At 42.8% G+C, this 576716-nt stretch overlaps 8 protein-coding genes and 1 long non-coding RNA gene across 29 annotated transcripts; 4 read left to right on the top strand and 5 right to left on the bottom strand.

The window, feature by feature from the left end:
* Positions 1-10292: 10292 nt before the first annotated feature.
* On the bottom strand, positions 10293-31632 carry LOC149972574 (uncharacterized). The gene is made up of 2 exons (XR_016491096.1): positions 31289-31632; positions 10293-11953 (listed from the first exon to the last, which is right to left on the bottom strand). It is a non-coding gene; the product is annotated as an uncharacterized LOC149972574 (long non-coding RNA).
* A 49218-nt stretch (positions 31633-80850) lies between these two features.
* LOC110502816 (zinc finger protein 503) lies at positions 80851-83669 on the top strand. The gene is made up of 2 exons (XM_021581120.3): positions 80851-81421; positions 82065-83669. The coding sequence occupies exons 1-2, from the start codon at positions 81167-81169 to the stop codon at positions 83505-83507; spliced, it is 1698 nt and encodes a 565-aa protein (XP_021436795.1). The 5' UTR covers positions 80851-81166; the 3' UTR covers positions 83508-83669.
* Positions 83670-140402: 56733 nt separating this feature from the next.
* LOC110502815 (non-selective voltage-gated ion channel VDAC2) lies at positions 140403-165575 on the bottom strand. 3 transcript variants are annotated; one of them, XM_021581119.3, is made up of 10 exons: positions 163537-163642; positions 163301-163416; positions 160868-160939; positions 144706-144755; positions 144445-144597; positions 144314-144366; positions 143858-144085; positions 143443-143593; positions 141464-141521; positions 140403-141372 (listed from the first exon to the last, which is right to left on the bottom strand). In XM_021581119.3, the coding sequence occupies exons 3-10, from the start codon at positions 160932-160934 to the stop codon at positions 141281-141283; spliced, it is 852 nt and encodes a 283-aa protein (XP_021436794.1). In that variant the 5' UTR covers positions 160935-160939; positions 163301-163416; positions 163537-163642; the 3' UTR covers positions 140403-141280. The 3 variants fall into 3 exon arrangements, with proteins under 3 accessions (XP_021436794.1, XP_036816418.1, XP_021436792.1); XM_036960523.2 differs by lacking the exons at positions 163301-163416; positions 163537-163642 and adding an exon at positions 165377-165575; XM_021581117.3 differs by lacking the exon at positions 163301-163416.
* A 1359-nt stretch (positions 165576-166934) lies between these two features.
* Positions 166935-177143, bottom strand: LOC110502814 (sphingomyelin synthase-related protein 1). Of its 3 annotated transcripts, none has more exons than XR_016491095.1 (6): positions 176940-177140; positions 173734-174321; positions 172201-172296; positions 171714-171826; positions 171308-171458; positions 166935-170078 (listed from the first exon to the last, which is right to left on the bottom strand). XR_016491095.1 is itself a non-coding variant. In XM_021581115.3 (6 exons), exons 2-6 carry the CDS (start codon positions 174300-174302, stop codon positions 169771-169773), a joined length of 1242 nt encoding a protein of 413 aa, XP_021436790.1. In that variant the 5' UTR covers positions 174303-174321; positions 176940-177143; the 3' UTR covers positions 166935-169770. The 3 variants fall into 3 exon arrangements, 2 of the variants coding, with proteins under 2 accessions (XP_021436790.1, XP_090073476.1); XM_021581115.3 differs by having other exon boundaries at positions 171714-171831; positions 176940-177143; XM_090217350.1 differs by lacking the exon at positions 176940-177140 and adding an exon at positions 174880-175104 and having other exon boundaries at positions 171714-171831.
* Positions 177144-200063: 22920 nt separating this feature from the next.
* Positions 200064-205088, top strand: LOC149972573 (dual specificity protein phosphatase 13A). The gene is made up of 3 exons (XM_090217360.1): positions 200064-200720; positions 201047-201264; positions 201686-205088. Exons 1-3 carry the CDS (start codon positions 200572-200574, stop codon positions 201889-201891), a joined length of 573 nt encoding a protein of 190 aa, XP_090073486.1. The 5' UTR covers positions 200064-200571; the 3' UTR covers positions 201892-205088.
* A 4876-nt stretch (positions 205089-209964) lies between these two features.
* LOC110502811 (dual specificity phosphatase 29) lies at positions 209965-225033 on the top strand. Of its 7 annotated transcripts, none has more exons than XM_090217356.1 (5): positions 209965-210092; positions 211949-212013; positions 215027-215263; positions 222034-222254; positions 223440-225033. In XM_090217356.1, exons 3-5 carry the CDS (start codon positions 215097-215099, stop codon positions 223640-223642), a joined length of 591 nt encoding a protein of 196 aa, XP_090073482.1. In that variant the 5' UTR covers positions 209965-210092; positions 211949-212013; positions 215027-215096; the 3' UTR covers positions 223643-225033. The 7 variants fall into 7 exon arrangements, with proteins under 7 accessions (XP_090073482.1, XP_090073484.1, XP_090073480.1 ...); XM_090217358.1 differs by having other exon boundaries at positions 209984-210092; positions 215030-215263; XM_090217354.1 differs by having other exon boundaries at positions 209987-210092; positions 211949-212023; positions 215030-215263.
* Positions 225034-226735: 1702 nt separating this feature from the next.
* On the top strand, positions 226736-228648 carry dusp29 (dual specificity phosphatase 29). Its single transcript, XM_021581106.3, has 4 exons — positions 226736-226915; positions 227094-227323; positions 227754-227977; positions 228182-228648. Exons 2-4 carry the CDS (start codon positions 227136-227138, stop codon positions 228436-228438), a joined length of 669 nt encoding a protein of 222 aa, XP_021436781.1. The 5' UTR covers positions 226736-226915; positions 227094-227135; the 3' UTR covers positions 228439-228648.
* A 1042-nt stretch (positions 228649-229690) lies between these two features.
* Positions 229691-273137, bottom strand: kat6b (lysine acetyltransferase 6B). Of its 8 annotated transcripts, none has more exons than XM_036960511.2 (17): positions 272799-273137; positions 269497-270432; positions 252083-252191; positions 249498-249613; positions 248929-249055; positions 248215-248344; positions 246881-247992; positions 245039-245154; positions 244640-244752; positions 244330-244471; positions 243825-243986; positions 243532-243625; positions 239685-239916; positions 238698-238953; positions 236022-236285; positions 234166-234445; positions 229691-234029 (listed from the first exon to the last, which is right to left on the bottom strand). In XM_036960511.2, exons 2-17 carry the CDS (start codon positions 270142-270144, stop codon positions 230749-230751), a joined length of 7182 nt encoding a protein of 2393 aa, XP_036816406.2. In that variant the 5' UTR covers positions 270145-270432; positions 272799-273137; the 3' UTR covers positions 229691-230748. The 8 variants fall into 8 exon arrangements, with proteins under 8 accessions (XP_036816406.2, XP_090073473.1, XP_036816408.2 ...); XM_090217347.1 differs by having other exon boundaries at positions 248929-249010; XM_036960513.2 differs by lacking the exon at positions 272799-273137 and adding an exon at positions 271389-271574 and having other exon boundaries at positions 248929-249010.
* Positions 273138-278484: 5347 nt separating this feature from the next.
* On the bottom strand, positions 278485-571208 carry adkb (adenosine kinase b). Of its 4 annotated transcripts, none has more exons than XM_090217351.1 (12): positions 570948-571201; positions 569302-569421; positions 568963-569037; positions 568802-568855; positions 508503-508581; positions 451875-452047; positions 449585-449693; positions 380652-380822; positions 317109-317147; positions 306005-306119; positions 279472-279558; positions 278485-279172 (listed from the first exon to the last, which is right to left on the bottom strand). In XM_090217351.1, exons 1-12 carry the CDS (start codon positions 570980-570982, stop codon positions 279048-279050), a joined length of 1182 nt encoding a protein of 393 aa, XP_090073477.1. In that variant the 5' UTR covers positions 570983-571201; the 3' UTR covers positions 278485-279047. The 4 variants fall into 4 exon arrangements, with proteins under 4 accessions (XP_090073477.1, XP_021436777.1, XP_021436778.3 ...); XM_021581102.3 differs by lacking the exon at positions 570948-571201 and adding an exon at positions 570220-570643; XM_021581103.3 differs by lacking the exon at positions 569302-569421 and having other exon boundaries at positions 570948-571208.
* Between the last annotated feature and the right edge of the window lie 5508 nt (positions 571209-576716).

The following is a 576716-nucleotide window of genomic DNA, read 5'->3' as shown; positions in this document are numbered from 1 at the left end:
AGAGAGAGAGAGAGAGAGAGAGAGAGAGAGAAGAAAGAAGGGAGCGAGAAAGAGAGAGGGAGAAGGGTGATGGAGACGGGTGATGGAGACGGATGGACAGAGCTGACAGTGTGGTATTCATCCAGCACGCTAGAGTGCGCATCCTGCTAGTGGCAGTCGACAGAGCAATAAATCACCGGGCCCTCCATCCTGTATCTACAGCTTATTACATCCAGCATGACAAATAAATAATAATCCCTGTCACAGCAGGCCTTAGCTCAAGAATTGAGTCTGAAACCTTTTTCTCATCACTCCTAATCCTGAGAACACTAGAACAGGGGAATTGAAGGCTGTAGGTGCTTAACCGGCCCTCAGTTAGAGGGAGGTAGAGAAGAGAAGAAAAAATACACCTATAGTTGTAAATGTTTTCTGAGAGGTATGATGAGAATATAAAACTGGTACTCATATTGAAAGACTATAACCTACTGTATATCATGGATGGTCAACTACATTGATTACCTATCAAGAAGTTGTATTTCAATAGTTTTTTACATCCAGCATTTGGTGTAGCGCAATACATGTCCTATTGGCAGGCTGTTTGAATATACTGCATCAGATGCATTCCGAAAGGGTTTGCACTGCAATGGCTTGTTTACATAATTGAACATATATGAAACATATTAATTAACTGGTCATACTGTACCTTTTACCAGTTCGCGGCGTGAACTCCTTAAATGATCTAGTGACATCAGTCAATTAATTATCCACTTTTCCCAGATTGAAAATGAGGCCCAGGTGTGTGGAGGAGGCTTTCAAGATGGAGCCGCTCAATGTTATGAGACATCAATAATGAGTTTCCTTCTGCCTCTCCAACAGATCGCCATGATATACAACTTACAATTAAGCACGGCCCGGTGATCCATGAATAATGTTTATACAATTCCTAAAGGAGCAGCAGCGGATACACAATCACATCCCTCACCATGTTTACAGCCTCTAGTCTACACATATTATTAGCTAGGAGAGGAGATGGATAGGACCATTTACAATTCAGTAACCTTCATGACAGTCGGACTGCCTTCATCAGCATTTTATTTCCTGTGTAACACTCTAGGGTTGCGTCCCAAATGGCACCCGATTCCTTGTGTAGTGCACTACTCCCAATGAGCCCTGGTCAAAATTAGTGCACTTTATATGGAATAGGGTGCCATTTGGGACACAAGTCTCTAAGTCATCTACAAATGTCAGAATAAAATAGGCCCCATGAAATATTCACGATCAGCTTGGAGAAGAAAGAGAGAAAGATGGATGTGATTTAGGGTGACAGCATTTCTCTCTCCCCCCTCTTGCGTCTTGTTTTTATGGCAGCTTTTAATTTTTATTGAAGAACAGTGCAAAGGAAATGGTTCCTCATCTAGGATATAAGACAGGGCATGTGAGTACAAAAGTCTATAGGATTATGTGCACTCTTCATGATGCAATGGGACAAGGGATGGAGAGGAGGGAGGGAAAGGAGGGACGCGTTGGGAATGAAAGAGGAGAAAAGGAGGATGTGGATGTGTCTCTCTGCAGACACATGTAAATCAATTTGTATTGATTTAAACAATACAGCCAACAGCGCTAAACATTTATCAATTTAGCAATTAGATGACTACAGCGGGAGCTATTCACACAGAAAATTATATTTTATATTAGTCCCGTCTGTCATGTAGCCCTGGACAATGTGTTTTATGTTATAGCATTTTGGTAGTTTTTTACATTATATTGCGAGTCAATTATTCTGGGAAGCTGTTGAAATGTATTACACACAAGCTTTTTATGATTCATTATTTGAGTTATAGATAGGCCTATTGCTTTCTGAGTTGTCAATTTTGCCAATGTGTGAAAATTAATGGTTTTCCCGAAATCCCGGTTGGAAGACCCCCCACATCCTCCTTATTCCCTCCTGATTCTGGGAACCCTCCAACTGGGATTTCGGGAAAACTAGGGAATTCATTGAAAGTTGGGAATTCATGGAATTCATTGAAAGTGCAAAGAATTTTGCAACCCTACACAGTCGTCAGAGACAGCTCATGACTGCATCCCTAATGGCACCCTATTCCTTATGTAGCATTACTTTTGACCAGGGCCCTACTTTTGACCAGGGGCTCTGGTCAACAGTAGTGGACTATATAGGGAATAGGGTGCCATTTGGGACGCACACATGTGAAACTAAAGTCACTTTTGAGCGTTATTAGAAACGATACATCAACAAGAAGAGGCCGTCTGGCAATTAACATGTTCTTGGCAAACTAGTAAATCTGTCCTTGGTCAAACAGAGCACCTGAACTCTGCCCAGGTCGCAAGAAAGGACCAAATTCCATACAACCTGAAGGAGCATATTTTACCTACTGCAGAATGCGTCAGTCAGATTGTTGGACCTTCCATCAATTCCATGACAGAACAGTGTGACTGACACTCAGATTTACAACCAAGAAGAGCTGACATTTTGACGTCCACATGACACAGCTTTCATTGGAATCTTTTGAAATCATTCCAGAGATCTAGAAGAGTTCAAATATCTGAGGGCCTAATATCCCTGTGTATCTAAAGAAAAATATATCTAAACAAGGTCACAATGTTACTGCAAAACAAACACAGGAATTCTCAAACTCAAAATCGTCAACACACAACCTCACCTAAGTAACATTTTAAACACAGGGTGGTTCAGATACAGGGGCTAACTAACTCTACCCCCTGGGTGAGAGGCATTTAGTCCTACCGATAAGGAATTCATTTTCCAGCCTCTTGTCCCTTTAAATTAGGGGAGGTCGTAAGTTCACACCCCACACTTCAACTCTTCAGGCTGGAGTTTGGGGGTTTGAACTTCTGACCCACTGATGGAAAGGGGTCAGAACCATATATGCACAGTAGCTGAATTTACAAATGCATGCTGACTGCATGACAACATAGCATAATGATCCAGCTACCACACCACAGCCTTCCTGATAACATCTCCCTTTAGGAAGAGGTTTGTTCCAAATGGCACACTATTCCTTATATATGCACTACTTTTGACCAGAGCCCTTCATAGAGAATAGGGTGCCATTTGGGACAGAGCCCAGTTCTGTTCAGGCTCTTTGTATTTATGGGCATGTCCCCCTAACCATAGTCCCCCTGAACCATAAATCATGTTAATTGGTTTACTGATAAAACCTCTGTCACAGCTCTACTCAGATTGTGCTATGGTAGGCCTATGGCACCCACAGTTACTGTTTAAACTAAACAGTAACTGTGAAATAGTTTATTTGTTTAACTTGACTAGGAGTAAGGATGGTTCTATGAGAGGGACTTCTCCTCCTCCTCAGTCAATCAACCAGTCAGCACTTTGTAATGTGCAAATGAAAGTATTTGAGTTACTTCAAATGTAAATTATTTGAGTTGCTTGTGAAAGCAAACACAAAGACAATACATGATGACCCATAAGGTAGATTATATATTAGTTTGTCATTATTTTGTGGTGCAGCAATAACTAACACATTACTAAGTCTATTCTTGCAAAGAAAATACACTTTTGTGAGGTTGTAAAAAGGTAATTCTCACAGACAACAAAACAACAACTCCCTCGCCTAAATACTATTCTTAAAACACATTTTCCCAATACATCTGAAGGTTGTACACTGACAATATCTCATTCATTCAAATGATAAACTATAACTTTTTTCCAGAAGATTGAGACAACTGGAAATGGCCTGAAAAGATGACTGTTTACCGAGATGATAAGCCAGCCATATGCTGCATCCCAAATGGCACCACATTTTGAATCCCAAATGGCACCCTATTCCCTACATAGCACACTACTTTTGACCAGAGCATTATGGGCCCTGATCAAAAGTAGAGCACTATAGTCCTAGTCGGTATTATAGAACGTTGTGGCCCCGCCCACCGTTGGGAAAACAACCTGTGGTTACCTAGGTTACCCCATAAACGAGTTAGCTGACAATGTCATGAAAACGACACCTCAATGGGGCAGAAGTCTGTGTGTTGTTGTAATTCTGGATGGCCAGATAGTCAGTAACTTTGACAAGAAACTGCCATTTGGGGAATAGTAAATTTTATTTATTTATTTATTTCAACTTTATTTAACCAGGTAGGCTAGTTGAGAACAAGTTGTCATTTATAACTGCGACCTGGCCAAGATAAAGCAAAGCAGTGTGACACAAACAACAACACAGAGTTACACATGGAATAAACAAGCGTACAGTCAATAACACAATAGAAAAAAGAAAGTCTATATACAGTGTGTGCAAATGGCGTGAGGAGGTAGGCAATAAATAGGCCATAGAAGCGAAGTAATTACAATTTAGCAGATTAACACTGGAGTGATAAATCAGCAGGTGATGATGTGCAAGTAGAGATACTGGTGTGCAAAAGATCATAAAAGTAAATAAAAACAATATGGGGATGAGGTAGGTAGATTGGGTGGGCTATTTACAGATAGCTATGTACAGCTGCAGCAATTGGTTAGCTGCTTAGATAGCTGATGTTTAAAGTTAGTGAGGGAAATATAAGTCTCCAGCTTCCGCGATTTTTGCAATTTGTTCCGGTCACTGGCAGCGGAGAACTGGAAGGAAAGGCAGCCAAAGGAGGTGTTGGCTTTGGGGATGACCAGTGAGATATACCTGCTGGAGAACGTGCTACAGGTGGATGTTGTTATCGTGACCAGTGAGCTGAGATAAGGTACAGCTTTACCCCGCATAGACTTACAGATGACATGGAGCCAGTGGGTCTGGCGACGAATATGTAGCGAGAGCCAGCCGACTAGAGCATACAGGTCGCAGTGGTGGGTGCCATGCTTTTCTATTCATACATTTCTGTGATCTGTTTGTGCTTTTCTTTTAACCAATTTCTGTTTTCATGCAAGTGACTTCATGCAACAGGATGATTGATTCTGCTTGCGGTGCTTTCTTTTGGGAGTCTGCGGGGAAAACTGGTGGCGCATTTTATGAAGCGTGAGGGAAATTTCCATCTGACCAAAAGACGACGAGACCCGACAGACCAGACCCTTACTGTGAGCTGCTCAGGAGGATACACATCATCCGCAAACAATTGAGGGATGGCAACTGATTTCAGTAAGTCCATTTAAATGAATCTGTATAAAAATATGTATGATTTTGTTTTTAAATCAAGGCATTTAACGCATAAAAAGGTACCCATAGTCTGAAAGAGAGAAGGCTATTCACTAGTCCTATGAGAAGACGAGAGCAAGGGTGTAACGGTACCATGAAAAGCCCCACTTACGGGGGCATTTTTAAGAAATGTCTACGTGGTCTGCAGCCACTACAAATAACACAAGGTGTTTTTGAATACGTGGTGTTATTAAATATGTACAGGAGATACATATGGTGCATAGCAAGTAACGACAAGAGAATCGTTGAAGATGCACATGGGTAATAAGGGAGATTACCGAGTGTGTTTGGGAATAGTACTAAGTGAATGTGGATGTGAAAGTTTTGTGATTGTGAAATATGACATATTAAGCTGATTGAAATTTGTCTGATTGAAATTTTGAAAATAAAGGGATTGAAATTATTACTATTAAGATTGAAAATTCCAATCTTAATAGTATAAATTTAAATCAATTTACTTTCCACATTTCATTCAGCCAAATTTCAATTAGCTTAATATGTCATATTAATGGATACAAGGATAATAAACTGATTGAAAATTACATAATAAGAGATGGAAATTTAACTAAATTATTGAGTGAGGGGACTAGCTCACCTGTGAAAGAGGTGAATGAATACCCCAAACAGTTCCGTCTGAGCTGAGTTTTTCGATTTGTAACATTATCTAGGGTTCTGTCCACCACAGCCCATTGCATCTACAGGTAGAGGATAACACTTCTCAGAAATCTCATACGTAACATGTCTCAGAGGATATCATATCTCATTAGTAACGAGATTACACAACGTTAGTAACAAGGATAACATGTCTCTGAGGGTAACATGACTTTAAATTACATAAGGATAACAATACTCATCAGTGGTTTGATGTATAACGTTATTATGTACACATTCAAAAGTTTGTGGTCACCTGGAAATGTCCTTGTTTTTGAAAGAAAATCATATTTTTTTTGTCCATTAAAATAACAAAATTTATCAGAAATACAGTGTAGACATTGTTGATGTTGTAAATGACTATTGTAGCTGGAAACGGCAGATTTTTAATGGAGTATCTACATAGGCGTACAGAGGCCCATTATCAGCAACCATCACTCCTGTGTTCCAATGGCACGTCGTGTTAGCTAATCCAAGTTTATCATTTAAAAAGGCTAATTGATCATTAGAAAACCCTTTTGCAATTATGTTAGCACAGCTGAAAACTGAGGTTCTGATTAAAAATTGGGCCTTCTTTAGACTAGTTGAGTATCTGGAGCATCAGCATTTATGAGTTCAATTACAGGTTCAAAATGGCCAGAAACTATTCTTGTTCTGAGAAATGAAGGCTATTCCATGCGAGAAATTGTCAAGAAACTGAAGATCTCGTACAACACTGTGTACTTCTCCCTTCACAGAACAGCGCAAACTGTCTCTAACCAGAATAGAAAGAGGAGTGGGAGGCCCCGGTGCACAACTGAGCAACAGGACAAGTACATTAGCATGTCTATTTTGAGAAACAGACACTTTACTAGTCCTTAATTGGCAACTTCTTTAAATAGCACCTGCAAAACACCAGTCTCAAAGTCAACAGTGAAGAGGCGACTCCGGGATGCTGGCCTTCTAGGCAGAGTTCCTCTGTGTTCCTTAACCCATCTTAATCTTTTCTTTTTATTGGCCAGTCTGCAATATGGCTTTTTCTTTGCAACTCTGTCTAAGAAGGCCAGCAACCCATGAGTCACCTCTTCACTGTTGACATTGAGATTGGTGTTTTGCGGGTACCATTCTTTGGAGCTGAAGGGTAGTGTATGTGGAAATGTAATATTCCCGAAGAACTAGTGTAAATACTTAAACCTCTGTATGAATAGAACACTAGTCTAAAGGTAGAATTTGTGATGTAACACAAATGTATAATTGTCACGTTAGTTCCTTTATTATGTCTTTGGGTTAGTTTGGTCAGGGCGTGAGTTGGGGTGGGTAGTCTATGTTCTTTTGTCTATGTTGTATTTCTGTGTTTGGCCTGGAGCTGCCGGAGCCGCCCGTCAGTCAGGAGCTGCTGGAGCCGCCCGTCAGTCAGGAGCTGCCGGAGCCGCCCGTTACTCCGCCGCTGCCGGAGTCGCCCTTCACTTCGGCGCTGCCGGAGTCGCCCTTCACTCCGGTGCTGCCGGAGTCTCCCGTCTATTCGGGGCCCGCTGTTAGGGTCCCCAGTACGAGGTCGGTGGCGAGGGTCGCCGCTCCCAAGGCGCCACTTAAGTGGGCCAAGACTATGGTGGAGTGGGGTCCACGTCCCGTGCCAGAACCGCCACCGCGGACAGACGCCCACCTAGACCCTCCCCAATAGGTTCAGGTATTGCGGCCGGAGTGGGTGGGGGGGGGGGGGGGGGGTACTGTCACGTTCTGACCTTAGTTCCTTTATTATGTCTTTGTGTTAGTTTGGTCAGGGCGTGAGTTGGGGTGGGTAGTCTATGTTCTTTTGTCTATGTTGTATTTCTGTGTTTGGCCTGGTATGGTTCTCAATCAGAGGCAGCTGTTGATCGTTGTCTCTGATTGAGAATCATACTTAGGTAGCCTGTTTTTCCCAATTTGGTTGTGGGTTATTGTTTTCTGTTTTGTTCATATTCCTTAGAGAACTGTTCAGTTTTCGCTCTTTATTTTTTTTGTCATTTCAGTGTTCAGTTTATTTTGTTTATTAAAATTAACACTTACCATGCTGCCCCTTGGTCCTCTTCTTCTTCACCAGAGGAAAACTGTTACAATAATGGGTTACTAGAGATAAAGTTACATAATTCTGAGTATAATGGGTTACTACTGTCGTGTCTTGACATTCATTAATGTGTTTGACTGTTATTTTATTTAAAAATTACATACCACGTTCATTTATTACGTAATTAAATGAATAATATAACACTTAATTAAGTAGTAATCTGGGGCTCTATGGGAAAAGTTATTTAACGAGTTACTATCTCCCAACTAAACTCAAAAGATTTAAATATCTCTTACATCAGTCAGTCAATTCATTTATTCTTATTTACCTTATATCAGTCTCATTCTGATCAACCCAAAATTATTGGATATCTGCACAAACCCTAGCATAAATTATGAATTAGCGATGTACAAATTGGCTTATTTATTTATTTATTAACTAAATAATCACACAGAATTACTTAAACACACAAACAGGATAGCTTACACATTGATTACTACACAATGCAATGAAAAGACCCTAGTGGACTAAACTGATATGACGGGTTGTTACACAAAATGTTGGATTCAAAAGAGAGGGAAAGGGAGAGAAAGAGTTCCACTATCGTACATACAGCTGATAACTATGCTCATGGAAATATGAATACTTTGCACATGAACGGCTGCTCACTCAAAATAATTGCAATGTACATATTTACGTGTGTATGTCTTTGCTGTCTCTCTGTTGAAAACACTTGATCCATCTATAGGGAGTAATTCTACAAAGCCTTTAGTGTAAGTTTCTGGTTGTCCACCAGAGGTCACCATGCCCTTCGTAGTTGTAGTAGGTTGCTCTCTGAGTGTCTGTTAGATTGGATCTTCCAGACGTACCAATGGTCGTTCGATAGGGAAATGTTATTCTTTTCTCGTCTTCGGTTGAGTTTCCTAGACTATTTGACATATACAGCTGCAGACTGTGATTGTGCAGTCTTTATCTTCTTCACTTGTTGAGAGTTCTTGACGATTTGTGACATATTCAGATCGCTCTGCCTGTAACCTCCGGTCTAATGTAGAGCTAGAACCATTTTATACGTCCGTAGCAACCCGGCAATGTGCTGGTCTCTAGAGATTTAAATTCCTACTATTTCAACGTGCAGCCACGCTCCACATTTTTCTGGATATGGTCTGATATGTTAATTCTTCACTAGGGGTTTTACGAACTCTGGCAAAAGGGGCATTCCATGACATCGACATAATATCTGTGCTCAAGTGGGTGTTGTCATTGACTGGTTAAGACTTTATATGAAAAACAATTCTCTCATTTAGAAGGCTAACATCACATTACATCTTCTCACAAATAGTTTCATATTTAATCATATAAGTTCCACAACATTTAGATGGGAATCTGATAACTGGGACGTATACATTTGTAGAGGTACAGTTATTTAGTTATACCATCCTTCATGATATCACAAAACAACAACTGTTGGACATGGTTATTCTTTAAATACCCACGGACCATTCCCAATATTTGGATTACAGAAATATTGTTTCATTATTCAGCCTTTTGATGTTGTAGTTTTGGCATGAGGAATCTCCTTGTAACAAAAGGTTTCTTTACCCTCAATCCTGCAGAGCCCAAAGGTAGAGTTTCTACAAGGTATTTATGACCGTCATAAAATGGCCAACTTCACCCCTCTCCCCCTCTGCGGGAGGGAGAGGGAGCAGTAGAGCGGACTCACTGTAACCTGATTCTTCATATCTTCACAGGAAAGTCATGACACTAGAGATCTAATGAAGTAACAATAGAAAAATAATATTAATATACAACTTGCACACCCACACGTAGACATACGTAAGTGGTGTAAAAAGTATTCTGAGGAATGTTCAGTGGTCCCTTTATGGATCATTTAGGAAAGATTAGGTTAAAGCATTGTACAGAACTTCACTTACCCCTAACCAATAAAACTATAATTAGAACCAATGAATGTAGAACATGAATGTCTGATAAACTTAGTCAAAATATGAAACCTACTGTTTAACAAATCTGTCTGCAGGACCTTCAAAAAGTTGGTGCTGACTTTTCAGCTCAATATTTGGTACTAAAACATTTACTTATATCTACTTCATCTGGACACAGTTCCAAGTATTGGAAACAGATTATTGTTTTAGATTACATTACGTTCTTACTTATGTCGTGTCTTTGGCAATGATTAAGTGATATGACATGCTGTTCTATAAAATAATTTATCCGTAATTGATATTACCTGATTGAGCTAATCATGTAAATGTAATTAACTAGAGAGTTAGGGCACCACAAAATAATATTTATAGAGCTGTTATCTTCCGAATAAACTCTTTAAAGACCTAGTAATATTTTACATCAATAGCAGTCAATATTAATCGTCACCTTAATTCAGTCTCATCTGAAAATGGTAAATTATTGGTTATCTGCACGAACCCTGGCTAACAAGTTGAATCAGCAATACAAAATTGGGTTTAATTATTTATTTACTAAATACCTAACTAATCACACAGAATTACACATACACATAATTAATCATAACTTGATTACACATTACGTCATAAAGGAAAATGTCCCTTGCGGATGGAACAGATATGACAGCTTGTTACACAAAAGAAAAGGGGCTTGGGTTTCAGTGAAAGAGCGGGAAGACTGAGGGACACAGGGAGAAGCTGTGCAATCGTAAATACAGTATCTTATGCATTCTAAATTACAGCCCATTTGGAAAAGGAAAACGCAATAAATATTTACTCTGAGCTGCGCTTCGGTAGGTTGGTGGTAGATGGAAGGCTGTGTTACCCAACCGAGTCCTTTGTCCTTTGAAGAATGTCTCTGCTGGTAAATTGGATACGTTGTAGTAACGTTTCTGGTTCAGATGGTTATATTGTCGTCAAGGCTTTATATAGGAAGGGAGAGGAGGGCGTTTGAAAAGTTGTATAGCCCATGTCCCTTCATATGCTCCCTTCGATGCTCAATCTTCTTCAACTTTCTTCAACTTGGAAGCCATTGTTTTCATTTTAGCCTACCCTAAGAATGTTATTCTATATAATAATTTCACATTTGTTGGATATTCACTTCCTGCTTCACACTTATGAAATGTATATTATTTTAAGATTCATATGTAATGGGCCGAATTTATAAAATACATTGGTCAATTCAGAAGGGGGAGATAAACAGTCCACTGTCATTGGAATGTAATATCCATAAGATTTCTGGCACCTGAGACAAAATAGATTGGGAGGCAGTGTCAGACCACGACTCCTCCTGGGGGAGTGGTTCAATGTGCCTGCTAACTCATTGGTTTAATATCTCATCATTTGAGGTATCAAGGAAAACTTCCCCATGAGTACAATACATTGTAGCATTAAGTTTTTTTTAACCTTTTTGGGATAGGGTGTAACGATCTGGGTGTAGTGGGTGCGAAGCCAGGTGCAGGAAGCAGAGAGTTCAGGGTAGTGCTATTTAATGCACAAATGGCGAACATAAGTCACCCCACGAAAACACAGGGCGCACACAAAAACAAATGCCCCAAACACAGGGACTAAAACAGTCCAGCAAAAAACCCACGAACAGGAAAACACGTTAACCTCTAACGTGCACACTAGTCACACAAACAATCCTGCACAAAGAGCAGGTGGGCCGGTGGGCTAATGAAGTACAACTAATCACCAAATAAACAACAGGTGTAACCAATAAACAGACAAGGAGGGCGAGGAAAGAATCAGTGGCAGCTAGTAGGCCGGTGACGACGACCGCCGAGCACCACCCGAACGGGAAGGGGAGCCACCTTCGGTAGGAGTCGTGACAGTACCCCACCCCCCGACGCGCGGCTCCCGCAGCACGCCGACACCGGCCTCGAGGTCGACTCGGAGGGCGAGGCGCAGGGCGATCCGGATGGAGGCGATGGAAATCCCTCAACATCAACGGATCCAAAATGTCCCCCACCGGTACCCAGCGCCTCTCCTCCGGACCATACCCCTCCCAGTCCACGAGGTACTGCAGGGCCCTCACCCGGTGTCTCGAGTCCAGAATGGCCCGTATCGTGTACGCCGGGGACCCCTCGATGTCCAGAGGGGGAGGAGGGACCTCCGGCACCTCACCGTCCTGCAGGGGACCAGGTACCACCGGCCTGAGAAGAGACACATGAAACGAGGGGTTAATACGATAATAGGGAGGGAGTTGTAATTGATAATACACCTCGTTTATTCTCCTCGGTGCTTTGAAGGGCCCTACACTGCGGCCCCAGTTTACGGCAGGGCAAGCGGAGGGGTAGGTTTCGGGTCGAGAGCCAGACCCTGTCCCCCGGTACAACACGGGGGCCTCACTGCGGTGGCAGTCAGCACTCCTCTTCTGCCGTCCACTGGCTTGTTTTAGGGATTCCTGGACGGCCCTCCAGGTCTCCTTGGAGCGCTGCAACCACTCCTCCACCGCAGGAGCCTCGGTCTGGCTCGGATGACATGGTGCCAGGACCGGCTGGTACCCCAACACGCACTGAAATGGGGACACGTTAGTAGAGGAGTGGCATAGTGAGCTCTGGGCCATCTCAGCCCAGGGGATGTATCTCGCCCACTCCCCTGGCCGGTCCTGGCAATACGACCGCAGAAACCTACCCACCTCCTGGTTCACTCTCTCCACCTGCCCATTACTCTCGGGTGATAACCGGAGGTCAGGCTGAAAGAGACCCCCAGACACTCCATGAACGTCCTCCATACCCGGGATGTGAACTGGGGTCCCCGATCAGAGACGATGTCCTCCGGCACCCCGTAGTGCCGGAAGACGTGGATGAATAATGCCTCCGCAGTCATGTGGGCTGTAGGGAGACTGGGCAACGGGAGGAGACGGCAGGACTTAGAGAACCGATCCACAATCCCCAAAACCGTAGTGTTCCCCTGAGAACGGGGAGATCGGTCAGGAAATCTACGGATAGATGAAACCATGGCCGTTGTGGAACGGGGAGGGGTTGTAACTTCCCTCTAGGAAGGTGCCTAGGAGCCTTACTCTGGGCGCATACCGAACAGGAAGAGACATAAAGCCTAACGTCCCTAGCCAAGGTGGGCCACCAATACTTCTCCCGGAGGCCCCCCACTGTCCTTGCCACCCCAGGGTGACCCGAGGAGGGTAGGATGTGAGCCCACACTGACCACCCCCGAATCGGTTGGTCCCGGACACCAAGCGGCACGTACTTCTGCCCAGCCGGACACTGAGGAGGCGCGGGCTCCGCCCGTAACGCCCGCTCGATGTCCAAGTCCACCTCCCATACCATTGGTGCCATCAGCCCCGAGGCGGCAAGGATGGGAGAAGGCTCAGTGGACCGATCCTCCGTGTCGTAAAGGCGGGAAAGTGCGTCAGCCTTTACGTTCTGGGAGCCCGGTCTATATGACAACGTAAAACGGAATCGGGTGAAGAACATGGCCCACCTTGCCTGTTGTGGGTTCAGTCTCCTAGCTGCCCGAATATACTCCAGATTCTGGTGGTCGGTCCAGATGAGAAAGGGGTGCTTAGCCCCCTCAAGCCAGTGTCTCCACACCTTCAGAGCCCTGACCACTGCTAACAACTCCCGGTCTCCCACATCATAGTTACGCTCCGCTGGACTGAGCTTCCTCGAAAAGAAAGAGCAGGGGTGGAGTTTTGGTGGTGTACCTGAGCGCTGTGATAGCACGGCACCCACCCCAGCCTCGGACGCGTCCACCTCCACTATGAATACTAGAGAGTGGTCCGGGTGCGCCAACACGGGTGCATCCGTGAACAGCGCCTTCAACCTGTTGAAAGCTCTGTCCGCCTCTGCTGACCACCGCAAACACACCGGGCCCCCCTTCAGCAGTGAGGTAATGGGAGCAGCTACCTGGCCAAAACCCTGGATAAACCTCCGGTAGTAGTTGGCAAAACCCAAAAACCGCTGTACCTCCTTTACCGTGGTCGGAGTTGGCCAATTACGCACGGCCTTAATGCGGTCACATTCCATCACCACCCCCGAGGTGGAAATGCGATAACCCAGGAAGGAGACAGCTCGTTTGGAGAACACACACTTCTCAGCCTTGACGTATAGGTCATGCTCCAGCAGTCTACCAATCACCTTGCGTACCAGAGACACATGCGCGGCGCAGGTGGCTGAGTAGATCAGAATGTCATCGATATAAACAACCACACCCTGCCCGTGCAGGTCCCTGAGAATCTCGTCTACAAAGGATTGAAAGACGGCTGGAGCATTCTTTAACCCATAAGGCATGACGAGGTACTCAAAGTGGCCCAATGTGGTACTAAAGGTGGTTTTCCACTCGTCTCCATCCCGAATACGCACCAGACTATACGCGCTCCTGAGATCCAGTTTTGTGAAGAACTGTGCTCCGTGAAATGATTCCACCGCTGTAGCGATGAGAGGTAGTGGGTAACTAAACCCCACTGTGATGGCATTTAGACCTCTATAATCAATAAATGGACGCAAACCTCCCTCCTTTTTCTTCACAAAAAAGAAACTCGAGGAGACGGGTGAGATGGAGGGCCGAATGTACCCCTGTCCCAGAGACTCCGTGACCAACATCTCCTCCTGGGACAATGGATACACGTGACTCTTGGGAAGCGCAGCGTTTACCTGGAGATCTATCGCACAATCCCCTCCCGGACGATGAGGTGGTAATTTAGTCGCTTTCTTTTTACTGAAAGCGATTGCCATATTGGCGTATACGGGGGGGATGCGCCCCGTGGAACCCTGCTCTGGACCGATGGAAACTCCCAGACACCTTCCAGAACACTGACCACCCCTGGAGAACCCCCTGTCTCCACGAAATCTTAGGATTGTGCAGAGCCAGCCAGGGAATCCCCAGCACCACTGGAAACGCAGGCGAATCAATAATAAAGAGACTTATATGCTCCCTATGATTCCCCTGCATCACCATGTCCAGTGGAACCGTGGCCTCTCTGACCAACCCTGACCCTAATGGCCAGCTATCTATTGAGTGCACGGGGAAGGGAGAATCTATTGGCACAAGCGGTACACCCAACTTGATGGCGAGTCCGCGATCCATAAAGTTCCCAGCTGCACCTGAGTCGACTAGCGCCTTATGCTGGGAAGAGGGGAAAAAAATCAAGGAAAAAAATCAAGACAAACATGTGACCAACAGGGGGTTCTGGGGAGTTTGGTGCTGACTCACCTGGGGTGAACGAGAAGCGTTCCGCCTGCCATCTCGACTCCCAGACGGACGCCCCCAGCACCAATCGGCCGTGTGTCCTCTCCGACCACAGCTGGTGCAGGGGGAGCCTCCTCCTCCGGTACCCCTCGGCACAGCCCCTCCCAACTCCATCGGAATGGGAGCGGGGGTGCTGGGTGGTGGAACGCAGAGGACCCTCTCCGAACGCCCGCGGGCAGCCAGCAGATTGTCCAGCCGGATGGACATGTCAATTAGTTCATCTAGGGAGAGTGCGGTGTCCCGACACGCTAGCTCTCTACGGACGTCCTCCCGGAGACTACACCGGTAGTGATCGTTCCACCCAGATCCAGCGGCCAAGGTCCGGAACTCGAGTGCGTAATCCTGGGCGCTCCTACTCTCCTGCCTAAGATGAAACAGTCGCTCTCCCGCTGCTCGGCCCTCTGGAGGGTGATCAAACAAGGCACGAAAGTGGCGGGGGAACTCTGGGTAGTGCTCCTTCGCTGAGTCTGGGCCATTCCAGACCGCATTTGCCCACTCCAGTGCACGACCTGTCAGGCAGGACACTCAAGAGGACACTCACCCTCTCCGGACAGCTAGTAGGCCGGTAACGACGACCGCCGAGCGCCAACCGAACGGGAAGGGGAGCCACCTTCGGTAGGAGTCGTGACATAGGGGGCAGCATTTTCACTTTTGGATGAATAGCATGCCCAGAGTGAACTGCCTCAAACTCTGTCCCAAATGCTAATATATGCGAATATATGTATTATTAGTATTGGATAGAAAACACTCTGAAGTTTCTAAAACTGTTTGAATGATGTCTGTGAGTATAACAGAACTCATATCGCAGGCAAAAACCTGAGAAAAAAATCCAACCAGGAAGTTGGAAATCTGAGGTTTGTAGTTTTTCAACTCAGCCCCAAGGCTTCCACTAGATGTCAACAGTATTTAGAACCTGTTTTGAGGATTCTACTCTAAAGGAGGGGCTCATAAGACCTCTTTGAGTGAGTGGTCTGGCAGTGTGCCACAGCCTCGGTCTGGCGCTCTCACTTGAAAGGTAGCTAAGTTCCATTTCATTTGTACAGACAAAGGAATTCCCGGTTGGAACATTAAATGAAGTTTTATGTTAAAAACATCCTAAAGATTGATTACATACTTAGTTTGGCATGTTTCTACAGGCTGTAATGGAACTTTTTGAACTTTTCGTCCGACGTTCGGCGCGACCTGAACACGCTTTTGGATTTGTTTACCAAACGCCCTAACAAAAGAAGATATTTGGACATAACTGATGGACATTATCGAACAAATCAAACATGTATGGTGGAACTGGGATTCCTGGGAGTGCATTCTGATGAAGATCATCAAAGGTAAGTGAATATTTAAAATGCTATTTCTGAGTAATGTTGACTACCCAATATGCCGGGTATCTTTTTGGCTGCTTTGTTGTCTAAAGGCTGTACTCAGATTATTGCATGGTTTGCTTTCTCTGTAAAGTTTTTTAGAAATTTGACACAGCGGTTGCATTAAGTCCCAGAGACAGTTTGCACAGAATTGTATGTCAATGCAACAGGTCAAAATGACAATGATTACAAGTGAGGGGCTCTGGCATTGACAGGACACTGTATCATCTGATGTGCCTGAAGTATAATTCTGTATATGACTGATGGATTGTCCGCTACCAAGTTTAAAAAAGTGTTTTTCAATGATTCTGTATTTCTCCCTTTGAAAGGCTTCCTAAGGCAAGTGTCCTGGTTAAAGGTACCCAGATCCAAATTAAGTAAGGCTTGGCCATTTTGTTTGTTTTTACCATACTATTTTTACTATATACACACCAGCACCCACACATAACTCACCTGTTAATTCATATTTGTTAGTGGTTAATAATCTGTTTGATTTGTTTTGTGCGGTCTTTTTATTTTTTTATTTTAGTGGGTTTTTCACAGGTTAGAAAGGATGCTCTAAGTTGTATATTGTCAGAGTTGTGGGTGCATACATGTAAATTATCTTGATTAGTAGAAATGTACTGAAAACCCCAATGTAAACCTGATCCACAAAATGTTTGAATTGTTTGAAATATCTTTAAATAATGTCTGAGGTACAGGAAAACAAACACTCATTTAATAGGGCTGACTGACCTCTGTTCTGACGGCCTGGTGAGGCCTGATCACCCTCACTAGAAAGACTGGAGACATTGAGTAAGATTTAAATGAACTATGCAAACACAAATAATAAGAAGTTTATAATTAATCAATAGTCCCATGTGTGATTCAGACCATGAGAAGTACAGAGAGAGAGTGCTGCCCCTGAATGAGGGACACCTGTCCTTACCTTATGGGATATAATTATTTCCTTATGGAGTTATCAAGAGTTGTAATTCTAATTTGATTTGTTATTCTAATTGGTTTATTTTGGATTTGACAGGCAGTGTTATTTTTTTGGACGCATGAATCACGCATGAATCACAATGTGAGTCGAAAGTAGGAATTACCAGTCCCCTGGGACCCTTTGGTAAATATGCAAATGCCCTTTAAATAAGCAAATTGATTTTGTTCACCTGCCTGCTATAAAAAAAAATATATATGTTGGAAATGGTTGACAGTTACTAGAAATGGATTGAAGTTTTCTCCACCTCGAGTGGTGTATGTGTATTGCTGTTGTTCTTTTATTTTATTTTCTTTGTTTTTGTAATCCATCAACAACAAATCTCACCAGATTGCGTCTGCTGGATGGACGGGATTCCTACCTAAGGATTAGCCCTCTGACTCCCTGACCTGTAACTATGCAGTGAGATCGGCAAAATGATAGGGGAGTATAAGCCAATTTGGGAGAAGAACATGGTTTCAACTATGTGTTGTTATTCTCTTTGACATTTGTTTTAAAAATCTGTATTTAGAATATTGGTAGTAGTAATAATTTGTCATACAGTAAATAATTTGTCTGGATTTCCTGAATCAGAAATGCCCCAAACTAAAGTTCTGGTCTGTCCTCTGTCAACACTGATCACAGATGGTCAAATTATCCCTTCCATGCATCTAAACACCAAGTATAGTGTGAACCATTCCTCCTGACAGAGTTGCTGTAACTGAGTCAAGTTTGTAGGCCTCCTTGCTCGCACACGCTTTTTCAGTTCTGCCCACAGATTTTCTATAGGACTGAGGTTAGGGCTTTGTGATGGCCACTCCAATACCTTGACTTTGTTGTCCTTTAGCCATTTTGCCACAACTTTGGAAGTATGCTTGGGGTCAGTGTCCATTTGGAAGACCATTTGCAACCAAGCTTTAACTTCCTGACTGATGTCTTGAGATGCTGCTTCAATATATCCACATCCATTTCCTACCTCATGATGCCATCTATTTTGGGGAGTGCACCAGTCCCTCCTGCAGCAAAGCACCCCCACAACATGATGCTGCCACCCCCGTGCTTCATGGTTGGGATGGTGTTCTTCGGCTTGCAAGCCTCCCCTTTTTCCCTCCAAACATAATGATGGACATTATGGCCAAACAGTTCTATTTTTGTTTCATCAGACCAGAGGACATTTCTCCAAAAAGTATGATCTCTGTCCCCATGTGCAGTTGCAAACCATAGTCTGGCTTTTTTATGGTGGTTTTGGAGCAGTGGCTTCTTCCCTGCTGAGCGGCCTTTCAGGTTATATCGATATAGGACTTGTTTTACTGTGGATATAGATACTTTGTACCTGTTTCCTCCAGCATCTTCACAAGGTCCTTTGCTGTTGTTCTGGGATTGATTTGCGCTTTTCGCACCAAAGTAAGTTCATCTCTAGGAGACAGAACGTGTCTCCTTCATGAGCGGTATGACAGCTGCGTGGTCCCATGGTGTTTATACTTGCATACTATTGTTTGTACAGATGAACGTGGTACCATCAGGCATTTGGAAATTGCTCCCAGGGATGAACCAGGCTTGTGGAAGTCATCAATTCTCTTTCTGATTTCTTTTGATTTTCGCATGATGTCAAGCAATGATGCACTGAGTTTTAAGGTAGGCCTTGAAATACATCCACGGGTACACCTCCAATTGACTCAAATGAGGTCAATTAGCCTATCAGAAGCTTCTAAAGCCATGAGATAATTTTCTGGAAATTACCAAGCTGTTTAAAGGCACAGTCAATTTAGTGTATGAAAACTTCTGACCCACTGGAATTGTGATACAGTGAATTATAAATGAAAAATTCTGTCTGTAAACCATTTTTGGAGAAATGACTTGTAGATGTCCTAACCGACTTGCCAAAACTATAGTTTGTTAACAAGAAATTTGTGGAGTGGTTGAAAAATGAGTTTTAATGAATGAGTATTTCAACTTCCGACTTCAACTGTAGGTGTTCCTTTTGTCCAGGTGGGAAAGGGCAGTGTGGAGTGCAATAGAGATTGCGTCATCTGTGAATCTGTTGGGGCGGTATGCGAATTGGGATGATGTGAGCCATGACCAGCCTTTCAAAGCACTTCATGGCTACAGATGTGAGTGCTACGGGCCGGTAGTCATTTACGCAGGTTACCTTGGCGTTCTTGGGCACAGGGACTATGGTGGTCTGCTTGAAACATGTAGGTGTTACAGACTCGGTTGAAAATGTCACTTGCCGGTTGGTCAGCGCATGTTCTGAGGAAATGTCCTGATAATCCATCTGTGCTGCGGCCTTGTGAATGTTGACCTGTGTAAAGGTCTTGCTCCTATCGGCTACAGAGAGTGTGATCACACAGCTGTCCAGAACAACTGGTGCTCTCATACATGCTTCTGTGTTGCTTGCCTCGAAGCGCTCATAGAAGTAATTTAGCACGTCTGGTAGGCTTGTGTTACTGGGCAGTTTGCAGCTAGGCTTCCCTGTGCAGTTCGTAATTTTTGCAAGCCCTGCCACATCAGACGAGCGTCAGAGACGGTGTAGTAGGATTCAATCTTAGTCCAGTATTGACGCTTTGCCAGTTTGATGGTTCGACGGTGGTTATAGCAGGATATCTTATAAGCGTCCGGGTCATTGCAGATGTTGCCGCCTGTAATCCATGGCTTCAGATTAGGGTATGTACGTACGGTCACTGTGGGGACGACATCATCGATGCACTTATTGATGAAGCCGGTGACTGATGTGGTATACTCCTCATTGCCATCGGATGAATCCCGGATCATCCCAGAACATATTCCATATATCCATGCATAGTCACTTTACCTCTACCTACAGTACATGCACATATTTCCTCAATTACCTCGACTAACCGGTTGCCCTGCACATTGACTCTGTGCCGGTACCCCCTGTATATAGCCTCGCTACTGTTATTTTATTGTTGTTCCTTAATTATTTGTTATTTTTCATTTGTTCTTCTTATTATAATTTTTTTTTACTTCAGTTTATTTTGGTAAATACTTTAACACTTTTTTTTTTTTTAAATGCATTGTTTTAAGGGCTTGTAAGTAAGCATTTCACTGTAATGTCTACACCTGTTGTATTCGACCCATGTGACAAATACGATTTGATATGCCCACTTAAAACATATATTTTTTTGTTTTAACAGGGAGTAGGGTGCCAGATGGGACTCAAGCTATAGCCTGGGTTGGTTGAAAAGACTTCTCATCAGTAAATTGTATTGACTTTCTGGCAAGGACATTCAAGCCCACAGGCCTAACCTGTCCTGTCCATAGCCAGCAGATAGACCACACACACTCTCTCTTCCTCTCATTTACATGTCAGATTAACTTTAGCTCTCTCTCTCTCTCTCTCTCTCTCTCTCTCTCTCTCTCTCTCTCTCTCTCTCTCTCTCTCTCTCTCTCTCTCTCTCTCTCTCTCTCTCTCTCTCTCTCTCTCTCTCTCTCTCTCTCTCTCTCTCTCTCTCTCTCTCTCTCTCTCTCTCTCTCTCTCTCTCTCTCTCTCTCTCTCTCTCTCTCTCTCTCTCTCTCTCTCTCTCTCTCTCTCTCTCTCTCTCTCTCTCTCTCTCTCTCAGGTATATGTATTATGTCTAGGACCCATGGATTGTACTTAAAGATAACTATTTGCCTGCTGGAGTCAAAGCACATTAATTCAAGTAGATCAGACACATTGTTGGGTACATCTTAGGTATATCTTGAAATCGGTCTGTGGTATGTGGTAAGTGGTATGAAAAGCAGGTAGTGCTTTTGTTTGTGAAACCAGCTGTGCTTATCAATTAAACACAGCTGCTTTCAGACAGCAGATGCCCTCATGAAGTCAGTGCTTGTGACATACAGTAAGCTTTAAGCTTTCCATGGATATATTTGTGCCAGTGAAAGTAGTCAGTTGGTCGCCCTAGGTACAGGAACTAACTGTAAGTCGCTCTGGATAAGAACCAAAGGCAGTTTTCATAGGGCAGGTGTCTAACTAAAAGAGGAATCTGGGCCTGTGACCCAAATGGCACCCCATATAGTGCACTACTTTTGATCAGGGCCCATATAGTAGTGCACTATATAGGGAATAGGGTGCCATTAGGGTCGTACACTAGGTATTGCCTTACTGGGTTGGCATTTGTTTATTCTGGTATGATGAATGGTTAGAGATGCAGAGAAGCTCAGGTTGAGACAGAGCAGCTAGACTGGGAGTAATTAAGACAAGTGTGTAAAGCATGATTAATAGCCACGTAGTGTACAGGCTCGCTACATCAGAGATCTGTAAACAACACACAGCCAGATGGGAGCCAAATTGCAGGAATATATGTATATATTGTTTGAGTTCCAAATATAATCCTATTCCATATGTTTAGTGGACTACTTATGGGCCCTGTTAAAAAATTGTGCACTGTAAAGTGCCATTTGGGACGCATGTGTTCTCTTTCCAGAACACTGTGTACTCAACGATTTAGTCATCAAACCCTCCCCTAACCTGGAGGACGCTGGGCTAATTGTGCACCTCCTCTTGGGTCTCTCGGTCGCAGCCGGCTGCGACACAGACTGGGATCAAACCTAGGTCTGTGGTGACGCCTCTAGCAATGCGATTCAGTGCCTTAGACCACTGGGCCACAATATGGATTATTTAATGTGATTGCTTCCTATGTATTTTCAACAGCTTCCCAATGTATCATTCTCTGTGGTAAAATTGCCTCCCCCTGTACTCTGCATTACATGACTCATGTAGAACTGTGTGGGCTGTGGATGGTCTTGCCTAGGGGAAAACAAGTTACGTATTCTTGTCCTACTACCTACCCATTAACTATCTCTATCCTTCTCCTTCGTCTCTCTTCAGCCATGTGAGACACTGACAGAATAGAGGGATCAAGCAGAACTTTTAGGGAAAGCAGGGAGACAGGTGTCAAAACGGTCCAGCAAGCAAATCTACCCGACGCTAATCAGCCCTGTTGTTCCTCTGCAATCCATGTCTAGTTCACGACTCTCATTCCGTATGAAAAACAATTACGCTCGTTTGAAGTTGAGCAGGCACTAACTCAAATGTCTCTTCCTATAAATGTAGAAGCCGAACAAAGAGAGAAAAGAGCCAGTCGGCAGGCAGGGTGGGGATGTACTGTTCATGTACTGTACAACCCATCCAGAGTGTCTACAATTAACTATTGTAAGTTATTTGGATACATTGGATGGATATAACCCATACACCTGTAGCAATGAGAAATATCTGACAGAATTACAAAAGAAAGATGATGGTTATGCATCATCAATGAATATGTCATGAAGTTAATAATTCAAATAATCCTTCATTTGTAAAGACCCTGTATCCGAACCTGTATCAGTGGCTCTATGTGAAGACCACTGCAAATGAGCAAACAGTAATACAGTAATACACTAACAGTAATACACTAACAGTAATGCACTAATACAGTAATACGGTAATACAGTATTACACTAACAGTAATACTGTTACAGTAATACACTAACACCAATACAGTAATACAATAACAGTAATACAATATGAACATCTGAGGGCATACAGTACTAGAATTGCTTCAAAGGGAGAGCCCTGGTGTGTCTGAGGCATGGGAGGGGAGGGAGGAGAGCAGAAGGAGGATATGTGATCTTCAAAGGAATGGGACGGACAAGGCACCACACAGTCATGTATTGAAATAATAGCTGGCAGAGACTCTCAGCATTTGTGTCAGTATAATGCTTGGTGGCACCAAAAGCAGCCCACACGACTACAACCAACCCTCTCGTTTAATTCATGGTGATGGGGCTGAGGCTTTCAGTGGGTCAGAGCTCGGAGGAGGCTGGCTGGCTGATGAGAGCTGCAGTCGTGCCTAATGCAGTGGGTTGACGGGAGATGAGCGAGGGGGAACGAGGGAAGCAGCCTAGGCCAATGGGAGGCTTGCTGAAGTAAGACCACAGTGTCAGCTAGCAGATGGGTGAACTCTCCTTCTCACTCAGTAAGAGTCAGTGGTAGTAAGTACATGACGGGCCACTTAGAGAGGTTTGACAGAGGAGTGTTGCAATGTCATGATGAAGTGGCATGTACATGTATATGACCTCTCATCTCTGCACTGTGGCTCAAATGGTGTGACCCCTCAATTATTGACTATTCAGCACAGTGTCCCAATTTGAAACACTAACAATACCTGCATGAAGAAAGATTGTCTTAATAAAACCAAACATCTTAATACTTGCCCAATACAGCCATATTTGTTTTAAATCAATATCAAATCATTTCTGGGTAACAATTAAGTACCTAACTGTGATAGATTTTCATAAAATTGTCCAAAATAGCAAAACAGCAAAACAATTCTCAAGCAAGAATTTTGCCAGGACTTTCTGTGAATGGTATGAGTGAGGAGGGGAAAATGGAAAACTAGCTGTTATTGGCAGAGAGGTTTGGAACTTTTTGTTATTGGTCTATTAACCAATTTACCACATGGTGATGTCACCATGGAAAGCCAAAATTCCCACCCATGAAAACCTTCTGATTAGAAGATCCTGTGCAGATAGTTTTGGGTTGAAGATACTATCAGGAAGTAGCACTGATCAAATGTTTTCACACTTTTGCAGTGTTAGTTTCATCATATAGTCTGGTGGGACTGAATTTGGACTGCACTGGGCCTTTAATATTTTAATAATCCAGTTTATAAAACTCAGACCCGCCAGACCGTTGTTTCTAACAATGTTATCTATCATATTTCCCACAACTCATAAAGTATGCATCTTGACTGGCAGCGTCACCAATTCACATGAAAGGTAAATTACTTTGGACATCAGAGGATGGTACTCTGTTTGTACCTAAACGGAATAAGTGACAGGTTGTCTAGCAGTTCTGACAAGCTCTCAAAAGACAGACTATCAACAGAGTCCAGACATAGTACACCATCCAGACATTGGACCATAGAGGAAGACATGGTGACAAGTAATCATAGTGTTCTTATTTGATGTCTAATGGAAATAATTGAACTAGTTTCCCAATTACATTATATCTTTGATATAATTTGTAAATCTGATACAGGGTAGCCTGCCATATAGATTTGGTTAATCCGAGACCAAAGAACATGAGGAAACTAACATGACAGAAGGAAACTAACCAACTGAAAGGATGGCACTTTAACAAAAACAAAACATACAATGTACCCGAGGTGTGACAGGCTGAGATGACCCAACAATAAAGGAGAACAGTGCCAGCTCACTGTACTGAACATCAAATGGGAGGACAAGCGTATTCTTACTTCCCTTCTCTTTCAGGGTCAGCAGAGTCCTCTAAGTTTCCCTTGCACAGTTCTCCAGAAAGACCCAATTATTTAATCAATCATTACCTCCTCTGTCACCGTCAACTCCATTTGAGCATTTAAGCCCTTTGCCAATGTCAGTAGAACTCCATCCATTACTATTCACTCCTCCCTCCCTGTTTTAGGGGCTGCGTCCCAAATAGCAGCCTATTCCCTATATAGTGCACCACTTTAGAACATGGGCCATGTAAGGAAGAGGATGCCATTTGGGAAGCAACACAGGAAAGCCCATCCAGTAATTAATTACACATCACCTTGACAATGTACATGATTGCCATATTTTTTTAAATGTAACTTTTTTTTTGCTTGACTCTGACTCCTATTCTCATCCTATCCAGGTCCTATAACGCGTCTGAAATATCATAACAATCGTTAATAACTGTCAGTCCACTAGCGTCAGCCCAACACATCCCCAGACCCGGGATAGCTTGCCTAGCATAGGTCTAGCTTTTGTTCTGTTGAAAAAGGCTGATTATTTTATACAACAGGGCAAAGCCAAATATTTAGTAAAATGGTACACTGTAATGGAAAACTGTCATTTATACGGCTATTTTTTTGTATTACCAACAGTAAAAAACTCAACGTTTTACTGCAACACACTGTAAATGATGTTCTAATGTGGGAAAATTGCTATATTTTGAATGGTACTCTAATGGTATTCTACAGAATACAGTAATGTACCAGAATACCAAAGACCTTCATTAACATATTTTGAGGCGTGCCTTGTAAGAGGCTATATTTATTGCACCTGTGAGTGGGAATGCTGCACAAATTTATCTCCTCTGTGGTTATAGTTCCCCCTGAAATGTAAAACTTATATGGGACAGTTTAGAGTCAAGTTTTAAACTTTAAATTGTGACTCTGGAATATCTTCATTATGCACAACCCTACGTAGTGGAGGTGTTCTGGAGTTGTGTCCTTCTCTCTACCCTCTCTCTCACAATCCTTTTTTTTGGACGGACCAGGAGGCAGCAATGGTAACAGTGGTTTGACCGCAGCTTCCGCTGTCTCTCTGTTCCAGTAGGCAAGGCCGGAATTGCCAGAAGGACTGGGGAAGATGGAAAAGTAACAGTGGCTTGATCGAAGCCCAACATAAAACCCTAATCCAAGGACCACCCCAAACCCCCCCAGAATTTAGAACTAGCACCGGACCAGCTGCCTGAGGAGGAGACGATGGACAGCAGGCCAACTTGAGGTGATTAGTGCTTCCGAGGCGAGTCTTACACCCGCTACCCTTGGCCTGCAGCTCTCCTCCTTTGCCTTTATTTTTTTCCATCTGCCCTCAGGCCACCACCGACCAGACCACGACCAGCTGACCACCAACCACCCGAAGTACACCAATAGAAGGAGAGATCAGACACCATCACCACCATAACCAGAAGCTCGGAGGAAAAACCAAAGATGACAACCTACACCTGGAGTGAGAAGACCACAGGGGGGTGCCTCCATTGACCTCCGGATAATGGGCTTCTAGGTGTGTCTGTTTGCTCTGAGGTTTTGTCCTTTCTCCCACTGCAGGACCGGAGCAGACCAACGACTAGACCAGCCATCATAAAGACCCATGGAAAACCCATGAGCATGGAAGCCTAGGGCGTGGGCCCGGGTGGAGCCGGTGCAGATCTTGGTGGTAGTAGCAAATATTCAAACGAGAACTTTGAAGGGCTCCACTTCCCTGAATCCGGAGTGGCAGAGACGGGCGCGGCGAGGCATCCAGTGCGGTAACGCGACCGATCCCGGAGAAGCTGGCAGGAGCCCCAGGGAGAGTTCTCTTTTCTTTGTGAAGGGCAGGGCACCCTGGAATGGGTTCGCCCCGAGAGAGGGGACCAAGCCCTGGAAAGTGTTGCGGTTCCGGGGGCGTCCGGTGAGCTCTCGCTGGCCCTTGAAAATCCGGGGGAGAGGGTGTAAATCTCGCACCGGGCCGGACCCATTTCCGCAGCAGATCTCAATCTATAAGCCCAGAATGATAGTGAAGTGGGCAATCAAGTACAATACAAGAAAGGGGAACAATAAATAACCGTAAATAAAAATGGTTGCCGGTCGGGGGGCCACTAAACAAAAACAGATCGGAAGGCCGTCGAGTGAAATAGACCAATGAAGAGTGGGTAAACGGTGCGAGACTCTACGACTCTCCGAAGATGGGATAGGCTCCTCCTTTCCCTCGGTATGGGGTTCGGAGCCGAGAGGGTGGCTTCGGCCCTTGCCCGAGCTCAGTTTCCCGCATCGCCACATCGCCTGGGTTGCGCCCGACCGGCTCAATTCCGCCTCTCCCTGTTAGGCACGGCCGCATGTCGTCAGGTGCGTCGGCCACGTTCGAAGGGAATCGGCGTTCGCTGGTGAACCGGGTCTTCCCACCTCGGGCTCCAATATCAAGCGCCTGCCCACAGGATAGTATGAGGTGGTAAGGGAGGTGCCCTCCAGTAGGGCCGCTCCAATCCCTCTTTGTATGACACCTGGTGGGGGCGAGTAGATCTATCTCTGACAGGCTAGTGCGAGGAAGTAGGGAGGGGGCCCTCTAATAGGACACTCGAATGACACCTGGCGGGGGCAGGTCGAACTGTCTCTGGCATGTTAATACAGGGAGGTAAGGGAGGTAGCCCTCTAGTAGGACGCTTCCAACCCCTCCCTGTAGGTCACCTGTTCTCAGGTGTCGATAATGTTGCAAACAAGAGTAACCAACCAGAGAATGGTGGCTCGAATGCGTTCCCAGCTCCAGCTGGGAGGGGGGAACTGAGTTCCGGGAGACGGCTGATGGAGCTTCGGCAACAGCAGTCTGATGACAGAGCCTCTGTGGCGAAACGTTTAAATATGCGCGTCTCCCACATACTTAGGGAACTCTAAACCGCGAAGATTTGATTCGAATGTAAACCTTGACGGGGCTTGTCAAGAGGGAGCATTAAAGGGAGACGGCCGGTGCTTAGTGGTTAGTGCACTGCCAGGTCCCAGGTTCGCCTGAGTACGGCACTCTACACATTAAAGTGTGAGCTCCCTTCCACGCTTCTTGGAGCATGAAGCGGGATGGCATGTGACTAACCGTTAGCAAAAACATACTGTCTACGGTTGGGTCCTAGGTTCCGAGGACCCGGGGGTAATAACTACCCCCATGGTGAATAGAGTGGATAAAAATGCAGGCCGAAAGGGAGGTACCCTACATGCATACGCGCACATGGTAAGGTGCGAAGGGACGGAACGGTAACACATATCACTCACTTCGGCGAAACTCACACAGAGTGTTACAGTTCCATACAATGCAGAGGGCACTACCATCCAACGCACAAGTCAAATAAGTCAAATAATCCCACTCTTTTGTCGCCCTCAGGTCTCTTGCGGTGACAGACGAAGTTAAGCAGCAGGAACTAGATGCCCTTCCCAGCTGGAGGACCCTAGATAGTCAGCGTCAGCCCTTGGGGCTCATTTCCAGGTAAGTAGTGCATAGCACCTAGGTGATTCGGGCGACTGACGGCCAGTCGGTAAGCCGGAAACGAGTCCACCTCGCCATGCAGATCAACCCGAGGGTCAAATGGCTGACCGTTCAAAAGAGACGTAGCCCCGCTTCGCCGGTGCTCCTCATGTAAAGGTGAAGAAATTCAATGAAGCACGGGTAAAGGGCGGGAGTGAGTATGACTCGATTAAGGTAGCCAAATGCCTCGTTGTTTAATTAGTGACGCGCATGAATGGATGAACGAAATTCCCACTGACCCGGGTTGAAAGTTCCCTCAGCACCTGGTTACCCATATGTGTGGATTTAATCACCAGGTGCACGTGGAAGGGCCAGAGTATGAGAGGCAAGAGGCCCAGAGAGAGAGAGAGAGGGCAATCAGGCGAGGGAAGTTGGAGACCCGGGTTGAAAGTTCCCTCAGCACCTAGTTACCCATATGTGTGGACTTAATCACCAGGTGCACGTGGAAGGGCCAGAGTATGAGAGGCAAGAGGCCCAGAGAGAGAGAGAGGGCAATCAGGCGAGGGAAGTTGGAGACCCGGGTTGAAAGTTCCCTCAGCACCTAGTTACCCATATGTGTGGACTTAATCACCAGGTGCACATGGAAGGGCCAGAGTATGAGAGGCCAGAGGCCCGGAGAGAGAGGGCAAGCAGGCTAGTGAAGGTGGAGACCCGGGTGGAAAGTTCCACCAGTACCATGTAATACATATGTGTGGTCTCTGAGCGGAAAGAAGGTGGGTGACCAGGTCCCGAGAGGCTGTTTTGGTTGACCAGGTGCACGAAGCCTGTTTTGGCTGACCAGGTGCACAGAGGACGTTTCGGGTGACCAGGTGCACAAAGCCTGTTTTGGGTGACCAGGTGCACAGAGGCCATTTTGGGTGACCAGGTGCACAAAGCTTGTTTTGGGTGACCAGGTGCACAGAGGCCGTTTTGGGTGACCAGGTGCACAAAGCTTGTTTTGGGTGACCAGGTGCACAGAGGACGTTTCGGGTGACCAGGTGCACAAAGCCTGTTTTGGGTGACCAGGTGCACAGAGGCCGTTTTGGGTGACCAGGTGCACGAAACCTGTTTTGGGTGACCAGGTGCACAGAGGCCATTTTGGGTCACCAGGTGCATGCGGGGCTATATACAGCGGGGCTATACAGCGGGGCTCGTAACAGCGGGGCTATATACTTTTGTGCCTGAGGAGGGGTGCTTTAGTGTAGGAGTCCTGGTGTCGGCCTAGAGGCTTGTAGGTCCGTAGTTCCACTGTCCCCATTTTTTTGGGGCCTACTGGGTGAGGGTTGGCCCATGGAGCCATTTCCCCCCATCAACACTTCAATCACCAGGTGCACGGCTGGACATAGTCTCGCCCTCTCAGACCCCTCACCCTTCCCCCACAGTCCATTACTTCCTCTGATCGCTTTATGGTTGCCTCCCAACTAGACGGAACAGAGAACTACCCTCACGGATGCACTCACACTGAACAGTGTGCAGTGTGCCGATGCAACATGCCGATGACTGTATCACTTCATCAGAAGCACGTGATCACTGATGTCCGAAGCTTGGTTTTCATCGAACAACCATGTGATTGGTTTGGTAGGAGACAAAAACACTACGCTGCTCACGTACTACCGCACGGCAAGCATTACCGGAGCGTCAAGTCTAGGTCCAAAAGGCTTCTTAACAGCTTCTACCCCCAAGCCATAAAACTGCTGAACAGCTAATCAAATGGCTATCTGGACTATTTGCATTGACGTCCCCCTTTTTTCGCTGCTGCTACTCGCTGTTTATTATATATGCATAGTCAATTTACCCCTACCTATATATTACCAATTACCTCGACCTCAATTACCTCGACTAACCTGTACCCCTGCACATTGACTCGGTACTGGTAGCCCCTGTATATAGCCTCGTTATTGTTATTTTATCGTTACTATGTAAATATTTTCTTAACTCTTATCTTTCTTAACTGCATTGTTGGTTAAGGGCTTGTAAGTAAGCATTTCACAGTCAGGTCTACACCTGTTGTATTCTGCGCATGTGACAAATACAATTCGATTTGATTTGGGGTGTGGGACGTCCTATATAATGATGTGTCCGCTTTAAATTATTTTAACCAGCTGGTGCCACTAGTGTACACTGTGTGGATCAAAGCCTTGAGTAGTGAACTTATTCTTAACATAATTGGCTGGAAAACCTCCATGCTTCAGGAAGATGTGTTGCCCCATCACTACCTACCAACGGATTGTGAGTGTTCCGTGGCCAGGTGGGTCTGGGCACTGTTTGTTCCCTCTCTCCTCCAGCCTTGCCGCCGCATCACTTCTCCTCCAGCACCTGAGCAGGCCGATGGGCATACCCTCCCCCACCCCCTTTCTCCCTCTCCATCTGTCTCCTACTTCTACCCTCTTCAACTATCTCTCTCACAGACCCAGAGCCAGTGGAGGAGAGTTGTGGAGGAAGGAAGATTGAGACCTACCTCAGGAGCGAGCAGGTGACAAGGGAGTACCATCACTGAACTCCGGTTCATGGCTTCCAAGTGTGTCTGCTTGACCCTCAGGTTGTCCTTGCTCCCCTCTGCAGATCCAACACCAGGATACCAGAAGCGGTGCGGGGGAGGGACCAGGCTATAGGGAAGTAGCAGGCTATAGGGAAGTACCACCATTGACCATTGGGTCTCTGGCTCCCTTGTGTGTTTGCTTGCTCCTCAGGTTGACCTTTCTCCACTCTACAGACCCAGATTTTCTCCCGACTTGGAACACTTTTTACCTTCTACTTTTTATCTTCTGAGAGAATTCGCAGGGATTATCACTGTGTACATCCCACACCAAGCCGACACCAGAAATGCTCTCAAAGATCTTTATTGGATCCTGAACAAACTGGAGACTGCATTCCAGGAGGCAGCGCTCATTATCGCTGGGGACTTTAACCTGTTGATCCTACTTGAGACGCAGACGTCTCAACTAGGCACCTGGAAATGCAAATGCGCTACGCTAAATGCTAAATGTACTCGTTAAAACTCAAACGTTCATTAAAACACACATACAGGGTATTGAATTAAAGCTACACTCGTTGTGAATCTAGCCAACAAGTCAGATTTTTAAAATGCTTTTCGGCAAAAGTATGTGAAGCTATTATCTGATAGCATGCAACACCCCAATATATCTGAAGGGGACGTAAACAAAAGAATTAGCGTAGCCGGCGCTACACAAAAACGCAGAAATAAAATATAAAACATTCATTACCTTTGATGATATTCTTTGTTTGCACTCCTATATGTTCCATAAACATCACAATTGGGTCTTTTTCCCGGTTAAATCCGTCCATGTATGCCCAAAATATCCATTTGTATAGCCTGTCTGGTTCAGGAAAAAAGCTCTCTTCCAACACGCAACGTCATTTTTTAAAATTATATAAGTTGCCTATATTCTTTGACAAAACACTTCAACCTACTTTTGTAACCCAACTTTAGGTATTTGTAAACGTTAATAAGCGATCAAATTGATCACTGGGCGATCTGTATTCAATAGCAGCTACTCAAGAAAACAATGTCCCTTTTTCTCTCCTCCAAAATCGATTGCTGTATGCTGGACGGAATGAAGGATCTATTTGTCATGACACAAAGGATTTTTGTCAATGAAAATTACGTTTTTGGCTACATCGTGTGGAAGTTGTAGGAACTGCAAGCTCCCTGCTATATATTTTTTCTGGGGATTTCGCTTGCTGTTCACGTTCTGTTATAGTCACAGACATTATTTAACCAGTTTTAGAAACTTCAGAGTGTTTTCTATCTACACATACTAATCGCGCAACATTTCGCGCAACATTTCAGCGTCCTGCATATACTATATTCCTGGCATGAGTAGCAGGACGCTGAAATGTTGCGCGAAGAGGTTTTAACAAAAGTATTTTGAGGACGTTGCTCTCAAATTATCAACACATTGACTGTCTAACTTGCAACATTAGTTTTTTAAATTTTACTAGACAAGTCAGTTAAGAACAATTTCTTATTTCGAATGGAGTAAGAAATTGAGTGACTGTTTAGGGGCAGAACAACAGAATTGTACCTTGTCAGCTCGGGGATGTGAACTTGCAACCTTTCGGTTGCTAGTCCAACACTCTAACCACTAGGCTACCCTGCCGCCCCAAAGGTCCTCTCCTGTATAAGGTCCTCTCCTGTAAATCTGACCACGACTCCATTTTGCCTACAAAAAAAAGACTTCAGAATCCAGTGGTCCAGTGGAATCCAGTGGTCAGGTCTGTACAACGTGGGTCCGACCAATCAGAATCTATGCTCCAAAATGGTTTTGATCATGTGGACTCAAATAGGTTCCGGGTCGCCTCTGGGAATAACATCAATGAATACGCAGACTCAGTCACCGGATTCCTGAATGCATAGACAAGACGTGATACTGTCTTTCCAAACTTACCCAAATCAAAAAATGTTGATTGACGGCAGCCTTATAGGAAAGCTGAAGGAGAGAGATGCTGCTTATAAACAGGAAAAGGTGACCGGGGTCAATAGTATGGTTAAACAGTACAAATACAACCTACGCAGATCGATCAAGATGGCGAAACAAGTTTAGAGACAAAGTGGAGGAGAAATTCAGTGAGTCGGAGATTCTAACGATCACGGATTACAAAAAGAAAGCCAGCCACACCAACGCCACCCTAACAGATGAGCTAAACAACTTTTTCTCACGTTTCGAGCACAATGACAAATGAGAGCCCCTGAGGACAACGAGGGCTACATACTTACGGTCAAGGTTGGGTAGGTTACTTTCTAAATATAATCCATTGCAGTTACTTGTTACCTGTCAAATATTGTAATCACTAACATAATCTGATTACATTAAGTTACTTTTAGATTACTTTCCCCTTAAGAGGCATTAGGAGAAGACAAAAATATATGTTACCAATTTAACGACATCTATTGCAGGATAAATCAATGTTAAAATGTACATAGCTGGCCATATATGGATGTTATATTTTACTTTATGGGTTGGTTATGTAGGCTTCTTCTAACCCATCACTTTATACTAATATAATAATATGATTAAATAATACTTTACATTAAAAACCAAAGTCTACAATTCCAGTCATTCGAATAAACGTTATACCCCTTGATCTGCAAGAATAGGAAGTGTAGATTAGCCAAATTGTTTAACTGAGCATAACCCTGTTGTGGAAAAATTCATACACAGGGACACTCAAAATCTTAAATGAATCATTGTTTATTGTCAGCGCCCTGGAGAGGTTCCAACCAATCAGGAGCTCATACTGGGCAGACCCTGCAGTTGTCTTATATATGGCTATACACAGACAAGTTATATTTGCACGAGTTAGCATAATTAATGAATCATTACCGGTTTGTTTCATTCATGTGACCGACCAATACTGTTTCATAACATGTGACAGACCAACAACTCACAAGGCTTCTTTCTCTAAACTGAGACCTTGAAACGGAGATTTATTTCGTTCGTACTCAAAACAACGTCTGGGAGTACTGCCAAATTGCAGCTACTGATAAGTGAGGATTTGTAAAGTCAGCCACTTGCATGAACACAGAAATTGGTTTATAGAACAGCACATGAATGGAACACAGAAATTAGTTATAAGAAAAGCACAAACATTAAAATTCCCATTACAACCCCAAAACTGACTTAATAGCCAGCCCTACTCTGTTGATTATGATTTAGTTGTCATGGAGGACTGATTGGGCTCATTGATTTGATTTGAAAATAAATGCTACGCTCATGGAATGGCATGATTTGAGCACTACTGAAAAGTGCTATTTACATGTGAAAATGAATGCCATATGCTGCATTTGTTATAGGCCTATTGTTTACCTTTTTGTTGGTGCCACTTTGATATCTTGATAATATGCAGCTGTTTAAATGGCAAATCCACAGATGAAACAATAACAAAATGGTTGCCCAGACTCTGTTTTGGTAAAAAGCTGAGAGATGGGCCTGGAGAAATGTAACCACTCTCAGAAGAATAGACAGTGCCATGGATGCTAAGGACCAACCATCCATGATATCAACATTATTGTTTTAACCATGTTATGAGGCTATACAGCGTTTGTTTAAATTAACAATGTTTACACAAACATCGGAGAAAAACAAGCTTAGATTTTGTGTTCTCATGGAGCTCATGAGGCATAAGTTATATTCTTCAAGAATCAATGGAGATATATACACACACACACACACACACACACATACATACATACATACATACATACATACATACATACATACATCAAAACTATGAAATAACACATTTGGAATCATGTAGTATACAAAAAAATTTAAACAAATCTAAATATATTTTATATTTGAGATTCTTCAAAGTAGCCACCCTTTGCCTTGATGACAGCTTTGCACACTCTTGCCATTCACTCAACCAGCTTCATGAGGTAGTCACCTGGAATGCATTTCAATTAACAGCTGTGCCTTGTTAAAAGTTCATTTGTGGAATTTATTTCCTTCTTCATGCATTTGAGCCATTCAGTTGTGTTGTGACAAGGTATACAGAAGATAGAGCTATTTGGTAAAAGACCAAGTCCATATTATTGCAAGAACAGCTCAAATAAGCAAAGAGAAACGACAGTTCATCAATACTTTAAGAGAAGAAGGTCAGTCAATCTGGAAAATTTCAGTTGCAAAAACCATCAAGCACTGTGATGAAACTGGCTCTCATGAAGGCTGCAAAGGAAAGGAAGACTCAGAGTTTCCTCTGCTGCAGACGATAAGTTCATCAGAGTTAAGGCACCTCAAATTGCAGGGCATGCTGCAAGGAGGCATGAGGACTGCAGATGTGGCCAGGGCAATAAATTGCAATGTCCGTACTGTGAGAAGCCTAAGACAGCGCTACAGGGGGACAGGTACAGGATGGCAACAACAACTGTCCGAGTTACACCAGGAACGCACAATCCCTCCATCAGTGCTCAGACTGTCTGCAATAGGCTGAGAGCGGCTGGACTGAGGGCTTGTAGACGTGTGGTAAGGCAGAACTTCACCAGACATCAAAGGCAACAACTTTGCCTATGGGCACAAATCCACCGTCGCTGGACCAGACAGGACTGGCAAAAAGTGCTCTTCACTGACGAGTTGCGGTTTTGTCTCAACAGTGGTGATGGTCGGATTCGTGTTTATCGTCGAAGGAATGAGCGTTAAACCGAGGCCTGTAAATCTGGAGCGGGATCAATTTGGAGGTGGAGGGTCTGTCATGGTCTGGGGCGATGTGTCACAACATCATCGGACTGAGCTTGTTGCCATTGCCAGCAATCTCAACGTTGTGCGTTACAGGGAAGACATTCTCCTCACTCATGTGGTACCCTCCCTGCAGGCTCATCCTGACATGACCCTGCAGCATGACAATGCCACCAGCCATACTGCTTGTTCTGTGCATGATTTCCTGCAAGACAGGAATGTCAGTGATCTGCCATGGCCAGTGAAGAGCCAGGATCTCAATCCCATTGAGCACGTCTGGGACCTGTTGGATCGGCGGGTTAGAAATGTCCGGGAACTTCCATGTGCCTTGGTGGAAGAGGGGGGTAACGTCTCACAGCAAGAACTGGCAAATCTGGTGCAGTCCATGAGGAGGAGATGCACTGCAGTACTTAATGCAGCTGGTGGCAGCACCAGATACTGACTGTTACTTTTGATTTTGACCCCCCCTCCCCCTCCCCCCTTTGTTCAGGGACACATTATTCAATTTCTGTTAGTTACATGTCTGTGGAAATTGTTAAGTTTATGTCTCAGTTGTTGAATCTTGTTATGTTCATACAAATATTTACACATGTCACATTTGCTGGAAATAAACGCAGTTGACAGTGAGAGGACATTTATTTTTGCTGAGTTTATAAGACTGTTGGAAAAGCATTCCTCATGAAGCTGGTTGAGAGAATGCCAAGAGTGTGCAAAGCTGTCATCAAGGCAAAGGGTGGCTACTTTGAAGAATCTCAAATCTCAAATATATTTTGATTTGTTTAACACTTTTTTGTTTACTACATGATTCCATATGTGTTGTTTCATAGTTTTGATGTCTTCACTGTTTTTCTACAATGTAGAAAATAGTAAAAATAAAGGAAAACCCTTGAATGAGTAGGCGTGTCCAAACTTTTGACTGGTACTGTATATATTTTTATTATATATTTTTATTATATTGTTACTGTTTTATTTAACTTTGTCCTGCAGTGTTGGAGCTCGGAGCTCAATCATTTCAATGTACCCTGTAATTACACATGCAACCCTGTACATGTGACTATTAAACTCTCTAATTTAATCTTTGATACCATATTACAGTAGGTATAATAATACGAAATACAGAATTTTACTCGCCACTGAGCTGCCTGTAAGAATCACTATAAAGGGGTTGCCACGAATTTGACAGTATCACATAAATCAAAACATAACAAGCTGGCAAATTGTAAGTCATCAGATTCTGAGAGACACCGTAACTAATATGTCACAGTCAGAGATGCTATACCAGGTAGCCATACAAAATATATCATCCTCACATTAGAATCTAGTGTCTTTCTCCCATAAATCATTATAATCTGGAAAGTGTACATTACTGTAAGCCTAGGCTACAGTAGTTGTGAAAGTGATATGTGAAGCTTAAAGGCACTGCTTGAAAGGAGCTTCTTTTGGATGAAAAGAGGCCAGTGTTAATGTGCGTTTGGGCTAGGACTGAGGGAGTGGCTATACAGCATCTCTGCTGCTCTCTCTCTCTCTCTGAGCACAGATAGGCCCATTCCTTTCACAATTTGCATGATGGTGCTCATCCATCACTTTTAGACAGCTACATCAGACCAACTACAAACATGCAAAGCCCAGCAATCTAAAATATGCTGATGCCATGTATATTGTACACACATAAATGCAGACTACTTTAGCTATGCCATTGGTGCTAGTGTAGATTTTCCATCTAATGTTATGGGAATTCCCAGGCCAGAACATAGAATATCTGCATCCCAAATGGCACCCTATTCCCTATATAGTTCACTACCTTTGTAGTGATCAAATTAGTGCACTATGTAGGGAATAGGGTGCAGTTTAGGATACAAGCAGAATGTGCCGACAGTGTGATGAAGTATACATCTGTCTGTCAGTTAGCCTTGCAGTCAGTCACATGAGAGAAATAACATGGGTCCATTTAATGCCTGTTTGTTTGTCTCTTTTAGGACAGGCGATGAATGATGAACAATACAGTATGAATATAGTTGCACTGGGTTCACCTCTGACCCCTGACTAACATTCATCCCATCTGGATTTGATTTATTGAGCAGATTCATTATCCCATTTCTCCTCTTCCCCTTATTTTATTCGATCATTTTTTACTTAATTTTTCTCTATATTTCTGTCTACACATCTCTAGCTCATTGCTAATTTTTAAGTAAGGACTGGCGGCACCAGATGGATGATTCACAATGCAATGGAACTCAAAGTTTCCTGATCTTTAGGAGAAGTTATGGAGGGTTATCTTTGGCTGTATATCTGTGCTCTCTCTGGCAGGAAGCGCTCCCCCGGTGATGAAGGATTAACCAGCGCAGCTGTCTCCTGGCCCGGGATGATGCAGTGCACTGCTCCCCGACACGACAGCATCACTTAATCTTCATGTCTGCTCCTCCGCCGCGCCCGCACAGGACAAAGCCAATCAGCGTCACATGCAGCGGGGATGGACCCTGCAGCTTGGCCCTGGAGTTTCTCACCCTCGCAGGACCATTAATCAACTTCAGACACACCGCTTCAGCCACCACCAATCTACCCCAGAGTTCACTACTGCTCCCTTCTCGCCAACCCAAAACCAAACCCACAGCTGATTCGGGTGGCCAGTGATGTATAGGACAAGGAGGAGGAGATTGGGGAGGGAGGCTGGCACACGCGAGAGAAAACACTTATCAGATTGCACATTATGCACGGTTTTGTGTTACCTTGAAGAGGGTGAGAGGAAAGAGAAGATCAAGAGGGGGTAATGAATGCACTCAAGCTCTGTTTCCTTTCAAGCCCACCCAGACCACCCATTTGTTTAAAGAGATATCCTCCTGCTCAATAATGCTGTTGAATTAAAGGATGGGGCAGATCTGGAATAATGATCTCTGCTCATTTAGATAAATTGCACTCTGGGAATCCATTTGTAAAGATCTGAATTCAGCTGGAGGCAGAAGAGGATACTTAATTTGTCCTGGGTAGCATCCCATTCCTATTCTCAGAATGAACTACTTGGGTTCATTATATTATACTGTGACTGATGCAACGTTTTACTGCAAAAATAAATGTTCCTATAGAAATATTTAGCAAATATGTTGAAGTGATACATATATGTTGTGTTTCAGAGCTGTGGGAAATACATACAAACACCATGCTCCCTAGATTCAGATTGCATTCTTCATTACATAAAAATACACACAAAGAACTTTATAAGACACGTGATTCTGGTTTGACTTACTTTTACCAAAATACAATACCTATTTAAGTATCCTAATGTAAGACTTGTAATTCCCTGAAAGGTTGTGAGGTAAATCAAAGAACAGACCCACACGAGACCCCCTATACAATGTAATGGAGAAACTAAACGATATCCCTTCTCATCAAGGGCCATTTAAGAGAAATATACATCCAATATCAGCCTACTGACTGAGCTGGCTTTGGGCAAAACTATAAAGTAGGCTATAAGCCCATTTCATCTGTCAGGTTAAAGTACTGTACTTGCATCAAAGTACATATTATATTATATTATATTGCCAGACCATGTTATAGTATACAGTAGCTTCAACACTCAATATTCCATTAAATTAAATCATTGAAAGTCTTCAAAATCATCCGACTTACTCTGTTATACCCTTCCCATTGAAATAGAAGGCGAGTCCCTCGCTAATGCAACCATCAACCCCATTCAGAAATAGATCATAAAGCGATGACACATTTATCATACCGTAATTAACAATGCTCTAGGATGAAATTAAATCAATATGCCCATCTAATATAATTTTCTGTAGTTATCCAAATCAAACATTTAAAAGCTCCCTCTGAAAAAAAATACGACATGAATTGCTGTCACATTTCAGTTCACATATTATCATATCAGACATCTCAGTTTTGTTGACACAGGTAGAGAGAGAGAGAGAGAGAGAGAGAGAGAGAGAGAGAGAGAGCGAGAGTGAGAGAGATAATGATGGAGTGACTAGAGTGAAGAGTAGTGTGGGGTAGTGACTGCTAATTAGCTAGTGATTACATCCCAAATGGCACACTATTTCCTATGAAGTGCACTACTTTTGACAAGGGCCCAAAGGTCTCTGGACAAAAGTAGTGCACTATATAGGAAATAGTGTATTATTTGGGGAGCAGCTAGTATGATGGAGCAAGGCTAAGACAATGGGATAATAATGTGAAAATTGAATCTTTAAGACGAGAAGAGAACAATGTGAATTTGTCATCGCTAAATGAAGGCACACACACTAAACAGTGAAATGATACTGCAGCCAATGTAGCAAAATGTGTGGAATTTTGAATTCCCATTATGGCTAAGAGGCAAAGAAACCCCCCAAAAATAAGGGGCATAAAGGGGAAAACGTATTACTTGTAATTCCCTAACCAAAACCTGCTGTAGTATTCCTGCTGTGGGAGATGAAGTGAGAGTATTACGCCTTTCATGTCATGAATAAGAATAATAGAATAAAAAACACATTATAAACTGGATGGTTCGAGCCCTGAATGCTGGTGGTATATCAGACCGTATTCCACAGGTATGACAAAACATGTATTTTTACTGCTCTAATTACATTGGTAACCAGTTTATAATAGCAATAAGGCACCTCAGGGGTTTGTGATATATGGCCAATATACCACAGCTAAGTGCTGTGTCCAGGCACTCCGCGTTGCATCATGGTTAAGAACAGCCCTAGCAATGGTATATTGGACATATACCACGCACCCTCGGGCCTTATTGCTTAAGTATAACTTATGACTTGTTTGACCCTTACCAAAACACATCCTACTCTCTTAGAAAAAAGGTGCTATCTAGAATCTAAAAAGATTATTCGGCTGTCCCCCATAGGAGAAACCTTTGAAGAACGGTTTCCACAGAGGGTTCTAAATGGAACCCAAAATGTTTATACCTGGACCCAAAAAAAGGTGCTCCTATGTGGACAGCCAAAGAACCCTTTTTTTCTAAGATTGTAGGGATCGTCTAGTCTTTAGCATGGGATATGAGACAAAAGGGAGGAGGAGGAGAGCGTTGATGGCTAGGCTGCAGACATGGCGAGCTGGGAGGAAAAAAGCCTAATGGCCATGATTAATGACAAAGGGCCAAAGGAGAGCTGGGACACAGGCTCTACATATATCATCCCTTCTCATGAGCCCCTGCTCCTCCGTGGCCCCTTCTACTATCTCTCTGCAAACCAGCATGAAAAAAGCACCTCCTCTTTCTCTACTAGTCAACAGCGAGAGAGAGAGAGAGAGAGAGAGAGAGAGAGAGAGAGAGAGAGAGAGAGAGAGAGAGAGAGAGAGAGAGAGAGAGAGAGAGAAGCAGCAGCAGCTTCTGTTTAACATACTTTATGGGCCATGGCAACCGGGCAGGTGATGGGAGAGCAAGAAAATTACATGTAAAATAAGACATTATGATATAAACGTGAGAGAAGATGCTGGGTGTGATCGCTCATGCTTTTCATGAACTGAATAGATACTGCTCCCCCGACCGTACTGAAGAAGTCCCATCTTCAAGGTCTAATCTGCCATATGGTCTTTATAGGATTCATGAAGAGATAGTAATGATAAATGGTCGTGCATGTATCTGCATAAGTAACTCACAGGGGGGCAACGTGGATGTTCTAGCAGCTGTAATGAACATTGTTTGCACCGAGGGGAAACTCCTTATTTACGAGCCTTGTAAATATTATGTGGCTATCATAATTCCTTCTCATCCCCTTTAAGACGGGCCATGTGAGAGGTACTCATATCTACACTGTTTTCTGTAAGTTTTCAGACCCCTTGACTTTTTCCACATTCTGCATTACAGCCTAATTCTTTCCTAATTAATCTACACACAATATCCAATAATGACAAAGCAAAATCAGGTTTATAGAAATGTTTGCTCATTTTTTTAAATAAAAAAAGCTGAAATATTACATTTACATAATTATTCAGACCCTTTACTCAGTACTTTGTTGAAGTACCTTTGGCAGCCATTACAGCCTTGAGTGTTCTTGGGTATGACGCTACAAGCCTGGTACACCTGTATTTGGGGAGTTTCTCCTATTCTTCTCTGCAGATCCTCTCAAGCTCTGTCAAGTTGGATGGGAAGCGTTGCTGCACAGCTATTTTCAGGGCTCTCCAAAGATGTTAGATCGGCCTCTGGCTGGGCCACTCAAGGACATTCAGAGACATGTCTCGAAGCCACTCCTACGTTTTATTGGCTGTGTACTTAGGGTCGTTGTCCTGTTGCTCAGTTTGGCCAGGCGGCCAGCTCTAGGAAGAGTCTTGGTGGTTCCAAACTTCTTCCACTTAAGAATGATGAAGGCCACTGTGTTCTTTGGGACATTTTTACTACCCTTCCCCAGATCTGTGCCTCGACACAATCCTGTCTCGGCGCTCTACGGACAATTCCGTTGACCTCATGGCTTGGTTTTTACTCTGACATGCACTGTCAACTGTGGGACCTTATATAGACAGGTGTGTGCCTTTCCAAATCATGTCCAATCAATTGAATTTACAACAGGTGGACTCCAATTAAGTTGTAGAAACATCTCAAGGATGATCAATGGAAACAGGATGCACTTGAGTTCAATTTCGAGTCTCATAGCAAAGGGTCTGAATACTTGTGTAAATAAGGTATTTCTGTTTGACATTTTTTATAAATTTGCAAAATGTTTAAAAAAAATCTGTTTTCACTTTGTGATTTTGGGATATTGTGTGTAGATTGCTGAGGATTGTTATTTATTTATTCAATTTTCGAATGAGGCTGTAAAGTAACAAAATGTGGAAATAGTCAAGGGATCTGAATACTTTCCCGAAGGCACTGTATATGTACAAGTCTAAACATACTGCCATCTATTCTCACCAGGTTCACTTTGACAGTAAACAAGTTCTAAACACAGTTTCGTATACGACCAATTAATAGAGTATAGTCACAGGGGGCCTTATGACACACTACAGAACCTGTGATTTTAATTAGGATTCTAGTGAACAACAAGTCTGACTTAATTCAAATGAATTCCCCAATTAAAAGAATGAGCAGATTTAATTCATTACCAAACAAGACAGTAGCTACTAAAGGGGGAAAAAACAATGACTGTAAACTGAGTACTGTTCAAGCTCTGACGGGGGGAAAAAAACACATTTGCCTGGGTCTGTCTCCATCTTTCTCCCCACAGGGCTACTGTAAGGCTAGCCCAGGCATGACCCCTACTACCATACCCCTTATAGCTCCCCACAGAACTCTAGCAACAGCTTGGTGCAAATGTATAACAAAATGGCTCGTCTTTCACAGCGAAGCACTAAGTCAATTTTACGACCTGCACAACTGAACAGTTTTCAGCAATTAAATGTGACAAGCACCTTTTTATTTTGGCCTCACAGCTTTATGTACGTACCCTGTAACAGCAAATAAAGTGAGGAGAATTAACAGCTATACGACTGGATCAATAGCTACCAGACTGACGACACATTGGAAAGTAAATAGTATATCTCAGCGGTAGGTCAGGCTGCCACTTTTGTTAATGAGGTTTATGTTACCACTCCTTTATGTTAGTTTACAACTTGAGAGGCTTATTCATATAATAAGAAGGGCAGATATTTTTTTAAATGTATGTTATTTATAAATATAAAGATAATGTTGGGAAACAACATGCAGGTTCCCACCATAGAATTATACACTCAGTGGTCAGATTATTAGGTCCACCACCCCGTTCACAAAAATGGTTCGCTCCGACAGACAGTGAGTCACGTGGCCGTGGCTTGCTATATAAAGCAGGCAGGCATTCAGTTACTGTTCGATTGAATGTTAGGATGGGCAAAACAAGTAGCTACGCAACTTTGAGCATGGTATGATCGTCGGTGTCAGGTGTGCCGGTTCCAGTATCTCAGAAAGGTCCGGCCTCCTGGGCTTTTCACGCATTACAGTGTCTAGGGTTTACCAAGAATGGTGTGACAAACCGGTACTAGATGGGTGTACCTAACAAACTGGCCACTGAGTGTATATATATATTTTTACTAAAACCTTAGTGACATGCCTTACAAAACCGTAGAGAGAGAGAGAGAGAGAGAGAGAAGGAAAACAAGTCAAATCTTTGTCCTCCCAACCGTTTTAGAAAGTGTTATTTGCCATGGGGTGCCGAGTATAATTAATATCTCACCGTAGACAGGGGTTGTCATTTTTCAAATAATTTCCCTGGAAATGTTCTACACCTCTTAATGGCCCTGCTAATGCTGTAGCTGTCATGTTTTGGACAGCTGCACTTTTACAAGACAAACTCAGCTGTGCCATGAGGGCCTCTCTGTGGACTCCCTAACTCGGAGAGCTCAGAATCTGTCCCTGCCAGCTGGTGATGGCCATGGCACTATGAACATTTGATTAATTCTTACCTTGTGTTCACAACCAGCGGGGAGTCACCTAGCTTCAAATGCCATGCCGTCCGCTCCCCAAACACCTCATATTTTTCCTTCCTATTTGCTGATGGATGGTAGAGCAGCCAAATGGGCTTAGGAAGGAAACAAATGAAAGTATAGGACTAATTAAAGATGGCTTTGGAGGGACCAGAGGGGCCAGAGGCAGTGAGGTGAGGACATTTGGTGGCCAAGCCAGGAGGCTGTATTTAGCTGACATCTAGAGGGGAATATGAAGCTGTCCATATTCAATACTACTTACATGAATGTGGTGAGAGCACTGCTGAGATGATTTCAAACAATAGAAAAACTTTACCTAGATGCAATTTTAGCTATTCACAGACAATGCAATCAAAGTAGGTTAAATAAAAGACTGAAATGCTAACTAGCTAGCACCTAATGTCATTTTCTAACACCTGCCGAATACCTGCCCTCGCCGTTGTTAACAAACCTGCAGGGAAAAAGGGCACTGTCTACCGGTGTCCTAGCTATCGCTAGCTAGCTAGCTACCTATCCCGACTCCCATGTACCGGAGTCCTAGGTGAAGGACACTGTCTTCTTCTTTACAGTTTTATAGCAGACTACACCTATTGGGCATTATGGGCATTAAAACAAAAAATATTTCATTGCGGGAACATCCCACTCCTTCAGTCACAATTCAAATCCAATCCCTAAACAGGCTTGGGTGCCTGTGACGACGGAGCGTTCATAGACAGGATTCAAAAATCAAATTATATTTTATTTGTCACATGCGCCATATACTACAGGTGTAGTAGACCTTATAGTGAAATGCTTACAATCACTTAACCAATAATTTATTTCACCTTTATCACCTAACAATGCAGATTCCTTGTAAAAAACTTAAAAAAAAATAAACGCTCAGCCGCACTCACAATGATGCCTATTTTCTCAGGATTTCCTCTTCAGTTGCGTTGTGCAGTTGATAACAAATGCAATAAACGCTAAAAAGTCCACCTTCTTAACATGCAACATATCAGGATCCCTTTGGTGACAAGGGAAATTATCTGGTGTCTCTACTCCTACTATTTCTTCAAGTTCACTCCTTTCTTCCACTCCTCTCACCGCCTCCTGTTAGGAGACATTCAGGACAGCCCTTAATCTGGCCACCTCCGTCTCCTTCACCCTAACAGGACACGTCAGAAATGCAGGTGCATGTTCACCACCACAATTGCAGCATTTAGGCTCAGCTGGCATATGATACCTCTCCCGTCTACATACACTTGATGCATGATTAAATATTTTGGGCACGAAGGCTCTCACAGGGTATCTCATAAAACCCAAATAGGGTTTTGGATGGGGTGGGCTTCCTCACTCCATCCACCATGCGGGTCAGTCGGTGTGCCCCAACCACTTGATCCAATTCTTCACATACTGTATATCCTTTGCTTTTACTTCTAACGCCACCCCAGAGATAACACCCTTGATAGGCCCCAAAGATCCCCACAAGACAGATTCCAATCCGATATCTTCTTGAGGCTCAGAGCTTGTCTTTCTTTTCCAAAGATACACAAAAAAACATAATACACCCACTTCTCATTGCTCTCATCTAACGCATCTACAATTTTAATAGGGACTTCAAACAAATCTCCCAGGTAACAACATAGATCCAAAACCCTTACTCCCTCCAAATAAGACTCAGAACTAGGCTTGGATTTAATAGATTCCACTACCACTTTACTTCTCTTATTCCCTTTTGTGTTCTCGACTGGGATGCAATTCTTCTCACACTCATCTTCACTCGACACGCCATCTGATTCAAACATCCACTCCGCCATTTTGTCCAACCTCGCCTGAAGGACACCGTTGTCGCCCCTGCTTCTTCTTCTGTGGGGTTAATCGGTGGTTGGCATCCAACGTTATGGTGCATTACCGCCCCCCTGCAGTTCTGGAGCACTCGTCTCCCACTTGTGTACCAATATGGTGTAATTGCAGACCGCAATTTGGAGCGTTTCTTGATGTGTGCATTCCTTGATATCAGGAAAGAGCCATTATTGGTACCTGTCATTGGTCAGCCCATTGATACCTGCCATTGGTCAGTTCCGGTGTTATGAGACTGATGGTTTCTAAACACAGATGATTTGTTTACATAGCAGGTTAGGATAACTATCATGGCAGGTTAGTATAATTAACGTGGCATGTTAAGTGAATTAGTGTGACAGGTTAGGAGAATGAGGTTAAGGTTGGGAAAGGGTTAGGGTTGGTCTTAGCTACAATGCTACAGTTGTCAACAACTGTTGTAGACAACTGTTGTCCCCGACGCCAAAGAAACGACCACGGACCAATGGTGAGCGTCAATGGGTGTAGCTTGACATCAAGAAACGGCCATATCAGAAAACAAATTGTGGTCTGCAAATACACCCTTCTCCTGTGTACTGGAGTCCTAGATAAAAAATGGACTAAAATAAGTATAAAGAGGCATTCCTGCAGATACAAGCATTCCCACTTGCAGGACCACCCCAAATAGAGAGAAATAGTAATGGCATATTTTGTAGGCATTAACTCTGCCATGGTTCATTGGACAAAGCCTATGGGGAAATTCATTTTTGTAGGGGTTTTGGATAAATGCCGAAAATAAGGTCTGTGGGAAACACAGGCTTAAGAGATCTAATTTGTTTTGTTCTATGAGATAATCTTCATCAGCTAACATCACTCGGTGAATTTTTAACCATTATGTAATAAAAAAATGCACATAAAGCACATGAAGGCTTCATAATTCAGAAAGGTCATGTTAACTGACTGATGTTACCTCGTAGAACAACAAAATGTATAAAATCTCCTAAGCCTGTGGTATCCCTAAACCCTATTCTTTCCCCATTTATTTCCCCCATAGGTTTTACACATTTCTGATTTAAGACTACAAGCAGGCGAACTATAGAGTGACGTTAGCTGATGAAGATTACTGTATCTCATAGAACAAAACTTATAAGATCTCCTAAGCCTGTGTTTACCACATACCTTATTTTCAGCATTTATCCAAAATTGTGGAAGGCATTATGGGTAAAATGTATTTAAAACCCTCATTTCCTGGGGTATACTGTAATCATTAGTTCTATCAGTTTTGCAATGAAACCTAAAGTGTCTTTTGGACATATTCAGGTAGGTCCCTCCCCATTTCATTACCTTTTCTTCCATTTAAGAAATGTTTTGCAACAGCTCTATCAGCGTAATGAATACATCCCTGTTGTAGCCAGACATGGAAGGTTGGGCTATACTTTAATACTGCTCATGTTGCTATATGTTATTTTTTCAGCAGGATTGAATGTTTTGGAACGTTCAAATAGAAATAGGCTAAGTAGATCAAACATGCCTCTCTGACATGTAGAATAAGGAATCACATCGCCTATATTCATGGAATTTCTATCTGCAACCTTCAAAAACGTTTGTCACCTGAACATGGCCTTGCTTTATGTCAGTGCTCTGACTTGTTGCTATTAGTCCTGTTAAATATTTTGTAAATATTTTAAGTATGTTTAGTGCCTATTTATTCTCTTCTTACAGTAAATAAGTCACATATCTAAAATATCTATTCTAAATCATGTGACAATAATAACAACAGCATTTAATAGTCCAAGAAGGTGAGAAGTCAGGCATTTTCACCCTTTAAACAAGTCATTTAGCTAAAGAGAACAAAGACATTCAACTGTGTGTTTCTCTGTGTAACATGTGAGTGTCCCAGCTATCTAGTTGTTTGTTTCTCAGTTTAACAGGTGAGTGCCCCGGCTATTTAGCTATTAATTTGTGTAGGGCCACCTGCTTTAATTGGTCTTAATCTGTAGTGAACAGCTTTGATCTCGGTGACAGGTTGACTGCATTAGCATGAGTGTGCTAGCTAATCCTTTGCTTAAACAGCGGTCTGTCCAATGATAACATGTCAGCAGAGGGATAAGCCTTGATCACACCAACCAGGTCTCTAAGCTTCTTTCTGAGAGAAGAAGGAAGGAAGGAAGGAAGGAAGGAAGGAAGGAAGGAAGGAAGGAAGGAAGGAAGGAAGGAAGGAAGGAAGGAAGGAAGGAAGGAAGGAAGGAAGGAAGGAAGGAAGGAAGGAAGGGATTGATGTGCCTTGATGTTTTGGGGTGTGTACGGATTCAAACACAGATGGAGGTGTAGGAGAGGGTAAGCGCTATTCCTGAGGTTCTGGGCCCATATTCACTAAATGTTGATCTAGGATCAGTTTAGCCTTTTAAATCATAATGGATAATGAAGATGATGGACCTGGTCCTAGATCAGCACTCCTACTCGGAGACACTGTGTGCATATGAGCCCTGATATGCCGTACTAACAACGTAGACCTACAGCAGTTGGGATTGATGGACGTTGGGTGCCATTTGGGATGCAGCCTCAACATGATGGAAATAAAATCTTCATTATCTGGCCATTTGGGATGTGGACACACTTCACCACATGTCTAAACAATGACTTTATCTCTGTAGCGTCATCTGATTAGGAAATGGAGAAGGTTGCCTCCTAAATGGCACCCTGTATACTTTTGACCAGGGCCCACAGTGCACTGTAAGGGGAATAGTGTGCCATTTGGAACATAACCTAAGTGTTTGTTGAAGTTCTGTTATGAACTTTGGTTGAACTGTCATGAATTATGATAACAATCTCTGTGGAGAACAATGTCTGCTTTCAGTGAAAAGAGAGAGAAAATAGCGTCTTGTGTGCATCTCAAATGATCATATCTCAACGCTTGTCGATTTACTTTCACAAGGTTGTCATGTTGTCTTATTTTCAAAATGTCTGTGGCTCAGAACTTTTGTTCATAGTGTTTTTGATTAATTTAATTGAATTTAGAATAATTGTACACAAGTTAAAAAATAAAAATTTATTTTGCTACATTTCTAGGAGTCATTTACCATAAATGTCACTTTGCTTAGAGACTTTCTAACCTTTATCAGGTTTTGACTTAGCTTTACAATGCTGCACATTGTGTTATGGATGAATTTGGATGAATAAATTCAACCTCTTGATTTTTAGATATAACTCTAGTGGCAGTATTGGCTTGGGGAAAAACTACTGAAGAGTGAAGAAAACCCACAAAAAGGTTAAAGGGCCCAAACAGTCATTTTGATTCCCATGTAAAATAGCCTTTTGAGTGACTAAAACATCACCCTCAATATTTTTCTGGATACAAATGCTCAAAATCTTAGATATTTTTTTCTTCTCTCATATCTAACTACCAGGAAGTCTGAAAAGAGACTGAGTGGTCTGGGAGCTAGTAGGTTGAGATGGCGGGGAGCTCAACTTGACTGACATTCTTTGAAAATGCTTATGCCAAGCAACATGGACACAGTGTTGTAGTGAGATTATCTCAAGTAAATTTCTGATACACACAGCGACTCAAACAACATTAAAATTGCATGCAATGTCCAATCCTGTCATACATCACATCATGGTTTCACAAATTATTTGCTTATCGAACTGTTTGGTTATTGTAACAGCATCAATATATAAATGTTGCCTATACAATTTAGCTAGCTAGCCCAAATGGAATTGTCTGCACTGTTTATCAAGTTAGTTCATCTTAGACAATTTTAGTTGAAACTTTGCAGGGTGAGGTCTAAGTACGTTACATATATGCAGTATATTGACTTTCAGAAAATGTTCACATATCATGACTATCAATAATGTCAAGAAGTTTGTACAAATATCCTGTTTGGCATGTCTCTTGATGTAATAACATGACAACTGCATCAGTGTTTTGGGCAACCCTTCCCCTGCTTTTGTTCCATTCTGACTGAAGACTTAGCTAGCCAGTAACTAGCTAATACCAGATACAGATGAAAGCAGAAACCTATAATTATATTTACCTCAGATGAATGGGGAAACCCATAGAGAATGATAGAGGCCTATAGCGGCCAAAAGGCTGTATTATCATAGGTAGTGTCATTGAGGGCTTCCACCATTTTAATGTTGTCACCTGGGTGGAACATGCAACTTCATTGGCTCATCACTCCTGGTGACCATGTTGGAGTCATTTCTGAACAGGTCATCAGGAGGATCAGCCAATCTTGTAGAAGAAAATGTACTACTTCAAAATGTAGAAGTAGTCCATGCTGTCACAGATGCTATAATGGCACAAATACAAAGACGAGTCCTCTAGTCCTCTAATCTCTTTGGGGAAAACTCTAATTATGTTTGCAGACACGCAGTCAAATTTTGGTAGTAGAACAGCTACCTATCTATGTAAACCACACCCCTCTACGAACACACCTTCTGCGATGTTGGTTACAAGGCGGTACTTTTTAAAATTAGGCAAGAGAATAAGACGTTACCATTGGTGTATTAAAATGAGGCTTTTTGTGATGTCACAAAAATCCCTTAATAATCCTGTCTCCATCCCGCCTCCTGAATCCAAGTGTTGGGGGAGGGGACCAGTAATTTTATGATCAAACTTGATTTAGAAGCAAAAGTCAATTTTCATACTTTTGTAGTCCTACTTTGATCTGGTTTCATCCAAATTTCATCACATTTCATGAAAATTGTACATGTATAATCTACAATCAGTTCTGATACTTTAGCATAGGCCTCTGTTGTATATGCCTGTACACTGAGTATACAAAACATTAGGAAACTCTTCCTAATAGTGAGTTTCACCCCCCCTTCTGCCCTCAGAACAGCCTCAATTTGTTAGGGCATAGACACTACAAGGTGTCAAAAGCATTCCACAGGGATGCTGGCCCATGTTGACTCCAATGCTTCCCACAGTTGTGTCAAGTTAGCCTTTGGGTGGTGGACCATTCTTGATACACACGAGAAACTGTTGAGCAAGAAAAACCCAGCAGCATTGCAGTTCTTGACACACTCAAACCAGTGTGCCTGGCTCTTACTACCATACCCTGTTCAAAGGCACTTAAGTCTTTTGTCTTGCCCGTTCACCCTCTGAATGGCACACATACACAATCCATGTCTCAATTGTCTCAAGGATTAAAAATGCTTCTTTAACCTGTCTCCTCCCCTTTATCTATACTGATTGAAGTGTATTTAACATCAATAAGGGACGATAGCTTTCACCTGGATTCACCTGGTTAGTCTATGTCATGGAAAGTGCAGGTGTTCTTAATGTTTCTATGTCAGTTCATATAATAGTATTATTTGAGTGTGTCGTGGTGACATGAGGGTTAACAGTCCCAGTTATTACAGTAATGTCTATGTTTGGTTGTTACAGGATTCTTTGAGAAATCTAAGCCATTACTTTAGAAGTAACTTTCCACCACTAATAACATAATTGCATTAAACTGAAACACTGCCCTCAAATCTTCCCTTCACGATAAATTCTCATATCACATGAAGTAATTGAGAAAGAGCTGCATACTGAGTGATACAAATTACCCTAATGATGGTATATTACACCACAGTTGTAAGGTTTGGCCAGTAGAGACATAATCTTCTGCGTGTTAGAAGATAATATATGTCCCAAATGGAACCCTATTCCCTACACAGTGCACTACTTTCAACCAGGGCCCATAGGGTGCTGGTCAAAAGTAGTGCACTATTTAGGGTGCCATTTGGGATGCACACCATATCTAACGTGTCAAAGTGTCTGAGGCCAAGGATGCAGAGAGAGAATTAATAGCCGTCTGCCTCCATCCAAGGTCCTTTAGCAGTAAATTCAAGCAGAATCTACCTCTGATCTCAGCAGCGGTATGCGCCATGCCAAAACAGCCAGGCTTTGACAGATAGTCTTGCTGCTGTAATAACTTAAGCATGTTCCCTTTCTCAAACGAGGCCATGCTTCCCTACCATGCCACACCACAAAATGGGAGCAAGGATTTGTTGAATTCTTTTCATTTCCCTCCATGAATATATCACAGTGTACAGTTTCCTCTTATTTTTGGCAGGTCTCTGTTGAAATAATATGTATAATTTCATAACACCGACTTTCTGGCTGTGGCTGTAGTGCTTGGGTTTAGCCACTACTGTCATACACACGTTGAAGGAAATAAGAAGTGTATGTTTTGGGGATTTTGAATAAGTGGTGCAGTATATTGTTAAGCGTAAATGTATAACACATGGGTTTGACTATGTGCATTAGAAGAGCTAACTTGGGCCTCCCGGGTGGTGCAGTGGTTAAGGGCGCTGTACTGCAGCGCCAGCTGTGCCATCAGAGACTCTGGGTTCGCGCCCAGGCTCTGTCGTAACCGGCCGCGACCGGGAGGTCCGTGGGGTGACGCACAATTGGCTTAGGGAGGGCTTGGCCGGTAGGGATGTCCCATCGTGCACCAGCGACTCCTGTGGCGGGCCGGGCGCAGTGCGCGCTAACCAAGGTTGCCAGGTGCACGGTGTTTTTCCTCCGACACATTGGTGCGGCTGGCTTCCGGGTTGGATGCACGCTGTGTTAAGAAGCAGTGCGGCTTCTACCCAGTGTTTCTGGATCAAGTTGATTCTGCAGGCGGCTTCAGATGAATAACAAGGATAGACAAGTTAATGAAAGATCCTTACAGCGTACTCTTCAGTTCAGGTAGCTAGCACACAGCACACAACGTATGGATGGGCATGTCAGAGAGGCGGGGGAAAGAACTTTCCCTGCTATGTGTGTACTGTGAACTGTGTGTCTCAGAAAGCATGCTACTGCAGCGGCTTCAACACAGTTACTAATTCATTCATCCTGCCTTGAAATAGTGAAACATAGACATTCAAGAGTGGATGCTATGTGAAAATGTTAATAACCTTTTAGAGGAGCTTTGGGTCAGTATAGCATTTTTGGCATTTACTCTCCGGGCCATCATTCATCCCCCTGTCTGTCTGTCATATACAGAGAGCAGAGCGGGGCCTTGATCAGCAGAGAGAGAGAGCCCCTGTTGGCCCCTAGATGACCTGGACTCACTCAGTCAGACCAGCTGTGGTTCAGATGCCTTTCTCAGCGACTGACCTGGGTTCAAATACAATTTCAAATCATTCAAATACTTTGAACCTGCCTAGATTGCCAAAAATGATGGGGTTACAGTTTTGGAACATTTATATTGGTTCATTTTATGCTAGGCAAGCTCAATCAAGCACAGATAAAAGTGTTTGAAATTATTTCTAATAATATTTGAAACCAGGTCTGCTCCGTGACGGGTGGGTACAGTCACATTACTGTAATAACTGGGACTGTTAACTCTTACAAACTTGATTAATCACTTTTATTTTCTGTTTATTGTCTATTTAAAAGCCTTCTGTTTTTGTCTTGGTGTACTCAATGTACCTTTCAGGTTCATATCTAAAAAACAATTGTTGAGTCTTGTAAGGTTCTCTTTAGTTCTTATCACACAATAGGCCTACATTTGAGCAATTCATCACCAGTTTCCAACCACACAGACACACACACATATACACACAGAAAGAGAGAGAGAAACCGACACACACACTCGGTTTTGTCGCTGCCACCTACACAAACACCTACCCTACAGACAACTTTGATCAAGTGATATAACTGTTTGATGTGGAGATACATTTTATTCACTCCTAAAGGGTCTCATGGCAGTTGATCCTCCTTTACCTCTACAATACACTGTAACGCATGTTTAACTCAAATACTTCAAGTAAGTTGAACTCAAAGTCAATGTAAAGTCATTATTAATTAAAATGTTTGTGGTACTGACTCAAAACTACACTGAACAAAAATATAAACACAACATGTAAAGTGCTGGTCCCATGTTTCATGAGCTGAAATAAAAGATCCCAGAAATGTTCCATAAGGCACAAAAATCTTATTTCTCTCAAATGTTGTGCACAAATGTGTTTACATCCCTGTTAGTCAGAATTGTATCCTTTGTCAAGATAATCCACCTGACAGGTGTGGCATATTGGGAAGCTGATTAAACCGCATGATCATTACACAGGTGCACCTTGTGCTGGAGACAAAAGGCCACTGAAATGTGCAGTTTTGTCCCACAACAGAATATCACATATGTCTCAAGTTTTAAGGGAGCGTGCAATTGGCATCCTGACTGCAGGAATGTACACCAGAGCTGTTGCCAGGCAATCTAATGTTAATTTCTGTACCAAAAGCCACCTCCAATGGCGTTTTAGAGAATTTGGCAGTACATCCAACCAGCCTCACAACTACAGACCACATGTAACCACACCAGCCCAGGACCTCTACATCCGGTTTCAACACCTGTGGGGGAGTCAGAGGGGTAGTGCTGAGGAGTATTTCTGTCTGTAATAAAGGGAAAAACTCATTCTGATTGGCTGGGCCTGGTTCCCCAATGGGGCGGCCTGGTTCCCCAGTGGTGGGCCTATGCCTTCCCAGGCCCACCCATGGCTATGCCCCTGCCCAGTCATGTGAAATCCATAGATTAAGGCCTAATTTATTTATTTCAATTGACTGATTTCCTTATATGGACTGTAACTCAGCAAAATCTTTGAAATTGTTGCATGTTGCGTCAACTATTTCATAAAAAAAATTAAAATCCCAGCATGCTCTACTGCAGATAGATTTTTTTAAATAGTTTTTAATATCTGTGTTTTTGCATATACATTGATTGATTGATCTTATTCATTTTATGCTACACAACAGTGGAGGCTGCTGAGGGGAGGATGGCTCATAATAATGGCTGGAATGGCGCAAATGGAATGGCATCAAACACATGAAAACATGTTTGATGTATTTGATACCATTCCACCTATTCCGCTGCAGCCATTACCACGAGCCCGTATTCCCCAATTACGGTCCCACTACTTTTGACCAAGGCCCATATTCCCACTATACAGAGAATACGGTGCCATTTGAGACGTAGCCTATGTGTGTAGATAGCAACTCTGGTGAGTAGAAGATCTCATCTTCTTCTGTAGCATCTGTATCCTATCTGAATAATTAGCATGACTCCCATGCAGATGGTCACAGGATGCGACCACCAACCGACCACCTTTTATCGACCTGTTCCCATCAATCTACCAGTAAATAGCTCCTTTGACACCCTCCCTGCATTCTCAATTTCCAAGGGGCCTCACATGACTGATGCCGCCATCTTGGAAATAACAGGAGGGGAATGGGGGTTTGAGAGGCGAGTACAATACACGGCCAAATGTTTTTCTTTTAACCGTCCCAAACCACTCAATGCCGCACACAGGCTTCATCACAAATGGCACTATATTTCCTATTTAGTGCACTACTTTTGAACAGGATTCATAGGTCAAAGGTAGTGCACTATGTTATATTTTAGGAATAAGGTTCCATTTTGGGCTCAACCATAGACATACATCCTTAGATCCTGCTAGAACTTTTTACAAATTTCTGGCAGTACCATCCGTGAGTCATGAGTTACTCCTCTTGATATCATTCCTTTGAAATCTTAATGTCCAAATGCCTGCCCTTCTCCGTGGCCTCCCGTGCTACAGTTAAATCAGATTTATAACTACTGTCAAAGGCAGGCATGACATGTCAATTAATCATCCCTTCATGAGTTTACATAGCCGGCATCTGGACTGCTGATCTGGCCCTAACAAGCATAGAGGTCTGCGAGCTGTCTTTTAAAGTCGATGTGTTTCGTGGCTGCAGATGAATTACCTCTGTCATAGATATACACTATATCAAATCAAATCAAATTGTATTTGTCACATTCACATGGTTAGCAGATGTTAATGCGAGTGTAGCGAAATGCCTGTGCTTCTAGTTCCGACAATGCAATAATAACCAACGAGTAATCTAACCTAACAATTCCACAACTACTACCTTACACACACAAGTGTAAAGGGATAAAGAATAGGTACATAAAGATATATGAATGAGTGATGGTACAGAACGGCATAGGCAAGATGCAGTAGATGGTATTGAGCACAGTATATACATATGAGATGAGTAATGTAGGGTATGTAAACATATAGTGGCATAGTTTAAAGTGGCTAGTGATACATTTTTTTTTACATCAATGTACATCAATTTCCATTATTAAAGTGGCTGGAGTTGAGTCAGTATGTTGGCAGCAGCCACTATGTTGGTGGTGGCTGTTTAACAGTCTGATGGCCTTGAGATATAAGCTGTTTTACAGTCTCTCGGTCCCTTCTTTGATGCACCTGTACTGACCTCGCCTTCTGGATGATAGCGGGGTGAACAGGCAGTGGCTCGGGTGATTGTTACGGTGATACAGCCTGACAGGATGCTACCGATTGTGCATCTGTAGAAGTTTGTGAGTGCTTTTGGTGACAAGCCGAATTTCTTCAGCCTCCTGAGGTTAAAGAGGCGCTGCTGTGCCTTCTTCACAACGCTGTCTGTGTGGGTGGACCATTTCGGTTTGTCAGTGATGTGTACGTAGGAACCCAGGGTCTCGAGCTTGATGACGAGTTTGGAGGGTACTATGGTGTTAAATGCTGAGCTGTAGTAGATGAACAGCATTCTCACATAGGTATTCCTCTTGTCCAGATGGGTTAGGGCAGTGTGCAGTGTGGTTGCGATTGCGTCATCTGTGGACCTATTGGGGCGGTAAGCAAATTGGAGTGGGTCTAGGGTGTCAGGTAGGGTGGAGGTGATATGGTCCTTGACTAGTCTCTCAAAGCACTTCATGATGACGGAAGTGAGTGCTACGGGGCGGTAGTCGTTTAGCTCAGTTACCTTAGCTTTCTTCAGAACAGGAACAATGGTGACCCTCTTGAAGCATGTGGGAACAGCAGACTGGGATTAGGATTGATTGAATAAACACACCAGCCAGCTGGTCTGTGCATGCTCTGAGGACGGGGTTGGGGATGGGGTTAACCCCCCTGCGAGGGTTAACACGTTTAAATGTTTTACTCACGTCGGCTGCAGTGAAGAAGAGTCCGGTTTTGGTAGCGTTGTGTCAGTGGCACTGTATTGTCCTCAAAGCGAGCAAAAAAGTTATTTAGTCTGTCTGGGAGTAAGACAAAAGTATGTGGACACCCCTTCAAAGTAATGGATTCGGCGGATTCGGATTCTGCTATTTCAGCCACAGGTGTTTAAAATCGAGCACAAACCCGTGCAATCTCCACAGTCCAACATTGGCAGTAGAATGGCCTTACTGAAGAGCCCAGTGACTTTCAACGTGGCACCGTCATAGAATGCCACATTTCCAACAAGTCAGTTCATCAAATATCTGCCCTGCTAGAGCTGCCCCGGTCAACTGTAAGTGCTGTTATTGTGAAGTGGAAATGTCTAGGAGCAACAAGACTCATCCATGAAGTGGTATGCCACACAAGCTCACAGAACTGGACCGCCGAGTGCTGAATCAAATCAAATCAAAATCAAATCAAATGTTATTAGTCACATGTGCCAAATACAACAGGTATACCTTACAGTGAAATGCTTACTTACAAGCCCCTAAAGGATGGCAGGAAGCTTGGCCCCAGGAAGATACTGAGTCGTACGCACTGTAGTGCCTTGCAATCGGAGGTCGAGCAGTTGCCATATCCGGCATTGATGAAACATGCTCTCGATTGTGCAGCTGTAGAACCTTTTGAGGATCTGAGGACCCATGCCAAATCTTTTCAGTCTCCTGAGGGGGAATATATTTTGTTGTGCCCTCTTCACAACTGTCTTGGTGTGCTTGGACCATGTTAGTTTGTTTGGGATGTGGACACTAAAGAACTTGAAGCTCTCAACCTGCTCCACTACAGCCCCGTCGATGAGAATGGGGCCCTGCTCGGTCCTCCTTTTCCTGTCGTCCACAATTGGCTCCTTTGTCTTGATCACGTTGAGGGAGAGGTTGTTGTCCTAGCACCACAAAGCCAGGTACAGGACCTCCTCCCTATAGACTCTCTTGTCGTTGTTGGTGATAAGGCATACCACTGTTGTGTCATCCGCAAACTTATTGATGGTATTGGAGTCGTGTCTGTCCATGCAGTCATGAGTGAACAGGGAGTACAGGAGGAGACTGAGCACGTACCCCTGAGGGGCCCCCGTGTTGAGGATCAGCGTGGCGGATGTGTTGTTACCAACCCTTACCACCTGGGGGCGGCCCATCAGGAAGTCCAGGATCCAGTTGCAGAGGGAGGTGTTTCGTCCCAGGATCCTTAGCTTATTGATGAGCTTTGAGGGCACTATGGTGTTGAACGCTGAGCTGTAGTCAATGAATAACATTCTCACATAGGTGTTCCTTTTGTCCAGGTGGGAAAGGTGTGGAGTGCAATAGAGATTGCATCATCTGTGCATCTGTTAGGGCGGTATTGGAGTGGGTCTAGGGTTTCTGGGTTAATTGTGTTGATGTGAGCCATGACCAGCCTTTCAAAGCTCTTCATGGCTACAGATGTGAGTGCTACAGGTTGGTAGTCATTTAGGCAGGTTACCTTAATGTTCTTGGGCATAGGGACTATGGTGGTCTGCTAGAAACATGTTGGTATTACAGACTCGGACAGGGAGAGGTTGAAAATGTCAGTGAAGACACTTGGTCAGCGCATGCTCGCAGTACATGTCCTGGTAATCCGACGGGCCGCGCGACCTTGTGAATGTTGACCTGTTTAAAGGTCTTACTCGCATCGGCTGAGGTGAGCGTGATCACACAGTCGTCCGGAACAGCTGGTGCTCTCATGCATGTTTCAGTGTTATTTGCCTCGAAACGAACATAGAAGTAGTTTAGCTCGTCTGGTAGGCTCGTGTCACTGGGCAGCTCTCGGCTGTGTTTCCATTGGTAGTCTGTAATGGTTTGCAAGCCCTGCCACATTCGACGAGCATCGGAGCCGGTGTAGTACAATTTGATCTTAGTCCTGTATTAACGCTTTGCCTTTTTGATGGTTCGTCGGAGGGCAGGGCTATAAGCTTCTGTTTTAGAGTCCCGCTCCTTGAAAGCGGCACCTTTAACTCAATGCGAATGTTGCCTGTAATCTATGACTTCTGGTTGGGGTATGTACGTAAGGTCACTGTAGGGACAATGTCATCGATGCATGAATTTTATGAAGCCAATGACTGATGTGGTGTACTCCTCAATGCCATCCATCGGAAGAATCCTGGAACATATTCCAGTCTGTGCTAGCAAAACAATCCTGCAGCTTAGCATCTTTTTCATCTGTGTCAGGACCCGGTTACAAACTCGGGTCTCCGGTGTTAGAAACAGTCACTTAGTAAACTGAGCCACTAATAGTCGGCAGAACCCAGAAGATGAGGCAGACACAGCAGTACTAGAGATGGTGATTTAATAAAGAAAAAAGGAAAAGATCTTCAGGCAAAAATATAAATCCACAACGTCAAAAGTAATTCCAAGAGAAAAAATGTATATCCTCCAAGACCAGGAAAATCCACAAAGTGGTAAGAACAGCAGGGAAAAAACAAACCTCAAAAGAATACCACAAGTTCACAGCATGGCTGGGTGCTAACATACAAACGCAGAGCAAAGAACTGAGGAAAACTAAGGGTTTAAATACAATCAAGGGAAAGAGGCACAGGTGCAAATAATAACTGGGAACAAGGGAAAACAAAAGGGTCAAAAAGCACAATGGGGGCATCTAGTGACCAAAACCGGAACAACCCTGGCCAAATCCTGAGAATCTGATCACTTTTTTATTGACCAACTCACTGGTGCTTCCTGCTTTAATTTTTGCTTGTAATCAGGAATCAGGAGGATAGAATTGTGGTCAGATTTGCCAAATGGATGGCGAGGGAGCGCTTTGTACATGTCTCTGTGTGTGGAGTAAAGGTGGTCTTGAGTTTTTCCCCTCTGGTTGCACATTTAACATGCTAATAGAAATTTGGTTAAATGGATTTAAGTTTCCCTGCATTAAAGTCCCTGGTCACTATGAGTGCGGCCTCTGGATGAGCGTTTTCCTGTTTGCTTATGGCGGAATACAGCTCATTGAGTGCGGTCTTAGTGCCAGCATCGGCCCGTGGTGGTATGTAGACAGCTACGAAAAATACAGATAAACTCTTGGGTAGATAGTGTGATCTACAGCTTATCATGAAATACCTCAAGCGAGCAAAACCTTAAGACTTCCTTAGATATCGTTCACCAGCTGTTGTTTACAAATATACATAGATCGTCACCCCTTGTCTTACCAGATGCCGCTATTCTATCCTGCCGATACAGCGTATAACCAACCAGCTGTATGTTTATAATGTCATTGTTCATCCACAACTCCGCGAAGCATAAGATATTACAGTTTTGAATGTCCCGTTGGTAGTTTAATCTTCCTCGTAGGTCGTCGATTTTATTTTCCAAGATTGCATGTTAGCTAGTAGAATGGAAGGTAGTGGGGGTTTATACGATCGCCTACGAATTATCAGAAGGCAGCCCGACCGCCGTCCTCTTTTTCTCTGTCTTCTCTTCACGCAAATGACGGGGATTTGGGGCTCATTAAAGGGAAAAAATGCTTCTGCCAGTTCGTGGTGAGTAATCGCTGTTCTAATGTCCAGAAGTTATTTTTGGTCATAAGAGATGGTAGCAACAACATTATGTACAGAATAAAATAAAATAAATGTTACAAACAATGCAACAAAAAAAGTTGGTTAGAAGCATGTAAAACGTCAGCCATCTTCTCCGGCACCAGTATGCGCGTAGTGTGTTAGAATTGCCTGTCCTCGGTTGCTACACTCACTACTGAGTTTCAAACTGTCTCTGAAAGCAACTTCAACACAAGAACTGTTTATCGGGAGCTTCATGAAATGGGTTTCTATGGCCAAGCAGCCACACACAAGCCTAAGATCACCATGCGCAATGCCAAGCGTTGGCTGGAGTGGTGTAAAACTCGCCTCCATTGGACTCTGGAGCAGTGGAAACGTGTTCTCTGGAGTGATGAATTACGCTTCAACATCTGGTAGTCCGACGGACAAATTTGGTTTTGGAGAACGCTACCTGTCCCAGTGCCAACTGTAAAGTTTGGTGGAGGAATAATGGTCTGGGGTTGTTTTTCATGGTTTGGGCTAGGCCCCTTAGTTCCAGTGAAGGGAAATAACGCTACAGAATACAATGACATTACAGATGATTCTGTGCTTCCAACTTTGTGGCAAATGTTTGGGGAAGGCCCTTTCCTTTTGTATCACGGCATTGCCCCCGTGCACAAAACAAGCTTCATACAGAAATGGTTTGTCAAGATCAGTGTGGAAGAACTTGACTGGCCTGCACAGAACCCTGACATCAACCCCATTGATCACTTTTGATATGTATTGGAACACCGACGTCGTAAAAATCAAAATAACTTCACAGATCTTCATTGTAAAGGGTTTTAACACTGTTTCCCATGCTTGTTCAATGAACCATAAACAATGAATGAACATGCACCTGTAGAACGGTCGTTAAGACACTAACAGCTTACAGTAGGCAATTAAGGTCACAGTTATGAAAACGTAGGACACTAAAAAGGCCTTTCTACTGACTCTGAAAAACACCAAAAGAAAGATGCCCAGGGTCCCTGCTCATCTGCGTGAACGTACCTTAGGAGGCATGAGGACTGCAGATGTGACCAGGAAAATAAATTGCAATGGCCGTACTGTGAGACAGCGCTACAGGGAGACAGGATGGACAGCTGATCGTCCTCACAGTGGCTCACGTGTAACAACACCTGCACAAGATTGGTACATCCGAACATCACGATCTAGAAGAAAAAGAAACGCACACCTATTTAGACGAGGTGCTGGCTAGCGGAGTAGAAAACTTGAAAATAAAAGAGAGCCGCACACTCTAGGAGCTCAGATGCAAAAATCCAACTACCAACGTCTCGACAGCCAAGCTGTCCTCATCAGGGTATAAATCCGAACATCACACCTGCGGGACAGGTACAGGAAGGCAACAACTGCCCGAGTTACACCAGGAATGCACAATCCCTCCATCAGTGCTCAGATTGTCCGCAATAGGCTGAGTGAAGCTGGAATGAGGGCTTGTAGGCCTGTTGTAAGGCAGGCAATAATGTTGCCTATGGGCACAAACCCACCGTCGCTGGACCAGACAGGACTGGCAAAAAGTGCTCTTCTCTGACGAGTCGCGGTTTTGTCTCACCAGGGGTGATGGTCGGATTCGCGTTTGGAGGTGGAGGGTCTGTTGTGGTCTGGGGCGGTGTGTGGGGCGGTGTGACCTGGCCAAGATAAAGCGTAGCAATTCGACAATTACAACAACACAGAGTTAATAAACAACACATGGAATAAACAAAACATACAGTCAATAATACAGTAGAACAAATGAAAACAAGTCTATATACAGTGATGGCAAATGAGGTAAGTTAAGGAAATAAATAGGCCATGGTGGCGAAGTAATTACAATATAGCAATTAAACACTGGAATGGTAGATCGGCAGAAGATGAATGTGCAGGTAGAGATACTGGGGTGCAAAGGAGCAAAATAAATAAATAAATACCAGTATGGGGATGAGGTCGGTAGATAGATGGGCTGTTTACAGATGGGCTAAGTACAGGTGCAGTGATTTGTAAAATGCCTTGACAGCTTAAAGCTAGTAAGGGAGATGTGAGTCTCCAGCTTCAGAGATTTTTGCAATTCGTTCCAGTCATGGGCAGCAGAGAACTGGAAGGAAAAAAGACCAAAGGAGGAATTGGCTTTGGGGGTGACCAGTGAGATATACCTGCTGGAGCGCGTGCTACGAGTGGGTGCTGCTATGGTGACCAGTGAGCTGAGATAAGGCGGGGCTTTACCTAGCAGAAACTTGTAGATAACCTGTAGCCAGTGGGTTTGGCGACGAGTATGAAGCGAGGGCCAACCAACGAGAGCGTACAGGTCGCAATGGTGGGTAGTGTATGGAGCTTTGGTGACAAAACAGATGGCACTGTGATAGACTGCATCCAGTTTGTTGAGTAGAGTGTTGGAGGCTATTTTATAGTTGACATCACCGAAGTCGAGGATCGGTAGGATGGTCAGTTTTACGAGGGTATGTTTGGCAGTATGAGTGAAGGATGCTTTGTTGCGATATAGGAAGCCGATTCTAGATTTAATTTTGGATTGGAGATGCTTAATGTGAGTCTGGAAGGAGAGTTTACAGTCTAACCAGACACCCAGGTATTTGTAGTTGTCCACGTATTCTAAGTCAGAGCAGTCCAGAGTAGCGATGCTGGACGGGCGAGCAGGTGCGGGCAGCGATCGATTGAAAAGCATGCATTTAGTTTTACTTGCGTTTAAGTGCAGCTGGAGGCCACGGAAGGAGAGTTCTATGGTATTGAAGCTCGTCTGGAGGTTAGTTAACACAGTGTCCAAGGAGGGGCCAGAAGTATACAGAATGGTGTCGTCTGCGTAGAGGTGGATCAGAGAATCACCAGCAGCAAGAGCAACATCATTGATGTATACAGGAAAGAGAGTCGGCCCGAGAATTGAACCCTGTGGCACACCCATAGAGACTGTCAGAGGTCTATGGTGTCTCAAAATGGACAAACAGTACTATTGCAGCTTCTTTCTCATTTTTCAAGCGAAGGTATTTTATGGAAATATGCAAAGAGCACAATCGTTCGGTTCTTGGCTAGGCACCAGTCAAACTGAAGCATGCTGAGGGATTAAGAGGTTTTTATAGGGCTCTGGTCAAAAGTACTGCACTGCATCGGGAATAGGGTGCCATTTGGGATGTAGAGGAAGTCTTGTACTGTACTAACTGTCAATTATTTGTTGTAATGTTAATAGTTGCTCATTAAAGAGGCAATCTGCAGTTGCTACATCCATTTTTGGACTCATAAATATATTATGTGTACCCATTGATTCTTGATGACTATTACTTATTAATGTCTCATGAGCTTAATTCAACTGTCCACCCCATCAGTACCCCAAATGCGAGATTGTTTTACTCCAATGTTGGTGAACAAAGAAAATGCAAACAAACACTAGCCGTGTCCATTCTAAATAGTAGGCATTTTGGGTATGCAAAAAACATTTATGTATGGTATGTAAAATGTCAAACATTGAATATGCTATGCCAGGATGTCATACTCATTTGGCTTTTCATTTAGTAAAATTCACTGCACACTACTGAGGAAGAGAATCATCTTTCGGGACCCACGTGTGTTTGACAACAGCTGATAATCAGACATGGTGACACACTATACCAAATGAACGGATTGTGGGAATTAACACAATTCAGTATTGTACAGAACAAAAATATAAACGCAACATGTAAAGTGTTGGTACCTGACAGGTGTGGCATATAAAGAAGCTGATTAAACGGCATGGTCATTACACAGGTGCACCTTGTGCTGAGGACAATAAAAGGTCACTCTAAAATGAGGAGTTTTGTCATACAACACAAGGCCACAGATGTCTCAAGTTTTGAGGGAGCATGCAATTGGCATGCTGACTGCAGGAATGTCAACGAGAGCTGTTACCAGATAATTTAATATGAATTTCTCTACCGTAAGCTGCCTCCAACGTCATTTTTGAGAATTTGGCAGTATCTCCAACCAGCCTCACAACCGCAGACCCCGTGTCACCACGCCAGCCCAAGACCTCCACATCTGGCTTCTTCACCTGCAGGATCATATGAGACCCAGCCATCCGGACAACTGATGAAACTGTGGGTTTGAACAACCAAAGAATTTCTGCACAAACTGTCAGAAACTGTTTCAGGGAAGCTCATCTGGGTGCTCGTATCCCTCAACAGGATCTTGACCTGACTGCAGTTCGGCGTTGCAACCGACTTCAGTGGGCAAATGCTCACCTTCGATGGCCACTGGCATGCTGGAGAAGTGCACTCTTCACAGATAAATCCCGGTTTCAACTTTACTGAGCAGATGGCAGACAGCGTCGTGTGGGCGAGCGGTTTGCTGAATGTGAACAGAGTGCCCCATGGTGGCGGTGTGGTTATGGTATAGGCAGGCATAAACTACGGACAACGAGCACAATTGCATTTTATCTTTGGCAAATTGAATACAAAGAGATACCATGACGAGATCCTGAGGCCCATAGTCGTGTCATTCATCCACTGCCATCACCTCATGTTTCATCATGATAATGCACTGAAAATGTCCCAGTTCTTCCATGGCCTGCATACTCATCAGACATGTCACTCATTGAGCATGTTTGGGATGCTCTGTATAAATGTGTACGACAGCGTGTTCCAGTTCCCGCCAATATCCAGCAACTTCGCACAGCCATTGAAGAGGAGTGGGATAACATTCCACAGGCTACAATCAACAGCCTGATCAATTATGTGCGAAGGAGATGTGTCGCGCCGCATGGGGCAAATCATGATCCACCCCCCTACAATTTTTTTAAGGTATCTGTGACCAACAGATTCATATCTGTATTCCCAGTCATGTGAAATCCATAGATTAGGACCTAATACATTTATTTCAATTAATTGATTTCCTTAAATAAACTGTAAAACCTTTGAAATTGTTGCATGTTGTGTTTATATTTTTGTTTAGGGTAGATGACGCATTCTCATTATGGGTGAGACTACTTTGTTAATATTTGTGGCTCACTGCATACACTTCTACTAAATAATATATTCTAAATAGTATGTAGTATACACATCGTGCAGTTTTGGTAAATAGTAGGCAAGACAGACTTCAGACACGGCCACTGTATAACCTCAAAACATGGTTAAATGTTGAAAGACAAGACCACCAGGACTTCCAGTGCCACAGCCCCACCCCCTCACTAACCTCCTCCCTCATCCCCATCCCATCACATGAATCCCAGCTGTCCAGCCAACCAGGCTGTACTCTCCTCTGCCTTCTGGTTGGAAGTCATGCTCCTGGTTGGATGTCATGCTCCTTCTCTGCCTCCTGGTTGGAAGTCAGGCTCCTCTGTCTCCTAGTTGGAGGTCACGCTCCTCCTCTGCCGCTAGGTTGGAGGTCATACTCCTCATCTGCCTCCTGATTGGAGGTCATGCTCCTGGTTGGAGGTCATACTCCTCCTCTGTCTCCTGGTTGGAGGTCATACTCCTCCTCTGTCTCCTGGTTGGAAGTCATGCTCCTCTTCTGCCTCCTGGTTGGAGGTCAGGCTCCTCCTCTGTCTCCTGGTTGGAGGTCATGCTCCTCCTCTGTCTCCTGGTTGGAGGTCATGCTCCTCTTCTGCCTCCTGGTTGGAGGTCATGCTCCTCCTCTGCCTCCATATTGGAGGTCATGCTCATGATGTGGCAAGTTACAGTTTGCTTTTTGAAAGTTCTAAATCTTGAAAACTTGATTCATCATTGTGGGACTGTATGAATAGTGGAATAATGAAAAAAAAGATCAAAAGATTGTTTTTGATTGGATTATTCCTTTAAGGGACTTGCAGATGGGGAACAGTTCCCCCACACTAGATTTATTTTAATCTACTGTCTTGTGTAGTTGACTGTGCTAAATTAGCTAACTAGCTCTCCTGACTAACACAGAGGTCCAATACCAGGCAATGGCATTTTGTTGTCTTTCCTTATATTTTTTATTTGAATAATAAAACCACCAACAGTCTTCCTCATTGATGATGTGGGGGCTCAACTTTAAAGGGGCAATCTGTAATTGAAACAATAATAAACACATTTTCCCTGCCCCTGTTTCAGTAAATAGCTGAGGGATTATTAGGGCTGGAGAAATTGAACCATTCTCAGATTCATAGACAGAGCAATGGATGAAAGGACTGACCATCCTTGATATTAAAATAATATGTTTTGAGGATATGCAGTATAGTGTTTGTTTACTTGTTCTTTGTTTACAAAAAATGGAGTAAACGTATATTTTGTTTCTGATGTGGTACGACAGTTGAACTAAACTCATGAGGCATTTGTAAGTAATATTAATTAAGAATCAATGGGTATATATAATTAATTTATTAGTCTAAAAATGTATATAGCAACTTGCCAACACCAAATGCCAGAATTGAACTTGTGTGAAGCACCACCAGCTCCTCCTCCTAGGGATCACCTACCTAACCTCTGCCAATGGCTCTCTCTCTTCACTCTCTCTTTGTGTGTGTGTTTGTGTATGAGAGAGGGAGGCCCCAGAGAAAGGCTAGCTAGGCCCCCAGATAAAGCAACTACTACATTGTACATTTTTGTCATTTAGCAGACACTCTTATCCACTTATAATCCACTTACAGTGATGACGGCACCTTAAAACACTTACTCAATCATTATTTTAGACATAAATGTATGTACAGTAACTTAGAGAATACACCTCCATAGTTTGTGTTCCATTTCCAGAGGCAACCCCAAATGGCCGTGGTAAGCTGTAATTCCATGAGGATCTTCCTTTTGTATAAGCTATTAAAGAGAGGTTGAAGGAACACTCAAAGTGAAGATTACCAATGGAAATATAAAGCATTGTACTTTCCTTGCAGACTACCTGGTAATGACACAGAAGTATGACTGAAGAAAATGTAAAGGTAGTATAGGTGTACATTAGACAAATTATCAGAGTCGTGTGTATAGGTGGCAGGGAAGTCAGGCGCAGGAGAATCAAACTTAATGAAATGGAGTCGTTTAATGACTGTAAACAAAACTCCAAAACTAGGACCCGTCGTGCACCAATACAACAACATGAAATCTGAAAAATAAACTATCTCTGACAAAGACATGAGGGGAAACAGAGGGTTAAATACACAACAGGTAATGAATGGGATTGAAACCAGGTGTGTAGTAAGACAAGACAAAACCAATGGAAAATGAAAAATGGATCAATGATGGCTAGAAGACCGGTGACGTCGAGCGCCGAGCACCGCCCGAACAAGGAGAGGCTTCGACTTCGGCAGAAGTCGTGACACAAATGCAGTAGGGTCACTGAGAAGCCATCGGAGATAAAAGTCCAGAGGTATCTTGCCTTGTATCATGATCCTTTTTACGATCCCCTTTAAATTAAACATTCTTTCCCATTTCCGTACACATACTGACACGCAATATGAACATTTGTGTTATTGAAATGTTATTGTTTCAATAAGTTCATCTCACTGTCTCCTGCTGCCATGCGGGGTTGTCTGTCTCTTATCTTCCATTTTGTTTCCATATTGTCCACTTGTTTCAATATTTATAGGGCTTGCTCGTATGAATCTGCTGATTTAATAGATTCTCTGCATTTGTTGTCAATAATGTCCACATAAACCACATTCCACACTCCAGATTGTTGGAAGCATAGTCTACTATTAAATCATGCTAAATATCAATGACCCAAATTTCCCCATCATTCTGTTCTCACTCTCTCAACACACTTCCAATGACAGAACAGGAGACTGAGGAGGTGGAGAAGGGATTCAATTTTTATCCATCATGTTAAGTATTAAGTAATCTAGAAACCCAGAAACAAATATGGTATGTGTGTGCTGCTCAGCTAACATTTATGTTAAGACAGAAGAGTCATCCAGGTATGACCATGGTTTCTAACCAAATGGCACCCTATTCCCTACATAGTGCATTACTTTTAACCAGAGCCCTAATGGACCTGGTCAAAAGTAGTGCATTATATAGGGAAGTGGGTGCCATTTTGGATGTAGACATGTCTCTCACCAGGAACCAGGAGATAGTGCCAGCATCTGAAAGCTGGTCTTAGCGCCATCCTACACTTCACTTCACAGGTCACTAACTGACAACACCCATGTAACCATAAACACATCACCAAATAAATACTGAAAATAAATTCCCATAATGAAAAGTGTTGTGTCTTTGGCTATGCCGGATTAAGTGATATGACATGCTATTCTATAAAATAATTTCTCTGTAATTAATATTACCTGATTAAGCTAATCAGGTAGATAATTAACTAGAAAGTTGGGGCACCATGAAATAATGCTGTTATCTTCCGAATAAACTCTTAAAGACCTAGTAATCTTTTACATCAATAGCAGTCAATATTTAATCGTCACCTTATTTAGTCTCATCTGAAAGTTGTAAATTCTTGGTTATCTTCCCAAACCCTGGCTAACAAGTTGAATCAGCAATACAAATTTTGGTTGAATTATTTATTTACCAAATATCTAACTAATCACCCAGAATTACATAGACACAGAATGGATCATACATTGATTACAAATTATGTCATAAAGAAAACGTCCCTGGTGGACGGAGCCGACATGACAGCTGGCTACACAAAGAGATTGGGCTTGGGTTTGAGTGAAAGAGCAGGAAGACTGAGGAACAAAGGGAGAAGCTATGCTATCGTAAATACAGTATCTTATGCATTCTAAATTACCATCCATTTGAAAAAGGAGAACGCAATAAATATTTACTCTGAGCTGCGCTTCGGTAGATGGGAGGCCGGGTGGTCCAGCATGGATCTCTGGTCCTCTGAAGAATATCTGGTGGTAGAATGGATACTTGGTAGTACCGTCATCGTGTGGTAGGACAGATACTCTGTCCATCCTCTCTTAGCCCACGTCTACAGTTGCTGCGCTGACGTGGCGGCTAGGAGGTATCACTTCTTTGGTGAATAAGAGTTCAAAGTTCATACCAAGTTGCCATACTTTAAGCTCATGCTATATTCTGGCTGGTATAGTCGAAATGCATCATTCCGGGGTGTAGGTAGTCACCTTCACATTGAAATTCGATGCTAATTTCGTTAGGTTCTCTAAGGTTGGCTTAGTTCTGTAGGTGGTCTTTGTCCTTTCAACATGGGGACCTCAAGTCCACACGTCCTTGGAACAGCTTATTATCTGAGCCCTTTTAACGTAGGACTGTCGCCCTAACGTCCTCAGAACAGAAAGTTACATTTTCATCAAGGGCTTTATATAGTGGTAGGAGAGAGGGCATGTTTCATAGTTTGCAACCAATGTCTCTTCACATGGGCGGGGCCACTGAGTCAGCAGAGCTTTAACCTTATGAAAACCCAATTCTCTCATTTGGAAGCTAAAATAAAATGTAAGATTTTCACACATTGTTTCATATTTGAATATTTAAATTGCACAACCATTTTTGTGAATCTGATAACTAGAATGTGTAGACTTTCCAAGATACAGTTTATGTCGTCCTATCATCAGTAATAATGTCTCAGATGCCAACTGATCTGGCATCATATTCATTAAGAACCAACACATATTTTCAACTGGTTGGATTACTGAAATATGGTTCCTTTCCCCCCACCTTTTGATGTTCCCAGACTCTCTATTGTTAACAAAGGCTTTTCAAGAGTCCTTCTGTAGTCAAGAGAGAGGAACGGGAGAAAGGTATTTATGGGGGGTCATAAACCTCAGCCACAGGCCAACATCATGACAAATGCAACAATTTAACTGGGTGTTTAAGTATTCAATCATGTACGAGCACCACATTCTAGAGAGAATTATAAAGCATTAAGTGTTAAAACATTGCTTTATGAAAGCAAACATGAAGTCTTGAGTTTATGGTAAATAAATGGGTTCTCTGTAAAAAGCCCTTCGAGAAAACTAACAATGCTTTCTTTCCACTCTTCTGCGTAGGAAATTAGGAACACTAATTGGAAAAGTGTCCATTTTGTCTAGCAAATCTCCATGGGAAAGATGTGATCTTTTCCCAAACGTACTTATAAACTACACACGAAGCAGAATGGATGTCAAAGAACCATGATAATTAACCAAGATAATTAAGCTATTGGTCTGTTCAAACCATGAAACCGTGAAAACGGCATGGCATGGCATTATAACATTTTGGGCCCGATGAGCCATGGTCAAAAGTTAGTGCTTTATATAGGGAATAGGATGCCATTTGGTATGATACCTGTGTGTGGTGGTGAGGGGTTTGGGACAGTTAAAAGAAAAGCATTTGGCCATGTGTTAAGTGAAAGCTATGAAGCAGCCTTTATTGTGATTATTAAAGTGGTCCCATTGAACTGTGCATTAAACTGACAGACACCCCATTGGATTACAGTGAGGTATTCATCAACTACAGATTTTCTCAGAGAGATGGTTGTCATGTTAAGTCCTGCACTGCTTTAAAATTGCCTAAAATACTGTAGTGCACAACCCAGTCCTAAGCCTACAGTATCTGTCAATGTAGATGTAAAAGTTCTAATATATCACTGGTTACCTTGTTTTTCTACATGGTAAAATGACAGTTGGACAAACACTGTGCAATAATAATTCAGGGTTCAAATATACATGAAAGTTTATACGTTTGGCAATGGCCTGTATCTGAAATGGCACCATATTCCCTATATAGTGCACTACTTTTGACAGAGCCCTAAGCTAGCCCCTGACTGTCTCCAGTCCTCTGTCTGCTGTCACTTCTCATTTCCAGATAGACTGCTCTCTCCTACTGCTTCCTACGCCAATAATAGCTCATCAAAAACAACATTTGGTCAAAAGTGGCACCCTATTCCTTTTATAGTGCAAAAGTAGTACACTAAATAGTGAAGAAGGTGCCACTTCAGACGCATGCTACATCTCTACTTGGTACTGGAATAGAGGCAGCAGCATCCCCGATGGCCCATGTCTGTGCCACTCATTTGCCAATTAATTAAAGGGGTCCTCCTCATTCTGACACTTGCGACTTAAAAGAAACGGTCAAAAATGGTGATGAATCTGAGATGATAGATGAGTAAACTAGGCACTGCATTGCAATAAACCATAATGTGCTTTAGATATTAATATCAACTGACACCACTGACAGGTCACACGAGGTTCAATTTCATTTGTCACTCTATCCCAGATGATCTTACTTTGTGTGTGAGTCCCAAATAGCTCCCTATTTAGTGCACTATTTTTGACCAGGCCCGATAGGACTGTGGGAAAAGTAGTGCACTATATAGGGAATATGGTTCCATTTGGGACTAAGCCTTATTTCATTTGTCACTCTATCCCAGACGATCTTACTTTGTCTTTTTGTTCTCTTTCCATCAGGGAAGTAACATCTCACATCCCAGAGGGACATTTAAAGCACTTTCATTTAAAATGCAAGATGTCATACGTGATATTTTCATTAAAATGCTAAATGCTTGCCATTACAGATGGATACAGGTAGTAGACTATTATCTACTCAATACAGAATGAAATGAGCAGTATGTTGTCAAGTGCATCACTCTCTCACGATGGTAAAATTACTTTAAGAATGTACTGATGAAAGGAATGACGATCCGCTTTATAAACACAGAAATAACCACCAATCAAGGTATCTGACAAGTCAGGTCCCAGTCTGTTTGATCTGTCATTGTCACGCCAAACAATAACCATCGGAGTTAGAAAGACAGCTGTAACAGTGCTGGGTCCAGGCTAGTATTTGTTCCCAAAGGAAAAATCCCAAACAGCTGCACCTTGCTGCAAGGCAGCGTCCAACCCTGCCTTCCAGTTTTTGCCATCATAAATGCCTTTTATGCCTGGATGCCTGCCTGCCTGCCTGCTATCCTGTCCCCCACCGCGTGACACTAAGTCCTGATTGAAGCGCCCCTCCTGGTTATCCTTAATCCGGTCTGTGAAATGTGACAAGATCATTCTTCAGGACTACTTTAGGCTGAATAATCTGCCTATCACCGACAGTCATCCCAACCTGCACCACTCCTTCCACTGTCATAACATGCTACCTGCTACCTTTCCAGCCCGGCTCAACTCTCATAAATTAAATCTTAAATGAGTAAATAAATATGGGATCAGCAAACTAACAAACCATGCTTTACTCAATGAATTCAGCATGTGAACTGTACTTGTGAACTGTACGGTAATATTGAATTACATTTGAAAATACATGGAATTACACATTTCAAAAGCAAGATGTTATTATTGGTGTCTTTGTGATCATTCCATGTAGTGTTGTTATTAAACTTATTATCAAATAATTGGAAATGCACCTAAAACTTGCCAATAAGGTTCCTTCAGTCCTTCAGAGTGAAGTATCACACGCCATGGTGCCATGCCATCCATGCTTTGATGTCTAGAACTGAAGTCTTGATTCCATTTAATTTATCTTCTGTAAGACTATTAGGAGATCGGTCTTAAATGCGTCTTCCTGAAGTTTCCACAAAGTTCTAAGGGCAGTAATATGGCAGCTGTCAAATTGTGATGCACCAGCCGTACCACACATTAGTTCCAGTCCTAACAAGGAGGGGAGGTGAAGTCAGATCCAGTCAGATCCGTTCTATACCATGACTGCAGCTTGCCAAGTTCTTCCTCGTATACCTGGTGGCAAGAAGTGGACGACCGACAGACCGACACCATAATCTCCCCTCGAGGCTGTACTTCCGTCCAACCCACCCCAAGGCTCTTCCGACCACAGCTTTAGTTAATTGATGAGACACCATGAAAAATACCCTTCACTGAAATGTTCTAGGTTTTCACCTCAACTTTTCTAACTCTGTTTCAGTCATGTCATACTGACTACACCTCATCTCATGTTGTTTCACTTCTGAAAGGCATCATGAGAGACATCATGATATTTCACGTATGTCGGCTCTCTCCGAGTTAAGTTTTTACAAATTATGTCGGTGCTATTTAGAGGGTAAAAATCTTCCATGCACCGTGCAGACAGTTGAAAGGAATGTAATGAAGAGTATTCCTTCTAGGGATCTGAAATGTCCTGTCCTGAATGCATAAGATCTGTAATACTTTCTGACACATCCACCCAACCTTTTCCCTGACAGCTTCTGTGAGGGTTTCTATTTTGTATCTGTGGGTGCAGAACAGAAGAAAGCAGTCTAGTTCCTTGCCATTTAATAACGTTGAAAGGCATCTCTTAACTCGCAGCCTAATTCCCACACTTAAAGACAGGGATGTCTACCACAGGATGCAATAACATGCTATCAAGACCATCAGAGACTGCAATTTAGATCTGTCAGACAGCTAGCCAGGCAGGCAGCCACAGAGAGATTGCAAAGAGTTTCACATCTAGCTCATCAGTCAGAGGCACTTTTACAAGACCAATAGTACTTAGCTCTATGATACAGCATGTAGCCCTCCTAAATGTTATTGCAGTCAGCATATACCCTCTTATAATGGTTATTGTAGTCAATACATATTATGTTGTTATTGTAGTTAGGCTTTACTGAGTTTATCCTCAGCCTATTGCCGGTTCATTCAAGACTGTAGTTCCATAAGCAAATCATTGGCCTTAGACCCTTAAAACATACTGACAAACATCAACCTTTGTTCTTGATGATCAAACAATGCATAATCTGGGAACATTCTACACCAACACATATATTTTTTTTTTAAACTTTGACAGTGAATGCGTCGCAAATGGCACCCTATTTTCTATATACAGTACAGTAGTGTACTACTTTGACCGGGCTCTGGTCAAGTAGCGCACTAATAGGGAATAGGGTGAAATTTGGGATGCACACCCTTACAAAAAAAAACTGGTTTCTGGCAAACAGTTGTAGCAAATCTTTGGCCAATTTTCAGCAAATATCCTCTACAGGATTGGTGGGTCCCCCTCGGGACGGTTAAACTAAAGTAGTCCAATGCGATTAGCATGAGGTTGGAAGTAACTAGAAAACTTCCCAGGACATAGACATACTGTATGTGATATTGGCAGAAAGCTTAAATTCTTGTTAATCTAACTGCGCTGTCCAATTTACAGTAGCTATTATAGTGAAATAATACCATTGCCATTGTTTAAGGAGAGTGCACAGTTGTGAACTTGACAAGTTATTAATAAACCAATTAGGCACATTTGAGCAGTCTTGATATAACATTTTAAACAGAAATGCAATGGTTCATTGGATCAGTCTAAAACTGTGCACATACACTGCTGCCATCTAGTTGCCAAAATCTAAATTGCGCCAGGTTTGACCTTGTTCTGAACACCTCCAAAACAAAGATCATGTGGTTTGGTAAGAAGAATGCCCCTCTCCCCACAAGTCTGATTACTACCTCTGAGGGTTTAGAGCTTTAGTTAGTCACCTCATACAAGTACTTGGAAGTATGGCTAGACAGTACACTGTCCTTCTCTCAGCACATATCAAAGCTGTAGGCTAAAGTTAAATCTAGACTTGGTTTCCTCTATCGCAATCACTCCTCTTTCACAACAGCTGCCAAACTAACCCTGATTCAGATGACCATCCTATCCATGCTATATTACGGCGATATAATTTATAGATCGGCAGGTAAGGGTGCTTTCGAGCAACTAGATGTTCTTTACCATTCGGCCATCAGATTTGCCACCAATGCTCCTTATAGGACACATCACTGCACTCTATACTCCTCTGTAAACTGGTCATCTCTGTATATCTGTCGCAAGACCCACTGGTTCATTCTTATTTATAAAACCCTCTTAGGCCTCAGTCCCCCGTATGAGATATCTACTGCAGCCCTCATTCTCCACATACAACACCTGTTCTGCCAGTCACATTCTGTTAAAGGTCCCCAAAGCACACACACATCCCTGGGTCACTCCTAGTTTGCAGTTCGCTGCGGCAAGTGACTGGAAAGAGCTGCAACAAACACTCACACTGGACAGTTTTATCTCAATCTCTTCATTCAAAGACTTTATCATGGACACTCTTACTGACAGTTGTGGCTGCTTTGTGGGATGTATTGTTGTCTCTATCTTCTTGCCCCTTGTGCTGTTGTCTGTGCCCAATACTGTTTGTACCATGTTTTGTGCTGCTATCATGTTGTGTTGCAACCATTTTGTTGTTATGTTGTGTTGCTACCATGCTGTGTTGTCATGTGCTGCTGCCTTGCTATGTTGTTGTCTTAGGTCTCCCTTTATGTAGTGTTGTGTTGTCTCTCTTGTTGTGATGTGTGTTTTGTCCTATATTTATATTTGATTTATTTACATTTTTAATCTCAGCCCCCTGTCCACCGCAGGAAGCCTTTTGCCTTTTGGTAGGCCGTCATTGTAAAAAATAATTTGTTCTTAACTGACTTGCCTAATTAAATAAAGGTTAAATAAAATATATATATATTTATTTATTAATTTTACTCATGTATGCAAGAAGCTTTGACCTAGTGCACACATATTTCTCTGTCCTCTGTTTTCTAGAAAAAAAACATGGTCAAATTGAGCTAGCTACTAGTTGAAATATCTAATTTTTTACAAGGAATGAATGTATGGGACATATTCATGAGAATAATACTTGCATTTGCTTACCTTATCAACTGTGAAGACGATAACGTCAAAAAAGTGTTATGAGTGAGTGCACCAAAAACATCTTCCCAGGGTGTCCTCTTCCCAATGCAGCCTCTTCCATCCGTCCTAAATCACACCCAATGCACTAAATAGTACACTACTTTTGAACAGAGCCCTGCACTAAATAGGGAGTATAGTTTCAATGCTGCCATGGCTCCAAAGACACTGCAGTTCAGTTCATTAGCTAGGGCTGTTAATTTCCTGATAAGCACGCCGCTCTGTGTGACACAGTAGGGTCACATACTTAACCATTATTAATGTGACAGGCCTCAGTGCAAAGCCAATTAATTAAACAGGAGCAATCTCTATCCATACTCAGTCCCAGGCCCTGGAATGGATAACACTTAAGACCGCTTCCATGTGGCCAAGAGTCAGACCTGGATTCAAATACATTGAGCATTTGCTTTAGCCTGCCTACTGTGCCAGATTGGTAGGGCTTCCAGTTTTGGGAATATTCAATTGACTCCCTTAATCCAGGCAAGCACAATCAAGCACAGCTAAAACATTTTAAAGGGTGGCAGATAGCTTAGTTAAGAGCGTTGGGCAAGCAACTGAAAGGTTGCTGGTTCAAATCCCAGGGTTGACTTGGTGAAAAATCTGCCAATCTGCCCTTGAGCAAGGCACTTAACCCTAGTTGCTTTGGGTAACAGCGTCTGTAAAAATATAACTGTATTTGAAGTGTCTCTTAGGACTGCTTCTATGTGACAAAGAGTTAAGGCCTCTGTGTGCTCTACACTCACTGACAAGTCAGGAAAAGAGGTATGAAACAATAGCACCTTCCAGCCATTATGATTCATCTCCCCTTTTAACCTGTCAGACCCAATAGTCCACCTTTCTCTCCATCTGCTGAGATGGTAACCAGCAAGCCTCTCTACTTTGGTTTTTGCATGATGGTTACAAGCTGATACATTAGGCCTTGCTGCCACTTCCTAGATATTTCGAAGTGCCAGACAAAGACATGTTATTAGATAACATTACAGTTGAAAGATGGTAGAGGCAAAAGCTACTTACATTAATAAAAACAGCAATTCAGAAGTAGATTAGTTTTTATTCATTGTGTAATTATTATGTACATAACGAACAACTGTGTCATTGGGATCGGTTGCATGCGTGTGTTTCGTTGCATGTTTTACGTTAACTGGAGAACAGAGACATGATGAGTTGAGAACAAATGAACCACTACTGTACTCATGAATAGTAATAACTGCGGTAAATTATATTTGCACTTATATGTCTGTAGGGTCATGTACAATACACGTCTACAGTCATAATAACCGCACCTGTCATATAAATTCTTATCTCCAGTAAGTTCCCCTGTTAATTAAGAAAATGGTTAAAAATGTATCTTGTCTCTAGCATAGTGGAGGAGACAGTCCAACTCATAATGGAGGTTAAAAGGCTATATAATATAATGTAAGTTTATAATTTATGGCGTCACGTCTTCAAATTGCTCCTATACTGAAGGTCTCTGCGGTTTAGGGAATGTTTCCAAAACTAAATCGGAAAAAATAACTGAGAACCCAAATATTCACTATAGCTTATTCTGAGGTCAGTTTTAGCTGTTGAAATAGTGGAACATAAGCTACATCATATCAAAACAACACTATAAAGGCTTAGCAGCAATATACGAGTTTTAGTTTATGAGAATTTAGAAATTAATTGAAATAATCAACATTGGACTTCAAAGCAACGTCAAATATAGCGGTCATGTCAAATGAAATAAAACATTTACTCTAAAACAAATGCACAAAAAAGCTTTCGGTAGACCTATATTGTAGGAGATAATCAGTTACCAATCATGTGTTGGTCTCCAACCACCGTGGCTGTCCTCAGAAAAGGGGTGAAAGATCTCTGATGGACCGTCTGTGCTGTAAATAATTATATTTGCATGTAGGGAGTTATTCATAAACATGTCACTAGTGTGAAATATGGGTAGGATTTCAAACGTTCTATTTTAAATGTCATGAATTATGGCAACAAAAAATGTGTTCCCGTTTAATGCCGAGTACTTGGTGTCTGGTGCAATGGGCTATCCATCACGCGGACAATAAAAGGAGTTTTGCCTGACGGTGGAAATTTATGGTCGCCCTTCTACGCCCTAATAACTCACGCGCTGTGTCGGGGGCCTGACAGCCATTGCTGAAAACAGCACCCCTGGTATCAATTTAAAAAAAATCCACTTGCATAATTTAAACTTTTATTCTGATCAGCAGGACGCTTAAATTAGGTGATATAGGCTATGACGTTTTGGAAATATAGGAATAATCCGATCTGAAAAAGGGGAATGAAATTAATGACTAAGTGTTTTTGAGCCGTTTAGCTTGTGGAATTGGTAAAATGTCACAAGCATCTTATCATGTGAGTGACTTATTATGCAAGTTGTCGGGGAAACTATGCTAATAGGGGCGGGTTGCATTCATAATATCTTGTTTAGATGTGACAATTTATGTTCATCATAACTTTTATTGAGCAAATTGCGCACCTCAATCTAAATCGAATGTCAAACTACTGCTGTTAGGGATTCCTTGTATCAAATCTTATCAAATGTATTTATATAGCCCTTCTTACATCAGCTGATATCTCAAAGTGCTGTACAGAAACCCAGCCTAAAACCCCAAACAGCAAGCAATGCAGGTGTTGAAGCACTTAGGCCTCAGATAAACTGAAAATAAGGAATTTTATATTTTTGGGACTTTTACATCAGTTCTTATTTTTTTAACCTTTTTGCACATAATGAAAAAGACCAGCAAGAGTAGACTACATTTTACACTATTATAAAAAAAATCAACCCTAAATTACTGGCCCTTGGACCTGCGCTGCCTAATCGAATGTGTCAGCCTTGAGTGTTGGTGAAATATGATGACATGAGAGTTGTCTACTTTAGGCTCAGGGATTGGTGTGAGTCCCAAGCAGCGCCCTGTTCTCTACATTTGCCTAGTACGCTACTTTTGACCACGACCCATAAGGCTTTGGTCAAAAATAGTGTACTATAAGCAAAAAATAAAAAAGGTTCTTGAGCGGTTCTTTGTCAGAGGTGAGGGTGATATGTGTAAAAAAAATTTTTGCATATCAGGAAGGGTTCTTTACTGCTGTGATGGTTGTGAAGGACCATCCTGTTTTTTCCCTCTCCGCCATGTTTTCCTTTTCTGCCATGAAATGCTACACTGTTAAAAGGTTCCTGTAATTTTACAGTATACTACAGGCTACTGGTTGCAGTGCCAACTGTCAATGGAAGTGGTGTACCAAGTGGTTATGTTGTCAAAGGTTAACTGCTATTAATAACTTACTTGCAACTAGCTGCCCGTAAATCACTGTACTTTCAAATAACTTTTTTGATTACAAGATATAGCCTAACATTAGTTGACAACTACTAAGCATTATTTGTGATGAACACACTTGGGACTAAGCCGCACCTGGCCTCAACCTCTTAGTTTGCAGGAAACTGACCTTCCTGCCACACAATCAGACCAGTGAGCCTGACAGGTATCAGCCACAATAAGTTACTGTAAATTTTACAATAATCACAAGTTGACAGTAAATGACTGGAAAATAAACATGAACTTCCTGGAAAACACACAGTAACCTTTAAAAGTGCAGTTCTTGATTATCACAAGCTCTTACAAAGACTGTAGAACTGGGAGTAGACAAATGCGGTGGTCAGTCTTCATCAATATAACAATAAAACAACTTAAACTGGTACAACACTTCCATTAACGGTTGGCACAAATACAATATATTTTAGACCATGCCCCCAAATATGCTATTGAGCCCCCACCAGCACATTGCCCCACCTACATTTCAAAGTGCAGTAATGATTGTACCTTAATATTTAATATATTGGGTAGAAAAAATACCTTTATACTAACTTTTGCACACATTTATCCTTAAAGTTACTGACCAGTACCATGTGATTACCTAACAGTGTTTGCTATAAACACATCTGAAGTATCCTATAAGTATAGCTGTAGAACTTATCATTGGTTCTACCTGGAACCAAAGTGTTCTTCATGAGAGGGTTCTATATGGAACTCAAAAGGGTTCCTCTATAGGGACAGATGACAAAACCCTGGAACCAGAGGGTTCTTCATGAGAGGGTTTTGTGTAGAACCCAATTGGGTTGCCCTACAGGAACAAAACAAAGAACCCCACGAGGATTCCTTGTGAGAGGGTTCTAAAAAAATCAAAGGGTTCTCTCAAAAGGGTTCCCTCATAGGGACAAATGTCTATTGGTTCTAATCTATTAACAATCTCTATCATATTAACAGACTGGGTGATGTAGTAGGAAAGTCAGGTCTCTGGTTGTGACTTCCAATCCCACGAGAGGTTGACTCCCAAGTAGTGAGAATGCAGCAGCATACTATCCCTTACAGCAATAATACCTTAATCCAGCTCTAAACATATCGTAACTTCTTTATTGTATTTCCCCTGCAACCAGTAGCTGGGAAATGTTTAACAGTGTAATGAAGAACCATCTGGTTCTAACATTCTAATAAAGAGCCATACAGATGGTTATACAAAGGGATATTCAAAGAACCAATATAAAACAGTACTCCACAGATCGAGAAAGGGTTACCTAAAGGTGTATAGGGAATAGGGTTCCAGTTGGAACGTAACCTCAAGAATTGGAAAGAGGATGAGGTGCACATTCTATCTCCTCTCATCCCTCCCTCTATCTCCTCTCTTTCTCGTTCACTGTGACTGCTACTGCTGCAGATTACCTGAATTTAGACAACTGACAAATAACTAGTATAGGGCAAAATGGACAGAAGACAGAGAGTGTGATTGAAAGAGGTGTTGGGAGGGGGTGGGGGGTAGTAAATTATATTGACAATGTGGGACATGCACATTCCACTGTAGTGCCACAACACACTGATGTCAGCAAGTGTTTGAAAGGAGAATAACTAACCATACTGAAAAGCCCCAAGCATTTATCTTCAACGTTTTATAAGCATAACTATGTGTTGGCAAATCCCATAACCTAGATGGACTATATGTTTTAGGACAATCAAATTACATTAGTGCAAATTCTGCTAGAGTTTTGCCTAAATAATATGACATATATTAACATTACATCTATTCTACATGCATAACATGTTTACAACACAACTTGCCATAAAACGTACAGACTCATATGTCCATGGTTTAAGTCATTCCTAGGATATCCTTGGAAAACAGTCTATCCCACCCATAATAGTCCTCCCATACACTCCCTACATGTAAATGTGCGAACGCGCAAATAAACACAACAATAAAATAAGCCCCATCGAGATGGCAAAATAATACAGTAAACCCATTTGAGGTGACGTCACATTCCATTGACCCTCCAATCACTTCAGGGGCTCATTTGATTGGAAGGCGGCAAAGTCTTTAATCTCGAGACTAATTCAGATGCTGATGAAGGGAGGAGAGCATAGGCTACTTCCGACGTAGAGAGAGCAAGCGCACAGACGTGCTACTGCCACTGCCACACTCACACACAGCGACACTGAGGAAGGAAGCATCCGAGCCACACATTCACTCCTGCTGCGATATGAACGGGATATGTTCTGATCTTCTCCGCCTCTAATAAGGATTATAAAAGTGTATCTATTTATTGGTTTTATAACGAACTGTGGTGCTATAGAATGACATTTTACTTTGATTAGATTTGTATTCCTAAAGAACAAATGTAGGCTGTTTTTCTTCCATCTCAATGAGAATTGGGTCATGATCACATCGCCCGCATTTTCTGTCCTGAGAAATAGTATCGCGATTCCGGTGTGGGAGAACAGTTATTCAGGGGAGAAGGGCGCACCGAGAATAAACAATCCATTTCTTCATCTCGTCTCTCCCTCAAACCCTTTACGGCAGGCTAATCGTATACCCATAAAGATTTTGAAAATGCTTACAGCACGGGGAGGACACATTTTGCACCCGGAGTACCTTCAACCTTTGCCATCAACTCCTATCAGTCCCATCGAGGTAAGCACTATGCTGGCCACAGGCTACAAGGGACGGGATAAAATAGGGATTGCAAAAGTGTGATTTTGGTCAGTTATTACTTTTGAGTGAATGATTTTCTGTCTATGTTTTCAGATTTAAAAATATCGGTACTATTAGGCAATTTGAGTTGTCCGTTTATTATCATATAGTTATTGTAAATTGAAATTCATTCCTAGAAAAAAAGGTTCTGGATAGAATCCAAGAGCGTTATTTTGATTGCTTCATATATGGCACCCCTAAAGATTCTAACCCTTTGATCAGAACCCAAGGGGTTCTTCTTCGCTGAACCAAAATTGGTTCCATATAGAACCCTTGGGTTCCATATAGGGTTCTATATGGAACAAATGTCGGTTCTATATATAACCTTATGGGGTGCCATATATGAAGCAATCATATAACCCTTGCTGGTTCTATCCAGAATCTATTTTTCTAAGACTGTGCAGATATATGGCTATAATAACCTTATACGCAATGCGTTAAACTCGTGCGTAATTAACAGAGTTATCCAAGGGCACATAATACACTGTATAAACAGGAACATATTGCTTGGTTTTGAAACACCCCATGAAAAAAACATTACAGTGAACTTGAATATTAAATATTATTTTATCTTATTTTGCAGCTGGATGCCAAGAAAAGTCCGTTGGCTCTCTTGGCACAGACCTGCTCACAAATCGGCAAACCAGACCCTCCGTCCTCTTCCAAACTCTCATCTGTAACCTCAAATGGATCTAGTGACAAAGAGACCAAATCCGGACCACTAAAAATGAGTGACATTGGAAATGAAGACAAATCTAGCTTCAAACCCTACTCCAAATCATCGGAGAAGAACAAGGACTCCTCGTCCAGCAGTGGTAGTCTGAGTGGAGATAAAGCTAGTTTCCGAGTGCCTAGCGCCACCTGCCAGCCGTTTACCCCCAGGACAGGCAGCCCCAGCTCCTGCCACTCTGTGTCTCCGCTGCCATCTGAGGGTAAGCAGGGAGACAAGGAGGAAAAGAATAAGGAATCTGATAGCAATAAAAACAGTACAATGGAGGGAAGCGGCAGTGGTAGTCACAGCCGGATATCTGGGATTAACGGTGAGGCTAACCAACACCAGGAGACCACCTCTGGATCAAAGGTTATCACATCAGACTCACTCACATCTGTCTCCTCTGCATCATCTGTTCAACTTCTGGGTTCAGGAGGACTCGTAGCGCCAGTCTCCCCCTATAAACCTGGGCACACCGTTTTCCCTCTACCGCCTGCTGGCATGTCCTACCCTGGAAGTTTAGCAGGTGCATACGCAGGCTATCCCCAACACTTTCTCCCTCACGGAATGACTTTAGACCCGACGAAATCTAGCAGTCAACTACTTAGTGCTCAGTTTGCCGCTGCCAGCCAACTTCAGTGTAATAAGGCTGGGAGCCCCTTGTCCAGGGCTTCTCCTCCGTCCCTAATGTCTGCTAGCCTGTGTAGAGACCCGTACTGCCTGAGTTACCACTGCGCAAGCCACTTATCCGGTGCTTCCAGTGCCTCGCAGTGCCATGAGTCCTCGGCTCTGAAGTCAGGATACCCTCTCATGTACCCAACTCACCCTTTGCACAGCGTGCATTCCTCGCCGCCATCCTTTGCTGGACACCCGTTATACCCCTATGGCTTTATGCTCCCAAATGACCCTCTGCCACACGTCTGTAATTGGGTATCGGCTAACGGACCTTGCGACAAACGGTTTTCTTGCTCAGAAGAGCTCCTCAATCACCTAAGGACTCACACTGCTTTTGCGGGGACGGAGAAGTTGATATCAGGATACCCGGGTTCATCATCGCTAGCCAACGCCGCCGCGGCCGCCATGGCTTGCCATATGCACATGCCTCCAAATGCGGCCCCGGGCAGCCCTGGAACGCTCACCCTCAGGAGCCCACATCACCCTCTGGGATTGAGCACGCGCTATCACCCCTATTCAAAGAGCCCCCTGCCCCCCGGCGCGTCGGTTCAGATGCCCGCTGCCACAGGTCCATATTATTCTCCCTATGCCTTGTATGGACAGAGACTCACCACCGCATCGGCGTTAGGATACCAGTAGAAGATACAGACAGACACATAATAACTATACATTTATAAGGAGATTTTAGGCCTAAATGACTTTTATATTGGTTGTATTTCATGCAGGACGGGATCCGTGGGCTCAGTGTATTTATTTGCGATAGCTCCAAGCGTGACAAAAATAAAAATAATTATAATATAATTTGTAAGAGGCTCAAGGTGCATTCTTTTTTACAATTAATATATAGGCTATATTGGATCGTGCCATTTTAGATGTTACATTGAAATTACAAGGCAGTGTGTATGTCGTTTTTAAAATGCTCATTGTGAGAGTTTTATGTTTCCTACATACAAAAGGCCTATTCGTTCTATTTTTCATTGGAAAGCCGTAGCCTATTTTGGAGTCTGGAGGCCTATGTAGGTCTACCGGCTACCGCACATCGCAAATAACTTTTCAACTTTGGCCTAAACCTTAGAATTACATGTCTAGTTAATTCTGATGGCAAATTGGGCTTTCTCATATTTCTTCATACATTTAATTATTAATTCGACAAGCTACATTAAGGTTTATGTATCTGGTAGGTTGTTTATGGAATAAATAATTCGACATACAGTATTACTTTACTTATAATGATAAACACTTGAATATGTGAGACATGAGCATAATTGGTCTGTTAATTAAAGAATCGACGCCATTTAATTTGTGGAATGGCATTTAAGATCTGTGTAGGCTATCTCCATTTGAAGTATGTGCCGTATACACTTGAGTAACATTTTAATCGCATTTTATTCACATTTCGATACCTTTAAGACTGCAAAATATATTTGTTAAACTTTTTAAATAGCTAAATCAAATTGCAGCCTACTGTCATCTGACACAGATGTATTTCGCCACCCGATTAGCATTAGAGTAATTTATCGTTGGAGTAATTTAGGCAGTAATAATCCAACTCTGATATTCATTTGAACACGCCACTATCAAATTCAGCACTGTTTTTCACAGATCATATTTTGCCTACCTTCGAACGAATGATGGTGTCAGTCTGATTACATTAGAATAAGGAAGTTATCCGCTTGTGCAGTTATAAAACATGCAATATCAGCAGCACATTGGGAAATAACATTACATCTAAAAAGTGACAACCCAAACAACGTTAATTATTGTTTTGCGTCTTGTTCTCAGATACAATTAGCCCTATTTGTCTGAGCAGAGAGTTTATCATAAAGGAGAAGAGGTTATGGGATACAGCTATACATTTACTATAGGGCTTAATAGCCTACGTCTTGCTCTGCATATAGACTATTTCACTGACAAGATCAACTAATTTCTCGTGGAGTCATAACTATTTTTTATTTACTTTAAATTAAATTACTTTAAATTACTTTATTTACTTTAAAAAAAAATAAAATAAAAAAAAATGCTATAGGTTGGCTATATTGTATTGCGTTTAAACGTTAGGTCTATATCTCATCAGCTTGTTCTAAAGAAATCCAAACGCGTTGTAGAAGATATGTTGCTGCATTGCTCCATACCGTATGTCAAGATAGCGCACGTTTATATTTTTAAAATACCTGAGGCACACAAGATTACATAATAATCCAAAATGAGCGGGATTAAATATTGTATAGCTGCCTGATAATTCTCATATCATACACATCAATAAATCACATCAAGAGTAGGCCTACACTGGGTTGAGAGGATTTTTTGTCTATTACATAACACACTGGGAGGGAAGAGGTTCCACTTGTTTGATGATTCTATAATCTGGAAAACAAAAACCACTCCATCCTGCTCCTGAAGAAACCGACGGCTCGGCTGCTGAAGCCTCTTTATGCACAGTAGGCCTATACACACGCACACATCAGGCAACAAGGCAGTACACCTACTTCCACTTGTATGATGCATCAGGGAACATTACAACTGTTATATATAATTGTGTGAGTGTGTCAATATAAACACACACATTAAATATCTTGCAACACTGCATTCCTTCATTTAAACATTGCCAAATTATGAGATAATGGATTACACCATATTGTATTATGAAAGAACAAAATGGCAAAGTAAAATAAATGGCAGCTGTGCTAGACAATGATTTATGATGTCACCCAATATGGGACATTTCTACAGTTTTTATGATTGCAGTAATGACGGTGTGTAAAGCAGATAGCATGAAATGAAGCAAGGCCTAACACATTTAATCATCTCCTTAACCACATCTACAGAATCAAGCAAACGATGTCATTACCCATCCCAAAGTAAATCACAACTATTCCCAAGAGATTAAATCAACATCATGGTCACATGTCATATTCATAAAATCGACGGCATCTTCATTCATTCTTTACCATCGCTCTCTCCCATGATGTATGTTACTGACGCTTCTAGCCCACAACTCACCATCCCAACCAGACCGTTCTGACGATATGCGGGGCCTCATACAACTGGCACATCAATGTGATATGGGAAGAAAAAAATGTTTTCATTATGTCACTCGTGTTGATCATGTATCTTTTCACGTTTTGGGGAATTCCTGGCTTTCGGGACTTCCTGGTTTTGGTGACGTTTTGAGGTTGAACTGTATGATTGGAGAAGCAGTTCCAAGAGCAAAAACATATACAAATACATAAATTAACATATATGCATAAACTGTGCAAAAGGAAAACAGATTTATAAATATAAAATGTCTGTCCTGAGCAAAGTAAAAGGTCTGGTCCAGAGACTCAGGGATAACCCTGAACATCTCTGCTCAATACATTGGGGGAATCTCAATTGCATACCCCTCTTGTTGTCTCTCCTTGCCTCATCAAAATCAATTGGATGAGAATGCCAGAGGTCTCTCTCCTCTGACCTTCTCCTCCAATGGATTTTGAGAAGGAGGCAAGGAGAGAGGACACGAGGAGTTTGCAGTTGAGATTCTCCCATAGTCTTCCCCATAGTGTACTGAATGACCTTTCCTCACCTCCACTCTTTTCTCTCACATCCCATCCTACCTACCATTGGGTCATGGTCTTCTCAATCACACTGAAATGACAGAATCTGGTTTTCCACATGTTCTCAAGTGAAATATAGTCTGTACATGAGAGACTAGATGGTTTCCTGCCTTGCTTAATCACTCTCCAACCTACCACCTGTTTTGCTTTGAACTTCAATGCTAGGAAGATTTCTGGTCCGTTTTGCCTTTTGGCCCAGAGAACATAGCAGTGTAACATGACGGGTCACAGACAAATGCTGACATTAAGAATGGTGTATGTAAGGGCCAGGCCAGGCCGGGCTGTATGCTATGGGCATGCCCATAATTTGTGCTGCACAGCTGCACACCATGTGGTTGTGGGTGTGTAGTGTAGTCAATGTCTGTTAGATGTTATTGTTGAAGGCATTGGGATGTCATAAACACCACTAAGGTAATGCCGTTTGAAAGGCTCTGGTGACACCTTAAACAGTTTGATGAAAATATCTCATTCTCTATGCGTCCCAAATGGCACCCTATTCCTTTTATAGTGCACTATAAAGGGACTAGGGTGCCATTTAGGATGCAGGCCTGATTTTTTATGTTGTTGAGTTTTTTAAACGGGGGGATAGGGTACTTGCTGTGAGATTCATGGGATCATTCATGGGATCATTCATGGGATCATTCATGATATCATTCATGGGTCATTCATGATATCATTCATGATATCATTCATGGTATCATTCATGGTATCATTAATCGGATCATTCATGTATAAAGCTACATTCTGCTGTTATCCACAAATGCTTTAAGTAACCTGTCTAATAAAAATAATAATTGAAACTTCCAATACAACATTATTGGACTCCGGACACATTTTCTTGGCACATATACTTTAATGCGGTTGGGATTTTGTATTGTGTGCGTCTCAAATGGCACCCTGCTATTTTTTATATAAAGCACTACTTTGACCAGGGCCCATAGGGCTCTGGTCAAAAGTAGTGCACTATATAGTGAATAGGGTGCCATTTGGGACAAATTCTTACAGTCCAATAGTCCTCTGTATAAATGACCTAATCAAGAGAAACCCTGTTTTTACCTAAACTTCAGAGGCGGGTTGGCTGGCCTGCTTTGATAAACCTTACACAATGGTTATGTACACTGATGGTCCTGGAAAGATGGCTGTTCACTGCCTACTACTTCACTGCTTGCTGGGTCACTGTTTACAAAGGCATAGGAAATAGATTACCTTTTGCATGTTCAATCAACTCACTAAGAAGTGTGTATTCAATCATCTTGAGAGAAGTGCTGGTTTATTTTAGCTGGAGAATGACTTTAGCTCTCCAAACAAGAGCCATATTAATCACTCCTTTTTCACTTCCTGATTCTGACAGGGCATAGTAAATTAGTTGTATGCCAAATGGTGCCCTATTCCCTATATAGTGCACTTTTGACCAGGGCCCATAGGACTCTGGTTAAAAGTAGTGCACTACGTAGGGAATAGGTTGGCATTTGGGACTCTAGCCAACCTGAAACCAGCAAAGTTATACCTGTGTTTTACATCAAACAGATCACTCTGAATCAATGGCATGCTGCTGTCCCCTTCATATTCAATTCTATAGAATAAAATGGTTCTATTCTATTCTTTTATTCTATTCTTAGTGAGACATGTACTGTATATTCAGCCAAAATCCAATGCAGTTGATTGATCTGACATGCATAGCATATCATATATTAAAGGTCAGCGATATGACATAGATGCACATAGTAAATAGCATAGTGGTTGGGTCAATTTCCTCAACAACTAAGAGCGTTGGCACACAAGGCTAAACTTTGTTGCTGTTTTTGGTCCTGTTGTAAAGGTGTAAAGTGAACAAGTGCACATGTGCAGATACCATGTGAGAGCGAAGTCCTGTATCTTGCTCATCGCAAAATCTGCTGTGCTACTCATGCAACGTAATTTCGCTGACTACCTTCAAGATAATACTGTACACATCATTCGGTACTGAATAAGGCAGTGTGTGTGTGTGTGTGTGTGTGTGTGTGTGTGTGTGTGTGTGTGTGTGTGTGTGTGTGTGTGTGTGTATTTTGGCTTAAGTAAAGCACAAAGTAGAATATTTCCCTTGCAGAAACAAATCTGTCAACACAGAAACCCTAAAAGGAAAGCACAACAGTGAGTGGAACAGTGGACCCTTGTCTGTCAACACTCAACATGGCCCACTAATTTATACTCTAGTCTACTGGCAGCCCAGTCATGCAACCAGGACCCATATCAATTGAAGACCGACAATCATAGCGTATAGAGCAGGGGTATTCAACACTTAGCCTACAAGGTCCGGAGCCTACTGGTTTTCTGTTCTACCTGATAATTAATGCCACCCACCTGGTGTCCTACATTTAAATTAGTCCGTGATTAGTAGGGAACAATTTAAAAAAGCAGTGGAACTTGCTTCCAGCTCAAGATTTCAGTTTTTGGGGTCTAGAGACAGCTAACTTTTGTCTCCCTCCCCATGTCTTGGGGTTGCGTTCCAAATGGCACCCTATTTCGTACATAGTCCACTGCTTTTGACCAGAGCCCTATGAGCCCAAATGTAGTGCACTATATAGGAAATAATGGGGCCATTTGGGACATCTCCCAGGTCTCAGCGAGCTGACTGGTGCTAGGGCCATGATTAATGACTTATGGCCTTATTGTGTAGAGGCCCACTAATTAACTGCAGACTGAGTGAAGACACGCTATGAAAATCTTTCCTGATAACCTGGACTCTTTCCTCCCTCCCGCCTGCAGAAACTTTGGCATGTGGAAGCTCTTACTGACAAATGTGTAAGAAGCAGACCAACGTTGAGTAAGATGAATGGTCTTTTCAGGAACTGTAAACAGGCTGTAATTTAACAGTATTTAAATATATGACATACTGGCATTGTGCTCCTGCACTGTTCGTGATCTCGGGTTTGGAAACTGCAGCCAAAGTTCCTACCTCGCTGTTGATTTAAAATTAGGCTTGGCATATTCATGTAGGGTGTTTCTGAGATACTGGCCTGGCAGGCATGTGTTCTTCTGCTTTTTTAAAAGAGTTTCCAGTACTTTTAAACATAGTTACAGTGCCTTCGGAAAGTATTCAGACCCCCCTGACTTTTTCCACATTTTGTTTTATTACAGCCTTATTCTAAAATGGATAACAAAAAAAACATCCTCAGCAATCTACACACAATACCCCATAATAACAGCGAAACGTGTTTTTAGAAATCTTTGCAAATGTATAAAATATAAAAAACTAAAATACCTTATTTACATAAGTATTCAGCCCCTTTGCTATGAGGTGCAACGTATTGTCATGAGGTCAAAGGAATTGTCCGTAGATCTCCGAGACAGGATTGTGTCAAGGCACAGATCTGGGGAAGGGTACCAAAACATTTCTGCAGCATTGAAGGTCCACAAGAACACAGTGGCCTCCATCATTCTTAAATGGAAGAAGTGTGGAACCACCAAGACTCTTCCTAGAGCTGTCCGCCCAGCCAAACTGAGAAATTGGGGGAGAAGGGCCTTGGTCAGGGAGGTGACCAAGCACCCGATGGTCACTGACAGAGCTCTAGAGTTCCTCTGTGGATATGGGAGAACCTTCTAGAAGGACAACCATTGCTGAAGCACTTCACCAATCAGGCCTTTATGGTAAAGTTGTCCAGACGGAAGCCACTCCTCAGTAAAAGGCACATGACAGCCCAAATGGAGTTTTACAAAAGGCACCAAAAGACTCTCAGACCCTGAGAAACAAGATTAGCCATGGTAAAAACCAAGATTGAACACTTTGGTCTGAATGTCAAGCGTCACGTCTGGAGGGAACCTGGCACCATCCCTAGTGTGAAGCATGCTGGTGGAAGCATCATGCTGTGGGGATGTTTTTCAGTGGCAGGGACTGGGAGACTAGTCAGGATCGAGGCAAAGATGAACGAAGCTAAGTACAGAGAGATCCTTGATGAAAACCTGCTCCAGAGCGCTCAGGGCCTCAGACTGGGGTGAAGGTTCAATCTTCCAACGGGACAACAACCCTAAACACACAGCCAAGACAACGCAGGAGTGGCTTCAGGACAAGTCTCTGAATGTCCTTGAGTGGCCAAGCCAGAGCCCGGACTTGAACCCAATCTAACATCTCTGAAGAGACCTGAAAATAGCTGTGCAGCAACGCTTCACATCCAACCTGACAGAGCTTGAGAGGATCTGCAGAGAAGAATGGGAGAAATTCCCCAAATACAGGTGTGAAAAGCTTGTAGAATCATACCCCAAAATAATTGTCTGTAATTGCTGCTTCAACAAAGTACTGAGTAAAGGATTTGAATACTTATGTAAATGTCATATATCTGTTTTTGTTTTTTTATAAATTAGCAAGAATTTATAAAAACCTGTTTCTGCTTTGTCATTATGGGCTATTGTGTGTAGATTGATGAGGAATATATATATATTTTAATACATTTTAGAAGAAGGCTGTAACCTGACAAAATGTGGAAAAAGTCAAGGGGTCTGAATACTTACCGAAGGCACTGTATATAGGACAAGGCAATTAGTTGAATTCTTTAGCATTTATGTGTACTGTACAAAACGGTCTCAGGGGGTTTTTCACCTACAAAAGTGCTGACGAGGCTGATACATAAAACTTAATTAAGATCAGCGATACTAGCAAGAGCAGTGTGCCGGTTTCTTATTCTATTGTTACCATGGACCAGCAACAAAGATAGCTCAGATGTTTGAGTGCCTTTGGAATTTTGAATCACCTAGTTTAATTTCAATCATAACAGACAAATGCCATTCTTCCACACTGTATCACCTACCTCCATCCTATAATTAATTATAACTAACATACATATTTGCAGTCATGTTGAAGTCGTGTCGCTATCGAACTTGTTGTGCCTAGCCCAAAGTGATGGCTTTAGTGCCTGAAATACAGCCTTGACCTATGGGAAGAAATTAGCTGTGGACGTTTGTGCAAGTTTGTACTTTTTACTTTCCTGCCAGGTGAAAATATTGTTTTGCCATGCATTGTCAATGCAATCAATGCAATGATGGAAACAGTAGGAAACTAAAATGTTCCACATTAATGTAGAGGATGAAAAATGTTGCTAGGTCATTGGAGTGGTAGAACATGCATTATGCCAGCTGGAAGACCTATATGGGTGATGGACATCTCACTTACCTAAGTAAAATATGACAGACTGGTATACATTGTTATCTGGGGCAGCAGCAGTTAGCGGTTAGAGCATTGGGCCAGTAACGGAAAGGGCGCTAGTTCGAATCCCTGAGCCGACAAGGTGAAACAGCATCTGTCAATGTGCCCTTGAGCAATGTACTTAATACTAATGACCACACTCTCTGAGGGTGTCTCAGGTAGAGTTGGGATATGAAAAAATTGATATAAACTTGTTCATGTGCGAAACAGCAAAAATATAAGCACCCACATGATTATATACAGGAGGAGCTGCAGAATCAAGCCTTACCATCTGGGTCAATGGACAGAATAATCTACAGCTTGTGATTAGGTCTAAGGACCAGTGTTTCACTTCAATCTTTTTCAGCTTTCAGAAATGTCCATCTGCACCATACAGCACATCATTTATCTTCAAGAGGAATTGACTATTTACCCATGTTCCAAAAACAGATCAACAGAAAACAATCAATCTTGTTCTCTCTCTCTCTCTCTCTCTCTCTCTCTCTCTCTCTCTCTCTCTCTCTCTCTCTCTTCTCTCTCTCTCTCTCTCTCTCTCTCTCTCTCTCTCTCTCTCTCTCTCTCTCTCTCTCTCTCTCTCTCTCTCTCTCTCTCTCTCTCTCTCTCTCTCTCTCTCTCTCTCTCTCTCTCTCTCTCTCTCTCTCTCTCTCTCTCTCTCTCTCTCTCTCTCTCTCTCTCTCTCTCTCTCTCTCTCTCTCTCTCTCTCTCTCTCTCTCTCTCTCTCTCTCTCTCTCTCTCTCTCTCTCTTCTCTACTTAGGTCTTTGTCGATGAATATGTCATGTACATTTGTCTGAGCATAGTGATCCTTCTTCACCGACAAACATTCCCCTGGCACTTAAGAACAGTTGGTGACCTGTATATGGTTTTGTCACCCTATTCCCTGTAGAGTGCACTACTTTTGACCAAGGCATATAGGGAATAGGGCTATGGGCCCTCATCAAAACGAATGCACTACAGAGTATAGGGTGCCATTTCGGACACACGTGACACCATAACCAAAGTCTACACTGAGTGTCACAAGGGAGTGAGTAAAAAAAAAAAGAACATCTCAAGTCATCCAGTCAGTCTCCAGAAAATTAGTAAGACAACACAACTGTCAGGTGTCAGCCTATTGTGTCAGTTGTCACCCATTACGCCGGGGATGTATCCACAGTGATGTTTTCACCCACCGCACTGCACGACAAAAGGGAAATGACTCCAGTGCTTTTTTTATATAGGAGAACTGTCCTGTCTGTCAGCTGCGGCTCTGGAGTCATAACAAATCACTGGCACTCAGCTGAGACTGAACATTGCAGGCGTCAGGAAGAAGACGGATGACCTGCAGGCCTTTGAAGTGCCTTGGCAGTTCAGATGGGTCCACACGGCGCTGACAGAGAAATATACACAACAGAGCAACCAATAATGAGAACATTAAACATTCCAGCCACCTGACAGGCTGACAAAAACAGCCTGGCCCGATATCAATCATCTTCCCAGACATAACCTTGACAATTAGTCCCCTTGGATACTCCCATTAACGTCTCTCTCTCTATGTATTGTGGAAACTCTGCTGATATATATATGTGTTAAAATAGAAGGCTCGAACACATGCTAATAGAAGTTACAAAGCATTATACATGTCCCTGCAGGCTCCATGTAGTTATAAAGCATTATACATGTCCCTGTAGGCTCTAAGTAGATTTATAAAGCATTATACATGTCCCTGCAGGCTCTAAGTAGATTTATAAAGCATTATACATGTCCCTGTAGGCTCTAAGTAGATTTATAAAGCATTATACATGTCCCTGCAGGCTCTAAGTAGATTTATAAAGCATTATACATGTCCCTGTAGGCTCTAAGTAGATTTATAAAGCATTATACATGTCCCTGCAGGCTCTAAGTAGATTTATGAAGCATTATACATGTCCCTGCAGGCTCTAAGTAGATTTATAAAGCATTATACATGTCCCTGCAGGCTCTAAAAGTGGTGGTAGTGGTGTAGTAATGGTCATCTTCAGTCGGCTAACAAACAGAACTTTGTCAACCACAAAATAATGCATTTTCCATCCAGCGTGTGTTTAAAATGCAGCAGCCTGCACACATATGTGCAGTAATGATGCCCTTCAGGCATTTGGAAGCTATATATTCCAGTGGCGCCAACTTACTGACTCACAGAAGGGCATAGTTCAACATAAAATATGCCATCGGCTTTAATACTATTCTACCAAGGTCTCACAGGGTGTCACAGGGTCTTATGAGTTCTCATAGGGTGCCAAAAGCTCTTACAAGGTCACACAGGGTGTCACAAGGTCTTACGAGGTCTCACAGGATGTCACAAGGTCTTACGAGGATTTACAGGGTGTCACAAGGTCTTACGAGGTCACACAGGATGTCACAAGGTCTTACGAGGTTTTACAGGGTGTCACAAGGTCTTACGAGGTCTCACAGGGTGTCACAAGGTCTTACGAGGTCTCACAAGGTCTGAGATCTCCAAGTCTTCAGCCTTCTTACTGTGCCATGGTTACCATGTCTGGGGTACTGCAGAGGGTCCGCAAATTATAATATTCCTTTTTTTAAATGTGAACAATTATTATTTGTATTAATATTGCTAGCTACAACAGAATACCACCATGGATACAATTTACATGTCTCTGCGTCCATTGTGAAGGAAGTTAGAGATAGTTTCACGATTCACTGCAAATAGTTTCACGATTCAACGCTAACTAGTGTGAGTGCAATGCCTGGCAGTCTACAGGAACCAATGACTGTATATACTATACTGTATGAATGGACAAAGCCATCTATCACGTGACACCATTCATTCCCATGGGAAGACTTAATAGCGCATTGAAGCCAAATTAAGTTTGTATAGCATCTCATGGAGACATAACATGCACAGTTTGGAGTAATGGGTAACTGCATACACAGAGTGTGTCTGAAAGTGGGTGTTGGCAAATAAGTGGGAGGATCGACATAAGTGGGTGTATGGAAACCTAACAGCTAATTGGGAAGATTGGTTGCCACTCAAGATTGTTTTGCATGGCTGTTTGCTGCTTTCTTGTAGCATTTTAGCTAAGCCTAACCATTTTCCTAACATTAACCTCATTCTCCTAACCTTCTAGGTTAGTTCTCCTAATCTGCCCGGTTAATTATCCTAACCTGCCACGTTAATTATCCTATCCTCCCACGTTAATTATCCTAACTTGTGTCACGTTCTGACCTCTATTTCTGTTGTTTTGTATTTATTTAGTATGGTCAGGGCGTGAGTTGGGTGGGCAGTCTATGTTTGTTTTTCTATGTTTTGGGGCATTTCTATGTTTTCGGCCTAGTATGGTTCTCAATCAGAGGCAGGTGTCATTAGTTGTCTCTGATTGAGAATCATACTTAGGTAGCCTGGGTTTCACTGTGTGTTTGTGGGTGATTGTTCCTGTCACTGTGTTTGTTGTCACAGGATAGGCTGTATAGGTTTTCACGTTCCGTTTGTTGTTTTGTAGATTTGAGTTATTTCATGTATCGTTCAGTTTTCCATTAAAGAACATGAGTAACCACCACGCTGCTTTTTGGTCCGCTTCTCCTCCTACAGACGAACGTCGTTACAACTTGACTAAACAGCTTAGCTAAAATGCTACAAGCAAGCAGCCACGCAAAACGGTCTTGAGTGGCAACCAATCTGCCCAATTAACTGTTATGTTCCCATACACCCACTTATGTTGGTCTTCCCACTTATGTTGCAACGCCCACTTTCAGACACATTAAACGTACGCAGTTATCCATACTTGTCAGTTTGAGCTACTCCAGGAAGTGACAATGCAGGCTAGTTCAGTGCTGCCCCCTCTCATTGAGTAAGTCAAGTTCAAGGCCGACCGGGGTACTTCAGGCTGCCATTAGCAACTAAATTATCCTTATAACTTCTGTGTGTAATTTTTAAATAATAGTTTCAAGGACATACATCTGGTGTATTAAAAGCCATTATTGGTACCATGATTGTCTCTAAAAAATATATGGATTCTTTACACATACAGTAGATTGCAATTTTTCCATTCACTATAATGGGGGATCCTGTTCTCTGCAAACAATGCTTGCAGTACCGAGGTCGGCTTTGAACCTCCATGGCTTCAATAAGAAGGGGCGGTCCTTCTCCCCTGACAGAAACCGTTAGCATGCTCGCTGTTCCTGTTCATCCGACTCTGAGGAAGTAAAAAAGGGCTTAATTGACAAAATCTCAAACTATCCCTTTAATATGGAGGGAATTGCAGCTATTGGAGCCAATTACATGTTTTTTTCTGTATAGAAAATTAATAGGCGGGATGGAAAAACTGTTTCATTGTCAACTTAAATGACCAAAACCAGATAGAAAGGATGCAGAAAAAATATTGGACTATATATATATATTTTTTTATAATACCATCTTTGAGAACTAAAAATAAAATAAAATCTGAACCGGGCATTCAGGGCAAATGCTGATTGATTTTGTTCTAATGTTTGAGCAGAGGAACACAGCATTAGTCATGGCAAAATGCAAAGAATTGCAGGAAATTCCAATTCCATCTCTCAGTTCCATATGAAACTAGCTTCAAATTAACACCAAGATACCTTTCTAGCTAATAGGCTGTGTTAGAGTTTACACTTCCTCTTCCAATGAACTCTGGGGAGCTCAAAATAATGAAACTGTGTGCCAAATATATGAATTTTAAAATGTTGATTACTTCATCATTAGCCATCATCATTCACCTGATGTAATTTTGTTTTTCTAAAATAGGATGTAAAATACTCTGGTTCTTGAATGAATTTCTGCTCGTGACCTCAACACTAATAGCTTGTTAATACACAACTTAGCTTGTTTTGTTGTGGCCCGAAATCTGATACAATATGCCTTCCTTAAATACAACAACTGTTTAACTAGATTATCTTGCTTTATTTTGTTTCTCTGCTTTTGTTTTTAGAATCAAGTGCTCTTAATTTCCAGGGCCAGTTGAACCAAACGTACCTGACCTCCCAAACGGCAAGCTGCAATCTGACCTTTTCAACACTACATTCACTCCCAACTCTTTAGTTACACTAATGAGTAATGTGAAATGACATTTCCCTACTTAGCCTAAACACTTGTAAAAAGGTATGTGAAATATGACAAGTGCCGGGGACAAATAGCAGACTCCCAAGCCAAGAACGTATCTCCACTTCAACTCATTGGAAAAGGAAAATACACCAAGTGGCCAGCCATGCAAGTCGACCGAGCCAGTGACTGACTAGACTATTACAACATCTCTACCTGAAACTGAAGCTGAATAATTAGAGGTAGAGAGGATGATGAATGACTTTCCTAACCCTCTGGGACTGCAGACTAAATTAGGACGGAGCTAATTACCGTGCGAAATACTTTGCCATGAAAGTATGCAGCAGACCTGGGTTCACATACTATTTGAAATTTTGTATATACATTGAGCAATTGTGGGAGCTTGCCCAAAGTGCCAGATGGGCAGGGTTTATCCTCTTGCAATTATTCTTATTGGTTCCATTATGCCAGGTAAGCTCAATCAAATCCAGTTAAAGTATTGGACATTATTTCTAATCGTATTTGAACCCACCAGGTCTGGTCTGCAGCCAGCCAAAACAAAAGGCTCCTGCTGTTGTCCCTGTGACAGTTCTGAACTCTGGGTTTGGCTTTTGCCTGCTAGAGTTCACTGGACGTCCATAAATCATTGGCTGCTTACAGACTGCCTTCCCTGAGTCATTAACATGCAATAATGTGAGTGACAGAGTCCCTACTCACTACATTCACCCTCAAGTTCAAACTATGCTCGTTTTAAAAAACCTCTCTCTCCCTCTTTCTCTCTCTCTCTCACTCCCACCATCTTGTACTTTGCAGGAAATTAAAACCAGATGGCTTTTAAAGACAGATTGCTGGATATTATAAAGACAGATTGCTGTATATTATAACGTAAAGCTGTCTGGGCTCACATGGGAAAGAACGAGACACAAAAGAGAGAAGAAAAATGTAAAGTAAGTCCAGTGGTGGAGCTGAAGGGAGTGGTTGGCTGGCTATGGCTCAGTGTGGAGTATCCCTGAATGTGGCCTGAGTGGGAATACTACTGCCCTGGTTAAACACCCCGAGGCTGATATATATATATACAGTGCCTTGCGAAAGTATTCGGCCCCCTTGAACTTTGCGACCTTTTGCCACATTTCAGGCTTCAAACATAAAGATATAAAACTGTATTTTTTTGTGAAGAATCAACAACAAGTGGGACACAATCATGAAGTGGAACGACATTTATTGGATATTTCAAACTTTTTTAACAAATCAAAAACTGAAAAATTGGGCGTGCAAAATTATTCAGCCCCCTTAAGTTAATACTTTGTAGCGCCACCTTTTGCTGCGATTACAGCTGTAAGTCGCTTGGGGTATGTCTCTATCAGTTTTGCACATCGAGAGACTGACATTTTTTCCCATTCCTCCTTGCAAAACAGCTCGAGCTCAGTGAGGTTGGATGGAGAGCATTTGGAGAGCAACATATCCAGGTGTTAGAATGGCCAAGTCAAAGTCCAGACCTGAATCCAATCGAGAATCTGTGGAAAGAACTGAAAACTGCTGTTCACAAATGCTCTCCATCCAACCTCACTGAGCTCGAGCTGTTTTGCAAGGAGGAATGGGAAAAAATGTCAGTCTCTCGATGTGCAAAACTGATAGAGACATACCCCAAGCGACTTACAGCTGTAATCGCAGCAAAAGGTGGCGCTACAAAGTATTAACTTAAGGGGGCTGAATAATTTTGCACGCCCAATTTTTCAGTTTTTGATTTGTTAAAAAAGTTTGAAATATCCAATAAATGTCGTTCCACTTCATGATTGTGTCCCACTTGTTGTTGATTCTTCACAAAAAAATACAGTTTTATATCTTTATGTTTGAAGCCTGAAATGTGGCAAAAGGTCGCAAAGTTCAAGGGGGCCGAATACTTTCGCAAGGCACTGTGTGTATGTGTGTATGTGTGTGTATGTGTGTATGTGTGTATGTGTGTATGTATGTATGTATGTGTGTATGTGTGTGTGTATGTATGTGTGTATGTGTGTGTATGTGTGTATGTATGCATGTATGTGTGTATGTATGTGTGTGTGTGTGTGTGTGTGTGTATGTGTGTATGTGTGTGTGTGTGTGTGACTTTGTTTTTACCAGCCACATAAGTAAGTTTGAGCTTTTGACTGCTTTTTTGTAGCAGTTTTATAACTCTTCCAATATCCCAATATTCACAAATCCCCCTTGTCCAATATGATTTTTCCCCTCAGGAGACAGAATATATCCTCAAAACATTCAACAGCGACACCATCGAAAGCATCCTGACTTGTTGCATCACTGCCTGGTGTGGCAACTGCTCGGCCTCCAACCGCAAGGAACTACAGAGGGTAGTACGTACGGCCCAGTACATCAACGGTGCCAAGCTTCCTGCCATACAGGACCTCTATATCAGGCGGTATCAGAGGAAGGCCCTAAACATTGTCAAAGACTCCAGAGCCACCCTAGTCATAGACTGTTCTCTCTGCTACCGCACGGCAAGCGGTACCGGAGCGCCAAGTCTAGGTCCAAGAGGCTCCTAAATAACTTCTACCTCAAGCCAATAGACTCCTGAACAGCCAATCAAATGGCTACCCAGTCCACTCTTTACGCTGCTGCTACTCTCTGTTTTTAATCCATGCATAGTCACTTTAACTCTACCTACATGTGAATATTACCTCAATTACCTCAACTAACCCAACACATTGACTCTGTACCAGTACCACCTGTATATAGCCTTGCTTGTTATTTTACTGCTGCTCTTTAATTATTTGTTACTTTTCTTTTCCATTTTCTATTTTTTACTTCACCTTTTTTTTCTACATGTGACAAGTACAATTTGATTTGATTTGATTTACAAGTGTGTATTCTATCTTCTATACTGCAGGTTTTTCATCAAGATATTATATGACAAGCTATTTCATTTATTATCTCCCCCATCTGCAATCAATTACATTTCCAGCATGTTTCCAACTACACCACTAAGCAAATGGCACCCTATTCCCTTCAAGCCGATAGGTCTCTGGTCAAAAGAAGTGCACTATGTAGGTAATAGGGTGCCATTTGGGGCACATCATATGATATATCCCTCCCCACCTGCACCTCATGCAGCCAGACCGACAACAGACATTATGTGTGTTTTATTATCAGCGAAAGCTGCTGGTGACTCATACATTTTAATTCAATTGCATGAACTGGAAGGTTTAGAGCCCAATCTGCCTTTGATGTTTCCTGGCTTCAGCTGAAAACACCTGCCCGGCTCTCACAGTGCAAGTCACAGCTAATATATTAACAGAGTATGTTCCTGAACAGATGTTGCGAAACCAGAAGAGATCACAACCCCAACCCAAGGCTGACTGGATGACTTGCTGGTTTTTAGAGCCACCGTATTTGTGAGACTAGATCAGAGGCCATGTTTTGTTTATCTTCTCAGTAAATCTTCACATATTTTATAAAGACATGGTTTTGAGACTTAAGAATTCACTTATACCACCGAATTCACTTATATCACTTAATATACCACACTGTAAAAATAGAAAGACACAAAACACCATGACTGTGGAATGAAACCATGAAAAGTAGTGTACCTAAGATGAGATTTGGTGTTTGGAGGGTGTTTGAATGTAAACCCAATGTAAGTAATTGGGAGTCCCATAGGGCTGGGCACAATTGGCCCAGTGTCATCCAGGTTTGGCCAGGGTAGGCCGTCAATGTAAATAAGAATTTGTTCTTAACTGGCTTGCCTAGTTAAATAAAGGTTACATTTTTAAAAAGACCTGTAGGGTCACACCCTGACCATAAAGAGCCCTCGGTTCTCTATGGTGTTTAGGTCAAAGTGTGACTAGGGGGGGTGTTCTAGTCATTTATTTTCTATGTGGCTGGTTTGTATGGTTCCCAATTAGAGGCCTCTAATTGGGGATCATATTTAGGAAGCCCTTTCTCCCACCTGCTTTGTGGGATATTGTTTTGAGTATGTGCATGTTGCACCACTGATGTCACGTTTCGTTGTTGGTTTATAGTTTTTTGGGAATTTTCACTGCAAATAAAGATGTGGAACTCAACACACGCTGCGCCTTGGTCCTTCTTTCCACACGACCATGACAGAATATCCCAAGCAAGGACCAAGCAGCGTGCCATGGAGGAGAAGGTGAGTTGGACCTGGGAGGAGATCAGGAGAGGATGCAAGACCCTTCCTTGGCAGGAGTCATGGAAAGATCAGGAAGGACAGCAACGACGCCGGGGGCCGCGGCCACAGAAACCCCAATATTTTTTTTGGGGGGGGGGCACATGGGGTGGTCGACTGAGCAGCGGGGACTGCCAGAGCCCGAATGGCAAACTCTGGAGGAGTTCAACGAGGGGTACCGGAGAGAGGTTTTGGTGAGGAGTATGTTGCAGCGCAGGCGCGCTGAAGAGTGCCTTCTCAGCCCGGTACCATCTGTGCCAGCTCCACGCACCAGGCCACCAGTGCGCCTCCCCAGCCCGGTATTGCAGGAGGGGCACATGGAGCTGGTGGCTGAGCAGAGGGAAGAGCCAGAGACCATCAGGGAGGCGATGGAGAAGTTGGGGAGAGAGAGAGGAGAGAGATGTTGGTCAAGTGTGTTCTGCTCAACATTCGACCTGAAGAGCCTGTCAGCTGTTTGGTGAAGTCTGTGCCGGCTTCACGCATCTGGCCTCCAGTGCGCCTTCCCAGTCCAGTACGTCCTGTGCCGGCTCCCCGCACTCGCCCTGAAGTGCGTGTCACCAGTCCAGTGCCACCTGTGCCGGCTCCACGCACCAGGCCTCCAGTGCGCCTCCCCAGTCCCGCTCCATGGCAAGAGTCTTCCTCTGCACCGGTGCCCAGTCCAGGCACGGTGTCCAGTCCCGCTCCATAGCAAGAGCCTTCATCTGCGCCGATGCCCGGTCCGGGCGCAGTTTCCAGTCCCCCTCCATGGCAGGAGTCATCCTCTGCTCCGGTGCCCAGTCCAGGCATGGTGTCCAGTCCCGCTCCCTGGCAGGAGCCTTCCTCTGCGCCGGTGCCCAGTCCAGGCATGGTGTCCAGTCCCGCTCCCTGGCAGGAGCCTTCCTCTGCGCCGGTGCCCAGTCCAGGCATGGTGTCCAGTCCCGCTCCCTGGCAGGAGCCTTCCTCTGCGCCGGTGCCCAGTCCAGGCATGGTGTCCAGTCCCGCTCCCTGGCAGGAGCCTTCCTCTGCGCCGGTGCCCAGTCCAGGCGCGGCGTCCAGTCCCGCTCCATGTCACGCGCCTTCCTCTGCGCCGGGCATCGGGATAATATTTTTTGTGGAATTCCACCTTCATTTATTAAATGCTTTATTTAGACATATTAGAAACAGGAGGAGACAGACAAGGACTGAAAGTAGGAAACAGGAATTGTACCCTGACTTCTGGGGGAGTAAGAGCATTTAATTGGAATTTTACACACTCAGCCACACTGTAAAAAATAATTATGTGGTGATTTGAAATTGACTTAAAAAGCAACAACCAATAAATACTTAATACAAATGAATGCAAGTTGTTTCAATGATTTGTTCATTTCATTTTAGCAAAAAAATATATAATAAATCCGACTTAATATGTTGCTCAACATGTTGCTCATCTTCTATGAGGACAACCAAAGAGAGAAAATGTAGTGATTGAACTCATTGGAAGTCTGGTTTTAATCTCCTTGCACTTCCTATCTGTTTTCAGAGCATTGCGGGTAACATTTTTAGACTTAATGAGTATTTTACACACATGCATATGTGAAAGAAAAATATAATCTATATTAGCATTAAGCTACTTGTTGTGCCATGAGGTGTAATGGATCATGATGAACGGATATCAAAACGTCAGGAAAATGACATTCAATAATGATTCCCACATTTCCAACTTTTAATCGTAGAGGCAAATAGAATATTCTGCAATGCTTATTGTAAAACCTCTAGTCACTGCTGGTGGTTTGAGTACTATACTCAATGCCTGCCAGAATGGGTTAAACTGGCAAATGATCAGATATATAAACCAATCTTAAACATTAAAATACCCCAGAAGAAGTGATCTTGAAATTGATTACATTTAGAGTTTGTCACTGTCCAACACACAATACTCCATAATGTCAAAGTGGAATTATATATTTTTTAATTTTTACAAATACATTTTACTAAAGTAATTCTGTAAAAAAAAGGTGGCAAAGCAATTCACTTTTTGTCCCAAATACAAAGTGTTATGTTTTGGGAAAATCTAGTACACACATGACTGAGTACCACTCTCCATATTTTCAAGCATAGTCGTTTCTGCATCATGTTATGGGTATGCTTGTAATCATTATGGACTGGGGAGCTTTTCAGGATAAAAAAATTAACGGAATGGACCTAAGAGCGGGCAATATTGCAGAGGAAAACCTGACTCAGTGTGCTTTCCAACAGACAATGGGAGATGAATTCACCTTTCAATAGGACAATAACCTAAAACACAAGGCCAAATCTACACTGGAGTTGCTTACCAAGAAGACAGTGACTGTTCCTTTTGAAAAGAATAATGGGCAAATGTTGCATAATCTAGGCATGGAAAGCTCTTAGGGACTTACCCAAAAAGACTCAGTTGTAATCGCTGCCAAAGGTGATTCTAATAAGTATTGACTCAGGGGGTTGAATCAAGATACATTAGTGTTTTATTATTCATTATTTCTTTAACAAATATTCTTGCAATTTGATAGAGTATTTTGTGTAGATAATTGACAAAAAAAATGACAATTAAATATATTTTAATCTCACTTTGTAACAACAAAATGGAGAAAAAGTCAAGGGGAGTGAATACTTTCTAAGGCACTGTAATTCCGCACTAGACAGGATTTGAAACACCATAAAAGTGTTTAGAAACATTAGAGATAGAAAACGCCACCAAAAGAGAAGATACAGTTGAAGTCGGAAGTTTACATACACCTTAGCCAAATACATTTAAACTCAGTTTTTCACTATTCCTGACATTTAATCCTAGTAAAAATTCCCTGTTTTAGGTCAGTTAGGATCACCACTTTATATAAGAACGTGAAATGTCAGAATAATAGTAGAGAGAATGATTTATTTCAGCTTTTATTTATTTTATCACATTCCCAGTAGGTCAGAAGTTTACATACACTCAATTAGTATTTGGTAGCATTGCCTTTAAATTGTTTAACATGGATCAAACATTTCGTTCCACAAGCTTCCCACAATAAGTTGGGTGAATTTTGGCCCATTCCTCCTGACAGAGCTGCTGTAACTGAGTCAGGTTTGTAGGCCTCCTTGCTTGCACACGCTTTTTCAGTTCTGCCCACAAATTTTCTATAGGATTGAGGTCAGGGCTTTCTGATGGCCACTCCAATACCTTGAATTTGTTGTCCTTAAGCCATTTTGCCACAACTGTGGAAGTATGCTTTGGGTCATTGTCCATTTGAAAGACCCATTTGCGACCAAGCTTTAACTTCCTGACTGATGTCTTGAGATGTTGCTTCAATATATCCACATACATTTCCTTCCTCATGCAGCCATCTATTTTGTGAAGTGCACCAGTCCCTCCTGCAGCAAAGCACCCCCACAACATGATGCTGCCAACCACGTGCTTCACGGTTGGGATGGTGTTCTTCGGCTTGCAAGCCTCACCCTTTTTCCTCCAAACATAATGATGGTCATTATGGTCGAACAGTTCTATTTTTGTTTCATCAGACGAGAGGACATTTCTCCAAAAAGTATGATCTTTGTCCCCATGTGCAGTTGCAAACCATAGTCTGGCTTTTTATGGCGATTTTGGAGCAGTGGCTTCTTCCTTGCTGAGCGACCTTTCAGGTATGTCGAAATAGGACTCGTTTTACTGTGGATATAGATACTTTGTACCTGTTTCCTCCAGCATCTTCACAAGGTCCTTTGCTGTTGTTCTGGGATTGATTTGCACTTTTCGCACCAAAGTACGTTCATCTCTAGGAGACAGAACGAGTCTCCTTCCTGAGTGGTATGACGGCTGCGTGGTCCCATGGTGTTTATACTTGCGTACTATTGTTTGTACAGATGAACACGGTACCTTCAGGTGTTTGGAAATTGCTCACAAGGATGAAACAGAGGTTTTCTGAGGTCTTGGCTAATTTCTTTTGATTTTCCCATGATGTCAAGCAAAGAGCTATTGAGTTTGAAGGTAGGCCTTGAAATACATCCACAGGTACACCTCCAATTGACTCAAATGATGTCAATTAGCCTATCAGAAGCTTCTAAAGCCATGACGTCATTTTCTGGAATTTTCCAAGCTGTTTAAAGGCACAGTCAACTTAGTGTATGTAAACTTCTGACCCACTGGAATTGTGATACAGTGAAATAATCTGTCTGGTAACAATTGTTGGAAAAATTACTTGTGTCATGCACAAAGTAGATGTCCTAACCGACTTGCCAAAACTATAGTTTGTTAACAAGACATTTGTGGAGTGTTTGAAAAACAAGTTTTAATGACTCCAACCTAAGTGTATGTAAATGTCCGACTTCAACTGCATCTAATCCTTCACTAAACAGAACTCGAAACACCCAAATAGTGTTTTCAACCTTTTCCAGTAGGGCTCTTGATTAAGTGGTGTTACAACACATCATGTCATGTTTCACAACATCTTAAGGTTTTGTTTCCTTCATGTTGGTGGCAGCTCAGTTGCCACTAGTTTTGTGTTACAAAGTGTAACTATTCAGTTTTGTTGGCCTATAAGTTAAAAGTGTAGGCCTACCGCACTGTAAAAAAAAAAGTTTTAAAAAAGTTTAAAAATGTAAGGCAACCAAGCTGCAATAGGATAGTGAATAGTGAGTTTGCTCAAGTTTTGGGCATATAGCTGAACCAACATACAGTGTTGCCTTCCAAAGCCAGACATTCATTTGTAATCTTACTTAATAAGCTTTATCAAATTCAGCTCTCTTCGAGCAGTTTGTTGAGTAAACGAACTTCAACACACTAGCTCCCATTATCCAAAATCGAAAGAGATATGACATCAACCAACCTCAAGAAACTAGTCAACAGATGTTTTCTTTTATTTAACTAGGCAAGTCAGTTAAAAATAAATTATTCACAATGATGGCCTACTGGGGAACAGTGGGTTAACTACCTTGTTCAGGGGCAGAACGACAGATTTTTACCTTGCAGCTCGGGATTCAATCCTGCAACCTTTCGGTTACTGGCTCAACGCTCTAACCACTAGGCTACCTACTGCCCCAGGTACATGTGACCACATGAACATTTTATTCTACTTGGTAAATATTTTCTTCTTCTTGAACTGTACTGTTGGTTAAGGGCTTGTAAGTAAGCATTTCACGGTAAAGTCTACACTTGTTGTATTTGGCGCATGTGGCAATAACGTTTGATTCACTTGTATATGGAAACACCTGTATATGGTAGGCTATAAGTGGTCAATGTAATATGAAAGTATACATGTTTACTTTGCTATTATTTCAGACTGATCAAAGCCTAACAGTAAGGGCTGCCTGGGTGTCATACACCAGATAGCTTTGACACACACACACACACACACACACACACACACATACACCTCCCATTCACGCTGTGTCTTCTCCTCACATCTCACATGCACTCCCTCATCACAAGTCCACAACAGAGAAAGATGCCGAAGTTATCATCCATCAAACCAAGCCTTTTAAGGCTCATCAAAGGACAATGCACTGTCAAAGACAGAGCAGTGTATCAGACATGATATGACAGAAAGTACTCCAGATGAGGAGAATAAACTGTCTGCTGAAATGAAAGGGCTGCATGGTGTTTGGGTAATTTGAAAAAATGAGTCAATATTATCTGTCTTTATGATGAACGGGGGTCTGGGATATGAACACAGCAGGAGTTCCCTCCCTTGTTCCTGATCACAGTTTGATCCTTTGGCTTGAAGAATATGCTAAGCTTCTGATCCACCATTTTGATGGATTTAAGAGTTGAATATTTAATTGTTGACAAATGCCAGCAGTGTCCTTCAGTTCTGTGGTGCATGTTGGGAAAAAAGCAGCATTCCGAAATACTATATCATTAAATGACATCCAACTTTACTGTGTTCTAACTGAACATAGTGTAAGACAGGAAACGAGATCAAGAGAACCGTTGTTGGCTACTGGCACTGAAGAATGCTGATCACTGTATAGTGCAGAATGCATGGGCGGAAGACTAGCACACTTAAACAAGCAAGCATGGTTTTGTGTATTTTTCTCCCATGACTTGTCTTTCTCAAATTAACCATCAAACACGACAGCTATTACGGTGCATTGCATGCACAGCTGGGTTGAGGAGTGTGTCCCATCGCGCAATGGGTTTTACAGACCATTATGTGGTGAAGAGAGCGAGAAACAGGATCCCTGTATGATTACACTGTATTCGGCGTGTCACTGATTTATTGTGACAGCAAAAACTCCCTGCAGAACCAAGTCATCAGGCGATGCTTTGACTAGCGCCAGACCTGGCTTCAAACAGTATTTGTTTTCTTTCAAACACTTTATCTGCATTTGATTGAGCTTGCCTGGTGCAATGGAAACAATGCAGTTGTCCCAAAACTACAAACCCCACCGATCTGGCACTCCAGGCAGGCAGACTCAATCAAATGCTTGAAGTAGTTGAAAGAAAATGAAAACTATTTGAACCCAGGTCTGACTAGTATTATAGTAGGTGATATGATGCATAGGTTCAGTCCTGACCTTCAGAGCTATCCCTTTAAGACATTAATTCCAGTGAGAAAACATGAGGGCTAGCACGAGTGGAAAGCAGGCCATCCCATCTGTAATCATTATTGTAATAGTGGTCTCGTATTGCCATACCTCCAAAATCACATCGTTGTCATGCCTCCCTTTGAAGTGAAGTGTTTAAACTTGTTTAAATTGTTAAACTATTACTCAAAATGAACTAGTGTCAATGTTGATTAATCATTTATCACAATCCTGCAATAAAGAGGGGAAGGGTTTCTGTCTTTAATGTATCTGTGTTTCTGTCTCTAATGTATCTGTGTTACTGTGTTGTATTCTCAAATTAACATTTCATTTTTGTGTACAGTAGTTGTAATATCCCCAATCTGTTTTATTTGATTGTCACTCTCTCTCAGTATATTTTGCAGCTTATCATATAGCATGCATCTCCCAAGGGAATTCTCGACAGTTATTGTCACAGCTGTGTATATCCCCACTCAAGCAGATACCACGATGGCCCTCAAGGAACTTCCCTGGACTCTATGTAAATAGGAAACCATATGTCCTGAGGCTGCATTTATTGTAGCTGGGGATTTTAATAAGGCAAATTTGAGAACAAGGCTACCTAAATTCTATCAGCGTATTGATTGCAGCACTCACGCGGGCAATACACTGGACCACTGCTACTCTAACTTCCGCGATGCATACAAGGCCCTCCCCCACCCCCCCGTCGGGAAATCCGACGTCGACTCCATTTTGCTCCTACCGTCCTATAGGCAGAAACTCAAACAGGATGTAGCCGTGATTAGAACCATTTGACACTGGTCTGACCAATCAGAATCCACGCTTCAAGATTGTTTTGATTACGTGGACTGGGAAATGTTCCGGGCAGCCTCAGGGAATAATATGGATTTATACAGTGACTCGGTGAGTGAGTTTATAAGGAAGTGCATTGGAGATGTTGTACCCACTGTGACAATTAAAACCTATCCTAACCAGAAACCGTGGATAGATGGAGGCATTCACTCTAAAATGAAAGTGCGATCCACCGCATTTAACCATGGAAAGATAACTGGGAATATGGCCGAATATAAACAGTGTAGTTATTCTCTCCACAAGGCAATCCAACAAGCGAAATGTCAGGATAGGGACAAAGTGGAGTCGCAATTCAAAGGCTCAGACACGAGACGTACAGTATGTGGCAGGGTCTACAGGCAATTACGGACTACAAAAAGAAAACCAGCCACGTCACAGACAGCGACGTCTTGCTTCCAGACAAACTTTGCCCGCTTGAGGATAATACAGTGCCACCGACGTGGCCCGCTACCAAGACTGCGGGCCCTCCCTAACCTTGTCCGTGGCGGACGTGAATACGACATTTAAACGTGTTAACTCTCGCAAGGCTGTTGGCCCAGACAGCATCTCTAGCCATATCCTCAGAGCATACGCAGACCAGCTGGCTGGTGTGTTTACGGATATATTCAATCGCTCCCTATACCAGTCTGCTGTGCCCACATGCTTCAAGAGGGCCACCATTGTTCCTGTACCCAAGAAGGTAAAGATAACTGAACTAAATGACTATCACCCCGTAACACTCACTTCTGTCATCATTAAGTGCTTTGAGAGACTAGACAAGGATCATATCACCTCCACCTTACCTGCCACCCTAGACCCACTTCAGTTTACATACCGTCCGTACCGTACAACAGGTCCACAGATAACGCAATCGCCATCACACTGCACATACCCTATCCCATCTGGACAAGAGGAATACCTATGTAAGAATGCTGTTCATTGACAGCTCAGCATTAAACACCACAGTACCCTCCAAGCTCATCATTAAGCTTGAGGTCCTGGGTCTCAACCCCGCACTGTGCAATTTGGTCCTGGAATTTCTGACGGGCCGGCCCCAGGTGGTGAAGGTAGGAAACAACATCTCCACTTTGCTGCCCCACAAGGGTGCGTGCTCAGCCCCCTCCTGTACTCCCTGCTCACCCATGACTGCGTGGCCATGCACGCCTCCGACTCAATCATCAAGTTTGCAGACAACACAACAGTAGTGGGCTTGATTACAAACAATAACAAGACAGCCTACATGGAGGAAGTGAGGTGTCAGGAAAACAACCTCTCACTCAATGTCAACAAAATAAAGGAGATGATAGTGAACTTCTGGGAACAGCAGAGGGAACACCCCCCTATCCACATCGACGGGACAGTAGTGGAGAAGGGGGAAAGTTTTAAGTTCCTCAGCGTACAGATCACAGATAAACTGAAATGGTCCACCCACACAGACAGCGTGGTGAAGAAGGCGCAACAGAGCCTCTTCGACCTTAGGAGGCTGAAGAAATTTGGCTTGTCATCTAAAACCCTAACAAATTTTACAGATGCACAATTGAGAGCATCACCTGGTATCACCACCTGGTATGGCAACTGCACCGCCCTCAACCGCAAGGCTCTCCAGAGGGTGGTGAGGTCTGCATAATGGATCACCAGGAGAAAATGATCTGCCCTCCAGGACACCTACAGCACCCGATGTCACAGGAAGGCCAAAAAGATCATCAAGGACAACAACCACCCGAGCCACTGCCTGTTCACTCCACTACCATCCAGAAGGTGAGGTCAGTACAGGTGCATCAAAGCTGGGATCGAGAGGCTGAAAAACAGCTTCTATCTCAAGGCCATCAGACTGTTAAATAGCAATCACTAACTGAGAGAGGCTGCTGCCTACATACAGACTCAAATCAGTGGCCACTTTAATTAATGGATCACTAGTCACTTTAAATGTATATACTGTATCTTATACCATCTACTGCATCTTGCCTATGCCGCTCGGCCATCGCTCATCCATATATTTATATGTACATATTCTTAGTCCATCCCTTTATATTTGTCTGTATTAGGTAGTTGTTGTGGAATTGTTAGATTACTTGTTAGATATTACTGCACTGTCGGAACAAGCATTTCACAACACTCGCATTATCATTGTCATGTACTGTCATGTTGTGTCTTGTTTCTGTCCTTTCCCTTCACCCTGTCTCCCTCTGCTGGTCGTTGTTAGGTTGCCTTTTCTCCCCCTCTTTCCCCCAGCTGTGCCTTGTCTCCTCCTAACTACCTCGTCACCCCTTTTCCCACCTGTTCCCTTTTTCCCTCTGATTAGTCCTCTATATCTCTCTCTGTTTCTGCTCCTGTCTTTGTCGGATTCTTGTTTGTGTTGTTCATGCCTGAACCAGACTATCGTCATGTTTGCTGCAACCTTGTCCTGTCCTGTCGGAACCTGCCGGTCCATCTGAGCCTACGTTTTGTTTTGTTATTAAAGAAGCTCTGTTTACGTTAATTCGCTTTTGGGTCCTCATTCACGCACCGTAACAGAAGAATCCGACCAAGAATGGACCCAGCGACTTCGGATCCTCTCCACTCAGCCGTCGAGATCCAGGGAGCGATGCTAGGCAGACACAAGCAGGAATTGTCTGCTGCTCGACATGCCGTTGAGACCCTGGCCACCCAAGTCTCCAACCTCACAGAACAGGTTCACCATCTCCGCCTCGATCCACCGGCCACTTCCAGGGCTTTCGAATCTCCGGAGCCCAGAATCAATAACCCGCCGTGTTACTCTGGGGAGCCCACTGAATGCCGCTCGTTCCTCACCCAGTGTGATATTGTGTTTTCTCTCCAGCCCAACACTTACTCCAGGAGCACTGCTCGTGTCGCCTACGTCATATCTCTCCTTACTGGACGGGCTCGTGAGTGGGGCACGGCAATCTGGGAGGCAAGGGCTGAGTGTACTAACCAGTATCAGGACTTTAAGGAGGAGATGATACGGGTTTTTGATCGATCTGTTTTTGGGGAGGAGGCTTCCAGGGCCCTGTCTTCCCTATGTCAGGGTAATCGATCCATAACAGACTACTCTATTGAGTTTCGCACTCTTGCTGCCTCCAGTGGCTGGAACGAGCCGGCTTTGCTCGCTCGTTTTCTGGAGGGTCTCCGCACAGAGGTAAAGGATGAGATTCTCTCCCGGGAGGTTCCTTCCAGCGTGGATTCCTTGATTGAACTCGCTATTCGCATTGAGCGACGGGTTGATCTTCGTCACCGAGCTCGTGGAAAGGAGCTCGCGTTCTCCGTTGCCCCCTCTCCGCATCACTACCATCTTCCTCTGCCGGCTCGGGTGCTGAGCCTATGCAGCTGGGAGGTATCCGCATCTCGACTAAGGAGACTGTCTCTATTGCGGTTCTGCTGGTCATTTTGTCACTTCATGTCCAGTAAAAGCCAGAGCTCATCAGTAAGCGGAGGGCTACTGGTGAGCGCTACTACTCCTGTCTCTCCTTCAAGATCCTGCACTACCTTGTCGGTCCATCTACGCTGGACCGGTTCGTCAGCTTCCTGCAGTGCCTTAATAGACTCTGGGGCGGAGGGCTGTTTTATGGACGAGACCTGGGCTCGGGAACATGACATTCCTCTCAGACAGTTAAGGGAGTCCACGGCCTTGTTCGCCCTGGATGGTAGTCCTCTCCCCAGGATTCAGCGTGAGACGCTACCTTTAACCCTCACTGTTTCTGGTAATCATAGTGAAACCATTTCTTTTTTAATTTTTCGTTCACCTTTTACACCTGTTGTTTTGGGCCATCCCTGGCTAGTTTGTCATAATCCTTCCATTAATTGGTCTAGTAATTCTATCCTCTCCTGGAACGTCTCTTGTCATGTGAAATGTTTAATGTCTGCTATCCCTCCTGTTTCCTCTGTCTCTTCTTCACAGGAGGAGCCTGGTGATTTGACAGGGGTGCCGGAGGAATATCACGATCTGCGCACGGTGTTCAGTCGGTCCAGGGCCACCTCTCTTCCTCCACACCGGTCGTATGATTGTAGTATTGATCTCCTTCCGGGAACCACTCCCCCCCGGGGTAGACTATACTCTCTGTCGGCTCCCGAACGTAAGGCTCTCGAAGATTATTTGTCTGTAGCTCTTGCCGCCGGTACCATAGTCCCCTCCTCCTCTCCCGCCGGAGCGGGGGTTTTTTTTGTTAAGAAGAAGGACGGGTCCCTGTGCCCCTGCATAGATTATCGAGGGCTGAATGACATAACAGTGAAGAATCGTTATCCGCTTCCTCTTATGTCTTCAGCCTTCGAGATCCTGCAGGGAGCCAGGTTTTTCACTAAGTTGGACCTTCGTAACGCTTACCATCTCGTGCGCATCAGGGAGGGGGACGAGTGGAAGACGGCGTTTAACACTCCGTTAGGGCACTTTGAATACCGGGTTCTTCCTTTCGGCCTCGCTAACGCTCCAGCTGTCTTTCAGGCATTAGTCAATGATGTCCTGAGAGACATGCTGAACATCTTTGTTTTCGTTTACCTTGACGATATCCTGATTTTTTGACCGTCACTCCAGATTCATGTTCAGCACGTTCGACGTGTCCTCCAGCGCCTTTTAGAGAATTGTCTTTTTGTGAAGGCTGAGAAGTGCTCTTTTCATGCCTCCTCCGTCACATTTCTCGGTTCTGTTATTTCCGCTGAAGGCATTAAGATGGATCCCGCTAAGGTCCAAGCTGTCATTGATTGGCCCGTCCCTAAGTCACGCGTCGAGTTGCAGCGCTTTCTCGGCTTCGCGAACTTCTATCGTCGTTTCATCCGTAATTTCGGTCAGGTGGCAGCCCCTCTCACAGCCCTTACTTCTGTCAAGACGTGCTTTAAGTGGTCCGTTTCCGCCCAGGGAGCTTTTGATCTCCTCAAGAATTGTTTTACATCCGCACCTATCCTTGTTACACCTGACGTCTCTAGACAGTTCATTGTCGAGGTTGACGCGTCAGAGGTGGGCGTGGGAGCCATTCTTTCTCAGCGCTCCTTCTCTGACGACAAGGTCCACCCTTGCGCGTATTTTTCTCATCGCCTGTCGCCGTCGGAACGTAACTATGATGTGGGAAACCGCGAACTGCTCGCCATCCGCTTAGCCCTAGGCGAATGGCGACAGTGGTTGGAGGGGGCGACCGTTCCTTTTGTCGTTTGGACTGACCATAGGAACCTTGAGTACATCCGTTCTGCCAAACGACTTAATGCGCGTCAGGCGCGCTGGGCGCTGTTTTTCGCTCGTTTCGAGTTCGTGATTTCTTATCGTCCGGGCTCTAAGAACACCAAGCCTGATGCTTTATCTCGTCTCTTCAGTTCTTCAGTAGCCTCCACTGACCCCGAGGAGATTCTCCCTGAGGGGCGTGTTGTCGGGTTGACTGTCTGGGGAATTGAGAGGCAGGTAAAGCAAGCACTCACTCAAACTCCGTCGCCGCGCGCTTGTCCCAGGAACCTTCTTTTCGTTCCCGTTCCTACTCGTCTGGCCGTTCTTCAGTGGGCTCACTCTGCCAAGTTAGCCGGCCACCCTGGCGTTCGGGGTACGCTTGCTTCCATTCGCCAGCGCTTTTGGTGGCCCACCCGGGAGCATGACACGCGTCGCTTCGTGGCTGCTTGTTCGGTCTGCGCGCAGACTAAGTCCGGTAACTCTCCTCCTGCCGGCCGTCTCAGGCCGCTTCCCATTCCCTCTCGACCGTGGTCTCACATCGCCTTAGATTTTGTCACCGGACTGCCTTCGTCAGCGGGGAAGACTGTTATTCTTACGGTTGTCGACAGGTTCTCTAAGGCGGCTCATTTTATTCCCCTTGCTAAGCTTCCTTCTGCTAAAGAGACGGCACAAATCATCATCGAGAATGTTTTCAGAATTCATGGCCTTCCGTCAGACGTCGTTTCGGACAGAGGTCCGCAATTCACGTCTCAATTTTGGAGGGAGTTTTGCCGTTTGATTGGGGCTTCCGTCAGTCTCTCTTCCGGCTTTCACCCCCAGTCTAACGGTCAAGCAGAACGGGCCAATCAGACTATTGGTCGCATCTTACGCAGTCTTTCTTTTCGCAACCCTGCGTCTTGGTCAGAACAGCTCCCCTGGGCAGAATACGCCCACAACTCGCTTCCTTCGTCTGCGACCGGGCTATCTCCTTTTCAGAGTAGCCTCGGGTACCAGCCTCCGCTGTTCTCATCTCAGTTCGCCGAGTCCAGCGTCCCCTCCGCTCAGGCTTTTGTCCAACGTTGCGAGCGCACCTGGAAGAGGGTCAGGTCTGCACTTTGCCGTTATAGGGCGCAGACTGTGAGGGCTGCTAATAAGCGTAGAACTAAGAGTCCTAGATATTGTCGCGGTCAGAGAGTTTGGCTCTCCACTCAGAACCTTCCCCTTAAGACCACTTCTCGCAAGTTGACCCCGCGGTTCATTGGTCCGTTCCGTATTTCTCGGATCATTAATCCTGTCGCAGTTCGACTTCTTCTTCCGCGATATCTTCGTCGCGTCCACCCGGTCTTCCATGTCTCCTGTGTCAAGCCCGTTCTTCGCGCCCCCGCTCGTCTTCCCCCCCCCCCCCCCCCATCCTTGTCGAGGGCGCACCCATCTACAGGGTCCGTAGGATTTTGGACATGCGTCCTCGGGGCCGTGGTCATCAGTACCTAGTAGATTGGGAGGGGTACGGTCCTGAGGAGAGGAGTTGGGTTCCCTCTCGGGACGTGCTGGACCGTGCGCTGATCGATGATTTCCTCCGTTGCCGCCAGGTTTCCTCCTCGAGTGCGCCAGGAGGCGCTCGGTGAGTGGGGGGGTACTGTCATGTACTGTCATGTTGTGTCTTGTTTCTGTCCTTTCCCTTCACCCTGTCTCCCTCTGCTGGTCGTTGTTAGGTTACCTTTTCTCCCCCTCTTTCCCCCAGCTGTGCCTTGTCTCCTCCTAACTACCTCGTCACCCCTTTTCCCACCTGTTCCCTTTTTCCCTCTGATTAGTCCTCTATATCTCTCTCTGTTTCTGCTCCTGTCTTTGTCGGATTCTTGTTTGTGTTGTTCATGCCTGAACCAGACTATCGTCATGTTTGCTGCAACCTTGTCCTGTCCTGTCGGAACCTGCCGGTCCATCTGAGCCTACGTTTTGTTTTGTTATTAAAGAAGCTCTGTTTACGTTAATTCGCTTTTGGGTCCTCATTCACGCACCGTAACAATCATTTGCTAGCCATGTGTATGTGACCAATAAAATGTTATTTGATTTGAGGCCTAGCATGATTTGAGGCCTTAGTATGATGGCATTACATAAGGTCTGTCCACCTGACAACCTGCCAGCTCGACCCCATCCCCTCCTCCCTTCTCCAGACCATCTCTGTAGACCTTCTCCCATTCCTCACTTCTCTCATTAACTCATCCCTGACCACTGGCTGATTCCCCTCTGACTTCAAAATGGCCTGAGTTGCTCTCCTCCTCAAGAAACCATCACCTGACATCAAAAACTATAGACCAGTATCCCTTCTTTCTTTACTTTCGAAAACACTGATCAACTCTCTCGTTATCTCCCTCAGAACAATCTTCGTGCCCTAACCAGTCAGGTTTCAAGACAGGTCACTCAACCGAGACTGCTCTTCTCTGTGTCACAGAAGCTCTCCGCACTGCCAAAGCTGACTCGCTCTCCTCTGTTCTCATCCTCCTAGATCTATCCACTGCCTTTGACACCGTGACACATCAGATAATCCTCTCCACCCTCTCAGGGCTGGGTGTCTCAGCCTCTGTACATTCCTGAATTGCATCCTACCTGGTAGGCTGCTCCTACCAGGTGATGTGGAGAGGATCTGTGTCTGCACCACGAACTCTCACTACTGGTGTCCCCCAGGGCTCAGTTTTAGGCCCTCTCCTCTTCTCTCTATACACCAAGTCACTCGGCTCCGTTATACTAGCACTGACTTTGCTGATAGCTACTTTATTGAGGAAAAATGTACTTACTATGCCTGTGATATGTGGTTGTCCCATCTAGCTATCTTAAGATGAATGCACTAACTGTAAGTCACTCTGGATAAGAGTGTCTGCTAAAGGACTAAAATGTAACTGCTCGGCCTCTGACCGCAAGGCACTACAGAGGGTAGTAAGTTCGGCCCGGGGCCAAGCTTCCTGCCATCCAGGACCTCTATACCAGGCGGTGTCAGAGGAAGTCCCTAAAAATTGTCAGAGACTCCAGCCACCCTAGTCATAGACTGTTCTCTCTGCTACCGCACGACAAGCAGTACCGGAGCACCAAGTCTAGGTCCAAGAGGCTCCTAAATAGCTTCTACTCCCAAGCCATAAGACACCTGAACAGCTAATCAAATGGTTACCCCCCTCCCGGAACACTGCTGCTACTCTCCTTTATTATCTATGCATGGTCACTTTAATAACTCTACCTACATGTACATATTACCTCAATTACCTCAACACAGGTACCCCCTGTATATAGCCCCGCTATTGATATTTACTGCTTTTCTTCAATCATTTGTTATTCTTATCTCTTACTTTTTTTGTGGTATTTTCTTAAAACTGCATTGTTGGTTAAGGGCTTGTAAGTAAGCATTTCACTGCCTGTTGTATTGGGCGCATGTTACAAATAAAAATCTGATCGGATTTATTTGAAATAAGGAGACGACATAACAGAGAATTGCAATGAAAACCAGCATGCTGCTAATGTTCTAAACACACACATCACAACTGCTGCAACCAGACTCTTATTATGATCGCTAAACACTGCATAATTTAAACACTTGCCCATCAATCCCCCCTTCTCAAAACAAGTGTAAATATTGGACTATAAATTGTGCCTTCCTGTATTATATTTATGCTAAAATGTTTATTTGATTCTACTGAGCCATTTACTTTGTGTTCGTATTCTTATCTTGTATTATTTATTTTTGCTGTTGCATTATCGAGAAGGAACCTGCAAGTAAGCATTTCGTTGGACGGTGTATACAATACGTATCCCATACATACGACTTACAAAACTTGAACTTGAACAGTGCTTGTTGGTTGCTCCTATGGCACTAATCTTTTGAGCATCTTTGGTGCTCTGCCTAAGCATTTGATTGGTTTGACGTGTTGCGAGTCATCACTGATTTACACCGGGTTCCGACCCCTCTAACTGATTTCTGCCATGGAACTACCTGGTTAGCAACGAGGCTATTGTAATATATACTAATCTAAAGCGGGAAGCCTGGCTAGTAACAAGCTTATTGTAATAGCTACTAATCTTATGTGTTATGTTTTGTGTATTATAACACAGTTGTTAGTATTTTTTCAGAAAACTGGAAGATAAACAACACAGTCCGATGTCAGTAAAGACTTTATGTGTCAATTCGAATGGGGATATCCCTATTCCTTTGTGTGTTTTCTAGTAGAGTACTATGTCAGTAAAGACTTTATGTGTCAATTCGAATGGGGATATCCCTATTCCTTTGTGTGTTTTCTAGTAGAGTACTGTGTCAGTAAAGACTTTATGTGTCAATTCGAATGGGGGTATCCCTATTCCTTTGTGTGTTTTCTAGTAGAGTACTGTGTCAAACAGGGATATTCCTCTCTGTATGTTTTGGCTTCAGTTCAAGTCCTCCAGTATCACATACTTAATCAGTGAGCTGAGCTCTGAGTGTCAACATCATTTGTCATCAAAGAGTCTCAGCAGTCACTCTTAAAGTGATGCTTGGGAACATTAGTATAATTTCAGCCTGTATAAAAATAAAAGAAACTTGTTCATATGATATGTTACGAATCCAATTTGTACAATATGTAACAAATTTGCTTTGCTTAAGATCCCGCCATTTTCTGGTAGATCTCCTAATTTCAGTAGATATGACAAAATAAGCAAATCATTGTACCATCTAAACCGCTCTGAAATATATTTTCCATAAATAAAAAAAAATGTATTTTCAGCTGTTTGAAGCTGGTGTACAAAACCCAAAGTAAAAGATGCAAAAACAAAACTTAAGAACGGGAAGCATAGAAATAGTGCACATAGAACAAATCTAGTGCTTCTTAGACTTGCTTTCAATGAGAATGGCAGATCTATAACACACATTTCTATGTGAATTTGGTCTGGTCGTCCAAAACGTTACATATTGCAGCTATAAGTCAGGAGTGCAAGGATGCTGCTGACAGAACTGCCTTAAAAACCTGCCAGAACTTTCATGGCTGCAAATAAATACATTTTGACCTTCCCTATCACTATCAGTGAGCTCAGGACTCAGTCGGGAGCCCTTTCAGATTGACTAGACAGGGGAAGCTAATCCACAAGGCCCTGCCGCTCTGACATTCCTTCCTGGTTCTCAGGACCCTTGTCAACATCCCAGAGGTGCAGATGCTCGGCTATCAGAGCCACTTTAGGAGGACTGGAGAGAAGGCATATGTCCCAGGGCACCCTTGTCCCTATTTAGTGCACTACTTTTGATCAGCGCCCCATAGGCCCCAAAACCCCACTCTGGTCAAAAGTAGTGCACTATACAGGGAATAGGGTGCCATTTGGGACTAGGACGCAGACAAAGCAGATAGTAGGATAGAGGGCTGAGGCTCTACAGCCTCTGCATATGATTTGTGATGTCAACTGTGTGTATTACAATGGAAAACATAGTCACCACTTATCGTTTCATGTCCCACATGCTCATGATCTTATGCACCACTACCACAGAATCTTGGCTATTTTAGGGCGATGACGTCACGTGTAGAGGTTGTGGTGTCAAATTAACCACAAATTCTTGTAGGAAACTACTGTTTTAATACAATATAAACTGTACCAATGCACATTGATTTAAATAATAATAATACAATATACAGTTCAAAATGTACACAATTAATTGTCCTACAAAGTTGTTCTTATATATATTTAATGCATGGTTGGATGTGATCCACAGTAGGAGAGGCAACTGAGATGTTGTGTAGAACTTACCATTTGCAGTGTTGACTGTATTATCTCTTGGACTTTTGGCAGCAGGGCATTATTCAGAATAAATGCATTATCAGGGAGTGGACACAAATGACTAAATAAAACCGTTAAGCAGGCAACCCAATGGTCGCCCAACAAGATTAATAGCAGGCATTCCTGCTTCAGGATTGGATTTATTTTAACTTTTATTTCTCCTTTAATGACTAGCCATGAACACCACTGTTAATATATCGCCCATGCCTCCAGATTGCCAATGAAACCCAATGACTAATGAGAATTCAAAATGGCCATTATCTACATTAATGTCTTTTCATTTGGAAAGTCAATACTGTGTCTGAGTTGGTGTGTGAGAGAAATGTATTCTAAGCTCGAGCAATCTGGAGTAAAGCAGTAATCCGTTATCTACCATCCAATTAAAAGTGTTTTTTTAAAGTGCCCCTGCCGAACACATAATGAAAAGGTATTTTTGCTTCTATGTAAAAGTACAGTAGGGTATAACCATTACATTTGTATTAATGAATTTCCAGCACTGTTCGTGTTACTCTTTTAGATAAGTGCAAGGTTTTCCAATCGCATTTAACAGCTACTACGCCCACTTAACTTTCATCAGTATATTTATTATCACACCAACTAGATTTAAATTATTAAAAGCTTAATGATGTAGACTCTGAGAATGTGTTGTCCCCTATTTTCACCACAGAGTTATAAATGTTATACATTAGTGGGATAAATGAAGTAATACTTCACCCGGGTGCATTGCTGCCTTTAATGTGTTTCTCTCTGTAGGATGTATATTCTTCCTATACGGCTCCCAGAGGCAGAAGATACAGCTCATTTTAATGAAAGAGTCCAGCTTAGTAATGACTTCTACTGTGATTCATAATGAAATAGTCCAGCTTAGTAATGACTTCTCTTGTGATTTATATATTAGTAATGGAAATCGACTTCACATAAGCTAACAGGGGAGAAGGCATCTTTTGTAGGCCTTTAAATCCAAGCATTAGGAAAGACACATTGCCACATGCAGTTACATTAAAACCTGCTATTTTTCATTGATGTACAGAACAAAGTCTGATGGATTTCATTCTGGAAGCAAAAACACTGTACACAGATAAAATATGGCCCACAATAACTTGTTTTTAGCATGTTGTGCAACTCATGCCTCATGCAATGCTTAGGCCATGGCTTAGGCATTGTTTTACCATCTCATTCAATCTTGAGTATTGTTATTTTCATCTGTGATTTAGCATAGGGAACCATGAGATAGATGACACCCTTGAGAGGCCTTGATTTTCATGTCTGCCAGTCCTCTTTTATACGTATCCACAATGGTCATAAATACACTTTAATATATCCCAGAGAAATTATTAAAGAAACTGTTTACCCACATCCTGCATGCAACACCACGGCACAATTGTTGATTAATGGCAAATGCAAAGCTTTGAAAAGACGCTCCTGAGAATTTCGCAATAATATAATCTGCTTTGTTATTCTACATCTGAAAAGAATCTCTTCTTTCCTGTCTCTATTTGAACCTGGACATTGGGTTCTTCTGTTGAGACCACACATTGATAAGAGCTGGTTCAGAGAGCTGACCTAACGATACACTGTAATCTAGCCAGGATCACTATGAAATTCACATTGCTACCACCACTTGAGATGAAGAAGCTAATAACTACATGGAATGAAGTATGCACACTGTCCACATTTGTAAAATAGAGTAACAGAGTCATTCAGGAGATAAAGTAAGAGCAAGGAGAGTTGTAGGGGAGAGTGGGGTAAATTAAAATGAATGTATTGGGTTAGAGGTTTCGTAATGCTTGTATTTAAAATAAAGTAGATCATTTTACGATTGTTCTATACATCAGTTGGGGTCTCTATAAGCTTCCATATGAGGTCCTAAACCTAGTATTAAAGTACATCCTTGTGGGCTAATATAGTCAAAAGGTTTGCCTTGGGATAAGTTGAGCCAATGGCAAGTTGAGCAAATTTAAGTGTTTTCTTCCCAGGCATAATGCAAGCCATTATCGCTTGGATATGAGGTAACAACAGGGCTGGCCTACGTTAAATGTGTTTTAAAAAGTACAAAGTGTTTGTTAGGTGTTAAGGCCGTGTTAAACTATGCTTAAAATGATAAAAATACAAAAAGTGATTATGATTATGTTGAATTGTGTTTGGGAGATAATGATAGACGTGGTTTAAAAATGTTATTGGTAATATATATTTCAGTACCGACATTCGTAGACGATAAATGGTGTCAAGAGACCACTTGTTTTTGGACAACCTATGTTTTCAAAACTGTTGTTTACATTAATTGTGATTATGTCCAGGGATACACCACATCCTGAAATATATGTAGATATCTTTGTTAGAAAGGATACTATATTTCCCTTGACGGAGTGATGCTGAATGTTAAAAAAAATCGCAATTTACCCCACTTTCCCCTATACAGTGATAGGTATTAATAACAACAACATACCACCTGCTTAAGCCACTCTAGGTACATTATACCATATCTGTCTGCAAGATGGATACCCAAAATAAATCCCAAGTATAGGTCCCAAATGGAACTCTATTGCCTATATATTGCAGTACTATATAGGGAATAGGGTGCCATTTGGGACATAGCCCATCAGAGTTAAACATAGAGCAAGAAGTGAGTGGTATGCGGCCTCTTCCTGTTTGGTTGTTGTGTGACAGGAGAGGGGGCACCAGTTAAGCTCCTAAACTGGAAAATCCCCTAAACTACCAGCCCGGCCCGCCATAACCTCTTCTCATAAGAGATGCAGTGTTGTGCTATGAAGGAGGACCATGTCGATACAGTAGTAGGCTACGCATAATTATTTTTTACCATAGACTGGTATTTCATAAACGGCATTTGATAATAATAATTTCAATTCACACCTTTATCAAAGCCATTTTTCAAAGTAGTGTGCAGTCAGTGCACCGACCACACACATTTTTCTTAGCGCCCGTTGTCAACGTGATCTGTGTCGCTAGTTTACTCATTGTAATCATGTGAGTATTAATGATGAGTTGATATGGTTTCTGACAGAAGTTCCTGGATGTATATTTTTGTACACAGCATCAAATTTACAAGAGCTGTCATCACAACAATCTAGCTAGTATATACTGACTATAGTATTTTCTTCTCAAAAGGGACAAAATGAACGTCTTCCAGGCAGCAATATTTCAATCAATATGAGTTATTACTTTGGGGGGCCATATGCTTTGTCAGTCAGCAACGAGACGACGGGTAGGTTGGCAGTGGCATGTCTTATTAACAGGACAATGTTGTGGTTGACATTTATCATATAGCTGCGGGGTCGTGATCTTCAAGCAAAATGCCACTGTGTCATACATACACATACGCATGCGCACACACATACACATACACATACACATGCGCAAGCACACACACCCACACTGATCTTCAAGCAGACCCCTTGTCTTTTTCCACATTTTGTTACGTTACAGCCTCATTTTAAAATGGATAAAATATATTGTTTTACTCATCAAGCTACACACAATACCCCATAAGGACAAAGCGAAAACAGGTTTTTAGACTTGAGAAATTATACTTTTTTTAAATCCATTTTAGAATAAGTCTGTAACGTAACAAAATGTGGAAAAAGTTGAGGGGTCTGAATACTTTCTGAATGCGCTGTACTATCCAGCTATCTAAAGTAAGCCTACTGTAATGTTATTAGCATCCAGCATTTGTGGTAATGATGAGTGGTGACTTGGAAACAATAGCTGATACTAACGCCTTGACTTGAAATGTGCATATTCAGAATGTTTTAGCAAACATTTTTTTATTGGGTTTATTTGTTTAAGGCACTGCGTATTTGTGCACATCCCATTTTTGTGTCTACTCTGAATCAAAGAGCAAGCAGTGTACCAATTTAACTTCAGGTAAACTGAAAGCAAATGGGGTGCTCAATAAAAACATTGCTGCCTGTGGGCCTCTGTTAAAAAAATCAATAGCCAGAGGACAAAGAACCTATAGTCATCACTTAATTCTCTTATCGCTGTGATTTAGGGGACAAGGGGGATGTTAAATAACTGTAAATCCGTATCTTTGACTTTGTGGGTGGTTTATGGCAGTTTCAACAGCAGCTCAGAGACAAAAAGTCTATATCTGCAGCAGGATATACGATTTATAGCTTTATTACTCTTTGTCTAAAAGAGCAGAGAAACATATAATTGAAAGGAAGAGATAGTGGCTAGCTGGCGGCTCAGGGAGCTAGTGGGGGCTGGAGGGGGAGAGGGGGATTAAGTATAATCATTGCGAAAGGCATATCTCAGTGACAGGTTTATGGGCATACGGAGCTAGCCCTCTATTTTTGGAACTGACCCTATTTATAAAAATCGAATTTTTTGATTCATCTGCAAACTGTCCAGATTGAGTTTTAGCATTTCTTTGCTAGACACACACACACACACACACACACACACACACACACACACACACACGAGCCTAGAGGTCACCAGGAGGACTAGGCAGGGGGAACCACATCCTCCCCACCAACCCTCCACTAGACTCTCCTCGCACACCGTCTTCTCCCTCCTCATATTTTCACCCTCAGTGACACAAGGCTTATTGTTCCCACTGATGAGACCACAATGTAATGGGAATTAGGGGAGGTGTAATTCACAGAGAAATTGGGTGACACCGGATCAATAGATAGTCACAGCTTTCTCATGAACCCTGAGGGGCCATTAGTGGAGAGGGCTCCTTTGTTTGTCTAATGGTGAAAGGCTTGGGTCTGCATCCCAAATGGCTCCCTATTCCCTATATAGTGCACTACTTTTGACCAGGACTTTGGTCAAAAGTAGTATACACTATATATGAAATAGGAACCAGAGAGGGATAAAATGAGCAAAGACAAATAAAGGTGATTGAGATTGTTAAAGCAGTAATTCCTGTTTTCCTAAAGATGCACCCTATTTCCTGTATAGTACACTACTTTTGGCTAGAAATGTGCACTATAAAGGGAATAGGGTACAAAGGTATAAACCTTTGGGCAATGACATTTCTACATTAGAAGTCGAGCAGTTTCAGAAATCCAAGCCAATGCAAAATTCTGAATAATCATAAGATCTAATGTTGTGAATTACTCTGAAAATTACATTATAGAAACCATTTTTTGCTGCCACTGTGTATCCTTGTTAATCAAAGACCATACATGTTTCGTACAGGAAGTAGATTCCTCATGTGTTCAGTGGACTATGGGAAAGGTCTTCGTCCCCATCATCAGAGCAGCCCTCTGGCTCTAGCTCTGCGCTGTAGCCTAGCCAGAGAATGGAAATGCATTAGCCCTAATCTTATACAGTGTTCAAGCTGATGACCCCTAGCATGTGACAAGTTCAATTCACAATTAAGTTCTTAAGGCAAATGCAAATTGCGGCCATCACTGTGATGCAAGCTTCTCTGCCCCACCTCCCACCAAAATGCACAGATCATTATAGCATTTCTCCTACTCATGGAACAGCTCCAACTACAGCCCATGAAAACCATGTGCCAATGAAAACCAAAGATATTCATTTGTGTATTATGATGGCGGCACATGCATTTTCAGAATTAATCAATTCCACCCCATCGAGTTGTGATTTAATTATGAATTATGTAAATGGTATGCCATGCATCATTTATGGATTTTATTTGCTAAATGGGGGAATGGGGATGTAGGCGTATCACAATGATTTAAATGAACACTCTCCAAGTGTAGACAGCAGAAGTAAGAGAATACTTAGCGACCGATCAAAACTGCACACAGGGCGCGTTGCTAATGGCAAAACACATTTCAGATTACAGATGAATAATTGACAAATAAGGCTTGAATGGCTTTTAAAGGGCTGGATTTACTTCATATTTATCTGGTCTTCAACCCGGTTAAACAGTACTATTACATTTACACATTATTTTGTAGAATAGATAATATGTATGGATTTGCCCCTGTAGAAAGAATGGACCAGTTAGAGTGATATACTATCAACCTCCTCAACACAAGGTTTTTTTTCTCTCTCACTTCACTCTCTTGTCAAGATGATGCATTGCCTAGAACAAGGACTATATTTAGTTTCAAGAGGGCTGTCAAATCGAACTGTCAGACTGCACATTTTGATGAAGCCTTATCACTCGTTCATCCGTCAATCAAGGAGAAAGTGCTCCCAAAGTCAAATTCAAGAGTTGAGAGAAACAGAGTTGTCTGACAAGCTAACATTTCACAGTCAGGGCCAGGTGATAGAGAGGTATTTGAAGGGTATTGTTATTTTCTTAATGGGCCCTCAGGAACAGAACTGCATCTCAAATAGTACCCTATTCCATTGCAATGCTTTTTACCAGGTCCCACTATGTAGGGAACAGGGTGCCATTTGGGACACATCCAGGATGTTCAGGTAGCAGATGATAGGGTATAGCCTCTCTGGTATGAATTAGGAGTATTATCACACCACACACATAGATGCAGAGAATTTCAACAAATAACACTTGATTTGCCACTGGAAAAAAAGGAAAAATAAATGTTCAACGTACAGTTGTAAGACAACCAGCTGCAATAGGATTGCGAGTTTGCTCAACATTTCGGCATAAAGCTGAACCAACATACATTCAAGTTGAATTGTATGTTCACTCAACTTTGAATTTTAGGTTGAGGGAACATACAATTCAACTTGAGATTTACATATTTCCCGGTGTGCCTTGCCTTTCGAGTGAATTGTAGTTACCACCTATGACTGTATTTTTTAGCGACAGACATGCTTGTTGTATTCAATGGATTTCAGTCCTGTAGCCTTCACCAAGTGAGTGACTAATTGAATATGTTATCTTTATAATTAGGATCTTTATACATTACATACAGTGGGGAGAACAAGTATTTGATACACTGCCAATTTTGCAGGTTTTCCAACTTACAAAGCATGTAGAGGTCTGTCATTTTTATCATAGGTACCCTTCAAATGTGAGAGACGGAATCTAAAACAAAAATCCAGAAATACATTGTATGATTTTTAAGTAATTAATTTGCATTTTATTGCATGACATAAGTATTTGATACATCAGAAAAGCAGAACTTAATATTTGGTACAGAAACCTGTTTGCAATTACAGAGATCATACACTTCCTGTAGTTCTTGACCAGGTTTGCACACACTGCAGCAGGGATTTTGGCTCACTCCTCCATACAGACCTTCTCCAGATCCTTCAGGTTTCGGGTCTGTCGCTGGGCAATACAGACTTTCAGCTCCCTCCAAAGATGTTCTATTGGGTTCAGGTCTGGAGACTGGCTAGGCCACTCCAGGACCTTGAGATGCTTCTTATGGAGCCACTCCTTAGTTGCCCTGGCTGTGTGTTTCGGGTCGTTGTCATGCTGGAAGACCCAGCCACGACCCATCTTCAATGCTCTTACTGAGGGAAGGGGGTTGTTGGCCAAGATCTCGCGATACATGGCCCCATCCATCCTCCCCTCAATACGGTGCAGTCGTCCTGTCCCCTTTACAGAAAAGCTTCCCCAAAGAATGATGTTTTCACCTCCATGCTTCACTGTTGGGATGGTGTTCTTGGGGTTGTACTCATCCTTCTTCTTCCTCCAAACACGGCGAGTGGAGTTTAGACCAAAAAGCTCTATTTTTGTCTCATCAGACCACATGACCTTCTCCCATTCCTCCTCTGGATCATCCAGATGGTCATTGGCAAACTTCAGATGGGCCTGGACATGCGCTGGCTTGAGCAGGGGGACCTTGCGTGCGCTGCAGGATTTTAATCCATGACGGCGTAGTGTGTTATTGATCCCAGCCTTGTGCAGGTCTACAATTTTATCCCTGATGTCCTTACACAGCTCCCTGGTCTTGGCCATTGTGTAGAGGTTGGAGTATGTTTGATTGAGTGGGTGGACAGGTGTCTTTTATACAGGTAACGAGTTCAAACAGGTGTAGTTAATACAGGTAATGAGTGGAGAACAGGAGGGCTTCTTAAAGAAAAACTAACAGGTCTGTGAGAGCCGGAATTCTTACTGGTTGGTAGGTGATCAAATACTTAAATTAATTACTTAAAATTCATACAATGTGATTTTCTGGATTTTTGTTTTAGATTCCGTCTCTCACAGTTGAAGTGTACCAATGATAAAAATGACAGACCTCTACATGCTTTATAAGTAGGAAAACCTGCAAAATCATCAGTGTATCAAATACTTGTTCTCCCCACTGTACATCATAAGGCCTTTCTTTGAGGGCTTAGTTACACCCTAACACAGTCGTCGGAAACTCCTGATTTACAGGCCACATGAAGCCTGCAAGTCACATTACGCTGGCTTGCAAAGTGATGTGTAATTCCTATTGGAATCCAGTCAGAGTGAGGATATCCAACAATTATACATTTTTATCACCCACAACATGCATTGAGAATGACTGCCGGAGTACAGAAGATTGTTTATTGAGACTACCTAAATCATCTAAACTGAAACAACCCTCTCACCAACAGATTGCTATAGTTTTAAAAAAGTATGTTATTTATATTTGTGTAGCATAAGATTCATCAACCAATCAATGCACATGCAAAAACACAGGTATTAAAACAAGCAATTCGTAAAATCAACCTGCAGTAGAGCATTCTGAGAAATATGATAATGATGAACGTGGTTTTGAGCAAACATGAATTAGTAATTTTACTAAACAAGCTTGTTCAAATTCAGCTCACTTTTTGCAGAATTTGTTGAGTAAATAGATTAACACATTAGCTCAAATTCTTGTCCTGTTGAAGTCCTCAACTCGCAGAATAATGCTGATTAAGCCATTGGTGAAGTTGGCTTTTTCTACAGGTAATGACTTAGGCATGTCGCAGAATACAACATAGCTGCAGTAAATAGCCAGTCAGTATGGCCTTCCTGAATTTACTTGTCATAACATATCACAGTAAGTTCGCTGGAGATGCACCATTGAGGCCCTTTGTTCTGCTAGGAGCTGAAATGACTAAATCCAAGTCAAGTAAGTCATAACAGCAGCAAGCAGAAGCTTAAGAGCTCACAGAAATAGAATGACATTCATAAAGATATCCTTCACATCACAGAAAGTCCCCAGACATGTGAAGGAGTAATGCATCCCTTGTGGATGTTGTGTTATGGTGGGATATTGTCTTTAGCCACTTAAGAGAGTTCCCCCATGCCAGACTCCCTCAGATTCCTCCTCACCTCAGTGGGCTAGCTCTGGCTGTGAACTCCCCTGTCTGCCCCCCTGGAGAAACTCTCTCTCTATCCTTCCCTGCTGTTCGGAGTCTTTCTGTGTTCCAAATAGCACCCTATTCCCTAATAATGCACTACAACACCATATGGGCCCTGGTCAAAATGGACCAGGTTTGGGCCAAGGTTAGTCTCTGCCTGTGGGGACTGCTCAACTCAACAGAATGGAACCAACAGACATTCACATTGTGTGACTTGTATTTTATATTGGTCTTTGGGAAAATACCCTGCTATTCACAATGCACGCCACTGAGGTCCCAAAATCGTATACTCTAGTATATTTACACTCTCTCTAAATTAACTGATGCTCTTTTGCCACCTTTTGTGGTAACACCTGGTGGCTGCTTGCCCTATCCTTTCTCCTGAGGACGAGAAATAATAACATTGGTTAGTCACTGTGTTATCCTGAGTTTATTCTGACCTGTGCTTGTCAAAACTGAGGCATATCATTAACTAAAGCCCCTAAAACAGATACATATCATCAACAATAGCAGTGAATAATGATTTTACACTTTGACTTCCTGATGGGCTGACCCCAAGTGATGATGATGGGCAACAACACCTCCGCCACGCTGATTCTCAACACTGGGGCCCCACAGGGGTGCGTGCTCAGCCTCCTCCTGTACTCCCTGTTTACCTATGACTGCATGGCCACGTGTCTCCAACTCAATCATCAAGTTCTCTGACAACACAACAGTGGTAAGCCTGATTATTAACAACAATGAGACAGCCTACAGGGAGAAGGTAAGAGTCCTGGCGGAGTGGTGCCAGGAAAATAACCTCTCCCTCAACGCTAACAAAATGAAGGAGCTGATCGTGGACTACAGGAGACAGCAGAGAGAGCACATCCCCATGCACATCGATGGGGCGCAGTGGAGAGTGTCAAAAGCTTCAAATTCCTTGGCATGCTGTGACATCTTTCCCACTCTCTATGTCTGCTGACATCTCCTGTTTGGTAGTCTGCTTGTTGCAGGAGGCCAATTGGCAGCTGATGTGGCGCACCTGGGCAGGCTTGGCCTGCAGGCTATAAAGGGTGGCCACATCAGCCAACACTCGCTCGCTTCCCTGACTGGCAGGCTGGCTTCTACGACTTTTAGTTTTGTTGGTCTGTTTTCACCAGACAACACCCTCTCCACTCAGCCACGCACTGCATACACTACTGATTCTACAGACGTCCACAGCTTATGTTACATTTTTGTATTTATTATTATTATTTAGTTTAATACATTTATTTATTTTTAAATTGAAGTAATGCGTGGTCTACCTTTGTTGTTACGAACTATGAGCCAGGTCATAACACAGTGGGGGCTCATCCAATTGGATTGTTTTGGTAATATGGTAGAATGTTATTTGTACATTTGGCTAATTTGTTTGGTTGGATTTTGGTTTGGACTCCATTGTTTGTGCATGGTCAGGCTGGAGCACTGTGTAGGGGTAGTAATTCCGCTGTGTTGCCATTTTGTTTAGGTTGTCCTTCACATTATCAATGTACACTAGGTACCAACACTATTTGTGTAAGCATTTGTTTTTTGTTTGTCTAAATTGGTAAATTAGTTGAGTTTATCATGGGTAGTAATGTAGAGAAGTTGGAGTGCCCGAATGAAGAACTTCTGGAGTAGTGCACTAAAGAACAGATCCCACAGATTGGTGAGCACTAAAATATAAAATTGGATCCTAAGCAATTTAAAGATCTTATGAAGGTTAGTGTAAAAGCGGAACTAGTTGAGGAATAATTCCTAACTGTTTGAGAGCCACAGTTTGTTACTACAGTTCAGTCACCAGGTGTCGCTAGGTTCAAGTTTTGAGCAAGAAAGAAAATTGCACATCACTGATATACTGAAATGGTCTCTTCACACAGACAGTGTGGTGAAGAAGGCGCAAAACAGCACCTCTTCAACCTCAGGAGGCTGAACAAATTTGTCTTGGCCCCTGAGACCCACTCAAACTTCTACAGATGTACCATTGAGAGCACCCTGTCGGGCTGTATCGTCTGCAACCGCAGAGATCTCAGAGCCATTCTCCCCTCATAAGCCTCCACTGATGGACGCGACCCAGTCGTTCGTTCTAAATGTTCCTTTGACATACTGGCTGGCAATGTTCTTAACCCTTGCTTGCTAGCTAGCCATCTACGGCTAACTTACAGTCATGTCAAAAAGTGCAGCCATAATAATAGCAAAGTAACTGCACTTGTTTAAACTGTTTTATAGTGACATTTATTTGGATACATCCTTATTAATGAGGCATGATTTCACCCGGTATGAAAATGTGCTCAATCGTCAGGACACTTGTTCAGAGGAGCTAGCCAACAACACAGCTAACACAATCACTTCAAACTGAAGCCGGAAAGACCGCAAACTACAGTAGCTGCACTTCGTTTCATTTGACCTTTTTTCAATTGACATTTCTTTGTATATATATCCATAAAAATGATGCCAGCTGATTCATGATTTCGACTGGCTGAGAAACGCTGCCTGTCTGTCTCCTCCCGACTCGTTCATTGCTATGGGACAGCTGGAGATCGAATTTGAATATTGAAACAATGTTGGAAATGTCGGAGAGACAGACAGCAATGTTAATACAAATCTCCTCTGTTGAAAACTAAATGTTAATCTAAAAGAAATGTGAGATAATGTCTAGATGCTTTTTATAGTGGAGATCAAGTTTAGAAATTACCTGTCTGGACTGATGAGACAGTGGATTGCTCAGTCAAATGGAACAGAGTAAATAGGCGTTTTAACGTCATAGATTTAGCCGGTGGTAACTTGTGGAATAGACACCGGCTGGAAAGCGATTTTAGCACATCAGCATTCAGGATTAGACCCACCCGTTGAATAATAATGTTTACTGTTTCACCAACTTTATATGTCGTATGCTAGTCATGGCTCCTCCTATGTCATTTATTATTGCATTTTTCTGGATTATGTGTATTGCTAGGTATTGCTGCACTGTTGGAGCTAGAAACATAAGCATTTCACTGCACCTGTGATAACATCTGCAAACCTATTTACGCGACTAATAAACTTTGATTTGATTTGACATAGTCATAGACGTTTTAGACCTTTTCAGAGTGATAGGCATACTACTCATTTAGAAAAAACATTTGACAATGATCATCTGGTTGCCTGGCTGGCTATATACCTCCCTATCTGCTCTCTTCCTTCCTCTCTTATTCCCCCTCTCATCCTTTCATCCCCTCTCCCTTGAAGTCAATTACACCACTTGTCTCTGACATTACGGCTAATAACGTGAGCTGCTCTTGACCTTATGCTCATGTGTCTCAGAGCAGCAGATGAAAGGGAGACGTCCCCTCGTGAATGGATTAACCTCTGATATGGGATGAGTCCCACATAGTACCCTATTCCCTACATACTGATCTACTTTTGGGCTCTGGTCAAAAGTAGTACATTAAATAGGGAATAGGATGTCATTTAGGACCCAGAAATGGTGTGTGTCTTGGAGTATTAGGCTCCTGCACCGAGCACTGTGATGGAGCCCCCATTCCCACCCATCTCCGCACCTTCTTGCTACCACACGGCATGGTTGTGGTACTAAACAGGCCTTTGGAGAAGACTGCTTTTTCACTTTAGTTACAAATCAGAGATCAGCTCCCATGGGCCTTCTGACCAAGACACTAACACATATAGAACAGGGTCAAAATGCCATGGGGCAGAGCGTTGGTCTAAGTTACATTCTTGTCAGAGCTTGAATTGTTTAGGCTAGTGCAAATCATACTGCTTTTTAATATGATAAAATGAAATCAGTCGACATGTAAGAATATATTGTAGATACCATTATGAGGTGAAAGTTAGGGACCAATAGTAGGTCTATCCATCTCCAATATTACTGTATATTGAGCATTGCCATGACAATACTGCCCCTCTCTGCACAAAAGTATACATCACATGTTGGTCATCCCCACCTATGAATGATAATATTACACGCATTTTGAATGTTCCTAAAAGGTATTTCAAACATTCACAAACTGCCCAGATCCATGACAGTAGAATCAACTGGATGATTAGCGTACTATATCATTACCATCACAAAGTATCTAAAAGGACATCAAAAATGTAAATAACATCAGTCCATGATTTCTGACAAGGTACATACTTAATATCAAAGCATGATTTCTCCATCAAATACACTGTAGCCTACTTACAGAAATGGCAATATAAAAGTAATCTAGAATTTCATGATTTTTAGGTATATCATTGCAAATATGCTATAGGCTAATGTTCTGGATCTGGCCTAGTAAAATATTCCCACAAACTATTTTCAGACAAATTTTCACATTAAGTTAAAAATAACACTGTTCAAACCGACTGTCCTGTTGGCCTCTGTGTGTGATGACTGACAACCAATGATCCACATTATGTAACTGTTCACCTGGGATCTTGTGCGAAAACTAACCACCAGTCCTGGGATTCATCATTACACACACCTGGCATCAATCATTCCGCACACCTGTAAGTCAACATGATACTCACCTGGACTCCATCACCTTCCTGATTACCTCCCCTATATCTGCCACTCCCTTTGGTTCTTTCCTCAGTATTGTTCCTGTGTAGACACTACTGTTATGTTGTCTCGGTTCATGGTTGTTTGTTTTAGTAAATGTTTCACCTGCTTCTCTACTCTCAGAGTCTCTGTTACAGACTACTGACTCCAACAATGGAATTAGCAAGAAAACAGAATATCTCCCAGAAGGTTGACCTTCTAAGTCAACACCATGACTAGCTGGCACAACTGGGGACGGCTATGGAAGAGGTTTTTCGCCATGTGCAAAGTCACGAACACACGCGGGAGGCGTTGTCTTCAACTAGCAGAGGATACTCTACAACCAGTTGACCCAGTGAGTCAGCCCATTCAACAACCTGCTCAGGTCAGCGATGCCCGTTTGTCCCTCCCGGATAAATATGATGGCACTCCATCTAAATGCCCTGGCTTCCTACTTCAGTGCTCCTTCGACTTTACACACCAGATGGGAACTCCCACGGTCCAAGGTTGCCACAGTTATTTCTCTGCTGACTGGGAGGTGTTGGAATGGGCCACAGCCAACTGGGAGAGGAGCTAGAATCTTATGAGTGGTTCATGGCTCTGTTTAAATGTGTCTTCGATCCTCCCCCGGAGGGCAGAGAGGGGGGTGAGCAACTACTCCAATTATGGCAGGGGGACTAGACGGCTGCCGAGTACGCGCTCACCTTCCGGACGGTACCAACATCCAGCAGATGGAACTAGCCGGCACTTCGTACGCTATTTAGGTCTGCGCGAAATGGTCCAGATGGAACTGGCCTGTCGAGACAAGCTTTCCTTGGACACACTCATTGCGATGGCCATCTGTCTGGATAACCTACTTCAGGAGTACAGGTACTCTCATTGCGTCTCTCCCTCCCTCAGTGAACACCCGATTAGAGCCTGAACCCATGGAGGTAGGGGTCACACAACCTCCCTACGGTGGAGTGATGGAGACAGTTGGGTCTCTGTCTGTATTGTGGTCAAGGAGTGCTCCAGCGGTGTCCAGCACTTTCTAATCTGGGATACACAAGAGTAGATGAACAACCACGTGATCTTCCACCTCCTGGGGCAGGAGTGAGTATTCCATCTTTATCACTCTTTGGTGTCCATCACACTAGTTGACTGACCCTCATGTACTGTGTCCATGCCTCTCAATATCTCATACCCGCTGTCTTTTCTCGATTCAAGCCCTTGATAGTCGGCCACTAGGATCTAAAACCATTACACACCACCCATCCTCACAGTGGAGTCCATTCATCAGGAGAACAACCCCTTCATTACCAGTTCACAAGATCTTCCTCGACCTCAACGCCATAACCCCACCATCTCATGGTCGAGAATAAGCATCAGACTGGTCACCCGAATGCCGGACGACCTGCTTCCCCATCCCCTGTGGTTCCGCGTCAGTTGAGTCCTGTGGTTGCCCTTCAGTCCAACATCCCGGAAGTATACCAGGACCTGCGGGAGGTATTCTCCAAGACCTGCACCACCGGTCTTTCTTCTCATCACCCTTTGGACTGTGCCATCGACCTGCTTGCCGGTTCCACACAGACGCATCTACCCTCTGTTGGTGGCTGAGACCCAGGCCGTGGAGGATTACATCCAAGAGGCGTTCCATCAAGGTTTCATCCGCACGTCCACTTCTCCTGCATCGGCTGGTTTGTTCTTCATGGCCAAGAAGGATGGCGGGTTACGTCCATGTATTGATTATTGACTGGAGTCCGGCCTATGCCGTCAGATCCCTACTGGACTCCTGCCGTTGTGGGGGTCGCCTCCAGTATCTGGTGGACTGGGAGGTGTATGGCCCAGAGGAGCGGTGTTGGGTTCCGGTGGACATTCTGGTGTGGGGGGGGGTGGTACTGTCACATCTTCTCTTGCTCCTTCCCTCCGGCATTTGACATCTAACAGCCGGTCCTGGGATTCAACATTACGCACCTGCATATCAACATGATACCCACCTGGACTCCATCACCTTCCTGATTACCTCACCTATATCGGTCACTCCCTTTGGTTCTTTCCTCAGTCAGTATTGTTCCTGTGTTTATGCGTCGACGTTACTGTTATGTTGTCTCGCTTCATGTTTGTTTTAAACGTTTCACCTGCTTCTCGACTCTCAGCGTCTCTGTTACGTTAGGATTTGTGTTGCTTCTGTAAGTGTAGGGGGCCATGTACAGTATGCTGTATAAACCAGAATAGTAGAGGATGGGAGAAATGTATAAATAGACTCAAAGTTTCAGAGACAAAAAAATGCAGATAGAAACTACTATGGTCTGATTTCACAAAATTGAACCAAGTGTAGGAATTGGATGTGAATGAGCACAAGCCACACTCTGCATTGCAGGTCTTCATGTAAAACTACAATGGATCATAATTACATGATAGGAAATGCCATTATCTAGATTTGGTGAACCAAGTGTTAAATTGATTAGTCACAAAACAGACCTCTATCCCTCCTCCTGTCCTCAGAGATAATTTTATGCAGTGCACCACAGACAGCACTGTGCAGATTCATCTTATGCGGTAAGTAGGCTATTCTGCATGACCTTTGGTGCTGTAAGTGCCAAATATATTTTTGCAAATCTTCATTCCACTTATTTAATGCAGGGTTCCCCAATTATTATTTTGAACAGCTTGTCAGGGGACCCAGAACATAACTATAAATAGTACACTGCAAATTGACCACAAGAATCCCAAACAGTATGACCAAACCTTAATTACAATCACATACAGTAGGCCTATGCCTCTTAACCAATTACAGTCTGGAGTGGATGAATGCAACAACCATGTCTCTAACAAATAGTTATTAGTGGTACCTCTACAATTCACTTGAAAGGCACTCTGGTAAATATGCAAATAAGGCTTTACAATAAGCAGTGTTAATTTAACACTGAAAAGTGTGGACCTCCACACACAGGACCCACGGTCAGTGTTGATTTGACACATTTGCTATGCATTGTAACAAAAAATGAGAAGCCTTTGACGCATGCCCTCAAATAATGAGGAAGCATCCGGCCCCAAAGAAGGTCCTGATTTATAGAGGTCTTCAAAACATTTGCTCAGATTTGCATTCCTGCACTACAAATTGTCCAGTCTGTCATAGCTGTCATATATAGTTGTAGTGCCACAAGAGGGCACCATTTACAATGTTTCACAAGTATGACTAGATATTTACACATACTCATAGCCCACATATAATCATATCAACTCTTCTCGTCTGGGAAAAAAAATAAGAAATTAACATTTTGGCTTTGATCAAATCAAAGTTTGTCACATGCAGAATAAATGTAAATTATCAATATACAAAGTAGATGATTTAGCCCACAAATCAAGGACATTCAAATGCATATTCCCATTAAACTGATTGAGATCAAATTATTGGTATGCAGATGCAGTTTGGACGTTTCACTGGTAAAATGTTAAGAATTATCATTCACAATTGACAGTGATGATGGCCTATTATGAAATTAGGTATGCCTAAGGCTGTGTTTACACAGGCAAACCATTTTTTTTTTTTTTTTTTTACAAATCGGTGTTTTGACCATCAGATCAGCTCAAAAATATCAGAGACCAATTAGTGTAAGAAAATAATCAGAAACGCAGCCTGTGGGCAGATGTAGGATTTGGAGGATGCATGTTATGCATATTCTAAAATTATATTCAATAGGTTACATCTGTCAGCAAAACTTTGAAAATTAAATTATTAAATTTTTATTTTATTTTAAATGTAAAAAATAATAATAAAAGACTCCAGCCCCCCCCCCCCAAAAAAATAAACCACCAAACCACTGCTACAATCAGACTGCACCTTGATTCAATGTGCAGTCTTATCATGGGTACAGCATTGTTGATAAAGATACCAAACACACAGCATCATCTATGGAATGAAAACATAGCTCAAATCACATTTCATTGGTCACTTGAGCCGAATATAACAGGTGTAGACTTCACAGTGAAATGCTTTCGTATGAGCCCAAACCTAACAGTGCAGAGTAAAATAATTATAACAATAACACTAATATTTGCTAAAGGAAATTGTTACTATATACAAGGAGTACCAAGTGTGTCTGTGGCGTCATGTTGCATGTGTTTTGTGAGCATATGTAGTGGACATGTTTAAATATTCTTGTGGGGACCAGAAGTCTCAAGGGCAAATGCTATTTCTAGGGGGTTTAGGATTAAGGTTAGAATTGGATTTTGAATGGGACGGAATTGTGTCCCCCCCCCCCCCCACAAGGTTAGCTGTATAAGACTCTCTCTCTGTGTGTGTGTATATAGAGCCAGTGCAAAACCATTAAGATAGATAAATACATAATAAAGGGGGTCAATGTAAATGATCCAGGTAGCCATTTGATGAACTGTTCAGCAGTCTTATGGGTTGGGGGTAGAAGCTGGTTATCATTTTGTGAACCTTTAGATTTACAAGACGCTGCCTATGTACTGCACTTTATAAGTCCCTCAAAATCAATACAAGCTTTGAGAGACTGGCTGTGTGATAGATTGATGATGTGATGTAAAAAAGTAACCTGATCTATCACAGAGAGCCTGGGCGTATTCCACATTGCAGCAGACATTAAAAAGACAAGTCGAGACCGACTGTTCTGCAAATCACCTTGCATCGTGAACAACTACTCAATATTACTTGTAGATCAGTCAGTCACAATTTACCCATGATACATCACGGTTTTTATGCTCTTAAGCACAGCCCTTGTCAAAGCATCCATTATCAACGGTCTCCCCTGATGACATAAGTTCTTCCCAAAAATATTTTAACACCTTCAAAAACCCTTGTCAGCTGTTTACAGAATTGGTATCAGAAAAAGCAATGTGTAACCATGGACTTTATTATACAACTCCCTGACCAAGCAATGGTACTATTTAATTATGTATATATACACTGCTCAAAAAAATAAAGGGAACACTTAAACAACACAATGTAACTCCAAGTCAATCACACTTCTGTGAAATCAAACTGTCCACTTAGGAAGCAACACTGATTGACAATAAATGTAACATGCTGTTGTGCAAATGGAATAGACAACAGGTGGAAATTATAGGCAATTAGCAAGACACCCCCAATAAAGGAGTGGTTCTGCAGGTGATGACCACAGACCACTTCTCAGTTCCTATGCTTCCTGGCTGATGTTTTGATCACTTTTGAATGCTGGCGGTGCTTTCACTCTAGTGGTAGCATGAGACAGAGTTTACTACCCACACAAGTGGCTCAGGTAGTGCAGCTCATCCAGGATGGCACATCAATGCGAGCTGTGGCAAGAAGGTTTGCTGTGTCTGTCAGCGTAGTGTCCAGAGCATGGAGGCGCTACCAGGAGACAGGCCAGTACATCAGGAGACGTGGAGGAGGCCGTAGGAGGGCAAAAACTCAGCAGCAGGACCGCTACCTCCACCTTTGTGCAAGGAGGAGCACTGCCAGAGCCCTGCAAAATGACCTCCAGCAGGCCACAAATGTGCATGCGTCTGCTCAAACGGTCAGAAACAGACTCAATGAGGGTGGTATGAGGGCCTGACGTCCACAGGTGGGGGTTGTGCTTACAGCCCAACACCGTGCATGACGTTTGGCATTTACCAGAGAACACCAAGATTGCCAAATTTGCCACTGGCGCGCTGTGCTCTTCACAGATGAAAGCAAGTTCACACTGAGCATGTGACAGACGTGACAGAGTCTGGAGACGCTGTGGAGAACGTTCTGCTGCCTGCAACATCCTCCAGCATGACCGGTTTGGCGGTGGGTCAGTCATGGTGTGGGGTGGCATTTCTTTGGGGGGCCGTACAGCCCTCCATGTGCTCGCCAGAGGTAGCCTGACTGCCATTAGGTACTGAGATGAGATCCTCAGACCCCTTGTGAGACCATATGCTGGTGCAGTTGGCCCTGGGTTCCTCCTAATGCAAGACAATGCTAGAACTCACGTGGCTGGAGTGTGTCAGCAGTTACTGCAAGAGGAAGGCATTGATGCTATGGACTGGCCCGCCCGTTCCTCAGACCTGAATCCAATTGAGCACATCTGGGACATCATGTCTCACTTCATGCACCACAGACTGTCCAGGAGTTGGCGGATGCTTTAGTCCAGGTCTGGGAGGAGATCCCTCAGGAGATCCCTCCGCCACCTCATCAGGAGCATGCCCAGGCATTGTAGGGAGGTCATACAGGCACGTGGAGGCCATACAGGCACGTGGAGGCCACACACACTACTGAACCTCATTTTGACTTGTTTTAAGGGCATTACATCAACGTTGGATCAGCCTGTAGTGTGGTTTTCCACTTTAATTTTGAGTGTGACTCCAAATCCAGACCTCCATGGGTTGATACATTTGATTTCCATTGATAATTTGTGTGATTTTGTTGTCAGCACATTCAACTATGTAAAGAAAAAAGTATTTAATAAGAATATTTAATTCAGATCTAAGATGTGTTCCCTTTATTTTTTTTGAGCAGTGTGTATATATATATATATTTTTTTTTTTTACAGAGTAGACCATTAAATAGATATATGCATTCAGCAGGCATTGAAATTTCAATGTACACTAATAAGTTATAACAGAGATCCATTAAATCAGCATGGATACAGAAAAGACAATGAACAAATGTATTCACTCACATTTCCCTCTCCTCCTCCGATGACCTCACTACTGTGAAAAATCCTTCCAGCTATTGAGGAAAGGAGGCATTTTTGCCATTGATAATGTGAGTATTTCAATATAGCTCAGCAGTCACGTAGGATGTTGGCCATAATTCAACAAAGTATCTATTAAATTTTGTAATTCAGAACCAAATTAACGTTCGTCAAAGACTACCACAACTAAGAATCTAAGTAAGCAACTAAGAAAAAAATAATTACAGTGCTCAGTGCTTTAGTTCTGTGGAAGGTAGTGAACCCTGCAGCTGATGTGGACACCCAGGCCATGTGGCAGATGGGCTAACACTGGCCTTCAAACTGTAACTATGTAGGAGACCGGTGCTTAAACTGTAAAGTGTGACACACTGGCCTATGCTGTAATAAACTGCAGTACCTTGGCTTGGATTCAATCCGTAGTGCTGAAGACCCGCGCTATTGGGCGATTGAAATTTAAAGGCAATGTTCCTGTGTTCAAGGAGACTGCATTCAAGGTAAACGCTGCATATGAGCGCTCAACCTTCACATTTCAAATCGCGCTATAACGCATCGTCTCGTGTCAGATGGCGTCACTTCTTTGTGACGTGCTAATGTAAGACAATGGATATAACGCAGATCTTCCTCGCTATGGCTTGAATCTAGCCTTTAGGGAACTTTTTGTTATGATAATCAGCTGGTACTTGCCATCTTTTTAGTACAAGCACTGACTTTTCAATTGTCATTATCATGTCATTAATTCAATTAGTGTTATGCTGACTTGAATAACTGTCATGAAATGGTTTAAATGAAAGGACCAAAGTAACAAAGGTAATGTTTACAGTTCTATACATTTTGTACACAGGTGAGTCATACTTTCACTATATACTTGTTTGTTTCAAATGTTCATTATGGTTGAGCTGTACATTCAATTGTAAAACTAGTGACTTGTTGGCTTGTATATTTTCATTTTGTCCAACTGTATGAAGAGGTGCCATGATATATGAAGGAAGAAAGGATTGATTTGTTTAAAGACTTTATTGTAAAGGTAGACACACGAGTGGACTTGGTTTCTGATCAATGTCCCAGTCATATCATTTATACACAGATATGGGAAGGGGAGGTGGAGGATACACTCAATGGTTTCGCTTTTACTTTTCAAATCCCATTTGGCATTGTCGTGCAAATTTACCATGTTCAACTAGGAAGCAGGTTAGTTAATCAAGATAGTACAAGTCTGCTAATGACCGCAGAGTGAGTCGTTAAGTAAGCATCGTTAACAAATCCTCAAGAATATTAGCTAAATAGATCAACGTTTAAGGTCTCTGGAAATTGATAAGCATAGTAGGAGCCGTCCCAACAACAGGCAAAGCTTTGCTAACCGAATATGTGCAACTGAAACAGGGAAAGATGGGACATAAATATAGTTGGGGAAAAAAAAGTATCATATAAATTTGACTGTGTGTAAAACAGTTCAGGATTATCGTCATATGATATAATAACATTATTATACATATTTAAATCAAAGCATACATCTTCATACAACCCCCCTCGGACTGTACAATCCAATGAGCCAAACCAATAAAGCAAAACGCTTTAGGATGCATTTCACTAGTGGTACAGCACAGTATAGAAACAAACACATGACTTGATAAATAGCAGACCTAGTAGTACTAGCCTACAAACCATGAAAGGAAATAAGTGGCTGATAGGGTTGGGGATCCATCTAACTGACAGTACTGAGGGCTGTTGGGCAGGGCGTGTTGTTGCTTTAGATTAGATGAATCCCTTTGAGACATCACTTAATGGTGGTTGGGCTGGAAATACATAAGGCCAAATTATTCTGCGATTCCCTAAATTAAATACAACAACTTAACTACACAGGATGGCTAGATACTTATGCTTCCAGCTCCAGTCCCAGTCCCAGTTTGTGGCCACCGGAGTTGATGCTTTTTCCATCAACCAGTGCAGACAGGACGAGTTTCATACCTGCAGAAAAATAAATAACAACTTGGCTACAACAGCCCACTTTGGAGATGGTTGGCAACGCTTTTGTAAAGTAGTGAGAGCCAGTTCTTACCTGGCCGCAGTGTCTGGGTATAGCCAACTCCCACCAAGCTGGCATTGTTAACTTTAGCCTGGAAAATATAGCAACAAAATACACAATTAAAAGGTGTCCTCCGGAACTTTGGCGACTACTATGTATTTTTTTTTATCTCCCGCTTTGGGCTGGATGTGTCAATGTGTAGTTCATACATGCATAATCTATGAGCAGAATTACTGTCTTACCTCAATTAGCCATGAAATCCCTAGCTTAAAAGCAAAAGGAAAATTCTGGAACCTGTGCTACGATATTTTCCCAGACCTGCCAACCCTGTCCAACTTTTTAGAGTAACAGATGCACGCAGCAAATAGGAGATTCAACAAAGTTTAGTCTCTATAGTAGAGGAACGCTTGTCACCTCTCAAACAGGGCCAATCACTAGGCCAGCTCACAAGCAAAATCATTTTAAAAACATACGAAACAAAAACAAATGATCGCATCGACACAGACTGCAAACTGGTTACGTGAAGCTTAAGTAGGCTACCGCAAAGAGAATCTGAACGCTGCTCGCTAGAAGAGTCCGCTGTTTCAGCCTATATAAAGGTGCCTATTCTATTTCTTTGCGGCGCATACACCATTTCAGATTTTCGAAATGGATAAAATGTCCAATCTAGTGCAAAGGCACTCATTCATTCATCACGCAGTCTTCTAAACTCCCGACTCGATTTAATGCCAAGATGTTTATATTGATTTTTTTATTATACTTTTGTAATGCTTTTTTTTGACATGGATCATAATTACAGTCTCAGGTTGAGTGATCCTCGTAATGTTACGTGGAAAGTACAACTAATGGGATGCAGAATTAAATGTATATCACACTCGCACAAATGCAACCAGTTATTTTTCGTATTTGCATTTAATTTCTTTCACTAGCAAATATGAGTGAACTGCTGGCACTTTAGAGCCCACTGAATGTCCATCTTATGCTCGCTAACGTTACCTTGAAACAATTAGTGTTTACTTTTCCACAACACACGGAGTCGAAAAGTGATTTGTCCATGTGTTTACGTACAGCTGGCAGTCGGCAAACTCAGCATCACAACAAAAAGGAGGGCAGACAGGGGGTAGCTACGTCAAATAATGATGTATTAAGTCTCCATGTCCGTTGACACAAATGTCGTAGATGTCTGTGTGCTGCAGCTCGATTTCCCCCCCTCCCCCACCAGGCCCTATTCATTTCTGTGTAACAGTATAACTTTAGACCGTCCCCTCGCCCATACCCGGGCACGAACCAGGGACCCTCTGCACACATCAACAACAGTCACCCACGAAGCATCGTTACCCATCGCTCCACAAAAGCCGCGGCCCTTGCAGAGCAAGGGGAACTACTACTTCAAGGTCTCAGAGCAAGTGACGTCACCGATTGAAACGCTATTTAGCGCGAACCGCTAACTAAGCTAGCCGTTTCACATCCGTTACATCTGCATACCTTTAATTCGGATCTCGTACATGGACAGAGAATTGCGTAGTTGGTATGCAAAATGCGTGCATGTTGGCAGGTCTGTTTTCCTTACATTTTGCCTTGTGGGCCAGCGCTCTGGCAATTCTAGTTCAACCAGTAAGCTTCAGCCCCTCACCATACGAGTGACAGCTAGCAAGAAGCACCCACAGCAGAGAGAGAGCAATGATGTGGTGCACATATGTGATGTAGTACACCATTTTAGGGGACCACTTTTGGCTTGTGAGCGCTACTTTCAGAACTACTGATTAAAAACTATACAAAAGTACCGGATAATTCCTTTAAACACTGGAATACAAAGGGTTATTTGATAATTATTGTCACGGTATAAAACAAAATTTAAAAAAAAATGGAAACTCCAGTTACTTCCTAAAATAGCCATTCGCATTTAACAAAATACTAAATCTCACAGAACCAGAGTCTCTGAATATTGAACACAGCTGTAAAGTCTGGCATACAAAACGTATAAACAAGACAAGCAAAAGAGCAGCACTCACAGATATGGAGGTACTGGAGTCCAGCTGGTACTTGGCAGCGATGCCAAAGCGGGTGCTGTTGCTGCCTGCTGTCCAGGCCAGGTTCACAGCAGTCTCCAGCTGGTCATTCACCTTCTGGTAGATGGACCCTCCAAACTCTGTGCCATCATTACTGGGATATATGAAATAAGCAGACATACATTATGTTATCCTTGTCTGATTAACTGCTCTTTTTGTTTGATAGCTCAATTAAAAGATTAACTGAAATGCTCAAATCCACCTACAATTTATCAAAATCAATTGCTAAAACATTTCAGTTCAACTTTAAGCACAAAGGAGACTCCTCTTTCTAACCATGGTAGAAAAATTCACCCTTGTCACTTTAGTGCCGAGACATACAGTAAGTTCTCCAAAGCACAATCGATATGAAGCTTACACATTGGTGTGCAGCTGAAAATCTCCCGTCTTATAGCCAACAGCGAAGTTGCTCTGGTTCATTTTGGACTTGGCCGTGTCGAAGGTCATCTGATAGCCAGCCAGCCATCCCTCGTATCCGGCCACCGCTGCCCCATGGATGGCCGGGCCGGCAAAGTCAAAGTCTACGTCCACACCCAGGTTGACGTATTCACGCTTATAGGCAGTCTTCACCTTCCCACTCTTCTTGCTGTTAGAAAAAAAAAAAGTATAGAGAGGGGGGTAAAAAGAGGATTAATAAACATCTGATATCTCGGTTGTTCTTGTTCAGTCTTCCCTGATTATTTTCAATAAAGAAAGTCTGGTGGATTATGCAGCGCCGAACATGCACAATAAATGTTATCGATTCCAGGGTCTCAAAAGACTGGTGAGAAACATTAATTTATGCTTGAAACTAAAAAAAAGGCACAAACTTTACCCAGAATTTGGTGAGAATTGGGTGTCGAATGTAAGTTTCAGTCCTTTGGTGATCTATGGAAGAAGAAAAAACTAAGCACAACCAAATAGAAAGCTCACAAATCACTTGAGTTAGACTGGTTTCTCCTCTACCTGGTCTTCAACAGTGATCTCAGTCCCCAGAGTATTGTCTGTGGTCCACTTCTCTGTAAAAGTCAGGCCGTATTCACCCCATTTGTACTTGGTCTCCAAGTTCCCGTTGACTTTGCTGGTGTCAGTGTTGGAGGAGCCGGAGGTTTTGAATTCCTAAAGGACAATTACAACAGAGTTAGGAGTTGTAGTCTATCCTATCCTTTGTTATACAAGCGCATAATGCACAGTAATTCCCTGGCAGGATGGAATAGCCAAACTCACCACTCCACTTGAAGACTTGGTCTTGACATCAAGTTTCACCAATCCAAAACCTTATGAAGAACAAATCATAACATTCAGACCACCACATGTTCCTTTGTATGGTAAGGTTCCTTTGCATTTCAATATTTGACATACGGACCACTACATGGAGAATACTGATCCATACGGTTCAACTGTGACATGGCTTGAAAAAATTGAAAGTCTGGTTGTCATCATGTTTCCTTCCTGTGAAATGCCTTGTCAGTGTGAAATATGTAAACATTCCCTTTTAGGCTACTGACAAGTCCTTCAAATTATTTTTTAGATATACCTTCTGTAGGGGTAACAAAACACAACCATGTTTTTCCACATCTCTAAAGGACTCCCATATATGAAATGGACGGTTGTGTAAAAATACTTTACTGCAAAAGTGGTTTAATTGATAGATATTGTGACACACCCACTTAACTCAAACAGTGCCTTGCTGGAGGGGGAAGAGAGGGTGGCACATAAGCTCATGCAACCCAGTATTGCAAGCGCTGATATTGCGAAAATGTGGAATACAAGTAGTAAAGTGTCTGCTTTTTATACGATTCGGGATATCTTAAAGCATTTTGGAAATATATACCTGTAAACACAGATATAATTGGCGGAAATATCAACTGTGAATATTTATAATGAATGTTAACTTCACTTCTTGGTAGCTGTTCAAAATAACTTTCAAAGTCAGATTTGCTCGCATTCAGTGCTGTATGGTCCTGCCCGACCCCGCACCCCCCCAAAAAAAGACAAATACACTAGTTGTGTTAGAATACCCATACTACTACTACATTAAATAAAAACATTATTTAAACTTTATCTAGGCAAGTGAGTTAAGAACAAATTCTTATTTACAATAACGGCCTAGGAACAGTGGGTTAACTGCCTTGTTCAGGGGCAGAACAACATATATTTAGCTTGGCAGCTCGGGGTCTCGATCTAGCAACCTTTCAGTTACTGCCCCCACGCTCTAACCACTAGGCTACCTGCCGCCCCATACATACTTAAAATGAGTACACACACACACACACTACTATTTGTTTATTTTAGTATACTATAAACGACCGGTATGCTTTCAGTTGAGTGTACTAGCGCGTCGCCTGTCTACTGGAAGTTGATGATGTTGCTGTGCAACCTCTTGCTAGCTTGTTAGCATAAATTACTAGCTAGACATTCTACGGCTTTGGGTGCGTTCTTAAAATTCAGAACGTTGCCAGATTGTCAGTTTGTAAATTCAGAGCGTTACGCTCTCGGAGCGCACACTGGACGCTCTGGTCGAGGAGTAGGGTTGATTCTGACCTTTACAACGGCAGTCAAGTGCCCAAGCTAACGTTGGCTAGCTACTTCCAGACAAGTGTGAGAACCTCACTGACCATTTTCCTCACCCTAGCAGAGCTGGTTAGGCTGTATTTATGTTATACAGAGCGTTGGTAACTAACTGTGCTGCTGGCACCTCTTTAATTACGTTTTTTTGCCTACGTTTACTGACACCGGCCATATTCAACGGGTGTTGAGCGTTCATAAATTAAATAAGTTTTTTCTGCGCTCTGAGTCTGGTACACTCAGGCGAGAGTACTCTGAAATCGTAGTAGATAGCCAGAGCAAATTTACGGAAGCACACAAATGTCCATTGAGAACTCAACTATAGCACTTAGCTAAGCGAAGAATGACAGGAATAATCAAGTCAATAAACGCTGGATTGTTAGACAGCATATCATTAATATACTGACAAGTTTGATGTATTATTAGCAAACTAACGTTAGGTAGCTAGCTAACATTGTGGTAATGTTACTGCTGTAATGATATGCTATGTGGTTCATAAGGACAGCGTAGCCAACAAATTGTCCGCCAACATAACGTAACTTACTTTATTACATTGCTCAACATTAGTTAAAGCAATGAATTTGTTGCTGCTCTTGTTGGACTTCGGCTGCATATTTTCCGCCACTTTCTTCAAATCTGAAAACAATGTGAAGCCACGCTAATTTTCTGAAGAATTCCATTACGGGCCCCAAAAGCACTGAAATAGTGTTCACTGCTTGTATAATTCATATTTTGGCGAAAGTAGTACGACATCCAGGAAATTCTGGCATAATAACTATATCCATACTATGACCTAAATTACTATATACTAAATTAACGTCACAAATAGTACCATTAGTATGAGTATTCAAACAGCTACAGTAACACATTTCTTTAGCTTGTGGCTATTGTAATCTGCTCAAAGGAAAACACACGCTACCCTCAGAAAGTGTTTTCCATTAGCGCCGGCTGTCGGCTAATAAACCGGTTACAGACTAGTGATGGGTCGTTGGCGAACGAGCCGGGTCTTGTAGGTGAACGTTGGGAGCCGGCTCGCATATCAGAAGAGCCAAATTGATTTATAAAAATGCAAAATTGATATGAATAATCAAAAGATTTAAATGAATAGAACTAAAAAAAAAATAAAGAAATTAAATATAGGCCTAAATGCACAACACACACATTTGTTCTGACTGTCTGCTCAGACTAACAGCCTCACCTGTTGTTCCTGTCAGACAAGCAGTGTCAACCAATGAACCAAAGACGCGTGAGGGAAGGCCGAGCCAACTCACTCAGTCGCACACTTAGCAGCCGTGGGGAGAGGGGAAGGACAGCTGTGAAAAACAGCTGGAAAGTGAGTCGGAAGCACAGTAGCATTTGGATGCATTTTAATAATGCATGCAATGTTAGAGCAGTGTAGAATTTGCCAAATAAAAAATCTCAAAGCCGGTTTCGATGCACAACCTACACGGCATATGCGAACTGTGCACCCAACTGTAAAGCTAGCTGTAGCGGAGCTTCGAGAAACTAGTGATAGAGTCAGCATCTCCACTGTAGCAAAACAAGGTCAAATTGATATTGCATTGGCTAAAACGATTGCCACCGATTTCCAGCCATTTTAATTTCCATTTCCATTTTTCGTGGAGGACAGAGGTTTTAGATATCATAGCAATAGTCTAAATCCAATGTAGACCATTCCAAGCAGGAAAGCCCTTTAAAAAAAATCACTTATTCCACAACTGTATGAGAGCACACTGGCTTCAGTGCGGGAAAGAGTCCAAAAAGCTACTGCAGTTTGCCTTACCACGGACTGCTGAACATCAAGGGTAACCACTTCTTACATGTCACTTCATTGAAGATTTTTCAATGTCTAGCAATCTTCTGGACTGCTTTGAGTTCAGCGACAGACACACCACAAAGAACTTGGTAGAGGAACTGTTGAGTGGCCAGAGAATGGCAAGTAGATGGAAAAGTGGTCTGTTGTGTTCATAATGCAGCTAACATAACCAAAGCCATGAAAATGTTAAAATGGAACCATCATCCATGTCTTGCCCACACAATCAACCTGATTGTAAGAGATGCTCTGAAGGTGATGAAGCCCACTGAGGACAAAGTGAAAGCAGCTGTGGAATACTTTCACAGGAGCGCAGTAGGTCCTGAAAAACTGAGGTGGGGATGCCTGAGCTGAGGCCTAAACAAGACTGCACTACAAGGTGGAATTCAACATTTATATGTTGAAGCGGTTTCTTGAGTCAAAGGATGCCATCCTCTCTACCCTGGCCATTGTCAATGCACCTGTTGAGGCTCTGACCCAAGAGGAATGGGAGGTGGTGTGCAGAGTCCTGGAACCCTTTGAGCAGGTCACTGTGGAGATCAGTGGAGAGGGGTACAGTAATCAGTTATTACTACATCATTATTTAATCCAGTATTATATATGTATATGAGCATGTAGTTTCACTAGACAAAACATGAACTAATAAGTTACTGTTCTCTCTTTTCAGCTATGTGACAGCCTCAAAAATGATACTCCTGTGTAAGGGTCTGCAGCGAATCACAGCCAGCCACCAGAGAGAAGCAAATGCAACCACAGGACGTGACAGAGTTGATGGAGACCCTATGTTCATTAATGGACAGAAAGTTCCACAGAATGGAATATAATCACGTGCTATCAGAAACCGCTGCACTTGACTCCAGGTTTAAGGAGTTATCCTTCAGTGATGCCAGAGCGATTGATGAGGCACCTCAGCAGCAGGGAGGGACAGCCCCAGCATTCAGCTGGCTCAGGCACCAGGGCAACAGGAAGAAGAGGGATGCGATGGGGGTAGAAGCACCAGCAGTAGTGCCACAAACATCTGCTGTTTGGATAATGTTTGACGAGAGAGCAACTGGGGATGCAGCACGAAGGAATCCCTCAGCAGATGCCATAATGGAGGTCCGATCCTATTAGAAGGAGCCCCTCCAAAGATCTGCAGATCCTTGGAGCTGGTGGAAGAACAAGGCCTCAGTCTACCCATGGCTTACTAAAGTCATGACAGGGAGACTCTGCATAGTGGCCACATTCGTTCCCTCAGAGGATCTTCTCGAAAACGGGACAAATAATTACTGAGAAAAGAAACCGCATCAGCCCCTCGAAAGTGAGGCAGCTTGCATTTCTGAATGCAAATCTCTCACAAAAGGCTAAATATGGTCAACATTGCTGTGTGCAGCTGGTTATAACATGGCAATAAAGGAGAGAAAAGTTTAATGATTTAAGTAGGATGCTGCAGATTTTTACATTGTTATTCATTTTCTTTGATATGGTGCAATATTCTATTATGCTGTTCAGATTGTATTAGTTTTGAATGGTTAGATTTATATGCACTTTGTTAATATACATTAAAACGTTTTACTTAAATGCAAATGTTTAATAGCATTATTTTTCATAACAAACCAATGCATTTTTAAATACATTGCGGTTATGGTAGAGTATGAATTCATTGAATAATTTACTTTAAATTATTTTAACACCAATCATAAACTATAGCAAACTGTTTGACTTGAAAAAAATACAAAACATTTTTTTAAAGAGTCAAACAAGCCAGCCCATCACTACTAACTTGTTATGCTAACTAGCTAGCAAGAGGTTGCATAGCAACAGATTCAACATCCGGTGGACCGGCGAAGAGCTAGTAAGCTCATCTGAAAGGATACTGTTTGTTTACAGAATACTAAAATTAACTAATAGTATATACACTCATTAAATATGTAGTATACATTATGTCAGTATGGGTATTCGAACACAGCTCATGTCTCAATTGGCTCAAAAAAAATAATTATTTAACCTTTCTCCTCCACTTCATCTACACTGATTGAAGAGGACTTAACAAGTGACATCGATAAGGGATCACAGCTTTCACCTGGTCAGTCGGTAATGTAAAAAGCAGGTGTTCCTAACGTTACATTTTCTCTTTCAATAAATAAGACCACATCATCCTCAAAAGTCTTGTGAATTAACTATTGCATTTGCCTGAGCCGAGTATGGAAGTTAATTTATAATAAGCTCTACAGGTCACAAAATATTTTCACCTCAATAATTGTTGTATATGTTAAATAAATTGGAAAGTGAGGTAGTTAATATAGTAAAAAAAAAAAAAAATATATGATTTGTGAGCAGTTGGGTTATTGAGGTTCCAGAGCTTGACAACGGTCCAGAATGAGTATATAGCAAAATTGACTGATTATATTGTTGATTGTATTAACACTAACAGTTAATGATAACTACCAATAGGGTTAATTCAAGGGTTTCTCTATAGCAGTAAAATGGCGCCGGAACAAATGGCAGCAGTTTTACAGGCGTCTAACCAATTCTGCTATTATGTGTTTTTTCCCCGCATTATTTGTAACTTATTTCAAATCAAACTGTACATCAAACTGTACATCTTATGTATCACGGAATCGTGGCTGAATGATGACATGGACATTCAGCTAGCGGGATATACGCTGCCCTGGCAAGATAGAACAGCACACTCTGGTAAGACGAGGGGGGGGGTCTGTGCATATTTGTAAACAGCTGTTGCATGAAAACGAAGGAAGTCTCTGGATTTTGCTTGCCTGAAGTGTAGTATCTTATGATAAGATGTAGACCACACTATTTCCCAAGAGAGTTTCTGTACTTCTCGTGGCTGTTTATTTACCACCACAGATCGGACACTGGCACTAAGACCACACTCCGGTCAGCTGTATAAGGAAATAAGTAAACAGGAAACAGCTCACCCAGAGGCTGCGCTCCTAGTGGCTGGGGACTTTAATGCAGGGAAACTCATCAGTTTAACATAATTTCTATCAACATGTTAAATGCGCGACCAGAGGGAAATAAATTCTAGATGAACTGTACTCCACACACAGAGACACGTACAAAGCTCTCCCTCGCCCTCCATTTGGTAAATCCGACCACAACTCAATCCTCCGGATTCCTGCTTACAAGCAAAAATTAAAGCAGGATGCACCAGTGACTCGGTCTATAAAAAAAGTGGTCAGATGAAGCAGATGCTAAAATACAGGACTGTTTTGCTAGCACATACTGGAATATATTCCAGGATTCTTCCGATTGCATTGAGGAGTACACCACAACTGGCTTTATCAATAAGAGCATCGGGGACGTCGTCCCCACAGTGACTGTACGTACAAAAAGGGTAGAACTGTCGCTTTCAAGGTGCGGGACTCTAACCCGGAAGCTTATAAAAAAAATCCTGCTATGTCCTCTGACAAACCATCAAACGGGCAAAGCGCCAATACAGGGCTAAGATTGCACCGTACTACACCGGCTCAGACGCTCGTCTTATGTGGCAGGGTTTGCAAACTATTACAGACTACAAGGGGAAGCACAGCCGTGAGCTGCCCAGTGACAGCCGTGAGCTGCCGAGCCTACCAGACAAACTAAATCACTTACATACTTGCGTCGAGGCAACCAACACTGACGCATGCATGAGAGCATCAGCTGTTCCAGCCGACTGTGTGATCAAGATCTCCGCAGCCGATGTGAGTAAGCCCTTTAAACAGGTCAACATTCACAAGGCCGCAGGGCCAGATGGATTACCAGGATGTATGCTCTGGGCATGTGCTGACCAACGTCTTCACTGACATTTTCAACATGTCCCTGATTGAGTCTAATACCAACATGTTTCAAGCAGACCACAATAGTCCCTGTACCCAAGAACACAAAGGCAACCGGCCTAAATGACTACAGACCCATAGCACTCACATCCGTTGCCATGAAGTGCTTTGAAAGGTTGGTAATGGCTCACACCATTATCCCAGAAACCCTAAACCCACTTCAATTTGCATGCCCCCCAAACATATAATGTAATCTCTATTGCACTCCATACTGCCCTTTCCCACCTGGACAAAAGGAACACCTACGTGAGAAGCTCAACGTTCAACACCATAGTGCCCTCAAAGCTCATCACTAAGATAAGGACCCTGGGACTAAACCCCTCCCACTGCAACTGGATCATGGACTTCCCGACGGGCCGCCCCCAGGTGGTGAGGATAGGTAGCAACACATCTGCCACGCTGAACACTGGAGCCCCTTAGGGGTGCGTGATCAGTCCCCTCATGTTCCCCCTGTTCACCCATGACTGGGTGGCCAGGAATGACTCCAACACCATCATTAAGTTTGCAGACGTCACAACAGTGGTAGGCCTGATCATAGACAATGACGAGACAGCCTATAGGGAGGAGGTTTGAGACCTGGCCGGGTGGTGCCAGCATAACAACCCATCCCTCAACGTACCAAGGCTAACACGGAACTGAAACCAGCTGCGCGCGTGCGCCATCACGCAAAAATGTATTTTGCCCCCTCACACCAAACGTGATTATGACACACAGGTTCAAATATCAAAACAAACTCTAAAACCAATTACATAACATTTGGTGACAGGTCAAAAAGCATTAAACATTTATGTCAATTTAGCTAGCTTGCTGTTGCTAGCTAATTTGTCCTGGGATATAAACATTGAGTTGTTATTTTAACCGAAATGCACAAGGTCCTCTACTCCGACAATTAAGCCACGCATAAAACGGTCAACCGAATCGTTTCTAGTCATCTCTCCTCCTTCCAGGCCTTTTCTTCTCTGGACTTTAAATTGCGATTGTCAACTTTCATAAATTAGGTGCATTACCGCCACTGACCTTGTTTGTCTTTCAGTCACCCACATAGGTATTAACCAATGAGGAGATGGCACCTGCTTCTATAAACCAATGAGGATCACAAATAGAACGGACTTCTATTTTAGCCCTTGCCAACGCAGACGATCGTTGGCGCGCACGAGTAGTGTGGGTGCAATAATTGAATATAGAGACTTTATTTTGTGTAGTCAGCCTGTAAGGAGATGATCGTAGACTACAGGAAAAGGAGGACCAAGCACGCCCCCATTCTCGTCGACGGGGCTGTAGTTGAGCAGGTGTCCACATCACCAACAAACTTGAATGGTCCAAAACACACCAAGACAGTCATGAAGAGGGCACGACAAAGCCTATTCCCCCTGAGGAAACTAAAAGGATTTGGCAAAGGTACTCAGATCCTCAAAAGGTTCTTACAGCTGCACCATCGAGAGCACCACTAGTTGCATCACTGCCTGGTACGGCAACTGCCCGGGCTCAGACCGCAAGGCACAACAGAGGGTAGTACCACCCAGTACATCACTGGGGCTAAGCTGCCTGCCATCCAGGACCTCTACACCAGGCGGTGTCAGAGGAAGGCCCTAAAAATTGTCAAAGACCCCACCCACCACAGTCATAGACTGTTCCCTCTACTACCGCATGGCAAGCGGTACTGGAGTGCCAAGTCTAGGACCAAAAGGCTTCTCAACAGCTTTTACCCCCCAAGCCATAAGACTCCTGAACAGGTAATCAATTGGCTACCCGGACTATTTGCATTGTGTGTGTGTGTCCCCCCCCCAATCCCTCTTTACACTGCTGCTACTCTCCGTTTACCAAATATGCATAGTCACTTAAACTATACCTACATGTAAACTCAGTCCTTTTTCAGGACCCTGCCTTTCAAAGATAATTTGTAAAATAATTACACAGGTCTTCATTGTAAAGGGTTTAAACACTGTTTCCCATGCTTGTTCAATAAAACAATTAATGAACATGCACCTGTGGAACGGTCGTTAAGACACTAACAGCTTAAACGGTAGGCAATTAAGGTCACCGTTATGAAAACTTAGGACACTAAAGAGGCCTTTCTACTGACTCTGAAAAACACCAAAAACAAAGATGCCCAGGGTCCCTGCTCATCTGTGTGAACATGCCTTAGGCATGCTGCAAGGAGGAATGAGGACTTCAGATGTGACCAGGATAATAAATTGCAATGTCCATACTGTGAGAGACCTAAGACAGCGCTACAGGGAGACAGGATGGACAGTTGATCGTCCTCGCAGTGGCAGACCACGTGTAACAACACCTGCCCTGGATCCGAACATCACACCTGCGGGACAGGTAGAGGATGGCAACAACAGCTGCCCGAGTCCCACCAGGAACGCACAATCCCTCCATCAGTGCTCAGACTGTCTGCAATAGGCTGAGAGCGGCTGGACTGAGGGCTTGTAGACCTGTGGTAAGGCAGGTCTTCACCAGACGTCATCGGCAACAACGCCGCCTATGGGCACAAACCCACTGTCGCTGGACAAGACAGGATTGGCAAAAAGTGCTCTTCACTGACGAGTCGTGGTTTTGTCTCACCAGGAGTGATGATAGGATTCGTGTTCATTTTCGAAGGAATGAGCGTTACACCGAGGCCTGTAATCTGGAGCGGGATCGATTTGGAGGTGGGAGGGTCCGTCATAGTCTGGGGTGGTGTGTCACAGCATCATCGAACTGAGCTTATTGTCATTGCAGGCAATCTCAACACTGTGCATTACAGGGAAGACATCCACCTCAATTCATATGGTACCCTTCCTGCAGGCTCATCCTGACATGACCCTCCAGCATGACAATGACACCATCCATACTGCTCATTCTGTGTGATTTCCTGCAAGACAGGAATGTCAGTGTTCTGCCATGACCAGGAAAAAGCCCGGTTCTCAATCCCATTGAGCACGTCTGGGACGTGTTGGATCGGAGGGTGAGGGCTAGGGCCATTCCCCCCAGAAATGTCCGGGAACTTGCAGGTGCCTTGGTGGAAGTGGGGTAACATCTCACAGCAATAACAGGCAAATCTGGTGCAGTCTATGAGGAGGAGATGCACTGCAGTAGTAAATGCAGCTGGTGGTCACACCAGATAATGATTGTTACTTTTGAACCCCCCACCCCTTTGTTCAGGGACACATTATTCCATTTCTGTGGAACTTGTTCAGTTTGTGTCTCAGTTGTTGAATCTTGTTATGTTCATACAACTATTTTCACATGTTAAGTTTGCTGAAAATAAATGCAGTTGACAGTGAGAGGATGTTTTTTTGCTGAGTTTACATACTACCTCAATTAGCCCGACCAACCGGTGCCTGTATATATAGCCTCGCTACTCTTTTTACAGTTGTTTGTTTTTTTTTTTCCTTATTTATCTATTGTTCACCTAATACCTAATTTTTACTTAAAAATTGCACTGTTGGTTAGGGCCTTTCACTGTAAGGTTTACACCAGTTGTATTTGGCACACATGACAAATAAACATTTACTTAATATCCAACCCTTGAAGATGCCCCTCAGGATAAATAAATGTATCAAAATCTGATTAACTGCTGGAATAATTAATCAGTAAATTATCTAGAATATTAATTAGCCAAAAGTCACAACAGCTTGGAGGGCACTAGGCTGAGCTGTAGTCGATGAACAGCATTCTGACATAGATATTCCTCTTGTCAATATGGGCTAGGACAGTGTGCAGTGCCATGTTGATTGCGCCATCAATAAATATGTTGGGGCGGTATTCAAAATGTAGCGGGACAAGGGTGTCGGCTGTTCAGATATGTTAACTTTCTTAGGTACACGAACACTGGTAGACATCTTTTGAAGCAAGTGAGAGACTTGGATAGGGAGAGATTGAATATGTCCGTAAACACTCCAGCCAGCTGGTTTGCACATGCTCGGAGGACACGGCTTTGGATGCCATCTAGGCCGAAAGTCTTCAGGGTTAACATGCTTAAATATCTTACTCACGTCGGCCACGGAGAACGAGAGCTTACAGTCCTCGTGAGCAGTGGTGTCCCTGCGTCGGTAGCTCAGTGTTTTCCTCGAAGCGGGCAAAGGTGTTTAGCTAGTCCGGGAGAAAGCTGTCGGTGTCCGCAACGTGGCTGGCTTTCCCTTTTTAATCCGTGATTGTCTTAAGTCTCTGCCACATACTTCTTGTGTCTGGCCCATTGAATTGGTTTGGATAAATTCTAAATCGTCATAGAGGAAACATCCTCAATGCACTTCCTGATGAACCCAGTCCGAGTGAGTGTATACTTCAATACTTGTCTAAGAGGCAACCCGGAACACCTCCCAGTCCGCATGATCAAACCAATCTTCAAGCGTAGATTCTGATTGGTCAGACCAAAGTTAAAACAGTCCTTAACACAGGTACTTCCTGTTTAAGGTTTTGCATATAGGATGGGAGGACAATTCTTGGAGAGGTGCAATTCCTATGACATGTGATGGCCCACTAAGTTGATGGCACTGAGTGTCAGGTTGTGTTGGTTCATTGTAGTGAACACCTGCCGTAGTCACTTAGGATAGGAGAAAATTGTCTTAAGACAGTAGACACACACATTACTGCTGTATACAAAATAAACACTGTACATTACACACAATATAAATTGCACATTTCCCTTATCATACACTTCTCATATAGCCACATACAGTGCCTTGCGAAAGTATTCGGCCCCCTTGAACTTTGTGACCTTTTGCCACATTTCAGGCTTCAAACAAAGATATAAAACTGTATTTTTTTGTGAAGAATCAACAACAAGTGGGACACAATCATGAAGTGGAACGACATTTATTGGATATTTCAAACTTTAATAACAAGTAAAAAAATTGAAAAATTGGGCGTGCAAAATGATTCAGCCCCCTTAAGTTAATACTTTGTAGCGCCACCTTTTGCTGCGATTACAGCTGTAAGTTGCTTGGGGTATGTCTATCAGTTTTGCACATCGAGAGACTGACATTTTTTCCCATTCCTCCTTGCAAAACAGCTCGAGCTCAGTGAGGTTGGATGGAGAGCATTTGTGAACAGCAGTTTTCAGTTCTTTCCACAGATTCTCGATTGGATTCAGGTCTGGACTTTGACTTGGCCATTCTAACACCTGGATGTTTATTTTTGAACCATTCCATTGTAGATTTTGCATTATGTTTTGGATCATTGTCTTGTTGGAAGACAAATCTCCGTCCCAGTCTCAGGTCTTTTACAGACTCCATCAGGTTTTCTTCCAGAATGGTCCTGTATTTGGCTCCATCCATCTTCCCATCAATTTTAACAATCTTCCCTGTCCCTGCTGAAGAAAAGCAGGCCCAAACCATGATGCTGCCACCACCATGTTTGACAGTAGGGATGGTGTGTTCAGGGTGATGAGCTGCGTTGCTTTTACGCCAAACATAACGTTTTGCATTGTTGCCAAAAAGTTCAATTTTGGTTTCATCTGACCAGAGCACCTTCTTCCACGTGTTTGGTGTGTCTCCCAGGTGGCTTGTGGCAAACTTTAACCGACACTTTTTATGGATATCTTTAAGAAATGGCTTTCTTGCCACTCTTCCATAAAGGCCAGATTTGTGCAATATACTGTTTACTGTTGTTGTCCTATGGACAGAGTCTCCCACCTCAGCTATAGATCTCTGCAGTTCATCCAGAGTGATCATGGGCCTCTTGGCTGCATCTCTGATCAGTCTTCTCCTTGTATGAGCTGAAAGTTTAGAGGGACGGCCAGGTCTTGGTAGATTTGCAGTGGTCTGATACTCCTTCCATTTCAATATTACCTCTTGCACAGTGCTCCTTGGGATGTTTAAAGCTTGAGAAATCTTTTTGTATCCAAATCCGGCTTTAAACTTCTTCACAACAGTATCTCGGACCTGCCTGGTGTGTTCCTTGTTCTTCATGATGCTCTCTGCGCATTTAACGGACTGAGACTGTCACAGTGCAGGTGCATTTATACGGAGACTTGATTACACACAGGTGGATTGTATTTATCATTAGTCATTTAGGTCAACGTTGGATCATTCAGAGATCCTCACTGAACTTCTGGAGAGAATTTGCTGCACTGAAAGTAAAAGGGGCTGAATAATTTTGCACGCCCAATTTTTCAGTTTTTGATTTGTTAAAAAAGTTTGAAATATCGTTCCACTTCATGATTGTGTCCCACTTGTTGTTGATTCTTCACAAAAAAATACAGTTTTATATCTTTAGGTTTGAAGCCTGAAATGTGGCAAAAGGTCGCAAAGTTCAAGGGGGCCGAATACTTTCGCAAGGCACTGTACATAATACTTTGCACATTCCCTTATTCTGTCAGTATTGTACTAAGCAAGCTCATCATTTTACCTATTACCGTTTAGGTATTTGATGGACATGGGAATGAGGGAGTGCTTATACCTGTTCAGCTTACATGTAGGGACCCTATTGTGTCTGCTTGATACTCAGAGTGAAGTACATGGGAGGGATCTGAAATAATTTTCTGCGCTGGTCTGGTAACGGTCAGTTCAGAAATAGTCTGCAGGGAAGGAAGTTGCCTCACGCCCTTTACATTCGTGGCAGTTTGTATCAGGTGGGATTTCAGTTGGACTGATAAATTGCCAAACCAGACTGACGCCATATATCAGGATACTCAATGACTGCATGGTAGAACAGGAGCATTCTTTTCTGATCAACTCCAAAAACCCTGAGTCACTGTAGGAAATAGAGGCGTTGTTTTACTCTGCAGCAGACACTACTTGAACCTTCCAGCTCAGCACATTGTCCATGTGTACACCCAGGTACTTGTATGAGCTAACTTGTGCTATGTTGGCTTTGTAGACAACCACAGGCACGTGGTCACAGACTAGATTTGGGGTAAAACACCAGCTCCTCTGTTTTCTTTACATTGAGGATGAGGTGGTGCTCATCACACCACAAAACTTTGAAACTCAGACCTGTAAACATGGTTGTAGCTTGTCATGTCTGGTTGCATCCAAGGTGGGAAATTAACTTTGTCCAATAGTTAGGAGTCTTCCTTTTGTTTTATATCTAGACAGTGTGAGTGTGTATTGGATACCTAACATAGATCTGAATGAATGAAATATTCGTATTAAACATTTTTTTCTTTACACAGTTGAATGTGTTGACAACAAAATCACACAAAAATTATCAATGGAAATCAAATGTATCAACCCATGGAGGTCTGGATTTGGAGTCACACTCAAAATTAAAGTGGAAAACCACACTACAGGCTGATCCAACTTTGATGTAATGTCCTTAAAACAAGTCTAAATGAGGCTCAGTAGTGTGTGTGGCCTCCACGTGCCTGTATGACCTCCCTACAACGCCTGGGCATACTCCTGATGAGGTGGCGGATGGTCTCCTGAGGGATCTCCTCCCAGACCTGGACTAAAGCATCCGCCAACTCCTGGACAGTCTGTGGTGCAACGTGGCGTTGGTGGATGGAGCGAGACATGATGTCCCAGATGTGCTCAATTGGATTCAGGTCTGAGGAACGGGCGGGCCAGTCCATAGCGTCAATGCCTTCCTCTTGCAGGAACTGCTGACACACTCCAGCCACATGAGGTCTAGCATTGTCTTGCATTAGGAGGAACCCAGGGCCAACCGCACCAGCATATGGTCTCACAAGGGGTCTGAGGATCTCATCTCGGTACCTAATGGCAGTCAGGCTACCTCTGGCGAGCACATGGAGGGCTGTGCGGCCCCTCAAAGAAATGCCACCCCACAACATGACTGACCCACCGCCAAACCGGTCATGCTGGAGGATGTTGCAGGCAGCAGAACGTTCTCCACGGCGTCTCCAGACTGTCACGTCTGTCACATGTGCTCAGTGTGAACCTACTTTCATCTGTGAAGAGCACAGGGTGCCAGTGGCGAATTTGCCAATCTTGGTATTCTCTGGCAAATGCCAAACGTCCTGCACAGTGTTGGGCTGTAAGCACAACCCCCACCTGTGGACGTCGGGCCCTCATACCACCCGCATGGAGTCTGTTTCTGACCGTTTGAGCAGACACATGCACATTTGTGGCCTGCTGGAGGTCGTTTTGCAGGGCTCTGGCAGTGCTCCGCCTGCTCCTCCTTGCACAAAGGCAGAGGTAGCGGTCCTGCTGCTGGGTTGTTGCCCTCCTACGGCCTCCTCCACGTCTTCTGATGTACTGGCCTGTCTCCTGGTAGCGCCTCAATGCTCTGGACACTACGCTGACAGACACAGCAAACCTTCTTGCCACAGCTCGCATTGATGTGCCATCCTGGATGAGCTGCACTACCTGAGCCACTTGTGTGGGTTGTAGACTCTGTCTCATGCTACCACTAGAGTGAAAGCACCGCCAACATTCAAAAGTGACCAAAACATCAGCCAGGAAGCATAGGAACTGAGAAGTGGTCTGTGGTTATCACCTGCAGAACCACTCCTTTATTGGGGGTGTCTTGCTAATTGCCTATAATTTCCACCTGTGGTCTATTCCATTTGCACAACAGCATGTGAAATGTATTGTCAATCAGTGTTGCTTCCTAAGTGGACAGTTTGATTTCACAGAAGTGTGATTGACTTGGAGTTACATTGTATTGTTTAAGTGTTCCCTTTATTTTTTTGAGCAGTGTATTTATTGTGTCTGACCCCTCTTGCCTTAGAGCCGATTACAACTACAACATAAAAATACATGTGTAACTGTATGCATGTTTGTCACACAGTACCTTACAGCACTGAATGAGAACAACTTTGGAAAGTCCTCTATTGAACAGCTACGAAAAGCGAAGTTTACTTCATCATAAATATTCATAGTTGATATTTCTGCTTATTGCATCTGTGGGTTTATATTTCCAAAATGCTTTAACATATCCTAATGCTGTTTGTAGGTGTACTGTATAAAGGGCAGATAATTTACTATTTGTATCCCCCCTGCACTGTTTGTGTTAAGGGGGTGTCACAATATCTATACATTTAACCACTTTTGCAGTAAAATATTTTTTACACAACCACCCATTTCATATATGGGAGACTTTAGAGATATGCTTTGTTATACCTCGGTTAGGTATGTCAAAAACTAAAGCCCTTTTTAAGGAACGGCCACTAGCCTATTAGGGCGTAAGAGAGGCCAAAGTGATGCTTCATGTTCAAGCCGTCACAAGAGGTCCCTGTTACATACATGTTTGTCACTCTCGTCATTTCTACAGGGGTAAACCAACCAGTTAAGACATTTACCATATCCTTTGTTGAAGATGTCCTTTGCAGATTTGCCAAGGTCACCATATGATGGAGGCACTGCCATTACACCTGTGACAAGAAAAATGGAAGATGAGAAATCTAGCTATTGTAGTACTACTGACTGAGTTCAGCATGTAGCCTATAGAGTGAAATAGTAATGGCGCCTTTTTGTAGGCACCAACTCCGCCATGGTTCTTTGGACAAAGCCTATGGGGAAATGAATGCCATTTTTGTAGGTTTTTTGTATAAAGTACAGACCTAGTCTGGAAACCTTGACGTTGAATTGCAATGAATTCTATGTCTGGCAGAAATTAGCGTTTGAATCAGGAAAGTTTCCTCTCGTGACCTCTACATACTACAATGCTGAATAAAATTATATTTTAAAGTACTTTACCGGTTGTCTGTGCAGTTGGTCCTTTTGGGGGTAATAATGTGGGTCGATATATCCACAGGAAAGTATAATTACATCAACTTTTCAAAGCGCTGGTAGTGCTTGATAATTTGTATCACCTGAAGCATGTGCAGAACCATGTAAAACACATGCAAGAGCTTGGCAAGTATGCATGTATTTGTATGTTGTGTGCATGCTTCAGGTAATAGAAATCTGAACACACTACCAGCGCTTTGAAAAGTTGATGTAATCCTATTTCCTGTGGATATATTGGCTCACATTCCTACCACCAAAATACACAGACAACTGGTAAAGTACATTAAAATGTAATTTTATTCAACATTCTGGCTTGTAGAGGTAAATTCTGCCCAATATTTAATTCAATGTTGGGTTTCCAGGCAACAGCAGGCATTATTTCAGCATTTATCCCAAAACCCTATTCTTTCCCCATAGGGATTTCTGAACCAACCAGATAACTAATTTATGGGTTTTAGGACAACAAGCTGGCGAGCTCTATTGCAGCAAGTATATGACAAAGATCGTATTGCCACAACATGCATGTTGCGGTTTGCTTGTCATCACTGATTGACTAGTGGCAGTATAATCCACCACCCAGTAAATGATTAGATAGGGAATTTATGATCATCTCAGCATAGGACCTTGCAAACAATTGAAGGGATATTGCCGGGCCTACAACCAAATAACCTCCAGACGAGCTCAATGCCATTCAACTCTCCTTCCGTGGCCTCCAACTGCTCTTAAATGCAAGTAAAACTAAGTGCATGCTCTTCAACTGATCACTGCCCGCCCGTCCAGCATCATCACTCTGGACAGCTCTGACCTAGAATATTTTGACAACTACCTAGGTGTCTGGTTAGACTGTAAACTCTCCTTCCAGACTCACATTAAGCATCTCCAATCCAAAATTAAATCTAGAATCGGCTTCCTATTTCACAACAAAGCCTCCTTCACTCATGCAGCCAAACACACCCTCGTAAAACTGCCCATCCTACCAATCCTCGACTTCGGCGATGTAATCTATAAAATAGCCTCCAACACTCTCCTCAACAAATTGGAGCAGTTTTTCACAGTGCCATCCGTTTTGTCACCAAAGGCACATATTACCCACCACTGCGACCTGTACGCTCTCGTTGGCTGGCCCTCGCTTCATACTCGTCGCCAAACCCACTGGATCCAGGTCATCTACAAGTCTCTGCTAGGTAAAGCCCAGCCTTATCTCAGCTCACTGGTCACCATAGCAGCACGCGCTCCAGCAGGTATATCTCACTGGTCACCCCCAAAGCCAATTCCTCGTTTGGCCGCCTCTCCTTCCATTTCTCTGCTGCCAATGACTGGAACGAACTGCAAAAATCTCTGAAGCTGGAGACTCTTACCTCCCCCACTAGCTTTAAGACCAGCTGTCAGAGCAGCTCATCCAATCTACCTCATCCCCATACTGTACAATAGCTACAACTTTATCTTGCTCCTTCGCACCCCAGTATCTCTACTTGCACATCCTACCATTCCAGTGTTTAATTGCTATATTGAAATTACTTCGCCACTATGGCCTTTATTGCAGTACCTCTCTTATCCTACCTCATTTGCACATGCTGTATATAGATTTATCTACTGTAATTTTGATTGTATGTTTGTTTATTCCATGTGTAACTCTGCGTTGTTGTATGTGTCGAACTGCTTTGCTTTATCTTGGCCAGGTCGCAGTTGCAAATGAGAACTTGTTCTCAACTAGCCTACCTGGTTAAATAAAGGTGAAAAAAAAATATCTACACAGGTGAAGCTTTGAAGAACATGGTTATCCGCAAGCAGCAGCCATCTTGACATCGACATTAGCACTCCTACGCCTCTGCATTGTCTTGCCTAGATCATTCCAATGACTGACAGTGGCGGCTTGTTCAAATGAAAGTCAAGCTAACGTTAGCTAACTAACAAATTATCACATCACAGACAGGGATAAAAATGTTGAAAAAAAAAATGGGAAAAAAAGCACATTTACAATGTCGTCAACGACCATGACTTGCCTTTATCCTTGACAAGGGACCAAACTTTAGCTAGCTGGCTACACGTTTCTCTTCGCTGGATCCTGGCTGGCCATGTCCCCGTCTTGACTTTAGCTAATGGCTCTTTAGCTTGCTCGCTAACGTTAGCCCAAAAAGACACCGTACGTTAGCTACTGTAACTAGAAAAAAGGCTGACATTTAGGCCTAACGTTACTTAGCTACTGTAGCTACATTTTGCAGGAATATTATAAATTCACCTCAGTTGCTTGGAGCTTTGCGTTGGTGCAGATAGTTGGTTTGACTTGTTTTCAAGCTGTTTCTGACACCGCGTCGCGATACAGTCCTGTCCAGCTGGAGGGCGATGAAGGAGAAACCCATAGAGCTAGATAGAGGTCTCTAGAAGAAGCAGGGAGACATCCCACTCCTTCAATTTCTGTTTCAATGGAAGTCAATGAACTAAGTAGACCAGACCCAGCTGTTATCATATTGGTGTCTTTGGGAGAGCCAACCCCTCCTTAAGTAGACAGGATCTGAACATTTTTGCCCGTGCTAAACAGCCTGAGTGAACTGTCTTAATTCATCCACCATCTTTGACTCTAGTGCCCAAAAACCCATTTTAGCATGGGCAGCACTATTGAGGACTTTCACCATTTTGAAGTAGTCAACTTGGTGGAACGTCATATAGGTTATGGAAGGTTCACATAATTACTTCCATGTCAACAGGAGGGATCAGCCAATGAATTATACTTGTGGCAGTAAATCGCCAACCTTGACTTTTATACCTGTTCAAACACACTCCAGGTGGCAGTATGCACCCTTTCAGTTTGTTTGCCAACTCAGAAGTAGTAGAAGAAAATGGGACTACTTCAAAATGGAGATGGGCTCAATGGCACTGCCAAAGACAGTACAGTATGAAGATAGGCTAAAACTGCTTCACCAATAGAAATCCCACTCACACTTGGCTAGCTAAGCTCATACGTAGAAACACGGCATCGAGTCTAACGACGCAGAACTGTACATAAGTAGGCCGTCAAATCAAAGGCACTCTTTCGATATAAAGTTGTCTTTGACTTAAATGAAAATGTGTTAGTTTGTCACTTTCACAAGGTTGGAGTAATAACATGTTGAACTACTTAAGAAATTGGCTCAAATCTAGGTTGCCTTTAGATTGAGAAAATTAACAACGAAGGAAGAATTTCTCACTTCTCTCATTGACTTTTCAAACCCCAGCCTGGTCTGTTTCGCAAGTCTCACAATGTTGCGCCTCTGGATTTAGAAACTCTGTGGCACTGCTCATACTCTCACAGACGCAACAATGAGACAGATACAATGATGCGTCCTCTAACTATCTTTATGGAGAAACCGCAACAACAAAACAACCCTCAGGACCCTGTAAATGTAGCTGCTCGTTTCTTTGCCTGTCTAGAACAAAGTAGGATGACCTGAGTTATGCGTTAATTTGATTATTTTTAAGTCCATATTTGAGCATTAAGTTAATAAGGGACCAAAACACTTGCAAATTAATGTATTTATTAACTTAATGCAATTGTCTTCGCGAATAATGTATCTGGCAACTGGAAGCAGTCTTTATCCTCACCATAGCAACCATGGCGCTTGGCTTAATATGTAGCGCCAGAACCGTATTGTAATGAAACAGCAGGCGCTATCGACTGTGCCGCAAAAGCATGGTCGTACGGCAGAGTCGATTTCCGCGTTTATAAACCCAGGGTCGTTACAATATATTTAAGCCATGTTTCCATTGCCAGTGTAACGAATGTGAAATGGCTAGCTATTTAGCGGTGGTGCCAAACATACACTTGTAAAACTGACCATTCTACCAATCCTCGACTTCGGCGATGTCATTTACAAAATAGCCTCCAATACCCTACTCAACAAATTGGATGCAGTCTATCACAGTGCCATCCGTTTTGTCACCAAAGCCCCATATATTACCCCCCATTGCGACCTGTACGCTCTCGTTGGCTGGTCCTCGCTTCGTACTCATCGCCAAACCCACTGGCTCCATGTCATCTACAAGACCCTGCTAGGTAAAGTCCCCCATTATCTCAGCTCGCTGGTCACCATAGCATCACCCACCTGTAGCACGCGCTCCAGCAGGTATATCTCTCTGGTCACCCCCAAAACCAATTCTTTCTTTGGCCGCCTCTCCTTCCAGTTCTCTGCTGCCAGTGACTGGAACGAACTACAAAAATCTCTGAAACTGGAAACACTTATCTCCTCACTAGCTTTAAGCACCAGCTGTCAGAACAGCTCACAGATTACTGCACCTGTACATAGCCCATCTATAATTTAGCCCAAACGAGTACCTCTTTCCCTACTGTATTTATTTTATTTATTTAGCTCCTTTGCACCCCATTATTTTTATTTCTACTTTACACATTCTTCCACTGCAAATCTTCCATTCCAGTGTTTTACTTGCTATATTGTATTTACTTTGCCACCATGGCCCTTTTTTTTGCCTTTACTTCCCTTATCTCACCTCATTTGCTCACATCGTATATAGACTTGTTTATACTGTATTATTGACTGTATGTTTGTTTTACTCCATGTGTAACTCTGTGTCGTTGTATGTGTCGAACTGCTTTGCTTTATCTTGGCCAGGTCGCAATTGTAAATGAGAACTTGTTCTCAACTTGCCTACCTGGTTAAATAAAGGTGAAATAAAAAAGAAACACTTCAAGAAACCTGAACTAACGTTAGATATCTAGCTAAACTACCAGCATTCTGCAAGGCAAGGAATTAGAGTAGATGTGAGATCACAAATTAAACATTTTTTTGAGAATGACAACTGTGCGGCCGATGTGAAATGGCTAGCTAGTTAGCGGTGGTTCGCGCTAATAGTGTTTCAGTCGGTGACGTCACTCGCTCAGAGACCTAGAAGTAGTTGCTCTGCAAGGGCCACGGCTTTTGTGGCACGATGGGTAAGATGCTTCGTGAGTGACTGTGGTTGATGTGTGCAGAGGGTTGGGGCGAGGAGAGGGACGGAAGCTATACTGTTACAGTAGCAAACCATCTTGATGAGTGTTGTTGGAAAACTCTTCTAGTGGTCAAACAGAAACAGGTGTTGTAGCTAACTAAACACTGCACAGTGTTACACTGAATCAGCACTTTGACCGTCAGAGAAGTAAGATAACTTGACCTGAAGTGACATTAACTAAGCTAATGAGATCAGGATGAACACATGCTTTTTTCCTAGCAGAGACCTGACATGTAAACTCAGTCATGTTAGTATGTTAAATCCATGCTTAGACTCTGGACCCCAGTCACAATAGGAACCGTGACTATCAACTGGGAGGGATTTCCAAAATGTAAACTGCTCAGAATAGCTCTGAGCAAATTCCCAGAATCCGCTTTAATCCACTGCACTCTGACTATCTCCTGCAGATAATGTGTCACCATGTCTTCTAATCGTGTAGCTAACTGAGTTACTGCCTTGCACACACACATAGAGGGCCCCGGGGTGACTTTTCACTAAGTACAGTTCTTGGATCAGCTTCCCCTTCCCAATACTAACCTTAATCATTAGTGGGGGAAATGAGAAACTGATCCAAGATCAGTATCTAGGGGCAATTTCACCCTACTCTCACTCACAAACCCATCTCAATTGAAGAATCACATCCAAGACGACAGACCCTTGATTTCTACTGTTTAATGATGGTAAAGACACTTGTCATTTGCAGGACATTATTGATTAACCCAATACAACCACACTGGCTGTTATTGCTACATTTTCATTACATTGGTAGTCAATTACTGTATCTTGAAGATAAGTAACATACCGCTATAACCACACCGGTGATAAGGATTAGTAACATTTTATTAGAGGGGTTAAAAGTGACAACTAAGAACAAATTCAAGAGAGAAAAGCCATCATTCATAATTATGTATCTAACATCTTAGCAGAAAACTATGAATTTGCAGCTAGCTACCTAGCTAGCATGCACATGAGCTGGCATTACTCAAACCAAAATATTTATGCATTAGGAACTAGTTGGAATTATAAGAAAGGTGGGGGGGAAAGGGAAAGACTCAACTAGTAACGGGTTACGATCTAGGCCTAGTAGTACAAGTAACTATTCCACAGCTGAAATTCAAAATAAAACATGATGGGATGGATATAGGACAAAACCCACTGGACTCAAACTGATTGATACAACATTGTTTCTATGCCATTTCAATAAAAACATTCAAATGTGATGACGTTGAATCACCGTGGAAAACTGATTGGATTTGCAAAATGTTATCAAACGTGAAGGAATTTCAGGAATTGTATAATTTCATGTGTCGACGACACAATAAAATGTAAATCATAACTAGATGTTGAACTCACATTTGTGCCCAGTGGGAAGTAATACTTCATTGTTTTACAAATATGTACTAAGTGGGTTGTAACCAATACCATCAATGGCAGTTTCAGACCTGATTTGAGTTACTGTGGGGGACTTTGTGATGGTTTGCATTTGTTTTCAATGATTTGGGTGAAAGGGTGATTCTGAAATAAATCCTATACATAAAAGCACATTGTGTTTCAAACAAATATAGTTCCGCACAACTGTAAACATATTCCTGCTTAAGTGCATGTTGCAATAACCTTTTAGTACATCAAATACCTATTTAAAAAAATGGTATTTACATATACCAAATGAAATAAATAAGATGCAGTCAAAAGTAAGTCCAAGGGATCTATGGAAGAAGTAAAAATACAATTTTTTTCCAATTACTTTGTAGATATCCTTGTATGTTATTCTTATCGTGAATCTTGGTCAATTACTAAATTACAAGCTAGTACAAAACTCAACAAAATTCAATATTTGAGATATGCATTACCTACACAGACAATGTTACTATAACAACTAAAGCTATTGGCAAATGGAATGGTATTTAAAACAATTGTTCACCATTTTCCATTCCATAGTTTTGGCTGCTTTTTGCGATCTCCTAAGTAACGACCCTGGTTACGGTAAGGTCTAGTTAGGACAAGGCAGGATAATAACTGAACAATACAAATATTATAAAGGAAACCAAAACAGTTCATTTCAAAATGAGCCATGAATGACTCAATCAGCATTCTAGTAATACTGTCAAAACCACAGTAGTGTCTTAAGGAATGCAGAAGCTTTACACACTACCTAAAGAAACAATGGCAAACAAGTAACAAGACCAGTCACAACATCTTGAACTATGATATTGCTATACATAAATTCAGCAACAGTATCATCTGTGATGTTTTGATATTGCCTTTAAGGTGGTCCATACTTGTATTAGAACTAGAGTCCAGATAAAACATTGAAAGAAACATGTCAATAATATTATGAAAAGTGCCCTAACTTCTCAGGATATCTAGTGAACACACAATAGCCTATTTCACTAACGCTGTTGAATTTTAGATTTCAACAAACTTTACTGACTTAAAATAATGTGTTTGGTTACAATAGGCTGCCTGAGAATTCTGCTTTTATGTTTCCCCAAACCTATAGCTTGCTGTTCCCCCCATTATCTAACAGGTTGCAAGAGCTTTTAAGGCTCACACACATTGCAACACATGTGCATCTAGCGTTAGTCTGCAGATCATTCACATTTTTCAAGCAATTCTACATGTAAAATGAGTGTGCACTTGGTTTGCAAATTATGTTCAGAGGTGCTAACTACTCCCGACCAGCAAACCCTATTGGTGTGTCTGAGCCCTTAAGCATTGAAATGGTAGCCTGGTAGTAGCAGATCAGTTTGTGCTTTAGTCAACTCCTCTGTCAAGTTTGTCGTCATGCCATAATCAGACTGTATACCATAACAACAGAAGAGGAATTGACTAACTCCTCTGTCGAGTTTGTCGTCATGCCATAAACAGAATGTATACCATAACAACAGAAGAGGCACTGACTAACTCCTCTGTCGAGTTTGTCGTCATGCCATAAACAGAATGTATACCATAACAACAGAAGAGGCACTGACTAAAGCACATACATATCTGTAACCAGATTATTGATCTTGTGGCAAAAGTTGTGGGACAATAAAAAATAAAAAAACATATCCCTTTTCAAATGAAGAGAGAAAATTGATGAAAGCATGAGTCCCAAATGGCACCATATTCCCTATGTAGTGCACCACTTTTGATCAGAGCCTTATGTGCCCTGGTCAAAAGTAGTGGATTACATGAGGAATAGGTTGTCAATTTAGACACAAGCCTTACTTTAATCCCTTTTTAACACGCTGACATGGGACAGAATATGAGGAGTCACATCTCTGTCTGTACCCGGTCACACCATGGCACCAATAGGATCCCACAAGCCATCTCAGTTAGCAATCTCTTGTAGATATTGGAATATAAAGTTGATATCACATAACCACAGTTAGCAACTTCTTTCAGAGGGCAGTAGCAAAAATAGCACAACAGGGCTCAAAGTCACCAGTAGTGTCTATTAGATGAGATCAATGTCCTTCTGGCTGCGTCGCTGACGGGTGTCCTCTACCACCTAGTACCCAATCATCCTCCTGATCATGGCGGGTTTAGAGAAGGGCCAGCCGTACTCGTTGGGCACAGGGCCGTTGACGTTGCATTCGAAGAAGGAGAACATGGGGAACCAGATGCGGGCCCTGCGACTCTGCTGGTAGGCCCTGGTGTTAGCCAGCGTGTGGTAGTACAGGAAAAGCCTGGTTGTGATGTAGAAAGCTATGAAGACGTCGATGGAGTAGTGTTCATGGGCCGCCAGGATAAAGAAGATCCCAAACAAGTTTAGGACCCACGATAAGGTGTGGATGAAGTTCCAACCCCTTGGTGTGTCTGTTGATGTACACATAAAAACAGAAAATTGATTAGTTAGAAAGTTGAATTTCAGTCATGTTAAAACTCAGGTTATGCCCCAAATGACACCCTATTCCCTTACATAGTGCAGTACTTTGGACCAGATTCCTATTGCCTCAAGAATGCATTGAATGACATCTTTATTGATTCTGGTCTCAGTGTAGACCCATTATCTGTATGCGATTTTCAAATCAGTCAAACTTAATTTATATCAAATCAAATTTATTTATATAGCCCTTCATACATCAGCTGATATCTCAAAGTGCTGTACAGAAACCCAACCTAAAACCCCAAACAGCAAGCAATGCAGGTGTTGAAGCACCTATAGAGAACATTTCTCACAGAGGATGCATTTCAAAGTGCTTAACAAATAAAACAAAAAAAGGTGAGAACATTAAAAACCTAATACATTTTCTAAAATGAGAAATTCAAAAGAATAGTAAAACAATAATAAATTAACAGTGGACATGAGACGAATGAATTAAAATAAATTGAAATAAATAAGATGTATAGAATGTGATCAAATAGTATGGCTAAAAGCACACAAAGTAAAAGCACGGCTAAAAATATTATAAAGTAAAAAAGTTACAGTTTCTGAGGCCCCTCCCCTCCGGTAGGCTGTTCTAAAGGCCAGGACCATAATGGCTAATGGCAGCCTGAACTTTGGAACAACTAAAAGGCCAGACCGACTGGACACATATCTTAAAAGGATATCATACACGTATTTTGGGTGCAAGGCCAAGTAATGCTTTGAAAAGGTTTAAAAACATTTTAAAATTAACTCTAAAACTAGCAGGCAACCAATTCAGGGACTTTAAAATAGGTGGTATGTGTGCTCTCCTTCTGGTCTTCGTTAGTACACATGCTGCTATAAAACAGTTTAAAATCTGTCAGTGGCTCAGTTGGTAGAGCATGGTGCTTGCAACGACAGGATCGTGGATCTGATTCCCACTGGGGTCACCCATACGGAAAATGTATGCATGCATGACTAAGTCGCTTTGGACAAAAGCATCAGGTAAATTGGCATATATTACTATATAAATGGTCTGGTCTTGATGCCCTTCATGCAGTTACAGCTAATGGACACATGATGGCAGCAAAGGGACAACACATGATGTACATAAGTTCTTCCCACTTACAGTCAATTACAATTATTGTCTGCAACAGGTGACAGTGAAAGTAACAGTAAAATGATATGGAACACTTACATTCTGTCACAAAGAAGTTGAGCATGGTGATGACCACCGTGTGACCGCTGAACATGTAGTCACCACATGTGTGGACACCTGTGAGAGACATTCCAAATCCACTCCAGATGGCCAGAGCTCGATGCAGTTTTGCCCACATGTCACCATAAATCTCGGGGAAAGAGAAGTTAAGTGTCACTATTGAGATTTTACCCTCTCGTGAGAAGAAAGAAAATTGCTACCCATAGTGTTTGTACAGTGTGGCCAGATTGTATCTATAAAAAGCTACACGTGTGTCTGTTATGATGAGATCATCCTCAACCTGGAGGAAATGCTGAGGTGTGTGTGTTATGAGATCATCCTCAACCTGGAGGAAATGCTGATGTCTGTGTGTGCGCGCGCGCGCATGTGCATGGAGCTGTAGTACCTTTCCTGAGCACTGCAGGTGCTGTCCTGGCACTGACAGAGAGGTGACGAACATGGTGATGCAACGCAGCATGAACACTGTCCCCATGAGGCTGCACAGGCGCCGCAGCAGAACTGACCTTCAGCAGAGCAGACGTTACACATGAACTAGACCAGTGGTTTTCAAACCTCTCCTCTGGGACCCCCGCAAGTTTCACAACTTTGTTGTAACCCTGAACTAACTCACTGATTCAAGTAGTCAAAAGGCATAATAATTAGTTGATCATTTTAATGTGGTGTGCTAGCTCTGGAATAGTTCAAATAAATGGAACAGGTGGGTGTCCCTAAGGAGAAGTAAAAACTTATTTTTTCTTAACCCTGGACGAGTTAAACATTTTACAATTCTATTCATTTCATGGTGAAATTCGAGATACTAGTTTAAATAATGTCTAGGCTATAGGTGTGACGGACATATTTTCCTATGGACCAGTCAGTAGCCAGTACTCTACCTGTGCTTGTGCAGCAGCAGAACTAGCAGCCAGATATTACACAGGATCACTCCACATGCCTCTGCCATGGCAAAGGCCCATGGTATTCTAGGTACACTGTTAAGAGAAAGAAATGTTTATTGGCTAATCTACTTAAATGCAAGCTGCCTGGCATTGAGCATTTTGATTATTTTCCCAGGCTTGGCTAATGTTTATGAAGTATCACAACCATTAACAAATAATAGCCAATAATAATAATAATAATAATAATAAGATGAATAATATTATGCTATCAACATTCAATATGACTTCTTTGGATAAAACGAAACAGCCTAGTAGATGCAAACTGCAAGCCTAATCCAGTGTAACTGGAAAAACACACCTGCATGAGGTTAAGGCAAACAGCAAGCCACCTCTCAATTGCATTAAGATAAGCCTCTGTGTCAGGTATGACAACCTGCCAGTCAGATGATAAACGCAGGGAGCCTAGGGCTACATTTAGCCTAGTTGCTGCTTTCTCATTTAATTGTTTATTTTATGTAACCTTTATTAACTAGGCAAGCCAGTTAAGAATACATTCTTATTTACAATGACAGCCTACCCCGGCCAAACCCTAACCTGGACAACGCTGGGCCAATTGTGTGCCGCCCTATGGGACTCCCAATCACGGCCGGTTGTGATACAGCCTGGAATCAAACCAGGGTATGTGGTGATGCCTCTAGCACTGAGAATATTTTACATTTGGCTCAAAATTTAAAAAATAAATGATCTTAACAGAGAAAAATGTCCTCCTGTGTGCTACATATATTCCCAGCCCACGGACACTCCTATCAGATCACAGCAAAATCACAGTCTACTTGAACAGAGCAATACTCAATCATGAGGCATCAAAGCCAAAGGAACTGAATAATATTAAGAAATGCTATAGCTGGAAGGAATGTAGTGTGGAAACCTACCAAAAAACAAGCCCACTCATCTTGCCAACAATAATCTGAAACATTATCACACCATGAGCAAGTCCAACTACACTCTCAGTTAGAACAAGCTGGACATTCAAGTCCTGTGTGGCTCAGTTGGTTGAGCATGATGCTTGCAAAGCTAGGGTTGTGGGTTCGATTCCTACGAGGGACCAGTATGAAAATGTATGCACTCAGTACTATCGGTTGCTCTGGATAAGAGCGTCTGCTAAATTACTAAAATTGTCAAGAGCAATGAAAGTCATCATGAACAGAAGGTCAAGCAAGCAATCTACTCAAAGTAGGAGAAGTCAAGAAAACTGTTAATGGCAGGGCATGCTATTTAGTTTCAGAATAGGCTATGGTTGTGTCCCAAATGGCACCCTATGCCTGTATAGGTGAAACACTGGACACCGTTGCAAAAACAAGCAAGAGTTCAAATTCAAAAAATTCAAGTAGCGTAAGTTCAGTTTGGTTCCTAGTAAAATGTTATCACCACAGCATCAGTTATGTTGACATTCAAAACAGAGGTATTTGCTGAACAGTTACAAGCAGGTCTACATGTACATTACTTAGGATGTGGGGAACAGCAACCCACCTGTCTAAGAAAATGTCTGGCAAGGGTGGGTAGGTGCGCATGTCCGGCACCCTCTCGTGCACGATCACCATGACGAAGGAGGTAAATCCAAAAACGAACACAACATAGATGGCACTAAGCGCCGTCTTCCAGTACTCAGGGTCCAGCCTCCTGCTCCCTCCATGCTTGTACTTCCCATTTGTATACTGAAGATACTGCTCCCCAACCGGTGCAGTGTCTGTGTTAGAGTTATCACACTCTCTACTGGAGTCTCCATTGCAGTGCCAGTCCCCACCGCCACCCTGAGGGGAGTGTCCGTCGAACGGGACCCCCAGCTCCTCCAGGATGTCCAGGTTTTGTTTCTGCAGCTTGCGGAGGGACACCATCAGCCTCTTGATGTCCCCCAGCACCTTGAGCTCAAGCGGGGGAGAGCGTAGGTCGTACTCGCTGAGGGTGAGTAAGGACATGCCATCCAGACGGTGCTTGTTGCACAGCAGGTCTACATAGTGGCAGAAGCCCTCGTCCTTCAGCCACTTGGCTACATGCTTGGTGGTCCACTGTCGGATGTTCAACTGGGTGCTGCTAGACATCTCCAGTTCACTCTGAAAACTGTAAAAAACAAACAAAAGATTAACCTCGACTCCAAGAACCAAATCTCGCATGTGCCCTTATGTATTTATCCCATGACAGATTTAATATCACGTGAAAAGATGAGGAATAAAAAAGGAAGTCCCCAAATCTATTGTAGCAGTCAGTACCCGGTACTTTTATGTAAGAGAAAACACTGCAACACTGTGTCATTATATAGAGAACTAGTCATCCACCATTTCCACTGAATCAGCATTTCAGAAATACTGTTGGTTCCCTATTAAGCCAAGCAAGACTTCAACATGAGTCAAATCAAATGTTGTCACATGCGGTGAATACAACAGGTGAAATGCTTACTTACAAGCCCTTAACCAACAATACAGTTTAAAAAATAATTAAGAAAATATTTACTAAATAAAAAGTTAAACGGACACAATAAAATAACAATAACGAGGCTATATACAGGGGGTACCGGTACCGAGTCAATGTGCGGGGGTACAGGTTAGTCGAGGTAATCAAGTGACTATCCCAAGATAAACAGTGAGTAGCAGCAATATCACTGACAAAAGAGGCACATACTATCCACTGCTTCAAGACAAACTTCACCTTCTCCTCCCATCTGGTTGTTAAATTGTGGTCACTAAAAACAGTTTTCCACTGAAACATATGTGCTCCTAAGAAAGGACTTAGCCTAGCCTACAGTACACATTGTCAGACTTCAACTTATGTACTTATCTACCTATATCCCTCAAGTACAGAAACTGTGTGCCAAGCTGATATTGACGACAGACAAAGGAACAGAAACAGTTGCTTAATCTTGAGAGCCACACCCTCCATTATTCCATTGTGGAATTCGAGAGTAGTTACATATAGGGTAAAGAGCAACTTGAACTAGACTGCTTGCCTCTGTTTATAGAACAGAGCAACCATCCATTACATTCTTTCAGGTGGGGCTGTGTGTCACAAGGACACATTTTTAAAAACTTCATAAAAAGACAGCCCAACAATGCAGCAGCCCATCGATGCTGAACAAAAAAAATCAAAGCAACATGCAACAATTTCAAAGATTTTGCTGAGTTACAGTTCATATAAGGAAATCAGTCAATTGAAATGAATTCATTTGGACCTAATCTATGGATTTCACATGACTGGGCAAAGGCTCAGCCATGGGTGGGCATAGGCCCACCCACTGGGGAGCCAGGCCCAGCCAATCAGAATGAGTTCTTCCCCTACAAAAGGCCTTGGCGCACTTACTACGTGTAAATGCTAAAAGACAGGAATGAGGTTGGTAGATAACTAAGTCCATCATTGTAGCAAAGTATTTATAAACAAAAAAACTTCTCTCTTAAATGTTTCGTTCATTTTTTGTTCTATTATCTATACAATACAGGCATAAATGATTTTGGCCCAATAGGCCTGGCATATTCCCATGTTCAATGAGCTTTCTGTTTTGATTGGGTTATTTTGCCTAAAAACCTTTAGGCCTACCTGTAGTTGTTGTTTTAGTACAGTTGTGAGCATTTAGAGGTTTTTAGCGGAGCAGTTGGTAAGAGACTGGAGCGCCTGAATGGGGCTAAATCACCACTCCATGAGCGGGATTTCCAACTGCTCAACTCCATAATAAATCATGGAGTTGAATTTAATCGGCTAACTTGGTAGAGGACAGTGTTCTAGTGACAGGAAGTACGATTATTTTTACTAACTCAGATTTTTTCGACTCCTTAATTTAAAATAACTAATCTTTCGACTCAGTTCGTTCATTTGGGTCAGAAGAACGGAAAAGTATAAATAGTAATGATTCTACAATTCTCTCGTTCACAATAAGGGGATTATTGGAGCTGTTATTTGTGACAGACTTGTAAAACCGTGTTTTAAACAATGTACCGGTACATTTGTTGATTGCTAGGCATAGAAATAAGATAATTTCTTGGAACATTTGAAACGAGGTCTAGTTGTGCCCGCAACCGGACTAAATCGTGAACGATTTGACAGAACGCATGCAGCAGCAGCACCCCAAACGATTCGAGTTCGTTGAACAGAGGATGTGTATGTTTTAGTTCTACAAAGCTGTGTCCATCATAACAATCAATAATCAATTCATTGCATTAATTCTTGCACCATGTGATCAATGATCAGTTCTAAACATGTATTTGTATTCTCTGCCTGCACATCACTACTGTGTACAGTGTCCCTGGCAATACAAACTGTCCCCATGTGATGGTATTTCCACACTTAAGTATTGCACCCATTGAACGCAATACAGATCACTTGTGGGCTTTTAACTAATATCAAATACACAATACACAGAGAATGGTGGTGACATCTCTGGCAACAGCGTAGTCTTTAGCAGGCCAGGCAGGGATGACGGTGGCTACAGTAGTTAGCTGATACAGCTGAGGACTTTAGTTAACTGACATTAGCTAACTAGATAGTTAACTAACTACACGACTGACTGATATACCGCCAAGCCCAGTAAGCGTGCTGTGTAGCTTCCTAAAAATATGCAGAACACATTTAATTTCCATGCTCAGAATACATTAGCTAGCAACAAAGCGTACATTCAGGCATAGTGTACCAGTTGGCTAGCATGCTAACGTTAGGCTGATAGGTTAGCTAGTAATCTAGCAGTAAATACTCACCAGAATTCAGATTAAACTTTTAGCTGCCGCGGCGAGTAATATGACTAGCTATATGGCATCTCACTTGAATCTGACGAAGCTATAGTTACGTTTAGTGCAATAAGAGGATTGAGGCAAATCATTTCGCCCGGCTGCTGATTATAGTATCTGCCTTGCTGTTGACATTACCAAAAAGGAGCGACGACCGTAAATACTAGAAGAGCCGCGCACTGGCGGGCTAGTCAGTTTTCTTGTACTATGACCTCTACTGGTGAAATTACAGTATCGGTATGCAAAACACAGTAAGTAGTTCAATGCATTGTTCATGACCCATAAAATCACATATAACATAATGTAGAATATATACAAATTTGGTGAGTCACTCACTGTAGCCGACCTTAGATCTATGTAAAGTTGCAAGACATATGTAAGATTTAAGACATAGGTCTAAGTTTAACTACACAAACAGACATAAATCAGGCCATTTTAATTTTAGACTGAGGGGAAGGAAGGACACCTGTTCCTGTCACTATAAACAGGCCTATCTAAAGCCTCAACTCGTCTAATTACCACCCTACAACATCAGAAAATGAAGAGGAGGAAAGAGGAAAGATAGCTAATATCTCATAGGAGCCCATTCTACCACAGTGTTGTAATTGTGTCTTTTAAAATATTTTCTATTGAATCTTATTTAAAGCTCTCACAATGTCTGAAAGGGGCATTTCATTGCACTGTTTACACTACACTGTGTCCTGTGCATATGACAAATAAACATTGATTTGCATGTTGATTGTGTGGTACCAGTATCGCACATTGACTCGGTACTGGTACCCCCGGTATATAGCCTCGTTATTGTTATTTTATTGTTGCTCTTTTATTTTTTACTTTAGTTTATTTAGTAAATACTTTTCTTAATTAAGGGCTTGACAGTAAGGTTACCTGTTGTATTCGGTGCATGTGACAAATACAATTTGATTGGAAGTAGTCCAATTGATGAGAAAATAAAAATGTCCCCATGTACACTAACATAATCTATCGGGCACACCTGCAGCAGGTCATTTACATCTGCAACATCACCCTGCAAGAACAGAGATCACAGAATGACAGCCAGATGATGGATGACTACGATCATTTTAGATAATGGCATTGGCAGGGACACACATTGCTGCCAACATCTTTGTGTGTTGTTTTCTCCACATTGTTTTATGTCAGGAGAAACAGTAATCAACATTTGTTTACTTATAAAATGCCATTACAAACTTCAGCCAACTTTAACTAAAACTCAACAGCAGTGATGGGGCAACAGTGCAATTAATAAAACAACATGGTCAAATCATTTGAATGTTACTTGAAGATGACTGGGCCCTATACACTTCCATTGGTTGTGAGCTAGCTGTGGCAAAAACTAGCTGTGGTGGATGTTAATTTTTTAAATAATCTTTTAAAAACCGAAAAATGGAATACAGGTTATCCTTGCATGTAAGCCACTTTCAGGCTGAGGAACCATCTAACATTAGGTTGTAAAATATTCACTGTTGTGAAGGGTCATGCAACTCCTACAGTCTTCTAATTGTCTCCAATTATCCTAGGCTACACCCCTTTCCTTCACACCTGTTTCCATTCCCAAATCACCTCTCCTCTGCCTTTTTCACCCCTTTCTGTTTCCTCTTTACACACTAGAATAGTTTGCATGGTGATGTCACAGGGTGGCCCCATCCGTCCTCCCATTGCGCATAATATGATTAAGTAAGTGCCTTATTATAGAAGAAATGTAAGTTAACCATGTATATTATGCTGCCTGAACTTTTGATGTATATTTTATATCCATGCTATACTAATGTCCCTTTAGGTTTAGTCCTGGCATTCTCCTTAGTTTGTAGTTACAGTATATGTTAAGCTGTAAGTCACATTTTTCCAAACTCTACCTTGGTTCCAAACCCTCCCCATGTGCCTCTGTTCTTTCCTGTGTTCATTCCTGTGTAATAAATACCCCTAAACCTGGATTCCTGCTCCATCTCTTGATTAACACTCTGGCCATGGTAGCAGAATCAGTCCTGAACCTAGCTTACACTCTATCCTAGTCCTTTTCTTCACTGACATTCCCCTATAACTATGACTCCCAGCCAACAATTACAACCCCAGCTTGATTGAAATGCTGTGTTCATAACCAAGTGGGAAGGTGATATTTACCATATATGACCGTGGGAAGATGTTTAGAGTAGGGGGTGCTGACTGCAGGGTTGGAAGAAAAAAATCACCTTTATAATAAAGCATTTTCAGGCTAACCAAATACAATTCCTAATGTGATGGGTAGCCTAAGCAAAGGTTAAAATTGGGTAACAGTCACTGCAGCTTAATTTAATTTAACTCCATGACTGTTTGCAAAACAAAATAGACTGTTGTGACACATTTCTTTGTAGGCCCACTGCAATTATGTGTGTGAGAGAAAGAACGCAGGGGTGTTGTAACTAAATTTAGTAAACACAAGATTGTGCCTATTAAAACTGATCACAAATGGACAGCTATGCGATCCATTGCGGCATGGGCAAATTTGGCATCTGGCAAGTGACAGAATTGCCAGACCATCTTTTATTGGGGTGGGCTGGTTGATATTGACTTTTTATATATATACATATATATATATAGTGCTTTCAGAAATTATTCACACTCCTTGACTTATTCCACATTTTGTGTTACAGCCTGAATTTAAAATGGATTAAATGAATATTTTTTTTGTCACTGACTTCCACACACTACCCCACGCCAAAGTGGAATTATGATTTTTGAAATGTTTACAAATTCATTTAAAAAAAGCTGAAATGTCTTGAGTCAATAAGTATTCAACCCCTTTGTTATCCCAAGCCTAAATAAGTTCAAGAGTAAAATGTGCTTAAGTCACATACGTGTTCAACATGATTTTTGAATGACTTCCTCATCTCTGTACCCCACACATAGAATTATCTGTAAGGTCCCTCAGTCAAGTAGTGAATTTCAAACACTGATTCAACCACAAATACCAAGGAGGTTTTCCAATGCATCGCAAAGAAGGGCACCTATTGGTAGATGGGTGAAAAAGAAGGCATTGAATATCCCTTTGAGCATGGTGAAGATATTAATTACACTTTGGATGGTGTATCAATACATCCAGTCACTACAAATATACAGGCGTCCTTCCTAACTCAGTTGCCGGAGAGGAAGGAAACCGCTCAGGGATTTCACCATGAGGCCAATGGTGACTTTAAAACAGTTAGTTTAATGGCTGTGATAGAACTGAGGATGGATCAATATTCTAGTTACTCCACAATACTAACCTAACCAGCCCACCCCAATAAAAGACAGGGTGAAAAGAAGGAAGCCTGTACAGAATAAAACATATTCCAAAACATGCTTCCTGTTTGCAACAAGGCACTAAAGTAATACTGCAAAATGTTGGCAAAGCAATTAACTTTTTGTCCTGAATACAAAGTGTTACATTTGTGGCAAATCCATTACTGAGTACCAATCTCCATATTTTAAAGCGGTGGTGGCTGCATCATGTTATGGGTATCGTTGTGATCGTTTATGTCTGGGGAGTTTTTCAGGATAGAAAATAAACAGAAATGCTAGAGGAAAGCCTGCTTTCCACCAAACACAGGGAAATTTTTTAACCTTTATTTAACTAGGCAAGTCAGTTAAGAAAAAATTCTTATTTTCAATGATGGCCTAGGAGTTAACTGCCTGTTCAGGGGCAGAACGACAGATTTGTACCTTGGCAGCTCAGGGATTTGAACCTGCAACCTTCCGGTTACTAGTCCAATGCTCTAACCACTAGGCTACCCTGCCACCCCAATGAATTCATCTTTAGCAAGACAACCTAAAACCCAAGGCGAAATCTACATTGGAGTTGCTTACCAAGAAGACATTGAATGTTCCTGAGTGTCTGAGTTACAGTTTAGACTTAAAACTACTTGAAAATCTATGGCAAGTCCTAAAAATGGTTGCCTAGCAACGATCAACAAACAATTTGACAAAGCTTGAAGAATTTTGAAAATAATAAATGGGCAAATGTTGCACAGGTGTTCTTAGATTTACCCAGAAAGACTTACAGCCTGTAATCGTTGCCAAACGTCCTTCTACAAAGTATTGACTCAGGGGTGTGAATACTTAAGGAAATGAGCTAATTCCGTATTTAATGTTCAATAAATTTGCACATAAAAAAAGCACTGTCATTAAGGGTTATTGTGTGTAGATGTGTGAGTTTAAAAAAAAAATCCATTGTGAATTCAGGCTGTAACACAGCCAACTGTGGAATAAGTCAAGGGGTTTAAATACTTTTTGTGTAATTTCTCTCTTGTCGTAATAATTGACAGTATATTGAGCATTTGGCTGATCAGTGGCAATGTCCAGCCCCCTTCCAAGATGGGCCGGCCCAGCTCAAAGAGAGTGAGATCCACTGACTCTTTGTCAGTCACTCAGTCAGAACAGAAACGGAAAGCTGGTGCCGAAAAAGTTATAGACCAAAAAAAGGTCTCTTGAGACCGAGGCTGCTAAATATCTGAAGTTAACCAACTTATTTGCTAAAAGTTCTGCTTGTCCAAGTGCTGTGTCTGTGAGAAATGACAGACCAGCTGTGGCTGCCGCTACAGCAGAGTGGTGCAGTCCAGATAGGAAGAAAACAGAGAAAGATGCACACTGACACTGATGAAGCCTACTGCTGCCAGTTAGGCCTAATATTTTGGCTGTACATTGTTTATGAAATAGTAGGGGAGGAGGGATTCGGAGAAACAATTATACACAAGGCTACTTGCAATATAGCCTAACAAGTTGTTATATTTAAGCAGTAAAGCATGAGGAGTTTGGTACAATTTATGGCCAATATACCATGGCAAAGGGCTGTTCTTACGCATGATGCAATGTGGAGTGCCTGGATACAGCCCTTAGTGTTGGTATATTGGCAATATACCACAAAACACCTGAGGTGCCTTATTGCTATTATAAACTGGTAACAAATTCAACTAGAGTAGTAAAAGCAATGTTTTGTCATACCCGTGGTATACGGTCTGATATACTACGCCTGTCAGCCAATCAGCATTCAGGGCTTGAACCATCCAGTTTATAATGACTTTTATAAACTGGGTGGTTTATAAATATTTTTTTTAATCTTGGAATTTGGGGAAAGTTACCAGCATTTTGCAACCCTACGTGCAGGCTTGATGTGGATTGTAAAAGCTAGGCCTCAAAAGAAGGACTTGAGATATGTAACGTATTGTCATAATATATTTTTATTTTTTATTTAACCTTTATTTAACCAGGTAAGCTAGTTGAGAACAAGTTCTCATTTACAACTGCGACCTGGCCAAGATAAAGCAAAGCAGTGCGACACAAATAACACAGAGTTACACATGGAATAAACAAGCTTACAGTCAATAACACAATAGAAAAAAAGAAAGTCTATATACAGTGTGTGCAAATGGCGTGAGGAGGTAGACAATAAATAGGCCATAGTAGTGAAGTAATTACAATTTAGCAGATTAACACTGGAGTGATAATGAGCAGATGATGATGTGCAAGTAGAGACACTGGAGTGTAAAAGAGCATAAAAGTAAATAAAAACAATATGGGGATGAGGTAGTAGATTCGGTGGGCTATTTACAGATGGACTATGTACAGCTGCAGCGATCATTTAGCTGCTCAGATATGATGTTTAAGATATGATGTTTAAAGTTAGCAAGGGAAATATAAATCTCCAGCTTCAGCAATTTATGCAATTTGTTCCAGTCACTGGCAGCATAGAACTGGAAGGAAAGGCGACCAAAAGAGGTGTTGGCTTTGGGGATGACCAGTGAGATATACCTGCTGGAGCGCGTGCTACGGGCGGGTGTTGTTATCGTGACCGGTGAGCTGAGATAAGGCGGAGCTTAACCTAGCATAGACATATAGATGACCTGGAGCCAGTGGGTCTGGCGACGAATATGTAGCGAGGGCGAGCCAACTAGAGCATACAGGTTACAGTGGTGGGTGGTATAAGGGGCTTTGGTAACAAAACAGATGGCACTGTGATAGACTGCATCCAGTTTGCTGAGTAGAGTATTGGAAGCTATTTTGTAGATGACATCGCCAAAGTCGAGGATCGGTAGAATAGTCAGTTTTACTAGGGTAAGTTTGGCGGCATAAGTGAAGGAGGCTTTGTTGCAAAATAGAAAGACGATTCTAGATTTGATTTTGGATTGGAGATGTTTAATATGAGTCTGGAAGGGGAGTTTACAGTCTAGCCAGACACCTAGGTATTTGTAGTTGTCCACATATTCTAGGTCAGAACCGTCCAGGGTAGTGATGCTAGTTGGGCCGGCGGGTGCGGGCAGCAAACGCTTGAAAAGCATGCATTTGGTTTTACTAGCGTTTAAGAGCAGTTGGAGGCCACGGAAGGAGTGTTGTAATGGCATTGAAGCTCGTTTGGAGGATAGTTAACACAGTGTCCAAATAAGGGCCAGATGTGTACAGAATTGTGTCATCTGTGTAGGTGGATCAGAGAATCACCCGCAGCAAGAGCAACATCATTGATATATACAGAGAAAAGAGTCGGCCCGAAAATTGAACCCTGTGGTACCCCCATAGAGACTGCCAGAGGTCCGGACAGCAGGTCCTCCGATTTGACACACTGAACTCTATCTGCGAAGTAGTTGGTGAACCAGGCGAGGCAGTCATTTGAGAAACCAAGGCTATTGAGTCTGCCGATAAGAATATGGTGATTGACAGAGTCGAAAGCCTTGGCCAGGTTGATGAAGACAGCTGCACAGTACTGTCTTTTATCGATGGCGGTTATGATATTGTTTAGGACCTTGAGCGTGGCTGAGGTACACCCGTTACCAGCTCGGGAACCGGATTGCACAGCGGAGAAGGTACGGTGGGATTCGAAATGGTCAGTGACCTGTTTATTAACTTGGCTTTCGAAGACTTTAGAGAGGCAGGGCAGGATGGATATAGGCCTATAACAGTTTAGGTCTAGAGTTAAATTACAATGATAATTCACTTAGAAACTCACTTGGTGAAGGCCACAGGACTGAAAAGAAACAAATTCAACAAGCATGTTTCTGTCACTAACAAGTGCAGTCATGGGTGGTTATTCTACAACTCACTCAAAGACTAGGCACACTGGGACATTATATTGGAGGTGTGGCTTAGTAGGGGAAAGACCATTTTTTTCCTGATACGACTCAAATCTGGACCCCCATAGGGTGACAGTGACTCTATCGGTTTGAGTAATGACTACAAAATCACTTTAATTAACTGTACTCCAAAAATGGTTCTACCTTCACAGGAGGGTTCTACATAGCACAAAAAAGGGTTGCATGCTTAATTTATCCCTGTAGGAACCATAAGTGGGTTCTTTGATTTGTTCCTGTAGGGAACCCTTTCTTGTTACGGTGCGTGAATGAGGACCCAAAAGCGACTTAACGTAAACAGAGCTTCTTTAATAACAAAACATAGGTAGGCTCAGATGGACCGGCAGATTCCGACAGGACAGGACAAGGTTGCAGCAAACATGACGATAGTCTGGTTCAGGCATGAATAACACAAACAAGAATCCGACAAAGACAGGAACAAAAACAGAGAGAGATATAGAGGACTAATCAGAGGGAAAAAGGGAACAGGTGGGAAAAGGGGTGACGAGGTAGTTAGGAGGAGACAAGGAACAGCTGGGGGAAAGAGGGGGAGAAAAGGTAACCTAAAACGACCAGCAGAGGGAGACAGGGTGAAGAGAAAGGACAGAAACAAGACACAACATGACAGTACCCCCCCACTCACCGAGCGCCTCCTGGCGCACTCGAGGAGGAAACCTGGCGGCAACGGAGGAAATCCTCGATCAGCGCACGGTCCAGCACGTCCCGAGAGGGAACCCAACTCCTCTCCTCAGGACCGTACCCCTCCCAATCTACTAGGTACTGATGACCACGGCCCCGAGGACGCATGTCCAAAATCCTACGGACCCTGTAGATGGGTGCGCCCTCGACAAGGATGGGGGGGGGGGGGGGGAAGACGAGCGGGGGCGCGAAGAACGGGCTTGATACAGGAGACATGGAAGACCGGGTGGACGCGACGAAGATATCGCGGAAGAAGAAGTCGAACTGCGACAGGATTAATGATCTGAGAAATACGGAACGGACCAATGAACCGCGGGGTCAACTTGCGAGAAGCGGTCTTAAGGGGAAGGTTCTGAGTGGAGAGCCAAACTCTCTGACCGCGACAATATCTAGGACTCTTAGTTCTACGCTTATTAGCAGCCCTCACAGTCTGCGCCCTATAACGGCAAAGTGCAGACCTGACCCTCTTCCAGGTGCGCTCGCAACGTTGGACAAAAGCCTGAGCGGAGGGAACGCTGGACTCGGCGAACTGAGATGAGAACAGCGGAGGCTGGTACCCGAGGCTACTCTGAAAAGGAGATAGCCCGGTCGCAGACGAAGGAAGCGAGTTGTGGGCGTATTCTGCCCAGGGGAGCTGTTCTGACCAAGACGCAGGGTTGCGAAAAGAAAGACTGCGTAAGATGCGACCAATAGTCTGATTGGCCCGTTCTGCTTGACCGTTAGACTGGGGGTGAAAGCCGGAAGAGAGACTGACGGAAGCCCCAATCAAACGGCAAAACTCCCTCCAAAATTGAGACGTGAATTGCGGACCTCTGTCCGAAACGACGTCTGACGGAAGGCCATGAATTCTGAAAACATTCTCGATGATGATTTGTGCCGTCTCTTTAGCAGAAGGAAGCTTAGCAAGGGGAATAAAATGAGCCGCCTTAGAGAACCTGTCGACAACCGTAAGAATAACAGTCTTCCCCGCTGACGAAGGCAGTCCGGTGACAAAATCTAAGGCGATGTGAGACCACGGTCGAGAGGGAATGGGAAGCGGCCTGAGACGGCCGGCAGGAGGGGAGTTACCGGACTTAGTCTGCGCGCAGACCGAACAAGCAGCCACGAAGCGACGCGTGTCATGCTCCCGGGTGGGCCACCAAAAACGCTGGCGAATGGAAGCAAGCGTACCCCGAACGCCAGGGTGGCCGGCTAACTTGGCAGAGTGAGCCCACTGAAGAACGGCCAGACGAGTAGGAACGGGAACGAAAAGAAGGTTCCTAGGACAAGCGCGCGGCGACGGAGTTTGAGTGAGTGCTTGCTTTACCTGCCTCTCAATTCCCCAGACAGTCAACCCGACAACACGCCCCTCAGGGAGAATCCCCTCGGGGTCAGTGGAGGCTACTGAAGAACTGAAGAGACGAGATAAAGCATCAGGCTTGGTGTTCTTAGAGCCCGGACGATAAGAAATCACGAACTCGAAACGAGCGAAAAACAGCGCCCAGCGCGCCTGACGCGCATTAAGTCGTTTGGCAGAACGGATGTACTCAAGGTTCCTATGGTCAGTCCAAACGACAAAAGGAACGTTCGCCCCCTCCAACCACTGTCGCCATTCGCCTAGGGCTAAGCGGATGGCGAGCAGTTCGCGGTTTCCCACATCATAGTTACGTTCCGACGGCGAAAGGCGATGAGAAAAATACGCGCAAGGGTGGACCTTGTCGTCAGAGAGGGAGCGCTGAGAAAGAATGGCTCCCACGCCCACCTCTGACGCGTCAACCTCGACAACGAACTGTCTAGTGACGTCAGGTGTAACAAGGATAGGTGCGGATGTAAAACGATTCTTGAGGAGATCAAAAGCTCCCTGGGCGGAAACGGACCACTTAAAGCACGTCTTGACAGAAGTAAGGGCTGTGAGAGGAGCTGCCACCTGACCGAAATTACGGATGAAACGACGATAGAAGTTCGCGAAGCCGAGAAAGCGCTGCAGCTCGACGCGTGACTTAGGGACGGGCCAATCAATGACAGCTTGGACCTTAGCGGGATCCATCTTAATGCCTTCAGCGGAAATAACAGAACCGAGAAATGTGACGGAGGAGGCGTGAAAAGAGCACTTCTCAGCCTTCACAAAAAGACAATTCTCTAAAAGGCGCTGGAGGACACGTCGAACGTGCTGAACATGAATCTGGAGTGACGGTGAAAAAATCAGGATATCGTCAAGGTAAACGAAAACAAAGATGTTCAGCATGTCTCTCAGGACATCATTGACTAATGCCTGAAAGACAGCTGGAGCGTTAGCGAGGCCGAAAGGAAGAACCCGGTATTCAAAGTGCCCTAACGGAGTGTTAAACACCGTCTTCCACTCGTCCCCCTCCCTGATGCGCACGAGATGGTAAGCGTTACGAAGGTCCAACTTAGTGAAAAACCTGGCTCCCTGCAGGATCTCGAAGGCTGAGGACATAAGAGGAAGCGGATAACGATTCTTCACTGTTATGTCATTCAGCCCTCGATAATCTATGCAGGGGCGCAGGGACCCGTCCTTCTTCTTAACAAAAAAAAACCCCGCTCCGGCGGGAGAGGAGGAGGGGACTATGGTACCGGCGGCAAGAGCTACAGACAAATAATCTTCGAGAGCCTTACGTTCGGGAGCCGACAGAGAGTATAGTCTACCCCGGGGGGGAGTGGTTCCCGGAAGGAGATCAATACTACAATCATACGACCGGTGTGGAGGAAGAGAGGTGGCCCTGGACCGACTGAACACCGTGCGCAGATCGTGATATTCCTCCGGCACCCCTGTCAAATCACCAGGCTCCTCCTGTGAAGAAGAGACAGAGGAAACAGGGGGGATAGCAGACATTAAACATTTCACATGACAAGAGACGTTCCAGGAGAGGATAGAATTACTAGACCAATTAATGGAAGGATTATGACAAACTAGCCAGGGATGGCCCAAAACAACAGGTGTAAAAGGTGAACGAAAAATTAAAAAAGAAATGGTTTCGCTATGATTACCAGAAACAGTGAGGGTTAAAGGTAGCGTCTCACGCTGAATCCTGGGGAGAGGACTACCATCCAGGGCGAACAAGGCCGTGGACTCCCTTAACTGTCTGAGAGGAATGTCATGTTCCCGAGCCCAGGTCTCGTCCATAAAACAGCCCTCCGCCCCAGAGTCTATTAAGGCACTGCAGGAAGCTGACGAACCGGTCCAGCATAGATGGACCGACAAGGTAGTGCAGGATCTTGAAGGAGAGACAGGAGTAGTAGCGCTCACCAGTAGCCCTCCGCTTACTGATGAGCTCTGGCTTTTACTGGACATGAAGTGACAAAATGACCAGCAGAACCGCAATAGAGACAGAGGCGGTCGGTGATTCTCCGTTCCCTCTCCTTAGTCGAGATGCGGATACCTCCCAGCTGCATAGGCTCAGCACCCGAGCCGGCAGAGGAAGATGGTAGTGATGCGGAGAGGGGGGCAACGGAGAACGCGAGCTCCTTTCCACGAGCTCGGTGACGAAGATCAACCCGTCGCTCAATGCGAATAGCGAGTTCAATCAAGGAATCCACGCTGGAAGGAACCTCCCGGGAGAGAATCTCATCCTTTACCTCTGCGCGGAGACCCTCCAGAAAACGAGCGAGCAAAGCCGGCTCGTTCCAGCCACTGGAGGCAGCAAGAGTGCGAAACTCAATAGAGTAGTCTGTTATGGATCGATTACCTTGACATAGGGAAGACAGGACCCTGGAAGCCTCCTCCCCAAAAACAGATCGATCAAAAACCCGTATCATCTCCTCCTTAAAGTCCTGATACTGGTTAGTACACTCAGCCCTTGCCTCCCAGATTGCCGTGCCCCACTCACGAGCCCGTCCAGTAAGGAGAGATATGACGTAGGCGACACGAGCAGTGCTCCTGGAGTAAGTGTTGGGCTGGAGAGAAAACACAATATCACACTGGGTGAGGAACGAGCGGCATTCAGTGGGCTCCCCAGAGTAACACGGCGGGTTATTGATTCTGGGCTCCGGAGATTCGAAAGCCCTGGAAGTGGCCGGTGGATCGAGGCGGAGATGGTGAACCTGTTCTGTGAGGTTGGAGACTTGGGTGGCCAGGGTCTCAACGGCATGTCGAGCAGCAGACAATTCCTGCTCGTGTCTGCCTAGCATCGCTCCCTGGATCTCGACGGCTGAGTGGAGAGGATCCGAAGTCGCTGGGTCCATTCTTGGTCGGATTCTTCTGTTACGGTGCGTGAATGAGGACCCAAAAGCGACTTAACGTAAACAGAGCTTCTTTAATAACAAAACATAGGTAGGCTCAGATGGACCGGCAGATTCCGACAGGACAGGACAAGGTTGCAGCAAACATGACGATAGTCTGGTTCAGGCATGAATAACACAAACAAGAATCCGACAAAGACAGGAACAAAAACAGAGAGAGATATAGAGGACTAATCAGAGGGAAAAAGGGAACAGGTGGGAAAAGGGGTGACGAGGTAGTTAGGAGGAGACAAGGAACAGCTGGGGGAAAGAGGGGGAGAAAAGGTAACCTAAAACGACCAGCAGAGGGAGACAGGGTGAAGAGAAAGGACAGAAACAAGACACAACATGACATTTCTGGTGCCACGTAGAACTCTCTCATGAAGCACTCGCTACACTGGGTTCCAGGTAGAACCAATAATGGGTTATATCTAAAAACTGTACTAGTATTGCATTTTAATGCGTCTGATTACACTTTACATTCAGCAATGAGGCTCATCCACACTTTATCAAAGTGAGACAAGCAACCAAGAAAAGTGATTCAGTGTTAGAATGTTGATGGGGTCTGGAGGCCCGGAGTCAAATACATGGAGACATTTTAGATTCATGGTTCCAGACCAACTGCCATAGAATAACCCAGAAACATAAACACAAAAGAGTTAGAATAAAATCACAACCCTATAGGAAGAAGGTTCTTTTCATCCAGACAGCAAAGAGCCTAGCGAAGAACCTCTTACAAGAACGGGTTTCTTGACTACAAATAATGCTACGTAGAACCATTGCTCACCTCAAAGAACCTTTCAAGAACCCATTTTTCAAGATTGTAGTTCAATTTTAAATGTTATAGACTCTTTGGAGAACATATAGAAAGGTGGGTCTAGGCAAAAACAAGTATTAACATTAACAAAATAAAACAAACATTATGGGATTGAATCCAAAACCCATGACTCAAGTGAGTACTTGAGTCATGGGTTTTGGATTCAATCACATAATGTCTGCAAAATCAGAGGAAGAGCCAGTCCACTTTCCCTTGTTTACCCAGGTAGAAAATAGGCATGACTGCACTCCCTGACTTAGAACTGATTAGAACTGGTAAAGCCCCGGTGCATAAGTACATTAGATCATTCATGGTTATAAACCATCAAAAAGAGTGGACTAACATTTGGGGCATGTAAGCAAAGAAAGTCATGACCTGGCTGTTAACAATGATCTGGAAAGCCTCCTTCTGGGGATTGAGGTCTCCCCATTCAGGATCAGATCTCTTCAGAGCCCTGAGGATGAGGACGTCACAGACCCCGATGGGTCAGGATGGATATTATGTGTGGCACGATGATGACGGGACTGGAGAATAAACTGGGATCAAGTAACAATGCAGTCCCATTGGCTACTGTGATAGCCCAAACACCAACAGACATCAGAACTCTGTAAGTCAGACCCTTCCTCAAATGATAGGTGATTGGATGTACCACAGCCTGGAAACAGTCCAGACACATACAGGTAATGAAGAGAGGTCGTCCAGTTGAGCTCAAAGCATTGATGAAATTGAAAGTGCATTTGAACTCCCAGTTGTGCCCAATTAAATAGTTTCACACACCTGGGGGATGAAAACCAAGTCCATGACTGTGAGGTTTAGCATGAAGACGTTGTGGTGGGGGTGCTTTTCCTGTTTCTCTGCAACAGCTCCGAAAGGATGACAACACAATCAGCGGACCCAAACAGGAAAGCGACCACACCGAAACAAGCCCAGACTATTATACCGACCATCATGTCATAAAGTAAGCTATGCACATCAATGCTAGTTCTGTATACAACAGCTGTATTTAAATAGGTAAGTGGAACCATATTATTGATATACATTGTTAGGTTTATGCTTCTCTCTATATATTACATTTGAGTCAATTAGCAGGCGCTCTTAACCAGAGCGACGTACACTAGTAAAGAGACGTACAGTAGTGAGTGCATACATTTTCATACTGGTCCCAAGCAACATGCTCTACCTATTGACCCACTGGGACCACTGTCCTGATTTACAGTGATATATGTTCATTTACAGTACAGTAAAGTGATAGATGAGTAAATGCAGAAAATGTACCTTTCAGCCAGAGGGTTTGTGATGAGGTGTGATGAGGGAACAGTGGGTTAACTGCCTTGTTCAGGGGCAGAACGAGATTTGATCCAGCAACCTTTTGGTTACTGGCCCAACGCTTTAAAAACTTGCTAGCTTTGCATATACAAGTTTTATTGTTATGTTTTATTTATTTTTCTTTGCAAATGCAAGTGTCACTTGTATAGAGTGAACCTACAGAGTAAAACTCCACTAGGGTGGCTTGTCAACATGGATTGATTTTGCAAACCAAATAGGCACAACCACGCGCAGAGTCATAAGGTAGAGCAATGGAAAACATTTGTTTTAGCAGTACTGGAAACATTTACATTTGGTCCTCCAGCTTTCTGTTCCATGATCTAACTATTACACAATGCACCAAAAGCTGTGTTAAAAACAAACCATTTAATGTCTGGCATTTTTTATTTGTCTAAGGGTAACAGACAGGGATGCCCAATTCTTCTCTTATATTCACCATAACCTTCAAGCGTCTTGTTGGATTAATCAGAGTGTAATCTCTCATGGACTGACTATGTAACATAAATGGTATCGTAACATATGTCAAAAGACTGTGGGATGCGAAGACTACTGGGCAACAGTTGTTCCAGTTCACAGGTTTTTGGTCACTGGTAACTTGAACAAATTGTGATTTAGATGGTGTTCACTTCTTTCGAAATTCGGAAGTGGACATTTGGCCCATAGACTTGCCCGAAACTTGCAGAGAGAGGAGGTTGGAGGTTGGAGCTACTGCCCTGATTCCGCTGCTCGTTCTAGTACCGTTTCTCATGCATCTCCCCTCAGAACAAAATCGAGCATCTGACGCAATTAGGCAACATTAACATTTTGGATTTCAGAGATAATATGTTGAGAGCACGACTGAGTTCCTAAAAAAAAGCTTATGTCGCTGATTGGCTGGGCCGGAACTGCATGCGTGTCACACGTGCTGCTAGTGAAACCAGATTAGTCAAACAGGGTTTAAGGCAATTACATGGCTTTAATGAGAACTTCAATGCGAAGTAACTTAACTGGGCAAAGATACACTACATCACCAAAAGTATGTGGACACCTGCTTGTTGAACATCTCATTCCAAACTTATGGGCATTAATATAGATTTGGTCCCCACCTTTGATGCTATAACAGCTTCCACTCTTCTGGGAAGGCTTTCCACATAATGTTGGAACATTGCTGCGGGCACTTGCTTTGATTTAGCCACAAGATGATGTTGGGTTTTAGGCGATTAGGTAAGTCGGTGTTCTAATTCATCCCAAAGGTGTTCGATGGGGTTGAGGTCAGGGCTCTGTGCAGTCCAGTGAAGTTCTCGACTAAACATTTCCGTATGGACCTCGCTTTGTCCACGGGGGCATTGTCATGATGAAACAGGAAAGGGCCTTCCCCAAACTGTTGCTTCAAAGTTGGAAGCACAGAATCATCTAGAATGTCACTGTATGCTGTAGCGTTAAGGTTTCCCTTCACTGGAAATAAGGGACCTAGCCCATGAAAAACAGCCCCAGACCATTATTCCTCCACCAATCTTTTTTTAAATTTTTTTTTAAATGTATTATTTTACCCCTTTTTTCTCCCCAATTTCGTGGTAGGAGGATGCATGGCTCTCGACTTTCGCCTCTCCTGAGTCCGTACGGGAGTTGCAGCGAATAGGTAGTAGTTACAGTCTTGTCTCATCGCTGCAACTCCCGTACGGACTCAGGAGAGGCGAAAGTCGAGAGCCATGCATCCTCCGAAACACAACCCAACCAAGCCGCACTGCTTCTTGACACAATGCACATCCAACCCGGAAGCCAGCCACCAGAGATTCTGGGGTTCGAGCCCAGGTTCTGTCGCAGCCGGGCAGCCACCGGGAGGACCATTTGGCAGCGCACAGAGCCTGGGCTCGAGCCCAGAATCTCTGGTGGCACAGCTAGTACTGCGATGCAGTGCCTCAGACCACTGCGCCACCCAGGAGGTGACCCTCCTCCACCAATCTTTACAGTTGGCACTATGCACTATGCATTGGGGCAGGTAGCGTTCTCCTGGCATCCGTCAACCTCAGAATCATCCAGATGGTGAAGAGAACGCGTTTCCAGTGCTCCAGAGTCCTATGGCGGCGAGCTTTACGCCCCTCCAGCCGACGCTTGGCATTACGTATGGTGATCTTAGGCTCCCGATGAACAGTTCTTGTGATGACATTGCTTCCAGAGTCAGTTTGAAACGTGGTAGTGAGGGTTGCCACCGAGGACAGATGATTTTTAAGTGCTAAGCGCTTCATCTCTCAGCACTTACAGAGCACTTACAGTTGACCGCGGTGGCTCTAGCAGGGCAGACATTTTATGAACTCACTTGTTGGAAAGGTGGCATCCTATAACGATGCTACTGTACATTAAAAGTCCCTGAGCTCTTCAGTAAGGCCATTATACTGCTAATGTTTGTCTATGGAGATTGTATGGCAGTGTGCTCGATTTTATACACGTGTCAGCAACGGGTGTGGCTGAAATAGACTAATTCACTAACCCTGAAGGGATATCCACATACGTTTTTATATATATTGTGTATCAACCAACAACTGAAATAAAACAAGGGCCTATAACTCAATTGCAAACTATGTATAGCTTCAAATCATGTTTTGAAAAGCAATGCTGCTCTCATGGAAGGACATTCCTTGAACACTACAGCTAAATCATAGAAATGAATTGCTATTTGCATGTGAAAATGATCCATAACTCAAGCACTCTTGTGAAGCCAGAGTCTGAGCCCGTCCAGTTTCCTTTGAGTGCTCAAGAGGCGTCACTATAGTCCCTGGTTCGTATCCAGGCTGAATTACATCTGGCCGTGATTGGGAGTCTCATAGGGCGGCACACAATTGGCCCAGCGTCGTCCGGGTTTGGCTAGGATAGGCCGTCATTGTAAATAAAAATGTGTTCTTAATGGACTTGCCTAGTTAAATAAAAGAAAATAAAATAAATTGCTCAGGTCATGACCGGGATGTTAACAATGATCTGGAAAGGCTTCTTCGGGGGATGGAGGTCTCCCCCTCCAGGATCAGATCTATTCAGAGCCCTGAGGATGAGGAGGTCACAGAACCCAGACTAAAACTCCCACTGTGGCTGGAGAAGGTGCCCATGTATTCGTGGACCGAGCATGCTCCGTTGAGACCAGCTTCCTGGGTTATCTTTTTTTAAATTATTATTTCAGAAGATGAATGTGCAAGTAGAGATACTGGGGTAAAGGAGCAAGATAAATAAATACATACAGTATGGGGATGAGGTAGATAGATGGGCTGTTTACATATGAACTTTGTACATGTGCAGTGATCTGTGAGCTGCCCTGACAGCTGGTGCTTAAAGCTAGTGAGGGAGATATGAGTCTCCAGCTTCAGTGATTTTTGCAATTCGTTCCAGTCATTGGCAGCAGAAGGAAAGGCGACCAAAGGAGGAATTGGTTTTGGGGGTGACCAGTGAGATATACCTTCTGAAGCGCGTGCTACGAGTGGGTACTGCTATGGTGACCAGTGAGCTGAGATAAGGCGGGGCTTTACCTAGCAGAGAGTTGTAGATAACCTGTAGCCAGCGGGTTTGGCGACGAGTATGAAGCGAGGGCCAACCAACGATTGCCTACAGGTCGCAGTGGTGGGTAGTGTATGGGGCTTTGGTGACAAAACGGATGGCACAAGTCGAGGATCGGTAGGATGGTCAGTTTTATGAGGGTATGTTTGGCAGCATGAGTGAAGGATGCTTTGTTGCGATATAGGAAGATTGGGGATATATATATATATATATATATATATTGGATTGGGGATGCTTAATGTGAGTCTGGAAGGAGAGTTTACAGACTAACCAGACACCAAGGTATTTGTTGTTGACCACGTATTCTAAGTCAGAGCCGTCTAGAGTAGTGATGCTGAACGGGCGGGCAATTGCGGGCAGTGATCGATTGAATAGCATGCATTTAGTTTTACTTGCACATAAGAGCAGTTGGAGGCCACGGAAGGAGAGTTGTATGGCATTAAAATAGAACTTGGTTGTGTTTTAGATGCTTGGTGCACTGCAAGTCCCACCTCTCCCATCTACTCATTGTTTTTTACAAGCATATACCTACTTCGGTGATTGAAAAACGAACAAGGTCCACACTCCAGTCCAGTTGGTGGTGGTAATGCACCTTAAAAGTGGTTGCCAACTGCCATATAAAATCGACCGAATAACAAGAGTGAACGAGGAGAGATTAATCAAAGAAAACAAACTAGGTTTCACCTTTTATCTGTGGATGAATTGTCAGAGTATAGAACGCACAATTTTGTGTGACTCAAAATGGGTCAGAATTCTACGAAGAAAAGTAAAAAAGTAACATATGCATCAGGCAAAATAACAACCCATGTTTATCTCCCAGGACAAATTAGCTAGCTAAATGTCCATGAATGTTTTATATGTGTACAAATACAAACGTGTCATGCAACAATTTCAAAGATTTGACTGAGTTACAGTTCATATAAGGACATCAGTCAATTGAAATAAATTCATTAGGCCCTAATCTATGAATTTCACATCACTGGGAATTCAGATATGCATCTGTTGGTCACAGATAACTTTTTTTAAATGGTAAGGGTGTGGATCAGAAAACCAGTCAGTATCTGGTGTAACCACCATTTGCCTCATGCAGCGCGACACATCTCCTTCCCATTGAGTTGATCAGGCTGTTGATTGCAGTCTGTGAAATGTTCTCCCAATCCTCTTCAATGGGTGTGTGAAGTTGCTGGATATTGGCGGGAAATGGAACACACTGTCGTACACGTCAATCGAGAGCATCCCAACATGCTCAATGGGTGATATGTCTGTTGAGTATGCAGGCCATGGAAGAATTTGGACATTTTTATCTTCCAGGAATTGTGTACAGATCCCTGCAACATTTTATTATTAACATTTTTATTATAAATAAATCAAATATAAATATAGGACAAAACACACATCACGACAAGAGAGACAACACAACACTACATAAAGAGAGACCCAAGACAACAACATAGCAAGGCAGCAACAAATGACAACACAGCATGGTAGCAACACAACATGGTAGCAGCACAAAACACGATAAAAACATTATTGGGCACAGACAACAGCACAACGGGCAAGAAGGTATAGACAACAATAAATCAAGCAAAGCAGCCACGACTGTCAGTAAGAGTGTCCATGATTGAGTCTTTGAATGAAGAGATTGAGATAAAACTGTCCAGTTTGAGTGTTTGTTGCAGCTCGTTCCAGTCGCTAGCTGCAGTAAACGGAAAAGACAAGTGACCCAGGGATATGTGTGTGCTTTGGGGACTTTCAGCAGATTGTGACTGGCAGAACGGGTGTTGTATGTGGAGGATGAGGGCTGCAGTAGATATCTTAGATGAGGGGGAGTGATGCCTAAGAGTGTTTTATAAATAAGCATCAACCAGTGGGTCTTGTGATGGGTATACAGCGATGACCAGTTTAAAGAAGAGTACAGAGTGCGGAGATGTGTCCTATAAAGAGCATTGGTGGCAATTCTGATGGCCGAATGATAAAGAACATCTAGTTGCTCGAGAGCACCCTTACCTGCCGATCTATAAATTACATCTCTGTAATCTAGCATGGGTAGGATGGTCATCTGAATCTGGGTTAGTTTGGCAGCTGGGGTGAAAGAGGAGTGATTACGATAGAGGAAACCAAGTCTATATTTAACTTTAGCCTGCAGCTTTGATATGTGCTGAGAGAAGGACATCTAGCCATACTCCCAAATACTTGTATGAGGTGACTACCTCAAGCTCTTAACCCTTAGACGTAGTAATCACACCTGTGGGGAGAGGGGCATTCTTGTTACCAAACCAAATGCCCTTTCTTTTGGAGGTGATCAAAACAAGGTTAACTTCTTGGCGCATCATTTTCGTAAACACCCGCTGAATTGCAGAGCGCCAAATTCAAATGAAATTACTAAAAATATGAAATTTTCATGAAATCACAAGTGCAATATACCAAAACACAGGTTAGCTTGTTGTTAATCCACCTGATGTGACGGGCAAGGAGGCATGGCTGAGTCAAATAGGAATCCTGACTTAATGAAGTGGTGATTAAAGAGCTCAGCCATGTGCCTCTTGTCAGTAACAACCACATCATCAACATAGGCAGCTGTGAGGAGGAAGGTTTATTCTCCAGGTCTTTAACCGTTTTCCAGAACTTCTTGGGGTTAGACCCACAGAGACAGAACTGCTCCTTAAAGTAACTAACTTTGGCCTTCTGGATAGCCTGAGTGCACTTATTTCTCATTTGCCTGAACGAGAGCCAGTCAGCCTGAGTATGTGTGTGCCGAGCCTTTCGCCAAATGCGATTCTTGAGGTGTAGTAACTCTGCAAGATCATAGTTGAACCAGGGGCTGAACCTGTTTTTAATTATAATTTTCTTTATTGGGGCGTGTTCGTTAACAATACCACTGAAAATTTAAAAAAAGAAGGTCCAAGCTTCTTTGACAGAGGGGATCACGCTGATTCTATACCATTTTACAGAGGCCAGTTCATGAAGGAAGGCTTGCTCATTAAAGTGTTTTAGCAAGCGTCTAAGACAAACTGGACACGTTGTTTCACAGCCATTACGAACACAGGCTGTAAAACAGTGATCACTAAGGTCATTACAGAAAAGGACGATAGCACCCAGCAACAGTCAACAAAGAGCTATTTGAAAGTTTAATACTTGATACCAGCAAATACAATTGTTTGGAGACAGACTTGGTGGAGACAACTGAGCACTGAAGGTGATCCTTGGTAAAGATTGCCACTCCCACACCTTTGGAAGATCTGTCTTGTCGAACAAAGTTATAACAAAGTTATAGCAAAATGCACAAGAAAAAAACCAAAAATATATAACGACTTGGGACTAGCCATTGTAAGTTCAGAGTCACTTGCCCCAACAATGCCTGTGTGATGGAGGTGAGCAAAGGAAGGGGGGGCTTGGTAGCCTTCACAAGCTTGGTAGCCTTAGCATTCAGTCCTTATAAAGTAAAATATATAATTGTAATGTATTTTTCTTCTTGGCTTTTGAAAGTAAAAAATTGCTTCAGGCTAAGCATTACTTACTCAGTTCCAGGTTGGATGGTGTTTTCAGGTTTCTGTTTGTTTGCCAGAGCATTTGCTGTATAGTTTGGGAATAATAATACATGGGTGTAGGAAGCTTTCCAGGTAATTCCGTCCAAAATCAGGTAGTAGGTTTGGAGTTTTGATTTGGAGTGAAGGTTATGTTGTTTCGGGTAGCATCCTGTATATGTCCATGCCAAAAAATCTAAGTTGATCTAACTCTAAATCTATCTATTTTTTAAAAAACATGCTGAAACATGAGGTGATGGCGGAGGATGAATGGCACTCCTCTGTTCTCATCCTCCTAGATCTATCCGCTGCCTTCGACACCGTGAACCATCAGATCCTCCTCTCCACCCTCTCAGGGCTGGTCATCTCGGGCTCTGCACACTCTTGGATTGCATCCTACCTGACAAGCTGCTCCTACCAGGTGACGAGGAAAGGATCTGCGTCTGCACCACGGCTCGGTGTCCGCCAGGGCTCGGTTCTAGGCCCTCTCCTCTTCTCTCTATACACCAAGTCCCTCAGCTCTGTTATATCCTCACATGGTCTCTACTATCATTGCTATGTGGATGACACTCAACTACTTTTTACCTTCCCTCAGTGGTGACAAGCATATCTGCGTGACTGGCAGATATCTCAACTTGGACGTCTGCCGACCGCCTCAAGCTCAACCTCAACAGGACGGAACTGCTCTTCCCCCCGGGGAAGGCCTGCCTGCTCAAATACCTCTCCATTACGGTTGACTACTCCACAGTGTCTCCCTACTAGAGTACAAAGAACATTGGCGTGACCCTGGACAACACCCTGTCGTTCTCTCCAAACATTAAAGTAGTGACCTGGTCCTGCAGGTTCATGCTCTACAACATCCATAGAGTACAACCCTACCTCACACAAGAAGCGGCGCAAGTCCTAATCCAGGCACTTGTCCTCTCTGGTCTGGACTACTGCAACTCAATGTTGGCTGGGCTCCCAACTTGTGTCATCAAACCCCTGCAATTTATCCAGAACGCTGCAGCCCCCTTGTTTTTCAACCTTCCCAAGTTCTCTCATGTCACCCCACTCCTCCGAAGACTCCACTGGCTTCCAGTCAAAGCTTGCATCCACTACGAGACCATGGTGCTTACCTACGGAACAGCAAGAGGAACTGCCCCTCCCTACCTTCAGGCTATGCTCAAACCCTACACCCCAACCCGAACACTCCGTTCTGCCACCTCAGGTCTCTTGGCCTTCCCACCCTTACGGGAGGACAGCTCCCACTCAGCCCAGTCCAAGCTTTTCTCTGTCCTGGCACCCAAATGGTCAATACAGCACATGGAAACTTGGAATCACTCATGTCTTGAACGCTGCCCATAGGAGGCAGCACTGCCTATGGAGCCATGTTTTCTACGGGTCAACAGTGGACTACCATGGAGTGCCTACTGATGATTCACCATCTTTTGACATTTCACCGTATTTCTATTCCTCTGCCAATTACATCCAAGATGCACTAAACACAGCAGGTGTTAGGTAAGCATAGCCATCCCACTTAGTATTTTACTGTCATTAGACTTTGCATAAGGCCGGTTTTCCTCTCCACTATAAAAGGGCTTGACAGTCACCTTTTAAGCCACTCATCCTTCTAATATAACCTGTAGGACAGATTTCTAACTGTCCAAAAGCTCAAGTTACCAGATATATATTTTTTGTAAACACCATTGTCCAAATAGGTGACTGAACATTGTGTTGTATTGTATGATGCAAGAAACCACTTTACAAAATACAATTCATTATTATCATTGTTATTACCATACAGAGAATCAGACAGAAATGCAGGCTACTCTCTGCCTCCTGGCCTCTTTGCATATTCAAGCTTGTCTCAAAATACAACACTGCCTCTTTAAGACAAAAAAAGATCCTTACCTAACGCGCACATGAAGCCTAGAAATGGAACTAGGAAGCAATCACCCCCACATTGCTTACCAAAATAAGCTATAACTTGGTTAATAACTTGCTAACTAGCAAATCATCAAGAAATGTGCACACGTGGTGGCTACTGTAAACGTGGCTCTGCGCTCTGAAAGATCGCAAGTCAGAGTAATTATCCTCAGATGCACAATACCTACCACGACTCGATCTTGTAAAGTTCGATTTGTTTTGTTGCATTGAAAGGAACTGATTTTATTTTGATTCGATCACAGTTCCCACATTCTAAGAGAAATGTTGATATGTTTATGGGAAGATAGTGTAAACTAATGGGGCAACTCTAGTGAACGTCATTCTGCGTCTCTGTTGGCTGGCAATTATTCTGTGTGTAAGAGGAGCTGCGTGACCGTGCACGCACAGTTAGAGGGAACATTGGACTCAGGCAAGTCAGACCATTGATATGGTATTATTGTAAAAAATGATGTCCATTGTCCAGCACTGAGAGGACAGTCATGTCCAAGGTGTCAACAACTGTTCAGGAAGGATGTGGTTCCTCCTCTGACACTCCATCTGTGAAGGACTTGGTGAAAATTCTCTTTGGTGGCAAAAGATTTGGCAACCCAGTGGATGAAGTTTGGACTAACCTTTTCATTGGGGACATGTAAGTCATGCAGTATTATTCCTTCACAAATTGCCCTTTGCAAGCTAACTGAATTGCATGTGAATAACAATCTTATTTGTAGCTTAGTTGGTAGAGCATGGGCTTGCAAAGGCAGTATAGTGGGTTCGATTTCTGGGACCACCCATATGTAAAAGAATGGATGCACACATAATTGTAAGCCACTTTGGATAAACGACTCTGGTAAATTACATTTTATTATTACACAGCTTATTGCAATTATTTTAATGTTTCTCTCAATGTTTACAAGGGATTTCGGAAGGACATACTATGAAAGAAATATATGAGATTCAGTTTTTTTTCTGCAGGTCTGTAGCCAATGATCGATACAGCATATGGAAACTTGGAATCACTCATGTCCTGAATGCTGCCCATGGGAGGCAGCACTGCCTAGGGAGCCACACTTTCTACGGGTCAACAGTGGACTACCATGGAGTGCCTGCTGACGATTCACCATCTTTTGACATTTCACTGTATTTCTATTCCTCTGCCGATTACATCCAAGATGCACTAAACACAGCAGACGGTAGGCAAGCATAGCCATCCCATTTAGTAGTTTACAGTCATTAGATTTTGCATATAGGGCCGGTTTCACAAACACAGATTAAACCTAATCTTGGACTCAAAGGTTTATTCTTAATCTGTCTCTCGGAAAACTGTCCCATAAAGTATGTCTCACAATATCAGTTTTACGCCAAAATGTAAGCCTTTCTGTATACCCAGTTAATTAAATAATCAGATCTATGCAGAAACAGAATTCTCCTTTTCCTTTATTTTCCGAGATAGTCACCTGTTGAAGTGTCTTGGTGTAAGGAATGTGTTTTTGATCAGATGGACCCCTTTAATTAATACTTTGAAGTGCTATCATCTGAGGATACAATGTACATCTTGCTGTATATGTTTTTACCCAAATACATTTTATTAAACTTTTTTTCCCTCGTCCACAGCCAGGATCCTGGTCCACTGTGCTGTAGGTGTGAGTAGGTCTGCTTCTCTGGTGCTGGCCTACTTGATGATCCATCACCACTACTCCTTGCTAGATGCCATCACAAAGGTCAAAGAGCACAGGTGGATCTTTCCAAATACAGGATTCCTAAAACAACTCAGAGCGTTGGATAAGAAACTGCACACAAAGAAACAGGAGAAGAGGTGAATATGAAGACAGGTCAACATTATACTACAAAGATCACTTAGATACTAAAAGTCAACCCTTTTAAACTGATGAAATGTCAATTCCTTAATAAGCTCTGTCTGCACAAGGCAATTCGATTTCTTATTTTGACTGTTGACATTTCACTGGAAATAAAATAGTTTGTTTGGCTTTTTAATATATTATATTTGATTGACTTACAATAAATAGGCAGCACTGTGTCACAAATGTCTTTCTGTTCCTGCCAACACTACTGTATACTGTAGAAAACATTTGCACTTGTCCAACATTTGTCCATAATGATGTGTAAAATGATCAGTGCTTAATCTCTGTTTGTAGTTTATTGAATTAACATTCTCACGGTGAGTCCCAAATGGCACCCTATTCCCTATATACTGCACTACTTTTGATCAGGGCCCTGGTCCTGGTCAAAAATTGTGCCCATTTGGGATGCACCCCCAGAGTGGTGTTAAAGGCAGAATCACAGTTCCAATTTACAGAGGAGGAACTTTTTGAAGCAATTAAATATAGTTGAAGTCGGAGGTTTACATACACTTAGGTTGGAGTCATTAAAACTTGTTGCTTGGAAAATTCCAGAAAATTATGTAATGGCTTTAGAAGCGTCTGATAGGCTAATTGACATAATTTGAGTCAATTGGAGGTTCAACTGTGGATGTATTTCAAGGCCTCCATTTAAACTTAGTGCCTCTTTGCTTGACATCATGGGAAAATCAAAAGAAATCAGCCAAGGCCTCAGAAAAAAAATTGTAGACCCCCACAAGTCTGGTTCATTCTTGGGAGCAATTTCCAAACGCCTGAAGGTACCATGTTCATCTGTACAAACAATAGTACGCAAGTATAAACACCATTAGACCACGCAGCCGTCATACCGCTCAGGAAGGAGACGTGTTCTGTCTCCTAGAGATGAACGTACTTTGATACGAAAAGTGCAAATGAATCCCAGAACATCAGCAAAGGACCTTGTGAAGATGCTGGAGGAAACAAGTACAAAATTATCTATATCCACAGTAAAACGAGTCCTATTTCGACATAACCTGAAAGGCTGCTCAGCAAGGAGGAAGCCACTGCTCCAAAACCGCCATAAAACCTCCATTGCAACGGCACATGGGGACAAACATTGTACTTTTTGGAGAAATGTCCTCTTGTCTGATGAAACAAAAATAGAACTGTTTGGCCATAATGACCATCGTTATGTTTGGAGGAAAAACGGGGAGGCTTGCAAGCCAAAGAACACCATCCCAACCATCAAGCACGGGGGTGTCAGCATCATGTTGTGGGGGTGCTTTGCTGCAGGAGGGACTGGTGCACTTCACAAAATAGATGGCATCATGAGGCAGGAAATTATACAGAGATATTGAATCAACATCTCAAGACATCAGTCAGGGTGTTAAAGCTTGGTCGCAAATGGGTCTTCCAAATGGACAATGACCCCAAGCATACTTCCAAAGTTGTGGCAAAATGGCTTAAAGGCAACAAAATCAAGTTATTGGAGTGGCCATCACAAATCCCTGACCTCTATCCCATATAAAATTTGTGGGCAATTCTGAAAAAGCGTGTGCGAGCAGGGAGGTCTACAAACCTGACTCAGTTACAGCAGCTCTGTCAGGAGGAATGGGCCAAAATTCACCCAACTTATTGTGGGAAGCTTGTGAAAGGCTTCCCGAAACTTATGACCGAAGTTAAACCATTTAAGGGCAATGTTACCAAATACTAATTGAGTGTTTGTAAACTTCTGACACACTGGTAATGCAATTAAATAAATAAAAGCTAAAATAAATGATTCTCTCTGCTATTATTCTTACATGTCACATTCTTAAAATAAAGTGGTGATCCTAACTGACCTAAAACAGGGAATTTTTACTTGGATTAATTGTCAGGAATTTTGGAAAAACTGAGTTTAAATATATTTGGCTAAGGTTTATGTATACTTCTGACTTCAACTGTATTCTCAGTCTGGAAAAACACCAGGGTTTGATGGTATACCAGTAGAGTTTTTTCAGACCTTTTTTGTTACTCCTATAAATATGGTAGACTTTCAGGTACTCAACAAGAATGCCTGATTTCATTACTACTGAAAAAGGACCCATGTGGTAAGTATAAAGATCCAGTCCATTAAAAAAATTGGAGGCATTTTACACTTCAATGTTGTGATACGAAAATTCTGGTGAAATGCATAGCACATAGAATATAAAAGGGTTTACCAAATATATATTTCTTTACATGGATGATATATTGGAGATAATATAAGACAATTACTTGAAACAATTGAACATTATGAAACATCAAAGATACCAGGCCTGGTCTTCATAGCAGATTTTGAAAAGGCATTTGATAAAGTACGACTAGAATGTATGTATAAATGCCTGGATTACATTAATTTCAGTGAATCGCTTATACAATGGGTTAAGGTTATGTACAGCAACCCCAGGGGTAAAATAGTAAATAATGGTTACTTCTCAGAAAGTATTGAGCTTTTAAGAGGAGTAAAACAAGACAGTCCGTTGTCTCCATATCTATTTATTATGGCCATTGAAATGCTAGCTATTAAAATTAGTTCCAATAAGAACATCAAGGGGATAGAAATCCAGGGGATAAAAACAAAAGTGTCAATGTATGCCGGTGGCTCAAGTTTTTCTAAAGTCTGCAATCTGGATCCCTGCACAGTCTCATTGAAGATCTTGATCAAGTGCACCTTATTTCGTATTGAATTGTTAAAAGACAGTGTTTACACTACCTTGTAGTTTACCAATATAAAGGGCGGATAGTGAAGTAGACATACTTGGTATTCACATCTCAAAACATAAATTAATTTACCACAATCAATTTCAATAGAAAGTTTGCAAAAATAGATAAGATTCTGCAACCTTGGAGAGGTAAATACTTGTCTATTTATGGAAAAATAACATTGATTAACTCTTTAGTCTTATCACAGTTTACTTACTTACTAATGGTGCTGCCTAGTCCAGACAACTCCTTTTATGCATCATGAGCAATATTTCATTTTATTTGGAATGGGCCAAAATACCAGCAACAGTGTGTGAAAACCTTGTGAAGACTTACAGAAAATGTTTGACCTCTGTCATTGCCAACAAAGGGTAATAACAAAGTATTGAGATAAACTTTTGTTATTGACCAAATACTTATTTTCCACCATTTTCAAATAAATTCATAAAAAATCCTACAATGTGATTTTCTGGATTTTTTCCCCTCATTTTGTCTGTCATAGTTGAAGTGTACCTCTCTCATATTTTTAAGTGGGAGAACTTGCACAACTGGTGGCTGACTAAATACTTTTTTGCCCCACTGTATGTAAAATGTGTATGCAAAATGTGTATGTAAAATGTAAATGTATATGTAAAATATATGTATATGTATCAGAAAATCTGTAAAAAACTAAAAAGATAGGTGTTCTCCGAAGAGGGGGTGTGGTGGATGGGTAAAAAAAAATATGAAAAAAAAAATAAGATCAGCATGCCCAATGCCAAGAGTCGGCTGCCACCCACCATTGTTTTAGTAAAAAAGCTGGAGAAATTGAATCACTCAAATTAATAGACAGAGCTAGTTTTATAGTTGTAAGCATGTTGTGAGGCTATACACTCTTTGTTTACATTTACAATGTTTACAAACATGGGAGTAAAATAAGTTATATTTTGGATAATACAGTTAAACTAAGCTCACGAGGCATTTATAAGTTATATTCGTCAATAATCATTAATACTACATTGGATATCTTTACAGGCAGACTAATAAAGATAACTTCCACGTGCAACATGTATTTTAGAACTACATCTGGATTTGTCAAAAGGACCTCAACCCAGTCCCACAGTCCTTGGAAAGCACATTAAATAGTTATACATTAACTACTTCCAAAAGTCTTACCTTGCAGAATGACACTGGCTCCTCTCAGAGAGCCTCTTCACCAGAGGACAGGAAGTATGGGATTTATGTGACAGCCAGGCAGCCTCTCTCTCTCTGCAAAGGGACCTTAAATGAGCAAAGGCAATGAATTGTGGACCCTATATTTAGCTCTCTGAAAGGAATAGAAATGCCACAAGTTGAGACGGGCAGTCATGTATGATATTAATAAGACGGAGGCCTCTCACTAATCCCTCTCCATCACATTGTTTTCTCTGCTCTTCTCATCTTCTCCTCTCCAAGGAAGGTTCTCATGCATTGTATTATGGGTATGAGCAGATCGTCTACCTTAGTGTTGGCGTACCTCACGTTGTATCATCACATCTCTCTCCATCGTGCCCTTCCGAAAGTAGTCCAGAAGAGAGTCATTTACCCTAACAGGAACTTCCTGATATTGCTGATGGACCTAGATCTGATATCTGTAGAGATGAGAAGTTCAGACATTTCTAGAATTGTTTTGGTGCGCAGAAGGCCCAACTTGAATCTTGGGATTGCCCCTTTCACAGCACCAATAGTTCACGCTTTGTGGGCTACGCACCTTTTTTTCCCAAGCTGTATATGTCGGCTCAATCAGAAATTACCTTTCAATTTCAAGTAAGCTACAATGCGGATCTACAGCTGATCGGATTGAATCACAGCCTAAGTAATAAGCCTTGTCCAAGACAAAATAGTGCTGAGCTGGACTATGTTAAGAACTATCATCAGTCAATTAATACCAACACAAAACAACAACCAGATGGTAGGCAACATCCACCACGCTGAGCCTCAACACGGGAGCCCCTCATGGGTACGTGCTTAGTCCCCTCCAGTAGTCCCTGTTCACCCACGACTGCGTGGCCGCGCATTACTCCAACACCATCATTAAGTTTGCAGATGACACAACGGTGGTAGGCCTGATCACCGATAACGATGAGACAGCCTACAGGGAGGAGGTCAGAGACCTGACAGTGTGGACCTGACAGTGTGGTGCCAGGACAACAACTTCTCCCTCAACGTCAGCTAGATAAAGGAGCTGATCGTGGACTACAGGAAATAGAGGGCCGAGCATGCCCCCATCCACATCGACAGGACTATTGTGTATCAGGTCGAGAGCTTCAACTTCTTCTGTGTCTACATCACTAAGGAACTATTATGGTCCACACATCAAAACAGTCCTGAAGAGGGCACAACAATGGCTCTTCCCCTTAAGGAGGCTGAAAAGATTTGCCGTGAGCCCTCAGATCCTCAAAAAATTACACAGCTGCACCATTGAGAGCATCTAGACTGACTGCATCATCGCTTGGCATGGCCACTGCAAGGCATCCAACTGCAAGGCGCTACAGAGGGTAGTGCGTATGGCCCAGTACACCACTGGGGCCAAGCTCCCTGCCATCCAGGACCTCTATACCAGGCGGTGTCAGTGGAAGACACTACAAATTGTCAAAGACTCCAGCCACCCAAGTCATAGACCGTTCTCTTTGCTACCGGACGGCAAGTGGTACCGATGCAAGTCCTGAACAAACAGGACCCTGAACAGCTTCTACCTTCAAGCTATAAGACTGCTAAATACTTAGTTAAAAAGTTATCCAATAGCTACCCGGAATATCTGCATTAACTCTTTTTATCTCATAAAATACACTGCTGCTACTGTTTTATCTATACGAGTCACTTTATCCCCTACCTATTAGTGCATACAGTATCTATGTCAATTACCTCGTACCCCTGCACATCGACTCGGGAACTGGTACCCCACGTATATAGCCAAGTTATTGTTACTCATTGTGTATTTATTCCTTGTGTTATTATTTTTCTACTATTTCTTGTTTTTTCTCTCTCTGCATTGTTGGGAAGGCCTGTCAGTAAGCATTTCACTATTAGTCTACACCTGTTGTTTAAGAAGCATGTGACAAATACATCTGGAAAAAAAATAATAATAATTGAAAATGGACCAAATGTAAAAAAATGCAGGAGAGTGAGTAATTTCAGAATTTTTTATAATAGTTTTTTTCCCAAGGAATTTACATTTTTATCAGTATGAAATGAAGAAGCTTAAAAGAGAAAGTTGATATTTACATCAAGTGAAAATAAATGTCAATTAACTTTCTTATGGATAAACTACCTTAAAACAAACATACATTGCCTTGCGAAAGTATTCGGCCCCCTTGAACTTTGCGACCTTTTGCCACATTTCAGGCTTCAAACATAAAGATATAAAACTGTATTTTTTTGTGAAGAATCAACAACAAGTGGGACACAATCATGAAGTGGAACGACATTTATTGGATATTTCAAACTTTTTTAACAAATCAAAAACTGACAAATTGGGCGTGCAAAATTATTCAGCCCCCTTAAGTTAATACTTTGTAGCGCCACCTTTTGCTGCGATTACAGCTGTAAGTCGCTTGGGGTATGTCTCTATCAGTTTTGCACATCGAGAGACTGACATTTTTTTCCCATTCCTCCTTGCAAAACAGCTCGAGCTCAGTGAGGTTGGATGGAGAGCATTTGTGAACAGCAGTTTTCAGTTCTTTCCACAGATTCTCAATTGGATTCAGGTCTGGACTTTGACTTGGCCATTCTAACACCTGGATATGTTTATTTTTGAACCATTCCATTGTAGATTTTGCTTTATGTTTTGGATCATTGTCTTGTTGGAAGACAAATCTCCGTCCCAGTCTCAGGTCTTTTGCAGACTCCATCAGGTTTTCTTCCAGAATGGTCCTGTATTTGGCTCCATCCATCTTCCCATCAATTTTAACCATCTTCCCTGTCCCTGCTGAAGAAAAGCAGGCCCAAACCATGATGCTGCCACCACCACGTTTGACAGTGGGGATGGTGTGTTCAGCTGTGCTGCTTTTACGCCAAACATAACGTTTTGCATTGTTGCCAAAAAGTTCAATTTTGGTTTCATCTGACCAGAGCACCTTCTTCCACATGTTTGGTGTGTCTCCCAGGTGGCTTGTGGCAAACTTTAAACGACACTTTTTATGGATATCTTTAAGAAATGGCTTTCTTCTTGCCACTCTTCCATAAAGGCCAGATTTGTGCAATATACGACTGATTGTTGTCCTATGGACAGAGTCTCCCACCTCAGCTGTAGATCTCTGCAGTTCATCCAGAGTGATCATGGGCCTCTTGGCTGCATCTCTGATCAGTCTTCTCCTTGAATGAGCTGAAAGTTTAGAGGGACGGCCAGGTCTTGGTAGATTTGCAGTGGTCTGATACTCCTTCTATTTCAATATTATCGTTTGCACAGTGCTCCTTGCGATTTATAAAGCTTGGGAAATCTTTTTGTATCCAAATCCGGCTTTAAACTTCTTCACAACAGTATCTCGGACCTGCCTGGTGTGTTCCTTGTTCTTCATGATGCTCTCTGCGCTTTTGACGGACCTCTGAGACTATCACAGTGCAGGTGCATTTATACGGAGACTTGATTACACACAGGTGGATTGTATTTATCATCATTAGTCATTTAGGTCAACATTGGATCATTCAGAGATCCTCACTGAACTTCTGGAGAGAGTTTGCTGCACTGAAAGTAAAGGGGCTGAATAATTTTGCACGCCCAATTTTTCAGTTTTTGATTGGTTAAAAAAGTTTGAAATATCCAATAAATGTTGTTCAACTTCATGATTGTGTCCCACTTGTTGTTGATTCTTCACAAAAAAATACAGTTTTATATCTTTATGTTTGAAGCCTGAAATGTGGCAAAAGGTCGCAAAGTTCAAGGGGGCCGAATACTTTCGCAAGGCACTGTACATCTACATAACTGTATGTTGAATAAAATATGCTGCAATATTATGTTTTAGATTCATTTTATTATTGACTGACATAATAATAAGTTCTATGGATGTTCTGAAAGAATACTTTTTTCAGGTTTCAAGATTATTTGCCATGAGTAACACATTTTCACATTTTCTGCATTGTGTCAAAATTAATGAGGTAATCTCATACCTTCTGCACACAATGTAAAGGAATGTCATTTTCCATTAACAGAAACATAGAACGCAAGAGCAGTACTTCATAAAGTTATTTTCTTGCTGCCGACAAAACCAAACAGTGTGTCCTCTAACGCTGTCCATACCTAGTGGTAGCCTAGCTCACATAACTTTTGGGGTATGCAGAAGATGATGCCAGAATTATTTTGAGCTGAGATCATTCAGATATTTAAATAGAAAGAAAAAGTTGCATGGTAGATGACACTACTAGTACCTACAGACAGTTGTGCCGCTAGCCTACATGTACAAGAGCTCCTATTTAATAAGATTTCCTGACAAGAAAACTACAAGGCAAGTGTGTCTATTATTTCATCTGTCTAATATACATTTTATAAGCTGTCTGTTGTTCAGTAATCTCTTCACAACATCAATTTGGATATAAAGTCACGTCCAAAAGTATTGGCACCCTTGATAATGATGAGGAAAAAAGACTAAATTCATCATACAAATGCTGAGCTACTTTGCATACTCCACATTTTTTTTTACCTTATATTCTTTTATACTAATACAATTGCGCAGAGAGAGATTTTGTTGATCAAATAATATTTTTTTTCTCAAAAAAATGTATGTAAAAAAATTATTGGCACCCCTGTTTTCAATATGTTGTGCACCCTCCTCTTGCTAGGATAATGACACAGACTTTTTCTATAATGTTTTATGATATTGGACAACACATTGGGAGGGATCTTAGACCATTTCTCCGTGCAGAATATTTTCAGATACTTTATATCCCATGGTCTGTGCTTGTGGACTGCCCTCTTCAATACCAGCCACAGGTTTTCAATGGGGTTCAAGTCCAATGACTGAGACAGCCATTGCAAAATGTTGATTATGTGGTTAACTATTTCTTTGTGGATTTCGGTGTGCTTGGGGTCAATGTCTTGCTGGAAGATCCACTTCTGACCAAGTATCCACCTCCTGGCAGAGGCAACCAGGTTTTGGCTAAAATGTCCTTGTACTGGGTAAGGTTAATGATGCCGTTCATCTTAACAAGGGCCCCAGGACCAGTGGAAGCAAAACAGCCCCATAACATCAAAGATCCACCACCATATTTTACAGTAGGTATGAGGTTATTGTCTGCATATGCATCCTTCTTTCGCTGGTGTGCATGACCAAAGACCTCTATTTTCGGCTCATCTGACCATACCACCCCGTTCCAGTACAACTGCCAATGCCATTTAGCAAACTCCAGGCATTTACATGTGTTGGTTACTCTCAATAAAGGCTTTTTATATGGCAACCCTTCCAAATCGCCTATTGGCATGGAGGTGACGTTTAATTGTAGATTAGAGACTTGGTGACCCCAAAATGCAACTAAGTTTTGTAATTCTCCAACTGTGGACCTTGGACATTTCTTTGCCTCCCAAATCATCTTCCTCACTGAGTGGGGACAAGATACAAATGCACCCTCTACCAGGAACGCTTACCACTGTTCAAGTGGTTATTGCCCTAAAAGTGGTTAGTGGTATATTTCTGATGGTTTTTCTAAATTTTTATGTACCCATTGCCAGATTTATGATAGTCAACAACCATTTGTCTCTTTTCATTTGTGAGTTCTTTGCCTTTCCATATGGTGATGGATGACAAATGTATTTTACACACGTGTTACCTTATTTTTTTATACCACAGTAGAAGGTCACAATACAGTTCCTTAAACTGAGATTAATTTAAAAGAGTGGAATGTTAATGCATATTTAATTTTGTTTGATTACAGCCCTTAGCCCTGGTATATTGGCCATACACCACACCTCCTCGGGCCTTATTGCTTAAATATACCATGGCTAAGGCACGACAGTCCCTGGATACAACCCTTAGCCATGGTATATTGGCCATACACCACACCTCCTTGGGCCTTATTGCTTAAATATACCACGGCTAAGGCACGACAGTCCCTGGATACAACCCTTAGCCATGGTATATTGGCCATACACCAGACCTCCTCGGGCCTTATTGCTTAAATATACCACGGCTAAGGCACGACAGTCCCTGGATACAACCCTTAGCCATGGTATATTGGCCATACACCACACCTCCTCGGGCCTTATTGTTTAAATATAACACATTATAATCAGAAAAAAACGTATGTACTGAACGTCATTGCATGGTTAATTCCTCAATCCTCTTTTTAAAAATGTGTTTATATCTAGAGCAAACCCCCGAAGCAAAAGAGGAACTGTAATTCATGAACCCTGCAAGAGGAGGGAGACTAGAGGTAAGTTGAGGTAAAAACACATTTTGATTTACCCTCGGTGTTAAACATGGGCACTTTCCCACACACACAGCATTTTTAATTACACAAAAGTGAAGCAGAGAGGAGCAGGAAGAACAGGTTAGCCTGAGGCTATAGAAGCAGAGCTACAGCTCAACATGGACATAAGGGAAATCAGCTTTGCGCCCCTGACTTGGGGGCGATTTTTATTTTCTTAGGATCTCTTTAAGTCCTCATTAGGACTACTCTTCCAAGAGTCCTTAAACATTACAATACAATTTACAATACACTATTTTATGTGGAAATGTGATTGTAACAAATAACATACATAATACACTGACATATTGACCAGATAAATACTATTGACAGTCTAACACAGTCATGCACAACCTTCCAATTTATCATATTTAAGTGGTTTTAAAGTACTGTTTGAATTTATATTATATTTCTGGTTTGCTCAGACAAATTATTCAATTTATTTATTGTTCTGAATCTAAATGTTATTTCAACTATTTCTCTTTCCTGCCGGGATAAGACAGATGGACAATATTATCCTGGTATTTACTGAAAGTCTGATATCAACTGAATGTTGTTGTAATTGAAGTTTAGCCGTTTTAAAATGGTGTACATTGTGAAATAAAAATACATTTTCTTCAATTATCTTGTTGATTGATGACCACCCAAGAGCACCTTAAAACAATCCTTGTTGCTTTGTCCTGTGCAATCTGCAGCCTCCTAATCTCACTTACTGATGAATTTCCCCAGACCACAGAACAGTAGTTCACCTGACTCCCAATTAATGCTTGGGTTCTTTGCTTAAGAATCTTTCCTGGTAAGTATTTAGCTGTCCTTCTGATGAGGTGTTTATTATTTTATTACATAGATTCGTTTTTTTTTTTTAGACAACCACGATGAACAGTTGTCTAGCTGCACCCCTAGTAGTTTAGTTTCTGCCACTTCCTCAATTTGTACTCCCCCATGCTTAATCACATACCGTGTTGTTGGCCTTTTCCTTATGGAACAGACCAACATAACTTTGGTTCTCTTAGCATTCAAAACAAGTTGGTTCCAGCAAACCCACTCCCTGATATTTCCCAGATCTACTTGTAGAGCTGGCTGTACCTGTTGAACAGATTGTCTTGCTGTATAAATTGCAGTATCATCTGCAAATATAGTACTTTGAGATTCAGATAAGGCATAAGGAAGGTTGTTGATATATAAACTTATCAAAAAAAGAAACGTCCTCTCACTGTCAACTGCATTTATTTTCAGCAAACTTAACACGTGTAAATATTTGTATGAACATAAAATTCAAAAACGGAGACATAAACTGAACAAGTTCCACAGACATGTGACTAACAGAAATTTAATAATGTGTCCCTGAACAAGGGGGGGGGGGGGGGGGGTCAAAATCAAAAGTAACAGTCAGTATCTGGTGTGGCCACCAGCTGCATTAAGTATTGCAGTGCATCTCCTCCTCATGGGCTACACCAGATGTGCCTGTTCTTGCTGTGAGATGTCACCCCACACTTTCACCAAGGCACCTGCAAGTTCCCGGACATTTCTGGGGGGAAATGGCACTAACCCTCACCCTCCGATCCAACACGTCCCAGACGTGCTTAATGGGATTGAGATCCGGGCTCTTCGCTGGCCATGGCAGAACACTGACATTCCTGTCTTGCAGGAAATCACGCACAGAACGAGCAGTATGGCTGGTGGCATTGTCATGCTGGAGGGTCATGTCAGGATGAGCCTGCAGGAAGGGTACCACGGGGGGGGAGGATGTCTTCCCTGTAACGCACAGCGTTGAGATTGCCTGCAATGACAACAAGCTCAGTCCGATGATGCTGCGACATACCGCCCCAGACCATGACGAACCCCCCCGCCTCCAAATCGATCCCACTCCAGAGTACAGGCCTCAGTGTAACGCTCATTCCTTCAACGATAAACGTGAGTCCGACCATCACCCCTGGTGAGACAATACCGCGACTCATCAGTGAAGAGCACTTTTTGCCAATCCTGTCTGGTCCAGCGATGGTAGGTTTGTGCCCATAGGTGATGTTGTTGCCGGGGATGTCTGGTGAGGACCTTCCTTACAACATGCCTACAAGCCCGCAGTCCAGCCTCTCTCAGCCTATTGTGGACAATCTGAGGACTGATGGAGTGATTGTGCATTCCTGGTGTAACTCGGGCAGTTGTTGTTGCCATCCAGTACCTGTCCCGCAGGTGTGATGTTTGGATGTACCGATCCTGTGCAGGTGTTGTTACACGTAGTCTGCCACTGTGAGGACGATCAGCTGTCCGTCCTGTCTCCCTGTAGCTCTGTCTTATGCGTCTCAAAGTACAGACATTGACATTTTTTGTCCTGGCCACAACTGCAGTCCTCATGCTTCCTTGAAGCATGCCTAAAGCACGTTCACACAGACGAACAGGGACCCTGGGCATCTTTCTTTTGGTGTTTTTCAAAGCCAGTAGAAAGGCCTCTTTAGTGTCCTACGTTTTCATAACTGTGACCTTAATTGCCTGCCATCTGTAAGCTGTTAGTCTTAACGACCGTTCCACAGGTGCATGTTCATTCATTGTTTATGGTTCATTGAACAAGCACAGGAAACATTGTTTAAACCCTTTACAATGAAGATCTGTGAAGTTTTTGGGATTTTTATGAATACTCTTTGAAAGACAGGGTCCTGAAAAAGAGACGTTTATTTTTTGCTGAGCTTATATTACGGAAGGATGTGGGTGCTTGGCCACGCAGTCGTGGGTGAACAGGAAGTACAGGAGGGGACTAAGCACACACCCCTTAGGGGTCCTGTTTTGAGGAGCAGTGTGGCAGATGTGTTGTCATTATGACAGTGTTATTTAAAATATGCTGAAAAAAAACATGACAGTAAAATAATTCATTACAACAAAGATTTAAGAAACGAACAAAGACACTTCTTGGCATTGTATTAATGTAGTTGTGTTATTGTATTGTATCGGAATCACTGATAAAAATGTAAATGTGTGACTCCAAAAGCAGACTGAGTGGGAGTTCTACCAGCAACAGGAGTTTCAGACCACCACCATCACCACCCAGACAGCCAGACATGCTCCAGGGCATGGACAGCATCAGCAGTTGTTTGGGGGGTTCGGAGGGGGCAGAGAGCAGGTACGAGACTCCCCCAGCCTCAGAGCTCCAGAGGCTGATGTGGACCAAACCAGGGACCAGTGACCATATGGATGAGGTCCAGCCCAGGATCTACATAGGAGACATGTAAGACAACTCATCCTCAAAATAATAGGCTACACTGTAAGTGCCACGTAGCAGATGCTTGAGTTGATAAATTTTTTTTTGTAAGTATACACTACCGTTCAAAAGTTTGGGGTCACTTAGAAATGTCCTTGTTTTTGAAAGAAAAGCACATTTTTTGTCCATTAAAATAACATCAAATTGATCAGAAATACAGTGTAGACATTGTTAATGTTGTAAATGACTATTGTAGCTGGAAACGGCAGATTTTTTATGAAATAGAAAGAGTTTTCTAATGATCAATTAGACTTTCAAAATTATAAAACCTGGATTAGCTAACACAACATGCCATTGGAACCCAGGAGTGATGGTTGTTGATAATGGGCCTCTGTGGGCCTATGTATAGTTGAAGTCAGACATTTACATACACCTTAGCCAAACACATTTAAACTCAGTTTTTCACAATTTCTGACATTTAATCCAAGTAAAAATTCCCTGTTTTAAGTCAGTTAGGATCACCACTTTATTTTAAGAATGTGAAATGTCAGAATAATAGTAGAGATAATTATTTCAGCTTTTATTTAATCACATTCCCAGTGGGTCAGAATGCTACCAAATACTAATTGAGTGTATTGCCTTTAAATTGTTTAACTTGGGTCAAACGTTTCAAGTAGCCTTCCACAAGCTTCCCACAATAAGTTGGGTGAATTTTGGCCCATTCCTCCTGACAGAGCTGCTGTAACTGGCTCAGGTTTGTATGCTTCCTTGCTCGCAGACGCTTTTTCAGTTCTGCTCACACATTTTCTATAGGAGTAAGGTCAAGGCTTTGTGATGGCCACTCCAATACCTTGACTTTGTTATCCTTAAGCCATTTTCCCACAACTTTGTAAGTATTGTCCATTTGGAAGACCCATTTGCGACCAAGCTTTAACTTTCTGACTGATGTCTTGAGATGTTGCTTCAATATATCCACATAATTTTAATACCTCATGATGCCATCTATTTTGTGAAGTGCACCAGTCCCTCTTGCAGTAAAGCACCCCCACAACATGATGCTGCCACCCCCGTGCTTCACAGTTGGGATGGTGTTCTTCGGCTTGCAAGCATCCCCCCTTTTCCTCCAAACATAACAATGGTCATTATGGTCACTTAGAAAGAACATTTCTAAGTGATCCCAAACTTTTGAATGGTAGTGTATGTGATATTTTTTCATCACTTAGAGTGAAGCCTTAGAACTTATTAACAATGTATGCAGTTTTGACAAGCCCACACTGTAAAACATTATGTCAAATGGCCAGTAAGTTACCATAATTTATTTTACAGTACAAATACGGTTATCCACTTTACAGTAACAAAAATGTCACTGTGATCTAATTTACAGTACCAAGTAAGTTACTGTAATCCAATTTACAGTATATTACTGGAATTACCCAGTGACATATTACCCAGTGTTTTTTTTTAACATTTAGGCCATATAGTGGGCACCACCTGTCCTTAGCAACTTACTGTCAGTGCATTCAGCCAAGGTTCATAAATGAAACACATATCAGTCATAGCAAGTAAAACTTTTCTGTAACTGTTATTGAAAATGTTGTTGTAGTTAAGAATACATTGGTCTTAAACATTTATGTAATTACAAGATATTTTATGATACAGTGTATCTCAATCTCTGGATAGTGCCAACACAGTATTGAGATATTCACAGTAACTTGATGTCAGCTTCCTGTAAATTACTATAATGTCAAAGCAATGAAAGACAGTCACTTTTACAGTATTGTACTATTACACTAAGAATGTCAGCCCAGAGGAAGCCCAAAAAATTGTCATAGACTGTTACCGCACAGCAAGTGGTACCAGAGCACCAAGTCTAGGACCAAAAGGCTCCTTAACAGCTTCCACCCCAAAGCCATAAGACTGCTGAACAATTAATCAAATGGCCACTGGACTATTACATTGACACCCCCTCCATTTGTTTTGTACACTGCTGCTACTCGCTGTTTATTATCTATGCATAGTCACTTCAACCCTACCATTCATGTACAAATTACCTTGACTAACCTGTACCCCCGCACATTGACTCGGTACCGGTACCCCCTGTATATAGCCTCATTATTGTTATTTTACAGTGTTACTTTTTATAATTTTTTACTTTTGTTTATTTGGTAAACATTTTCTTTACTCTTTCTTGAATTGCACGGTTGGTTATGGGCTTGTAAGTAAGCATTTCACGGTAAGGTCCACCACACCTGTTGTATTCGGCACATGTGACAAATAAAGTTTGATTTGATGTTACTTTAATTACAAGGGATTGGAGCAAGCAGGTTGGATACCAGGCATTTGAATACTAGGTGTTTTATATGACTTGCACTTCTAGAGGCCTAAAATGGACATGGTTAAATATTCAAAATATTAACATTTTAAGACCCGCTACCATTCTGATCTGTCCCCTATATACATTTGATTGTTAGGGAACTACTACACATATCATAAATTGGCACAGATCTTTCACTAACGGATGCAACAAATATAGCCGCTGACAAGGCAAGCCTTAAAATATGTTAATGAGCCAACGATTCTTTCCCCTCCAACAATATTTTTTCCACAATTTACAATATGCTGCATTACATATACAGCGAAACAGCAATACAGTACTCTTGTTGAATTGTATTGAAATCCAAATCAGAAATTGCTAATAGTGAATATGTAATTATATATTACAGCATACCATCTGATATTTGGTGTTTTATATCACTTCTACTTTATGCCTCAATAAAGGCTTCTAAACTGACAGTGGCTACATGGCATAACAGATTAAAAGGACATGGTAGCCAGTCAACCATTAGAGGTTTGAGACTTTTTGCCATTTTGAATTACAGTATATTACTCACAGCAATTGGCCAGTAAGTTACTGGAGATTTTCAGGACAAGGTTTGTAGAATTCCTAAAATACAGTATGTTACTGTATTATGTAGCCGGTACAGCATGCACAATCACGGGTGCAACAAATCTAGCCTTTTACAAGGCACAACTTAAAATATGTTAGAGCCAAAGACTCTTTCCCCGCCACAACATCCAACCATATTCAATTATGTATTTTACTGTACATTCTACAGTGTTTTACTGTTGAAATGACAGAAGTCTTACAGTGCAGAAGTGACATATGTCACAAGGTCGTGGATTCAATTCCTGCAAGAAACTGATTAAAGTGTCTGCTAAGATGTGATGTGATTCGAGGTGACATGGTTACAACCAGAGATTAAAATACCCTGGTAAGACTTTACTTATGACTCTTTATGTCAAGCATACACAGGCTAAATGAACACTATGTATCACCACTAAAATGGCACCGGAAGAAATGGCAGCAGTTTTACGGGCGCCCAACCAATTGTGCTATTATGTGGGGTTTTTTGCGTTATTTGTAACTTATTTTGTACATAATGTTTCTACAACAGTATCATACAGCAAAAAAGAGCTTCTGGATATCAGGACAGCGATCACTCACCTCAGATAAGACTAAGATTTTTTCCACAAAGACGACGCACAAGACATTCTCCAAACACCCCACAGGGCCGACATCCCCGCTATTTGCAAGAGGAAGCAACGCAGGTATAGAGAACAAAGAGCCGGATGCCTGGTCAGGACCAGGAGAAGGCGACTGGGAAAGCTGCCATTACCGTCAATACTACTCGCCAATGTGCAATCACTGGACAATAAATTAGACGAGGTACGATCACAAATATCCTGCCAATGGGACATCAAAAACTGTAATATCCTATGTTTCACAGAATCGTGGCTGAATGACGACATGGATATTCAGCTAGCGGGATATACGCTGCACTGGCAAGATAGAACAGCACACTCTGGTAAGACGAGGGGGGGGGGCGGTCTGTGCATATATGTAAACAACAGCTGGTGCACGAAATCTAAGGAAGTCTCTAGATTTTTCTCGCCTCAAGTAGAGTACATTGTGATTATTTGCAGGCCACACTACGTGCCTAGAGAGTTTTCAGCTATACTTTTTGTGTCTGTTTATTTACCACCAAAAACAGATGCTGGCACTAAGACCACACTCAGTCAGCTGTATAAGGAAATAAGCTATCAGGAAACCACTCACCCAGAGGCGGCGCTCCTAGTGGCTGGAGACTTTAATGCAGGTAAACTTAAAATCAGTTCTACCTAATTTCTATTAACATGTTAAATGTGCAACCAGAGGGAAAAAAATTCTAGATCACCTGTACTCCACACACAGAAACACGTACAAAGCTCTCCCTCGCCCTCCATTTGGTAAATCCAACCACAACTCTATCCTCCTGACTCCTGCTTACAAGCAAAAATTAAAGCAGGAAGCACCAGTGACTCGGTCTATAAAAAAGTGGTCAGATGGAGCATATGCTGCACTTCCTTGACTGTTTTGCTATCACAGACCAGAACATGTTCTGGGATTCTTCCGATGGCATTGAGGAGTACACCGCATAAGTCACTGGCTTTATCAATAAGTGCATCGAGGACGTCATCCCCACAGTGACTGTACGTACATACCCCAACCAGAAGCCATGGATTACAGGCAACATTCGCACTGAGCTAAAGGGTAGAGCTGCCGCTTTCAAGGTGCGGGACTCTAACCCGGAAGCTTACAAGAAATCCTGCTACGCCCTGCGACAAACCATCAAAACAGGCAAAAGCGTCAGTACAGGGCTAAGATTGAATCATTCTACACCGGCTCCGACGCTCATCTTATGTGGCAGGGCTTGCAAACTATTAGACTACAAAGGGAAGCACAGCCGAGAGCTGCCCAGTGACATGATAAGCTAAATCACTTCTATGCTCCCATCGAGGCAAGCAACACAGTGCATGAGAGCATCAGCTGGTCCGGACGACTGTGTGATCACGCTCTCCATAGCAGACGTGAGTAAGCCCTTTAAACAGGTCAACATTCACAAGGCTGCGGGGCCAGACGGATTACCAGGACGTGTGCTCCGGGCATGTGCTGACCAACTGGCAGGTGTCCCTGATTGAGTCTGTAATACCAACATGTTTCAAGCAGACCACAATAGTCCCTGTGCCCAAGAACACGAAGGCAACCTGCCAAAATGACTACAGACCTGTAGCACTGACGTCCGTAGCCATGAAGTGCTTTGAAAGGTTTGTAATGGCTCACATCAACACCATTATCCCAGAAACCCCAGACCCACTCCAATTTGCATACCGCCCAAACAGATCCACAAATGATGCAATCTCTATTGCACGCCACACTGCCCTTTCCCACCTGGACAAAAGGAACACCTATGTGAGAATGCTATTCATTGACTACAACTCAGCGTTCAACACCATAGTGCCCTGAAAGCTCATCACTAAGCTAAGGATCCTGGGACTAAACACCTCCCTCTGCAACTGGATCCTGGACTTCCTGACAGGCCACACCCAGGTGGTGAAGGTAGGTAGCAACACATCTGCCACGCTTATCCTCAACACTGGAGCTCCACAGGGGTGCGTGCTCAGTCCCCTCCTGTAATCCCTGGTCACCCATGACTGCATGGCCAGGCATGACTCCAACATCATTAAGTTTGCAGACGACAACGGTGGTAGGCCTGATCACCGACAATGACGAGACAGCCTATAGGGAGGTGGTCAGAGACCTGGCTGGGTGTTGCCAGAATAACAACCTATCCCTCAACGTAACCAAGACTAAGGAGATGATTGTGAACTACAGGAAAAGGAGGACCGAGCACACCCCATATCATCGGCGGAGCTGTAGTGGAGCAGGTTGAGAGCTTCAAGTTCCTTGGTGTCCACATCACCAACAAACTAGAATGGTCCAAACACACCAAGACAGTCGTGAAGAAGGCACGACAAAGCCCATTCTCCCTCGGGAAACTAAAAAGATTTGGCATGGGTCCTGAGGTCCTCAAAATGTTCTACAGCTTCAACATCAAGTGCATGGTTGCGTCACTGCCTGGTACGGCAATTGCTCGGACTCGACCGCAAGGCACTACAGAGGGTAGTGCATACGGCCTAGTACATCACTGGGGCAAAGCTGCCTGCCATCCAGGACCTCTACACCAGGCGGTGTCAGAGGAAGGCCCTTAAAAAATTGTCAAAGACCCCAGCCACAGACTGTTCTCTCTACTACCGCATGGCAAGTGGTACCAGAGTGCCAAGTCTAGGACAAAAAGGCTTCTCAACAGTTTTTACCCTCAAGCCATAAGACTCCTGAACATGTAATCAAATGGCTACCCGAACTATTTGCATTGTGTGCCTCCCCCCAACCATTATTTTTACTCTGCTGCTACTCTGTTTATCATAAATGCATAGTCCCTTTAACTATACATTAATGTACATACTACCTCAATTGGGCCGACCAACCAGTGCTCCCGCACATTGGCTAACCGGGCTATCTGCATTGTGTCCCACCACCTGCCAACCCCTCTTTTATGATACTGCTACTCTCTGTTCATCATATATGCAGTCACTTTAACCATATCTACATGTACATACTACCTCAATCAGCCTGACTAACCGGTGTCTGTATGTACTTTTATAGCCTATCTTTTTACTGTTGTTTCATTGTTCACCTAACACCTTTTTTTGCACTATTGGTTAGAGCCTATAAGTAAGCATTTAACTGTAAGGTGACCAGGGAGGTGACCTGTTGTATTAGACGCACATGACAAATACATTTTGATTTGATAACCAACCAGACATCTTTAGAACAATGATGTCTTAAGATGTCTCAAGTCAGACACCCGATGGCTGGGTATTACCAATACCACTTACATGGTCTTGTGTGTTGTTAGGTATGCAGCCAAAGACAAGAGGACACTCCGGACTCATCACATCACCCACGTCTTGAACGCAGCGGATGGGAAGTTTAATGTGAACACAGGTGCCAGCTACTACAGGGACACTAAAATATCCTACCATGGAGTGGAGGCATTCGACATGCCCTCATTTGACCTCAGTACATTCTTCTACTCTGCGGCCAAATTTATCAAGACCGCCCTGAGCTCACCCACCAGTAAGCAATCAGCCAACCAGTCAATCAAATCAACCAATCAAATGTATATTACAAAGCCCCTTTTACATTATCAGTTGACCAAGTGCTTTACAGCCAGCCAACCTAATGATCTTTTTTTTACCATGCAGAGGGCATCATCTCTGACTTTCTATTCTGTGCATGTTTTTTGCTCTGTATCATTTTCTCTAAAATTACCTTTGAGATTACATTGTTTGTGAATGAATTATATTCAAACATCATTAGTCTGTTAGTTCCAACAACATGCAACAATCCTACCTTCCATTCCATTAGCAGTTAAAATGCAAATCACAAAGCTGCTAAAACATAATATCAAGCTAATATCATACCCCACAGTAATCTCCTCATAAGCCGGGGACCTTGGACAAGAATATTGACTTTAAATAGATTTTTCTGGTAATTTGTAAGCAACACTTTCATTGGACATGGAAATTACAAAATTATGTTTGTGGCCTTGTGCTTTAGCAGAGCTGCTACTTCCTGTCCTCGTTATGCAGAGTGCATCCGGTATCTGACATGAAAGTTTTAAGATGTGCGTTCCAAATGGCACCCTATAGCCTATTCCCTATGGGCCCTGGTCAGAAGTAGTGTACTATGTCGGGAATAATTTGCTATTTGGAACGCAGGTTATGCCTCCCCTCCTCGACATGCTGACTGACTGGCTGATCGGACTAGCCCTCTAGTGTGTAGCAGGGCCTACAGTAATCCCTAGCAGAAACACACAGCCTGGAAGACAGTTCAATTACCCGCTCCCATGGGCCCTAAGCCCCAAAGCATGATAAGAAACCACGGATTACCGTGTGTAGAAACATTTGTTGCAACATTGTTGAAAGAAAACTTTTGGGGAGGTAGGCTATTTAGAAATTACTCCATTTTGATATTAAGCCTACAGGTCTGTAATGCTGTTTGACAAAAAAAAATACACAATATGAAATAAACAACAAGTCATCTATGAGATGTTATTCTACTAAATATGATACAGTAAATGTTGCCAGGGATTTGGGTGAGCCAAGACATCACTTTGGTAAACAAAATAGATACAGTATTGCCGTACTTACTGTATGTAAATATGTTTTACATATGATGAAATTACCCATGTACCTGTGTCCTCCTTCAACTGAATGAGAGCTAAGTGTGCAGCCTTTCTTCTCTCCCCGGCCCTGGCAGGTAATGTGTTGGTCCACTGCGCGATGGGTCTGAGTCGCTCGTCCTCTCTGGTCCTGGCCTACCTGATGATCGATAAGAACCTGACCCTGGTGGATGCCATCAAGGCTGTGGCTGCAAACAGAAACATCTGTCCCAACGCAGGATTCCTGGAGCAGCTCCGAGACCTGGACAAACAACTCCACTACCAGGCTAGACGACAATGAGAACACGTTTTTGATGAGACATAGATGGATAGTCTAATAGTGTAGAGGGGACGACTGTGCAGTCACTATACTCATACTGTAGATGGTTTTATTATTTTGTGTAAAGATGTGTCAGAAATAAATCCATTGCTAATGTGATCAACACATTCAACTTTTCTCATAGAAAATTGTTGTCTAAAAACAATTACAAGCCACCGGGGTCTGGATGGATGGAACCTGGATGGAATATTACTGATGATAATAGCGTACGATAATGCCACATCTTCAATTTAAGTCTACTAGAAAGTGTTTGTCCTCAGGCCTGGAGGGAAGCTAAAGTCATTCCGCTACCCAAGAATAGGAATGCCCCCTTTACTGGCTCAAATAGCCGACCAATCAGTCTGTTAACAACCCTTAGTAAACTTCTGTAAAAAAATGGTGTTTGACCAGATACAATGCCCTTTCACAATAAACAAATTCACAACAGACTTTCAGCACACATATAGGAAAGAACACTCAACAAGCATGGAACTTACACAAATGACTGATGATTGGCTGAGAGAAATTTATAAAATTATTGTGGGGGTTGTCTTGTTAGACTTCAGTGCAGCTTTTAACATTATTGATCATAGTCTTCTGCTGGAAAAACCTGTGGGTTATGGCTTTACACCCCCTGCTATATTGTGGATAAAGAGTTACTTGTCTAACAGAACACAGAGGGAGTACTTTAATAAAAGCCTCTCAAACATAATCCAGGTAGAAGCAGGAATTCCCCAAGGTAACTGTTTAGGCTCCTTGCTTTTTTCAATCTTTACTAACAACAAGCCACTGGCTTTGAGTAAGTAAATCTATGTATGCGGATGACTCAACACTATACACACACACACACACACACACACACACGTCAGCTACTGAAATGCAATTGAAATGACTACAACACTTAAAGAGCTGCAGTTAGTTTAGAAATGGGTAGCAAGTTAGTACTAAATATTTCCAAAACTGAAAGCATTGTATTTAGGACAAATCATTCACTAAACCCTAATCCTCAACTACATCTCATCATGAATAATGTGTAAATTGAGAAAGTTGAGGTAACTAAACTGCTTGGAATAACCCTGGATTTTAAACTGTCATGGTCAAAAAATACACCTTATGGAACAGCGGGGACTGTGAAGTAACACACATAGGCACAGACACATGATAACAAACTCACTATACATACACTTAAACATGGATTTTGTGTTGTAGATATGTGGTAGTGGACTATGGGCCTGAAGGCACACACTTAATATGTTGTGAATTCTGTAATGACTGTATTGTAATGTTTTTAAAATTGTATAACTGCCTTAATTTTGCCAGAGCCCAGGAAAAGTAGCTGCTGCCTTGGCAGCAACAATAAATACAAATACAAAGACTTGTGTGATACTTGTTACTTCACAATAATGAGTACAAACCGAAATGAACAAGTGTACCTACAGAGACAATGAACAAAACCACAGAAATAAATTATAAAAGTTAATAAAAACACATTCATTAGAACCAATGTTCTTCTTTCTACGACAAACCAACATTAGAAATGAGAGATTGCAATGAGCACCAAATGCTAACGACGACAGTCTGAAGAACAGGTTCTCTAATTAGCTTCAATTAGCAGAATCACATCTGGAGGGGTACGATGGTGCAGTTCTGTTCTCTCCACCACCTGCTGTTGCCCTGGCCTCCAACACGGTTTTTGTCACCAGAGAGAAACCTAGCCCAGAACCACCCACCCTGCCTGGCCCAAGAGATTCTCAGCTTCTCCCCATCACTGGATGCCTGAGCCAACTGTACCATCTGGATACATCCTTGACTCTGGAGAGAACGGGGAAATGAATAATGACTCACGTTATAATTGTGAAAGACTATTGTTGTAGGACATCACAGCATCTATCTAATACAACAACACTAGCATGCTATATTCTCGTGGTTCTATTTTTGCTTGATATGATAAATATACAGACCGATGGAAGCTAATAGACTGAACAACATGTAGGTTATATTGATGTGCCTGTATACCTTTATAAAGAAATAAACATTACACTTATTCAGTCACTCCCTTCCTCCAAAATGTTTTCCTAAACTGCTTAAATCTACCACTGAAGCTGGTAAGATGTGACGTCTTTAAGTAAGAGGGTTAATTTACTATACCAGAAATGTGCCAACTGTGGTTCATAAAAGAAATGAAACGAGATGGAGCCATCTTAAGAGATGCTTGCACTCCAGAGCATCGCACTGTAGAGGAGAGACGCTCGCTGTCATAATAAAATAAACATCACAGGTCTAATGATTTCACTGTCAGAACAAATGGTGCCAGAGCATTAAGATGTGAAGGGAAGAAGAGAGGGGCTTGATGGTGTAAAACTGAAATTTGACATGGAAAAAGGCTTCATTCAACTCCTTTCCACACTGCAATCATCATTACTTTTGGACTTCTGTTCTGTGGCTCACATTGAGGAGCCTTTAAAAGATCAGCCAAACTAACATGCATGACGTATATCATCATACAACGGGGAACTCAAGACTTGTACTATTTTACCATCCTTTCCCCATCTTATTACTAGACATATTTCAAAAGATTCTTCTTCCTAGAAATACCCATCAAAGTTACATATTTATTTGACTATATGACTTTAAGTATAGGCCTACTCTTTCATATAGAATGACGCACAAAATCCCACGGCCCTCTCTTTAAGACTGCGATATGTTAACTGACAGAATTCCAAGGAATCATTCTCATGCTTGAACAGGTGCTTGGCATACCCTGTTCACTCGAGTGAATATGGGATATATCGTTTGGCGAAGGAAAAGTTAGGATAACTTTTAAGTTCCCAGCTCTGTTTAGGAGTAGATGTTTGCATCTGAAATGGTACCCTATTCGCTATATAGTGCACTACTTTTGACTAGAGCCTGCATTGGGGACTTTCATAAAAGAATATAGCACAATAGGATGCCATTCTGGATGCAATCTATGACTGAGGAAGTTTTCCCCTACATGCAAGTTAGTCAGCCACTAAGGCTAAGGTCAGGGGGCCTAGCTTGCACGTCAGAGCACTAAAAATATCCTCTCAATTTGATGCCTGTCCAGTTATACAATCTGTGCCCCCGACCGACGACTCTCGTCAGGCTCCCAGAATTAAACTTCGAGCATTGGGTTCTATTTGTTTCCTCCAACTGTTGACAACAGGAAACACACAAAAGGCTACACTTGTTGACTTTTAGAGAGAGTACAGTAAAGGACTTCAATTAAATCTCTTGGTATGTTGTTCTTTGACCAGAATTCTAATTCTAACTGTTGCCAGTGCATGTTAGGTATTTAAATAATGCCTAAAATGCACATTAACAAAAATGTGCCATAGATACCCGTCTTACGACATTGTCTTTGTGGCACGTTGGAAGGACGTTGGAATTAAAATGTTATTTTATTATTTTTAAGGGAATGGATCCTGTGTGAAAGCAAGAAGCTATTGTGATAAACATGGCGTCTCACAGCTCCAAGAGGTGTGCGACTGTGAAGAAAAAGTTTGTTCCTAAGACGAAGCCACCTGAACCTGTGGTGGAATACGTTACACCTGGGGGCTATGAGCTGGAGAAGATCCTTAACCGTGACTGCATGGAGTACACTCACATCAACCAGGTCTGGCCCAACGTCTGGATTGGAGATGAGTAAGTTAGGCAGTTGGTGTTCTGTAAGAGATCAAATTAAACATAAAGTAGTCTGTTTGTTCTATAATGCCAACTCATTGTCACTCATTTTCATGTCAAATGTTTGGCTTGACATTTCCCTAAGGAGTTGGCAAGAGACCAGAAACCATAGATATAGGACCTACATACAGTATATTGTCTATGGCCAGCCAGGCTATTATTTACCTTGAGTGTTATATCTGTTCAGTACATAATTATAAGTTTCCTACTGCTTGATGTATCAACTGTTTGAGTACACCCTTTGTCTCCTACCTGCAGTACAGGTCCCTGCATCCTTAGCCAGGAGCCCAATCTATTTGTGCTCTTGCCAATTCCATTTGATCATTGTAAACAGTTGGCATGATAGCACAAACTGACTGGCACTCAGGTTAGTAAATCCTTACATTGACAGAGAGAGTGCCAAAGACAAATACCACCTGAAGAAATTGGGCATGACCCACATCCTGAATGCAGCAGAGGGGACGTGGAATAATGTGGACACGGGAGCGGAGTACTACAGCGACATGGACGTGGTCTACTATGGGGTCGTGGCGGAGGATACTCCAACCTTTGACCTTAGCCAGTACTTCTTTTCTGCAGCCCAGTTCATCGACCAAACACTCAACATACCTGAAAGTAAGTTAGTCCTAGTTTGAGTGACATTTTAATACAACTTAAATGAATAAGCAATTATAAGTGCTTATAAATGCATGGACACAAATGCTTTGAAATGTTAAGGTTATTAATGCTTATTCATTAAAGAAATTATACAGGGGGTACCATTCCATTCTAATAACAAACACCTCCTTCCAGTCATGTTTTTCTATGCATTTCCATTAGATAAGCTGCTGGTGCACTGTGTGATGGGGAGAAGTCGGTCAGCCACCCTGTTCCTGGCCTACCTGATGATCTGTAAGAACATGACGGTGGTGGATGCCGTGGACCACGTGAAGCGACGCAGGCGTATCATCCCCAACTGGGGCTTCCTGAAACAGCTCAGGCAGCTGGACACTTACCTCTTAGAACAGAGGGACGAGGTGACGACTGACAAGGGAAAAGGAGAAAAAAAGGACAAGGAAAGCGAGGAGGATGAATAGAAGGATCAAATGTGATCGATGCACCCTGAGAAAAGGGAAATGTATTTAATTTCGATCATTTGGTTCCACAAGAAATGTGTACAGTGAAAAAAATTGTCAAACAAGTAGGTTTCCTAGTACTTCAAAAATACTGTACTCCAATTGTACTTCAAATTTAAAAGAGTTAAAGTGGAAATCCACAGTTCAAACAATAAAGCAATAACAAAGCAACACTTCTGCCACTTGTTTTGGTAAACTGCTAAGGGAAGGGGCTCGAGAAATTTGAACACTCAAATTCATAGACGAGCTACAGAGCTGCTATCTAAATTTGATCACTTTGTCGTAAATAATTTTCCTGCATAGCAGGAAATGCAAATTGTAAAGGGATCTAGTCAGTAATTTCCACTAACATTTCAGACTTGATTTTCCCTAACCAAAAAATGTATCAACCTCTACAAAAATGTCCATTAATTAAAATCCACATAATTCACATTTCCTGTTGCTGCAGGATTATTTTCCTGTGAGAAGCAGGGTCAGATGAAGATCGTGTATCCATACACGTATACTGACAGACCATCCATGAAATCAGAACCAGTTTTAACCATGTTTTGAAGCGGTATTAACATTGACTTTTGTTTACAAACATTTGGAGTAAAACATGCTTATATTTTGGGTTGTAATTGGGTACAACTAAGGTCATGAGGCATTTAAGTTATATTATTCAATAATCCATGGCTATACATCACACAGTGAAAAAATGTTATGCATCAACTGCAGATTGCCCCTTTAAACTAAATGCTCAGGTTTTATAAATAAGACATTGCCTTGGCTTTGAAGTCTGTCGTTGAACATTTTGAACTTCAAATCTCCCAATTAATCTGAAGTTAAGTCAGTTGTCAATGGAGTTAAATCAACGGAGTAAAATTGTGTGCATGGTCAATCCTAACTTATTTTATGCTAAAATGTACACCATTATTAAGTGACTGACAAAGGAGAAAGGCATCAATAAGACTGCTTGTTTGTGCACATTTACAGTGGGAGACATGGCTCTCACCCTACCAGCCATTCTGTACAGGTAGAAAGGCTACAAAAGAGTAATATAGACAAAAACACAAGTTGCTTTTTACATGCAATCCGTTAGCTTAGTTTGGTCTAGTCACATCCTCTAGTCTTATCTACTTTATAAAATATAAATCCAACATTTTATAAAAATCTACAGATGGAATGAAAATGTTACTTTTTAAATGCTTTATGTAAAATATCGACTTTGGACTAAATGTATATTTCTTTATTATTAATAATAATCATCAATCATTTAGTTGTTTTTTTTAAATTCCGCCACATTTCGACATTTGTACACCTCTTTGAAATGTTTTAGAATCAGAGTCAGGGTACAAACACTGAGATATGCTTAGTTATCTTGACAGAAATCAGTCTTCTGTGTTATAAAACAGAAAGCTGCCTCAAGGAAGGACATCTGTTACAAAAGACTTCAGAATTATACATACATAGCAATGAAACCTCTCAAACATACAGAAGAACAGGACTAAAGAAGTTTACACTTTTTTTTTACATTATTAGAATTAACAAAATATAGTTTCATCTTTCTCCCCCGCCCTGTGAGAGGGGGAACCTAATAAAGGCCAAAATATATTTAGAATGGCTTGCTATTAAGCACAACACTTGTACAGTACTACTCAATGCACTGTTACTAACGGAGACTGGAGACCGAAGCATGCTTTACAAAATAAGTACAATAATTTAAATATACAAAGGCATGAGTATAGTACAAACTAATCGTCAGCACTGTTAGACAGGTACACTGAACAGGTTCTAGGAATATCCACTTGTTTAAGTCTGTTTGTAGCAGGCACATTAGATGGCTTAGTTTGAGGCTGCTACATAACTACACTCACTCCCGGTGATGAAGTCTCTTCCCAGTCTCCTTCCCCCTCTACCCTAAGAAGTGACCAGGGAGACTAATACTAATTAAATACATTTTTATCTTCATGACGTAAGGCTTAGAACCTAAAAGAACACAAATCTGTTAGGAACAAAAATACTTTGACATAGATAGTAGCTTGTTGTAAAAAGTTTGCTTGTTGATGAAACTTTTTGCATTCTTTCCAAGTGCTGGTTTTTAAGTAACTATAAACAAAATGAAAACAAAGAAACAAACATTATCAACAAACAAAAAAAGGCCAAATTTGTGCATCTAGGACTCATAGTAATAATAATGCACATTTGTGTGATTTAAACATCCAGTCAGATTGATTCAGTTTGTTTGTCATTAGCTACGGTTTCGTTAACCGTTAGGTTAGTAACCATGGGTTACCGTCTGATGAAAGGCCCTTTGAGTGTCTGCTTGGACATGGGTCCGGTGTTGGTCATGTATCCGTGCTGACCAGCTGAAGAGTACATGTTGCTGTGCGGCGGAGCCTGCATGGGTTGCTGGGGGTATGGCTGTGTTCCCATCATGCCCATCTGCATAGAGGCGTACTGGGCCCCGGGCGACTGGTTCATGTAGGCCGCCGTCATCTGGTGGCCCGACATCTGGTTGCTGTGGTAACCACCATTGGCCGCCATCATGGTTGGCCCCTGGGTTGTGACGTGGTAGCCGTTCATGGCGTGGTTGATGGAGGCAGAGGGCATGTTCATGGAGTTGACACTAACAGCATGGTTGTAGGGATTACCAGGGGCCGGCATGATGTTGACCGTGCCCATGTTCATGCCCCTTGGCATGGCTGCCAGCGTCCGGGATGAGGGGGCCTGCATGGTGACTGTCTGGGGGGGCCCACGGGTGTGACTGTACATCTGCTGCTGGTGGTGGGGGTGGGAGGAGAGACCAGAGGCTGCTGACTTGGAGCGCATGGCAATGTGTGTGGGGCCCTTGGGTCCCCCGGGGGCCATCTGAGCCTGTAGAGTCCACTGGGAGGTAGGGATGTTGGGGATGCCCATGGTGTTGCGCTGCAGCATCATCTGTGGGGAGCTGAGGGGGTGGGAAGAGGTCAGAGGGGGGGTCATGGTGGCCTGCACCTGGACCTGGGGGCCACCGGGGTGAGGAGAGACCCCATGGGGGCGAGGGTGGCCAGGGTGGGGGGACTGGGACAGAGACACCAGGCCAGAGTGCTGCGAGTGTGATGACAGGGAGGTACTGTTTGCATAGGATGTGATAGGGTGGGCGTGGGAGGCAGAGTGGTTAAAAGGCAGAGAGTGAGGGTGGTCTATGAGGGTGTTGGTCAGCTGCTGCAGTTTGGCCAGGCTGAAGGTGGCCGAGGGCTGGGAGTAATGACCGCTGCCATAGCCCTCCTGGTTCATCCTCTCATAGATGCTGCTCAGGTTGGGGTTGCCTGACTCAGGGATGTCAGCTAGCTGAATGGGCGCCGTGAAGTTGGTAGGCATGCCACACTGTGTCATGGCCTGTTGCTGACTGTGGCTGTGTTGATTGTGAAGGCTGTGTTGACTGTGTTGATTGTGAAGGCTGTGTTGACCGTGTTGATTGTGAAGGCTGTGTTGACCGTGTTGATTGTGTTGATTGTGAAGGCTGTGTTGACTGTGAAGGCTGTGTTGATTGTGATGTACACCATGTGGCTGACTGTGTGCAGGGTGTGTGTGTGGGTTGTGTTGCGTTATCTGGCTGTGTTGATTGTGTGGAGCGCTGTGAGGCTGATTATGTTGCGGATGCTGATTGTGTGGAGTGATAGTGTGCCTAGTATGGCCATGGGGATTGTGTATGATTGTTTGACTGTGACTGTGCTGGCTGTGTTGACTGTGACTGTGCTGACCATTACTCGGTGGTCTCTCCACCACCACCACACAGCCCTGTGGTGACTTGACGTTGCAGTGCTGCGGGGAGCTCAGGCTATTCTGCTGAATCATGCCACAGCTTCCAGGGTTTACACCCCCCATTTGCTGGCTGACGGCACAGCTGCTCTGCACCAGGCCACTGGGGGGGAGGGGGCCGTAGGAACAGCTGTTCTGAGGGGGGCCCCCAGGTCCGCCCGGACCCCCGGCACCGCCACAGATGCTGCCCCCCAGTGTGGAGTCGTAGGAGCTGGGGTTCTCATAGTTCTCTGTGGTGCTCTCGATGGAGCCCAGGTCGCTGAAGCCGCTGTCCACCACCTGCTGGGATGAGTGGTCCGACACCGACGGCACGTCCATCATGGGGCTGGTCTCCATGTTGTGAAGGGAGGAGGGTACTGAGATGGAGGCTCCGCCACTGGAGCCGTGGTCAGGGCTGATCTGGGTGTAACCTCCTCCTGCGCCACTTCCTCCACTGCTGCTGCCTCTGCTACTCTCCAGGATGGACAACGCTGGGCTGCTGACAGAGCGCACCGACTGGCTGGGGTGGGAGTGGGCCGAGGACAGGGGGCTGCTGTGGTCCAACTGGGGGCAGCCTTCGTCCAGCGAAGTTAGGGTGTGAGGGGGGCTATGGGGGACCATAGGGTGGGTCTGCAGGCTGTGGCTCGCCTCCTGGTGGAACACCGAGCTGGAGCTGTCCTGCAGTGTCTCTGTGTCGCGCTCTGTCTCCTGGGTGAGGCTCTGCACGGCCTGGGCCGTCTCTCGGTCCTCCTCTCGATCCTCCTCTCGGTCTCTCAGCACAGCAGAAGGACTCAGAGCAGCAAGCCTCTCTCTATCCCTTTCTGTCTGCTGAGGCTGGCGTCGAGCCTCCTGACTGCTACTCTCCTCTGACTCGGAGTCAACGGGGTGGTCAGAGTCTACTGCTGCTACTGTGGTTGGGGCCTGTTCCTGGATACCATCTCTTTTCTCGTCTCCAGTGTTGGCCGGCAGCTCCTCCTCACGCCTATAGGCCATCCCTTCAGACCCCTCCTTACGTCGTTCAGAATCCTTATTGTTGTCATTTGGATGTAAAAAAGTCAGGGTGGTGCAGGACTCCGCGTCAGGAGGCTCCTGACAAGGCTCTTCCTTCCGCTCTTCTTTCTCTGGCTCTGCCGTCGACTCCATGCGACTCTCGTCTTCATCGTCCGCGTCCAGGTGAGTGGTCTCTTCGTCTTCATCATCCTCGGCTGATCTTTCAGTGCTGTGGTCCAGCTGTTTGGATGGAGAAGGAGCTTGAGAGTCCCCGTGCTCACTGGCTTGTGGGTCCTCCTCCGGTGGTTCGTCACGGATGGGGGATCTGACGGGAGAACACATAGCGGAGCCAACAGGAGAGAAGACAGGGGAGCTAGCTCTAGAGGCCATAGGGGAGGCTACTGGAGAAGAGGCCATGGGAGAAGCCACAGGAGATACCCCAGGGGAGCTCAGTTTACTAGGACTCTCTTCCTCCATGGGAATGTGGGGCTCTGAGGGCAGGCGCTTGTCCATAACTGTGTCACGACTGACCAGGTCTCTGCCAGGCTCTGACTCCTCCTCCGTGATGGTCGAGGCCTTGTCCTGGTCCTCCGGCTCCTCCTTGGGCTCCTCGGCCTGGATGTGGGGTTCCTCGGCCTCCAGCGGCGTCTCGGGGGGAGTGTACAGGTTCAGCTTGAAACCCATCTTCCTCTCCTTCTTCAGACGCCATTTTGGAGGCCCCCGTTTCACTCCTTTGGGCCAGCCCTTCTTGCGCTTAACCGTTCGAGGCCTGCCCGGTTTCTTTGACAGGACACCGGCTACTAGAAGAAAGAAAAGAACATCAGTGATTTGAGCAAATTGATGTTGTGATGTTAAGATTTAAAGGGATGTATGCTGTCCATTTTAACTTACAACTTAAAATAATGCTTCTTAAAAACATCTGAAGGATTTAGTTACCTTCAATCCAGTGTTCACGATTGTCTCTATCCGTGGTTTTCTCCAGCCGCGGACGACCTCTGCGTCTCTTCACTGGTTTCCTCAGCCCCTCCTCCTCCATCTCGCCCACCCTGCAGGTCCTCTCCAGCAGGGGCATGGGCCTCTCGTCCTCAGAGTTGTCAAACGGTTCGTTCAGAACCTCCGTCGTCTCAGAGATGGTCTCTGTCGTCACACTGCTATTAATCCTTCTTCTCTTGCGACCTCTCTTCTTGAGCATGACAGCTCTCTCAGCTCTCTCTCTCTGGAACACAAATCAAATGTTAAACTTTAGGGACGTTTTCTCGGACACAAATTAAGCTTAGTCCTGGACTAAACTTACTTTCCATTTCTGAGCACAACTGCTCTCCAAGACAGACAAAACAGATGGGTGGAAAAAAAGGTTAAAATAAACATAATACTTCCTCTCTAAACTCTTTCTGCAGTTTAATAGCTACAGAGAGAGACACTCAAGGCCCTGGTAAAATGTCTGCAGGGAGGACCGGGCCTCATTGTAAACTTTTGTTCTGAATGTAAAATGCTCAAACCACACAATGTGAGCATCGAATGCTTGAGCAACTCTTTCCCACAGATGAAGGCTGACTGGTTTAGAGAACCACAAATGAGACAGGCAGAGTTAACTCAGACCACATTCTACATATGCTCCAGTTTTTCACTGAGTGGGTATTACAAGGATGTCACTTTCTTTTTGTGGTAGAGATTAAACCCAGTGAGGACTATGAAAGCAATCCTGTAACAAATTCACTAATTAACTGCAACAACCATCAGCAGGCAGTCTTATCTAGAGGACATATTCCTGCTGTGTGAAATAGAGCTGGTTCCTAACTTCTAGACCACAATCTGTTGTAATATCATCTTCACCACGAGGGAGCAGTGGCCTATCGACAACACAGATGTGAAAACCATGGAAGGATTTAAATTAGCCATGACCACTGACAATAGAACAAGTTTCAGTCTGTCTGCCTTAGCCATGACCACTGACAATAGAACAAGGTTCAGTCTGTCTGCCTTAGCCATGACCACTGACAATAGAACAAGGTTCAGTCTGTCTGCCTTAGCCATGACCACTGACAATAGAACAAGGTTCAGTCTGTCTGCCTTAGCCATGACCACTGACAATAGAACAAGGTTCAGTCTGTCTGCCTTAGCCATGACCACTGACAATAGAACAAGGTTCAGTCTGTCTGCCTTAGCCATGACCACTGACAATAGAACAAGGTTCAGTCTGTCTGCCTTAGCCATGACCACTGACAATAGAACAAGGTTCAGTCTGTCTGCCTTAGCCATGACCACTGACAATAGAACAAGGTTCAGTCTGTCTGCCTTAGCCATGACCACTGACAATAGAACAAGTTTCAGTCTGTCTGCCTTAGCCATGACCACTGACAATAGAACAAGTTTCAGTCTGTCTGCCTTAGCCATGACCACTGACAATAGAACAAGGTTCAGTCTGTCTGCCTTAGCAATGACCACTGAACAAGGTTCAGTCTGGCTGCCTGCTACACAACAGCACCAGAAAAATCACAACTGTTTGTAGTACTGTACCGTGGATTATTTAACATAATCTAGAGAACTGAGTGCATCTTTCATTGCAGCCAAGAACATTTAACACACCTTAGTTGGTAGACAACACATCTTCAGATACCAAGTCGCATTATATAATGATGGAAAACAATCTAATTCTGAAACTATTACATAACATTCAATTGAACTCCCTTATTTTCCCACCCCTATGTAAACACTATAACCAGCCAATCACACTGCAGCCACCTCACCCTGCAATGAGGAAATGTGTCAAATAACTAATTTCCAGCTCTCACCTTTCTCTTGACACCAAACATTGCATGGGCTTTCGTTAGGATGGGAGGCGATCCATCAGAATCATCCTCATCTTTGTCACCACTACATTCCTCAGAGGCGTGCAGTCTTTGGTCTCCAGCGGTTGTGGGGCGACGCTCATATGTTCTGAAGGGGTTCTTACTGTAGACCTTAGTGGGAGGACGAGGGTGATGTATGCTAGTCATCAGATAGGACACCGCTCTCTCTTCATTCTCCCAACTAGCCTGCTCCTTCAGTCGCTCAGCCTGTAATTAACACACAGAGAGACAGTCATTGTTATTGTCTCTGGGAAACACAGGCAGCTAGCTTAACATCACAATGAAAAGGCTAATGGAGAAATAGACACACAATTTGAATTAACATCATGACAAATGCATCACCACAGGTTCTCTTGATAATGTTTGAGTGTCAGAGCAGAGGAAGCATTTGCTGTTAAGCAATTCAATTTGATTGCATGTCATGGAATATTTAGCACTATTCATTATGTAATGATATACTGAACTGATTTGGGGCAATTTGGGGCACCACATTAAATGCCTAGTGACAGTGAACATGCCAAGCTCATTAACGGCCTTGGTTCGAACTCAAACACCACCTTTAACAGACTGTGGGATGATGAATGATCATGCATCGCGTTAGCTGACGTGGAGGCATACAAACGCATGTCTTTACTACTAACGTAGGGGGCTCCAACTAATGCAGGGGTCCTGGAGAGCCAATGTACCGAGTGTGTAGGCTTTTCCTCCAGCCCAGCACGAACCTGATTAACCTAATCACGGTCTAGACTACAGACGGAACACCATGATTAACCTAATAACGGTCTAGACTACAGACGGAACACCATGATTAACCTAATCACGGACTAGACTCCAGACTGAACACCATGATTAACCTAATCACGGACTAGACTCCAGACTGAACACCATGATTAACCTAATCACGGACTAGACTCCAGACTGAACACCATGATTAACCTAATCACGGACTAGACTCCAGACTGAACACCATGATTAACCTAATCACGGACTAGACTCCAGACTGAACACCATGATTAACCTAATCACGGACTAGACTCCAGACTGAACACAATGATTAACCTAATCACGGACTAGACTCCAGACTGAACACCATGATTAACCTAATCACGGACTAGACTCCAGACTGAACACCATGATTAACCTAATCACGGACTAGACTCCAGACTGAACACCATGATTAACCTAATAACGGTCTAGACTACAGACTGAACACCATGATTAACCTAATCACGGACTAGACGACAGACTGAACACCATGATTAACCTAATCACGGACTAGACGACAGACTGAACACCATGATTAACCTAATCACGGTCTAGACTCCAGACTGAACACCATGATTAACCTAATCACGGCCTAGACTACAGACTGAACACCATGATTAACCTAATCACGGACTAGACTCCAGACTGAACACCATGATTAACCTAATCACGGACTAGACTCCAGACTGAACACCATGATTAACCTAATAATGGTCTAGACTCCAGACTGAACACCATGATTAACCTAATCACGGCCTAGACTACAGACTGAACACCATGATTAACCTAATCACGGACTAGACTCCAGACTGAACACCACGATTAACCTAATCACGGACTAGACTCCAGACTGAACACCATGATTAACCTAATCACGGACTAGACTCCAGACTGAACACCATGATTAACCTAATAACGGTCTAGACTACAGACTGAACACCATGATTAGACTACAGACTGAACACCATGATTAACCTATCACGGTCTAGACTACAGACTGAACACCATGATTAACCTAATAACGGTCTAGACTACAGACTGAACACCATGATTAACCTAATAACAGTCTAGACTACAGACTGAACACCATGATTAACCTAATAACAGCCTAGACTACAGACTGAACACCATGATTAACCTAATCACGGTCTAGACTACAGACTGAACACCATGATTAACCTAATAATTGTCTAGACGACAGACTGAACACCATGATTAACCTAATAAGTCTAGACGACAGACTGAACACCATGATTAACCTAATAACGGTCTAGACTACAGACTGAACACCATGATTAGACTACAGACTGAACACCATGATTAACCTAATCACGGTCTAGACTACAGACTGAACACCATGATTAACCTAATAACGGTCTAGACTACAGACTGAGCACCATGATTAACCTAATCACGGTCTAGACTACAGACTGAACACCATGATTAACCTAATAAGTCTAGATGACAGACGGAACACCATGATTAACCTAATCACAATCTAGACTCCAGACTGAACACCATGATTAACCTAATCACGGCCTAGACTCCAGACTGAACACCATGATTAACCTAATCACGGTCTAGACTACAGACTGAACACCATGATTAACCTAATCACGGACTAGATGACAGACTGAACACCATGATTAACCTAATAATTGTCTAGACGACAGACGGAACACCATGATTAACCTAATCACAATCTAGACTCCAGACTGAACACCATGATTAACCTAATCACAGTCTAGACTACAGACTGAACACCATGATTAGACTACAGACTGAACAGAGTTGAACAGTGTCAGGTCCAGAGTTGAAAGACACTGTGTGTGTGTGCGCGCATGCAAGACTTACATCCATCTCAATCTCTCTCTCCTCCTCAGACAGGACAGCGTTGAGGGCCACTGCGGGGGTCCAGTGCAGTGCGTCAGGGTCCACCTGGTTCAGCCTGGGGCTGGGGGTCCAGTGCAGTGCGTCAGGGTCCACCTGGTTCAACCTGGGGCTGGGGGTCCAGTGCAGTGCGTCAGGGTCCACCTGGTTCAGCCTGGGGCTGGCTCGCAGCTTCTCCATGTGCCTCTGGATCAACCGCTCTCTTCGGATCACCACAAACCTAAAGAAGAGCAATAAGAAACATCAAAATCAGTCAATCAAACCAAGAAACATCATCAACGAGATCAATCAATCTATTCTGATTACCACAAACCTAGAGAACAATAATCAATAAGATCAATCAATCTATTCTGATCACCGCAAACCTAGAGATCAATTACCAATAAGATCAATCAATCTATTCTGATTACCACAAACCTGGAGAGAAGCAATCAAAAACTATGACAAAAAGCACCAGCTCTCAACATATTCATGTGTGATGTGACATGAAACACATGTAGTGTTTGTAGTTAATAAAACTGAACATCAATTGATATCTTCTGATCACTACGACCCTAGAGAGTCAACCCATTCTGATCATTACAATCTGAAGAGCCAATCATAAACAAATGAACCAAACAATAAAATGTTTTAATAAAGCCATTTTTAAGTTAGCAATTGTCAGTAAGTACTGTCAAAGTACTTTCACAGTAAACCAATAAGAAAAAGACCAGCTGTTGTAGAGTGAATCCACATGACCCATGGCGTTACGTAAGTTAATAAAGCTGAAACGGAGGATTCTCAGGCTGGAATAGCAGCAGGCTGTTCTGTCTGTCTGTTTCCTTAACCTGACTTACTTCTGCCAATATTCTGCTGCATTAACGGCTAACATGTTAAAAATACCCAGTGGCCTGAATAAGTCTGAGTCAGACAGGGTGCGCACACACAGCGAGTGTGTGAGTTAGGACTGACCTGCCGTCCTGCCTGTCAATCATGCAGAGATGCTGGAGAGTAGCGGCGATATCATGCGGACACATCCCAGTGGCCCTGCTTATTCCTTTAACGCTGATGTGTTTATCTGGCTGCTTATAGAGGTACTCCACCATGACACTTTTCCAATATGCCAGGTAGGATAAGCGACCCAGATCTGACAGAGGCTTCTCTGGGGAGCCAGCTTGTCCTTCCTGCCTTGTCAGAAGGTAACCTGAAACAGACACATTGAAACAAAACAACATGGTGTGAGAAGACATAACCTCAAAAAAGACAGTACCTTAAAAAGACCTACAGTATTATAACAAATCAACAATGTTGTGAGAAGGCATTAAATAATGTGCATCAATCTAAGTAACATAATAAAAGAATCCCATGTGCTGCGTTTCAATCTAGCCCATCCACCTTTGTCAAGGCTTCGCATCTGTGGTGAAAGGTGGCCCGAGCTACAGCGGTGTTGGTCAGACCATGACATCCTGAACATATGTCTTCTCACAAAAACATCTGTAGTGTCCGAACGGTGTGGCCTACAAACTAATATGGAAGTGTGAGACTCTCACGAACAGGAGGGTGTTCTCCATTTTGCTCTACGGCACAGAAAACTAAATAAATCTGAATTGGGCTGCATGTAAATGCTGCCATCTTTTGAAAAGGTAGGTCATCTTAAAAAACCTATTCAAACAATACAATGCTGTGAGAAAGTAGGCTCGTATGTAACCTAAAAAGATACATGCTGACAAAAATACAATGATTTACTCCAGCTAGCTAGAGACGGTTGTTGCTGCTGCATGTCTTAGACTGCAGTACATATCATAATCTGACATGACATGACATCCTGTGTTGGGGAGCAGCTCCATTTTCACCTTCAGAGAGTAGAAATGGAGGAGAGGTAATCAGACATCCTCTCCTTCAACCTCTGTCAGATGCTATGATGCTGGCAAGGGCAACAAAGGAGGAGGAGGAGAGGAGGGTGAGTGAAAAAAAGAGGAGAGAAAAAGCAACAACAAATGGAGGAGAGAAGCAGCTGGATGTCATTTCTCACAAGAGGTTGCACTTATCAGAGATAATGAAGAGGAAAAAAACTAAGTAAAAAGGTAGCTGTGTCTGTATGTAATTAGTTTTATAGCCGTCCTGTCAAGGGTCATCCATTATAAGCAGCTTGAAATTAATTAATGTCTTTTAATGTGTGCACCCACTACAAGGAACCAAACAAGCACATCTAATCACCAAACACTGAATACATAATATTCCAGTCATTATGACAGTATTCATTACCCAAAGCTGAGACGAGAGGAGAGCCAATAATTGACAACAAATAAATGAGCTGCTAGAACAAAGATGAATAACTAACTAAAACACAGATAATAATAAATGCAACACTACAGTAACAAGTCATGTTATTCTGTGTGTTTTATAAATGTATCAGCTGTGGTTTACCATCTTTAAATCAAAACAAAGAGATTATTCAGAATCCTCAGGAGTAATGACTAGAAAACCGCATTCACGCTGGCAAACGGAGCTAATGCTTTCCCTCTCACAGCAAGCTACCCGAGACAAATTGCTCCTCTAATACAATCCAATAAAAGCAGAAAAATCGTAATCTAAACAACTTCCGGTTTCAAAAACACAGGTTCCGCCCCAAATGGCACCCTTTTCCCTGTGTAGGGTGCCTCTTTTTAGATGGGACGTTAAACGGGTGTCCTGACTCTCTGTGGTCACTAAAGATCCCATGGCACTTGTTGTAAGAGTAGGGGGATTAACCCCATGTCCTGGGAAAATTCCCAATCTGGCCCTCATGCCATCATAGCCACCTAACCTTCCCATGCTTCGAATTGGCTCATTCATCCACCTCCTCACCCATGTAACTATTCCACAGGCCGTTGATGTAAATGACAATGTGTTCTCAGTCAACTAACCTGGTAAAATAAAAAATGTTTTAAAAAAATAAGTTCAGACAGAGGCTCCAAGAGAGCGCTATTGGAAAATGTCTGTGGTTTTGTCCTAAATGGCACCCTATTCCCTATATAGTGCACTACTTTTGACCAGGGCCCATAGGGCAATGTCCCCAATCACTGCCCTGGACCATTGGGATAGTTTTTTAGACCAGAAAGAGTGCCTCCTACTGGCCCTCCAACACCTCTTCCAGCAGCATCTAGTCTCCCATCCAGGTACCGACCAGGACCAACCGCGCTTCGCTTCAGAGGCCCGCCAGCAGTGGGATGCAGGGTGGTATGATGCTGGCAAAGTGAGCAGCAAATCAAATGCTCCATTACAGCTCTACCACCCAAACCCACCAGCTATGACAAACAGTCCAAATTCCAAGTGGAGGGTTATTCCAATAATGGACCCCTAGGCAAACAGGCTGCTAAATGTAATTGGATATCAAATATTAACTTATGCAGACATAACCTAATACGTCTTTATAATTCTATTTATAAATTATTTATAATTTATAATATTGAAAACATGATTACTTACGCATGTAAATTGCGTTGATATACCCATTTCAATTAATTCACAACAAATTTTCTGTGAGTATAAAAATGTCACCAGAGGCCTGATAGAAATAGCAAATTTGTCAGTAAACTTTCCTAATTTCGACAAAACAACATACGCTAGACAAGGTGGGATCTTCTTTATTTCAGTAAAATTCATTATGTGAGAAATTGCAATATAATAACTATCATATCGAAGTAAACTTGGAGTAATGCGATGAGATGGTATGATCCTCCCACTATGATTTAGGAAAGCATGCAGTTTATTAGGCTACAGATTAAATAAATGATGATACACTTCACAGGGTGGTGAAAGTGCAAGGTGATGAGCTTGATGCTCCTTTCTAATAAATATTGAAGGTCTTATTCTGGTGACATGATCATGGCTGCTGTTTGATAAATTAAAATAAATCTTGCTCTTTTATCCATAATAATCTAATAATCTCATTCTATCCCCACTGTATCTGCCAGCTGTTGGCTAGAGTGCATGTGCCAAGACCAGAGTGGAAACATTCGCTATATAACGCAACATGTTTTATGACATAGATCATAGAGAGTTGAAAATGCGATGGAAACCTTGTATGTTTTTTAAAAATAATGTATTTATTTATTATTTGACTCCCTTTTTCTCCCCAATTTTGTGGTATCCAATTGGTAGTAGTTACTGTCTTGTCTCATCGCTGCAACTCCCGTACGGACTCGGGAGAGGCGAAGGTCGAGAGCCATGCGTCCTCCGAAACACAACCCAACCAAGCCGCACTGCTTCTTGACACAACACACATCCAACCCGGAAGCCAGCCGTACCAACGTGTCGGAGGAAACACCGTACACCTGGCGACCGTGTCAGCGTGCACTGCGCCCGGCCCGCCACAGGAGTCGCTAGTGCGCGATGAGACAAGGATATCCATGCCGGCCAAACCCTCCCTAACCCGGACAACGCTGGGCCAATTGTGCACCGTCCCATGAGCCTCCCGGTCGCGGCCGGCTGCAACAGAGACTGGGCTCGAACCCAGAGTCTCTGGTAGCACTGCGATGGGGGGCCCTGTTATTGGGAATTTAACTGCAAAAAATATTTTTGTGTGCACTATGTCATCACGCACAGCCTTTTATCTGCAACAGATCAATTTGATGGGAACATTTCTGTGCATATTGTTTTTATGCAGATATGCGAATATTCCCATGAAAATCTGTCACAAATTAGATGGAAACCTAGCTAGGGGCACAAATGTATGCCTGGGAAAACAGATTATTTTATATTGTAAAGAATCAGGCAAGGATTCTAGAATCAAGCAGGAATTGAGTTTTATGTTCTTAGAACGCATTAAGGGACTTACTGAAATCAATGAGGAACCTTCCAAAGCCTTGCCTTTGGTACTGAGGCATGATCATTATACAGGAGACATTGTATTTCTGCTGGCAAAGCTTTTCCTGAGGGAAGGGGAAAAAGATCAAGTATGTCAGAGCTGCACTGAAGCTGGCAATTTATTGCACCTGCCACTGTCCTTGTCGAAAGCACACACACACACACACCCTTCAAAATACATTTAGCTTTTAAGAGGACTAATATAGTAAAGACACTGACACTGCATTAACCAAACATATTTTTCATTCTATTGAATATCCTTACCTTGGAGAAATAGCCCACAAGGTGACAGCCTTTCTCGTCGTTCTTTGTTAGTATGTAAAAAAGGAAAGGCTCCACGTCGTAATATAGGGTCTTGTGATCCAGGAACAGCTTGGCTAACAGGCAAAGGTTTTGGCAGAAGAGCTTGCTAACATTTCCATCAACCTAAACATGGAACAAAACCAGCATTAGAACATTGTTCAAATTTAAACTAACCAGCATGAGAACATTGTTCAAATTTAAACTAACAGTTGATTCTTTCCATCTCTCTCTCAAAACCATTCAGTCACATTTCATACACATACACCAGCATATGATCATAGTCCAAAACAGCAGCCTATTCCATTTAAAGTGCACTTACTTTGACCAGGGCATATAGAGCAGTTTACAATAAAGGGAATAGGGTGCCATTGGGCCCTGGTTTAAAAAAGGGAGGGAACTATATAGGGGATAGGGTGCCATTTGGGATGCAAACATAGTTTTACTACTTTGAAAAGTGACCTCTGACCTCGAACACTGAAAGGTCATCCTTCCTGTAAATCTCATTGGCTGGAGGTTGAAACCAGCCACACTTCTTGGCGTGTCGCTGGAGGATGCTCTTGCATCTCATGTACTTCAGACAGAACTCACACAGGTAAAGCTTTTGCAATCTGCCAACGAAAGAGACAACGAGACAAAAGTTAGCCTATAATTTGGATTCAATTTATAAGTTGACACACCGATTTCCCCTCAGGGATTAATAAAGTATTTATCTTATAAAGAAGCCTAGCATTGAAAGGCATTTGTACAACCTGAGTGTACGAAATAATAAACTGTACCTTGAGTACTCCGGTGGGTAAGGCGATGAGTGCCAGGTTTGGATTTCATACTTCCCAAACTCAATGACGGCCGGGTATCGTCCAGAGTTAGTGATAGTCATGGTTCCATTTCTCTAAACACGGCAATACAAAATTAAATGCCTCAACGTCTTACCACAAGCACTCATTCAAACAATATCAATGATCTAAGTCTGACATAGGCAGTATCTTCAAACAGAAACTTGGAATGTGGACCCTTCCCTTTGTGACATTAAAACTTATTTTCATGTCTGAAAACATCTGACAAACATTGATTTAGGGGTTGTAATGTTAAGCTATAGGCTACATATAACTTATATTGATTAGGTGATAGGTGTGAGAAGTGTGATTGAGAGAAGTTATTTTGGACAGTTTCCTCACCTGCGACGAGAGCTCTTGGACCTGTGTGAATATCTCCACGTCTTCCTCTGTGACATGTTCCCTGGAGACCGCTACGAAGCCAGGTTCCTGCTTCACCCTCAATTCACCTTCACAGCCTGTTACAGTAACCAAACATTACAGTCTGTTGCAGTCACCAAACAGCCTGTTGCAGGCACAGTCACCAAACATGCTGGTACAGTCACAAACATGCTGTTAGAGTAACCAAACAGGCTGTCACAGTAACCAAACAGGCTGTCACAGTAACCAAACAGGCTGTCACAGTAACCAAACAGCCACATCAGAGGAGTACCATCAAACATGGTAGATTATCCTCCCAGCTTTATAGAGTAGATAGGGAGCAGTGTTCTGTAGCCTGTGAACATTCAGTATAGTAAATGCATTTGGTTTTAATGTGCTTTTAATGTATGTTTTGTTAGACAGCCTCTGCGAAGTTAGGTCTCTGTGGAGTTGTATAATGAATGTATCATCATCTCTGCACCTGTGAATGAAAATCCTGAATGTAATGACGTGAAACTAAATCACTCTACTAACGTAACCACTTTCATGTGTCAACCCACCAAGTCTGCGTCCCAAATGGCACTATTCCCTATATAGTGTCCTACTTGGCACCACGGTCCATGTGTCTCTGGTCAAAAGTAAAGCACTATGCAGGGAATACTAGGGTGCCATTTGGGACACAGCCCCAGATAGTTTCCTGTTAATTAAAAAGTCAATGCAGTGACAGCAGCAGTGTGGAGACTACGATACAACAGCAATGATGTTGAAAAGCTAACCAGGCATCTTTAGCATACATGAAACACTTGAAATGATGTATTATACACTAAGAAGTGGAAATTTTACGTTAAAAACATCATTATTGAGATTAGTTTGAGACTTGAGTATACATTTTAAATGTGTACATGGATGTTTTGGCTTATCAATTTAAAAACTATTCTATTCACAGTATTATTAAAAATCTTAGCCCTTCAGGGCCGGTTTCCCAGACACAGATTAAGCCCAGTCCTAGACTAAGAAGCATGCTCAATGGAGAATCTCAATTGAACATGCTTCTTCTAGTCGAGGAGTAGGATAAATCTATGTCCGGGAATCTGGCCCTATGACACCGAATCAGATGGGGGAGGGCGTAGATCAATAGACGTAATCATCATGTCAACTTCGAGTCATAAATGGTGTATGTGTGTGTCAGTCTAACGACTGTGGGAAGTTAGGGTTGAATGGTGACAGTGGCACTGGTGGTAGTGCTGGGAGAGGGTGGAATGGAAGGCAGAAGAGCGAGTCTTTATAATCCAACAACATAACAGTACAGTCACAACTAGGCGAAAATCACAATTGGCGAAGCCAGTGCACTAATGCATAGGGTCAAGGACAGGGGGGACAGATAAAGGAGTGAGCAGTATGAAGAAGGGGTTAGTGGTTGGGACAGAAAAAAGAGAGAACAGTTTGAAGAAAGGGTTAGTGGTTGGGCCATGCACTACTTTGACAAAGAAGCCGACGGCAGAGAGATGGAACTGAAGCCGCGTAGCTAGATTCATTACGCAGCCAAAGTCAAAACGCAACAACGAAATTAAACGAGTTGGGGAAAAAAACAGAAATGAATTAATTAAAGTAGGTGGTGTAAAAGATTAGTAGTAGAAACTGTTCAAATGTTATTGAATTAAAGCAGGGCGAAGCCAAAATGAGCTTGTTCACTCTTGTAAAAAGAAAACATTTGTTAGCTCATACGGTAAGGCATTTTGTCACAAGCCTTGGGTTAAAAAAATATTTAAACTAGCGGAAGTAGACGCAGGTATTTTCGGTCGGAGCGTTCACGCCTTTGCTTACCATGGTCGTGCTCTGCCTTAATTCTTCCTTCGTCTGTCATGTCTCCCTTTCCTGGTGTTTCCTGGGGTCCCTTCTGAGGGGTCACTCTACATCTTAGCCTGCCTAGCATCCTGTGCTTTTTTAAAAAGGGGCTACGTCTGAAGTGACTGACCACCTTAAAGGGGCGCCCCCTGGGCCGGCCAGGCCTGGGATGGGAGGAGGAGTGGGACGACAACAACAACCTATTCTTTGTCATCTCTTTCTTTCCGAGGCGCTGTTGGGGAGGATGGGGAATGAGAGGATATGTTTTGGACGCGGTGGCACAGGACCCTAAGTCCTGCTTACGGTGTCTGCGCTTAGGTGGTGCGTAGCAAGGCAGTCCCTTTTTCCGAGATTGTCCCTGAGTGGCATAGATATGGGAGAGTCCGTCAAAGAGTCCCTTAAGTTGGTTGTGATTAGAGAGACTGGTGATGGAGGGGACGCTAGACTGGCTGGAAGAACTCTGGGGGGAGTTAGCGGAGGTGGAGCTGGAGGAGACCAGGGAGGTGGTGGGGCTATGTCCAAGTGACGTGGGTGGGGGTGGGAGAGGGAGTGTACAGCGAGAAATGGTGGTGGTGGTTAGCTTTTGACTTGGAGTTGTATCAGACTTTGCAGCTAAGCCAACGACTGACTGAGACGGACTGAGTTTCCATAGTTTCGGCGGAGTGCCCGGCTTTTTCCTAGCAGGACAACAAGACTGTGACCCTTTCAGGGCAGAGGGGTCTAAGATTTCGCCGGCTCGCGACGACCTGCGGCCGACAGGCGAGGGGGTAAAGAATTTGGAAAGCCCATCGATAAGCCCTTTGGTTTTCTTGTTAACAGTGACTGTAACTGCTGGGGTGGAGGAGGACGAGGTGGGCGTGAGGGGAGGGGTGGTGGAGGGGGTGGAAGAGGTGGTGAATTGGGTGGTGAAGGTGACAGCGTCACCGGCCCAACAGGGGTTTGATGTAGCAACAGCCAATAAGTCTGTGGCGTCCTTCACAGATGCTGCATGACCAGATGAAGGTGTGGAACAGACGGTAAGCTTTTGACCCCTACCAGGTGACCCCCTTCCTCCCCGGGCTAGCATGGAGCCGTCACCACTGCTTACAGACCTAGAACAGAAACAGCGTAGGGGTTAGGCAAGGACACAAACTATGGTATGAATCAACGTTTATGAAAACAACTTAGTCATAACTCAATTTATAACAAAGCATTGCGATAAAAAGCAGAAGCATTTCCTTGAGGTAATAATGTGGTTTATGGACACTCTGCACAACCTTCTATTGGTACACTAAAGTAAAGGCAATGTCTACAGATCATGGTGATAAACTTACATTCTATGTTTGAGCTTATTTCTGGGCCTCCCGATTGGCTTTGCATATCGACGTTTGATCTCATCGGCTTTCTTATGCAGCAGTTTCTTTCCATTTTCCTTGGGCCTGCATACCTGGCATACCCAGGTACCTAGAGAGAGGAGAGCATCAGTTAGGTGGCTTCATCAACTCACACCACACATTCATTGGAAACATTTCCTTTTAATGCAGATGGCGAGGGAGAGGGAGAGAGACACACTCCTACTCACTCCTTACAATGAACAACAATCAATTACTCAGCACAAAGCAGGGAAATCCATAAAAATTTTATACAAAAAAAAAACCCATCAGGGTCCACTGAAATAGACTGTCCCAAAATGGAACCCTATTCCCTATACAGTGCACTACTTCTGACCAGGGCCCATGTAGGGAAGAGGGTACCATTTGAGAGACAGCCCATGTCAGTGCATTTTGAGCAAAGCGATGCGACTTGTGTGAATATCAGTCCCGCTGCCAAAGGTCTTACACTACAGTAGCTGTTCAATCATTACAAGCATAGCTGTAGGCCACGTACAGTAATCTACATATCTCTCCCCTGGGACTGGGGAATAATTTGATATTCTTGCAAAGCTCCTAATAAGCCATCTCTGCTTCACTATGATGATTGACAGACCTAAAGGCCCCCTATGAAGAACACACAGAGAGAGAGACCACCATATGTATGAACACCTTTACCTTTTGGCATCCTTGAGAGTGGTGGGTTGCAGCACTCCATGTGAAACCCCCGATCACAAGAGTCACAGAACAGCATCTCGTCCTGCAAGGAGACAGGAGGCATGTGTGGGGCTGTGTGGTGGCTTCCCTGTTGTTGCATAGATGTTACACCTTCTGTCATTTCACTGTCCGTTTAGTTTAATATGGATGATGTATGTGGAGGTGAATTATGTTTGGTTGAAAGGTGGATGGAGAAAAAAGAGGCTGTGTCTTCACTGCATAACATGTTGCCCGGAAATGGCAGATCTATGCTTGAAAAAAGATTTCACGATATGTCTCTGTCCCAAACGGCACTCTATCCATTATATAGTGCACTACCTTTGACCAGAGCTCTGCTCAAAAGTAGTACACTATATATAGGCCATAGGGTCCTATTTGGGACACAGATATTTTCATTGTTAAGAGGAAATTTATTACCGGGTTGATTACATTATTATGTCTCCATGAAAGCATTATCAATCTCTATCTCACACAGATTAAATGGTATGGCACTGTATTTAGAAAAAAATCTAAAGTATGAAAATACTTACAGCGTTTTTGCCCTGTATTCGACAGGAGCTACAGGTTTTACATTCTATACATTGCCATCGCAATCTCTTCACATTTGTGGTCAGCTCTGGGGAGAACTTCAGACAAGATGGGTGCCCTGTAGAGATAAATAAAGAGTGTTATTAGTGTTGCTGCACATTTCAACCATCCTTTAGGCGGTGTCCCAAATGGCGCCCTATTCCCCATGTTGTGCACTACTTTTGACCAGGGCCCGGGGCAGTGGTCAAAACTAGTGCACTACATAGGGAAGAGGGTCCTATTTGGGAAACATACTTTAGTATCAGTTTCACCGAGCGGGAGGCGCGACCTTCCCATTATGTTCACACAGCAAGGTTAAATATTAACATATTGCATTATCAACAATGTTAAGCAGCGTTTGCGTGCGTCTGTGTCCGGGTGGGACCGCTCGCTCTTTTCCACAAGCTGTGTTTAAAAAACAGTATGATCAAACATCTGAGCAGCTAATTAAAGATAATTTGTTCTTAATGAGGCAGAAACAGTAGCAGAACTCAGTCTAATGGGGGCCCAAACGTGAAAGTCATGTAAAAGCGTGCCTCCTCTCTCACCGGCTCGTTCTCATGGTTGTAAAACAGCTGCTTTACACCCAGAGCACAATGTGTGTACACTAGGAGCGGTTAATGAAAACCACCTCAACGCTACTTAGTCAAATTTGAGCTATAAAAATGTCACTGGGAGAATAATTCCTTACAGCATTTAAAATAACTGTTTCCAAGGCAAACTAATCCTTATGAGAGGTCATTTTACAGAGGGTTAGCAGCAGCAAATTTGTCTGGAAGAAAAGAACAGTAAAGGAAAATGACACCAATCTACGGCAGTGGAAAATGGATGACATTTGATCCTATTTCCCTCTCTGTCCCTCATTGCTGCCTGCCGTGTTTCCAGAATGCTGTTGCATTCCGATTCCGAGAGCGCCGTTCACTCAACGACATGAGTGATTTCTAAATTCTAATGGCCACTTAAGTGGAATCTGCAGCTTCCTTCCTCAGTCCACCATGGGTTGTTGGCAGTTTTGCCATAATTCTTCCTTCGTCTGTCATGTCTCCCTTTTCCAACTATCCAATAGAAACAGTTCATCAAGTAAGTCCTTTAAGTAGAGGGTTTAGCCTAAAGCAGGAGAACATCACGATGCAAGAGGAATATGGCAACGGCCCGATGGCAGTAGAGTTGCTGCTATCATTTCGGGGTATACCCCTCCACACATCGACTCACTGTGTTTAAACCACAGACTCACAAATTGCAGATTGACCATGCCTAATTAGAATCTGTATAAACCAAATCTGCTACAACATTAGCTACATATACACTGAGTGCAGAAAACATTATGAACAACTGCTCTTTCCATGACATAGACTAACCAAGTAAATCCAAATGAACGCTATGATCCCTTATTGAAGTCACCTGTTAAATCCAATTCAAATCAGTGTAGATGAAGGGGAGAGGTTAAAGAAGGATTTTTAATTGAGAAGCGGATTGTGTATGTGTGCCATTCAGAGAGTGGATGGGCAAGACAGAAGATTTAAGTGCCTTTGAACGGGGTATGGTAGTAGGTGACAGAGGTGTACAGGTTTGTGTCAAGAACAGCAATGCTGCTGTGTTTTTCATGCTCAACCGTTTCCCGTGTGTATCAAGAATGGTCCATGACCCAAAGGCCATCCAGCCAACTGGACACAACTTGTGGGAAGCATTGAAGACACAACTGTGGGAAGCATTGGAGTCAACATGGGCCAGCATCCCTGTGGAACACTAGACACTTTGTAGAGTGCCCTGACGAATTAAAACTGTTCTGAGGGCAAAGGGGGAGAGGGGTGCAACTCAATATTAGGAAGGTGTTCTTAATGTTTTGTACACCGAGTGTACAAAGAGGGCTTCCTATCTATCTGTGGCTTCATCCCAAATGGGGCACTCTGTTCCCTATATAGGCCTAGTGTACTACTTTTGGGCACTACCCATAGGGCTCTGGTCCAAAGTAGTGCACTTCGTAGGTAATAATCCAATTTGGGATTCAGACAGTGGCCGTGTCCGAATACCCGGAATTGCATTCTAAATAATAGGCTGATTGGGTGTGCCTAAATGCAAGGTGTTATAATATGTGAACTTTCTGAAATTCAGTATGCAATCATATTTTTACTTTTCATCTAGTAGAATTAACTTCCTGCTATTGAGGAAGAGAATTGTCTTTTTACTAAACAGTACATTCTAAATGGTATGTAATAAGATTAGCACACAGTTTTAGAAAGTAGTCAGCAAGACTAACTATGACATGGCCAGTGTGTTCGAGAGGATCAGTTTCAGCAAGGCGCAGAATAATCACTAAGCTTGATCACATAATGAGTAGTTATGTGGGATGCAAGGTGATCTAGAGCAGTTATTATGCACAGTCCGACTGCCATGTAGTGAGACCTCAAACATGCACATTGTGTCAAGTGGACAAAGGCTCTCTAGGAGTCTAGGTAACTGAAATATGGTGAATGTGTAACCAGGTCAGCCAAGTTCAGCCCAGTTTGGCACAGTCATATAAAAAAATGAAAAAAGGGTATGAACTTACCGCTGCTCCCACAGTCTGCACAGGAGAGAAGCTGCTCTGGCCTCTTGTCCCGATTGGACTCTTTCGTTCCCAAACAGAAACTGCATATTGGGATGGGGTCAGCGCGTAGCTGGGGAGAGAAACAGAAACTACATATTGGGATGTGGTCAGGGCAAGCTGGGGAGAGAAACAAACTGTATATTGGGATGGGGTCAGCGCATAGCTGGGGAGAGAAACAAACTGTATATTGGGATGGGGTCAGCGCGTAGCTGGGGAGAGAAACAGAAACTGTATATTGGGATGGGGTCAGCGCGTAGCTGGGGAGAGAAACAGAAACTGTATATTGGGATGGGGTCAGGGCAAGCTGGGGAGAGAAACAAACTGTATATTGGGATGGGGTCAGGGCAAGCTGGGGAGAGAAACAAACTGTATATTGGGATGGGGTCAGCGCGTAGCTGGGGAGAGAAACAAACTGTATATTGGGATGTGGTCAGCGCGTAGCTGGGGAGAGAAACAGAAACTGTATATTGGGATGGGGTCAGCGCATAGCTGGGGAGAGAAACAAACTGTATATTGGGATGGGGTCAGCGCGTAGCTGGGGAGAGAAACAAACTGTATATTGGGATGGGGTCAGCGCATAGCTGGGGAGAGAAACAAACTGTATATTGGGATGGGGTCAGGGCAAGCTGGGGAGAGAAACAAACTGTATATTGGGATGGGGTCAGCGCGTAGCTGGGGAGAGAAACAAACTGTATATTGGGATGTGGTCAGCGCGTAGCTGGGGAGAGAAACAAACTGTATATTGGGATGTGGTCAGCGCATAGCTGGGGAGAGAAACAAACTGTATATTGGGATGGGGTCAGCGCATAGCTGGGGAGAGAAACAAACTGTATATTGGGATGTGGTCAGCGCGTAGCTGGGGAGAGAAACAAACTGTATATTGGGATGGGGTCAGCGCGTAGCTGGGGAGAGAAACATAAACGGTATATTGGGATGTGGTCAGCGCGTAGCTGGGGAGAGAAACAAACTGTATATTGGGATGGGGTCAGCGCGTAGCTGGGGAGAGAAACATAAACTGTATATTGGGATGTGGTCAGCGCGTAGCTGGGGAGAGAAACAGAAACTGTATATTGGGATGTGGTCAGCGCATAGCTGGGGAGAGAAACAGAAACTGTATATTGGGATGTGGTCAGCGCATAGCTGGGGAGAGAAACAAACTGTATATTGGGATGGGGTCAGCGCGTAGCTGGGGAGAGAAACATAAACTGTATATTGGGATGTGGTCAGCGCGTAGCTGGGGAGAGAAACAAACTGTATATTGGGATGGGGTCAGCGCATAGCTGGGGAGAGAAACAAACTGTATATTGGGATGTGGTCAGCGCATAGCTGGGGAGAGAAACAAACTGTATATTGGGATGGGGTCAGCGCATAGCTGGGGAGAGAAACAAACTGTATATTGGGATGTGGTCAGCGCATAGCTGGGGAGAGAAACAAACTGTATATTGGGATGGGGTCAGCGCATAGCTGGGGAGAGAAACAAACTGTATATTGGGATGTGGTCAGCACATAGCTGGGGAGAGAAACAAACTGTATATTGGGATGGGGTCAGCGCATAGCTGGGGAGAGAAACAAACTGTATATTGGGATGTGGTCAGCGCATAGCTGGGGAGAGAAACAAACTGTATATTGGGATGGGGTCAGCGCGTAGCTGGGGAGAGAAACAGAAACTGTATATTGGGATGTGGTCAGCGCATAGCTGGGGAGAGAAACAAACTGTATATTGGGATGGGGTCAGCGCGTAGCTGGGGAGAGAAACAAACTGTATATTGGGATGGGGTCAGCGCATAGCTGGGGAGAGAAACAGAAACTGTATATTGGGATGGGGTCAGCGCGTAGCTGGGGAGAGAAACAAACTGTATATTGGGATGGGGTCAGCGCGTAGCTGGGGAGAGAAACAAACTGTATATTGGGATGGGGTCAGCGCGTAGCTGGGGAGAGAAACAAACTGTATATTGGGATGGGGTCAGCGCGTAGCTGGGGAGAGAAACAAACTGTATATTGGGATGTGGTCAGCGCGTAGCTGGGGAGAGAAACAAACTGTATATTGGGATGGGGTCAGCGCGTAGCTGGGGAGAGAAACAGAAACTGTATATTGGGATGGGGTCAGCGCGTAGCTGGGGAGAGAAACAAACTGTATATTGGGATGGGGTCAGCGCATAGCTGGGGAGAGAAACAAACTGTATATTGGGATGGGGTCAGGGCAAGCTGGGGAGAGAAACAGAAACTGTATATTGGGATGGGGTCAGCGCGTAGCTGGGGAGAGAAACAGAAACTGTATATTGGGATGGGGTCAGCGCGTAGCTGGGGAGAGAAACAGAAACTGTATATTGGGATGGGGTCAGGGCGTAGCTGGGGAGAGAAACAGAAACTGTATATTGGGATGGGGTCAGGGCGTAGCTGGGGAGAGAAACAGAAACTGTATATTGGGATGGGGTCAGCGCATAGCTGGGGAGAGAAACAAACTGTATATTGGGATGGGGTCAGGGCGTAGCTGGGGAGAGAAACAGAAACTGTATATTGGGATGGGGTCAGGGCAAGCTGGGGAGAGAAACAAACTGTATATTGGGATGGGGTCAGGGCAAGCTGGGGAGAGAAACAAACTGTATATTGGGATGTGGTCAGCGCGTAGCTGGGGAGAGAAACAGAAACTGTATATTGGGATGGGGTCAGGGCGTAGCTGGGGAGAGAAACAGAAACTGTATATTGGGATGTGGTCAGCGCATAGCTGGGGAGAGAAACAAACTGTATATTGGGATGGGGTCAGGGCAAGCTGGGGAGAGAAACAAACTGTATATTGGGATGGGGTCAGCGCGTAGCTGGGGAGAGAAACAGAAACTGTATATTGGGATGGGGTCAGGGCGTAGCTGGGGAGAGAAACAGAAACTGTATATTGGGATGTGGTCAGCGCGTAGCTGGGGAGAGAAACAAACTGTATATTGGGATGGGGTCAGGGCAAGCTGGGGAGAGAAACAGAAACTGTATATTGGGATGGGGTCAGGGCAAGCTGGGGAGAGAAACAAACTGTATATTGGGATGGGGTCAGCGCGTAGCTGGGGAGAGAAACAAACTGTATATTGGGATGGGGTCAGGGCAAGCTGGGGAGAGAAACAAACTGTATATTGGGATGGGGTCAGGGCAAGCTGGGGAGAGAAACAAACTGTATATTGGGATGGGGTCAGGGCGTAGCTGGGGAGAGAAACAAACTGTATATTGGGATGGGGTCAGGGCGTAGCTGGGGAGAGAAACAGAAACTGTATATTGGGATGGGGTCAGGGCAAGCTGGGGAGAGAAACAAACTGTATATTGGGATGGGGTCAGGGCGTAGCTGGGGAGAGAAACAAACTGTATATTGGGATGGGGTCAGGGCGTAGCTGGGGAGAGAAACAAACTGTATATTGGGATGGGGTCAGGGCGTAGCTGGGGAGAGAAACAAACTGTATATTGGGATGGGGTCAGGGCGTAGCTGGGGAGAGAAACAAACTGTATATTGGGATGGGGTCAGCGAGTAGCTGGGGAGAGAAACAAACTGTATATTGGGATGGGGTCAGCGAGTAGCTGGGGAGAGAAACAAACTGTATATTGGGATGGGGTCAGGGCGTAGCTGGGGAGAGAAACAAACTGTATATTGGGATGGGGTCAGCGCATAGCTGGGGAGAGAAACAAACTGTATATTGGGATGGGGTCAGCGCGTAGCTGGGGAGAGAAACAGAAACTGTATATTGGGATGGGGTCAGGGCGTAGCTGGGGAGAGAAACAGAAACTGTATATTGGGATGGGGTCAGCGCGTAGCTGGGGAGAGAAACAGAAACTGTATATTGGGATGGGGTCAGGGCGTAGCTGGGGAGAGAAACAAACTGTATATTGGGATGGGGTCAGGGCAAGCTGGGGAGAGAAACAGAAACTGTATATTGGGATGGGGTCAGGGCGTAGCTGGGGAGAGAAACAGAAACTGTATATTGGGATGGGGTCAGCGCGTAGCTGGGGAGAGAAACAGAAACTGTATATTGGGATGGGGTCAGGGCGTAGCTGGGGAGAGAAACAAACTGTATATTGGGATGTGGTCAGCGCGTAGCTGGGGAGAGAAACAAACTGTATATTGGGATGGGGTCAGCGCATAGCTGGGGAGAGAAACAGAAACTGTATATTGGGATGGGGTCAGCGCATAGCTGGGGAGAGAAACAAACTGTATATTGGGATGGGGTCAGCGCATAGCTGGGGAGAGAAACAAACTGTATATTGGGATGGGGTCAGCGCGTAGCTGGGGAGAGAAACAGAAACTGTATATTGGGATGGGGTCAGCGCGTAGCTGGGGAGAGAAACAGAAACTGTATATTGGGATGGGGTCAGGGCGTAGCTGGGGAGAGAAACAGAAACTGTATATTGGGATGGGGTCAGGGCGTAGCTGGGGAGAGAAACAGAAACTGTATATTGGGATGGGGTCAGCGCATAGCTGGGGAGAGAAACAGAAACTGTATATTGGGATGGGGTCAGCGCATAGCTGGGGAGAGAAACAGAAACTGTATATTGGGATGGGGTCAGGGCGTAGCTGGGGAGAGAAACAGAAACTGTATATTGGGATGGGGTCAGGGCGTAGCTGGGGAGAGAAACAGAAACTGTATATTGGGATGGGGTCAGGGCGTAGCTGGGGAGAGAAACAGAAACTGTATATTGGGATGGGGTCAGGGCAAGCTGGGGAGAGAAACAGAAACTGTATATTGGGATGGGGTCAGGGCAAGCTGGGGAGAGAAACAGAAACTGTATATTGGGATGGGGTCAGGGCAAGCTGGGGAGAGAAACAGAAACTGTATATTGGGATGGGGTCAGCGTGTAGCTGGGGAGAGAAACAGAAACTGTATATTGGGATGGGGTCAGGGCGTAGCTGGGGAGAGAAACAGAAACTGTATATTGGGATGGGGTCAGGGCGTAGCTGGGGAGAGAAACAGAAACTGTATATTGGGATGGGGTCAGGGCGTAGCTGGGGAGAGAAACATAGCAAGTGTTCAAAAACATAAGAGGCATAGTGGACTAGCTATGTATGTACTGTTTGTGATGTAAATATGGGAATAATATCGGTATTCTGGTATGCTTTATGACACAAAAAATGTGCATAACACTCATCTATTCCTGTTTGTCTTGGAGTCTACTGACTGAAGAGCATGCTTTTAGGGGATTATTGAAACAGAGAATATATTCAAACAGATGCAATGATATGCAGATACATGAATAAGTAAACACAAGGCTTAGCCATCAAAGCTCTGTGAATGATGGGAATTAGTGACATAATAGTCCGTCCCCCTGACATGAGTTCTCAACAACTAAAACACAATTAGCTTATTATGAACACTTACTGCCCACAGGAGGTACTCTACCGTAATACATGTGAAAAATTGCCCTTCTTTATCCATTGAATCTGAAAGGGGATGTGATAATCAGTTAAGGGGCTTAATCCACTTGAGAAAGCTTTACACTACAATTAGACAGGATTAGCCAGCATGTAATCAAATTACCTTAATAATGTTAATGAATCATAATAAATGATTCAAATACATTGTATAGTGCCGGGACAATACCAGTATCACAATATTTTTTCCATGGCAAGAAGTGAAACCCAAAGCAGACCTCACTCTTTGGTCCTTTAACCTGCTGTATGTAAAATATTGTGAGCTATAAACATAATGTTTATTTCCAACATTAGGGCTGTTTTCCTGAAGAAGTTAAATTCGCTTTGTGTTTCGTTTCCTTGCCAGGATACTAACGAGTATCGCAATACTGGTACCGTCCCGGCCCTAACATTGAAGTTGCTCTCCCTCTCTCCATGTTTCAGAATCAGCAGTAGAAAGGCTAACAATCACTTAAGGGCTTAAAATGACATACAAAAGTAGTAAAATATCAGCTTTAAGGTTTAAGAGGACCTAGCACTGATCACTTAGATCTGCCTGTCAATAGTTCTAACTACCAGCATGGCTAGTAGGAAGGTAAACATTGTGCCTATACCCATCTGTTCTACAGCCTGCAAAATATTCAAAACACTTTCTTCTGCTCAGTATCAAACACTATGAAATGACTTTCTTATTGAACCCAATGGACTCAACCACCTTGAAAACAGCACCACCACATAACACAGAAACTAACAGCAGACTAGCCCCTGTTTAGTTTGAAGGTAAACGGCCATGTGTAGCTCAGTTGGTATTGCGACACTTGCAACAAGGTCATGGGTTATTTTCCCGCAGGGATCACATAACCTACACATGCTAAAAACACATGCGCTCTCTATGCTGTTAATCACTTTGGATAAAAACATCTGCTACGGGTCATAGGTTATATATTACTATATGGTGTATTCCTACTCAACGAACATTTTCAACACCTTTTTTGTTCAGTAGACTTATGAAACGTTATTCGGTTCAATAATTTCATGACCATCGGGTATGACAATAAATAACAAACCTCATCATCAGTTCACACACAAACGACTCATCAACTGACTGCGGAGGTTTTGGGAAGAAAGGACTCTGGGGAGATGCCCATAATTAGTTTCTACTGAGCCAGAGGCAGGCAGATTATCATCATGACCTCAACACAGCCCGTTTGAACGCAATATCCATCGGCCCTGACGTGACCCCTCCGTGACCGGCAGATGCAATCTGGGTGTTGAGAAGAGTCCGATGTCACGTTATCTTGAGATAAAAATGCCTAGTATGTAGAACAATCATGCCTCTCTGACATATTAGATACTGAATCATGTCCGCTCTATGCATGCCATTTCTAACTTCACCATTACCGAATGTGCCCCAGGTAGATTTTAGGGCTAGCCACAGTCACATTTAAGTTGTTTACATTTTAGTAATTTAGCAGACGCTCTTATCCAGAGCAATTTACAGGAGATATTAGGGATTAAGTGTCTTGCTCAAGGGCACATCAGATTTTTCACCTAGTCAGCTTGGGCTTTTGAAACCAGCGACCTTTCAGTTAGTGGCCCAATACTCTTACCCGCTAGTCTACCTGCTGCCATTTCAAAATACAGGAAGTGGAAAAGTAAAACAGGGATAGGATGCATCTGTGGGATTTGGTCATTGTTATTGGCTGGTGTTATAGCCTATCAATTGAATAATATAATGAGAGAAAGCCATTTACAGATACATCAATGACTCCTCCATTTCCAAAATCTTCCAGGTCAATAGAGTGGCTGTGCAACCGGTGGAATCAGATTGTCTGTCTATGTAAAGACAACCACTTTTGAATGAATGCTACAGAGATGATTCATTTTTGTAAGATAGGCTACACCTCACGTTCAACATCTCTTCAACAGCGTATAATTTACTTGGCAGATGCTTTTATCCAAAGTGACTAAGAGTACAGTACAGGGAGTGCATACATATTTAGTATGAGTATCAATACCGACAAGAATTAAACCCACAACCTTGGCTAGATGCGGCATTACGTCATTGTGATCATTAAATGGGTCACAGAAAGTAGAAACAGGAAGAAGCTCTATCAAACAGGATTTAAAAATAAAAAAAATCTGTCCTTTAAAAACGTCTAAATAGCAGAGCCGTCTGTCTTTAGGCCTACGTACTATCTAGCCTGTTCCTTTTGCACTTGATCACAATATATTCCATCACAAAAACTACAGAATCCACCTAATCTACAAATGAAGATTCATCTTTGTGAAAGGCTCTAGCTGTTTGGAACAACTGTGTTCAAACGACTTCTAAAATCAGCAGAGAAGTCTTTCTCTAGTAGGCTAAAGTATCTAAATAGGCTGCTCTTTTTGTACTTGATCAAACAATCACAAACCTAGGCTACTTTGTATCCCCCAAATAAACATTTAACTGGATGTGAAATCTTCATCTGCAGTGATGCTATAGTAAAATTGTTACTAGCGCCCAGCTTATCATCGTGATAACCATGCAATTTGTCTGTGGGACTAGGGCTGGAACAATTACCTTAGTTATGAAGACTCATGAAAATAAAATAACCGTCATACATTTTTTTGTAATATAATTTTATTACATTTTTTGGGGTGGAACAACTGCTGACTGAAGAGGGGACGGCCAGGCATTCATGCGATTGAGTCCGTTTCTGCGGCAACATGGACTCTTAATGTGATGGAACTTTGTTGCTCCTTACTGAAACAAGCATGTTGTTGTAGCAAACAAGCCTTTGGTTGCGAGGCAACGCCACCACAATGCAGCAGCAGCACACATAGAAATATAATTAATAGAATGGTTCCTCTAACCCTGGCAACTTGACTGGTAAACTCACAAGGGCTTCCTGGTATTGTGATGCAATAATTTCTATAGTAATGTAGAATGTCAATTAAAATTATGTTAAGTGATATGGCTCATGCAATGGACTGCATTTTTTGTAATGTCAGTTGAATCAACAAATAAATGGCACATTGATGGGTACACTTCCGGCTTTGCTCCTATGGGTACACTTGCAATGGCCGCCAGTCCACCAATTATGCCGCCATTGACTTGAATGGGGACTCCCATTCTATTCATTCCATTTCTACGGCAGCACATGCAGTCAGGAGCAGAGGAAGAGAAAATATGTGTTTTGTTTTGCTATTCAAACAGTTATTATGATGACTGCAAACAAATGGCTGGCCAACTATCGTCATCCAAACTTCCATGACCGTCACAGCCATATACATGACCTGCATGAAAAGGGCATTATTCCAATAAGATAGGATTAGCTTTTTATTACATCAAATCGGTAGCCTGAGCATATGAGTAGAAAGGTTCAGGCTGCTGCACAGTCACTATGGAAGATCTAATCTACAGCGCCTGGTTAAATTGTCTTTAAGAGGATTTTTATACTCTCTCCATGGTTAAAAAGTAGTGAGAAACAGATGTCAATGTTGTAAAAAAATACATTAAAAAATGTAAAAGTGTGCTTCATTTATCACCACATCTATCATCCCAAATCAAAATATGTCATTATCTTGACTAATTCTTTACATTTTACGCAAATTTTTCCTATGGATGGGCTGAACGTGTTACTACATTAGAAATTTTCACCACACAAAAAGATGAAATACATCCTTTTTACATCCTCAGATTGGTGATGTTAGTATTAAAAGTTTATATTCATCACGATCTCACAAAATCGATTGCTTAAAACAGATTAATATATTTCGTTTAATACCGGTGTTGTCGTCATATGTGGCAGTCGGTAGTATACTTTTTTTCCCTCTCTCCTCCCATAAATTACTCTGGCCTCAAATTAATTAATGGATTTGAGGCTTAAACTATAATTCAAATGAAAGCCAATCCCTGAAGTAATTTAGAAACCGATGTGAGGTGGTGATTCATTGTAATTATCCAGTCAAAAAGTGTTGTTTCCGTATCGGCTATCGGCCGATATAATGGTCTCACAAAGCTAGAAGTTGACATATGGCAACTACCGGTTATTGTCGATCGACTGGTAAATGTAGTACACCCAAGTTATTGGAGGTTTGTCTTTTAGAAGAGAACGGCACATGTAGCGTCAGCGAATTGTCCCAGTTCCATTGATTTCCATACAATATCGATGTGAGTGAATCATTTGTGCACAATATTGATTACAGTAGAACAAGCTAATCAATTCCAGCTCCGAGTGGACCCTTGGCAAATGTATGTGTGTTTGCAGTTCTTAAAAAGTTCTAATTTAGGAAAATAAAAGTAATCTGAACACAAGACTGACATATGTGTAAAGAGCAATTTTTGTATTCAAAATATTACAACCTACTTCAGCATATTGACAATGAATTTGGACAGTTAAAACCAGTGTTGAGACATTGGGCTGTAAATCAAAACAGGAAACAGCAACAGTATAATTTTCTACTTATAAATTATTTTAACAATTCTTATGTGAATCTACTTCATTAGATAAGAACCACTGAATTAGCCCAGAAAACATGCTGATGTAGTAAGCTATTGATTTTGATGATATTAGTGCAATTGTGAAATGATAAGCGCAGTATATGTGTAGTTGATAAAGTCAAGTTTCACAACTTACACAGTAGTTCAAAAATGTATAAAGCAAAAACCCTATGTGGCTAGCCTAGTCTGGGCTGGCCATTAGATATTTTATGCAGTAGGGAACAGCCTCCGATTGGTGATTAAACAGAGAGAAAAATAAAAACCCTTAAAAGTAGTTCTCATCTGAAAATAAAAGAGAAAGAACACACAGCTAAAGAGGAGAAGATGTTACTGATTGACTAGGGGATACCAAATTAAGTACATTAGAGGAAATTACTGTGCTTTAAAAAGGCACAGTTGTGTTCCATGAGGGGGGTGGGGTTCTATTAGAAGACTTCTGTTCTAGAAGCCAGGCAGAGAGCTGTGCTGAAGAACAGGTTACATAACAGTAAGGGGAGAGAAGAAAAATCCTTGCCTTTGTTGCAGCCAAACTCACTTTAGAATCTAATAAACTTTGACCCAAGACTGCTCTTTTCCAAGACTCATTTCCAATACCGACTAGTTATGCTTTGTTACTCGCTAATGTCAAGGACTAGAAAGAAGTAATCCTTTTGAGTAAACTAAAATAACTTAGGGATGTCACCACCAAATAGCAAAGGAGCTGAGTGTAATTGAAAGACTCCAAACTTATACAGAAAAGTGACAAGACAATTCTTATGAGGATAGATTTCTTGGTAATGACAAGCTTTTTATTACAGGAGGACAGTGTCTTAAAACAGAACTGTTTCACTTTGGTCCGACCGCAAACACAAACTTGTGGCTGTATAGTCAACGGTGTTATTTCCTGATATTCATAATGAAACTGAAGGGTAGATAATGTCTCCAATAGTGAAAATGCCAATATAGAATGGTATACTGTAGGCCTACACAATTTAAAGTGGTAAATTACCAAATTATTAACATAAATTAATCCTTTCCATAACTTGGAGAGAAAACATGTTAACGCAACTTTATACTCCCAAAGCCCTAGACTTTCATTTTGACCTTCTACACAAAAGGGGGGGGAAACTGTTTTATGGCAACAGTAATAGTAACCTTCCAATGCCTTGGCCTTCACTGTAAAGTCCTTTTCATTTGTCAAGTACAAAACTGCTGTCAATACAGTATTGTTCACGTGCAGCATGAGCTAGTGCTGAGTGATGGAGCCACAATCTCTGCAGAGTGAAAAACACATCTCATGCATCATGGTCAAGAGAAAACAATGAAGGCTAAGAGTTTTTAGTGGCCCTATACCAAGCCATACAGTCACATCCCAAAATTATTTTACAGCGTTTCCCTTACATGCATTGGTAGAGGCGCAATGCAGCTGCTAAATAGTGGTCGCCACTTAAAAATAAATGCATACAGTACCAGTCAAAAGTTCGGACACCTACTCATTCAAGGGTTTCTTTATTTTTACTATTTTCTAAATGTAGAATAATATTGAAGTCACAACTATGAAATAGCACATATAGAACCATGTAGTAACCAAAAAATGTTAAACAAATCAAAATATATTTTATATTTGAGACTCTACAAAAGGAGCCACCCTCGGCCTTGATGACAGCTTTACACACTCTTGCCATTCTCTCAAACAGCTTCATGAGGATGTCACCTGGAATGAATTTCAATTAACAGGTGTACCTTGTTAAAAATTAATTTGTGTAATTTTTTTCCGTCTTAATGCGTTTGACCCAATTAGTTGTGTGACAAGGTATTTTTTATTCTACCTTTATTTAACCAGGTAGGCAAGTTGAGAACAAGTTCTCATTTGCAACTGCGACCTGGCCAAGATAAAGCATAGTAATTCGACATACAGAGTTACACATGGAATAAATAAAACAGTCAATAATACAGTAGAACAAAAGAAAACAAAAAGTCTATATACAGTGAGTGCAAATGAGGTAAGATAAGGGAGTTCAGGCAATAAATAGACCATGATGGCGAAGTAATTACAATATAGCAATTAAACACTGGAATGGTAGGTGTGCAGAAGATGAATGTGCAAGTAGAGATACTGGGGTGCAAAGGAGCAAGATAAATAAATACTGTATGGGGATGAGGTAGGTAGATAGCCCATCTGTATAGGTGCAGTGATCTGTGAGCTGCTCTGACAGCTGGTGCTTAAAGCTAGTGAGGGACACATGAGTCTCCAGCTTCAAAGATTTTTGCAGTTCGTTCCAGTCATTGGCAGCAGAGAACTGGAAGGAAAGACGACCAAAGGAGGAATTGGCTTTGGGGGTGACCAGTGAGATATACCTGCTGGAGCGCGTGCTGCTATGGTGACCAGTGAGCTGAGATAAGGTGGGGCTTTACCTAGCAGAGACATGTAGATAACCTGTGGCCAGCGGGTTTGGCGACGAGTATGAAACGAGGGCCAACCAATGAGAGCGTACAGGTCGCAATGGTGGGTAGTGTATGGGGCTTCGGTGACGAAACGGATGGCACTGTGATAGACTGCATCCAGTTTGTTGAGTAGAGTATTGGAGGCTATTTTATAGATGACATCGCCGAAGTCGATGGTCAGTTTTACAAGGGTATGTTTGGCAGCATGAGTGAACAATGCTTTGTTGCGATATTGGAAGCCAATTCTAGATGTCATTTTTTATTGGAGATGTTTAATGTGAGTCTGGAAGGAGAGTTTACAGTCTAACCAGAAACCTAGGTATTTGTAGTTGTCCACGTATTCTAAGTCAGAGCCGTCCAGAGTAGTGATGCTTGCGTTTAAGAGCAGTTGGAGGCCACTGAAGGAGAGTTGTATGGCATTGAAGCTCATCTGGAGGTTAGCTAACACAGTGTCCCAAGAGGGGCCAGAGTATACAGAATGGTGTCGTCTGCGTAGAGGTGTACCAGAGAATCCCCAGCAGCAAGAGCAGCATCATTGATGTATACAGAGAAGAGGAGTCGGCCCGAGGATTGAAGGTAGGGGTGGTACACAGAAGATAGCCCTATTTGGTAAAAGACCATGTCCATATGGCAAGAACAGCTCAAATAAGCAAAGAGAAACGACAGTCCATCATTACTTTAAAACATGAAGGTCAGTTAATCTGTAAAATTTGAAGAACTTTTAAAGTTTCTTCAAGTGCAGTAGCATAAACCATCAAGCGCCATGCTGAAACTGGCTCTCATGAGGACCACCCAGGAAAGGATGACAGTTACCTCTGCTGCAGAGGATAAGTTCATTAGAGTTAACTGCATCTCAGATTGCAGCCCAAATAAATGCTTCAGAGTTCAAGTAACAGACATCACAACATCAACTGATTCACGCAGACCATGAAGGCCAGCGTGAATCAGGCCTTCATGGTGGAATTGCTGCAAAGAAACCACTACTAAAAGGACACCAATAAAAATAAGAAACTTGCTTGGGACAAGACACACAAGCAATGGACATTAGACCGGTGGAAATCTGTCCTTTTGGTCTGATGAGTCCAATTTTGAGATTCTTGGTTCAAACTGCCGTGTCTTTGTAAAATGCAGAATAAGTGAACGGATGATCTCTGCATATGTGGTTCCCACCATGAAGCATGGAGGTGGCGGCGTGATGGTGCTTTGCTTGTGTCACGGTCAGTAATTTATTTAGAATTCAAGGCACACTTAACCAGCATGGCTACCACAGCATGCTGCAGCGATAAGCCATCCCAGCTTTTATTTTATATGACAGGACAATGACCCAACACACCTCCAGACTTGTGTACGGGCCATTTGACCAAGAAGGAGAGTGATGGAGTGCTGCATCAGATGAACTGATCTCCACAATCACCCGACCTCAACCCAATTGAGATGGTTTGGGATGAGTTGAACCGCAGAGTGAAGGAAAAGCAGCCAACAAGTGCTCAGAAGATGTGGGAACTCCTTCAAGACTGTTGGAAAAGCATTCCAGGTGAAGCTGGTTGAGAGAATGCCAAGAGTGTGTGAAGCTGTAAGTGTGTGAAGCTTTAAACATTTTACTTTGAATCTTCATCCTAGGCTGAGTTCCTGAGCGCTCTGGAGCAGGTTAACATCAAGGATCTCTCTGTACTTCTTTCCCTTTATCCTGACTAGCCTCCCAGTCCCTGCCGCTGAAAAACATCCCCATAGCATGATGCTGCCACAATCATGCTTCACCGTAGTGATGGTGCCAGGTTTCCTCCAGACGTGACGCTTGGCATTCCGGCCAAATAGTTCAATCTTGGTTTCATCACACCAGATAATCTTGTTCCATGGACTGTCATGTGCATTTTAAAGAGTGGCTTCCATCTGACCACTCTACCATAAAGGCATGATTGGTGGAGTGCTGCAGAGATGGTTGTCCTTCTGGAAGGTTCTCCCATCTCCACAGAGGAACTCTGGGGTTCTTGGTCACCTCCCTGACCAATGTCCTCTCCCCCAATTGAGCAGTTGGGCCAGGTGGCCCAGTCTTGTTGGTTCCAAACGTCTTCCATTTAAGAATGATAGAGGCCTCTGTTTTCTTGGGGACCTTCAATGCTGCAGAAATGTTTTGGTACCCTTCCCCAGATCTGTGCCTTGAAACATTCTTGTCTCAGACTTCTACGGACAAATCCTTCGAATGGCTCGGTTTTTGCTCTGACATGCACTGTCACCTGTGGGACCTTATATAGACTCAAATCAAGTTGTAGAAACATCTCAAGGATGATCAATGGAAATAGGAGCTCAATTTCTTTATTTTTTTTGAATTTTTACCCCCTTTTTCTCCCCAATTTCGTGGTATCCAATTGTTGTAGTAGCTACTATCTTGTCTCATCGCTACAACTCCCGTACGGGCTCGGGAGAGACGAAGGTTGAAAGTCATGCGTCCTCCGATACACAACCCAACCAAGCCGCACTGCTTCTTAACACAGCGCACATCCAACCCGGAAGCCAGCCGCACCAACGCGCCGGAGGAAACACCGTGCACCTGGCCACCTTAGCGTACACTGCACCCAGCCCGCCACAGGAGTCACTGATGCGCGATGAGACAAGGCCTCCCTAACCCTACCGACCAAGCCCTCCCTAACCCGGGCGACGCTAGGCCAATTGTGCGTCGCCCTACGGACCTCCCCGTCGCGGCCGGTTACGACAGAGCCTGGGCGCGAACCCAGGGACTCTGATGGCACAGCTGGCGCTGCAGTACAGCGCTCTTAACCACTGCGCCACCCGGGAGGCGCAAGCTCAACTATGTATGTAAATAAGGTGTCTATTTTTTTTATAAATGTGCTAAAAAAAAATCAAAAAACCTGTTTTTGCTTTGTCATTATGGGGTATTGTGTGTAGATTGATGAGGATTATTATTATTTTTTAAATTCATTTTAGAATAAGGCTGTAACGTAACAAAATGTGGAAAAAGGTAAGGGGTCTGAGACTTTCCAAATGCATTGTACATATGCCCCAGGAAGACCTCCCACACCCCCCCATGTAGGAAGACCCCTGCTAGACCCCATTCAGCCTCGCTCCGATAACTGCCACAGCTGCTGAAAAAAAATTCTTATAAAATCAGCTGGTGAAAAAATCTTATATTAATATAATTGCTCAGAGAACAATTTTGGTTAACAAGTAAATCAAAATAATTATTGGCAACCCTAAAGATTCAAATCAAACTAAATTAAATCTGCATTAACATTCTCCTTTTTAAATGTAATTTTATGGAACAGTATTGTGGCCTTCCACAGCTAAAATCCCTTTGTCATCCATCACCATGTGGAATGCCAAAAATGTATGGAACTGGTTGTTGACTTTCAAAAAAGCAGGCAATGCGTAGAAAAAACCCAAATATAGCACTTATAACTATTAGAGCAATTATTACAAATATAAACCACTGGAACAGTGGTAAATGTGCGTGGTAGAGGATTCATTTGTATCTTGTCCCCATTCAGTGAGGAAGATGATTTGGGAGGCAAAGAAAAGTCCAAGGTCCAGTTGGAGAATTACAGAACTTGGTTGCATCTTGGGGTCACCAATTCTCCAAATCTACAATTAAACGTCACCTCCATGCCAATAGGCTATTTGGAAGGGTTGCCATAAAAAAAGCATTTATTGAGAGTAACCAACACATGTAAATGCCTGGAGTTTGTTAAACGGCATTGGCACTTGGACCGGGAACAGGGTGGTATGGTCAGATGTTACAAAAATAGAGGTCTTTGGCCATGTACACCAGCGGTGGGTTTGGCATCAAAAGAAGGATGCATATGCAAAAAAAGAACCTCATTCCTAATGTAAAATAAGGTGGTGGACCTTTGATGTTATGGGGCTGTTTTGCTTGCACTGGGCCTGGGGTCCTTGTTAAGGTCAACGGCATCATCAACCGTACTAGGACATTTTAGCCAAAAACCTGGTTGCATCTGCCCGGAGGCTGAAACTTGGCCGCAATTGGATGTTCCAGCAAGACAATGACCCCAAGCACACATCAAAATATACAAAGAAATGGATAACTGACCACAAAAAAAATAAACATTTTGCAATGGCCCTCTCAGTCTCCGGACTTGAACCCCATTGAAAACCTGTGGTTTCAATTGAGGAGGGCAGTCCATTAGCGCAGGCCAAATTATATATATCAAGGATCTGGAAAGATTCTGCACAAAGGAATGGTCTAAGATCCCTCCCAATGTGTTATCCAATCTCATAAAACATTATAGAAAAAGGCTCAGTGTCATCCTAGCAAGGGGAGGTTGCTGGTGTATTGTAAACAGGGGTGTTGATAATTTTGTCACCTATCATTTTTAGATTTGTATTACTTGTTAAACATATTTGAGCCATTGTATTTGTATAAAATAATTGACCCACAAAATTATAACACACACACAACCCTGTGTTCTCAAAGACAAATAATTTTAAAAGCTACTGTACGTTATTTACTCTCTGTCTATAATAACATAGCCCATCTATTCTGCCAAACAAATGCAAAAATATCCAATTGGTTAAGAAGTATTTCCCTGAGCTGAGGAAATGTAAACAAAGCCTAGTAGTTTTCTCAAGTACACACTGAACTAGTTAGGAGATCTACTGAGTAGCTGTGTTTCCAAGAAGCAATATTATATCACAACAGCTTGATTTAAGCCCACAAGAGCTCTGCTATTCATCACAAAACTGTCAGCTATCATCCAATTGCATTCCTCAAGTGCAACATCATCACCCAGTGCTTGAAGCCGATTAGGCATGATCAGTGAAAGCATCAAGTCCTTAACCAAATGAGACGGAATATTCCAAAAGGAGACATATTGGTCAAACAACAATCTAGTGTTTATTTTGCCGGCTAAAGGAATAATATATGCCATTTAGCAGATGCTTTTTACCAAAGAAAGGGATATATTATCGACATAAGAGATAACCTGAAAAGGATTCAGAGGCTATGAGTAGCATACTGTACCTAGTGAAATAAGCCTTGGAATACACAGTATTATCAGCAGGCTACTATAATCAGAGAAATATACAGAACCTAGTATCAGTATACCGTACCTGGTCGCTCTCATGTGGAAGAAGAGTGACACACTGAAGAGCCAATGGGGAAGCACCTGGACACCTCTGGCTCCTCCCCGCCACTCCACTACCCCCCTGGTTTAACCTGTAGAGTGGGCCGTTCTTCTCCAGCCGGCCGTTGTTGACTGCCCGTTTGGCGGACAGTCGTAACCTCTGCTGAAACCCTGGGTTGTCCAGGACGTGTGATAGATCATCCTGGTTCCTTAGGTACCTCTGGATGTTCTTCAGAGAGGAACCGTGGTTATCATCCAGACCCTCGATGGCCCTCCTCAGAATTTTATTCCAGTCAACGTGGCGAAGTTCACTGGGATTCCATATAGATCCTTTAGACAATGGGACAGAGAGGTTTGCACTAACAGGTTTGAGCGATGTTGTTGATGAAGATACTCCTCTCCCAGGGTGCTCAGGGTCTTTGTACGACACGCTCCCCTTATTGGTGACTTTGAGAATGGAACCATCGTGAACACTTAACTCCAACTGCTCCAGAACGGTCCTCTTGTCCAATCTGTGTAAGGTAGCCACCGCATGACAAATCCGCTCCTCGGAAGGCCTCTGTTTTTGCCTTTTAATTTTCTGTATTGCTTCTAGAATCCACTCCGTATACAGAGGGTTAGCAAGTTCCACCATGGTTAAACAATGAGATTTAGGAAAAAGTGATCCATAGAGAATATCCCTTGTTGTTGTGAAACATTTGATACATCCAACACATCTTGAAGGTCAAAAAGTAATGTTCCACCTCGGCATCAATATATTCCTGCTGTAAATCCTCATCCAAGGTAAATGCTCACATGTAACCTCACAAAATAAGATGAAAGTAGCTAGATAGTAAATTCCTCGAAGGTTGGGACAGTTACCGACCGACCTGGAACACGATTCCTTCGAATGACGTAAGTTCCTTCAAGATCCAAATGATAACTTAAAAAGAAAAAACACAGATAGCCATAAACAGTCAAATAAGATCACAAGCCAAAAATATGCAATACTGTACCCTAACAATAACAGAGCCAGGATTTCTATATATTTGTTTCACCCAGCACCTTTGCTGAGTCTCAAGTACCAGTAGCCCATGGTCACATTAGACAAACAGATTGTTTTGATTACTGGTAGTGAATTGTGAGGGATCGGCCTAGTATACACTTTACACATTGGGCCATGACCAATTTAAGTGTTTTTGGATTAGTAGGCTAGGCTATATTCTGAGACCTCACCATAACATTTACTGAAAAGCAGACCAAGACAACATGAAATGAAGGTCAACAACACTCAAGAGAAACAGATGGATTATAAAGCAGTTCAGACGGATTGAAGATGATTCTAGGTAGGTTAGGGATAGGCTAATGTTACTTAATCCGTAGTCTGAGTCTGATACTATAATCCACCGATTGACCTAACCTCACGCAATAGTTTGTGGTAAAATAATGATCAAGATGAATTTGTCATGACACTGACTACAGTCATAACAACAAGGGAGATTAAATGTCACCTATTAAATATATGTTAAAACACCTATCAAAATTACTTGTGATATGTGTTATTTTTTTGTTGATAGTTAAATGCTTCATTGTAACATCACCAGTTGACCAAACTAGAATACTCAGTGTTTCTAAATCAGCTACAATGTAGAACAAGAAGGGCAATGGAGTTTGACTTCTTGCACGCGAGTTTGACAGCTTGTATGCGTAACGAGTGATAAACAAGGATTTGTTCATTTTAGCAGTCGGCGCGAGCTTGAATGTTAGCCGCACACGATCAATTCATATTGTTGCACTTTTTGACAGCTGCGGAGGGATGGTTACCGGAAATTTAAGACGGCAATTTATGTTCAAACTAACATGAGACGCTTACGAACGAGAAGATAATATGTAACTAACCTTGCTTGTATCAGTTGAGTTGTAGGGAAAAACATTGCTGCCTGCATTAATGACGTGACCTAAACAGTCGCCATTTTGTTACAATGTTGTAGTTTACATAAATCCGACATGACGCTGATTACAATCCAATGGAGTCTCATTAAACCTTACCTACACTAATGTGCCCTCCCTAGCAACTTTAATATTGGCTGTAAAGGCAAGATCCGATTTCTGGTTTGATAAAGTACATGTCAATCATTATATATGAGCTCACTTTAGAAGGGACTGCGTTGGCTGCTTGATCTGTCACTACACTCAATTGAACCGCCTCTTAAGGTGTCTTCTCGTATCATGGATTGATGTTATATTTACCCTAAGCACTTATCGTTTGACTGAATAAGTTGGTGCACTATAGGGACAATATAATATAGCTTTTGTATCTCAATTAGATTGTCATTCATTAACATAAAAGTTACCGCAGGTCAGTGGTTAAATTAAGGATTTCTGGTTAAACTATATCCTGTGTCAAACGACAGCCCACCTTTACTACGACTCCTCCTTGAAACAATTGGTTACACTTCAAAATGATTTGGATCATTTTAGACTTTAATTGGTTGTTTGTTAAATCCATCATTTATTTGCAAAAAGAAACGGCGAAGACTTGACTGCTGATTTAAAGCAGCAAGTTTTAAAAATGTTTGAAGGTGATGGGCTATTATCGTGCTATGGTTGTCCATGCTACCCGACACTTCTTTCCCCACAAACTGGTGTTCTCATTTTATTTTCCAATCTTGTGGAAATTCACTACAGCCTATTCCCAGAAGCACCGACAATTCACTGATTTCAGTTTTCACCAACTCATGTAGGCTACCAAACGTTTACGGGTGGGCTACATCATAATAAATTGGGCACACTATAAATAATCATTCAGGATTTCTTATCCATCAAGCGGTAGAATTTCTCTACATAGCACGAGTGCCTGCATGTGTTAGGCTACAACGATCATCAAGATTCTACCGTGTAAATTATGACAATACTTATTATCTGTATTATCTTGCACTGCATTTCCGACTAGAAAATAAACACATGGGGGGGAGGGGGGGGGGGGGTTCCACATAGCCTACAAACGGAGTAGTTGACCCGGGAAATCGGAGTAGCAGCATCTTCACAGTGCCTCAATAATAAATGTATTGCTACAGTTTCGCGATCCATCCATTTCTCACTCGACTCGCAGGTCCATTCTCGTTTATACATTATTAGTCAGTGATATACAGTCTCCTTGGAATGTAGGCTAGATCGTTTACAAAATGTTCCGACCGACGCTGGGCAAGGAGGCAAAACAAATTACGCAAGTTTTATGCAAGGATGAACATGTAACCAGTGAGAGAAAAAGGCATCGGCTAGCTACCGTAAATATTTGCTGGTAGTTACCTCTTCAAGTTTTCTTTATCGGATACAGTCCTCTTCTTTATTAACACGATGACTGAAACGACGATCGGATATAAATAATCACACTCACAGCGGCACATCCATATGGGGGTTTCCTTGTATTTTTAATCTCTAAACGATTCGCTGAAGGCTCGCGCTGAGACAGAGAGGACCTGATAACAACTAATTGAAAGGTTAATCTACATAGCAGCCTGTGACAAAGTGGTACCTCCCTCCCCCTTCTTCTTCACTGTAGACATCCCTACTTCAGTCAGTGAAGTGGAGCAGACCGTCGCCCCTGTAGAGCAGTAGCGCTTCCCCAATGATCATAGCGGCAAATGTAATGTCACTTTCACTTTCCACATTAAAATGTCCCGGGATGTGCATGGGAAGATTACATTTTTTTGCAACGCGTCTTGATGTCTTTATCCAGGGTTGTATTCTGCGAGTGGTATAATACTTGCACAGCTAGTGTACAAATTGACATTGGCATTAATTGCCGTTATACGGAATAACTTCCTAGATTATGCAGCCAATTGGGCCACCTTGTTTCCAAGCATCTTCTGATCATATAACCAGCTGGATAGGTCTTTTTGCAGAGGGATTGTTAAATTGACCCAATCTTAATATAATGAAGACATCAAGTCCTTGATCATGATCATAACATAAAATCGTTATGAATAATGACACCTACAAAAAATTATATTGATATCATTTTAAAGGAAGACAGACAAGAAGACAAAGAATCATAGTCTATTAAATGGACACCAATAAATCAACAGTATGATTCAATCATATTATGGAAATTATCCATCAACAACCTCAAGATGTTACAGCTGCTGCCTACACTAAATTTGGGTGTGAAATCCGTCCCTGCTCTTTCCTTCAATGCCCACGTTAGTCACGTCTGTAAAACGTCATTCTTTCACCTGAATAACACCTCCCGCATAAGACCCTCTCTCACCACATCTGACGCAGAAAAACTCATCCATGCAATCATTTTATCCGGAATTGATTATCGAAACGAAGTTCTTGGGACCGCAGATTTATTTCATAAACTAGAGCTCAGCTAAAACAGTGCCGCAAGTTTTCTAGCACAAACTAAAAAAAGTATGCGCACATCACCCCGATCCTTGCTGATCTCCATTGACTACATGTTCCTCAAGTAATTTACTGTAAAAATCTCCTCCTCGTTTACAATGCCCTAAATGGCATCGGACCCACCTACCTGTTAGACATTCCCCTATGAACCTCCATGCCCAGGCTCTGCACAATGAGGGGTACATTTTTGTCGTTGCCCCAGACACCTAATTCAACTTGTCAAATAACCATCAAGCTCTCAATGAGTTGAATTAATTATTTATCTAGGCAAGTCAGTGAAGAACAAATTCTTATTTTCAATGATGGCCTAGGAACAGTGGGTTAACTGCCTTGTTCAGGAGCAGAACGACAAATTTGTACCTTGTCAGCTCGGGGATTCGAACTTGCAACCTTTCAATTAACCCAACGCTCTAACCACTAGGCTACCCTGCTGCCCCAAATCAGGTGAATTTGTCTGGGGCTACAACAAAAATGTGTGCTGTTGGGGGTACTAGAGGACTGGAGTTGGGAAACTGATATAGGGTGCCATTTATGCGGCAGGGTAGCCTAGTGGTTAGAGTTATTGGACTAGTAACCGGAAGGTTGCAAGTTCAAATCCCTGAACTGACAAAGTACAAATCTCATTCTGCCCCTGAACAGACAGTTAACCCACTGTCATTGAAAATAAGTATTTGTTCTTAACTGACTTACCTAGTTAAATATAAAGGTAAAAAAATATACAAAATGTGGATGTTGCTGGAGCATGTGCCATCCACACAGTCTGACCATCCCCCCTATCTCTTCTCTCAATCCTTGCCAACTGCCACCCAGCGCTGTTCAGCAACACTGCTGCCCATCTGCGGGGCAAAACACTGGTCTGGTCTGCTCTGGCTACGTCCCCAGTCAGTCAATTCCCATCCCAAATGGCACCCTATTCCCAATGTTGGACACTACTTTTGACCAGGACCCTTTCGTTTTGTTCCAAATGCCACCCTATTTCCTATATAGTGCACTACTTTTGGCCAGGGCCCATAGGATCTCTCCCAAATTGCACCCTATTCCCTATATAGTGCTTTTGGGATGCAGACACACTGCTTTTGCTTTTCACGCATTCAAAGAAGGGATGGTGCTGATGAATGAGGGTAAATACCAGACATACGAATTGTGTTCTTTCTTTGAAAATATAACTCTCGTATGATGAGCCCAAATTTGCCAACGACATATGTTCTTCTAGCAGCTCTGATCTAATTGAACTCTGTATATGTATAAATTAAGAACATTAGAAGTTGGTAGAATTCAGACTTGGGTATCGCACACCCCAAGGGAGAAACAGGGGACCTTAACCAGTTAGTTGCTGAGACAGAGACAATGACACATCTTACACTTTAAAATGAAGTAAATCACGGTAGAAGTGTGGTTAACAGTTTTCCTTCTCGCGGTAAACTACGCAGCATTCCTCATTCTCATTACTTAATCATGGCTCCATCTTTTTGTTTAAGTCCAAAATCACATCTTATTCTCTATTTAGGGCACTACTTTTGACCAGTAGTGCACGAAATAGAGAATAGGGTGCCATTTGTCACGCATTCTTTGTGTTTGGGTTTTGCCATCTGTCAAGTTGAGAAGCAAATGAACCAGCTGCTACGGAGTGTGATCTCTGCCAATCAGAAATGTGGTCCTTTTCAAAGCGCATCTGTGTGAAACCTTAAAACGCTGATGAAAAAAGTGTCTCAAAGTTGTTAATAACATTTTGGCTAGAGCCTGTTTTCACCTAGATGCCCCTGATTAACATAAACGCATAAACCAAGCATCATTAAATGGATCTACAGCCCTTTGCATAAGAGGTGTTTGAATAGGATCACTCTTCACATTTAATGAGCCCAGAAATTAAAGGGAAAATATATGCAAACAGGTTGAGTTCTGTACTATTATTTATACACAATATGAAAATGGCATATTGCATAATGTGTTTTTGTATTTCAATTTTTCAGTTTCACAGTTATATGGGACATAGGCACATTTTGACCTCAGTCTAGGATAATAGTATAGGTTATAGGCTACAGTTTGTATATACTACTGTTAAAGGAGCAATGTAGTACTGGCTCATAACCTATTCCCTATATAGTGCACTACTTTTGACCAGAACCTTATTAGGGAGGCAAAAATAAATGGATAAAGGGGTTTAAGAAAAATAGTCCCTGGTCAAAAGTAGTACATCATCTAGGGAATAGGGTGCCATTTGGCACATATCCCAATTTCTCTCAATCCCCATTATCCACTACTTGTGCCCCCTCCATGCCTGGAGGGAGGAAGGGACAGTCTGGGGCCTCTCGGTGATCCTTGTCTCCCCTATCCAACACCCGGCAACAGCACAGCTGGGTGTGGGAGGGGGGGGGATCAGCCAGCTGGGTGCAGGATCAGCCTAATTTCCAGGGCTCTCTAATGATCACCATGAAGAGGCACCTCTAATCCCATAATTGAGAGAAACGACCTCCATCAGCTGTGGAGCCATCATCCCAAATGGCACCTCAGTCCTAATATAGTGCACTACTCTTGACCAGGGCCCATAGGGAGACCATAGGGCTCTGGTCAAAAGTAGTGAACTATGTAGGAAATAGGGTGCCAATTTGGATGTATTTATAGAGATCCGGGAGTCTGGGAGAATCCAGTTAGAACCCTACGAGCCCCTTGGAGATTACCCAGCTCTCTGGTCTGTACTAGGACACCCAGGCTTGGGGCTGGATCTGGCCTGCCCTGGACCCCGTTTTGCTAATGATGGAGGTTTAGCTGTTTTCCCATCATGTTTTACAATACAGAAGTCAGGAACAAAAATAATTAGCTTGCTGCAAACACATCTAAATTCAGCAAACAAAAGAAAAGTACATTTTTCAGGACCCTGTCTTCAAAGATAATTTGTAAATATCCAAATAACTTCACAGATCTTCCTTGTAAAGGGTTTAAACACTGTTTCCCATGCTTGTTCAATGAACCATAAACAATTAATGAACATGCACCTGCTGAACAGTCGTTAAGACACTAACAGCTTACAGGCAGCAGGCAATTAAGGTCACAGTTATGAAAACTTAGAACACTGAAGAGGTCTTTCTACTGACTCTGAAAAACACCAAAAGAAAGATGCCTAGGTCCCTGCTCATCTGTGTGAACGTGCCTTAGGCATGCTGCAAAGAGGCATGAGGACTGCAGATGTGGCCAGGGCAATACATTGCAATTTCCGTACTGTGAAATGCCTAAGACAGAGCTACAGGGAGACAGGATGGACAGCTGATCATCCTCGCAGTGGCAGACCACGTGTACAACACCTGCACAGGATCGGTACATCTGAACATCAAACCTGCGGGACAGGTACAGGATGGCAACAACAACTGCCCGAGTTACACCGGGAACGCACAATCGCTCCATCAGTGCTCAGACTGTCCGCAATAGGCTGAGAGAGGCTGGATTGAGGGCTTGTAGGCCTGTTGTAGGCAGGTCCTCACCAGACATCACCGGCAACAACATCGCCTATGGGCACAAACCCACAATCGCTGGACCAGACAGGACTGGCAAAAAGTGCTCTTCACGGTTTCACCAGGGGTGATGGTTGGATTTGCATTTATCATCGAAGGAATGAGCGTTACACCGAGGCCTGTACTCTGGAGCGGGATCAATTTGGTGGTGGAGGGTCCGTCATGGTCTGGGGCAGTGTGTTACAGCATCATCGGACTGAGCTTGTTGTCATTGCAGGCAATCTCAACGCTGTGCGTTACAGGGAAGACATCCTCCTCCTTCATGTGGTACCTGACATGACCCTCCAGCATGACAATGCCATACTGCTCGTTCTGTGCGTGATTTCCTGCAAGACAGGAATGTCAGTGTTCTGCCATGGCCAGCGAAGAGCCCGGATCTCAATCCCATTGAGCACGTCTGGGACCTGTTGGATCGGAGGGTGAGGGATAGGGCCATTCCCCCCCAGAAATGTCCGGGAACTTGCAGGTGCCTTAGTGGAAGAGTGGGGTAAATCTCACAGCAAGAACTGGAAAATCTGGTGCAGTCCATGAGGAGGAGATGCACTGCAGTACTTAATGCAGCTGGTGGCCACACCAGATACTGACTGTTACTTTTGATTTTGACCCCCCTTTGTTTCAAGGACACATTATTCCATTTCTGTTAGTCACATGTCTGTGGAACTTGTTCAGTTTATGTCTTAATTGTTTAATCTTGTTATGTTCATACAAATATTTACACATGTTAAGTTTTCTGAAAATAAACGCAGTTGACAGTGAGAGGACGTTTCTTTTTTTGCTGAGTTCATAATCATCCATCGAAAAGTGGTTAGAATGGGTGAAAGATCTACAGCGCCTGTTACAATAACAACAGTCATTATCTTTAGTAGCCAGTAGGATGCAGAAAATGATTAGCTTGCTGCAACCACACCTTCAATCATTCATCAAAAAGTGGTTGGAATGGATGAAAGATATACACAACTTGGTATTATGGTAACAGTCAAACTCTTTGTGCATTTGTTACTTTACTTATTACATTCAAGATGACAAGGCATTGGACATGTGGGGTGAAGGCATTGTATGAACTCAAGGAACATTTGACAAAGTCTCAGACCACCCACGCCTGTTGTTTTAATGAACAATATTGTGCGTCATGGCAAAACGAACTTGGCAACATACCATTGTAATCAGTAAACATTTAAGAAAATAATAATAATATCAAACTCCACATTTCGGACAGTACTTTATTGATGGTAGGGCCCTGAGTTTTTCTAGACCATGTATTATTGACCTGGCGAGGAAAAACCCCTGGTCCTTAGTATTAGACATCGTAACCTTTTAATAGCAAAGCCAAAACAATTAGTTAAATGAGAGTTAATATTTAGTGGTTTTGAACTGACAGATGGTGCATAGAAAGTGAGTGTTGTTTAGAAAGTTGCTTAAAAAGTAATCTACTGAAGCAAATTGAATCACTGATGATCAATAATCTCACAGCAAGTTACAACACATAGCGACAATGTTGTTGACCGGTTATATCCATGGAATTATTGTAAACCTTAAACAAACTTTACACACACAACTTTGAGGCACATACATACACACAGCTTTATGCAGGTGTTTGTAAGGTAAGGAAAATACATTTGTGGTTGGGGGATAATGGTTGGGTACATCAAGGGAAGTCAGGTTTCTCAGGGAAGGTACATCCTGCTCGTCTGATAATGACATTGGCTGCATAGTGGCCAGCACGGATACACTCCTCCAACGGCCTCTCCTGGACCAGCTCTGACAGGAAGCCTGGGAGGAGAGAGAGGTGAGAAGCAAGGGTCAGGGGTCAGTAAAAGACTATAGCAGAGAGGAAAAGTTTATTAAAGTGTCACTCCTCAATATAACATTTGACAGAATGGTTTGAATTACAGGGGGGTGGGGAGAGCTGGGCACCACTATAAGACAATCAGAACTCCCCTGGAGATGTATCAAAGGAATAGAACATGGGAATATAATTGATTAATTGGGCATCTATGTATATGCTGTGGAGAGGATAATTGGCAGAAACAAGAGAGAAACCAGGGAGGAGACAGACTAGTGTACTGCACCTCCCACAAAGGCATCTCCTGCTCCGTTAGTGTCCACAATGTCGTTCTGGTCAATGTCCAGGACAGAAAACATGGTCACCTTCTCACCTGGGGGGGGGGGGGGGGGGGGGGTAGAGATAGAGAGAAGAAATTAGGCATATCATTTAGATAATTATTATGATCTATATCAGGGTTTCCCAAACTCTAGCGAAAAAACCAACCAGGGACGATTTTGGGAAACCCTGATCTATATGACCCTGGGTCAAAGATCAAAGAATACCATGCTTCCAAATGTCATACACACTGTGATCAGTCAGCTGAGCGTGATTTCACAATACAATAAAAATGCATAGTGTTGACATGCCTCTACACTTTCAACTCAGTATCATATCAAGATGGATAAGGGTTCTAGGCCATGAAAGAACAAGTTAAGGTTTCACTTTGAAATCCATTAAATGAGTAGTGTACAGGATTAGGATCTTAATTTGATCACCCTGTTTGCAAAGACATTTCCTGCAATACAGGAAATGTAAACTTGTAGTATATTTGAGATTTAAAAAGTCTTCTGAAGTTTGTAATTTCCACTGTGAAATTTGAGACCTGATTGTCCCTTACGAAAAATGTATCAACCCCTACAAAAATCTCCATTCATTATAATCCTGTTGCAGCAGGATTATTTTCCTGCTGTAGCAATCTGGGTCAAATTAAGATCCTACATCTGTATATTATCTTCAGTGGGATGTATTGCTTCAATTATCAGTAGCACATGTACTTCAAAAGAAACTTCAAGTAAAAAAAACGAAACTGGCAGGGAGAAAAAAAGAAGAAAATCTACCAGACAACAAAGTATTGAGGTATAGAATGACATTAGATCAGCAACTTATGTCGGTACAATCCAAACCACACACAGGGTCTTCAAACAAGGCAAGGTCTGTGTCCGAAATGACACCATATTTAGTACACTCCTTTTGACCAGAGCTCTATCGAAAAGTAGTGTACTATATCGGAAGTAGGGTGCCATTTGGGATGCAACCAAGGGCTCTGGTGCCGACATGAACCTTCAAACAGGTGTGGGAGACAAAAGACTGACGTTTGGATGAAAGGAACATGAGGAGGCTGACAGTGTTCTTATTGGGTCGGAAAGATCTAGGAATTTGGGGTTTAAAGCCACAATCTGCAATTTGTTTTCAATGGGTATATGCACCAAGTTTACAAAACATTAGGAACACCTTCCTAATATTGAGTTGCACCCCCTTATGCCCTCAGAACAGCCTCAATTTGTTGGGGCATGGACTCTACACGGTGTCAAACTCGTTCCACAGGGATGCTGGCCCATGTTGACTCCAATGCTTCCCACAGTTGTGTCAAGTATTCTTTGGGTGGTGGACCACTCTTGACACACACAGGAAACTGTTGAGCATCAAAACACAGCAGCTTTGCAGTTCTTGACACAAACCGGTGCGCCTGGCACCTCCTACTATACCCCTTTCAAAGGCACTTAAATCTTTTGTCTTGCCCATACACCCTTGACACATTCCATGTCTCAATTGTCTTAAGGCTTAAAAATCATTCTTTAACCTGTCTCCTCCCCTTCATCTACACGGATTGAAGTAGATTTAACAAGTGACATCAATAAGGGATCATAGCTTTCAGCTTGATTCACCTGGTCATTCTGGTCATTCCATGTCATGGAAAGTGCACGTGTTCCTAAAGTTTTGTACACTCAGCTATCACTATTACCATACATAGCTATAATTCTGCAGATTGCACCTTTAAAGAGACAAGAAAAGAACTAACAATAATCATAATGTAACGTGACGAGGCCCACTGCAAATAGAACAGTTCACGGATTCATTTTCTAGTTGCAAAACAAGGCAACCCTGCCTCATCAATTTCAACAAAACTCCTAAACATCCTCAGAGTCCAGTGTCATACATGAATAAGACTCAAAGTAATTATCTTGAATTACATAGCATATTATGCATATACTGTAGGCCTTTCAAACAAATCAAGCCACCATGTGAAAATAAAATAAATAAATTGTCAGAAATAGTTTCACAAATGCTGACTGGTGTTATGACCTGACCTGATGTGAGTAAGGTTTTAACCATAGAATGTTCTAACACACCTTGATTAATGAAGCCTATGTGGCACAGTGACCAGTCGGTCACATTGATATGACCAACTATTTGGGGCGGCAGGTAGCCTACTGGTTAGAACGTTAAAAAAAACTATCAGCACATAGGCATCTCAGTCCTTTCAAGGAAGCAGCTGATTACTTTGGTTACTTTGATAATAAATCACAATAAAACCGAGATCCTTTTATGATCAGCTAATTAGCGCCATAACGACATTGCTTAATTCATGTTGCAAATGAAGCATGTGGACCCTTCCTCCTCCCTATTGAAAATGATTAACCACACACACATATACATTGTGCTTATAATAAATCACAATTTGTCAATTATTCAACAGTTAACAGATTACAATTATCAATTGTGAGATGTGTGTGTGTATTTAAAGAGGAGGAATTAATTAAAAACACATACACAAGACAATGTCTGTGTCCCAAATGGCACCCTATTCCGCCTATAGTGCATCTTTTTATTTTATTTTTTATAATGCACTACCAATAGGGCTCTGGTCAAAACTTTAAAGGCAATAGGCTGCCATTTGGGATGCAGGCATAGTCTTGTGTTGGTGTTTTTAATTAAAACCTCTCTTTATAATAGAAGAATAGAATCTAGTATAATTATTGAGCATTGATTCCAAACACGATTATTATTACTGCAGACGTTCAGTTTAATAGCCCTGAGGGTGTTACAGGTTTTAATTTTTCCATTTGTTTTGAGGTTGGACTTTTAGCACGTATAGCACGTTAACATGTAGGGCACACCAATTGGTATCACCTCGTTAGTCAGTATGTGTTACCCCTGTGCTGGTTGCCAACTCGTTAGTGGGAAGGCGTTTCACCTGTGCTGGCCCAGGTGCTATATATAAGTGGCTGGCCCAGGTGCTATATATAAGTGGCTGGCCCAGTGCTCCACTGATCTTGAGAGAAGGAGGGTCAACACCTTTAGTTGGCGCTCCCGAGTTGATTTCTAGAAAAAACATTCCTTGGTCTGATCTTCCATTATTGTTTTGCATCACCTTTGCTTCCTGTCTTTAAGTTTGGTGTTGGTTTTCATTTTGTTTGCCTCTTCTTGGGCAAATTTAGTGGGTGTTTTTTAGTTTCCAGTTGTTGTTGCTAGTCAACTTTCAGTGGACACCCCTATGAGTCTTTCTGAACCCCTCCAAAAAAATACCCTTCTGTTTGAGTGACATTTTTGGTTTTCCTGTTGGGAAACAGAACTGGGAGTCAGGGTTTCATTCTGGAGAGGGAGCCTGAAAACGGCTACCACGGGAGTTAGTGATGAAAAATAACAATACAGGACACTTTAGAGGCTCTGTAATTGAAATGAGTACACTTTAAATCCTTTAACGAGGATCCATTGGAGGGCAATAAAATGCAGAAGGTAAATATGTTTACACAGTTTCAAACAAAAGGTTATTTCCTCATAAAGGTTTTCAGAGTGGGCGGCAGAGGAGGAAGAGAAACCAACCATCTGAGACGTAACCAGCTGGAAAATGAAGTGGCTAGTTGATTATAAAGCTGAACTGTAATGGCAATTACATATAACATATAAGGCCTACCTAAACTAAGAAAAACACCACAACCACATATTATTTCATTTAACCAGGTAAGGCATTGAGAACACATTCTCTTTTACAATAACGACCCGACCATGATGCCATAACCTACTGTATTCAGACCCCTTGACTTTACCCCTTATTCTAAAATGGAGTAAATTGTTTTTCCCCCCCAAGCTACACACACAATACCCCATAATGACAAAGCAAAAACAGGTTTTGAAATGTTTGCAAAAACTATAAAAAGTAGATAAATATTCAGACCCTTAATTCAGTACTTTGTTGAAGCACCGTTTGGCAGCGATTACAGCCTCGAGACTTCTTGGGTATGATGCTACAAGCTTGGCATTCTTCTCTCCATTCTTCTCTGCAGATCCTCTCAAGCTCGGTCAGGTTGGATGGGGAGCTTCGCTGCACAGCTATTTTCAGGTCTCCAGAGATGTTCGATCGGGTTCAAGTCCTTGCTCTCAAGGACATTGAGACTTGCCCCGAAGCCACTCCTGCGTTGTCTTGGCTGTGTGCTTAGGGTAGTTGTTCTAGTGGAAGGTGAACCTTCGCCCCAGTCTGAGGTTGTGAGCATACTAGAGCAGGTTTTCATCAAGGACCTCTGTACTTTGCTCCATTCATCATTCCCTCTATCCTGACTAGTCTCCCAGACCCTGACGCTGAAAAACATCTCCACAGCATGATGCTGCCACCACCATGCTTCACCGTAGGGATGGTGCCAGGTTTCCTCCAGACGTGATGCTTGACATTCAGTCCAAAGAGTTTCAATCTTGGTTTCATCAGACCAGAGAATCTTGTTTCTCATGATCAGGGACTTTAGGTGCCTTTTGGCAAACTCCAAGTGGGCTGTCATGTGCATTTTACTGAGGAGTGGCTTCTGTCTGGCCACTCTACCATAAAGGCCTGATTGGTGGAGTGCTGCAGAGATGGTTATCCTTCTGGAAGATTCTCCCATCTCCACAGAGGAACTCTAGAGCTCTGTCACAATGACCTCAATGACCAAGGCCCTTCTTCCCTGATTACTCAGTTTGGCCAGGTGGCCAGCTCTAGGAAGAGTCTTGGCGGTTCCAAACTTCGACCATTTAAGAATGGAGGTCACTTTGTTCTTGGGTTAAACACTGCATACATTTTTGGTACCCTTCCCCAGGTCTGTGCCTCGACACAATCCTGTCTCAGATTTCTACGGACAATTCCTTCGAATGGCTTGGTTTTTGCTCTGACATGCACTATCTACTGTGGGACCTTATATAGACAGGTGTGTGCCTTTCCAAATCATGTCCAATCAATTGAATCAAGTTGTAGAAACATCTCAAGCATGATCAATGGAAACAGGAGCTTGAGCTTAATTTTGAGTCTCATATCAAAGGGTCTGAATACTTATGTAAATAAGGTATTTCTGTTTTTTTGCAAACATTTCTAAAAACCTGTTAAAGCTTTGTCATTATGGGGTTATCAATTTTAGAGCAAGGCTGTAATGTAACAATATGTGGAAAAAGTCAAGGGATCTCAATACTTTCCGAATGCACTGTACCATCTCCACAGAGGAACTATACTTTAAACAGAGTAGTACTGAATAATCCCTTTCACTAATGTATTCTTAACATGAACTTTGTAATGGAAATCACATATCTTGCACTAAGTCTATGATGCAGCCACTATCTCGCACCACTCTGTAAGACCACAAAACCACACCTACAAAGCTGTACAGAGAACTGTAGACTACTGAATAATAGATTGTCAATTTTGTAGTTTCTTATACTTGTATTTTCTTTACTAGCACTGACTTTGCTGAGAGCCTTTATTGACTTATGATGACTGAGATATGTGGTTGTCCTACCTAGCTACCCGGAGGAGAGTGTCTGCTAAATGTAAATTAAGCCTTATGACATCCTTTTTTTTCCATTTATTTTACAGTAAGTGTGAACATAACGATAGCAACATCACACCGCCACAGTATAACACTCCCTTCCTCTTCCTTCCACCATCCATTCCTCTGTCTGCCAATATTCTCTTCTTCTGAGAGTCAAATTAGTAAACTTGACTGAAACGTTAGCTCAGGTTACAAGTGCACCAAACTCCCAGGTGATGTGGAAACACAAAGTCCTCATTGGCAGCGACCTGTCATGGTATGTGTCCCAAGTGGCACCCTATTGCCTATGTAGTGCACTACTTTAAAAAAAAAACAGAACCCATGAAAAGTAGTGCACTACATAGCCAATAGGGTGCCATTTGGGACACAAGACACAGTCATGGAAATGGTCATAAACACGTTCCTGCCAAAACGCTGTCTCTGTTGACGTTGGCTGATGGGATGTCTGAAAACATTACTTTTGTGTAATAACTTCACATTTCACTGTCTGTAATTGAGGGGACGGTCACCAAGTGCAGTCCGTCCTTTTAACTTCAACTGTACTCTTTCTTACACGGCTCAGGCTCTTCAACAACTACTATACTGAACAAAAATATTAACGCAACATGCAACAATTTAAACAATTTTACAAGGAAATCAGTCATTTTAAATAAATTAATTTGGCCCTAATCTATGGATTTCACATGACTGGGCAGGGAAGCAGCCATGGGTGGGCCTGGAACGGCATAGGCCCACCCACTTGGGAGCCAGGCCCAGCCAATCAGAATGAGTATTTTACAGACAGAAATACTTATTACATTATTACAGACAGAAATACTCCTCAGTTTCATCAGCTGTCCAGGTGGCTGGCCTCAGACGATCCCTAAGGACAAGAAGCCGGATGTGGAGGTCCTGGGCTGGCATGGTTACACGTGGTCTGCAATTGTGAGGCCTGTTGGACGTACTGTCAAATTCTCTAAAATGACGTTGGAGGCGGCTTATGGTAGAGCAATGAACGTTAAATTATCTGGCAACAGTTCTGGTGGACATTCCTGCAATCAGCATTCCAATTGCACGCTCCCTCAAAACTTGAGACAACTGTGGCATTGTGTTGTTGGACAAAACTGCACATTTTAGAGTGGCCTTTTATTGTCCCCAGCACAAGGTGCACCTGTGTAATAACCATGCTGTTTAATCAGCTTCTTGATATGCCACAGCTGTCAGGTGGATGGATTATCTTGGCAAAGAAGAAATGCTCACTAACAGGGATGTAAAAAAATGTGTGCACAACATTTTTGAGAAACAAGCTTTTTGTGCATATGGAACATTTCTGGGATATTTTATTTCAGCTCATGAAACATGGGACCAACACTTTGCATGTTGAGTTCATATTTTTTTTCAGTATAAAACAAAATAATAATGGTTTGCTCATTGAATCAACAAGGTCATTGGTTGGCTTGCTGTGCTGGGGTGGCCTGTTGTGGGATGTGTGGGTGGGTGTTGACTCAAGTGTTACTATTAACAGTTAACCTGTAGCATTGATTCAAGAAAGAAAGAAACCAGGATTTATTTTCAGAATGAAATACATCCTTGGAAACCGTTCGCAATTGTCTTGCTTTTGTTCTCCTTAATCTTTGCCACTCCCTAATTAACAAGGCTTGAATGCTTTGCAAACCAAAAGGAATTCTTTCAACAGGCGACTCGCTTTGAAACGTGCACCAATGAAGTATTTTGTTCATTATTATTTTTCAAAACAATGCGTATTATTCACACCATGCCAATAACTTGAGACAAATATAGGGTACAATGTGAAAATAAAGACATTTATACCCCAGATATTTAGCCTACTAAATGATGAGTACACAAAGCCTTGCTTGGCTTATTAAATCATTACATGCTCCTTTTCATTAGAAATCAATGCCATTGTAATGTGACAGAAATGAGGTAAAAGTTTAAATGAATGCCTTGCCAGAATGGTGTACTACATGTTAACACTGTCAATACATTCCACCATGAAGACTAAATCAACAATTAAAGTTGGAATAAATTATACTTCTTTTTCTGGAACACTTCCTTAATAGCTTGAACATACCAATAACGTTTTCCTGCCGAGACCGAGTGCAGACCGATTTTACATGTAGGATTGCCTGAAGATGTCGGCAGTCAGACAGACATCAACAGCGTGCTGAACGATTGATATATGAACAGGAGATCTACATCCAGTACAATGTGTGTGAGACCCTTAACATTCCAGCCAAACTGTGTCACAGAGAGAAAAAAAACATTATCACTTTCTTGGCCAACCCGTCAGGTTAGCAGCAAGCAAGTTGACATTTAATCTGTTTCTGTGTCATAACCAGCAACATCTTTATTCACAGTCGAGTTCTAAAAAACTAAAACATATGACTGTATTTATACCCACAGGCAAAAAGATGAGTAGACCAATATCCCTTTGGTGAGAGAAAACCCTGATGGGAGATGCCACAGATAAGAGTAGAGTTCACCCACACAGTCAGCTGCTAATTGATTCCATCTCTCGCTGGAATAGGGAATACTAACAGGGCAGCCCGTATGCATAAAGCAGCACATCAGAGTAAGTGCTGATTTAGGATCAGGTCCCACACTGTCCATGCAATCATATTCATTATGATCTATATTTGCCATGTACAGTGTTTGTAGTGTAGATTCTGGAATTATTTGTCGATATATTCTGTTGATTGTGTTTATCATCTCTATTCTGTCTTTTGATTCTGTTTACTGTGGGTGCACCATTTCACCAAATCAAATTCAGGGTATATTTAAATGTACTTGTTGAATAAAGGTGATTTTGATTCTGAAATCATATTGAATACCATGATTACATGGACAGGGGGACCTCATCCTAGATCAGCACTCGTACTCTGAGAATACAGGCCCAGGTGCATTTTACTAGGAAGTGTTCAAAATCAAACATACAATCCAGCTTCTGCCCTATAGGCCTAGAGCTTCGGTCCACTGTGGCTTGGAATGACTCTACATTATTTGATTAACACGAGTAGTAGATAGACCTAGTCTTATTTCACACAGTTAAAACCCTCTGAGCCACAGCCTGCTTTCCTGGCTGCCTTGCCTTAGCCCCCGAGAGCATTAAAACCCCACTGGAGAGATAGGTTGCGTCCCAAATGGCATCCAATTCCTTGTATACTGCACTGCTTTTGACCAGAGCCCTATGTGCCCTAGTGCACTATAAAGTGAGCCTTGTCAGGCTTTATCTATCTGGCCCTTATCAGCGATTAGAGCAGCAGCCCTCTCTCTGCTCAACGATCGTTTATTAAATCTCCTGCACCGTTAAGGTTCAGGGCACAGTCATCTTAATCAGTGCTTTAATGGGTCTATAACCAAAAGTGCAGTGTAGTTCAGCAGTGTCAGTGGCTAGATTGGCAGTGGCTGGCTCAGTGGCTAGATTGGCTGTGGCTGCTAAATAAAGAAGAGAAACTTACATAGCTAGCTCTAACTTGACACTAGACTAGGCACATTAGGCAGGTTTAGGCCATGTTCCCAATGGCACCCTATTCCTTATATAGTGGACTACTTTTGACCTAGGCCTTGATTGATGGTAGGATGTGATGAAAGAGGCAGTTCATTACCCAAGTGAAGGGCAGTGGAAAGAAAGATGACAATATCAAATTGTCTGACAATTATACCACAGGGGAAATGGATTCTCTTAATTCTCCCTCTATCCTTAATAACTGTAAAATGGTTGAACGTGATGTGGAACATCGCAAGACTTCCGGGGAGCTGAAGTTTGGGGTTTGAGAAGTCAATGAGAGAAGCAAAAAAAAATTTCTGTAGTTCTCGAAATCGAAAGGCACAATCTAGATTCGAGCCAATGTGTTAAGTAGTTTAACATGTTATTACTCCAACCTCGTGAAAGTGACAAACTGACATGTTTTCATTTTCGTGAAAAAAAAAACTTATATCAAAGGACTGCCTTTGATTTGATTCCTTGTGCATGCGTAGTCCGGCACGAGAAGACCGTTAGACCTGATGACATGTTTCAACGCATGAGCTTAGCTAGCCAACGTCGCCCTGACATGTCCTACAAGTGGGATCTGGGATTTCTGTTGGAGAAGCAGTTTCTGCCTATCTTCATACTGTACTGTCTTAGGTGACGTGCAGAGGGTGGCAAATGATAAAATTGCAAACAAAATGACAGATAAAGTTTATTAGAGAGGCTCTTCTGGGAAACATCTTTAATTCTCTTTTTACATCAACATTTATTTGGCTCTGCACGCACGCACGCACGCACGCACGCACGCACGCACACACACACACACACACACACACACACACACACACCACACACACACAGAGTGTAATTAAACTACAGTTCCCTCCCTGCTAGTGCTACTGTACAGTTCACTCTGCTCCCGTCCCACAGCTACTAACACATCAACACATTCCACTCCCTTAGGGAAAAAAACACATTCATTTGACAACATGTGAAGCAATATGTGAAACAATGTGATAACATAAAACTACATGTGACAACATGTAAGCACATGATCTCATGTGAAATTAATGCTAAATAAATGTGACATGGGGATGCAACATTTCAACATGAGATACCATTAAATTACACGCAACAACATTTAAGCACATGAAAGCCAAAAAGAATTTACTTTAAAAGGCATAATTTACATTCATTCAATTAAACAGTCATGGTCCCCTGCAGGTTATGTTTAGTTCCCACTTTGTTCCAAAGACGTTTTTAGGACATTCTTAGAATGTTGTGTCATGGTGCCCTGGAGGTTTTTGTCTAGTTGCGGTGAAAATATGGTAAATCTACAACCATTTACAGTATTTTTACAGCTAAATTAAGGTATTAATGTTAAAGGACAGTACAGTATGCTGCTTACTTGAGACTCAACCACACTTGGGATTTGAACTCACAACCTCTGGGTTTCTAGCTACTTGAAGTCACAAGGTCTATGGACATATTGATATATTTATCACCATTCAGTCACAAGATCTTGTGATATTTCACATGTGCAAATGTGTTTTTGGAACACTTCGTGACATTTCATGTGTTATCACTGTTTAGCTAAAGAATGACCCCACCTGGGATTTGAACTCAACCTCTGGGGTTTGGTGTATGCTGACCTTTCTGCTGCGCCACAAAGTCTGTAGCATTTGCATACACATTCATTACCTATAATACATCTCTGCATTTAGCAATAGTGTCATCTGCACTGCTATTTTAGTTATCAGTTATTCTGAATATTCTCTCATCATTGATTTGATTTACTTATTTCAGAAATTTGAGGGTTTTCTGTATAGATGTCTAATGTTGGTTTAATATTATACATTAATCACTATGATAAATATAATATTTTTTCTTGTGTATTTTTTAACTAAGCTGAGATTTACTTCGAAGTCAAAAGTGTGAACAACAGGTGAATTCTGTTGTTGAGATAGACATGGTGGTGTAACAGGAAGAGCACAATACTGTGAACTGTGAGTTCAAATCCAATGTAAGGACAAGTTACTGTTTAACTAAACATAAACAATGTAGTCAAATAGGTTGAAAACACTATGCTCTTTGCAGGGTATTATTACCCGTAAAAATCTCATGTAAAAATGTGTACACACATGTCAAAGGTTATGCGGTCACGTGAAACTTCATGCAAAATATCATCACGTGAAGTGTTAAAAAAAACACATGGTTTCACGTGGAAAAACTTAGAAATGTCACATGTGAAATCATATGATTTTCCACATGTGAAATCATGATCTGACATTTATCATGTTTGCCTTTGTAGATGACATCGATAACACATTGCATTCATCATGTATTTTATATAAAGCCACAGACTAAGGCACACAGCTCTGTCTTCATACAGGAGCAATGAGAGAACCAGGCAGGCATTATCCATCACTATGAAACACCTGCAACACAATGGATGGCTTCATTTTCTCTTGAAGCTTAGAGCGGAGAGCCTAGAGGATTCCACTACTGAAGAAGATACTATTCAAATGTTCACGAAAAGAAAAACAGGGGAGCTATTTCCAATAACACTTGACTTCTACTGAACAATGACAAATCCCCAAATTCCCTTATTAGCCCGACACAGTACAATGCCATTAGTCTGAAGTAAGAGAATGATGTGCATACATTTACATTGTAACATTGCTTAACAATACCCCTTATGACATTTGATTTAATAATAATGTTATCAATTTCCAAATAAGAAATATTAGCCTAATATTAACTCTATGATTAATTCAGCTTGCCGACAGATGGGGGAGGGGGTGTTTGTTTGATCCTCTATATTTAAGAGCAGTCTGTAGCATTCCGATCATATCCTGTGTCTAGAGTAGTAGTGGTACTGTACTTGTGTTTCTCTTGCCTGCAGTCCCCTGTGATAAGTGATACTATATGTTCCAGTCTTCACCTGAGGCCTTCTTTCCCCCACCTCCACGTGCACTTTGTGTGTGTGTCTGTGTGTTTGTGTAGTTAAGTGTGTATATATACAGTGCCTTGCGAAAGTATTCGGCCCCCTTGAACTTTGCGACCTTTTGCCACATTTCAGCCTTCAAACATAAAGATATAAAACTGTATTTTTTTTTGAAGAATCAACAACAAGTGGGACACAATCAAGAAGTGGAACGACATTTATTGGATATTTCAAACTTTTTAAACAAATCAAAAACTGAAAAATAGGGCGTGCAAAATTATTCAGCCCCCTTAAGTTAATACTTTGTAGCGCCACCTTTTGCTGCGATTACAGCTGTAAGTCGCTTGGGGTATGTCTCTATCAGTTTTGCACATCAAGAGGCTGACATTTTTTCCCATTCCTCCTTGCAAAACAGCTCGAGCTCAGTGAGGTTGGATAGAGAGCATTTGTGAACAGCAGTTTTCAGTTCTTTCCACAGATTCTCGATTGGATTCTGGTCTGGACTTTGACTTGGCCATTCTAACACCTGGATATGTTTATTTTTGAACCATTCCATTGTAGATTTTGCTTTATGTTTTGGATCATTGTCTTGTTGGAAGACAAATCTCCGTCCCAGTCTCAGGTCTTTTGCAGACTCCATCAGGGTTTCTTCCAGAATGGTCCTGTATTTGGCTCCATCCATCTTCCCATCAATTTTAACCATCTTCCCTGTCCCTGCTGAAGAAAAGCAGGCCCAAACCATGATGCTGCCACCACCATGTTTGACAGTGGGGATGGTGTGTTCAGGGTGATGCGTTGTGTTGCTTTTACGCCAAACATAACATTTTGCATTGTTGCCAAAAAGTTCAATTTTGGTTTCATCTGACCAGAGCACCTTCTTCCACATGTTTGGTGTGTCTCCCAGGTGGCTTGTGGCAAACTTTAAACGACGGCCAGGTCTTGGTAGATTTGCAGTGGTCTGATACTCCTTCCATTTCAATATTATCGCTTGCACAGTGCTCCTTGGGATGTTTAAAGCTTGGGAAATCTTTTTGTATCCAAATCCGGCTTTAAACTTCTTCACAACAGTATCTCGGACCTGCCTGGTGTGTTCCTTGTTCTTCATGATGCTCTCTGCGCTTTTAACGGACCTCTGAGACTATCACAGTGGTGCAGGTGCATTTATACGGAGACTTGATTACACACAGGTGGATTGTATTTATCATCATTAGTCATTTAGGTCAACATTGGATCATTCAGAGATCCTCACTGAACTTCTGGAGAGAGTTTGCTGCACTGAAAGTAAAGGGGCTGAATAATTTTGCACGCCCAATTTTTCAGTTTTTGATTTGTTAAAAAAGTTTGAAATATCCAATAAATGTCGTTCCACTTCGTGAATGTGTCCCACTTGTTGTTGATTCTTCACAAAAAAATACAGTTTTATATCTTTATGTTTGAAGCCTGAAATGTGGCAAAAGGTCGCAAAGTTCAAGGGGGCCGAATACTTTCGCAAGGCACTGTATATACACAGTACCAGTCAAAAGTTTGGACACACCTACTCATTCAAGGGTTTTTCTATATTGAATTTTTTTTCAACATTTTGGAATAATATTGAAGACATCAACACTATGAAATAACACATATGGAATCATGTAGTAACCAAAGAAGTGTTAAATAAATCTAAATATATTTTATATTTGAGATTTTTCAAAGGAGCCACCCTTTGCCTTGATGACAGCTTAACACATTCTTGACATTTTCTCAACTAGCTTCATGAGGTAGTCACCTGGAATGATTTTCAATTTACAGGTGTGCCTTGTTAAAAATTATTTTGTGGAATGTCTTTCCTTCTTAATGCGTTTGAGCCAAACAGTTGTGTTGTGACAAGGTAGGGGTGGTATACAGAAGATAACCCTATTCGGTAAAAGACCAAGTCCATATTATGGCAAGCACAGCTAAAATAAGCAAAGAGAAACGACAGTCCATCATTACTCTTAGAGATGAAGGTCAGTCAATGCGGAACATTTTCAAGAACTTTGAACGTTTCTTCGAGTGCAGTCGCAAAAACCGTCAAGCGCTATGATGAAACTGGCTCTCATGAGGACCGCCATGGGAAAGGAAGAAACAGAGTTCCCTCTGCTGCAGAGGATACGTTCATTAGAGTTACCAGACTCAGAAAATGCAGCCCAAATAAATGCTTCACAGAGTTCAAGTAACAGACACATCTCAACATCAACTGTTCAGAGGAGACTACGTGAATCAGGCCTTCATGGTTGAATTGCTGCAAAGAAACCACTAGTAAAGGACACCAATAATAAGAAGAGACTTGCTTGGGCCAAGAAACACGAGCAATGGACATTAGACCGGTGGATATCTGTCAGTGATTTATTTAGAATTCAAGGCACACTTAACCAGCATACCTACCACCGAATTCTGCAGCGATACGCCATCCCATCTGGTTTGCACTTAGTGGGACTAGGGTTGCAAAGGGATAATTTCCAGAATTTTCCTGGAAATTTTCCTTGGGAAGTTAAGCCCTGGAATTGTGTGAATTTTGCTTAAATTCATCAAAAAAGTTAGCTTATAACAGTGAACCTTTTTTGTGGGTTACACAATTCTAGGTCTTGTGGCATATTTTGGTTAAACTATTCCCAATTCAATGGAATTGCAACACACACTTAACTATTTATCTGTACATAGAATTTAATGGTTTAAAAAAAAAAAAAATTCTCATCTTTACAGGAAAATGCCATGGGCACTATCAAATCAAATTATTTGTCACGTGCGCCGAATACAACAGCTGTAGACCTTACAGTGATAGTGCAAAAAATATATTAGGTGAAAATAGGTAAGTAAAGAAATAAAAACAACAGTAAAAAGACAGTTAAAAATAACAGTAGCGAGGCTATATATAGTAGCGACACTGGTTAGTCGGGCTGATTGAGGTAGTATGTACATGTAGATATGGTTAAAGTGACTATGCATATATGATAAACAGAGAGTAGCAGTAGCGTAAAAGAGGGGGTTGGCGGTTGGTGGGTGGGACACAATGCAGATAGCCCGGTTAGCCAATGTGCGGGAGCATTGGTTGGTCGGGCCAATTGAGGTAGCATGTACATGAATGTATAGTTAAAGTGACTATGCATATATGATACACAGAGAGTAGCAGCAGCGTAAAAGAAGGCTTGAGGGGGCACACACTGCAAATAGTCCTGGGAAGCCATTTGATTACCTGTCCAGGAGTCTTATGGGGGTAAAAACTGTTGAGAAGCCTTTTTGTCCTAGACTTGGCACTCCGGTACCGCTTGCCATGCGGTAGCAGAGAGAACAGTCCATGCTTGGTCTAAAGTGGAGGAGTCCTACTCTCACATCACACCCATTGGCTGTGCTGCTCATGCATAGAATCTGCTCCTCAAGGACATCATGGCACTGAAAACAATGGATACCCTCTACAAGAGAGCCAGGGAAATGGTTAGGTATGTGAAGGGTCATCAAGTTACAGCAACAATCTACCTCACCAAGCAAGGTCAGAAGAAATAGAGCACCACATTGAAGCTGGTGTTGTCATCATGTTTGACAGTCTCCTGGAGGGGAAGGAGTCTCTCCAAGAAATGGCCACATCACAGTCTGCCAATATGGACAGCCCCATCAAGAGGATCCTCCTGGATGATGTATTTTGGGAGAGAGTGGTAAGAAGCCTGAAACTCCTGAAACCTATAGCAGTAGCCATTGCACGGGATGAGGGAGACAATGCCAACCTGTCTGATGTTCAGACTCTGCTTGCAGATGTAAAAGAGGAAGTCTGCCCTGCCCACTTCACTGTTGCTCCAAGCAGAGGAAACTGAAGTTCCGAAATACATCAAAAAGTGTGATGACTTCTGCCTGAAGCCCATACACGCCGCAGTGCACATGTTGGACCCCAAGTACGTTGGCAAGAGCATCCTGTCTGGTGTAGAGATCAACAAGGCCTATGGTGTCAACACTACCGTGTCTCGCCACCTTGGCCTGGATGAGGGTCAGGTTCTTGGCAGTCTGGCGAAGTACACTTCCAAGCAAGAGGTTTGGGACGGAGATGCAATATGACAGTCGTGCCAACATATCTCATCAGCCACCTGGTGGAAGGGACTTTGTGAATCTAAGGCACTTTCCCCTGTTGCCTCCACCATCCTCCAAATCCCACCAACATCAGCCGCCTCAGAGTGCAACTGGTCTGATTATTCCATCAAAGGTTTTCTTTTTCCAAGCTATACCAAGGGTGCTCAAGCAAACAAACAGCAGAGACCTGAGTACACTGTCCAACCTGGAACTGAGTGAGTAGTGTTTGGTCTGATGCTATGTTGAATGCCAAGAATAAAAAAATAAAAATAAAGTACATTACAATTATATATTTTATTTTGTGTGGACTGAATGCTGAGTTAAGGCTGCCAGGCTTGCAAGGACAGGCCAAATACAAATTCAATTAGCACGAATGTGTGAAGTAAAAGGTGTCGAGGCCTTTGAGCCCAACAAGTGGCAGGAGTCTTTGAAGCATCCTCTGAAGCCCCCTCCTGCTGTTCAAAGACCATTCACTGGCATTTTCTACAAGAAATCTGCCTCCAGAAATAAAAGCTTCTCCCACGTGGGTGTGACACCTACTCCCGTTACCTGCTGCTTGGATTCCACCTGGTGATCTGTTCACCGTCTGCCCTGGCCTGTCTCCCCCTGTCTGGTACAGGTACCCCCACCACACTCACCCCTCACTCCTGAGCTTTCACTCGCCTCCAGCATTCAAGCACTGTAGGGGCGAGTGACTCTGAACTTTATTTATTTATTTTTATTTATCTTTATTTAACCAGGTAGGCAAATTGAGAACAAGTTATCATTTACAATTGCGACCTGGCCAAGATAAAGCAAAGCAGTTCAACACATAAAACAACACAGAGTTACACATGGAGTAAAATAAACATACAGTCAATAATATTGTAGAAAAATAAGTCTATATACAATGTGAGCAAATGAGGTGAGATAAGGGAGGTAAAGGCAAAAATAAGCCTTGGTCGAAGTAAATACAATATAGCAAGTAAAACACTGGAATGGTAGATTTGCAGTGGAAGAATGTGCAAAGGGGTAATAATGGGGTGCAAAGGAGCAAAATAAATAAATACAGTAGAGGAAGAGGTAGTTGTTTGGGCCAAATTATAGATGGGCTATGTACAGGTGCAGTAATCTGTGAGCTGCTCTGACAGCTGGTGCTTATTAAAGCTAGTGAGGGAGATAAGTGTTTCCAGTTTCAAAGATTTTTGTAGTTCGTTCCAGTCATTGGCAGCAGAGAACTGGAAGGAGAGGCGGCCAAAGGAGGAATTGGCTTTGGGAGTGACCAGAGAGATATACCTGCTGGAGCGCGTGCTACGAGTGGGTGCTGCTATGGTGACCAGTGAGCTGAGAAAAAGGGGGACTTTACCTAGCAGGGTCTTGTAGATGACATGGAGCCAGTGGGTTTGGCGACGAGTATGAAGGCAGGGCCAACCAACGTGAGCGTACAGGTCACAGTGGTGGGTAGTATATGGGGCTTTGGTGACAAAACGGATAGCACTGTGATAGACTGCATCCAATTTATTGAGTAGGGTATTGGAGGCTATTTTGTAAATGACATCGCCGAAGTCGAGGATTGGTAGGATGGTCAGTTTTACGAGGGTATGTTTGGCAGCATGAGTGAAGGATGCTTTGTTGCGAAATAGGAAGCCAATTCTAGATTTAACTTTGGATTGGAGATGTTTCATGTGAGTCTGGAAGGAGAGTTTACAGTCTAACCAGACACCTAGGTCTTTGTAGTTGTCCACATATTCTAAGTCAGAACTGTCCAGAGTAGTGATGCTGGACGGGCGGGCAGGTGCAGGCAACGATCGGTTGAAGAGCATGCATTTCGTTTTACTTGTATTTAAGAGCAGTTGGAGGGCACGGAAGGAGAGTTGTATGGCTTTGAAGCTCGTCTGGAGGGTTATTAACGCAGTGTCCAAAGAAGGGCCAGAAGTATACAGAATGGTGTCCTCTGCGTAGAGGTGGATCAGAGAATCACCAGCAGCAAGAGCGACATCATTGATGTATACAGAGAAGAGAGTCGGCCCAAGAATTTAACCCTGTGGCACCCCCATAGAGACTGCCAGAGGCCCGGACAAGAGGCCCTTCCGATTTGACACACTGAACTTTATCAGAGAAGTAATTGGTAAACCAGGCGAGGCAATCATTTGAGAAACCAAGGCTATTGAGTCTGCCGATGAGGATGTGGTGATTGACAGAGTCAAAAACCATGGCCAGGTCAATGAATACAGCTGCACAGTATTGTTTCTTATCGATGGCGGTTATGCTATCATTTAGGACCTTGAGCGTGGCTAAGGTGCACCCATGACCAGCTCTGAAACCAGATTGCATAGCGGAGAAGGTGCGGTGGTATTCGAAATGGTCGGTAATCTGTTTCTTGACTTGGCTCTCGAAGAATTTAGAAAGGCAGGGTAGGATAGATATTGGTCTGTAGCAGTTTGGGTCAAGAGTGTCCCCCCCTTTGAAGAGGGGGATGACCGCAGCTGCTTTCTAATCTTTGGGAATCTCAGACGACACGAAAGAGAGGTTGAACAGGCTAGTAATAGGCGTTGCAACAATTTCGGCAGATCATTTTAGAAAGAAAGGGTCCAGATTGTCTAGCCCGGCTGATTTATAGGGGTCCAGATTTTGCAGCTCTTTCAGAACATCAGCTATCTGGATTTGGGAGAAGGAGTAATAGGACTTATAATGTCGAGCCCCAAGTCGTTATATATACAGTGGGGCAAAAAAAGTATTTAGTCAGCCACCAATTGTGCAAGTTCTCCCACTTAATAAGGGTCTGGGTCTTTCAGCATTACAATGATCCCAAACACACCGCCCGGGCAACGAAGGAGTGGCTTCGTAAGAAGCATTTCAAGGTCCTGGAGTGGCCTAGCCAGTCTCCAGATCTCAACCCCATAGAAAATCTTTGGAGGGAGTTGAAAGTCCGTGTTGCCCAGCAACAGCCCCATAACATCACTGCTCTAGATCTGCATGGAGGAATGGGCCAAAATACCAGCAACAGTGTGTGAAAACCTTGTGAAAACTTACAGAAAACATTTAACCTCTGTCATTGCCAAAAAAGGGTATATAACAAACTATTGAGAAACTTTTGTTATTGACCAAATACTTATTTTCCACCATAATTTGCCAATAAATCAATTAAAAATCCTACAATGTGATTTTCTGGATTTTTTTTTTCATTTTGTCTCTCATAGTTGAAGTGTACCTATGATGAAAATTACAGGCCTCTCTCATATTTTTAAGTGGGTGAACACAATTGGTGGCTGACTAAATACTTTTTTGCCCCACTGTATATATATAAAACTATTGTGCATTTTGCTATTTTGCTATTTGCCTCATGACTCCTGCATACTTTGTTCACTACAAACTTTATTTACCCAACCGTGGGACAGACTATGTTTGTTCTCACACTCGGGACTCTGACAATCTATTGTTTACACAGACATTTGGTCTCCCATCTCATTCTAACCACCTCTCGCCGGCTTTGTATTCATGTTACCTTATGAAATTGCTGTACAATATGATCTTGTTGCCATCTGATGCCCATTCAGATGTCATAAATCAGCACTGCAGATCTCTCCCTGTCCTATGCCATGCCTTGATTATATTACTGTTGATTATATCTGGAAATGTGCACATACACCCTGGTACATCTACTGTTGCTAGCCCCAATTCTGGCTTGTGCTCTGATATCTGCTTCACTGCTTTCTGCTTTCGTGAAAGCCTGGGTTTTCTACACGCTAACACTAGAAGCTTATTACCTAAAATGGATCAACTGAAAGTGTGGGTTCACAGCTCCAATCCAGATGTGTTGTCCATTACTGAGACGTGGTTAAGGAAGAGTGTTTTGAATACTGATGTTAACCTTTCTGATTATAACCTTTTTCGGCAAGACAGATCTTCCAACGGTTGGGGAGTGGCAATCTTTACCAAGGATCACCTTCAGTGCTCGGTTGTCTCCACCAAGTCTGTCCCCAAACAATTTCATTTGCTGCTTTTAAGCATTACACTTTCAAATAGCTCTTGACTGACTGTTGATGGGTGCTATCGTCCTTCATCAGCACCGACCTGTGCCCTACCTGCGCTAAGCTCTCTCCTGTCCCCTTACACTAAGTCTGAATTTGTCCTGCTTGGCGACCTAAACTGGGACATGCTTAAACCACCTACCAAGTCCTAAAGCAATGGGACTCCCTAAATCTTTCTCAGATTATTACCAATCCCACAAGGTATGACTCCAAACACCCAGAAAAGGCTACTCTCCTCGATGTTATCCTCACAAATAATCATGATAGGTATCAGTCTGGCATTTTCTGTAATGACCTTAGTGATCACTGTTTTACAGCATGTGTTCGTAATGGCTGCTCAGTGACATGACCTGTCCTGATTTGCCATAGACGTTTGCTAAACAACTTTAATGAGCAAGCCTTCCTTCATGAACTGGTCTCTGTAAAATGGTATAGAATCAGCTTGATCCCTTCTGTCGAAGACAGAAGAATGGCATTTGGCGAAAGGCTCGGCATATGCATACTCAGGCTGACAAAGAAGTGCACTCAGGCTATCCGGGAGGCCAAAGTTAGTTACGTAAAGGAGCAGTTCTTTCTCTGTCGGTTTAACCACAAGAAGTTCTGGAAAACAGGTAAAGACCTGGAAAATAAACCCTCCTCCCCACAGCTGCCCATGCCCCTTAATATTGATGATGTGGTTGTTACTGACAAGAAGCACATCGATGAGCTCTTTAATCACCACTTCATTAAGTCAGGATTCCTATTTGACTCAGCCATGCCTCCTTGCCCGTCTACCATTTCCTCATCTCCCACCCCTTCTAATGAGACTATCCCGATGCTGCTCCCTCCTTTTCCCCTGTCCCGCTACAAAGTTTCTCCCTGCAGGCAGTCACTGAGTCCGAGGTGCTAAAGGAGCTCCTTAAACATGACCCCAAAAAACTATCTGGGTCAGATGGGTTAGACCCTTTCTTCTTTAAGTTTGCTGCGCCTATCATAGTCAAGCCAATCTCCAACCTTTTTAACCTGTGTCTCCTTTCTGGGGAGGTTCCCATTGCTTAGAAGGCATCCATGGTTTGTCCTTTATTTAAAGGGGAGATCAAGCTGATCTTAACTGTTATAGGCCTATTTCTATTTTGCCCTGTTTATCAAAAGTGTTGGAAAAACTTGTCAATAATCAACTGACTAGCTTTCTTGATGTCTATAGTATTCTCTCAAGTATGCAACCTGGTTCAGCTCAGGATATGGATGGGTCACTGCAACCTTAATGGTCCTCAATAATGTCACCATTGCCCTTGATTCTAAGTAAAATTGTGCTTGGCCAAAGCTTTTGATACAGTATACCATTCCATTCTTGTGGGCAGGCTAAGGAGTATTGGTGTCTCTAGCGACTGGAACGAGCTGCAACAAACACTCAAACTGGACAGTTTTATCTCTTCAGTCAAAGACTCTATCATGGACACCTTCTTGCCCTTTGTGCTATTGTCTGTGCCCAATAATGTTTGTACCATGTTGTGTTGCTACCATGTTGTTGTTATGTTGTGTTGCTACCATGCTGTGTTGTCATGTGTTGCTGCCTTGCTATGTTGTTGTCTTAGGTCTCTCTTTATGTAGTGTTGTGTTGTCTCTTGTCGTGATGTGTGTTTTGTCCTATATTTATATTGTCTTTTTTACATTGTTTTTTTTATCCCAGGCCCCCGTCCCCGCAGTAGGCCGTTTGCCTTTTGGTAGGCCGTCATTGTAAATAAGAATTTGTTCTTAACTGACTTGCCTAGTTGTCACGATCGTTGAATGAGGAGGACCACAGCGCAGCGTGCTGAGCGTACATATTCCTTTATTTCGTAAGACACCGACAAAAACAATAAACCATACAAAAACGACTGTGAAGCTTAAGGGCTATAGTGCTACAAACAAAGGCAACCTCCCACAAAGAAAGGAGGGAAAAGGGCTACCTACTGTAAGTATGGTTCCCAATCAGAGACAACGATAGACAGCTGTTCCTGATTGAGAACCATACCCGGCCAAAATATAGAAATACAAAATCATAGAAAAACAAACCATAGAATGCCCACCCCAAATCACACCCTGGCCAAACCAAAATTATACATTAAAAGGCTCTCTAAGGTCAGGATGTGACACTAGTTAAATAAAGGTTAAATAAAAGGTAAAAGGTTTATGTTTCTTTCTCCATATGATATGGGAAATATATCCAATGCAAAAAAACTACTACATTTAAATGATATTAATATTAATTTTAATATATTTCCGTTAATTCCCAGTGAAAAATTCCACCTCTGAATAGTCCCCAAAATGTGCAACCCTAAGTGGGACTAGCATTTGTTTTTCAATGGGACAATGACCCAACACACCTCCAGGCTGTGTAAGGGCTATTTGACCAAGAAGGAGAGTGATGCATCAGATTACCTGGCCTCCACAATCAACCGACTTCAACCCAATTGAGATGGTTTGGGCTGAGTTGGGCCACAGAGTGAAGGAAAAGCAGCCAATAAGTGCTCAATATATGTGGGAACTCCTTCAAGACTGTTGGAAAAGTATTCCAGGTGAAGCTGGTTGAGAGAATGCCAAGAGTGTGCAAAGCTGTCAACAGAATCGAAAAGAATCTAAAATATAAAACATATTTTGATTTGTTTAACAACTTTTTGGTTACTACATGATTCCATATATGTTATTTCATAGTTTTGATGTCGTCACTATTATTCTACAATGTAGAAAAAAAATTAAGAAAAACCCTTGAATGAGTATGTGTGTCCAAATATTTGACTGGTACTGTATGTCTCTGTGCACGTCGTCTCAGTAGTCTGAACTTCAAGGGCAACAAGGAAAGACACCCCGTGGCTCCCAACAAAGGCAAAGGCTCCCAGCTGTAATCAGAAACCATCACCTCTCTCCACATAGCTTTACCCCAGGCAGGATTGCAACGCCAAGCCCTGCTCTGATACGATGACACCATCGTAAAAATAAAATAAAATGTTACCCCCCTACTCCCCAATTTCTTGATATCCAATAGCAATTTTTTTCTCACCACTCTACGCACCACGCACCACTCTATGGGACTTACGGTCACAGCCAACTGTGACACAGTCTGGGATCGAACCCCAGACTCTATTGACGTCTCAACACTGCAATGCAGTGTTTTAGACCCCTGTGCCACTCGGGAGGAGACACCATCCTTTTAATGTTCCCTAACACAGCTAACAAATATGCCAGGATAGCAGTTTTTCTCTACTGTAGCCTAATGGCGAAAAAAGGAAAGAGGTGTGAAAAATAATTAACACTTTTAAATCACTAAGTAGAGTATTGCAATATTATTTTTTACAATATTATATAGATTATAAGACTGCAAGTATTAATTTTGTTAAAAAGTTTTTGCCAGGTACTTAATGTTAGCTAGCACATGTCGGCTGAACCATCACCAAAACTTTGGTATTTCTCCTCCTACAGCTTGGCCACAATCTTCTTTTTAAATGGTGAGCCAACATGTTTTCAGCACTTTTATTTCCATGACTGATCAAAACAAATTTTTATTACAGTGGGGCAAAAAAGTATTTAGTCAGCCACCAATTGTGCAAGTTCTCCCACTTAAAAAGATGAGAGAGGCCTGTAATTTTCATCATAGGTACACTTCAACTATGACAGACAAAATGAGAAAAAAAATCCAGGAAATCACATTGTAGGATTTTTAATGAATTTATTTGCAAATTATGGTGGAAAATAAGTATTTGGTCAATAACAAAAGTTTATCTCAATACTTTGTTATATACCCTTGTTGGCAATGACAGAGGTCAAATGTTTTCTTTAAGTCTTCACAAGGTTTTCACACACTGTTGCTGGTATTTTGGCCCATTCCTCCATGCAGATCTCCTCTAGAGCAGTGATGTTTTGGGGCTGTTGCTGGGCAACACGGACTTTCAACTCCCTCCAAAGATTTTCTATGGGGTTGAGATCTGGAGACTGGCTAGGCCACTCCAGGACCTTGAAATGCTTCTTACGAAGCAACTCCTTCATTGCCCGGGCGGTGTGTTTGGGATCATTGTCATGCTGAAAGACCCAGCCACGTTTCATCTTCAATGCCCTTGCTGATGGAAGGAGGTTTTCACTCAAAATCTCACGATACATGGCCCCCATTCATTCTTTCCTTTACACGGATCAGTCGTCCTGGTCCCTTTGCAGAAAACAGCCCCTAAGCATGATGTTTCCACCCCCATGCTTCACAGTAGGTATGGTGTTCTTTGGATGCAACTCAGCATTCTTTGTCCTCCAAACACGACGAGTTGAGTTTTTACCAAAAAGTTATATTTTGGTTTCATCTGACCATATGACATTCTCTCAATCTTCTTCTGGATCATCCAAATGCTCTCTAGCAAACTACAGACGGGCCTGGACATGTACTTGCTTAAGCAGGGGGACACATCTGGCACTGCAAGATTTGAGTCCCTGGCGGCGTAGTGTGTTACTGATGGTAGGCTTTGTTACTTTGGTCCCAGTTCTCTGCAGGTCATTCACTAGGTCCCCCCGTGTGGTTCTGGGATTTTTGTGATCATTTTGACCCCACGGGGTGAGATCTTGCGTGGAGCCCCAGATCGAGGGAGATTATCAGTGGTCTTGTATGTCTTCCATTTCCTAATAATTGCTCCCACAGTTGATTTCTTCAAACCAAGCTGCTTACCTATTGCAGATTCAGTCTTCCCAGCCTGGTGCAGGTCTACAATTTTGTTTCTGGTGTCCTTTGACAGCTCTTTGGTCTTGGCCATAGTGGAATTTGGAGTGTGACTATTTGAGGTTGTGGACAGGTGTCTTTTATACTGATAACAAGTTCAAACAGGTGCCATTAATACAGGTAACGAGTGGAGGACAGAGGAGCCTCTTAAAGAAGAAGTTACAGGTCTGTGAGAGCCAGAAATCTTGCTTGTTTGTAGGTGACCAAATACTTATTTTCCACCATAATTTGCAAATAAATTCATAAAAAATCCTACAATGTGATTTTCTGGATTTTTTTTTCTCATTTTGTCCGTCATACCTATGATGAAAATTACAGGCCTCTCTCATCTTTTTAAGTGGGAGAACTTGCACAATTGGTGGCTGACTAAATACTTTTTTGCCCCACTGTATGTCTCTCTGTTGTGCTACAGCAGACATATAGTGAGCAATATGTTTGGAACATTGAATTGTAATACCTTTACATTCGTAATAAATCGGGTACACCCATCTAGTACCAGGTCAGACCCCTCTTTGCCTCCATAACATCCTGAATTCTTTGGGGCATGGAAACATTGCTGAATTGGTATTAAGGGACCTAACGTGTGCCAGGGAAACCTTCCCCACAACGTTACACCACAGACACCAGCCTGTACCGTTGACACCAGGCAGGATAGGGCCTGTTTGTGGCCCTGATGTTCGCTTGCATGATTCTTGCTATTCTCCTTCGACCTCTCACCTACGAGCTGTTTTCACCCACAGGACTGCCACTGACTTGATGTTTTTCATTTGTCGCACCATTTTTGGTAAACCCTAGACACTGTTGTGCGTGAAAATCCCAGGAGGCCGGACGTTTCTGAGACACTAGAACCGGCGCGCCTGGCACCGACGATAATACATTTGCTCAAAGTCGCTTAGGTCACTTGTTTAGCCCATTCTAACTTTAAATTGAACAGTAACTGAATGTCACCAAATGCCTGCTTTATGTAACAAGCCACAGCCACACTGTCTGTTGGTGTGAACCATTTTCATGAACAGGGTGGTGTACCTAATAAACTGGCCACCGAGTGTAGAAACGCAATACATATAGTATTGGCACCCAAGTATTGTGATCATATTGTATCGTGAGGTCCCTGGCAATTCCCAGCCCTACTAAGGACTGTTCTGGAATCTGCCCAAAAACACAAAATAAAATTCTACTTCCCAAATCAATGCCTGTTCCATGCTCTCTTTCAACCGCTCTTAAACTATGATTGTCAGAAGAGCTTATCACAAATTGTGAGTCCCAAATGGCACCATATTCCTGATATAGTGCACTATATCAGGAGTATGGTGCCATTTGGGACATACAAATCCTTTTCTCAGAAAATGTAACGTTCAATATTCATTGTCAAGCTTAACATAAAAGTAAATATTGTTGCCCCTGAAGCGACTCCCATGGCATTGTTTCAGTGAACAGCAGTCATCTATCAACATGTATTTAAGGCAATACTCAGAAATTGTGCGAGATGTGGTTTGAGTCAAGGCCTGAGTCAAGGCATGCCTTACATGGACCATTCAAGCACACAAGATCACGATGGTCGTACGAGGCTATAAATTCTCTACAATAATGCAGCGAATGGAGCGCGAAAAAAAAAGAATTAGATAGGATTATTATGAGATGATTATAACTGATTAGGCATTATAAAGGGGTCATGACATGACATGTCTTACACTGTGTCATAACTGCCTAATAACGCATTATACCTGTTGGCTTTAAGTACCTACATTTATTTTAGGAAAAGCTGTTTGCCTACCGATAGTGGCCACAGTATCGTCCTTGCCCTGAGTGAAGACCACCACTCGTTGTCTCTTCTTGTTGACCTTCGGCAGGCTCTGGGCCCTCCTGGCAATCTCTGCAATGTCATCCGTCTGTGGAGAAATGATATGATTGGGTTGAAATAGCAAGAACCTGCCACATTAACCAAATGAATACACCACACGGCCTTACTGTGGTGTCCATTATGGCGCTGCAGGGAATAGCGTCCGTGTTACGGGCTCCTGACCAATTGTGCCATTTTCAAATCAAACTGTCACATGCGTCGAGTACAACAGGTGTACCGTGAAATACTTACCTTACCGTGAAATACTTACTTACAAGCCCTTAACCAACAATGCAGTTAAGAAATATTTACTAAATAAACGAAAGTAAAAAAAATAAAGGAGCAACAATAAAATAACAGTAACGAGGCAATATGAAGGGGCACCGGTACTGAGTCAATGTGCGGGAGTACAGGTTAGTCAAGGTAATTGAGGTAATATGTACAGTACCAGTCAAAAGTTTGGACACACCTACTCATTCAAGGGTTTTTCTTTATTTTCACTATTGTAAAAACACATATGGAATCATGTAGTAACCAAAAAAGTGTTAAACAAATCAAAAATATTTTATATTTGAGATTGTTCAAAGGAGCCACCCTTTGCCTTGATGACAGCTTTACACACTCTTGGCATTATCTCAACCAGCTTCATGAGGTAGTCACCTGGAATGCATTTCAATTAACAGGTGTGCCTTAGTTAATTTGTGGAATTTCTTTCCTTCTTAATGCATTTGAGCCAATCAGTTGTGTTGTTACAAGGTAGGGGTGGAATACAGAAGATAGCCCTATTTGGTAAAATACCAAGTCCATATTATGGCAAGAACAGTTGCCATAAGCAAAGAGAAACGACAGTACAACATTAGGGCTCCCGAGTGGCACAGCGGTCTAAGGCACTGCATCTCAGTGCGAGAGGCGTCCCCACAGATCCTGGTTAGATTCCAGGCTGTATCACAACTGGCCGTGATTGGGCATCCCATAGGGCGGTGCACAATTGGCCCAGTGTCGTCCAGGTTAGGGTTTGGCTGGGGTAGGCGGTCATTGTAAATAAGAATGTGTTCTAAACTGACTTTCTCAGTTAAATAAATAAAAATACATTTTAGACATGAAGGTCAGTTGCAAAAACCATCAAGCGCTATGATGAAACTGACCTCTGCTTGAGAGAATGCCAAGAGTGTACAAAGCTGTCATCAAGGCAAAGGGGGGCTACTTTGAAGAATCTCAAATTTAAAATATATTTTTATTTGTTTAACCTTTTCATACGTGAGTTCCAAATGGTTGCCCTAGCGTGAGTTGTTTTAAGCTCGCTGCCTGCTAATTATATTTAGGATATGTTTCAACATGTGAATTTAAAATAATTTTCTAACAAGTTATATTTTCTAACAACAGTTTAAATTGAGGTGTGTTCTTTCTCCTCATTAATTCACATAGAAGTGGTCCATTTCAGTGACAATTTATGTTTGAGGCTTTAATGAGCCGGACAAACTTCTCTCTTCGAGAAGAGCCCGAGCACTTCACCAATGTTTGCGCAGACCAAGTATTTGCGCAGTCTTGCATGAAATGGAACATTTTCTTGCTGGCACTCTCATTGCCTTCCTTGTTGTTTTCCTTACAAATAATAACTTTAGACGTGTGTGCATTCCTATCAAAGTAAGTTCCTTATTTTCTTTATATCGTGTTGTCGTTTCTACTGTAGGCGCATATACAGTGCCTTGCGAAAGTATTCGGCCCCCTTGAACTTTGCAACCTTTTGCCACATTTCAGGCTTCAAACATAAAGATATAAAACTGTATTTTTTTGTGAAGAATCAACAACAAGTGGGACACAATCATGAAGTGGAACGACATTTATTGGATATTTCAAACTTTTTTAACAAATCAAAAACTGAAAAATTGGGCGTGCAAAATTATTCAGCCCCCTTAAGTTAATACTTTGTAGCGCCACCTTTTGCTGTGATTACAGCTGTAAGTCGCTTGGGGTATGTCTCTATCAGTTTTGCACATCCAGAGACTGACATTTTTTCCCATTCCTCCTTGCAAAACAGCTCGAGCTCAGTGAGGTTGGATGGAGAGCATTTGTGAACAGCAGTTTTCAGTTCTTTCCACAGATTCTCGATTGGATTCAGGTCTGGACTTTGACTTGGCCATTCTAACACCTGGATATGTTTATTTTTGAACCATTCCATTGTAGATTTTGCTTTATGTTTTGGATCATTGTCTTGTTGGAAGACAAATCTCCGTCCCAGTCTCAGGTCTTTTGCAGACTCCATCAGGTTTTCTTCCAGAATGGTCCTGTATTTGGCTCCATCCATCTTCCCATCAATTTTAACCATCTTCCCTGTCCCTGCTGAAGAAAAGCAAACCATGATGCTGCCACCACCATGTTTGACAGTGGGGATGGTGTGTTCAGGGTGATGAGCTGTGTTGCTTTTACGCCAAACATAACGTTTTGCATTGTTGCCAAAAAGTTCAATTTTGGTTTCATCTGACCAGAGCACCTTCTTCCACATGTTTGGTGTGTCTCCCAGGTGGCTTGTGGCAAACTTTAAACAACACTTTTTATGGATATCTTTAAGAAATGGCTTTCTTCTTGCCACTCTTCCATAAAGGCCAGATTTGTGCAATATACGACTGATTGTTGTCCTATGGACAGAGTCTCCCACCTCAGCTGTAGATCTCTGCAGTTCATCCAGAGTGATCATGGGCCTCTTGGCTGCATCTCTGATCAGTCTTCTCCTTGTATGAGCTGAAAGTTTAGAGGGACGGCCAGGTCTTGGTAGATTTGCAGTGGTCTGATACTCCTTCCATTTCAATATTATCGCTTGCACAGTGCTCCTTGGGATGTTTAAAGCTTGGGAAATATTTTTGTATCCAAATCCGGCTTTAAACTTCTTCACAACAGTATCTCGGACCTGCCTGGTGTGTTCCTTGTTCTTCATGATGCTCTCTGCGCTTTTAACGGACATCTGAGACTATCACAGTGCAGGTGCATTTATACGGAGACTTGATTACACACAGGTGGATTGTATTTATCATCATTAGTCATTTAGGTCAACATTGGATCATTCAGAGATCCTCACTGAACTTCTGGAGAGAGTTTGCTGCACTGAAAGTAAAGGGGCTGAATAATTTTGCACGCCCAATTTTTCAGTTTTTGATTTGTTAAAAAAGTTTGAAATATCCAATAAATGTCGTTCCACTTCATGATTGTGTCCCACTTGTTGTTGATTCTTCACAAAAAAATACAGTTTTATATCTTAATGTTTGAAGCCTGAAATGTGGCAAAAGGTCGCAAAGTTCAAGGGGGCCGAATACTTTCGCATGGCACTGTATATGTATATAACATAATGTATTTACAGTTTTATTCACGTTTTCAAGTACTGGTTACAAATAATGCATTCCGATTATTGCATATATTGTAATGGTTACCTATGATGTGTGTAAAATAATTTGTTGAATGTTGTACTGATTATAATAAGCTAATGCTAAGCTATTTGCCATATATGTGAGGCACCATGTTTGTTGACATTATACAATGCATTCTGGGTGACATTATACAATGCATTCTGTCAGACCAAAGATGTTATAATGAGGTGAATGAATGGTTCACTCATCTTTCGGGTAAACTTCCGGGAGTGAATGAAGGGAAGTGAATGATCATAGACGACACACCCCCTTCAACATGCATAGTATAAACAGACCAAACTCATCTCGTCTCCTGTTATTATCTTTGGTTGTTGTGAAAAAAACAAACATGGCGGCGGGCACAAACTACCCATCGATTATTTTCAATTTCTAGAAAGTGTTTTACTCAATTATTTTGATAAATTGTGACCTCACCCGTGATGTGATTAGTTATAAATAGTAATTGCTATTAGCTAATTCATATTGTAGTTTCTGTCGCTCGAGAGTTATAAAAATATGAGACTGCTTGTGTTAAGTCAATCTTTCCTCAGTTAGCGTTTGGACAAATGTAGCCTACATTTTCCGATTTGGATGTTTGTGTTATGCTTTTGCTAATGTCTGAACATTGCATCCAAAAATAAACTGGTCACAGTCTGGACATAACTTTGTTAGGACTGTGTTTGTTCAAAATGTTTGTGAAAAAACAGTATGGCCAGCTCAAATGCTGATTGTTGCGTCAATCAAAACTGGACGTTCTAATCACACCGGTTTGAGCATGCGTTGCAGGGACCACTGTAGAACTGTATTTCAGAATAATAGTACAGAGAATAATTTATTTCAGCTTTTATTTCTTTCATCACCATCACAATCCCGGTGGGTCAGAAGTTTACATACATTCTCTGGGATTCTCTGCTTCTAACCCTATTTCAGGGGCTGAGTCACTGGCTTACTGGTGCTCTTTCATCCCGTCCCTAGGAGGGGTGCGTCACTTGAGTGGGTTGAGTCACTGATGTCATCTTCCTGTCTGGGTTGGAGCCCCCCCTTGGGTTGTGCCGTGGCGGAGATCTTTGTGGGCTATACTCGTTGGCTTTGTCTCAGGATGGTAAGTTGGTGGTTGAAGCTATCCCTCTAGTGGTGTGGGGGCTATGCTTTGGCAAAGTGGGTGGGGTTATATCCTTCCTGTTTGGCCCTGTCAAGGGGGTTTCATCGGATGGGGCCACAGTGTCTCCTGACCCCTCCTGTCTCAGCCTCCAGTATTTATGCTGCAGTAGTTTATGTGTCGGGGGGCTAGGGTCAGTTTGTTAAATCTGGAGAATTTCTCCTGTCTTATCCGATGTCCTGTGTGAATTTAAGTATGCTCTCTCTAATTCTCTCTTTCTTTCTCTCTCTTGGAGGACCTGAGTCCTTGGACCATGCCTTAGGACTACCTGGCATGATGACTCCTTGCTGTCCCCAGTCCACTTGGCCAAGCTGCTGCTCCAGTTTCAACTGTTCTGCCTGCGGCTATGGAATCTTGACCTGTTCACCGGACGTGCTACCTGTCCCAGACCTATTATTTGACCATGCTGGTCATTTATGAACATTTGAACATCTTGGCCATGTTCTGTTATAATCTCCACCCGGCACAGCCAGAAGAGGACTGGCCACCCCTCATAGCCTGGTTCCTCTCTAGGTTTCTTCCTAGGCTTTGGCCTTTCTAGGGAGTTTTTCCATTTTGTACCTGTTTCCTCCAAGCATCTTCACAGGGTCCTTTGCTGTTGTTCTGGGATTGATTTGCACTTTTCACACCAAAATACGTTCATCTTTAAGAGACAGAATGCGTCTCCTTCCTGAGCGGTATGAGTTCTGCGTGGTCTCATGGTGTTTATACTTGCGCACTATTGTTTGTACAGATGAACGTGGTGAATTCAGGCGTTTGTAAATTGTACATTTTCTCATGATGTCAAGCAAAGAGGCATTGAGTTTGAAGGTAGGCCTTGAAATACATCCACGGGTACACATCCATTTGACTCAAATGATGTCAATTAGTCTATCAGAAGCTTCTGAAGACATTACATATTTTCTGGAATTTTACAAGCTGTTTAAAGGCACAGTCAACTTAGTGTATGTAAACTTCTGACCCACTGGAATTGTGATACATTGAATTATAAGTGAAATAATCTGTCTGTAAACAATTGTTGGAAAAATTACTTGTCATGCACAAAGTAGATGTCCTAACCGACTTGCCAAAACGATAGTTTGTTAACAAGAAATTTGTGGAGTGGTTGAAAAAACAGTTTTAATGACTCCAACCTAAGTGTATGTAAACTTCCGACTTCAACTGTACGTCTCGTGTTTGAGCCGTTGAATTGCGACTCCACTTTGTCTCTATTCTGACACTTTGCTTGTTTGATTGCCTTACGCAGGGAATAACTACACTGTTTGTATTTGGTCATATTTCCAGTCACCTTGCCAAGATTAAATGCAGTGGTACTTGCTTTCAGCTTTGAGTGAATGCTGCCATCAATCCACGGTTTCTGGTTAGGGAAGGTTTTAATAGTAACAGTGGGTACAACATCTCCTAGAAACTTCCTTATAAACTGGCTCACCGAGTCAGCATATACATCAATGTTATTATCTGAGGCTACCAGGAACATATCTCCGTCTACGTGATCGATGCAATCTTGAAGCGTAGAATCCGATTGGTCAGACCAGCATTGGATAGACCTAAGCACGGGCGCCTCTTGTTTTAGTGTCTGCCTATAGGAGTGGAGCAACAAGATGGAGTCATGGTCAGATTTGCCAAAAGGAGGGCGGGGGAGGGCCTTGTATGCATTGCGGAAGTTAGAGTATAAATGGTATAAATGCTCGAGCGTGTTACTCGCTCATGTACAGCAATCGATATTCTGATAGAATTTAGGTAGCGTTGTACTCAAATTAGCTTTGTTAAAATCGGCAGCTACAATAAATGCCTCAGGATATATGGTTTCCAGTTTGAAAGTCCAGTGAAGTTCCTTGATGGCAGTCTTGGTATCCGCTTGAGGGGGATATGGCCGGCTGTGACGATAACCGAGGAGAGTTCTCTTGGGAGATAATACGTTCGGTATTTGATTGTGAGGAATTCTAGGTCAGCTGAACAAAAGGACTTGAGTTCCTGTATGTTGATACAATTACACCACGAGTCGTTAATCATGAAACATACCCCCCCCTGCCCTTCTTCTTACCGGAGAGATGTTTATTCCAGTCAGCGTGATGCACTGAAAATCCCTTTGGCTGTATAGACTCCGACAGCATGTCCCCAGCTAGCCATGTTTCCGTAAAACATTGTATGTTACAATCCCGGATTTCTCTTTGGAAAGCAACTCTTGCCCAGATTTCGTCGACTTTGTTAACTAGGGACTGGACATTAGCGAGTAAATGCGCATTCGAAGCCTCACTAGAAGACCGCTCCAGCACCCTCTCCTCTTGCGGTGTTGTTTTGGCCTCTGGAATCAGTTTAAATGCCCTGGGAGGCGCAGACAGATGATCCGCTTTGGGAAGTCGTATTCCTGGTTGTACTGCTGGTTGTGCTGGTAAGTTGAAGTCTCTCTGATATCCAATAGTTCTTCCCGGTTGTAGGTAATAACACAATGTTTTCTGGGCTAACAATGTAATAAATAATACATAAAAGACAAAATACTGCACAGTTTCCTAAGGAATAGAAGCGAAGCTGCCATCTCTATCGGCACCATCTTGTAGTGATTATGTTTTGTTTCCTGTTGTTTACGAGGCATGTGACAAATTTCATTTGATTATTGCCTGCTAAGGGGCCATTTCAGTCAATGAGGGTTCACAAAAGTGATTGAGAGAGGTCAGTGTTTCCTATCTCGGCTGGACTGAGGGGATCAAGTGATAATTAAAAGAGATAAAAAAGATCAATATTACTGGGTTAAAAACGCTCATTGTTTTGTCATGTAGAAATGTGAAAAAACTAAGTATATAGGGCTGAACTGCATCCATTATCAGATGCAGTAATCAACAATTCTATATAGGACGATGAAACTAGGATATAGGATATCCTAAAGTGTGGCTGAAGATTTGTTGTTGTTAGACAAAGCTACGTGAATGAATAAAGGGGACACGGCTAGGTGGTGTTATACATGTAGTCATATATTATTCTCCTCCTGAAGCAGGCCCTGTCTGCGTCCAAATGACACTCTATTCCCTACATAGTACACTACATGCCATTTGGGATGCAGCACATTTCTCGATAGCATGTGCACAGACTGGATATCTCGGAGCCTGGAGACTAACACAACTCTCCAGTGAGCCTCCCTTTGATCATCACAGTGATAAAAACCCACCCCTGTCATGGCTGCTTTACTATTAACTTATCATGATGTACTATGAGCAGGTGGAATGTCTCTATCAGTAGCTCACAGTAGGGTGGACCATGAACGACGCTGCTGTTTTATCATTGGGTTCCAGTGGCTCAGTGGGTTGGGTTTGTAGAGAATCGTGGATTGCGGGTTTGATTCTCACATTGCTACATTTACTCTCAATGTTGACAGTTCTGTAAGTCGCCTTGGATTAAAAACGTCTACTAAATGACCATATTACATTACATTATAATTGTTAAGTATTTTATTATCATATTCTTAGTAGAATTTATACAACAATAAGTCTCTTCTCAGGCAATTCTAGCAGTATAGTGTTTTCCTACAATGAGGAATGTTTAGAGCAACCAAATAAAGCCAAGCAGGAAGTAATCAGAGTGATACGGCTCTTATCCAATACCACCAGCCAGCTATACTGCATCCCTTCCTCACTCCAGCCGATGAGCTTTAGCACCTCTAAATGCTTCCCAAAGCTCTGTTAATCAGTCTAAAGAGGTTCGCCGAGACATTGGGCAGAGGAAAAATGGGAGTAACACTCCAAGTAAGTGCTAATGGAGAGGTTAATACAGAGGCTGTTAACAGGCAACAGCAAAGAAGCAATTTGTCACTGTGACTAACTCAACTGAACCACAAGCCAGCCACTCCAATGACTCCAGACACCAAATGCAAAAATCTCCACGGGAGTAACACACGGCCTGGGTATGTAACCCTTTAAGGTTTATGAGAGGTTTATAAACAAAGTTTAAGTCTGTTTAGGAAAACAGGGGTTTAGGGGTCTATTATAGGGGTCCCTACCCCTATAATAGGGTAACTATTGAGGAAGGCAAAACACACACACAATGAACACAATATGTTACTACACCTGTTTGTGTAGCCGACTTACCTGGCAACAACTTCCTATGGCAACAACACAATATGGAAAACAGATCATATTCAATTCAACATGAGTGCATTTAGAAAATGTTAAGGAGACATTTTGCATCGTCAATTTGGGTTACTGTACTGCTGACAAATGCAAACGTGTGAATGATTAATTGTGCAATAATTGATCGGATCCAAATCAACAGCATCTGCACTTTAGTGGGTTATGATGATCTGAGGCACATTTCTCTGAAGTAGTTTTTTTAAAACCACATAATATGACAGCTTTATCAGGGTGTTACATTCCTGCGTCTGTATCAAAGCCGCTGAAAAATGTATCTTCCTCAATAGAGAGAGGTTGTTTGTGAAGCAGGGGTTTCATCCTAAATGGCACCCTATTCCCTATGTAGTGCACTTTTGACCAGTAGTGCACTTTATAGCGAATAGGGTGCTATTTGGGATGCAACGAGTGCCTAGGAAAGATTTCATTATTGCTGGTCTACAGATACCTCATCTCATCTCTGGCCATTTAAAGGAAACAGATGACAATCAGAACGACTGCTAAGTGTGTTTTCAGGTGTGCTGATGGCTTTTTGAAGAGAGAGAAACATAACCTAGTCATTTAATGAATAAATATTAAATAGTAATTGGCATGGCTACAATGTATATTTCTGACGAGCAGATTATTTAGTCTGGTTATTATGAAAACAAAAAGCAGGAAGCAGAAATATCAATGCACATCCTCCTTTGCCTTCCCTTTGCCAATCTTGTGAATTAACATATTTTTGGAGCACCTAGCTGCACAAACCACATTTTTACAAACGTGACATGACAACAAGATAAGTCTAAGCAGAAAAAACGAATTTAACCGCGAAACCATCTAGAAATACTGTAAGTACCATACTAGTGTTGTTCTCTGAAAAATCATATTCATCAGTTGCAATTTTGCAGTGTTCTGGCAAATCAAGTTGACACAGAAAATGTCAGAGAATTGGTTAGTACTGGGAGAGTTGACGCTTTGCCCTTTATATTTACTTTCTGTGATGTGAGCTTCCCTCCCTCCCTCCCCCCTCCCTCCCTCCTCTGTGGAAGCTGTCAGGGCCATCAGGAATCCATTCCCATTCCAGTCACGTTGATCACACCGTAAGTGATTCTGGATGAAAATTATTCATACATAGAAGAACTATATTCAAGGGAGAGCTCTACCTTTAAAAGAGAAAAACCACTTAAAAACATCTAAAGTAGATTTCACATGTTTGTCTTTTTTAATTGATATTTAAAAAGCAAAGCAGGATATAGGATTTTTTGAAAAGGCAGCAAAGAGGCAGGCAAAGCTAAACATGTATTCGTCATTTAATGCGCAGCCCCACTTAAAACATATTTGATGTCATTTTAATTTTCATAATCTAAAACCACAGGTGGCAGTAATTTGGTTATTAAAAGGATACTGTGTGCGCTGTACAATTTTGTGTTAGTGCTATATTATACTGTAGCAGGGAGAGGGGAGACATATCATCCCTGGGAGTAATGATACTAATGAGAGAAGCTTTTTAACCAGGCAACCTGTCAGCCCCCAAAGAGAGAGAGGCAGCCGGAGAAAGAGGCAGAAATACAGAGAGAGCATATTTTGCATTTAGAAAGACCCTGTATAAATTAAATCCCCCAATTAGATGTTTTCTCGTGTGTATTATTCTCAATGTATTCTTGTTTTTGTTGTCATATACTGTTGTTCCTCAAGCATATTGTTCATTTATGTAATACTTCATATACATTGCTTTGGCAACAGTGGCAACCAGCCATTCATGCCAATAAAGCATTTATCAAATTTAATTGAAATGAGAGATGGAGAGAGAGAGCGGCAGAGAGAGAGATTCAGAAAAAGATAGAGCGAGTGGGAGAACAGGGAGGTAGAGAAGCAGAGCGAGAGAAAAAGAGAGGCAGTGTGCTCGCAAGAAAGAGAGAGGCAGAGCGAGAGAGAGAGAGAGAGAGAGAGAGCGAGAGAGAGAGAGAGAGAGAGAGAGAGCGAGAGAGGGAAGGCTTGAAACCATGCCCAACTTCTCAGCTTCCCAAGAGGCTTTTCAAAATTCAATACATAACATCTGTAGGCGATGTTGGGTGCAGACCTAGCGGAGTGCGTCATAACACACAGACACAGAGAGACACACGCACACACACACACACAGACACACAGACACACACACACACACACACACACACACACACACACAGAGACAGAGAGAGAGAGAGAGAAAGAGAGAGATGGCTGAACAAAGAAACCATGACGACTACCAGGTTTCCATAGCAACTGCTGCAAGGCCTGGAGAGTATAATAGCACATCAATCACTGTCCAAAAAAGAACTAAATTATCAGCTAAAATAAACCTTCAGGATCTGTTTAGTGGTGTGCATTCGGCGGTAACTCACCTCCTCGAAACCTTGCTCTTTGGCAAAAGTGGCCGCCTCCTGAAATAGAAAATAAAGAACACAAATTAACAGTTAATTACAGAGTCACAATGCTGTAACGGAAGTCATAGTCAACACATCCCAAATGGCCCCCTATCCCCTATGTAGTGCACTACTTTTGACCAGGGCCAACAGGGGTCTAGACAAAAGTAGTGCACTACATAGGATGCCATTTGGGACATACCCACTTCAGGCATACAGTACAAGACCTCTCACTTCCTCCAGTCACTGACAGACTAAACACGTGTGATGACCTGACACTTGAGATTGAAGGAGTAACTTGAGTCCATTCTGCTGCTGTGCTACTTTGCTCCCTGAATTAATACTGTACTCATAGGGGACGGCATAAACCCATTTAATCCCAATGCCCCACTTTGGCTCATTTTACAGCAACAGCTTTGAGAAGAAGACAGACAACGTCTGCATCTCAAATGGCACCCTATTCTCTTTATATTGCACTGCTTTTGACCAGGGCCCATAGGGTCATAAGTAGTGCACTATATAGGAAATATCGTGCCACTTGGGATACAATCAACATCATTTTAGCTTAGCCATGAAACTACTGTAACACAGAGGATAGATATGGATAGATATGTGGGTTTCCCAGTTTACACCACTGGAATTCAATAATAGTGACCATGAACGGCATGATTTATAGTGTACTTGACTTTTGGTGGTGGCTAGCAGTCAGGTGACATTATTTGCTCTGTTTAGTCAATGGGCAGAGGCTTCTGTAGGCTAGCTGTTGCACGATGAGATGCAATAACATGGACACAAATCACGAGTGACAAGTGCATTCACTCAATTCACTTTTGACCCTTAGACAAAGCAATAAGTCGATGCTATGATGCTAAATGACCCGATTATATGGAAAGGGGGCTGGGGTTGTGACCTTGGGGAGACACGGGTTGACGACCTGGTCTTACACACAGAAGAGAGGGAGGAGATGAAGGAGTGTGTGTGTGGTGTGTGACAAGTGAAAAGGGAGGAGAGAAGACATGAAACAATAGGGTTATGGGGCCCAGGGGGGAACAGGCATGCCTCTTTGTCTCTGATCACCCATTACTGGGACAGAGATACTGGATGTCACTTCATCTAATAACACACACACACACAGTTAAAAAAATGTAGTTTCAACTAATTATTATTAAGTAATTGGTTACACAGTCTTTTTTAGTTTCTGAACTGTTCAATTAAAGTGCTATCTGAACTTAAAATGTTAAGTTGACCCAAACTTAGCATTAACTTGAAAAAGCGTCAGTCAACTTATATAATGTGTTTGCTCAACTTGTCTCATATGTTCATTCAACTAGAATTTGTTTTATTTTCCCCAAGATGGCGTAGCAGTGCAGATGTGGTTTGTTGTCCTCTCGTTTACTTTTTGTATTTTTATATTTTTTGTATATACAGTATTTCAATTTATTTGTCAATCACTTTTCCATTTTTAAATTAAATATACCTTCTGGTAACCCGCCTCAATCAATGTGACACGGATCCGCTATTATTTTTAGACCTTATAACCAAAACCTCCATCAGAAGATAGCCATCAGGAGCTACTAGCTAATAGCTATTTAGTCATTGTAAGCCACTGCTTTACCCTCTGTACAGGCACCAGACGTTTTTTAGCCTGCATAATACCTGCCAGCCTCTGACTATTTTTCTCCACTACAACACCGGATTCCAGCCGTGGACAATTACTCCTGATCATCACAGCTAGCTAGCTGCCACCGAGTGACCAAGCCCCAAAGATTGCTCTGAGCCAGGCACATCTCCCGGCTAGCAAACAAAATTACTACAACTACTGCTCCGACGTCCAGCCACCGACGTCTTCCACCATCTGGCCCGGTCCCTTTGTCGACACGGCGCCCCGACGTACCACCACGACTGGTCCGGAGACGTAATTCCATCCGCTGTGCTCTCAACCGGCCTTCGCTGGACGTCGGAGCAGATGCTTCTACTTACCCCGCCTGCTAACTTTAAACTCTGTGTCTCCCGCGTGCTAGCATAGCAACGACTACCCGCGGCTTCACTGTGCCATCTATTGATGTTCACTGGACCCTATGATCACTTGGCTACATAGCTGATGCCTGCTGGACTGTTCATTTATCACGGTACTCCACTTTGTTTACTTTTGTTTATCTGTCGGCCCTAGCCCCAAACTCAGCTCTGTGTGTAGTTAACCGACCCTCTCTGCCCATTCATTGCCATTTTACCTGTTGTTGTTGTCTTAGCTGATTAGCTGTTGTTGTCTTACCGGTTGTTGTCTTTGCAAGCTCTCCCAATCAACACCTGTGATTGCTTTATGCCTTGCTTTATGTCTCTCTCAAATGTAAATATGCCTTGTATACTGTTGTTTAGGATAGTTATCATTGTTTTAGTTTACTGCGGAGCCCCTCGTCCCACTCTACATGCCTCAGATACCTCCTTTGTACCACCTCCCACACATGCGGTGACGTCACCCAGTATAACCAGCGTGTCCAGAGAGGCAACCTCTCTTATCATCACTCTGGGCTTACCTCCACTGTACCCACACCCCACCATACCCCTGTCTGCATATTATGCCCTGAATCTATTCTACCATGCCCAGAAATCTGCTCCTTTAATTCTCTGTCCCCAACGCACTAGACGACCAGTTTTGATAGCCTTTAGCCGTACCCTCATCCTACTCCTCCTCTGTTCCTCGGGGGATTTCGAAGTTAACCCAGGCCTTGCGTGTCCCCAGGCACTCTCATTTGTTGACTTCTGTAATCAAAAAAGCCTTGGTTTCATGCATGTTAACATCAGAAGCTTCCTCCCTAAGTTTGTTTTACTCACTGCTTTAGCACACTCCACCAATCCTGATGTCCTTGCCCTGTCTGAATCCTGGCTTAGGAAGGCCACTAAAAATTCTGAGATTTCCATACCCAACTAGAACATTTTCCGTCAAGATAGAACTGCCAAAGGGGGAGGAGTTGCAATCTACTGCAGAGATAGCTTGCAAAGTTCTCTCATACTTTCCAGGTCTATGCCCAAACAGTTCGAGCTTCTAATTTTTTAAATTAATCTCTCCAGAAATAAGTCTCTCACTGTTGCCGCCTGTTATAGACCCCCCTCAGCTCCCAGCTGTGCCCTGGACACCATATGTGAATTGATTTCCCCCCATCTATCTTCAGAGTTCGTTCTGTTAGGTGACCTAAACTGGGATATGCTTAACACCCCAGCAGTCCTACAATCTAAGGTATATGCTCTTAAACTCACACAAATGATCAAGGAAACCACCAGGTACAACCCTAAATCCGTAAACATGGGCACCGTCATAGATATTATCCTGACCAACTTGCCCTCCAAATACACCTTTGCTGTTTTCAATCAGGATCTCGGCGATCACTGCCTCATTGTCTGCATCCGCTATGGGTCCGCGGTGAAACGACCACCCCTCATCACTGTCAAACGCTCCCTAAAACACTTCAGCGAGCAGGCCTTTCTAATCGACCTGGCACGGATATCCTGGAAGGATATTGACCTCATCCCGTCAGTCGAGGATGCCAGGTCGTTCTTTAAAAGTAATTTCCTCACTATCTTAAATAAGCATGCCCCTTTCAAAAAATGTAGAACTAACAACAGATATAGCCCTTGGTTCACTCCAGCCCTGACTGCCCTTGACTATCACAAAAACTTCCTGTGGCGGACTGAAATAGCATCAAATAGTCCCCGCGATATGCAACTGTTCAGGGAAGTCAGGAACCAATACACAGTCAGTCAGGAAAGCAAAGGCTAGCTTTTTCAAACAGAAATGTGCATCTGCAACTAACTCCAAAAAATTGTGGGACACTGTAAAGTCAATGGAGAATAAGAGCACCTCATCCCAGCTGCCCACCGCTCTGAGGCAAGGAAACACTGTTACCACCGATAAATCCACTATAATTGAGAATTTCAATAAGCATTTCTCTACAGCTGGCCATGCTTTCCACCTGGCTATCCCTACTCCGATCAACTGCCCGGCAATCTCCACAGCAACCCGCCCAAACCTCCACCATTTCTCCTTCACCCAAATCCAGATAGCTTATGTTCTGAAAGAGCTGCAAAATCTGGACCCCTACAAATCATCCAGGCTAGACAATCTGGACCCTCTCTTTCTAAAATTATCTGCAGAAATTGTTGCAACCACTTACTAGCCTGTTCAACCTCTCTTTTGTATCGTCTGAGATTCCCAAAGATTGGAAAGCTGCCGCGGTCATCCCTCCCTTTTCAAAGGGGGTGACACTCTAGACCCAAACTGCTACAGACCTATAGTGGGGAGAACAAGTATTTGATACACTGCCGATTTTCAAGGTTTTCCTATTTACAAAGCATGTAGAGGTCTGTAATTTTTATCATAGGTACACTTCAACTGTGAGAGATGGAATCTAAAACAAAAATCCAGAAAATCACATTGTATGATTTTTAAGTAATGCATTTGCATTTTATTGCATGACATAAGTATTTGATACATCAGAAATATTTGGTACAGAAACCTTTGTTTGCTATTACAGAGATCATACGTTTCCTGTATCTTGACCAGGTTTGCACACACTGTAGCAGGGATTTTGGCCCACTCCTCCATACAGACCTTCTCCAGATCCTTCAGGTTTCGGGGCTGTCGCTGGGCAATACGGACTTTCAGCTCCCTCCAAAGATTTTCTATTGGGTTCAGGTCTGGAGACTGGCTAGGCCACTCCAGGACCTTGAGATGCTTCTTACGGAGCCACTCATTAGTTGCCCTGGCTGTGTGTTTCAGGTCGTTTTCATGCTGGAAGACCCAGCCATGATCCATCTTCAATGCTCTTACTGAGGGAAAGAGATTGTTGGCCAAGATCTCGCGATACATGGCCCCATCCATCCTCCCCTCAATACGGTGCAGTCGTCCTGTCCCCTTTGCAGAAAAGCATCCCAAAAGAATGATGTTTCCACCTCCATGCTTCACGGTTGGGATGGTGTTCTTGGAGTTGTACTCATCCTTCTTCTTCCTCCAAACACGGTGAGTAGAGTTTAGACCAAAAAGCTCTATTTTTGTCTCATCAGACCGCATGACCTTCTCCCATTCCTCCTCTGGATCATCCAGATGGTCATTGGCAAACTTCAGATGGGCCTGGACATGCGCTGGCTTGAGCAGGGGGACCTTGCTTGCGCTGCAGGATTTTAATGATGACGGCGTAGTGTGTTACTAATGGTTTTCTTTGAGACTGTGGTCACAGCTTTCTTCATGTCATGGACCAGGTCCTGCTGTGTAGTTCTGGGCGGATCCCTCACCTTCTTCATGATCATTGATGCCCCACGAGGTGAGATCTTGCTTACCAAGCTGCTTGCCTATTGTCCTGTAGCCCATCCCAGCCTTGTGCAGGTCTACAATTTTATCCCTGGTGTCCTTACACAGCTCTCTGGTCTTGGCCATTGTGGAGATGTTGGAGTCTGTTTGATTGAGTGTGTGGACAGGTGTCTTTTATACAGGTAACGAGTTCAAACAGGTGCAGTTAATACAGGTAATGAGTGGAGTACAGGAGGGCTTCTTAAAGAAAAACTAACAGGTCTGTGAGAGCTGGAATTCTTACTGGTTGGTAGGTGATCAAATACTTATGTCATGCAATAAAATGCAAATTAATTACTTAAAAATCATTTTAAAATGATTTTCTGGATTTTTGTTTTAGATTCCGTCTCTCACAGTTGAAGTGTACCTATGATAAATATTACAGACCTCTACATGCTTTGTAAGTAGGAAAACCTGCAAAATCGGCAGTGTATCAAATACTTGTTCACCCCACTGTATATCTATCCTACCCTGTCTTTCTAAAGTCTTCGAAAGCCAAACAAACAGATTACCGACCATTTTGAATCCCACCGTACCTTCTCCGCTATGCAATCTGGAGTCATGGTCTTGGGTGCACCTCAGGCACGCTCAAGGTCCTAAACAATATCATAACCTCCATCGATAAGAGAAATTACTGTGCAGCCGTATTCATCGACCTGGCCAAGGCTTTCGACTCTGTCAATCACCACATTCTTATCGGCTGACTCGACAGCCTTGGTTTCTCAAATGATTGCCTTTCCTGGTTTACTACCTACTTCTCTGATAGAGTTCAGTGTGTCAAATCGGAGGGCCTGTTGTCCGGACCTCTGGCAGTCTCTATGGGGGTACCACAGGATTCAATTCTCGGGACAACTCTTTTCTCTGTATATGTCAACGATGTCGCTCTTGCTGGGGGTGATTCCCTGATCCACATCTACGCAGACAACACCATTCTGTATACATCTGGCCCTTCTTTGGACACTGTGTTAACTAACCTCCAAACGAGCTTCAATGCAACACTCCTTCCGTCTTTTCTGACCTAGAATATGTGGACAACTACAAATACCTAGGTGTCTGGCTAGACTGTAAACTCTCCTTCCAGACTCATATCAAACATCTCCAATTCAAAATCAAATCTAGAATCGGCTTTCTATTTCGCAACAAAGCCTCCTTCACTCACGCCGCCAAACTTACCTTAGTAAAACTGACTAACCTATCAATCCTCGACTTCGGCGATGTCATCTAAAAAATAACTTCCAATACTCTACGCAGCAATCTGGATGCAGTCTACCACAGTGCCATCCGTTTTGTTACCAAAGGCCCTTATACCACCCACCACTGCGACCTGTATGCTCTAGTCGGCTGGCCCTTGCTACATATTCATCGCCAGACCCACTGGCTCCAGGTCATCTATAATTCTATGCTAGGTAAAGCGCCGCCTTACCTCAGCTCACTGGTCACGATAACAACACCCACCCATAGCACAATGTAATCATGTATGTCAATGTTTGTCAAATATGTGAATTGAAAACATTGTATGTCAAAAGCAACGTGTGTGCAACTACTTCCACAGCCTTTTTTTGTGAAGTATTTATAATAATAATTTCTAGATAAATGAACAAAAGTTGGACAAACATTTTAAGTTGACTGAATATTTGCCTAAGTTCTCAAGTTGGAGCCAAGTTTGGGCAAACTAAAAATATTATGTTCACATAACACTTTGACCGAAAGGTTGAGTTAAAAGGTTGTGGAACCAGTTACTTAATAATAATAATTAGTTGAAACTAGAATTTTTTACAGTGCACACATACTGTACATGCATTTGCACGCACACAACCACCCACCCTCACCCATTCAAATAGCCACTCAAGCTCTTTTCAAATGAGGTGAGTGTCTCTTTTAATGTAGCTAGTGGGCACCAGCCACTCACATTCATTCATCCGTTAATTTATTAACTAATAGAAACAGAAACATTTAATCACAGATGAGCAGCAACCATCACACTTCAGGGGCATCTTAATGCGTTGTCAAAACAAGGATACTTCATTTGATGCTCCTTTACAAAGGGTGTGTCCCAAATGGCAACCTATTCCCTATGTCCGGGGCAGGCAACTATATTCAGCCACAGTCCGATTTTTGTCGGAGGGGATGGTCGGGGGGCCGGAACATAATTCTAATAATTTGTGCACTGCAAATTGGACTAAACCCCAAAATAATATACCCCAAATATTTCCAAAATTAAATACATTTTTAGCTGAATTCATGGTGATTTTACAGTTTTTGACCAAAAACCTGAGAGTGTACAAAACATTAAGAACACTCTTTCCATGACATAGACTGACCAGGTGAATCCAGGTGAAAGCTATGATCCCTTATTGATGTTAAATCCACTTCAATCAGTGTACATCAAGGTGAGGAGACAGGTTAAAGAAGCCTTGAGACATGGATTGAGTATGTTTGCCATTCGGGTGAATAGACAAGACAAAATAGTGCCTTTGAACAGGGTATGGTAGTAGGTGCTAGGCGCACCGGTTTATGTCAAGAACTGCAACACTGCTGGGTTTTTCACACTCGACAGTTTCCTGTGTGTATCAAAAATGGTCCACCAGCCAACTTGACAACTGTGGAAATCATTGGAGTCAACATGGGCCAGCATCCCTATGGAATGCTTTCAACACCTTGTAGAGGTGTTCTGAGGGCAAAAGGGGAAAAGGGGTGCAACTCAACATTAGGATCGTGTTCTTAATATTTTGAACACAAATTTAGAAACATTTGGGACGCAGACAAAGCCTTTTAAAAAGGCACATGAATGCAGGCTGAATACCATTCCTGTTGGTTGGCTATAGTCTTCAGTCACCCAGTTAGCTACAGTGGAAACACTCTTCTGTGTAAGTGGGATTTGGTTGGCAGCATAGAAAATTAATATAATGGTGGTAACAATTTCTATGAGCCACCTGCGTGTGATGTATTATAGGCATTTATGCATTTATAAGGGTTCTTAGGATAGATGGAGCTGCAAGCTGTTATGAATGCTTACAGCTAAACCACACAATACAACTAATGTGTGACTACATTATATATGCATGCAAATAAAGTTGTATTGAATTCAATTGAATGCATGTATAGCCCTTGTGTAATAAAGAACCTTCAGACCTACAGTATAATACACTATTGGACGATAGAAAACACAAATTAATTCATTATGCATTATAAAAGGGTTGCCAACGGGTTGAATCACTAAAAGTTTATGACTGATACAATGTTAGAACGATATGAGGGCTTAATGTTTCTTTACGGTTGTCACTAAAATGGTAAGTGCTTAGGGGTTGTAAAATTCCAGAAAAATAAAATGCTTACTTACAAGCGCCTCCTCAACAATGGCTTGTTCAATATAAAAAAAATGTTTTGTTGTTGTTTACAGTAACCTATTTGTTGTTGTTTAGATTAACCTATTTGTTGTTTTATCTCAAACAGACGTGGCAGTTCTCCAATTAAGGATTCCAGCTGAGTGATGTGGCAAGTTGATGAGGGACCAGAGGTTCTCCTTAAGGCGTCACCAAGCTTAAGTTCGGCTGGCGGCTAGCCGAAGTCGACTAGGAGAACAAAACGAGTGTGCTCGCATACTCCCTTAAAAGTCATTGGCTTGTAAAACTAGAAAAAAAGCAGAAATACTACTTTTTGTTTGTCCATTTTAGCCATTGCTCAAAATAGTCGGAATTTATGTAAGATTACTCAAGAAATCTATGATACATTTTTACTCAGACTATTTGCATTGCCCCGTCCAAAAACTTTTTTAACAAATCAAAAACTGAAAAATTGGGCGTGCAAAATTATTCAGCCCCTTTACTTTCAGTGCAGCAAACTCTCTCCAGAAGTTCAGTGAGGATCTCTGAATGATCCAATGTTGACCTAAATGACTAATGATGATAAATACAATCCACCTGTGTGTAATCAAGTCTCCGTATAAATGCACCTGCACTGTGATAGTCTCAGAGGTCCGTTAAAAGCGCAGAGAGCATCATGAAGAACAAGGAACACACCAGGCAGGTCCGAGATACTGTTGTGAAGAAGTTTAAAGCCGGATTTGGATACAAAAATATTTCCCAAGCTTTAAACATCCCAAGGAGCACTGTGCAAGCGATAATATTGAAATGGAAGGAGTATCAGACCACTGCAAATCTACCAAGACCTGGCCGTCCCTCTAAACTTTCAGCTCATACAAGGAGAAGACTGATCAGAGATGCAGCCAAGAGGCCCATGATCACTCTGGATGAACTGCAGAGATCTACAGCTGAGGTGGGAGACTCTGTCCATAGGACAACAATCAGTCGTATATTGCACAAATCTGGCCTTTATGGAAGAGTGGCAAGAAGAAAGCCATTTCTTAAAGATATCCATAAAAAGTGTTGTTTAAAGTTTGCCACAAGCAGCCTAGGAGACACATCAAACATGTGCTCTGGTCAGATGAAACCAAAATGGAACTTTTTGGCAACAATGCCAAACGTTATGTTTGGCGTAAAAGCAACACAGCTCATCACCCTGAACACACCATCCCCACTGTCAAACATGGTGGTGGCAGCATCATGGTTTGGGCCTGCTTTTCTTCAGCAGGGACAGGGAAGATGGTTAAAATTGATGGGAAGATGGATGGAGCCAAATACAGGACCATTCTGGAAGAAAACCTGGTGGAGTCTGCAAAAGACCTGAGACTGGTACAGAGATTTGTCTTCCAACAAGACAATGATCCAAAACATAAAGCAAAATCTACAATGGAATGGTTCAAAAATAAACATATCCAGGTGTTAGAATGGCCAAGTCAAAGTCCAGACCTGAATCCAATCGAGAATCTGTGGAAAGAACTGAAAACTGCTGTTCACAAATGCTCTCCATCCAACCTCACTGAGCTCGAGCTGTTTTGCAAGGAGGAATGGGAAAAAATGTCAGTCTCTCAATGTGCAAAACTGATAGAGACATACCCCAAGCGACTTACAGCTGTAATCGCAGCAAAAGGTGGCGCTACAAAGTATTAACTTAAGGGGGCTGAATAATTTTGCACGCCCAATTTTTCAGTTTTTGATTTGTTAAAAAAGTTTGAAATATCCAATAAATGTCGTTCCACTTCATGATTGTGTCCCACTTGTTGTTGATTCTTCACAAAAAAATACAGTTTTATATCTTTATGTTTGAAGCCTGAAATGTGGCAAAAGGTCGCAAAGTTCAAGGGGGCCGAATACTTTCGCAAGGCACTGTATATCTGACCAAATTATGATTGGTGTCTATCAACAATGTCAAGCCACCAGAGTCTGACAACCAGAGGTGTGGACTCGAGTCACATGACTTGGACTCGAGTCAGACTCGAGTCACAAATATGATGACTTGCAACTTGACTTTGACTTTAACAGCAATGACTCGTGGCTTGACTTGGACTTGAGTCTGTTGACTTGACCTGACTTGATACCCTCTGTCACGCTCTGACCTTAGAGAGCCGTTTTATTTCTCTATTTGGTTAGGCCAGGGTGTGATTTGGGTGGGCATTCTATGTTGTCTGTTTCTTTGTTTTTCTATCGTTGTCTCTGATTGGGAATCATACTTAGGCAGCCCTTCTTCCCACTTTCTGTTGTGGGATTTGGTCTTTGTTTATTGCATGGGTTGCACTCCTAAGCTTTTTGTTCATTGAGTTGTTTATTGTTTTTTTATGTGAACATTTATATATTAAAGAAAATGTACGCCTACCTTGGTCTCATTCGAACGACGGACGTTACAGAAGATCCCACCACCAACGGACCAAGCAGCGTGGTCAGGAGGACTGGATCTGGGAGGAAATCCTGGAGGGAGCATGACCCTGGACAAAGGCCGGGAAGTATCGCCGTCCAAAGGAGGAGATGGAGGCAGCGAAAGCGGAATGGCGACGTTATGAGGAGTTATACCAACCAACAAGCACAGGTTGGCGGAGTCAGGGTTTAGACCTGAGCCAACTCCCCGTGCTCACTGTGGGGAGCGTGTGACTGGTCTGGCACCGTGTTATGCAGTGATGCGCACGGTGTCTCCAGTGAGCATTGACAGGCCGGTGCGCTCTGTGCCAGCGCCCCGCATTTTCCGGGCGGATGTGGGCATCCAGCCAGGACGGGTTGTGCCAGCTCTACGATCGAGACCTCTAGTGCGCCTCCAGAGCCCAGTGTGGAAGCCAGGCTTCCAGTGCATCCCCCCAGTCTGGTGAGACCTGTTCCGGTTCCACGTACCAGGCCTCCAGTATGTCTCCCCAGCCTGGTAAGCCCTGTGGCAGCTCCATGCACCAGGCTTCCAGTACGTCTCCTCAGTCCGGTGAGACCTGTTCCGGTTCCACGTACCAGGCCTCCAGTATGTCTCCCCAGCCTGGTAAGCCCTGTGGCAGCTCCACGCACTAGGCCTCCAGTACATCTCCTTAGTCCGGTGAGACCTGTTCCGGCTCCACATACGAAGCCTCTAGTGATGATCCATGGCACGAAGCCTCCAGTGATGATCCATGGCCCGGAGCCGGTAGTGATGATCCATGGCATGAAGCCTCCAATGATGATCCATGTCCCTGAGCCTGCAGTGAAAATCCATGGCACGGAGCCTCCAGCGATGGTCTCAAGTCCAGAGCCTTCAGCGAAGGTCCCCAGTCCGGAGCCTCCAGCGACGGTTCCCAGTTCAGAGCCTCCGGCGCCGATCCGCATTCCAGAGCCTCCAGCGGGGGTTCCCAGTTCAGAGCCTCCGGCGACGATCTGCAGTCCGGAACCTCCAGCGGGAGCGTAATCATTGCACCCAAAATTGAGCTACAACTGGCTAGGCAGTTGGTAGCCTAAATCCTGCCTGATGTTACTGCTGTTCCTAAAACCATTGACATACGTTAGCCTACTGTAACCACACAGAGAGTGTGTGTGTTAAGGTTGGGTGATTGTGTACAAGCCTACATCACCCGATTGCAATCCTCTATAGTCGATCACTATTGGGGGGTGGGGGGTCTTTCTCATGGCTACCCATGTATTTCCATGGAAATAATATTTATTTGGAAAGTAATAAATATATAGATATTTTTAAAAGCATTTATGATTTGCGTAAATGTAATATACTAAATATTACTCTTGTTAAAAATATGAAATGGTATTACATTTGGTGAAGAGCACATTATGACTTGTTTAGGACTCAAAACTCAAAGTTTAGGACTTGAGACTTGACTTGATACTTGACGGTCTTGACTTGAGACTTGACTCAGACTTGCCTGTCTTGACTTGGGACTTGAGGGCTAAGACTTGACACTTACTTGTGACATGTAAAATAATGACTTGGTCCCACCTCTGCAGACAACTAGGATAGAAAATTACTGAGGATAATAGAGGACAATAATGCCACTCCTATTTGCCATATTTTCAATTTAAGCCAAGTAGAATGTGTGTGCCCCCAGGCTTGGAGGGAAGCAAAAGTAATTCCGCTACCCAATAATAGTATAGCCCCCTTTAACGGCTTAAATAGCCAACCAATCAGCCTGTTACCAACGCATAGTAAACCCTTGGAAAAAATTGTGCTTTATCAGATACAATGCTATTTTACAGTAGACAAATTGACCAGAAACTTCCAGCATGCTTATACGGAAGGACATTCAACAAGCACAGCACTTAACCCATCTGGACAAGAGGAATACCTATGTGAGAATGCTGTTCATCGACTACAGCTCGGCATTCAACACCATAGTACCCTCCAAGCTCGTCATCAAGCTCGAGACCCTGGGTCTCGACCCCGCCCTGTGCAACTGGGTACTGGACTTCCTGACGGGCCGCCCCCAGGTGGTGAGGGTAGGCAACAACATCTCCTCCCTGCTGATCCTCAACACTGGGGCCCCACAAGGGTGCGTTCTGAGCCCTCTCCTGTACTCCCTGTTCACCCACGACTGCGTGGCGACGCACGCCTCCAACTCAATCATCAAGTTTGCGGACGACACAACAGTGGTAGGCTTGATTACCAACAACGACGAGACGGCCTACAGGGAGGAGGTGAGGGCCCTCGGAGTGTGGTGTCAGGAAAATAACCTCACACTCAACGTCAACAAAACTAAGGAGATGATTGTGGACTTCAGGAAACAGCAGAGGGAACACCCCCCTATCCACATCGATGGAACAGTAGTGGAGAGGGTAGCAAGTTTTAAGTTCCTCGGCATACACATCACAGACAAACTGAATTGGTCCACTCACACAGACAGCATCGTGAAGAAGGCGCAGCAGCGCCTCTTCAACCTCAGGAGGCTGAAGAAATTCGGCTTGTCAACAAAAGCACTCACAAACTTCTACAGATGCACAATCGAGAGCATCCTGGCGGGCTGTATCACCGCCTGGTATGGCAACTGCACCGCCCTCAACCGTAAGGCTCTCCAGAGGGTAGTGAGGTCTGCACAACGCATCACCGGGGGCAAACTACCTGCCCTCCAGGACACCTACACCACCCGATGTCACAGGAAGGCCATAAAGATCATCAAGGACATCAACCACCCGAGCCACTGCCTGTTCACCCCGCTATCATCCAGAAGGCGAGGTCAGTACAGGTGCATCAAAGCTGGGACCGAGAGACTGAAAAACAGCTTCTATCTCAAGGCCATCAGACTGTTAAACAGCCACCACTAACACTGAGTGGCTGCTGCCAACACACTGACACTGACTCAACTCCAGCCACTTTAATAATGGGAATTGATGGGAAATGATGTAAATATATCACTAGCCACTTTAAACAATGCTACCTTATATAATGTTACTTACCCTACATTATTCATCTCATATGCATACGTATATACTGTACTCTATATCATCGACTGTATCCTTATGTAATACATGTATCACTAGCCACTTTAAACTATGCCACTTTGTTTACATACTCATCTCATTTGTACATACTGTACTCGATACCATCTACTGTATCTTGCCTATGCTGCTCTGTACCATCACTCATTCATATATCCTTATGTACATATTCTTTATCCCCTTACACTGTGTACAAGACAGTAGTTTTGGATTTGTTAGTTAGATTACTTGTTATTACTGCATTGACGGAACTAGAAGCACAAGCATTTCGCTACACTCGCATTAACATCTGCTAACCATGTGTATGTGACAAATAAAATTTGATTTGATTTGATTTAACTGATGATTGGCTTAAAGAAATTGATGATAAAAGAATGTGGGGGTTGTTTTGTTAGACTTCAGTGTGGCTTTTGACATTATTGATCATAGTCTGCTGCTGTAAAAATGTACATTACTGTTCCGGGATGCTGGCCTTCTAGGGAGAGTTGCAAAGAAAAAGCCATATCTCAGACTGGCCAATAAAAATAAAAGATTAAGATGGGCAAAAGAACCCAGACACTGGACAGAGGAACTCTGCCTAGAAGGCCAGCATCCCGGAGTCGCCTCTTCACTGTTGACGTTGAAACTGGTGTTTTGCGGGTACTATTTAATGAAGCTGCCAGTTGAGTACTTTTGAGGCATCTGTTTCTCAAACTAGACACGCTAATGTACTTGTCCTCTTGCTCAGTTGTGCACCGGAGCCTCCAATTCCTCTTTCTATTCTGGTTAGAGACAGTTTGTGCTGTTCTGTGAAGGGAGTAGTACACAGCCTTGTACGAGACCTTCAGTTTCATGGCAATATCTCGCATGGAATAGACTTAATTTCTCAGAACAAGAATAGACTGACAAGTTTCAGAAGAAAGAAATTTGTTTCTGGACATTTTGAGCCTGTAATCGAACCCACAAATGCTGATGCTCTAGATACTCAACTAGTCTAAAGAAGGCCAGTTTTATTGCTTCTTTAATCAAGACAAGTTTTCAGCTGTGCTAACATAATTGCAAAAGAGTTTTCTAATGATCAATTTGCCTTTAAAAATTATAATCTTGTATTAGCTAACACAACGTGCCATTGGAACACAGGAGTGATGGTTGCTGATAATGGGGCTCTGTACGCCTATGTAGATATTCCATTTAAAAAAACAGCCGTTACCAGCTACAATAGTCATTTACAACATTAACAATGTCGACACCGTATTTCTGATCAATTTGATGTTATTTTAATGGACAAAAAATGAGCATTCTTTCAAAAACAAGGACATTTCTAAGTGAGCCCAAACTTTTGAACGGTAGTGTATGTGTTATGGCTTTACACCCCCTGCTATATTGTGGATAAAGAGTTACCTGTCTAACAGAACACTGAGGGTGTTCGTTAATGGAAGCCTTTCCAACATAATCCAGGTAGAAGCAGGACTACCCCAGGGTAGCTGTCTAGGTCCATTACTTTTTTCAATCTTTACTAATGACATGCCATTGGCTTTCAGTAAAGCCAGAGTTTCTATGTATGCGGATGACTCAACACTATACATGTCAGCTACTACAGCGACTGAAATTACTGCAACACTTAACAAAGAGTTGCAGTTAGTTTCAGAGTGGGTGACAAGGAATAGGTTAGTCCTAAATATTTCAAAAAACTAAAAGCATTATATTGGGGACAAATCATTCACTAAACCCTAAACCTCAACTAAATCTTGTAATAAATAATGTGGAAATTGAGCAAGTTGAGGTGACTAAACTGCTTGGAGTAACCCTGGATTGTAAACTGCCATGGTCAAAACATGTTGATACAACAGTAGCTAAGATTGGGAGAAGTGTATCAATAATAAAGTGATGCTCTGCCTTCTTAACAACACTATCAACAAGGCAGGTCCTACTGGCCCTGGTTTTGTCACACCTGGACTTTTGTTCAGTCGTGTGATCAGGTGCCACAAAAAAGGACTTACGAAAATTGCAATTGGCTCAGAACAGGGCAGAACGGCTGGCCCTTGGATGTACACAGAGAGCTAATATTTATAATATGCATGTCATGTGCCTTTTACTGAGGAGAGGCTTCCATCTGGCCACTCTACAGTACCATAAAGGCCTGATTGGTGGAGAGGTGCAAAGATTGTTGTCCATCTCCACAGAGGAACTCTTGAGCTCTGTCAGTGACCATCGGGTTCTTGGTCACCTCCCTGACCAAGGTCCTTCTTCCCCGATTGCTCAGTTTGGCCGGCCGGCCAGCTCTAGGAAGAGTCTTGGTGGTTCCAAACTTCTTCCATTTAAGAATGATGGATGCCACTGTGTTCTTGGGGACCTTCAATGGTGCAGAAATATTTTGGTACTTTGGTTCCCCATATATATGCCTCGACACAATCTTGTCTCAGAGCTCTACGGACAATTCCTTTGACCTCAAGGCTTGGTTTTTGCTCTGACATGCGCTGTCAACTGTGGGACCTTATATACTGTAGACAGGGGTGTGTCTTTCCAAATCATGTCCAATCAATTTAATTTACCACAGGTGGACTCCAATCAAGTTGTAGACACATCTCAAGGATGATTAATGGAAACAGGATGCAACTGAGCTCAATTTCGAGTCTCATAGCGAAGGGTCTGAATGCCTATGTAAATAAGGTACCTGTTTTCGCTTTGTCAATATGGGGTATTCTGGGTAGATTGATGAGAAAAGATAGATATTTAATCCATTTTAGAATAAGGCTGTAACTTAACAAAATGTGGGGAAAAGGGAGGGGTCTGAATACTTTCCGAATGCACTGTAGGCCTAGACCTATAGTAAACTATATCCAAAACAACAAACAATACACTGCATTTATACATTTTCAGTCCTTTAAATTGTAAAGCCATGTCTTTCTACACAATAGCAAAACAAATGTTTACAATCTGGGAGGTAAACTCTATAGAGAATTCAATAATTTCGCTGTGTATTTCAGATGGAATCAAGGCATTAGAATGTACCAGAGTGTCACGCCCTGACCTTAGAGATCCTTATGATTCTCTATGTTTGGTTAGGTCAGGGTGTGACTCGGGTGGGAAATTCTATGTTTTCTGTTTCTTTGTTTTTGGCCGAGTGTGGTTCCCAATCAGAGGCAGCTGTCTATCGTTGTCTCTGATTGGGGATCATACTTAGGCATCCCTTTTCCCCACCAGTAGGTTGTCGGATATTGTTTTTGCATAGTTGCTGTCTAGCCCTGCAGAACTTTACGTTCGGTTTTGTATTTTGTTGTTTTGTAGGAGTTCAGTATTCAAAATCATGAACACTTTCCACGCTGCGCTTTGGTCTCGTTCATCTAATGACGGACGTAACACAGCGGCCACCAAAATAGAGCTCCATCTGCAACAAAGAAATGGAACCCAAGGGGGCAAACGTCACGGACCACCCCTGGCCTGGGGCGCCTGGCTGGCTACTTTTTATATTTGTCTGGCTACTCTATGTACTTATGGAAAACACTGGCAAAGTAAAAGATAACAAGGTGGGCTTAAAACATCAGCACTCTAGCAGCAGACTGCATGGGTGACATGGAGCATGAAGCTATCAGAATGCATGAGATGTTTCTGCTGGCAGGGGCTTGTACAGTCAAATAGATATTTTCTGAGAGCTTAAGCTAATAATCGTGTGCACCATTAAGAGGGAGAGCATTTGACGATAAGGTCTACACCTGTTATATTCAGCACATGTGACATTTGATTTGAGGAGAGAGTCAATCATTTCTTGCAAATGAAACAGGACATGCACTTTATACATCGAACATTTTTAAAAGCTTCCCACTTAGGTAATTTTACTTCCCCACACATAGGAGAGAGAGGAGAGGCAGGTTCACAGGGAAGAGATTGGAGCACAGAGGAGAAACAGGAGAGACCAGAGCACAGGGGAGAGGGAGGAGAAACCGGAGCGCAGGGGAGAGACAGGAGCACAGAGGAGAGACCGGAGCACAGGGGAGAGAGAGGAGAAACCGGAGCACAGGGGAGAGAGGAAAAATCGGAGCACAGGGGAGAGAGAGGAAAAACCGGAGCACAGGGGAGAGAGAGGAGAGACCGGAGCACAGGGGAGAGAGAGGAGAGACCGGAGCACAGGGGAGAGAGAGGAGAGACCGGAGCACAGGGGAGAGGGAGGAGAGACCGGAGGACAGGGGAGAGAGAGGAGAGACTGGAGCACAGGGGAGAGAGAGGAGAGACCATGGCACAGGGAAGAGGGAGGAGAACACAGGGGAGAGCGAGCAGAGACCGGAGCATAGGGGAGAGGGAGGAGAGACCGGAGCACAGGGGAGAGCGAGCAGAGACTGGAGCACAGGGGAGAGCGAGCAGAGACTGGAGCACTGGGGAGAAGGAGAGACCGCAGCACAGGGGAGAAACTTGAGCACATGGAAGAAACAAAAGCACAGTGGAGATGGAGGAGAGACCGGAGCCAACTTGCGGTGTGTTTTGGGTCAATGTCGTGTTGAAAAACACCAAGTGCAAACCAGATGGGATGGTGTATCGCTGCAGAATGCTGCAGTAGCCATGCTGTTTAAGTTTGCCTTGAATTCTAAATAAAACACTGACAGTGTCACCAGCAAAGCACGCCCACACCGTCACACCACCTTCTCCATGCTTCAAGGTGGGAACCACACATGCGAAGATCATCCATTCACCTACTCTGCATCTCACACGGCGGTTGGATCCAAAAATCTAAAATTTGGATTCATCAGACCAAAGAACATATTTCCACCGGTCTAATGTTTCTTGGCCCAAGCAAGTCTCTTCTTCTTCTTGGTGTCCTTTAGCAGTGGTTTCTTTGCAGCAATTTGACCATGAAGGCCTGATTTACACAGTCTCCTCTGAACAGTTGATGTTGAGATGTGTCTGTTACTTGAACTCTGTGAAGCATTTATTTGGGCTGCAATCTGAGGTGCAGTTAAGTATAATGGACGTGTCCTCTGCAGCAGAGGTAACTCCGGGTCTTCCTTTCCTGTGGCAGTCCTCCTGAGAGCCAGTTTTATCATATCGCTTGATGGTTTTTGCGACTGCACTTGAAGAAACTTTCAAAGTTCTTGAAATTTTCCGGATCGACTGACCTTCATGTCTTATAGTAATGATGGACTGCTGTTTCTCTTTGCTTATTTGAGCTGTTCCCCACCCTCCAAGCTCATCATTACACTTGAGGCCCTGGGTCTGAACCCTGCCCTGTGCAACTGGGTCCTGGACTTCCTGACAGGACACCACCAGGTGGTGAAGGTAGGAAACAGCACTTCTACTTCGCTGATCGTCAACACTGGGGCCCCACAAGGATGCGTGCTCATTCCCTTCCTGTACTCTCTGTTCACCCATGACTGCGTGGCCACGTACGCCACCAACTCAATTATCAAGTTTGCAGACAAATCAACAGTAGTATGCCTGATTACCAACAATGACGAGACAGCTTACAGGGAGTAGGTGAGGGCCCTGGAAGTGTGGTGCCAGGTAAATAACCTCTCACCCAACATCAACAAAACAAAGGAGCTGATCGTGGACTTCAGTAAACAGCAGAGGGTGCACCACCCTACCCACATCAACAGGACCGCAGTGGAGAAGGTGGAAAGCTTAAAGTTCCTTGGCGTACACATCACTGACAAACTGAAATGGTCCACCCACACAGACAGTGTGGTGAAGAAAGAGCAACAGCGCCTCTTCAACCTCAGGAGGCTGAAGAAATGTGGCTTGTCACCTAAAACCCTCACAAACTTCCACAGATGTACAATTGAGAGCATCCTGTCGGGCTGTATCACCGCCCGGTTCGGCAACTGCACCTTGTGCACCACAGGGCTCTCCAGAGGGTAGTGAGGTCTACCCAACGCATCACCGGGGGAAAACTACCTGCCCTCCAGGACACCTACAGCACCCGATGTCACAGGAAGGTCAAAAAGTTAATCAAGCACAACAACCACCCGAGCCACTGCCTGTTCACCCTGCTATCATCCAGAAGGCCAGATCAGTACAGACACATCAAAGCTGTGACCGAGAGACTGAAAAACAGCTTCTATCTCAAGGCCATCAGACTGTTAAATAGCCACCACTAGCACATTAGAGGCTGCTGCCCTATATACATAGACTTGAAATCACTGGCCACTTTAATAATGTTTACATATTTTCCATTAGTCATCTCATATGTATATACTGTATTCTATCCTATTCTACTGCATCTTAGTCTATGCCACTTTGACATTGCTCGTCCAAATACTTACATATTCTTAATTCCATTCCTTTACTTTAGATTTGTGTGTATTGTTGTGAAATTGTTATATATTACTTGTTAGATATTACTGCAATGTTGGAGCTAGAAACACAAGCATTTCACTAGACCCACGATAACAACTGCTAAACACATGTATATGACAGATAACATTTGATTTGATTTGTGTGGTTCCCACTGTGAAGCATGTTGGAGGAGGTGTGAACCGTTCCGTATTTTATCTAACAGGTGGCACCCATAAGTCTAAATATTTCTGTTACATTGCACAACCTTCAATGTTATGTCATAATCACGTAAAATTCTGGCAAATGAGGCGGACCGAACTGTTGCATATACCCTGACTCTGCGTGCAATGAATGCAAGAGAAGTGACACAATTTCACCTGGTTAATATTGCCTGCTAACCTGGATTTCTTTTAGCTAAATATGCAGGTTTAAAAATATATACTTCTGTGTATTGATTTTAAGATTGATGTTTATGGTTAGGTACACATTGGCGCAAGGACAGTCCTTTTTCGTGAATACGCACCGCATCGATTATATGCAATGCAGGACACGCTAGATAAACTAGTAATATCATCAACCATGTGTAGTTAACTAGTGATTATGATTGATTGATTGTTTTTTCTAAGATAAATGTAATGCTAGCTAGTAACTTACCTTGGCTTACTGCATTCGTGTAACAGGCAGGCTCCTCGTGGAGTGCAATGAGAGGCAGGTGGTTAGAGTGGTTAGAGTGTTGGACTAGTTAACAAGGTAAAAATCTGTCGTTCTGCCCCTGAACAAGGCAGTTAACCCACCGTTCCTAAGCCGTCATTGAAAATAAGAATGTGTTCTTAACTGCCGTGCCTAGTTAAATAAAGATTAAATAAAGGTGTAAAAATACAAAATACAAAAAATCGGCCAAATCGGTGCACAAAAATACAGATTTCTGGTTGTTATGAAAACTTGTAATCGGCCCTAATTAATAGGCCATTCCGATGAATCGGTCGACCCCTGTACTAGATACAGTCACTGTGGGGACGACGTCATCGATGCACTTATTGATGAAGCCAGTGACTGATGTGGTGTACTCCTCAATGCCACGGGAAGAATCCCGGAACATATTCCAGTCTGTGCTAGCAAAACAGCCCTGTAGCTTAGCATCTGCTTGATCTGACCACTTTTCTATTGACCAAGTCACTGGTGCTTCCTGCTTTAGTTTTTGCTGGTAAGCAGGAATCAGGAGGATAGAATTATGGTCAGATTTGCCAAATGGGGGGCAAGGGAGAGCTTTGTACGCGTCTCTGTGTGTGGAGTAAAGGTGGTCTAGATTAAAGTCCCCAGCCACTAGGAGCGCCACCTCTTGATGAGCATTTTCCTGTTCTTCAAACGTCAAATGTCAAAGTATTTTTGACACCCTAGGCTGACTATCGCTCCGTATGCGCCAAACGTCAAATTTAGAAGGTTAAAGGTTATGGATGGGGTTAAAACATTACGTTTATGCAAGAAACCTTCTGATCCAGAGTCATGGGATTACTGCCATCTGCCACCCCCATCCACAACAAGGCAGATCACTCAAGATTGACTTCAAAATTGGACATCTGTCCATGTACTGAGGACATCAGGAAATGACTTCAAACCCATCCATTAGGAGCAGCCATCAAGTAGGGTTTTGCTAGGGCCTTGTAGATATTGAAGTTGAGTTGAAAATCAACCAACCTCAGATTTCCAACTTCCTGGTTGGATTTTTTCTCTGGTTTTTGCCTGCCATATGAGTTATGTTATACTCACAGACATCATTTAAACAGTTTTAGAAACTTCTGAGTGTTTTCTATCCAAATATACCAATAATATGCATATATTAGCAACTGGGACTGAGGAGCAGGCAGTTTACTCTGGGCACCTTATTTACCCAAGCTGCTCAATACTGCCCCCAGCCATAAGAAGTTAACAATGTCTACACTGTATTTCTGATCAATTTGATGTTATTTTAATGGACAAAATATTTGCTTTCTTTCAAAAACAAGGACATTTCTAAGTAACCCCAAACTTTTGAACGGTAGTGTATGTTAGAGAAAGACCCCACTGAACGGTTCAGAACATGAATAATTACTTGTATTGGTAAAATGTATTTATAACATAAGGAAGTGACATTTCATCACCAAACCGCGTTTTTCACACACTCTGGGCAGATTGGGCAGACATTCTAATATGTAGTGTTTTGGAATGAAACTTTCTTATCAAAACAGATTATTTCATACATACTGAATATTAATATACATGGGCTATTTACTGTAGATGTGCTTACTTGTATATTGTGCTTGATTCAAATTCTGTAAATCACCGGTGGTGTACCTTGTTAATAATACTGTTACAGTCCACTGATTCTCATCATAAGAAAACTATTGTGTAATAATCTCAGCTGACTCGATCCTTATTGAGCCAAACAAGTTGTATTCCAATTGGCACCCTATTCCCTATTTAGTGCACTACGTTTGACGGTCATACGGAATAGGGTGCCATTTTGGACACAACCATGTTTAACTGCTTGTAATGTCACAGCGATAAGTCAGGATATTCACACAAGAAATGTGGTGGAAAATGCAATTACAGATGTCATCAAATTCAAACCGCAACAAGCTCATTTAACATTTTTTATTTTTAACGAATTGTTGAACATATGTCACAGAAAAAAATGGAACGAGAGAGGGAGGTAAATCAATCCTATTATAGGAGTTTCACAAATAATTTAAATCAAAGAGCAAAACCCAGTGGTAAGGTTAATACAAGTTGATAAGCTGAGAAGTATAACTCCCTCCCTCAGGCCATTCTGAAAAATTCTGAAAATAGGCATTTGCTTGACAGTGTTAACCCGAACTGATGCAAAGGCAGAAACTGAATTGTGTTTGACATTGGGGGAAGAGAAAATGGGAGAGGTGGAAAGGGGAGGGGGTTACAGGGGATGAGGGTGGCCCTGACAAGTTATTTACAACAAGACATGCGTTCTATTTCGTCCTTCTGTGGGCATTTAAATAACAAGCAGTTTGAGTTTGTGTATTGGTTGGGTCGATTTGAAAAATAAAAACATTTGTATTGTTGAAGATTGGTTTTGAAATAGCCTGCGGTCTGACAAGGCTACCAAGTATTCCTCATCTGTCTGTGAAGAGATTTACAACAAGTAACCAAGAGGGAGAGCGATTTAACAGGGCTGAGGGACAGTAAAAATATGGATTGTTAAATTGATCGATGTACTGAAAACATTGCCTTTGGCTGACTCATCAAAAGGTTAGAATGTCAACAAAAAAAGTAATAGAACATTGTAGTTAAGCACGGGGTAAAACGCAAGAATGCCTTAAAGTAAGAGCAGTTGCAAATTTAAGATTCACATGACAATAGAACACTGACTGCAGTGCATTCTATTTCTGTTTGAATTCTAATTCTATGTCATGCCTATCAGTTCCTCTTGATTCAACCCTGGAGGTGCCAGTGATCCTCAGCATCTTAAGCAGCTTTAATTAATGAACAGTAACGACAAAAACAACACCTGGCCTTCAGCTCAAATGTTGCTTCCAAACACTCAGACATGCGTGTGTAGTAATAGCAAGAGCAGTAGGGTGAGCATAGTGCCCTTGAAGTGGCCTTAGGGTCAGTCATGCTCTCAAAATACATCCTAAATGGCACCCTATTCCCTACTGTATATAGTGCACTACTTTTGATCATGGCCCTATACAGGGAGTAGGTTGCCATTTGGGACACTTACTTACTGTATGTCAGAGCCCAGAATGGGGTTAGTTCAGCTGCTGTAGTACTGTGTGAGTGTCAATGTGTGTGAGCTGCCTGCCACACTGAAGATGTGTGTATTGATAAGTAGTGCAGGTGATTATTAATATGATAATGTGGCTGGTCTGATAGTGACTCCCTACCTCCCTCCCCACAGCCAAACGGAGGGCTGTGTGTGTGTGCACGCACGTGTGTCTGTGGAGGACAGATTAGGTAGGAGGTAAATAACCTGCTTTGAGCCAAGGACTCCTGGAGCTCCCTGCAGAATGAATGCAGCATTCCTGCTCAAGCATGACATGCGACAAACAGCCGAGAAAACATGCACACTTGCGCATACACAAAAGCACGCACACGCTACACACACACACAAACACACACACACGCTACACACACACACACACACACACACACACGAAAACATTCTTCTTACTGCCTGTGAAACTGATTGAAAGCATTTGATTAACTTATGTTGTTGGAGGGGGGGTATTTAGAAAATAACTAAACATATAATATAGAAAATACTGTGATAATATGTCAATAAATACTGTGACAATGTAAATAATTACTGTGATATGTCAATAAATACTGTGATAATGTCAATAAATACTGTGATAATATGTCAATAAAAACTGTGATAAATACTGTGTAGAGGAGTGAATTGGAGTGTTGACACTTTCACAAGCAGTCTGATAATGTAACCTAAAATACAGTAAGGGGTACAGCGTCAGAACTGGGTAACACAAAGACAGACGACAATCAATGCTGAAGCGGGGAACGGAGCTGGGGAACAGAAAGATAAAGGGAATGTAATATAACAGGTGATTGAGTCCAGGTGAGTCCAATGAATCGCTGATGCGGGTGACGAGGGAAGGCAGGTGTGCGTAATGATGGTGGCAGGAGTGCGTAATGCAGGGCAGCCAGAGCGGGAGCATGCTGAAAGGATGTGCAAAGTAAAAGGAGGGCTTTCTTTGTATAAAATGGGACATAACTTTGAAACTAGCAGAGATCGCACATTGATATGCTTGTAGAGTATAAGATGTTCAACAATATATAAAAAAAATGGCCAAATCAAAAATGGTATGTTTTCAATTGAGAAATGATTTGTTTTTATTTTTGTATATTCATTAATTTAATGTAAGAAAATAGTTTTGGGAATTAAAATACTACTCTTACTACAGAGCAAGCTGTAAAGCCTCATATGACACCAATGTTTGCTTTGTAGCACCTACAGATAAAATATGATGGTCTTAAAGGAGGTCTAGGTCAGGCCAAAATGTCACAAACGTTCAAACTTGAAACATAATCAATAAATAATTAATTAAAGACACAAATGTCAAATATGTCCACAACACTTTATCCAAAGGACCGTTTTATGGTTTACATTTCTAAAAAATAGTTGTTGTTTGTTTTGTTTTGTTCTAGCTCCGTGATGAATCATCCATCTATTTTACAATCTGGCCACGCACCCCAGTGGTAGGTTTGGTGTCAAAAGAAAGATGCATATGCAGTAAAGAACTCAATACCTACAGTACTGTAAAATATGGTGGTGGATCTTTGATGTTATCGGACTATGTTGCTTCCGCTGATCCTAGGGCCCTTGTTAAGGACAACGGCATCATGAACTTTACTCAGTACCAGGACATTTTTTGCCAATAACCTGGCTGCCTCTGCCAGGAGGCTGAAACCGCAAGTGGATCTTCCAGCAAGAAAATAACCCCAAGCACACATCAAAATCCATAAATAAATGGTTAATTGACCACAAAAACAACATTTTGCAATGGCCATCTCAGTCTCCGAACCCCATTAAAAACCTGTGGTTTGAATTGAAGAAGCGCAGACTGAATGATATCAAGGATCTGGAAAGATTCTACACGGAGAAATGTTCTAAGCTCCCTCCCAATATGTTCTCTGATCTTTCTGACATTTTAGAAAAAGTTGTGTTATCCTCGCAAAGAATTTTGACCCCTATTTATTTAAAAAAGTTTTTTTTAAATTATTACTTGTTAACTTCTTGGTGACAGTGGGGCAGTATTGAGTAGCTTGGATGAATAAGGTGCCCAGAGTAAACTGCCTGCTACTCTGTCAGTGATGCTAATATATGCATATTATTAGTAGTATTGGATAGAAAACACTCTGAAGTTTCTAAAACTATTTGAATGATCTCTGTGAGTACAACAGAAATCATATGGCAGGCGAAAACCTGAGACAAATCCAACCAGGAAGTAGGAAATCTGAGGTTTGTAGTTTCATTTAAGTGATTGCCTATCCAATTTGCTGTGTCTATGGGGCCATATTACACTTCCCAAGGCTTCCAGCAGATGTCAACAGTCTTTAGAAAGTTGTTTGAGGCTTCTATTGTGGAAGGTGGTCGAATAGGAGCTGTTTCAACACATGGACCTGGCTGAGGCCAATCAGTTGTTTACTGCGCGGTCACACGGGCGCGCCGTTCCTTCTTTTTCCTCTGTAATGAATACGCTATTGTCCGGTTTGAATATTTTAGAAGATTTATTATAAAAAGACTGTAAGGATTGATTGTAAACATCGTTTGACATGTTTCTACAAACTGTAATGGAACACTTTTGACTTTTCGTCTGGATTTTGCGCTTGGCATTGTGCCTTTGGAATAGTGAACTAAACGCGCGAGGTATTTGGACATAAACATGGATGTAATCGAACAAAACAAACATTTCTTATGGAAGTGGGAGTCCTGGGAGTGCATTCCGGCAAAGATCAGCAAAGGTAAGTGAAGGTTTATAATGTTATTTATGACTTTTGTTGCCTCCACAATTTGGCGGGTAACTGTATGGCTTGCTTTTGTGGCTGAACGCTGTTCTCAGATTATTGAATATTGTGCTTTAGCCGTAAAGCTTTTTTGAAATCTGACACAACGGTTGCATTAAGAACAAGTTTATCTTTAATTCTATGTAAAACATGTATCTTTCATCAAAGTTTATGATGAGTATTTATGTTATTTAATGTGGCTCTCTGCAATTTCTCTGGATGTTTTGGAGGTTTTTGGATATAAATATGAACTTGATCGAATAAATCAAACATGTATTGTGTAACATTGAGTCCTGGGAGTGTCATCTGATGAAGATCGTCAAAGGTTAGTGATTAATTTGATCTATATTTCTGCTTTTTGTGATACCTCTCTTTGGTTGGAAAATGGCTGAATGCTTTCTGCGACTAGTTGCTGACCTAACATAATGATATGTTCTGCTTTCACTGAAAAGCCTTTTTGAAATCGGACACTATGGTTGGATTAACGAGAAGTGTATCTTTAAAATGGTGTAAAATATTTGTATGGTTGAGGAATTGTAATTATGAGATTTCTGTTGTTTTGAATTTGGCGCCCTGCAATTTCACTGGCTGTTGGCGAGGTTAGACGCTAGCGTCCCGAACGATCCCAGAGAGGTTAAACAATCTTTCTCTGAGCAATTGTATTAGTATAAAATAATCTAAATGTAATAAAAAATGGAGCATGCAATATAGCTCAGTATTGTAATATTTATTTTATACAGTATTTTTTGCTTATTTTTATCAACGGATCCAATAACTCCGGATCTCAACTGTATTCTGTGTATTACACATCTACAATAAGAGCCTCCAATTCTAACGTCACTCTCACCATCTAATCTTACTATCTAAAAGGCCAGGCAGTGAGGTCTCTTTAACAAGCCTTTGGGGCATGCACCAATACCTCCAGTTACAGCAGAGCTCCAAAGGTTAAACAATCGGAAACATGTGCAGTATATAAATATCTCCCGATGATAGCGATCACGGAGAGGAAGCAGGTTTGCATAGAGTTTGTTAAAACAGGATATAACCTAACCTCAGGGTGTAGTGAACAGAATAGGGCACCGATACATTATGTTCCTTTGATATAAGTCTAATGAAAGCAGCAGCAGCAGTCATAGAAATACAATCCCTAGAACGGAAGAAAATGCCCCTCACATCGACTTGAATGGGGATGCCGGTTCTAGAATCCCTAGAATGGACAAAGCCTCTCACATTGACTTGGATGGGGAAAACCCATTCTAGAGATTCTATTTCTATGGCAGTAGCAGTAGATCTGTGCAACGAGCCAGGGGGCTTCTCAGTGAGATGGCCTTATCAGCAGTAAAGGCCTCTCAAATGTCTCTATCACCTCTGGGATTTAACATGTGAGCAACACAGGACTGCAGGCTGCCAGGAGAAAGAAGACTAGCCATCTCTCTGTCAAGGACTGATAAGTAAACTATGGAAGGTTTTATAAATCAGATACTGTAAAAACATGAACATTCTGATAAGAATTTGATTATCTAACTAACTAAAAGTCAAATCAGATAAGAAGAATATTCTGATGATCAGATTGTATTTAATAAATTATCTTATGAACCTCATCCTCATCTGATTCCAAGGCAGATTTGTGTCGTCTTAAGAAGTCTTGAGAACGGACTAAAAGGTCAAGGAAACAAACTGTAACCAGCCACTCTACGAGGACAATAACGTAACGTAGCAGGCATAAATTAAACCCCACATCCGGTTTTAAGGGGAAAAGGAAGCTAGGTGGAAGATAATGTATCCCTGAAAACCGGATGTTTTCGGGGGATTTTTGACCCGGCTGAGGGTGCGAGGAAAACATCAACTATGCCTATTCATCCCCCTTGGTGTTTTCCTCTTTTGTTGCATTACAACCTGTAATTTAAATATATTTTTATTTGGATTTCATGTAATGGACATACAGAAAATATTCCAAATTGGTGAAATGAATTTGTAAAAAAAAAAATCTGGTTAAAACAAACAAACCAAAAAAATGATAGGTGGTGCTGCACATGTATTCACCCCCCTTGTTATGAAGCCGCTAAATAAGATATGGTGCAACCAATTACCTTCAGAAGTCACATAATTAGTTAAATAAAGTCCACCTGTGTGCAATCTAAGTGTCACATTATCTCAGTATATACAGTAGGGCAAAAAAGTATTTAGTCAGCCACCAATTGTGCAAGTTCTGCCACTTAAAAAGATGAGAGAGGCCTGTAATTTTCATCATAGGTACACTTCAACTATGACAGACAAAATGAGAAAAAAAATGCAGAAAATCACATTGTAGGATTTTTAATGAATTTATTTGCAAATTATGGTGGAAAATAAGTATTTGATCAATAACAAAAGTTTATCTCAATACTTTGTTATATAACCTTTGTTGGCAATGATAGAGGTCAAACGTTTTCTGTAAGTCTTCACAAGGTTTTCACACACTGTTGCTGGTATTTTGGCCCATTCCTCCATGCAGATCTCCTCTAGAGCAGTGATGTTTTGGGGCTGTTGCTGGGCAACACAGACTTTCAACTCCCTCCAAAGATTTTCTATGGGGTTGAGATCTGGAGACTGGCTAGGCCACTCCAGGACCTTGAAATGCTTCTTACGAAGCCACACCATCGTTGCCCGGGCGGTGTGTTTGGGATCATTGTCATGCTGAAAGACCCAGCCACGTTTCATCTTCAATGCCCTTGTTGATTGTAGGCTTTGTTACTTTGGTCCCAGCTCTCTGCAGGTCATTCACTAGGTCCCCCCGTGTGGTTCTGGGATTTTTGTGATCATTTTGACCCCACGGGGTGAGATCTTGCGTGGAGCCCCAGATCGAGGGAGATTATCAGTGATCTTGTATGTCTTCCATTTCCTAATAATTGCTCCCACAGTTGATTTCTTCAAACCAAGCTGCTTACCTATTGCAGATTCAGTCTTCCCAGCCTGGTGCAGGTCTACAATTTTGTTTCTGGTGTCCTTTGACAGCTCTTTGGTCTTGGCCATAGTGGAGTTTGGAGTGTGACTGTTTGAGGTTGTGGACAGGTGTCTTTTATACTGATAACAAGTTCAAACAGGTGCCATTAATAGAGGTAACGAATGGAGGACAGAGGAGCCTCTTAAAGAAGAAGTTACAGGTCTGTGAGAGCCAGAAATCTTGCTTGTTTGTAGGTGACCAAATACTTATTTTCCACCATAAATTCATAAAAAATCCTACAATGTGATTTTCTGGATTTTTTTCTCATTTTGTCTGTCATAGTTGAAGTGTACCTATGATGAAAATTACAGGCCTCTCTCATCTTTTTAAGTGGGAGAACTTGCACAATTGGCTTTTGGTGGCTTACTAAATACTTTTTTGCCCCACTGTATACACCTGTTCTTAAAGGCCCCAGAGACTGCAACACCACTAAGTAAGGGGCACCACCAAGCCAGCGGCACCATGAAGACCAAAGAGCTTGCCAAACAGGTCATGGACAAATTTGTGGAGAAGTACAGATCAGGGTTGAGTTATAAAAAAATATCAGAAACTTTGAAGATCACACAGAGCACCATTAAAACCATTACTAATAAATGATAAGAATATGGCACCATAACAAACATGCCAAGAGAGGGCCGCCCACCAAAACTCATGGACCACGCTATGAGGGCATTAATCAGAGAGGCAACAAAGAGACCAAACATAACTCTGAAGGAGCTGCAAAGCTCCACAGCGGAGATTGGAGTATCTGTCCATCGGACCACTTTAAGCCGTACACTCCACAGAGCTGGGCTTTACAGAAGACAGGCCAGAAAAAAGCCATTGCTTAAAGAAAGAAATAAGCAAACACGTTTGGTGTTCACCAAAAGGCATGTGGGAGACTCCCCAAACATATGGAAGAAGGTACTCTGGTCAGATGAGAATATGAGCTTTTTGGCCATCAAGAAAAATGCTACCCAACAACTCTCATCATCCCTAGAACACCATCGCCACAGTGAAGCATGGTGGTGGCAGCATCATGCTGTGGGGATGTTTTTCATCGGCAGGGACTAGGGAACCTGGTCAGAATTGAAGGAATGGTGGATGGTGCTAAATACAGGGACATTATTGAGGGAAACCTGTTTCAGTCTTCCAGAGATTTGAGACGGGGATGGAGGTTCACCTTCCAGTAGGACAATGAACCCTAAAACATACTGCTAAAGCAACACTCGAGTGGTTTAAGGGGAAACATTTAAATGTCTTGGAATAGCCTAGTCAAAGCCCAGACCTCAATCCAATTGAGAATCTGTGGTATGACTTAAAGATTACTGTACAGCAGCGGAACCCATCCAACTTGAAGGAGCTGGAGCAGTTTTTCCTTGAATAATGGGCAAAAATGCCAGTGGCTAGATGTGCAAAGCTTATAGAGACATACCCCAAGAGACTTGCAGCTGTAATTGCTGCAAAACGTGGCTCTACAAAGTATTGACTTTGGGGGGGTGAATAGTTATGCACGCTCAAGTTCATTTTTTTCTCTTATTTCTTATTTGTTTCACAATAAAAAAATATTTTGTATCTTCAAAGTGGTAGGCATGTTGTGTAAATCAAATGATACAAACACTCGCAAAATATGTTTTAATTCCAGCTTGAAAGGCAACAAAATAGGAAAAATGCCTAGGGGGGTGAATACTTTCGCAAGCCACTGTAGAGCACTACTTCTGACCATGGTGCCATTTGGGAGGTAGACTGGTGCTGCAGAAATGTAACACACCACCGGGGGATTTTTAAGCTCTGATACCCTATACCTAGGGGCCACGGGCTCTGATACCCTATACCTAGGGGCCACGGGCTCTGATACCCTATACCTCAGGGGCCTGGGCCTAACCTGTCTAACCTTTCCTGCTTTTTATGATCTTGTGGAACTGAGGCCCCTGGCTGCCTGCTGCTGGGTTCTCCCTCCTCTCTCTGACCCGTGCTCATGTATTATCTACAGTGTGTTGGCTTGGCAGAGACCACTGGCCTTTGTTATCGTCTTCCCACAGTCCAGGGAATACAGTAAAGTCATGTTTTCCAATGTGTTGCTTGTCTTGTATAAGGTTTGTCTCTTAGTAAGTGTAGTGCTATACGCAGGGAGGAGAAAAGAGGTTGTCAAATAATTGTCCAGTTCGCTACTATAAAAAATGCTTTAGATTTTTGCAACTCTGGAATGTTAAGAGAGCCAGACACAAATATGATTTTCTTAATGTGACAAATTCCCTCTAATTTCCTGATATTGGTCAGATTTCTATAGATGATCAATGACTAATTGCTTTGTATGTTCCCACCAGCTATTATAATACCAAAGGAATGTTACTTTCCACTGAGGATGCACTCTTGGATTTGTCTGAGAAACCTCACTTAGCCACAGCTGCCCACTACTACTGCTACTCCCACTAGAACTGAAGTGAATTAGCTGTTGTTTTGACCTTCATTATTGTGGGTCTGTTTGATTGCATCATGCCAAGTATTTACTCTTCAGAAAATCCCTGCAGATATTTCCCTCTGTCTGCCTGCTCTGTAGAAGCTGTCACATGCTAGCTGTGTGCATGCATGTGAAATGATTTGACTGTTGCAGGCAGGAGTCTCGTTCTCTCTCTCACTCTTAGCTTTTCATCTGGCGCAGGGCCATCTTAAGTCACATCAACAGATAACACACTGGACATCTTAATTTTCATATAGCCAAGTTATTCTAACAAAAATACTTTGCTCACATACACGAACACACACACACACACACACACACACACACACACACACACACACACACACACACACACACACACACACACACACACACACACAAACACACACACACACACAAATTATTTGAATTATTAATCCCCAAAAGTGTAGAGCTGAGCCGAAACGGCACCCTATTTCCTACGTAGTCAACTATTTTTAACAAGAGCCCTATGGTCCATGGTTAAACGTAATGGCTTGCGAAAGTATTCACCCCCTTGGCATGTTTCCTATTTTGTTGCCTTACAACCTGGAATTAAAATATATTTTGGGGAGTTTGTATCATTTGATTTACACAACATGCCTACCACTTTGAAGATGCAAAATATGTTTTATTGTGAAACAAACAAGAAATAAGACAAGAAACAGAAAACTTGAGCGTGCATAATTATTCACCCCCCCCAAAGTCAATACTTTGTAGAGCCACCTTTTGTAGCAATTACAGCTGCAAGTCTCTTGGGGTATGTCTCTATAAGCTTGGCACATCTAGCCACTGGGATTTTTGCCCATTATTCAAGGCAAAACTGCTCCAGCTCCTTCAAGTTGGATGGGTTCCGCTGCTGTACAGCAATCTTTAAGTCATACCACCGATTCTCAATTGGATTGAGGTCTGGGCTTTGACTAGGCCATTCCAAGACATTTAAATGTTTCCCCATAAACCACTCAAGTGTTGCTTTAGCAGTATGCTTTAGGGTCAGTGTCCTGCTGGAAGGTGAACCTCAGTCCCAGTCTCAAATCTCTGGAAGACTGAAACAGGTTTCCCTCAATCATTTCCCTGTATTTAGCACCATCCACCATTCCTTCAATTCTGACCAGGTTCCCAGTCCCTGCCGATGAAAAACATCCCCAGAGCATGATGCTGCCACCACCATGCTTCACTGTGGCGATGGTGTTCTAGGGGTGATGAGAGGTGTTGGGTTTGCACCAGATATAGTGTTTTCTTGATGGCCAAAAAGATCATATTCTCATCTGACCAGACTACCTTCTTCCATATGTTTGGGGAGTCTCCCACATACCTTCTGGCGAACACCAAACGTGTTTGCTTATTTTTTTCTTTAAGCAATGGCTTTTTTTCTGGACACTCTTCTGTAAAGCCCAGCTCTGTGGAATGTACGGCTTAAAGTGGTCCTATGGACAGATACTCCAATCTCCGCTGTGGAGCTTTGCAGCTCCTTCAGGGTTATGTTTGGTCTCTTTGTTGCCTCTCTGATTAATGCCCTCCTTGCCTGGTCCGTGAGTTTTGGTGGGCGGCCCTCTCTTGGCAGGTTTGTTATGGTGCCATATTATTTCAATTTTTTAATATTGGATTTAATGGTGCTCTGTGGGATGTTCAAAGTTTCTGATATTTTTTATAACTCAACCCTGATCTGTACTGCTCCACAACTTTGTCCCTGACCTGTTTTGAGAGCTCCTTGGTCTTGCATGATGCCTCTTGCTTGGTGGTACCCCTTGCTTAGTGGTGGTACAGACTCTGGGGCCTTTCAGAACAGGTGTATACAACTGAGATAATGTGACACTTAGATTGCACACAGGTGGACTTTATTTAACTAATTATGTGACTTCTGAAGGTAATTGGTTGCACCAGATCTTATTTAGGGGCTCCATAACAAAGGGGTTGAATACATATGCATATGCATGCAGTTAAAAAACAAATACTTTCCCCCCCATTTCCTTTCACCAATTTTGTATATTTTGTGTTTGTCCATTAAATGAAATAAAAATAAAAATCTATTTAAATGACAGCTTGTAATGCAACAAAATAGGAAAAACACCAAGGGGGATTAATCATTTTGCAAGGCACTGTGTATAGAGAATACTACAGCCTTCTACAGTAGCAACAAGCTGACATCCTGCACTCCTTTAGTACTCTTCTCTTCTTCTCCTGCTGTGACACACACACACTGGCTTCAGAAGCCAGCTGAGCTCAGGCATCTATTGATCTGCTCCCAGCAGCAGTATCTCCTCATATCTCCTCTTACTTCCATAATTACTTCTCCTTCACAGGACTCCCTCTGCGGTGAGCTCCTCACATTATAGAGTGTGTGTGTATTTGTGTGAGCACGCTTGTGTGCCTGTCTCTTGGCGTGTTTGTGTGTGTCAGCCTACTTGTTAACATGCTCTATAGGTCTCTCTCTGGGTTTCCGTGGCACTACCACCACAGAGAACACTACAGACGCCTCTTTTAACCCTATTCAATCCTGCAGATCCGGGAGCCGGCCCCTCAACTGCGGATTACAGTGGTTAGTCTGAACTCCTCTAGTGACTGCTTGAGACATGCTGGCTACCAAAGTGCCATTATGACTCTCAAACAGATAGGCCAGAGCCCAGAGAGAGAGAAACTTTGGATGTACAGTACAGGACTGTGGGTGGATGATGTTTTTTTTTTTTTCAATTTAAAGTTTTATTAAGTTTTCTTGTTTTTCAATCAACCAACAAAACACATTCCACATTCACAGATGTGACAGGCTTTTAAAAAATAAAAAATAAAAAAATAATAATACTTTTGAAAAAATAAAAATACAATTAAAATGAATGATAAAGTCAAATAAAAGCATTTATTTTTCTTAATCTATATATTTTCCTTGGTACATATATATATATACATACATACATACATACATACATACATACGTACGTACGTACGTACATAGACACACACACATACGCACACGTACTCAAAAACTAAATTAAAATAAAAACACACACAAAACAAAAACATATAACACTTGCAGCAGCACTATCAAGGTTCTTATCGGCTATTTCAAGCATTCGCTGAGACGACGGGCCAATAATTCGTTTTTAGATTTTACAGTACCTTACACAACATGTATCTGCGCATTTCCCTAGTCACCCCGTTCACTCTGTCCAGTTTGAAATATAGTTGAATAGTGGAGACCGGAGTCTATCAAACTTGGGCTGTCTCTTGTGGAGGTCATAAGTGAGCTTTTCAAGAGGAAGAAAGTCAACAATCTGGTCAATCCACATTTTAAATGTAGGAGGGGTATTAGAGGCCCACAATAGAAGAATACATGTCTTAGCAAAGTATGTAATAGTCATAAGCAAATTTTCTCTGTCAGGATCAAGAACAAAGTCCTGCTGGGCATTAAGAAGATAGATACACGGGGTCATATCAAACTGTACCTCTAGTATTTTCTGTGCAGCAGTATGTACAGATTGCCAGAATCTGGCAATCTCCCTACAGCTCCAAAATACATGCATATAGGTTCCACTTTCAGAGGTACATCTTTTACAGTTAGGAGACATATCTGTTTTCATTCTATGGAGTCTCAAAGGAGTATAATAAAATTTGTACAAAAATTTGTAATTAGATTCTTTCATTTTTACACTGGTAGAGGAGCAGTATACCCTGTCGCAAACCTCCGCCCATAACTCATCACTGATAGTCAGACCAAGGTCCTTTTCCCAGATTATTTTCAAAGGAGTAAAGGAGGAGCTTCCTTTCTCAGAAAGGAGTCTATAGATGTAAGATATTTTGCCTTTAATGGATTGTGCTGTGACAAGAAGGGTTTCAACTTCATTCAACTGAGTTCTAAACCTCCTCTTGGAGGTCAATGAGGAAATTACATGTCTAATTTGAAGATATTTAAAAAAATGGGATCTTGGCACATCGAATTCACTGCAGAGCTCTTGAAAGGATTTCAGTGTAGTGGTTTTCTGATGAAATAGGTCTGAAAAGGTCCTGATTCCTAGAGTATGCCAAAGATTAAAGTTGGCATCCCTCAGGGCTTTTGGCAAGTCTGGGTTGCCTACTATAGGCGAGTGAGAACATATTTGGGAGGAAATGCCCAGGTATTTCTTACAGTCCCTCCACGCTAGTAGGGTGCTGTAAATCGCAAAGGTTTTGGCTATGTTGCCCACTTCACTAAAGTTATTAATGAATATAATTGAGCTTAAGGGCAATGAACCACAGGATTGGGCTTCTATCTGAATCCACGTTGACTCTTGTCTGTTTGTGATCCATGTTAGCATGTTGCGGATTTGGGCAGACCAGTAGTACAGTTGAAGGGAGGGAAGGGCAAGACCACCTTTAGATTCAGGTTTTGATAAAGCGGAAAACTTGATCCTAGGTTTTTTATTGCCCCATATAAATTTGGTGATGCTTTGGTTAGTTGTTTTGAAGAAGGAAACTGGGAGATAGCATGGGAGCATCTGAAATAAGTAGTTTAGTCTAGGGAGGACGTTCATACGGATTACATTAATTCTTCCTACTAAGCTAATTGGGAGGGAGATCCAGGTTTGGAGATCGTTCTTGATTCGATCCAGGAGTGAAAGATAATTTTCCTTAAAAAGGCTATTCAGATCTGGTGTTATGAAGATCCCGAGGTATTGAAACCCGTGTGTTTTCCATTGGAAAGGACAAAGTGTCTTCATAGAGCTGGTGAGTGTAATATTGAGAGGGCAGACAGTGGATTTGTTAAAATTGATCTTATAACCTGAAAACTTGCCATACTGAGCAATTGTGTCTAAAATGAGAGGGGGGGATTTCTCAGGGTTGGATATGTAGAGCAAGACATCATCCGCGTAAAGCGAAATCTTGTGCTGCAGGCCACCTGCAGAAACACCCATAATACTTGGATGGCTCCTTATCAGCTCTGCCAGAGGTTCCGCCCCCAACAAGTAGAGCAGCGGGGACAGTGAGCACCCTTGTCTTGTGCCCCGTTCCAGAGGGAATCTGTCAGAGTTCAGTCCATTAGTAGTCACCATGGCATTTGGATGAGAGTATAGTGATTTGATCCATTTAATAAAATTTGGGCCCATATTGAACTTTTCTAAGACTGAAAACAGAAAGCTCCACTCCATCCTGTCAAACGCCTTCTCAGCATCCAGTGAAGCCAGAAGGACAGGGGTCTTTTGTGCGTTTACTTGATCAATAATATCAAAAAGACGCCGAATGTTATCAGAAGAGTATCTGTCTCTAATAAATCCAGTTTGGTCCGCTTTTATTATTTTGGGAAGAAGAGTGTTTAGTCTTTTGGCGAGCAATTTGGTAATTATTTTATAGTCGAAATCCAACAAGCTTATGGGCCGGAAGGACGAGCAGAATAGGGGGTCCTTGTCCTTTTTTAGCAACACTGTAATGCGAGCTGTGTGCATTGAGTCTGGGAGAACTCCGTTTTTGCAAAAATCCTCCAGCATTGGCATGAAGATAGGGCTGAGCTGGGGCCAAAAAGCTTTGTAGAACTCTCTGGGGAATCCATCTGGGCCTGGGGACTTATTAGGTGGCATGGAGGTAATTGCCTCCAGGATCTCCTCAGGAGTGAAGGGGGAGTTGAGATCTTCCTGGTCGGTCTCTGATAGTTTAGGTAGCGAGATTCCCTCTAGGAAAGAGTGGAGTTCTGCCTCTGTGTGTTTTCTCTCAGAGGTATATAGTTTGCAGTAAAAATCATGAAAAGTTAAATTGATCTTTTTTGGGTCATATGTGACCTCGTCCTCTGCTGTTCGGATAGCCATGATTGTACGCTCTGACTGCTCCTTTTTTAATTGGTAAGCAAGCAATCTACTGGGCCTATTGCTATACTCATGGTATTTCTGTTTAGTAAAGAAAACTTTTTTTTTTATCTCCCGAGTGTAGTCCAAATTCAGTTTGGCTTTGGCTGCTTTAAGATGACTCCAGGAGGTGCTGTCTAGGGATTGTTTATGTATTTTTTCACAGCATTCCAGCTCCCTCTCAAGATCTAGCCTGTGTGCTTCAATTGCTTTTTTCTTAGAGGAAGCATATGCAATTAGATGACCTCTTAGTGTGGCTTTAGCAGCGTCCCACATTGTGGCCGGAGAAACAGGAGAGTCTTTATTGTCTTGTGTGTAGTTGTCTATCCATGTAGTTACCAATGTATGGAACTCGTCATTTGATAGCATGGAGGTGTTGAATTTCCAGCTCTTTGACCTCGGGATGTTTTTGCAGAGGTCAAAGCAGAGGTGGACAAAGGCGTGATCTGAAAGTGCTATGGGTCTGATTGTACATGTGGCTGAATTTATGAAACTCTTTGGGATAAAAATGTAATCTATACGGGAGTAGGTGTTATGGACATTAGAATAGTATGTATAGTCCATAGATTAGCTATTATTCTCTCTCCAGATATCTATCAGTCCCATCTCTTTAGTAAGAGAGTTCAACATCTTTGCAGATCTAGGATTTGTGGTGGGGACTTGAGATTATTTGTCTAGGGTTGGGTTAAGGGTACAATTAAAATCTCCGGCCACCACGCCAAAGGAGACACAATGCTCATTGAACAGGGTTATAATTTTTGACATGAAGGCAGGAGTATCTGTGTTAGGGGCGTATATGTTTAATATAGTAATTGGTTGACCATATAGTGACCCAGTTATCAAAATAAATCTCCCCTCAGATATGTTTTTGTCAATTATGAATGGAACATTTTTATGGATAAGTATGGCTGTGCCTCTACTGTTTGATTTGAAAGATGAGAAATACACCTGTCCCACCCAAGCTCTGCGGAGTTTGGCATGTTCAGCATCACAGAGGTGTGTCTCTTGTAATAGCGCAATGTCTGCTTTTTCCTTTTTTAGAGCACATAGTATCTTTTTTCGTTTTATTGCATGCCCTAGACCATGGCAGTTCCATGTCAATAGATTTAAGGTACTAGTCATCGTCATCGAGCAGTAATCGAACTTTAGTGCAAGTCATCGCTGGGTAAAAGTGGATAGTAATTACAGCTGCGTTCACATAAAAGGAAAATAAATGGTGTACATAAAATAATAATCTCTGAACACCCCAGCCGAGTTCCCAAACAACTCGACACATCCCGTTGGATCTATTACCCCCCCGCTCAGTCTCAATTCTGTGTTCCGAATAAAACAAAAACCGGGAACAGTTAGCAACGCACAACGTCTCCCTCTCCCCACCAAAGAAATGCCTCATCCTCTCCACCCCGCATTGAGTAAATAACACAGTTGCCCTCGTCCAGACCCCAGTAAAAGAGGGGAGAAAAATAAATTCAATAGCCCAGCCTACATATTCCTCCCCCAAGGGACATAGGGAACCCCAGGTAATAATAGCAACAACAAAAAAACAGGGAAATAAAAGTAGGCTGAAACATTAGTAGGCCTAGGTTAGGCTATACAGCCCATCCCTCTCAGTTAAAGGACAATAAATATAAATTGGACGGCTATAATGACATTTAGGGGGTGGATCTCTGGATATCGGCTATATGTCGTCTTACCTCCTTTAGTAATGGCATTAATCGCATTTAGTCATTGGTCTGTTTCTCATTGGCCAGGATTGTCTTTCAAAAAATGTTTTGCCTCTTCGGGAGTTTTGAAGTGTCGCAAGGCTCCTTGGTGAAGAATCCTGAGCTAGTTTGGGTATTTGAATCCCCTGAAGATGCCTCGGTCAATGGAGTATTTCTTCACTTCGTCAAATTCTCGGCGCTTTCGGCGTATTCCAGCTGACAGGTCCTGGTGTAAAGCGAGTTTGGCATTTCCCACTGTGATGGTGTTGTTTTTCGCCGCCTGTAGGACTCGTTCCTTGTCGGTGAATCTCAGGAAATGTATGGTGATTGGGCGCGGTGGTTGTCTGGCTGCTGGTGGGGGCCTCAGTGCTCGGTGAGCTCTCTCGAGTTCTATGGGCCTGTCGGTGGGCAGGTGGAGCCATTCGGGAAGTTTGTCTTGCAGGTAGCGGATCAGTGGCGTTTCCCTCTTCTTTTTCGCCCAGATTGAATAGAACACAATTATTCCTTCGCCCCCTGTTTTCCAGGTCCTCTGTTTTCTCTTCCAGATGCTCGATTTTCTTTTTAGCATATGCTATTGTTTCCATGGCATCTGTCAATAAGTTTTCCATGGATAGGATTCGCCCCTCTGCCTCGTCCAGGCGCCCCGCGTTTATGGTTATCTTGTTGTTGATGTCAGGCAAAGCGTTTTCCAGGATTGTCACCTTGCCCCCTATCGCACTGAGCTGAGAATTAATGGCATCTAATTTAGTGTTTAGTTCTGTACGTTGGGATCTCAACTCAGAAAGGATGTCTTCGACAGAGTGCGAGGTTGGCATTCGTTGTGCCTCGTGGGGGAGCGGGTTCTCTTGCTCCTGGCTAATGGCGCTAGTTTTTTCTGAAGCTAGCTTCTTCTTGGAGGCGTTTTCCGTCGCTAATACTCGAGTCCGGGTAAAAATGTCACCTGTAGTGTCGCCTTTTTTCTACATGGAGAATAAGAGCACCTTCTCCCAGCTGCCCACTGCTCTGAGGCTAGGAAACACTGTTACCACCGATAAATCCACTATAATTGAAAATTTCAATAAGCATTTCTCTACGGCTGTTCATGCTTTCCACCTGGCTACCCCTACCCCGGTCAACTGCCCGGCACCCTCCACAGCAACCCGCTCAAGCCCCCACCATTTCTCCTTCACCCAAATCCAGGTAGCTGATGTTCTGAAAGACCTGCAAAATCTGGACCCCTACAAATCAGCCGGGCTAGACAATCTGGACCCTCTCTTTCTAAAATGATCTGCCAAAATTGTTACAACCCCTATTACTAGCCTGTTCCACCTCTCTTTCGTATCTTCTGAGATTCCCAAAGATTGGAAAGCTGCCGCGGTCATCCCCCTCTTCAAAGGGGGAACTCTAGACCCAAACTGCTACATACCTATATCTATCCCACACTGTCTTTCTAAGGTCTTCGAAAGCCAAGTTAACAAACAGATTACAGACCATTTCGAATCCCACCGTACCTTCTCCGCTATGCAATCTGGATTCAGAGCTGGTCATGGGTGCACCTCAGCCACGCTCAAGGTCCTAAACGATATCATAACCGCCATCGATAAGAGACATTACTGTGCAGCTGTATTCATCGACCTGGCCAAGGCTTTCGACTCTGTTAATCACCACATTCAGCCTTGGTTTCTCAAATGATTGCCTCGCCTGGTTTATCAACTACTTCTCTGATATAGTTCAGTGTGTCAAATAGGAGGGCCTGTTGACCTCTGGCAGTCTCTATGGGGGTGCCACAGGGTTAAATTCTCGGGCCGACTCTCTTCTCTGTATACATCAATGATTGCTTCTGGTGATTCTCTGATCCACCTCTACGCAGACAACACCATTCTGTATACTTCTGGCTACTCTTTGGACACTGTGTTAACTAACCTCCAGACGAGTTTCAATGCCATACAACTCTCCTTCAGTGGCCTCCAACTGCTCTTAAATGCAAGTAAAATTACATGCATGCTATTCAATCGATCATTGCCCACACCTGCCCGCCCGTCCAGCATCACGACTCTGGACGGCTCTGACTTAGAATATGTGGACAACTACAAATACCTAGGTGTCTAGTTAGACTGTAAACTCTCCTTCCAGACTCACATTAAGCATCTCCAATCCAAAATTAAATCTAGAATCGTCTTCCTATTTCGCAACAAAGCATCGTTCACTCATGCTGCCAAACATACCCTTGTAAAACTGACCATCCTTACCGATCCTCGACTTCGGCGATGTCATCTATAAAATAGCCTCCAACACTCTACTCAACAAATTGGATGCAGTCTATCACAGTGCCATCCGTTTTGTCACCAAAGCCCCATACACTACCCACCACTGCGACCTGTATGCTCTCGTTGGTTGGCCCTCGCTTCATACTCGTCGCCAAACCCGCTGGCTACAGGTTATCTACAAGTCTCTGCTAGGTAAAGCCCCGCCTTATCTCAGCTCACTGGTCACCATAGCAGCACCCACTCGTAGCACGCAGCAGGTATATCTCACTGGTCACCCCCAAAGCCAATTCCTCATTTGGTCGCCTTTCCTTCCAGTTCTCTGCTGCCAATGACTGGAACGAATTGCAAAAATCACTGAAGCTGGAGACTCATGTCTCCCTCACTAGCTTTAAGCACCAGCTGTCAGAGCAGCTTACAGATCACTGCACCTGTACATAACCTATCTGTAAAAAGCCCATCTATCTACCTCATCCCCATAGTGTATTTATTTATTTATCTTGCTCCTTTGCACCCCAGTATCTCTACTTGCACATTCATCTTCTGTACATCTACCATTCCAGTGTTTAATTGCTATATTGTAATTATTTCGCAACCATGGCCTATTTATTGCCTTAACTCCCTTATCTTATCTCATTTACACTCACTGTACAGACTTTTTGTTTTATTTTTTTCTGCTGTATTATTGACTGTATGTTTTGTTTATTCCATGTGTAACTCTGTGTTGTTGTATGTGTCGAATTGCTATGCTTTATCTTGGCCAGGTTGCAGTTGCATATGAGAACTTGTTCTCAACTTGCCTACCTGGTTAAATAAAGGTAGAATAAAAAATAAAAAATAAAAATAAAATGTTGGTCCCATGTTTCTTATGTTTGAAATAAAAGATCCCAGAAATGTTCCACACACGAAAGCCTTATTTTTCAAAAAAATGTTGCACACATTTGTTTACATACCTGTAAGTGAGCATTTCTCCTTTGCCAAGATAATCAATCCACCTGACAGGTGTGGAATATCAATAAGCTGATTAAACAGCATGTTTACTACACAGTACGACAATTAACGGCCACTCTAAAATGTGCCGTTTGGCATGCTGAGCGTGCAATTGGCATGCTGACTTGCAAGAATGTCCACCAGAGTTGTTGGTCCACCAGAGTCATTTTAAAGAATTTGACAGTATGTCCAACTGGCCTCACAACCGCGTGTAACCACACCAGCCCAGGAACTCCACATCTGGCTTCTTTACCTGCGGGATCGTCTGAGACCAGCCACCCGGACAGTTGATGACTGTGGGTTTGCACAATCAAAGAATTTCTGCACAAAGAAACTGTCAGGAACCATCTCAGGGAAGCTCATCGTCCTCACCAGGGTCTTCACCTGACAGCAGTTCGGTGTCGTAACCGACTTCAGTGGGCAAATGCTCACCTTCGATGGCCACTGGCGCACTGGAAAAGTGTGCTCTTCACAGATAAATCCTGGTTTCAACTGTACCGGGCAGATGGCAGACAGCATGTATGGTGTTGTCTGGGCGAGTGGGGTTATGGTATGGGCAGGCATAAGCTATGGACAATGAACACAATTGCATTTTATCGATGGCAACATGAATGCACAGAGATACCGTGACGAGATCCTGAGGCCCATTGTCGTGCCACTCATCCACCGCCATCACCTCATGTTTCAGCATAATAATGCATGGCCCCATGTGGCAAGGATCTGTACACAATTCCTGGAAGCTGAAAATGTCCCAGTTCTTCCATGACCTGCATACTCACCAGATATGTCACCCATTGAGCATGTTTGGGATGCTCTTGATCGACATGTACGACAGCGTGTTCCAGTTCCCGCCAATTTCCAACAACTTTCCACAGCCATTGAGGAGGAATGGGACAACATTCTCCAGGCCATAATCAACAGCTTGATCAACTTTATGTGAAGGAGATGTGTAGAGCTGCTTGAGGCAGATGATGGTCACACCAGATACTGACTGGTTTTCTTATCCAAGCCCCTTACCGTTTTTTTTAAGGTATCTGTGACCAACAAATGCATGTCTGTATTCCAGGTCATGTGAAATCCATAGAATAGGGCCTAATTCATTTATTTAAATAGACTGATTTCCTAATATGAACTGTAACTCAATTAAAATCTTGGAAATCGTTGCATTTATATTTTTCTTCATTGCATGTACACTACCGTTCTAAAACTTTGGGTCACTTAGAGATGTCCTTGCTTTTGAAAGAAAAGCACATTTTTTGTCCGTTAAAATAATACAATTTATCAGAATGTTGTAAATGACTTCAATAAAGAGTACCCGCAAAACACCAGTCTCAATGTCAACAGTGAAGAGGCAACTCCGGGATGCCGGTCTTCTAGGCAGGGTACCTCTGTCCAGTGTCTGTGTTCTTTTGCAGAGCAAGGGGAACAACCACTCCAAGTCTCAGAGCGAGTGACATTTGAAACGCTATTAGCGCGCACCCCGCTAACTAGCTAGCCATTAGCTAGCTTTCATCCCTCTCCTCACCTCTACCTGGGCTCGAACCAGGAACACATCGACAACAGCCACCCTCGAAGCAGCGTTACCCATGCAGAGCAAGGGGAATAACTACTCCAAGTATCAGAGCGAGTGACGTTTGAAACGCTATTAGCGCGCACCCCGCTAACTAGCTAGCCATTTCACATCGGTTACACAAGCCTAATCTCGGGAGTTGATAGGCTTGAAGTCATAAACAGCTGCTGGCAAACACACGAAAGTGTTGTTTGACTGAATGCTTACGAGCCTGCTGGTGCCTACCATCGCTCAGTCAGACTGCTCTATCAAATCATAGACTTAGTTATAACATAATAACACACAGAAATACAAGCCTTAGGTCATTAATATGGTCGAATCCGGAAACTATCATCTCGAAAACAAGACATTTATTCTTTCAGTGAAATACGGAACCGTTCCGTATTTTATCTAACGGGTGGCATCCATAAGTCTAAATATTCCTGTTACATTGCACAACCTTCAATGTTATGACATAATTACGTAAAATTGATGTTTATGGTTAGGTACACATTGGAGCAACGATACACACCACATCGATTATATGCAACGCAGGACACGCTAGATAAACTAGTAATATCATCAACCATAGTTGACTAGTGATTATGATTGTTTGATTGATTGATTGTTTTTTCATAAGATAAGTTTAATGCTAGCTAGCAACTTACCTTGGCTTACTGCATTCGCGTAACAGGCAGGCTCCTCGTGGAGTGCAATGAGAGGCAGGTGGTTAGAGCGTTGGACTAGTTAACTGTAAGGTTGCAAAATTGAATCCCCCGGGCTGACAAGGTAGAAATCTGTCGCAAATTAATTACTTAAAAATCATACAATGTGATTTTCGGGATTTTTGTTTTAGATTCCGTCTCTCACAGTTGAAGTGTACCTATGATAAAAATGACAGACCTCTACATGCTTTGTAAGTAGGAAAACATGCAAAATCGGCAGTGTATCAAATACTTGTTCTGCCCACTGTATGTATCTACATACACACACACATACAGTACGAGTCAAAAGTTTGGACACACCTACTCATTCAAGGGTTTCTCTTTATTTTTACTATTTTCTACATTGTAGAATAATGGTGAAGATATCAAAACAATGGAATTACACAAATGGAATCATGTATGAACCAAAAAAGTATATCAAATATCAAAATATGTTTTTGATTTTAGATTCCTCAAAGTCGCCACCCTTTGCCTTGATGACAACTTTACACACATTTGGCATTCTCTCAAACTATCATGACACAAGGCGAGAACCAGATGCAGACACAGGAGGCAGATGGTTGAAGTCGTACAATATTTATTAATCCAACAGGGGAAGGCAAGAGAATGGTCCTGGACAGGCAAAAGGGTCAAAACCAGTTCAAAGTCCAAAAGGTACCGGAGGGCAGGCAGAATCAAGGTCAGGCCAGGCAGGATGATCAGGCAGGCAGGAAAGAAGTCCAGAGTCAGGCAGTGGTCAAAACCATGAGGACTATCAAAAAGAGAATAGTAAAAGGGGGTATGGGAAAAACAAGCTGGTTGACTTGACTAACATACAAGACGAACTGGCACAGAGAGACAGGAAACACAGGGATAAATACACTGGGGAAAACAAGCGACACCTGGAGGGGGTGGAGACAATAACGAGGACAGGTGAAACTGATCAGGGTGTGACACAAACAGCTTCATGAGGAATGCTTTTCCAAAAGTCTTGAATGAGTTCCCACATATTCTGAGCACTTGTTGGCTGCTTTTCCATCACTCTGCAGTCCAACTCATCCCAAACCATCTCAATTGGGTTGAGGTCAGGTGATTGTGGAGGCCAGGTCATCTGATGCAGCACTCCATCACTCTCCTTGGTCAAATAGCCCTTACACAGCCTGGAGGTGTGTTTTGAGTCACTGTCCTATTGAAAAACAAATGATAGTCCCATTTAGCCAAAACCAGATGGGATGGAGTATCGCGGCAGAATGCTGAGGTAGCCATGATGGTTAAGTGTGCCTTAAATTCTAAATAAATCAATGACAGTGTCACCAGCAAAGCACCACCACACCATCACACCTCCTCCTCCATGCTTCAGTGGGAACCACATGTGCGGAGATCATCTGTTCATCTACTCTGTGTCTCACAAAGACACAACGGTTGGAACCAAAAATGTCAAATTTGGACTCATCAGACCAAAGGACATATTTCCACCCGTCTAATGTCCATTGCTCCTGTTTCTTGGCCCAAACAAGTTTCTTCTTATTATTGGTGTTTTTTAGTATTGGTTTCTTTGCATCAATTCGAACATGAAGGCCTGATAGTTTTTGCTACTGCACTTGAAGAAACTTTCAAAGTTCTTGACATTTTCCGTATTGACTGACCTTCATGTCTTAAAGTAATTATGGACTGTAATTTCTCTTTGCTTATTTGAGCTGTTCTTGCCATAATATGGACATGGTCTTTTACCGAATAGGGCTATTTTCTGTATACAACCCCTACCTTGTCACAACACAACTGATTGGCTCAAACGCATTAAGAAGGAAAGAAATTTCACAAATTAACTTTTAACAAGGCACACAAGTCATACCTGTTAATTGAAATGCATTCCAGGTGACTACCTCATGAAGCTGGTTGAGAGAATGCCAAGAGCGTGATAAGCTGTCATCAAGGCAAAGGGTGGCTACTTTGAAGAATCTCAAATTTAAAATATATTTTGATTTGTTTAACACTTTTCTGGTTAGTAAAAGATTCCAAATGTGCTATTTCAAAGTTTTGATGTCTTCACATCCTCATCTGCACATATATCACTCCAGTGTAAATTGCTAAATTGTAATTACTTCGCAACTATTTGCCTATTTAATTCCTTACCTCCTTACTTAATTTGAACACACTGTATACAGATTTTTCTATTGTGTTATTGACTGTATGTTTGTTTATCCCCTGTGTAACTCATTATCGTTTTTGTCACACTGCTTTGCTTTATCTTGGCCAGGTCGCAGTTGTAAATGAGAACTTGTTCTCAACTGGCCTACCTGGTTAAATAAAGGTGAATTTAAAAAAAAATCAATATTATTCTACAATGTAGAAAATAGTAAAAATAAATAAAAACCCTTGACTGAGTAGGCTTGTCCAAACGTTTGACGGGTAGTGTATATACAGTATATTTATTTGTCATGGAAAGTGCAGGTGTTCCTAATGTTTTGTATACTCAGTGTAATATATATATATTTTACACTGAGTATACAAAACATTAGGAAATATATATATATATATATATATATATATATATATGTATATACTTCCAAGGTTGTGGCAAAATGGCTTAAGGACAATAAAGTCAAGGTATTGGAGTGGCCATCGCAAAGCCCTGACCTCAACCCATAGAAAATGTGTGGGCAGAACTGAAAAAGTGTGTGCAAGGAGCAAGGAGGCCTACAAACCTGACTCAGTTACAGCAGCTCTGTCAGGAGGAATGGGCCAAAATTCACCCAACTTATTGTGGGAAGCTTGTGCAAGGCTACCAAAAACGTTTGACCCAAGTTAAAAAATGTAAAGGCAATGCTACCAAATACTAATTGAGTGTATGTAAACTTCTGACCCACTGGGAATGATGAAAGAAATTAAAGCTGAAATAAATCATTCTCTCTACTATTATTCTGACATTTCACATTCTTAAAATAAAGTGGTGATCCTAACTGACCTAAGACAGGGAATTTTTACTAGGATTAAATGTTAAGAATTGTGAAAAACTGAGTTTAAATGTATGTAAACTTCCAACTTCAACTGTACTACTGAACACAGCAACGCAGGCCTGGGACTCATCACCACAGATGGAGAGACAGTACATTAAATAAAAAGTCAGTCATGAAAGACAAAAAAGAGCCGTGTCTAATTTTTAAATGTATTTTTCCTCTCCGATGACAAATGCCGATTGTGCCGGTTCGCTGAGAATCAAATCACATTTTATTGGTCGCGTACATATATTTTGTAGATGGTGTCGCAGGTGCAACTTAATGCTTATGTTCCGAGCTCCAACAGTGCAGCCTACTTAACAATACAGAACAATACACACAAATCCCGAAAATAATTTTTTAAAAGTATTTATATATATAGACATATACAGTGGGGCAAAAATTTATTTAGTCAGCCACCAATTGTGCAAGTTCTCCCACCTAAAAGATGAGAGAGGCCTGATTTTCATCATAGGTACACTTCAACTATGACAGACAAAATAAGAAAAAAAAATCGAGAAAATCACATTGTAGGAATTTTAATGAATTTATTTGCAAATTATGGTGGAAAAAAAGTTATATACCCTTTGATGGCAATGACAGAGGTCAAATGTTTTCTGTAAGTCTTCACAAGGTTTTCACACACTGTTGCTGGTATTTTGGCCCATTCCTCCATGCAGATCTCCTCTAGAGCAGTGATGTTTTGGGGCTGTTGCTGGGCAACACGGACTTTCAACTCCTTCCAAAGATTTCCTATGGGGTTGAGATCTGGAGACTGGCTAGGCCACTCCAGGACCTTGAAATGCTTCTTACGAAGCCGCTCCTTCGTTGCCCGGGCGGTGTGTTTGGGATCATTGTCATGCTGAAAGACCCAGCCACGTTTCATCTTCAATGCCCTTGCTGATGGAAGGAGGTTTTCACTCAAAATCTCACGATACATGGCCCCATTCATTCTTTCCTTTACACGGATCAGTCGTCCTGGTCCCTTTGCAGAAAAACAGCCCCAAAGCATGATGTTTCCACCCCCATGCTTCACAGTAGGTATGGTGTTCTTTGGATGCAACTCAGCATTCTTTGTCCTCCAAACACAACGAGTTGAGTTTTTACCAAAAAGTTATATTTTGGTTTCATCTGACCATATGACATTCTCTCAATCTTCTTCTGGTTCATCCAAATGCTCTCTAGCAAACTTCAGACGGGCCTGGACATGTACTGGCTTTAGCAGGGGGACACGTCTGGCACTGCAGGATTTGAGTCCCTGGCGGCGTAGTGTGTTACTGATGGTAGGCTTTGTTACTTTGGTCCCAGCTCTCTGCAGGTCATTCACTAGGTCCCCCCGTGTGGTTCTGGGATTTTTGTTTACCGTTCTTGTGATCATTTTGACCCCACGTGGTGAGATCTTGTGTGAAGCCCCAGATCGAGGGAGATTATCAGTGGTCTTGTATGTCTTCCATTTCCTAATAATTGCTCCCACAGTTGATTTCTTCAAACCAAGCTGCTTACCAATGGCAGATTCAGTCTTCCCAGCCTGGTGCAGGTCTACAATTTTGTTTCTGGTGTCCTTTGACAGCTCTTTGGTCTTGGCCATAGTGGAGTTTGGAGTGTGACTGTTTGAGGTTGTGGACAGGTGTCTTTTATACTGATAACAAGTTCAAACAGGTGCCACTAATACAGGTAACGAGTGGAGGACAGAGGAGCCTCTTAAAGAAGAAGTTACAGGTCTGTGAGAGCCAGAAATCTTGCTTGTTTGTAGGTGACCAAATACTTATTTTCCACCATAATTTGCAAATAAATTCATTAAAAATCCTACAACGTGATTTTCTGGATTTTTTTCTCCTAATTTTGTCTGTCATAGTTGAAGTGTACCTATGATGAAAATTACAAGCCTCTCTCGTTTTTTTAAGTGGGAGAACTTGCACAATTGGTGGCTGACTAAATACTTTTTTGCCCCACTGTGTGTATATATATATATATATATATATATATAATGGTGTGTATCGAAATTATTTGAATAGGAAAGGTGTGTACAGCAGTAGTTATTTAGAATGAACCTTGACTAAAATATAGTATATACAGTGCCTTGCGAGAGTATTCGGCCCCCTTGAACTTTGCGACCTTTTGCCACATTTCAGCCTTCAAACATAAAGATATAAAACAAACATGGTGCCTCACATATATGGCAAATAGCTTAGCATTAGCTTATTATAATCAGTACAACATTCAACAAATTATTTTACACACATCATAGGTAACCATTACAATATATGCAATAATCGGAATGCATTATTTGTAACCAGTACTTGAAAACGTGAATAAAACTGTAAATACATTATGTTATATACATATACAGTGCCATGCGAACGTATTCGGCCCCCTTGAACTTTGCGACCTTTTGCCACATTTCAGGCTTCAAACATTAAGATATAAAACTGTATTTTTTTGTGAAGAATCAACAACAAGTGGGACACAATCATGAAGTGGAACGACATTTATTGGATATTTCAAACTTTTTTAACAAATCAAAAACTGAAAAATTGGGCGTGCAAAATTATTCAGCTCCCTTAAGTTAATACTTTGTAGCGCCACCTTTTGCTGCAATTACAGCTGTAAGTCGCTTGGGGTATGTCTCTATCAGTTTTGCACATCGAGAGGCTGAAATGTTTTCCCATTCCTCCTTGCAAAACAGTTTGAGCTCAGTGAGGTTGGATGGAGAGCATTTGTGAACAGCAGTTTTCAGTTCTTTCCACAGATTCTCGATTGGATTCAGGTCTGGACTTTGACTTGGCCATTCTAACACCTGGATATGTTTATTTTTGAACCATTCCATTGTAGATTTTGCTTTATGTTTTGGATCATTGTCTTGTTGGAAGACAGGGTGATGCGTTGTGTTGCTTTTACGCCAAACATAACATTTTGCATTGTTGCCAAAAAGTTCAATTTTGGTTTCATCTGACCAGAGCACCTTCTTCCACATGTTTGGTGTGTCTCCCAGGTGGCTTGTGGCAAACTTTAAACGACACTTTTTATGGATATCTTTAAGAAATGGCTTTCTTCTTGCCACTCTTCCATAAAGGCCAGATTTGTGCAATATACGACTGATTGTTGTCCTATGGACAGAGTCTCCCACCTCAGCTGTAGATCTCTGCAGTTCATCCAGAGTGATCATGGGCCTCTTGGCTGCATCTCTGATCAGTCTTCTCCTTGTATGAGCTGAAAGTTTAGAGGGACGGCCAGGTCTTGGTAGATTTGCAGTGGTCTGATACTCCTTCCATTTCAATATTATCGCTTGCACAGTGCTCCTTGGGATGTTTAAAGCTTGGGAAATATTTTTCTATCCAAATTCGGCTTTAAACTTCTTCACAACAGTATCTCGGACCTGCCTGGTGTGTTCCTTGTTCTTCATGATGCTCTCTGCGCATTTAACGGACCTCTGAGACTATCACAGTGCAGGTGCATTTATACGGAGACTTGATTACACACAGGTGGATTGTATTTATCATCATTAGTCATTTAGGTCAACATTGGATCATTCAGAGATCCTCACTGAACTTCTGGAGAGAGTTTGCTGCACTGAAAGTAAAGGGGCTGAATCATTTTGCATGCCCAATTTGTCAGTTTTTGATTTGTTAAAAAAGTTTGAAATATCCAATAAATGCCGTTCCACTTCATGAATGTGTCCCACTTGTTGTTGATTCTTCACAAAAAATACAGTTTTATATCTTTATGTTTGAAGCCTGAAATGTGGCAAAAGGTCGCAAAGTTCAAGGGGGCCGAATACTTTCGCAAGGCACTGTACATATAAAGTGGGTAAAACAGTATGTAAACATTATTAAAGTGACCAGTGTTCAAAGACTATATACAGTCGTGGCCCAAAGTTTTGAGAATGACACAAATATTAATGTTCACAGTCTGTTGTCTCAGTTTGTATGATGGCAATTTGCATATACTCCAGAATGTTATGAAGAGTGATCAGGTGAATTGCAATTAATTGCAAAGTCCCTCCTTGCCATGCAAATTAACTGAATCCCCAAAAACATTTCCACTGCATTTCAGCCCTGCCACAAAAGGACCAGCTGATATCATGTCAGTGATTCTCTCGTTAACACAGGTGTGAGTGTTGACGAGGACAAGGCTGGAGATCACTCTGTCATCCTGATTGAGTTTGAATAACAGACTGGAAGCTTCAAAAGGAGGGTGGTGCTTGGAATCATTGTTCTTCCTCTGTCAATCATGGTTACCTGCAAGGAAACACATGCCGTCATCATTGCTTTGCACACTAAGGGCTTCACAGGCAAGGATATTGCTGCCAGTAAGATTGCACCTAAATCAACCATTTATCGGACCATCAAGAACTTCAAGGAGAGCGGTTCAATTGTTGTGAAGAAGGCTTCATGGAACCCAAGAAAGTCCAGCAAGTGCCAGGACCATCTCCTAAAGTTGATTCAGCTGCGGGATCAGGGCATCACCAGTGTGAGTGCATCTGCACGCACAGTGAGGCGAAGACTTTTGGAGGATGGCCTGGTGTCAAGAAGGGCAGCATAAAAGCCACTTCTCTCCAGGAAAAACATCAGGGACAGGTTGATATTCTTCAAAAGGTTACAGGGATTGGACTACTGAGGACTGGGGTGAAGTCATTTTCTCTGATGAATCCCCTTTCCGATTGTTTGGGGCATCCGGACAAAAAAGCTTGTCCAGAGAAGACAAGGTGAGCGCTACCATCAGTCTTGTGTCATGCCAACAGTAAAGCATCCAGGGACCATTCATGTGTGGCGTTGCTTCTCAGACAAGGGAGTGGGCTTACTCACAATTTTGCCTAAGAACACAGCCATGAATAAAGAATAGTACCAACACATCCTCCGAGAGTAACTTCTCCCAACCATCCAGTAACAGTTTGGTGACGAACAATGCCTTTTCCAGCATGATGGAGCACCTTGCCATAAGGCAAGTGATAACTAAGTGGCTCGGGGAACAAAACATCGATATTTTGGGTCCATGGCCAGGAAACTCCCCAGACCTTAATCCCATTGAGAACTTGTGGTCATTCCTCAAGAGGCGGGTGGACAAACAAAACCCCACAAATTCTGACAAACTCCAAGCATTGATTATGCAAGAATGGGCTGCCATCAGTCAGGATGTGGCCCAGAAGTTAATTGACAGCATGCCAGGGCAGATTGCAGAGGTCTTGAAAAAGAAGGGTCAATACTGCAAATATTGACTCTTTGCATCAACTTCATGTAATTGTCAATAAAAGCCTTTGACACTTATGAAATGCTTGTAATTATACGTCAGTATTCCATAGTAACATCTGACAAAAATATCTAAAGACACCGTAGCAGCAAACTTTGTGGAAATTAATATTTGTGTCATTCTCAAAACATCTGACCATATGACATTCTCTCAATCTTCTTCTGGTTCATCCAAATGCTCTCTAGCAAACTTCAGACGGGCCTGGACATGTACTGGCTTTAGCAGGGGGACACGTCTGGCACTGCAGGATTTGAGTCCCTGGCGGCGTAGTGTGTTACTGATGGTAGGCTTTGTTACTTTGGTCCCAGCTCTCTGCAGGTCATTCACTAGGTCCCCCCGTGTGGTTCTGGGATTTTTGTTTACCGTTCTTGTGATCATTTTGACCCCACGTGGTGAGATCTTGCGTGAAGCCCCAGATCGAGGGAGATTATCAGTGGTCTTGTATGTCTTCCATTTCCTAATAATTGCTCCCACAGTTGATTTCTTCAAACCAAGCTGCTTACCAATGGCAGATTCAGTCTTCCCAGCCTGGTGCAGGTCTACAATTTTGTTTCTGGTGTCCTTTGACAGCTCTTTGGTCTTGGCCATAGTGGAGTTTGGAGTGTGACTGTTTGAGGTTGTGGACAGGTGTCTTTTATACTGATAACAAGTTCAAACAGGTGCCACTAATACAGGTAACGAGTGGAGGACAGAGGAGCCTCTTAAAGAAGAAGTTACAGGTCTGTGAGAGCCAGAAATCTTGCTTGTTTGTAGGTGACCAAATACTTATTTTCCACCATAATTTGCAAATAAATTCATTAAAAATCCTACAACGTGATTTTCTGGATTTTTTTCTCCTAATTTTGTCTGTCATAGTTGAAGTGTACCTATGATGAAAATTACAAGCCTCTCTCGTTTTTTTAAGTGGGAGAACTTGCACAATTGGTGGCTGACTAAATACTTTTTTGCCCCACTGTGTATATATATATATATATATATATATATATATATATATATATATATATATATAATGGTGTGTATCGAAATTATTTGAATAGGAAAGGTGTGTACAGCAGTAGTTATTTAGAATGAACCTTGACTAAAATATAGTATATACAGTGCCTTGCGAGAGTATTCGGCCCCCTTGAACTTTGCGACCTTTTGCCACATTTCAGCCTTCAAACATAAAGATATAAAACAAACATGGTGCCTCACATATATGGCAAATAGCTTAGCATTAGCTTATTATAATCAGTACAACATTCAACAAATTATTTTACACACATCATAGGTAACCCAAGAAAGTCCAGCAAGTGCCAGGACCATCTCCTAAAGTTGATTCAGCTGCGGGATCAGGGCATCACCAGTGTGAGTGCATCTGCACGCACAGTGAGGCGAAGACTTTTGGAGGATGGCCTGGTGTCAAGAAGGGCAGCATAAAAGCCACTTCTCTCCAGGAAAAACATCAGGGACAGGTTGATATTCTTCAAAAGGTTACAGGGATTGGACTACTGAGGACTGGGGTGAAGTCATTTTCTCTGATGAATCCCCTTTCCGATTGTTTGGGGCATCCGGACAAAAAAGCTTGTCCAGAGAAGACAAGGTGAGCGCTACCATCAGTCTTGTGTCATGCCAACAGTAAAGCATCCAGGGACCATTCATGTGTGGCGTTGCTTCTCAGACAAGGGAGTGGGCTTACTCACAATTTTGCCTAAGAACACAGCCATGAATAAAGAATAGTACCAACACATCCTCCGAGAGTAACTTCTCCCAACCATCCAGTAACAGTTTGGTGACGAACAATGCCTTTTCCAGCATGATGGAGCACCTTGCCATAAGGCAAGTGATAACTAAGTGGCTCGGGGAACAAAACATCGATATTTTGGGTCCATGGCCAGGAAACTCCCCAGACCTTAATCCCATTGAGAACTTGTGGTCATTCCTCAAGAGGCGGGTGGACAAACAAAACCCCACAAATTCTGACAAACTCCAAGCATTGATTATGCAAGAATGGGCTGCCATCAGTCAGGATGTGGCCCAGAAGTTAATTGACAGCATGCCAGGGCAGATTGCAGAGGTCTTGAAAAAGAAGGGTCAATACTGCAAATATTGACTCTTTGCATCAACTTCATGTAATTGTCAATAAAAGCCTTTGACACTTATGAAATGCTTGTAATTATACGTCAGTATTCCATAGTAACATCTGACAAAAATATCTAAAGACACCGTAGCAGCAAACTTTGTGGAAATTAATATTTGTGTCATTCTCAAAACATCTGACCATATGACATTCTCTCAATCTTCTTCTGGTTCATCCAAATGCTCTCTAGCAAACTTCAGACGGGCCTGGACATGTACTGGCTTTAGCAGGGGGACACGTCTGGCACTGCAGGATTTGAGTCCCTGGCGGCGTAGTGTGTTACTGATGGTAGGCTTTGTTACTTTGGTCCCAGCTCTCTGCAGGTCATTCACTAGGTCCCCCCGTGTGGTTCTGGGATTTTTGTTTACCGTTCTTGTGATCATTTTGACCCCACGTGGTGAGATCTTGCGTGAAGCCCCAGATCGAGGGAGATTATCAGTGGTCTTGTATGTCTTCCATTTCCTAATAATTGCTCCCACAGTTGATTTCTTCAAACCAAGCTGCTTACCAATGGCAGATTCAGTCTTCCCAGCCTGGTGCAGGTCTACAATTTTGTTTCTGGTGTCCTTTGACAGCTCTTTGGTCTTGGCCATAGTGGAGTTTGGAGTGTGACTGTTTGAGGTTGTGGACAGGTGTCTTTTATACTGATAACAAGTTCAAACAGGTGCCACTAATACAGGTAACGAGTGGAGGACAGAGGAGCCTCTTAAAGAAGAAGTTACAGGTCTGTGAGAGCCAGAAATCTTGCTTGTTTGTAGGTGACCAAATACTTATTTTCCACCATAATTTGCAAATAAATTCATTAAAAATCCTACAACGTGATTTTCTGGATTTTTTTCTCCTAATTTTGTCTGTCATAGTTGAAGTGTACCTATGATGAAAATTACAAGCCTCTCTCGTTTTTTTAAGTGGGAGAACTTGCACAATTGGTGGCTGACTAAATACTTTTTTGCCCCACTGTGTATATATATATATATATATATATATATATATATATATATATATATATATATAATGGTGTGTATCGAAATTATTTGAATAGGAAAGGTGTGTACAGCAGTAGTTATTTAGAATGAACCTTGACTAAAATATAGTATATACAGTGCCTTGCGAGAGTATTCGGCCCCCTTGAACTTTGCGACCTTTTGCCACATTTCAGCCTTCAAACATAAAGATATAAAACAAACATGGTGCCTCACATATATGGCAAATAGCTTAGCATTAGCTTATTATAATCAGTACAACATTCAACAAATTATTTTACACACATCATAGGTAACCCAAGAAAGTCCAGCAAGTGCCAGGACCATCTCCTAAAGTTGATTCAGCTGCGGGATCAGGGCATCACCAGTGTGAGTGCATCTGCACGCACAGTGAGGCGAAGACTTTTGGAGGATGGCCTGGTGTCAAGAAGGGCAGCATAAAAGCCACTTCTCTCCAGGAAAAACATCAGGGACAGGTTGATATTCTTCAAAAGGTTACAGGGATTGGACTACTGAGGACTGGGGTGAAGTCATTTTCTCTGATGAATCCCCTTTCCGATTGTTTGGGGCATCCGGACAAAAAAGCTTGTCCAGAGAAGACAAGGTGAGCGCTACCATCAGTCTTGTGTCATGCCAACAGTAAAGCATCCAGGGACCATTCATGTGTGGCGTTGCTTCTCAGACAAGGGAGTGGGCTTACTCACAATTTTGCCTAAGAACACAGCCATGAATAAAGAATAGTACCAACACATCCTCCGAGAGTAACTTCTCCCAACCATCCAGTAACAGTTTGGTGACGAACAATGCCTTTTCCAGCATGATGGAGCACCTTGCCATAAGGCAAGTGATAACTAAGTGGCTCGGGGAACAAAACATCGATATTTTGGGTCCATGGCCAGGAAACTCCCCAGACCTTAATCCCATTGAGAACTTGTGGTCATTCCTCAAGAGGCGGGTGGACAAACAAAACCCCACAAATTCTGACAAACTCCAACCATTGATTATGCAAGAATGGGCTGCCATCAGTCAGGATGTGGCCCAGAAGTTAATTGACAGCATGCCAGGGCAGATTGCAGAGGTCTTGAAAAAGAAGGGTCAATACTGCAAATATTGACTCTTTGCATCAACTTCATGTAATTGTCAATAAAAGCCTTTGACACTTATGAAATGCTTGTAATTATACGTCAGTATTCCATAGTAACATCTGACAAAAATATCTAAAGACACTGTAGCAGCAAACTTTGTGGAAATTAATATTTGTGTCATTCTCAAAACTTTTGGCCAAGACTGTACATAGGGCAGCAGTCTAAGTTCAGGGCAGGGTACTGAGTGGAGGACGGCTAGTAACAGTGACCAAGTTCAGAGCAGGGTACGTGTGCGTCCCAAATGACACCCTATTCCCTACATGGAATTAGGCCTCCCAATTGGATATCATCAGGCCATGGTGTAAACACAGAGGTTAATGTTTCTGTCTTACTATCCTCAGAGGAAACTTGGAGGGAGAGAGAGAGACAAGCTTTAAAAGAGGAGGGTGTTTCAGTTAAGTTAATCTGCCTTCCACCTCTCTTTGTTTTCGCCAGTGAGACTGACTGACCGGCCGGCTGACCTACAGGATATTTTCCCCAAGCTAAGAGGCACATCTCCAGACCGTTGTGGGTGAGCTGTCAATGGGAAATTCTCTCTCTCACTCCCTCTTGCTCTCCCTCTCCCTCCCTCTCCCTCCCTCTCAGCCACAGGCCTCCAAGCAGTCCATCAAACAAACAAAGCCAGGATGATGAATCATATTGCTAGAGATGTTGGAGAAGAGAAACACCATGGCCATATTGCCCGTATATCTATCCGACCTGGGTTCAAGTACTGTTTGAAATAATAAAAAATACTTTGGCTGTGAATAACTGTTGTTATTCACAGAATAACTGTTGTTATGTTAACTATAAGTTGATGACTTTTTTCACATGCTTCGTAAACAACAGATGTAGACATACAGTGAAATGCTTACTAACGTGTCGTTTCCAACAATGCAGTGTTAAAGATAAAATAACAAATAATGACGAGGAAAGAATAAAGTGAATAATGAATAACGAGTAAAACTAACATTGGAAACCCCACCTCCCTGACAAACCCCGCCCACCTGGCACTCCAGGCAGACTAGAGCAAACACTACAAAGTATTTGAAAGATTTGAAATAGTATTTGAACCCAGGTCTAAATTGCCCTATATATCTAGCTCTCTCTCCACTGCCCCTCAGTCTGTGTGCCTTTTCCACACAGACACCCACGTCAACTATCCTGGAAAAATCATTACCCCACCACCTCACACACACACTGCAAACATCATTACCCCAACACCCCACCAACCCCCACACTGCATGCAGATGGAGGATGAGAGAGAGAGAGAACAGGGCTGGGGGTCAAAACGCCTGAGGAGATTTTCATGACAATAACCTTCTGTAGAACTACTTCTATTCCTCCACCCTCCACCTAGATAACAGAAGGGCTGGGCTGGGGGATGGATGGGAAAATAAGCAAGATCAACCACACAGACAATATTATGTAGGTAAACATTCATAACATAGGAACTACAACAGAGGCGAAAGAAGAAGAAGAAAAATAAGTCATTTCCTCTTTTTATAGCCCCAGGAACTTGGGAGCACTTGGGCTAAATGCTCTTTAAAAACAGCTTGAACACTAGAATGATGATGGTTCCTTCGCCAGGGCAGGGTATATTAATATGTTAGCAATATGCTATTTCCCACTTTTTTTTAAATGGCTTGCCTATTGAGTATTCAATTACAATGGTTGGTGGCTTCTCGTTTGTCGTTTGGAAGATGGGCCTTTGGCCCACATAAATAAGCTCCTCCTGAGAGCAGAGGAGAGTGGCGGTGTTGAATGGATTGGACAGGGCTGGAAGGAGCTCCCCGTATGGGGCAGATGGGCTATAGGCCTATAAAGTAAATGACAGAGGGAGGGAGGGAGGAGGCTGTCTATGATAAGCAATGCCAAGGAAAAGAGGAACATGGGAGAAATTGAAATTGTCTGTGGGGTATAATCCTAAAGCCTCTTCATCTGTATTAGCATTGCAGTTTGTTATATGAGGGAAGAACATTATTTTAAACTGTTAAAACCGTTTTACTTCTATGTTACCGTTTTATTCATCTTGCTGCCCATATTTAGGGCTGAACAAAAATGCCCCAATTACTAGAAGCAATCTAAATTGAACTGCTATGAATCATCGTGGCTTAAGGAAACATCAGTCAGGGTGATTAATTCTGTCTCAATTAATCGTTCCATTTCTCTATCTATGATATGTCTAAATGCGTCCCAAATTACACCCTATTCCCTATTTAGTTCACTACTTTTTTTACGAGGGTCCATAGGGCTCTGGTACAAAGTAGTGCACTATATAGGGAATAGGCCCACACCAAAATTCCCACAATATAAATCCAAGGCTAACGTTAGCCTAACTGCCCAATCCTTTTCCCTTTCCCTCCCTCGACTCCATTGTGTGGTTTATCTCGTCGGTATGCTCAAATGGCAAAACCAAATTATCTGATCATTTTATCGGCGAATGAATCCTCTGGCATATGGTACATTTTTTCAGGTGGTAATGACTCCCTCATTGGAAACGAATTAGCTGTGGCTATTAAACGGAGAGGAATGGTAATGCCCTGGATGGCTTCATGTCAGGAGAGAGAGAGGAGAGGAGGGGATAAGAAGTAAGGGAAGAGAGAAAGAAAGAGAGAAGGAGAAAGAGAGAGAAGGGAGGAGAGGACTTAATTAGGCCTTTGCTGTTGCCAGGTTATCACACTACGTTTGCCAATCAAGTGGAGCAGGCAGCGCTGTCTGATGTGTGACTGTATGCACTCACACCTCCATCTCTCTATCCTCACCATCCACTGTCTAGCTTTATGTCAGTGGCCCCCAGCCGCAGATATACAGGCAGTGTAAGAGAGACTGACAGTTCTCTGGTTCAGAGTGTGTGTTGGGGGCTAACAGCAGAACAGAGCAGAGTCAGACACTAACTATACTATGTCCCAAAAAGGGCAGTAATTACAGGAGAGAGAGAGAGAGAGAGAGAAGAGAGAGAGAAGAGAGAGAGAGAGAGAGAGAGAGAGAGAGGGAGAGAGAGAGAGAGAGAGGGAGAGAGAGAGAGAGAGAGAGAGAGAGTGTCTGAGAGAGTGACTGTCTATGATAGGCCAGGCAGGGCTGTGTGATGCCAAGGCTCAAACAAGTAGAAGCAGGATAGAGTTACAGCAGCACAATCTCACACACACACTTCTGTGCTGTCAAATCGTCCCATATCTTTCTAGTTTGACCAGCTTTTTTCAGCAACTGATATTGTTGAATTTGGTTGTCCTATTGACAGGTTTGCTAGCAACAAACTACTTAGCTAGCCTAGTGTTTGATATGCAATGCAATCTCCTCGTAATGAACAGTGTCCTGACGAGAAGGCAAACTGTTCTATGCCAGGCGAAATCGAGCATTACAGCTCATTGTTATGGAAGTATCCAAATGAATGTCACTCAAAAACAGTTTAAACAAATGCAAATGCAGCTACATTGCTGTTATTTTGGCTGCATAGATTGACATGACTGTGTTAGCCAGAGTTGGCTTGCTAGCAAAAAAGGTTGTATAAAATAAATATTGCAAATATCTCCCAATTTTTCACATTTTTGTTTTTTCATCAGACATGATTGCTTATGGGTAACTTCAAGTATTTGTAAACTATTACTGTTCTCCGATTTTTTATGCATAGATTTTAGATGTGTATTACATTTTTTTTGTTGGAAAATGCTACATATCCATTGTTTAACTGGAATGGAATGTTCGTGTCAGGTATAGTTGATTGTGATATGTTGTTGTCTCACCTAGCTATCTTTAAGATTAATGCACTTAATGTAAGTTGCTCTGGATAAGAGCATCTGCTAAATGACTAAAATGTCAAATGTCAAATTTACCCCATATAACATCAAGCAAAATATCCCACTAACGTCAAATATGCACCAACATTTTTTACCATAGAGACAAGCTACTTTTCTTCCTATGCTTCCATTTTCAACACTGACCATAGCACCGGTTCCAATTCAAGTGCCAATGCCATTTATCAAACTCCAGGCGGTGCTATGGTCAGACGACATGAAAAAGTGTGTGTGTTTCATGGCTGAGGCAGTCCTGTTGCCTGTCACTCATCATGCACCATGCATGATCGGCAAGCAGCTCCAACCCTGACTGGCTCCCCACTGCAACACACCACAGGAGGCCACGGTCTAACCATATGAGCAGTCACTCCTGTACACCCCACTCCATCAACAGTCTGACATAGAGGGGGCCAACTGCCCAAGAGGTGTCAAAACACTCAAAGAGGAACTCTTCTACTTCCTTTAAGGTCTTTAAAGCATAGGGTTGGAAAATTCCTAGGTTTTCAAAAAATCAGAGTTAGAGGATTCTCAGAATCAGGAGAAAATATGCATGGAGTTAATCCTCCCACTAGGATTTCTGGTAAAGCTGGAAATTTTTGTGAAAGTTACCAGAATTTTGCAACCATAACAAGGGATGATGTTTACTGGAGCTGCTGTACAGTAGGGAAACTTCCTTCACTTGTTCCACAAAACATTGTAACAGCATTGTTTCACAAACACCATTGCACAGCTCTTCCAACACAAGCTAACGTTATAATTATCCACCGTCATTAAAATGTAATGACTGGTGGCGTGGGTAACATACCTTAACCAATAGTGTTACAGTGGCTAGCTAACACCCAACCACCCGAAAATAAATAACATTTGCAAAATGTAGGCTGCATCATCCCAAATGGCACCTTATTCCTATAGCGTATTCATATTTCCTATGGGGTTGTAAACTGCAAACTTTGACCAGGCCCCATAGGGAATATGAATAAGCTGCCAATTTGTGACGTAACCTAATAGAATGATTCCTTTCCGCAATTACGAGAAGTAGGGGTGAAGTCAGCTAAAGCAATAAATACTGTGTCTGATGTTGAGATGGTATCCCTCACTTCCTCCTCTAGTCTGTGGACTGCATCTCGATCCAAACAAGGCCCTGTATGTTTAGTAGCTTTAGCAGTAGGGGGTAGTGGGGAAGACTGGGAACTGGGAGGCAGTCCAAAGCTCTCCCCCCATAGGTGCAGTATGTCTTCAGCTCCGCTGTTCACTGGAACCCCAAGTTAACCCCAAGCCTGGCTATCCCTGTTAGAGGGGGACTTCCAGACCTGGGTTCAAATGGTTTGAGCGTTTGCTTTAGCCATCCTGGAATGTCAGGTGGGTGAGCTTTACACTTTTGGCACTATTCTATTGATTCTATTGCAACAGGCAATTACATCGTTTACAGGTGTATGACAGTAGAATTTAGCTCATGAAGTATTTTTAAGTTACAGTATATTCTTTGAGACTCAATGGCTAGATAGCATTCATTTAAACGTCTAATAATGCATGTACTAATTCCATGGACGGTGTACACCATTTGCCTTTCAACAAGGTGAGAGGACATGATATGTATTTATTTCACAGGGACATCAATTAAAATGTCTGTGAATGTGCCAGATGTAAAGACATAATGCTCAAACTGCCGGACTTTAGCTCAATAAGTCACTTTGAAAAACACGTTCCGCAACCACAGCCAGCCGTCAGTTCTTACCTTACTGGAATGTGTAGCATGGTTGGAATTGTTCCTGTAGTAGTGAACAGCACTGGGCAGCTTACAAACACACTCAAATGCTCTCTCACTAAACCAGAATAATGTGTTGTTAAACTGTGTAAACAGAATACATCAATCCAGTGGGAAGGCCTTTGAACAATGGCCCATTTCACTCACCGTCTCGTTGCCAAACAAGATGTCGACGTACGGCATGACCTTCATCATGGCCTCCTTGAAGAACTGGCTGATGAAGGGAGCCGAGAGGTTCAGGCTAAAGATCTTGTTGTTTTCAGAGGCGTGCTTCGCCACCTTCAGGATTGACTCTGGGGACACCGTCAGGAAGAAACCCTGAAAACAACACATGATATAACATCATGAAACAAGACAATATACACTAGTATCATCATGTTTGTTCCCTGTATCTCTCTCTCTCTCTCACACACACACGCACACACACACACACACACGCACACACACGCACACACACACACACACACACACACACACACACACACACACACAGACAACACCCTGCAAACAGATAATAATAATAATTTTAAATAATGATAAAATACACAAGCATTATGATCATTTCTTCACTGTTATGATCTCCAAGTGCACTAGAAACAACCCCCATAGCTCCACACGTACAGTACGGGCAGACATAACAGTCTGTGAGCTGATGGACAACATGAACCAAAAAGTGCTCCCTGTCTGATCCAACTGCTCATTTGTGGCTTCTGGAGTCTGACAAGAGAACAATTTAATACACTGTAACAAGGTGAGGCATTGACATATCATGAGAAAGGCAGTGTAATGTGCGAAGGGTGGTTAGGCCTAAGCATTTATCTAAAATGGTTTCTTGGAACGTACACAGTTCAGACAAAGAAAATAGATAGCTGCGAAATCCAGCGTCTGGCGGTGGTCCAAGGCCGTGTTCTGAAGGAAGCAACATGCACATATCGGATGAACGGGAAAACAAAAGTCTGGTCTGGACTCTGGTTACTGGGAAAGAGGAGGTCTGCTCATTGTGTGAATGAATAGAAATCAGGTAATTTTTATTTATTTTACCTTTATTTAACCAGGCAAGTCAGTTAAGAACAAATTCTTATTTTCAATGACGGCCTGGGAACAGTGGGTTAACTGCCTGTTCAGGGGCAGAACGACAGATTTGTACCTTGTCAGCTCGGGGGTTTGAACTCACAACCTTCCGGTTACTAGTCCAACGCTCTAACCACTAGGCTACCCTGCCGCCCCTCTGTGTTGCAGGTTGAAATCCGAAGCGAGACTCTCCTGCAAGTCACACAAAACCACTGGGTTGGTGCCCTTTACTTTGATGCTGATCTCTTTAACCATGTTTTTCAGCTACAAGCTTCTCTTCTAGACAACCACTGTGTCACAATAGGGGCAGGAGTAAGGATAAAAAAAAACACATTGTGTATGGTGATACATTTAATCTAGCTGAAAAGCTTCCATTGTGGCTGAACAGTGCACCTCTCTCATTAAAGCAAGTATGACATTTGCAGCGAGCAAATAGAGGAGCGACCTTCATGTTGTAAAGGAAAGAGACTAATACTGCTGAATGGAGGGTACCCGGTTAGTCAATCAAATGTAACAATGTATTACATGGTACTAAGTGGGGGAATATTTAATCTTGAAATTGTTTTGTGTTTTTTTTAAACTCTCTGCAGGAATTGTCATTACTTTATACATTGCTTTACACAGTATGTCACCATGCGGATGTGGAAAATGTCTTTGGTTAGGAATGACTAGGACTGGGTTGGTGCCCTTGTGTTGCAATATCAGGGTAACACATCTGAGTAAAATGAAAGGCGTTTTGAATGGGAACTCATCATGAACATGTGTATATATATATATATATATATATATATATATATATATATATGTGTCTGTGTGTGTGTTTTAAAAGATGGCCAATCATTGACCCTTACATTTCTCAATCTGAGTGTGCCAGCATGTCAGTGTCAGAGGAAACTGAGATTGCTTTCTGACACAAATGGCCGTTTTGTAGTTGTAGGGAAACTATGGGCCTGGTCAAAAGTAGTGCACTATATAGGGAATAGGGTTCCATTTGGTAAGTGTAAGGGATTTCCTCCTCTTCTTCCGAAGAGGAGAGGCGAAAAGGAATATGCAGCGTGGTAAGTGTCCATGGTTCTTTTAATAAGAAATAGTACACATGAACAACTGAATACAAAAACAATAAACGTGGAATGAACGAAACCCAAAACAGTACCGTGTGGTGAAAAACACAGACACGGAAACAAACACCCACAAACACACAGTGAAACCCAGGCTACCTAAGTATGATTCTCAATCAGAGACAACTAATGACACCTGCCTCTGATTGAGAACCATACTAGGCCGAAACATAGAAATCCCCAAATCATAGAAAAACAAACATAGACTGCCCACCCCAACTCACGCCCTGACCATACTAAACAATGACAAAACAAAGGAAATAAAGGTCAGAACGTGACAGTAAGCCTAATGTTAGCTGCTCTGATAAAAAGGGCTGAGTCTTCAGGTATCCATTTTTTTTTATTTTACTTTTTTGGACAATAAACAAAATCATACCGAGATAAAACAATAAACATCTTAACAACTTAACTTAACATTTCCACAAATATTAATGACATCACACTTGCTCAGACCCACGTTCCTACCGCACATCCATATGACTTCAGATTGTGTTTTGTTGTTTCTGTCTGTAGACAGATTTTTTTCAATATTTCAATAAAATATTTAATTATTCTGTTCTCTTAACGCTGGAGTATCACTTGACTTCCAGTATTTAAGTAGGGGCTTCTTCAATATAAGTGACGAAAATAATATTGTCCAACCCATTGGGTATTTCACCACACCCTCATATGTCATGTCTTGAAATATGTTGATAGATGGATTACAAGTACATTTACATTGTAAAACTTCTGACAGACAGCTTTCTAACTCTACCCATAACTTTTGGACTTTACAGCACTCCCAGAAGGCATGAATTATTGAGTGTTAATTTTACACTTAAGATATGACTGTGCTGTAGTGCTGTAGAATTTGTGATTTCTCTCTCTCCAATCCTTATAACATTACCAATCTCTCCACTGGACCTGACAAATAGGCTATATGATGGACATTGATCACCTGATCATGAATTCCTTTGTTGGTCTTTCTCACAACTCATCTTTCTATTCTAAACGATATGTCAGCTTTGATGCAAAAAAATATTTATATATACATTACCAGTCAAAAGTTTGCACACTATAGTTTTTTTTACTATTGTCTACATTATAGAATAATAGTGAAGACATCAAAACGATGAAATAACACATATGGAATCATATATTATCCAAAAGTGTTTAACAAATCAAAATATATTTTATATTTCAGATTCTTCAAAGTGGCCACCCTTTGCCTTGATGACAGCTTTGCACACTTTTGGCATTCCCTCAACCAGCTTCATGAGGCAGTCACCTGGAATGCATTTCAATTAACAGGTGTGCCTTGTTAAAAGTTAATCTGTGGAATTTCGTTCCTTCTTACTGTTTTTGAGCCAATCAGTGGTGTTTTGACAAGGCAGGGGTGGTACACAGAAGATAGCCCTATTTGTTAAAAGATCAAGTCCATATTATGCCAAGAACAGCTCAAAAAAGCAAAGAAAAATTAAAGTCCAACATTACTTTAATACAGGTCAGTCAATCCACCAAATTTCAAGAACTTTGGAAACTTTCTTCAAGTGCAGTCACAAAAACCGCTATGATGAAACTGGCTCTCATGACCGCCATGGGAAAGGAAGAAGCAGAGTTACCTCTGCTGCAGAGGATAAGTTCATTAGAGTTAACTGCACCTCAGAAATTGCAGCCCAAATAAATGCTTCACAGAGTTCAAGTAACAAACACATCTCAACATCAACTGTTCAGAGGAGACTGTGTGAATGAGGCCTTCATGGTCGAATTGCTGCAAAGAAACCACTACTAAAGGACACCAATAAGAAGAAGAGACTTGCTTGGGCCAAGAAACATTAGACTGGTGGAAATCTGTCCTTTAGTCTGATGAATCCAAATGTGAGATTTTTGGTTCCAACTGCTATGTCTTTGTGAGATGCAGAGTAGGTGAATGGATGATCTCAGCATGTGTGGTTCCCACCGTGAAGCATGGAGGAGAAAGTGTGATAGTGTGGTGGTGCTTTACTGGTGACACTGTCAGTGATTTATTTAGAATACAAGACACACTTAACCAGCATGGATACCACAGCGATACGCCATCCCATCTGGTTTGCGCTTAGTGGGACTAGCATTTGTTTTTCAATAGGACAATGACCCAAAACTCACCTCCAGGCTATTTGACCAAAAAGGAGAGTGATGGAGTACTGCATCAGATGACCTGGCCTCCACAATCAACCAACCTCAACCCAATTGAGATGGTTTGGGATGAGTTGGACTGCAGAGGAAGGAAAAGCAGCCAACAAGTGCTCAGCATATGTGGGAACTCCTTCAAGACTGTTGGAGAAGCATTCCTCATGAATATGGTTGAGGGAAAGCCAAGAGTGTGCAAAACTGTCATCAAGGAAAAGGGTGGCTACTTTGAAGAATCTAAAATATATTTGGATTTGTTTAACACTTGTTTGGGGAACTACAATATTCCCTATGTGTTATTTCATAATTTTGATGTCTTCATTGTTATTCTACAATGTAGAAAATAGTTTAAAAAAATTAGAAGGTGTGTCCAAACTTTTGACTGGTACTGTATATACAGTGCATTTGGAAAGTATTCAGACCCCTTCACTCCTTCCAGATTTTATTATGTTACAGCCTTGTTCTGAAACAGATTAAATACATAAAAATGAAATCTATCAACACACAATACCACATAATGACGAAGTGAAAACATTTTTTTTTGCAAATGTATTTAAAATAAAAAACAGAAATACCTTATTTACTTAAGATTTCAGACTCTTTGCTATGCGACTCGAAATTGAGCTCAGGTGCATCCTGTTTCCATTGATCATCCTTGAGACGCTTCTAGAACTTGATTGGCGTCCATCTGTGGTAAATTCAATTGATTGGATATGATTTGGAAAGGCACACACCTGTCTATATAAGATCCCACAGTTGACAATGCATGTCAGAGCAAAAACCAAGCCATGAGGTAGAATGAATTGCTGTAGAGCTCCGAGAAAGAAGTCGAAGCACACATCTGGTTAGGGCACGAAAACATTTCAGCAGCATTGAAGGTCCCCAAGAATACAGTGGCCTCCATCATTCTTAAATGGTCGAAGTTTGGAACCACCAAGCCTCTTCCTAGAGCAGGCCGCCCAGCCAAACTGAACAATCGGGGGAGAAGGACCTTGGTCAGGGAGGTGACAAAGAACCCGATGGTCACTCTGACAGAGCTCCAGAGTTCCTCTATGGAGATGTGAGAACCTTCCAGAAGGACAACCATTTCTGCAGCACTCCACTAATCAACGCCTTTATGGTAGATTAGCCAGACGGAAGCCACTCCTCAGAAAAGGCACATGACAGCTCGCCGAAAGGCACCTAAGGACTCTCAGACCATGAGAAACAAAATTGTCTGGTCTGATGAAACCAAGATTGAACTATTTGGCCTGAATGCCAAGCGTCACGTCTGGAGGAAACCAGGCACCGCTCATCACCTGGCCAATACCATCCCTACGGTAAAGCACGGTAGTGGCATCATCATGCTGTGGAGATGTTTTTCAGCGTCAGGGACCAGGAAACTAGTCAGGATCGAGGGAAAGATGAATGGAGCAAAGTACAGAAAGATCCTTGACGAAAATCTTCCACAGTGCGCTTAGGACCTCAGATTGGCGCAAAGATTCACCTTCCAACAGGACAGTGACCGTAAGCACACAGCCAACACAACGTAGGAGTGGCTTTGGGACAAGTCTCTCAGAAGGCTGAAGAAATTTGTCTAGCCACCTAAAACCCTCACAAACTTTTACAAATGCACAATTGAGAGCATCTTGTCGGGCTGTATCACCGCCTGGAACGGCAACTGCCCTGCCCACAACCACAAGGCTCTCCAGAGGGTGGTAAGGTCTGCACAACGCATCACCGGGGAAAACTACCTGCACTCCAGGATACCTACAGCACCCGATGTCACAGGAAGGCCAAAAAGATCATCAAGGACATCAACCACCCGAGCCACTGCCTGTTCAACCCGCTACCATCCAGAAGGAGAGGTCCGTTCAGATGCATAAAAGCTGGGACCGAGAGACTGAAAAACAGTTTCTATCTCAAGGCCATCAGACTGTTAAACAGCCATCACTAACACGGAGAGGCTGCTGCCTACATACAGACTTGAAATCATTGGCCACTTTAATAAATGGATCACTAGTCACTTCAACAATGCCACTTTAATGTTTACATATATTGCATCACTCATCTCACATGTATATACTGTATTTTATACCATCTATTGCATCTTGCCTATGCCGCTCTGTCATTGCTCATCCATATATTTATGTGTATATATTCTTATCCCATTCCTTTACTTAGATGTGTGTATTAGGTAGTTGTTATGGAATTGTTAGATTACATGTTAGATATTGCTGCACTGTCAGAACTAGAAGCACAAGCATTTCGCTACACTCACAATAACATCTGCTAACCATGTGTGTGTGACCAATAAAATTTGATTTGATGTCCTTGAGTGGCCCGAACGAACATCTCTGGAGAGACCTGAAAATAGCTGTGCAGCGACGCTCCCTATCCAACCTGACAGAGATGATCTGCAGAGAAGAACGAGAGAAACTCCCCAAATACAGGTGTGCCAAGCTTGTACCGTCATACCAAAGAAGACTCGAGGCTGTAATCGCTGCCAAAGGTGTTTTAAAAGTACTGAGAAAAGGGTCTGAATACTTATGTAAATGTGACAGTTTTTTTATTTTGTATAAATGTTTTTGCATTGTCATTATGGGATATTGTCTGTAGATTGATTAAAAACAATTTAATACATTTTAGAATAAGGCTGTAAAGTAACGTGGAAAAGTCAAGGGGTCTGAATACTTTCCGAATGCACTGTGTGTGTGTGTATTACATATGTAATATATATATAGAAACATATAAAATATATATAGAAATATATAAAATATACACACACACAATGTCACGTCCTGACCTTAGTTCCTTTTTTATGTATTTGTGTTAGGTTGGTCAGGGCGTGAGTTGGGGTGGGTAGTCTATGTTCTTTTTTCTATGTTTTTATATTTCTATGTGTTTGGCCTAGTATGGTTCTCAATCAGAGGCAGGTGTCGTTCGTTGTCTCTGATTGAGAATCATACTTAGGTAGCCTGTTTTCCCCATTTTGGTTGTGGGTGTTTAATTTCTGTTTAGTGTCTGTTCACCTGGCAGAACTGTTTCGTTTTCTCTTTGTTGTTATTTTGTGTTGTGTTCAGTTTGTTCAATTAAAATATGACGAACACTTACCACGCTGCATTTTGGTCCTCCTCTCCTTCCACCAACGAGAATCGTTACAGAAACACCCACCAACCAAGGACCAAGCAGCGTGGTATCGAGCAGCAGCGTTCTCTGGACTCATGGACATGGGAGGAGATTTTAGACGGTAAGGGACCCTGGGCACAGGCTGGGGAATATCGCCACCCCAAGGAAGAACTGGAGGCAGCGAAAGCTGAGCGGCGGCGATATGAGTAGGTAGCACGGCAGCGCGACAAGCACGAGAGGCAGCCCCAAAAATGTATTTGGGGGGGTCGCACACGGGGAGGAGACCTGAGCCCACTCCTCATGCTTACCGAAGGCAGCGTTGTACTGGTCAGGCTCCGTGTTATGCGGTGGAGCGCACGGTGTCGCCAGTACGTGCTCATAGCCCAGAGCGCTATAGGCCAGCAAGTGCCATGCGAGAGTGGGCATCCAGTCAGGGCGTGTTGTGCCGGCTCAGCGTGTCTGGTCTCTGGTACACCGTTTCTGCCCAGGGTATCCTGCACCGGCTCTGCGTGCTGTGTCTTCGGGGCGCTGGGAGGGTGCAGTGCGTCCTATGCCTGCGCTCCGCCCGTGCCGGGCGAATGCGGGCATTGAGCCTAAGGGAGAGGTGCGAGTAGTATGCACCAGATCTCCAGTGCTCACCCACAGCTCGGTTCAACCTGTGCCTGCACTCTGGATGGTCCGGGCTAAAGTGGTCATCCAGCCTGGAGGAGTGGTGCCAAGGCTGCGCACCAGAGCTCCCCCAAAGCCCGGTCCATCCGGTGCCTCCTCCACGCACCAGGCCTCCTGTAGGTCTCCCCAGCCTGGTGGGTCCTGTGGCAGCCCCACGCACCAGGCTGTCTCTCCGTCTCCTCCCTCCAGGTTTGTCCGTCTGTCCTGAGCTGCCAGAGCCTCCCGTCTGTCCTGAGCTGCCGGAGCCGCCCGTCTGTCCTGAGCTGCCGGAGCCGCCCGTCTGTCCTGAGCTGCCGGAGCTGCTCTTCACTACGGCGCTGCCGGAGCCGCTCTTCACTACGGCGCTGCCGGAGCCGCTCTTCACTACGGCGCTAACGGAGCCGCTCTTCACTACGGCGCTGCCGGAGCCGCTCTTCACTACGGCGCTGCCGGAGCCGCTCTTCACTACGGCGCTGCCGGAGCCGCTCTTCACTACGGCGCTGCCGGAGCCGCTCTTCACTACGGCGCCGCCGGAGTTGCCCTTCACTACGGCGCTGCCGGAGCCGCCCTTCACTACGGCGCTGCCGGAGCCGCTCTTCACTACGGCGCTGCCGGAGCCGCTCTTCACTACGGCGCTGCTGGAGCCGCTCTTCACTACGGCGCTGCCGGAGCCGCTCTTCACTACGGCGCTGCTGGAGCCGCTCTTCACTACGGCGCTGCCGGAGTCGCTCTTCACTACAGCGCTGCCGGAATTGCCCTTCACTATGGCGCTGCCGGAGTATCCCGCCTGTCCGGCGCTGCCGGAGTCCCCCATCTATTTGGGGCCCGCTGCAAGGCCCCACGTTCTGACCTCCTCCTCTCCTTCCACCAACGAGAATTGTTACACACACACACACATATATTTCTTCCCTATTAAAACATTTAAAGTTTCCATGTTTGATGTTACAGAAATGCCTTAGGCTGGCCTTTCATAAAATAATGCATGCAAGGTTCTCAGCTTTGTCACTCCACTCCAGTAGTGGTTTGTGGGTAAGAAAGAAGCAGAAGCTCAAGCCATGAGAAATTTCAATTCCAATCGTCAGCTTGACTGTTTGTACAGAGCAGAAACTGAAGATGCTAAGTCTTTAGCACAGTGCTGGAGTGGATCATGTGTCCACAACAACAGATCCAGTTTCCCCAGGTGTCAGAGAGAGCTTGTGAAGTAGAGGCGTATCACCTTTCCAGGTCACCGTGATCAAAGTGGCTTCAAGGTACACTTTGTACAATTTCCATCCAGCCAAAACATTTAATAAGGGCAGTTAGAGGTTCAGACATGTTGTTTGCTTGGCAAACAATAAGAAGAAGTGATGTTTGGCTTCTGTCAAGCTGTAATTTGAGGGAGAAATTGGAAAGCGACACGTACATTTTTCACTGTTTACCCGAAAGAGGAATGACTTCCACTTCTTGGCTCGCACAATGAAAAATGTCCTAAGTGGCAGTACTGAAATGAAATCTTCTGGTAATATGACCACAGTAAGTCTTACTATGCAGTTAGAACAGTTAGTTTAACACACACACACACACACACACACACACACACACACACACACACACCACACGCGTGTACATGCATGCACGCACACCTTCACTACCCTCGTATCAGAGTTCCCCACTAGGCTCCGATAGTTTAACATCAGAAAATCTGGGTGTGATGAATGGGAATGATGTCACTAAAGCTTAAAATAAAATAAAACGTATAAAAGGGTACAAATGCTTCACATTCTATACAAAGATCTATCAAAATGGCCCATCATGGCTAGTAGTGACTATAGTATATATTTATACAGTACCAGTCAAAACTTTGGACACACCTACTCATTCAAGAGTTTTTCTTTATTTTCAGTACTTTCAACATTGTAGAATAATAGTGAAGACATCAAAACTATGAAAAAACACATATGGAATCAAGTAGTAACCAATATATTTTATTTTATATTTGAGATTCGTCAAAGTAGCCACCTGTAACGATCGTCGTAGGTGGAAGAAGGTGAGGACCAAGGTGCAGCGTGGTATGTGTCCATATTTATTTAATGAACACAGAAATAACCAAAATAACAAAGAGAACGACCAAAACAGTTCTGGCTGGTGCAGACACACAACAGAAAACAATCACCCATAACTCAAAATAGGAAAACAGGCTACCTAAGTATGGTTTTCAATTAGAGACAACGATTGCCAGCTGCCTCTGATTGGGAACCATACCAGGCCAAACACATAGAGATATAAAACATAGAACACAAAACATAGAATGCCCACCCCAACTCACGCCCTGACCAAACTAAAATAGAGACATAAAAAAAGGAACTAAGGTCAGGACGTGACACCACCCTTTGCCTTGATGACAGCTTTGAACACTCTTGGCATTCTCTCAACCAGCTTCATGAGATAGTCACCTGGAATGCATTTCAATAAAAGTTAATTTGTGGAATTTCTTTCCTTTTTAAGCCAATCAGTTATGTTGTAACAAGGTAGGGGTGGTATACAGAAGATGGTATTTTATCAAATAGGGTTAAGTCCATATTATGGAAAGAATAGCTCAAACAAGCAAAGAGAAAGGACAATCCATCATTCCTTTAAGATGTGAAGGTCAGTCAATCCGAAAAATATCAAGAACTTTGAAAGTTTCTTCAAGTGCAGTCGCAAAAACCATCAAGCACTATGATGAAACTGGCTCTCATGAGGAGGAGGAGATGTGATGGTGTGGGGGTGCTTTGCTGGTGACACTGTCAGTGATTTATTTAGAATTCAAGGTACATTTAACCAGCATGGCTACCACAGCATTCTGCAGTGATATGCCATCCCATCTGGTTTGCGCTTAATGGGACTATAATTTGTTTTTCAACAGGACAATGACACAACACACCTCCAGGCTGTGTAAGGGCTATTTGACCAAGAAGAGTGATGGAGTTTTTTGTTTACTACATGATTCCATGTGTTATTTCATAGTTTTGATGTCTTCACTATTATTCTACAATGTAGAAAATAGTAAAAGTAAAGAAAAACCCTTGAATGAGTAGGTGTGTCATTTTAATGCATACATTTTTTGTATGTGTATTGTGATCCCTGTGGGAGTTGAACCCACAACCTTACAGTTTCTAGCCTAGTACTGTACAGTGTTTAAAATCAAAAGGTACAGAAAGGCTGCAACCCTGCTGCCAAGCTCTCTTGTCGTTACCACAGACAGACTGTGTGTGTGTGCCCCCCTATCATCACACTGATCAGTATGTGTGATGCTGCCGTGTGTGTGAAGCTGTCGTGTGTGTGTGTGTGTGTGTGTGTGTGTGTGTGTGTGTGTGTGTGTGTGTGTGTGTGTGTGTGTGTGTGAGATTCCACACACTGTTCTTCTGTTCCGTTATGTGTGGAGTGCTGTGGCAATGTGGATCAATATGAGAGGTTGGGAGCATCGTTAACTCTGTGTGACTCCTCTATCTCCAACCAACAAGATCTCACACTTTTACCAATTTGACTTCGGATACCGACGTTTGTCCCAAACATTACATTTAGAAATTTTGACGGATATGTTTGGGATGGGGTTACAACAGAAAGATTTGTGACTGTTAAGTTTAGGAGTTCATTCTGAAGATAAGATTCTTAAGATAAGGGTTGAGGTTTGGGATGGGGTTACAACAGAAAGATTTGTGACTGTTAAGTTTAGGAGTTCATTCTGAAGATAAGATTCTTAAGATAAGGGTTGAGGTTTGGGATAGGGTTACAACAGAAATTACAACCGTGTACTGTACCTGTACACAGCCCATCTGTAAATAGCACACCCCACTACCTCATCCCCATATTGTTCTTTTTTTCTTCTTCTCTTTTGCACCCTAGTATCTCTACTTGCACATCATCATCTGCACATCTATCACTCTAGTGTTTATGCTAAAACGTAATTATTTTTCCACTATGGCCTATTTATTGCCTCACCTCCCTAATCTTACTACATTTGCACTCAGATTTTTCTATTGTGTTATTGACTGTACGTTTGTTTATCCCATGTGTAACTCTGTGTTGTTGTTTTTGTCGCACTGCTTTGCTTTATCTTGTCCATGTTGCAGTTGTAAATGAGAACTTGTTCTCAACTGGCCTACCTGGTTAAATAAATTAAATTTTCTCATTTTGTCTGTCATAGTTAAAGTGTACCTATGATGAAAATTACAGGCCTCTCTCATCTTTTTAAGTGGGAGAACTTGCACAATTGATGGCTGACTAAATACTTTTTTGCCCCACTGCATATATATATATTTTTTAAACATTAATAAAATAACAATGAGTGCCTAGCACTGGGATTGAACATGCAACCTATGTTGTTATATGAATCGGACCAAAATGCAGCGTGGTATGGTTCCATCCTCTTTATTTGGAAATGAAACACACAGAAAACAATAAAGCGCAAAACAAAACATGAAGCTAATGTAGTGCTCACAAGCAACTATACATAAACAATATCCCATAACCCACAGCTGGAAAAATGCAACTTAAGTATGATCCACAATTAGATACAACGATTACCAGCTGCCTCTCATTGGGAATCATACACAAACCCCAAAATAGAAAATAAAGCTAGAAATAATAAACTAGACTAAAACCCCTAGTCATGCCCTGACCTACTCTACCATAGAAAATACAGGCTTTCTATGGTCAGGACGTGACACCTTAGGAGCTAACGGTTTATGTGATGGTAATAGCGATCTACTTGATGAGGGGGGGGGGGGGGGTGAATGCAGCCGGTTTATTTGTCCCCCCATTTTGGTTCTGAAATCACCAACACCCACTAATGAACTTGTCATTTTTGCAGATTAAGTGTTTGAGCTGCTAATGTATCAATATTTATTGTTTACAAATTAGCTATGACATAGCTAATGAATATACATTGAGTGTAAAAAACATTAAGAACACCTTCCGAATATTGAGTTGCACCCTCCAACCATTCTTGATGAACATGATACATGGGAAACTATTGAGCGTGAAAATACCAGCATGTTTGCAGTTACTGACACAAATCGGTGCGCCTGGCACCTACTACCATAGCCCGTTCAAAGGCACTTCAATCTTTAGTCTTGCCCATTCACCTTCTGAATGGCACAATCCTTGTCTCAACTGTATCAAGGCTTAAAAAGCCTTCCTCAACCTGTCTCCTCCCCTTAATCTACACTGATCAAAGTGGATTTAACAAGTGACATCAATAAGGGCAACCATGGCTTTCACCTGGAGTCACCTGGTAAGTCTATGTCATGGAAAAAGCAGGAGTTCATAATCTCAGAATCAAATGGTTTTGACGGTTTGGAAGTTTTTACGGAGTGATCCTTTCTTCTCCTTTCGCTTTGGCCATGCAGTGCGCCTCGCAAAAATGATTTTCTGACCAATACATGCTACATTTGGATCGGTTTGAGGTCCCCGGACTGATGCACTTGTATCTTAAACATTTGAATCGGGAACCGATGCGTATTGGTGAATCGTTACATCCCTAACACACACACACACTCCTTCACACATGAAGAGTAGAGAGTGAGTTGCACAGAAGAGGAGAGAGACAAGAGAGTAAAGTCTGCAAAGTCTTGAGTTGATGAAAACCTCAAGATGAATGCTTTGATGACTACTCTGTATTGCTCAGCAATCAAACCAATCAAAGCAATCAAACCATACTGATCAAATCTCTCTCTTTATCTCGCTCTCTTCCCATCTCTCTCTCCATTTCTCTCTCCTCTTCCCATCTCTCTCTTAAGAATCATGTTCTGAAAGACCTTATCAGATATTTAGGAATCAATCCACTTCTGAGAGACAGAGATGGAAAGAGAGAGAATGTGATAGAAAGAGAGAGAACGTGAAAGAGAGAGAGATCAGTAGGGAGTAAGGCCAACAGTACTGGAAACTAAACCAAGGGCAGCCCGTGCTTGTAAAGGCCCCGCGGAGATGAAGAGGGGTATCAAATCAGTCATGCTGAGTCCTCCAGAGCAACATAAATGTGACACAAACAGGATTTAACAACTGGAAAAGAAATCAACTGACTGCTTTAGTATTTAGTTCTTCAACAAAATACTTTATTTCAGGACAAAAAAAGGTGAGTCCATGTTGAGTGATATTTGTAATGATATACATACAGCATGTATAGGTCTAGACCAAGTTCTTCTATTCCAGTTGAAGGGTCCTTATAAAATATGGAGATGTACTGTGGCTGGAATGAAGGTCGTGGAAGTGATGCCCTACACTACCATTACACTGTCACAGCCTGGCTAGAACAAGGCATTGGGGCTTACTGGGGAACACACACACACACACAATGGAACACTGCGAGGGGGGGCAATGAATGTGTCACAGTACAGGCCTGCAATTTGTACAGCAATGGGAGAACATAATTGCATTAACCTCTAGTGCCTCTACTGCTTTAAAAAGAAAAAATAATAACTACCAACTACGGGAGCTGGCATCCAAACACTGAGGAGCTAGGATAATCAGGGTGGTTCTTACTTATCAATCTTCCTAACAACATTGTGAGATGGGCGTCAGGGGATCTCTGGTTTGGTGCTCTCTCTCGCTCTCCTCCCAAGCTCCAAACAGAGTTGAGTCAAAAATGTGTTGGCCAGAGTTAGAGGGCAGGCTGAGAGAGGAGAGGGAATGCCAAGGAATGTACTTAAGATCTAAAACAGACAATATTTAAAGCCAAGAGCATTCAAACGCCAATACTAATCCTCAAAATAATTCACAAACTGACTCTCCCTTACACGTACCATATGTTACCCATGGTAAAAGGCTAAAAACGCATTCCAGGAAAAAAAAGTACTGCTTTCCAGCCTTTCCTCCCTCCTAAATCTTTGTTATTTGTTAATGAAAAAAGGACACAACAGAGACTACACATTTATTTTCATGCTAGAGCCTAAAACATCAAACTGTTGGGTTCGCAGGGAGCTCTCTCTCGCTCTCTCTGAGGAGGAGGATGAACGGGTGGAGGAGAAGGAGGATGGAAAATGGAATAACAGTCTGCGGAACACACCTATATGGAAACAGATGTCGAGACTTTTTTCCCTGTTGAATTGGCTGGAAAATACATGAATATATGGGTCAGATGTATAAAGCAGTGCAGTGGGTTCAGTGCTGGTGTGTCTCCAGTTACAACCAAAGGGCCTAGTAGTAAGTAATCACATGACACTCTGTCCCAAATGGCACCCTAGTCTCTACATAGTGCACTATATAGAGCATTACTTTGACTAGGGCCCATGTAGAAAAAAGGGTGCCATTTGGGACTCGGAACAGGTTGACTATGCACAGAAGAGAGGGAGAGAAACAAATCTATCCTCCAGACATTCCTCGACAGTGTCGCACAGAACTGAACATTTCCAAACTTGCAACTCCATGGAAGTAAATTAATTACGGACACTTAAACACTCTAATAGATGGTATATCTGAGGAGAAAGACATACATGTTTGACCAGGTCAAAAGTAGTGCACTACATAGGTAATAGGGTGCTATTTGGAACTCAAAATCAGTGTACAAAATCGAGAGAGAGAGAGAGAAAGAGAGAAAGAGAGAGAGAGATATAGAGAGAGAGATAGAGAGAGAGAGAGAGAGAGAGAGAGAGAGAGAGAGAGAGAGAGAGAAAAAGAGAGAGAGAGAGAGAGAAAGAGAGAGAGAGAGCGAGAGAGAGAGAGAGAGAGAGAGAGAGAGAGAGAGAGAGAGAGAGGGCTCAGACTACCACACCAGATCGGTAAATGACAGGTCATTGCTGAAGCCATTGGATCATTTTTGGTTTTGGTTGAGCAGCGAAAATAACAATGTTCTGATTGCTGAAAAGACAATGAGGGGGCAGGGAGGGGTGCAGGGGTTGGCCCTAGCTGCACAGAATTTATTTGATACATATTTCTCTTACAATGTCAGACGCTTAAGAGTAGAGAGCAAGAGAGTGAGCGAGCGGGAAGAGAGAAAGAAAGCGAGAAGAGAGAAAGAAAGAATGAGAATGGGAGAGTGTGCAAGAGAGGAGAGAGGGCGAAATAGAGAGCGAGAGGAGAGAAGAGAGAGGGACAGAGAGAGAGTGGGAGAAAGAGAGCACGAGAGAGAGGGAGAAAGAGAGAGGGAACAAGCGAGAAAAAGTTTTTTAAAAAGAGACCCTCTCTCTTCCAGAAACAATCCGTCTGCCATATTCCATGTAAACAGTAGGAGAAACAAAGTGTGCCCTTACACCATGTTGTGTGAAGCCTGTCAAATTCCATAATGCTGTATGGGGCTCCAGTGCTATACCCACTGATCCTGTTCAGAGTTAGAACACAATACAGCACAGGCCTGCTGCTTGAACAGTCAGGCTAATAACATATTCTGTACTGTGTGTGTTCTATATATATATGTGTGTGTGTGTGTGTGTGTGTCTGTGACGTGTTAGCCTATAAAACAGAAGTGTCCATCCCATCCGATCACATAGCAAACAGCAATATAATGAAAACACAAACAGCTTCTCAGTCAACACTCTGCTTAATCACCAAATTATACTTTGAGATGAGGAGAGGGGCTGGGATGTTACAGGGATTAGATTTTGAGATCTGGAGAGGGGCTGGGATGTTACAGGGATTAGATTTTGAGATCTGGAGAGGGGCTGGGATGTTATTGGGATTATATTTTGAGATCTGGAGAGGAGCTGTGATGTTACAGGGTTTAGACTTTAAAATGCGGAGAGGGGCTGGGATGTTACAGGGATTAGACTTTAACATGTGGAGAGGGGCTGTGATGTTACAGGGATTAGATTTTGATATCTGGAGAGGGGCTGGGATGTTATTGGGATTAGATTTTGAGATCTGGAGAGAGGCTGGGATGTTACAGGGATTAGATTTTGATATCTGGAGAGGGGCTGGGATGTTATTGGGATTCGTTTTTGAGATCTGGAGAGGAGCTGTGATGTTACAGGGATTAGACTTTGAGATGAGGAGAGGAGCTGTGATGTTACAGGGATTCGTTTTTGAGATCTGGAGAGGAGCTGTGATGTTACAGGGATTAGACTTTGAGATGAGGAGAGGAGCTGTGATGTTACAGGGATTCGACTTTGAGATGAGGAGAAGAGCTGTGATGTTACAGGGATTAGACTTTGAGATGAGGAGAGGGGCTGGGATGTTACAGGGATTAGACTGTGAGATGAGGAGAGGAGCTGTGATGTTACAGGGATTAGACTTTGAGATGAGGAGAGGAGCTGTGATGTTACAGGGATTAGACTTTGAGATGAGGAGAGGGGCTGGGATGTTACAGGGATTAGACTGTGAGATGAGGAGAGGAGCTGTGATGTTACAGGGATTAGACTTTTAGATGAGGAGAGGGGCTGTGATGTTACAGGGATTAGATTTTGAGATGAGGAGAGGAGCTGTGATGTTACAGGGATTAGATTTTGAGATCTGGAGAGGGCCTGGGATGTAACAGGCCTCATTATTCTTATTCTTATTGTGTTACTTTTTATTCTTATTTTTTATTTTAGTCTACTTGGTAAATATTTTCTTCTTCTTGAACTGCACTCCCGGTAAAGTCTACACTTGTTGTATTCGGCGCATGTGTCAAATAAAGTTTGATTTGATTTGATTAGACTTTGAGATCTGGAGAGGGGCTGGGATGTTACAGGGCTATTACAGCAGCAAGCAGAAGCAATCATGTTTAAACTAACTATGTTGTTTTGGAATGTACTGTTAGCTAAAGCCTTGAATACAGGTTTAAACTGCCTTGAGGCACAGGAGGCTCCTTACATTCATTCTGTAACTTGAATTACAAGTAAGTGGAAATTGCTGACATTAAATTAAAACTAGATCTGTAAACATGATAAAACAGAATTAAGCAAAACAACTGGATAGGTTGGCATCACTGACAAAGCCTCAAAACTTTGGAAACACATTTTCCTGTTTTTTTTTTCATCTTTGCAGCGTGTGTCATCTTTGTTTTGATTAGGTGGGCCTGCGGGGGAAGAAGGAGCTGTGTAGACGACACACACAGTTGATCGTAACATACACACACGCACGCACGCACGCAAACACACACACACACACACACACACACACACACACGGATATGAGCAAGCATACACAAGCACATGCAAGAGTACCCATACACAGACAGGAAGAACAAGCAAGGGAGAAACAGGGCAGGGACACTGCAGCAGCCAACCGAAACTCCTCTGAGTGGGACTGTCAGGTCGATGTTCACAACACCGCTGAAATCTGCATCACAATGGATGCTTCCCAAATGGCATCCTATTCCCTTTACATGGCACTACTTTTGAATAGGGTTCAGAGGGCTTTGGTCAAAAGTAGTCACTATATAAGAAATAGGGTGTCATTTGAGAAGCTGATTTTATAACTACAGTTAACAGACAGAAAAATTATACACAGAAAAATAAAAACCCATTTTGGGGTCGGGACAGGGGCAGTTAGTCAAAATAACTGTTTATTTGTAACAGTGAGGTCAGCAGACATATTGTGACCTTTGACCTTTCAGTGAGGTCATAATAGGGCAACAACTGTTTGGCCTGGCAGTGCAGTACAGAGTGCTATATCTGTGCAACTAGGACTACATTTCAAATGGCACCCTATTCCTAAGTGAAATACTTTTGACCAGGGCCCATAGGGCTCTTGTGGAAAGTAGTGCACTATATAGGAAATAGAGTGCCATTTAGAACACAGTAAAAAAGAAAGACACAATGGACCTAGACAGACAGTTCACATTACAGTAATGCTATTAAAAGTGAATCGGGATATTTTTGTAAATACTATTATCTGCCATCTACCGAGATGCGTTATCTTCGACATAATAAATGTCGTCGTTCAGCCAAAGCCATGGAAGAGAGGAGTCCAGTAACTTTCTCCCCAGGTTATTATTATGACTACATCCCAAAATGGCACCCTATTCTCTAAACAGTGCACTACAATTGACCATAGCCTTAGGGCCATTTGGGACGTAGATGTACAGACAGGCAGACAGATACATTCCTCCAATATTTCATAGTACTTATGATTTCATGAAGTGCTTTGAACGGCTGGTCATGGCTCACATCAACACCATTATCCCAGACCCACTTCAATTTGCATACCGTCCTAACAGATCCACAGATGATGCAATCTCTATTGCACTCCACACTGCCCCTTCCCACCTGGACAAAAGGAACACCTATGTGATAATGCTATTCATTGATTACAGCTCAGCGTTCAACACCATAGTGCCCTCTAAGCTCATCAATAAGCTAAGGACCCTGGGACTAAACATCTCCCTCTGCAATTGGATCCTGGACTCCCTGACTGGCCGCACCCAGGTGGTGAGGGTAGGTAACAACACATCCGCCACACTGATCCTCAACACAGGGGCCCCTCAGGGCTGCGTGCTCAGTCCCCTCCTGTACACCCTGTTCACTCATGACTGCACGGCCAGGCACGACTCCAACACCATCATTAAGTTTGAAAGATGACAACAGTGGTAGATGGTATGAAACATTATTTATAGGTGGCACATTCAGAGACCTGGTTGTGTGGTGCCAGGACAACAACCTCTCCATCAACGTGATCAAGACAAAATAGATGATTGTGGACTACAGGAAAAGGAGGACCAAGCACGCCCCCATTCTCATTGACGGGGCTGTAGTGGAGCAGGTTGAGAGCTTCAAGTTCCTTGGTGTCCACATCACCAAAAAACAAACATGGTCCAAGCACACCAAGACAATCGTGAAGAGGGTACAACAAAACCTATTCCCCCTCAGGAGACTGAAAAGATTTGGCATGGGTCCTCAGATCCTCAAAAGGTTCTACAGCTGCACCATCGAGAGCATCCTGTTTGCCATACCAGGCAGTGGTTGCATCACTGCCTGGTATGGCAAATGCTCGGCATCCTGATCGCAAGGCACTACAGAGGGTATTGTGTCAGAAGAAGGTCCTAAAAATTATCAAAGACTCCAGACACCCTAGTCATAGACTGTTCTCTCTGCTACCGTACGGCAAGCAGTACCGGAGTGCCAAGTCTAGGTCCAAGAGGCTTCAAAAACACCTTCTACCCCCAAGCCATAAGACTCCTGAACATCTAATCAAATGGCTACCCAGACTATTTGCATTGCCCTCCCACTCTTTTACACCGCTGCTACTCTCTGTTATTATCGATGCATAGTCACTTTAATAACTCTACCTACATGTACATATTACGTAAATTACCTCGACTAACCGGTACCCCCGCACATTGACTCTGTACCGGTACCCCCACTATATAGTCTCGCTGTTGTTATTTTACTGCTGCTCTTTAATTACTTGTTACTTTTATTTATTATTCTTGTTCGTAAGCATTTCAATGTAAGATGTTGTATTCGGCGCATATGACTAATACGATTTGATTTGATTCTCTGAGAAGAGGCTGGCTAACTAAAGCCTGGGCAATGTGAAGGGATAGACGTGGAGACTTCCCAATCCTCCAATTTGATGACACTCAGCTGAGCACACAGGGTATGGCTGGTTATGCACAGTGGGTGGACAGATCTCCTTTCAGTGAGACTTCTGGACAACAAATCAAAAAACACATCACAATTTGTACAGATAATTTAGTCAGAACCTGCTGTCGCATGACTTTCGGTTACAGGCACCAACGCTCTAACCGTTACGCTACTTGACGCCCAGGTTGAGTTCTAATTGCTTGAAGGGAAAGAAAGCAAACAGAGTGTGATCTATGAAAGGAACTGTATCAGAAACCATGTTAAGTAAACAGATTGTGATGGATGAAATAGATTATAATCAGGAACCATGCAAGTAAACAGAGTGATCGCTTTAAATAGATTATAATAAGGAACCATGTGAGTAAACAGTGTGATTGATTAAATAGATTATAATAAGGAACCATGTGAGTAAACAGAGTGATCGCTTTAAATAGATTATAATAAGGAACCATGTGAGTAAACAGAGTGATCGCTTTAAATAGATTATAATAAGGAACCATGTGAGTAAACAGAGTGATCGCTTTAAATAGATTATAATAAGGAACCATGCAAGTAAACAGAGTGATCGCTTTAAATAGATTATAATAAGGAACCATGTAAGTAAACAGAGTGATTGATTAAATGGATTATAATAAGGAACCATGCAAGTAAACAGAGTGATCGCTTTAAATAGATTATAATAAGGAACCATGCAAGTAAACAGAGTGATCGCTTTAAATAGATTATAATAAGGAACCATGTGAGTAAACAGAGTGATCACTTTAAATAGATTATAATAAGGAACCATGTAAGTAAACAGAGTGATCGCTTTAAATAGATTATAATAAGGAACCATGCAAGTAAACAGAGTGATCGCTTTAAATAGATTATAATAAGGAACCATGTGAGTAAACAGTGTGATTGATTAAAAAGATTATAATAAGGAACCATGTGAGTAAACAGTGTGATTGATTAAATGGATTATAATCAGGAACCATGCAAGTAAACAGAGTGATCGCTTTAAATAGATTATAATAAGGAACCATGCAAGTAAACAGAGTGATCGCTTTAAATAGATTATAATAAGGAACCATGTGAGTAAACAGTGTGATTGATTAAATAGATTATAATAAGGAACCATGTGAGTAAACAGAGTGATCGCTTTAAATAGATTATAATAAGGAACCGTGTGAGTAAACAGTGTGATTGATTAAATGGATTATAATAAGGAACCATGTGAGTAAACAGAGTGATCGCTTTAAATAGATTATAATAAGGAACCATGTGAGTAAACAGTGTGATTGATTAAATGGATTATAATAAGGAACCATGTGAGTAAACAGAGTGATCGCTTTAAATAGATTATAATAAGGAACCATGTGAGTAAACAGAGTGATCACTTTAAATAGATTATAATAAGGAACCATGTGAGTAAACAGAGTGATCACTTTAAATGGATTATAATAAGGAACCATGTAAGTAAACAGAGTGATCGCTTTAAATAGATTATAATAAGGAACCATGTGAGTAAACAGAGTGATCGCTTTAAATAGATTATAATAAGGAACCATGTGAGTAAACAGTGTGATTGATTAAATGGATTATAATAAGGAACCATGTGAGTAAACAGAGTGATCGCTTTAAATAGATTATAATAAGGAACCATGCAAGTAAACAGAGTGATCGCTTTAAATAGATTATAATAAGGAACCATGTGAGTAAACAGTGTGATTGATTAAATGGATTATAATAAGGAACCATGCAAGTAAACAGAGTGATCGCTTTAAATAGATTATAATAAGGAACCATGCAAGTAAACAGAGTGATCGCTTTAAATAGATTATAATAAGGAACCATGTGAGTAAACAGTGTGATTGATTAAATAGATTATAATAAGGAACCATGTAAGTAAACAGAGTGATCGCTTTAAATAGATTATAATAAGGAACCATGTGAGTAAACAGTGTGATTGATTAAATTAATTATAATCAGGAACCATGTAAGCAAACAGAGTGTGATCTATGAAAGGAACTGTATCAGAAACCATGTTAAGTAAACAGATTGTGATTGATTAAATGGATTATAATCAGGAACCATGTGAGTAAACAGAGTGATCGCTTTAAATAGATTATAATAAGGAACCATGTGAGTAAACAGTGTGATTGATTAAATTAATTATAATCAGGAACCATGTAAGTAAACAGTGTGATTGATTAAATAGATTATAATCAGGAACCATATAAGTAAACAGATTGTGATTGATGAAATGGATTATATCAGGAAGAAATTGTTTGGCCTTTAAGCAAGAGGAGCAAACACACTGGTCTCGGTCTCTCCTAGGCCATGCCCCAAATGGTACACTATTCCCTATACAGTGCACTACTTTTGACCAGATGCCTATGCCTGCACTATAGGGTGCATGAGTTTGGGAAACCCTGTCCTAGTCAAACAGCTTAAAAATAGCCACAGTGAAAGTCTGAAAGCTGCTAAGCTAAAAGCACAACATTTCACAGAAGCAAGAGCAGATAGCTGGACGGTACTACAACACTAGATATGAAAAATAGACAACTATTTCACTTCTATGGCTATTCCTATCAGACAGAAACCCCAGGAGATAAGATAGGTAGTGTTGTGAGTTTGATGGAAGGGTAGCGTAGCTGAGGGTTTAGCTCTAGGGTCAGGCAATACTCACACACTCTGTGGCAAGTGTACAGCTGTAGTACTAATCTGTGTGTATGTGTGTGTGTGTGTGTAAAACCTCTCCAACACTACTTCTACACCACAGGAGGCTGGTGAGGGGAGGATGGCTCATAATAATGACTAGACTGAAGTGAATGGAATGGTATCAAACACAGTGAGGAATGTGCAGTATTTGATTCATTCTGTGCTTCAATATGGCCAATTCCAATTCACATAAGCCACTAAAAGAAATCTGCTGAGAGAAAGGTTGAAAAGTGAAAGAGCTTACAAGTTACTGGAGCCCTTTAAACATCAGGGCAAGCTCTTCAACATCAGGGCTAGCTCCTCAACATCAGGGCTGGCACAACATCGGGGCTAGCCCTCAACATCGGGGCTAGCTCCTTAACAATGGGGCTAAAAAGTTCTGAAGCTCCTACATACAGCGGGGAGAACAAGTATTTGAATCACTGCCGATTTTGCAGGTTTTCCTACTTACAAAGCATGTAGAGGTCTGTAATTTTTATCATATGTACACTTCAACTGTGAGAGACGGAATCTAAAACAAAAATCCAGAAAATCACATTGTATGATTTTTAAGTAATTAATTTGCATGACATAAGTATTTGATCACCTACCAACCAGTAAGAATTTCGGCTCTCAAAGACCTGTTAGTTTTTCTTTAAGAAGCCCTCCTGTTCTCCACTCATTACCTGTATTACCTGTACCTGTTTGAACTCGTTACCTGTATAAAAGACACTTGTCCACACACTCAATCAAACAGACTCCAACCTCTCCACAATGGCCAAGACCAGAGAGCTGTGTAAGGACATAATGGCACAAGGCTGGGATGGGTTACAGGACAATAGGCAAGCAGCTTGGTGAGAAGGCAACAACTGTTGGCACAATTATTAGAAAATGGAAGAAGTTCAAGATGACGGTCAATCACCCTCGGTCTGGGGCTCCATGCAAGATCTCACCTCATGGGGTATCAATGATCATGAGGAAGGTGAGGGATCAGCCCAGAACTACACGGCAGGACCTGGTCAATGACCTGAAGAGAGCTGGGACCACATGCTTAAAGAAAACCACTAGTAACACACTACGCCGTCATGGATTAAAATCCTGCAGCGCACGCAAGATCCCCCTGCTCAAGCCAGCGCATGTCCAGGCCCGTCTGAAGTTTGCCAATGACCATCTGGATGATCCAGAGGAGGAATGGGAGAAGGTCATGTGGTCTGATGAGACAAAAATAGAGCTTTTTGGTCTAAACTCCACTCGCCGTGTTTGGAGGAAGAAGAAGGATGAGTACAACCCCAAGAACACCATCCCAACCGTGAAGCATGGAGTTGGAAACATCAATCTTTGGGGATGCTTTTCTGCAAAGGGGACAGGACGACTGCACCATATTGAGGGGAGGATGGATGGGGCCATGTTACGCGAGATCTTGGCCAACAACCTCCTTCCCTCAGTAAGAGCATTGAAGATGGGTCGTGGCTGGGTCTTCCTGCATGACAATGACCTGAAACACACAGCCAGGGCAACTAAGGAGTGGCTCCGTAAGAAGCATCTCAAGGTCCTGGAGTGGCCTAGCCAGTCTCCAGACCTGAACCCAATAGAAAATCTTTGGAGGGAGCTGAAAGTCCGTATTGCCCAGTGACAACCCCGAAACCTGAAGGATCTGGAGAAGGTATGTATGGAAGAGTGGGCCAAAATCCCTGCTGCAGTGTGTGCAAACCTGGTCAAGAACTACAGGAAACGTATGATCTCTGTAATTGCAAACAAAGGTTTCTGTGCCAAATATTAAGTTCTGATTTTCTGATGTATCAAATACTTATGTCATGCAATAAAATGCAAACTAATTACTTAAAAATCATACAATGTGATTTTCTGGATTTTTGTTTTAGATTCCGTCTCTCACAGTTGAAGTGTACCTATGATAAAAATTACAGACCTCTACATGCTTTGTAAGTAGGAAAACCTGCAAAATCGGCAGTGTATTAAATACTTGTTCTCCCCACTGTATATATATTTTTTTAAATGCTCAATTCCAATTATTTAATATTAACACAGACAGATTTATGGGCAATGACTTTGGTAAGTAATGTTAGTTCGAGGGTTGATTACATTCATTAAAACTTCTTTAAAAAGTTTGGAGAGAGATTGATGAAAGCATGTATACACTTCCCACAAAGCCTTGGGAGTGTGTAAAAGCTGTTACCATGGCGGCATCACATTAGAATTACAAACATTTCCCCTGGATGTTTAACACTGCTTCACAGAGAGGCATCCCTCTCCCTCCCCGTTGCCCTCCTCTCCCCTCCTCGCACACAGGCACCTGCCACCATATTTGCACTTCTAAAATACCCCCACTCCCCAGTAATTCTGAAGAAGAGCAAGGCAAGAAAAATAGAAAATATGAAATGCAGTTATTAAAAAAAGTGAACTTGAGTGCTGCCAAAAAAATAACGCTTTCTTCAAGGCCATAATAACGTTCCATGGGAATAAGGAGAAAGAGAGAGAGAAATATTTAACATTTCCCCTGATTTTTCAACTCCTACCACTTTAAGCAGGCAGTGAATTTCCTGACGTGATTCCTGCAGGCAGGAATAAAGAGGAAATCTCTCTCCTCCCGCTTTGCCTCTCTCACTCTCCCTGCCTGCCTCTCTCCATCTGTCCCTCTCTCCTCTCCCTCCCTATCCAATAGGGTGGCGCACAATTGGCCCAGCGTTGTCCGGGTTAGGGAGGGGTTGGCCGGGGTAGGCCGTCAGTGTATAATAAGAATTTGTTCTTAACTGACTTGCTTAGTTATATAAAGGTTAAAAAAAATCTTTGTACTACTCTCTTTTGAAGGCAGTAGGTTTGCGAACAAGGAGACGAGAGAAAGAGAAAGAGAGAGAGAAAGAGAGAGAGAAAGAGAGCGAGAGAGAGAGAGAAGGAGAGAGAGAGAGAAAGAGAGAGAGAAAGAGAGAGAGAAAGGCAGGCCGCCTGGCATCTCCCACACACGCCTGGGAATGCAAATGAGCATGTGTTGAAAGAGCAGCCGGACTCTTCTCTACTGGAGATCAACGCAGGAATATTGATATGACAACGGATGCGAGGGGTTTCCCTGACACAGACAGCAGGGGCAGGCCACAGACGCAGGTCTATAATTGGCTACATGCAGGGTGCCACCTATAAATAATGTTTCACACCATCCATCCAGCCATTCAGAAAGGACTATGTTCTAAATGGTGTCCTATTCCCAGCTATTCCGTACATAGTAGGGTGCCATTTGGGATGCAGACATTGATTCATTATCTGATGGCTTGGACAGGCTGGGAGTGCCCCCTGATTAAAGTGCCCCATCTTGATACCAGGTATCATATCATCATGTAAGTCACTGCATTTTTAACTCTGCTGGCCTGAATACATGATTAATATCACTCTGACCTTTAGCATCAGATATTGAAATGAGTCTCTCGGACATGACTTGATGCTCCACACTGCTCATCTGGGCTGTAGAGCTGCATTTAAACAACCGGCGTACTACTAAACTGATAGTCGACTGACTGTGCAAGAGAAGGTAACCTAGCTATCAATAATTCCCTGACTCAATGTCCAATACTGTTCAGAATAGCTGTTGTAAGACCGATTTTTATAAAACTCTAAAAGTTTGAGATTCTAGATGCTGAACTCTAGGAGATCTGCTTGTCATAGGCATAGAAAGCAGCCCAGGACGTTTGTAAAACTTTAGTACAGGACCTAGCTATGTTCCTCCAGGAAGAGGATAAGTAAGTAAAAGTTTGAAAGGAACGTTTTATATACCAAATTATCAAGTTTTTTTATACAAATCGGCATGCTTGTGGATGCAACCGTAAATTAGGGGCAGATACAAGCACAGAAACAATAAAGGGGAAATCTGCATTTGAAAAAATAAAGCAAACACCCCATCACTGTTTTGGTAAAAAGCTGAGGGATGTGACTGGAGAAATGGTAACACTTTATAATATGGATGCAAGGATTGACCATGATATCAGGTAGCATATTTTTTCCATGTTTTGAGGCTATACAGTGTTTGTTCACATTTATATTGTTTACAAACATTGGAGTAAAAAAGCTTATATTTTGGGTTCTGATGGGGTACAACAGTTGAACTAAGCACATTTTGTTACATTACAGCCTAATTCTAAAATGGATTAAAAATATATAAATCCTCAGCAATCTACACAAAATACCCCATTATGACAAAGCGAAGACAGGTTTTTAGATATTTTTTTCCAAATGTATTACAAATTTAAAACAGAAATACCCTTTGCTATGAGACTCGAAATTGAGCTCAGGTGCATTATGTTTCCATTGATCATCCCTGAGATGTTTGTACAACTTGACTGGAGTCCACCTGTGGTAAAGTCAATTGATTGGACATGATTTGGAAAGGCACACACCTATCTATTTAAGGTCCCACAGTTGACAATGCATGTCAGAGCAAAACCCAAGCCATGAGGTCAAAGGTATTGTCTATAGAGCTCCGAGACAGGATTGTGTCGTGGGACAGATCTGCAGCATTGAAGGTTCCGAAGAAAACAGAGGCCAGCTGGCCGCTCGGCCAAACTGGGCAGTCAGGGGAAAAAAGCCTTGGTCAGGGAGGTGACCAAGTACCCGATGGTCACTCTGACAGAGCTCTAGAGTTCCTCTGTTGAGATGGGAGACCTTATAGAGACAAGTGTGTGCCTTTCCAAAACATGTCCAATCAATTGAATTTACCACAGGTTGACTCCAATCAAGTTGTAGAAACATCAAGGATAATCAAATGGAAACAGGACGCACCTGAGCTCAATTTCGAGTCTCATAGCAAAGGGTCTGGATACTTAGGTAAATAAGGTATGTTTTTTATTTTTAATAAATTAGCAAACATTTCTAAACCTGCTTTTGCTTTGTCATTATGGGGTATTGTGTGATGATTTTAACATTTATTTTTTCATATTTTTTTATGTAGCCTAGGCATACTGGTTGTATGAATTTGGGATCTATCGTCCCACAATTGTCCTAGAGTCTGTTTGGGCTATTTCTTTCTCGACAAGCTGACCAATAGAATAGGTAAATGTATCTACTGTGGGGGATAGTAGGTTGACATTGGCTCATTGGGGGCGTGTCCTTAAGGCTAGGGGAAGCTAAGCTTTCCCTAAGTAAATTGAATAAAATTTCTAAAATTATATAGCCTAATTAGCCCACTCCTTTCTATACATAAATAAATAAAATCATTCAAAATAGGCTACTAAAGCATGATTTGACCACAGTATCATTAGCTTCCCTAGCCTTAATGTTTTGTTGTTATGGATCGTTTTAAATCGCATTGCCTAAAGGAAAGGCAGCGCGTGCAATTTGGGCAGAGTGAGCAGCAAATACCAAATAGATGATTGTTGAGTTGAGCCAGTGAAAAGTAGAGGCCCAGTCAGGCATGTCGCAATATTTCAAAATTCAATCGCGGGAAAACGTAGTTAAGATACCAAATTACTACGAATGACAATGAAAATACTTTAATCTGTCTTTTAGCCATAAAAATGGCCTAGTGGTTAGAGTGTTGGGCCAGTAACCGAAAGGTTGGTAGATCAAATCCCCGAGCTGACAAGGTAAAAATCTGTCGTTCTGCCCCTGAACAAGGCTGTTAACCCACTGATCCTAGGCCTTCACTGTAAATAAGAATGTATTTGTTCTTAACTGACTTGCCTTGTTAAATAAAATAAATAACTTGATTGAGCGAAAAACAGTAGGCCTATCTTATCGGCACCAGCAGAGAGCATAGGCCATATCCACAGTATCTGGACAATGATGGCGGTCATATTCAATTTGCGTCTCCCCTTCGACATTTGTAACAATGTTTCAATATTCAAATTGGATTGCCAGCTGTCGCATAGTAATGAACGTGTCGGGATGAGAGACAGGCAGGCAGCTTTTCAGTCAAAAGTTAGTTTGCATTCTTTCCAGCTTCAGTTTGAGGTTATTGTGTTGTTGGCTTGCTTTAATGAACAACAGTGTTCTGACGAGAGAACGCATTAATTTTCTATGGCAGGTAAAATCGTGCATCATTAGCTCATTGTTATGGACGTATCCAAATACATGTAATTAGAAAACAGCTTAAACAAATGCAGACACTTTGTTGTTATTCTGGCTGCACTGTTTGACATGACTGTAAGTTAGCCGTAGTTGGCTAGCAAGCAAGCAAGGGATAAGAACGTTGCCAGCCAGTATGTCAAAGGAACATTTAGAACGAACGACTGGGTCGCGTCCATAGATACAGAACAAAAAGACTGAACGGCTGGGTCGCATCTCTAGCAACCGAACTGATTGAATGAATGACCACCCGGTTTAGGGAGCAACCCTAGATTTTTGCCGGGACTATATATTGTGGAATGATGAAATAGTATTAATAAATTCATAAAAATAAGGTTATTCATGAAAATATATAAATCATTATTTGAGTATGTTGGCAACCTGTTGTATAAACGAATGGCACCATCGAAGCCGGTTGAACTTTTTTTGCAAACAGTGATTTAGTTATATTATTAGCCTAAATTATGACTATCCAATCTATTCATCACATTATCAATAGTAGGCTATTTTACAAAAGTCTGCAAATGCGATGATGCATGGAATGCTTTATTATAAAGGTGCATTTTATGGTAAACGTTCTTCCCCAAATTTTGAAACTCGTTACTCATCTTGTTGAATGAGGAAAAGTAAATGTGGACAGTTTATTGACATTTTCAAAATGTACGGTAAGGACACTTGCATCCTCGACTTTCATGTTCTGTTAAAATGAATTACCATAATCTAAATGTGATTTCTGTGATTCTGAGAACCGTGGGTGGACGCCCTAATCAGATTACGCACACAATGCATATGGGTCGGGTACATTGTCTCAAATGTCCGGTAAATTAAAATGCTGCCGGTATTGGGCCATATTGGGGGGAAAAAATTAATGGGCAAGACATAGCTTATTATGTTTGTTTTTACAATAAATGAATATGCATACAACTGGCCCAAACTGGCCACTGTTTTGTTAGAAAAAATATGGCATTTTATCATGTTCACTTAGGTAGCCTACAGGATGCTGTATATAGCATTTAAAAAATATTAAAACAATAGAGATGCATTATATTTGTCCAGCCTTTGCTGCTACGCTTGCAGATGTACATACTATGCTGTGACACTAATCAACAAGTATTTAATAACTCCAAATAACAAAAACGTAGCTAAATTGTTGTAATATTTAAATATAAAATATGTTGAATTGTTTTCCACTGCATTGATCACCAGTGCGGTTGAATGCAGCATTATTGCTGTATGGTGCACTCAAAATGTCAGGTACTGTAGTTGAGTCTAGGCCACTGCTCAAATGTTGCTGTAACAGGCCTACATGTTTCTCCTTTGCATGGTGTTCTGTTGCAAGTTTTGGTTATTCATGGTTATTCATTGTCAAGCTTTAAAAACAAAAGCCACATTGCAACATTTTACTAGCCTAGGATTGTGGCATGTGTAGACTTTCCCTCCGCTGCGAGCTGTCAACGGGACACATGAAAGCAACGCAATTGACATTGAACTCTCCAATGCCAGCACATCAGACTGTAATTTCATGAAGTAGATGACTCAACTGTTGACTCATTTATACTCAATTGTGTGTCCTATTGTCCTTTTAGTAGTACTTTATACGCACATGTGAATCCTTTACCTTATAACCTTTTGACAACCAAGATTACATTTTCTGTAGGCTGGAGGAATGATCTGTTGGCACCAAAACTTGGCGCTGGGCATGGACATTTAGCCTACAACACGTCTAAACTTTTGGTCCAGTCGAAGATTTGGTCAGTGACATTAGTTATGATATGAAGCGAACATATATAATTGTTTTAATATGGTCATACCATGGATCATATAGCTGTTTGATTTTGAGTTATAGGACCCCTGTAGGTATAAAAATATATATATATATATATATATATATATATAAAACATGTACCTTCTATTAGCTCATTGAAACGCATTGAATAACAAAGTCATACATTGCAATATACAGTGCATTTGGAAAGTATTCAGACCCCTTGACTTTTTCCACAGTTTGTTGCAGTACACCCTTATTCTAAAATGTATTAAATGTTCCCCCCCCCCCCTCATCAATATACACCCAATACCACATAATGACAAAACAAAACCAGGTTTTTAGACATTTTTGCCAATGTATAATAAAAAAAAAACTGGAAATATCAGTTACATAAGTATTGAGACCGTTTACTCAGTACTTTGTTGAAGCACCTTTGAAAGCGATTACAGCCTCAAGACTTGGGTATGATGTAACAAGCTTGGCACACGTGTATTTGGAGAGTTTCTCCTATTCTTCTCTGCAGATCCTTAAACGCTCTGTCAGGTTAGATGGTGAGGGTAACTGCACAGCTATTTTCAGGTCACTCCAGAGATGTTCGACTGGGTTAGGGTCGTTGCCCTGCTGGAAGGTGAACCTTAGCCCCAGTCTGAGGTCCTGAGCGCTCTGGAGCAGGTTTTCATCAAGGATCTCTGTACTTTGCTCAGTTCATTTTTGCCTCGTGGGCTGCCAAGTGGGCTGTCATGTGCCTTTTTACTGAGGAGTGGCTTCCGTCTGGCCACTCTACCATAAAGGCCTGATTGGTGGAGTGCTGCAGAGATGGTTGTTGTTCTGGAAGGTTCTCCCATCTCCACAGGGAAACTCTGGAGCTCTGTCAGAGTGACCATCGGGTTCTTGGTCACCCCCCTGGCCATGTTCCTTCTCTTCCGATTGCTCAGTTTGGCCGGGCGGCCAGCTCTAGGAAGAGTCTTGGTGGTTCCAAACTTCTTCCATTTTAGAATGATGGAGGCCACTGTGTTCTTCGGTATCTTCAACGCTGCAGAAATTTTTTGGTACACTTCCCCAGATCCGTGCCTCGACACAATCCTGTCTCGGAGCTCTATGGACAATTCCTTTGACCTCATGGCTTGGTTTTTGCTCTGACATGCACTGTCAACTGTGGGACCTTATATAGACAGGTGTGTGCCTTTCCAAATCATGTCCAAAAAATTTAATTTACTACAGGTGGACTCCAATCAAATTTTTTGAAATATCTCAAGGATGATCAATGGAAACAGGATGCACCAGAGCTCAACTGACATGTACGTGTGAGTCTCAGCTTTCGATGGTGGAGTCATATTACACGGAACAAAAATATAAATGCAACATGCAACAAGATTTGACTGAATTACAGTTCATATAAGGAAATCAGTCAATTGAAATAAATTCATTATGCCATAATCTATGGATTTCACGACTGGATATACAGATACAGTGGGGAGAACAAGAATTTGATACACTGCCGATTTTGCAGTTTTTCCTACTTACAAAGCATGTAGAGGTCTGTCATTTTTATCATAGGTACACTTCAACTGTGAGAGACGGAATCTAAAACAAAAATCCAGAAAATCACATTGTATGATTTTAAGTAATTAATTTGCATTTTATTGCATGACATAAGTATTGGATCACCTACCAACCAGTAAGAATTCCAGCTCTCACAGACCTGTTAGTTTTTCTTTAAGAAGCCCTCCTGTTCTCCACTCATTACCTGTATTAACTGCACCTATTTGAACTCGTTACCTGTATAAAAGACATCTGTCCACACACTCAATCAAACAGACTCCAACCTCTCCACAATGGCCAAGACCAGAGAGCTGTGTAAGGACATCAGGGATAAAATTGTAGACCTGCACAAGGCTGGGATGGGTTACAGGATAATAGGCAAGCAGCTTGGTGAGAAGACAACAACTGTTGGCGCAATTATTAGATAATGGAAGAAGTTCAAGATGACGGTCAATCACCCTCGGTCTGGGGCTCCATGCAAGATCTCACCTCGTGGGGCATCAATGATCATGAGGAAGGTGAGGGATCAGCCCAGAACTACACGGCAGGACCTGGTCAATGACCTGAAGAGAGCTGGGACCACCGTCTCAAAGAAAACCATTAGTAACACACTATGCCGTCATGGATTAAAATCCTGCAGCGCACGCAAGGTCCCCCTGCTCAAGCCAGCGCATGTCCAGGCCCATCTGAAGTTTTCCAATGACCATCTGGATGATCCAGAGGAGGAATGGGAGAAGGTCATGTGGTCTGATGAGACAAAAATAGAGCTTTTTGGTCTAAACTCCACTCGCCATGTTTGGAGGAAGAAGAAGGATGAGTACAACCCCAAGAACACCATCCCAACCGTGAAGCATGGAGGTGGAAACATCATTCTTTGGGATGCTTTTCTGCAAAGGGGACAGGACGACTGCACCGTATTGAGGGGAGGATGGATGGGGCCATGTATCGCAAGATCTTGGCCAACAACCTCCTTCCCTCAGTAAGAGCATTGAAGATGGGTCGTGGCTGGGTCTTCCAGCATGACAACGACCCAAAACACACAGCCAGGGCAACTAAGGAGTGGCTCCGTAAGAAGCATCTCAAGGTCCTGGAGTGGCCTAGCCAGTCTCCAGACCTGAACCAAATAGAAAATCTTTGGAGGGAGCTGAAAGTCCGTATTGCCCAGCGACAGCCCCGAAACCTGAAGGATCTGGAGAAGGTCTGTATGGAGGAGTGGGCCAAAACCCTGCTGCAGTGTGTGCAAACCTGATCAAGAACTACAGGAAATGTATGATCTCTGTAATTGCAAACAAAGGTTTCTGTACCAAATATTAAGTTCTGATTTTCTGATGTATCAAATACTTATGTCATGCAATAAAATGCAAATTAATTACTTAAAAATCATACAATGTGATTTTCTGGATTTTTGTTTTAGACTCCGTCTCTCACAGTTGAAGTGTATCTATGATAAAAAATTACAGACCTCTACATGCTTTGTAAGTAGGAAAACCTGCAAAATCGGCAGTGTATCAAATACTTGTTCTCCCCACTGTATTCATCTGTTGGTCACAGATGCCTTAAAAAATAGTAGGGGCGTGGATCAGAACCAGTGTGACCACCATTTGGCTTATGCAACGCGACACATCTCCTTCACATAGAGGATCAGGCTGTTGATTGTGACCTGTGGAATGTTGTTGTAGTCCTCCTCAATGGCTGTGCAAAATTGCTGGATATTGGCGGGAACTGGAACACGCTGTCGTACACATCAATCAAGAGCATCCCAAACATGCTCAATGGGTGACATGTCTGGTGAATATTTAGGCCATGGAAGAACTGGGACATTTTCAGCTTCCAGGAATTGTGTACAGATCCTTGCGACATATAGGCACTGCTGTGCATTATCATGCTGAGGTGGATAAAATCACACAATAATGGGGCTCAGTATCTCTTCATGGTATTGCTGTACATTCAAATTGCCACCGATAAAATGCAATAGTGTTCATTGTCCATAGCTTATGCCTGCCCATACCATAACCGCACTGCCACCATGGGGTCTTTGTTCACAACGTTGACGTCAGTAAACCACTCGCCCACACGACGCCTGCCATCTGCCCGGTACAGTTGAAACCGGGATTCATCTGTGAAGAGCACAGTTCTCCAGTGTGCCAGTGGCCATTGAAGGTGAGCACGGTCAGGCAGTGCAAGACCCTGGTGAGGACGATGAGCACGCATATGGGCTTCCTTCCTTCCTTTCTGACAGTTTGTGCAGAAATTCTTCGGTTGTGCAAACCCACAGTTTCATCAGCTGTCCGGATGGCTGGTCGCAGACAATCCTGTAGGTGAAGAAGCTAGATGTGTATGTCCTGGGCTGGTATGGTTACACGTGGTCTGCGGTTGTGAGACCGGTTGTACCTACTGTCAAATTCTCTAAAACAACGTTGGAGGCGGCTTATGGTAGAGAAATTAACATGAAATTCTCTGCCAACAGCTTTGGTGGACATTCCTGCAGTCAGCATGCCAATTGCACACTCCCTCAAAACTTGAGACATCTACTGTGTTGTGTGATAAAACTGCACATTTTAGTGTGAAAAAATAAAGAAATGCTGGAATTAAACACATAACTATGCAAATAAGCAAAAGCTGTTGGCATTAAGGAAATAGATGCCTGGCTCAAATAGAAGCCTGGCTCAAATAAGTGCCTGTTGTGTTCAGTGATTTAAACAAATAAGTGCCCAGGCTATTAATAGTTTCAGAAAAAGCCCATAGTAATTGATTACAAAACAAGACAAGTAGTAAAAGGTCTATGATCAAGAAGAGCTTACTGGCCAATCAGGGTTAGACTAAGTAAATTAGCTCTATAGCACAATGAGTGCATAATTTCATTATACTATGGTGTAGGGGGCTATTGTGTGTGTGTGTGTGTGTGTGTGTGTTTGGCTAGTCGCGTAGACTAATCTGGTCATTGAAAAGGGGCCTAGAACTAAAGACAGAGACTAAAGAGGGGTTGCTGAAGATCACTACTAGCCGTCTAATAGCCGTGAGAAAGACTGCCTCTTGTCTATGAGGCTCGCACAGGCTCTCTGGGTGGTTAGATACATGTGGTTGACACATTTGCATCTTCAAAGATACTCACAGACAAGCTCAACATGTGAGAGCAGTGTCTGGGGCTGGATATCATGTGGATGGAAAACCCCATCCTTCCTGTCTCTGTTTTTGAGACGTTAGTTTTCCCCACGCACACACAGGCAGTGCAACATTTTGAGTTCATACTGTATATCTGTCAAGTCGAGAACGACAGATACTATATGGAGTTTTTAGGGCCAATGCCGATAAAGATTTTGTGGGCGATCAAGTAGGCCGAAACTCAACTTCATTACATTTAAATTTTGAGGGAACATCTTTACAGAGACAGCCATGTATGCATTAATGCATCAATTTTAAAATCAAACAATAAATGTGATTGGTAAAAACAAAAATCTAACTATACAACAACAATGGTAATCATTTTTTTGAATGGTAAATCTATACTGATAAACTGGGTAAATCAAGATGTAGCCTAGGCTACAATACAGCTGAATGCATATTAAATAGGAGTGTGTACATGCATTGAGATATTGTGCTTGTTTTGACTGATCAGCGGAGTTTGCCTTTCATTTGGGACTTATTAGCCTACTGATCAACAACATTTGCATATTAGCATCAACCCAGCTTGTCACGCCTGTATGGAAGAACATAATATGCTGTTAGTTTGAGAACATAAAAGAACATCAATGCAAATTGGTCCAATGTAACGTCATGAATTGTGATCAGAGATGCTTTTGAAACTTTGTCATTTTCCATGATCCACAGAAATTAAACAATTCTAAACAACTCACCTGGCAGGATGAAATTCAAAACAACTACATTGGCTAGTTCAGCTATATGTCAAGAAATGGGCGGGTTGTAACTTGGTCATACTGCTCCGATTGGATAGAGTGTGGCTGTAACTCCGCTCCCTTTCACATCTTTTTCCATCGCTCATATCACTTGCTGCTGTTTACTGCTAATATGAGAACTAGCTCAATGGCGATGACATTTTCTACCAAGCCATAAATGTGCATAATAACCAACAAGGAGAGCCAGTGTAGGAAAAAATTGAAACGACGATGCACGTTCTGTCTGACTGGCTCAAATCTGCGTATAGTTTGAGAAGTGAGAACACACATGTGCACTGATCTACAGCTTTCTTGGTTCATAAACGTGCAAGAAGATTCTTAGGTAGCTAAACCTACTGCCAACATTTTATTTAGGCCTTTTAAAACACTTCCTTCTTTCTCTATTATTGCAATCATTGAATCCAACTATCAACTGTCAATTTATGGATACGATTGCGGCTGGTCAGATCAGCACACCAGTAAACAGCTAATGTTACACCGCAAGTCAGATTGCTAGTTGCCAAAAATTGTGCATGTTCAAAATTATAACCAGCTAATGTTAGCTAGCTAGCTTCGTTGGCTATTAGTTCCAGAGATCTTAGCATCATGTTTATCTTGCCAGCTAGCTAGCATAGTAGCTAATATAACTTCAGCAAAAAAAGAATGTGCCTTTTTCAGCACCCTGTCTTTCAAAGATATTTGGATTTTTATTAATTAACTTCACAGATCTTCATTGTAAAGGGTTAAAACACGGTTTCCCATGCTTCGTTCAATGAACCATAAACAATTAATTGCGGTTTTGTCTCACCAGGGGTGATGGTCGGATTCGCGTTTATCATCGAAGGGATGAGCGTTACACCAAGGCCTGTACTCTGGAGCGGGATGGAGGGTCCGTCCATGGTCTGGGGCGGTGTGTCACAGCACCATCGGACTGAGCTTGTTGTCATTGCAGGCAATCTCAACGCTGTGCGTTACAGGGAAGTCCCTCACGTGCTACCCTTCCTGCAGGCTCATCCTGACATGACCCTCCATCATGACAATGCCAACAGCCATACTGCTTGTTCTGTGCGTGATTTCCTGCAAGACAGGAATGGCAGTGTTCTGCCATGGCCAGCGAAGAGCCCAATGGGATCTCAATCCCGTGGAGCACGTCTGAGACCTGTTGGATCGGAAGGTGAGGGCTAGGGCCATTTCCCCCCAGAAATGTCCAAGAACTTGCAGGTGCCTTGGTGGAAGAGTGGAGTAACATCTCACAGCAAGAACTGGAAAATCTGGTGCAGTCCATGAGGAGGAGATGCACTGCAGTACTTAATGCAAGTGGTGGCCACACCAGATACTGACGGTTACTTATGATTTTGATCCCCCTTTGTTCAGGGACACATTATTCCATTTCTGTTAGTCACATGTCTGTGGAACTTGTTCAGTTTATGTCTCTGTTGTTGAATCTTGTTATGTTCATACAAATATTTACACATGTTAAGTTTGCTGAAAATAAACACAGTTCACAGTGAGAGGGCGTTTCTTTTTTTGCTGAGTTTAGCTAGCTAACACCACAGATGAAAGGGTTAGTTATCGTAATCTTTGCTAACAGGTCACATAGCTACAGTGCCTTCAGGAAGTATTCACACCCCTGGACTTTTTCCACATTTTGTTGTGTTACAGCCTGAATTGAAAATGGCTAAAATTGAGATTTTATGTCACTGGCTTATGTCACCCCATAAAGTCAAAGTGGAATTATGTTTTTAGAAATTTGTACAAATTAATAACAATTAATAAGTATTCAACATCTTTGTTATGGCAAGCTTAAATAAGTTCAGGATTAAAAATGTGATTACAAGTCACATAATAAGTTGCATGGACTCACTCTGTGTGCAATAACAGTGTTTAACATGATTTTGGAATGACTGCCTCATATCTGTACCCCACACATACAATTATCAGTCAAGAAGTGAATTTCAAACATGGTTTCAACCACAAGACCGGGGAGGTTTTCCAGTGCCTCGCAAAGAAGGGCACCTATATGCAGACATTGAATAGCCCTTTGAGCATGGTAAAGTTATTAATTAATATTTGGATGGTGCATCAATACACCCAGTCACTAAAAAGATACAGGCGTCCTTCCGAACTCAGTTGCCAGAGAGGAAGGAAACCGCTCAGAGCTTTTACCATGAGACCAATGGTGACTTTAAAACAGTTAGAGTTTAATGGCTGTGATAGGAAAAAACTGAGGATGGATCAACTACATTGTAGTTACTCCACAATACTAACCTAAATGACAGAATCTGTGTCAATTCATTCATTTCTCAATACTGTACCCTTCTGTTGGTGAATGAGCTAACAGGTGCTGCTGCTGATTGTCCCAGCTAGACATTCCTCAGCATTGTGCAGTGCTCGTGACTCAGGCGGTGAGTGTCAGCTGGCATAGCAGCAGTTTCGCTATGTGGAGGGACTAACGGCAAAGCCAATAAGAAGGGCCGATAGACTAGAAAAGGCCAATATCGGTCCAATATACCGGATCGAACGTTTATCGGTCGTTCTCTACTGTCAAGCGTTTCAATCTGAAATCAGTTTAGCATTGAGTTGTAAACAAGTTGCTTGGACTTGCATTCATACATGCAGTGTGCAGCAAGCCTTGGCCTATATGGTGCAATATATACTATCTAGTCTATCCCCAAATGCCAAAAATTGTTAATCAGATGATGCATGCACGCCAACAAATATGACAGTGACTGCTCCACACAGTGCACATTACTTCACTCAGTGTCAGTTCCAATGACTCTGAACAATGCAAGCAGAGTGCATTGTACCACAGAGTTTCATGTGAGCGTGTTTTCTCAATGGGGAGTAAATTACCAAAGGAGCACTGAGAGGAAATTGCACATGATGACTTCATAATACGTCTGAAGTGTCAGCTGCTCCAGAAAACCCCCATCTACCCCATGCTATACTCATCATGGGTTTTGTGCCCAAATGACACCCTATTCCCTATAAAGTGCAATACTTTTGACCAGGGCCCATAGGAATATGGTGCCATTTGGGCACGCAACCCATGGATCCATGCTTTGATCTTCTCAATTATTCTCCCCAGACCATTCAATGCAATCATGGTGAGTACTAAGCATTGTAAAACAATCACTTCTAGTCTCCCTGAACTGTAGTCTACACACTGTCTGGGATCAATGATGACTTGACTCACATTCTGGCAAGGACAGGGTTAGCTATCAAGGCTATATCACAGCTTAATACAGCGTTTGGATCACAAAGCACTCATCTGTATCTGGTAAGGGAAGAAGGACGCATATCCGTTTTCGCATGAAGCTTCAACACAGCCACATTGATGTGTAAATAAAAAAAATGCTAACCATTGAGTGACATCATTTCCGGTGCCGACAGAGATGGCCACCTTGCTTCGCGTTCCTAGGAAACTATGCAGTATTTCGTTTTTTTACGTGTTATTTCTTACATTGGTACCCCAGGTCATCTTAGGTTTCATTACATACAGTCGGGAGGAACTACTGAATATAAGAGCAACGTCAATTCACCATCATTACGACCAGGAATATGACTTTCCCGAAGCAGGTCCTGTGTTTTGCCTTCCACCCAGGACAATGGATCGGATCCCAGCCGGCGAACCTAAACAACGTCGCCGTAAAAGGGGCAAACAAAGCGGTCTTCTGGTCAGGCTCCGGAGATGGGCACATCGCGCACCACTCCCTAGCATACTACTCGCCAATGTCCAGTCTCTTGACAACAAGGTTGATGAAATCCGAGCAAGGGTAGCATTCCAGAAAGACATCAGAGACTGTAACGTTCTTTGCTTCACGGAAACATGGCTCACTCGAGACACGCTATCGGAGTTGGTGCAGCCAGCTGGTCACTTCACACATCGCGCCGACAGAAACAAGCATCTTTCTGGTAAGAAGAGGGGCGGGGGGGGGGGGGCCTTATGATTAACGAGATGTGGTGTGATCATAACAACAAAATGGAACTCATGTCCTTCTGTTTACCTGACTTAGAATTCCTCACAATCAAATGTCGACCGCATTATCTACCAAGGGAATTCTCTTCGATTATAATCACAGATGTATATATTCCCCCCCAAGCAGACACATCGATGGCCCTGAACAAACTTTATGTGACTCTATGTAAACTGGAAACCACATATTCTGAGGCTGTATTCATTGTAGCTGGGGATTTTAACAAGGCTAATCTGAAAACAAGACTCCCTAAATTCTATCAGCATATCGATTGCGCAACCAGACCTGGTAAAACCCTGGATCATTGTTATTCTTCTGCGACGCATATAAGGCCCTCCCCCACCCTCCTTTCGGAAAAGCTGACCACGACTCAATTTTGTTGCTTCCAGCCTACAGACAGAAACTAAAATAAGAAGCTCCCACGCTCAGGTCTGTTCAACGCTGGTCCGACCAATCTGATTCCACGCTTCAAGACTGCTTCGATCACGTGGATTGGGATATGTTCCGCATTGCGTCCAACAACAACATTGACGAATAAGCTGATTCGGTGAGCGAGTTCATTAGAAAGTGCATCGGCGATGTCGTACCCACAGCAACGATTAAAACATTCCCAAACCAGAAACCGTGGATTGATGGCAGCATTCAAAAGCGCAAACCACTGCTTTTAACAAGGGCAAGGTGACCGGAAACATGACCGAATACAAACAATGTAGCTATTCCCTCCCGAAGACAATCAAACAAGCTAAGCGTCAGTATAGAGACAAAGTAGAGTTGCAATTCAATGGACACAGACACAAGAGGTATGTGGCACGGTCTACAGTCAATCACAGATTACAAAAAGAAAACCAGTCCCGTCGCGGACCAGGATGTCTTGCTCCCAGACAGACTAAATAACTTCTTTGCTCGCTTTGAGGACAATACAGTGTCACTGACACGGCCCGCTACCAAAACCTGCGGACTCTCCTTCACTGCAGCCGACGTGAGTAAAACATTTAAACGTGTTAACCCTCGCAAGACAGCAGTACTTATTTTCCACCATAATTTGCAAATAAATTCATTAAAAATCCTACAATGTGATTTTCTGGATTATTTTTTCTCATTTTGTCTGTCATAGTTGAAGTGTACCTATGATGAAAATTACAGGCCTCTCTCATCTTTTTAAGTGGGAGAACTTGCACAATTGGTGCCTGACTAAATACTTTTTTGCCCCACTGTATATACTGTACTCTATATCATCTACTGCATCTTGCCATCTTTATGTAATACATGTATCACTAGCCCCTTTAAACTATGCCACTTTTATGTTTACATACCCTACATTACTCATCTCATATGTATATACTGTACTCGATACCATCTACTGCATCCTGCCTATGCCGTTCTGTACCATCACTCATTCATATATCTTTATGTACATATTCTTTATCCCTTTACACTTGTGTGTATAAGGTAGTAGTTGTGGAATTGTTAGGTTAGATTATTCGTTGGTTATTACTGCATTGTCGGAACTAGAAGCACAATCATTTCGCTACACTCGCATTAACATCTGCTAACCATGTGTATGTGACAAATACAATTTGATTTGATTTGACACATACATTTGATTTGACAGGTCCTTAAAGCAGATGCATTTATCTTGAAACATTTGTAGTGGAGCTAATCCTCAGAGACCATTTGTTACGAAGGAGAAGAGGAAGCGAGGAAGGAGGAGAAGAAGCGAGGAAGGTGGAGAGGAAGTGAGGAAGGTGGAGAGGAAGAGGACTGGAGCTGAAACAGCTGCACTTCAACAAGAGTGAAGAGGAGCTCATTCAGCTTTTTACATCTTGATGTTGAGATTAATTTGGTGCGAGAGTCCATCAGAGTGTCACGATAGCTCCGTGAGATCTGAGCACACAGGGACTCATAATAAAGAGTGATGTATACACAGTATACTCCGTTTCAATTGTGCAAAATGTCTACTTCAAGAGCTCTCCCTGTCGAGTGATTTCAAATGACAATATAAGCCCACTTACTCAGAATGCACAAGTTGGCTTTGCTCAGAAATAAATTACCTTTGCAATTTGGGACCCTTTCCAAGTGTTGTATTTGTTAGCCTAGTACCGTGGTTTTTATGCACACTCAATGAGTCGGTGTGAATGCACTGTGAGTGCACTGCAGTGCACAAAAAGGGAACCTAAACAAAGGCAGGGCAACACAGGGTGGGTAGAGAGACAGAGAGAACATGAGAGGCAGAGGGGGAGAGATGGAGAGAAAGACCCTGCACTTGGGAGCAGGGCCAAGAATAAAACAAAATAACCCAAGAGACACAGACAAACAGAGAGAGAGGAATTACTACAAGACTAAATATTAAAGTGTGCTTCTCATCCTCAATTATGTTTATATTGTCTTGACGATTTGTATATAATATGCCTACAACAACCTAGTTAAGATGCATGTTGGGTTGTCCTCTGGTCTGCACTGCTGCTTGGCATGCTAGCTACATCATTACTAGGTACACAGACATGACAAGGATATGATACGACAGGGGTATCAGAGTTAGAGTTGGAGAAAGAGCTAAGTGTGTGTGAGTGAGGGAGGGAGAGAACTATGCAGTGTTCAGTCAGTGTTTCCCTAGTGTCTGGAATTTTGCTTTGGTTCCTGAAAGGCAAGGCCTGGACAGGGAGGGCAAGAGAATAAATAAAACATCTGTGTTTCACCGGATGTATAAATCTGAAGCATCCGGTTAGAATTTCCACTCCCCACCAAATGTGGTGAGGAGAGGAAGCCCAGTGGCCTGTAGTGGGGAGAAGATGGAGCGGGATGGAACTGGGCAAACATTCTGCTGATTTTCTCATCAAAGAAAAGCCCGATCTAAATACAGTTTTCTGTTCCCAAAACTAGAATCTGTTTCAAACAGAATGCACTAAGTTTTGTAGATGTGACCTGAAAAATTGCATGGTTTACAAGGAGGAAAAGGACAAATTGAGTTACTGCACATGCACACTTCACAGACAAGGTGTTCCCTAAAGGAAATATGCAAATACATGGCTTGATAATTAGTTGACAAGTTGGATCAGGTGGGCTAGCTCTGGAATAGGTCAAATACATGGAATGGCTTCGGGGTCCCTGAGGAGAGATTTGAAAAGCCCTGTGAACTACCTACACCACCTCTCCACTGGGCCAATCTGACTCATTACCATCATACTGTCAGCGTCACTCTGTCCCCTCACTCATCACACACACGCACTTACGCACAAACTTACACCTACATGCGCACACACACACCAACCAACCACACACACCAACCAAACACACACACACATTATAATTATTGTTTGGATAACCTTATTTACTATTTTATAGATTTTTTCCACCAGAAGAAGAATTACCACAATGAATTATTGTAATGTTTGTTTATGTGTCAATTAATCCCATAAGGAATGGGTTGCCAACTGGCGATTTGACACTGAAATACATTTTAATTCATTCAATCACACCATTATCACAGTCATTCATTCCACTCACATATCACTCTTTCAGCAACCTGGCCTGTCTACAGCTTCCCAAACCTTTTCTAGCATGAGAGCTACTACAACCTTTTCAAGCATGAGAGCTACTCCAACCTTTTCTAGCATGAGAGCTACTTTTTTGCTTTCAAATAGGAACATTCTTCTCTTCTCCTCTGCAACTCTTCCCCAGGTACAAGATAATAGTAGTGCACTTTTTTTCTGTCAATATACCTGGTAAAATAATGGTTAATAAACAACTAAGGGGGGCACAAATTATGTTCTCAGTTTTATTTTTCCTGGTTTTAGATTGTTTTTGTTTTTCACTCTCACCATTACAACTGTTCATGTCCATTACAACGGAATGGGATGTTTTAAGTCTATGTCAATGCATAATACACATCAGAAGACTATTTTCTTAGGTCTGGAAGAAAACAACAACAAAAAATATTTTAGTGTATTTCCCCTTAAATTGTACATCTACTGTAGCCAGTGTGGAATGTACAAGTCTAGGATGGTTCCGGACTGCTGCTGTTCATTTAATGACAAAGTTTGCAAATAACAAATAATAGATACAAATGATATACTTACTCATGATACTCTTCTGCCAGGTAAGCCTACTTTGCAGTTAACATTGAATTGAGAAGGCTTTGGGCAAAGTATTTCTGTCGATCCACAAGACAGTTATCACATCAACTGGCTACACAAGGAATGATAGACAAACGCGTACACTACACAGACGGGCAATATTGCTGGAAATGTATTGGCAGATATTGTGTTACATTTGGCTTTTTAAGCCAATAGTGTCTAACCAGGGGTGGGATATTGTCAATGTTGCATTGATTAGATAGTAGCGGGGAGAAATCCAGATTTGTGTGTTGTGTTGTGTGCCTGCGTGCAATACACCCATTACGTGCCTAGAGAAGGAGTAATCGCTTCTGTCACCACCAAAAGTCCTTGAGAGAGGAAGAGAGGGACCAGCCATGACTGATAAGGTGAGTATCTTGTCAGTTTAATAAAAACATCACTGTGGTAACAGCAATTTACCAGGAAGCACAGAGATCCTGTAGCACAAGTTGCCATTGACAACCTGATAGCCCTCTCCCTAAATCCCAGTTAGTGGGTGTGTCTGAAATAGCATCATATTCCCCATTTCTTTGTTATTTTATTTAACCTTTATTTTAGCAGGTAGTCTCATTGAGACCCAGACCTCTTTTCCAAGGGAGCTCTACATGAACAAAATGTATAAAATGTACAACATTCAGCCTATTTTCTGATACAGAATGCTGAGGATCTAAACTTAACCTTGAGTACTTTATTGCAGTCCACAAAAAAGGATATAATGGTTACAAACTAGCTCCCTGGTATACAGAAAATACCCCATCCCTGAAGCAAGCTTCCAGGAAATTGAAATGGAGCTCCACCAAATTGGAAGTATTCTGACGAGCTTGGAAAGACAAGACTGTGCAATATTGAAAAGCCCTCACTGCTGCTCGATCAGCTTATTTTTCCAATCTGATTGAGGACAATAAAACAATCCAAAATGTCCTTTTGATGCTGTCGCAAAGCTAACTAAAATCAGCATTCCCCAAGTGAGGATGGCCTTCGCTTCAGCAGTGATGAATTCACAAACTTCTTAGATGAAAAGATCATGATCATTAGAAAACAAGTTATAGATTCCTCTTTGAATATGCGTATAATATGCGTATTTCTTGTCCTGAGTCTGTACAGAACTACCAGGACCTCGGATCAATGGAGACACTCAAGTTTTTTAATATGGCATCTCTCAACATTCACAAAAATAGTAATGGCGTCTAAACCTTCTAGCTTTCTACTGGACCCTATTCCAACTAAACTACTGAAAAAGGTACTTCCTGTGCTTGGCCCTCCTATGTTGAACATGATAAACATCTCCCCATACCAAACTCACTAAAAGTGGGTTTTATTTCTAGATTCGGCCTATATCGAATTTTCCATTCCTCAAAAAAAACGAATAAATGAAAAGCTGTTAATCAGCAACTCACTGCCTTCCTGAAGACAAATAATGCATATGACCCCATCATACTGTAGTACTGAGAAAACACTCGTGAAGGTGCTAAATTACTTTTTAATGGCGTCAGACCAAGGCTCTGTGCCTGTCCTCGTGCTCCTTAGTGCTGCTTTCGACACCATCGATCACCACATTCTTTTGGAGATTGGAAATCTTAAATTGGTCTATGTGGACAAGTTATTGCCGGGTTCAGATCTTATCTGTCGGCAAGATATCAGTTTTGACTCTGTGGATGGTATGTCCTCTGACAAATCTATGGTAAGTTTCGGTGTTCCTCAAAGTTGTGTTCTAGAACCACTATTGTTTTCACTATATATGCTACCTCTTGGTGATGTCATTGGGAAACAATGTTAACTTCCGATGGTGAAGCCCCACAATAGCCTACCCTGGAATCCTGTGTTTTAGACATAAGGAAGTGGATGGCTGCAAATGTTTTACTTTTAAACTCAAGCCAAAACAAAGATGCTAGTTCTAGGTCCCTAGAAACAGAGAGATCTGCTGTTGGATCTGACATTGAATATAGATGGTTGTATAGTCATCTCAAATAAAACTGTGAAGGACCTCAGCGTAACTCTGGACCCTGATCTCTCAACAAACATATCAAAAATATTCTAAGAGCAGCTTTTTTTCCATCTTCGTAACATTGCAAAAATCAGAAACTTCAAGATTAGACTATTGCAACACTCTACTCTCCGGCTATCCAGATAATAAACTAGACCTAAATACAGCTACTAGAATCTTGCCTAGAACCAAAACATTTGATCAAATTATTCCAGTGCTACTGTAGCCTATCTACACTGGCTTCCTGTTAAGGCTGGGGCTGATTTCAAGGTTTTACTGCTAACCTACAAAGTATTACATGGACTTTAAAAAAAAAAGTGTTTTATTTTTTATTTCACTTTGCAGAAACACAGCCCCAAAGCATGATGTTTCCACCCCCATGCTTCACAGTAGGTATGGTGTTCTTTGGATGCAACTCAGCATTCTTTGTCCTCCAAACACGACGAGTTGAGTTTTTACCAAAAAGGTCTATTTTGGTTTCATCTGACATTCTCCCAATCTTCTTCTGGATCATCCAAATGCTCTCTAGCAAACTTCAGACAGGCCTGGACATGTACTGGCTTAAGCAGGGGGACACGTCTGGCACTGCAGGATTTGAGTCCCTTGCGGCGTAGTGTGTTACTGATGGTAGGCTTTGTTACTTTGGTCCCAGCTCTCTGCAGGTCATTCACTAGGTCCCCCCGTGTGGTTCTGCGATTTTTGCTCACTGTTCTTGTGATCATTTTGACCCAACGGGGTGAGATCTTGCATGGAGCCCCAGATCAAGGGAGATTATCAGTGGTCTTGTATGTCTTTCATTTCCTAATAATTGCTCCCACAGTTGATTTCTTCAAACCAAGCTGCTTACCTATTGCAGATTCAGTCTTTCCAGCCTGGTGCAGGTCTACAATTTTGTTTCTGGTGTCCTTTGACAGCTCTTTGGTCTTGGCCATAGTGGAGTTTGGAGTGTGACTGTTTGAGGTTGTGGACAGCTGTCTTTTATACTGATAGCAAGTTCAAACAGGTGCCATTAATACAGGTAACGAGTGGAGGACAGAGGAGCCTCTTAAAGAAGAAGTTACAGGTCTGTGAGAGCCAGAAATCTTGCTTGTTTGTAGGTGACCAAATACTTATTTTCCACCATAATTTGCAAATAAATTCATTAAAAATCCAACAATGTGATTTTCTGGATTTTGTTTCTCATTTTGTCTGTAATAGTTGAAGTGTACCTATGATGAAAATTACAGGCCTCGCTCATCTTTTTAAGTGGGAGAATTTGCACAATTGGTGGCTGACTAAATACTTTTTTTGCCCCACTGTATATGCACAACTGTAAGCCACTCTGGATAAGTGCGTCTGGATTGACAAACTCCCCTTGCTGTCTCTGCCTGGCTCCACTCTCTCCACTATGATGCTCTGCCGCTGACCCTGTTATGGAGGTTGAGTCACTGGCTTGCTCGCGCTCTCCCATGCCGTCCCTAGAAGGGGTGCATCACTTTGTGCCAGTTTTTTTTTGCTATACTCGACTTGAGTGGGTTGAGTCACTGATGTGATCTTCCTGTCCGGTGTTGTGCCCCCTCGGGCTAGTGCGGTGTTGTCTCCAGTATCTATGCTGCTATAGTCTATGTGGCGGGGGGCTAGGATCAGTCTGTCCTCTCTGGTGTAATTCTTCAGTCTTATCTGATGTCCTGTGTGAGTTTAGGTATGCTCCCTCTAATTCTCCCTTCCCCCTTTCTCCTCCTGAAGGATCTGAACCATAGGACCATGCCTCAGGAGTACCTGGCCTGACGACTCCTTGCAGTCCCCATCCCATCTGCTGATCCAGTTTCTGCTGTTCTGCCTGCAACTATGGAACCCTGACCTGTTCACCGGAACTACTACCTTGTCCCGAACCTGCTGTTTCGATCCTCCCCCTCCCTCTGCCTTTCTAGGGAGTTTTTCCAAGCAAACATGCTTAAACATATGTATTGCTTGCTAGGTGGGTTTCTGTATAAGCACTTTATGACAACTGCTGATGTAAAAAGGTCTTTATAAATACATTTGATTTGATTGAATGCATTGATGTGTACTGAACACACCTGTAATAGGTTATTTGACCAGGGCCAATAGGGCTCACTATGTAGGGAAGAGGGTGCCATTTGGGACAAAAACCCAGTATCCCACAGACAGTGTCATAATTCCCCATACAAAATGAAACATCTTACAAAATTGGTGATAGATTTCTGATTATAGTTGTTTAACTCCCCCAAACCTTTCTCTAATAAAGTCCTGTTATGCTGGGTTCAATGAGTCGTTTCCCTTCCCTTTCCTGGCCTCCAGTGAATTACAATCATTTTTGCTCCATTTAGATTCCCTCTGCATAGAAGTAGGCCCCTTTACCACCACCACAGAGAGAGACCCCATGCAGGGACATATCCTGTTTACTTCAGGCCCCCAGTGTCCGGTCTGGAGCATGAAGTCACAAGCTCTGCTGGTCGGCTACCACGTAGCAACCTAGCGGTGCCAAAAGCCCTGGTCTGCCCTAGAAAGCCTGTGCAAATTACAGAACGGCCAAACACATATTTTTTTAACAGACACTTTGCCCTCTAAAATGTGCTTATGATGATCAAGTGAAATACCCCCAGTGAAGTATTTTAAAGTTCGCAACAAATTGAGATATTTCATTTAATAGATCCATTCTGACTACTACATTTGTCGTCACATAGGCCAGCAGCCTGCGAAGAGGCTCCAGGTTGACTCTCTCAGGCAGGATGAAAATGACTATGTTGACCATGATCCTTTGCTGGTTACGGACACTTTTACCACAATCCTTAGTGATTTTTTGGTGCCACTCAGCCCCATTCAGCAATATGGAGCACTTCAAATTCAAATACTTCCGGCTTCATGAGCCGTTGGGAGTTTTCCACTGGAATATGTGGATGATGTCAAAGCTATCACCATCGACTGGTTTTGAGGTTTATGGTTTACTTCCCCAGTCACAGCTCAGCTTTCTCAGCCTGCCTCTCTCCCTCCTTCCCTGCACATCAAGCACCAGAAGCATAATGGCATTCAGGGCTAAGAGTGGCTAACAGGGAGAGAGAGAAAAATGTATAGCAAAATGATTTGTTTTAACCTGAATAACATGAATCAAGCCCAGAGTTCAGTCCTGTGTATAAAATACAGAAATACAGAATAAAAAGCTGCTTTTCATATTAATTATGCTGCTCCATCTATCTTTTGTGTCCCAAATGACAGAATATTCCCTATAGAGTGTACTACTTTTTTTACAAGGGCCGATAGTGCTCTGTTCAAAAGTAGTGCACTACATAGGGAATAAGGTTGCATTTGGAACGCTACCTCAGCCTGCCTGCCTCATTGCCCACACAACCCCAGCAGCATAGCACCATTCAGGTCCAAGAGTGGCATGGAGAGTGGAGAAAAAAAAGAGCTAAATAACATGTATCAAGACCATTTTCAAGCACTTCACAATAAGGATTCCTGTGGCTAAAAAGCTACTTTTCACAACAATTATGTTCAGTCAAAGAGAAATGTCGGAGACTTTTTCTCTCTCTCATTAATAGCTCTGACTGGTATAATTGTGATGTAGGTTTGTCATCAACACCATCAAAGACACCAGACCCAGCCACAAAATACCACCGCGGTCTGTCTATTAGACTGACAGGCAGGCAGGCAGAGAGAGCGAGAGGTACTATGCTGACCTGATATCAGGTTCTTACCTCAGACATATTGCACTTTCTTCTGTGACCCAAATGTGAAATCTTATCGTACAGTAATCTTGTCATATAGGTGACAATGACTGATAAGATAATGTTATTTTGACTTCAGTACAGGCACTGCTTATGAATGTTATGTATGGATTATGAAGTCCCTATGTAGGTACAGTTGAAGTCGGAAGTTTACATACACTTAGGTTGGAGTCATTAAAACTCGTTTTCAACAACTCCAGAAATATCTTGTTAATTAACAAACTATAGTTTTGGCAAGTCGGCATGACACAAGTAATTTTTCCAACAATTGTTTACAGACAGATTATTTCACTTATAATTCACTGTATCACATTTCCATTGGGTCAGAAGTTTACATACACAAATTTGACTGTACCTTTAAAAAGATTGGAAAATTACAGAAAAGGATTTCATGGATTTAGAAGCTTCAGATAGGCTAATTGACATCATTTGAGTCAATTGGAGGTGTACCTGTGGATGTATTTCAAGGCCTACCTTCAAACTCAGTACCCGACATAATGGGAAAAATCAAAAGAAATCAGCCCAAAAAAAAGTGTAGACCTCCACAAGTCTGGTTTATCCTTGCAATTTCCAAACGCCTGAAGGTACCACGTTCATCTGTACGCAAGTATAAACACCATGGGACCACGCAGCCGTCATACTGCTCAGGAAGGAGACGCGTTCTGTCTCCTAGAGATGAACGCACTTTGGTGCGAAAAGTGCAAATCAATCCCGGAACAACAGCAAAGGACCTTGCGAAGATGCTGGAGGAAACGGGTACAAAATAATCTATATCCACAGTAAAATGAGTCCTATATCGACATAACCTGAAAGGCCGCTCAGCAAGGAAGAAGCCACTGCTCCAAAACCGCCATAAAAAAGCCAGACTACAGTTTGCAACTGCACATGGGGACAAAGATCATACTTTTTGGAGAAATGTCCTCTGGTCTGATGAAACAAAAATAGAACTGTTTGGCCATAATGACCATCGTTATGTTTGGAGGAAAAAGGGGGAGGATTGCAAGCCAAATAACACCATCCCAACCGTGAAGCACGGGGTGGCAGCATCATGTTGTGGGGGTGCTTTGCTGCAGGAGGGACTGGTGCACTTCACAACATAGATGGCATCATGAGGAAGGGAAATTATGTGGCTATATTGAAGCAACATCTCAAGACATCAGTCAGGAAGTTGAAGCTTGGTCGCAAATGGGTCTTCCAAATGGACAATGACACCAAGCATACTTCCAAAGTTGTGGCAAAATGGCTTAAGGACAACAAAGTCAAGGTACTGGAGTGGCCATCACAAAGCCCTGACCTCAATCCTATAGAAAATGTGTGGGCAGAACTGAAAAAGCGTGTGCGAGCAAGGAGGCCTACAAACCTGACTCAGTTACACCAGGAGGAATGGGCCAAAATTCACCCAACTTATTTTGGGAAGCTTGTGGAAGGCTACCTGAAACGTTTGACCCAAGTTAAACAATTTAATGACAATGCTACCAAATTCTAATTTAGTGTATGTGAACTTCTGACCCACTGGGAATGTGATGAAAGAAATAAAAGCTGAAATAAATAATTCTCTCTACTATTATTCTGACATTTCACATTCTTAAAATAAAGTGGTGATCCTAACTGACCTAAGACAGGGAATTTTTACTAGGATTAAATGTCAAGAATTGTAATAAACTGAGTTTAAATGTATTTGGCTAAGGTGTATGTTGATTGAAAACTCAGTAAAAAAGCTCAACACTAAATCCTATCATATAATACAGGCATGACGATGAATGGTAGAGTATGTCGTTTTGACTGTTGAGTGTCATTAGTACGAACACCTAAATGATAGATAACTCAGTTTCCTTCAGATGTCCCCCTATAGAGGAAAAACAGCTAAACGCCTTTATGCTGAAATCAATGCAGTTTCACAGAGCCGAATGCAAATAGTGACTATTCCTCCATTCTCCTGCCTCTCTCCTAACTGTCTGCATGACACAGGTACTGCATCCCAAATGGCGCCCTATTCCCTACATAGTGCACTACTTTTGACCAGAACCCTATGGGTAAAAATAGTACACTATATAGGAAAAAGGGTGCCATTTGGGATGCACAGGGATGATCCGTCATTAGTTATTCTGTCTCAATTCAATGTCATCATTAGCCTCAGCAGTGTCAAAGCCGCTCAATAAAGGGCATTATTTCCACAGGATCACATTGCATTAATCCTGTTATGCCTCTTCCAGCAGGCTGGGATGGAGTCAATGGTTACATGCCAAATCGCACCCTATTCCCTATGTAGTGCACTACTTTGGGTACTACAGAGCGCGAAAGGCCCTGGTCAAAAGTAGTGCACTATATAGGGGATAGGGTGCCATTTAGGATGGAGCCACTCCTCTCCCATAGCTAATATTACTGTAGCAGGGTGTCAAGTGTTCGATGTGTAATCCTGGTACATTCAGGATGTAGCTAACAGAGTATGCGTCCCTATATAGTGCACTACTTTTGATTAGGGCCCATAGGGTTTTGGTCAAAAGTAGTGCACTATGTAGGGAATAGGGTGCCATTTGGGAGGCAATCACAGAGAGTCTAGTCCACTTTACTCTACAGATGGTGATGGAATCTCTTCTGATGTGGTCAGAGGAATTCTAATAGGCGCTTTACACAGGAAATGTGACTTCCCAAAATGTACTTCAAAGGAAAACAATAATTTTCAGCTGAGGAGATAAGACACTGAAGATGGAGTGTGTGTGTGAGATGGAGTGTGTGTGCATGTGATGGAGTGTGTGTGTGTGTTCTAAACTATGTTTATCCTTGTGAGGAAGTAAGGTTTCCTGATTTACCTTTTTAAAGCTGACATGTTGTAGGAACATATATCTTATACATAAAGCCTGAGAATTAATCTTGCCTTGCCAGTTTGTTTAGATCTCAGACACAACCTCTGAGTGATGAAATAATTCTCTGTCTGCCGCTCCCTCGCCCCTCTCTTGTACACAACTCGTCCTCTTACATGAGCAGTCTGTCCTTAAATCAATCCCTTTTTTATTTTTCCTGTAACAAATATGTCTTGGCAAATGATGTCACATAAGCACAGAGAATGACAGCCTAATGTCTATGCCGCCTAACATCAACCTTGATCCTGCTAGCATCCTCCCAAGGTGAGTAATCACACTGAGGAGAGGGGGAGGAGAGGAGCAGTGTTGCTGTGTGTTTGTGTGTGTGTGTGTGTGTGTGTGTGTGCGCGCGTGTAGTGTAGATGCCAGGCAGCCCAGAGTCCAAACAAATAAACACAGCAAGTCTGCTGCTGAAGATAAACAATCCAATTAGGACTCAGAGGAATGGAGGAGAGGTCTGTTATTCTCCAGTCAGTTGGTTGGCAGCGGATTTGTTTCTGATAGAAAATAATAATAAATTCATTATAATTCTCCAGGATAGGAGCAAGGCCTTGTGCTGTAAAAGCAATCCTTAGAGATACATGCAGTAATGCAGATTGTTCTTTATTAAACTATCTACTAGTGGTGTTGCAATGTAATTAATCCATGAGGCATCATTTGAGAGGAGAGAGGGAAAATAACACCAAGCAGAGAGAAGAGAAGATTCATCATCATAGCTTCACTCTGGCCTCTCTCCTCGCTCCCAGGGATGCATGGCCTTCTTGTATGGATGAGTCAGCTTACATCTTCTGACAATTGCGAGCCAAGGGCTTTGTCAAAATGAACCACAGTTATTGTTTTGATTGGTCCTCCCTTGTTATGTTGAAGCAAAATTGCTTTCAAAAGTGATTTCTGCCTGCGCCACAGCCGTTTGAAATAGAGGCACGCAAACATATAACATCAAAAAGAAGATGTCTGCTTTTTATTTGCTGAGGACAATCATTTGGCACTTAACGGCCCTGTGCTCCGGCTCGCTTTGCTCTGGCTTTGTCCCTAGATTGGAGCACACATCGACCCTATCAGTAATTGCAGGGACCGGACCCAAATCTCCCTATCGGCCAATAAGGGCATTAGACACTGGGCATACACTGAGCATGACATTCAAGCCGGCCAATAAAGATGGGCATGCTAATCAAAGTGGCTGAGACCTCCACGGTCCACCGAGACCCAGCTATCTGTCTCATTGGAGCAGGATGGAGGGAGAGAGGGAGGATGTGTCTGCAGATGCACTGGCTGCCTTTCCTCTGTTCCCTTCTGCCCTCAGGGGCCACGCCAAGCACCAGGCAGGCAAGCCCCGGGGCCCCCGGCACAAGTTCTGATCACCGGAAAAAATACTGTGCATGCTTACAATGCACCAGCCAACTTTTTATGCAGCTTGGTAAGAGAGAGTGGGATGGAGGGAGGGAAAAGAGAACTGGTATAAGAGATGTAATGTGCTGCTGAAAATTACACTTGCCACAGATCCAAGAGAGAACAGGAGAGAGAGAACAGGAGAGAACAGGAGAGAGAGAGAGAGAGAGAGAGAGAGAGAGAGAGAGAGAGAGAGAGAGAGAGAACAAGAGAGAGAGAGAGAACAGGAGCGAGTGAGAGAGAACGAGAGAACAAGAGAGAGAACAAGAGAGAGAGAGAGAACAAGAGAGAACAAGAGAGCGAGAGAGCGAGAGAACGAGAACAAGAGAGCGAGAACAAGAGCAAAAGAGAGAGAACGAGCGAGAGAGAGAATGAGCGTCAGAGAGCGAGAACGAGCGAGAAAGAGAGAACGAGTAAAATATACACTTCCCTAACTGCGTGCATCCCAAATGACACCCTGTTCCCACTTAAAGTGCACTGCGTTGGACCAAAAGTAGTGCACTATATGGGCCCTGGTCAAAAGCCGTGCATTATATAGGGAATAGGGTGCTATTTAGGACACACATACTGTGTGTACAAATAATACACTGAGTTCCTTATGAACAACTAGGGTAGAATAGCGCTCCATAGATAAGTTTGTCCCAGTTTGTCCTTTGTCAAAAATGCTGTTTGATTATAAGAAATTATAAAATTATTACACAGTATGAAAATATTTTCAGAAGTCGAGACAGAGAGAGAAAGAGAGACAGAGAGAGAGCGAGACAGACAGACAGTGATGGAGAGAGAGGGACAGAGAGACAGAAGGACAGAGAGATGGAGAGAGAATTAAGAGAGTCATCTTGGTTAACCCAGAACTAAAGTATTGCGTAATTGGTTAGATGCTCGATTAAGTTCTGGGTCCTTATGTGTTAAGAGAAAGAGATTGGAACTGTAATTAAGAGCTCCACCATTTCTCTTTGCAAGTTAAGGGCAAGTCTATGGGCCAAATGTCCCCTCCCCTTCCGAAATGTGAAAGATGCTAAAACCAAGGAAATAGTGATTTGTCCAAATAACCAGTGACAAAAAACCCAAGCACTGGAACTACTGCTGCTCATTATGTCACGCATCCCGTTGCTGTTGACGTACTGTAGTCTGTCCATGAAAGAGAGACAGAGAGAGACAGAAAGAAACAGACAAGACACAGAGAGTGAGAGAGACAGACAAAGAGACACACACAGAGAGACAGAGAGAGAGAGACAGAGAGAGAGAGAGAGAGAGAGAGACAGAGAGAGAGAGAGAGAGAGAGAGAGAGATAGACAGAGAGAGAGAGAGAGAGAGAGAGAGAGAGAGAGAGAGAGAGAGAGAGAGAGAAACAGGCCGTTTAGAATGGACCACTGCCAAACTCGCATGGGGATGAAATGCAATAAACAAATTACAGAGACATAAAAGGCAAAATGAAAGGCTGCAGAAGGAAACACTTCTCCACTGAACTATGTCCAGCATCTGCAGAGCAGAAACACAACAGCCATCATCAAATGGTTAAAAACTGTCAGACTGACCCCAGAAGTTAGGATGGGTTTGTGGTGGAAAGAACAGGATATATTGGGGGAGATATTTTTTGACATCATGTTTTATGAAAAAAAAAAAGTGACACTTAGCTGTAGTCGATATGTAAGCCTGGGAGGCGCACACACACAGCGCCTTGGGATCCCGAGTGGCGCAGCGGTCTAAGGCACTGTATCTCAGTGCTAGAGGCGTCACTACAGTCCCTGGTTTGAATCAAGGCTGTATCACAACCGGCCGTGATTGGGAGTCCCATAGGGTGGTGCACAATTGGCCCAGTATCGTCCGGGTTTGGCCAGGGTAGGCCGTCATTGTAAATAAGAATTTGTTTTTAACTGACTTGCCTCGTTAAAAAGGGTAAATAAAGGGTAAATAAATATATATTTTAAATAAATTTGAATCCAAGTTATTTAGCCAGTAAAACAGGACCTCTGCCTCCCTTGTGATCAGATCAACACACGGCCATCAGACAGATTTCATGGCTTCACTCGGACTAGGCCTACTCATTTTCTATTCTGTCACAAAAACATTGAATATTACTCAACAAATAATTACTGTTATTGATACGAGGAACATACCGTAGGAGAGAGAACACTTTAATGAGGAGTACTTTAAAGCTAGAATCATTAATTTAAACAATAACAAAACAGTCAAACCGCCTTGTTTTTGGTAAAAAGAAATGTAACCACTCTCAAAATCATAGAGCTATGGATGCAAGGACTGACCATCCATGACATCAACATGATAGTTTTGAGGCTATACAGTGTTTGTTTACAATTACTTTGTTTAAAAACAGATTAAAACAAACGTATATTTTGGGTTCTCATGGAGTGTGACAGTTGAACTAAGCTCATGAGACATTTATAAGTTATAATCTTCAAGAATCAATGGATATATATCATTAATTTATAAGTCAAAAAATGTATGTAGCAACTAAGAATTCTAGCTTTAATTCAACATGTAGAGCTTTCTCCATATAAATACAATTACCACTCATTGATTTGAATTGGAATGCCAGTTCTACAGTAGTAATTATTTTCCTCCTGAATGCAATAATACACTGCTTTGATAAACATACATCGGAACAAAGTACACCAGTTAGAATATAATTAAACCAGGGTATTCCTTGGTATTCCTTGGTATTGTCCAGTGCACTTCACTCATAGAAAAAGATGCATCCCAAATAATAATAATTCATTCAACTTCTAAAGCGCTTTCATAGAATCTGAAAGCACTTCCAGAGCAAAAAACAAACAAACAATATATCATGACAGGTCAACCAATAGAGGCCAAGTCTTTGAAAGCTGCATCCTCCAAAGATGGAGAGGGTCAGTTGATGCTTGAGTGGATGGAGATTGACAGAGAATGGTAGATGACGTTGATGGAGTCTGCTGATGATCTTGTGGAGGGCAAGCCACTAGAGTCTTACAGCACCTGGAGTCTTATAGCCACTGGAGTCTTATAGCCACTGGAGTCTTATAGCCACTGGAGTCTTACAGCCACTGGAGTCTTATAGCGCCTGGAGTCTTATAGTGCCTGGAGTCTTACAGACACTGGAGTCTTATAGCCACTGGAGTCTTATAGTGTCTGAAGTCTTACAGCCACTGGAGTCTTACAGCCACTGGAGTCTTACAGCACCTGGAGTCTTATAGCCACTGGAGTCTTATAGCCACTGGAGTCTTACAGCCACTGGAGTCTTATAGCCACTGGAGTCTTATAGTGCCTGGAGTCTTACAGCCACTGGAGTCTTATAGCGCCTGGAGTCTTATAGCGCCTGGAGTCTTACAGCCACTGGAGTCTTATAGCCACTGGAGTCTTATAGTGCCTGGAGTCTTACAGCCACTGGAGTCTTATAGCCACTGGAGTCTTATAGCGCCTGGAGTCTTATAACCACTGGAGTCGTATAGCGCCTGGAGTCTTATAGAGCCTGGAGTCTTATAGCCACTGGAGTCTTACAGTCACTGGAGTCTTATAGCGCCTGGAGTCTTATAGTGCCTGGAGTCTTACAGCCACTGGAGTCTTATAGCCACTGGAGTCTTATAGCCACTGGAGTCTTATAGTGCCTGGAGTCTTATAGTGCCTGGAGTCTTATAGCGCCTGCAGTCTTATAGTGCCTGGAGTCTTACAGCCACTGGAGTCTTATAGCCACTGGAGTCTTAAAGCCACTGGAGTCTTATAGCGCCTGTAGTCTTACAGCAACTGGAGTCTTATAGCGCCTGGAGTCTTATAGCACCTGGAGTCTTACAGCCACTGGAGTCTTATAGCGCCTGGAGTCTTACAGCCACTGGAGTCTTATAGCCACTGGAGTCTTATAGTGCCTGGAGTCTTATAGCCACTGGAGTCCTATAGCGCCTGGAGTCTTACAGCCACTGGAGTCTTATAGCGCCTGGAGTCTTATAGCCACTGGAGTCTTATAGCCACTGGAGTCTTCTAGCCACTGGAGTCTTCTAGCCACAGGAGTCTTACAGCCACTGGAGTCTTCTAGCCACTGGAGTCTTCTAGTCACTGGAGTCTTATAGCCACTGGAGTCTTATAGTGCCTGGAGTCTTATAGTGCCTGGAGTCTTATAGCGCCTGCAGTCTTATAGTGCCTGGAGTCTTACAGCCACTGGAGTCTTATAGCCACTGGAGTCTTAAAGCCACTGGAGTCTTATAGCGCCTGTAGTCTTACAGCAACTGGAGTCTTTTAGCGCCTGGAGTCTTATAGCACCTGGAGTCTTACAGCCACTGGAGTCTTATAGCCACTGGAGTCTAATAGCGCCTGGACTTCTCCACCTTCTCCTCCACTCTGTGTATCACCACTTGGGTGATGCCTCAGCAGCTCTGGGTGCCAGAAAGCTCACCACACAAAGTTCAGAATAGTAGCCAGACGTCCTCACTATGAGCCCTCTGCCTCAGCACTGCTGGATTCCTCCATCTCCCATTCCTCTCACACTTCAGGCCTATAGTAACTATAACTATAACCCGGCCCCAGGCCCAGCCCAAACCCCACGACCCAGCCCAAACCTCACGACCCTAGCCCAAATCCCATGGCCCCAGGCTCAGCCCCACGAGCCAGCCCAAACCCCATGGCCCAGCCTTAGACTAGAGTGGAATTGGATAATCTCCCTAAAGGCCAGGTTCCAGCCTATAAACACTTGTCTAGACTCTAGAGTCTAGGCATGGCAGTCCCACTGAGCGCCAATCACCTGTCTGCCCTGTTCAATTAGACAACTCATCAGCCAATCACTAGACTGCCCTGCAGACAGCTCATTATGTCTCAATTAGACAGGTGCAGCTCCACAGACAGCTACGGCTGCCCCAGTGTGTGTGCGCGTGTGTGTGTGTGTGTGTGTGTGCGCACATCTAGTCGGCTACCCTTCCAGCCTCATAATTAACATACAAGGAGTAATCTAGATATGGTTGTTGGCAATTATAAAAGACTACAGACACTAAACGGGACACCCCTTATCACTTGATTGTCTCTGATTGAAATCCTATAATTGGAAGCAAAAATGAAAAAACAAATAAACCATTAACTAATAAATAGGATCCAGTAAGGTAATGTAATTGAACAGTTATGAATTCATTTTCATCAGAGGCCACTCCTCAAATTATTTTCTTAGAAGATCAGGAACTGGCAGCCAGGCAAAACAAAAAAGCTTGTACTGTCAAACCCTGTGGGCCCTGGTTAAAAGTAGTGCACTACATAGGGAATAGAGTGCCTGTTGGGACACAGGCCAGGTCTAGCAGATTATTATTATTAATTTATTTTTTTTACAGTTTTTCTCTTTCCAGTACTGTGCAGATGTCGACAGTACTATGGGGTTGAAAGGCCCTGGTGTTTTCCCTGGCTTAAAAATAAAACCTGTTTTTACAAGGTAACGTGGGTGTAAAAGGAGAAAGTTACAACATATTGGTGGAGTAATATAGAGTCCAGACTGGAAGACTGCCAACCAGCCAAATACTGGGCGCCCGAGGCAATTACTCAAGATACAGTGGATTAAAGCAATTATTGTCCTGTTGTAATGTTGTTCAAATTAGAAGTCTACTACTACTACTACAGTAGAGTCAGATCACCACCAGCTTCCAGCTCAAAGAGAGTGTTTACTTAACATACAAAAATGTTCTATAGAATATACAGAGCAAAACCATTTCAAAATGGATAATATGTAGGTTTAACAGCAGCAGCGAGTGTGAACTATGCCGTAGTGGTTTTCCTTTCCTCCATAACAATAGCACCTGGAGTCTCAGGCCCAGCCCAAACCCCATGGCCCCAGCCCTATAACCTGGCCTCAGGCCCAGCCCAAACCCCATGGCCCCAGCCCTATAACCTGGCCTCAGGCCCAGCCCAAACCCCCAGCCCTATAACCCGGCCTCAGGCCCAGCCCAAACCCCATGGCCCCAGCCCTATAACCCGGCCTCAGGCCCAGCCCAAACCCCATGGCCCCAGCCCTATAACTTGGCCTCAGGCCCAGCCAAAACCCCATGGCCCCAGCCCTATAACTTGGCCTCTTGCCCGGCCCAAACCCCATGGCCCCAGCCCTATAACCTGGCCTCAGGGCCAGCCCAAACCCCATGGCCCCAGCCCTATAACTTGGCCCCAGCCCTATAACCCGGCCTCAGGTACAGCCCAAACCCCATGGTCCCAGCCCTATAACCCGGCCTCAGGCCCAGCCCAAACCCAATGGTCCCAGCCCTATAACCCGGCCTCAGGTCCAGCCCAAACCCCATGGTCCCAGCCCTATAACCCGGCCTCAGGCCCAGCCCAAACCCCATGGTCCCAGCCCTATAACCCGGCCTCAGGCCCAGCCCAAACCCCATGGTACCAGCCCTATAACCCGGCCTCAGGCCCAGCCCAAACCCCATGGTCCCAGCCCTATAACCCGGCCTCAGGCCCAGCCCAAACCCCAGCCCTATAACCCGGCCTCCGGACCACTACAGCAGGCCAGGCTTGGCAGTCCCACCGAGAGCCAATCACCTGTCTGCCCTGCTCAATTAGACAGCTCATCAGCCAATCACCAGCCTGCCCTGCAGACAGCTCATTACCACTCAATTAGACAGGTGCACCTCTACAGATAGCTACGGTTGCCCTAGTGTGCATGCTAGTGCACATCTAGTTGGCTACCCACCCGGCCTTATAATTAAAATATAAGGGAATAATATAGTGACAGCAATTTAACATACAAGGGAATAATCTAGATATAGTTGTTGGCAATTATAAAAGACTACAGACACTAAACGGGACACCCCTTATCACTTGATTAACTCTGATTGAAATCCTATAATTGGAAGCAAGAACGAAAAAATAAATAAACCAATAACAAATAAATAGGATCCAGTAAGGTGATGTAATTGAACAGTTATGAATTCATTTTCATCAGATGAGTGTTGGCAATTATAAAATGCCATCTGATTAGCAAAACAAAGATGTGAAATTACATTGTTCCACACAAAAGACATGGCTGTGTAATAAAGAGAAGAGACATCATTAATGTGACACAAGACCTCTAGAGAGTGAGAGTGCGACCCAAATTGCACCCTATTCTCTATTTACTGCACTACTTTTGACCTGAGGGCCCTGGCCCAAAGTCGTCCACTATATAAGGAATAGGTTGCCATTTGGGTCACAGACTCACTCTCTAGAGGTCTTGTGTCAGAGTAATGATGTCTTTTCTCTTGCCTGAGACACTGACAGAATACTGTAGGTAGCACTGCTGACCGGTCGTTGATGGACAGACAGGACTTGGCTAGAAACATCCTTTGTCCCCTAAAACCGCCATCATATCCTAAAAAAAGTCTGTTGAATGAACACTAGGCAGATTTGCACATCACTGCTTAACATCAGGTGACAAAAAAAACAGGCAAGGAAAACATTTTGATCCCTCGAGGATGGATCCTAATCAAGATGAAATGCATTTACAAATCTATTTAATATGGCTTGCCAGAAGTCAAACTTGGCATGTAAATGCAGTGGAGATTACATTTCACTGGGAAGCAACACTGTAACCGATCGCCTGCAGACAAAGGGGGAAGCTGCCAGTTTTTCCCCTCTTTCCCCTTTCCCTTCATCCCCTGCCTGCGTTCAGCCTCGTGACCCCTCACTGGCTATGGGGAAGGACAGTGGCAGGGAAGAGGGAAAGGGGAGGAGACTCTTCCTCCCTCCGTGGCTCAAGGTCAGGGTGAGGACAGTGTGGCGTGTCCTGTAAGCAGAGGACGAGGAGAGGACAGAGGAGGAGAGGACAGAGGAGCAGAGGACAGGACAGAGGAGGAAAGGAGAGGACAGAGGAGGAAAGGAGAGGACAGAGAAGGAAAGGAGAGGACAGATGGGAGAGGAAAGGGCAGAGGACAGAGCGGAGCGTTAGCCGCAGTCACCTCTGTGCTAATAAGTCGTTGGTTGGCTGATAAGGTGTCAGTTAGTGGTGTGGGGAGCCGCTCCCTTCGCTTTTTGGCAGAAAATTGCAGGGGCTGGCGGGGCAGAGCAGGTGTGTGTGAGTGTGTGTGTGTGCATGCGCCACTCTGGGGTGTAGCAGGCTGACGTGCCTGCTTGTGGTGCCAGCAGCTAGTGTTGCGCATTATTTTATTTTTTGCTCTCCCCCTCCCTCATCCTCTCCATCCCTCCTCCCTTCCGTCCCTTTCTATTTGCTTGCATAGACATGATGCTTCAGTGACTGTAGCTCATCTCAGCTTCCCCTCTGCAGTCAGGGCAAAGAGACACAGCTGCCATTGAACGCTATCTATCTGCTATCTATCTGCTATCTATCTGCTATTTATCTGCAATGTGCTCATGTTAACGGAGTGTGGCAATATTTCAGGTTGCAGGGCTGCTTAAGCAGGCTCAATAACCTGGTTTCAGACATGGGTTTAAATGGTATTTAAAATCCTTCAAATACTCTAGGTGTGCTTCATTGAACTCACATGGCACAATGGAAACCAATAGAATAGTCTAAAATGTGTAAACCCCATCCAACTGGCTTTTCAGAAAGGTTCAAACAAACATATTTAAAAGATTTCATACTATCTGAACCCAAATCTGCCTGGGTGTGGCTACCATAGGGGAAGGTGTTGGCTGGGTTAGGGAGCTGTCTGGGATGGAAGGGTTCCATGTCTGTGAGAGGGAGCATGACCTAGCTAATTTCTCATTGGGCAGTGAGTTCTCCCGATCAGACTGGTTGGCATGGTGAAAGCGTTTCTTGTATCCTGGGGTTGTTTCTGACCATCTGCACCAAGTCATTAACAGGCCTTTTCATAGTCAGTTGTTTCACACACACGTCTCTTTTTCATTTCGCAATTACAACGCTCTGGTTTTATTTGGATCAAGCTTAATGAGAAAATAGAGTTGGTTTCCTGGGTGTAAATGGTTTTAGACCAGGGCTCTTTATTATGTGTGTGTGTGTTTTATTGGCTAAAGGAAGTAAAAGCATAGGTTAATTCAATGTGGCATCCTGGAAGATGTGTGAAGAAGTGGAGTTCACATTACAGGGTACACCCCTCAATGGTAACAAAAACAAGACCGTGGTATGCTGTGCTGCAGATGTGTGTGTATAGTGTGAGTGAGTGAGTGAGTATGAGAGAGAGAGAGAGAGAAAGAGAGAGAGAGAGAGAGAGAGAGAGAGAGGGAGAGAGAGAGAGAGAAAGAGAGAGAGAGAGACAGAGAGAGAGAGAGAATATCCATAAAGGGAAGGGGGGCATGGGGGAGGAACACCCCCCCACCCCCTTAAATTACAGTCAATCATCTAGAGCGCTTCATCTCCTTCCCACCCACACAATACAGCATGCCTCCATTTTTGATGCTGGAACACTAGCTTTGGTAAAAACAACAATAACTGTCAAAAGCAACACAGTTCGCTGCCACGTCACCATTGATATTCAAAACATGAAAAAGACATCCCCTTCTCATCCATTCCCTTCCATCCGTTTATCCAGCTCTTCTTTCCCTCTGCTTTTGTTATTGCTTTTTGTGCAGTGATATGCCCAAGGACGCAGCTTTCCTAGCAACAGAAAGTCTGCCACCAAACATCTGGCTGGAGTTCAACACAGGCTCTCTCTTTGTGAGGAATGGCAGTCACTCCCACACACCCCCCCCTTCCCCCCTTCTCTCATTCCCTCCTTCCCTGCTCAGCGTCTGCCACTGTGTGTGCATGTGTTTCTTTCTCTCTCTGTGTGGTGTGTGTGTGTGTGTGTGTGTGTGTGTGTGTGTGTGTGTGTGTGTGTGTGTGTGTGTGTGGCCCTGCTGCTGTATGGGCTGGTGTAGGAGCCAGATTGGCTTTAGGAGCCCTCTAATAATTATGTTTTCATCCAATCACACCACATAGTAGCAGGCACCTTGAGAACCTCTGCCAAGAATCATCAATCACCTCTTTAACACACACACACACACACACACACACACACACACACACACACACACACACACACACACACACACACACACACACACACACACACACACACACACAGTCTTGTATGACTAACCTTGTGGGGACACACAATTCAGTCCGATTCAAAATCTTATTTTCCTTAACCCTAACCTTAACCCTAAACCTAGCTCCTAACCCAAACCCTAAAACTAACCCTAGCTTGTAACTCTAACTAACACTAATTCTACCCTTAACCTTAAACCCCCTACAAATAGCATTTGACCTTGTGGGGACCAACACAATGTCCTCTGTTGGTCAAACAATTATAACAATCTGGTCCCCACAAGTATAGTTAAACACGTCCACACACACACACACACAAACAGTTCAGGAAGAAAGTAAGGGCCAGGCTGGAGCCGTCACCTAACTAGGGTGGAAGTCAATCAGGAAAGCATTCGTAAAGACAGCTCAATAATCTGATTGACAGATTAGAGCGTAATCAGACTGTGCATACCAACACAGGACAGAGTCAGTCATTTGATGGAAATCAACAAAGCACATTAATACATGGTGGCAGCATTGTGTTCTGATGCTGTTCATTGGTTAGGGTTATGGTCAAAAAGAGTGCACTATATAGGGAACAGGGTGCCATTTGGAACACAGACACACAGCATTAGGTGCCAATGGCTGTGGATGTGGATAAGTCCTTTGGAAGTGCCAATTGGACTCTAACAAAGAGAACGATCCCATGTTTTGACAAAGAGGCCCGAGAGGGATTCCGAGATGCCGTATTCCGATTCCGTCGTGTTGAGATTCTCAGCAGCAACTGAGGGAGTCCCAAATGGCAGAGGGTGGACCTTCTTTCTCTCCAATTCTGCAGAGGGAAGAGTTTCCCTGCTTGACACTGTCGGAACTGTCGGATGTGGCACAAAAATATATATCTGCCAATTTGCAGCGGATGTGCTGTGTTTGCTAATGCTAATCAGAGCCTAAAATAAGATCACACAATCTCTGAATGACAGAGTGAAATTACACTTTGACAGTGTGATGTAGTTTACTATTCCTTCGGTTTCTGTTTTTTGACTGAGTGAAGTAATTACAAAGAAACTTGTATAGTTCATTCGACCACAATATTCTCAAGTTAACGGCATCACACCGTTAATAGTGGCATGGCAATGTGGAGTTGGGGCCTGGGGTGAATTTGGAACAAAATAACAGTAAAACAAGAGAAGGTGCGGGTCAGGCTATAAAGTTGATTTATGTAGATAATGGACTGTTTAAAGACATGGAATGCAGGGTGATTTTAGGGCTATCATCTAGATGTGAGATCAGAGAGGAAGTTCATCCACTGGAATTAAATCTAATCCTAAAAAGGGAAACACGAGCGCCGCTGGCCATTCTACCCCGCCTACCTCTAGTAAGTCAAGACATTACTTTAGTGTGTGTGTGTGTGTGTGGGGGGGGGGGGGTATAAACTGGGATAATCAATCGTCATACTTCTGCAGCACCTGTTGGCTACAATATCGATGGAATGAACACGTAACATGCACAACAACTTCACATTGACTTTAAACCGTCACACACAGATGCACAAGGAGAATAGGAAGCCTTGAGTGATATTATTTGAATAGGTGAGCTACTGTAAGCTCATCTGCCTCAACAAAAGAAGACAAATGAACACTTTGACAATGACTGTGGAACGCCAAGGGGTTTGTTTCCTTTCTACAAAGGCCCTCTTAACGTTTTGTTCTCTTCTGGCAATGGGAGAAAGTGTGTGTGTGTGTGTGTGTGTGTGTGTGTGTGTGTGTGTGTGTGTGTGTGTGTGTGTGTGTTTCATTCTATAGCTAGAGGATTCGTGATCTCTCCAGGAGTGATACGTATCATTTTTTGCCTTTATCTGTTGTCTAGTACTGTCTTTTTGCTAGCTAGGGCCATCTACTTTAAGTGCTGCCTGTCTTCCCAGTAGCCTACTTGGTGTGTGAACTGCTGACTGCTCATAACATGCAGATGATTGTTGACACCTCAACCAGGATTAACTGGCAGGGCAATTTGGGACTGTTGTTGTTTTCGTAATCAGTGGCTGTATTGAAGGGGGAGTGGTTTCACCTCTCCTAGGCAATCAGCAATTAGTACAGGGAGGTGTGCTCTTCACCTCTGCTAGGCAATCAGCAATTAGAGTTAGTACTTCAGTCTCCCCTGTTTTCCCAGCGACAGTCGTGTTGCCGAAACAAAGAAGGTTCTGTTATGAGAGGAAGGCGCCACACCACTCTCTCACTTAAGTATTACCTAGTTATTTTCAGATCTAATTTTTCTCTTTTGTAGCTTTGTCAACTATGTGCGTGTTTTCTATACCTGTTCGCTCCCCACCCCTTGGCTGCAACACTTCTAATTTAGTGTACCCTGCGCACAAAACCCATATGGAATTTCTGGTCTCCGGCAGTGTTTGGAACCGCAGATCTGCGGTCACCAACGCAGAGTTCATCTCAACTTATGCTGCCCTTCAGTCACCCTTACACTTTCTGGCCCTGAGAGACATGTATCACACCAGAGAACACTGCTACCCCAGCTGCTCTCTCTTTACCTGACTATGTTTTTCGCTCATAGTCCAAGAGCATCTGGTCATCCCTGACAACTGGCTGCATCCCCTCTGACTTCAAAATGCTCAGAGTTGCTCCCCTCCTTGAGAAACCAAAACTTGACACCTCAGACATCAAAAACTATAAATTTGTATCCCATTTTTCGTTTCTTTCCAAAACACTTAAATGTTCTGTCTCTGACCAACTCTCTCGCCATCTTCCTCATAACAATCTTCTTGAACTAACCAGGCTTCAAGATGGGTCACTCAACCAAGACTGCTCTTCTCTGTGTCATGGAGGCTCTCCACACTTCCAAAGCGGACTCCCTCTCCTCTGTTCTCATTCTCCTAGATATATCCATTGCCTTCAACACAGTGAACCATCAGATCCTCCTCTCCACCCACCAAGGGCTGGTACCTCAGGCTCTGCACACGCTTGGATTGCATCCTACCTGGCAGGCCGCTCCTACCAGGTGAATTGGAGAGGATCTGTGTTTGCGCACGTACTCTCACTACTTATGTCCCCCAAGGCTCGGTTCTAGGCCCTCTCCTCTTCTCTCTATGCACCAAGTCACTCGGCTCCGTCATATCCTCACACGGTCGCTCCTATCATTGCTATGCAGATGATACTCAACTACTGTTCTCGTTACCCCCTTCTGACATCCAGGTGGTGACATGCATCTCTGCGTGCCTGGTAGATATCTCATCTTGAATGTCAGCCCACCACCTCAAGCTCAACCATGACAAGACAGAGCTGCTCTTCCTCCCGGGGATGGCCTCTCAGTTGACAACTCCATGGTGGGCCCCTCACAGAGTGCAAAGAACCTTGGAGTGACCCTGGACAACAAAAACCCTGTCGTTCTTGGCAAACATCAAAGCAGTGACTTGTTCCTACAGGTTCATGCCATACAACATCCGTAGAGTATGACTACCTCACACAGGACGCAACATAGGTCCTAATCCAGGCATTTGTCATCGCCCGTCTGGACTACTGCAACTCTATTTAAAATGACTCTTGCATTGTAAATATGGTAGTGGAACTGACCCTGTATATAGTATGCTTACTTACTATATCGTTTTCTTATTTATTTTCTCATGTGTTTTTGTTTTACCTTGTTATTTTTAGTATTACATTGTTATTGATTATTGCATTGTTGGGTTCAGAGCTTGCAAGAAAAGACTTTCACTGTATTTGTGCATGTGACGTTGAAACTTGATCTCGCTGTTGGCTGGGCACCCAGCTTGTGCCATCAAACCCTAGCAACTTATCCAAAACCCTGCAGCCAATGGGGGTTCTACCTTCTCAAGTTCTCCCATGTCACCCCGCTCCTCCCCACACTCCACTGGCTTCCAGTTGAAGCTCGTATCCACTGCAAGATCATGGTACTTGCCTACGGAGCAGCAAGAGGAACTGCCCTTCCTACTTTCAGGCTAAGTTCAAACCCCAACCCGAGTACTCCATTCTGCCACCTCTGGTCTCTTGGCCCTACGGGAGGGCAGCTCCCTCTCAGCCCAGTCCAAGCTCTTCTCTGTCCTGGCACCCAAGTGGTGGAACCAGCTTCCCCCTGAAGCTAGGTCAACCGAACCTACCCTACCTCTTCAAAGAATATCTTAAATTATTATTTTTGCCCCCTTACTAGCACTGACTTTGCTGATAGCTTTGAGGAAAAATGTATTTACTATGACATATGGGGTTGTCCCAGCTAGCTATCTTAACATAAGGGTTTGTCCCACCTAGCTATCTTAACATATGGGGTTGTCCCACCTAGCTATCTTAACATATGGGGTTGTCCCACCTAGCTATCTTAACATATGGGGTTGTCCCAGCTAGCTATCTTAACATATTGGGTTGTCCCACCTAGCTATCTTAACATATGGGGTTGTCCCAGCTAGCTATCTTAACATATGGGGTTGTCCCAGCTAGCTATCTTAAGAGCGTAACTGTAAGTCGCTCTGGATAAGAGTGTCTGCTAAATGACTCAAATGTGATGTGTGCGCTCATGCGTGCACGTTGAATGTGGAGACTAGAGTCATTTGAATGTAGAGTGATTTTAATCACTTTTTTTGTCACTTACCGCTATATAATAGACCTTGGCTTTCTCAACCAGCTCCCAGTTGCCATCCAGATCCAGGTGTTTCTCCTTGTTGTAGCAGTTTGCTGCTGCCAGGTTAGCAACCAAGGACCTGCACAGACACAGCCCATAAATCACAAAAGGGACCTGAACAGACACAGCCCATAAATCACACGGCCCGCTCGCCAATCATCCATCTTCATTCCCAACTCCAAAAATATCCCCAAAACACCAGCATCAGACCCAGGCTGCGACCTAAATTTCTCCCTATATAGTGCACTGTTTGACCAAAGCTGGTCAAAAGTTAGGCACTATAGGGGGAATAGGGTGCCATTTGGGACGTAGCCCAGACACTTTCCTCCCATGATGTAAAAGGATGATAATGCGTAGAACGTTAGGTGCAAGGTGAAATAAATACAGTTTCTGTTATCAAAAACTTAAACTGGTTATCACAGAGACAGTCTGACCTGGCCATAGGGCTCTGGATATTAGGGAATAGGGTGCCATTTGGGATGCAGACAGAGACACTGGTCTCCAACAGAGAATGGGATTAAACACATTCAAGGCTAACCGTGAACAAAGGTTCTGCCTGAAATAATGTAACATTATCATGTTACCTCTTAAACGTTTTTTTTACTAATACTCAGGCCCCAGTCAATCTGAAATTATGCCCTATCCCCGGCCTATGTAGTGTACTATTTTTAAGGTCAAAAGTAGTCATAAGGTCAAAAGTAGTACACTATGTAGGGAAAAAGATTGCCATTTCAGATGCAACCACAGTCTTCACCTCATCTGTTGTGAGATACTGGAGGTGATACTGAGACAGAGGCATTTTTATGTAGGGGTTGTAGGGGTCCTGGGAATCATACTCACTATCCTGGCATTGCATTGAGCCGTGGAGGACAAGGGAGCTACAGAGGTGTGTGTTAGAGGAAAATACCATATGATGCAGTTTCTGAAGAGCGAGATTGGCAAGCCTAATCAAAGCAGAGGTTATTACACACTGACTGGCTGGAATCTCCCTCATAACCCAGCCCTGCCGTGACCTTAAACCTGGCCTCCTGAGCTGTCTGTTAAACACCTGGAAGACATATTACAGGGCTCCTCTCCTGAAGCACACAGACTGACCTTTTCAGGTGTCAGAGCTCACATCAAACAAGCCCCACTAAGAGAGCTCGTTCACTGGGCATGTCTGCCAGGCCGACAGGGCAGGCCAGCCGCTAGAGACTAACACAAACACACAAACACACACACACACACGGTGAGTGACACCTCCAGTAGCGGGAGATGAAAGGCCAGACAGACTGAGTCTTTACTGAGGACTTATTGATCCACACCTGGCCCTGTGTGTGTGTGTGCATGTGGGTGTCCTCTGCTGTGTATGTGAGACGTGTTGATGATGACAGCAGCGTGAGAAGCGGTTGACAGTCTGAGGATCAATACTACTGACAGACAGGAGGGGTCTGACTGACACACACACAAGAGGTCTGACAGGTGAGGAGAGAGATCCAAATACATCTAATAATAATAATATAATTTGCTTATATTTGTCCTGTTTCACACATGTACAAGTGCGTATTATATGCAGGTGTAAAAATGTTTTTCCATGGTCAGCCATTATCAAAGGCGACCCTGGAGCAATCGGCTCGTGGATTCAAACTACCAACCTTTCGGTTACTGGCCCAACGGTCTAAGCGCTAGGCTACCTGCCGCCCTAGTGTGGCATCTACCCTCCTGTGTTGCGTCCCAAATGGCACCCTACTCCCTATATAGTGCAGCACTTTTGAACAGGGCCAGGAGGGGTTGTGATCAAAAGTAGTGCACTATGTAAGGAATAGGGTGCCATTTGGGCTGCATCCTCTGTGTCAGCCTGAGCCTGTACTGTAGATGGGTGACAAGACAAGTCACTGGGGCTGCAAGGTTCTACTAAAGTGGAAGGAATGTACAGTAAGTGCTTTCCTTTGATGAAAGACGACCAACTAGCATTTACGCATGATGAGCCGTCACCATTTAACGACTCTATGAACTTCAAATGAACCGAAATTACTCTTGGGGGACAGATAATTGGGACTTACACCAGGTTCTCGCTCCTTCCTCCTGAAGTGTGCACTAGTTCACTTCTCCCCACTTAATTTAAAAGCATTGGATTGGTGTAGGCATAAGCTAGAGGGAGGGAGTTTCCATACCAGTCAAATCCATGACGGGAAGTGAACACAGGCACACTTCCGGAGAAGGAGATTATTGGGATGCAACCGGTGTTGCTTAGCTTAGAGCTGATTGGACGAGGCCTGACCTGTTGTCCCCGGTGATGCAGGCAGCGCAGGTTCCTGTTGGCTCCTGGGTCTGTTGGTAATAGCGAGCGTCTACATGGGCTTCCTCAGCCTTCTGTTTCAGGATCTCTCCAAAGTGGTCCGTCCCGATGCAGCCAAAGAACGTGGCCACCTTGTGAGGCGTCTGGATCATCCACTAGAGGAGAAAGGAAAGGAACTGTCAGCACGTTATCCACTACAGGCGAGACAGGAGAGAAACTGTCAGTACATTATCGACAACAGAGGAGACGGGAAAGAATCGGTCAGTACATTATCCACTACAGAGGAGACAGGAGAGAAACTGTCAGTACATTATCCACTACAGAGGAGACAGGAGAGAAACTGTCAGTACATTATCCACTACAGAGGAGACAGGAGAGAAACTGTCCGTACATTATCCACTACAGAGGAGACAGGAGAGAACACATTAGTAGATTAGGTATACTGACCTGTGTTGTACGGTGGTAGAACATAGCACTTAAAACCCCAAGGGTTGTGGGTTCAATTCCCGCTGGGGCCACTCATACAACAAATGTATGCACGCATGACTAAGTCGCGTTGAATAAAAGCATCTGCTTAACCCCCTAAGGTTGATGTCTGTGACACCGCGAAAATCTAATCAGCATAATACAAACATCTCCATAAAAGTCTGTCAATTTAATTTAGAGATCTGTTTTTTGGATGCGTCTCAATCCACTCCATTCGCCTATGTCGCACTTCAGCATCTGCGGTGAATGGTGACAGAGTTAGAGCGGTCTTTGTCAGACCATGAGGCTTCCCGAAAATCGTTCTTCTCACAAAATCGGCTGTAGCGTCCGAACAGTTTGGGAAACACACTGTGGAAAGGTGAGACTCTCACAAACACGTATATGTCGGTTGTTTTGCTCTAGACTCATCTGAAGGTCCCCCGGTACCAGTTGAGAAAATTAACGGAACTAATATATGGAGACTTTTTTAGTGCCAAAAATAACGGGTAAAATATATATATAAATAATCCTGATCTTTCTTATACTGTATCTCTCAGATATAGGACAGACACATCAGAACAAACTTCCTTTCGATTTTTTGGGAGGACGATCTGTTGTTTCATGTAGTGAATCTGTTATTCAATGCGTTTCTATGGGCTAATAGGACCCAGTAGGACCCACATTTTTCTAGGGATACATCAAGTCAGGGAAGTCAGGAACCAATACACACAGTCAGTCAGGAAAGCAAAGGCCAACTTTTTCAAGCAGAAATTTGCATCCTGTAGCTCTAACTCCAAAATGTTCTGGGACACTGTAAAGTCCATGGAGAACAAGAGCACCTCCTCCCACCTGCCCACTGCACTGAGGCTAGGTAACACGGTCACCACCGATAAATCCATGATAATCGAAAACTTCAACAAGCATTTCTCAACGGCTGGCCATACCATCCTCCTGGCTACTCCAACCTCGGCCAACAGCTCCCCCCCCCCCCCCCCCCCCCTCGCAGCTACTCGCCCAAGCCTCCCCAGCTTATCCTTTACCTAAATCCAGATAGCAGATGTTCTGAAAGAGCTGCAAAACCTGGACCCATACAAATCAGCTGGGCTTGACAATCTGGACCCTCTATTTCTGAAACTATCCGCCGCCATTGTCGCAACCCCTATTACCAGCCTGTTCAACCTCTCTTTCGTATCGTCTGAGATCTCCAAGGATTGGAAAGCTGCCACGGTCATCCCCCTCTGAGACACCCTGGACCCAAACTGTTCCAGACCTATATCCATCCTGCCCTGCCTATCTAAGGTCTTCGAAAGCCAAGTCAACAAACAGATCACTGACCTTCTCGAATCCCACCGTACCTTCTCCGCTGTGCAATCCGGTTTCCGAGCCGGTCACGGGTGCACCTCAGCCACGCTCAAGGTACTAAACGATATCAGCCGTCTTCATCGACCTGGCCAAGGCTTTCGACTCTGTCAACCACCATATTCTTATCGGCAGATTCCGTAGCCTCGGTTTTTCTAATGACTGCCTTGCCTGGTTCACCAACTACTTTGCAGACAGAGTTCAGTGTGTCAAATCGGAGGGCATGTTGTCCGGTCCTCTGGCAGTCTCTATGGGGGTACCACAGGGTTAAATTCTCGGGCGGACTCTTTTCTCTGTATATATGAATGATGTTGCTCTTGCTGTGCGCGATTCCTTGATCCACCTCTACGCAGACGACGCCATTCTGTATACTTCTGGCCCTTCCTTGGACACTGTGCTATCTAACCTCCAAACTAGATGCCGTTTATCACAGTGCCATCCGTTTTGTTACCACCCACCACTGCGACCTGTATGCTCTGGTCAGCTGGCAACATATTAGTCGCCAGACCCACTGGCTCCAGGTCATCTACAAGTCCATGCTAGGTAAGCTCCGCCTTATCTCAGTTCACTGGTCACGATGGCAATACCCACCCGTAGCACGCGCTCCAGCAGGTGTATCTCACTGATCATCCCTAAAGCCAACACCTCATTTGGCCGCCTTTCCTTCCAGTTCTCTGCTGCCTGTGACTGGAAAGAATTGCAAAAATTGCTGAAGTTGGAGACTTTTATTTCCCTCACCAACTTCAAACATCTGCTATCTGAGCAGCTAACCGATCGCTGCAGCTGTACATAGTCCATCTGTAAATAGCCCACCCAATTTACCTACCTCATCCCCATACTGTTTTTATTTATTTACTTTTGCACACCAGTATCTCTACTTGCACATGATCATCTGATAAATTATCACTCCAGTGTTAATCTGCTAAATTGTAATTATTTGCCTACCTCCTCATGCCTTTTGCACACAATGTATATAGACTATTTTTTTTCAGAAAGTATTCAGACCCCTTCACTTTTTCCACAGAGCCTTATTCTAAAATGCATTCAATATTTATTTTTTTCACATCAATCTACACACAATAGCCCATAATGACAAAGCGAAAACAGGTTTTTAGAATTTTTTGAAAATGTATTAGAGAATTTAACTGAAATAACTGAGCCTCTAAGACTGGAAATTGAGCTCAGGTGCATCCTGTTTACATTGATTATCCTTAATGTTTCTACAACTTGATTGGAGTCCACCTGTGGTAAATTGAAATGAATGGACATGATTTGTAAAGGCACACATCTGTCTAAAAAGGTCCCGCAGGTGACAGTGCATGTCAGAGCAAAAACAAAGTCACGAGGTCGAAGGAATTGTCCATGTAGCTCCGAGACAGGATTGTATCGAGGCATACTGTAGATCTGGGGAAGGGTACCAAAACATTTCTGCAGCATTGAAGGTCCCCAAGGACACAGTGGCCTCCATCATTCTTAAATGGAAGAAGTTTGGTAACACCAAGAGCTGGCCACCCGGCCAAACTGAGCAATCTGGGGAGGGCCTTGGTTAGGGAGGTGACCAAGAACCCGATGGTCACTCTGACAGAGCGCCAGAGTTCCTCTGTGGAGATTGGAGAACCTTCCAGAAGGACAAGCATCTCTGCAGCACTCCACTAATCAGGGCAGATTAAAGCCACTCCTCAGGAAAATGAACATGAAAAGGCACCTAAAGGACTCTGAGAGAAACTAGATTCTCTGGTCTGATGAAAAGTTTAAACTCTTTGGCCTGAATCACAAGCGTTACATCTGGAGGAAACCGGGCACTGCTCATCATTTGGCCAAAACCATCCCTACGGTGAAGCATGGTGGTGGCAGCATCATGCTGTGGGGATGTCTTTCATTGGCGGAGACTAGGAGACTAGTCAGGATCGAGGGAAAGATGAACGGAGCAAAGTAGAGAGAGATCCTTGATGAAAACCTGCTCCAGAACGCTCAGGACCTCAGACTGGGGTGAAGGTTCATCTTCCAACAGGACAACGACCCTAAGCACACAGCCAAGACAACGCAGGAGTGGCTTCAGGACAAGTCTCAATGTCCTTGAGTGGCCCAGCCAGAGCCCAGACTTGAAGCCGACTAAACATGTCTGGAGAGACCTGAAAATAGCTTGCAGCGACGCTCCTCATCCAACCTGAGAGGAACTAGAGAGGATCTGCAGAGACGAATGGGAGAAACTCCCCAAATACAGGTGTGCCAAACTTGTAGCGTCATACCCAAGAAGACTCAAGGCTGTAATAGCTCCCAAAGGTGCTTCAACAGTACTGAGTAAAGGGTCTGAATACTTATGTAAATGTGATTGAAGTTTTTTTTTTGTTTTACACTTTTTTAATACATTTGCAAAAAATAAAACATGTTTTTGCTTTGTCATTATGGGGTATTGTGTGTCAATTGATGAGGGGGAAAAAAACTAATAAAATGTGGAAAAAGTGAAGGGGTGTGAATACTTTCTGAATGCACTGTAGCGTAGTAGAACCCCCCCCCGGCTTAGATGAATGGTATTTATTATTATTATCATCATCCGGGGCACCTTCCTCATCGTGCATTATATGCATATGCCTCATTGTCTTCTCTCTTGCATAGTATATTATATTACAGGTGTTTAATATCATCAAATATGTAAAGACCGGGAGAAATGTTAGAGTTAAAGAAATAGAGAAGGAAGTGTCTGAGTAAAATGAGTTTCTTGATGGCATACATAGCTTCATGGAAACACAAACCAATAACTGTCCCACTCTACACAGAGACTCTATTCTGTTCCAGGCTCTCCGCCACACTCACACACACATACACACACACACACTGAGCTAAAAACAGTCCCACATCCTTATTTACACAAACCCCATATTTCAATGTTCCATCGCCATCCTACTGCTGCAAACATAGGTAGTCTGTGTGAAAGAGAGAGCACCTGTCTAACAGGGACACCTGATTGGTTAGGAGCTCCGCTGTTACTTCCTGGTACTGACAGACCTAATGTACTGGGTGACTTTTACCTTGGTGATGAGAGGAGCTGCTCACATTCTCCTACTCTCAGGTTTAACCTCCAAAGATTTATTGATGTACTGGTGTGTGTGTGTCTCTCATTTGTGTGTGTACCGCCTGTGTGTGTATGCTGTGAGTGTGTGCGATGTTTGCTCAATTTCCATCTAGACGGCTCGTGTTCTGTTTTGTTGCTGACTGGGGCCCCTAGTGAATGAGATGTTGCTGTTTCCAGGGATGACCTGTATACGTGTGAAATTAATCATTTCCCACAACCAAATAGCACCTCAGTGGGAAAGAAAGAAAAATGCATTTTCATCCTCCGATACTCTTCCTTTCTGTCTCTCTCCGTCCTGTGATTCTTCTCTATCTCTCATGCTCAATCTCTCTACCTCTTTCGATCACTCTCGCTACTTTTCTCTCCTCTCACTCCCTCCCTCTCGCTCTTTTCCTCTCCCTTGAATTCCTGCCATTTCGCTCTCTCCATTATCCTTCTCTCTCTGGTAAGAAACCAGAAATAAACAGTGTGGAGAAAATATCATTGAAGCACAGTTCAGGTGTGCTTTTAGACCAAGTGGCTTCGGTATGTTTGGGGTTTAATCGATTCTATTTGGGAGACGCAAAATAAACAGTAATTAGAGAGATGACGGTTCTGCCATGTGTCGAGCCATGTCGCTGCCATGTGTCGAGCCATGTCCCTGCCATGTGTCGAGGCATGTTCCTGCCATGTGTTGGCTTGACTCATGCTTCATTACCCCTCAGCCTCCTTACTCATGAAGACAAACCCACGCAGGCGTAAGCACGCATATACACGCAAACATATGCACACGCACACAGCGACACACACATTGAGACAGGCAGATAGACAAAAAGAACCACAAACACACACTTATTCGCCCAAGACCTCCTGCTGCAGGCACCGCACACACTTATCAAGGTCAATGGCTGGGGTACACGTCAAGTCCAATCTGATTTTCCCAATGTTGCAGTGATGAGCTCCAAAACCAAGGTCAGCCAGCCAGTCAGGTGCTGCAGGCTGTAAACAATGTCACAGTCACAAATGGCACCCTATTTGCATATATAGTGCACTACTTTAAACCTATTGGGCTCCGACCAAAAGTAATGGACTATATAGGGAATATGGTGCCATTTGGGACACAGGTATTACAGCGAGCAGAGCTGTGTGTGTGGAGCACAGGAGGCCCCTTCATTTGCAGGCCTCAGGTGGGAATAGAGAAGGGCCATTCAGGGGCCCCTACCCCCCCTCTGAGGATGCATGATGAACAGTGTTTCCCCTAGGATTATTTTCAGCAGCGGTGGCAAAGTTAACGGGGGGTGGGGTGGGTGGAGGTGGCGGGTGAAAAGGGTTGATTCTGTTACAAAAAAAGTTTTCTGGTGAGTGTTTTGCATTTATCTGTGTCGAATCTGGTGGAAACTCTGTTATAAGTGCGTGCCTGTAATTGCCGTTTGAAGTGGGGAAAATAGCATACCGATGTCAGGGCAGACTGTACTGGAAGACTAAATGCGCAGCAGGAGCTTAACACACATTATAAAACACATTTTCAAAAGATTGTTGTTTTATTACATTAAGTATTTCAAATGTCATGGCATATCCATGTGTGTGATTGTCACAAAGATAATCTAATAACATTTCTAAACAGGGTGGTTCGTGCCCTGAATGCTGATTGGCTGACAGCTGTGGTATAAATCAGACCGTATACCACAGGTATGACAAAACATTTATTTTTACTGCTCTAATTACGTTGGTAACCAGTTTATAATAGCAATAAGGCACCTCGGGGATTTGTGATATATGGCCAAAATACCGCGGCTAAAGGCTGTATCCAGGCACTCCGCTTTGCGTTGTTCTACAATGCTTTTCAAAATAAGCCCCCCAAAAATATATCTCCAGAAATTAACATTCACTCAAGTAATTGAATACTAACGTCCGTTCGGATATCTGGATAACGGTGCCCATCCCTAATAAATATGTATATATCGTTGTCAGTACAAGCATGTGGGGGAAAATTTTTTATATTATTTTAGCCCTGCCTAGGAGTACTATAGGGAGTTAGACCCATTAATCTTCAAAACTGTGTCTGTAATGGCACCCTATTCCATAAATAGTTCGCTACTTTTGACCAGAGCCAATGCACTATATAGGCAATAGGCTGCCATTTGGGACACAGCCTCCATCTCCATCCCTGGAACCCTGCAGACAACCCCTCTCCATTCCCAGATTAGGGGAGATAATACTTCTATTATGACCAAAGCATTATCTGTAGGGTCGTGTGGAGGTCAACCAACCCTGCGCCGGGTATTCATGCTCAGTCACATCCCAATTATACTGCAGTGGCACAGGCAGAAATTGGCAAATGTACATCAAGGCGCTTCATTACGAGGGCCGCGCCAGTGAAATTAAGCAGCAGATGAGACAGAGAGAGAACTGGCCCCAGGCGTCATGTTAGAGAGAGAGAGAGAGAGAGATGAGAGAGAAAAAGGAGGGGGAGAGAGGGATGAGAGGGAGGATGGGAGAGAGAGTGAGAGAGCGGGATCTGGCCCCAGGCATCATGTTAGAGAGAGAGAGAGAGAGAGAGAGAGGGATGAGAGAGGGAGGAGAGAGAGTCAGATAAATAGAGGGGGAAAGAGAGAGGGGGAGGGAGCAAAAGCAGAGAGAAAGCACAGAGAGCGAGAGAAAGAGAGAGAGGGCACAGAGAGAAATAACAGCTTGTTCTCAAGGTGCTGGGAGGGAGTCTGTATCTCACACTGTGTGGCTAATGTATATTTGCTTAACTAGGAAAAACACTGGTCGGTCCCCAAAGATGAATAAGTTCCCCTGGTATACCACTGTGGAATATCTCTAGGTACGGACACACGCGGCAGGAGAACACCATGCAAATACTAGAGTAAAGAAATGAGAATGCGTCCCAAATGGTACCCTATCCCCTATATAATGTACTACTAAGGACCCATAAGGTTCTGATCAAAAGTACTGCACTATACAGTGAATAGTTTGCCATTTGAGACACATGCAGAATGTGGAATCCTACTACCTGAGGGCAAAGTGATGATGATGAGTATACATTATTTTTATTTTTTTTACTGTTTGGCTGCCATTTATCCACAACCCACCCTATCCTCCCTCGGCCTTCTTATAGCCCAGGGGCCCCCCAGATAGATATTAATTATGACATCTTGTGGATGCGCGGAGCCCCACTTTGGGAGTTGACCTGTGAGCCCCTCTCCCCTCAACATCCAACAGCTGCCAGTCTTCACTAGGAGGAGAGAGAGAAGAAGGGGAGAAGAGGAGAGGGGAGAGAGAGAAGAAGAAGAGGCAGATAGCAGTCGCATGGCAGGTTGCAGGAGGGCAATTACGCAGGCCAGATGAGACGAGGAGACAGAGAGGAGAGTAGCACCAGTGTTTGGGAGTTGAGCCGCTTCAGACTGACTGCTTGTCATTAACACTATAAGCTATTACTTTCTCCCTCTCGCTCCTTCTCGTTCCCCTCATCTCACTCGGTCACTTTACCGCTCCCTCTCCCTCTCGCCCTCCCCCTTTGTCTTTCTCCTGCTCCCTGCTGTATATTGATTAACTGCTAAAAGGCCGTCCTATTAGATATTCCTACTGTAAAAACATTGTCTGCCTCCCAAATTGCACCCTATTCCCCATAAAGTGCACTACTTTTGACTATGGGCCCTGGAATAGGGTGCTATTTGGGAGGCAGACTGTGTCTGGTTTCTAGTCCTCCCCTAGGGGTCAATGGAGTTTCTTGTGAGTCGCTCTGGAGAATAATCTCTGCACTATTAATGATGCAATTCCAATGCAATAGAACTGAGATCCGCTGAGGACTGTGTTCAAACCCAGGGCTTTGGGTTTGATAGATGAGGCTGTGTTGTATCCTACAGCTCCACAACAAAAGGCCTTTGCACCCCCAACAGAAGCAGAGGGCAATATGTCTGGTATCCAGCCACAGCCAGTAAGCCCTCTATAACAGTTATCACAGCAGTCCAGTTCACTTGAGTTCACCCTTTATAACAAGGGCAGTGAAGACTCCTTGCACGCACACACACATTCCCCTCAGCAGCAGGGTCCTCTACAGCTGAACATGTCCGTACCTAATGATGGCCACATTAATTATAGGCTTATCAAGCTGGCTAAATTCAATAGGCTATTTATAGAGGACTAAAATAGCCTCCTCAGTGAAGTGGCTCAGCACTGGCTCCGGGGTGGTCAGGGAACAGGACAGGCTGTTCTCACACACACTCTCTCCCTCATACACAACTGCACAACTACACAACTACACACACACACAGCTCTGTCCCTAAGAGTCCAGTCAGAGGTGAAACAATATCCTGGTTGGTTTATATAAAACAACAACATCTGTCCCCTGTCACTGATGCGTTATAAACCAGAGACCGCGGGGGTCGAAGGTAGAGGGAAGGGGGCCCGTCAAGAAGCCCTTACATTGATGAGGTCTGGCAGATTCCATTAAATCACTCTTTCCTGTAAAGTGCCAGCCATCAAAGCCAACCGGCCGAGGAGTTTTCAGTCAATCGGGTAACACACAGCCGGCCGTTTCCCCTCTTCCTCTTGAGAGCTGAGCCTCTGGTCAATAGCTGCTATCAGTTCAATTTCATGCACAGTTAACTGTGTTGGGGGCTAGGGCACCGCTTCCTTCGCGCCGCTCGCTCAGGGGTTGCATATGTTGTTGTTTTTTTCACTTCTGATAAGTGGGGTGGGGACTGGGACCTGGAGTGGAGGGAAGTATTAAATACTATATAGCTCTATAGCTACAGGCCTAAGTAGTGTTGCCTGTCTTGACACTGTTACTCTCCTCAACTCGCCAGTCGCCACCATGGCTCCCTGCCAAAGCCATTAACAGTCTCTGTTGCTATGGAAGAGAGGTTGAGAGAAGGAGAGCTGTAAATGATCAACGTGATAACAAGCTGATTATCAGAGCTTGCTGCCAAAGCCATTAACAGTCTCTGTTGCTATGATAGAGGGAGGTAGAGAGATAAAGAGAGCGAGATGAAGAAAGAGCATGAGAGAGAGATGGAGAGAGCGAGAGGAAGAGGGAGCGAGAGAGAGTGATGAAGAGGGAGAGAGAGATTGAGAGAGAGCGAGAGTGATGAAGAGGGAGAGAGCGATTGAGAGAGCGATGAAGAGGGAGAGTGCGATTGAGAGAGAGCGAGAGAGAGTGATGAAGAGGGAGAGAGAGATTGAGAGAGAGAGGAAAATGATCAACACTATAACCAGCTGATTATCAGTCAAAGACATGGATAAGCGCTCCTCTCCAACATGAAGTTGTTTGCAGTCAACTCACTCACACTTTTTCTTGTTGTAATGACAAACAGCATAACATAATTCCCTATATGAACGACACATTTCAAAAATCTATACAATTACACAATAGTTTTTCTTAGCATGGACATGAATATCAGGCTCATCTCTCAGCAGACCACATGGCATCTTTTACTGTAAGTGATGTTACCCGGTTGCCTTTTACACTTCCCCCCCACTGTTACCACTATTTACTGGCAACTAGGAGAATATCATAGTAAAGCTGAATCTGATAAGATTGCCTAGGTGTAATCAACCATGTTCTAAATCTGACAAAGATCTCTCTGGATCAGAGGGGCGCCATGATGCAGCATCCGTCCCTGGGAAGAATGTGTGTTGTGTTGTTGAATTCTTCTCTGGCCACAACATGGCACCAGCACACCCAGCCAGAGAAGGCTGGCATTCATAATGCATCTTAGAGTATTGCTGATCCAGGATCAGTTTTGTATTTTAGATCATAGGCGGGACCTGATCCTGGATCAGAAGAGGGTTGAGGGAGGCAGGGATGTCTCTTAGGTGTGTGATGAAGATCAAACCGGATGATGCTACACTACAACTACGTGACAATCTACAGGTTGTGATTTTAAGCACAGGAAGAATGTCATTATCCCTCTCCATCTCTCCTCTTCACACAGGTATCAAAGGGCGAATTCAGATCAGTGAGCTAGCACGCAAAACACACACACACACACACACACACACACACCTCTCTGTAGTATCTTCACGCTGCATGAATCAGAGATGTCAATGTGTTGTATCTCCCGGCGCCAGGTTTATCTAGAAGAGGAAACTAGACTCTCTCTCTCTCCGCTGCTCTCTTGTTAAACACGCAGCCTTGATTTTTTTTTAGGCACTCTGGGGTTGAATTGTTTACCGGATAAACAAGGTGATGTTGTCTCAGTCACAATCTGATCCAAACTCCCCCAGATCTCTCTCAGTGCCACAATAGAGGCCTTCTTACCTGGCTGCTACTGTTTACTGTGTAGTAGTACACCTGAGGAGTGAGCTCTGATACACTGAGTGAGTCTAAAGAAGTTATGCGGAGCAGAGCAGAGCTTACAAAGATACCCATCTAGGGCCACTGGAGATAGGAGAAATAAACAACTACACAACAACACAGACACAAGCTCGCACACGAACACAACTAGATCCATGGGAGTGTGTGTGTGGGTGGGTGGGTGTGTGTGTGTGTGTGTGTGTGTGTGTGTGTGCGCGCATGAGGGTGCACCTGTTTGTGTGTATGTGTGTGTATGTGGGGGAATTAGCTGATCATAAAGCCGCATTAGGTGTTTGTGGGGTTGGTTACAAGAAGAAGGAGAACACGGAGGACCTTTAGACGCCTAAACCTGCTAATCCTATTGGTGGAGCTGTGTAGTGTTCAGTACAATCCATCTATCCTGCTGGTGGGAGTGCAGCTGTTCTGTGTGTGTGTGTGTGTGTGTGTGTGTGTGTGTGTGGAGCAGGTGAATCGGTTTCGCCCCCATATGGTACGGTGGATTATCACTGTGATTTGATCTCGTCACCGTGTCAGGTTGTCGAGGGCCTCCCGTGGTTACGGTGACAGCGCCAGGTGATCGGTGTCAGCCAGGATGAGTGTTTTTAAAACACACACACACTAACCCACACACACTAACCAAATGAAATGACAGGCGGGTAGAGGGTTTAGCGCGCAGAGCACAGGGTCAGACTCGGCTACATCTAATGTGGCAGGGCAGAAAATTCACTTCAAAACATTAGCTGCTTTAGAGACCAGAGAGGAAGTGGAGCCTAATGAGTGTCTGACTACAACTTGTCGTCTTGTGAGATGTGAGAACTTTGAAGACAGTTAGTTAGTGAAGACATCTTCATGGCTATGTCTCGGGTTAGAGCACTAGAGCGTTCCAGAACAGACACGGTCTAGTCCATCTCAAATCATATCCGTCCATTTCCATCATTGACCTACTACAACGCTACATTATATCACAACTTTGATAATAGTGGTCAGATAATGCTGTGCTACCCCACTATATCACATAGAGCATATTCAACTGTATGTAGCCTAGGTGTCTGCATATAAACTGATTTAGGGTGAATTCTGTTGATAGTTATCTGGACATTGACATCTGTAGAAATACATCTTGCCACCTCATTCCAAACAAGAAGAGGAAAGTAACATTGAGCCCAATGTCACGCCCTGACCTTAGAGATCCTTTTATTTCTCTATTTGGTTAGGTTGGGGTGTGACTAGGGTGGGCATTCTAGTTTTTTGTTTCTAGGTTGGCCTAGTATGGTTCCCAATCAGAGGCAGCTGTCTATCGTTGTCTCTAATTGGGGATCATATTCAGGCAGCCTTTTTCCACCTGTTGTGTGTGGGATCTTGTTTTTGTATTGTAGCCTTTTTGCACTACAAAGCTGCACGTTCGTTTTTGTTACTCTTTATTGTTTTGTTGCTGGTTCACATTAATAAACATGATGAACGCCTTCCACGCTGCACCTTGGTCCAATCCTTCCAACAACGATCGTTACACCCCAAATGACCTTTGATCCCTGACCTTAAGCCTATGATCACAGTGTGCTGATTATGTAATGGGCTGTTTCAGTTGACATAGGAAAAGTATGGGAGGATATGAATAAAACAACTAGAAACTCAATGTCTTCACACGGTGTAGTATAAAATCCTAATTATTACATTTCTACTCCCTTTGTGTCATTTTTTTGCAGGCGAAGAGGTTTCCCTTCATGTTACCAGTTGGGATGAGCCTCTCCTCTTGCTAAGCCAGTCTGTCTGTGTCACTGTAAAGGCAGTTTTGTGTGCAGATTCAGTGGCTAAGTCCCAGAAGGCACCCTATTCTCTCTGTTCAAAAGCAGTGGATTAGATAGGGAATAGAGTGCCATTTGGGATAGAGACAGTGGCTGTCGAGCTGCACAGGTAAGCAGAAAATAGCTCTTAACTGAAGCCTGACCTTGAGAAGGATGCCATTCAATCAGCCGGTTGCCTGCAGTAAAGGCCTATCATTGCACTAACAAAGTGTATCTTCTTCCAGCACAGGCGGATCAAGGACAATGCATGGATGGCTTCCTTCTCCTCGACAGGTTAAAGAGGAAATGTATTCAACAAATTAAAGCCCTTAGAAAATAAGCCATGATGAAAGTACTACTGCTGCTATTGGTGGTGAGCGAATGGATCTTACATTCTAGTATGCCTAATCTAATTGTAACATTGATAGACATAACCGAATTGGATGACTGCAGTTGACAAAACACATTTAAAATGCAAGCATGCACATATTGTGGGTAAGTCTTATTGGAGAGAAGTAACATCTATGCATAGAGAGAAAGAGAGTGAGAGGAAGAGAAAGAGAAAGAAAGAGAGCGAGCGAGACCTGGGCCTGGACAGTAAATCTCAGTAAGACAAAAATGATGGTCTAGTTGCCAGGACCAAAAATACAATTTCCATCTAGACACCGTTGCCCTAGAGCACACACAAAACTATACATACCTCAGCCTTAACATTAGCGCCACAGGTCAATTCCACAAACCTGTGAATGATCTGAGTGACAAGGCAAGAAGGGCCTTCTATACCATCAAAAGGAACATAACATTTGACATACCAATTAGGATCTGGCTAAAAAATCCTTCAATCAGTTATTAAACCCAATGCCCTTTTTAATTGTGCAGTCTGGGGTCCACTCACCAACCAAGAATTCACAAAATGGGACAAAGACCAAATTGAAACTCTGCATGCAGAATTCTGCAAAAATATTCTTAGTGTACAATGTAAAACACCAAATAATGCATGCAGAGTAGAATTAGGCTGATGACCACTAATTATCAAAATCCAGAAAAGACCCGTTCAATTCTACAACCACCTAAAAGGAAGCAATTCCCAAACCTTCCATAACAAAGCCATCACCAACAGAGAGATGAACCTGGAGAAGAGCAAGCTAGTCCTGGGGCTCTGTTCACAAACACAAACACACCCCACAGAGCCCCAGGACAGCAACACAATTAGACCCAACCAAATCATGAGAAAAGAAAAAGAGATCACTTGAGACATTGGAAAGAATTTTAAAAAACAGAGCAAACTAGAATGCTATTTGGCACTAAACAGAGAGTACACAATGGCAGAATACCTGACCACTGTGACTGACCCAGACTTAAGGAAAGCTTTGACTATGTACAGACTCAGTGAGCAGTGAACACTGCCCACACAATGAGGTGGAAACTGAGCTGCACTTCTTAACCTCCTGCCAAATGTATGATCATATTAGAGACACACATTTCCCTCAGATTACACAGCTCCACAAAGAATTAGAAAACAAACCCAATTTTGATAAACTCCCATATCTACTGGGTGAAATACCAGTGCGAAATCACATCAGCAAAAATGTGACCTGTTGCCACAAGAAAAGGGCAACCAGTGAAGAACAAACACCATTGTAAATACAACACCATGTTTATATTTGTTTATTTTCCCTTTTGTTTATCATCTACTTCACTTGCTTTGGCAATGTTAACATATGTTTCCCATGCTACGAAAGCCCCTTAAATTGAAATGAGAGCGAGGGGAAAGAGTACATTGCAGTGCTTATCAGCAGCACATCATCAGCCTCCACCTGGAAGTAGAGAAAGAGAGTACCAGACAGATGCACAAGGTAATAACAAGAAGATTTATGAACAGTTGCCAGCTTTGAACTTTCCCAGAGTTTGCAGGCAGGCGAGGCAGCACTATCAAATTCTACCTTATCAACCCAGTCGGCATGGCTTAAAGAAGTTGTGTTTCTTTCTCACGGCTTAGAGAGAGAGAGAGCGCGTACAGGAGCAAAATAACAGTCATAACTACTAGCTGTATGCCGCAGTGGCATCAACGACAAATAGTAGAAAAAAGTTGAGATTTATTTTGGAGTTATGGCGATGATAACCTTCCAAATACCTTTAGCTGATGGTGTAGTCTTTGTCTCTGCATCCCATATAGCACCCTGTTCCCTATATACTGTAGTACACTACGTTTGACCAGGGCCCACAGCTCTGGTAGGAGTGCACTATATAGGGAATATGGTGCATCTTGTGACGCAACCAATGGGTATGCCAGGCGGGGTTCGACTCTGCCAGAAAAAGTTATGGTTCATTAATCTCCGTGAACCAAGCAGTGATAAATAACCGCATGGCAACTGTACCAGCTTTGAAAAAGAAGGCAGTTATTATGAAACCATAAAGAATGATACACATATCATCGCTTCATGTAGATAACGCGAGGAGGATACGGTGTTCAAGGATTAAATTGCACGCTCGGCTTGGAGACGGGGAGAGGGAGGGGAGAGAGACAGCGAGCAGTATATTCACATCCTCGTGAACATCCTGTTTGAGAACTTGCAATAAATAAAAGCACTTTAGCCGGTGCAAATAAAAGTTATTTATATCTCCGCCGTACTGCCGGTCAAACACAGAGGATACTGATACTATCAAGTAGCAGTTAACAATATAAAGCAGTGCTAATCAAGACTAAGCTTTACAGCTTCACTTCTGCACTACTAGACCTAATATGAAATGTGACAGCAGCTCAGGGCCTGCATTCACAAAGCGCCTCAGAGTACTGATCCAGGATCAGGTTTAGCTTTTAAATCATAATGAATAAATGGGGTGACCTGATCCTAGATCAGCACTCCTATTCTGAGAGGCTCTGAATATGGGCCCGGGCGAATGGCTTAGACGGAGAGTTACAGTGTGACCTGTTGCTCCCCACGTCTCCTCCCCAGAAACCGTTTATTATATGCAGTATTAGCATCTGATACCTTCTCAGAGAACCCAGACAGACTTGAATCCAATACAACAGACATAGTAAAGCTATATCCTCAACAGGTGTAAATTCCTGGTGCTTCAGAATGAGAGAGTGTGAAAGAGAGAGCGAGAGAGAGAGACAGAACCACCCAAAGGACGAGGAGTAGTAGTAACTATGTCTATTCGATACAAAGATGTTCCCACTTCCAGATGTTGCGGGCCTCTCAGTGAGAAATTGGGCAAAGATCAATTCAGCGCTCTTACAGACTAAAATAGAAAGTTGGACATAAATTCAAGCTGCTCTATAAATCAAATGTACATTTTCAGACCCAGTTACCCCCCTTTACTTTCGCTGGGATTGCTGTAATAACAAAGTGACTTGAGAGCAGCCTGGTTGCCATTAGACCTCTGGATTCCATCCATACTAATGATTTGACGTGCGTCCCAAATGGCACCCTATTCCCTATATCGTGCACTACGTTTGACCAGGGCCAATAAGTAGTGCGCTAATTTTGACCAGAGCTCTATGTAGGGAATAGGGTAGCATTTAGGATGAAGCCTTAGTATGCTGCGTGATTTATAAAGCCATAAGAAAATAGGAAAATATTACAGGGCTATTTAACACTTTGCAGGTTAGAGAGAAACACCAAGGACTGAGGCAGATGTACCGCTCCATATATGTTACATCAAAACATCTCTCAAAATGGCCTATTCACCTTGCCAGATACAACACCCTTTATGCCAGTAAAGTTAATATGCTGAAACTCTGTGTCTGAGCCTCTTTTTTGACAGGTCGGTAGCCAAAGCTAGACTGCAGGACAATATACTCCAGTCAAATCCATCTAGAATGAAAAATGTGAATACTATTTAGACATTGTTCCATGTGCCAAGACGCCTCTCTGCAATCCGCCAGAAACCGAATCCGATCTCACTCAAACTCAAATTTTGAATGCCGTTCTCTTTTGGAAATTACCGTACTGCAATAATCTTTAAGTGTTGGTCTCTAGGCAGGGCCGACTCACCTGACTGAGCCCATAGCCTATTAAATAGACTATTACCGGAATGATTCTCATATCGACCAACAGTGTCTGAACGGTTTTCATATCATAAACAGTAGGCCTATAAAGTATCTGAATACGGTTCATATATTTGTATCGCTATAGTGTAAACACACACATACAGTACATTTTCATGTGAAACCAAAACCTCAAAGTGGGGCACAGGGAGACGATTCTGGTCATGCACGCGTGCGCACACACACACTGTTTGGAGAGGAGCGGCTGTAGACGAAGCCAACTTTCCTTATGAGGTAAAAAGCAAACCAATTTTGGAGCAAGCAGCTCCGCACTACATTCACTAAAATGTGAAGGGGCTCAGACTCAGGGAACAGGATAGGCTGTTCACACACACACACACACACACACACTCTCTCTCAAATACCACACACACACACCGCAAACATACCACACACACCTATGCAGCCCCTGTCAGCTTTGGCCCTGAAGGTTCAATGAGTTTTCAGTCAACACCACTGAGAGTCTTGCTCTCACACTGGATGTGTACAGACCGACAAAAGACTGCTTTCAGAAAGAAGCACCAAGGTAATATCAACATAGCATAAATAACATTACACAATTTAAATACAGTTTTCTCAGTGCTAGCTAGTGGATGTAGGGTCTCAGTCTATACATAACACACCAACAAGTGAGGCCAACGAGTTCAATAAACACTGAATTCACTTTACAACTACTGGAACCGCTCATCTTGTCTAAGACTAATAACAGTAGTGCACTGTACAGGCTACAGGAACCATTATTATATAACAACAGTAGAAACTACTATACTGTGGCTGAACCTGGCTCTGACCCCAACCTCTCTCTGCAGGAAACAGCAGAGGGAGTACCCCCATATCCACATTGACTGGACTGCAGTGGAGCAGGTGGAGAGCTTCAAGTTCCTCCGCGTACACATCACTGACAAACTGAAATTATCCACCCACAGACAGTGTGGTGAAGAAGGCACAACAGTGCCTCTTCAACCTCAGGAGGCTGAAGAAATTGGCCTTGGCACCTAAAACCCTCTCAAACTTTTACAGATACACAATTGAGAGCATCCGGTCGGGCTGTATCTCTGCCTGGAACGGCAACTGCACCGCAGGGCTCTCCAGAAGGTGTTGCGGTCTGCCCAACGCATCACCGGGGCAGACTACCTGCCCTCCAGGACACCTACAGAACTCGATGTCACAGGAAGGCAAAAAACATCATCAAGGACAACAACCACCCGAGCCACTGCCTGTTCACCAAGCTTCCATTTAGAAGGCGAGGTCAGTACAGGTGCATCAAAGCTGGGACCAAGAGACTGAAAAACAGCTTCAATCTTTTATTTTTCCTTTATTTAACTAGGCAAGTCAGTTAAGAACAAATTCTTATTTTCAATGACGGCCTAGGAACAGTGTGTTAACTGCCTGTTCAGGGGCAGAACGACAGATTTGTACCTTGTCAGCTCGGGGGATTTGAACTTGCAACCTTACGGTTACTAGTCCAATGCTCTAACCACTGGCACATTAGAGGCTGCTGCCTATATATATATATATATATATATATATATATATATATATACTTGAAATCACTGGCCACATTAATAATGGAACACTAGTCACTTTAACAATGTTTACATATCTTGCATTACTCATCTCATATGTATATACTGTATTCCATCCTATTCTACTGTATTAGAGTCTATGCCACTCTGACATTGCTCGTCCATATAATTATATATTCTTAATTCCATTTCTTTACTTAGATTTGTGTGTATTAGGTATATTTGGTGAAATTGTTAGATATTACTGCACTGTTGGAGCTAGAAACACAAGCATTTCGATACACCTGCAATAACATCTGCTAAGCACGTGTATGTGACCAATAACATTTTATTTGATTTGTGTATACTGAACAAAAATGTAAAACCCAACATGCAACAATTTCTAAGATTTTACTGAGTTACAGTTCATTTAAGGAAATCATTCAATTGAAATAAATTAATTTGGCCCTAATCTATGGATTTCCTGACTGGGCAGGGGCGCAGTCATTGGTGGGCCTTGGAGGACATAGGCCCACCCACTTGGGAAGCCAAGTCCGGCCAATGAGAATTTGTTTTTCCCCACAAAAGTGCTTTATTACAGACAGAAATACTCCTCAATTTCATCAGCTGTCCGGGTGGCTGGTCTCAGCCAGATCGATCCTGCAGGTGAAGCCAAATGTGGAGGTCCTGGGCTGACGTGGTTACAGCTGGTCTGAGGTTGTGAGTTCAGTTGGATGTACTGCCAAATTCTCCAAAATGACATTGAAGGTGTCTTATGGTAGAGAAATTAAATTATCTGGCAACAGCTCTGGTGGACATTCCTGCAGTCAGCATACCAATTGCACTCTCCCGCAAAACCTGAGACATCTGTGGCATTGTGTTGTGTGACAAAACTGCACATTTCAGATTGACTTTTTATTGTCCCCAGCATGAGGTGCACCTGTGTAATGATTATGCTGTTTTAATCTGTTACAGGTTTTGTTTTTTTCCTTTTATGTTGGACTTTTAGCACATATAGCATTTTAGAACGTAGGGTGCACAGATTGTTGTCACCTCGTCAGTCATTATGTGTTACACCTGCGCTGGTTTCCATGTCGTTAGTGGGAAGGTGTTTCAACGGTGTTGGCCCAGGTGCTATTTAGGAGTGGCTGGCCCAGTGCTCCAGTTCAGCTTGAGAGATGTTGGGAGACCTACACTTCACGTCAACTGAGGTACAATTTCAAGCTCAACCTAAATCATTTTGAAAGAAGCCTGAGTTTTGGTTTGCCCTGTTGGTTTTATTCCAAATTATTTTACTCCCTATCCTAAGTTGGTGTGGGTTTTTCTTTGAGTTTGTCTTTTTGGAAGCAAACCTAGTGGGCATCCATGGTGGGGGGTGTTTTTTAGAACCCCTTACTTGTGGCTTTGCCAATCTTCAGTGGGCACCCACATACAGTGCCTTGCGAAAGTATTCGGCCCCCTTGAACTTTGCGACCTTTTGCCACATTTCAGGCTTCAAACATAAAGATATAAAACTGTATTTCTTTGTGAAGAATCAACAACAAGTGGGACACAATCACATGAAGTGGAATGACATTTATTGGATATTTCAAACTTTTTTAACAAATCAAAAACTGAAAAATTGGGCGTGCAAAATTATTCAGCCCCTTTACTTTCAGTGCAGCAAACTCTCTCCAGAAGTTCAGTGAGGATCTCTGAATGATCCAATGTTGACCTAAATGACTAATGATGATAAATACAATCCACCTGTGTGTAATCAAGTCTCCGTATAAATGCACCTGCACTGTGATAGTCTCAGAGGTCCGTTAAAAGCGCAGAGAGCATCATGAAGAACAAGGAACACACCAGGCAGGTCCGAGATACTGTTGTGAAGAAGTTTAAAGCCGGATTTGGATACAAAAAGATTTCCCAAGCTTTAAACATCCCAAGGAGCACTGTGCAAGCGATAATATTGAAATGGAAGGAGTATCAGACCACTGCAAATCTACCAAGACCTGGCCGTCCCTCTAAACTTTCAGCTCATACAAGGAGAAGACTGATCAGAGATGCAGCCAAGAGGCCCATGATCACTCTGGATGAACTGCAGAGATCTACAGCTGAGGTGGGAGACTCTGTCCATAGGACAACAATCAGTCGTATATTGCACAAATCTGGCCTTTATGGAAGAGTGGCAAGAAGAAAGCCATTTCTTAAAGATATCCATAAAAAGTGTTGTTTAAAGTTTGCCACAAGCCACCTGGGAGACACGCCAAACATGTGGAAGAAGGTGCTCTGGTCAGATGAAACCAAAATTGAACTTTTTGGCAACAATGCAAAACGTTATGTTTGGTGTAAAAGCAACACAGCTCATCACCCTGAACACACCATCCCCACTGTCAAACATGGTGGTGGCAGCATCATGGTTTGGGCCTGCTTTTCTTCAGCAGGGACAGGGAAGATGGTTAAAATTGATGGGAAGATGGATGGAGCCAAATACAGGACCATTCTGGAAGAAAACCTGATGGAGTCCTGAGACTGGGATGGAGATTTGTCTTCCAACAAGACAATGATCCAAAACATAAAGCAAAATCTACAATGGAATGGTTCAAAAATAAACATATCCAGGTGTTAGAATGGCCAAGTCAAAGTCCAGACCTGAATCCAATCGAGAATCTGTGGAAAGAACTGAAAACTGCTGTTCACAAATGCTCTCCATCCAACCTCACTGAGCTCGAGCTGTTTTGCAAGGAGGAATGGGAAAAAATGTCAGTCTCTCGATGTGCAAAACTGATAGAGACATACCCCAAGCGACTTAACAGCTGTAATCGCAGCAAAAGGTGGCGCTACAAAGTATTAACTTAAGGGGGCTGAATAATTTTGCACGCCCAATTTTTCAATTTTTGTTAAAAAAGTTTGAAATATCCAATAAATGTCGTTCCACTTCATGATTGTGTCCCACTTGTTGTTGATTTTTCACCAAAAAATACAGTTTTATATCTTTATGTTTGAAGCCTGAAATGTGGCAAAAGGTCGCAAAGTTCAAGGGGGCCGAATACTTTCGCAAGGCACTGTATGTTTTATTTAATTTAATTAACTAGGCCAGTCAGTTAAGAACAAATTCTTATTTACAATGAGGGCCTACCCCAGCCAATCCCTAACGACGCTCCACCAATTGTGTGCCGCCCTATGGGACTCCCAATCACGGCCGGTTGTGATACAGCCTAGAATTGAACCAGGGTCTAGCACTGAGATGGTGTCTTAGACCGCTGCGCCACTCGGGAGCCCCAAAACTATGAACGCAACATGTAAAGGGTTGGTCCCATGTTTCATGAGCTGAATTAAAAGATCCTAACATTTTTCGATATGCACAAAAATCTTATTTCTCTCATAACGTGCACAAATTTGTTTACATCCCTGTTAGTGAGCATTTCTCACTGAGTGCCCACATGGGTGCCTTTCAGAACCCCTTTCTGTTTTGTTTGGTGGTAAGTGATTTTCTTTGGTAGTTCCCTTTGTTGTGAGCGACATTTTGAGTTTGTCTTGGGGGAATGTAACCTGTCAGGTGGATGGATTATCTTGGCAAAGGAGAAATGCTCACCAACAGGGATGGAAACAAATTTGTGCACAACATTTTTGAGAAACAAGCTTTTTGTGCATATGGAACATTTCTAGGATCTTTTATTTCAGCTCATGAAACATGGGACCAACGCTCTACATGTTGCGTTTATATTTCTGGGGCTCCCGAGTGGCACAGCGGTCTAAGGCACTGCATCTGCGTGCTAGACCCTGGTTATATTCCAGGCTGTATCACAACCGGCGTTTTATATTTTTGTTCAATATATTTATATAACCCAGCTATAGTATATGCCCAGGTGTCGAATACACTCAGAACTGGTGTAGAATACACTCCGAACAGGTGCAGAATACATTCAGAACGGAACAGTACAATGGCATTCATCAAAAGAATCAAGGTCATCTCTGCGAACATCACAACACCAATACATTTTTAGTGACAATGGTCGGAACATCTCACATCCATTTTAACTACTGAAACTCTGACTCTGATAATGTCACAGGATAATGCGTCTTTCAGCAGGAGGAAATCTATAGCCTTGATCATTCAGCTAGGCAAGAAGATAGATTAAATATTTGGAAGACAGCAGAGTAGGAACATAGTCAAATCCCACTTTACGTTCATCCTAAAAAAAGGATCTTGGTGTGTGTGTGTGCCTGTATGCCTCTGTGCGTGCATGCCTGTCCATGCGTGCGAGTATGCATGCTCATGTGCGTGTGTTTAATTGTTAATGATAGGAATTCCCCAACAGGTTTGTGTTAAAAGGATCTCAGTAGAAACAGGGAACATCTGCCAATGGTAGAAATGCACAAGTGCAACAGCAGCACAAAGTGATTGGCACCAGGAAGTTACACCCCACTTTGTAATAACATGGTGCTCTTTGGTCAAACGCCAAACGGGTCATTGCCTATTTAGACATAGCAGATCATTTTGTACATAAACAAACTATAATTATTTGCCTGGAGGTTGATCTTCGCATTAAAAATACTATTTGAACGTTACAATATTTAGAATATCTAATAATGCCGAATACATACATTTGAGTCATTTAGCAGACGGTCTTATCCAGAGCGACTTACAGAAGCAATTAGGGTTAAGTGCCTTGCTCAAGGGCACATCAACCAATGTTTTACCTTGTTGGGTCATGGACTCGAACCAGCGACCTTTGGGTAGCTGGCCCAACGCTCTAACCACTAGGCTACCTGACACTGCTTACGTCATCTGTTTAATTGGTTTTTAAAATGACCAACAATAAAGGAACATCAATAAGTGATGAGCTGGTATAAATCATAGGCCAACAACAATTGACTTTGAAATCGGGTCTCAAAGCAACATAGGGGGTTTAAAGGGTGTGTGTATTTCAGTCAACAGATCTTAACCCAATTGAACACTTACCAGAGATTCTGAAGTAGCGACTGAGACGGCGTTTTCCACCACCATCAACAAAACACCAAATTATACTTTTTTTTGTGGAAGAATGGTGTTGCATCCCAACAACAGAGTTCCAGATATATAATCTATGCCAAGGTGCATTGAAGCTGTTCTGGTTCAAGGGACCCAATGCCTTATTAACACACTTTATGTTGGTGTTTCCTTTATTTTGGCCGTTACTGTACCTCTAAGTGTTTCTTCCCACACCAATGTAACACAATCCATTTCTTCCCATACCAATATTTTATTTATTTATTTTTTATTTCACCTTTATTTAACCAGGTAGGCAAGTTGAGAACAAGTTCTAATTTACAATTGCGACCTGGCCAAGATAAAGCAAAGCAGTTCGACACATACAACGACACAGAGTTACACATGGAGTAAAACAAACATACAGTCAATAATACAGTATAAATAGTCTATATACGATGTGAGCAAATGAGGTGAGATAAGGGAGGTAAAGGCAAAAAGGCCATGGTGGCAAAGTAAATACAATATAGCAAGTAAAACACTGGAATGGTAGATTTGCAATGGGAGAATGTGCAAAGTAGAAATAAAAATAATGGGGTGCAAAGGAGCAAAATAAATAAATAAATAAAATACAGTAGGGAAAGAGGTAGTTGTTTGGGCTAAATTATAGGTGGGCTATGTACAGGTGCAGTAATCTGTGAGCTGCTCTGACAGTTGGTGCTTAAAGCTAGTGAGGGAGATAAGTGTTTCCAGTTTCAGAGATTTTTGTAGTTCGTTCCAGTCATTGGCAGCAGAGAACTGGAAGGAGAGGCGGCCAAAGAAAGAATTGGTTTTGGGGGTGACTAGAGAGATATACCTGCTGGAGCGTGTGCTACAGGTGGGAGATGCAATGGTGACCAGCGAGCTGAGATAAGTGGGGACTTTACCTAGCAGGGTCTTGTAGATGACATGGAGCCAGTGGGTTTGGCGACGAGTATGACGCGAGGGCCAGCCAACGAGAGCGTACAGGTCGCAATAGTGGGTAGTATATGGGGCTTTGGTGACAAAACGGATTGCACTGTGATAGACTGCATCCAATTTGTTGAGTAGGGTATTGGAGGCTATTTTGTAAATGACATCGCCAAAGTCGAGGATTGGTAGGATGGTCAGTTTTACAAGGGTATGTTTGGCAGCATGAGTGAAGGATGCTTTGTTGCGAAATAGGAAGCCAATTCTAGATTTAACTTTGGATTGGAGATGTTTGATATGGGTCTGGAAGGAGAGTTTACAGTCTAACCAGACACCTAAGTATTTGTAGTTGTCCACGTATTCAGAGCTGTAAGTCAGAGCTGTCCAGAGTAGTAATGTTGGACAGGCGGGTAGGTACAGGTAGCGATCGGTTGAAGAGCATGCATTTAGTTTTACTTGTATTTAAGAGCAATTGGAGGCCACGGAAGGAGAGTTGTATGGCATTGAAGCTTGCCTGGAGGGTTGTTAACACAGTGTCCAAAGAAGGGCCAGAAGTATACAGAATGGTGTCGTCTGCGTAGAGGTGGATCAGAGACTCACCAGCAGCAAGAGCGATCTCATATAACGACCTCAATATAACACTTACTTTCTGTTCAAAAGTCTATCGTTCCATACAGTCTATCCTTGGCTACATAATTCACAATGCATAGGCTATATCCACACTTTGACATGGGAGATTTATTCAACAACCATTTAGCAGTAGTTACCTTCTTACTAGTGACTGCCAAGAAGAGATTTTTACTTTTGTTAAGTCATCATTGTTAAGCTATCAGGAAGATTACCTAGGTACAGTATTATAGGACAGGAGAGGGAGGGTTTCTGTGCTACATCAAACCCCACAATGTCCAGTCAGCTAATTGATTAACCCCTAGCTGTCTCACATTTACCTATGTAAATTGGAATTTGAAGAGCACCAACATAAGGATGTCATAACCAGTACATAAGTGTGTATTGAAGTCTTTATGTAATGTTACCACTTTATCAATGTTAAGGGCCTTTTCCCATGTAGGCCCTACACAAGTGTTTTTCTCAAAGCTGGTGGTATTAGTCTATGTTAATGAACTGTGGATAGAAGAATGGATGAATGGCTGGTTGCTAAGTCAGTCACTAAACTCCTCACCGCAGACCTATTCTGTGAGCCGTTAATTGGGGGTAGGTCCATTAAGTCAAGAGAAGCTTGTTCAGTCAGATGCCAGCAAGGCAGACTTTCTTGCCAACTGCTTCAGATTTGTTTTCACCTGGGCCGGTCAATGAATGTACTAACACCGCTTGGGTAACTTTCAGTAGGCTAACACTTGAACTAAAGTCTGCCATAAGTCTGGTATAATACATTAGGATGCGGTTATAATGCATTGTAACACTTGTCATAAGCATGTACGCATATGCACATTATTCAGGTTCCATTCATTAGTAATGGGTGATTGGTTATAGAGATATTACAGCTCTGTTCTTTTCCTCACTTCCATTTCCATTGATTACAGGACAATACTGCAGTATCACTACCATGCAACCGGACCAGGGAGTAAATGGTTAGAAATACTGCAAAGAAAATAAACTGAGACCCCTTCTGTGGTGTGAAATTGCCCACCACAAAGGAATTAATGAGGGATCCTTGCAGCGTAATTGTCTAATTATGTTGTTGGTTGGGCAGATGGGACTCTGCTTTAACTAGGACACATTGTGCTGTTTCCTCCCTCTCCAGACTCACAACAAAAGGCCAACCAGTGTGACAGTCAGCCTCTTCAGCAGCTAGGCAGCACAGAGGAGTGGGAGGTAGTGAAAGAAAGAAAAGAGAGAGGTGTAGGGGAGAGAGGGAACTACAGAGAGCGAGAGAGAGAGAAAATAAAGTAGAGAGTAGGGTAGAAAGAGCAAGCTGGAGAAGAAAAAACCTGTCTCTCTGGCTCTGTCACAGACAAACCATTCCTCCACTCGATGTTACCACAGAAACAAATGTATGGTGTAAACACTGTGGGGATTAGTGCTCCTGGGTTGTGAATCACTGCACTGTAATGAGGTTGGTTTACACCAGGCTTCTCCCCCCTCAGACTCCCCCTACCCAGCCAGGCTAGCTCAATACGTAGACCCTAATTAAAGACAAATCGGACACTTGATAATTGATCACATAGGTGGTCCGTGTGTGTGTGTGTATTGCCACTAAGACAAGAGTGAGAGAGAAACAGAGAAAAAGGATGGTGGAAGATATAGAGTGAGGGACGTAGGGAAGGAGGGTGGGTAAAATTAAATTGTGGAAGAGAAATTAAAGCAATACTTCAAGCAGTGTTTAAAGAACAGTATGATGGTATATGATACAACATATCATCACTCAGCTCACAATACAGATGTCACATTGATTGACAGCCAGGCTGTGTCGAGACTGGTCTGGGCCAACAGGATACTCATTACTGAAACAAGCCAGTCAGTAAGTGACAGCAGCATGGAGTCATGGACTATCGAGTATCTTTACAATTGTCATCACTACGGGGTGTCTGTCGATGGCAACCTAAATATGAATAAGTCTGTGGGCTCCGAGTTCCGAAATTGATTTTACCCAAAGCAAATTAATCATGGATAATGATCCATGGATAAAGGACATTAAACGGTAGAAATGAGACTTATGCCTACAGTATGTTAGGATGATGATTTGCTACTCAGGGGGTGAAAGACATGAGGAAAATAGGTTAGAGACCGTACAAACAAACGGTACATGGTGAATTGTAAATGGGGTTAGAGTGAGTACATGTAGAACACACCTGCATACCAGACAGAGTGAGGTTATACCCTAACAGAGTACCCTGAGCAGGTGCAGGGGGGGGGGGGGTAAGATGAGACGTACGACCAGTGGTGCCTAATTTGTCCCAACTGTAATTAAGCTAAATTTCCACTGACAGCCTAGCTCTTTGCTCATTTTTTATTCCTACTGGTCATTTCCATGTAAAAGGACCCATGAGTACCAACGTTTATAGGATCACATTTAGTGTCAAATGAAAGCGAAGAGTCAATATTTGGGGGAAATTAAGGCATGGATATGTGTTTTTTTCATGAAGTATGAGGATTATGAAAGTTCAGAGAAGAAACAAGGTAGACCTACCAATGAGTGTTTTTAGTGAAAACAATTTTGGTTATTTATTAAGTGATTAAAAAGTGGCGCAGTGGTCTAAGGCATCGCTGTGCTTGAGGCGTCACTACAGACCCAGATTCGATCCCAGGCTGTGTCACAGCCGACAACCGGGAGTCCCATAGGGCAGTGCACAATTTTCCCAGCATCATCCGGGTTAGGGGAGGGTTTGACAGGAGGGGCCTTACTTGGCTCATCGAGCTCTAACGACTCCTTGTGGCGGGCCAGGTGCCAGTTGAACGGTGTTTCCTCTGACACATTGGTGCGGCTGGCTTCCGGGTTAAGCGGGAAGGTGTTGAGAAGCACGGTTAGGCAGGTCATGTTTCGGGGGACACATGCCCTTTCCTGAGCCCATTGGGGAGTTGCTGCGATGAAACAAGATCGCAATTGGATATCACGAAAAAGGGGGTACATTTTGCTACTAAATCGGCAACAGTTACCAAAAAAAAAACTGAAATTGGCCACAATGGGAATTCATAGTAGTCACAAACCAAAGTTGCAGTAGAGAAGATCACAGAGAAGAAATGTAAAGCATACTTCAGCATAGTACATTAGATCAAATGAAGAGAACAGTATAACGTTATAATGTTACGTTCGTTGGAGGAATTAGACCAAGGTGCAGTGTGGTAGGCGAACATCTTACTTTAACACCAAAAAACAACAAAATACAAAAACGTACGTAAAGTTCTGCAGGCTACACAGCACCTATACAAAATCAAGATCCCACAAACTAAGGTGGAAAACAGGCTACCTAAGTATGATCCCCAATCAGAGACAACGATAGACAGCTGCCTCTGATTGGGAACCATACCCAGCCAACAAAGAAACAGAAAAACTAGAATGTCCACCCAAATCACACCCCTACCTAACCAAATAGAGAAATAAAAAGGCTCTCTAAGGTCAGGGCGTCACAGTACCCCCCCCCAAAGGTGCGAACTCCGGCCGCAAAACCTGACTCCATGTGGGAGGGTCCGTGTGGGCATCTAGCCTCGGTGGCGGCTCTGGTTCTGGACATAGACCCCGCTCCTTTTGCTGATCCCTCCGCTTCCGTGGAACCGGACCGCCGACCGTCGCCAGAGGCTTCGTGCCATGGATCGTCACTGGAGGCCCCGTGCCACGGATGTCACTGTAGGCTTCGTGCCACGGATCATCACTGGAGGCTTTGTGCCACGGATCGTCACTGGAGGCTTCGGGCCGTGGATCGCCACTGGAGGCTTCGGGCCGTGGATCGCCACTGGAGGCTTCGGGCCGTGGGTCGCCACTGGAGGCTTCGGGCCGTGGGTCATCACTGGAGGCTACGGGCCGTGGATCATCTCAGGAGGTTCCGGAATGTGGACTATCCTTGGAGGTTCTGGACTGTGAAACGTCGCCGGAAGCTCTGGACTGGGAACTGTCGCCGGAAGCTCTGTGCGTGGGGCTGGCACTGGTGGTACCTGGGCTGGTGACACGCACCTCAGGATGAGTGCGAGGAGCAGGCACAGGACGTACTGCAATGGGGAGGAGCACTGGGAACACAGTGCGTAGAGCCGGCGCAGGATATATTGGACCGTGGAGACGCACTGGAGGGTAGAGCTGGCACAAGTGAGTATCCTGGCTGGATACTCACTTTAGCCCGGCAAGTGCAGGGCGCTGGCACAGGACGCACTGGGCTGTGAAGGCGCACTGGCGACACTGTGCGTAGAGCCTTGTCCCCTGCCATAACCTCCTCCCATGTCCATGATGTCCTCCATTCACTTTTCTCCCGGGCACAGGATCCCTGCTCCTCCTGGCCATGCTGCTTGGTCCTCTTGTGGTGGGATCTTCTGTTACGTTCGTTGGAGGAATTAGACCAAGTTGCGGCGTGGTATACGAACATCTTACTTTATTAAAATGAACACAGAAAAACAACAAAATACAAACACGTACGTAAAGTTCTGCAGGCTACACAGCACCTATACAAAATCAAGATCCCACAAACTAAGGTGGAAAACAGGCTGCCTAAGTATGATCCCCAATCAGAGACAACGATAGACAGCTGCCTCTGATTGGGAACCATACCCGGCCAACAAAGAAACAGAAAAACTAGAATGCCCACCCAAATCACACCCCGACCTAATCAAATAGAGAAATAAAAAGGCTCTCTAAGGTCAGGGCGTGACAACTGAGCTCTACTGTACAGTACTGAGCTCAACTGTACAGTACTGAACTATACTGTACTGAACTATACTCAGTTTTTCTTTACTCTACTGAGCTAGGGGTGTGAACATTTTAAAGTTAAAATGAAATTGGCGGGGAGTGAGCCGGCAACCGAAGGGTGACTGGCATCAAAATCTCTGGTGCAACCTATTGCTGATGTTCTCTTCAGAAAGGAATTTACCCTCCTAAAACTGCACATTGGGTGCTACACTTCTACTGCCCTCTGCTCCAGTCTTTCCAACCTAATGTGTGGGTGTGTGTTTAAACACACGTGTGCATATACAGTAGCTGTCAAAAGTTTGGACACACCTACTCATTCAAGGGGTTTTATTTATTTGTATATTTTCTACATTGTATAATAATAGTGAAGACATCAAAACTGTGAAATAACACATATGGAATCATGTAGTAACAAAAAAAAATGTTAATTTTAGAATCTTATGACAGCTTTGCACACTCTTGGCATTCTCTCAATCAGCTTCATGAGGAATGCTTTTCCAACAGTCCGAAGGAGTTCCCACATATGCTGAGCCCTTGTTGGCTGCTTTTCCATCACTCTGCGGTCCAACTCATCCCAAACCATCTCAATTGGGTTGAGGTCGGGTGATTGTGGAGGCCAGGTCATCTGATGCAGCACTCCATCACTCTCCTTTTTGGTCAAATAGCCCTGACACAGCCTGGAGGTGTGTTGGGTTATTGTTCTGTTGAAAAACAAATGCTAGTCCCACTAATCGCAAGCCAGATGGGATTGCGTGTCACTGCAGAATGCTGTGGTAGCCATGCTGGTTAAGTGTTCCTTGAATTCTAAATAAATCACTGACAGTGTCACCAGCAAAGCACCCCCACACCTTCTCCTTCATGCTTTACGTGTGAACCACACATGCAAAGATTATCCATTCACCTACTCTGCATCTCACAAAGACACGGTGGTTGGAACCAAAAATCAGACCAAAAAGATAGATTTCCACTGGTCTATTGTCCATTGCTTCCGTTTCTTGGCCCAAGTAAGTCTCTTCTTATTATTTGTGTCATTTAGTAGTGGTTTCTTTGCAGCAATTCGACACTGAAGGCCTGTCTCCCCTGAACAGTTGATGTCGAGATGTACAGTTGAAGTCGGAAGTTTACATACACCTAGGTTGGAGTCATTAAAACTCGTTTTCAACCACCCCACAAATCTCTTGTTAACAAACTATAGTTTTGGCAAGTCAGTTAGGACATCTACTTTGTACATGAAACAAGTCATTTTTCCAACAATTTTTTACAGACAGATTATTTCAATTATAATTCACTGTATCACAATTCCAGTGGGTAAGAAGTTTACATACACTAAGTTGACTGTGCCTTTAAACAGCTTGGAAAATTCCAGAAAATTATGTCATGGCTTTAGAAGCTTCTGATAGGCTAATTGACATTATTTGAGTCAATTGGAGCTGTACCTGTGGATGTATTTCAAGGCCGACCTTCAAAATCAGTGCCTCTTTGCTTGACATCATGGGGATTTTGTTTTTTAAATACCACGTGCATCTGTACAAACAATAGTACGCAAGTATAAACACCATGGGACCACGCAGCAGTCACACCGCTCAGGAAGGAGACACATTCTGTCTCCTAGAGATGAACGTACTTTGGTGCGAAAAGTGCAAATCAATCCGAAAACAACAGCAAAGGATCTTGTGAAGATGCTGGAGGACACCGATACAAAAGTATCTATACCAACAGTAAAACGAGTCCTATATCGACATAACCTGAAAGGCCGCTCAGCAAGGAAGAAGCCACTGCACCAAAACAGCCATGAAAAAGCCACACTACAGTTTGCAACTGCACATGGGGACAAATATCGTACTTTTTGGAGAAATGTCCTCTGGTCTGATGAAACAAAAATAGAACTGTTTGGCCATAATGACCATCGTTATGTGTGGCAGCATCAGGCTGTGGGGGTGCTTTGCTGCAGGAGGGACTGGTGCACTTCACAAAATAGATGGATTAATGAGGAAGGGAAATTATATGGATATACTGAAGCAACATCTCAAGACATCAGTCAGGAAGTTAAAGCTTGGTCTCAAATGGGTCTTCCAATTGGACAATGACCCCAAGCATACTTCCAAAGTTGTGGCAAAATGGCTTTAAGACAACAAAGTCAAGGTATTGGAGTGGCCATCACAAAGCCCTGACCTCAATCCTATAGAACATTTGTGGGCAGAACTGAAAAAGCGTGTGCGAGCAAGGAGGCCTACAAACCTGACTGAGTTACACCACCTCTGTCAGGAGGAATGGGCCAAAATTCACCTAAATTCACTTATTGTGGAAAGCTTGTGGAAGGCTACCCGAAATGTCTGACCCAAGTTAAACAATTTAAAGGCAATGTTACCAAATACTAATTGAGTGTATGTACATTTCTGACCCACTGGGAATGTGATGAAAGAAATACAAACTTAATTAATTCTCTCTACTATTATTCTGACACAGGCTGTGTCAGGGCTATTTGACCAAGAAGGAGAGTGATGGAGTGCTGCACCCCAAAGTGGTGATTCTAACTGACCTAAGACAGGGACTTTTTACTCTGATTAAATGTCAGGAATTGTGAAAAACTGAGTTGAAATGTATTTGACTAAGGTGTATGTAAACTTCTGACTTCAACTACACATGTTTTATTGTAAAGACAAGGGGCCCACTCAGCATTCCTCTAGATATGAACAGCTCAGCTTGACAGATGCATGTGGGTAGCAAAATATCTTAGACAGTGGAACTCCAATCTGATTATAGCTGTGATCTAATCAGCCATGAATTCATCTTGCAAAGAGGAGAGGCAAAAAGAAAATAACCGTAGAGAACAATTATCAAAAATCTCACAGCAGTACATTAAAATTCTAATTAGGACATAGGACTATTATCTTAATTGCTAAGGAGATGCACATCAAAACAAGGTTAATAAATGGTCCCGTGACGTGCAAAGGAACACGCTGTGGGAACCGCTTTAACATTCAATGAATCTGCTTGACTTGTTCCGCACGAGAGGCATTTCACTTAGGAGTGTTTCCACCCCTCTTAGGTGCTGATAAACCTAGTTGTGAAGTCAAGGAGCAGGCCTATCGGCGCAAACAGCCTATCAAATCATTCAAATGTATTTATAAAGCCCTTTTTACATCAGCAGTTGTGACAAAGTGCTTTACACTTGTGTTCCCAGGTCTAGATTCCAAAGAGCAAGCCTACAACAGAATAAACATTTTAACTGCTGTAAATGTATTTTACATTTATTTAAGCACATCTTGCAAATTGCCCCAAAAATAATTTTAGATGGGAATTATACAATGTGTTATGTACAACTTCTAGCGAATCTTCAAATCGAGTCTCAAGCAACAGCCAGTCCTATGGTACAGTAGACTACATATTGCTGGTTGTAAATTCAGGCTGACAGCGCCACTATTATCACGGTCCCAGACACTTCCTTTCAAAACGCACAAAATCTGATGGACCAAAACATCAAACATGGCCTTTGTTAGCCAATACAGGAAGACTAGGAGTAACTCCCAGTGTATAGACATTGGCTTGATCTATCAACCAATCATCTCCCACAACACACCTCGCAGTCATGTGATTTGCTAAAGTTAAGTGATGACAAATACTTTATTCTATTGTCACTCCCAGTAAGGTCAACTTTGAATCGTATCCCAGGCTTATATGTGCAATAGCCTGGGGACGAGGTTAGCACCAGTGTAACTCTGCAGACCTAAGACAGACAGCAGTGTAACAGACAGCCGGCACAAGGGCTAAAAATGATAGGGAAAGAGCACACCATTAAACATGGATTTATGAAGCAGGCCAGACACTGGGTGGCATCCAAAATGGCACCCTATTCCCTATGTAGTGCACTACCTCTAACCAGGGCCTATAGGGCTCTGGTCAAAAATAGTGCAGTACGTATATATGGAATAAGGTGCCATTTGGGACACATCCTGGGGCCATGTATCGCAGACTGAGTTATGTAGCACTCAACAACAGTATGATGTCAAGTGCCCCCCAAATGGTACACTATTCCCTATGTAGTGCATTACATTTGAGAGGCCTATCGGGCCTGGTCACAAGATGTGCACTATAAAGGGAATAGGGTACCCTTTGGGGGACACAATGATGTCCAGGACTAAATCACAGGTCATATTGGCTGATCCACTACTCCACATACACTCCAACTGGTTCAAGCAGACCTGGGTTCAACTAATATTTGTAATAATTGAAAATCCTTTCTCTGTCCTTGATTGAGCTCGTCTGGGGCAATATTCGTATTTATTTTAATTGCATTTAACCTTTATTTAACTAGTAAGTCAGTTAAGAACAAGTTCTTATTTACAATGACGGCCTACCAAAAGTCAAAAGGCCTCCTGCTGGGACAGGGGGCTGGGATTAAACATTTTAAAAAATATAGTACAAAACACACATTACGACAAGAGGGACAACACAACACTACATAAAGAGAAATCTAAGACAACACAGCATGGTAGCATCACAACATGACAACACGGTAGCAACACAACATGGTAGCAGCACAAAACATGGTACGAACATTATTGGGCACAGACAACAGTATAACAAATTGAATAGTTCAAAAAGTGCAAACCCTGCCTATCTGGTACTTCTAAAATTTTAGATAGTCCTACTGTTTCAAATAAACTACATTCTCCAGGCGGTTAAAGAGGCATCAAATCCCTAAAACTGAGGGGTTTGTGAAGAAAAGAGTAGTTTGACAAGACTTTAAAAAGGGGAAAATATTGCTTGCCACCCACAGACTTTCACTTTTTTCATATTTTTTTTTTACTCGCAAATCTTAATTGGAAAGAGTTGTACTTTGATACAGCACTACCATTTCTCCTGAGATCCTGTCAGTAATTACACTGTGTGCGTTCCAAATCGCACCCATAGGACTCTGGTCAAAAGTAGTGTGTTATATAGGGAATAGTGTGCCATTTGGGACTTAGCCAGTGTTATGTGTGGCAGGCAGCTATACACGCACACTGCCACACCAACAGCCATTTCCAAACATTAAATTCCTGACAGAACATAATAAACAATAGATATGTAATGTTTTTTCAGGGAGACACTGAGATTCCTCTGGTAGCATGCATCTGTTGAGTGGATACCAGGGGCACAACTTTTATTGTTTTATCATTGGAATATGATACAAAATAATGCAACGTTGTGCTTTAGGACCATGCGGACACCTCCAAGCGGTCGGGTAGGCTGTTTGGAGTGTTTATCTGACAAAATAAAATCACAATATGTGACTCGTTTCAGGAAAATAGGCGTATGTCGCGGGTTACTACTTTCATGTGCATTATTAACAGACTTGTATGCCATATGTAAATATGAATAAAATTGTTAAATGATGAACCTAGTTGGTTTAGCCACAAAAAAAGGACAGCAACCTTCCCGTTAGCCTTGATTGGCTGAGATAATGAGTGGGCTAGACATGCCGAGAGATGAATTGGGATTGGTCTGCCATATAGCACGCTTATGTCTATTTGAGCTGGTCAGAATGTGTATTTAATCCTGTCTAATGCTGCTTTTTTATGTATCGCATAGTAGAATTGCATAAGAGGACTGAGTTTTGAAATCAGTGGAATTAGAGTAAACACCTGTCTCCGGATTACATCCCCAGTATCTCAACTTGCACATTCATTTTCTGCACATCCTACCATTCCAGTGTTTAATTGCTATATTGTAATTACTTTGCCACCATGGCCTATTTATTGCCTTACCTCTCTTATCCTACCTCATTTGCACATGCTGTATATAGATTTTTCTACTGTATTATTGATTGTATGTTTGTTTATTCCATGTGTAACTCTGTGTTGTTGTATGTGTCGAACTGCTTTGCTTTATCTTGGCCAGGTCGCAGTTGCAAATGAGAACTTGTTCTCAACTAGCCTACCTGGTTAAATAAAGGTGAAATAAATAAATAAAATAAACATGTATGGTCTCATTATTCATATCTCAGAGCCATTTGCTTTGCAAGTTATAGCCTAATGTTAGCTAGCTAACATTGAACCTGGTTGGTTAGATACCTGCAGATTCAAGCAGGGTAGTGACGTCATGAGTTAAGACTATGGTTCATTGTTTAGCTAGCTACATGTCTTAACAGAAGACTCCACTGTGCAAGTAACCATTTCAATATAACGTTCATTATGTCACTAAGACAACTGTCAATAGACGTAGCTGGTAAATTTCCTCTGGCCATCTACTCTGATTTTATAGCATTCTCGTCTGAGTGTGCCAGAACGCAGAATAACTGACACCTTTACAATCGCTCAACACCCATTGAAAATATTCTGTGTCAGTAAACGTCGGCAAAAAAAACGTAAATTGTTGCCAGCAGCACAGTTGCAGTCACCAATGCTCTGAATAACATAAAAACAGGCTAACCAGCTCTGCTAGGGAGAGTAAAATGGTCAGTGAGCTTTTCTCTCATTTGTGTCTGAAAATAGCTAGCAAGCTAGCCAACATTAGCCAGTTAGCTTGGGTGCTTTACAGTTGTTGTTAGGATAGAACACTTGGATCAATTCTTAAAGAGATGGGTGGGGCTAAAGCTTAAGAGGGTGTGATCGAAGCTGAATGGGTGTAGACAAAGAATAGCTCTCCAGTAGGTACCAAAACATTCAAAGGCCATTTTCTCAAAAGGTTACAAGTTCATCAACTTTCAAAGCAGAATTACTTTCACATCGTTCCTCAAATGCAGTGTATGATATACCAGTTTGTAGCTGTGTCTCTGCCTTTATCCAATGTAAAAAAATATATATTTCTACATAAGACGAAATCAAGGCAGTCGGTCACATATGTCCCCCTCACTTTCAAATCAAAAGTTACACCACTGGTGGTTACCCACGTCATACTGTAAAACACACAGTATGCACGCATGCAGGCACACACACACTTTTCTCTATTCGCTCTTAATGAATGGCGGCCCCTGGAATTTCCTCCTCCCTGCTAGCCCAGCTCTTCCAGTATACAGTGTACCAGCCAGGACCGACAGCTCTTATCATTCCTGAGAAAGCAAAAGCTGCTTGGGGATCGCTTTACAATTCTCAGGGGCTGGAATAACCCGATGTTGAACAGATCCCGCTCGCTGATCCCCCTGTATTGGGTTAGGAACGTGTGAAGGAGCCTGTTGGGAATGAGCTAGTGTGGATATCAACATCCTCACTTTGTGTTTCTCTGGCTGAGCACTGAGCAGATTGTCTGACTTGATTAGTCTTTGCCACCCCCCCGGCCTCAGCGCTCGGGCTAGACCGCCCCTCTATCTCCCAAGCCCCTCTAGACACGGGTATCAGCATGTCAGAAGAGGAAAGTGCCCTCTCTCTCCCCTAGTCTCAAGGTGTAGGCCATTACACTGAGTGAGAGCACTGTAAGTTAATAGGATTTGCTCCCCATCAAGAGACTGAGCTATTTCCTGCTGGTGCCGTTACAGGCCAGAGCACAAAAATAAATGTTGCTTTATTCAACACTATTAAGCTTCTACCACCCCCACCCCTCCTCACCACCACCCACTTTGACCCACCCCTCCTTTTTACCCTTGTCGGCCTGTCTGTTATTACTCAGGGAGGTTGTGCTCTACCTCTATCCCTCACTCTCCTTGCTTTTCTCAAACTGACGGTAAAAAGTCAAAGGCTGGCACTTTTTGTTTAAAGGAGCCATTTGTTCAGGTGAAACTTGCATGGTAGGCAGCTAGAGCCGGGGCCCAGGCCTGGCTATTGGGAAGAAAATTAACTAAGGTGATTTCAGATAAATCAAATGGACTATGGATATAGCATGGAGGGTAATCATTGAAGAATAATTGCCAGGGAGCGTTGTATAATGTATTCTTCTCCTCAGAGGTAAAACCTTGTACAGAGGAGGGATAATAGAGTAAGAGGATCTGCATATAAAATATGTTTGCTGCTCCAACCTTTAACGCCAAGCTTAACCTTGGCCCCAGACAGTAATTACGCTGTTAATTGTCAACTGATCTGAGGACTGACGAGTGCTGAGGAGTAGAGCAGAGAACTGAGGAGTATGAAAGATATCCATTAGGTAAAAAACTAAAAAAAACTCCCACAATGGATCATAGGCCATCGGTCAGACTCTACCATACATGAGGGGAAATTACCTAGGTTGTTAGGGTTCTATACTACTACTCTCGATGCTTGTCACTCACTACTCTGCATTAAACGCTTCTATGGATGTCAGTGATGTTGGGAGAAGTAAGTACAGTTGAAGTCGGAAGTTTACATATACCTTAGGCAAATACATTTAAACTCAGTTTTTCACAATCCCTAACATTTAATCTTGGTAAAAATGTCCTGTCTATGGTCAGTTAGGATCACCACTTTATTTTAAGAATGTGAAATGTCAGAATAATAGGATGAGAGAATGATTAATTTCAGCTTTTATTTCTTTCATCACATTCCCAGTGGGTCAGAAGTTTACATACACTAAATTAGTATTTGGTAGCATTGCCTTCAAAATGTTTAACTTGGGTCAGGCATTTCGAGTAGCCTTCCACAAACTTCCCACAATAAGTTGGGTGAATTTTGGCCCATTTCCCCTAACAGAGCTGGTGTAACTGCGTCAGGTTTGTAGGGTCCTTGTTCGCACACGCTTTTTCAGTTCTGCCCACAAATCTTCTATTGGATTGAGGTCAGGGCTTTGTGATGGCCACTCCAATACCTTTACTTTGTTGTCCTTAAGCCATTTTGCTACAACTTTGGAAGTATGCTTGGGGTCATTGTCCAATTGGAAGACCCATTTGCGACCAAGCTTTAACTTCCTGACTGATGTCTTGAGATGTTGCTTCAATATATCCATATAATTTCCCTCCTCATGATGTCATCTATTTTGTGACGTGCACCAGTCCCTCTTGCAGCAAAGCACCCCCACAACATGATGCTGCCACCCCCGTGCTTCACGACTGGGATGGTGTTCTTCGGCTTGCAAGCCTCCCCCTTTTCCTCCTAACATAACGATGGTCATTATGGCCAAACAGTTATATTTTTGTTTCATCAGACCAGAGGACATTTCTCCAAAGAGTACGATATTTGTCCCCATGTGCAGTTGCAAACCGTAGTGTGGCTTTTTTATGGCTGTTTTAGTGCAGTGGCTTCTTCCTTGCTGAGCGGCCTTTCAGGTTATGTCGATATAGGACTCGTTTTACTGTGGATATAGATACTTTTGTACCGGTTTCCTCCAGCATCTTCACAAGATCCTTTGCTGTTGTTCTGGGATTGATTTGCACCAAAGTACATTCATCTCTAGGAAACAGAACGCGTCTCCTTCCTGAGCGTATGACGGCTGCGTGGTCCCACGGTGTTTATACTTGCGAACTATTGTTTGTACAGATGAACGTGATACCTTCAGGCGTTCGGAAATTGCTCCCAAGGATGAACCAGACTTGTGGAGGTATTTTTTTGTTGTTGAGGTCTTGGCTGATTTCTTTTGATTTTTCCATGATGTCAAGCAAAGAGGTACTGAGTTTGAAGGTAGGCCTTGAAATACAGCCACAGGTACACATCCATTTGACTCAAATGGATGTCAATTAGCCTATCAGAAGCTTCCAAAGACATGACATAATTTTCTGGAATTTTCATAGCTGTTTAAAGGCACAGTCAACTTTGTTAGTTAGATTACTTGTTGGTTATTACTGCATTGTCGGAACTAGAAGCACAAGCATTTCGCATTAACATCTGCTAACCATGTTTATGTGACAAATAAAATTTGATTTGATTTGATTTGAACTTAGTGTATGTAAACTTCTGACCCACTGGAATTGTGATACAGTGAATTATAAGTGAAAATCTGTCTAAACAATTGTTGGAAAAATTGCACAAAGTAGATGTCCTAACCGACTTGCCAAAACAATAGATTGTTAACAAGTAATTTGTAGAGTTGTTGAAAAACGAGTTTTAATGACTCCAACCTAAGCATATGTAAACTTCCGACAACTGTATTTTGGAATAAAAAGTCAAGACAATGTTGGTCTTTGGAGGTGTTAAAACCTTAAATGGCCATACAGCCAGTTTGGATTTCACAATACACGTAAGCAGCACAACTCTCTCCCAGAGATGTCTAAACATCTTCAGTCAGTGAGCGGAGACAGTGCAGCCATACAAACCCAGTGGGAGCGCTTGGAATAATCTAGGCGATGTTAATGATGCAATTTATATGTGAGGGGACTGTTGTTTGGCAGGCTCTTTCCATCTGAGCGGTGCTTCTCTAGCTCTCCCTCCCTCCCTTCTTCCATCCCTCCCTCCCAGCAGCCAGCTAGCACCCCCCCCGCCTGGTGGAGGGGGTGGAGTAGGAGGTTGTCAGAGCCGAGTGAAAAGAGAGTGAGCACGCCACTGATAAGAGCCATTACTATTAGTGTGTCTGTCACCTGCTGTGAGTCATCCAGCCTACCTGCCTCTCCCTCGCCGCACATCCCTCTCTCTTTCTCACCCCCCCCCCTGCTTTCCTCAGGGCGCATCACTTCAAAATTGTATTCACCTACACATTTTTCCATCTAGTCACAGATACTCTGTGTGTTAGCAAACTAGAAACTACACTTCCAAAACCAACAGTAGGTTGCTAGGCCTCTCTCTTCAATACAGGTGGCTGATTTAGGCCGACCAACAGTAGATAGCTAGGCCTCTCCAATACAGGTGGCTGATTTAGGCCTATTACTGAAGCTACTAATAATAACCACAATCGTCTGTTGATCAAAATAACTATGGCTATTAATGGTTATTAGTCTAATGATAAATAACTGAATCAGTCTAGACTAATTATTATTTTGGCAATAAAAATACCCTTTCAAATGCAGTCGTTAGTAATTATACAGTAATACAAATCAGAAATTACATAGCCTATTCCTTCATGATTCATTATAGTTTTATAGAGTGTTGCAATAGTAAGTTCCACAGAGCTCATTAAACTCCTGACCTTGGTAGAAATTAACTGTAATTGTAGCCTCTGTATTTTCTTCCAATCTTTTTAACCCAAATATTTAAAGCTGTTTTTCCTTTAGTTGCTATGCAACACTTCAACCACAAGAGCAGGAGCATGCTGAGAATGTGCCAGATAAATACTAGCACCACAGCCGAGCCCTTCTCCCGAGGAAACACGAGAAGAGAGGCAGAGACACATAAAAATAGTCACATGTTAATGTAGCCTAATGGTTGGTTTGCGTAAAATGCATTATAATTGTTGCATTCATCATTGTGTCAATTGACCCCATGTCAACAGATAATTTGAGCCAATGGTGGGAGTAACGAGACACTGTTTATAGTACAGGTTCTGATCCCATCCCAAAGCCATATGAGCAGTTTCAATTTTCATTGCCGGAGAACCAACACTTACAAGACACAGCCCTTAGCTACAGCATAAAGCAATGTGGCAGGCATGCCAAGTGCCCTGTGAGATACATCACTGGGTAATTTGACGTGAGAACGCTGACAGATATGCGCATGGCCTTACGTTTCACAAGTCTTTTCATATTTCTGTCAGAGTTAGCCCAGAGTCCCGACAAACAGTACAACAGCCAGAACAAACCCAGTAGGCCAATGGGTATACAAGCCTTCTATTCCAGATCCTCTACAACCAAGGAATCAAGGACTCGTTACGCAAGACATCACATTCAATTCCACAGCAGCGCCAGGCAGGCTCTGAGGCCAGATGATACATATCGAGTGTGTCGGTCTCCCGAGCATTCAATGTTAATCAACACTCTTTTCCAATGCATACTTATGAGTTACTCCCCTCCGTCTTCCTGCCGGCTGCTGAAATTAAGTCTGCAAATTTGACGGCAAATTAACCTCAACAGCAATGGTAATACGTCACCTATACAACAAACTGTGATGTTTCTCTAACCCAGCTAGAGCAAATACAGATGACAATTGCTGTAAATATGTGTAAGAATGGAATAGATACATTTTCTTAAAAAAACATTTTGGGTGTTATTTTATTGGGTGTAGGCTAAGTATTAAGCCATCAGTTGTTAACAAATCCTTCTGAAATAAGAAATTGAATAAAATCACCCAGTTACCAGTTATCCTCTTGATCATAAAGCCTAAAGATTAAAACGCACACTAGTATTAACAGTAACATACAGTCACAGTAGTGGTGATGGGAGGGATGGGAGAGATGGTGGTGAATCACTTGCTCAAATGGGGCGGATGGGAAGATGTGGAATCCACAGAGGTCTCTTCACTTCATCATTGGGTAAATGGCAGTAATGTTCCAGGCAGACACGAGCTGCGACATCACAGCTGCTTCATGACGGGTGACACTGGAGCCCACGCATGAACACATCGCTCATCAAAGCAAATGAGGCGGCGCGTTTCGTTTCTTCCGCCCGCCGCCACTTCTGAGGGAAGAAAACAATCGAGGGAGCAAGGCCCTCCAACAAGTGCCTCGCTGTCTATTCTAACGACACGACGATGGAACACCTGGAATGCAGAGGAGTGGTGTTATGAGGAAAAAGAGGACTAGAGAATCCATTTGGTGTTCTCCCTCTTCTCTCACATCACAGATTAATGGGCTGTGACCCCTCCATAGCAGGGGAATGGGGTATGAATGAGGGCTAAGCCTTAATGCGCTGTGACCCCTCCATAGCAGGGGAATGGGGTATGAATGAGGGCTAAGCCTTAATGCGCTGTGACCCCTCCATAGCAGGGGAATGGGGTATGAATGAGGGCTAAGCCTTAATGGGCTGTGACCCCTCATAACAGGGGAATGGGGTATGAATGAGGGCTAAGCCTTAATGCGCTGTGACCCCTCCATAGCAGGGGAATGGGGTATGAATGAGGGCTAAGCATTAATGCGCTGTGACCCCTCCATAGCAGGGGAATGGGGTATGAATGAGGGCTAAGCCTTAATGGGCTGTGTGTTTAAAAATGGGCTGTGACCCCTCCATCGCAGGGGAATGGGGTATGAACGAGGGCCAGCGGTGGGATCATAGCACTACTGGAGGTGTTGCAATTAACCCGTCTTAAAATCACACACGCACGCACACGCACACACACACACACACACACACACACTTAAACCTGTGTTTAAACAAACAAGAGGCTTTGTTTGTACTTGAGCTCTGGTGTACTTGAGCTCTGTTCCGCGATGGGTGAGAGAAACTCCAAAGGCTCACCAGGGGTCTGCTTTTAATCAGGCATTAGTATTCTCATTTAAGTACAGCTGCACTGGGACACACACACACACACACCAGAGAGAGAGAGAAAGAGAGAGAGCGCGCACGCGCGAGTGATCAAGAAATCAAAGCTCTTCAGTTAAAGTAAAGAACAATTTGTTTTTTAAGGGCTCAAACTAACGCCCCTCAGATCTCCCCAGAGGCAGTATGAGAACATTTGCTTCAACTTGCGTCGTAAAGGAGTGTGATTAAGGATCGGATGTGCGCCGTAAACAGTACAGGAAAATATTAAATGGATTTGATTTTTCATGTTAGTACATCCTCTCCCCAAATATCCAGAATGTACATAGCCTGTAACACAAAACCCTCTCCCCTTTCACCATGATCCTCCCTGCTCTCATTAAGTGGTTACAGACCTGGGGCAATTCTTGATTCAGTCCATACAAATGGGAGGAGGCAAGTTGCCTTCTCTCTTGCTCGTTCTTTATTTAACAGAACAAGCTGTAAAGCCAAACATGAGGTCATGGAATATTTTCACCCTCAGGAATAAGTGCATACAATAAGAAATAGAAACCAGTTGAAGTATCCCTACAAAATATGAGCTGGTGAGGGTCTTTCTGAGTCGGTTGTTTTTTTATAAAGAAACTTTTCAACAGTGTACTGTTAGGCACATGAGGTTCCAATTAAGAACTCTGCCCAAACTCCTCAGTCCTATCCAAGCCTAGCCTGGGCCCCTTTACACACACCCTGGGTGGCGTCTCAAATGGCACCCTATTCTCTACCTAGTGCACTACTTATGACCAGAGCCCTATGGTTCCTGGTCAAAAATTGTGCACTGTGTAGGGAATAAAGTGCCATTTGGGACAAAACTCCTTTCTCCACGACTGACAAAATCTGAGGAAATGTTAAACAGGCATCAGAACCATAACAAAGACAGGGAAAATGTATCAATGTGTTTAAAGGCATCAGAACCATAACAAAGACAGGGGAAATGTATCAATGTGTTTAAAGGCATCAGAACGATAACAAAGACAGGGGAAATGTATCAATGTGTTTAAAGGCATCAGAACCATAACAAAGACAGGGAAAATGTATCAATGTGTTTAAAGGCATCAGAACCATAACAAAGACAGGGGAAATGTATCAATGTGTTTAAAGGCATCAGAACCATAACAAAGACAGGGGAAATGTATCAATGTGTTTAAAGGCATCAGAACGATAACAAAGACAGGGGAAATGTATCAATGTGTTTAAAGGCATCAGAACCATAACAAAGACAGGGGAAATGTATCAATGTGTTTAAAGGCATCAGAACCATAACAAAGACAGGGGAAATGTATCAATGTGTTTAAAGGCATCAGAACCATAACAAAGACAGGGGAAATGTATCAATGTGTTTAAAGGCATCAGAACCATAACAAAGACAGGGGAAATGTATCAATGTGTTTAAAGGCATCAGAACCATAACAAAGACAGGGGAAATGTATCAATGTGTTTAAAGGCATCAGAACCATAACAAAGACAGGGGAAATGTATCAATGTGTTTAAAGGCATCAGAACCATAACAAAGACAGGGGAAATGTATCAATGTGTTTAAAGGCATCAGAACCATAACAAAGACAGGGGAAATGTATCAATGTGTTTAAAGGCATCAGAACCATAACAAAGACAGGGGAAATGTATCAATGTGTTTAAAGGCATCAGAACCATAACAAAGACAGGGGAAATGTATCAATGTGTTTAAAGGCATCAGAACCATAACAAAGACAGGGGAAATGTATCAATGTGTTTAAAGGCATCAGAACCATAACAAAGACAGGGGAAATGTATCAATGTGTTTAAAGGCATCAGAACCATAACAAAGACAGGGGAAATGTATCAATGTGTTTAAAGGCATCAGAACCATAACAAAGACAGAGAAAATGTATCAATGTGTTTAAAGGCATCAGAACCATAACAAAGACAGGGGAAATGTATCAATGTGTTTAAAGGCATCAGAACCATAACAAAGACAGGGGAAATGTATCAATGTGTTTAAAGGCATCAGAACCATAACAAAGACAGGGGAAATGTATCAATGTGTTTAAAGGCATCAGAACCATAACAAAGACAGGGGAAATGTATCAATGTGTTTAAAGGCATCAGAACCATAACAAAGACAGGGAAAATGTATCAATGTGTTTAAAGGCATCAGAACCATAACAAAGACAGGGGAAATGTATCAATGTGTTTAAAGGCATCAGAACCATAACAAAGACAGGGGAAATGTATCAATGTGTTTAAAGGCATCAGAACCATAACAAAGACAGGGGAAATGTATCAATGTGTTTAAAGGCATCAGAACCATAACAAAGACAGGGGAAATGTATCAATGTGTTTAAAGGCATCAGAACCATAACAAAGACAGGGGAAATGTATCAATGTGTTTAAAGGCATCAGAACCATAACAAAGACAGGGGAAATGTATCAATGTGTTTAAAGGCATCAGAACCATAACAAAGACAGGGGAAATGTATCAATGTGTTTAAAGGCATCAGAACCATAACAAAGACAGGGGAAATGTATCAATGTGTTTAAAGGCATCAGAACCATAACAAAGACAGGGGAAATGTATCAATGTGTTTAAAGGCATCAGAACCATAACAAAGACAGGGGAAATGTATCAATGTGTTTAAAGGCATCAGAACCATAACAAAGACAGGGGAAATGTATCAATGTGTTTAAAGGCATCAGAACCATAACAAAGACAGGGGAAATGTATCAATGTGTTTAAAGGCATCAGAACCATAACAAAGACAGGGGAAATGTATCAATGTGTTTAAAGGCATCAGAACCATAACAAAGACAGGGGAAATGTATCAATGTGTTTAAAGGCATCAGAACCATAACAAAGACAGGGGAAATGTATCAATGTGTTTAAAGGCATCAGAACCATAACAAAGACAGGGGAAATGTATCAATGTGTTTAAAGGCATCAGAACCATAACAAAGACAGGGGAAATGTATCAATGTGTTTAAAGGCATCAGAACCATAACAAAGACAGGGGAAATGTATCAATGTGTTTAAAGGCATCAGAACCATAACAAAGACAGGGGAAATGTATCAATGTGTTTAAAGGCATCAGAACCATAACAAAGACAGGGGAAATGTATCAATGTGTTTAAAGGCATCAGAACCATAACAAAGACAGGGGAAATGTATCAATGTGTTTAAAGGCATCAGAACCATAACAAAGACAGGGGAAATGTATCAATGTGTTTAAAGGCATCAGAACCATAACAAAGACAGGGGAAATGTATCAATGTGTTTAAAGGCATCAGAACCATAACAAAGACAGAGAAAATGTATCAATGTGTTTAAAGGCATCAGAACCATAACAAAGACAGGGGAAATGTATCAATGTGTTTAAAGGCATCAGAACGATAACAAAGACAGGGGAAATGTATCAATGTGTTTAAAGGCATCAGAACCATAACAAAGACAGGGGAAATGTATCAATGTGTTTAAAGGCATCAGAACCATAACAAAGACAGGGGAAATGTATCAATGTGTTTAAAGGCATCAGAACCATAACAAAGACAGGGGAAATGTATCAATGTGTTTAAAGGCATCAGAACCATAACAAAGACAGGGGAAATGTATCAATGTGTTTAAAGGCATCAGAACCATAACAAAGACAGGGGAAATGTATCAATGTGTTTAAAGGCATCAGAACCATAACAAAGACAGGGGAAATGTATCAATGTGTTTAAAGGCATCAGAACCATAACAAAGACAGGGGAAATGTATCAATGTGTTTAAAGGCATCAGAACCATAACAAAGACAGGGGAAATGTATCAATGTGTTTAAAGGCATCAGAACCATAACAAAGACAGGGGAAATGTATCAATGTGTTTAAAGGCATCAGAACGATAACAAAGACAGGGGAAATGTATCAATGTGTTTAAAGGCATCAGAACCATAACAAAGACAGGGGAAATGTATCAATGTGTTTAAAGGCATCAGAACCATAACAAAGACAGGGGAAATGTATCAATGTGTTTAAAGGCATCAGAACCATAACAAAGACAGGGGAAATGTATCAATGTGTTTAAAGCGATACTCAAAACATTATATTGAATTGCATCATCAATTAAACAAACATCACATAGAATCACAAAAAAAGTCAGAAACTATGATTAAGAGTATGTTTGCCGTCATTTACAAGAGCCGGCGAAATATTTAAAAATCCTCATCTATCCTATAGGCCAATGAACAATTCAGAGGACCCCCTATAGTTATGAAAAATAACAAAAATAACAATTCAATTCAATACAGTTGATGTATGAGGATCATAATGAAAAAACACCCAGTTTACAAGAAACATTCCATTTACATTTTGTAATACAATCTAGCTCCCAGGTAGCAGGCAGAAATATCTACTAGAACGAGACAGGGTGTGAGTCCCAAATGGCACCTTATTCCCTTTATCGTGCAGATCCCTATGGGCCCGATTCAAAAGTAGTGCACTATATAGGAAAAAGGGTACCATTTGTGATGCAGTCAGAGACTGGCTTCCCTCACAGACAACTTCAATCTCCAGACCCTAAGGAGCTGTAGGTGGACTTTGATGTTGGTTGTAAATGAATTGACTGTGCTTCCTGATACTAGCCCTCCAGTCACCCCCCCCCCCCTCCCCCAACGCTGTCACCGGTGATAAACACACTGCACGCACACGTAAGGCATACACACACCCACTGCATGCTCACATGCTAAAAAGTAGGGCCACCATTTTCCCTAGACGGTATGATGACTGAGAAATAGGATTGTTTCCCTCTCCTCACTGTACTGTATGGGCTCTGCATGTGAGAGAAAAGAGAAGATCGAGAGAGGGCAAAGAGAGAGAGGGGGCAAAGAGAGAGAGGGCAAAGAGAGAGAGGGCAAAGAGAGAGAGAGGGCAAAGAGAGGGCAGAGAGAGAGGGCAAAGACAGAGAGGGCAGAGAGAGAGGGCAAAAAGAGAGAGAGGGCAAAAAGAGAGAGGGCAAGAGAGGGCAGAGAGAGAGGGGGCAAGAGAAGACAAAGAGGAGAGAGGGCAAGAGAGAGAGAGAGAGAGGGCAAGAGAAGACAAAGAGGAGAGAGGGCAAGAGAGAGAGAAGGCAAGAGAAGACAAAGAGGAGAGAGGGCAGAGAGAGAGAGAGAGAGGGCAAGAGAGGGCAGAGAGAGAGAGGGCAAGAGAAGACAAAGAGGAGAGAGGGCAAGAGAGAGAGAGAGGGCAAGGAGGACAGAGGGCAAGAGAGAGAGAGGGCAAGATAGGGCAGAGAGAGAGGGAAAAAAGAGAGAGAGGGCAAAAAGAGAGAGAGGGCAAAAGGAGAGAGAGGGCAAGAAAGGGCAGAGAGAGAGAGGGCAAGAGAAGACAAAGAGGAGAGAGGGCAAGAGAGAGAGAGGGCAAGGAGGAGAGAGGGCAAGAGAGAGAGAGAGGGCAAGAGAGAGAGAGGGCAAGAGAGGGCAGAGAGAGAGAGGGCAAGAGAAAACAAAGAGGAGAGAGGGCAAGAGAGAGAGAGGGCAGAGAGAGAGGGCAAGAGAGAGAGAGAGGGTAAATAGGAGAGAACAAAGAGAGAGAGAGAGAGAGAGAGAGGGCAAGAGAAGATCGAGAGAGGGTGAGAGCGTGAATGAGCGAGAAGAGCAAGAGAAGAATAAGAAAGAGAGAGAAGAGAGAGAAGAGCGAGATAATCGATATTTCGCTGTGTAACCTTACAGTGGGTATACAGAGCGCTCCAGTAGGTGATCCTTGATACAGGATACCCCTTCAGGGCATGTTGTTAAAGCCCAGAAAAAGACAAACACACACATCCCTGTTTCTAGGGAATCACAACCAAAGAGCTCTGCATACAAGTTCACAACTTTCAGCGGCTTTCTGACAACTAAAGCTGATGTGAGAGGAACAGAAACACAGATAGGGAAATTACTATTGTGTTGAGACCGACATCTGCCATGGGACTGGGGTGTGCAGGGTGTCACACAGTGTGAAAGATAATGTCTTGATGCTTTTTATAGTGGAGATCAAGTTCAGAAATGACCTGGCTGTGCTGATGAGACAATGGATTGCGCAGTCAGATGCAACAGGGTAAATCGGCTAAATCTATAACGTTAAAATGCCTATGGTAACTTGTGGAATAGACACCGGCTGGAATGCGGTTTTAACCAAATCAGCATTCAGGATTAGAGCCACCCGTTGTATAAAGCTGGATATGCTGTGGCTGAATGGATCACAAGAGAGGTTCAGAGAAAAACACCCTTAGGGAACTGACTGACTTTGCATCAATTGACAGAGACGCAAACTGGTGAGAGTCCAAAAAGGTGACAAAACTGGATACAATTTTCATAATTTCAGAGAATACATATTTGAACTAATCTCGATACTCCTAACTTTCCAAACCACAATAGACAGAAAATAGTGTCCTGAGGTAGGGGAGGTTGAGTTCTATGTTCTAGGTTGAAGGTTTATCATGACGTGATAATCAGTCTCGCCAAAAAGAGTTAGAATTATTTTCTTGTTCAGAACATACATTTTCCAGTGGGTTTAATGAAGCACTGTAAGGTGAAGGTCTAGACCTACCTATCTGCTAAAAACTTAATTTGAATATTATTTTCAGCCAACATTGAGCACAACTCAGTCTCCTCTTAGTATAATCTGACCTGTCAGCCTAACAAACCTCATAACCCCCATTCTTTTTAAGAAATATATTTTATTTTGATGCTCAAAATAATAAACAGTAACTGGTTCACTCGCATATCTAGCCTACACTCACTCATTAGCAGCCACCTTCTCCTAGGCAAAGTCCCCCCCAGCCAGTGGAACAGGAACAGTGACAGTGGGAGAGGACCAGACAGAGGTTATCACTCACATACCTAGCCTCACTTACCTACATGTTTTCCTTCTTCCTTTTTGACTAGACTAAGACTTCGTTCTCTTTGTTTAGCTGAGAATGCAGTTCATTGAGTCAGTATTCAACACCATAGTCCCCTCCAAACTCATCACTAAGCTCAGGACACTGGGACTGAACACTTCCCTCTGCAACTGGACCATGGACTTCCTGACAGGCTGCCCCCAGGTGGTGAGGGTAGGCAACAACACATCAGCCACACTGAACCTCAACACAGGGGCCCCTCAGGGGTGTGTGCTTAGTCACCTCCTGTACTCTCTGTTCACCCATGACCGTGGCCGTGCACGACTCCAACACCATCATTAAGTTTGCTGACAACACAACGGTGGTAGGCCTGATTACCGGTGACGAGACAGCCTATAGGGAGGAGGTCAGTGACCTGGTAGTATGATGCCAGGACAACAACCACTCCCTCAACGTCCGCAAGACAAAGGAGCTGATTGTCACTACAGAAAACAGAGGGCCAAACACGCCCACATCGACAGGGCTGTAGTGGAGCGGGTCAAGAGCTTCAAGTTCCTCGGGCCAGATCACTAAGGAATCATCATGGACCACACACCAAGACAGTCGTGAAGAGGGCACGACAACACCTCTTCCCCCTCAGGAGACTATTTGGCATGGGCCCTCAGATCCTCAAAAAGTTCTACAGCTACACCATTGAGAGCACTGGTTGCATCACCGCCTGGTATGGCAACTACTCGACATCCAGCCTCAAGGCGCTATGGAGGGTAGTGCGTATGGCCCAATACATCACTAGGGCCAAGCTTCCTGCCATCCAGGACCAATATACCAGGCGGTGTCAGAGGAAGGCCAAATTATTTTTCAAAGACCCCAGTCACAGACTGTTCTCTCTGTTACCTCAAGGCAAGCGGTATCGGAGCGCCAAGTCTAGGTCCAAAAGGCCTCTTAACAGCTTCTACCCCCAAGCCATAAGACTGCTGAACAATTAATCAAATGGCCACCCAGACTATTTACATTGACCCCCCCATTGTTTTTAGACTGCTGCTACTCACCGTTTATTATCTATGCATATTCACTTTACCCTTACCTGTACAAATTACCTCAACTAAACTGTACACTGCATACTGACTCAGTACCGGTACCCCCTGTATATATTTCTTGAACTGCACTGTTGGTTAAGGGCTTGTAAGTAATAATTTCATGGAAATCATGTTCAGCGCATGTGACAAATACAATATTAATTGACTCCTACACATCAACTCGGTACTGGTACTCTGTGTATATAGACAAGTTATGGCTACTCATGGTGATTTCTTCCATGTGTTATTATTTTTTAATTATTATTATTTTTTTGTCTCTGCATTGTCGCTATGCAGTCTTCATGGTCTTCTGGGCACTGGATGTTGGCTGGCAACCATACTCCTGCCTCCTCTTCATCATCAGGTTCTCCTGTCTCTGACCTTTGTCCTTTGTTGCTGCAGTGCGGATGTTCTTTGAATCCCTTATCAACTTGACAGTCTTTCTGGTACATCTGTATAATAGAGACTCCTGAAGGTAGCAATACCTACCAACGAGTTGGTGCACTGATATCATATTGATATAGTAACGCATTAAATACTGACCAGCCTGTGTTGGCTTAAATGCACCCACCTCAGCATTTGCAACTCTTTCACAGGCAGGGACTGGCACATGCACCCTTTCTCTCATCTTTTCAGGGCCTTGTGTTATTGGCATCGGTGTCCCTGGCATCACACAGTGTTGTCAAAATAGTGTGCACTTTCTTTTTGGCAGTGTGCCAAAGGGGCTTGGGAGCTCTTGCTTCTATAGTTGATATTCTTACAGCAGAGGATGCAAATTGCATGATCTGCCTTGTCTACTTTTTATTCGTTTTTTTACATTGGGAAGGGTTTCTGCACTCTCTTGACATCCTTTGCATTCAATTTCAGCCAGGCCCAACTCCAATTGCACCTCAACTCTGACTCAAGCTTAGACACTGTCAGGGCATTCCTCTCCTCAAATTCTCTCATTCTGTAAATGAAACGATAAATAAATTACACTTATGCCAATAACACAGTATAATAATAACAATTACATTTGATTTTCTAATGTTCTACATAACTAGGGAATAGCCACACACAGTGTGGTAATGTGGGTTTGCCTAAGGTCATTACGCCGCACGCCCGACTAGCATCACCACACTGGATGGTTCCGACCTAGAATATGTGGACATCTATAAGTACCTAGGTGTCTGGCTAGACTGTAAACTCTCCTTCCAGACTCATATCAAACATCTCCAATCTAAAATCAAATCTAGTCGGCTTTCTATTCCGCAACAAAGCCTCCTTCACTCACGCCGCCAAACTTACCCTAGTAAAACTGACTATCCTACCGATCCTCGACTTCGGCGATGTCATCTACAAAATAGCTTCCAATACTCTACTCAGTAAACTGGATGCAGTTTATCACAGTGCCATCCGTTTTGTTACTAAAGCACCTTATACCACCCACCACTGCGACCTGTATGCTCTAGTCGGCTGGCCCTCGCTACATATTCGTCGCCAGACCCACTGGCTCCAGGTCATCTACAAGTCCATGCTAGGTAAAGCTCCGCCTTATCTCAGTTCACTGGTCACGATGGCAACACCCACCTGTAGCACGCGCTCCAGCAGGTGTATCTCACTGATCATCCCTAAAGCCAACACCTCATTTGGCCGCCTTTCGTTCCAGTTCTCTGCTGCCTGTGACTGGAACGAATTGCAAAAATCGCTGAAGTTGGAGACTTTTATCTCCCTCACCAATTTCAAACATCTGCTATCTAAGCAGCTAACCGATCGCTGCAGCTGTACATAGTCTATCGGTCAATTTTACCTACCTCATCCCCATACTGTTTATATTTATTTACTTTTCTGCTCTTTTGCACACCAGTATCTCTACCTGTACATGACCATCTGATCATTTATCACTCCAGTGTTAATCTGCAAAATTGTAATTATTCGCCTACCTCCTCATGCCTTTTGCACACAATGTATATAGACTCTTTTTTTTCTACTGTGTTATTGACTTGTTAATTGTTTACTCCATGTGTAACTCTGTGTTGTCTGTTCACACTGCTATGCTTTATCTTGGCCAGGTCGCAGTTGTAAATGAGAACTTGTTCTCAACTAGCCTACCTGGTTAAATAAAGGTGAAATTAAAAAAAATACAAACAGGCCACCACTTGCTCATTTGTCACATCCTCACCATAGAAAGCCTTTATTTTCTATGGTAGATTAGGTCAGGGCGTGACTAGGGGTTTAGTCTAGTTTATATTTCCTATGTGGGGTTCTAGTTTGTTTTTTCTATGTTGGTGTTTTAGTATGATTCCCAATTAGAGGCAGCTGGCTATTGTCTCTAATTGGGGATCATACTTAAGTAGTATTTATTCCACCTGTGTGTTATGGGATATTGTTTTGAATAAGTGTATGTAGCACCTCTGTTGTCACGGTTTGTTGTTTCGTTTGTTTGGCTAAGCTTCACTATTAAATATTATGTGGAACTCAACATACGCTGCGCCTTGGTCCGACATTCATTATAACGATCGTGACATCATTGGTATCATTGTTAAGAGTATTGGGATGTCACGCCCCCAATATGCACCGCTGCCTGCCTGTAATACCATGCTAGTTTTAATAATAAAGCAACCAAGTTTGTAAAGTTACTCCCTCGCTTTCGCCAATGAATTAAAGTGTTCCATGTGTTATTACACACAGACAGGTGAAGTAAGCTGAGGCCACATGAAGTTAGCTGAGGCAAGTGGGTGGTATTGTTAGCTCGATAACGATTTTACATTTTTTTATATTAATTTGCACAAATTTTGCTTCTCATCAGCAAAAAATTCGAACACTGGTTGCTTACCTCGAGTTGCATTCCAATTTTTCAGTCAAACAAAAAGTTTGTTGAATGGAGTGCATGATGGACAGGCAGTGATCAAACAGGGAGAACATCTGTTTGCGCCCCCACTTTTATAGCACCAAGTTTGCATCCCTAAATTGATGACCTACTAACACAGTCCAGCTAACAGCCTTTGAAGTGAGAGTGGGCAGTTACAGGAAGAGGACAAAACTAACAGATCCATCCTAGGCTAGCGTAGCTTCCCCCTTTGATCAATTATGGTTTTACCTATGCCTAAAATTGTCTGTTCATTCTGTTCTCTTCCCAGCTGAGGTTGTTCTTTGATGACAGAAATGTAAATGCTAATGACACAGAAATAATTAAAATGATCAAAGATTGATGATTAGTTTATTATTTAAGTCAGCTATGTAGCGCTAGGACAAAAACCAAAACGTGCACCCTTTGGGGTCCCGAGGACCGAGTTTGGAAAACCCTGAATTAACTCATTAGAGCATCAAATGAACCAGGTGCTTCTGTGTGGGGAAGAGAGAAGCAGCTTCGGTCGCTGCACACAACATGCTGGAAACCCTAGGTCTGGGGGCGGATCAATGACTGGCTGTCAGTAGATGTAGGCCAAGTCCCAAATAGCATCCTATTCCCTACATAGTGCACTACTTTTGACCAGATCCCTATGGGACCTGGTCAAAAGTAGTGCACTATGTAGGGAATAAGGTGCCATTTTGGGATGCATTCCATAGCTGACAGCCAGTCATTGAGCCGCCCCCACACCTAGGGTTCCCAGCATCCTGTGTGTGCAGCAATTTCACTAGCAAATCCTCTGAACATTCCTCTCAGTCCCTCTGTCTTGTCCCTCTGTCTCATCCCTCCCTCTTCCAGTGGTGGTGATGGAAATCCTGAGTGAACCTGCCTGCCCTCCCCTGGAACAGAACAAGCATCTAATTTAGTCTGTCTGAGGCCCTTTGAAGTGGATTCAGTGCTGCAGTGCATATCATCGTGTTTGAAGGTTTCTGCTCCCACAATACATCCCGGTTTTGAAGTTACAACCGTTTAAAGAAGCGCCACCATCTCCCCTGTGAAAGTAAGGGATTGAAAAAGCAGTAGCCAACAACGCTTCAAGGTAAATGTTATAAAATAATATTTTTTCTGAGACTGCTAGGTAGAAAGCTGGGGGGTGTACATTATATATTGTTATAATGACATATTATACAGTATTAGGAGAAACTACTTCCTGACATCGAATACTGTAAACGAGGGTAGCACCTCAAACAAACCAAGGTTCTGGTATGCCGTGTTTATAAAGTCAATTTAAATGAGCGGTGAACGTTTTCTGAAAGGCATTAAAATAGAACATAAAAAAGCTTTGTTCAGTGTTCGTTGGTTGTTGGCAGTGAACGGTGCAATTCTCATTCTCCATCTGATTTCACATGGGAGCTTGAGCACGGCCTGAGGTGGTTCCCTCAACGTCTTCTTAAATAAAACATGAACACTAGCTACTTGTCAAGGTCTAGTCTAGGTCTTAACTGCAGAATCCCAGACCCAACTGAATGTATGGGTTTCTAACCAACTTGCTACGCGAAGTGAGGACATGACATAATCAGTGTTAAAGAAAATATCTGGCTCTGAATTTTCAAGGTTGTAATCGAGTCAAACTGAATACAACACTCAAGTGGGTAAAAACGGAGGCGGCAAACCAAATAGAGCGCAAAATTAAAAATTAAAAAATGAACTAAAGTTGGTAGTTCGTGTCTCTCTCTCCGTGTCTGCAGACGTCTTTAGAGAGGGAGGTAAATGTTTCTGATCTTCATAATTTAAGAGAGTTTGAGATGGAGGTGCACAGCTTTCTCTCCCCCCGACTGTTGCTCTTTTTCTTCCTCTGGCTGCCACTCTCTCCTGGTATCTCTCTTTGAAAAGGATGTTTAATGTCTCTACATCATGAAGATGCTGCTTGCCGCCCCCCCACACATCTCTCACTCTCTCTAAAACACACAAACAGTCTTGGTTGGACCAGGTCTCTCTTAAAATCTATTTTTCATCTCAATGAGACTAACCTGGATAAATAAAGGTAAAATAAAACAAACACACACATGTAAATGGTGGCTCTGACCCACATCATTCTGTCAATTAGCACCTTCACCCATCTTCTCTCTTTAAAAGCAGCGATATCTCTGTCAGCTGAGTGGTTTTATTTCCTTCTTTGTTTATTGTGAACAGACCAAAGGCTTATCAACAACAGCTAATCAGCGCATGTCAAATATGTAGACTTATTGCATTCAGAATAGAAAATGGGATTCGTAATATAAATCATCTTCCCATCAGTCAATATTGCTATTTTAGATTATGAGGCCAATCCCCCGGTTTTCTTTTTGAAGCTGGAATCTGTGGAACAGCCAGAGAGGAGATCAGCATTTGTTTGATATAATTTGTTGTGGCATGTTAATTGCATCGATATGTAATTCTTCCTAATTGATGCTTGATATGTCTCTGGAAATTAGGTCAAATAGATCACATTGAAATTATTATTAATCCCCCCCACCTCCCTGTTTCCTCTTCGTCGCAGGTCTGATATATCTGCAGTGCCTAAAACTTTAATGTCAACTAACTGTTACAGCAGCCCACACTCTCCATTTCCAGCACTGCCTGGCTGACAAATCTAAGGTTGCAACAAGCACACTACTGTAAATTCACAACACAGAGAAACAGAATGCGTCCCAAATGGCACCCTGTCCCTATATAGTGCACTACCTTTGACTAGGGCCCATAGGACTCCGGTCAAAAGTAGTGCACTACATAGGGAATATTGTGCCATTTGTAGCGCGCACACACACACACACACACACACACGCACGCACGCACGCACGCACGCACGCACGCACGCACACACACACACACACAGGAAAGGAAAAGGCCCAGAGAAAGGACAAACCTGGGCAATCTTCACTGAGTTTTGGGTGGAGCCACCTGCATGGTACTCAACTTTGCTCTTCTTTGCAATTTCGTCAAACCTGAAAAAGATACATTAGGGAAGGCACAGTAAGTATAGGCTTGGTCATAGTAGACATGTTACCCACAAACCACAGTGTTTGTAAACAGGAAACTGCCCAAAGCCAGAGCTAATATAAGGCCTGCGTCTGAAAAGACACCCTATTCACCATGCAGTGCATTACTTTAGTGCACTACTGTACATAAGGAATAGGGTAGCATTTCAGACTCCACCCTACTTCAGTGGCCAAATACAGCTGACAGTTGTAAGAACCATCCAACGATGGATCTTTAGGTTGTCCACACTGACTTCATATAAAAAAATGTAGGAGTTGTGCTCCTATTTTCAGAAACATTGTTCTGAAGGTCTAAAGGGGGTGCAAATGTGGGCCTGTCTCAAAGTAGGTGTTTTACCTTTTAGAACATAATGAATAAGATTACATGGACAAAAGGGACCTGATCCTAGATCAGCACTCCTACTCAGACACTTTATGAATACGGCCCCTGGAGGCAATGGGTGAAGGAAGAGCGAGTATGGGAAAATCATGTTTATAGGGCCTTGTTATAAGGCTGATGTCAACACTTGAAAGAAACATCACTGAAAACATTTTGGATTTTGTGTTTATGAAGAACAATAAATGAAGTCATAGTAAATAGTCTTTTAACAAGATCTGTGGAATAGAGTCAGGGATTGTGTAAAAGGAACTTAAGTCTTAGGAGGAATTAGGAATGACCAAGGGAGACTTGTTTAAGTTATCAAACTATCTGCATGACGGAACACTTTGCATATCAGAGTCATCAGGCATACTCTCTCTCTCACATGTTCTGAATTTTATAGCTAATAAAGTGATTGTAATATAAGTCTTACATAATAAACTTAAAAAACTATTATTTTTCTACTTGTTCGCATTGTGATGCCCAGGTGAAAGTTCTTAAGAGGAAAATAAACTTGAGAAGCACAAACAAAATACCAAAAGGAAATGCTGGATTGTGTTATTTGAGATACTTAACCACAAATGTTACTAGAGTTGAGAAGCGGGCCAGTCACTTAACTGGCAGCTTGATAAAAGCCATAAATGTTTTTTTCCCCCAACATATGTTTGTACTTACTCATTAAAGCATGTTGAGTAGTGAAAGTTATTTTTATCCAACTAAAATAAATCTTGGTCACCCAAGAGTTGTCCTGTTTTTTGACCAATTGATTGGTCGAAATGTTTAAACTTTAATTTCCCATATATAGAGACACCACCCTATGTGTTTGAAAAAAATCCACTACATATACAGTGTTTATCTGATGCTTTAAGCACACTTTGATCAAATAATTGAGACACAAATGACTCAAGAATGAGCCCGAAGGTCACACGGTGTTAAAAAATGACAGCGAGTGCCTGTGTGACATTGTCTTGCTCTTCTCCCTACTGCAACACAGCAAGTATTTATTGCTCTGTCCGTGCTGAAGCAACAACATTTCAGCCATTTTGTTTTTTTACTTGTTTCAGAATGAAAAGTTCTGTTCCCGAAATCCCTAATTTGATAATGAAAAACATTCCCTATTTATTCAACCCTTGCGCTCTTTACATGAAACTTGTAAGCATCGCCTACATCGGTTCCTCCTTTAAAAGTTGCATATCATGAGCTTACACCGCGGGACTTAGAGGTACCCAGCGTCACGGCTTCATTGCCCCAGAACACCACAAGGGGGAGTTAGAGCACTCATTATGCATTTGTGTTCCAAGGTTTTTATATGACCAATCATATCGAGTGGTTCCAATGACGAATTTGACGTGGGCCACCCGTCCCTGGTGACTTCAGCAAAGGTGGCCGACAAACATTACGGGGAAGCAGATTTATGTAGTTATTACGAGTCAAGCAATAAATGTACAATTGAGAGGAATATGTTAGTCAATGTAGAGACAAATTAAAGTGCATATATTTTTGTCATGAAGTTAATTGACAAAAATTGCTATTTAACAAGTTTTTTTCATCCATATCCAATACCAGGTTTATCAAACTCATTCATTATAGCAAGCAGGGAGCAGGTTTCGAACCCTCAACATTCTAGCCCGAAGTCCAGCACGCTATCGACTGTGCCCAAATGTATTAATTGGGGTTGGGGCCGATTGTGGCTAAAAACACTTTATCAATTGGAATCTTAAACGTGGAAAGGGGGAAAAGTATTTAGTTTTTCACAAGCGTAGCAGGATGGGCTATTAGCTGAACAATTGACTATTCAACCTTTATAAAATAATTTTATAATAGTCAAGCTAGGTGTGAACCCCCCTCCCCAACTTGAGCTAGGTGTGAAACTCTCCCTCCTCCCCAACTTATAACAAATCATTTTCAGGACTATCTAGAAAAAGCAGCAGAGATGCGCAATAGGTTTTTAAGAAAAGGCTTTTCTCCACAATATGTGGATGAAGCTCTTAATTTAGCATTGGGGAAAACACGAGATGAACTGCTACAAAGAAAACCCACTAAAGCAAAAGGACACTAATGTTCACAACTACATATACTTTGAACTCGTGAAAAGTGGGAGATGCGGTCAAGAAACACTGGCATGTTTTATTTACGAGATAAATTGGTCCATGCCAACTGCCAGCCACAAAAGAAAAATCAGCCCAAATGTTTTGGGATTTTCACCCTCCAGACATTATTTCCTAAAGGTCTTAATGATGAAATGCCAATGTATGTTATGTTGCAACTTTAAACATGAATTATGCCTAGTTGTCTGGCTAGACTGTAAACTTTCCTTCCAGAATTACATTAAGCATCTCCAATCCAAAATTAAATCTAGAATCGTCTTCCTATTTCACAACAAAGCATCCTTCACTCATGCTGCCAAACATACCTTCGTAAAACTGACTATCTTACCAATCCTTGACTTGGGCGATGTCATTTACAAAATAGCTTCCAACACTCTACTTAACAAATTGGATGCAGTCTATCACAGTGCCATCCGTTTTGTCACCAAAGCCCCATATACTATCCACAACTGCGACCTATATGCTCTCATTGGCTGGCCCTCACTACATATTCGTCGCCAAACCCACTGGCTCCAGGTCATCTATAAGTCTATGCTAGGTAAAGCTCCGCCTTATCTCAGCTCACTGGTCACCATAGCAGCACCCACCCGTAGCACACGCTCAAGCAGGTATATATATATCACTGGTCATCCCCAAAGCCAACTCCCAGTTCTCTGTTGCCAATGACTGGAATGAATTGCAAAAATCACTGAAGCCTTATATCTCCCTCGCTAACTTTAAGCATCAGCTGTCAGAGCAGCTTACCGATCAATGCACCAGCTAAATTGCAACATCTGCATTTTGAAAGTGTATTTTTTTAAATCATTTTATTAATAGTATTTATTAGGCAACTGTGCAGTCTACAATACATACTGTAGTTAACATGGGACTTTCAAAATGCAGATATTGATTTAGTTATGAATCCATAACAAATTACTATGGGAATAAATATCAGATTTACAGAAATATCGGAACAAAGTTGTCTAAAGAAGGCAAACGATTTATAATCCTCCAATCCTGTAGCCTACTCCCAACCGTCATGTTGTACATTGCCATATTTTCCATTCCATCTTAACGGAAACCGTGAGGGTTTTGTTTTCCTATCATTAGACACACCATAATATTAAGTCAAATTAATTCAGCCAAATTTCTTAAAATCAATACCATATACTATGTTATTACAAAAAAGGTTTTAAATTCTCTGATAATGACAATACAATCAAATGCTTCTCAAAGATGCCCTCTGGTGGTCAAACTAGCAATAACTTGCATTAGTAGAAAAAATGGCAGAGAATTAAATGACGTGCCACAGAATGCTGCGGCAGCACGCAAGGTGTGCCGCAGAATGACGCAACTTTTAAAAGGAGGAACCACTGTATAGGTCTGGCCCTCTGGCCCTATCTTAATCACATCAATAAACTGGTTATAACAAACTCCGGACACAGTAACGCGTGACAACAAAACGGATGCTGTGAACGTGAACAATTATCTCGAAACGGGTGAATGTTAACTGGTTGCTCAGGAGGGAAAGGGGTCAGATCTGTGGAAGACATTCGACTAAGTTGTGATAACTACTGGAGATCAAGATCAAACAGTTGCTGTTAGACTACAATATTTTAGTTTTTGACCATTTGGAAGTGTAAACACTAAATAAGTACCTGAGAGTCCGTTCTAAATGGGAAAAAAGACAGCCTTTATTAAAGCAGACTAAAAACAGTTGCATGCATTCGTTAATTGCGGTTCATTTATTGTTTAGGCTAATTATTCAAAGCTCCCTTTGTTATTTCATTGGAAAACTAAAATGCTTGATTCCATTTCAAAGCATGAATGTCTCATGTGCTGTGTGATGGCATTAGCAAATTAATGATTGATTCATTAGCCTATATATTGAAATACAGGCCTAAGTTACGGTATTAAGACTAAACAAGACACTTAGGTCTACAGCTCGATGGTGGTTATACAAGGATACTATAAAAAGCCTACTAATGATAACGACATTACTTATTATTATCATCCCGGTCTGTACGGGAGTTGCAACGATGGGACAAGACTAACTACCAATTGGATATCACGAAATAATGGAGAAAAAAATCAAATAAATACATAAAACAGGCAACAGAAGCAAGATCTGTCTAATTTCTTTACATATACACTCATACATATACATGGATGACTTATAAAGCCAGGCACATTTAACAGTTAGGCCATTTATTATTTTTTTATTTAACTCGGCAGGTCAGTTAAGAACAAATTCTTATTTAAAATTACGGCCTAGGAGCAGTGGGTTAACTGCTTTGTTCAGGAACAGAGTGACAGAGTTTTACCTTGTCAGCTGGGGATTCGATCCACCAACCCTTCAGATGCTGGCCCAATGCTCTAACCACTAGGCTACCTGCCGCCAACACTCTAACCACTAGGCTACCTGCCGCCAACGCTCTAACCACTAGGCTACCTGCTGCCAACGCTCTAACCACTAGGCTACCTGCTGCCAACGCTCTAACCACTAGGCTACCTGCTGCCAACGCTCTAACCACTAGGCTACCTGCTGCCAACGCTCTAACCACTAGGCTACCTGCCGCCAACGCTCTAACCACTAGGCTACCTGCCGCCAACGCTCTAACCACTAGGCTACCTGCCGCCAACGCTCTAACCACTAGGCTACCTGCCGCCAACGCTCTAAGCAGTAGGCTATAAACCTAATTAAGTTGGGGTTCCCCCTCTCCTCAATTTTCTTAGACAATTAGGTTAAGGCAAGGGTTGTTCCCTCATTTCTGCTGCCTCTGTTGCATTGTTCTGAATCCATATATGCTGGTTAACTGTATTATGCACATAGCAACATAGGGAAATGCGCCAATTCTACAGCGCACTGAAAATTGTTACAAAACCTCAAACAACGACCGTATACAACGTGGGAGAAAGCACTTGATAAAATATTTGATTTATTAGTGTTGCACCATTGCTCATACATAATATAACCATATACAATTTCAGTATCACGTCTTAAGAGTGATGGAATGTGCCATCCCCGTGGCCTCCGAAATGGATTAGACCACTGAGACAGGCATCTTGAGAACCCTAAAATAATATATTTGCGACTGCTCGACTAAAGAAATCTCGGTCGACCAACAGCCTATCGACCAAACAATGGACCAGTCGACTAAATGAGGTCAGCCCTAATATGAATTAAATCTAAACAGTCCAATTGTACTCAAATCAAGCCACAGCCCATAATAAATCAACATTTTTCTAAATGTATTTGGCAGATATGCCATTTTGTGATTCTTTTATGTTTCTAAAACCCAAGTAAGATTAAAATCCAATTGCCAAGTGTCAGCTTCGACATATGCATGAATTTCAAGGAGCAATAACCTGACTATCAAGAGACCATATTTCATAAGCTATTAAGAGAGAATGCTTTGGGACTGGGGAGTAAACAGTCAATCACTATGCAAATCAACTGAAGAATTTCCCTTGGGTTTATCATAGTTACTTGTACTATAGGGTTGCACATTTTGGAGAATATTCAGAGGTGGAAACTTTACGTGGGAATTAAAGGCAATATATGCAAATTAATATTAATACCATTTTAAATAGTAGAAGTTTTTGGCATTGCATATACAGTATTTACCACATCATATGGAGACAGAAAACTTTTACCTTATCATAAGTAGACATATTTGCAAAATATTAAATCCTTCCAATAGAAATAAAAATAAAACAATTTAGTTACGAATTTAACTTGAATTGATTTGACTCTTCACATGGGATGATTTCACTTTACAACTAAAGGGAATACTGAATGATCCATCGCATCTCCCAAAAACATTTTCAACATGCATCTATAAAATGAGTCTAGAAACTAAAGCCTTGGTGTCTTCCTCTCAGGCTTCCATTTCTTCTCCCTGTACCTCCCCAATGTCCACATATTGAACATCAGACTCTGAGACCTCATCTTCAGTCACTTTCCAAGTCACTTGTTGAGGGTTGCTCTTTGTCAGGCTCCAAAAGCCTCAAATCTGCCCAGATGGCCACCAAATTTAAACCCTTGTATTGGTCAGCCTGTTGCGTGCTTTGGTGTGTGTGTTCCCAAACAAGGACCATTTGCGCTCTGAGGTGGCTGATGATGGTGGGATTTGGAAGATGGAGGCAACAGGGGAAAGAAACTCAGAGCCACAAAGTCCCTTCCACCAGGTGGCTGATGAGATATCTTGGCACGACTGCCACATTGCATCTAATCCTTGATCTAATATGATAGAACATTTCAATTTACAACAAAAAATATGTTTTTGTCTTTTGAGCTTCTAGTCATGAAATCTATGCAGCCTACTCAATCACTTTTTATAGCTACTGTTTACAGACCTCCTGGGCCATATACAGCGTTCCTCACTGAGTTCCCTGAATTCCTATCGGACCTTGTAGTCATGGCAGATAATATTCAATTTTTTGGTGACTTTAATATTCACATGGAAAAGTCCACAGACCCGCTTTCGGAGCCATCATTGACTCAGTGGGTTTTGTCCAACATGTCTCCGGACCTACTCACTGCCATAGTCATACTCTGGACCTAGTTTTGTCCCGTGGAATAAATGTTGTGGATCTTAATGTTTTCCCTCATAATCCTGGACTATCGACCACCAATTTATTACGTTTGCAATTGCAACAAATAATCTGCTCAGACCCCAACCAAGGATCATCAAAAGTTGTGCTATAAATTCTCGGACAACCCAAAGATACTCCCAAAGACTCCCTCCACCTACCCAAGGACGTCAGAGGACAAAAATCAGTTAACCACCTGACTGAGGAACTCAATTTAACCTTGCGCAATACCCTAGATGCAGTCGCACCCCTAAAACATTTGTCATAAGAAACTAGTTCCCTGGTATACAGAAAATACCTGAGCTCTGAAGCAAGCTTCCAGAAGATTGGAACGGAAATGGCGCCACACCAAACTGGAAGTCTTCTGACTAGCTTGGAAAGACAGTACCATGCAGTATTGAAGAGCCCTCACTGCTGCTCGATCATCCTATTTTTCCAACTTAATTGAGGAAAATAAGAACAATCCTAAATGTATTTTTGATACTGTGGCAAAGCTAACTAAAAAGCAGCATTTCAAAAGAGCTTTCACTTCAACAGTGATATATTCAGGAACTTCTTTGAGGAAAAGATCATGATCATTAGAAAGCAAATTACAGATTCATCTTTAAATCTGTATATTCCTCCAAAGCTCAGTGGTCCTGAGACTGCACAACTCTGGCAGGACCTAGGATTAAGGGAGACACTCAAGTTTAGTACTATATCTCTTGACACATTGATGAAAATAATCATGGCCTCTAAACCGTCAAGCTGCATACTGGACCCTAAACTACTGAAAGAGCTGCTCCTATGTTGAACATAATAAACGGCTCTATCCACCTGATGTGTACCAAACTCACTAAAAGTGGCAGTAATAAAGCCTCTTGAAAAAGCCAAACCTTGACCCAGAAAATATTTAAAAAACTAAATCGGCCTATATCAAATCTTCTATTCCTCTCAATTTTTTGGGAAAAAGCTGTTGTGCAGCAACTCACTGCCTTCCTGAAGACAAACAATGTATACGAAATGCTTCAGTCTGGTTTTAGACCCATTCATAGCACTGAGACTGCACTTGTGAAATTACCTTTTAATGGCGTCAGACCGAGGATCTGCCTCTGTCCTCGTACTCCTAGACCTTAGTGCTGCTTTTGATACCATCGATTGCTACATAATTTTGGAGAGATTGGAAACCAAAATTGGTCTACACGGACAAGTTCTGGCCTGGTTTAGATCTTATCTGTCAGAAAGATATCGTTTTGTCTCTGAATGGTTTGTCCTCTGACAAATCAACTGTACATTTCGGTGTTCTTCAAGGTTCCGTTTTAGGACTACTATTGTTTTCACTATATATTTTACCTCTTGGTGACGTCATTCGGAAACATTAACTTTCACTGCAATGTTAAATGTTAACTTTCACTGCTATGCGGATGACACACCACTGTACATTTTGATGAAACATGGTGAAGCCCCAAAATCCCCAAAAGTGGATGGCGGTAAATGTTCTATTTTAAACTCGGACAAAATAGAGATGCATGTTCTAGGTCCCAAAAACAAAGAGATCTTCTGTTGAATCTGACAATTAACCTTGATGGTTGTACAGTCCTCGGCGTTACTCTGGACCATGATCTCTCTTTTGACGAACATATCAAGACTGTTTCAAGGACAGCTTTGTTCCATCTACATAACATTACAAAAATGAGAAACTTTCTGTCCAAAAATGATGCAGAAAGATTAATCCATGCTTTTGTCACTTCTAGGTTAGACTACTGCAATGCTCTACTTTCCGGCTACCCGGAAAAGCACTAAATAAACTTCTGTTAGTGCTAAAGACAGCTGTAGGAATCTTGACTAGAACCAAAAAATGTGATCATATTACTCCAGTGCTAGCCTTTCTACACTGGCTTCCTGTTAAGGCAAGGGCTGATTTCAAGGTTTTACCGCTAACCTACAAAACATTACATTGACTTGCTCCTACCCATCTTTTCGATTTGGTCCTGCCGTACATACCTACACATATGCTACGGTCACAAGACGCAGACCTCCTTACTGTCCCTAGAATTTCTAAGCAAACAGCTGGAGGCAGGGCTTTTTCCTATAGAGCTCAATTTTTATGGAATGGTCTGCCAACCCATGTGAGAGACGCAGACTCGGTCTCAACCTTTAAGTCTTTATTGAAGACTCATCTCTTCAGTAGCTCTTATAATTGAGTGATGTCTGGCCCAGGAGTGTGAAGGTGAACGGAAAGGCACTGGAGCAACGAACCACCCTTGCTGTGTCTGCCTGGCTGGTTCCCCTCTCTCCACTGGGATTATCTGCCTCTAACCCTATTACAGGGGCTGAGTCACTAACTTACTGGTGCTCTTCCATGCCGTACCTAGGAGGGGTGCGTCACCTGAGTGGGTGAGTGGGTTGAGTCACGGACGTGATCTTCCTGTCCAGGTTGGCGCCCCCCTTGGGTTGTGCCGTGGCGGAGATCTTTGTGGGCTGTACTCGGCCTCATCTCAGGATGGTAAGTTGGTGGTTGAAGATATCCCTCTAGTGGTGGAGACTGTGCTTTGGCAAAGTGGGTGGGGTTATATCCTGCCTGTTTTACCCTGTTCGGGGGTATCGTCGGATGGGGCCACAGTGTCTCCCGACCCCTCCTGTCTCAGCCTCCAGTATTTATGCTGCAGTAGTTTGTGTCGGGCGGCTTGGGTCAGTCTGTTATACCTGGAGTATTTCTCCTGTCTTATCCGCTGTCCTGTGTGAATTTAAGTATGCTCTCTCTAATTCGCTCTCTATCTCTTGGAGGACCTGAGCCCTAGGACCATGCCTCAGGACTACCTGGCCTAATGACTCCTTGCTGTCCCCAGTCCACCTGGCCGTGCTGCTGCTCCAGGTTCAACTATTCTGCCTGTGGCTATAGAACCCTGACCTGTTCACCAGACGTGCTACCTGTCCCAGACCTGCTGTTTACCAACTCTCTAGACAGCAGGAACGGTAGAGATACTCTTAATGATCGGCTATGAAAAGCCAACTGACATTTACTCATGAGGTGCTGACCTGTTGCACCCTCGACAACCACTGATTATTATTATTTGACCCTGCTGGTCATCTATGAACATTAACATCTTGGCCATGTTCTGTAATAATCTCCACCTGGCACAGCCGGAAGAGGACTGGCCACTGCTCATAGCCTGGTTCCTCTCTAGGTTTCTTCCTAGGTTCTGGCCTTTCTAGGGAGTATACCTGTATTGTTTGCTGTTTGGGGTTTTAGGTTGGGTTTCCGTAGAGCACTTTGTGACATCAGCTGATGTAAGAAGGGCTTTATAAATTGATTTGATTTGATTTGAATCCCATAGCCCTTGCTTGGAAGTGTACTTCGCCAGACTGCCAAGAACCTTGCCCTTATCCAGGCGAAGGTGGCGAGACACAGTAGTGTTGACACCATAGGACTTGTTGATCTGTAGACAGGATACTCTTGCCAGCATACTTGGGGTCCAACATGTACGCTGTGGTGTGTATGGGCTTCAGGCAGAAGTCATCACGCTTTTTGATGCATTTCAGAACTTCAGTTTCCTCTGCTTGGAGCAACAGTGAAGTAAGCAGGGCAATACGGATTTTCTTATCTTACATCTGCAAGCAGAGTCTGAACATCAGACAGGATGGCATTGTCTCCCTCAATCCGTGCACTGGTTACTGCTATAGGTTTTAGGAGTTTCAGGCTGCTTACCACTCTCTCCAAAAAGACATCACCCAGAAAGATTCTCTTGATGGGCCTGTCCATATCGGCAGACTGTGATATGGCCATTTCTTGGAGAGACTCTTTCCCCTCCAGGAGACTGTCAAACATGATGACAACACCACCCCAATGTGTGTTGCTGTGCAGCTTCAAGGTGGTCACTTTGCTTGGTGAGTTAGAATGCTGCTATAACTTGATGACCCTTCACATACCTAACCATTTCCTTGGCTCTCTTGTAGAGTGTATCCATTGTTTTCAGTGCCATGATGTCCTTGAGGAGCAGATTCTATGCACAAGCAGCACAGCCAATGGGTGTGATGTGAGGGTAGGACTCCTCCACTTTAGACCAAGCAGCCTTCATGTTCACAGCATTGTCTCACTAGTGCAAATACCTTCTGTGGTCCAAGGTAATTTATGACTGCCTTCAGCTCATCTGCAATGTAGAGACCGGTGTGTCTGTTGTCCCTTGTGTCTGTGCTCTTGTGGAATACTGGTTGAGGGGTGGCGATGTAGTTTATTCCTTGCCAACAAACATTTAACCACCCATCAGAGATAATAGCAATACAGTCTGCTTTCTCTATGATTTTCTTGACCTTCAGTTGCATACACTCTGTTGAACTCTGCATCCAGCAAATGAGTAGATAAAGCATGTCTGGTTGGAGCGGTGTATGCTGGGCGAAGAACATTCAGAAATCTCTTCCAATACACATTGCCTGTGAGCATCAGAGGTGAGCCAGTTGCATACACAGCTCGAGCAAGACATGTATCAGCATTTCTGACTGCGTTCCTCCATTGAGTCAAAAAAACTTCTGATTCCAGGAGGACCATGAGCTGTTGCTATCGTCTGATTCATAATTTTCACCTCGAATAGAAGTAGAGGGACTTTTGTCAGAGGTTGTTTGTTGTGAGCGGCTGAGGGAACTTCATGCACTTGGCCAGATGATTCTGCATCTTTGTTGCATTCTTCACATATGATTTGGCACAGTATTTGCACATGTACACAGCTTTTCCTTCTACATTAGCTGCAGTGAAATGTCTCCACACATCAGATAGTGCCCGTGGCATTTTGCTCTAAAGACTAGAAGAAGAAACAATTGCACAAAAAAATACAATTCCATGTACAGATAAATAGTTAAGCAGCAACTCCTTTGTAAGATAAATGTTTTAAAATGAAACATGTATGGAAACAGGTGAATTAACACTCCTTAGTTAGCAGGCTCAAGCGAGCTAAAACCAACATGGTTGCAAAAACTAACTAGCAGAAATTGTTAACAAGTTATAAATTATTTAAACACTTTGCTATAGGCTACTATTTAATAGTTAACAAAATATTATGTATATGTCACATAAAATATATTCACCCCACCCAGTATTGTAATCAAAACTTACCAGAAAGCATGTAGTCCTTGGCTCAAACAGTTAAGTAGTTTGGGCTTGAATAGCATATCATAAGTGTGCAAGATCTTGAGAATCAGCTGTACGTGTGATGGAAGAATGGACTGTGCATGCAGAGGGTTGCAATTTCATTGATTTGGGGATAGTTTAACCAAAATATGCCACAAGACCTAGAATTGCCTGTGTGTATCCCACAAAAATAGGTTTACCGTTATAAGCTAACTTTTTTGATGAATTTAAGCAATATTCCCAACATTCCTGGGCTTAACTCCCATAGAAAATGGGGAATTTACCAGAAAGTTTCCGACCCTTTGCAATCCTAGTTACTTGTATCATTATTGCATTCCCCACTTGTCAATATCTCAATCTAAAATAACTAAGCCTATTTCATGCTTACACAATACACACACAGATTTGTGTTAAATCTACAACACACAGCGAGTAAACCTATTCCAGGATGGACTTATCTGGTTAGCTGTGAGGAGAACATTAATAATATGAATTCCCCACATCATTCACACACACAGCCTCCCCGAGGCCTTGGCTATAGAAAAGTTCCCGCCCAGAGAGAAGCTACATCCCAAGTGGCACCCTACTCACTACATAGTGCACTATTTTGCCCAGAATGTATCAGATCCTCAACATGCTCTGTTCACACCTACAGTGATGGTCCGGGTATAAACCACACAAAAACAACACTAGAAACCATGGAAAACAAAGCTTTAACTTTCTCATCCTGGAATATACAAGGTCATCTTCCTTTGGCCTAAAGAGTAGGAACCTAGACTTCAAAGGAATACAGACATTTTCCTCCTACAAGAAACATGGTATAGAGGAAACAGACCAACTTGTTGCCCTCCAGGTTACAGAGAGCTGGTAGTCCCATCCACCAAATTACCAGGTGTGAAACAAGGAAGTGACTCAAAGGGAAAAATAATTTGGTATAGAGCAGACCTAACCCACTATTAAATTAGTCAAAACAGGAACATTTTACAGCTGGCTAGAAATTAATAAGGGAATTATCTTAACAGAGAAACATTTCCTCATGTGTGCTACCTATATCCCCCCAATATAATCCCCATACTTTGACAGCTTCTCAATTTTAGAGGGGGGGAGCAACCATTTCCAGGCCCAGGGACATGTACTAGTCTGTGGCAACCTAAATTCCAGAATTGGACAAGAATCTGACACTCCGTACAAAGGGGGAAAAACACCTACCTGGCAGTGACAGTATTCCCTCCTAAATATGACTCCCTAGACAACTATGACAAAACTGCCAACAAAAATGGGTCACAACTTCTGCAGCTCTGTCGCATGCTGAGTTTGTACATAGTCAATGGCAGGCTGCGAGGAGACTTATGGCAGGTACACCTACAGCTCATCACTTGGCAGTAGTACTGTAGACTACTCTATCACTGACCTCAACCTAGAGTCTCTCAGAGTTCACAGTCAGCCCATCACTAAATCACTAAAACAATACAGAAACACACTACAGAAAAAGAAGGAACAGTACGTTGTAAAAAGAAGGAACAGCACATCAGAAATCAGTTCAATGTAATTGAAGAATCCATAGAATCTAACCACTTCCGGGAAAATTGGAACACACTAAACAAACAACTCGGAGTGATCTATCCAAAACAGATGTGTGGGTAAACCACTTCCAATCTTTTTGTCTCTATAACAAAGAAAAATAACATATACATGATCAATTACAAATCTTAGAATCAGCTAATAAAAAGACTACCAGAACCCACTGTATTCTCCAATTACATTGAATGAACTAAAGGACAAAATACAAGCCCTCCATCCCAAAAACGCCTGTGGTGTTGACTGTATCCTACATGAAATTATACAGATCATAAATTCCAATTGACTATACTTAAACTCTAACATCATCCTCAGGTCTGGCATCTTCCCCAATATTTGTAACCAAGGACTGATCACTTTTGTGGATTGGAGTTAAGACAAATTTTATCCCGATAACTAGCGTGTGATATGCATCAACAGCAACCTTGGGAAAATACTCCGCTTTATCATTAACAGCAGCCTTGTACATTTCATCAGTGAAAACAATGTACTGAGCAAATATCAAATTGGCTTTTTACCAAATTACCATACGACAGACCACGTATTCACCCTGCACACCCTAATTAACAAACAAACAAACCAAAACAAAGGCAAAGTCTTCTCATGCTTTGTTGACTTCACAAAAGCTTTTGACTCAATTTGGCATGAGGGTCTGCTATACAATTTGATGGAAAGTGGTGTTAGGGAAAAACACAGCCTTCACCCTACTAGAATCTGAAGTCAAATGTCTACTGTTTGCTGATGATCTGGTGCTTCTGTCCCCAACCAAGGAGGGCCTACAGAAGCACCTAAACTACCGTTCAAAAGTTTGGGGTCATGTATAAATGTCCTTGTTTTTGAAATAGTTAATGTTGTAAATTACTATTGTAGCTGGAAACGGCAGATTTTTAATGGACTATCTACATTGGCATATAGAGAGGCCCGTTATTGGGGCGGCAGGGTAGCCAAGTGGTTAGAGCGTTGGACTAGTAACCGGAAGTCATTTAGGTCAACATTGGATCATTCAGAGATCCTCACTGAACTTCTGGAGAGAGTTTGCTGCACTGAAAGTAAAGGGGCTGAATAATTTTGCACGCCCAATTTTTCAGTTTTTGATTTGTTAAAAAAGTTTGAAATATCCAATAAATGTCGTTCCAGTTCATGATTGTGTCCCACTTGTTGTTGATTCTTCACAAAAAAATACATTTATATCTTTATGTTTGAAGCCTGAAATGTGGCAAAAGGTCGCAAAGTTCAAGGGGGCCGAATACTTTCGCAATGCACTGTATGTGAGCACAGCTGAAAACTGTTGTTCTAATTAAAGAAGCAATACAACTGGCCTTCTTTAGACTAGATGAGTATCTGGAGCATCAGCATTTGTGGGTTCGATTACAGGCTCACAATGGCCAGAAACAAAGACCTTTCTTCAGAAACTCATCAGTCTATTCTTGTTCTGAGAAATAAAGGCTATTCCAAGCGAGAAATTGCCAAGAAACTGAAGATCTCGTACAAAGCTGTGTACTACTCCCTTCACAGAACAGCGCAAACGGGCTCTAACCAGAATAGAAAGAGTGGGAGGCCCCGGTGCACAACTGTGCAAGAGGACAAGTACATTAGTGTCTAGTTTGAGAAACAGACGCCTCACAAGTCCATAACAGTGAAGAGGCGAGCCTCCTAGGCACTTGGATTAGCTAATACAACGTTCCATTGGAACACAGGAGTGATGGTTGCTGATAATGGGCCTCTGTAGATATAAAAATAATAATATATATATATATTTTTTTTTTTAATCGGCCGGTTCCAGCTACAATAGTCATTTACAACATGAACAATGTCTACACTGTATTTCTGATCAATTTGATGTTATTTTAATGGACAAAAAGATATGCTTTTCTTTCAAAACAAGGACATTTCTAAGTGACCCAAAACTTTTGAACAGTAGTGTAGGTGCTGCTGTAGGCAGATTAGAAAACAAACCCAATTTTGATAAAATTCCAGTGTGCAATCACAGCAGCAAGATGTGACCTGTTGCCACAAGAAAAGGGCATGCAGTGAAGAAAGGGTCTGAATACTTACGTAAATAAGGTATTTCAGATTTTTTTTTATACATTTGCAAACATTTCTAAAAACCTGTTTTCGCTTTGTCATTATGGGGTAAAGTGTGTAGATTGATGAGGGAAACATTTTAATCAATTTTAGAATAAGGCTGTAACTTAACATTTGGAAAAATTAAAGTGGTCTGAATACTTTCCAAACACACTGTAGGTAGGGGTAAAGTTACTAGGCAACAGGATAGACAGTAACAGCAAGTAGAGATACTGGGGTGCAAAAGAGCAAAAAAATAAAATAATATGGGGATGAGGTAGTTGGGTGTGCTATTTACAGATGGGCTGTGTACGGGTACAGTGATCAGTAAGCTGCTCTGACAGCTGATGCTTAAAGTCAGAGAGGGAGATGTAAGACTCCTGCTTCAATGATTTTTGCAATTCGTTTCCAGTCATTGGCAGCACGAATATGTAACGAGGGCCAGCCAATGAGAGCATACAGGTCGCAGTGGTGGGTAGTATCTGGGGCTTTGGTGATAAAAAAGATGGCATTGTGAAAACAAATTGGAAGTAGTCTAAGTAGAGTGTCGGAGGCTATTTTGTAAATGACATCGCTGAAGTCAAGGATCAGTAGGATAGTCAGTAGGATAGTCAGAGGCTTTGTTGCGAAATAGGAAGCTGATTCTGGATTTCATTTTGGATTGGAGATGCTTAATGTGAGTCTGGAAGGAGAGTTTACAGTCTAACCAGACACCTAGATATTTGTAGTTGTCCACATATTCTAAGTCAGAACCGTCCAGAGTAGTAATGCTAGTCGGGCGGGCGGGTGCGGGCATCAATCGGTTGGAGAGCAAGCATTTAAAAGCAGTTGGAGGCCACAGAAGGAGTGTTGAATGGCATTGAAACTTTTGCCAGGTGTATACAGAATGGTGTCGTCTGTTTAGAGGTGGACCAGAATCACCAGCAGCAAGAGCGACATCATTTATATATACATAGAAAAGAGTCCGCCTGAATTGAACGCTGTGGTACCCCCATAGAGACTACCAGAGGTCCAGACAAAAGGCGCTCCAATTTGACACACTGAACACTATCTGAGAAGTAGTTGATGAACCATGCCAGGCAGTCATTTTAGAAACAAAGGCTGTTGAGTCTGCCGATAAGAATGCGGTGATTGACAGAGTCAAAAGCCTTGGCCAGGTCGATGAAGAGGGCTGCACAGTACGGTCTTTTATTGATGGCGGTTATGAAATCGTTTAGGACCTTGAGCATGGCTGAGGTCTCCCAGTCAGGAATGCCATGCCACAGTTGCCCTTAGTTTGAAGATGTAATCCGGAGACAGGTGTTTCCTCCATCTCTTTAACTATCATACTCTAATTCCACTGATTTCAAAATGTGATCCTCCAGAAAGTAGAGACACACTTATGCAGCTCCACTACACAATACATTTTTTTAAAAGCCGCGTTTGACAGGATTACCAACACAGACTGACGCGCTCCTATGGTAGACCAATCCGAACTCCTCTCGGCATGTCCTGCCCACTCATTATCTCAGCCAATCATGGCTAGTGGGAAGGTTGCTCCTTTTTCAGTGGCTTAACCATCAAGGCTCGTAATTTAACAATTGTATTCGTATTTACAGATGACACATAAATTTGTTATTAAGGCACATGAAAGTTCACGTTCAAGAAGGCATTTCTGCCCCAAAAAACGCATTATGATAAAAAAAATATTTTTTACTATTCAAAAGTCGTGACTTGCGACATACGCCTAGGTTCCAGAATCGGGTCACATTTTATTGATCTAGAAAGAAGATGAACCAGACAGACATAACATCAATCATGTCAAGCCTTTCACACACTGCCTAGATACATGTCTAATAGTTAACACCGGAACTAACAGTTTCCTCCTGGTATAACACTGATTGTTTTCCAATAAAATATTAATTGAACAAAGAGTAAAATGTAGGCTATATATGCAGTGTACTACAGCTAACATAGACGATGGCGGTGCAGAGGTGCTACTCCGTATTTCAATGATCTCCTGGTTTAACTAGGCATGTCTGGCTTTCCAGGAAGTGTGAAAGTAACCATTTTGCTTCAAAGTGAAGCTTGCATATCATAATTTCTCTACACAGAAAGTGACATCTACCCAGTAACCTAGGGCTGCATGTTCTCAATAAAAAGAGAACATTCCATGCAAGTGGAAAATATGCAAAGCTGGAAGAGAAAAAAAGAAACCCCTTACGGTCCGAGACACCTGTTATGACTCAGAGAGAAAACAGAGCGAGAGAGAGTGAGAACGGTGGGTGTTTATAGCATGAAGGCAGCCAAGGGACTCACTCAAATAGACCCCAGCTTCTGAGGATTTCAGCTAGCTATTTTGCCCTTAGAAAAAGTATTTGCTCCACCTTTCAAAGCAGAGTTAGAGACAGCATGCGGCACCAGCTCAGCCCAGTTCTGCTCTGTGTTGGGCAGACAACTCCATCCAAAAACACATCCAAAAAGCAGCAGCTGCCTTGAGACCTTTACATCCTCAAACATCATGTGATCCCATAGTAGTGAAACAGGCAAAAGGTCTCCACGGCCAATTACAGAGAGGGGAGAATATACCTTTCCATCTCACTGCCTGTAGTCAACACTCCTCCAGACAGTAGGGCCTGCTCCACACTTCTGACAGTGGAAGGTCCGTGCCCAGTTGATAATCACCTCAATAATTGCTTAGAAACTGAACCTAAACCGAAACTAATTTCACACATAACAGATGAAATAAGTGAAGTAAAGTATGATGAGGGAAAAAGGGGGAGAATGGATGAGTGAGGGGAAGTAAACAATGCATAATTATGTCATCACCAATTGTGAATGAACAGGGTGGGCCATTATATTGTATTGGTATATCCTAATTATAATCTCAAAATGGTATGTACCCTATATCAGTCCACTAAATCCAAGTAGTCTTATCAGTTTACTCTGGCCTACTTGGAGTACACAGAGAGAGCGTGTGTAATTTACATTTGCAAAAAGACCAAGACAAATGCTGCGTTTGAGCTGCTACAAGATCTGAATCAAAACGACTCAAATGGTGGGGTAAGAAATTAATCATGACATCTGATGATTATTCTTCTGGTTCTGAGCCTCAGCCTGAATAACCTACACCTCTGAGGACTAAGAAGAAAAAAGAAAGAACGGTGTGCACTGAGCAGATGCCAACACCACCACAAAATGAAACAGACAGGAGAGAGGAAGGTACGGTACCGTTTGGACAGAACAAGCTAGTGACAATGCTACGGGCCGATTATCAGAACAAAAATGTAATCTGCACAGGTCACAGCACATCAGGGACTGTACTGTGGAGCACAGGGCGCAAGACCTGGGATCTGTCTGTTGAGCTGGAAGCGATCATTTCAATACTGTATGTCTGTGAAGCATTCGGTGGAAATGGCGTGTATATGGTCTGTGTGGATCAGATGGCATGGCTGTACTCGTTGAAAGGAGGCACCCGCCGCTGGCCTGTTGCTGAGTTCTACAACATGCTTGACTTGGCTACTTTCAACACACGTGTTATTCATGCACTGCTTGAACAACACCATGCCCAGGAGAGACTTCATCATGAGTCTGGCACATGGGCTACATGAGACATATGAGGGCCAAGGCTGCAGCAAAGATTCCAAGGTAGTTGTTGCGCGAGCCAAATTGCGCACAGCTCCCGGGGAGGAGACAATGCCAGGTGAACCCAAGACACCCGTGTCACCAAACACCTGCGACGTGTTTGTGGGAAGTGTGCCAAACAAGTGAAAGTGGCGAAGATTAGTGTCAAATGTTAGGACACGGGATAACTTAAATTAAATCCTACTGATGCCATTGGGTGAAAACGCACACCATGTAAGCACGAGCCGCTGCTGTCAAAGACACGAAGCTAGACAACTGCTGTCATAGACACGAAGATTCATTATTATTGCTTTTGTGCTGATTTGTATTATTTAAGATACACTTGATGCTTATAATGATGTTCAGTCAAATGATGAAAACATCAGTAGCCTAGGCGTCTTGGTATTTTGTTTTATTTTGTCGTTATAAAAAAAATACCTGTTACCATGTTCCAACACCGATGCTTTCTGTTTAATAGTAGTAACAAAAGACGATATCACGACTTCCGACGAAGTCGGTCCCTCTCCTTGTTCGGCTGGAGTTTCGGGGTCAACGTCACCGGTCTTCTAGCCATCGCCGCACCACCTTTCATTTTCCATTTGTTTCATCTTGTTTTCCTGCACACCTGGTTTACGTCTCCTCATAATTACTATGTGTATTTAGCCCTCTGTTCCCTCCATGGCTGTGTGGGGTATTGTGTATTGTCGAGGTTGGCACGCTTCCAGCTGGTTAGCACCGGCTTTTATGTGTACCCGTGTTTTGTGGCAGCCGGTACATTGTAAGTGGTACTTTGGGCTGCCTTACTTGTTTTAGGCATTTGTTCTTTTGACGCTGTTGCGTTCTGGTCTTACAATTTGCCTCAGTAAAGTGCTTCGTGTTCACTCATCTCTGCTCTCCTGCTCCTGACTTCTATGCACCAGCTACACCCACCGATGACATACGAATACAATTGAACACTTGAATGTGTTTACACATAATCTACAGTAACAAACTAATGAAAATGCTATAGATTTTTTAATATGTTTTTCTGCATATTCTAATGTTATCTAAGACCTTCATAAACAAAACAAAACAATTATTTTTGCAATAGTGTATGAAATGTATTAATTACAGTAGCTAGGTTTGACAGATTTTCATGCAAATATAAAAAAAAATCTGCATAAAACAAGGTACGTTTTCCCACTGCGTGTGATGTTTCCATCAGACTTTTTTAGGATAAAATGCTGTGCTTGATGACGTAGTACACATTACATTTACAAGTTAAATGAGTTTCCATCGCATTTAACTCTGATGATTTGTCAAAAAAACGTTTTTTATAGAGCAAAAGTACCCACTCCGGACAAGGTACATGTGGTCTATCGAACAGTTCGCAGATACAGTGTGGGTAGGCTACCTACATTATGAAATTACTATGGATAAGAGCGATATTATTTGTATTTGTCAAATGGCAGCCAAGATTCATCATGTCACCAGAATAAGACCCTCAATATGTATTGGAAAGGATCGTCAAGCTCATCACCCATCATCGCCCTTTGAGGTTCATCATAAAGCACAAATGGCACTTATAAAGATGTTTAGGTTAATGATGTTCTCATCATTTGCCCGAAAAGTTCATCATAACTTATATCATCTCTAGCCTAATAAACTGCATGTTTTCCAGAGTCTGGCAACTTCATTAAACGAGATAGGAGATATGGCTTTTTCTTTGTAACTCTGTGATGGTAATGTATGGTGTATACATTACCATCACAGAGTTACAAAGAAAAAGCCATATCTCCTATCTCGTTTAATGAAGTTGCCAGTTGAGGACTTGTGAGGTATCTGTTTTTCAAACTAGGCACTAATGTACTTGTCCTCTTGCTCAGTTGTGCACCGGGGCCTCCCACTCCTCTCTCTATTCTGGTTAGAGCCAGTTTGCGCTGTTCTGTGAAGGGAGTAGTACACAGCGTTGTACGAGATCTTCAGTTTCTTGGCAATTTTTCACATGGAAATAGCCTTCATTTCTCAAAACAAGAATAGACTGACGAGTTACCGAAGGGCTTTGTTTCTGGCCATTTTGAGCCTGTAATCGAACCCACAAATGCTGATGCTCCAGATACTCAACTAATCTAAAGAAGGCCAGTTGTATTGCTTCTTTAATCAGAACAGCAGTTTTCAGCTGTGCTAACATTATTGAAAAGAGTTTTCTAATGATCAATTAACCGTTTAAAAGTATAAACTTGGATTAGCTAACAACATGACATTGGAACACAGGAGTGATGGTTGCTGATAATGGGCCTCTGTACGCCTATGTAGATAATCCATTAAAAATCTGCCGTTTCCAGCTATATATATATATATATATATATATATACAGTGCCTTGCGAAAGTATTCGGCCCCCTTGAACTTTGCGACCTTTTGCCACATTTCAGGCTTCAAACATAAAGATATAAAACTGTATTTTTTTGTGAAGAATCAACAACAAGTGGGACACAATCATGAAGTGGAACGACATTTATTGGATATTTCAAACTTTTTTAACAAATCAAAAACTGAAAAATTGGGCGTGCAAAATTATTCAGCCCCCTTAAGTTAATACTTTGTAGCGCCACCTTTTGCTGCGATTACAGCTGTAAGTCGCTTGGGGTATGTCTCTATCAGTTTTGCACATCGAGAGACTGAATTTTTTTCCTATTCCTCCTTGAAAAACAGCTCGAGCTCAGTGAGGTTGGATGGAGAGCATTTGTGAACAGCAGTTTTCAGTTCTTTCCACAGATTCTCGATTGGATTCAGGTCTGGACTTTGACTTGGCCATTCTAACACCTGGATATGTTTATTTTTGAACCATTCCATTGTAGATTTTGCTTTATGTTTTGGATCATTGTCTTGTTGGAAGACAAATCTCCGTCCCAGTCTCAGGTCTTTTGCAGACTTCACCAGGTTTTCTTCCAGAATGGTCCTGTATTTGGCTCCATCCATCTTCCCATCAATTTTAACCATCTTCCCTGTCCCTGCTGAAGAAAAGCAGGCCCAAACCATGATGCTGCCACCACCATGTTTGACAGTGGGGAAGGTGTGTTCAGCTGTGTTGCTTTTACGCCAAGCATAACGTTTTGCATTGTTGCCAAAAAGTTCAATTTTGGTTTCATCTGACCAGAGCACCTTCTTCCACATGTTTGGTGTGTCTCCCAGGTGGCTTGTGGCAAACTTTAAACAACACTTTTTATGGATATCTTTAAGAAATGGCTTTCTTCTTGCCACTCTTCCATAAAGGCCAGATTTGTGCAATATACGACTGTCCTATGGACAGAGTCTTCCACCTCAGCTGTAGATCTCTGCAGTTCATCCAGAGTGATCATGGGCCTCTTGGCTGCATCTCTGATCAGTCTTCTCCTTGTATGAGCTGAAAGTTTAGAGGGACGGCCAGGTCTTGGTAGATTTGCAGTGGTCTGATACTCCTTCCATTTCAATATTATCGCTTGCACAGTGCTCCTTGGGATGTTTAAAGCTTGGGAAATCTTTTTGTATCCAAATCCGGCTTTAAACTTCTTCACAACAGTATCTCGGACCTGCCTGGTGTGTTCCTTGTTCTTCATGATGCTCTCTGCGCTTTTAACGGACCTCTGAGACGATCACAGTGCAGGTGCATTTATACGGAGACTTGATTACCCACAGGTGGATTATATTTATCATCATTAGTCATTTAGGTCAACATTGGATCATTCAGAGATCCTCACTGAACTTCTGGAGAGAGTTTGCTGCACTGAAAGTAAAGGGGCTGAATAATTTTGCACGCCCAATTTTTCAGTTTTTGATTTGTTAAAAAAGTTTTAAATATCCAATAAATGTCGTTCCACTTCATGATTGTGTCCCACTTGTTGTTGATTCTTCACAAAAAAATACAGTTTTATATCTTTATGTTTGAAGCCTGAAATGTGGCAAAAGGTCGCAAAGTTCAAGGGGGCCGAATACTTTCGCAAGGCACTGTATATATATAGAGATATATATTGTAGTGTATATAGTGTATATTATATATACACACTGCTCAAAAAAATAAAGGGAACACTAAAATAACACATCCATGATCTGAATGAATGAAATATTCTTATTAAATACTTTTTTCTTTACAGAGTTGAATGTGCTGACAACAAAATCACACAAAAATTAACAATGGAAATCAAACTTATCAAACCATGGAGGTCTGGATTTGGAGTCACACTCAAAATTAAAGTGGAAAACCACACTACAGGCTGATCCAACTTTGATGGAATGTCCTTAAACAAGTCAAAATGAGGCTCAGTAGTGTGTGTGGCCTCCACGTGCCTGTATGACCTCCTTACAACGCCTGGGCATGCTCCTGATGAAGTGGCGGATGGTCTCCTGAGGGATCTCCTCCCAGACCTGGACTAAAGCATCCGCCAACTCCTGGACAGTCTGTGGTGCAACATGGCGTTGGTGGATGGAGCGAGACATGATGTCCCAGATGTGCTCAATTGGATTCAGGTCTGGGGAACGGGCGGGTCAGTCCATAGCATCAATGCCTTCCTCTTGCAGGAACTGTTGACACACTCCAGCCACATGAGGTCTAGCATTGTCTTGCATTAGGAGGAACCCAGGGCCAACCGCACCAGCATATGGTCTCACAAGGGGTCTGAGGATCTCATCTCGGTACCTAATGGCAGTCAGGCTACCTCTGGCGAGCACATGGAGAGATGTGCGGCCCCCCCAAAGAAATGCCACCCCACACCATGACTAACCCACCGCCAAACCGGTCATGCTGGAGGATGTTGCAGGCAGCAGAACGTTCTCCACGGCGTCTCCAGACTCTGTCACATGTGCTCAGTGTGAACCTGCTTTCATCTGTGAAGAGCACAGGGCGCCAGTGGCAAATTTGCCAATCTTGGTGTTCTCTGGCAAATGCCAAACGCCTTGCACGGTGTAAGCACAACCCCCACCTGTGTACGTCGGGCCCTCATACCACCCTCATGGAGTCTGTTTCTGACTGTTTGAGCAGACACATGCACATGTGTGGCCTGCTGGAGGTCATTTTGCAGGGCTCTGGCAGTGCTCCTCCTTGCACAAAGGCGGAGGTAGCGGTCCTGCTGCTGGGTTGTTGCCCTCCTACGGCCTCCTCCACGTCTCCTGATGTACTGGCCTATCTCCTGGTAGCGCCTCCATGCTCTGGACACTAAGCTGACAGACACAGCAAACCTTCTTGCCACATCTTGTATTGATGTGCCATCCTGGATGAGCTGCACTATCTGAGCCACTTGTGTGGGTTGTAGACTCCGTCTCATGCTACCACTAGAGTGAAAGCACTGCCAGCATTCAAAAGTGACCAAAACATCAGCCAGGAAGCATAGGAACTGAGAAGTGGTCTGTGGTTATCACCTGCAGAACCACTCCGTTATTGGGGGTGTCTAGCTAATTGCCTATAATTTCCACCTGTTGTCTATTCCATTTGCACAACAGCATGTGAAATTTATTGTCAATCAGTGTTGCTTCCTAAGTGGACAGTTTGATTTCACAGAAGTGTGATTGACTTGGAGTTACATTGTGTTGTTTAAGTGTTCCCTTTATTTTTTTGAGCAGTGTGTGTGTGTGTATATATATATATATAAATAAATATATATGAATATAAAAAAATGCTTCTCTTTCAAAAACAAGGACATTTCTAAGTGACCCCAAACTTTTGAACGGTAATGTATATTTTTAACTGTGCTGTTACAAAAGCTCTAAACCTATATACATTTTACGGACACAGTATTTTAAATTAGTTATCTTCTTGTTTTTAGTCCCACCCTTCAGCTCCACTCAACCCCTCCCATTTATCTTGGAACACCATCTATGTTTTATTTATATTAGCCATATTCTTTTCAACTGTGCTGTGATGTTACACAGTTTAAAATAAAATTGTATTAGTCACATGCACCGAACAGGTGCAGACCTTACAATGAAATGCTTTCTAACAAGCCCTTAATGCAAATAGTCTGGGTACCCATTTGATTAGCTGTTCACGAGTATTGGCTTAGGGGTAGAAGCTGTCAAGAAGCCTCTTGGATCTGGACTTGGCGCTCCAGTACCGCTTGCCGTGCAGTAGCAGAAAGAACAGTCTATGACTAGGGTGGCTGGAGTATTTGACTCCACCTTGTATAGAGGTCCTGGATGGCAGGAAGCTTGGCCCCAGTGATGAACTGGTGTGCTTGGACCATGATAGTTTGTTGGTGATGTGGACACCAAGGAACTTGAAGCTCTCAACCTGATCCACTACAGCCACGACAATGAGAATGGGGGCGTGCTCGGTCCTCCTTTTCCTGTAGTCCACAATCATCTCCTTTGTCTCTATCACTTTGAGGGAGAGGTCATTATCCTGGTACCACACTGGCAGGTCTCTGACCTCCTCCCTATAGGCTGTCTAATCATTGTCGATTATCATGTGTCATCTGCAAACTTAAATGGTGTTGGAGTTGTGCCTGGCCGTGCAGTCATGAGTGAACAGGGAATACAGGAGGGGACTGAGCACGCACACGAGGGGCCCCCTTGTTGAGGATCAGCATGGTAGATGTGTTGTTGTCCTTAGCTTAGTGATGAGCTTTGAGGGCACTATGGTGTTGAACGCCGAGCTGTAGTCAATGAATAGCATTCTCACGTAGGCGTTTCTTTTGTCCAGGTGAGAAAGGCCAGTGTGGAGTGCAATAGAGATTGCGTCATCTGTGGATCTGTTGGGGTGGTATGCAAATTATTGTGGGTCTACAGTTTCTGGGATAATGGTGTTGATGTGAGCCAAAGCATTTCATGGCTACATTTCATGGCTACAGACGTGAGTGCTACGGGTCGGTAGTCATTTAAGGAGGTTACCTTAGTGCTCTTGGGCACAGTGGTCTGCATGAAACATGTTGGTATTACAGACAATGTAATGAAAACGGCAGTTTAAACACTTGCCAGTTGGTCAGCGCATGCTCGGAGTACACGTCCAAGTAATACGTCTGGCCCTATGGCCCTGTGAATGTTGACCAGTTTAAAAAGGTCTTACTCATGTCGGCTACGGAGAGTGTGACACATAGTCATCCGGAACTGCTGATGCATGGTTCAGTGTTGCTTGCCTCGAAGAGAGCATAGAAGTTATTTAGCTCATCTGGTAGGCTTGTGTATCTAGGCAGCTTGGGGCTGTGCCGATGAGTGTAGTACGATTCCATCTTCGTCCTGTATTGACGTTTTGCCGGAGGGAGGGAATAGCGGGATTTCTTATAAGCTTACGGGTTAGAGTTCCGCTCCTTGAAAACGGTAGCTCTACCCTTTAGCTCAGTGCGGATGTAGCCTGTAATCTATGGTTTCTGGTTGGGGTATGTACGTACAGTCTCTGTGGGGACAATGTTATCGATGCACTTATTGATGATGCCTTTGTACACGTCGCTGTGTGTGGAGTAAAGGTGGTCTAGACTTCTTCCCCCCTCTGGTTGCACATTTAACATGTTGGTAGAAATGAAGTAAAACGGATTAAAACGTTCCATGCATTAAAGTCCCCGGCCACTAGGAGCGCCACCTCAGGGTGTGCGTTTTCCTGTTTGGTCTTAAAGGGAGTGTACAGAAATATAGGCCGATTCTTTAGGTTACTTCACATGGCTTTCCGTAGAGTTTGTATTAAAATTGGAATAACGACAACTCAGACGGTAAGAAAAAAAAAGATGGGGTTACAATTTCTGTAAGCTATCCCTTTAAAGTGATGCTCCAGAAAAGCCAGTAATTTTGAAAGTGGTGCTCACAAACCAAAACGGTTGCCTGTTTTATGTGTATTACGGCATGCAATTCTGTACCAAGTCATCCATTTCGTATAATATGTTACGTCATGCAAATTATTATTAGGGATATACGATATATCGGTAAGCATGTCGGAATCGGCCGATATCAGCTAAAAATGCCAACATCAGCCCGATGTCTAGTTTAACACCGATGTGCAAAACCGACGTACCTATATAACGTAGGTAGAGATGACACCACATAAAACACAGTGCCCACACAGCATTCCTAACCTAGCCCACAATGTCTGCTGTGTGGATCTATTTTGAAGTTTCAAAAGGAGGATAAAAGGCCACATACAACGTGTGCTGCTATTATTTCCCGAGGGGAGAAAGTGAAATCTTTCAATACCACAAATCTAAATTACTCATTAGAAAGTGCATCACCCCCAGACGTTCAGCAACTACTTAGTTTTTCCCCAGCTTTTGTTCTAAGTGCACACTTCCAACAACTAAACAAGTTCAAGTCGAGCAGTCATTTGAAAGAGTAAGAACATTTCAGCGAGACAACTCAAAGGTGAAATCCATTAATGCCAAGATAATGGAATTCATTGCCCTTGACAATCAACCATACTCTGTCGTGGATGATGTTGGCTTTCGCCGACAGGTCGAGCACCTTGAGCCCCGGTACACACTAACAAGTAGGTGCTATTTTTCAGATGTTAACCCACCGGAGTTAAAACGAACATCCATGAAACAAACATCCATGAACTACTACTATTAGCTTCAAGACTGACATTTGGACCAGCGATGTCAGTCCCATGAGCATGCGGAGTCTGACAGCACAGTGGGTCGACGAGGAGTTCTTACTGAGGAAAGCCATATTGCATGCTCAAGAATGTGCTGGTTGTCATAATTCCGCTGCTGCCATTTCAATGGCATTTGAGAACGTTTCAAACATGAACACACTCCTAGCTCCGTTCGAACAACAGACTCGAGAAATAAGCTCATCAACTGCGTCTGCAGCAGACGTGATACCCTCTGTCATGGCATTGAAACGCCTGCTCAACAAATCTGCTGACAGACCTTGGGGTTAACTTGCAAAAGTACTCTACTAGAGGCTGTGAACAAGCTATTTGGTGGCATTCTGAGCCTCTTTACTGTGTCACCACCATGCTCGATGCTATGTACAAGGACCACTACTTTGATGCAGACAAGAAACAGGGTTTAAGTGAAATGTTACATACAGAGCTGGACAAGATGGAAACGGACAGTGACAGCACGCACCGAGGAAGCGAGGCCAAGGACAGACAGAGCTGAAACTTCACTGCTTGACACGTATGATGAAATCCTGGTTGAGAATGAAACGACTGAATAAATAAACAAAACAGCAAGTAAGTGAAAGAAATAGGTTTTGATTATGTTTACTGGTAATGGGGATATAAGTAAATGCCAACAAAAAAAACTTTTTGGTCAGTATGTGTGTGTGTGTGTGTGTGTGTCTCAACTATTTAACTGTACTAGAATGCTTAAAAGGCTGCTAAAATGGTAAAATATCAGAAATCAGTGTCAGCCACAAAAAGGTCATAAATCGGTGCATCCCTAATTATTATTATTTGCTATTTTTGAATGACATGTAACGTCCTGAAAATTATTTGTTTCTATTCATATAATAAGTTGTGCTTAAGATCCCGGACCGCATCTTTAACTCTCCCTCCCAATGTGATGCCAGTTTAAAATAATAAATCTCCCTGAACAAATACTACCATTCCTGTGTGTATGTTATGTTTGTAAGCTGACCAGTGCTGTTCACTACTACAGGGACAACTCGAACTATGCCATAAATTCCAGTAATGGTTGGACTGACGGCTGTCAGTGACACCACATGTCTATCGACTTGGGCCAGAAGGTGTTATTTTTGTATTATAATAACTATATGAGTTGACTAATGCTGGCACTTCGCCTACTTATTGAAATGTAATCAAATCTGATTAAATTAGGAAATTAGGTATTTCTGTTCAGATGATACTGAGTAAGAGTCCTGCTCTGAATCTGATAGTCAAGTGCCCTAGTTAGTACACTGATGGCTGGAAACATTCAGATTGGACGGGTGGATCACAAGACACACACAGTAATGAGAGCATCACAAAGTACTACAAGTGCACCCTCCTCCCTTTGTCTCCCTCCCCTCCATCCCTTTTGCCCTCTCCTCTAGATGACTCATGAGTTCCTATTCCACAAAAAAAAGGAAAAACAGGGAGAAGATTATTTACATGAGGTATAAATTCAACATTGGCTCTACTAAGTCTCTTACTGAAGGGCAAGACAAAAAAAAAAAAAACACTTACCCAATTCCCTCTTCAATCGCCCTTTGATGCTAGCCAAACTAAATAAGACCGGATGAGTGCAAAAAAATACCCATTGAGTGATTCCATAGGAAGAACTAGCAGACGTTAATCAATGGCTAGATTGAATCTGACTCGTTGATACGCCTGCGGGTCGGTAACGATTAACGGTAGTGGTCCAGCTGAAAGTAGTCCGAGTGTTTGAGTGCTAATTCATCACTAATGATCGCCACGACACCCACTCCTCTCCTGGCGCACCACAACCGCTTATTTAATTGCCTCGTTCACGTTTAAACACAAGGACAGGCAGGAAAACATGATCAAACGGCCCATCACTAATCAAGGGAGGAGGCGAATGAAGGAGTGTGATATGACTAAACGGGGCTCCTCTCCTCAAGTCCAGTTGAGGACTTGTGACGTGTTTCTCAAACTAGGCACTAATGTACATGTCCTCTAGCTCAGTTGTGCACCGGGGCCTCGCACTCTTTCTATTCTGGTTAGAGACAATTTGCGTTGTTCTGTGAAGGGAGTAGTACACAGGATATGTACGAGATCTTCAGTTGCTTGGCGATTCCTTGCATGGAATACCCGTCATTTCCGACAAGTTCAAGAATAAAGTACTTTGTTTCTGGCCATTTTGAGCCTGTAATCGAACCCACAAATGTGACTCACCACCTGGTTTCGGTCTTATGTAGGATGTTTTTTACTGTGCAGCCAACAAGTGCTCAGCATATGTGGGAACTCCTTCAAGACTGTTGGAAAAGCATTCCAGGTGAAGCTGGTTGAGAGAATGCCAAGAATGCGCAAAGCTGTCATCAAGGCAAATGGTGGCCATTTGAAGAATCTCAAATATATTTTGATTTGTTTCACACTTTTTTGGTTACTACATGATTCCATGTGTTATTTCATAATTGTGTATTTTTTTAAACTATTTTCTGCATTGTACACACACACATACGGTTTCATATTATTTAACAGAGTCATAAACACAATAGCTTCCCCCACGTATTGTGGGGGAAGCGTATTGTGGACGAAAGGGTAGCGGAGGAAGGAGTTCATTTCACTGCAGTATTCAGCGGAAAAATAAAGCGTTTTGGGGTGGAAGACAAGATGGAGCTGCCTGGCCCTCTTCAGACGTACCTAACCCTGTGCAGTGGTTGCTCCAATAAAATTTTTGCAATTATGCTGCAGTACTTAGGAGGTAATTTGTGATTTAGTACGGTGCCCTATGGTCACTACTTCATAGAGCACTGGTTATGCTTTTGAGTCCTACTGTGTCTTAAACTGACAATGAATGAACGACATAAACCTAAATAGAAACTGATAATTGTGCATGACTTCAGTATTATTTACTAAAACTGTTGTTACACTAAGGTTTTTAATATTTTACTCTTACTGTAGTAGTGTAGCCAACTCCCAACCTGTCACGTTGTACAGTACCTGAGTGGAGCAACGGTCTAAGACACTACATAGCAGTGCAAGCTGTGTTGCTACAGATTAGAAGTTGACCGATTAATCGGAATGGCCTATTAATTAGGGCCGATTTCACGTTTTCATAACAATCGGGAATCGGTATTTTTGGACACCGATTTGTCCGTTTAAAACATTTTTTTTTTAACACCTTTATTTAACTAGGCAAGTCAGTTAAGAACACATTATTATTTTCAATGACGGCCTAGGAACGGTGGGTTAACTGCCTTGTTCAGGGGCAGAACGACAGATTTTCACCTTGTCAGCTCAGCGGATCCAATCTTGCAACCTTACAGTTAACTAGTCCAACGCTCTAACCACCTGCCTCTCATAGCACTCCACGAGGAGCCTGCCTGTTACGCGAATACAGTAAGCCAAGGTAAGTTGCTAGCTAGCATTAAACTTATCTTATAAAAAACAATCAATCATAATCACTAGTTAACTACACATGGTTGATGATATTACTAGTTTATCTAGCGTGTCCTGTGTTGCATATAATCGATGCGGTGCGTATTCGCGAAAAAGGACTGTCCTTGCTCCAATGTGTACCTAACCATAAACATCAATGCCTTTCTTAAAATCAATACACAGAAGTATATATTTTTAAACCTGCATATTTAGCTAAAAGAAATCCAGGTTAGCAGGCAATATTAACCAGGTGAAATTGTGTCACTTCTCTTGCATTCATTGCACGCAGAGTCAGGGTATATGCAACAGTTCGGGCTGCCTAATTTGCCAGAATTTTACGTAATTATGACATAACATTGAAGGTTGTGCAATGTAACAGGAATTTTTAGACTTATGGATGCCACCCGTTAGATAAAATACGGAACAGTTCCGAATTTCACTGAAAGAATAAAAGTCTTGTTTTCAAGATTATATTTTCCGGATTCGACCATATTAATGACCTAAGGCTCGTATTTCTGTGTGTGATGTTATAATTAAGTATGATTTCATAGAGCAGTCTGACTGAGCGATGGTAGGCACCAGCAGGCTCGTAAGCATTCATTCAAACAGCACCTTCATGCGTTTTGCCAGCAGCTCTTCGTTGTGCTTCAAGCATTGCACTGTTTATGACTTCAAGCCTATCAACTCCCGAGATTAGGCTGGTGTAACCGATGTGAAATGGCTAGCTAGTTAGTGGGGTGCGCGCTAATAGTGTTTCAAACGTCACTCGCTCTGAGACTTGGAGTAGTTATTCCCCTTGCTCTGCATGATTAACACTGCTTCGAGGGTGGCTATGCGAGGAGAGGGACGGAAGCTATACTGTTACACTGGCAATACTAAAGTGCCTATGAGAACATCCAATGGTGAAAGGTATATGAAATACAAATGGTATAGAGAGAAATAGTCCTATAATAACGACAACCTAAAACTTCTTACCTGGGAATATTGAAGACTCATGTTAAAAAGGAACCACCAGCTTTCATAGGTTCTCATGTTCTGAGCAAGGAACTAAACGTTAGCTTTCTACCATGGCACATATTGCACTTTTACTTTCTTCTCCAACACTTTGTTTTTGCATTATTTAAACCAAATTGAACATGTTTTATTATTTATTTGAGGCTAAATTGATTGTATTGATGTATTACATTAAGTTAAAACGTGTTCATTCAGTATTGTTGTAATTGTCATTATTACAAATAAATGAAATTACAAAATCGGCCGATTAAATCGGTATCGGCTTTTTTGGTCCTCCAATGAATCGGTATCCGCATTGAAAAATCATAAATCGGTCGACCTCTACTAAAGATGCTGGTTCTATACCTGTGCCGGCCTCGACTGGGATACCCATGAGATGACTGTAGGTTAAGACTCTGTAGCTCTAAAAACAGAAATAATTCTAAATAACAAACTGGCTTTATTTACAAATTAGTAACAATGTCAAGAATTACCTTTTTCCCCTCGCTCAGTGTACATTATTTGAAAATGAATCCTCCAAAAGGTTTGAGTCATTAAAACTGCTTCAACAACTCCACAAATTTCTTGTTACATTATAGTATTGGCAAGTCAGTTAGAACATCTACTTTGTGCATGACACAAGTCATTTGTCCAACAATTGTTTACAGACAGATTGAATTATATGTGAAATAATCACAATTTAAGTGGGTCAGAAGTTTACATACACTAAGTTGACTGTGCCTTTAAACAGCTTGGAAAATTCCAGAAAATGTCATTGCTTTAGAAGCTTCTGATAGGCTAATAGGCACAGAGCAACACTATAAGGGGTATTGCACTAATAATGGCGCTGACTAGGGAAATGATCCCGCTGTTTAGTACCAATCTGTTTTCATTTGAACGTGCAATCTAATAATGGCATCTTTATGCTTTCGTTAATACAATAATGACAAAAACACTTTCAAAATGCAAATATTTATTTAGTTATGGATCCATAACGAATTACCACGGGAATAAATATCACTGAATTACAGAAATATAGGAACAAAGTTGTCTAATGAAGGTGAACAAATTTTTGCTTACTGGAAAATTCTCTCAAAACACACACGGCCACATTGTACAGCACCATTATGGCTATTACCAAGTAGCTGGACAATAGAATTGCATAGGAGGGTATGGGGAGAATTCATTGTCCAAAATATATTTCTTAGGTTGACTCTATCACAACCGTCCGTGATTAGTAGCAATTTCAGTTTAACCCATCAGAAAAGACAAAACAAATAATACAAGTATTATTAACATCCAAACGTGATTGGGAGTCCCATAGTGCAGCGCACAATTGGCCCAGGTTCTCTCTCCCTCTAAAAACATAAATTACACCACCTAGTACAGTATGTATATACAGTGCCTTGTGAAAGTATTCGGCCCCCTTGAACTTTGCAACCTTTTGCCACATTTCAGGCATCAAACATAAATATATAAAACTGTATTTTTTTGTGAAGAATCAACAACAAGTGGGACACAATCATGAAGTGGAACGACATTTATTGGATATTTCAAACTTTTTTAACAAAACAAAAACTGAAAAATTGGGCGTGCAAAATTATTCAGCCCCTTTACTTTCAGTGCAGCAAACTCTCTCCAGAAGTTCAGTGAGCATCTCTGAATGATCCAATGTTGACCTAAATGACTAATGATGATAAATACAATCCACCTGTGTGTAATCAAGTCTCCGTATAAATGCACTTGCACTGTGATAGTCTCAGAGGTCCGATAAAAGCGCAGAGAGCATCATGAAGAACAAGGAACACACCAGGCAGGTCCGAGATACTGTTGTGAAGAAGTTTAAAGCCGGATTTGGATACAAAAAGATTTCCCAAGCTTTAAACATCCCAAGGAGCACTGTGCAAGCGATAATATTGAAATGGAAGGAGTATCAGACCACTGCAAATCTACCAAGACCTGGCCGTCGCTCTAAACTTTCAGCTCATACAAGGAGAAGACTGATCAGAGATGCAGCCAAGAGGCTCATGATCACTCTGGATGAACTGCAGAGATCTACAGCTGAGGTGGGAGACTCTGTCCATAGGACAACAATCAGTCGTATATTGCACAAATCTGGCCTTTATGGAAGAGTGGCAAGAAGAAAGCCATTTCTTAAAGATATCCATAAAAAGTGTTGTTTAAAGTTTGCCACAAGTCACCTGGGAGACACACCAAACATGTGGAAGAAGGTGCTCTGGTCAGATGAAACCAACATTGAACTTTTTGGCAACAATGCAAAACGTTATGCTTGGCGTAAAAGTAACACAGCTCATCACCCTGAACACACCATCCCCACTGTCAAACATGGTGGTGGCAGCATCATGGTTTGGGCCTGCTTTTCTTCAGCAGGGACAGGGAAGATGGTTAAAATTGATGGGAAGATGGATGGAGCCAAATACAGGACCATTCTGGAAGAAAACCTGATGGAGTCTGTAAAAGACCTGAGACTGGGACGGAGATTTGTCTTCCAACAAGACAATGATCCAAAACATAAAGCAAAATCTACAATGGAATGGTTAAAAAATAAACATATCCAGGTGTTAGAATGGCCAAGTCAAAGTCCAGACCTGAATCCAATCGAGAATCTGTGGAAAGAACTGAAAACTGCTGTTCACAAATGCTTTCCATCCAACCTCACTGAGCTCGAGCTGTTTTGCAAGGAGGAATGGGAAAAAATGTCAGTCTCTCGATGTGCAAAACTGATAGAGACATACCCGAAGCGACTTACAGCTGTAATCGCAGCAAAAGGTGGCGCTATAAAGTATTAACTTAAGGGGGTTGAATAATTTTGCACGCCCAATTTTTCAGTTTTTGATTTGTTAAAAAAGTTTGAAATATCCAATAAATGTCGTTCCACTTCATGATTGTGTCCCACTTGTTGTTGATTCTTCACAAAAAAATACAGTTTTATATCTTTAAGTTTGAAGCCTGAAATGTGGCAAAAGGTCGCAAAGTTCAAGGGGGCCGAATACTTTCTCAAGGCACTGTATATGGATGTCAGGAAGATTGGCCCAAGTGATTTATCTGTAGGCATAGCCTTCATGCACCAGGATATTTTTTTCCACAAACAGAGGATACATTTGGGTTCCATTGCTTATTCTGCTCCTCTAAGATGCAAATAGTCTGGGTAGCCATTTGATTAACTGTTCAGGTGTCTTATGGCTTGGGGGTAGAAGCAGTTTAGAAGCCTCTTGGACCTAGACTTGGCGCTCCAGTACCGCTTGCCGTGATGTAGCAGAGCAAACAGTCTACGACTAGGGTGGCTGGATTATGTCTCCACCTGGTATAGAGGTCCTGGATGGCAGGAAACTTGGACCCGGTGGTGCAGAGCAGTCGCCATACCAGGCAGTGATGCAACCCGTCAGAATGCTCTCAATGGTGCAGCTGTAGAAACTTTTGAGAATCTGAGGACCCATGCCAAATCTTTTCAGTCTCCTGGGGGGGGAATAGGTTTTGTCGTGCCCTCTTCATGACTAGCTTGTTGTGCTTGGACCATGTTAGGTTTGTTGGTGATGTGGACACCAAGGAACTTGAAGCTCTCAACCTGCTCCACTACAGCCACGACAATGAGAATGGGGGCGTGCTCGGTCCTCCTTTTCCTGTAGTCCACAATCATCTCCTTTGTCTTGATCACGTTGAGGGAGAGGTCATTATCCTGGCACCACACTGGCAGGTCTCTGACCTCCTCCCTATAGGCTGTCTCATGATTGTCGGTGATCATGCTTACCACTGATGTGTCATTAGCAAACTTGTTGTTGGAGTCGTGCCTGGCCGTGCCATCATGAGTGAAAAGGGAGTAAAGGAGGGGACTGAGCACGCACCCGAGGGTCCCTGTGTTGAGGATCAGCATGGCGGATGTGGTTACCTACCCTTACCACCTGGGGGTGGCCCATCAGGAAGTCCAGGATCCAGTTGCAGAGGGAGGTGTTTAGTCCCAGGGTCCTTATGATGAGCTTTGAGGGCACTATGTTGTTGAACACTGAGCTGTAGTCAATGAATAGCATTCTCACATAGGAGTTCCTTTTGTCCAGGTGTAAAAGGGGAGTGTGGAGTGCAATAGAGATTGAATCATCTGTGGATGTGTTGGTGCGGTATGCAAATTGGAATGGGTCTAGCTTTTCTGGGATAATGGTGTTAATGTGAGCCATGACCAGCCTTTCAAAGCATTTCATGGCTACAGACGTGTGCTACGGGTCGGTAGTCATTTAGGCAGGTTACCTTCGTGTTCTTGTGCACAGGGACTATGGTGGTCTGCTTGAAACATGTTGGTATTACAGACAGGGAGAGGTTGAAAAAGACAGTGAAGACACTTGCCAGTTGGTCAGCCGCATGCTTTTTTATTTTTTTTTAACACGTCCCAGTAATCCGTCTGGCCCAGCAGCCTTGTGAATGTTGACCTGCTTGAAAAAAGTCTTACTCACGTCGGCTGCAGAGAGCATGATCAAACATTAGTCTGGAACATGCATGTTTCAGTGTTACTTGCCTCGAAGCAAGCATAGAAGTTATTTAGCTCTTCTGGTAGGCTCGTGTTCTGGTCAGCTCTCGGCTGTGCTTCCCTTTGTAGTCATAGTTTGCAAGTCCCGTCATATCCGACGAGGGTCGGAGCCGGTGTTGCACGATTCAATCTTAGTCCTGTATTGATGCTTTGCCTTTTTGATGGTTTGTCGGATAACGGGATTTCTTATAAACTTACGGGTTAGAGTCCCGCTCCTTGAAAGCAACAGATCTAGCCTTCAGCTCAGAAATCCAGGCAACATTGGGGTATGTACGTACAGTCATTGTGTGGACGACGTCCTCCACGCACTTATTGATAAAGCCAGTGACTGATGTAGTGTACTACTCAATGCCCTCGGAGGAATCCCGGAACATATTCCAGTCTGTACTAGCAAAACAGTCCTGTAGCTTAGCATCTGCTTCATCTGACCACTATTTTTGTAGACAGAGTCACTGGTGTGTCCTGCTTTAATTTTTGCTTGTAAGCAGGAATCAGGAGGAGTTATGGTCAGCTTTGTACGCGTCTCTGTGTGTGGAGTAAAGGTGTGTGAAAACCTTGTGAAGACTCTTTGACCTCTGTCATTGCCTACAAAGGGTATATAACAAAGTATTGAGATAAACTTTTGTTATTGACCAAATACTTATTTTCCACCATAATTTGCAAATAAATTAATTTAAAAAATCCTACAATGTGATTTTCTTTCTTCTCATTTTGTCTGTCATAGTTGAAGTGTACCTATGACGAAAATTACAGGCCTCTCATTTTTTTAAGTGGGAGAACTTGCACAATTGGTGGCTGACTAAATATTTTTTTTGCCCCACTGTATGTCATGCAATAAAATGCAAATTAATTACTTAAATCATGTGATTTTCTGGATTTTTGTTTTCAATTCCATCTCTCACAGTTGAAGTGTAAAGCCAGTGACTGATGTAGTGTACTACTCAATGCCCTCGGAGGAATCCCGGAACAAAATCGGCAGTGTATCAAATACTTGTTCTCCCCACTGTACGTGCCTTCAGTTCATCAAATTTATTTTCCAGGAATTTAACATTAGCTAGCAGAACGTAAGGCAAGGGCAGAATAGCCACTCGTCGCCTGATCCTCACAAGGCATCCTGATCGCTTTCCTCGAATCCTACTTTTTATTTTCCAGCAAATCACAGGGATCTGGGCCTGGTCGGGAGTCCGTGGTATATCCCTCGCATCCAATTTGAGGTGAGTAATCCCAGGTCTGATCTCCAGAAGCTCTTTTCGGTCATAAGAGACGGTAGCAGCAACATTATGTACAAAACAACTTACGAACTAAAAAAAAAAAAAGCATGGTTGGTTAAGAGTCAATAGCAGAATATTTGGGTTATTAGCGTATGAATGACTTGCTAATAGACAATTGGACTTTCAAAGCCATTTATTCAGATCCGGCAGTTCAGAGGATAGTTTGAAAAATGTAATCAACTGGGCCTTGTTATTGTTCATGAGCCGCATACATTTGCATTCATTCTCTTAAAATAGCCTATACTCTTCTTGTGCAAGGTTTAGCTTACTGTACTTTGTCTGTACCATCTGCCTGTCTTGATGAGAATCTTAAGTTAATAAAATAGTCTTTAATTTGTGGCCTATTAGTATTTTACATTTAAGTATCCCCTAAAACTAGAACCTTCTTTTGGGCATCACGGGAATGTTCATTTTTTTACATTCTAGTAACATTTTACTTGTCCAAAATCGTTCTTTGCATTAATGGCAGTGTTGTTTGCCTATCAATACAATAAGCATTTATCTGTGAAATTTGACATTGAGTTCAAACACTGTTTCAACAATCAGCTGAATCACACACACACAGTTTTTCTATAATGTTTTGATGTTTCATACATTGCGAAAAGGACAGTCCAAACTATACAGGCTAAAAATGTAGGCCTCTAGAATTATTTTAAACAGGTTCAAATGTTTATTCAAATTATTTTAATGCAAGTGTCATGCCAGGGCAGGATTTCACAACAGTCCAATGTTATAGTGTTGTTTTTCACAAAATGGGAACAATGGGAGGGACAAAAATACTGATTTCAAATAAAAGGGACTACATTCTCTATCAAGAAAAATCATTTTTAAAATATGCCCTTGCCTTAAAGTTGAACCGCAGATCTTTAGTATATTAGCCTGTAGAGTCAACTCAATATGGTATTCTGTTCTTTTGAAATAGCAAAACAAATGTATCATGACTAAATGAAATGAAATAGGACAAATGGACTGACTCAACTGTTCAAACATAGGGGAAAAGGCAGACATTTTATATAAACATTGGATTTCATTTTCAGATGTTTTAGGCTGGTAGACCTACCCATGTATCGCTCCTCATTCAGAAAGCTTGCTCACAGATGTCAATACCAAAGCTGATAATTGTGACTTGATTTAATTGGAATGTGAATAATGGTGAGCGCACAGTATAGCCGAAGTCTTTAAATCATATGCTATGGTTGTTGTGTGTCAAAGAAACTGAAAAGTTGTGATTATTGCACGCCCAATTTTTCAGTTTTTGATTTGTTAAAAAACGTTTGAAATATCCAATAAATGTCGTTCCACTTCATGATTGTGTCCCACTTGTTGTTGATTCTTCACAAAAAATAGTTTTATATCTTTATGTTTGAAGCCTGAAATGTGGCAAAAGGTCGCAAAGTTCAAGGGGGCCGAATACTTTCGCAAGGCACTGTATGTTAACTAATTTTGAAAACAAAGTTTAAAATGTAACAATGTATAAACCTATTAAAACTGGAGCAGGCCAACCCCACTGGTTGTGCAGGTTTATGTTCCAGCCCAGCACTAACACACCTGATTTCATGTATCAAACCTAATTAGTTGATAATCAAGTGTGCTATTGCTGGGCTCGTACAGAAGTCTGCTCACCCAGTAGATCAGGGATCAGTGGACTGAGGTTGGCCACCTCTGCTATTGTTCACCTGACATTACGCTTTAGTAACAATAACCTACTTGTCACTAAGATGTCCAAACTATACATATAAGAGTTAGTTTATTTGTACACTGTTTTTTTGTGTCAAGTATAATTTCAATTTAAGACTTTGCCGAGTTCTAGTTCATATAAGTTAAATCGGTCAACTGAAATAAATTAGGCCCTAATCTATGGATTACACATTACTGGGCATGGGCGCAGCCATGGGTGGGCATAGGCCCATGACCTTGGGAGCCAGGCCTGGGCTGGGGTGTTACACATGTTCTGCGGTTGTGAAGCCGATTGGACGTACTGCCAAATTCTCTAAAATCACATTAAACATTACAAATTGTGTGACAACAGCTCTGCTGGACATTCCTGCAGTCATCATGCCAATTGCACGCTCCTTCAAAACTTGAGACATCTGTGGCATTGTGTTTTGCCACAACTGTGGAAGTATGCTTGGGGGTCATTGTCCATTTGGAAGACCCATTTGCGACCAAGCTTTAACTTCCTGACTGATGTCTTGAGATGTTGCTTCAGTATATCCATTTCATTTTCCTTCCTCATGACACCATCTATTTTGTGAAGTGCACCAGTCCCTCCTAGAGCAAAGCACCCCCACAACATGATGCTGCCACCCCTGTGCTTCACGGTTTGGATGGTGTTCTACGGCTTGCAAGCCTCCCCCCTCTTCCTCTAAACATAAAATCAAATCAAATTTTATTCACATTTAGTCACATACACATGGTTAGCAGATGTTAATGCGAGTGTAGCGAAATGCTTGTGCTTCTAGTTCCGACAATGCAGTAATAACCAACAAGTAATCTAACTAACAATTCAAAAACTACTGTCTTATACACACACGAGTGTAAGGGGATAAATAATATGTACATAAAGATATATGAATGAGTGATGGTAGAGAGCAGCATAGCCAAGATACAGTAGATGGTATCAAGTACAGTATATACATGAGATGAGTATGTAAACAAAGTGGCATAGTTAAAGTGGCTAGTGATACATGTATTACATAAAGATGCAGATGATATAGAGTACAGTATATACGTATACATATGAGATGAATGTAGGGTATGTAAACATTATATTAGGTAGCATTGTTTAAAGTGGCTAGTGATATATTTTACATCATTTCCCATTATTAAAGTGGCTGGAGTTGAGTCAGTGTGTTGGCAGCAGCCACTCAATGTTAGTGGTGGCTGTTTAACAGTCTGATGGCCTTGAGACAGAAGCTGTTTCAGTCTCTCGGTCCCAGCTTTGATGCACCTGTACTGACCTCGCCTTCTGGATGATAGCGGGGTGAACAGGCAGTGGCTCGGGTGGTTGTTGTCCTTGATGATCTTTGTGGCCTTCCTGTAACGTCGGGTGGTGTAGGTGTCCTGGAGGGCAGGTAGTTTGCCCCCGGTGATGCGTTGTGCAGACCTCACTACCCTCTGGAGAGCCTTACGGTTGTGGGCGGAGCAGTTGCCGTACCAGGCGGTGATACAGCCCGCCAGGATGCTCTCGATTGTGCATCTGTAGAAGTTTGTGAGTGCTTTTGGTGACAAGCCAAATTTCTTCAGCCTCCTGAGGGTGAAGAGGCGCTGCTGCGCCTTCTTCACAATGCTGTCTGTGTGAGTGGACCAATTCAGTTTGTCTGTGATGTGTATGCCGAGGAACTTAAAACTTGCTACCCTCTCCACTACTGTTCCATCGATGTGGATAGGGGGGTGTTCCCTCTGCTGTTTCCTGAAGTCCACAATCATCTCCTTAGTTTTGTTGACGTTGAGTGTGAGGTTATTTTCCTGACACCACACTCCGAGGGCCCTCACCTCCTCCCTGTAGGCCGTCTCGTCGTTGTTGGTAATCAAGCCTACCACTGTTGTGTCGTCCGCAAACTTGATGATTGAGTTGGAGGCGTGCGTGGCCACGCAGTCGTGGGTGAACAGGGAGTACAGGAGAGGGCTCAGAACACACCCTTGTGGGGCCCCAGTGTTAAGGATCAGCGGGGTGGAGATGTTGTTGCCTACCCTCACCACCTGGGGGCGGCCTGTCAGGAAGTCCAGTACCCAGTTGCACAGGGCGGGGTCGAGACCCAGGGTCTCGAGCTTGATGACGAGCTTGGAGGGTACTATGGTGTTAAATGCCGAGCTGTAGTCGATGAACAGCATTCTCACATAGGTATTCCTCTTGTACAGATGGGTTAGGGCAGTGTGCAGTGTGGTTGAGATTGCATCGTCTGTGGACCTATTTGGGCGGTAAGCAAATTGGAGTGGGTCTAGGGTGTCAGGTAGGGTGGAGGTGATATGGTCCTTGACTAGTCTCTCAAAGCACTTCATGATGACGGAAGTGAGTGCTACGGGGCGGTAGTCGTTTAGCTCAGTTACCTTAGCTTTCTTGGGAACAGGAACAATGGTGGCCCTCTTGAAGCATGTGGGAACAGCAGACTGGGATAAGGATTGATTGAATATGTCCGTAAACACACCAGCCAGCTGGTCTGCGCATGCTCTGAGGGCGAGGCTGGGGATGCCGTCTGGGCCTGCAGCCTTGCGAGGGTTAACACGTTTAAATGTTTTACTCACCTCGGCTGCAGTGAAGGAGAGGCCGCATGTTTTGGTTGCAGGCCGTGTCAGTGGCACTGTATTGTCCTCAAAGCGGGCAAAAAAGTTATTTAGTCTGCCTGGGAGCAAGACATCCTGGTCCGTGACGGGGCTGGTTTTCTTTTTGTAATCTGTGATTGACTGTAGACCCTGCCACATACCTCTCGTGTCTGAGCCGTTGAATTGAGATTCTACTTTGTCTCTATACTGACGCTTAGCTTGTTTGATTGCCTTGCGGAGGGAATAGCTACACTGTTTGTATTCGGTCATGTTTCCGGTCACCTTGCCCTGATTAAAAGCAGTGGTTCGCGCTTTCAGTTTCACGCGAATGCTGCCATCAATCCACGGTTTCTGGTTTGGGAATGTTTTAATCGTTGCTATGGGAACGACATCTTCAACACACAATCTAATGAACTCGCACACCAAATCAGCGTATTCATCAATGTTGTTGTCTGACGCAATACGAAACATATCCCAGTCCACGTGATGGAAGCAGTCTTGGAGTGTGGAGTCAGATTGGTCGGACCAGCGTTGAACAGACCTCAGCGCGGGAGCTTCTTGTTTTAGTTTCTGTCTGTAGGCTGGAAGCAACAAAATGGTGTCGTGGTCAGCTTTTCCGAAAGGAGGGCGGGGCAGGGCCTTATATGCGTCGCGGAAGTTAGAATAGCAGTGATCCAAGGTTTTGCCAGCCCTGGTTGCGCAATCGATATGCTGATACAATTTTGTTTTCAGATTAGCCTTGTTAAAATCCCCAGCTACAATGAATGCAGCCTCAGGATGTATGGATTCCAGTTTGCAAAGTGTCAAATAAAGTTTGTTCAGAGCCATCGATGTGTCTGCTTGGGGGGGAATATATACGGCTGTGATTATAATCGAAGAGAATTCCCTTGGTCATTATGGCCAAACAGTTCTATTTTTGTTTCATCAGACCAGAGGACAACTCTCCAAAAAGTACAATCTTTGTCCCCATGTGCAGTTGCAAACTGTAGTCTGGCTATTTTTTATGGCGGTTTTGGAGCAGTGGCTTCTTCCTTGCTGAGTGGCCCATCAGGTTGTGTCGATATAGGACTCGTTTTTACTGTGGATATAGATACTTTGTACCCGTTTCCCCCAGCATCGTCACAAGGTCCTTTGCTGCTGTTCTGGGATTGATTTGCACTTTTCGCACCAAAGTACATTCATCTCTAGGAGACAGAACACACCTCCTTCCTGAGCGGTATGACGGCTGCGTGGTCTCATGGTGTTTATACTTGCGTACTATCGTTTGTACAGATGAACATGGTACCTTCAGGCATTTGGAAATTGCTACAAGGATGAACCAGACTTGTGGGGGTCTACAATTTTTTTCTGAGGTCTTCTTTTGATTTTCCCATGATGTCAAGCAAAGAGGCACTGAGTTTGAAGGTAGGCCTTGAAATACATCCACAGGAACAACTCCAATTGACTCAAATGGATGAAATTCTGTAATTTTCCAAGCTGTTTAAAAGGCACAGTCAACTTAGTGTATGTAAACGTCTGACCCACTGGAATTGCGATAGTGAATTATAAGTGAAATAATCAGTCTAAACAATTGTTAGAAAAATTACTTGTCATGCAAAGTAGATGTCCTCACCGCCTTGCCAAACCATAGTTTGTTAACAAGAAATTTGTGGAGTGGTTGAAAAACAAGTTAATGACGCCAACCTAACTATGTTAACTTCCGACTTCAACTGTGTGTATAAATATAAAAAACTACATTTGACATTTTGTCACTTAGCAGACACTTATGCAGAGCGACTTACATAAGTGAGTGTATACATTTTTTGTACTAGTCCCCAGTGGGAATCTAACCCACAACCCCGGTGTTGCATGCCCCATGCTCTACCAAAAGAGCCACATTGTACTATATTGGTCCTGAGGCAGCAGGCCGGCTGCACAGTAATGTTTTCTAAAGGTCATAGGTCACAGAGGAGAAAACAGCTTGGGGATGTGATGAAAGGAGGAGTACGTCCAAAATGGCAATCTATTCCCTATATAGAGCAATATTTTCAAAAGTAGTGCACTATATAGGGAATAGGATGCCATTTGGGACTCAAGTGGAGAGGGTGATGAAAGGAGGAGGGTGAGGTGAAAGTGGTTTCCCCCCAATTAAATTGTTTGTCAAAGCCTTCAAAGGGTTAGTCAGTTTGTTTCAAATCAATAGTCAGTGAGAAGGCTTGTCCCGACACCAGACATCATTAATTCTCTCTTGCTCAGAAATAGATGTACTTCTCCTTCAATGCCTGAAATGTAGTGAGTGCCTCTTCTCTGTCTGGTGTTACCTGTGAGAAAGCATCACAATGAATATATTCTAATTAGGATAGAACATTCGGGCATTAGGATGGAGTACTAGGTATTAAAGAAGGAGAAAATGTTTAAACTACAATGTATAATTTGTTTGACTGTCCTCTGATGCGTGCACACACAGCAAATAGCCTGCGTCACTGCTTGGTATGGCAAGAGCACCGCCCTCAATCATATGGCGCTACAGAGGGTTGTGCAGACAGCCCATTACATCACTGGGGCAAAGCTCCTTGCCAACCAGGACATCTATATCAGGCAGTGTGGAAGGAAGGCCCGGAATATCGTTAAAGACGCCAACCACCCAAGCCAGACTATTTTAATTTCTTCCGCACGGCAATCGGTACATCAAGTCTAGCACCAACAGGCTCCTGAACAACTTCTACCCCCAAGCAAGAAGACTGCTAAATAGCTACACATACAGAGTTAACCCATCTTTATTGACCTTTTTCTTTTTAACACCGTCTCGATGCACACTCACTCCATCTCCTAACTCACACATACATTTATACTGACTACACACACACACACACACTCGCAAGCTGCTGCTACTGTTTATATTACATCCTGTTGATTAGTCAGGAAAGTAGTCAGACCTTCAGTTTCCACATTGTTATGTTAGTCTTAATCTAAAATGTAAAAATAATTTCCCCCTTCAATCTAGACACAATACCCAACAATAACAAAGCGAAAACAGGTTTAGACATTAGCTAACGTAAAAAAAAAAAATTAAATCACTGAAATATCATATTTACATACAGTAGAATGAGTAGGTGTCCAAACCTTTGCTTGGTAGTTACTTTTACTATTTTCTACATCATAGGATAATGAAGACATGAAAACTATGAAATATTGTGTAAGGTGCTGTAAAAGCTAATTATTAGCTCGTCGTCTCAGCTAAGGCTGGAAAGAGCTAACAAAACCTTGATAGTGCTGCTGCAAGTTGGTTATATATATATATATATTTTTTTTTTAAGTCTGTCACATCTGAATGTGGAATGTGTTTTGTTGGTTGAAAAACAAAAATGAATAATGTAGTAGCCAAAACAGTGTTAAAACAATTTTAGATTCAAAGGAGTCACCCTTTGCTTTTCCAGGATGACAGAGTTCCCACATATGCTGAGCACTTGTTGAATGCTTTTCCTTCACTCGGTGGCCCAACTCATCCCAATTGGGTTGAGGGATTGTGGAGGCCAAGTCATCTAATGCAGCACTCCATATCTCTCCTTGGTCAAATAGCCCTTACACAGCCTGGAGGTGTGTTTTGGGTCATTGTCCTGTTGAAAAACAAAATGATAGTGGGACTAAGCACAAACCAGATGGGAGGGCATATCACTGCAGAATGGTGTAGTAGACATGCTGGTTAAGTGTGCTTTGAATTCTAAATAAAATCGCTGACAGTGTCACCAGTAAAGCACCCCCAAACCTCCATGCTTCACTTTGGGAACCACACATACGGAGATCAACCGTTCCCCTACTCTGCGTCACAGAGACACGGCGGTTGGAACCAAAAATCTCAAATTTGGATTCCATCGGTCAAATGTCCATTGCTCCTATTTCTTGGCCCAAGAAAGACTAACTAATGAACGGATCCTCTGCAGCAGAGGTAACTCAGGGTCTTCCTTTCCTATGGTGGTCCTCATGAGCCAGTTTCATCATAGCGCTTCAGGGTTTTTGAGGCTGCACTTGAAGAAACTGTCAAAGTTCTTTAAAATGTTCTGCATTTACTGACCTTCATATCTTAAAAAGTAATGATTGAATGTTGTTTCTCTTTACTGATTTGAAATTCTTACCATAATATGGATTTGGTCTTTTACCAAATAGGGCCATCTTCTGTATACCACCCTTGTCACAACAACTGATTGGCTCAAACGCATTAAGGAATGAAATGTCTAATTAACTTAAAGGCACACCTGTTAATTGAAATGCATTCTAGGTGACAGCCTCATGAAGCTGGTTGAGAGAATGCCAAGAGTGTGCAAAGCGGTCTCCACTATTATTCTACAATGTAGAAAAATAGTAAAAATAAAGAAACCTTGGAATGAGGTGTCCAAACTTGACTGTTACGATTGGCACACCTGTATTTGGGGAGTTTCTCCCATTCTTCTCTGCATATCCTCTCAAGCTGTCAGGTTGGATGGGGAACGTCGCTGCACAGCTATTTTCAGGTCTCTCCAGAGATGTTCGATAGGGTTCAAGTCTGGCCTCTGCCTGGGCCACTCAGACTTGTCCAGAAGCCACTCCTGCATTGTCTTGGCTGTGTGCTTAGGGTCGTTGTCCTGTTGGAAGGTGAACATTCACCCCAGTCTGAGGTCCAGTGCGGTCTAAAGAACATTTTCATCAAGGATCTCTGTACTTTGCTCCGTTCATCTTTCCCTTGAGCCTGACTTGTCTCCCAATCGCTGAAAAACATCCCCACTGCATGATGCCACCACCATGCTTCACCGTAGGGATGGTGCCAGGTTTCCTCCAGACGTGACGCTTGGCATTCAGGGCAAAGAGTTTAATCTTGGTTTCATCAGACCAGAGAATCTTGTTTCTCATGGTCAGAGTCCTTTAGTTGCCTTTTGGCAAACGCCAAGCGGCTGTTATGTGCCTTGTACTGAGTGGCTTCCGTCTGGCCACTACCATAACGGCCTGATTGGTCGAGTGCTGTAGAGATGAGAACCTTCCAGAAGGACAACCCCATCTCCACAGAGGAACTCTGGAGCTCTGTCAGAGTCACCTCCCTGCCCAAGGCCCTCCTCCCCCGATTGTTCAGTTTGGACAGGCAGCCAACTCTAGGTAGTCTTAGTGGTGCCAAACCTCCTCCATTTAAGAATGGAGTCCACTGGGGTTCTTGGGGACCTTCAATGCTGCAGACATTTTTTGGTACCCTTCCCTAGATCTGTGCCTCGACACAATCCTGTCTCAGAGCTCTATGGACAATTCCTTTGACCTTATGGCTTGGTTTTTGCTGACATGCACTGTCAACTGTGGGACCATAGACAGGTTTCTGCCTTTCCAAATCATGTCCCATCAATTGAATTTACCACAGGTGGATTCCAATCAACAATGATCAATGGAAACAGGATGCACTCATTTCCAGTCTCATTGCAAAGGGTCTGAATAATTATGCACATTTTAAAAAGTACACATTTAATATAAATATACAAAAATAAAAAACATTTGTTTCATTATGGGGTGTAGATTGAGAGAAAAAATGTATTTAATACTTTTCAGAATAGTAATGAATAAATAACCAAATGTGGAAAAAGGGGTCTGAATACTTTGACTGTGCTGTATCACTCCAATATCCCTGCACATTGTAAATATGGTACTGAACCTGTATATTGTATGCTTACTTATTGTGTTCATATTTGTTTTTTCTAGTATTAAAATTTGATGATTGCATTGTTGGCTTTGAGATAGAGTGCAAGAAAGGCATTTCAACTTGTGTATGTAACATTGAAACAAACTACAAAGAGGGGTGAATGTTTATTCTCATATTATTTTCAACAAGAGTTGTTGCAAATGTCACTTTTTATAGTGCACTACTTTTGACCAGAGCACTTAGTGAATAGGGTGCCCTTTGGGAAGCAGCCATAGAGACGAAAAACTCAACAAGTTTAACCATGGACTTTGCGCCATTGACTACCATTTTAAAATGTAGTCAACTGGGTGGAGATTCCTACTGGTTGGAATAGACCAGCCAATGACGAGAGCATGCTCTTCTTCAAATTGGGTGCTAAGCTTTGTAAATGGCTTTTAAAATTGTAATATATATCCGACACCTAGAGGCCAAAATAAATGACTAGATTTGGGTCAGAACTCCAGCACGTCAGGTAGCGAGCGGTAAATCACCAATATTAGCTTCTTTCAAACACAAAAGAAAATTGACATAAAATGTCGATAACCTCAATGGCGCTGCACATGCCATAATGGCACAGATACAAAGATGAGCCCTCTTTCCATCTCTGTGGACGCGGGCCAGGTATCTCATCCCAGGGTTCTAACAAAATTCAGCCCATCCAGGCCACGGGCCATTAGCTAGCATTAATAGGACTGGTGTGGTCCTTGAAATAAACCAACACTTGAGGATATTTGGTCATGGAGGATCAGTTTATATTCTCTCTGAAACAGGTCACCGCCGCTACCCAACCACTGGTTTAGTCTGCCTTATGGAGGGGTCGTAGCGGTCACACACACACACATTTGTGCATGTATTTACGCTGAACAAATGCAAGTGTTGGTCCCATGTTTAATGAGCTGAAATAAAAGATCCCAGGAATGTTCCAGACACCCTTATAGCTTCTCTCAAATTGTGCACACATTTGTTTACATCCCTGTTAGTGAGCATTTCTCCTTTCCCAAGATAATCCATCCACCTGACAGGTGTGGTGGAACATTACACAGGTGCATCTTGTGCTGGGGACAATAAAAGACAACTCAAATGTGCAGTTGTCACAACACCACAGATGTCGCAAGCTGTTGCCAGAGAATTTAAATATATTTCTCTACCATAAGCCGCCTCCAATGTAATTTCAGAGAATTTGGCAGTACGTCCAGCCGGCTAACAACCACAGACCACATGTATGGTGTCATGTGGGCAAGCAGTTTGCTGATGTCAACGTTGTGAACAGAGTGCCCCACGGTGGCAGTGGGGTTATAAGCAGAAATAAGCGGCGGACAATGAACACAATTGCATTAAAACATCAATGGCAATTTTAATGCACAGAGATAAAGTGACAATATCCTGAGGCCCATTTTTTTTGGAGGGGGCCATCTATTTCCAGTCATGTGACAGCAATAGATTAGGACCCAATTTATTTATTTTAATCCACTGATTCCATTATATGAACCCGGTAAAATCTTTTAAAATTGTTGCATTTATATACACACTTTTGATCAGTGATTAAATATAATACACTAACTTGACTGTGCCTTTAAACAGCTTGAAAATTTCAGAAAATGTCATGACTTTAGAAGCTTCTGATAAGCTAATTTACATAATTTGAGTCAATTGAAATTGTACCTGTGGATGTATTTCAAGGCCTACCTTCAAACGCAGTGCCTCCTTGCTTGGCATCATGGGAAAATCAAAAGAAAATCAGCCAAGACTTCAGAAAATAATTTAGACCTCCACAAGTCTCGTTCATCCTTGGCAGCAATTTCCAAATGCCTGAAGGTACCAAGTTCATCTGTACAAACAATAGTACACAGGGATAAACACCATGGGACGACTCCGCTGTCAAACCACTCACGTAGGAGAAGCGGTCTGTCTCCTAGAGATGGACGTACTTTGGTGCGAAGTGTAAAATCAATCCCAGAACAGCAGCAAAGGACCTTGTGAAGATGCTGGAGGAAACCGGTAGAAAACGATATATATCCACAGTAAAATGAGTTATAGCGACAACCTGATAGGCCACTCCGCAAGGAAGAAGCTTCTGCTCCAAAACCACCATAAAAAAAGCCAGACTATGGTTTGCAACTGCACATGGGGACAGACAAAGATTGTACTTTTTGGAGAAATGTCCACTGGTCTGATGAAACAAAAATAGAACCGTTTGGCCATACTGACCATCGTTATGTTTGGAGGAAAAAGGGGGAGGCCTGCAAGCAAAATAACATCATCCCAACCGTGAAGCACGGAGGTGGCAGCATCATGTTGTGGGGGTGCTTTGCAACAGGAGGGACTGGTGCACTTCACAAAATGGATGGCGTCATGAGGGAAGAAAATTGTGGATATATTGAAGCAATATCAAGACATCAGTCAGGAAGTTAAAGCTTGGTCGCAATTGGACAATGACCCCAAGCATACTTCCACAGTTGTGGCAAAATGGCTTAAGGACAACAAAGTCAAGGTATTGGAATGGCCATCAAAGCCCTGACCTCAATCCTATAGAAATTTTGTTGGCAGAACTGAAAATGTGTGCGAGCAAGGAGGCCTACAAACCTGACTCAGTTACACCAGCTCTGTTAGGGGAAATGGGCCAAAATTCACCCAACTTATTGTGGGAAGCTTGTGGAAGGCTTCCCGAATCATTCCATGTTTAAATTGTTTAAGGCAATGCTACCAAATACTAACTGAGTGTATGTAAACTTCTGACCCACTGGGTATGTGATGAAAGAAATAAAAGCTTAAATAAAATCACTATTAGTCTGACATTTTGCATTCTTAAAATAAAGTGGTGATCTAACTGACCTAAGACAGGGAATTTTTACTAGGATTATAATGTCTAGAATTGTGAAAAACTGAGTTTAAATGTATCTGGCTAAGGTTTATGTAAACTTCAACTGTGTGTGTGTGTGTATATGTATATATATATATATATATAAAACATTTAATTATTTTGAGAGTGCGTGTATATGCATGTTTCTATGAGAGCAAGAGAGACAGGCTTCTTCTCCGTCTGTAGTCTCCAGGGAGGATTGAGATTTGAAGCAGTCTGAATACAAAGCCTTTGAGACCTCTCGTTCTCTCATCTCAGAGGTTGCTACCAGCATCCTGCTGATGGGGATTCATAATGCGCTGAGCGCGTGTCATATATATATAAATAAAATCAATTGCAGCTCTCCTGCTGGGGCAACCAGTGTGAACTTTAAAACACACAGGGAGTGCTTTGCACCACTCAGGTCTCCTAACAGCACTGCTATACGCATGTGAGGATGTGATCTCTAGCCAATCGCGCATCCCAAATGACACCCTATTCCCTACATACTACCTTGGACCAGAGTCCTAGTCCAAAGTAATGCACTATAAAAGGGACTAGGGTTCCATTTGGGACACAATTATAAAGCTTCAAAGAGGGAGGGGGATTCAAAGAAAACAGCTGTGAAAGAAATAGCTGTGAGGGAGAGCATGCTCTTAACTGCTCTCTGAACATGCTGTACATGTGCAATTGAGACACCCACATCGTAATTATAAAACACCAGAACGCCCACATGCATAGAAATGTGGGTATATTTGTTCCACCCATAATCAGTTCAGTGGTGTTTCGTTGGTGGTTCTAGCGCCAGCTGCTGGCAGAGACTGACAATAACAGGGGGATATTACTATTAAAGGAGAAGGACATTTAATTGACTGCATCAGCCATCGTGAGACAGCATCATGCTTAAAATACAGAGGAGACGAGACATAAGGAATAATAACCAATGTGATTACTGACTGATGTTAACCAAAGCCACAATCTAGACATATTTTTAAATACCTGGGGTGGCCCAGGTTTTATAACCACTAAAACCTGGGCCGCTAAACTAGTGGTTAGAGCATTGGGCCAGTAACCGAAAGATTGCTAGATTGAATCCCCGAGCTGACAAGGTAAAAATCTGTTCCTAGGCCATCATTGTAAATAAGAATGTTATCAGACTTGCCTAGTTAAAATAAGTAGGATTCATGTAGGTTTTGATAAATTCTGACAGCCTCCTAAACTCAACTGAATATCTCAGTTGAGAGCCTTGCCTTTCGGGGGGGGATAGTGTGATTTAATATACAACAATTAATCATTGCAAGGCTGAGAAACATGGCAGTTGAGGTGTGCTGTTTTGTCTGGTGTCAATGATGGATGTGGGTCTATGACCTTCGACCTCTACGTCCTGCTCCCTGACTCAGTATGACCCGAATGGGTTTCTGTAGATGCCTCGAGTACTGTACTACAATACATATAGATACAGCACTCTGTAAAACAGACTGACTGGGGTTGGGGCTGTAGTGTGTGAGATTTAGTGGTCTATCTACACACTCAGCCAAGCATGAGTGCATCCACTGAAGTGGCACGATGGATAGCACATGCAGCCTGACACGCACGCTTGCATGCACACAGACATGCAACGCGCCGCCAGACACACAGCCGTTCACTCCTTCCCTGCCTGACACACCAGGATGGATCCGTTGGGGGTTTCCAACACTCACGATTCCCTCGTTAGAAAGAGGGGGGGATAGAAACAGAGATTGAAGGAGGGGGAATAGAAAGAGCAATAGACATAAAGAGGGAGGGACAGAGGGAGGAATGAATACAAATAGGGGATTCAAGTGTGTTTACAGAGCCAAATGTATCACACAGACAGAGCCAGGAGCCATAATGTTTAGCTTGTACTCGGAGACGAGAGGAGGCAGGAAGAACCTTTGTTCTTTTCTTCACAGTAAGCAGGTGGAACTGCACCACACCAGCAGGTGAGTGTGTGTCTGTTTACGCGTTTTTGTGTGTGTACACAGGGGGCGGTGTGTGTGACAGACGAAAGGAGAGGCACCTCCACTGATCTCCTGTGTTGTGTGCGATGATCCTCAACCCTGCCTGATCCCCCACCCCTCTCCCCCACTGCAGAGTCAGCCCGGTCACCATAGGGCTCTGGTCAGAAGTAGTGCACTGTCGGGACTAGGGTGCCATTTGGGACGCAATGTCTCTCCTCCCAACCATCCATCCATCCATCTAGAATGCTAATAAGAGCCAGCTACTAAAACACACCGACACACAGTCCCTTGCATAATTCATACAGCAGCAGCGGGTCACTCTGCATAATGAGCAGTTTACTCTGGTTCTGGATGCCATTGTGACACCGCTAATCTGCATTTAGCACAGAGGAGAAAATAAAACAGAACGAGGGATGAGCGGAGAGCTTATGAACTTAATTGCTGTGAGCAAACAACCTCTGAAAGTGGTCATGCCGTCAGCGCTAAGATGAGAAAGTAATCCATTAATGGACAGACGGAGGCGACCTAAAATGAATGTGTGAACAGGTCCAGTTTAGACCGGAAGCTGTTGAATGTTTCCCTGTGGGCCTTCACTGAAGATGAGATTACAAGGTTTCATTCAGTCATCTAACAGACTAATTGAATGTTCTAGCCTAATTAAACAGTGCCTATGCATTTTAGTCATAATAGTGAATGTGACTCCACAAAACCCATTTAACATAAGAGAAAATGGCATATACTTTTCATGGTTATTGTAATCTTTTGCAGATTTGTGTTTTATAATGTTGTCATGTTAAATCAAGCTAAAGAAGAAAAATATATATATTATTTTTAAATCAACTTGTCACCTGCAGGAGAAAGAGGACAGCCAAGATATTCATTCTGTTTATCCTGCATGGTACTGTAATGTGACCATGAGGTCCCATTTCCAACCACATGGTGGCAGTGTCATACAGATAACATAACCAAAAAAAACTATTGATACATTTCCTTATGCATGTAGTTACATTTAAAAATGTGTTTACTCAGATGATATTAAAAGTGCATGAATAGGCTACTAAATGTAACCAACGCTGTTCAATTCATTATATCAAGTAAAACAAAAAGTCAAGATGCAACTTAAGTACATACTGCCCGATTTTCAAAGCAAAATCTGACTTCATGATCACCAGCTTAAAAAGAGGACAATGTTAAGATGACAAGATAACTACTGAAACCACAGCACATCCTGTGCAAGTCTCACCAACCATCACCATGCCCTCAAATCACTTCTGAAACACTGGAGGTATGCTTAGTACCGTTGAGTGAGCAGCATTCTTTGCAGCATCATTTGAAACCACATGCAATCATATGAACAGGCAATGAGCCTGAGGAGCAGTGGGAACCATTAGAAGAGAAGACTTCCATATATGGAAGACAGACTAATGTGAACAGGCCCTGGATGCGTCCGAAATGGCACCCTATATAGTGGGCCCTAGTCAAAAATAGTGCACTAGGTCAGGGACTAGGGAGCCATATCCTGAGTCTGGTGGTTAGTCAGTGAATGATGGATTATCTGTACCTTATTCATACACTACATTTACTCTGAGGGAGTTTCCACCCCTTTTTTCAACTGTAAATCCTGTATTAGTCCAAGGTAATAACGAAGTAGGCCATTGTGATCGTACTAGACTGGAGGACAAGGCAGTCAGGGATCTTTTGTTGCAACATTGATATACCTTTGATGATTAAAACAGCTATAGCGTTGAAAGAGGTCAATGTAGCTGGATCATGTTTGGATTAATGAGCATTTTCACCTGCTGTCCTGACTGAACAGTATCAGCTAGTATTCATAAAGCGTCTCAGAGTAGAAGCTCAAATATGGAATCAGTTTTGACTTGGACAGGGAGGACCTATTTGAATACAGTTATCAGACTAGTAGTGGTGAACCATTGGCCAGAAATGACAGAGAGAGGAGAGTTGATGGCATAGAAACACAATTACTAGATATTGCACTGTAATATTGCGGAAGTCTGAAGGGATATACCTGTTCTAGTAATTTTATTTCTATGGCCAGATATGACCGGAAGGGGAGTGATGACGGCGTACACAGTACCAGAGATGGTTAATCTATAATGTTAACAGGATTATCTAGATAACTGAATTTAGACAGGACTGGAGTTGAGACCGCCCCGAGAGATATTTGTACCCCTAAAAAAAAAATGGAAAAAGACTAACAGCACTAACCAGTTTGGGTTTGTGAATTTGGAAGTGGCACACAAGGGTAAGCTTTGATAAAAAAGGGCTTGTTTGCCATATACTGCTAATCACCAAGCTCCAAGGTTAAGGTCCAGTTAGACAACTTGGCAGCATGTCAGACTTGTTTGGGTTGCTACAATCAGTGCAGACAAAGGGCTACCAAAAGTAGACCTAAAACTAGGCTAGTCACCACAAGCTAAGTGTGGCAGTACAGTAAACTCTACAACCAAACATGAACTTCCTTGGTTCATAATACTAATACGGTCCAATGACCTGCAGTACAACATGTTGGGCACTGTGTTTAAGGAAAGGCATGACCTGGATTTGAACCTTTATTTAAAAGGATTTATCAAACTGTCCCCTTACTTTTTACTGTATGCCAGATGGCCCAGCACCACCCTCAGACAACTGCTTTCTATTGGTGTAATTCTCATTTCTGGAAAAGCTTAAAATGGAACAAGCAAGGAGTTCGGCAGAGCCAAGTACAAGCTAGCGAGATCCTATTGGCACGGTCTATCATGCATTTGCATATTTCCGTTAGGGAACGCCTACTCTGAAGTGCGCGTGTGCAATAACTCAATTCGCACACCTAAACTTTTGAAAACGTTGGCAAAGGACAAAGTCAATAAAAACATAACTAAAATCTGTTCGGAGCTAAGTTTTGGGAACAGAACTGTATTGAGAGCAAATGTTAAAATCGATGAGAATTTGCAAAATGCTGGCCAAATCCATCGCGTTCCATCTTCTCCCACTGGGTTTCTGTGGAAACACCAAGCGGATGCTTCACATTTATAAATCCGGTGAAATATCTGTCTCATTGTACCATCTGTGGGGGCCAGGACAGAGTTAAGGAAACCCTGACTTTACTGATATCGATCATTACAATAAGCAGCCTATATTAAAGAAATATGAAGTTTGAAATTACATTTGTTTGCTAATATGGGTGATTGTTAACAGGACAATTGATGGCTACAACCATCAAACTAGATCTAGAGTCGGCTTCCTATTTCGCAACAAAGCCTCCTTCAATCATGCTGCCAAACATACCCTCATAAAACTGACTATCCTACCGATCCTCGACGATGTCATTTACAAAATAGCACCCAACACTCCTCAGCAAACTGGATGTAGTCTATCACAGTGCTGTCCGTTTTATCACCAAAGCCCCTTATACTATCCACCACTGTGACCTGTATGCTCTCATTGGCTGGTCCTTAATACATAGCCGTCGCCAAACTCACTGGCTCCAGGTCATCTAAAAAGTTGTTGCTAGGTAAAGCCCCGCCTTATCACAGCTCACCATAGCAACACCCACCCGTAGCACACGCTCCAGCAGGTATATTGCACTGGTCATCCCCAAAGCCAACACTTTTTTTGGCCGCCTTTCCTTCCAGTTCTCAATGACGGGAACGAATTGCAAAAAAATAAGTCAGATCTCCCTCTAACTTTAAGCATCAGCTGTCAGAGCAGCTTACCAATCACTGCACACAGCCAATCTGTAAATAGCACACCCAACTACCTCATCCCCATATTATTACTAACCCTCTTGCACCCCAGTAGCTCTACTTGCACATCACTCCAGTATCAATGCTAAATTGTAATTATTACACCTCTATTGCATACATTTGCACACACTGTACATGGAGTTTTCTATTGTGTTATTGACTGTACGTTTGTTTATCCCATGTGTAACACCTTTTTGTCGCACTGCTTTGCTTTACCTTGAACAGTTCGCAGTTGTAAATGAGAACTTGTTCAACTGGCCTACATGTTTAAATAAAATCAAAACTAGTATTAGTACTGTGTTCCGATAATGATAAATAAGTTTAAAACATTTATGTGCATCAATATGGACTTGTCCATATCACCCAGCTCTAGTTTCCACAAGTAAATGAGTAGACTGTGGCAGTTGAGTAAGCTGTAGTGTAGGCAATAACCGAGGGATACTTCCCACTACTTATCTTACTTATAGCAAGTAAATGTATATTATGAAGCATTTTATATCAGCAGTTGTCAAAGTGCTTTCCAGATACCCAGCCTAAAATCAAAAAGAGCAAGCAATGAAGAGGCAGAAGCACAGTGGCTAGGAAAAACTCCTTAGAAGGTAGGAACCTAGGAAGAAATCTAGAGAGGAACCAGGTGACGAGGGGTTATACACTATAGTCTACAAAAATAAGGTTCACTAAATAGGTTTCCTCTATACTGAACTATTCCAACAGAGCCGGTCCTTGTGATGTGGAAACGGCGACAAAGAATGTAGCCATTGTTGTTGAGGACAGAACAGAACTGCATAGTATCTGTGATGCCAAAGATAACACTATTCTCTTTGTGTCTGATGTTCTGCCTGCTGGGGAGACAATTACACTGCTGATAAGGCTGCTTTACAGTAGAAGCACCACACCTGGACTACTGGTCAGTGATCTGGCATGCAATAGCACAAATAGTAGATCTCTAAAGGGTCCATGTAAATAATACAAGCTTCAAACCAGTTTCACTTGGTAAACATTTACTTCATTATTCCACGGCACGCTTTTAGCCACATCTCCTTGTTTTCTTATGATGCAGAGAAAAAAAAGTATCCACCCAAAGCAATAGCCTAAAACTTTCCATAATGCAAAGTTTTAGCATGAAGCGAAACTTTTTTTTTTTTTTTTTTTACGTATTACAGTACTACTGTGGATTATTGGGTTCCCCCTTTAGAGATCTCTAGGGAGTACCCTGCCCTCCGCAGCAAGCACATCACATGGTACATGGAAAAAGAGGAAATTAAAAGGAATTCAGTGCCCAAATTTTTTACACAAGCTTTTTGGCTATAGGTACACTATGTATCTATACAAAAGTATGTGGACATCCCTTCAAATTAGTGGATTCGGCTATTTCTGCCACACCCGTTGCTGACCGGTGTATAAAATCGAGCACAGGGGTATGCAATGTCCATAGACAAACAATGGCAGTAGAATGGCCTTACTGAAGAGTGGCCTCACTCAGTGACTTTCAACGTACAGTAGCACCATCATAGGATGCCACCTTTCCAACAAGTCAGTACGTCAAATTTCTGCCCTGGTCAACTGTAAGTGCTGTGATTGTGAAGTGGAAAAGTCTTGGAGCAACAACGGCTCAGCCGCGAAGTAGTAGGCCACACAAGCGCACTAAACGGGACCGCAGTGCTGAAATGCGTAAAAATCGTCTGTCCCTAGTTGCAACTCACTACCAAGTGCCTCTGGAAGCAACGTCAGCACAAGAACAGTTAGTCGGGAGCTTCATGAAATGAGTTTCCATGGCCGAGCAGCCGCACGCAAGCCTCAGATTCCCATGCGCTATACCTGCCGTCGGCTGGAGTGGTATAAAACTTGCCGCCATTGTACTCTGGAGCAGCGGAAACGCCTTTCTCTTTACTATCTGGCAGTCCGACAGCCGAATCTGGGTTTGATGGATGCCAGGAGAATGCTACCTGCCCCAATGATTAGTGACAACTGTAAAGATTGGTGGAGGAGGAATAATGATCTGGGGCCGTTTTTCATGGTTCAAGCTAGGCCCCTTAGTTCCAGTGAAAAGAAGTCAACGCTGCAGCATACAATGGCATTCTAGACGATTCTGTGCTTCCAACTTTGTGGTAACAGTTTTGGGAAGGCTCTTTCCTGTTTCAGCATGACAATGCCCTCATGCACAAAGTCCATAAAGAAATGATTTGCCGAAATCGGTGTGGAAGAACTTGACTGGCTTGCACAGAACCCTTACTTCAACCCCATTGAACATCTTTGGGATGAATTGGAATGCAGACTGCAAGCCAGGCCTAATCATTCAACCCCACTAATGCTCTTGTAGCTGAATGGAAGCATGTACCTGCAGCAATGTCCCAACATCTAGTGGAACACCTTCCCAGAGGAATGGAGGCTTGGGGCCCCCCCAACTCCATATTAAAGCCCATGATTTTGGAAGGAGACGTTCGACGATCAGGTGTCCACATACTTTTGTCCATACAACTTAGTGTAGGTAGCATAGCTGTATCAAAAACAGACCACAGGCTTGTCAACTGAACTGCTGCAAGAGGAGTGTATTCACTATGAACCAAACAGATAAAAGAGGGAGGGACAAATTCTTGTTTTCATTGCAAAACATTGCTATGGTGTGCACCAATGAATACGACCCAGGCAATGCAGCCTCTGAAGACCCTCCCACTCACCACACCCCATTTAGAATCCTATGGAGTGCTGACTTCAGAATGGAAAGACTACATATCAGACCATCCCTAAAATCCAGCTCTACTTTGGGTGTCAACAGAAGACATCCAAGGCTCATATATCCTCCTAACACTATGGTATTTTAAGTGCTGCCTAACCCCAAGGCTGAGAGGTTATATTGTTGGTGAATTTGCACCTTGTATAATGAAGGGTGGAGAAGGGTTATTTTTGAGGGTGTGTAACTATCAGCTCCTCCAGCAGAATTTATATTTAGACTACACAGATGTTCAGAGAAAATCATCCCTCCACAGTCAAATGTCAAAGTAACAACTGCTGTGAAGTGCATGCAATTCAATAGTGCACAGCCTACATTTCAACAATATTACATTATTCAAGTCATCTAATTCCTTACCGAAATCCATATATTTCTAATAGTCTACCATTTGGCAGCTTGAATGGTGAACTGTAGCAGAATAATGGAGTCAGTGTCGGTGTGCATTCTTGTGCCTAACGGCCGCATCATGGTGGGAGTTGCATGGGTGTGCCATGGCCATGCTTGAGGACCTCCAGATCAAGTGCAGTTGCCCCGTTACGAAAGGCAGATTATAGACACCCAGGATATGTCCCGAATTGCACCCTATTCCGTATATAGTGCACTACTTTTGACCAGGCCTATAAAGTCGCATACTAAATAGGGAACAGTGACATTTGGGACACACACCCAGTCAGCTATTTTGAGTGCTGCTTATTATGCCAAGATGCTTCTGGAGAAGTATGAATAAACGCTATTTGACTAAATTTGAGTGTAAAAAGTCCATTTTGAAGTGTGTGTTGAATTAGGTTTCCGTTTTAGCGGCCCGTTACTCACATGGCTTTGTGCTTGTCCTCCGCCAGTATCTGGTCATTGGGCTTCAGTCCATACCTATTGAGACGGAAGCAATATTAAAATAACAGTAGAATTTGATAGGATGCATGGTTAGCTTAGGATGCATGGTTAGCTTAGACTAAATGGTTATGTTCAAAACTCACTTGTCAAGGAAGTCCTTGTCCACAACAGCTGAGATGTCCAGCAGGGGGTTGCCCATCCCAAATAGAGCATTTTCACTGTGGAGAGAAGAGAGAAGCATGACTCACACTTCAGTCGGCCTCATCCCCACATCTGGTGTGACAAAGAGTAAATAAAAGTAGTGAAAGTGCTGAAATCCCAGAGTCTTCAGACAATGTTGCCTAAAATGGTGGATCGGCAAATCGCTTAATCGAAACCATGAACATGTTCAGTTCCCCAAAGGTTGTGACCAGACAGATCTAGGGCCTGCCAAGTGAGGCAGTGTGACACCTGTCCCTGTGTTTCTGTGGTGGCTCTGTTACCAGTGGAGCGCATTTGAGGAAGTCCTGTGCTCCTCAGAGTGAAAGGGGTTAAGACAAGTCAAGTCTGTCATCTGAGCTGTTCCCTGTGAGCAACACGTGGGACACATGAGGAATCCTGTACTGAAGAGAGAACACAGGATCTAAGCAGAGGCGAACATATGCATGTCTCACTCTATCAAACTAAACCATATCCTCTGAACTGTCAGTCTTAAAAGAGAACAATGGAAGATTGCTGAGCTAGGATCAGTTTTGCCTTTTAGATAATGAATAAGATTACATGGACAGGGAGGACCTAATCCTAGATCAGCACTTCTACTCAGACAGAATATGAATGCATGGTGCAACTGTGTTGGTTATGAAGAATCACACTAAACCCCTATGAGTGTTTCAGCACACTATGGAGAGCCTAAAGTGTTTATTCCACTGACAGCATCATATTTTAGGCACATGCAGCTATCACACAGGTGACACATGAGCTCCACATGTGCCTAACTAACAGCTGAAGGCCTATATAGCAACGTCACCTAATGCATGCACACACAAACAGCAAACCTGAAAAATGAAGGCCAGTGCACATTCCATAATGCATTTCAACTCCATATGGTAATGGGTCTATATAGACAGTAACTGAGGGTACATTTATTTTAATCACACACTTTGAAAGATAGTTATATTTGACAAGGTTTCATAGCTTTGAAAGGTTATGGTCATGTTCTACTCTTATGACAAGATAACTGACCCTCAAATCCTGCAGTTTCTTCCAAGTCATTCCCTAACAAGAAGTCCATAGGATATAGCCGATCACTATGTTTCAGTTATTCCCTTTTTATCTAACCATTATCATTGGAATAACAGGAGAAACATGACACATAATATACAAAAATGATTATTTCCTTCCCAGCAATATAACAGTCTTACCTTGCAGTAGTCATTTTGTCAGTATAGGTTGATTATAGCTTTAGCCTAACAAACTGGTGAAGCTACCACTCAATTCCAACCAGCAATAGCAGCGTGATAATTTCTCAGCAATTTCGACTAAAACTGGAACCTCCTCGAATACGGTTTCCAAAACGGATTGGCTTGAATTGCACTGGGCGGCGCGATATATTTTTTTCTAGGTATGTGGTTGGCTGCACACGTCACCTATTTTCAGTCCTTAGCACGTTTGCATAGCTAGTTAAATAAATAAATATTAGCTTTGCCTAACGTGATACTTTGTTGCACATACTGATTAATAACCGATGTTCAACGTATCCATTTTGCATCATGCATGGAAATGCAGCTGTGGTTAGGGATACAAAGCTTGGACCGTCATGGCCACCATATAAGCATTATAGTGCTCTCTGATGCAATAATTTAAGCACAGCAGCAGAATGACTACTTGTGTAATCTCGTTTCATAAGAGCGCGTGTCAGAACAAGATATTATGCTAATCAATGTATTAACATGCGCCAATATTGTTGCACGTGGAAATTCATAGCAATCTTGCTAGCTACCTGAACCAGTATCGCACAGATCGATACTACTTCACTAGATACCCATATCTGTGCTTGTTTACGAAGCATCACTACAAAGACAATTTATCAGCATTTTATACACACCTGAGCATTGAGTTTCTAAATACGGTTAAATAGTTACACACTTACCCAAGTGCTGTATCTGTCACTCTGCCTTTCTCCATGTTGGCTTCTACAGCCGCACTAATCTCTGCAGTCACAACAACCGTTTTATTGGACAAAAATCTATCACATGCTGGCTTGAGATATTGCCTGAATTAAAACATTTGTGACTCGCTATTCCAGAGTGAGACAGCTTTGATTTCAATTTATAATCAATAGAAAAATGTAGGTAACTTTAGCTAACACCGAGATCACCTGCACCAACCTGGTCTCAGAGCATTTCGTATTATTTTGTACGTATATCCTAGGGCCCTATTAATACATACAAAAATAACCTCAACATGTAAAGCTTATTTCTCTCACATTTGTTTACATCCCTGTTAGTGAGCATTTCTCCTTTGCCAAGGTAATACAGGTGTGACATATTAGGTACACCTGTTAATTGAAATGTATTCCAGGTGACTAACTCAGCTGGTTGCAATAATGCCAAGAGTGTGCAAAGCTGTCATCAAGGCAAAGGGTGGCTACTTTGAACAATCTCAAATCTAAAATATATTTAGATTTGTTTAACACTTTTTTGGTTACTACATGATTCCATTAAAATAAAGTAGTAAAAATAAAGAAAAATCTTTGAATGAGAAGGTGTGTAGGTATATATTTGATTTGTTGAACACTTTTTTAGCTACTACATGATTCCGTGTGTTATTTCATAGTTTTGATGTCTTCCCTATTATTCTAAAATGTATAAAATAGTAAAAATAAAGAAAAACCTTTGAATGAGTAGATGTTCCAAAAACGTTTGACCGGTAGTGTATGTACATGTAGGAACTTTGAGGATCTGGGGACCCATACCAAATCTTTTCAGACTCCTGTGGGGGAATAGGCGTGGTCGTTTCCTCTTCACGACTGTCTTGGTGTGTTTGGACCATGATAGTTTGTTGGTGATGTGGACACCAAGGAACTTGAAGATCTCAACCTCCTCCACTACAGCCCTGTCGATGAGAATGGGGGCATGCTCGGTCCTCCTTTTCCTGTAGTCCACAATCATCTCCTTTGTTTTGATCACGTTGAGGGAGAGGTTGTTATCCTGGCCTTCTACTGTTGTGTCATCGGCAAACTTAAGGATGGTGTTGCAGTCCTGCTTGGCCATGCAATCATGAGTGAACAGGGAGTACAGGAAGGGTCTGAACATGCACCCCTGAGGGGCCCCTGTGTTGAGGATCAGCGTGTTGCCTACCCTTACCCCTGGGGGTGGCCCGTTAGGAAGTCTAGGATCCAGTTGCAGAGTGAGGTGTTTAGGTCCCACGGTCCTTAGCTTAGTGGTGAGCTTTGAGGGCACTATAGTGTTGAACGCTGAGCTGTAGTCAAGTTGAAAATATCAGTGAAGACACTTGCCAGTTGATCAATGCATGCTCGGAGTACACGTCCAAGTAATCCATCTGGCCCTGCGGCCTTGTGAATGTTGACTTGTTTAAAGTTTTTACTCACATCGGCTACGGAGTGCGTGGTCACACAGTCGTCCGGAACAGCTGATGCTCTCATGCATGCTTCAGTGTTGCTTGCATAGAAGTTAGAGTCCCACTCCTTGAATGCGGCAGCTCTACCCTAGAGCTCAGTGCGGATGTTGCCTGTAATCCATGGCATCTGGTTGGGGTATGTATGGTTACTGTGGGGACGACGTCGTTGATGCACTTATTGATGAAGCAAGTGACTGATGTGGGATTTGTGAGATTTGTTTATGACAGTTTGCGGTGGAACACATGAACATGCACCGAATCCAGGTGAAAGCTATGATTCCTTATTGATGCCACTTGTTAAATCTATTTCAATCAGTGTAGATCTGGGGTCCCCAACAGGTCGATCGCATGCTACCAGTAGATCTCAGGCCACCTATGAGTAAGTTGCTTGAAAGTAAATGTTCAATTTTAACATGTTCCACCGCAAACTGTCATAAACATATCTCACAAGTATCAGACACCACAAGCTCCCATCTACTACCTAATCCATTCAGAATTGACATTATCCCACCCCTGGCTAGCCACTATTGGCTTAAAAAGCCAAACACAATACCTGTCAATTCATTTCCAGAAATATTCCCTGCCTGTCTGTGTGGTGCGCGTGTTTGTCTATAATCATGATAACCATCTTGTGGGTTGACAGAAATACTTTCCCCAATACCTTCTCAATTAAATGTTAACTTCAAAGTAGTCTTACCTGGCAGAAGTATATCATGAGTAAGTATATATTTTGTATCTATTATTTGCAAACTTCGCCATGAAATGAGAAGCAGCAGTACAGAACCATCACTAGACCGGCACATTAGATGGCACATTTCTCACTTGCTAGAGGCGCAATTACAAATAAAAAATATGAACGCAACATGAAATGTGTTGGTCCCATGTTTCATGAGCTGAAATAAAAGATCCCAGAAAGGTTCCATATGCACAAAAAGCTTATTTCTCTCAGATTGTGCACACACATTTGTTTAGATCCCTGTTAATGAGCATTTCTCCTTTCTCCCAAGATAATCCATCCACCTGACAGGTGTGGCATATCAAGAAGCTGATTAAACAGCATCATTACACAGTTGCAACTTCTGCTGGGGACAATAAAAGGCTACTCTAAAATGTGCAGTTTTGTCACGAATGTTAGTTTTGAGCAAGCATGCAATTGGCTTGCTGAATGCAGGAATGTTCATTTCTCTACCATAAGCCCCCTCCAATGTCGTTTTAAAGAATTTGACCAACCGGCCTCACAACAGCAGACCACGTGTTTGGCATTTTGTGGGCAAGCAGTTTGCTGATGTCAATGTTGAGAACAGAGTGCCCCATGGTGGCGGTGGGGTTATGGTACGGTCAGGCATAAACTACGGACAATGAACACAATTGCATTTTATCGATGGCAATTTGAATGCACAGAGACACCGTGATGAGATCCTGAGGCCCATTGTTGTGCCAGTCATCCGTCACCATCACCTCATGTTTCACCATGATAATGCACAGTCCCATGTCGCAAGGATCTGTACACAATTCTTGGAAGCTGAAAATGTCCCAGTTCTTCTATAGCCTGCATACTCACCAGACATGTCACCCATTGAGCATGTTTGGGATGATCTGGATCTATGTGCACAAACACAAACCGGTTTAGCATGTCCCGAAGCACATCATTGAATAAAGCCTGGAAAACAGCAGGGGCATTGGTGGGTCCAAATGGCATGACCTGGTACTCATAATGTCCACTGGCTGTGTTGAAGGCTGTCTTCCACTCACCCCCCTCGCGTATCCGAACCAGATGGTAGGCATTTCGAAGGTCCAACTTGGAAAATATGATGGCCACCTGGAGAGGTTCAAACGCAAAGGAGAGGTAGAGGTAACGATTCTTGAAAGTAATGTCATTAAGTCCCCAGTAGTCAATGCATGGACGTAGGGTCTTGTCCTTCTTCACCACAAAGAAAAACCCTGCGCCGGCAGGAGATACGGACGGCCCAGTGGCCAGAGCCTCCTATGTACTCCTCCATAGCTTTGGTCTCTGGTCCAGACAGAGAATACAATCGACAAACGAGGTGGTGTAGTGCCTGGGAGAAGATCAATGGAACAATCATAAGGACGGGGAAGAAAGGGAGCACGTGCCTAACTGAACACTTCCAGGAGGTCATTGTATTCTGTGGGGATAGCAGAGACATCCACAGTCTTACTAACATCCTGAGGAAGGTGACTTGAGGAAGGCTGTGCTGCTTGAAGGCAGTGGGACTGGCAAAATGGGCTCCAACTCAGGATGGAGCTTGTGGTCCAGTCAGGGCGGCAGGTAGCCTAGTGGTTAGAGCGTTGGACTAACCGGAAGGTTGCAAAATCTAATCCCCGAGCTGACAAGGTAAAGATCTGTCGTTCTGCCCCTAAACTAGGCAGTTAACCCAGTGTTCCTAAGCCGTCATTGAAAATAATAATTTGTTCTTAACTGATCTGCCTAGTTAAATAAAGGTAAAAAAAAAAAATCACAGGATTGTGTTTTTGGAGCCAGGAAAAACCCAACACAACCGGAACATGGGGAGTTGTAATGGGGAGGAACTGTATTGTCTCACTGTGGTTACCAGAAACCCGTAATTGAATGGGCACAGTACTATTGGTGAGTTCCCCTATAGAGCGGCCATCCAGTGCCCTAGTATCCATGGGCACAGAGAGAGGCTGAGTGGGAATACCAAGCTCCAAAGCCATAGTGGCATACATAAGATTTTCATCAGCCCCAGTCAATGAGCACTCGGAGAGACTTAGTTTGGTAATCCCACAGCACAAGAGCAAAAAGGCGTGTGTGGGTGATGGGAATTAGGGGACTCCCAGTCTGACACACCATGGTACTGGTACCCACTAAAGACAAGGGTTTCCTAATAATGACCTGCCCCTCCACAGTACAGACACAAGTTACTGTTCATCCTCCGTGAACGCTCCCAAACTGATAGCCTAGTTCTTCCCAACTGCATAGGCCCAGGAGTATCCAACTCACCCGTCGTAGATTCACGAGAGAGCTCGGGTGGCTTCGACTCCTCTCAGAAGAGCTGCCTTCGAAAACTTCCGGATTCCATAGGAGGTGAACGTGCCATATCGGTTGAACAAATTTAGAGACTTTTTCTGGTGTTATTGGAGACTTTTAGATTCTGACGTGAAAGCACGTATCGTTCTTACTCTTCTCAACTAGCAGCGGGTGCTGCCGTGGGCCCCACCCCCGTCCCAAAGCTCTCACTTTGGGAGATGTTCACCCCTCCGCATCCAGACTGCAAATGAATTGCCAAATTATTAATGGTGTTCTAGCACCATACTTTCTGAAAAAGTTGGTCGTAGATGTGGGTTTCAGCCTCCTCCTCGATGAGTCCACAGATGTAAGTGTTTCTAAGTACCTGGGGGTTGTGATAAGGTACTTTAGTGACACCAAGCAGACAATTGTATCAACATTTCTGGGGCTTGTTGAGTTGGAGGGAGGAGATGCCAAATCTATAGCCCGTGCTGTTGTGGCTTTCCTCGAGAAGTGTTGTCTTAAAAAAGAGAAACTCCTGGGGAGAGGGACTGACAATGCCTCTGTTATGACGGGGATTAACAATGGGGTCCATAAAGTGCTGAAGGAGGAGTATGGCCTCAAATATCTGGTTCTTATTCGCTGTGTGTGCCACTCTCTGCAGCTTTCTGTAAGTCATGTTTCCAATGACACCATCCCCCCTAGTGTGGAGTACTTGGTAGGAGAGACTTATAACTGGTCTCCAAATTAACTGGTTTCCATTTCAGTGTCCCCAAAGTGCAGGGAGGTCTACAAGGCCATATATGAGACCATCAACTGTGGGGAGAAACCTTTACAGATAACCAAGGTGTGTGCCACATGTTGGCTCTCCATTGAATCCGCGGATTCACGCATTTTGTACCAGTGGGAGGAACTTAGGCTGCATTTCGCAGTCACCAAGTCTAGTGAACACTGCTACATGACCGATGTTTTATACTCCATGTACAGTGATCCTCAAAACATATTGTATCTGACTTTTTTGAAGTCAGTGCTGGGTGAGGTACAGTTGGCCATCAAGGCTTTTGAGAGAGAGCAAGTAGATCCTCTTAAGCTACTTGACAGCTTGGTTAGCCTGATCAAGTCTGTGAGCAGCAGGGTGCTGAATCCACTGGCAAAACATTAGTCCCAAACCATACCTTGGTTACCTTTTTGAGTCAAAGGCAGCTGAGCTCCACCTTGCGTCTAAGGATGAAAACAATGTCAGAAAGCGGTGTGTAGCCTTCACCATCTCCCTCACTAATGAGTTGAGGGTGA

The sequence above is a fragment of the Oncorhynchus mykiss genome, chromosome 23 (assembly GCF_057628025.1).
Source record: "Oncorhynchus mykiss isolate SJ-2025 chromosome 23, ASM5762802v1, whole genome shotgun sequence".
Classification (NCBI taxonomy): Eukaryota; Metazoa; Chordata; class Actinopteri; order Salmoniformes; family Salmonidae; genus Oncorhynchus; species Oncorhynchus mykiss.
Note: the sequence above shows the minus strand (reverse complement) of the source record. Positions and strands in the feature narration are given on the sequence as shown.

Bases quoted from the DNA above. Each gene is read 5' to 3' on its own strand.
- LOC110502816 (XM_021581120.3), top strand. From the start codon at position 81,167: ATGATCACATCGCCCGCATTTTCTGTCCTGAGAAATAGTATCGCGATT. The intron at 81,422-82,064 runs GTAAGCACTATG...CTTATTTTGCAG, and splicing joins CTCCTATCAGTCCCATCGAG to CTGGATGCCAAGAAAAGTCC.
- LOC110502815 (XM_036960523.2), bottom strand. From the start codon at position 160,934: ATGGCAGTGCCTCCATCATATGGTGACCTTGGCAAATCTGCAAAGGAC. The intron at 144,598-144,705 runs GTGAGTTTGGCT...ATTGTCCTTTAG, and splicing joins CCAAGTCTTCAAGTGGAGTG to GAATTCAAAACCTCCGGCTC. The intron at 144,367-144,444 runs GTAGAGGAGAAA...CTTCTTCCATAG, and splicing joins AGATCACTGTTGAAGACCAG to ATCACCAAAGGACTGAAACT.
- LOC110502814 (XM_021581115.3), bottom strand. From the start codon at position 174,302: ATGTCTAGCAGCACCCAGTTGAACATCCGACAGTGGACCACCAAGCAT. The intron at 171,832-172,200 runs GTAGAGTACTGG...GCTCTGCTGAAG, and splicing joins CTGCTGCTGCACAAGCACAG to GTCAGTTCTGCTGCGGCGCC. The intron at 170,079-171,307 runs GTAAGTGTTCCA...GTACATCAACAG, and splicing joins CAACTTCTTTGTGACAGAAT to ACACACCAAGGGGTTGGAAC.
- LOC149972573 (XM_090217360.1), top strand. From the start codon at position 200,572: ATGTCCAAGGTGTCAACAACTGTTCAGGAAGGATGTGGTTCCTCCTCT. The intron at 200,721-201,046 runs GTAAGTCATGCA...TTTTTTCTGCAG, and splicing joins AACCTTTTCATTGGGGACAT to GTCTGTAGCCAATGATCGAT. The intron at 201,265-201,685 runs GTAGGCAAGCAT...CCTCGTCCACAG, and splicing joins TGCACTAAACACAGCAGACG to CCAGGATCCTGGTCCACTGT.
- LOC110502811 (XM_090217353.1), top strand. From the start codon at position 210,043: ATGTACAAGAGCTCCTATTTAATAAGATTTCCTGACAAGAAAACTACA. The intron at 210,093-211,948 runs GCAAGTGTGTCT...GTTTATATCTAG, and splicing joins CCTGACAAGAAAACTACAAG to AGCAAACCCCCGAAGCAAAA. The intron at 212,024-215,026 runs GTAAAAACACAT...TGACTCCAAAAG, and splicing joins GAGACTAGAGGTAAGTTGAG to CAGACTGAGTGGGAGTTCTA.
- dusp29 (XM_021581106.3), top strand. From the start codon at position 227,136: ATGGCGTCTCACAGCTCCAAGAGGTGTGCGACTGTGAAGAAAAAGTTT. The intron at 227,324-227,753 runs GTAAGTTAGGCA...TTACATTGACAG, and splicing joins AACGTCTGGATTGGAGATGA to AGAGAGTGCCAAAGACAAAT. The intron at 227,978-228,181 runs GTAAGTTAGTCC...CATTTCCATTAG, and splicing joins AACACTCAACATACCTGAAA to ATAAGCTGCTGGTGCACTGT.
- kat6b (XM_036960511.2), bottom strand. From the start codon at position 270,144: ATGGTGGAACTTGCTAACCCTCTGTATACGGAGTGGATTCTAGAAGCA. The intron at 238,954-239,684 runs GTCAGTCCTAAC...GCTCTTCTTTAG, and splicing joins ATTGACAGGCAGGACGGCAG to GTTTGTGGTGATCCGAAGAG. The intron at 234,446-236,021 runs GTGAGAGCTGGA...TTTGTGTTCCAG, and splicing joins TGTTTGGTGTCAAGAGAAAG to AGAGAGAGAGCTGAGAGAGC.
- adkb (XM_090217351.1), bottom strand. From the start codon at position 570,982: ATGGAGAAAGGCAGAGTGACAGATACAGCACTTGG. The intron at 568,856-568,962 runs GTGAGTTTTGAA...CCGTCTCAATAG, and splicing joins GACAAGGACTTCCTTGACAA to GTATGGACTGAAGCCCAATG. The intron at 508,582-568,801 runs GTGAGTAACGGG...TATCTTTTTCAG, and splicing joins GAGGACAAGCACAAAGCCAT to GTTTGACGAAATTGCAAAGA.